Source organism: Taudactylus pleione, unplaced genomic scaffold, assembly GCF_031769625.1.
Source record: "Taudactylus pleione unplaced genomic scaffold, aTauple2 ptg000212l, whole genome shotgun sequence".
NCBI classification, from domain to species: domain Eukaryota; kingdom Metazoa; phylum Chordata; class Amphibia; order Anura; family Myobatrachidae; genus Taudactylus; species Taudactylus pleione.
The window spans coordinates 3,235,093-3,784,317 of NW_028284614.1; the positions used below are offsets into that span (position 1 = coordinate 3,235,093).

The window sequence follows — 549,225 nt, forward strand, 5'->3', positions numbered from 1 at the left end:
AAAAGTGACATAATGAGTAGAGTAGGGGAAATAAGTGACACGGGTAGAGTACGGGAAATAAGTGACATGGGTAGAGTAGGAGAAAAAAGTGACATGGGTAGAGTAGGAGAAAAAAGTGACACAATGAGTAGAGTAGGAGAAAAAAGTGACACAATGAGTAGTGGAAATAAGTGACAAGGGTAGAGTAGGGGAAATAAGTGACATGGGTAGAGTATGGGAAATAAGTGACACGGGTAGAGTATGGGAAATAAGTGACTTGGGTAGAGTAGGAGAAAAAAGTAACACAATGAGTAGAGTAGGGGAAATAAGTGACACAGGTAGAGTAGGGGAAATAAGTGACACGGGTAGAGTAGGGAAATAAGTGACACAGGTAGAGTAGGGGAAATAAGAGAGATGGGAAGAGTAGGGGAAATAAGTGACACAGGTAGAGTAGGGGAAATAAGTGACAAGGGTAGAGTAAGGGAAATAAGTGACACGGGTTGAGTAGGGGAAATAAGTGATACAGGTAGAGTAGGGGAAATAAGTGACACGGGTAGAGTACGGGAAATATGTGACATGGGTAGAGTAGGAGAAAAAAGTGACATGGGTAGAGTAGGAGAAAAAAGTGACACAATGAGTAGAGTAGGAGAAAAAAGTGACACAATGAGTAGTGGAAATAAGTGACAAGGGTAGAGTAGGGGAAATAAGTGACATGGGTAGAGTATGGGAAATAAGTGACACGGGTAGAGTATGGGAAATAAGTGACTTGGGTAGAGTAGGAGAAAAAAGTAACACAATGAGTAGAGTAGGGGAAATAAGTGACACAGGTAGAGTAGGGGAAATAAGTGACACGGGTAGAGTAGGGAAATAAGTGACACAGGTAGAGTAGGGGAAATAAGAGAGATGGGAAGAGTAGGGGAAATAAGTGACACAGGTAGAGTAGGGGAAATAAGTGACAAGGGTAGAGTAAGGGAAATAAGTGACACGGGTAGAGTAGGGGAAATAAGTGATACAGGTAGAGTAGGGGAAATAAGTGACACGGGTAGAGTAGGGGAAATAATTGACACAGGTAGAGTAGAAGAAAAAAGTGACACAATGAGTAGAGTAGGGGAAATAAGTGACACAGGAAGAGTAGTAGAATAAAGTGACACAATGAGTAAAGTAGGAGAAAAAAGTGACACAATGAGTAGAGTAGGGGAAATAAGTGACACAGGTAGAGTAGGGGAAATAAGTGACACGGGTAGAGTAGGGAAATAAGTGACACAGGTAGAGTAGGGGAAATAAGAGAGATGGGAAGAGTAGGGGAAATAAGTGACACAGGTAGAGTAGGGGAAATAAGTGACAAGGGTAGAGTAAGGGAAATAAGTGACACGGGTAGAGTAGGGGAAATAAGTGATACAGGTAGAGTAGGGGAAATAAGTGACACGGGTAGAGTAGGGGAAATAATTGACACAGGTAGAGTAGAAGAAAAAAGTGACACAATGAGTAGAGTAGGGGAAATAAGTGACACAGGAAGAGTAGTAGAATAAAGTGACACAATGAGTAAAGTAGGAGAAAAAAGTGACACAATGAGTAGAGTAGGGAAATAAGTGGTTAATGCAAGAAGCGCTTTTTTTGGGGGGGGGATTTGTATGTACTAATTACTATTGATACCTGCTGGTCCACAGAAAAGTGAATAAATAAATAAATAATCAAACTGCAAACCAAACGAACAAATAAAAAGGAGGTATGTAAATACTTAAATAAAATAAAAAAGAAGAAAAGAGGATGAGTTACTTTGAATAGAAATGAAGATAAAATAAAATCAAACAACAAAAACGAAATGTGGCTAGTGCAAAATTAACTGAAAATGATAAAGTACCAGTGATATTTAAGCATTAATGTTTACACTCCTTTTGTGGGAATGATAGGTGCCCGCTGCTTTGGTGCAGTGCAAACGGGTAACTGTCCCTATCTTACCCTAAAAGCGGCGTTGTCCTTTGTTGCTGGTGAACATGTGCCGCTTGATGCTGTACTCGCTCCCACTCTGCTGTCAGCGTACTGTACCCTGTCTGTTAGCGGGGGTTGAGTAGAGTAGGGGAAATAAGTGATAATGGTAGAGTAGGGGAAATAAGTGACAAGGGTAGAGTAGGGGAAATAAGTGACACGGGTAGAGTATGGGAAATAAGTGACAAGGGTAGAGTACAGGAAATAAGTGACATGAGTAGAGTAGGAGAAAAAAGTGACACAGGTAGAGTAGGAGAAAAAATTGACACAATGAGTAGAGTAGGGGAAATAAGTGACAAGGGTAAAGTAGGAGAAAAAAGTGACACAATGAGTAGAGTAGGGGAAAAAAGTGACACAGGTAGAGTAGGGGAAATAAGTGACACGGGTAGAGTAGGAGAAATAAGTGACACGGGTAGAGTAGGGGAAATAACTGACACAGGTAGAGTAGTAGAAAAAAGTGACACAATGAGTAGAGTAGGAGAAAAAAGTGACACAATGACTAGAGTAGGCAAAATAAGTGACACGGGTAGAGTATGGGAAATAAGTGACATGGGTAGAGTAGGAGAAAAAAGTGACACAATGAGTAGAGTAGGGGAAATAAGTGACACGGGTAGAGTATGGGAAATAAGTGACATGGGTAGAGTAGTTGAAAAAAGTGACACAATGAGTAGAGAAGGGGAAATCAATGACACAGGAAAGTAGGAGAAAAAAGTGACACAATGAGTAGAGTAGGGGAAATAAGTGACAATGGTAGAGTAGGGGAAATAAGTGACACAGGTAGAGTAGGATAAAAAATTGACACGGGTAGAGTAGGGGAAATAAGTGACACGGGTATAGTAGGGGAAATAAGTGACATGGGTAGAGTAGGAGAAAAAAGTGACACAATGAGTAGAGTAGGGGAAATAAGTGACACGGGTAGAGTACAGGAAATAAGTGACATGAGTAGAGTAGGAGAAAAAAATTTACACAATGAGTAGAGTAGGGGAAATAAGTGATACGGGTAGAGTAGGGGAAATAAGTTACACAGGTAGAGTAGGGGAAATAAGTGACACAGGTAGAGTAGGGGAAATAAGTGACACAGGTAGAGTAGGGGAAATAAGTGACACAGGTAGAGTAGGGGAAATAAGTGACACAGGTAGAGTAGGGGAAATAAGTGACACGGGTAGAGTAGGGGAAATAAGTGACACAGGTAGAGAAGGGGAAATAAGTGACACGGGTAGAGTAGGGGAAATAAGTGACACAGGTAGAGTAGGGGAAATAAGTGACACAGGTAGAGTAGGGGAAATAAGTGACACAATGAGTAGAGTAGGGGAAATAAGTGACACGGGTAGAGTAGGGGAAATAAGTGACACGGGTAGAGTAGGGGAAATAAGTGACACGGGTAGAGTATGGGAAATAAGTGACACAGGTAGAGTAGGAGAAAAAGGTGACACAATGAGGAGAGTAGGGGAAAAAAGTGACACAGGTAGAGTAGGGGAAATAAGTGAAACGGGTAGAGTAGGAGAAATAAGTGACAAGGGTAGAGTAGGGGAAATAAGTGACAAGGGTAGAGTAGGGGAAATAGGTGACACAGGTAGAGTAGAAGAAAAAAGTGACACAATGAGTAGAGTAGGGGAAATAAGTGACATAGGTAGAGTAGGAGAAAAAAGTGACATAATGAGTAGAGTAGGGGAAATAAGTGACACGGGTAGAGTACGGGAAATAAGTGACATGGGTAGAGTAGGAGAAAAAAGTGACATGGGTAGAGTAGGAGAAAAAAGTGACACAATGAGTAGAGTAGGAGAAAAAAGTGACACAATGAGTAGTGGAAATAAGTGACAAGGGTAGAGTAGGGGAAATAAGTGACATGGGTAGAGTATGGGAAATAAGTGACACGGGTAGAGTATGGGAAATAAGTGACTTGGGTAGAGTAGGAGAAAAAAGTAACACAATGAGTAGAGTAGGGGAAATAAGTGACACAGGTAGAGTAGGGGAAATAAGTGACACGGGTAGAGTAGGGAAATAAGTGACACAGGTAGAGTAGGGGAAATAAGAGAGATGGGAAGAGTAGGGGAAATAAGTGACACAGGTAGAGTAGGGGAAATAAGTGACAAGGGTAGAGTAAGGGAAATAAGTGACACGGGTTGAGTAGGGGAAATAAGTGATACAGGTAGAGTAGGGGAAATAAGTGACACGGGTAGAGTACGGGAAATAAGTGACATGGGTAGAGTAGGAGAAAAAAGTGACATGGGTAGAGTAGGAGAAAAAAGTGACACAATGAGTAGAGTAGGAGAAAAAAGTGACACAATGAGTAGTGGAAATAAGTGACAAGGGTAGAGTAGGGGAAATAAGTGACATGGGTAGAGTATGGGAAATAAGTGACACGGGTAGAGTATGGGAAATAAGTGACTTGGGTAGAGTAGGAGAAAAAAGTAACACAATGAGTAGAGTAGGGGAAATAAGTGACACAGGTAGAGTAGGGGAAATAAGTGACACGGGTAGAGTAGGGAAATAAGTGACACAGGTAGAGTAGGGGAAATAAGAGAGATGGGAAGAGTAGGGGAAATAAGTGACACAGGTAGAGTAGGGGAAATAAGTGACAAGGGTAGAGTAAGGGAAATAAGTGACACGGGTAGAGTAGGGGAAATAAGTGATACAGGTAGAGTAGGGGAAATAAGTGACACGGGTAGAGTAGGGGAAATAATTGACACAGGTAGAGTAGAAGAAAAAAGTGACACAATGAGTAGAGTAGGGGAAATAAGTGACACAGGAAGAGTAGTAGAATAAAGTGACACAATGAGTAAAGTAGGAGAAAAAAGTGACACAATGAGTAGAGTAGGGGAAATAAGTGGTTAATGCAAGAAGCGCTTTTTTTGGGGGGGGGATTTGTATGTACTAATTACTATTGATACCTGCTGGTCCACAGAAAAGTGAATAAATAAATAAATAATCAAACTGCAAACCAAACGAACAAATAAAAAGGAGGTATGTAAATACTTAAATAAAATAAAAAAGAAGAAAAGAGGATGAGTTACTTTGAATAGAAATGAAGATAAAATAAAATCAAACAACAAAAACGAAATGTGGCTAGTGCAAAATTAACTGAAAATGATAAAGTACCAGTGATATTTAAGCATTAATGTTTACACTCCTTTTGTGGGAATGATAGGTGCCCGCTGCTTTGGTGCAGTGCAAACGGGTAACTGTCCCTATCTTACCCTAAAAGCGGCGTTGTCCTTTGTTGCTGGTGAACATGTGCCGCTTGATGCTGTACTCGCTCCCACTCTGCTGTCAGCGTACTGTACCCTGTCTGTTAGCGGGGGTTGAGTAGAGTAGGGGAAATAAGTGATAATGGTAGAGTAGGGGAAATAAGTGACAAGGGTAGAGTAGGGGAAATAAGTGACACGGGTAGAGTATGGGAAATAAGTGACAAGGGTAGAGTACAGGAAATAAGTGACATGAGTAGAGTAGGAGAAAAAAGTGACACAGGTAGAGTAGGAGAAAAAATTGACACAATGAGTAGAGTAGGGGAAATAAGTGACAAGGGTAAAGTAGGAGAAAAAAGTGACACAATGAGTAGAGTAGGGGAAAAAAGTGACACAGGTAGAGTAGGGGAAATAAGTGACACGGGTAGAGTAGGAGAAATAAGTGACACGGGTAGAGTAGGGGAAATAACTGACACAGGTAGAGTAGTAGAAAAAAGTGACACAATGAGTAGAGTAGGAGAAAAAAGTGACACAATGAGTAGAGTAGGCAAAATAAGTGACACGGGTAGAGTATGGGAAATAAGTGACATGGGTAGAGTAGGAGAAAAAAGTGACACAATGAGTAGAGTAGGGGAAATAAGTGACACGGGTAGAGTATGGGAAATAAGTGACATGGGTAGAGTAGTAGAAAAATGTGACACAATGAGTAGAGTAGGGGAAATAAATGACACAGGAAAAGTAGGAGAAAAAAGTGACACAATGAGTAGAGTAGGGGAAATAAGTGACAATGGTAGAGTAGGGGAAATAAGTGACACAGGTAGAGTAGGATAAAAAATTGACACGGGTAGAGTAGGGGAAATAAGTGACACGGGTATAGTAGGGGAAATAAGTGACATGGGTAGAGTAGGAGAAAAAAGTGACACAATGAGTAGAGTAGGGGAAATAAGTCACACGGGTATAGTAGGGGAAATAAGTGACATGGGTAGAGTAGGAGAAAAAAGTGACACAATGAGTAGAGTAGGGGAAATAAGTGACACGGGTAGAGTAGGGGAAATAAGTGACATGGGAAGACTAGGGGAAATAAGTGACACTGGTAGAGTAGGGGAAATAAGTGACACGGGTAGAGTAGGGGAAATAAGTGACACAGGTAGAGTAGGAGAAAAAAGTGACACAATGAGTAGAGTAGGGGAAATAAGTGACACAGGTAGAGTAGGGGAAATAATTGACAAGGGTAGAGTAGGGGAAATAAGTGACATGGGAAGACTAGGGGAAATAAGTGACACGGGTAGAGTAGGGGAAATAAGTGACACGGGTAGAGTAGGGGAAATAAGTGACACAGGTAGAATAGGGGAAATAATTGACAAGGGTAGAGTAGGGGAAATAAGTGACACAGGTTGAGTAGTAGAAAAAAGTGACACAATGAGTAGAGTAGGAGAAAAAAGTGACATATTGAGTAGAGTAGGGAAAATAAGTGACACGGGTAGAGTAGGAGAAAAAAGTGACACAATAAGTAGAGTAGGGGAAATAAGTGACACGGGTAGAGTAGGGGAAATAAGTGACACGGGTAGAGTAGGGGAAATAAGTGACACGGGTAGAGTAGGATAAAAAATTGACACGGGTAGAGTAGGGGAAATAAGTGACATGGGTAGAGTAGGGGAAATAAGTGACATGGGTAGAGTGGGGGATATAAGTGACATGGATAGAGTGGGGGATGTAAGTGGCACGGTTAGAACGTGTTAAGGACCACTTATTAAACATTTTTAATTTTGCTTTTTACCATGCCAGTCACCAACAAAAAAATAAAATGGAAAGATGCCCCAATTTCCATCCCTTATTATAACTCACTACTGGGTAGTCTGGCTGCCAATGCTAGCGGGGAGGAATAGTAAGCAGCAAACTGACAACTCAAGGCTGTGCATCAAGCATACAGTATCTGGTCTACAGTGCATGCTCACAGCCCTCCCAGAAGTCATGCGTTTAGTGATACATCTACCATTCTTTAAAAGATCAACTCTAAAACCATGTGCTACCCTCTCAACATGTAATTCTGCCATGAGGCTGTATTCTTTATTTAAATTAGCAGTTGGTGTTGGTTGACATGTGAATCGAAGTTCCTAAGACACTGATATCCTGTGATCATTAGGGTCAATATTTTTGTATCAGGGGTAGAGAATACAACTTCTGGATTCTGGCGTAATTCCAGTGAACCCTGACTGGGCCTGTCTGGGGTTGGGAGAGATGGGTACAATGTCTAACAAAATCTATTTAAATACATGGCAGAGGGCCCCCTTGACTTATGGGCCCCTGAACTCTACACACCCTACACCCAAAGGTGGGCAGGCCATTATAGGGGGAGGCAGCAACCTCCACCCTTGTGTGACTGCTCTAGAGCGGACAGGGCTGCGTATGGCACAAGCAGAGTCATGATGTGACCAGGGAAATGGCGGCAACCGAGAATTCAGACCGATAGTGGAAGGTGCAAGTTCCCAATAGCACAGAGTAGTGACGCCAGACCCCATCACACTGGTGCAGGAAGACAGCGTCGTCACAAACACCTCTAAATGAAATCTGATTTAATTTTTCTTTTAGGGTGAAGGGTTAATATGGCTGTTATAGGTTAGATCTCATTTCTTCACATAACAACATGTTGTTACATCAGCGCCATTGTATTACAACAATACAGTAAAAGAATGTTCGTGTCAGCATTCAAAAGCCATAAGCATTAGTGTCAACCATTCAAATCTATATGTATAATACTGTAAGTCCAGCAAAAGGGTGTTTTGCAACTTTTCCATATAGCAGCTTATATTAGCGATTTAGAGTTGATCCCGGACCAGCTACTTCCCAACTCAAACACTAGGCCTGATTCATCTAGGATCGCTATTGCTAAAGCGTACGCAGACAGGCGATTGTTGCGTACGGCGTAGGCATCACAGGATGCAAAGGCAACACTGCAATCACACTGCGATTACGGAGACCACGCAGAGCCATCGCAGAGTGATTGACAGGCAGTAAGCGTTTGGGAATGGTGACGGGGGGGTAGTCGGTGAAATTTCGGGCGGGTCTGGCAATTTGAATGTCGTTGTATGGGCGTGCATAAATTAGCCATTGCGATTGCATAGGCAGCTTGTGTACTTACTGCGTGCAACCAAGTTAGTAAGGTCAGGGCTGCTGTAATTCTGTGTGAGGGGCCGATGGTACTCCATGTTACTGATGTTTATGAAGGTATTCAAGGTATTACAGATGTTAGATAGCGGTAGTGGGAGGCAGTGGGCGTCTCTATGCTGGCAGTGCGATTGCAATCATTAGCATATACTTTCACAGCAGACCTGCGTGCGATTACGGAGCTGCGGTCGCAATAGCGATCCTTGATGAATCAGGCCCTCTGTCTTGTGGGTAGGAATAAAATATGAGTAAGGGTGTGAATAACCCGCTGTGCTGGCTGTTGCATGCTCACGGTGCATTGCACCTGGGAAACATACTCTGGAATCATACATCTACCAGCGTTTAGTAAAGTGCCTCTGGATGATCTCATGCTATCAGTGTCTATGGGAACTTCAACCCACATGTCAGCCCACACCAACTGCTAATTGTAATAAATTATAAGGCATGACAGCAGAAGCATATGCTTTACAGGGAAACATACAGCATTAAATATGATTTTCCAAAGAATCATATGTGTGCCACTAAATGTGTACAACCAGGTGGGATAGGAGGCGTGAGTGCGCTGACCAATAGGAAGCTCAGATGGGCAGCAGGTGGACGGATGGAGTCAGATACTCTTCCCCCCCCCCATAGTGACCACTACCAGGCCCCATGACAAACACAAATACTTGGGTACTTTGTATCTATACCCAGGCAAGCACAAACAATTATTCAAAGTAATTCACCTTGAAAATATAGAACTACAGTATATGGAATTCAAATCAGACTGTCTGACATTCTGTATGTAGGAATGCATATGGCTGGGCGGTCTCCGTACGGCACCTTGCGTTAGAAGAAACATATATTCTATATATTACCAGGATAACATGTATTTCTGCAAACGCGGGCGTAAATTGCATTCCCCGCAGTATGCAGAGCGACGAGTATCTAATGATGTCATTGTATATTTCTATAGTATGTAAAACACGTATTTTCCACAACTTATGCTAAAAGCTTTAAAACACTTTAAGGGGTATATTTACTAAAGTGAGAGTTTTTAGAAGTGTAGATGTTGCCCATAGCAACCAATCAGATTCTAGATATTATCTTCTAAAAGGTGCTAGTTAAATGTTTAGTAGAATCTGATTGGTTGCTATGGGCAACAACTCTACTTCTAAAAACAGTCACTTTAATAAATACACCCCTAAGTGTATCCAGCGCTAGCAGCATATCAGATCTATTTATTACATTGGAGATTTTCCATGGTCTCCCAACTGTACAACTAGTAATAAGCCTCTTTTGCCTCATTTATGTAGCGGCTCCATAAGAAGCAGTTAACATCATACAGAAATTCGGGTTTCTTTTTACCACACAGGGACCTCTAAGGAGAGAACACCCCTCACCCCAAGATTTAGGTGAGCAATACATTTTTGAATTAGGGCTGTGCGTGGTATATTTATTACTAATCAATTATTGCTTAAAAATGGTGTGTGTGCCTGCACTACAGGTCCTGTCAGTTCCATAGGTGTGCTGTACTCCAAACAATTAAGGTGGCCAGGGCATGCTGAGATCAGTAGTGCAACAGGTAAAAAAAATTGCTACTATATCACTTACATTTTTGAAAATGATCCCAGTGCGATCAGAGATGCCAAAAAAGAAATGTGGGGAGGGGGGGAATTTATTGACTTTTCAATCTTCCTAGCCAATACAGCCCCATAGTGAGTACCCTAGGGCCGGATGGCCCCTCACTATGAATTATTTTTAAATGTTGGTTCATCAGCAGCAACATGTGTCTTATAGCAGAGGGGCAGCAGATGCAACATATAAGCCCCTAAGTGGTGTGTCTGCATCTCTTTCCACCCCTACATACAACGTAAGGTGCATTAAACACACTTATTATATCCTTTTCAAAAAAAGTCAATTTTGAGGGAGTGTTTAAAAGCTAGATGACTCTGTGAATGGCTGGAGGAAGAGAGTTCCAGGAGACAAGTGCAGCACAAGAGAAATTCTGACGGTGTGTGTGAGTAGAGTACATAGAAGTGATGTACGGTGGTGCGAGATTGTTGAGGGATGCGAATGGTAAGACTTGAGAACACTTCAGGGGCAGAAGAAAATGTGCAGCAGTTGAGCTGCAAAATTCAGAAAATACAGTGAGGAGTGCATGAAAGAGTCAAAGATCACCCCAAAACCGTGGTCTAACAGAACTGGGGAGACTGCAATATTGACAATAGTGATTGTTATATCAGGCAAAGGTACAGATGCAAAGAGAAAATGACTAGTTCAGTTTTTCCCCTGTTCAGTTTTAAGCGGCATCGGGGCATGAAAGAAGAGATACAGAATGGCATGATCCAGTAGAGGTGAGAGATGGGGAGCAGAGATAGATTTGAGTATTATCAGCATAGATAAAACTGAAAACCCCAAGTGCTGAATGAGCGCTCCAGCCCATAAAGATAGACAACAGGTGACCAAGAACAGCTGGAATGAGAGATACTAAACGTCAGAGATCTAAGTGGAGGGTGCCAGAGCTTACATTTAAAATAAATTTCCCAAATGAACAGCAATAAAGATGCAGGAAGCTCATCGACAGCCATTCGCACTTGCTGCATTTAGAATAGAGATAGATGAGATGATTTGGGTGTGAAGAAGGTGCAAACTGGCCATAACCTGCCTGCTGATTAATTTATTGCGCACCTTTGCAGAATGATTAGGGACAAACTATTCTCTTATGATAAATGTGATTCAATGTTCAAATGCATAGCAAATGTCAAAGAAAAACGTGCAATGGTTAGCTTGCTGGCTCGCAGCAGTGATGTCTTGGGCAGCAGCGGCTCCTGCTCTCTTACCTGAGGTGGTCTGCTGCTGCTGCTTGTCTGGCCGTGGCCGGGTCCCGGAGCCTGCACAATGAATCTGGCAGGTGCCAGGACCAGAGCATGCGCGGCAGTGGCGCCACGCATTCGCACATAACACCGGCTTCTGGGGACTGCATTGCTTGCAACCCCGTGAAGCCCTGTAGGGCTGCACAAAAGTCAGAGCAGCAGATTTCTATGAAAGCCGCTCTCTGTAATCGCCAGGGGCGCCGAGAGGGGGGGGTGCTAATTACCCGGGCCCGGGCTTGCTGGAGGGGCCCTCGCGGCTGCTAAGAAGCAGCCACAGCAGTCTCCTATGCCTGTGGGGGGGGGTGATCAAGCTGATCGTGCCCCCACTGGTTATGCACCGGGCTGAGGGGGCTCACTGCAAAGCTTTTTTTTTCTTTAGCCTAAAGGAGCGTGGCCACGCCTCCCTCGATTAGGCCACATCCCTTTTTTACCAGGCCCCGGCGCGGCTCTTGGCGGGCCTGGTAATCGCAGCCCGGACGGGGGCTGCCTCTCCTGTGCGTGACTGGCAGGTGAGGCTTTCAATGGGGAGCCACAACCAGTCACAGTGTAGCTAGTGCAGTCACGGACTGCACTGGCTCACTGGAGTGGAGGATTTTACTGGAGTGGCTGCAGCCTTGCACCCCCTAGATAAAATCCCCCACTAATCTTGGGTTTGACTCCCATGAAGGCCCTAACTGTGCTGAGTTTGTATGTTCTCCCCATGTTGCTTTTGGGTGCTCCAGGTTTACTTCCACAATGCAAAAAAAAATATATACTAGTAGAGAAATGTCTTATGATAAAAAAAATGAACCCTGTATACGTGGGTGTGTGCTAGCATGTCTGTGTACGTACATGTGGTAGGGAATGTAGATTGTAAGCTCCACTGGTGAAGGGACTGATGTAAATGACTAAATATTCTTTTTAAAGTGATGCATAATATGTGTGCGCTATATAAGTAGCTGTTAATAAATATATATAAAACGTATTGCAAAATCAAGCGCATAGTGCAGAGGACTTAACATGATTTGCGTGGCGGCAGCACTACAGATGTGTCTGATAACATTAATGATTTGCGTGGTGGCAGCACTACAGATGTGTCTGATAACATTAATGATTTGCGTGGTGGCAGCACTACAGATGTGTCTGATAACATTAATGATTTGCATGGTGGCAGCACTACAGATGTGTGTGATAACATTAATGATTTGCATGGTGGCAGCACTACAGATGTGTCTGATAACATTAATGATTTGCATGGTGGCAGCACTACAGATGTGTGTGATAACATTAATGATTTGCATGGTGGCAGCACTACAGATGTGTGTGATAACATTAATGATTTGCGTGGTGGCAGCACTACAGATGTGTCTGATAACCTTAATGATTTGCGTGGTGGCAGCACTACAGATGTGTGTGATAACATTAATGATTTGCATGGTGGCAGCACTACAGATGTGTGTGATAACATTAATGATTTGCATGGTGGCAGCACTACAGATGTGTCTGATAACATTAATGATTTGCATGGTGGCAGCACTACAGATGTGTCTGATAACATTAATGATTTGCGTGGTGGCAGCACTACAGATGTGTCTGATAACATTAATGATTTGCATGGTGGCAGCACTACAGATGTGTGTGATAACATTAATGATTTGCATGGTTGTGGCACTACAGATGTGTCTGACAACAATGATTTGCATGGTGGCAGCACTACAGATGTGTCTGATAACCTTAATGATTTGCGTGGCGGCAGCACTACAGATGTGTGTGATAACATTAATGATTTGCATGGTGGCAGCACTACAGATGTGTCTGATAACATTAATGATTTGCATGGTGGCAGCACTACAGATGTGTCTGATAACATTAATGATTTGCATGGTGGCAGCACTACAGATGTGTCTGATAATATTAATGATTTGCATGGTGGCAGCACTACAGATGTGTCTGATAATATTAATGATTTGCATGGTGGCAGCACTACAGATGTGTCTGATAACATTAATGATTTGCATGGTGGTGGCACTACAGATGTGTCTGATAACATTAATGATTTGCATGGTGGCAGCACTACAGATGTGTCTGACAACAATGATTTGCATGGTGGCAGCACTACAGATGTGTGTGATAACATTAATGATTTGCATGGTGGCAGCACTACAGATGTGTCTGATAATATTAATGATTTGCATGGTGGCAGCACTACAGATGTGTCTGATAACATTAATGATTTGCATGGTGGCAGCACTACAAATGTGTCTGATAACCTTAATGATTTGCGTGGTGGCAGCACTACAGATGTGTGTGATAACATTAATGATTTGCATGGTGGCAGCACTACAGATGTGTCTGATAACATTAATGATTTGCATGGTGGCAGCACTACAGGTGTGTCTGATAACATTAATGATTTGCATGGTGGCAGCACTACAGATGTGTCTGATAACATTAATGATTTGCATGGTGGCAGCACTACAGATGTGTCTGATAACATTAATGATTTGCATGGTGGCAGCACTACAGATGTGTCTGATAACATTAATGATTTGCATGGTGGCAGCACTACAGATGTGTCTGATAACATTAATGATTTGCGTGGTGGCAGCACTACAGATGTGTCTGATAACATTAATGATTTGCATGGTGGTGGCACTACAGATGTGTCTGAAAACATGAATGATTTGCATGGTGGCAGAACTACAGATGTGTCTGATAACATTAATGATTTGCATGGTGGCAGCACTACAGATGTGTCTGATAACATTAATGATTTGCGTGGTGGCAGCACTACAGATGTGTCTGATAACATTAATGATTTGCATGGCGGCAGCACTACAGATGTGTCTGATAACATTAATGATTTGCATGGTGGTGGCACTACAGATGTGTCTGAAAAGATGAATGATTTGCATGGTGGCAGCACTACAGATGTGCCTCATAACATTAATTATTTGCATGGTGGCAGCACTACAGATGTGTCTGATAACATTAATGATTTGCGTGGTGGCAGCACTACATATATGTCTGATAACATTAATGATTTGCATGGTTGTGGCACTACAGATGTGTCTGATAACATTAATGATTTGCATGGTGGTGGCAGCATTACAGATGTGTCTGATAACATTAATGATTTGCATGGTTGTGGCACTACAGATGTGTCTGATAACATTAATGATTTGCATGGTGGCAGCACTACAGATGTGTCTGAATTTTATTGACTTGTTTACGCATTTCTATGATCTGATTAAGAAGAAATTCTGAGATCTTTCATTGAGAGACAACAACTTAGGGCAGTGCCACAGCGTGTGGGTGAAGGTACCTTGCAGGGAACATTGATGCCAGCAGGCTTCCGAGGTCAAGAAATTCTGTTGAAATGTTACTGTGGGGGAGACGCATCAAACGTTCTAATGAGGACAAGTGGACGTGTTGCCCATAGCAACCAATCAGATCTCTATCTTCTGCTACCAATTTAATTCAAATGCAAAGTTCTCGGCAGGTGTTGAACTTATAAGAAAGTTTATACATTGTGGAAGTGAGCCCTCTAGTGGATGGCCGAAGAAAACATAAGGACTCCAGGGTGGATTGAGAAGACCCAAGAACATTCAGGAATGTTGAGCAATAGGAGTGCAAAATCTGGAGATATTTATGGAAACCTTATGGGCTAGAGCCGCCAGCCTGCCTTCTAAATCTACAATGTCTGGGAAGAGCCAAGGAGGGCAACCTCATTGAGGAATATAAATTTGTGCTGAACCCAAACATCAAAGATGCTGGATTCAAGACAGAATGAAATTGCAGATTATTCCACATAAAACACAATGTGCCTAAATTTGAGAGTAATTGGTGCGAGGAAAAGTCGACCCCAAAAGTTGCAGGATAACCAGATGGTGGGGAGAGTCTTCAGCAAGGCAGGAAGTCTGATTGAGATGCAGGCAGTCAACAGGTCCACAGCATCCTGAAGACCCAAGTCCTGTAGACGGATTGATAGGGAAACTGGGAGAGGAACCCCAGGGTCGGGGAGATGAGGATGGTAAGGGTAGTGCAGAGAGAAAAACCTGTTTAGATGGAAAGAAGAATCTGACAAAGTGGCTTTAGAGTCAGCAGGGTTATGGTGACTGGGTTATAGTAGAGAAACCACAGCGTCAGGGGTCAAGAGCAACGGCGACAGGAGCATAAGGTAAGAGAAGATGGACATCCTCAAACTGGTGTAGGTGAGGAAGGCAATAGAATGTGGAATGGTAGGTAGAACTCGGAATTTTGTAGACTAATGCTGATGAACTGGGGAAGCAGGTCGAAAAACAGCACAAACCAGACTGGTGTGAGCTAATCCAGTGTTTCTAAGATCAACCAGTGTTTCTAAGATCTTGTAGCTCTTGAAGGTCAATTGTAGCAAGGTGGAGGACAAGTTGGCTGAAGATCTGTGGAGGGGATCCAAGTCATCTTGGATTGTCAAACATAGACACTGGAGAATATTCTAATATGTTGATGCAGCACAACAAGCCGGGCAGTTTTCAGTAGAATCATGGCAGAAGGTGATAGACTGTAGGAGGGCCAAGGCACCCTGACAGTGGAGTGGCTTTAGGAGGAACAAGAGGTTAAGCTGGGAACACCCACTGTGTTGAGGCCCAGCTGAAGCCAGAAATATGCCGAGCCAGGGAAAAGAGGCAAAGTTTCTTGAAAGTACACCTTCAATCTGCCCAACCAAGCATTTGGCAATGGAGTGTGGTGTGTCTCTGATCAGCCAGAGGGAAATAAATCTGAAACCCCCAGGTGGATAATAAAGATAGCCTTGTCAAACAAGGGTTGCCTACAAGAGATCTCCGGATGGTATTCAAAGTTGGGGGTACTATGGGTTCCTGATGGAAGAGACGGCCAATGTAGAAGCACCATGCCAGGGGGAAAGAGCTATCCTGGATCTCAAATCGTCATTTTAATGTGGTCCCCACTGTATCAGAATCATGGTGAAACAGAAACCCCTACCTTTCATGCACCTGTGAAAGTCAATTAAGTTTATTTGAGCAGCCACTATTTTGTATCACTATTCTGAGAGGTATGGATGGGACTTGGTGTGTGTGCTGGTTCATGTAGTGCTATTTAGTGCATTCTGGGGTACCTCCAGGTGAGTTGGCTCTCAACTTATATATATTAATGTACAGTATATGCTATTATCATGTGGCATAACAGTATGCAATTATATGACCCATAGTGGGTGCTATTATCATGTAGCGTTCGGGACACTGGTGCAGAGATCCCTTGATGCTTCCCGGTGCTCAAACATATCTTTGCAAATATATGCAACAAAGATCTCTGGATGTCTATTATCATATAGTATTGAAATCTTATTGCTGGTCGGTTGCAGTGTGCTGGAGAATAGTTTTTTCTAGCCTAGATTAATTTGAGCAACCACTATTTTACATTATTGAAACAGAAATCAGGTAATACAGTAGATAGGTTGTGGAAAGAGGTATTTGTGCATCACCAGTATGCATCCCCCCTCCCTTGCCCATCCAAGCCACACATCCCTCAAATAAACATTTTAATGGACCAGTTACACTAAGTTTCCCATGAATTGTTCTTGATCTGTAAACAGGTGCAAAGCTGGAACCCACAACTAACTACATTGTCACACACCTGCCAATCGTCCCTGACAGCGGACATATAATATTGTAAGCATATTATAATATGCTTGTCTGAGCTCCTCATTAGGCAGACAATTTGTTTTGCAAAAAAAACATTCATTCCATTGATTTATGCATACATTGGCTATTATAAGAGCATCTGATGAAAACAGTGTTCCAATTCCATCACAGAGCTTTAAATCTAATGTTCTCCTAAATTCCTGCTAAGATGATGTCTGCTTTGCCCGAGCCTGTGCTGTGGATAAAACTGTCACATTCCTGATGTTTTTGTCATTTTTCAAGGACAATGTTTTATGTCTTTGTCTTGCTTTAACTGCGACGTTGGCGGCTGAGGAAAGAGAAAAAGTATTAACGGTGGAAATGGTGCTGTTAGATAAAAAGCACTTATTGCTATACCTCTTGTATCCCCCTCCTGTTCATCTCTCCCTCTCTCCTTCTCACACCTCTTTTGCACTTTTCCCTTCTTCCCCCTCCCTATCCCCTTACACATTTCTTTTAACCTCTGTGGTGCTGATAGGGCTGGTAAAGTCCTGCACCCCAGCAGCCTCTCCCAGTGACATCTTTATCCCTACCCTCCCCCCTAGAGACACATAATGTGTAATTACTCCCTAGTTCTATATCAATTTTCTCTGTTTCTTTATTTTGTTTAACATTCTTAGTAAAGCGTCTCACCCTACAACATGCTAGCAGCGCAAAGTAATAATGTTCCTGCCATTGTATTTTGTAAGTACATCCTTCTCTTTCTCTACCTTCTTTGTTTAATAAAAGAGAGGGATTACAAAACTGCATTATTAATGTCAGGATGGAAATTAGCCAAACCTACATTACTACTATTCAAGAAATTGATATGTACAGTTCTATATATCCACCTTTTTATATCCGCTACTTCTTGTTCTTCTCTAATCAAGTATCTATTTCTTTGTCCATCACTGTCCTGTCCAGGGGTGTTTTAAAAGAGGGGAGGGTCCGTGTGCAGACTCAGTGCGGGCCACCCCCCCACCCCCCCTCTGGCAGCGCAGAAGATTCTGTCTTCCTCCGGTGACATCTATTGTATTTGAGAATTTAAGAAGGACTGTGACAATTTCAATCCTCTTATCACTAGTGGGCAAGGGGTGAGTGGGGGGAGGGATTGAAATGGAGGGACACATGCTTTATTTAATTCAATAAAGAATTTTTACATTTTAAAAGTAGAATTTGGTTTCTTTTCCACACTTTTAACAAATTTTTTTTTTCTATTTATATATTTTTTAAACATTTTTAAGGAAAGTGCGCCGAGGGAACCTGTGCCTGAGTCAGCAAGGATCGCAGTTGCAAAGACGCACGCAATCGGTCAATTAATTTGCATTGTGCATGCATCGCAGTGCGTGTGCGCGAATAAGCAATTGCGATGGGAAATGCGTTTGCAGAGGTTACGTAGACCCCAAGTACAGTGGTTGACAGGAAGTGCCGTTGGGTGGTGACGGTGGGGGGTGGTCAGGCGAACGCAGGCGTGCCAGTGCGTTGGGACGGCATTGCAGGGAGCGTGCATAAATTATCCACTGCAATACCATACGCAGCATAAGGACTCATAGCGTGCGCTGAAGTTAGCAATTCCTGAGTGAGGTCTGACATGCCTTAACTGTGCATATGGGTCCGATGTTACTCGATGTTACCGATTGTTTCGCTACATTGCCCAAGTGTACGGATGTGAGAAGGGGAAGTGGGCAACTGTGATCGCAATGCGATTGCAAACATTTGCATTTCACCGCTAATATTAGGAACTGCGGTGCGTGCGTTCTAGCAGAATAGCGGTCCTTGCTGAATCAGGCCCCCAGTCCGCCGGAGCGATGAGAGTATTCTTACCGCTGCCGGCCAGTAACATCGCTTAGCTGTCCCGGTAATCTTATTTGAATAAATTGCAGCGATTTATGACTTTCTACCTTTGCGATAAGCGGTGATAGAAAACCTGTTGGATTGCCGTATAATGATAAAGTTTTTCCGAGTATTTACCTCTCTTACTTCAGAGTGCTCAGATAAGGGGGAATCATTGTCCTGTCTGTCACTCTCTTTTCTTCCCCTCCTCTTTTCATGCCCTTCATGCCCTTATTGTTTTCCCTGTTTGCGTCATTTACATGGTTCATTAAAAGTTAGCTGGTCCTTAGCACCACACACACACCAAAGTCCCTGTAACTGAATGTGCATTATTTGCTCAATTGCCCAATTTCAGTGTTTCCCAAATCCAGTTTCTCAGGGACCTCTTACAGTGCATGAAATGATGAGCAATACCTGTGTATCTTTAAAACTGTATCAGCCAGTAATGAATACACCTAAGGCACCTACTAGGACACGGGTGGGGAACCTTTTATATGCCGAGGGCCATTTTGATATATATATATAACATTATTTGCGGGCCTGGTTTAGGCCATGCCCCCTCCGCATGATGTCACATGGGGGCAGGGCCACAATCTCTGATGATTACAGCAATGCCTGGAGCATCCTCAGGATGTTCCGGGGAGCTGTAAGGGCAGCAGTGTGATCGTCTGAAGCATCCTAAGGACGCTCCAGGTGGCACTGCTGCATAGATTCGGGCAGGAGATCTGGAAAACATGCACTGTTAGGGAGTTGGGAAACACTGCACTATTTCATGTGAGACCAGTGCCATAGATACATTTAGTTTAGGGGAGACACCGGAAACAGGTGTCGCTGCCAATACTTGCACAGACCAGGAGAACCTGAATCTACCCTATTTTTCTGTTCTGCTCCTCAATATCTCTATACCCTGTCATTTCCCTTCCCCTTTTAGAGGGGCATCCATACTGCTTTTTATTGGCCCATTAGGAAATAGTAATTTACAGCGTTAATGTGCCCAAAAAGGATACAACCCCAGATCCATATAGGAAAGGAACAGGATCTATCGGAGGTCTGTTAATACACAAAAATGCGTTGCACAATCAGCTGTTTGGCTGCAGAACTTTTCACATCTATGGCCAAGGGGCCCATTTATCAAAGGGAGAAGAGCCCCGAATTCAGCGAAATATAGGGAGCGTTCCCAATTCATCATTCTGCGATGGCCATCTTAGGATCTAGTTACTATATATATTTAAGAAGGACGACAGCGGCGGCTTTCCTCCTGTGCCATCTCAGGGTAAAATACTTTTTTTCTATTATTATTTTGCTTCTCTTATTTATTTTTGAACAAACTTTATACATGTACTGGTGCATACACACGGTCAGATTTAGCTGGACGATATAAACGATATAGTTTATCATTAGATCGTTTGTATCCTCCTTTTTTTAGCCCCTTCCAACCCCTAAATGACGGACGATGTACGGGCACATATGGTCGATAACGACCATCGCCCCGTGCATGCAGTCCAACCTGGTCAATATCGACCAGGTTACTATAGGGACCTGCAATCGTTATAGTCGTTTAGGAGTTGGTGCTGTGCTGGATGTTCGATAACGATCATCCAGCACATGCAGATTGATCAGATATCTTTATCATTGTCTGATCTGACGGTGTGTATGCACCATAATACTCTGCTCAAGGTGAATCTGTGTGACCTGTGAATGCCGGGTCACGTATGAGAAGAAGAGACCCCGACTGGTAAGTCTATGCTTATTGCCTCCACCCGTAGTAACAGTCTTTATTGCCATGATGAGCGATGATCTGGCTATTTGATAAATAAACCCCCCAAACTGTTCATGTGGATTGGACAGATGTTCCCCCAACTTTAGCCATCCTACTGTATGAATGTTCCCTTGCCTATATACCCCCACACACTGTGCCCCCTTTCTCAACCTTTTGCCACCACCTTATACCCACATCTATGTACCAGCCCTTTATCATCAATACCTTTCTTCTTTACATACTGTACGTAACGCTATTTCTCTCCATGCTCTATGCTACGCCATCCACCATCGCTGGTTACACTTCATTGTGCAATAACTAATCATGTGCAGCTGAAATGTAAGGGGCTGTTAGTTTGCTAATTACCTCTGCGGCAGATATGCAGATGCCTAATTATCCATACAATTACAGCATATACATATATCAGCACAATCATTGCTGTGAGTATTATTAACCCTCAGAATGCATGTAGAATGCTTTAGTCGATATCATATGCGCAGGGCCGGATTAAAGACTGTGGGGACCCCTGGGCAACACACTTGTGGGGGCCCCTATCAAATTACACACACACACACATATATATATATATATACGAACATATAGGGGGGCACTCTCAGTTCAAAGAGTAAAGTGCCGGGGTGCCTTCCTTAAAATCAAACAGCAATCCAGTGCTCCATTTCTATATGGACACTGGATTGCTATATACATATATATATATTATATATGTATATTATATATACACACATACAATCACCACAAGTCCGGTTCTCCCGGGTAAAGAACAACTTGGCCCGATGCCTGCATGAAAAACTTAACGATACTCATCCAACATGATACGGCACTTGAGGTACTTGAAACCGACAGTGTACACACATATATAAAATGTACACACAGTGCCGTAAGTGGTAGACTGACAAACAGCAATTAGCTAAGCTTGCTGCTGTTTGTTAAATACTGACTTTAACATAACCCCTTTAGCAAGTAGTTAATGTGGCCCATCAACATGAAGAAAAAACACAGACACACACAGGGCAAGAAACAAACATAGGCACCCACAGCAGATATTACTCATCACCATTAGTTGCTTTTGATAACCAGTCTGCTGTCGGTGGCAGAAGTAGAGAGGGATTAAGATCCGATGGAGGGAACTTACAGGGATGGATATGAGGAGGGCAGCAGGGAGAAGAGTTCAGTCCAGCAGCCACCCCGCGGGAGCCAGAAGCATCAGCTGCCGTAAATAAAGAGGCGGGACTGAGAGGCTCCAGCAGCAGGGCTCACCAGGCACAGCAGAAACAATGCACGCTGCGGCCAGTATGAGGGGCTGTACATCCACCTGTAGTACTGGTCTTGGGGTAATAGAAATTCTTCCGGCTGTGTCTGTCCCGCTCGGTGCTCAAGCCCCCCCCCCCCCCTTAATTTGCAGCTCTGCAGGTAAAGTAGAAGCACAGGAACAGGAGTAATCGGCCTGTTACTGTCAAGACCGGACCAGAGGCAGCGAAATACTGTACTACGGGATCCGGCTATTGTGGGGGCCCTTTATGTGTGGTGGCCCCAGGACGACCGCCCCTGTCGCCCTCCCGTTAATCCGGCCCTGCATATGCGGCTGTTGGCTATTATGGCAGATAGGACTTGATTTTGAGATGGATGTGAGCGAGATTGCGGGAGCGTCGGCCGGATTTCAGCACACTGCGCATGTGCTGTAGAAAGAAATCGGTGACTGACACATGCACCGAAACTGGGCGGTAACTGGGCGGTGACCATGCGTTTGCAAGGGTCTGTGGGAGTGTGGTGGGTGTGTAAGCCGACTTCAGTAGCATGTGGGGGGCGATGAGACGGATGATTTGTACCCAGCTTTGCGTGGGCTTCCACATGCAGATGCACGGATGTTCCACATATGCGGACGGATTCCCACATTGCCATAATCTAGTAAACAGGTGGCCGCGGTCGTATAAAGAAGAGCCACTGCAGATTGATCTGAGTGAGAATAAGCCCCTTAATGTTAGAGGAGGTGTGTAAATTGTCAGGGACCGCTACTACAGGTCCGAATCATTTGCATACACTTGAAAGGCCCGAGGCCTGCAAATAGGGACAGGATGTACATTCTCAGTCAGATTGTGATACATGATACATCCTGACATATATACTGTTTATGAAATGTGCATTACAGGCCACCAAGGAGCTCTGTAAATGCATTTATCTGTAGGCCAAGTGCTTTTATTTAGGTCAGAAAATACAGTAGACTCTAGCAGAAAAGACCAAGGACAATATCCAGGACGCCAGAAAGGGGATGCAGTCATGAAGCCGACGGTCTAAATGCTAACCGCCGGCTTCCCGACTGTCTAATCCCGGCAGGGGTCTAATGACAGGCGTCGTAATCCTGCCGCCTGTCATTTTACCTTTGCCAGGAGCGTATACCGCGTCCAGCGGTATTCCATACCGATCCTCCAGAAAGACCCAACGTTACCTAACATTTGTTCTTCTTTGCTGGAAGTCAGAGAATGCAGAAACTTTATTTCACTTAATGAATGTGTTGTATGGAAATATGAGACCCCGCCAGAGCTGGACCCAGAGTGGGCCACGCAGGCTCTACACATGTAGTATTATGAGATATAGTGCAGTTAAACTTCCATGTGCTCCAGTAGCTTTGCTAGGTAATGGGTGTTAGCTATATTTACTTTGCTAGGTATTATCAACGTTGCCCACTTCGGCATTCATCATAACGACACTGATGAAATGTTGACATAATTAGAATATCGACAAAAAGTCCCTAGGGGTCTAGTGGTGACTTACTTGGTCCAGCAGCTCAGACGATGTCTTGCTGGTCAGATGGGGATGTCCTGATGACTTCTGGCAGATCCTAGGGTGCTTACAGCAGTAATTATAACTAACCTGACCCCTAACACTCCCCATAACACTGAACCCCAACGCGCCCTTCCCAAAACCTAACCTTCCCTCTAATATCTAACCCTCCCTTTCCTTCCATAGCCTAATCCTAACCCTCCTCTAGTGCCTAACCCTAGCCTCATGCTTTCCAACACTCTGGCTGCCCCTTCCGGGAGGTAGCAGCCGGATTGGCATAGCAGAGGGGCGTGGTCGGCATAGAGGAGCACGGCCATGCAGCTTACCCAGCATTTGTGGACAGAGCAGGGGCATGGCCATGCGATCACGTAATTTTGTCCCCGTCCCTGCTACACAATGCCGCATTGTGAAGCAGAGGGTGGGGCAAAAAATTGGCAACTCCCTCTGCAGGGGTGTCTCTTGTAAATGCGGGGGGAGGGGCGGGGGCAGAGGGGTTGCCAGCCAGGAGGCTTTCCTGCCTTTCCTGGGGGCAGGCAGTAGCACTCTAGTCGGGAGGGTAGGCAAGTATGCCTAACCTCCCCCCCATAGCCTAATCCTAACCCTCCCCTAGTGCCTAAACCTAACCCTCCCCTCCTGTGTTCTAATCCTAACCCTTACTTAGTGCCTAACCCTAACCCTCCCCTCCTGTATTCTAATCCTAACCCTTCCCAAGTGCCTAACCCTAACCCTCCCCTCCTGTATTCTAATGCTAACCCTCCCCTAGTGCCTAACCCTAACCCTCCCCTCCTGTATTCTAATGCTAACCTTCCCTAGTGCCTAACCCTAACCCTCTCCTCCTGTATTCTAATGCTAACCTTCCCTAGTGCCTAACCCTCCCCTTCTGTATTCTAATGCTAACCCTCCCCTAGTGCCTAACCCTAACCCTCCCCTTCTGTATTCTAATGCTAACCCTCCCCTAGTGCCTAACCCTAACCCTCCCTTCCTGTATTCTAATGCTAACCCTCCCCTAGTGCCTAACCCTAACCCTCCCCTCCTGTATTCTAATGCTAACCCTCCCCTAGTGCCTAACCCTAACCTCCTGTATTCTAATGCTAACCTTCCCTAGTGCCTAACCCTCCCCTTCTGTATTCTAATGCTAACCCTCCCCTAGTGCCTAACCCTAACCCTCCCCTCCTGTATTTTAATGCTAACCCTCCCCTAGTGCCTAACCCTAACTCTCCCCTTCTGTATTCTAATGCTAACCTTCCCTAGTGTCTAACCCTAACCCTGCCCTCCTGTATTCTAATGCTAACCCTCCCCTAGTGCCTAACCCTAACCCTCCCCTCCTGTATTCTAATGCTAACCTTCCCTAGTGCCTAACCCTAACTCTCCCCTTCTGTATTCTAATGCTAACCTTCCCTAGTGCCTAACCCTAACCCTGCCCTCCTGTATTCTAATGCTAACCTTCCCTAGTGCCTAACTCTAACTCTCCCCTTCTGTATTCTAATGCTAACCTTCCCTAGTGCCTAACCCTAACCCTCCCCTCCTGTATTCTAATGCTAACCCTCCCCTAGTGCCTAACCCTAACCCTCCCCTCCTGTATTCTAATGCTAACCTTCCCTAGTGCCTAACCCTAACTCTCCCCTTCTGTATTCTAATGCTAACCCTCCCCTAGAGCCTAACCCTACCCTCCCCTCCTGTATTTTAATGCTAACCTTCCCTAGTGCCTAACCCTAACCCTCCCCTCCTGTATTGTAATGCTAACCCTCCCCTAGTGCCTAACCCTAACCCTCCCCTTCTGTATTCTAATGCTAACCTTCCCTAGTGCCTAACCCTCCCCTTCTGTATTCTAATGCTAACCCTCCCCTAGTGCCTAAGCCTAACCCTCCCCTCCTGTATTTTAATGCTAACCCTCCCCTAGTGCCTAACCCTAACTCTCCCCTTCTGTATTCTAATGCTAACCTTCCCTAGTGCCTAACCCTAACCCTCCCCTCCTGTATTCTAATGCTAACCCTCCCCTAGTGCCTAACCCTAACCCTCCCCTCCTGTATTCTAATGCTAACCTTCCCTAGTGCCTAACCCTCCCCTTCTGTATTCTAATGCTAACCCTCCCCTAGTGCCTAACCCTAACCCTCCCCTCCTGTATTTTAATGCTAACCCTCCCCTAGTGCCTAACCCTAACTCTCCCCTTCTGTATTCTAATGCTAACCCTCCCCTAGTGCCTAACCCTACCCTCCCCTCCTGTATTTTAATGCTAACCTTCCCTAGTGCCTAACCCTAACCCTCCCCTCCTGTATTCTAATGCTAACCTTCCCTAGTGCCTAACCCTAACCCTCCCCTCCTGTATTCTAATGCTAACCTTCCCTAGTGCCTAACCCTCCCCTTCTGTATTCTAATGCTAACTCTCCCCTAGTGCCTAACCCTAACCCTCCCTTTCTGTATTCTAAGCTAACCCTCCCCTAGTGCCTAACCCTAACCCTCCCCTCCTGTATTCTAATGCTAACCCTCCCCTAGTGCCTAACCTTAACCCTCCCCACCTGTATTCTAATGCTAACCCTCCCCTAGTGCCTAACCCTAACCCTCCCCTTCTGTATTCTAATGCTAACCTTCCCTAGTGCCTAACCCTCCCCTTCTGTATTCTAATGCTAACCCTCCCCTAGTGCCTAACCCTAACCCTCCCCTCCTGTATTTTAATGCTAACCCTCCTCTAGTGCCTAACCCTAACTCTCCCCTTCTGTATTCTAATGCTAACCTTCCCTAGTGCCTAACCCTAACCCTCCCCTCCTGTATTCTAATGCTAACCCTCCCCTAGTGCCTAACCCTATCCCTCCCCTCCTGTATTCTAATGCTAACCTTCCCTAGTGCCTAACCCTAACTCTTCCCTTCTGTATTCTAATGCTAACCCTCCCCTAGTGCCTAACCCTACCCTCCCCTCCTGTATTTTAATGCTAACCTTCCCTAGTGCCTAACCCTAACCCTGCCCTCCTGTATTCTAATGCTAACCCTCCCCTAGTGCCTAACCCTAACCCTCCCCTTCTGTATTCTAATGCTAACCTTCCCTAGTGCCTAACCCTAACCCTGCCCTCCTGTATTCTAATGCTAACCCTTCCCTAGTGCCTAACCCTAACCCTGCCCTCCTGTATTCTAATCCTAACACTTCCCCTCCTGTATTCTAACCCTTCCCTAGTGCCTAACCCTAAACCTTCACTCCCTTAGCCTAATCCTAACCGTCCCCTAGTGTCTATACCTCCCCTCCCATAGCCTAACCCTAATTCTCCCCTGGGTGCCTCCTGTAGCCTAATCCTAACCATCCCCTAGTGCCTAACCCTTCCCTCTCTTAGCCTAATCTTAACCATCCCCCTAGTGCCTAAACCTAGTCTTCCCTCGCGTATCTTAACCATAACCCTGCCCCTAGTACCTAACCTCCCCTCCTGCAGCCTAACACTAACCGTTCACTGCTGGTCCATGCAGAATGTTACCATTTCACATGTTGACATTGTGAACATGTTCAATGTTGACATTTCAACAATGTTGACATCATAACGGTTGACAATGTGGTGTCGACATTGTAAATATTGACATTATGTCTACATCCCATATTAAAAACATGAAGGAGAAAAGCAAAGATTTACAGCTAAACATAGAAAAACAATTGAAAATGCACTTCCTGGTGATCAGCTAAATGTAAGTATTCAATATCTGCCGCACGTAATGACTGTATTGTGCAATAGGAGGCAGAGGCCGGGCTGCAGGTAATGACTGTATTGTGCAATAGGAGGCAGAGGCCGGGCTGCAGGTAATGACTGTATTGTGCAATAGGAGGCAGAGGCTGGGCTGCAGATAATGACTGTATTGTGCAATAGGAGGCAGAGGCCGGGCTGCAGGTAATGACTGTATTGTGCAATAGGAGGCAGAGGCCGGGCTGCAGGTAATGATTGTATTGTGCAATTGAAGGCAGAGACCGGGCTGCAAGTAATGACAGTATTGTACAATAGGAGGCAGAGGCCGGGCTGCAGGTAATGACTGTATTGTTCAATAGGAGGCAGAGGCTGGGCTGCAGGTAATGACAGTATTGTGCGATAGGAGGCAGAGGCCGGGCTGCAGGTAATGATTGTATTGTGCAATTGAAGGCAGAGACCGGGCTGCAAGTAATGACTGTATTGTACAATAGGAGGCAGAGGCCGGGCTGCAGGTAATGACTGTATTGTGAAATAGGAGGCAGAGACTGGGCTGCAGGTAATGACTGTATTGTACAATAGGAGGCAGAGGCCGGGCTGCAGGTAATGATTGTATTGTGCAATAGGAGGCAGAGGCCGGGCTGCAGGTAATGACTGTATTGTGCAATAGGAGGCAGAGGCCGGGCTGCAGGTAATGATTGTATTGTGCAATAGGAGGCAGAGGCCGGGCTGCATGTAATAACAGTATTGTGCAATTGAAGGCAGAGACCGGGCTGCAAGTAATGACAGTATTATACAATAGGAGGCACAGGCCGGGCTGCAGGTAATGACTGTATTGTACAATAGGAGGCAGAGGCCGGGCTGCATGTAATAACAGTATTGTACAATAGGAGGCAGAGGCCGGGCTGCAGGTAATGACTGTATTGTACAATAGGAGGCAGAGGCCGGGCTGCATGTAATAACAGTATTTTACAATAGGAGGCAGAGGCCGGGCTGCAGGTAATGATTGTATTGTACAATAGGAGGCAGAGGCCGGGCTGCAGGTAATGATTGTATTGTGCAATAGGAGGCAGAGGCTGGGCTGCAGGTAATAACAGTATTGTGAAATAGGAGGCAGAGACCGGGCTGCAGGTAATGACTATATTGTACAATAGGAGGCAGAGGCCGGGCTGCAGGTAATGATTGTATTGTGCAATAGGAGGCAGAGGCCGGGCTGCAGGTAATGACTGTATTGTACAATAGGAGGCAGAGGCTGGGCTGCAGGTAATGACTGTACTGTACAATAGGAGGAATAAGCTGGGCTGCAGGTAATGACTGTACTGTACAATAGGAGGAATAGGCTGGGCTGCAGGTAATGACTGTACTGTACAATAGGAGGAATAGGCTAGGCTGCAGGTAATGACAGTATTGTACAATAGGAGGCAGAGGCCGGGCTGCAGGTAATGACTGTACTGTACAATAGGAGGCAGAGGCCGGGCTGCTGGTAATGACTGTATTGTACAATAGGAGGCAGAGGCCGGGCTGCAGGTAATGACTGTATTGTGCAATTGAAGGCAGAGACCGGGCTGCAAGTAATGACTGTATTGTACAATAGGAGGCAGAGGCCGGGCTGCAGGTAATGACTGTACTGTACAATAGGAGGAATAGGCTGGGCTGCAGGTAATGACTGTATTGTACAATATGAGGCAGAGGCCGGGCTGCAGATAATTACTGTATTGTGAAATATGAGGCAGAGACCGGGCTGCAGGTAATTTCTGTATTGTACAATATGAGGCAGAGACCGGGCTGCAGGTAATGACTGTATTGTGCAATAGAAGGCAGAGGCCGGGCTGCAGGTAATGACTGTATTGTGCAATAGAAGACAGAGGCCGGGCTGCAGGTAATGACTGTATTGTACAATAGGAGGCAGAGGCCGGGCTGCTGGTAATGACTGTATTGTACAATAGGAGGCAGAGGCCGGGCTGCTGGTAATGACTGTATTGTACAATAGGAGGCAGACTTCCTTGCTTATAAATTAATCACCATCTGTTTAAATCCAGCATTGCAAAAAAAATAAAAACACATCTCCGGTTCTAGGTTTTTTCTACATGAAAAATAAGAGCTGTTAGCATACAATGTCCCCATAATATTAAATACCATGAATTAATAATGTTCATGAAATAGATATGAAGTAACTAAAATAAAATCTGACAGTACTGGAATGATTACTAGCGATATGGATATTTATCACTCTGTAACTGTCACAATCTTGCACTAGTCATTATTTTGTTCTACAAATAAGTTTAATACTTATATGGGGATGAATTAACCTAGTAGCTGCCCAATGCGAGGGTGTACTCCTACAAGTTTAAATTTGTTATGTCTGTGTTATGAAAAAGGGTGACAAAGGGGAAATAGCATGGGTGATGATTTGGCAGCCTAATCTGGGTGTGTTTGGCAAGGGTGAGAGAGAACTGAGGGGGCGATGGTGTAATGTGGACAGGTGAGTGGCGGTTTCATGGTAGCCGGGACCGTCGAGACTGCAGGTGTTCGGGGGCTGGGGCGTGACTACTGGAGGGGTGTGGCTACACCCTCATGTTGTGTGCATAACAATGGTGCACTGGTGGGCGTGGTTTTAGCATTGTGCGGGGGTGTGGTTACTCCTCCCCTTCACTTCTAGGAACCTACAGAGGCCCGGGTAATTTGTACCCCCCCAACCACCCCCTCTTGGCGCCCATGTTGGAATTTAGAAAGCCAAGAAACATATCAGGCTCCAGTATTTTGCTGCGATGTGACCATGACATGTGGGTGTGTGACAAATGCATGTAGTGTGGATAGGGCTTCCATGCATCCTGATTTCCACAGGACAGTCACATTTCTTCCCACCCACAATATTAGGTTTTTGATGCTAATTTTCCCATAATTAAGACTCTGGATGCAATACTGTATGTCCCTATCACTGTATATCAAATGCCAAAGGAAGTACAGGACGGCTTTTATAATATGAGCAAATAGTAGATTGCATGGGTGTTCCATAATCTGTTTTAATTTTAAAACTCAAAAGAATAAGGAATTACCTAGGATCATAGATGGGTGCACAATTATTTTAGTATATATTGTGCCTCATGTTATACAGTGTGTAACTTATGTGCATGCTTCACACCTTCAGATAATTATGCCACATGGGAATTAATGACCTACTGAATTCATGCGATATTGATGACCTACTTATTAAAAACATGACTCCAACCACACGTGGGGTAACGAAAAGGTTTTCTTTACTTTGTTACAAGTTCTTTTTCAGCAATTCTACAACTGAATTCAATTCATAGAGTGCGTAATTCAGATTAATGTTCGTACCGGAGGGAATCGATGATGTGTCTTGTGACATAAATCACATTTATTGATATAGTGGCTGAAATAAATGTTTTTATTGTAAAGAATTTATCACCATCTATGCCGTGAACATGTTTGGTGTTACTATATGGAATACAGAATGTGTCTGAGTTTTGTTGTAATTTACAGCATCTTCGCTAATTAAGTACGTATTCACTGACACAGGAACAGACCCGTCAACGTGAATATTTTTTTATTTGTTATTTATTAAAAATGCATACAAAGTGCTATGTATGGGGAAAATGTAATTAATGAAAAAAAGCATAATATTATTATTATTGTTATTATTAAATATAATAATTAATAGTAATGTATAGTATAGTAATAATAATTTATAGTAATGTATAGTATAGTAATAATAATTTATAATTATTATTATTGTTATTAGTAGTAGAAATAATAATAGTAATAATAATATGTTTTGCTATTATTGTTGTTATTATTATTAGTAGTAGTAGTAGTAGTAGTAGTAGTAGTAGTAGTAGTAGTAGTAGTAGTAGTAGTAGTAGTAGTTGTAGTAATAGTGGTAATAATAATAATAATAATATTTTTTGCAATTATTATTGTTATTATTATTAGTAGCAGTTATAATAATAATAATAATAACAATAATGATAATAACAAAAAAATTATTATTATCCACTTAACTGATGTTGTCATATGACAGTGTTCTCCCCATGCTGTTTTATGCGAGTGCATCGCCCGGCAGAAACAGCCTACCGCCCGGCACTTTAAGGTCAAAGCAAAACTACAGGGAGCAATGCATAAAGGGGAAAACTACAGGGGGCAATGCATAAAGGGGAAAACTACAGGGGGCAATGCATAAAGGGGAAAACTACAGGGGGCACTGTATAAAGGGGAAAACTACAAGGGGCACTGTATAAAGGGCAAAACTACAGGGGGAACTGTATAAAGGGGAAAACTACAGGGGGCATTGTATAAAGGGGAAAACTACAGGGGGCATTGTATAAAGGGGAAAACTACAGGGGGCATTGTATAAAGGGGAAAACTACAGGGGGCACTGTATAAAGGGGAAAACTACAGGGGGCATTGTATAAAGGGGAAAACTACAGGGGGCAATGCATAAAGGGAAAAACTACAGGGGGCTTTGCATAAAGGGGAAAACTACAGGGGGCACTATATAAAGGGCACAAACACAGGGGGCACTGTATAAAGGGCACAAATACAGGGGGCACTGCATATGGGGATAACTACAGGGGGCACTGCATAATGGACACTTTTGAATGAGAGCCAGTGGGGGAGCAGCCTGAAATCTGTCGGGCTGGAATGGTAAGGTAGATACCCCTTTTTCCGGCGCTCGCATAATTGCGAAGGCCCCCACCTGGCTATTTCTTGATGCTGCCAGGCTGGAAACATTTTTTGGGGAGAACACTGTATGAGATGCGAATGCAACCAGCTGTGCTCAATCTGACAAGGCGCGAACGCACTGCACCGTGTTATTGAAGAGGAAATCAGGTGGTGCTCACGGGCCCCCCGAAAAGGCAGGCAAGCCTCCCGGCCCCCGGCGACCCACCTACTGTATATAAACCCTGGTGGAGGGGTGGGGGCGGTGGTGACACGATTTGTGCAGAATCGTGTCATCGTGGCCCCACTCCCTGCTCTACAGTGCCATTAATCTCTGGATTGTGAATAGGGGGCGGGGCCACGATGACGCAATTGCACTGTCACGCCCATGCCCTGCCCCAATGACACGTAATTTTCCCAGTTACGCCCCCCTTATTGCCTCGACACACCCCCTGTGTAGAAGCCCGACAGCTCCCAGAAGGAGGGAGCTAGATGTCGGCAACCCTGATACATTTGCTGAATGGATCACCTCTGAATCCCAGAACTCTCCTCCGAACCCGGAAATTTCTGACCGGTTTTGTCAGAAAAATCGTCAGTTAGGTGGATTATTCTGTATTTGCAAAGCACCTTTCTTCCAGTAGGTCTCAAAGCGTTGAGGCAGCCATCTTGGGTGTACTCAGTTACTACTCAGGGTTCTTCATATCATTGGTGCCTACTGTTAAAATTCCCTAAAATGCACACATACATACTTGGGCCCATTTATGCCAGAGGTAATAACCTAGCAATATGACTTTAGACTTTGTGGGAGGAAACAAAAGCAAACACGGAGACGACATACAAACTCCTCACAGATAATGCCTGGGTGGGAGTTGAACCCAGGTAACTAGTCATGTGAGGCCCAGACACAGAATTACAGCAGCTGTAATCAATGCTGCACATGCGCCGCTTTTGTGAACGTAACGGAGCATACGCAGCACTGATTACAGCTGCGGTAAGGTAGAGTAGAGAGGGGAAAGTAACTATTTTCTGAAAAGCCGTCATCGCAAAAATGACAGCTTTCGGAATAGATACTGATGGAGAGGAGGAATGATGAGCTCGCAGCGAGTTCAAACCATAATTATCACATGTGATAATTATGTTTTGATGAATAGGCCCCAGAAGCTGATTGGTTGCTTTGCGTGACTCAGTAACGTACAGTATGATACAAGGTGTACCACTACCACCCTCAGAGTATATATATATATCTCAACTTGTGAGAGAGACACTTGCAATTCAGGAAGGATTTGCAGTAGGCACAATAGCCTGGCTTGAGATGTGGATCATCTAATGCTGATTATATACTTTAATATTACACCTGATATCAGACAACTGGCATTATATTGCAGCAGGGGGATGGAAGCTACTATTGCCAAGCACCTCTCAGTCAGTTCTAGCTAACTTTACTTAGGCCGATCTGGTTGCTGGAAGGACTGCTGTTTTGACCAAACACGTACATATACATGTGTGGCATAGGGGTGCGTTATCAAACCTAGTAAAGTTCACAACGGGATGTGTTTCCCAAAGCAACCAATTAATTTGTGGCTATCATTTATCTAGTACACTCTATAAAATGACAGTAAGCATGTGATTGGTTAGTACTAGGGGCACCTTCTCCTTTGGCAATCTTTTTACTCCAATAGTTATTACTTGTTGCCAATTCCTTCTAACATGTCCCATTTGGCCTACTGCTATGGAAAGCCGTGTCTTCAACAGCCGCGGGCACGCAAGTGTGGTTGTGCGGCGCCGGCACTCCCCTTTAAAGAAAGGCTGAGTTTGTCACTGTCTTAGGGAAGACTTGGTCACCTACCTTGGAGAAGAAGCCAGTTCATGTCACTTAGAAGCCCATTTACCAGCAAGTTTTATCATACGCAACAAGTTTTAAAACTATTTGCATATGATAGATGGTGCGTCAGCCAATCAGCTCCCAACTGTTATTTTTCAAACAGGTGACAGTTGGGAGCTGATTGGCTGGAGCACCATTATCACATGCAACAAGTTTTAAAACTCATTGCGTGTGATAAAACTCATTGATAAATGGGACCCTTAAAAAGAGGAGGTTCCGCTTCAAACCAGGTTGGGTCAGGGACAGGGCTCCAACTCCATTATTTAGAAGTTATTTAGCTGCTACCGAAATGACACATTGCTTGGGCACTTCTTCTACCATTATAATTAATAAAGCTGTGACCTCATTTGCGCCAATCTCGGTCTCCATGTTTTTATTTCATGAGGTTAATGTTTGATTGAAGGTTCAGGAAGGGGGAACGGTTACAGACCAGATGGATCCGTAAACCAGTAGGTCCCTTTTAGAAAACATGAATATTGACTTGCAAAAAGTCACTCAAGGACATACAATATTTATTATTGATTTTTGTTACAATTCCAATTACGCTAAATCATAAGCAATCTCAAGGATAGTATTTTTTTTTATTATTACGTTTTTTATGTACTTGTTGTAGTTGACAATAGACATTCACTAGATCTGTGAGTCCCCTGGAAGTAGATCTGACACGTGGGCGCTATCATCTTAATCAGGTCACTGTTCCTGTTTCTCATTCTTCAAAAATCTTAAAAGGACAAAATGACAGATGACAGATGACCTATTCCATTGGTTCTACGGGGATTTGGGCGGTTTATTAACTGACAAGCACCTTAAAAGAACATTTGTTTTTTCCCAGCTTTGTGTCACATAATCTAACAACACTGTTTCTTTTTTTACCTGCCAAGCAGATTCCTAAATCTAATGTGACAAAGTAATCTCAGTCTTAAAGTATGTTGAAGCAATCTTCTGTCCTTTGTCTGAGAATATCTCTGAGAAAGGACCTGCCACATATTGCCACCCTCGGCTTGGTTCCCCAGTTGTCAACAGCCTAAGGGGTAAATTTACTAAAGTGAGAGTTTTTTTAAGTGAGTTTTAGAAGAGATGTTGCCCATAGCAACCAATAAGATTCTAGCTCTTATCTTCTAGAAGGGACTAGTTAAATGTTTAGTAGAATCTGATTGGTTGCTATGGGCTACTACTTCTAAAACTCACTTCTAAAAACTCTCACTTTAGTAAATTTATCCCTTAGACTACATAATAAACAATCCCTAGTCACCTTGCCAAATATGCTCCTGTAAATAGAATGGTATTTGATACATACTTCCAGATAAGGTGGCAACAAGACATTTCTATACTCTTCCAGCATTGCAGCACTGAGGAAGAATGGGCGTTGATTAAATTTCGTGGACCTGTATTGTCTAATAATTTGAAATATGTGGATCATTGTTTTTTCTGACTAGAATTTAAACCATGGCACATTTAGTGACCTTTGTACAATGTAGCAATATTTGTAGCGTCCAATATATAACGCGAAGAGCATTTTAGTGACCTTTACACAATACAGAGAGCATTCTAGTGACCTCTCTGCAATCCAGAAAGCATTCTAAATACCTCTATACAATGTAGAAAACATTTTGGTGATCACTATTATATAATGCATTGTAACAATTAATGAATGACAACACAGAGTGTGACTACTGTACAATATAAACACCATCCTCTCCCGCTCTGCTTCATGGTCTGGACATCAAGTGTAACAGTGAGTACAGCTGTACAATCCTATTATTCAATAAACCAAACAACCTGGTTAAGTTTCACTGGGCTAGTGCCTTGGATTGATTACAGTATACAGCACTTTTTTATTTTATAGACTGTACTTAAATACTATTTTATTTGCTATGTTGGATTGTACATTGGTCTCTTATCTGTGCAGGTTGTCCTTATTTCTTGCTGTTAAATGACCTATTATGGCATGTGATCTTGTAGCCACCATGTGAGGGTCAGTCTATGTACGTATGTACATATATATATATATAAATATATATACATATACATGCCTCCTTACAACCAGCGGACTCTGGAATGCACAGCTGCCTGGAGATAGTAATGTCCAATCAATTGAGCCACGGCTTAGTGTGGCTCAGAGCAGCCCCCTTAAGTGCTGGAAATATTTATGTTTTACGTCTTTCTGTGCACGATGAACCTACAAGCACTTGATCTATTTGATTTGTTTTTTTCTCCATCTAGCACCCTCCATATTGTGTGCAAGTGCAACTGAAGGATTGATTTGATTGTTACAGCGGCCTTAATAGTGCTAAAATCTAATTAAAGCCGTGTTTAACACTGCAATATAATCATAACAATTGGGCTGCAGATCCAATGGGATTAATATGTACCATCTGGACCTGCAAATGCATCTCATCCGTACATAGCAAGGACACAATATGAGCAGTTTTATTGCAATCCAATTATCTATGCTGGTTTAGTTGGGTATTATCACCTGATAGATCCCTGTTACAATGCTGCCTGCAAGCCTGTAATCACTGCCAGCAGTTTGCCAGGTATTAAAGGGAGTTTTAATGTTATTCATTTTCCCATTTAAAATAAAATAATACTCTTTCAGCACACAGAGAACAGACACACTGTGAATGTGGGGGTGTGGAGTTCTATTATGTTAGTTGTGTATTGCACAATGTTAGCATTAAATGGGTTCCGTGTGCTGACATTGCAGCTGCCATTATGGGAATCAAGGGGCATTGGCAGTTAAGCCACATAAATGAGATGTTACATGTCCACTATGGAGATATCAGTGCTGGATGTATAGTAATCTGAGCTGCATGCATTGTAACATTTTTGTGATTCAGCATTGAATGTTAAATGAGTCCGGGGGATTTATCTGTCTCTGGTCCTGGGGTCTGTGGCTTAGTGTATGGTGGTATGACCACACTTCCCTTGTGAATACTAGAGATGAGAGGTTCGGTTCTCCAGAAATTCAAATTCATGAATCCGGACAGATCAGAGTCGTAGTACTGATCTCCTGAAGGATTCTGGACAGATCTGTGTCGTAGTACTGATCTCTTGAGGGAATCCAGACAGATCCGTGTCGTAGTACTGATCTCCTGAGGGAATCCGGACAGATCCGAGTCGTAGTATTGATCTCCTGAGGGAATCCAGACAGATCCGTGTCATAGTACTGATCTCCTGAGGGAATACAGGCCGGGACAGATCCGAGTCGTAGTACTGATCTCCTGCGGGAATCCGGACAGATTCGAGTCATAGTACTGATCTCCTGAGGGAATCCAGACAGATCCGAGTCATAGTACTGATCTCCTGAGGGAACCCGGACAGATCCAAGTCGTAGTACTGATCTCCTGAGGGAATCCGGACAGATCCATGATGTAGTACTGATCTCCTGAGGGAATACAGGCCGGGACAGATCCGAGTCGTAGTACTGATCTCCTGAGGGAATCCGGACAGATCCGAGTCATAGTACTGATCTCCTGAGGGAACCCGGACAGATCCAAGTCGTAGTACTGATCTCCTGAGGGAATCCGGACAGATCCATGATGTAGTACTGATCTCCTGAGGGAATACAGGCCGGGACAGATCCGAGTCGTAGTACTGATCTCCTGAGGGAATCCGGACAGATTCGAGTCATAGTACTGATCTCCTGAGGGAATCCAGACAGATCCAAGTCATAGTACTGATCTCCTGAGGGAACCCGGACAGATCCAAGTCGTAGTACTGATCTCCTGAGGGAATCCGGACAGATCCGTGACCTAGTACTGATCTTCCCGTGGTTCAGAATTCGGATTTCAGCTTTTAGATTGCAAAAATTACATGATTTTATCTGTTTTTACATTTTTTTAATCTATTTAAAAAACAAAAAAAACAAAACAAAAACACGAAAGTGAACCCAGATCCAAAATCAAAACACGGGGGTCAGAGCACATCTCTAATGAATGCACAGGCCCTTTGCTGCACCCACTGAAGGGGGCATGGCCACACCATCTTGGTGGGTATGGATGCACCTCTTCAGCAGCCCGGCCCCCAAACAGTCCTGGGCCTCGGTACTTAGTACCGCCACCACTCCCCTTCCTCTCGGCGCTCCTATGATTATTCTGGATATTTTACCTGCAAAAATAGTAGCTGATAACTCCGATATCTGCAGCAGTCCCTCCATTGCTGATCGGGAAAAAATAAACAGTCCCCGTAGGTTTCAATGGGGGCTGGTAAATTGTCAAATTTACAAAGCTATGAAACATTCTTTCACTTTGCCCAGAGGCTGTAGCTGGGATGTAGTTAATAGACCGGCGGACTACATACGCCGGTCTATATCCCGACATCTAAAGCCTGACGGGGGACTTAAGATAGACGCCTATTTTAATTCCGACGCTGGAATACAGAAGGACGCCGGACCGATCGAGGTAAGTCCGGGCATCTTAGCACTTAGCAGCAGGGGTGGGGGGTGTTAAGTTTAGAGACTCCCGGGGGGACTTAGGGTTAGGCACCTCCCTGGGGAGGGTTAGGGTTAGGCTAGCAGGAGAGGGGGTGGTGTTAGGCTCCACTGAGGGGGAGTTTAGGGTTAGGTACCCCTCCGGGAGGGTTAGGTTCAGGGTGCGGGAAGGGAGGGTTAGGTTTTGGCAACCCTGGGTGGGAGTTGGGGTTAGGCACCACTAAAGGAGGGATGGGGGGGGGAGTGGAGGGTTAGGGTACTTACCAGCCCTATTCGGTATCTTGTCCTGCCGGTAATTCATATCCATTCCGCTGTAGCTAATGTTACAGGTTCCCAATCAGCATCTGAAAGGTCCAGTAACAATTATAGAAAGTTGCAGAGATAACACATACTGTAGATAGATGTCAGCTTTCAAGACTTCTGGTTTATTATCTTTAGCTGACAAAATACCAACATTTATATTGCTAAATTCCTGTAACAGTGAATGGGAGCAAGTAATGCGTGTGGATGAGAGACGCAGATCTTATGCTGAGCGGAGAGGTCGGGTAGGGAGATATTTTGAGATAAGTAAATAGATGTATGTTGGTGTGGTTTGGTTACTAGTCCGATGTGTAAGTAAAAGTATTTTGTATTGAATTTGGTAGAAAACCGGTAACCAGTGAAGGGACTGACAGAGCGGGGCAGCAGATGATGAACGTTAGGCAAGGAAGATCAGCCCCCCAGCTGCATTCAGAATGGATTGTAGAGCGAATAGCCTGTTTTGGGTAAGACCAGTAAGGAGACAGTTGCATTAATCAATGTGGGAAGTAATGAGTGCATGAATGAGAGTTTTTGCAGTGTCTTCTGTAAGATTTGGGTGTATTCTGGATATGTTTTTTAGATATATGCAACATGATTTGGAGACATATTGTGTGGAACAAAGGACAGTTCAGAGTCAAGGATGACACCTTGGCAGCGAGCTTGTGGGGCTTGGAAGATTATCAAGTTATTAACAGTGATAGAGATATCAGGTTGGTAATTACTATTGGCCAGTGAAAACATTATTAATTCTGTTTTTGAAATCTTAAATTTGAAGTGACGAGATGATATCCAAGATGAAATGGCAGAAAGACATTCAGTACACGAACCAGTACAGATGGTGACAAATCTGGGGAGGATAGGTAGATTAGGTAGGATAGGTAGATTTGAGTATCATCTGCGTACAGATGATACTGGAATCCAAAATCATTGGTAAGTTTGCCAAGCAATGTGGTATAGATAGAGAATAGAAGAGGACCTTAGACTAAGCCTTGTGGTGCTTCAACTGTTAGAGGTAGCGTAGAGGATGTTGAGTCAGGGAAACGAACAGTGAAATAGCAATTAGATAGGTAGGATGAGAACCAAGAAAGGGCTGTGGAGCTCATTCAGACCCGCTCGCTAGATGCGTATGCCCACACCCTGCGTATGCAAATCCAGCGCACACGCCCAGCAAGGCAGGCGATCGCATGGCAAGGCATTAGCACGCCCACTATGTCTTGGCGTGCGATCACTTAGTGTATGCAGACGCCCACCAGCCATTCATAAGACGCCCACTTGCGCACATCATCTCCAGGAAGTGCATGAAAACATTGGTACATCGAGTACCATCGGATGCAATCGCAGCGCTTGAGGTTGCCTATAGCCTGCTGCAAGCACTGTGATCACTTTAGTGTGAAATCCCACCAAGTGACGTGTACTATGACGCTGCCTGTTAATTATGCTCGCCTCTGAAACGGCGTTGGAGCACTCAGGCACGCCTGCGTTCGCACCTCCACACCCGTGTTTCTAGTGGCCTGCCCCTGTCACCACCCACAAATGGTTTCTTCTGTCACTCGCTCTGCTGGGCTGTCTATGCGCAGCGAGCAAACGCATCCCGATCTTTCGCACTGGTTTGCGCACGCGCACTGCGATGCATATTGCAAATATCGGCCAGCAACGAGCGATCGCATCATAGCGAGTGGGTCTGAATCAGCTCTTCTGTCCTGAAGACCTAGGGATTGTAGTGTTTGTATGAGAAGAGAGCGGTCAACAGTGTCAAATGCAGCAGAGAGAGCTAGAAGAATGAAAAGTAAGTAATGGCCTTTAGACTTAGCAGTGACCAGATCATTCACGTCAGTGCTGTCTCTGTGGAGTGTTGGGAACGAAAGCCTAACTGAAGGGGGTCCAACAAGTTGTGTGAGTTTAGAAAGTGTGTCAGGTGAGTGTAGGCAATTTTCTGAAGTAGCTTGGAGGGGCATGGGTGATGGGACCTTTTAATTTTTTTTTTGGGGGGGGGGGTTGGAACAGGAGTAATCACTGCATGCTTGAACAAAATAATAAAATATAACACCTACTAGCCCAGTCTGACAAAGCAGAAACTATTCTAGTGACTGATACACAATACAGAGAGCATCAAATGATCGATATACACTACAGGAAGCAATATACAGTATTAGATCAGGATATTAACTTGAACCTGCCTGCCCTACCATCTGGTAAACCTACATTGTTGCTCTCCTCCCCTTCTGTTATAGACAATCTACAATCACCTTACAAATGTGATCACTGACCCTGGTCACAGACCTTGACAAATCATAAAATGTACGAATATGATTAATAAATGTAGTTAGACATGTGTTCATATTAGAGATTTATACAAATGAGCCACCCCATGGGAAGTACAGGACCACTTATATGTCTGTCTTTATTTGTCTTTGATATTATGGAGGACCAGTTTAGTGTTTGATGCAGTGCGTAGGCCACTACCATCACTACCCGGGTGGCTGGATGTAGCCCAGCAGAGGAGGGAGTAGTGTTCATTCTAGCACCCTGCACCTATCACAGCCCATGCAGTTCCTCTTTCATGTCTGGGGTGTCATTCTCTGCTCTGGTGCTTCTAGCAGACTCTGGTCTGTATCGCAGTTTGTTAAATCAGCTGAAGCATAGAGCAACACCCCAGGCAGGAAAAGGGAACTTCAGGGGTTGGGACAGGTGCAGGGTGCTAGAATGAACACTAAGGGAGCACCGCCTCAACGCTGAATAAATATGCAACACCAACAGGGGTTACCGTCTGCTGGCAGTTACCTATTAATATTTGGTCTGGGATGTACTAACAGCGAAAATGCGGTAAAACTCCCTAAAATACTTTTTTGGGGGGTTTTACTACATCCAAAATGTGATGCATTCCGCTGCTTCGTCCCGAAGGTGGCGTTACCCAATAGAAGCCTATGGGCTTCTTATCGGGACGCTCCAGGCAGGGAGGGATCTGATCGGATCCCTCCCATCACCCCTCGCAGCTCGCTGCCTTCTGCGCATGCACAGAAGGACGCCAGAGTGACTTCTGGGTGTTAAACCTGGAAGTCACTCTGTCCGGGGCAATCTCAAAAGACAGCTCTAATCGGGAGAGCTGCCTTGGACCATACTGTGGTAATGAACCGTGGTCTGTACCCAAAGTCTGGGGGGATGTACCGTATCGCAGATGCGATGCTTAGTACATTCAGCCCATAAGGTGAAGAAAAATCAATATTCACAACTGTTTTCTCCAGTAAAATACTTTGAAACAGCAGTCTGTGTTTTATACCTAAAATAACCTGATGAGTCACTGTTAATGGACCACTGCTGTGCAGTTATAAAAGAGTACGCTTGTAAGCATGTTTAAAACTACAGTTCTCAGGTATATTTCTCTTAGCAATGTCCCTGTGCATGTACCATACTTGCTTATTTTCCCAGAAGAGTCAGGACGGAGACCACCAAAGTTGGGGGAGAGTCTCCTGGCTCCCGGTAAAGTGGACAAATCCCCCGTTATGAATCGGCTCATTGCAGCCCCCATGATGCAAAGCTTGAAATCCAGGGGGCGGGGTCAAGATAATACGATTCGCAGCGCTCCATCCCTGTCCTGCCCGCAATTTGTAGCCTTGGCCTACAGCCAACCAGACCATCAGAACATTGTACATGCATAACACAAAACAAGAAAACTCCCAAAACCAAATCCCTCTAAATGGTGCTATAAATAAGTACAGGTATAAAAAGCTTCAGCTCTAGGTACTGGCAGTGCCCATAGCAATATATCCAATTGCACTCTAACATTTACACTGCTGTTCCCAGTATGTGCGGCATATTAATTATGAGTATCAGACTAGATGGGCCAAGTGGTTCTTATCTGCTGTCAAATTCTATGGGGTCTATTTACTAAGCAGTGTTAGGAGATAGAGTGAAAAGTGATAAGATGCCAGCCAATCAGCTCCCAACTGTCATTTTTCAAACACAGCCTGTGAGATGGCAGTTGGGAGCTGATTGGCTGGCACCTTATCACTTTTCACTCTGTCTCCTAACACTGCTTAGTAAATAGACCCCATATGTTTCCAACTAACAAACAGTGGATGCTGGTGTAATGCGTGAAAAGCACCAGTCAGGTGGAAATGGCTAGTGGAAGTATCCAAGGGCACATAGGAAGATTGCAGAGAGAAGGGCAATCATACATTGTAGTCATTTGCCCATGGTTAACAGTACATTTTTTATCTAACTCTTTAGTGATGCTATGGATAATGCTGGTCATAAACTCCATTCGACACACAAATTATATTAAGGATTTCTTGTCTGGAATGGACTAATCTGAGTCTCCGGGTTCCCCACTGCTTGGCAGGGTGGGTGAAAAAGCGTGTGCTTGAAATAGCAAAATCAAATGGAGCAGTTGGACCAACTATTTCTGTCTACTGCACAGAGCAGACACCATCAATGGTTCCAACCATGGAACATTGAATAAGAATTGCAAGACATGTAACTATGGTGGCAAAATGCATCAAAATGATTCCGCCCTTCCGGTGGCCTAGTCTGGGTGTATGACCCGACCCCATTGTGAACACTGGTGTCCTTTTAACATATTGGGCCCCCCATCGAAATGAGGGGTGGCCACATGTCACTTAGACATGGCCTCGAGCACCCAACTCCCCCCCCCCTTCCCCCGTCCACATTATTAAGTGATTGAACATGTGTCTGTAAATCCAGAGTTTTTTAAAGGTTAACAACTAATTAGTTTAAATTAAATGGAAATTTTAGACTGTGCCAGAGATACTGAGAGCAAGCTGGGATGAATAATACATTTCCCAAAAATGATCTGTAATAAAATGCACGAGGTTGGGATAGCAAACATATGAGTACATGTAAAACAGATCCAAAACCTGGCGGTTCCAGCATCTGGTGCTGTCACTGCAGCAAGTGTTATGGAATCCAGGCATATAAATGAGGACATTAGAATACCACACTCTGCATAGACAGACCCGTAGGGATAGGTATTGATGTGGGGCACAATGGACGCAAAAAGTTTTCCAGCATTCTCACTATAGTTACGGACTATTGTCATTTGTTCTGTTTTCCGCATGGTTTGTTTGTATGGAGCCGGCAGTATATTCTCTGTGAGGTTTTGTTAATATGGACGTATTTGCTTTGTGTGAAAGCCGCTGCACTGTGCTTAGTTCCCCGTGGATATACATAATGTCTGAATTGAGGGTCTTTCAGTAAGCATAAGACTCCTTATGAACAGTCTATTTTAGTCGTAGTCCGTATATTCTGCCCATTATTACTGATTTGTTGTACGTACCTGTGAACAAATCATTCCAAATTAAGCGCTGTGTGCAACTTTGTGGGCCTGCAGGGCAAAAGCCATTTTGTCATTACTTGCGCACAATTTAGGCAAATGTATCTATCTGCATGAACGCACATTGTAAGTACAGGGATTTGCCTAAAATGGAGGGTGGGGATGAGAGGAGGAGCTACATGAATTGGGGCAGTCAGATTACTAATGAGATTATTTTAATGTATATTTACTTGGTGTTTCCTGACTATCAGGGGGAAGGGGAATGCTAGGAATGGCCATCGGCCATCGATGGTTCATAGTCAGCGATGGTTTATGACCGATGTTGAATGCTTTTGCCATCGATGGGGGAGAACCAGATGGTTTCCATCCATCGATGTGTAAGCATAACCAAATATATATATTTTTTTAACCAAGTGCTGAGACATGGAGCATAGCTTCGTCTCCCGGCACCCGCAAAGCCCCGCCCCATGTTCTGATTGGCCCATGGGCTAGTCAGTCAAAAGACAGGGAAGACCATCGGTTGGTGAAACCATCGATGGTCATCCATTGAATAGTTTGTAACAATTGATGATTACTCGCTATTTTGTCATCGATGGTAACCATCGATGGTTACACCACCGAAAGCCATCCCTACCGAATGCCGTAATTTGTGGCGCTATTCCCCCGCACCTTCAACTTTTACAACAACTCAGGGATCTCTCAGCAGGGAGGATTTAAAAGTAGGCACGTGTGACCTGGACCCACAATCCCATGCAGTGGTGTTGGGGCAGGAACTGATTACTCAGGCAGGGCGTGTCTGAGCGGCCATGGAGGCGGAGGAAAGCCACCTGAACACGCAATCTGAGAAATAAATATTTTTTTCCAAGCATTTGTGGCCATACTGCCGTGCTCAGACACCCCCCCCAAGTGACAGGAGCCTCCAGTTACTCGGTGACCGTAATCCCCAAGAAAAGTCATGCAGGGTAATTACTGGAGCAGTTCCAAAAACTGGAAAATGGGGGCATAACCGTTACTTGTTATGTACAAAGCAGACAAGAATGTGCATTTTTTCAAATAGAAATTCACTGTAGCTACTAATTGGCCTTTATTGTTTCAGCGCACTAGCCACCTGCAAGGATAGGAGGCAGCCATTTTGTGGAATAAACTCATATTCATTAGAATGCAGGTTATCAATGCATTGGGAACCAATGATTTCACTTAGGCACTTCATACACACATATTCCTGAGGCACTGATTCCTAGTAGATAGGGTTATATCATGGTAGGTTGGTGGATCATGTGATACCCTTCAAGGTTTCCAATCGACACCCAATCCCAGCACACTGCCACATTAAACTGAAAGTGCATACCTCCCAACATGACCCTCTCCAGGAGGGACACAATGCTCTGGTCCTGGACTTCCCTGGTAAGAGGCGGGGCTGCAGCATAGTTCAAAATTCAAATAGGGGAGTCAGACCAACTGTCATTTCACACGCTGCCAAACATCACTGGCTGGGACTCACTGGCAGTTGGTGTGACTCCCCTATTTGAATTTTGGACTGTACTGCAGCCCCACCTCTGGAGCTTCCACCAATCATAAACTACCAGGGAAGTCCAGGACCAGAGCATTGTGTCCCTCCTGGAGAGGGTCATGTTGGGAGGTATGAAAGTGGGTAAGGGGCAATGAGCAGGCACATGGGTGAGGGGATGAGTATGGTATCCTCTCCTCAAGCATACAACAATCTCCCATTACAGCCCTCACAAGTCCGGTACCCATGCCCTACACTATTATAAGATAACCTGTTTCCATGGCAACAGAATGCCCAGTGTCATGACTTGTTTGTAAGTTGTGAAGTGTTTCCATTCACTTTAGGTGATGTGCTCTGTATTAGGCAACGCTTGGAGAATCAGAAGTGAAAAGTAATTTTCACTGTCATCGCCATATCGCGTCGGACAAGTACAGTAGGTGGACTATGAAATCGCTTTCAGCTCTGTACCAAAATCTAAAGACGTCAGGAATTGACATCGGAAGCCCAGCATCAAATGGCTGCCGTGCTTCTAACATCAAATTAAGTGTTGCAATAGCTACTACCCATCAAAATCATTAGATAGTATAACCATCAATGGATACCAGTGGCGGATTTTTACGTAGGTGCTGCAGCCCAAGGTAAATTCCACCACTGCCGCCAGTTATGCCCGCAGTCCGACACTGTCTGTCTGTCTGCCATTCAAAGAACTTTCTGCAAGTAGAACTCTTTTATGTCAGTCCCATGGGAGGTGTTTTTTCCACCTGGGACAGCCTGTCCGTACTGCCGTTAGCAGTAAGTGTTTCCAAATAGAAGCACTTGTTTTTATATCGCCATCGACACCTAGCTTCTACAGGCTGCAGTCCATGCAGTCCCTAGAAGCTGGGTTTTGTGCGCATTCTCCTTTATTTTCCCTGTTAGATTTTTTTTTAGCACATGCGCAATGCAACAGAGTCCGGAAACTCCATTCGGACTGAGGATGAGGCGATCTTCTACCGGACCCTACCTGAGCTGCAGTCCCCGTCTGTCCTGCCTTTAATAATGGCAGGATAGACGTTCAAGATGACCAGTGATCCAGCCAGCCAAGCACTTCTACCACAGATGACAACAAGGCAGTGCAACCAACCCAAACCTGTTTCCGTGACACGACGGTATCACCGTACACCTCGGGAAGCTGGCGATGAATTTCAGCTGCTGATGTGCCCTTTAGATACAAAAATCTGATCACACTACGTACCTCAATGTTTGTCCATGTTTCCGCCAGCTATCTTACAACTGATTTTGGGACAGTATGAGGTATATTTACTAAATTGAGAGCTTTTAGAAGTGGAGAATGTGCACCGACCCTCGTGTTTTGGTTTTGGATCTGGATCCCCCCTGGTTTTGGATCTGAATCTGGTTTTGGATTTTTTTCCTTGGTGATTTGTTTTTCGGTTTTGGATCTGGATTTATTCTTAAAATATCATAAAGACAGATAAAATCACATCATTTGGGCCTGTTTTTGTTCCTACAGTATTATTAACCTCAATAACATTTATTTCCAGTCATTTCCAATCAATTTTGACCACCTCACAATATTATTTTTTTCATCTAATTAAGGTCAAAAGGTTGCATCCAGCTAGCTGGCTGACTAAGCTAAGCAACACAGTTGGCGGCACTAACATGTGGCAGTTCAGCTTCCAATTTCCAACACGGATACAGTGTGGGTTGGATACACCAATAGTGCACTTACTGTGACAGCAGTGTCGGCAGAGCGGGGTTGCTGATGGTGTCCTCAGTACATGGAATGGCAGTGCTGCGGTGCTGGCAATGTCCTCAGTGCAGGGTATCAGCGGTGTCAGCAGAGCGGGGTTGTTGATGGTGTCCTCAGTACATGGAATGGCAGTGCTGTGGTGCTAGCAGTGTCCTCAGTGCAGGGTGTCAGCGGTGTCAGCAGAGCGGGGTTGCTGATGGTGTCCTCAGTACATGGAATGGCAGTGCTGCGGTGCTGGCAGTGTCCTCAGTGAAGGGTAACGGCGATGTCGGCAATGCCAGTGGTATCTTCAATGCAGGTTTACTGGCTGTGTCGGCAGTGCAGGGGTTGCTGACGGTGTTCTCAGTACATGGAATGGCAGTGCTGCGGTGCTGGCAGTGTCCACAGTGAAGGGTACTGGTGATGTCGGCAATGCCAGTGGTATCTTCAGTGCAGGTTTGCTGGCTGTGTCGGCAGTGCGGGGGTTGCTGACGGTGTTCTCAGTACATGAAATGGCAGTGCTGCGGTGCTGGCAGTGTCCTCAGTGAAGGGTACCGGCAATGTCGGCAATGCCAGTGGTATCTTCAATGCAGGTTTACTGGCTGTGTCGGCAGTGCGGGGGTTGCTGACGGTGTTCTCAGTACATGGAATGGCAGTGCTGCGGTGCTGGCAGTGTCCACAGTGAAGGGTACTGGTGATGTTGGCAATGCCAGTGGTATCTTCAGTGCAGGTTTGCTGGCTGTGTCGGCAGTGCGGGGGTTGCTGACGGTGTTCTCAGTACATGGAATGGCAGTGCTGCGGTGCTGGCAGTGTCCTCAGTGAAGGGTACCAGCGGTGTCGGCAGTGCAGGGGTGCCAGTGGTGTCTTCATTGCAGGTTTGCTGGCTGTGTCGGCAGTGCAGGGGTTGCTGATGGTTTCCTCAGTACATGGAATGTCAGTGCTGCGGTGCTGGCAGTGCCCTCAATGAAGGGTACTGGCGGTGTCAGCAGAGCAGGGGTGAAGGAAGGAGGGAGCTGAATGTCGGCGAGTATGCTGTGAGGGGAAGAAGTGGTCTACCTGCTCTGGCCTGGCGGGAAATTAGAATGAAATAGAGAACATTACACGTGAGAGGTGACTTGTTAGCATGGTCATTAAGAAGCATTAAACCCCTCGTTAGTAGCAGCATAGGTATGATTTGTTAACTATTTTCTTGTGTTCCACATATTCCAACAGCAGGACTGCATTCAAAATCTAAATCACAGTGGTCCTAATAATCTTCCTAGAAGACAGTTGTATAAGAACCAGTGTGTGTGTTTGAAATAGTTAGTCAACTAAACAACTATTCTATCCAACTGAACAATGTCTGATGTCCGCCTACTTCTGTATGTAAATGACGGAATAAAATGAAATAATTGAAGGTAAACAAAAGTCAGCTTGCTTGGGCTAAGGCTAGTGCTGGTTACTCCCAAATTTCGACATTTCTCAATCAGACTATTTTAATTACTTCTGAGATTTTTTTTTATATGATTTGAGTTTTTTTCGTTTTAATTATTTAATCGTTTTTATTTTTTGTTGGGGAGGGGCAACATTGAGGCAGGACCTACGGACGAGGTAAGTTATTAACATATAATGGCCTAAAGTAATTTATATGTTTGTGTGTGTGGGCATGATGTACTATGTATCACATTCACTTATCGGGTACATACTGGTGTAACTCCAAAATGGTAACTAAAAATGTGCTCTACTGATAAGAGCTGTCCTTTTCAATACAAGGACTTCCGGGTTTATAACCATTGCTTACCAAGTCCAAGCTCTGGAATATATCTCATTCCTGAGCTTGCTACATATAGGGAATGCCGCCAGAAAATTTTTGCCGCATTTTGCCCTTAGTACATCCCATCCTGCGTCTTTATTTAGTTATGAGATATAAAAAAGGACAAGGGTGGATATCCACTTTAAGGCATGGCAAGTATGTGACGTGGCCAAGGGCAGATCTAAACTTTTTTTGTATAAAGAGAATGGCTTACCAATTAACCTTGTAACAAAAATGCACCTGCTTGAAAACAATATTCAGAAATATATGTACCAAGGAAACACTATTTACCATTTTAATTTCCCCCTTTATTTCCTCCTCATTTCTCTCTTTCAGCCTCTCTCCCAGTTTTGCTTACATATCTCATTATTTCCCATTTTGTATCTCTCCCACCCCCCTTCCAGGCTACAGATCATGGAACACTCCTGTATACCTGTCACTCAAAAATCCCTTTAATTGTCAGGAAAGTAGATTCTGCTTTCTCAGAAGTGAGAGAAATTCCGGAGCAAATGGATGGTAAACCAGGTTGGAGAAAGGAATTATATTTTTTCGGCTCTCTGTGTTCCAAGTTATTCATCTTCCTTTCTGGGCATGTACTGTAGTAGACAGAAAGTGCATTCTGAATGAAGCAGACCGTGTTCTGCTGCCTACTAACACAGGCACTGTTGTAACCTCCATTTCAGCCGCAATGGGGTGTTACACCATCCAGCAGTCTATTGTTCAAAAAAAAAAAAAAAAAAAAGTTCCTCGTATTATAGGTGGAATATTACAATTAATTCAATTAATGTAAGAAGGTTGATAATCTAGAACTAATAACTAATAATAAATCCATAATACAAAGAGACCGGACATGACTGTCCATGCTTAAAATATGCCAGACGCCTACACACGCAGCATTAGAAGCTATTTTGTTGGGTGACTCAATATGGATGAGAAAGCAAGCTACTAGTTCATTTGGGAGTTAGTGTTAGAGATATGACGGAGACATGAGGCACGTCATGCCTCACATCTCAGTGATATCAGCCCTCACATGACTACCTCTATGCACAGGTTCTCAAACTCGGTCCTCAGGACCCCAAACAGTGCATGTTTTCCAGGTCTCCTCACAGAACACAAGTGAAATAATTATCTCCAGCAGTGGAACTTTTAAAATGTGTCAGTGAGTAATGAATACACCTGTGCACTTGGTGGGTGACCTGGAAAACGTGACCTGTATGGTGTCCTGAGGACCGAGTTTGAGAACCTCTGCTCTAATGTATCATGGTGGATATATTTAAAAAATAAATAAATAAAAGATAGATAACAGTTGCACTTTTCTCAAACTGTTTATGACTTTTAAACAACTGGGAATAAATGTCAGTGATGGTATTAGTAATAGTAATAATACATTAACATTTTACTCATTGATTTACAATTTAAATTAGAAATCCCCCTACACACACACACCAAATGCATAGTTACAAAGAACTGACATGTATTTTATGGGAATTCAGGACTAAACTGGACAACTGTTCAGTCCAAATAATACTTTTACTATTAACAGTTAAATAGCTTTATTTCTTTTTTTAATTATGCTGGTGCTGATAAGGATGTTATGTACATTGTCACTTACGAACGCTACCATTGCATTAAATTCCTGAACCATCATGGGGTAGAGTATTCTGTTCTTTTGAACAATTAACTTAGCAGGGAAACAAAAAAATAATAATGTTCCTGGGAAGCAAATTTGAAACCTGTCTATTGTAACTTAAGGTATCAATCTCGGTTGCCGTGGTGACAACATCCTGTCTTCCTGGGGACCAACTCTGCAGCTGTTGTTACCATAGCGACCCATCAGCCAGAATGGAACAGGGTCACTGTCCGTGCACACCGTCAGGATACATCTGAGATGGTATTGTCAGGCCACTCTCATTTTGCTTGTTGGCTCTGCACTTATTTCATGTTCTCCAATATACTGGATTTTTTTTTTTATTTCATTTTTTTTTTAAACTCAGGAACAGTGTGGGGGGCAGATGTTTGGGAAGCAGTTGCCCTGGCAACAGAGTTAAGGCGTTTCAGAGTGTGGTTGCCGTGGAGATGTAGATGCTGACGACGGCTGGTAAGGTTGGGAGGACAGATTGGCTTCATGCTTATCTGCAGGCTTGTCAGTCAGAGATTCCTGCCTCCCTCACCTTCAAGGTAGCAGCAGGGACCCACCAGGACCAGAGAGAGCTACAGCGCAGAGCACAGTGCCAAATATAACAGGACAGAGGGCAGGAGAAGGGACGCAGGCGAAAAGCCAGAATACAGGCAGAGGTGAAGACTGGAGAGGTGACCGTGTGGGGGGGGAATATATATATATTAAAAAAAAAGACACTATCGAGGAAGATTTGAGGGATATAGTAATAATACATTGCAAAGTGTACAGCTTACGGATAGGAGGAGAGCTTGTCAAAGTGAGAAAGGGGCAGGAGAGAGAACTGAGGAGGCGAATAAGAGGGTGAGAGGCTTGATCAGTGAGAAGAATAGAGGGGGGGAGTAGAGAGTATTTGAACATTAAAGAAGCAGAAACCATTCTCTCATACAGCATCTAGGGAGGCGATACGATAACCGCCGTGGTACGACGTGAAAAGAACCGACTCCTCCTGCCGACTTGCCTGCGAAGTCTCCACGCCACCACTATTGAACAGCTCCAGGGTGTTCGCAGCGTGGTCTCAGCATGGCAACCATCACCTGCACGCGCTTCAGCGAGGAGTACCAGCTGTTCGAGGAACTGGGGAAGTAAGTTGCACATTTTATTGCTCCTTCCCAAGGTCACGCCGACAGTTGGCCGTTGCGCTGTCGCCGAGGCGGTGGTTTCATGGCATGCGAAAAAGTTAAAAGTTGTCCGGCATCAGGGTGACGTTTTGCAGCGCAGCACTGCACCGTAGGTTATATTACATTCTGCTTTGTTTAGTGACCAGGCAAAGTTTGGTTTTTGTTAGTGAAGTGTGCATCTTATACTGGCAATGGGTGATTGGCGAGCTGGGTAACGATGTACCGGTATATATGGAGCACACATTCTATAGCAGAGGCTGCAAGCTGGGGCTCTCCAGCTGTTGTGTGTAGCTACAAGTCCTTAGCTGGAATGACATGCTTGCACATGTAGTTCTCAGGGTTACCCTACGATTAGTGCATTCCTTGGTAATAGTATTATTGGTAGGATTGGGTGCTGAAATATTGGAGAGAGAGAGAGAGAGAAAGAGAGAGAGAGAGAGAGAGAGAGAGAGAGAGGATGAATGATCTCAGATTGTTGTGGAGATGAATATACTGTAACCCCTTCATGTGCAGGCTTTATACTTTATCAGTGTCTAGTAACAAATTAATGTCAGTGGATGCTGTATAGTCACAGCCACTGGGATCAGTTTCTACACAGGTTAGTGACATATGGCTGTCTCGGGCTACTGGCAATGGGCTCACTTTACAAAAATCAAGGACGTTTTATACGGAGCACAGAGTCTGGAAATCAGTGCTATTTAGTGTACAGAAGAGTGATAACGTTTCCTGGTACTGGGTTTTCCAAACTCGGTCCTCAAGGCACCCTAAGAGTCCAGGTTTTAAGGCTATCCATGCTTGTGCACAGATGCTATAATCAAACTGACAAAGGTACTAATTAAGTCACCTGTTGTTAAGCATGGGCATCCTTAAAACCTGGACTGCAAGGATGCCTTGAGGACCGAGTTTTGGAATCTCTGTCCTGCTATATGCCATAAACCACAATGTGACAATGTATCTAAGATTACTGACGAAAGCTGGGTACACGCTAAACGATGTGTGATCCAGCCGACCGTGCAATGTGTCGATACATCGTGCGATGTGTCGTTACATGCATGTAACAGCATCGGGTCGTTTATTGTTCAGCCGATGGAACGAACAGCCATCGCGACAGATTGAGCGCACATACTATACGATATATCATTCCGATCCGTGCCGGAATGATACAAAACCAGCTTTATCCCAGATGGAATTCTGCTTACCCTGATCCATCTTCCATTATACAGTAGTTACATATCTACAGTACTGTAGGAATGCAGACTAGCAAATGGCATCAGCGATAACGATCTGGCTTAGCCTGAGATATATCTATGGATTAACTTTGGCTATTTGTATAAGTCAATAATACTACATTGGATTTACAAATGTGCTACTTCTGTAACGCGATGCAGCATTTGTGCAGTTTCAAGTTTGCATTTGGTGTATATATGTAAATCACCATCACCCCAGTGATCACAATGTAATAATGTACTGGAGGAAGCAACAGAGGTCTGATATAGCTTTAGAAAATAGGTTTATAAATTATGTTCATGGTCAGCTGGTAACTTGTGAGTCTCTTCAGTTATATATGTGTCTGTGTGTGCAAGTATATCTATATATATATATAGATATATATAGATATATATAGATATATATATATATAAATAATTGTATTATTATAGCTATATATAATTTTATATATATCACACACACATAGTGGAATGTCTCTTCATGACACTGAGACTTGCTAATCAAGATTTTAGACCCCCCCGCGCTGTGTTATTAAAGTGATAAGAACCCTGTTGTTGTTAACACCTTCACTGCCGAGGCAGTCAGCATCATGCAGGCATCTTTTACTGGCTCAGGCTTTGCAATTTAGACATCTCCATGGCGAGTGGATTGTCGTTGATTTGAGTATTTTTAACTGGAGAGGCTAAAACCCCCCTGAGAGAGAGGTTGAAGTAGTTAAAGGCAGAAAAGCCGAATCTAATACACCCCAAGCTAGCGAGAATGGATTCTGCTGACAGCTCCTTCCCACCCACTGCAGTGTAATGACATCCAGCACAGATAGAGCTTAATGGGGTAACCCGCGCTGCACTCCCAAGCGTCCCCCTAGAGATTTCCGGAGAGCTGAACGGTATTTTACAGAGAAATCCGAAGGACCTTTTCCCTGTCTGACAGATTGACTGCCGTTCCTGAAACAATGTTTTTGAAGCATTTTCTTTTAAATTGGATGAAATAGCTGCTGGGAAGCGTAGCCCAGGAGGGAAGGAGGAAAACTGTAACAGCGTGGGTCCATTGACCAAACTATACTGCAAGCACTGCGTTATTTATTCAGCACCCGTGCTGTGTCCAACAAGCTCTTACAAAAAAAAAAAAACCCAAAACAAAAATATCTCTTTGCAGTGCCAGAATGTAGATAAGGATTTGCAATCGGCGCAGCACTGAGTTTCTGTTGAATAAAAAAAAAAACAATGCGGAAAATATTTGCTTTCCAAAAAGGAAGTCTGGGATTTAAATTGGTTACCAAAAACATATTGCGGTGCAACAGTTTTCCCCAGTTCCTGCACCATTCATGCTCTGCATCTAGCGTACATTTCCTCTACGGGCGCTGCAGGGTTTTTGTTGGTGTTATGTATGCTAGGGATGTAGTTATAATACCGACAGTCAGGATGCCGGCGCTTAGAATGCCGACACCGGAAACCCAACACCTGTCGGAATCCCGGCACCGGCATCCCGTAACTAAGTAGTGGGGTTAGGTACTAGGGGGAGGTAAGGGTGAGGCACTAGGGGGGTGGGTGGGAGTTACTTTTAGGCTGCGGAGGGGGAAGGTTAGGTTTAGGCAACGGGAAGGGAGGGTTAGGGAGAGGGGGAGGGTTAGCATACCTACCGACAGGTGTCAGCAATGGGTTATGACCACCGGGATACTAATTGGTGGCATCCCGTACCTAATCCGTATTCCATTGTGGTTTCATCGTCATGGACACTTGCTACACAAACTGCAGAGTGGAAATTCCCAACGTGCACAATTACAATTCTGTACCATAGAGGATCAGATTCCACTTGATTGCAAAAGGCTGAGGGGCATATTTTTCAAAGGGCTAAAAGCCTTACAGTTGGCAGACAGGTGTCTCTACTGACAGTGGGCTTGCTCTGTAGGTCTAAGGTTACCGCCTCCGATAGTTCTCTACTGCAGTTCATGCGGAAGTCTATTGAACAAGCACTGCGGCGGTAACCTCCACAGTATGCGGCTGATTCTGTGCCTTGGCCGTAGTCAAGCCGGTCATTTTATGCTAATGCTAGTAGCAGCCCTTCTCCGTTGTACAGCCTTGCGTCAGAATGCGGAAGGGCTGGCACGCACCCATCGGTTGCGCCATCAGGACTTGCACCACCCCCATGCTAGGTGCAGAATCTCCACCTGAGTATGACCAGAGTATGGCCTCCAATGTATGCGATAAGCATCTGAGTCCGACACCACTCCTGCCACATGCCTGCCACTCTCCCATTACACGACCCATAAGATGGAATAACTCAGTGTGTCTGCCTAGCTACCTCCCAGCCACCACCCAAGAACTCCCAATTCATCCCAGAGTCCGTGTGGCTCCATTGGTCCTGCGACTCAGTGCGTATACACTGTGGGACGCACGCATCGTTAGACTTTTTAGGGAATTAGACACAAACGGAGTACAAAAAAAATGATGTGAACATTGATGTGTCCACCGCAGTGCCATGATAAAATCTGTGTGTTGTTTCTGTTCCTGCATCAGAGCTGGAAAAGACCCCTCGGGGCTCTAGGCGAGATTCTGGTATGGAGCACCCTCCCTTAACGGTTACATTGATCGCGCCAAGCCCCGGCCCCCCTCCCCGGATTTGCCCCTGACTGAGGAGCACACAGTGCCCCAGCAAAAAGTATTTTTCCTTTTACAGAGGTGTGGCCACGCCCCCTTACTTTAGATCATGCTCCCCCCCAAAAAAATGACCGGCATGGCTCAGTAGGTCCCTGTGGGCAGGCCATATTACAGTGCACGATGCAGTCCATGACCACAGTCTTCCAGCTGAGTTGGGTACGGGTCCCAGCGGTCTGGATGGGATTCTGGTGCCAGGATTCTGACTGCTGTCGGGATTCCGGCGCCGGTATTCTGAGTGCCGGCATCCTGACTGTCGGGATGTCAACTACAGTACATACCTTCCACACTCCCCTCTCTGCAGCAGTCAGCGTAACACAATCAGCCATATACCAAACACAGTGGGCTTAGGGCCTGATTCAGCAAGGTTCGCAAGTGCTAAGACGCACAGAATCGGCCGATTGTTGCGTACTGCACATGCGTATGCATTGCAGTGCGCGAACTAGCCGCTGCGTTTGGGAATGAGATTGCAGTGTGTACGCAGACCCATGGCAGAGTATTTGACAGGAAGTGCCGTTTGTGGGTGGTGGCGGGGGGTGGCCGGGCGAACGCAGGCGTGCCAGTGCGTTTCAACGGCGTTGCAGGGGCGTGCATAAATTATCCACTGCAATACCATACTCAGCCTGAGGCCTCAAAGCATGTGCTGAAGTTAGCAATTCCTGAGTGACGTCTGACCTATCTTAACTATCCGTCAAAGTCCAATGTTACTCGATGTTACTGATTGTTCGCTATTTTGTATATGTAAGTATACGGACGTGAGTAAGGGGAAGTGGGCGACCTTATGTTGGACTGCGATTGCATTGCGAATGCAAACATTTGCATATCCTTGCAGATATTAGCAACTGCATTGCGTGCGTATAAGCAGAATAGCGATCCGTAGTGAATCGGGCACTCAATCCTATTAGGTGCGAGTTTGCAAACGCAAGTTCGTTTCATGAAACTTGCAGACATGCACGAATGCATGCAACAAGGAAATGTGAGCACCAAAGAGAAATACCAATTTGCTGAACTTGCGTCAAGGGTGTGGGAGAAGTCCATGAAAAAGCGGGGAAACCATCCTAGACCCAAAAAATTGACAACTGAAATAGTAGGACCAGCTTTGCAATTCCATCCTTGCAAATATCAAAATGCAGCAGGAGGTGTCTGACAACCCCTGCTGCATCTGTGATCCCAGCACTGCGACCAACATCACAGACTAAGATAATGGTGGACGGCGCCGGCCACCTGAGTAAGCCTCAGCTTACGCAGGCTGGCCAGCTTACGGGGCTGGAAACGGTGTCCGGGGACGCAGATCCTGGCCTTGCCACTCATGGTAAAGGGTGCGACACGCTTCCATTTCCGAGAATACCTGTTGTCCCAGCCCCTGCACCACCCAGTAAATGTCTATGCCTGTCAATCAGGCAGAGGCATAGCAGGGGCTGCGTGCAATCACGCAGGACCTGTTCTGCACAGGCGCAAAACAGCCTTCGCACACAATGATTCCTGACTGTTAATGACAACCGAGATAGCAGGACCATATGGAAGACTGTTAGTGACAACTGAGATAGCAGGATCATATAGAAGGCTGTTAATGACAACTGAGATATCAGGACTATATAGAAGGCTGTTAGTGACAACTGAGATAGCAGGACCATATAGAAGGCTGTTAGTGGCAACTGAGATAGCAGGACCATATAAAAGGCTGTTAATGACAATTGAGATAGCAGGACTATATAGAAGGCTGTTAATGACAACTGAGATTACAGGACCATACAGAAGGCTGTTAATGACAACTGAGATAGCAGGACCATATGGAAGACTGTTAGTGACAACTGAGATAGCAGGATCATATAGAAGGCTGTTAATGACAACTGAGATATCAGGACTATATAGAAGGCTGTTAGTGACAACTGAGATAGCAGGACCATATAGAAGGCTGTTAGTGGCAACTGAGATAGCAGGACCATATAAAAGGCTGTTAATGACAATTGAGATAGCAGGACTATATAGAAGGCTGTTAATGACAACTGAGATTACAGGACCATACAGAAGGCTGTTAATGACAACTGAGATAGCAGGACCATATAGAAGGCTGTTAGAGACAACTGAGATAGCAGGACCATATAGAAGGCTATTAGTGACAACTGAGAAAGCAGTACTATATACAAGGCTCCACATACCTGTTCCACATCATTTACACCCCCACATACCTGTCCCACATCATTTGCACCTCCACATATACCTGTCCCACATCATTTACACATCCACATATACCTGTCCCACATCATTTACACCTCCACATACCTGTCTCACATCATTTACACCTCCACACACCTGTCCAGCATCATTTACACCTTCAGATACCTGTCCCCCATCATTTACACCTCCACATACCTGCCCCACATCATTTACACCCCCACATTCCTGTCCCCACATCATTTACACCTCCACATACCTGTCCCACATCATTTACACCTCCAAAGACCTGTCCCACATCATTTACACCTCCACATTCCTGTCCGTACATCATTTACACCTCCACATACCTGACCCACATCATTTACACCTTCACATACCTTTCCCACATCATATACACCTCCACATATCTGTCCCCACATCATTTACACCTCCACATACATGTCCCCACATCATTTACATCTCCACATACATGTCCCCACATCATTTACACCTCCAAATACCTGTCCCCACATTATTTACACCTCCACATATCTATCCCCCATCATTTACACCTCCACATACCTGCCCCACATCATTTACACCCCCACATACCTATCCCCCATCATTTACACCTCCACATACTGTCCCACATCATTTACACCGCCACGTACCTGTACTCCATCATTTACACCTCTACATACCTGTCCCACATCATTTACACCTCCACATACCTGTCCCGCATAATTTACACCTTCAGGTACCTGTCCCCAATCAATTACACCTCCACATACCTGACCCTCATCATTTACACCCCCACATACCTGTCCCACATCATTTACACCCCCACATACCTGTCCCACACCATTTGCACCTCCAGATATACCTGTCCCACATAATTTACACCTCCACATATACCTGTCCCACATCATTTACACCTCCACATACCTGTCCCACATCATTTACACCTCCACATACCTGCCCCACATCATTTACACCCCCACATTCCTGTCCCCACATCATTTACACCTCCACATACCTGTCCCACATCATTTACACCTCCAAAGACCTGTCCCACATCATTTACACCTCCACATTCCTGTCCGTACATCATTTACACCTCCACATACCTGACCCACATTATTTACACCCCCACATACCTGTCCCACATCATTTACACCTTCTCATACCTGACCCCCATCATTTACACCTCCACATACCTGTCCCACATCATTTACACCTTCACATACCTTTCCCACATCATATACACCTTCACATACCTATTCCCACATCATTTACATCTCCACATACATGTCCAAATATCATTTACAACTCCACATACCTGTTCCCACATTATTTACACCTCCACATATCTGTCCCACATAATTTACACCTTCACATACCTGTCCCACATCATTTACACCTCCACATACCTGTCCCGCATCATTTACACCTTCAAATATCTGTCCCCCATCATTTACACCTCCACATACCTGCCCCACATAATTTACACCCCCACATACCTGTCCCACATCATTTACACCTCCACATACTGTCCCACATCATTTACACCTCCATGTACCTGTACTCCATCATTTACACCTCCACATACCTGTCCCACATCATTCACACCTCCACATACCTGTCCCGCATAATTTACACCTTCAGGTACCTGTCCCCAATCAATTACACCTCCACATACCTGACCCACATCATTTACACCCCCACATACCTATCCCGCATCATTTACACCTCCACATACTGTCTGAAATCATTTACACCTCCACATTCCTGTCCCCACATTATTTACACCTCCAAATCCCTGTCCCACATCATTTACACCTCCAAAGACCTGTCCCACATCATTTACATCTCCACAGACCTGTCCCACATCATTTACACCTCCACATTCCTGTCCCCACATCATTTACACCTCCACATAACTGTCCCACATCATTTACACCTCCACGTACCTGTCCCACATCATTTACACCTTCACATACCTGTCCGATATCATTTACACCTTCACATATCTGTCCCACATCATTTACACCTCCACATACCTGTCCCCACATCATTTATACCTCCACATACCTGTGCCCACATCATTTACACCTTCACATATCTGTCCCACATCATTTACACCTCCATATTCCTGTCCCCACATCATTTACACCTTCACATACCTGTCCCACATCATTTACACCTTCACATACCTGTCCCACATCATTAACACATTCTCATACCTGTCCCACATCATTTACACCTCCACATACCTATCCCACATCATTTACACCTCCACACACTTTGTCCAGCATCATTTACACCTTCAGATACCTGTCCCCCATCATTTACACCTCCACATACCTGCCCCACATCATTTACACCTCCACATTCCTGTCCCTCATAATTTACACCTCCACATACCTGTCCCACATCATTTACACCTCCACATTCCTGTCCCTACCCTCCACATACCTGTCCCACATCATTTACACCTCCACACACCTGTCCAGCATCATTTACACCTTCAGATACCTGTCCCCACATCATTTACACCTCCACATACCTGTCCCACATCATTTACACCTCCACATACCTGTCCCACATAATTTACACCTCCACATACCTGTTCCCACATTATTTACACCTCCACATATCTGTCCCCCATCATTTACACCTCCACATACCTGCCCCACATCATTTACACCCCCACATACCTATCCCCCATCATTTACACCTCCACATACTGTCCCACATCATTTACACCGCCACGTACCTGTACTCCATCATTTACACATCTACATACCTGTCCCACATCATTTACACCTCCACATACCTGTCCCGCATAATTTACACCTTCAGGTACCTGTCCCCAATCAATTACACCTCCACATACCTGACCCTCATCATTTACACCCCCACATACCTGTCCCACATCATTTACACCCCCACATACCTGTCCCACACCATTTGCACCTCCACATATACCTGTCCCACATAATTTACACCTCCACATATACCTGTCCCACATCATTTACACCTCCACATACCTGTCCCACATCATTTACACCTCCACATACCTGCCCCACATCATTTACACCCCCACATTCCTGTCCCCACATCATTTACACCTCCACATACCTGTCCCACATCATTTACACCTCCAAAGACCTGTCCCACATCATTTACACCTCCACATTCCTGTCCGTACATCATTTACACCTCCACATACCTGACCCACATCATTTACACCTCCACATACCTGTCCCACATCATTTACACCTCCATGTACCTGTACTCCATCATTTACACCTCCACATACCTGTCCCACATCATTCACACCTCCACATACCTGTCCCGCATAATTTACACCTTCAGGTACCTGTCCCCAATCAATTACACCTCCACATACCTGACCCACATCATTTACACCCCCACATACCTATCCCGCATCATTTACACCTCCACATACTGTCTGAAATCATTTACACCTCCACATTCCTGTCCCCACATTATTTACACCTCCAAATCCCTGTCCCACATCATTTACACCTCCAAAGACCTGTCCCACATCATTTACATCTCCACAGACCTGTCCCACATCATTTACACCTCCACATTCCTGTCTCCACATCATTTACACCTCCACATAACTGTCCCACATCATTTACACCTCCACGTACCTGTCCCACATCATTTACACCTTCACATACCTGTCCGATATCATTTACACCTTCACATATCTGTCCCACATCATTTACACCTCCACATACCTGTCCCCACATCATTTATAGCTCCACATACCTGTGCCCACATCATTTACACCTTCACATATCTGTCCCACATCATTTACACCTCCATATTCCTGTCCCCACATCATTTACACCTTCACATACCTGTCCCACATCATTTACACCTTCACATACCTGTCCCACATCATTAACACATTCTCATACCTGTCCCACATCATTTACACCTCCACATACCTATCCCACATCATTTACACCTCCACACACCTTGTCCAGCATCATTTACACCTTCAGATACCTGTCCCCCTTCATTTACACCTCCACATACCTGCCCCACATCATTTACACCTCCACATTCCTGTCCCCCATAATTTACACCTCCACATACCTGTCCCACATCATTTACACCTCCACATTCCTGTCCCTACCCTCCACATACCTGTCCCACATCATTTACACCTCCACACACCTGTCCAGCATCATTTACACCTTCAGATACCTGTCCCACATCATTTACACCTCCACATACCTGTCCCACATAATTTACACCTCCACATACCTGCCCCCATCATTTACACCTCCACATGCCTGTTCAACATCATATACACCTCCTCATACCTGTCCCACATCATTTACACCTCCACATACCTGTCCCACATCATTTACACCCCCACATTCCTGTCCCCACATCATTTACACCTCCACATACCTGTCCCACATCATTTACATCTCCAAAGACCTGTTCCACATCATTTACACCTCCACATTCCTGTCCCTACCCTCCACATACCTAAACTCCATCATTTATACCTCCACATACCTGTTCCCACATCATTTACACCTCCACATACCTGTCCCGCATCATTTACACCTCCACATACCTGTCCCACATCATTTATATGTCCACATACATGTCCCACATCATTTAACCCATTATTGAGGTCTTCTGAGAAATTCACCAGAAAACTGAAATGTTTTATAGGCCAAATTATGCTACTTAAACCCTCTCCAAATGCATGATTATTCATTGGGAGGTGTGTACTGACATAGGGCCTGATTCAGAGCCGGACGCTCTGACCAGAGCGCTCGCTCTGAATCAGGGCCCTCCTCCATTAAAATGGAGCGTCCTCCTGGATGCTCGTATAGCTGTGGGTCACCACCCACAGCATATACGAGCGTCCAAAAAGATGGTCGCGATGGTCTTGACCATCGCGACCATCGGACTTGCGACGGAGACCCTGCGGTAGGGTCTCCCTGTCACAAGCCCTGGAGTGATTTTGGCTCTATCAGAGCCAAAATCACTCCCACTGACATCACTAGTGATGTCAGTGGGGCCGGCTTCAGACGGTAGCGTTCACATGTGAACGCCTCCGTCTGGCAGGCACGCCCCCAGCACGCCCACCAAAGGGGGCGTGCTGTCAGTCACCATCGACAGCACGCCCCTTTTGGTGCGAGACCCGAAGCGACAGCTTGGCTGTCGCAGTCCGGGTCTCGCGCATTCGCACGACGGAGCTCCCTATGTCGTGCGCATGCGCAGTGGGGAACATCGACCCACTTGCGAGCGTACTGCCTATTGCGTGTGGGTCTGAATGACCCCCATTGTTCCTTGAAATAAAGATTTGCCCTACCTTTTCACCTGTTCAGGTGGGTGCAGACAAAAAAAGAACGCAAATTTCCCCTGAAAAATCAATGCGAGTTTGGATTTGGATTGCAAATGTATTTATCAGTGGGAGTTCACTGTGAGAATGGCTCGCAGGACCCTACTCACACTTAATCGGATTGAGCCCAGTGTATGCACCGAGTTATTCCTTGTACTATATACACACACTACTGTAAATATTCTATAAGTATAAAACAAGAAAAAATTCAAGGATTAAACAAATATACATATCAACCACTGTAAACTTTGCGCCATGGGGCCGTATGTACAGACATGAACACACACATATAGTGACTACAACGTCAGACTCCAGCCAAATACAGACATAGGGACTCCCAATCCCTCTAATCCAGCAATTCATGCAGCAACTAATAATGCATTAAGTTTAGCACAATGGACCTCATTCAGAGGCGCTCGCAAAAATCAGGGCGGCCGTTTTTTTTTTTAACCGGGCCTCCTGGCCGCTCGCTAAGCTGTGGGTGACCACCCTCAGCTTTTGCGAGCGGCCAGGTGATGGTCGCGATTATCGGGCTTGCGACGAGACCCTTGTGGTAGGGTCTCGTCTTCCACAAGCCCCAGTGAGCTTCCTGCTCAAATAGAGCAGGAAGCTCACTACTGACATCACGAGTGATGTCAGTAGGGCCGCCCACAAATGGCAGGCATTCCTTCAGGAACGCCACCGTTTCACCAGCCACCCACTCCCCGCCTACAAAACGGGGCGAGCTGTCGATCAACATCGACAGCCGCCCGTTTGTAGTGAGCCCCGTGGAGAGTGAATTTCTCACTCGCTACAGGGCTTGTGCATGCGCGCGGCATGCGCAGTGCCCCACCATTGACCCGCCTGCGAGCGGGTCTGAATGACAATATGTGCACTTCAGGGCTAATTAGATAGCCCCAGGGGATCATTAGTGCCCGAACAATGGGCCTGTTTCAAACCTGCTCGCAAGCGGGTCGATGGTGGGGTACTGCGCATGCGCGGCGTGCGCATGCGCAAGCCCAGGAGCGAGAAATTCTCTCGCTCCGGGACTTACTACAAAAGGGGCGGCTTTCGAAGTTGATCGACAGCTCGCCCCGTTTTGTAGGCGGGGGGGGTAAACAAACGGAGGCGTTCCCGAAGGAACACCTGCCGTTTGTGGGAGGCACTACTTACATCACCAGTGATGTCAGTGGAGAGCTTCCTGCTCTGTTAGAGCAGGAAGCTCTCTGGGGCTTGCGACGGACGAGACCCTACCACAAGGGTCGCGACCATCACGACCATCACCTAGCCGCTCGCAAAAGCTGTGGGTGGTCACTCACAGCTTAGCTAGCTGCCAGGAGGCCGTACCAAAAAAAAAAAAAACGCCCTGATTCAGAGCGAACACCCTTAAAGAGCGTCCAGCTCTGAATCAGGCCCAAAGTTCTACACATTTAAGTTGCTTTTGTTTAGTCCAATTGGAAGTACCAATATTATGTTTTGTGAGTTGGCAAATATGGGCACAAATAAACAAATATGCCTACAGCTATATATGTGTATCCAACACAGTAAATACCTTCTCTTCATTAAAGTGACCCCATTCTTTTCCAGCAATCAGCAAATGTAACACAGACCCAGCAGGCACTGCCTGGCTCTGATGAATCCCAATGAGACTGCTGCTGATCTCCTCCACGGATCATAGAAGCATGTGATGGCCAATCAGAGTTCAGCACATGTCTTGTGCCAAGTCTCATGGGACTTAAGCTGGCCACACACTAAACCAACTTACATCCAACCAGCCAACTAGTTGATTGTTTGGAATGAAAATCTGGTAAGGGATGAAAGCAAATTACAATCAGCAATTTGCTCCCAAATGCCAGAAAATGGACAAAAACTGTTGTTTGAACAAATTATTTAGATCAAACATTTAACAAACTTGTCTGACGACCATTTTCATCTGTTATCTGGCATTTAGGAGCAAATTGCTGATCATCAGAACTCCCATACCTTACCAGATTTTCATTCCAACCAATCAACTAGTTGGCTGGTTGGATGACAGTTGGTCTAGTGTGTGGCCAGCTTTACTCAGCTCCCAGCGATGCACTGCACTAAGCCGCCTCCCAGTCACCGCCCAGGAACTCCCACTATATTCAACACATTTCTGAGACCACGCATCTCCCATACGCCTCCAACACACTCTGGACCTCATTCAGAGTCGGTTGCAAGATGCGATCGTTTGCTTGCAAAAAGGGGCCAGGTATGCAAATCAAGCGATCGCTCTTTGCACTGTAAGGACGCCCTCTATGTCTTAGTGAGCGACGGCAGTTAGCGTACGCTGGACTATAAAACCTCCCACCTGTCACTCGCAGCACACGTCATCTCCGGGAAGAGTCTGATTAATCGTGAACATCGAGGGCCATCGGAGCTGCTCGCAGCGCTTAAGGTTGACCTAACCTACCCTAAGCACTGCGAGCAGTTCAGACTAAAAGACAACCAAGTCACGTGTGCTATGACGCTACTTTGCTAATTATGCACGCCCTTTAAACGCCGTTTTGGCGGCCAGACACGCCTGCGTTCGCACAACCACTCCTCCGTTTACAAGAACCTTCCCCTGTTACCACCCACAAACGGCACTATCTGTCACTCAAAGCCACGACCTGAAAGTGGCTTGCGAGCTACCAAAATCAGATACGCATGCGCAGATGTGCGATTATCACTCCCTGCGAGCCAGCGTGCCCTAACGAGAGACTCTGCATGAGGTCCTCTGTGCGCACGCTGTCTGGATGCATGCGCAGTGCAACATATACGCACTTGCACGATAAAAAAAAAATCGCTCCACGGTATTCGATATCGGCAGTGCGCACAACTTATCCACCTCGCAGGATACTTAACACAGGAGCAATTCATCATTGTTCCAGTGCGTAGCAGCGTTACTTACCTCTCCCCACAGCCAGCTTCTGCACATGTGTGTCCTGAGGTACAGGGGAGTCAGGGAGGAGGTGGCGGAGGGATCTGCTCGGATTCCTCTTCGCATCCCCGGAACTCCTTCCCATAGGAAAGAGTGGGCTACGAGAACAGGAACCAAATGAAGATGGCGTTTGTTCTCGCAGGCAAACTCTGAAAACTTTAAGTTTTTGGAGTTTGTTGAATATAAGGTGGTCCTATCGAACCCGTGATGATCAATGTCCCATTACCTTAAATATGCGGAAACTAGCGTTTCCACATGTGCAACGGGCCATACGCTATTCCGATGTTCACACACTTCAACGATTATCGGTCTGCACACGCGTCACAGCCACAATACGCACACGTGGCGATTTAATTGATATTACGGTTGCAGTGAGGATTCATTCGCAAGTGACTCACAGGAAGCAAACGTTTTGTGGGAGCTGACGGGGAGTGACGGTTAAAACGGAGGCGTGTTCCGGCAGTTTTCGGGGCATGTTTCCCGACTCCCGACGGCTGTTGCATTTTCTCCGCAGAATGGGGGAGGAATGTGAATAGCAGCCTCCTGGGAGGGGAGGGACAATGCTCTTCCCAGCTGACTCTCCATGCCAGGCAGCAGGGAAAAAGTGCCTAACGCCATCTGGAAATTGCATACGAAAAATTAGGTAAAAATTGAGAAATTGGCGATTTCTTCTTGTTAAGTCTCTCGGTAACTTTTGAAAAAAGGGACATTTCCTTGCTTGATAAAAGTACCCTTAGTTCTGTTCATGCAATGCGGGCAGGGGTGTATCTATAATGAGTGCAGGGTATGCCGCGTTTACTCTAGTGCCCCGAGTCTGCTACGCTGAGTGCGCTGCCAGCCGCCTGACAGAGAGGAGGGGTCCCCCAGACGGAGACTGTACACGGGCCCTTTTCTCTCTTAATATGCCCCTGAATGTGGAGACAGTTGTTGGTACAATAGCTTATGTTCAACAATGCATCAGTCTGAGGCAGTGGTATGGCTAAAACATGCCCTGTGTCCGGCCCCATCCCGCGAACAATGTGACATTATGACATCACTTCAAGGGGGTGGGACCGCTGCCAGCACCAAGAAGAGGAGTGTTAGGAGCTTTACAGGCTGCAGGGTGAGTGCACAGCATCCTAAGGACACTTCGGGCTGTTCTACAGGCTGCTGTTCCAGGAACACTGCAAGCCAAATGCAGGTGCCATAGGGCAGTGATGGTGCCACTGGACCCTTCATCTTGGGCGGCAGTACCACTCGCACACCCCACTGACAGCCTTGCATCAGCCCATTGGGGTTTTATTCCATCTGTATTTGTGCTTTTTTTGTCAGACATCCATAATACAGTAATTACTTTCAAACAAAACAGCTCTATATATCCTACATCAGGATCAGGCAGCCAGTCAGGCTTAGGGGTCTATTTACTAAGCAGTGTTAGGAGACAGAGTGAAAAGTGATAATGTGCCAGCCAATCAGCTCCTAACTGTCATTTTTCAAACACAGCCTGTTGATGGCAGTTGGGAGCTGATTGGCTGGTACCTTATCACTTTCTTATCACTTTTCACTCTGTCTCCTAACACTGCTTAGTAAATAGCCCTCTTAGTTACCAAACTAAACTCAAAAGGCTATAGATGCTGTGGAGGAACCAACAAGTAAACAAGTAATAAAACAAAGACATTGAGCTACATACAATTATATTTCATCTCGCTGCTTTGTAACGGAGCTCCTGTTAGGTGTACTGTATAATTCTCTGTTGTGTGCTTTTCTTAGCAGCTTATAAACCCTTCCTCCACGTTACTCCTGACCAGCGGCAGCGTTATTATCAGTCTGTGCTGCTTAATGGGAAATTCTTGGATCAAACGTGAAATTGTCCTTCGTGTTGTCCTCTTTGATATTTTGCTTGATTCAGATCCACAAATGGAATCGCAGCTGCGAAATCTCACAGATCGCCATTGTAAAAGTTTGCTAACGACTCCCCTCCATACTTACAGCACCTATGGTTGGAAGATTAGCCATTTATTACACAGGGACACAAGCAGATAACCTACAGTACCTCCATGGGTGTTTCTAGAAAGGAGGGGGCCACTGTGCAATCTCTGTCATGGTCCCCCTCCAACGCTGCACTGATAGACTCTGGGCGCTGGAGTGTGCCCAGAGTCTATATCGCATGCACAGGTCACCGGGAAAATGTCCGCGGTGGCCATTTTCTCTGTATTGGGTATGCGCAAAATGACGGGAAAATGGCTGCGGTGGCCATTTTCCAGACGTTTTTACAGCGCTGACACCGGCGCCGACGTGGGACTCCAGAGAGGTAAGTATAATATGGGTGCAAGGTGTGCTGTGCGGCCCCCCCCTGGACCCAGGGGCCTGTGGGCACCGCACACCCTGCACCCATTATAAATACGCCCCTGAGTACCTCCCAATGTACTGATTTTGGTTTGTCAGTCTCATTTAACAGACTTTGGGCCTGATTCAGAGCCGGACGCTCTGACCAGAGCGCTCGCTCTGAATCAGGGCCCTCCTCCATTAAAATGGAGCGTCCTCCTGGACGCTCGTATAGCTGTGGGTCACCACCCACAGCATATACGAGCGTCCAACAAGATGGACTTGCGAAGGAAACCCTGCGGTAGGGTTTCCCAGCCACAAGCCCTGGAGTGATTTTGGCTCTATCAGAGCCAAAATCACTCCCACTGATTTTACCGGCTTCAGATGGTAGGCGTTCCCATGGGAACGCCTCCGTCTGGCAGGCACGCCCCCGGCACGCCCACCAAAGGGGGTGTGCTGTCAATCAACATCGACAGCACGCCCCCTTTGGTGCGAGACCCGGAGCGATGGAAAGCCCGTCGCTCGCCGGGTCTCGCGCATGCGCACGACGGAGCTCCCTCCGTCGTGCACATGCGCAGTGGGGAACATCGACCCACTTGCGAGCGTACTGCCGCTCGCGAGTGGGTCTGAATGACCCCCTTTGCCAGGACTGGAGTTTCACTCAAAAGTGGGAGTTTCTGGGTGGATAGGGGTGGGGATTGGGTGGAATGGGGGCGGGTTTGAGGGGGAAGTGAGGCGGAGCTTATTTTTGTCCTGATTTCACATGTCTAAAGGCCCCCACACACGATTTGCAAGCGATCCAATCTCGTTTGCGATTTCCCTTGAATTCCTGAACTCTCCCGGTCAAACGATATTGTGGCCACACACGGAACGATTGTACAAACAACCAAACGATGTAGATGGTTCATTAACGACTGAAGATCGTTTGAAGCAAACAACCTCACGATGCATCTGCTGGAACATTTAAAAACAGTGGAGGTGAGTGGCCAGGATCAGTGATGACAAGTCGTCCATCGTATCGTTCATCGTGCATACACACGGAATGATGTGTGTCAAATCGTGAACGATAGGTTGACATTTTTCTACAGGTTCAATTGATCAGTGACGACGATGTACAACGGCGGGGACGTGCATCGGCATCGTGATCATCCCCACACACGGAACTTTTTACACGATTGGTCGTTCCAATCGATCGAAAACGGGCAAATCGTGTAAAAAATCGCACCGTGTATGGGGGCCTTTAATGTTGGGAGATATGAAACTACACCTCCAATAATGCAGTAGGAGGAAAATATTGTGGCTGATGTACAATATATCCACATGAAAGCTCCGCCACTGATTGGCTCTGAAATGATCAGGGGACCAAGGACCTCATTCAGAGTCTCTCGCTAGCGCTGTGCGCTCGCAAGTGGCCCGATGATTTGGGTTTGCACACGGTTCCTTCTGCACGTGTGCGAGCTACTCTGTGCGATCGCAGGCCGCTCGCTCGCCCAGCAATGACAGTCCAGTGAAATGAGTGACAGGAGAGGCCATTTGTGGGTGGTAATAATGAGGGAGTGGAGATGTGAACGCAGGCTTGTCTGAGTGTTTCAACGCCGTTTTAGAGGCGTGCATAATTAACAGGCAGTGTCATAGTACACGTCACATGCCTATTTTTTACACTGAAGTCCTCGCAGTGCTTGCGGTAGGGTAAGGCAACCACAAGGGCTGTGATCGCTTCCGATTGTCCTCGATGTACCAATGTTTTAATACACTTCCTGGAGATGACGTGTGCTGGTGGGCGGCTCTGCCTGTGCGATTGGGCATACACTGGCTGCTCGCTAAGACAAGGTGGGCGAGCTTATGGTCAGCAAGCAATCGCTTCCCGCGGCGTCACTTTGACAAATTTGCATACGCTGGGGGCGAGCGTTCGCATCTAGTGAGAGACTCTGAATGAGGTCCCAAGTCTAGTCCATGGTGTTCAGAAATGACTATCTAACAGGTCAGGCTGTGGCAGTTATCAGCTGACACACAGGTGGGAACCTGACGCAGCACAGCCCTGTCTTTGCCTGTACCATATGCCTGTACTACCAAGAGAAATTACTGTACAGTCTAAAATGCAGCACAAATTATTAGACATGTTTAATCACTTTAATAAGTTTTGACCATTATAAAATGTTGACAAACGTTACAATTTGAAAATTTTGACAGTGACAGTAACTACAACTTTTGCCACAATTTGAATAAAAAGTTGCTTGTTGTGAAGAGTTGTTGCACTGTTTTTTTTTTTTTCTTTTGTATTTTTTTGTTTTGCTTTATTGCATAATCCTACATTTGCCCCCTGGCAGTTTTATTGCTGACAGATTTATTGAAGTTCTTTCTCAGTGTCTCCTTCTACCTTTATCTCCCCTTTCCTTATATATTGCAAAGGGACTCTCTCTGGCAATGCTTTTTCTGCTAGAGAAACCGAATGATTAACATAAGAAAATAGGTGGTTTAAACCTCTGGGATGGGGGCTGGCATGTATGCAGATCACTTGGCTTAGGTAGCCTATAGCAGTGCAGGGGCGTGTTTTATAGTGATGTTTATTTAAGGGACTGGCAGTGTGGGCCAAAGCCTCTTTGTTTCCAGGTTTCCCACCCTCTCTCCCCTTTGGTTTGTTTCTGTTTTTTAGGTTGGCTTTATTGCGGTGGGAAAGAACGGCAGGTCACCAGTCCGGGTGCAGTTGTTTTGTTGAGGTGTGCTCCCTGCGTTGACTGGTAGTTGGCTGTGCCAACCAACGGGTGGCAGTTTAATCACCCAAATGGGTGGGTAGTCAAGGTAGAGGGTGAGTGGATACCTTTTGTTGCTTTTAGGGGTTTTTATAGTTATGTTCGTGCACTTTGGGCGGTATATGCCTGCTATGCCTGGTGATGGCTGTGTGTGGGCATTGCAGATTGGCTGTGATTTCTGACCATCCTTCTTTGCCACCATAAATACTTTAATAAATAATAATTAAATAAAGAATTATTGTTTTAATACATAGCCATCAATTTCTCTGTCAAGTCTACGTCTCAGTATCTTTATTTACTTTTAGTTTAAGGGTAAGTGGTTTGCACGCATGACGCACCTCATCCGATAGAAGGTTTATTATTAGAATCAAATATTGTAAATTTCTGTCCTGTAATATTGAGTAGAAATTGCGGTGTTTCCGTAGCTGAGCAATCCTAGCTCCGGATCGACAATTCTTATGTGTTTTTCGATGAACACAGTGATTTGATGAGAACGGAGTGGGTTAAACCTCAAGTCTGGGGGCCGGCTTGTGTAACACCATGTGATTGAATTGGTCCTATTGGGATAGGTGTATGTGTGTTTTACTTAGGTGTACTGTATGTGAGGCTTTGTGGGCTGAGACAAAGCCTCTTTTGTTCCTGTCTTCCCACCCTCTCTCCCTATGTGGTATGGGGGGATTTTTTGCAGTTAGCAGTTTTTTTGTGGCGGGAAAGAACTGCAGGTCGCCACTTAGGGTGCAAATTTGGTTCAGTTTTTAATATTATAGTCTATGGGTGCGCTCACCTTCGTTGACTTGTTAGCTCGCTGGATCACCCTACCAGAGGCAGCGTCTTCACCCTACCGGATGGGTAGTCATGTTAGAGGGTTGAGTGGATACCTATTGTTGACATTTGTTTATTTCTTGGTTGCTGTGCACCTTGGGCGGTGTCCGCTGGCTATGTAGGTCTGTGCCGTCCTTTCTATGCCACCATACTGTCTATCAGTTAAGGTTAATTTAATATTCGTTATATAATTTTAATAAATAGCTAACAAATTATTCTGCCAAATCTCATGTCTCCAAGTCTTTATTTCATATGGTTTATTTAAGAGTGTGTTTTATTATATGGTGTATGCACGGGGCACCCCGCAAACTATAGGAGGTTTATGCCACCTCGTATGATTGCAGGAACTCAGAGGTTGTGAGATTGAGCCCTCATTTTATTGTGACGTTGCACGGATCTTGTGATAAATATTGATGACCACGATCTGTAATCAACTCATGACGTATACCATGTCTTCCAATATAATTATTATAGGTTTTTGATGGTTGTGATTCTTTTTTGCTGTTTATATCAGCGATAAAACTTCCCTTATTAACGCATTTTATGAAAATAAGTACTGACCTGGAGCAATAAAGTTTACTGTAACTCAACACCTTGCTGTGCCTTTCTCTTTAAATATTTGCATTTGTAAGCTGTCTAGATGACCTAATATGCACAGTGGAATGTGGAACTGAGAGCCCAGTTTTTTGCTTTTAGATCCGAAAGCAAAAAAAGTAAACGGTAAAAAGTTGGTCAAAAGTATAAAATATAATAATAATTAGGGGTGTGCACCGGCCACTTTTCGTGTTTTGTGTTTTGGTTTTGGATCTGGATCTTTCTTCGTGTTTTGGATCTGGATTGGTTTTGCCAAAACCACCCTTCCGTGTTTTGGGTTCTGGGTTTTGTGTTTTGGATCTGTATTTTTAAAAAAAAAAGCATAAAAACAGCTAAAATCACAGAATTTGTTGGTTTCTCTGCTCCTATGCTATTATTAACCTCAATAACCTTAATTTCCACTCATTTCCAGTCTATTCTGAACACCTCACACCTCACAATAGTGTTTTCATGTCCAAAAGGTTGCACCGAGGTAGCTGGATGACTATGCTAAGCGACACGAGTGGGCGGCACAAACACGTGACCCATCTAGGAGTGACACTGCAGTGGCAGACAGGATGGCAGTTAGAAAAACTAGGCCCCAAACTGTACATAATGCAAAGAAAAAAAAGAAGTGCAAGATGGAATTGTCCTTGGGCCCTCCCACCCACCCTTATGTTGTATAAACAGGACATGCACACTTTAACAAATCAATCATTTCAGCGCCAGGGTCTGCCACACAACTGTGGCTGAAATGATTGGTTCGTTTGGGCCCCCACAAAACAAGCTGGCAATTAATGTGTCCCTGCACAAACTGGCTCTACGGAGGCAAGATGTCATCCTCATCCTCCTCATCCACCGATTCCTCACCCTCTTCAGTGTGTACATCCTCATCCTCACAGAGTATTAATTCGTCCCTGCTGGAACCACAGGTCCCTCTGTACGTTCTGGAGGCTGGTCTCCCTGGAAGAGTTGATAATTCATTTTATGAACATCATCTTCTCCACATTTTGTGGAAGCAACCTCCTACGCCTTTCGCTGACAAGGTTCCCGGCTGCACTAAACACTCTTTCGGAGTACACACTGGAGGGGGGGCAACTCAGGTAAAATAGAGCCAGTTTGTACAGGGACCTCCAAATTGCTTCTTTTTCCTGCCAGTACAGGTACGGACTGTCTGACATGCCTACTTGGATGCTGTCACCGATGTAATCCTTTAACAGACAGACGCACGCTTGTCGCTGCTGCTTTGAGGATTCAAGTGCGGCTACAGCCCACACAATTCACAAAGACAGAAAAAAAAAAAGAATATTTTTATTGTTTGTGGAGCACACTTTGAGGGTTACACCACCCTTTAACAGACAGACGCACGCTTGTCGCTGCTGCTTTGAGGATGCAAGTGCGGCTACAGCCCACACAATTCACAAAGACAGAAAAAAGAAGAAGAATATTTTAATTGTTTGTGTAGAACACTTTGAGGTGTCACCACCCTTTAACAGACAGACGCACGCTTGTCGCTGCTGCTTTAAGGATGCAGGTGCGGCTACAGCCCACACATTTCACAAAGACCAAAAAAAAAAGAACAATATTTTAATTGTTTGTGTAGAACACTTTGAGGTGTCACCACCCTTTAACAGACAGACGCACGCTTGTCGCTGCTGCTTTAAGGATGCAGGTGCGGCTACAGCCCACACAATTCACATAGCCAGAAAAAAAAAGAACAATATTTTAATTGTTTCTGTAGCACACTTTGAGGGTGTCACCACCCTTTAACAGACAGACGCACGCTTGTCGCTGCTGCTTTGAGGATGCAAGTGTGGCTACATCGCACACAAGTCACAAACACATTAAAAAAATAGTTTTTTATTTTTTGGAACACTTTGAGAGTTACACCACCCTTTAACAGACAGACGCACGCTTGTCGCTGCTGCTTTAAGGATGCAGGTGCGGCTACAGCCCACACATTTCACAAAGACCGAAAAAAAAAGAACAATATTTTAATTGTTTGTGTAGAACACTTTGAGGGTGTCACCACCCTTTAACAGACAGACGCACGCTTGTCGCTGCTGCTTTAAGGATGCAGGTGCAGCTACAGCCCACACAATTCACATAGACAGAAAAAAGAAGAAGAATATTTTTATTGTTTGTGTAGCACACTTTGAGGGTGTCACCACCCTTTAACAGACAGACGCACGCTTGTCGCTGCTGCTTTAAGGATGCAGGTGCGGCTACATCGCACACAAGTCACAAACACATTAAAAAAATAGTTTTTTATTTTTTGGAGCACTTTGAGAGTTACACCACCCTTTAACAGACAGACGCACACTTGTCGCTGCTGCTTTAAGGATGCAGGTGCGGCTACAGCCCACACATTTCACAAAGACCAAAAAAAAAAGAACAATATTTTAATTGTTTGTGTAGCACACTTTGAGGGTGTCACCACCCTTTAACAGACAGACGCACGCTTGTCGCTGCTGCTTTGAGGATGCAAGTGTGGCTACATCGCACACAAGTCACAAACACATTAAAAAAATAGTTTTTTATTTTTTGGAACACTTTGAGAGTTACACCACCCTTTAACAGACAGACGCACGCTTGTCGCTGCTGCGTTAAGGATGCAGGTGCGGCTACAGCCCACACATTTCACAAAGACCGAAAAAAAAAGAACAATATTTTAATTGTTTGTGTAGAACACTTTGAGGGTGTCACCACCCTTTAACAGACAGACGCACGCTTGTCGCTGCTGCTTTAAGGATGCAGGTGCGGCTACAGCCCACACATTTCACAAAGACCAAAAAAAAAAGAACAATATTTTAATTGTTTGTGTAGCACACTTTGAGGGTGTCACCACCCTTTAACAGACAGACGCACGCTTGTCGCTGCTGCTTTAAGGATGCAGGTGTGGCTACAGCCCACACAATTCACAAAGACAGAAAAAAGAACAATATTTTAATTGTTTGTGTAGCACACTTTGAGGGTGTCACCACCCTTTAACAGACAGACGCACGCTTGTCGCTGCTGCTTTAAGGATGCAGGTGTGGCTACAGCCCACACAATTCACAAAGACAGAAAAAAGAACAATATTTTAATTGTTTGTGTAGCACACTTTGAGGGTGTCACCACCCTTTAACAGACAGACGCACGCTTGTCGCTGCTGCTTTAAGGATGCAGGTGCGGCTACAGCCCACACAATTCACAAAGAGAAAAAAAAAGAACAATATTTTAATTGTTTGTGTAGCACACTTTGAGGGTGTCACCACCCTTTAACAGACAGACGCACGCTTGTCGCTGCTGCTTTGAGGATGCAGGTGGAATCTAGACGGGATTTGGAACCGAGGACACACTACCTCCATCAATTGTCTAAATCCCACTGCACTAATGTCGGATACCGGACGCATGTCTAACACCAACATAGCAGTCAAGGCCTCAGTTATACGTTTTGCTTCAGGATGACTGCTGTCGTACTTCATCCTCATCGCTAGGGACTGTTGGAGGGTCAATTGTTTAGTAAAAGTAGTGATGTTCCTACTTCCTCTCTGGGATGATGAACAACTCCCAGCAGCAGCAACAGCACTAGGAGGAAGAGGTTCTTGATCTTTCCCTATTTTATTTTTATCGGAGAAAGTTTGGTCCTCCATTTATGTTATATTGATATATATACGTGCGGCTAAAGCGCACACAAACACAGAAAATATTATTTTATTTTTGCTGGAGAGTAGTGCACTTTGTGGGTTACACCACCCTTTAAGAAATGAGCCAGCCGGCTCTTTACTTATGGGACACAGGCGCACGCTTGGCGCTGCTCCTTTGTTGATGCACGTGCAGCCACAGTGCACACAATTCACAAACACAGAAAATAATTTTTTTTTTTGTTTGGACTGGAGTGTACTTTCGGGGGTTACAGCACCCTTAACGGTCAAGCCAGCCCGCCCTTTACTTATGACACAGGTGCACGCTTGGCACTACTTTGTTGATGCACGTGCGGCTACTGCGCACACAATTCACAAACACAGAAAATAATTTTTTTTTAGGTTTGGACTGGAGTGTACTTTCGGGGGTTACAGCACCCTTAACGGTCAAGCCAGCCGGCCCTTTACTTATGACACAGGCGCACGCTTGGCACTACTTTGTTGATGCACGTGCGGCTACTGCGCACACAATTCACAAACACAGAAAATAATTTTTTTTTGGTTTGGACTGGAGTGTACTTTCGGGGGTTACAGCACCCTTTAACGGTCAAGCCAGCCGGCCCTTTACTTATGACACAGGCGCACGCTTGGCACTACTTTGTTGATGCACGTGCGGCTACTGCGCACACAATTCACAAACACAGAAAATAATTTTTTTTTTGGTTTGGACTGGAGTGTACTTTCGGGGGTTACAGCACCCTTAACGGTCAAGCCAGCCGGCCCTTTACTTATGACACAGGCGCACGTTTGGCACTACTTTGTTGATGCACGTGCGGCTACTGCGCACACAATTCACAAACACAGAAAATAATTTTTTTTTTGGTTTGGACTGGAGTGTACTTTGGGGGTTACAGCACCCTTTAACGGTCAAGCCAGCCGGCCCTTTACTTATGACACAGGCGCACGCTTGGCACTACTTTGTTGATGCACGTGCGGCTACTGCGCACACAATTCACAAACACAGAAAATAATTTTTTTTTTGGTTTGGACTGGAGTGTACTTTCGGGGGTTACAGCACCCTTAACGGTCAAGCCAGCCGGCCCTTTACTTATGACACAGGCGCACGCTTGGCACTACTTTGTTGATGCACGTGCGGCTACTGCGCACACAATTCACAAACACAGAAAATAATTTTTTTTTTGGTTTGGACTGGAGTGTACTTTCGGGGGTTACAGCACCCTTAACGGTCAAGCCAGCCGGCCCTTTACTTATGACACAGGCACACGCTTGGCACTACTTTGTTGATGCACGTGCGGCTACTGCGCACACAATTCACAAACACAGAAAATATTTTTTTTTTTGGTTTGGACTGGAGTGTACTTTCGGGGGTTACAGCACCCTTAACGGTCAAGCCAGCCGGCCCTTTACTTATGACACAGGCGCACGCTTGGCACTACTTTGTTGATGCACGTGCGGCTACTGCGCACACAATTCACAAACACAGAAAATAATTTTTTTTTTGGTTTGGACTGGAGTGTACTTTCGGGGGTTACAGCACCCTTAACGGTCAAGCCAGCCGGCCCTTTACTTATGACACAGGCGCACGCTTGGCACTACTTTGTTGATGCACGTGCGGCTACTGCGCACACAATTCACAAACACAGAAAATAATTTTTTTTTGGTTTGGACTGGAGTGTACTTTCGGGGGTTACAGCACCCTTTAACGGTCAAGCCAGCCGGCCCTTTACTTATGACACAGGCGCACGCTTGGCACTACTTTGTTGATGCACGTGCGGCTACTGCGCACACAATTCACAAACACAGAAAATATATTATTTTTTTAGCACTTGGGGGGAGCACCCCTGATGGACAGAGCACCCCCTGGACAACACTACAGCACTCCTTTAGGACTGGGACACTGCACAGGACTTTGGAGTGGACACAGCCCCTATGGAGAACTGACTGCACAACACAGTCCAGCCAGCCCCTATGGACTTTGAAGTAGTGGACACAGCCCCTATTAACAACAGCAGCACAGCACAACACAGCCAGCCCCTATGGACTTTGAAGTAGTGGACAACAGCAGCACTACACTACACTACACTACACAGCCCTAACTCCCACCCTCCCTCTTCACTGTCCACAGCCGAGTGAGAAAATGGCGCCGACGCGGGTACCTTATATAGGATCCAAAACCCGCGAGACTCGGAAGGCGGGATGATGACGTTTTGCCTCGATTTCAGATCCGAGTCAGGCGGGAAAAGTCGAGCCTGACTCGGATCGGACTCGGATCGGGGGGGCTCGGGGGGGTTCGGATTTCAGAAATCCGAACCCGCTCACCCCTAATAATAATAATAATAATATCAAAAAACAATTGAACATTTAAAAAAAATAACTGTCATAGCTAATATTAACAATTGTATTTCTTTTTATAAACCTGGTGACAGTATCGGACTGGGGCATGAAGAGCCCACCAGGGAATGTAGTGGTAAGGGCCCAAGCTTAAGGGGTGTGGCCAGCCACCAGAGTGGGTGTGACCAGCCAAAACAGATGGACTTGGCCAACTGTTACAGAGGACATGCAAAGAACAGGGCCCCTTTATAAAAGAGGGGACAGAGGTGTGTCAGCACCACACATTTTGATTGGCAGGAGGGATAATCCTTGTGTAGTTTCCTTAGAATCAAGCATCCAAGTTCATCCATAATCCTGCTCCGCCCCTAGAGGCGGGGGTGGGGCTCTCAGGCAATGGGGTCCACCGGGGATTTACCCTGTACCCCTGTGCCCCAGTCCGACCCTGCCTGACGAATGCAATGACTAGCCCTATGGGGCTCTTTGCCTACTGACAAATAGATCGATCCCTAAGTGCTGTTCAGCAGTGCTAATTTGGGGCATATTGGTGCTCCAGAGAATCAGCTCCTAACTGTCATCTGTTTGAAAAATGACATTGCGTATGATAAATCTCCTTGCTAAATGAGGCCCTTAGTATCCAAATTGCAGCAATGGAATCCTAAAACAACAGAACAATTCAACATTGCCCCAATATGGAACAGCTGACCCGAAAATCAGCTTTCCCCGCTGGAACAGCACCCTGTGCCTAGTAACACTGCTGCAGTGCTCCTGGCATCCACCCTGCAGTGTGTGTAGCCACCCAGAGCCAGGGGCACAGAGAAGGTGAGAAAAGGGTACTAATTACCCGGACTTGGGCTTGCTGGAGGAGCCCGGCTGGGCCCGGGTCCGACGCCGCCCACCCCTCCCTCTTCTCTTACAGCAGCCCAGCACTCACTGCTGTGTGCTGAGCAGCAGCAGTCTCCTCTGCCTGTAGGGGGGGCACTCACACTGGTCGCGCCCCCCTGGCTTTGCTCCAGGCTGAGGGGCTCATAGTGCCAACCCCCCGTGCAAGCGTCTTTACAAAAACATTTTTTTTTCTCTAAGGGGACATGGCTGCGCCTCTCATAATTAGGCCACACGCCTCTCCTCCAGGCCCAGCCAGGCTCTCTACGCCTCTGCCCAGAGCATCCATGTAGCTCTACAATTTCTCCTGCTGGCAGCCCCCTTCACATGATGTCCACAAATCGGCGGTGGGGGAGGCACAGGGCGGCTGTGAGTCATGCTCCAACACTGGGTAACACCTTGCCAGCAAGTTTGAGGAGTGGAATGTAGATTGTAAGCGTGCAAACAGTGCCCTCGTAGCTCTTTGTCTGCTACTACTGTACTTTCCCATTTCATTACTATTTTTGTTCTCAATTGTTACCGTGCAGAAGTAAAGGGGTCTGGCGGGCAGGCCATGGTTAACAGTTCAATTTTTAGGAGATTAAATTCATTTATGTACACTACCTTCTTTGAAAGTATGTCCTGTGAGGATGTGAATCCAAATGCGGCACTTTGCATGCAAATCTGTCCGACAAGTGGCTAATTTGCTGCTCTCTTTATCATGCGCTAGTTGCCAGTATCTTGACTGAGCATGAAGAGATGTTCCCCAATTCTGGTAATGCTGGCTCTCATTATAACCTTGTTTAGGTTTCATCTCTCTATGCAGATACTTAGCATATCATCTGAATTATGTTTCTCTGCTGAACTCACCCCTTCCCATGGATCTGTGACCTTCATTATCGCACACACTTTTTCCATACGTGCATATTCCTCTTGAATTCTTTCTTTCAGGCTGTAAGGGCTCCTTTCGGTGGGAGGCCAACTGGTCTCCCCGAGGTTGCAATTAAATTAAGCATATTCCATCCAAAACCTCCAGATTACTCTCCAAAGTGCTTCTGAATTGTCTCTATTATCAGGTGGGATTCAGCCCCCTCAGTGATTAATATTGATATAAGCTTGTGTTCCTTGAAAGTTGTAGAAGCTAGAACGGCTGTGGCGTTTGTTTCTGCGGCATTTGGATGTGTGAGCGTTTCAGTATGCAACTGCCTATCTCCTTCCAGCCACTCGCAGCTCTATTCTGTTGATAGGTGTACAGGTGTATGCAATCGGCTTGTGTGCTGGTATTAAACTTTACACTAATTGGTATTGCTAATAAATACGACCCATGCAGACCAGTACGCAATTGTTAGAGATGTGCGGTCCGGTTCTCCAGAAATCCGAATTCACGTGAATTTTGTGATTCCGAACAGATCGGTGCCACGGTTCTGATCTACTGAGGGGATTTGGACAGATCCAAGTCACGGTTCTGAGCCTCCCTCAGTTCGGATTTTGGATTTTAAATCCCAATTTTGGGTTTTGAATTTAAAAATATTACATGATTTAGCTGTTTTTAAAAACTTTTTAGCAATTTTTTGATGAGCGGGTTCGGAGTTTTAAAAAACTTTTTAGCAATTTTTTGATGAGCGGGTTCGGATCTCAGAGTTCCGGATCTCCCTGCCTGCCTCGGATCCCTCACCCGAGGCAAAACCTCGCAACCCTGCTGTTGGGTCGCGAGGTTTTGGTGAGGTTTTGGCAAAACCTCACCAAAACCGGAGGTGAGGTTTTGGCAAAACCAGTCCAGATCCAAAACCAGGGTAGATCCAGATCCAAAACCAGGGGGGATCCAGAACCAAAACCAAAACACGAGGGTCGGTGCACATCTCTAAAAAAAAAAACATATTCAAAACCAAAACACTTGAGGATGGTTTTGCAAATCCAAAACCGCAACCAAAACCAGAGATGAATCCAGATCCAAAACCAAAACAAGGAGGTCAGTGCACATATTTAGTATATATGTCTGTTAGGAGGTATATGTTTTGCACCTAGTAAAGTACAGGTGAAAGTACATGCTGATGGTGATGACTTGTAGGACTTTAATAGGGGGTATATTTACTAAAGTGTGGGTTTTTAGAAGCGGAGATGTTGCCCATAGCAACCATTTAGATGCTACTTAACTTTTATCTAGCACCTTCTAGAAGATAATAGCTAGAATCTGATTGGTAAACATGAACTTTAGTAAATATATAAGCGCGTAGGCTCAGGGCCGTAACCAGGGGCTGGCAGGCAACTTTTAGCCTGGGGGGCAAATGCATGCAGGTAGCCCTGGCAGAGGAGTAGCGTGTAGCCAGGGTGCCCGAAGCACATGCGTGCTTAGGCGCCCTCCCCCCTCAAGTGTTCCAGGGAGGAGGCGGCTCCATATGGAATTAATGTAAAGTAAAAATATAGATATGGGGCAGCCCCCTGTAGTGGTGCCCATATGCAGTGCCCCCTGTGCAGCAGGAGAGGACCCCCTTATGCAGGCCACCAGTAGTGCCCCTAGTAGTGATCCTCCTATGCAGTGCCCCTTATACAGTGCCCCCAGTAGTGGTCCCCCCTGTGCAGTGCCCCTTGTGCCCCCAGTAGTAAGCCCCTTATATAGTGCCCCCAGTAGTGGTACCCCCTATGCAGTGACCCCAGTAGTAGTCCCCCCCTTGTAGCTTGTAGTGCCCCCAGTAGTAGTCCCCCCTTGTAGTGCCCCCAGTAGTAATCCCCCCAGTAGTAGTCCCCCTTATTGTGCCCCCAGTAGTAGTCCCCCCCCTTGCAGTGCCCCCAGAAGTGCTCTCCCCCTTGTAGTGCCCCCGGTAGTAGCCCCCCCCCTTGCAGTGTCCCCAGTAGTGCTCTCCCCTTTGTAGTGCCCCCAGTAGTAGTCCCCCCCTTGTAATCCCCCCTTGTTATGCCCCCAGTAGTAGTCCTCCCCCTTGTAATGCCCCCAGTAGTAGTCCCCCCTTGTAATGCCCCCAGTAGTAATCCCCCTTGTAGTGCCCCCAGTAGTAGTCCCCCCCTTGCAGTGCCCCCAGTAGTAGCCCCCCCTTGTAGTGCCCCCAGTAGTAGTCCCCCCCTTGTAATGCCCCCAGTAGTAGTCCTCCCCCTTGTAATGCCCCCAGTAGTAATCCCCCTTGTAATGCCCCCAGTAGTAATCCCCCTTGTAGTGCCCCCAGTAGTAGCCCCCCCCCCCCAATAGAGAGACACGTAATGAAAAAAAAAAACTTGCCTGAAACCCCGCTCCTGGTTCCGCCGCTGCTATCAGCTCCTCCGTCAGTCCTACCGGGCCGCTTTGATTATGGGAGAGGCGTCATGACGTCATGTCGTCTCTCCCATTACCCACTGCGGGAGCCAGAAGATGGCTCCCGCAGTGGAAGCAGGAGCAGCCAATGAGAGTCTGACAGACTCTCATCAGCTGCTGAAACAAACACACAGCTACCGGCTCCGGCGGCTGTGTGTTTGTCACTGTGTAGCGCTGACCGAACTCCGTCCGGTCAGCGCTACATGCGCGGAGCAGCTGTGTATCAGTGACACAGACGGCCAGCGGCCTACATGGCGCTGCAGCCTGGGGGGGCACATGGCCCTGCACCCTGGCCCAGCCCACCACTGGCCGTAACCAGGGGTCTGCGAGCAGGGTGCAAGGCTACGGGGATGGCACCATCGCTGCCCCTTGGCACCTGTAATTGTACTTGCAGGGTTTTGGGATGATCATGGTATCATGAGCTTTGAATGCATGTGAAAAGTGCATAAGAGTACAGTATGTCTGATTATCCAATAATGCATGTCTGCATGTCAACTCTTACACCAAATATCAAGGGGTCTATTTACTAAGCAGTGTTAGGAGACAGAGTGAAAAGTGATAAGGTGCCAGCCAATCAGCTCCTAGCTGCCATCTCACAGGCTGTGTTTGAAAAATGACAGTTGGGAGCTGATTGGCTGGCACCTTATCACTTTTCACTCTGTCTCCTAACACTGCTTAGTAAATAGACCCCTAAATCTAGGAGCCAGCAGGACCTACAGTACAGTATTACAGAGTGATGGAAAATGCGCCTCGATTGACATCACTATAAATTTCTCTCAAACTGTAAGTACCAGTTTCTGACCATATCGCCCACTTTGCTCTCAATTAGACACCATCAGGGACGCTGAGATTTCAAATTCTCCAGAGAACAATGGAAAGAATATGAAGCAGTAACCACTGGCAATGCAGCAATGCACATTTTCCGTCCAGCTACCATAGGCTGATTGTGCTCGCACTTCCATAGGCTGTGAACATACTAAGCCTTCTGAGACTTAGGACCTGATTCAGTCCCGCTCGCTTGGATGCGTTTGCTCGTAGCTGGCCGATTGTGGCTTTCCGCGCATGCGTACGCATAGCAGTGCCCGTGCGTAAACCAATGCAAGAGATCGGGAAGTGTTCGCTCGCTGCGCATAGACAGCCCAGCAGAGTGAGTGACAGGACAAGACGTTTGCGGGTGGTAACGGGCTGGCTGCTAGAAACGGGGGAGTGGAGATGCGAACGCAGGCGTTGCTGAGCGTCTCAACGCCATTTCAGAGGAGTGCATAATTAACAGGCAGCGTCATAGTACACGTCACCTGGTTGTATTTCACACTGAACTGATCACAGTGCTTGCGGCAGAGTATAGTCAACCTCAAGCGTTGCGTTCACTTCTGATGGTACCCGATGTACCGATGGTTGCATACACTTCCCAGAGATGAGGTGCGCATCTTAAGACAAGCTGGTGGGCTTATGCATACACTGAGCGATCGCATGCCAGGACATAGTGGGCGTGCGATCGCCTGCCTTGCCGTCACTTAGCCGAATTTACATACGCTGGGTGCGAGTGTACGCATCTAGTGAGCAGGTCTGAAAGAGCTCCTTAATGAGCAAAATTCAATGAAACCCATTCCTGGCGGCTTCTGCATCTAATTGAATCTGGCCGTTAATATACAAAATATTCGGAAAATATCACTATATACTGTATCCTACTGTACTTTTTCCTGGTATTGCCAATATTATAATTGGCCACTCCCGGAAAATGAGGAGTTAGATAGATATAGTACATACGAATTGAAACTCCTGAATTCTGGTCGCATTGTGCACAGATGAAGGAGCTGGTCCCTTCAGCCAACTTGAATAGATTTCCTGTTTCCAATGTAACCTTAGATTCCCAGGTATTGTTAGTGACACATGCAGTTTTTTATATTTACCATTGATTAATGAGCAACCTATTTCTTTCAGTGCAGCCTACTTCTAAGTGTCTATTATAGGTACAACATATATAAATGTGTTATAGAAAAGATCCCAAAGGGCTACCAACATAATTTGCATAAATTAGTTATTCGGAAGCATAAGTGTAACGCTTATACAATAAATCAGCTTGTTTTGCACAAACCTCTTAGTGTATATGATTCAATATAGAGCACTTGTGTATGTGTATATATATATATATATAAATATATATGTCGTATAGATTTTGTCTAATCTCTGCAATTGACATGCGAAACTAGTATTTTGGGAGCCCTCTCATAGTTTGCAATTATTGGTCAGCTCTATGAGTTTCAATTAAATACCCCCCCACACCCCTTCCTTTACGCGTTTCTCCGCAGGTAAACTAATACAATTGTACACATTGGGGTTAATTCAAAGATGTATGGGTCTTGCTCTGGCGCAGGTCAGCACAATTGGAGATGTGCGCTAACAATCAAGTTAGCGCACATCTCCAAGTGTGCCGGCACAAGACCCATACTGCGCATGTGCCGTTTGGGTCCTGCGTGTTTGCACGCAGAGTTGGCATCAGACTGTCAGCGATTGACGCAGTTTGTGGGGTGGCGTGGATCTCCATCAGCTGACAGAGATTTCCTGGCCTCTTTTGAGCAACTGCGTTCGCCGGCTAGAGTGACACCATGGTCACTTCGTGCCAGCAGAAGATATCATGCTGCGTACATGGACGCAGCTTGGAACAGTAATGCAGCAGGAGTCGCGACGCCTCCTGTGCATTCCCATAACAGTGGTAATGCGCAGCCGCTACCATGGTAGTGCCTTGAAGCACCCCCATTGTTCTTCTCTGTATTTAGCAGTTGGCTTAGGGCTAGTGTTTCCTAATATATGACAATTACAAACATCATCAATTGAGTCAATAACATGCCCGCTATGGTGCATATCGCCGGAATTTGGAGCAATAATAATCTTAATTCGCCAAGATGTATCATAATGGTGAGAGGCTGAGACAGAGGCTGCGATATGAGCCCATCCCGGCAATCTCTGAAAACTCATGATCACATTGCGATACCATTACTTCCTGCTTTGTCCCCTCAGCTGCTCTGCTGCGCCTGCACCAACGGATGTCGGCACCTGCACACCCTTGAGCCACCGGAGAGGGATCCTTCAGATCACTCTCCTGAAAATATCTGCGAAAGGTAGCCCATAGGCTATTATAGGCTATCAAGAAAAACAATATCTAGCGCTCCCAAATGTAGCAGCTTCCTATTAATGTAGTCAGTAAAACTGGCTACATAAAGCAATAAAGTATGAAAATAGAAGCGCTTGTAAATGATCTTCAGAAGGAGAATTTATGCTCCAGCTACTGCACAGCCACCAAGTTGGAAGCAGCACTCCTCCTAGTTTACCTACACAGGATCACTCAGCCGGAGAGCACTCGTACAGCAGCGGGATTAGCGCCGGGACACAGCTGAAGCGGGACCCACCGAACGGCTCACTGACTAAAGGTCTGAAGTTAGAGCCAGAAGAGGATCCAGGGCTGAGAATCACGAAGTGCGGCAACATAGGGAAAGGTAGGGTTAGCGTTTGCTAGCTATTCCAGCGTGCTGCTTTATCGGGGATGCCATCCTGTTAACACCATAATTTTTCACAAGAGAGCTTTTTAAACATCAGTGTCTGTCTATACATGTTGATTGTTGGTGTATGTTATTTAACATTGGTCCTCAGTTATTATTTAATCATTCATTCATTAATCATTTAATACTTTATAACAGATCATTTACAAGCGCTTCTATTTTCATACTTTATTATAGGCTATCGCCATCCAAGGATGCCTTAGCGGCTGGGGCCAAGCTATGGCCAAACTCTGAGAAACGTATATCCTCTTTAGAAGGTTTGATACATCTCCCTAGTCCTTAAGCAATGCAACATTCCTTTCACACTGTCTGTGCCCCGCGATGTCCACTGTATGCATTTGATATACAATGGGCCTGATTCAGAGCCGGACACAATTAGCGCTCGCTCATCCAGAAAATAGGGGTGGCTATTCAAATGAACCGTTCGCTCTTTGCGGTCTGTTCACGCCTCTAGGTCTGAATGAGCGAACAAAACTTGCGGTCGTTTTTTGGATAAATACGCCCCCTGGCCGCTCGCATCCTACGTCATGTCCGCTATTTATTAGATTAATCGAGTACATCGACCAGGGTATGAACTGCTCGCTATTCTTGTGGTTGGTTTTTGCTACCACAATCTTGCGAGCAGTTCTGGCTATAAAATAACCCAGTGACGTGGTCAATGACGCTGCTGGATTAATTATGCACACACATAAAACGCCCGTTTTGACCTTTCAGCACGCCTGCGTTCGGATCTCCACTCCCCGTTTTCAAGCACCTTCCCCTGTTACCACCCACATACGCCTCATTCTGTCACTCAAATTATCAGGCATTCGCTGTTTTGCGAGCACATGAATTTCGACCGCACTGACTGGTTCGCGCATGCGTATAACGATCCGTACGCATGCGCAGTTGGGCAAACATCGCTCGGAGCGAACGAGCGGCCGCTTACGAGCGGCTCTGAATCAGGCCCAATGTCCTCATGCCGTGCCATTGTAACGGGAGCTTGCCAATCAGTCTCTGCACTGGGCTGTTATTGGCATCTCCCATAGTGCTTTGTGCGAACTGTCTGTGCAATACGGTGTGATCTCAAGCTGGTAGCCCAACTCCAAACACAAATCTGGCTGTCAGACATGTAATATGCTCTCCCGTCAACCAGCTCCCTCTTCACCTGACAGCTGTACTACTGCAAGATATCAAAGAAGCCGGCCCGAGAGAAAGCATGGTGCATGGAGAGCGTAGTCTGTCAAATGTTCTCCCCTGGGAAAGCTGGGTCACAGAGGAAACTTTTTTCTTTTTTTTTTTAGTTAATGTGTAGTGAAAAAAGCAATTTGCAATACGCTGCAAGGCTGTGTACAACCTGGTGTGGGTTCCTATTAATCACAGGGGCCTTTGATTCGGCATTATCTGTCTTAATACATCTTCTTGGCTGTGGGTGACTTACCATGACTAGGAATTATAACATCTGAAGGACAAGGTTGGGACGAGTCAATTGTTTTATAACCAGTTTCCTTCATTTCAGCAGCCAGTATATCACCGCCGACATCCCTCCTTACCTATGAAGGTGTTTTATAAGGGGCATGTTGTTGTTTTCCTCTGGGGTCCATTGGTTACTAGTTAATATTGCCAGGGCCGGATTAAGGCCCACATGGGCCTGGGGCTGAAAATGTTCAAGGGCCTATACTGAGGTGGGGAGGAGCTGGTATCGGTGCTGTGCGGGTGTGGTCAGAGTCACAGAGTCACCTTGGTGTGTACACCCCCTACACTATGAACACAATGTCTCCCTAACTACATAGAAATAGAAAAATTGCATTTTTTTTTGGGGGGGGGGATAGAAAAACTATTTAAATGCTTAAAATTTAGTTCCAGTTAGGCACCTGGTAATCATGCTGTCATGTTGATGGGCCTATTTTTATGTGGAGGCCTGGAGCTGTAGCTCCATCCGCCCCATTGTTAATCTGGCCCTGAATATTACAGGTTGAGTCTCTCTCCCTTATCCAAAATGCTTGGGACCTGAGATATTTTGGAGATCGGAATATTCTGTATTTTGGAATATGTGTATACCATAATGAGATATCTTGAGAATGGGACCCAAATCTAAACACAGAATGAATTTATGTTTCATATACACCTTAGACACACAGCTTGCAGCTAATTTTATATGATGTTTTTAATCATTTTGTGCATCAAACAAAGTTTGTGTACATACAGTACACGAAATTCATTTACGTTTCATATACACCTTAGACACACAGCCTGAAGATGATGTTATACAATATTTTTTATAATTTTGTGCATTGAACGAAGTTTCTTTACATTCAACCATCAAAAAGCAAAAGTGTCACTATCTCAGTCACACTCCAAGAATTCCGTATTTCAGAATATTTGGATATGGGAGACTCAACCTGTAATATGAACTAATTATTTCCTGATTCAGTTAGGATGGCATGCGGTGAGGATCCCGACAAGCGGGATGCCGCCTGCCGGAACCCTGACATCAGAATCCTGAACGCTGAGACAACACCGGTGCCGAAATCCCGACATGACTCGGGATGCCGATTGTCGGGATCCTGACAGATGGCATCTCAATTGTAAGGACACCGCGGAAAGGTGAATATCAGCCGAGGGGGGACAGGTTTAGGCGCCCTGGGGGGAGTTAGCGTTAGGCTCCGGGCATGAGGGGTTAGGTTCAGGCACCACCGGAGGGGTGTTAGGGTTAGGCACTAAGGGGGGAGGGTTAGGGTTAGGCACTAAGGGGGGAGGGTTTGGGTTAGGCACTAAGGGGGGAGGGTTAGGTTTAGGCACTTACCGTTAGGGTTAGGGTGCGGAGTAGGGAGGGTTAGTGTTAGGGTGCAGGAAAGGAGGGTTAGGGGGTAAATAGGACAGGGAAACATTACTTACCGTTCCCCTGTTGGGATTTGAACCATCGGTATTTCATACCGATTCCAATTAGGATGTGTTCATTATTTTATTTTACACATCCGCTTGGTAATAAGCTACTGCATTTTTCTAACATTGTACTTCATTTTTCTGGACATTTATGGGTGAAGAAAATTGTCATCATCTCTGCGACACTTTAGGTTAACTTTGCGGGATGTAGTCACCATGTCAACAATCACATTGTCGATATAACAGTGACGGACTCTGGGGCAATCGCTTTCCCCCCTGTAACACTTCTCCCCTGCTCACTACCGCTGGCCGCTATATAGCAGTGCAGCGGCACATCGGGCAGGGAGAGATCAGAGACTGCTGCTGCTGTTCAGCGACAGCATCCTCCCTCACCTCTCCCCTGAGGAGGGAGGCTGCTGCTACTGCCCTAAATACTAGTTATGATAAGTCATCATGGAACAAGTCTGCAGAATGTCGACAAGTTCACACAGCGTCAACATCTGAAATGTCTACATGTGATATCTCAACAAAATGTAACAAACCTTGCAGGGTCCTCAAACATTATTGCAACAATGAAATGACTTATAAAGGGAAGGGGATGTATGAGAGAGTACTATGTATTTTGACTCACATACAGGGTGTCAAAAGGAGATGGGCATATACAAATAACCCAGTTCCAGGGTTCCTATGGTGGCACGTCCATCTCCAGATACTTGGTGGCTGCATGGACTAGTAACTTCCTATTGCTGCACATTGGTGTTGCTTAAGCTGCAGGTAGCCTGGGGGCTGGAAGACCACCATAGTGGTCCGAAGTTCATCCTGGCAGCCCTGCTCTCATAAAATGCGTCAGCTGAAGTTTCAGGTCACAAGTAGATAGGTTGATACCTAACTTAACATAAGGAGGCAGAAAAGATCAATGAAACTTGTAAATCATCTTATAAAAAAAATGTATGGACTTTTTTTTAAAACTCTCTGTAGTAATATTTATTGCAGTATCAAGGAGCAATGTGGGGCTATTTTACTCAAACGACATATTCAATACTATTAATACAAAAAAAGAACACATTAGAGCAAATAGCAATAGTTCATATAGGGGCCTATTTATTATGTTAATTATCAGCCATAATTAACATTCTAACTCGCTGAGTAATTCATCATTGCTCCGGCACGGAGACAGATGATCCGAAAATCAACTGTCCCACGAGCGGCTTCACTGCTCCTTTCAGAGCAGTGTAACTAGTGCGCATGCATGACCTACAGGTCCAACGTATGGCAGAAGGAGCTGGACAGAGGTGGAGGGATCCAAAAGGATCCCTCTTTGCAACCCGGGACTCTTTCCCATAGAGGAGCGGGTTGCGAGACGAGAGTGGGAGCCATCTCCATCTGAAGATGGCAAATGCTGCCGCAGCCAAGCTCCGCGAATATTGTATTTTCGGAACTTGCTGGATTCTGGCCCTGATTCAGAGCCGGACGCTCTGACCAGAGCGCTCGCTCTGAATCAGGGCCCACCTCCATTAATATGGAGCGTCCTCCTGGACGCTCGTATAGCTGTGGGTCACCACCCACAGCCTATACGAGCGTGCAGGATGATGGTTGCGATGGTCTTGACCATCGCGACCATCGCCAGTGCGAGCAGAAGCCTGCGGTTGAGTTTCTCAACCGCAAGGCCAGGAGTGATTTTGGCTCTATCAGAGCCAAAATCACTCCCACTGACATCACTAGTGATGTCAGTGGGGCCGGCTTCTGATGGTAGGTGTTCCCTTGGGAACGCCTCCATCTGGCAGGCACGCCCCCAACACGCCCACCAAAGGGGGCGTGCTGTCAATCAACATCGACAGCACGCCCCCTTTGATCAGACACAACGAGCGAAGGAAAGTCCTTCGCTCGTCGTGTCTCGCGCATGCGCACGACGGAGCTCCCCCCGTCGTGCACATGCGCAGTGCACACCATCGACCCACTTGCGAGTGGACAGCCGCTCGCGAGTGGGTCTGAATCAGGCCCTATACTAGTGTATGGGGACAGCGGGCCATTCTGGTAAGCAGGAGATATCTGTGATATCTCCTGCTTTACCCTTTTGATGAATGGCCCAAACACTTAATTTCTACAATTGCAAGTGAAAATTTTCAATATTCACCTGTTTTTGCAGGAATTAAGTGATGATGAATAGACCCCATAGAGTCTGATGAGTTGGCTGAAACAGTTCTTTCTCTTTAGTACACTTCCCATTTAGGTGCTTGGGTGGCAGCTTATCCTTCAATCTACTGATTAGGTAGGCTTCCAAATAGCGTGCGGAGATAAAATAAATTCTCCATAGTGCAATATGTTTTTATAAAAATATTTATTGCAATAAGATAGCAAACATGAAAAGCAATAAAACGTACAGTAACTAGTAGGGTTATTGTCTGATTTATGTTAACTCTTGCCCCATGTTAATCATCTCAGTAAACCTATGTATATATTCATATTATCTGAGTTAAAGGCTTTAAAAGATAGTGGAACAAATGAGTACTTTGCATGTAGAACAAAGGTTATTTGGTCACATAGTGAAAAGCGCAAACAAGTTGATATTGAGCTCAACAATATATGCTGAATTAGGTAGTTCTCATATTAATAACACCAGCCGGCGGTCTTGACATTTCAGGAACCTAAACAAGCAAATTAATATGTATTATTCATAATTGAGGCAATACTGTCCCCTACTGCTAATAAAAGTAGAGTATTGATGTATTTATTCTGGGGAGATACCTACCTAAGGTCAAGGGGATAAAAGAATTCATGCAACACATGTTGACCTCACTTGGGACCATGCTGATTGATGATGCCCTATCTTATTCGATCTGATCTTGCCGGGTATACTGTATTCAAACATTGCTCCCAAGAGATTGCTTCTGAAATCTGAAACTGAATAGGAAATGAGTTTATATCTGCATCTTCTGAATGAAAAACAAGGTGCTTATCTATAAGTCTCAGTGAAGTCTTTGTAGTATAGTGTTCTTTATACAGGAACCACCTGACAGCCATGGTAGCAATGTAAATAGTCCAAGCTCACAAATATGGCTGTAAGTGAGAAGGTAGGTAGATAAGTTAGTTCCTATGCATTTCATCCATCTGGGAACCTCTTCAGGAGAGTGGTGAGGGGCTCCACAATAACCTGAAAACACATTGTACATTTTAATGCTTTCGTGTTTGCTGTGTTATTGCAATAAACATATTTTTATAGAAATATATTGCACTATGGAGGATCTTTTATCTCCGTATGCCATTCTGAAGTCTATACATGTTCATGTGAAGATGGAGGTTGTATACAAAGCATAGCACAAATACAGGGCCTGATTCAGAGATATACGTTCCTCCTAGGGATTGTCAGGGGTCTGGGCATGTGCAGAACTGGTCCTGCGATCTCACTCGCAGACCCCCCCCCTCAAGCCGCAGTGTGTGGTCACCATTCCCAGAAATGTGGGCCAGGAGGGATGAGGCCAGGGTCTGCATCGATGGATGGAGATTCCTGGCCTTTTACGTGACCAGCTCCCACAGCCAGACCAAAGGAGCAGCCATGGCTACCATCGGTCACGAAGGTTCCGATGGCGATCCAAGCCTGCAGCGTCGGTCTCAGTGCTGGGATCGCAAATGCAGGAGGCTTCTGACACCTGGATTTGCATAGCCACTTGCAGCTGATGCAAATCTGTCCATCTCTGAATCAGACCCACTCTACTGTAAGCCATAGAGTTTTGCTATCTGGTACGCAGATTTTTAACACAGCACAAAGCTTTGTAATTATAATCTTGGCACTTTGGGCCTTATTCAGCAAGGAAAGCAGTTGCTAATACGCACGCAACGGCCAATTGTTGCATACGGCACATGCATATGCATCGCAGTGCGTGTACTAGCAATTGTGATCGGGACTGCGATCACAGAGGCTTCGCAGACCCCTTGCAGATTGACAGCAAGCACCGTTTGTGGGTGGTGAAGGGGGGAGGTCAGGAAAACACAGGCGTGCCAGTGCATTTGCACGCCATTGCAGGGGCGTGCATAAGTTATCCACTGCGATGCCATACGCAGTCTGAGGTCTCATAGCATGCGTGGTTGTTAGCAAATTTCTGAGTAAGGTCAGGGCTTGTGCAAGTGTGCATGAGGCTGCGATGGTACTCGATTGTCCGATGGTTTCACTATTCTGCTAAGTATTACGGATGTGTGCAATGTAATGTGGGCGTCCTTATGTAGTGCTGAGTTTGCATTGCGATCGCAAGGGATTAGCATACTATCACAGTTGAACTGCGTGCATACGCGATATTGCGTACCGTAATGAATCAGGCCCTTTATCCCACCCATTAACCCATTGATATGCGATATCGCACTATTGTGATTTTTTTCTAGTATCGTACGCCAGATTGAGCAGTGTGTATGGCGCACGTGATGTATCGTTACATAACATCGCACTGTCGCTGGGTCATATGGTATGGTGTGTGCCCAGCTTTAGTGTCTCTCCTCTGTGTTTTCTTGCCTATGGAACATGCATCACATATGATAAGTAGTGTTCAGAGTTTGGCAATTCTGGCCTTCTGTGTAGTTGTGGCACCCACCTGCAACACTACACGTAGGTTTCATTATTTCCAGGCACTAACTCTCCAAGTTCCTCTTTCTATACTGAAACAATATCAGACCACTTGGGAACAAACCCACGTAATAAATGACAGCGGCTACTGATGTCAAAAAATTTTTCCACGCTTTGTTAGGGAGGAAATGTCTTTTTATATTTATGTATGAATCTATGAATCAAGATCATTCTCTTGAATCTACTAATGATCTGTCAGGTTTATTGTCCACGCTGACATGACCATGAGAGTGTAAAGTGAAAGAGCACAATGACAAGAGAGCTCGGATGATGATGTTTGCTAACTGATATCTGTTCTCTCAATGATACATACATATGTAAATATGAACGTGTAATAGTATAACCCAGCTGTATTTGACACCCCCTTTCTGACCATCCTATAACTTGCATTTGCAAAATAAATACCTGGAGGTCCCACTGGCAGACACTACTTGGAAAGAGGCACATGAAAGACTGTCAGTGAGAACTTTACATACCTATCTAACAACCAGTCACATATATAAGGTTTACAACAGTTGCAGTATGCAAGCTTTAAAGACCACCATACAATGTTGCAGAGCCCTGGCCTCAAACCACTAGATACAATGAAGCAATACACCAGTTACTGGATATGTGAGGTTTATAACAGGAATTACTATGTTGCTATACACACCTTAGATTCATTTATAGGGAGTGAATATTAAATATCACATTTCACACTTGTGTGGAGTTAACATTGTCTAGAATATGACAACTCCCTCGATTGGCATGCTATAGGGCAGCTGCTGCTCTTTCTGTGACAGGCATTATACAAAGAGTGAGCGTACCCCCCTAGTCTGCTTCGGGATGTGAATGAGTATAACGGTTATCAATTGTTGCACCCACAATTGGATGGACCTTGTTATTGCTACATTGTATCTAGTGGTTTGAGACTATAAGAGGCCAGGACTCTGCGGCATTGTACGGCGGTCTTTAAAGCTTGCATGCTGTAACTGTGGTAAGCCTCGAGGTTAATCTATTGTAATATTCTCTACAACAGTGTATAAAGTAGGGGTGAGCGGGTTCGGATTTCTGAAATCCGAACCCCCCCGAGCCCCCCCGATCCGAGGCAGATCCGAGTCAGGCTCGACTTTTCCCTCCTGACTCGGATCTGAAATCGAGGCAAAACATCATCATCCCGCCTTCCGAGTCTCGCGGGTTTTGGATCCTATATAAGGTACCCGCGTCGGCGCCATTTTCTCACTCGGCTGTGGACAGTGAAGAGGGAGGGTGGGAGTTAGGGCTGTGTAGTGTAGTGTAGTGTAGTGCTGCTGTTGTCCACTACTTCAAAGTCCATAGGGGCTGGCTGTGTTGTGCTGTGCTGCTGTTGTTAATAGGGGCTGTGTCCACTACTTCAAAGTCCATAGGGGCTGGCTGGACTGTGTTGTGCAGTCAGTTCTCCATAGGGGCTGTGTCCACTCCAAAGTCCTGTGCAGTGTCCCAGTCCTAAAGGGGTGCTGTAGTGTTGTCCAGGGGGTGCTCTGTCCATCAGGGGTGCTCCTCCCAAGTGCTAAAAAAATAAAATATTTTCTGTGTTTGTGAATTGTGTGCGCAGTAGCCGCACATGCATCAACAAAGTAGTGCCATGCGTGCGCCTGTGTCATAAGTAAAGGGCCGGCTGGCTTGACCGTTAAAGGGTGCTGTAACCCCCGAAAGTACACTCCAGTCCAAACCAAAAAAAAATTATTTTCTGTGTTTGTGAATTGTGTGCGCAGTAGCCGCACGTGCATCAACAAAGTAGTGCCAAGCGTGCGCCTGTGTCATAAGTAAAGGGCCGGCTGGCTTGACCGTTAAGGGTGCTGTAACCCCCGAAAGTACACTCCAGTCCAAACCAAAAAAAAAATTATTTTCTGTGTTTGTGAATTGTGTGCGCAGTAGCCGCACGTGCATCAACAAAGTAGTGCCAAGCGTGCGCCTGTGTCATAAGTAAAGGGCCGGCTGGCTTGACCGTTAAAGGGTGCTGTAACCCCCAAAGTACACTCCAGTCCAAACCAAAAAAATAATTATTTTCTGTGTTTAGCCGCACGTATATATAAAATCGATATAACATAAATGGAGGACCAAACTTTCTCCGATAAAAATAAAATAGAGAAAGATCAAGAACCACTTCCTCCTAGTGCTGAAGCTGCTGCCACTAGTCATGACATAGACGATAACATGCCATCAACGTCGTCTGCCAAGGCCGACGTCATAGTAGAGGGCACATACAATCCCAAATGGCAAAGTTCAGGAAAATGACCTTGAAAAAGACATTTAAATCAGCTGAAGAGAAATGTAAACTTGCCAATATGCCATTTACGACACGGAGTGGCAAGGAACGGCTAAGGTCGATCCCTAGTATGTTCATGACTAGTGGTTCAGCTTCACATGACGATGGAAGCCCTCCTCCCACTAAAAAAATCAAAAGAGTTAAGCTGGCAAAAGCACAGCGAAGAACTGTGCGTTATAAGAAGATATCACAAATCCCCAAGGAGAGTCCAAGTGTGGTGGTGGTTGCGATGCCTGACCTTCCCAGCACTGGACGGGAAGAGGTGGCTCTTTCCACCATTTGCACGCCCCCTGCAAGTGCTGAAAGGAGCACCCACAGTCCACTTGCTGATATGCAAATTGAAGATGTCACTGTTGAAGTACAACAGGATGAGGATACTGGTGTAGCTGGTGCTGAGGAGGAAGTTGGCGAGGAGGATTCTGATGGTGATGTGGTTTGTTTAAATCAGGCTCCGGGGGAGACAGTTGTTGTCCGTGGGATGAAAAAGCCCATCACGGTCATGCCTGGGCAGAAGACCAAACATTCCACCTCTTTGGTCTGGCAATATTTCTATCCAAATCCGGACAACAACTGTCTTGCCATATGTACCATATGTAAAGGTGAAATAAGTAGGGGTAGGGACGTCAACCACCTAGGAACATCCTCCCTTATACGGCACCTGCAGCGCGTTCATAAAAAGTTACTGTCAAGTTCAGAAACTTTGGCTAAGACCGTAAGCAGTCCAGGGACACCTAAATCCCGTTGTCCTGTTGTATCCAAGCGCCTGCAAACCACACCGTCAACTCCCTCCTCGTCAATTTCCTCCTTAGTCAGGATCGGAAGTAGTCCTGCAGGCCATGTCACTGGCATGACTGACTCTCCTATCCGGGATTCCTCCGGAGGATCCTGCATTGCTACGCCTACTGCTGCCGCTGCTGCTGTTGCTGCTGCTGGGAGTCGTTCATCATCCCAGAGAGGAAGTAGGAACACCACTACTTTTACTAAACAATTGACCCTCCAACAGTCCTTAGCGAGGAGGATGAAGTACGACAGCAGTCATCCTGAAGCAAAACGTATAACTGAGGCCTTGACTGCTATGTTGGTGTTAGACGTGCGTCCGGTAACCGCCATTAGTGCAGTGGGATTTAGACAATTGATGGAGGTAGTGTGTCCCCGGTTCCAAATCCCGTCTAGATTCCACTTCACTAGGCAGGCGATACCGAGACTGTACAGAAACGTCAGAAAAAGTGTCCTCAGTGTCCTGAAAAATGCCGTTGTACACAATGTCCACTTAACCACGGACATGTGGACAAGTGGAACAGGGCAGACTAAGGACTATATGACTGTGACAGCCCACTGGGTAGATGTATCACCTTAAGCAACAGCAGCAGCGTCACCAGTAGCAGCATCTCAGAAACGCCAGCTCGTTACAAGGCAGGCTACGCTGTGTATCACCAGTTTCAGTAAGAGGCACACCGCCGACAACCTCTTAGAGAAACTGAGGGAAATCATCGCCCAGTGGCTTACCCCACTTAGACTCTCCTGGGGATTTGTGATATCTGACAACGCCACCAATATTGTGCGGGCATTACATCTGGGCAAATTCCAGCACGTCCCATGTTTTGCTCACACAATAAACTTGGTGGTGCAGAATTTTCTGAAAAGCGACAGGGGCGTGCAGGAGACGCTTTGGGTGGCCCGAAAAATTTCTGGACACTTTCGCCATTCAGCGACTGCGTGCCGAAGACTGGAGCGCCAGCAAACACTCTTGAACCTGCCCTGCCATCACCTGAAACAAGAGGTTGTGACGCGGTGGAACTCAACCCTCTATATGCTTCAGAGGATGGAGGAGCAGCAAAAGGCCATACAAGCCTATACATCCACCTATGACATAGGCAAAGGAGGGGGTATGCACCTGACTCAAGCGCAGTGGAGAATGATTTCCGTGTTGTGCAAGGTTCTCCAGCCCTTCGAACTTGCCACACGTGAAGTCAGTTCAGACACTGCCAGCTTGAGTCAGGTCATTCCCCTCATCAGGCTTTTGCAGAAGCAGCTGGAGAAAGTGAAGGAGGAGCTAAGATGGAGCGATTCCGCTCGGCATGTGGGACTTGTGGATGAAGCCCTTCATTCGCTTTGCCAGGATTCCAGGGTGGTCAATCTGTTGAAATCAGACCACTACATTTTGGCCACCGTGCTCGATCCTAGGTTTAAAGCCTATGTGGTGTCTCTCTTTCCGGCCGACACAAGCCTGCAGAGGTGCAAAGACCTGCTGGTGAACACACTGTCAGCTGAAGCGGAACGTGACACGTCAACGGCTCCTTCTTCATTTTCTCCTGCAACTGGGGCTGCCAGGAAAAAACTTAGGTATCCTAAGCAACCCGCTGGCGGTGATGCAGGGCAGGCAGGACCAAGTTTGGACATCTGGTCCGGACTGAAGGACCTGGCAACAATTTCTGACATGTCTACTGTCACTGCATATGATACTGTCACCATTGACAGAATGGTGGAGGATTACATCGGTGACAGCATCCAAGTAGGCATGTCAGACAGTCCATACCTGTACTGGCAGGAAAAAGAGGCAATTTGGAGGCCCCTGTACAAACTGGCTCTATTTTACCTGAGTTGCCCCCCCTCCAGTGTGTACTCCGAAAGAGTGTTTAGTGCAGCCGGGAACCTTGTCAGCGAAAGGCGTAGGAGGTTGCTTCCACAGAATGTGGAGAAGATGATGTTCATCAAAATGAATTATCAGCTCTTCCAGGGAGACCAGCCTCCAGAAGGTACAGAGGGACCTGTGGTGGTGGATTCAAGTGGGGACGAGTTAATACTTTGCGAGGATGAGGATGTACACACTGAAGAGGGTGAGGAATCGGTGGATGAGGAGGATGAGGATGACATCTTGCCTCCGTAGAGCCAGTTTGTGCAGGGACACATTAATTGCCAGCTTGTTTTGTGGGGGCCCAAACGAACCAATCATTTCAGCCACAGTTGTGTGGCAGACCCTGGCGCTGAAATGATTGGTTTGTTAAAGTGTGCATGTCCTGTTTATACAACATAAGGGTGGGTGGGAGGGCCCAAGGACAATTCCATCTTGCACCTCTTTTTTTTCTTTGCATTATGTACAGTTTGGGGCCTAGTTTTTCTAACTGCCATCCTGTCTGCCACTGCAGTGTCACTCCTAGATGGGTCACGTGTTTGTGCCGCCCACTCGTGTCGCTTAGCATAGTCATCCAGCTACCTCGGTGCAACCTTTTGGACATAAAAACACTATTGTGAGGTGTGAGGTGTTCAGAATAGACTGGAAATGAGTGGAAATTAAGGTTATTGAGGTTAATAATAGCATAGGAGCAGAAAAACCTACAAATTCTGTGATTTTAGCTGTTTTTATGCTTTTTTTCAAAAAAATACAGATCCAAAACACAAAACCCAGAACCCAAAACACGGAAGGGTGGTTTTGGCAAAACCAATCCAGATCCAAAACACGAAGAAAGATCCAGATCCAAAACCAAAACACAAAACACGAAAAGTGGCCGGTGCACACCCCTAGTATAAAGTACTCGAAGTGCATGATAACTGGACTATAGAAGCGGCGCTAACATAGATATTACCATTTACTTTACTGTGATTGCTGCAACATTATATAGATAAATGATACTATTAATATAATACAAGTAATATTTTCGCCTGCAATTGATCTCTATGTTGTCTGTTTAGAATGATTATGTCGGTTTTATATTTTAACTAATAAAAATAAAAGTGAAGTTTTAAATGGATATATAAAGAGTGCCCCCCCAAAAAGGGAGTTCTTTTTCTCTTTCTGTCTTGTCAATATTTATATACTCTCAGGGGTGCACCCTCACATGCGTGATTATGGTATAATGACATCTAACAAAACAATACTCATCATCTCTAAAAGTGGGTGATGCACTAATTCTGTATGATTAATATACCCAGATTTGTACACTGTGGCTGCAATGAAGTGCCCTGGCCCCCAATATAATAAGGAGCTCTAGCTTCTTTTGTAATGTGATTCACTGGTTTCTATTATAATGTGGTGCTCTTGCTTCCATTGTAATGTGGTGCTCTTGCTTCCATTGTAATGTGGTGCTCTTGCTTCCATTGTAATGTGGTACTCTGGCTTCCATGGTAATGTGGTGCTCTGTGTGGTGCACTGTCTTCCATGGTAATGTGGTGCACTGACTTCCATGATAATGTGGTGCACTGGCTTCCATGGTAATGTGGTGCACTGACTTCCATGGTAATGTGGTGCACTGGCTTCCATTGTAATGTGGTTCACTGGCTTTCATGGTCATGTGGTGCACTGGCTTCCATTTTAATGTGGTGCACTGGCTTCCATGGTAATGTGGTGCACTGACTTCCATGGCAATGTGGTGCACTGGCTCCCATGGTAATGTGGTGCACTAGCTCCCATGGTAATGTGGTGCACTGACTTCCATGGTAATGTGGTGTGCTGGCTTCCAATGTAATGTGGTGCACTGACTTCAATTATAATGTGGTCCTCTGGCTTCAATGGTAATGTAGTGCACTGGCTTCCATTATAATGTGGTGCTCTTGCTTACATTGAAGTGTGGTGAACTGGCTTCCATTGTAAAGTGGTGCTCTGGCTTCCATGGTAATGTGGTGCACTGACTTCCATGGTAATGTGGTACTCTGGCTTCCATGGTAATGTGGTGCACTGACTTCCATGGTAATGTGGTGCTCTGGCTTCCATGGTAATTATTACTAATTACTAATGTGGTGCTCTGGCTTCCATGGTAATGTGGTGCACTGGCTTCAGTTATAATGAGGTGTTCTGGCTTTCATTTTAATGTGGTACACTGGCTTCAGTTATAATATGGTGCTTTGGCTTCCATCGTAATGTGGTTCTCTGGCCTCCATGGCAATGTTGTGCACTGACTTCCATGGTAATGTAGTGCACTGGCTTCCATGCTAATGTGGTGCACTGGCTTCAGTTATAATGTGGTGCACTGGCTTCAGTTATACTGTGGTTCGCTATTTATATTGTAATGTGGGGCACTGGCTTCTATTGTAATGTGGGGCACATACTTCTGCTACAATGTGGGGCACTATTTGTTACTATAGTGGGTAAGCATCTTAATTAGCGTACCTACAACTCTGACCTATGAGCATAGCCTAGCCTACCTACACCTCTGACCTATGAGCATAGCCTAGCGTACCCACACCTCTAACCTATGAGCATAGCCTAGCGTCCCTACAACTCTGACCTATGAGCATAGTCTAGCATACCTACAACTCTGACCTATGAGCATAGCCTAGAGTACCTACAACTCTGACCTATGAGCATAGCCTAGCGTACCTACAACTCTGACCTATGAGCATAGTCTAGCGTACCTACACCTCTCACCTATGAGCATAGCCTAGCGTCCCTACAACTCTGACCTATGAGCATAGTCTAGCCTACCTACACCTCTGACCTATGAGCATAGCCTAGCGCACCTACAACTCTGACCTATGAGCATAGCCTAGCGTACCCACACCTCTGACCTATGAGCATAGCCTAGCGTCCCTACAACTCTGACCTATGAGCATAGTCTAGCATACCTACAACTCTGACTTATGAACATAGCCTAGAGTACCTACAACTCTGACCTATGAGCATAGCCTAGCGTACCCACACCTCTAACCTATGAGCATAGCCTAGCGTCCCTACAACTCTGACCTATGAGCATAGTCTAGCCTACCTACACCTCTGACCTATGAGCATAGCCTAGCGTACCTACAACTCTGACCTATGAGCATAGCCTAGCGTACCTACACCTCTCAACTATGAGCATAGCTTAGCGTACCACCAACTCTGACCTATGAGCATAGCCTAGCGTACCTACAACTCTGACCTATGAGCATAGCCTAGCATACCTACACCTCTAACCTATGAGCACAGTCTATAGTCCCTACAACTCTGACCTATGAGCATAGCCTAGCGTACCTACAACTCTGACCTCTGAGCATAGCCTAGCGTACCTACAACTCTGACCTATGAGCATAGTCTAGCATACCTACACCTCTGACCTATGAGTATAGCCTAGCGTACCTACACCTCTCACATATTAGCATAGCCTAGCATACCTACACCTCTGACCTATGAGCATAGACTAGCGTACCTACAACTCTGACCTATGAGCATAGCCTAGCATACCTACACCTCTAACCTATGAGCATAGCCTAGCGTCCCTACAACTCTGACCTATGAGCATAGTCTAGCGTACCTACACCTCTGGCCTATGAGCATAGCCTAGCCTACCTACACCTCTGACCTATGAGTATAGTCTAGCGTACCTACAACTCTGACCTATGAGCATAGTCTAGCGTACCTACACCTCTCACCTATGAGCATAGTCTAGCGTACCCACAACTCTGACCTATGAGCATAGCCTAGCGTACCCACACCTCTCACCTATGAGCATAGCCTAGCGTACCTACACCTCTGACCTATGAGCATAGCCTAGCGTACCTACAACTCTGACCTATGAGCATAGCCTAGCGTCCCTACAACTCTGACCTATGAGCATAGTCTAGCGTACCTACAACTCTGACCTATGAGCATAGCCTAGCCTACCTACACCTCTGACCTATGAGCATAGTCTAGCGTACCTACAACTCTGACCTATGAGCATAGTCTAGCGTACCTACAACTCTGACCTATGAGCATAGCCTAGCGTACCCACACCTCTCACCTATGAGCATAGCCTAGCGTACCTACAACTCTGACCTATGAGCATAGACTAGCGTACCTACACCTCTGGCCTATGAGCATAGCCTAGCGTACCTACAACTCTGACCTATGAGTATAGCCTAGCCTACCTACACCTCTGACCTATGAGCATAGCCTAGTGTGCCCACACCTCTGACCTATGAGTATAGCCTAGCGTACCTACACCTCTGACCTATGAGCATAGTCTAGCGTACCTACAACTCTGACCTATGAGTATAGCCTAGCGTACCCACACCTCTCACCTATGAGTATAGCCTAGCGTACCTACACCTCTGACTTACAGTATAGCAGAAGAGCACAACGTGCACCTTAGCCATGGGGCTTTGAGCTTGATATTGATCATGGGTCCTATCTATATTTATTTTGTACGTACTTCCTGTATTTTTGTGGTTCCTACCATACTTACCCTGATTCTGAGTCGGTAGGATCACTGTGCACAGATGCAAATGATGAGTTTTTGCATTCAGCACACGAGCAGATAGCAATTTACACATATTTGTATACATCCATCCCAGGGCCTTATTAATGCTTGTGGGGGCTCCGGGTCAACTAAGTTGTAGACAGGGTCGTAACTAGGGTAGTACGACCTATACCATGACACGGGGCACCGCAGGACAAGGGGGACCAAAAAGTCTAGTTACGGTTCTGGTTATAGGGGCCCACTCCAATAAAATTGACATCTGGCCACCGCTTTGCCCCTTACCTTGCTTCACGGTGCCCCCACTATACTGTATGCCACACAGTGCCCCCTGTTTGCTACACAGTGTTGCCCCTCCGTACCCCTGAGTACTCACCTCTAGTGGCATGTCCGGCTCCACTTGAATGCTTCCGGCACTGCATTCCGCTTGCACAATGCATACAGCGCAGAGCAGCTCCTGCGTCAGCTCGTCAACATCACAAACATGGAACACATGATATTCCACAGGACGCTGATGAGGGGACTCAGGATCCGCTATGCGCAGTACGCACTGGGCATGCAGCACGCAGAGCTGCGGCAGCCCCCATCCAGGAACAGGTGCCACTGCGCACCTGTTCTCGGCAATTGCGGGGCCAGACTGACTGAACTTGTGTCAGGCCAACCTGCATGTGCCTGCCATAGAGCGACTAGCCCTGCCCTGATCTGTGTTAGATGGAACTTGGCTGGGTCTGTTGTTCTGTGAATTCGGACACTTCAGGGTTCCAACTGGGTGGTGACAATGAGATTGCATGGAACTGTCCTGAGAGTGTTCTGGGTATGTTTGCTTCTGAAGATTCTGAGTCATGGAAGGGCAGCCTGCTTGTGACATATGTCTTGCACCTACTGTAGTGTGGGGCTGGTGCAAGTGCTGATATTATTGGTGGCGCTGCTTCCCTCACATTAGACCCACCGTTTCTTTCATTAGCATGAGGTAGAAGATCAGACTTTCGTGGCTGAGCGCAACCTGCCTGTACCTCAGAATCAGGCCCCTGGTCTGCATATTGAGTAGCTACTAATTTACAAACTCAGAAGATGTTTTTTTACCTAGAAATAAAGTCTCAGCAGTAGAGACAACTGGGCCATTTTGAATATGTTCCTCAAACTAGTCTGATAAAGCCACAGTATGCAAAGTTTGAAGAATGGCAGAGAATTCTCACTCTTTCGCAAATTGGATATATTTTTGCTGCCTATTTAAGCATGTTGGAGGTTACTGAAAGAGGCATGACCCTGTACGAGTCTGGTAGACAATCATTGAGTCTTCTTAAAGTCCATTGTGATATTAGGGTTAGGTACTAGGGGAGGAGGTTAGGGTTAAGCACCCCTAAAGGAGGGTTATGGGGGAGAATAGGGTTAGTTATACTTACCTTTTTAGCTGTCGGGATCTTCACCCCTGCCAGGCTTCCGCTGTCGGGATTTGAACCGCCGGCGGTATTACATACTGTTTCCCTTCCAACCTCTGCTTCCTATGTGTAACGCGATAGTTCAATGTTGAACACGTTTGACCAATTTGTGTTGGGCATCAAAGAGCTTGAACTAGATGAACTGTTTAAGACCGGGTAGACATCAGAACAAAGTGTATCTTAGCAGACGGGACGAGAAGACGGTGGGCCGCACACACTGAACGATATAGCGCAGGATCGCCCTATATCGTTCATGACCGCAATCAGCTGTATGCTGTCAGCCACGGGTCGTCCGATCTGCTGTGCAGCACAGCAGATGGAACAACCCAGATGTCGGCGGGCGGGAGCAGGTGGTACTGCGTACACATCCTGACGATGTGTACAATATGTCGCTCCAATTCGCGGGATCGGACAACATATCGCCTGATCACTGTAAGAAGCTGCATCTAGTCAAGAGCGAGCCACAGACAAGTTGGAGGCTGGTGGAACAGCCTGGTGTAATCAAACACCGCACCCATAGAGTCTTATACTTACCTGTCCGTAGTGCTCCGGTTCGGTGCTGCAGAGCAGCAAAAATCACTGGGATAATGGCGGCGGCCGTTTTCCCGTCGACTCGCGCATTTGCAGTACTGCTGTCCCCGGGAAAACTATGGAGGGTGAAATTTTCCTTGCGATCCGCGCATGTGCAGCAGATTCTGCCACTAAGCCAGAATTTACTGCACCGCTGCACCGCCAGAGAGAGGAGGGGGCCATACTAAGGGGTCTAGTTACTAAGCAGTGTTAGGAGACAGAGTGAAAAGTGATAAGGCGACAGCCAATCAGCTCCCAACTGCCATCTCACAGGCTGTGTTTGAAAAATGACAGCTGGGAGCTGATTGGCTGGCACCTTATCACTTTTCACTCTGTCTCCTAACACTGCTTAGTAAATAGACCACTCAGTCTGTACACAGGCCCCCTCCTCTCTTAATGCCCCTGCTGAAGGTACAGCTGGATAAAGATAAGTGATTGAAATAGTCTCTGTGAAGTGCTGGCTAACTTGTGTGCATTATCTAAGTAACTGTTAATAATAAATAAAGTACAACACATAAACCTCATAAGGACCAACAGCTGTATCCAGTGATCAGATGGGCCAGACCGAAATAAAAATGACCACAAGTTAGCCACTGTTAAGCTGGGCACACACTTTACGATGTATTGTATAATATATCATTCCGAAGCGGATCACGGCGGTCGTTCATCGCATCTGCTGTTCTGCACAGCAGATGGGACGATACAATGTAGTCTTCATTCTAGCACCCTGCACCGGTCACAAACCTTGCAGTTCCTCTTTCCTGCCTGGGGTGTCGCCCTCTGTTCTGGTGCTTCTAGCACACTCAGCTGATGCAGCAAACTGCTGAGATACAGACCAAAGAGCATAGAGTAACACCCCAGGCAGGAAAGAGGAAACTGCATGGGTTGTGATAGGTGCAGGGTGCTAGAATGAAGACTACAATGAACATCACGGTGCTGTTACACTTAGGACCTCATTCAGAGCCGCTTGCAAAAAGCGAGCGCTCGCTCTGAATGAGGGCGTCCGCTTTTATTTTAAAAGCCGGCCTCCTGGCTGCTCGCTAAACTGTGGGTGACCACCCACAGCTTTAGCGAGTGACCAGGTGATGGTCGAGACCATCGCGACCATTGGGGCTTGCGCCGAGACCCTTACGGTAGGGTCTCCTCTACCGCAAGCCCCAGGTAGCTTTCTGCTCTAACAGAGCAGGAAGCTCCCTACTGACATCACTGGTGAAGTCAGTAGGGCCGCCTACAAACGGCAGGCGTTCCTTCAGGAACGCCTCTGTTTGTCCGGCCACCCCCCCACCCCGCCTACAAAACGGGGCGAGCTGTCGATCAACGTCGACAGCCACCCCTTTTGTAGTCAGCCCCGGAGCGAGTGACAAATTCGCACTGCGAGCGCTGCGCAGGCCCTCACCATCTACCCGCGTGCGAGCACATAGCGCTTGCGAGCGCGTCTGAATGAGGGCCTTAGTGTGTAACAATACATTGCACCGTCGTACACTGGATTGTGCAGCGTGTATGGTTACATCGCTCGTGGCATCGCTGGGTCGCACCGACGTTCAGGTGTGTGCCCAACTTAAATTTGAGGCCTTAATCTTTGTCATTTGTGTTAATAACAAACATTGATTAACTTGAAAAATGCATAAGATGATGCTTAGTAATATGTCCAAATAGACAGACTGCATAGCCCCTCTGAGCTTGACCAGGAGCTGGATTGCAGCAACGTGTCTCATTGGCCCCTACCTACTGTACTTCCCCCCTTGGGTCAGACAGCTCATTATAACTTTATTCAGAATGCACTGGACTGCAAATGCCTTAAATTGCTCCCCGAGCGCACCATCTTGATCATTCCAATGTTTTAATGAGGCGCCCATCACATTGCGCTACATAAATGGCAAAATCTTTCAGGAGGTACAACACAAATTATAATTCTTTGCCGGGGTGCACAAAGCCAAAAATTATGTAAATGTGTTCAAGACCTTTTTTTTTTTTTTTTTTTAAATCTCTTTCATGGTTGCCAAGGCAACACCAGAAATGTTTAATTATAAAACACTTATATTTCCAAGAACATGATTACACAGAGTTGTACAGTACATGCTGTTTATTCTTTTTCTTGTAATTTTTTTTCCATTAAACATGCACTTTATCTCTTCCCTGTGTCTTTTTATGTACTGAAATCCTTGTGTTCCACATCTAGGAGGCATGCTGTGTTACATAAGGCCAGGAAATCTGCAACTTCCGATGGCGCCCTGGCCGGGGTACTCCCAGAAACTGGGAATACAGGCCGGCGCCACCCTCTACCTCCTACCCCTAAACTGCCGCACTTGGTTAATCAGGCTGCAGCTTAGAGACACTGTAGGTGGGATGTACTAAGCATCGCATCCGCGATGCCATACATTTCACCGCTTATCGTTAATTTGCGCCTCTAATCGCAAAGGACAGCTCTCCCGATAAGAACTGTCCTTTGCGAAAAAGAAGGACTTTATGGTTTATGACCCAGAAGTCCCTCTGGCGACCTTCTACACTTGCGCAGAATGATGGATGTGCCGCTGGTGGTGCTGGGAGGGATCCCTCTCAATTAGGAATGAGGAAAGAAGCCCATAGGCCTCTATTGGGTATCGCCATCTAAAGATGACGTTACCCATCGGGCCTAGGCTTGGTACATATGAGATCAAACCCCTGAAAACTGCATTTTTGGGGGTTTGACCACATTTTTGCCCTTAGTACATCCCACCCTATGAGCGAACTTTCTGATGGAGACCTGCACATGCTCAGTACACACCATGCGCAGTCCTCCCACCATCGCAGATGTATGCAACCCATCGGGTTTGCGTTCATCTCTGAATGAGGCCCAGTATATCCAAGACAGAGCACAGCACTATTTCTGTAGTCAGTGTACACATAAGTATATATGTGGCCAAAGATGGAGATGCAGCTTCACAGCGTTAGTAGTAAATGTAGCATTCCCCTTTTTGTTCCCAATAAAATGTAATTAAGGGGGTGATTCAGCAAGGATCTCAATTGCAAAGCTGCACGCAGGTTATAGATATAATGTATGCACGCAGGCTATATATATATGATGCATGCACGCAGGCTATATATATATGATGTATGCACGCAGGTTATAGATATAATGTATGCACGCAGGCTATATATATATGATGCATGCACGCAGGCTATATATATATGATGTATGCACGCAGGTTATAGATATAATGTATGCACGCAGGCTATATATATATATGATGTATGCACACAGGCTATAGGTATATGATGTATGCACGCAGGCTATATATATATGATGTATGCACACAGGCTATATATATATGATGTGTACACGCAGGCTATATATATATGATGTATGCACACAGACTATATATATATGATGTATGCACGCAGGCTATATATATATATGATGTATGCACGCAGGCTATATATATATATATGATGTATGCACGCAGGCTATATATATATATGATGTATGCACGCAGGCTATATATATATATATATATGATGTATGCACGCAGGCTATATATATATATATGATGTATGCACGCAGGCTATATATATATATGATGAAGGCACGCAGGAAGCTTTGCAATTCTGTCCATGCTATTATGCAAATGCAGCAGGAGATGTATGACACCCCCCTGCTGCATTTGCGATCCCAGAACTACGACGGAGGTTGCAGGCTGGGATCGCCATTGCGATGGTGGACGGCGCCGAGTCACCAGTCAGCTCAGTAAGCCTCAGCTGGCCGTCTTGCGAGGCCAGGACACAGCATCGGTCGATGCAGTCCCTGGCCTTGCCACTCCCGGAAAACAGGGCGGAGATGCCTCTATTTCCGGGAACACTGGCAAACCCTGCACCGCCCCTTAAATGCCTCTGCCTGTCAATTAGGCAGAAGCATCGAAGGGGCTGCGTGCGACTACGCAGGACCCATTCTGCACACTCACAGAATAGGTCCTGCACATGCGCAGATTCCCGATAATCAAGAATCTGCAATCAGCACTGCTGAATCAGGCCCTTAGTGTCGTATCCACAAGGGAATAAAATGGAAATCGTGTTTTCCATATACAGTACTGTAAAATTGAATTACATACAAGCACCCACACATCCGTCACTTATAAATCAAATGGGAATTGTTTTACATGCAGCAGCTAATTTAAAATGAGAAAAAAGTAACTGGAAATGTGAGATGTGACTTACATAATACTGCAGTGACGCCAGACAGTTAATGAATTACTTTCAGCTGGATGGGCCAAAATGCAGACAGCCAATCATAAGCAGCTTAATAGTGTTGCTGCTGACATCTTCATCTTCATTGGATATTTCTGCACAAGGTTTGAGTCCAAATCAGGAGTATAGCCATTATGGGCCCCATAGCAACATTTGGAAGGGGCCCCAGCCCCAATGCTTCTAGGTGATATCTCTCTCCACAGTGGTTATTCGTTTTATGCCCCATAGTAGTGTTCTAGTTAATGTTATGCCCCCTAGTAGTGCCCTAGTAAATGTTATACCCCATAGTAGTGCCCTAGTAAATGTTCTGCCCCATAGTAGTGCCCTAGTTAATGTTAAACCCCATAGTAGTGCTCTAATTAAAGTTATACCCCATAGTAGTGCTCTGGTTAATGTTATACCCCATAGCAGTGCTCTAGTTAATGTTATCCCCATAGTAGTGCTCTGGTTAATGTTATACCCCATAGTAATGCTCTAGTTAATGTTATACCTGATAGTAATGCCCTAGTTAATGTTATACTCCATAGTAATGCCCTAGTTAATGTTATACCCCATAGTAGTGCTCTAGTTAATGTTATACTCCATAGTAGTGCGCTAGTTAATGTTATATTCCATAATAGTGTTCTAGTTAATGTTATACCACATAGTAGTGCTCTAATAAATATTTTACCCCATATTGCTCTAGTTAATGTTATATTCCATAACAGTAATCTAGTTAATGTTATATCCCATATTAGTGCTCTAGTTAGTATTATACCCCATAGTAGTGCTCTAGTTAATGTTATGCCCCATAGTAGTGCTCTAGTTAATGTTATACCCTATAATAGTGCTCTAGTTAATGTTATACCCCCTAATAGTGCTCTAGTTAATGTTATACCCCATAGCAGTGCTCTAGTTAATGTTATATTCCATAATAGTGATCTAGTTAATGTTATACCACATAGTAGTGCTCTAGTTAATATTATACCCCATAGTAGTGCTCTAGTTAATATTATAACCCATATTAGTGCTCTAGTTAATGTTATGCCCCATAGTAGTGCTCTAGTTAATGTTGTGCCCCATAGTACTGCTCTAGCTAATGTTATGCCCTATGGTAGTGCTCTAATTAATGTTATGCTCCATAGTAGCACTCTAGTTAATGTTATACCCCATAGCAGTGCTCTAGTTAATGTTATGCCCCATTGTAGTGCTCTAGTTAATGTTATGCTCCATAGTAGCACTCTAGTTAATGTTATATTCCATGGTAGTGCACTAGTTAATGCTATACCCCATAGTAGTACTCTAGTTAATGTTATAGTCCATAATAGTGCTCTAGTTAATGTTATACCACATAGTAGTGCTCTAGTTAATGTTATACCCCATAGTAGTGCTCTAGTTAATGTTATATTCCATAATAGTGCTCTAGTTAATGTTATACCACATATTAGTGCTCTAGTTAATATTATGCCCCATAGTAGTGCTCTAGTTAATGTTATGCCCCATGGTAGTGCTCTAGTTAATGTTATACACCATAGTAGTGCTCTAGTTAATATTATACCCCATAGTAGTGCACGAGTTAATGTTATACCCCATAGTAGTGCTCTAGTTAATGTTATGCCCCATAGTAGTGCTCTAGTTAATGTTATGCCCCATGGTAGTGCTCTAGTTAATGTTATACTCCATAGTAGCACTCTAGTTACTGTTATACTCCATGGTAGTGCACTAGTTAATGTTATGCCCCATAGTAGTGCTCTAGTTAATATTATACCCCATGGTAGTGCTATAGTTAATGTTATGCCCCATAGTAGTGCTCTAGTTAATGTTATGCCCCATAGTAGTGCTCTAGTTAATGTTATACTCCATAGTAGTGCACAAGTTAATGTTATACCCCATAGTAGTGCTCTAGTTAATGTTATGCCCCATAGCAGTGCTCTAGTTAATGTTATGCCCCATGGTAGTGCTCTAGTTAATGTTATACTCCATAGTAGTGCTCTAGTTAATGTTATATTCCATAATAGTGATCTAGTTAATGTTATACCCCATAGCAGTGCTCTAGTTAATATTATACCCCATAGTAGTGCTCTAGTTAATGTTATACTCCATAGTAGTGCTCTAGTTAATGTTATATTCCATAATAGTGATCTAGTTAATGTTATACCCCATAGCAGTGCTCTAGTTAATATTATACCCCATAGTAGTGCTCTAGTTAATGTTATATTCCATAATAGTGATCTAGTTAAAGTTATACCACATAGTAGTGCTCTAGTTAATATTATATCCCATAGTAGGGCACTAGTTAATGTTATCCCCATAGTAGTGCTCTGGTTAATGTTATACCCCATAGTAATGCTCTACTTAATGTTATACCTGATAGTAATGCCCTAGTTAATGTTATACTCCATAGTAATGCCCTAGTTAATGTTATACCCCATAGTAGTGCTCTAGTTAATGTTATACTCCATAGTAGTGCGCTAGTTAATGTTATATTCCATAATAGTGTTCTAGTTAATGTTATACCACATAGTAGTGCTCTAATAAATATTTTACCCCATATTGCTCTAGTTAATGTTATATTCCATAACAGTAATCTAGTTAATGTTATATCCCATATTAGTGCTCTAGTTAGTATTATACCCCATAGTAGTGCTCTAGTTAATGTTATGCCCCATAGTAGTGCTCTAGTTAATGTTATACCCTATAATAGTGCTCTAGTTAATGTTATACCCCCTAATAGTGCTCTAGTTAATGTTATACCCCATAGCAGTGCTCTAGTTAATGTTATATTCCATAATAGTGATCTAGTTAATGTTATACCACATAGTAGTGCTCTAGTTAATATTATACCCCATAGTAGTGCTCTAGTTAATATTATAACCCATATTAGTGCTCTAGTTAATGTTATGCCCCATAGTAGTGCTCTAGTTAATGTTGTGCCCCATAGTACTGCTCTAGCTAATGTTATGCCCTATGGTAGTGCTCTAATTAATGTTATACTCCATAGTAGCACTCTAGTTAATGTTATACCCCATAGCAGTGCTCTAGTTAATGTTATGCCCCATTGTAGTGCTCTAGTTAATGTTATGCTCCATAGTAGCACTCTAGTTAATGTTATATTCCATGGTAGTGCACTAGTTAATGCTATACCCCATAGTAGTACTCTAGTTAATGTTATAGTCCATAATAGTGCTCTAGTTAATGTTATACCCCATAGTAGTGCTCTAGTTAATGTTATATTCCATAATAGTGCTCTAGTTAATGTTATACCACATATTAGTGCTCTAGTTAATATTATGCCCCATAGTAGTGCTCTAGTTAATGTTATGCCCCATGGTAGTGCTCTAGTTAATGTTATACACCATGGTAGTGCTCTAGTTAATATTATACCCCATAGTAGTGCACGAGTTAATGTTATACCCCATAGTAGTGCTCTAGTTAATGTTATGCCCCATAGTAGTGCTCTAGTTAATGTTATGCCCCATGGTAGTGCTCTAGTTAATGTTATACTCCATAGTAGCACTCTAGTTACTGTTATACTCCATGGTAGTGCACTAGTTAATGTTATGCCCCATAGTAGTGCTCTAGTTAATATTATACCCCATGGTAGTGCTATAGTTAATGTTATGCCCCATAGTAGTGCTCTAGTTAATGTTATGCCCCATAGTAGTGCTCTAGTTAATGTTATACCCCATAGTAGTGCACAAGTTAATGTTATACCCCATAGTAGTGCTCTAGTTAATGTTATGCCCCATAGCAGTGCTCTAGTTAATGTTATGCCCCATGGTAGTGCTCTAGTTAATGTTATACTCCATAGTAGTGCTCTAGTTAATGTTATATTCCATAATAGTGATCTAGTTAATGTTATACCCCATAGCAGTGCTCTAGTTAATATTATACCCCATAGTAGTGCTCTAGTTAATGTTATACTCCATAGTAGTGCTCTAGTTAATGTTATATTCCATAATAGTGATCTAGTTAATGTTATACCCCATAGCAGTGCTCTAGTTAATATTATACCCCATAGTAGTGCTCTAGTTAATGTTATATTCCATAATAGTGATCTAGTTAAAGTTATACCACATAGTAGTGCTCTAGTTAATATTATATCCCATAGTAGGGCACTAGTTAATGTTATATTCCATAATAGTGATCTAGTTAATGTTATACCACATAGTAGTGCTCTAGTTAATATTATATCCCATAGTAGGGCACTAGTTAATGTTGTGCCCCATAGTAGTGCTCTAGTTAATGTTATACCCCCTAATAGTGCTCTAGTTAATGTTATACACCATAGTAGTGCTCTAGTTAATGTTGCACCCCATAGTAGTGCTCTAGTTAATGTTTTGCCCCATAGTAATAAAACTATTTAATTTTTCACCTTGTTCGTGATGGTGACTCCATCCCTATTGGCAGCCTTTGAACCTTACATGACAGTATCACTTCTTCAGAGCCTTCAGGTTGAGAAAATTGCAGTTTACAGTGAGTGTAAAGACAGGGGAGGAGGGTGCGGGGACCAGTCAGCCCCTATCTGAGGGTACTACTCCCTATTAGAGGAAATTCTACTTTAAATGGATATCTTTGTAATTTGAGCACCATGTCCCTTTCTGGAACAGTCCTAATCTCAGAGCTCATCCCCCCTCCCAGCTCCCTTCACAAGGACTGTAAGCAAAGAGAAGCCTACTCTCTGACAGTGACAGGCTCACTCATTAGCTCAGCTGTGTCTGCAAGGGTGAAACAAGAGTGTGGGAGATGGACCATATCAGTGTGGAGCTTTACTGAGAGGCAGAGACAGAGGCTGCCACAGTATAAGTTTTGTTTAGAGGTCGGGCAACAAGCCGGACTCAAACGCTTAGCAGCTAGTAACTTGGTACACAACTATGGAGTCTATTTACTAAGCCTTGGATGGAGATAAAGTGAACAGAGATAAGGTACCAGCCAATCAGCTCCTAACTGTCATTTTTCAAACACAACCTGTAACATGGCAGTTAGGAGCTGATTGGCTGATACTTAATCTATGTTCACGGCTTAGTAAATAGACCCCTATATGACCTGGGTCCTAAGTATCTGGACCCCATAACAATGGAACCCCCTGTACCCACTAGAGCAGTGATTTTTAACCTTTTTCAACTCGCGGCACACTGAGCATGATTTCTAAGGTACACCATCAACCCCTCACAGGAAAAAAACACACTTTAGCCCCCACAGGAAAACACTCACAAATTGGCCCCCACAGGAAAAAGAACAATTGGCCCCCAGAGAAAAACAAACACACGCATTGCCCCCCACAGAAAAAAAATAAAACACAATGGCACCCACAGAACAAAATATAAAACAAAATGGTCACAGAAAGAAAACAATCACATTGGCTGGCCTCCACAGAAAAAAATAAAATAAATAACGTTGCTACACACAAAAATCAATAATAATCACATTGGCCCCCACAGAAAAAAATAACTAGCTGAGAAGGCTCACTGTCATCCCTGTCCTGTCCCTCATCGGTTGGGCTTGCTCAGTCGCACTCAGTGACTGAGCACACAGGGCAGAGCTGGGAGCAGTGTGCAGGCAGGCGTGCAAAGCGGCGTGCGTAAACTATGTCATGCTGCCGTGTCTCCATAGGTTACGGCCCGGGCGTCCCTGAGCCTCCCTGGCCAGCAGTACAAGTAAAGTCAGCTCTGATTGCACTGACACGGCACAGTGGATGAAAAACACTACACTTAGAGCTATGCCCATGGTTCAGCGGAGGACGAGCTATCAGCTCAGTTTTCTCCCCAGGCTGTTTTCTGCGGCGCACACCTGGCAGAAACAGCCTACCGCCCGGCACTTCCCCCCGCCGCATTCCCGGTTACCCACCGCGCTCTGCCTCCTGCTGTGGAACGCTGGCCTCTGAAGCTACAGGAGGCTAAAGAAGCCTCTGATTGCTTCAAAGGCAAGCGTTCCCAGGGATGCACTGCGTGGGTGATGTCATGGCATCACCCGTGACGTGAGGAGCCTACCCTGCACGCCTGCTGGATCTAGTTAGATCCAGGCAGAGCGAGGCAGCAGCAGCGGGAGTGGGAGCGCTGAGCAGCATATTAAGGTAAGTTCTGGTCTGGGCTGGGACCCATCTGAGGGCACTGCATATGGGGTCAGTCTGGGGGGCACTGCATATGGGGTAAGTCTGGGGGGCACTGCATAAGGGGCCAGTCTGGGGGGCACTGCATAAGGAGCCAGTCTGGGGGCACTGCATAAGGGGCCAGTCTGGGGGCACTGCATAAGGGGCCAGTCTGGGGACACTGTATAGGGGCAAAACAAAAATACAGGGGGCACTGCATAAAAGGGAAATCTACAGGGAGCAATGTATAAAGGGGAAAACTACACGGGGCAGTGCTTAAAGGGGAAAACTACACGGGGCAGTGCTTAAAGGGGAAAACTACATGGGGCAATGCTTAAAGGCGAAAACTATAGGGGGTACTGTATAAAGGGCACAAATACAGGGGGCACTGCATATGGGGATAACTACAGGGGGCACTGCATAATGGGCACTTTTGATTGAGAGCCAGTGGGGGAGCAGCCTGAGACCTGTAGGGCTGGAATGGTAAGGGAGGGCAGTGTTCTCCCCAGGATGTTTTATGCGGGTGCACCACGTGGCACTTTGGGAGCCTGCAAGTGGGGACAGTATCTGGGAGCTATATAAAAAGAACCAGATTCTACAGACTTTGCAGCTTTTCATAATCAGACAACTGGGCCTCTAATAAGAGGAGAATTAATATATAAAATGTTATTTCAAGTTTCAATCATTATAAGGTCAGGGTTTAAAATATTTTAGTATTGCAAAGGCCCCCACCTGGCTACTTCTTGATACCACCCGGCTGGAGACATTTTCTGGGGAGAACACTGCAGCTGATCAGTTGTATGAGGGAATGCTGCTTCTAAGCCGATACGTATTGGCCCTTTGTCACTACACATGAAATGCTGCTATGTGCTGCTTTGCTGGACTAGTTGTACTAACATATGCTGCTATGTGGAACTGATTTCCCTATTTTTTTGCACTCTATGGATCTGTTTACACTGATATAAATTGGTTTTGTTATATTTGGATGTGCCTCCACTTTTTTGGACTATATATATATATATACAGTATATACAGTGGTTGAAGTGGGAATTTTGAAGTTGGGGTGTGGAAAATTTAGAAGTGGTGGCAGTGGCACCAGTAGAAAAAATGTGTCAGTGGCAATATGAGCGCGCACTGAAGGCATGCAGGGAAAATGGGCATGGCCACTCCTCATAAGGGGGCGTGGCTATGCATCATAAGGGGCGTGTCAGCATGACACACCACCTGTTTCTTGTCTCACTCTGGGAGCATTCCTCTCCATTCCATAACAAATACATCTTACCTATATGGCGGTTTCTCTGCAACGTGGATATGAAATGCAGAAATGCACATACACAGAAAGGGTCCTGAGCATTCGCAGTCCCCCGCCATTTAACTTGTATGCAAAATATCAGGTTTGTGTACAAGTCTGAATTAGGCCCTATGTGGAAGAGCTGGGCGCACTTACCTATGTAGTCACTGACCTCATCCATCACACCACTGGGAAATGGTCTCCTGCCCAGAACCTCCAGTCGTGCTTTGGAAGAGTCAGGTCATTCATAGGTCTGATGCGGGAAGCTGGATCTGAACTTGAACTTGATTGGGCTTGGCTATCTATGTGGAACTTAACATGATGTCATTTGCGGCAAATGTGGAGTGCGCTACTGCACAGTCTCCAACAACATGGTTCCTAAAGGGATACTACATTTCCCTTTTCCAAGATGGCCACCAATACTATGACTGTATATACGCTGCGTCATCTTCACTGTATATGAGCGATACAGTGGAGGATGGCTGTCCTCCCCTTAGCTTCTGAGACATGAGACAAGTACCCGCATATGATCGCTCTTCCAGTGCCTGCTGTTACCGCAATACCAGAGACAGCCACCGGCTGGTGAGCTGCCTAACCCTGCTCCTCTATAAACTGCTTTATGCTCTGGACACCCAGTGTAAGAGGGAGTACAGCTGTACAAACCTCCTGTTCAATAAACCACACAACCTGGTTAAGTTTCACTTTACTAGTGCCCTGGATTAATTACATATACGCTGCTGTGTACACAACTCTGCTAGAGCAAACCAAGTTGTGCAAATTCCAACCAGCACGTTTCTGTTGCTTCATTGGCTAGTGGAAATATTACCTGCCTAAAGCTGGCACCATACTGTTCCTATTTGAACAATATGAACAACTTTGCAACAACAAAATGTTGGACATATGCAATAACCAATGATGTAAATGGTGGCTAGTGTTCAAATCATCCAACCAGAGAATATGACTGCATACATTAAATGATTTGTATTTAAAAGTGCCAATCACATAAAAATTATTATTGTTAATATTTTTATCTTTAATTTATAAGTCATCCCCAATGGGTTTTGTAACTTTGTGCAAGGGGATAAAATTGACAACAAGAAACATAAGTACAGACTAATGCAAACAGTATGTACAGAATATGTTGGAAATTATGTGTGTGCAGGTGTTGATATTGCAGAGTTATGTAGGCACACACCAGCGGATGACTCAAACTGTGAACAGCCCATTTACATAACCAGTGGTGTTGGTTTATTGATAGACATAGCAGGTACAGCCGTACTCACTGTTACATGCACAATGCTCATGGAGCGGAGCTTGAGTGGAGCAAGGTTTCATACAGTGAGTTATGTAGAGAGGATAAAGGAGAGAGGGCCCTACTCCTATGACCATAAAATCTCTACATATATATTTTTTTCAGTGATTTTTTTAAGTGACATGTGATGTGGTTTTACCTCTTTTGAATGTGTATGTAGAGCAGGGATGGGGAACCTCCTGACTGGGGGCCGTATAAGGCCCTCTGAATCCTTAGGATTGGCCCTCGGAGCTCTTTCCTGCTAGCCTTATGTGGCTAGCAGGGTGTCTAGAATGGCACACTGGAGCGTCCTTAGGATGCTTCAAACGGTCACATCCTCTGGATACTCCGAACATTGCTGTAATCACCGGTGATTGTGGCCCCGCCCTCTTGTGACATCACGTGGAGGGGCATGGCCTGCACCGGGCCCACGTATAATGTTATATATATCAAAATGGCCCTCGGCAGAAAAAGGTTCCCCACCCCTGATGTAGAGGAATAACTACTTTAATACGGCTACAATTAGAAATAAACTAGAAGATTTACCCATTTTCACCAGAGTACACCGTACATATTTACTGTTTCCATTTCCCTCATCATTCCAGTAACACATTAACCCTTCATCTCTATAGTAATGCATCACTGCTATAGAAAGACATTACCTTCACTCATCTGTGTACTAACACATTCCCCTTCCTCACCTCTGTAGTAACACATGACCCTTGCTCATCCCTGTAGTGACACATTCCCCTCCCTTACCTCTGTAGTAACACATTCCCCTCCCTTGTTCATGTTGTAACACATTCCCTTCCCTCACCCCGTAGTAACACATTTGAAATTCCCCTCCCTCACCTGTGTAGTAACACATTCCCCTCTCATACTAATCCCTCACCTGTGTAGTTACACATTCCCTTCCCTCACCTCTATAGTAACACATTCCCCTCTCACGGCTGTTGTAACACATTCCCCTCTCCCACCTGTGTAGTAACACATTCCCTTCCCTCACTACTCAATTGGGGGAGCCACACCAACTGCCAGTGATGTTTGGCAGCACTTGGGATGACAGTTGGTGTTTGAATATGAACTGTGTTACAGCCACGATGAGACAGTCAGGCAGGACATGGTACAGGGGGAGGAAACATTTTAGCCCTTTTCACCCCCCCCCTCCTTAAGAGCCGAATTTGGAAAAATCCCTTCTTAGTGGTACCTACGTCATGAAAGGAATATACTCCCAGATTTTCATGTCTCAGGTCCAGGGGTTTGGGCTTGGCATTGATGAGTCAGTCAGTCCCTGAGTCAGGACATTTGAGTTTATATACTCGTATATAGATTTTCATTCTTGCTTTGCACATGTATATGCCATACATGCAGACATGGGATTAGAGCCGGGGTCATGACTGTGCGATCGCATAATTGAAGCCCCGACCTTGCTACACAATGCCGAGATTGGCGGGACCGCAATGACGTGATACAGCGCAAATAATGTAATCGGCTTGTAGTGCATAAGTGGGCGACTGTTAGGGGAAATGGGTGTTGCCGGCCGGGAGACTTGCCCCCTCTTCCGGGTGTCCGGGAGCACCACTCAATTTTCAGGAGCCTCTAGGAGAGTTGTCAAGTATGGGAGCTTGTGCCATGTGAATAAAATGATGCACTCAAGACTCTCCCTGCTGCACATAAAATGACAGATCTCCAGTTAATTGTAATACCACCATTCATGTTCCTGACTGTTTTATTCAATCTTTCTTGCATTCTATTTAACATAGCAGCCCAAAATGTTGCATACAACCATAGAATCAATCTAAATGCACCATATTAAACTTTCAAAGTTTACGGCAGGTAAAAGGTTAAAGCCTCTATTAAATACTGTGGGTGCGATTCAGACCCAGACGCAAAGCAGCGCACTTTCGCTGCCATCAGGGTCAGGGTATGCAAATTTCACGATCGCACGGCAAGGCTTAAGGACGCCCTCTATGTCTTAGAGAGTGACGACAGAGTGAACGCACGCCGGTCTAAAGACGCCCACTTTTCTTTCTTAGCACACGTCATCTCCAGGAAGTGTATTATTAATCGGTAACATCGAGAGCCATCGGAGCTGCTCGCAGCCCTTGAGGTTGACCCTACCCCACCGCAAGCACTGCGATCAGTGCAGGCTGAAATACAACCAAGTGACATGTACAATGACGCCTCCATGCTGATTATGGACGCCCATAAAACGCCGTTTTGACGCCCAGACACGCCTGCGTTCGCAGCATCACTCCCCCGTTCACGGCACCTTCCCCTGGAACCACCCACAAATGTCACTCAAAGTAGCGTCCAGTCTGTGTACTACGAGCGCACGATTCCCGAACGCAGACGCGCGACAATCGCGCATAGCGTGCGTTCGCGGCTTAGCGTCCAGGTCTGAATCAGGCCCTGTATGTGACAAGTTCACACTGAATGAATTACAATACTGCCAGTCAATGGAGTCATGATATTTGCTAAATGACATTAAAAAAAAAAAAAAAATTCCCAAGGAGTTAAAAATACAAAGCCATCATGCTGATTTAAAATTATTTTTTTTAGCTCTACAAATATTAAACTTATTGTTCATCAAAGTGCACAGTTTCTGCTTGACGGACATTCTATATCATATTCCCAGAGGTCGCGCTCTATATTTAGCTCTTTTCTTGAATAATATTCTTTAGGGGTATACTGCTCTACATTTCATACAATGCATCATGTTTGCAGGGTAATACACACTGGCAGTTTTCCTGGCGGTAACATCGGGCTCTGCTTTGTGTGCTCTGCTCACTTCTTCATCTGTTACATATTTATGTTATTTATTGAAGCCGCGATGGGACTAGAGTGGCAGTACTGGATTCCTTGGTGCAGGCATGTGTTTGCCACTGAATTGCTTTGGTTTTTTATGTGATTCCAAATGTTACACATCAGTAAAACACAGTAGTGTATCTAAGGCTAAGGCTGCACCTGGCAAAGTTAAGGTCTCTTGACTATCTAAGACGTCTACTCAAGTGCTTTGCGACACCATGCATTACGGACACTGCATTTCTGAACTACAACACCATGGAAGCTCCTTGATGGCGCTCAGGGGGCCTTAATTCAGTAAGGATCCCAATAGCAATTACGCACGCAGTCTCACTGCGAAGATACTGTATGCTAATGATTGCAATCGCAATGCCATACGCAGCCTAACATAAGGACGCCCACTTTACCTTATACATATCCATAATACTTAGCAGGACTGCAAAACCATCGGTAACATGGAGTACCATCGGAACCTCACGCACACTTGCACAAGCTCTGACCTTACTCAGGAATTGCTAACCTCATCGCACGCAGTGAAAGGCCAAGCTGCGTACGACATCGCAGTGGCTAATTTATGCACGCCCCTGTAACGGCGCTCATACACTCTGACATGCCTGCGTTTCGCCGACCACCTCCCTCAAACAGCACTTCCTGTCAATCTCTCTGCGATGGGTCTGCGTAGTCACTGCGATAGCAGTTCCGATCGCAGTGGAGTCTTCGCGCACTGCGATGCATATACGCATGCGCAGAGCGCAACATTCGGCTGATTGCGTGCGTAATCGCAATAGCTTTCCCCTGCGTCAGGTGGCCACTAGCCCCCTCTGGGTTAAAATTTGTGGGTGGGTGAGTCGGGCAGTGCCCTTCACCCCCCACACACACACACTTGACCGTGACCCTCGACGAGTGCCATTCTGGCAACCAGTAGTAATGACCCTGCTAAAACATAATCAGATAAAGTATTATAAAATTAGTTTTCTTTGCTAGAATACTACAAACAGTACAGACAGACAGTGTGCAAAACTATGTCTATATATTGTCCAGCCGCATCACATTTTGCAAGTTACCGTGGGATAGCAATAGTAATATGATCTCCCAGCAGGAGGTTCCAGCATCAGCTCACATTTGTGGGAGATCCTTCAATGCAGGTCCCAGAGACTACTGCAGAAAGGGGAGGGGTATTTTGAATAACGTCCCACCCACTTTACTGCAGAAGTGGATTGAACCCCAAAAAAAGGTTCTCTGCTCTCTCCGGATCCCGGGGGGTCTCCTGGAAATTCCTGGAGTGTATACAAGTATGTGATCTGCTGCTAGCATGGGCGACGGAACAGAGGAGCAAGAGGGCAGTCGGCCCCCTCCAAAACATTTTTGAGATGCCAGGGGCTGCATCCACGGTCGCAGTTTCCTGGCCCTAGCAGGCCGGCCATCCTGCATAAGCTGACGCTTACTTAGCTGGCCGGCGCCATCCACCATCGTGATGATGGTCGCGATGGTTGTTCCAGCCTGCAACCTCGGTCGCAGTGCTGGGATCACAAATGCAGCAGGGGGTGTCATAAACATTACACCTCATCATTCGGGCAGTGCAGGCTATTGCTATAACGCACAGCCCCTGCCTTCTGCTCCCTGGTGGTCCCACCCTCCCCTCCCCTGTGCTGCCCACCCGCCTCCACCCACAACAGGTAAGTTGGAGGGAGAGGGAGAGGTTGTATGGTAAGGGGGGTGCACGAATATTAAATTATATCTTGCTCCTCCCATATGAAATCGTTCTGATGCCCCTGGCTGCACGGTGTTTGCAGTGGTTGATACTGTACATGCGGGCACTGGCGGTTATTCTTTGAGAGGACAGGCTGGTGTGGTTTTTAGAGTGACTGACTGGCACTGCTGGTATACTATCACAGCACTCTGTGAAATGTGGGACCACTGGTCTGTGATTACTAAGTCTATATTCAAGTAGTGGCTTATATAAGGCACTGGTATAATGTCACTTTTTTGGCACCGCTGTCATTCAGATATGCAATGTGTGTGTTCATTAGTAGGCTGTTTACATTTGTACATTTTGCTGTAGTGCTTCTTTGTGCTATGTAACAGAACGCTGCGCTGCTCTGTCAGAGTGACACATTGTAGTGGATGGAACATTCAGTCACCTCGTCACATTGAAAGCGCATCGGCAATGACAATACTCCCCTCTCACAGCTGAAGAGCACTGAAGCACCACCCGTAGCCAATTAAACTACATTTTCCCTTCGCTGCCATGTGTCAGAGTTGAGCGAATCTTTAAAATTTGAAAATTGTGACCGATAGGCGAATTCGATCACAAGATTTCTAATTTCATTTGTCAATCTATCACATAAATCAGTGTCTCCTAATTTAGTTCCTGCCTTTTCTGCCCTCAGCCATCTCTCACTAGTATGACTAGTGTGACTGGGAGCTAGGGAGGCTGTTATGCAGCATTATTGTTAAGCTTTTGCTGCTGTCTTGCGTACTAATTTTGCTTTTAAAGCATAAATTAAATTCCATTTTAAAAAATTAGGCGTTTATCTTTCACATAATGCACAGTGGCAGGCTATGCGTATAATGTTGTTATATACCATTTTTCTTGTTTTGTTTCCTTAAGCTGTTATTAAAGCTTGATCATTCTGCACATGGTCATGTGACAACCATGGAAACCACAGTCGCATGGCACATGATGTAGTGAGCAGAGAGGCTTTGTAAATGCCCCTGTGAGCTCTGTCTGTTCTTTGTAATGTCAAATCTTCCCATCCTTCTCACCCCTCTGCCTTCAAATGACATGTTGTGAGCCTGAGGCAGCCATATTTGCTGTAAACCCCAAAAAGCATTCTTAAACTGAGATAACGATTTGTAGATGGACATCTAAAAATAAGTATGCTTAATTAAAACTTGTCACTTAAAGAATAAAATAAAAGATGCCTTATTTGTGGGATTGCTGCTTTAAACCTCACGTATTATGGCCCTGATTCAGACCCACTCGCAAGTGGGCGTACGCACGTTCGCCGCACGTAAAAAAATATTTAAATTCAAGTACTCGCTCGTTTTTTCCTACGCAGCTAAAAATCCGCCCCAAACTCAGGCGACCCCTCCTCTGACTAACGAGCGTGCCAAATAGCGAGCGTACATCCCCGAAATGGCTTGAAGGGAACGCACGCACAAGTACAAACCGGAAGTGGGACTGTCAGATTCCGATTACCTGCTCGTTTTTTCGGCCTACCTCCCTCAATCGTATCATGCCAATCAATATATCAATTAGCTTAATTTTTTTTTTTTTTCAACACAATGCAATAAACTTTAATCTTGTCCGTGTTTGTATTTGCTCGCAGAATACGTACGGCTGAAACCTTCGCTTTTATTGTTCCAAAGACATGTTAGCCCCAATTAAACAATTGTTCTATTTGTTTGTCTCCCCACAATTTTTCTGTGGTTAATTTCTTTATTTAAATTAGCTTACGCATGTCACTGCATCAAGCCTATCATAACTCTCAAGAGATTTCTGGCCCTGTCGAACACATGACTCATACACTAACCAATAGAATTGGTCCTGTTAATTTCACAAATACATTAGCCAATCAAATTTTTTTTGGGTGCTTTATTAAAAATATTTTGTCAAAAAAACACCATTGCCATCATGAGATCCGCCGCATTCACCAGGCGCGAACTGCTGGTGCTGACGGAGGTGATGGACAGGAGGATCACCAGTCAGCCTCCACCCATCTCCAATAGGCGCAAGCGTTCCGCATATGCGGAGGTACGTCGACGCCTGCGCTCCTTCGGCTCACGCCGACATATTGGCCAGCTGGAGCGCAGGTGGTCGGACCTGCACCGGCGGACGCCCCGCTTGCTGGCATGCTTTCGCATGCAGATTGCGGAAAGTAAGTGTTCTGGACTGTGGTTTTCAAGTTTTTCTTGTGGGCCCTAACTGCGTGTGCATGTTTTCATGTCTGTCCTATTGAGTCATTGTAGTCATATCTGCATGTGCATGTTTTCATGTCTGTCCTATTGAGTCATTGTAGTCATATCTGCATGTGCATGTTTTCATGTCTGTCCTATTGAGTCATTGTAGTCATATCTGCATGTGAATGTTTTCATGTCTGTCCTATTGAGTCATTGTAGTCATATCTGCATGTGCATGTTTTCATGTCTGTCCTATTGAGTCATTGTAGTCATATCTGCATGTGCATGTTTTCATGTCTGTCCTATTGAGTCATTGTAGTCATATCTGCATGTGCATGTTTTTATGTCTGTCCTATTGAGTCATTGTAGTCATATCTGCATGTGCATGTTTTCATGTCTGTCCTATTGAGTCATTGTAGTCATATCTGCATGTGCATGTTTTCATGTCTGTCCTATTGAGTCATTGTAGTCATATCTGCATGTGCATGTTTTCATGTCTGTCCTATTGAGTCATTGTAGTCATATCTGCATGTGCATGTTTTTATGTCTGTCCTATTGAGTCATTGTAGTCATATCTGCATGTGCATGTTTTTATGTCTGTCCTATTGAGTCATTGTAGTCATATCTGCATGTGCATGTTTTCATGTCTGTCCTATTGAGTCATTGTAGTCATATCTGCATGTGCATGTTTTCATGTCTGTCCTATTGAGTCATTGTAGTCATATCTGCATGTGCATGTTTTCATGTCTGTCCTATTGAGTCATTGTAGTCATATCTGCATGTGCATGTTTTTATGTCTGTCCTATTTTTTTTTTTTGGTTTCCTGTTGAAACTAACAACAATTTTTTGGTCATTTTTTAGGGGCACAGCAAACACTACGGCGGCATCGCCACACAAGACGCCGGTCCCGGCCCCTCTCTCCAACCCCCAATTCCTCTATTCCCCCCTCCTCCCCAGACCCTGTGGCCGATATTTCTGTACTACTTCCCCTCCAGCCCAATTCCCCCTCTCCTCCATCCGTCCCTCCTCCAAATACCCCCTCCCAGGATCAAGAAAACACCCTGCCCCTCGGGTTGGGGAATTTAGCCACCTCCGAGGTGGTCCAGGGAGTGGCTTCTGGCTCTCTCGTTTTGGAGAACGGTATGTTTTTAAAGTTTATTTTGGACACCACAAACTGTTTGTATGTAATCATGTGTCGTCCCCATTTTTTTAAACTTTTTTTCGCCTTAGGGTATTTTTGGGGGTTGTCTGTACATGTTCCTGCTGATGTCACCATACACATATCACACCTGTGTGCCTTTTTTTAGGGCCCTTGTATTTTTGGCATACGACATTTTGGGGTTCTGGGTTTTATCCGTGTAATTTTTTTTTGGCCCACAAGCTTGTAAGTTTGTGTTTGCTTGTTTTTTGTTTTTTTACAATGTTGCTTCATTATCGATTTATTAATCCCCAAACTTTTGTCACCCACAGAGGAACAGAGGCGTCGGGAAGAGATTCTGAATTGTGTGGGCCGTATGCGGGAGCAGGTCACCGGGCTAATGCAGGGCCTTGAGCATCTGTTGGTCCTCCTTAGGAATTAGTTTTTTTTTTATTTTTTTTACAAATTGTTTCTTAATAAATCTGTTTAAAATCAAGCTCTGTCTCATGCGTTTGGAGTAAATCCAAGATTCTTTACACTGACATAAGTAGACTCTTAAAGCAAGGTTTGCCCCAGAAACTCACTACAGATTGTGTGTTGTATTTCGAATGCAAACAGGCACAAGAAACACCTCCCAGTACCAATGTCATTTTCCTTTTTTGTGGTGGTCAACATGATAGTTTACACCATTTTTCAGGTTCCTATTTGGTGGCCAAACTGCTCAGGACAATCTTACGAAGGCAACTGATTGTACACGATTCCTTGTTGTGTTGGTTAGTACCCCGAAAACATATTACATTTTAGCTCCACTTGCTTCATTACTGGGTTACCCCTTAGGTAAAATTAACGTTTTGGGAGTTTGTTTACACTTGCTTCTAACGTGCCCAAAAAGGAAACAAATTACACTCTCCAAATATTTATTCACAACAGAAATCAAAATCCAAAGTGGTCACTCACAAACAAAACACACAGTGATAATCAGAAAAACTCCACATACCAAAAAAACTAAACAAACACACAACAAATCAAGAACTGGTTGACGAAGGTCCATGTCCACATGATTTCAAAAATATGGCGTTGCAATATTGGTGTCAGAATATATTCCCGAAGTTTCCACAGAAAGGTTTTGGAAGGGTAGCAGGAATTAGTCATCGTGGGAGTGCCAAAGATTATGCAAACAAACAGAAGATGGTGCAAGAATTAATATAAAAAAAGATGAACGTTAAAAAAATGGAACACATTGGGTATACACACTGTTGTTTGATCAATAATTACCTAAAATATCGGGCCACCACATCATCGCGTATGGCCCCCCCACATACTGACCTCCGACCAACCTCGGGGGGGCCATCCTCAGGTAAGGCATCCTCTGGCTGCATTGGAACACCACTCCTTATGGCGATGTTGTGAAATATCCCACACAGGACCACAATTTTCGAAACCATATCCGGCAAATACATGAGCTCGCCACCAGAGCGGTGGAGGAATCTGAATCGGCCTTTTAAAAGGCCGATACAGCGCTCCACCACTTGCCTGGTGGCTGTAAGTGCGGTATTAAACTCACTTTGTGGACCTGGTGTGGGAGCCAAGTAAGGAGTGAGCAGCCAGGGCATGCAAGGGTATCCACTGTCTCCTGTGAAAAAGAATAGACAACATCAGGATCACTGTGTATCAAGCTTAACATTGTTATGTACTAAAGGTCTCCACTTACCCAGAAGCCATGCATCACCAGCTTGTAGGTTGTTTAATTTGTGCCATATCCCTGATTGCCGGATGACGAAGGAGTCATGTGCACTTCCTGGTAATTTTGCATTCAGGGACAGGATCTGGAGGGAGGCATCACATACCACCATTACATTCAGGGAGTGATAGTGTTTCCTGTTTCGAAATATGGCCTCCAGCCGTGCTGGAGGCTGAAGTGGTATGTGAGTACCATCCACAACCCCTATGATGTGTGGGAAGCCAGCTATTTGGTAAAAATTGGCCTTGGCCACACTAAGGGCACCCATATCCAAAGGCATTTGAATAAAATGATGGAGGTGCTTGAAAAGTGCCTCCATCACTGCCCTCAGGATCCGGGAAAAGGAGGATTGTGAGATGCCCGCCACTATTCCCACCGTTGTTTGAAACGATCCTGAGGCACAGAAATGTAACACCGCCATAAATTGCGTAAGTGGTGGTATTGCTGTAGGACTGTCAATTTGCCGCTCAAGATCACTCTCTATTAATGAGAGAGTGTCTATGATGATTTTGGGAGGAAGACGGTAGCGTCTTAAAACCTCATCATCGGGCATTCCAAAAAGGGTGACACATGTTCGAAATATCTGGGGCCTTGCACGCCTACGATGCCTACGCCTGGGACGAGATTGAGGTTGGTCGGCTTCCGGGAGCATGGCCAGAACAATCCGCCCTAGATCAACCTGAAATGGCAAGATTGGAATGTAAGGCTTTGGACCCACCCCAAAAGAAAATTCAAAACAACTTAGCTTGATGATACCATCCATTGCTGCTTACATGCCGGGGTATTGTCATGATACGTCCAAACTGAAATTAATCACAAAAATTATTTTACAAATTTCACTCTGTGCATTTTTGTTTCTAAATTTTGTGCTAGACCAAACTTAAAATATGCGAAACACACATTTGGCAAAAGTGCAAAACGACATTGCACACAGTACATCAAAATGGGTTGAAATGTTTGCACAAAAAGCGAAAGGGCAACCTCAAAAATATAAAAATGATTAATAAGCATTTTAAAAAGCGCTAATTAGTTCGCAAATACAAGTCACAATAGTAAGTAGTAAAAATGCGCTAATTAGTTCGCAAATACAAGTCACAATAGTAAGTAGTAAAAATGCGCTAATTAGTTCGCAAATACAAGTCACAATAGTAAGTAGTAAAAATGCGCTAATTAGTTCGCAAATACAAGTCACAATAGTAAGTAGTAAAAATGCGCTAATTAGTTCGCAAATACAAGTCACAATAGTAAGTAGTAAAAATGCGCTAATTAGTTCGCAAATACAAGTCACAATAGTAAGTAGTAAAAATGCGCTAATTAGTTCGCAAATACAAGATAAAAAATGGACTTACCAAGAGCAAATATATAAGAGTCCAAATCAAAAGGTCTTTGGGTCCGAAATTAATCAAAAGCTAAAATAGATGAAAATAGGGATCCAAAATTTAAAAAAACAAAGAAACACAATGAAACAACAATTGATCAAAAGTTAGACTTCACAAAACTTACCAAATCAAGAAACGAGGTCCAAAAAATAAAAAGCAAAAAAGAGAACGGAAAATAAAATTGCAAATCTACCAAACAAAATAATCTCCAACCGCCAACTCCTTTATACGCAAACAATACACTCCAGCCAAGGTAACCTCCAACAATCCAAAAACGCCACCTCGACTCGAGACACACCAAGCCATAAATAGTGTTTCGTTTCCCGCACAAATTAAGGAGGGATCATAGGAACGCACAATCAATGATGCGGCCGCAAAATAAGGACGCATGCATAAATACGTCACGAAAACACATTAAAATTCTGGTGTATTTCTTGTTTGGACCTCAGACATGGCGACAGACCAGGGAAACAATGCCCAAGAGTCAGGCGGTAAGTCTTTCATGCATTTTGTATCAATGATTAATTTGAAACATAAGATTGGGCAAGTTGTGATTTTGTGAAATCTGAATATTTACACAAATAGGTGAGGAGGATGACATGGAAGAGGCTGCTGGGCCCAGTATTCCGGCCAAAGCTGCCAAAAAAAAAAGGCAGCCACATTTCACAAGAAAGGAGATGGAGGTTTTGATACAGAAGTGTGTGGACATCCTGCCACAGGCAGACAGGAATATGAGTCTAAGCCAGAAGGGGAGAATGTGGGAAGAGGTAGCCGTTGCTGTCAATAGGGTGGGTGATTATGTCCGTCTAGCCCGGGATGTCAAACGGCGGTAAGTAAACACTTGCCCCCCCTAAAAACAAACACCATTTTAAACAAAAGGATAATGGCTTCCATTTTTTCCCACAGATGGGGCGACTTCAAATATCGCCTAAAGCAAAAACTCGCGGACAGGGCTAGGCATGCAAGGGGGACAGGTGGGGGTCCCACCCCTGTGTCATTGGAGTTGACGGATTTAGAAGAGCTGGCACAGGGGTGTGTGCAGCCTGTGGAGGTGTTTGGCGTGTCCAATATGGATACGGACATGCCAGACTTTGCGGCTCCTCATGTTGTCCCAGGTAAATCTTTTGATGTCATCAACTCTGAAATGTTATTGTGCCAATATGTAGATTCTAATGTGAGGCTTTTCTCTTTTTTCCTAACAGAGACACAGGCGGATGAGTCTGCTCCAGAGGGGAGCCTTGGCCGCCGAATTTCTGCTGGCTCGGCAGGGGAGGAGCCAGTACATCCCGCTGAGGACCCTGCAGAAGCCAGTCCAGGGCAATCCCCCTCGCAGGCAGTGTCCCTCCTCACAGAACTCAATTTCAAATCGGGTTTCCATACGGAGATTCTGCAGAGGATGGACGCCAGTCTGGTACGGGTGGCTGAGGCCCTGGAGCAAAATGCTGCGGCCAACGTGACCATTGGTCAGGCCCTGGCGGAAAATACCAGGGCCAACATCCGCATCGCCAATGCCCTGGAGCAGCTCGTTCGCCAGCACATGGTGGAGCCGACCTCCCTTCCTGCCGGAACATCAGGATCCTCCACCTCTGGCACAACATCAGCCAATCCTCCAAATGTGCCTAGCCCTGTGCCTAGTCCAGAGGCCACAACATCTGCCTCTGGACAGGCCAGCCCGATGACATCCCAGACCCGGTCTGGCGCCCTCCCTCCCCCATCGGTGACAGCAATGGTGACTTTTCCCACAATCCTTCTGTGCTTGGCTCATATTCCTTTCTGGGCCAAACTTCCCTCTCCTTTCTTGTGAAATGTTTTTAAATTTTGGATGTATGTTTATGTCAACAGTTATGTTGGGCCAATTTGTTTGATTTTGGGACATATCTTTGGCAAAAAAAGATGTCCCCAATATTTTAATTTTTTATTTTTTTGTTTGAGCAATAAATTGAAACAAAAAATCTGACATTGGATTGTGAAATTATTGTACAAATGGGTTACATTTAATCCTGGACCAAAAGGCAAAAACTGGCAAAAAACAAGAAAAAAAAAAAAAAAAGAAATGGGCTCTTTAAGGAACGTTTAAAAAATCATATAACGAGGCAAATTCAAGAGGTAAAAATAAAATGGTGCGAAAATTAAAACATGATGACATTATTGTTACAATAGGCCCTAACCACCAAATTGAGGGCAAAATAAACCCCCACAAATGTACGCAAATTGATTGTGTCATCCCAGACATTAGCAGCTATGAGTTCCACCTGCGTACGGTTTTGTGCTATCCCAAAAAACTGATTTCAAAACACATACCAAGCCGGTTTTCAATCCAACACTAATTGCTTTTCAGCCCTCCCGCGATTAATCGCAACAACATCGTGGAGTCCCGGAACGGAGGAGAAGGCCATCGCCAATGTGGTCGAGTAATCCAGACCCTAAGCTGTGCGAGCATTTTGAAGGGAAAGAGGATCATCCAGTGACGTATGAGTCGGTCCGAACACATTTTACGCTCGCATTTGCTAATGTATGTACGCCCCAAAAACGCCTCGCCACGCCTGCGTTTTTCCATCTCCACCCCCGTCAACACCCAAAAACGCCCTGTTCTGTCAATCACATTTGACATGTCACTTCCTGTACGGTATTTGACGAACGAGACCCAAAAAACTCGCAATCTGCCGTACGCACATGCGCAGTGTTACACCGACGCATGCGCGGTTATTCAACATCGGAACGCAACAAGCGTACTGCTGTTTGCGAGTGGCTCTGAATGAGGGCCTATATGTATTAATAATCTGTTGTTTTTCAGCCTGATTTGATTGTTGTGAATTTAATTATTATTTTAAAGAACTTTAACTAAACCTCATGCAATGTTTAATTCAGTAAAAAAAGATGCTCCTATTTTTTAATGAAAGCATATTAAAATATTTGAAACCTATGTGTATACGTTAGGCTTCTTTAATTTTGCACAACATTATGGCACAGCTAATGCAAATACGCACTTCCACCCATGTGCATGCTGGGGATTGCAGTTCTTTAAATGCCAGTATCCAGTAAAACTCATGGGGGTTTATTTACCAGCGTCGGGTTCTAAAACCTGCGCTTCTGTTAGTGCCCAAATTTGAAAAGAGCAATGCTTTGCCTAGTTTGTTTTGCTAGTAAGATAATTTCCCTTTTAAATTTCGGCCATAAACACGACCAGAAGCCCCGGGTGTTAGAACCTAACTTAGTAAATAAACCCTATGTGCTGTCATTGCATGCTGACACTTGTAATGCCTCAATAGGTTATTACCAGGACAGCGAAACATCTCACGGAACCTGGTGCTAGAGAGGAGGCATAACCAAGCATTGGTATGGCCACCCCTACCTGTACAATTATTCTTTGTTTCTCCACCTCCATGGCTGGCCCAGGCCTCTGCTGGGTCCCTCAGGCAAACCTAGGCCGAGGTAATTAGCACTCACCCGCCACTGCACTCTCCTCTGGGTGCCTCAAGTTATCTCATATGCCCAGTTGGACGCCATGGTGGTGGAGCTGGGGGTCATACTATCCTCGTGTTCCTTCTATCAACTCATTAATTTCATTCTCTACATTTGAAGTTCCTGCTATTCGCCTCTCCCAACCTGTTCACCTTTGTGTAGCTGTCATCTCTCGTCCCCCTGGCCTCAGCTCCAAATTATTTGACAACTTTGCTTCCTGGCTATCATATTTCCTTTCCTCAGACCTTCCCTCTCTCATCTTAGGTGACTATTAGGTGAATATCCCTATTGATGCCCCCACTGACTCCTCTGCCTCTAAACTCCTTACCCTCACTTCATCACTTGGTCTCTCTCAATGGACCTTATCACCCTGTCAAGTGAGAAGACACTTAAGGGGTCTAGTTACTAAGCAGTGTTAGGAGCCAGAGTGAAAAGTGATAAGGTGCCAGCCAATCAGCTCCCAACTGTCATTTTTCAAACACAGCCTGTGAGATGACAGTTAGGAGCTGATTGGCTGTCGCCTTATCACTTTTCACTCTGGCTCCTAACACTGCTTAGTAAATAGACCCCTTAGGGGCCTATTCATCAGTACTAAAAAATCAATGGAGGTAATTAGGTTTAGAACTCGCATGGAGTTCTACCTAATTACAGGAGGAATTTATCATTCCTCCTCTCCATCAGTATCTAGTCCGAAAAGCTGTCATTTTTGCGATGACAGCTCTTCAGAAAATAGATACTTTTCCCTGCCTGCTCTAACTTACCTCAGCTGTAATCAGTGCTGCACATGCGCCGTTACGTACTGATTCTGTGTCCGTCCGCCACCCCCAACCGCCCCCCCCTCCTCCCTCCGCTCCCCTCTCACCTACCTGGCCGCCTGTCACAGGCTGCAGCCGTGGGCCCCGGACCTTCTGCCTGAAGATTTATTTATTCTTCAAACTTTACTGTGTTCTCCCGGGGGAGAACACACAGTCTGTGTCAGAGCAGCAGCCGGAGCCGGAGGAGGGACCAGGGAGTGACGGAGGGAGCCGGAGGACCTGCCCAGCTGAAAGCAGGTAAGCGTAACCCGCTATACACCACCTGAGACTGGCGTATAGTAACACCATCAAATTCCAAAAACTCATCATTTTCGGAATTCGATGAATAAGTCTAATTTCTACAGCCCCATACTATGTATGGGAAGTGTGGAAATGAACGCAGGCGGACTTAACCAGGAGATATCAGTGTTATCTCCTGTGTTAAGTGGGTTAATAAATAAATAAATACTAAAATAACGGTAATTAAGGAAAATCTCCTTAAAACCGTTATTTTAGTGTTGATGAATAGGCCCCACACTCCCTAATATCACTAATTCCTCTTTCTCTCTCTCTAACCATCATCTTCTTTATTTTAACTAATCTCTCACTCCTTCTCCATTTCTGACTCCCAATACTACCACCCCTACAGTAATTGTAATCTTGAGGCTGTTGACACTGGGGGGTAAATTTACTAAAGTGAGAGTTTTTAGAAGTGAGTTGTAAAAGTGATGTTGCCCATAGCAACTAATCAGATTCTAGCTATTATTTTCTAGAAGGTGCTAGTTAAATGTTAAGTAGAATCTGATTGGTTGCTATTGGCAACATCACTTTTAAAACTCACTTCTAAAAACTCTCTCTTTAGTAAATTTACCCCCTGTATCCTTATTCTCCCTACTCGACTAACTTCTCTCCCCCATTGTGGCAATCTCTCCTGCCCTGACCAAGCTGTTTCCCTATACAGTGTCTCCCATACTTCGGCTCTGGACTCTGGGCCTGATTCAGAGCCGCTCGCTCTGACAGAGCGCTCGCTCTGAATCAGGGCCAGGCTTTTTTTTTTTTTGGATCAGCCTCTTGGCCGCTCGCATAGCTGTGGGTGACCACCCACAGCTATTGCGAGCGGCCATGATGATGGTCGCGATGGTCAAGACCATCGCGACCATCGGGCTTGCGATGAGACCCTTGTGGTAGGGTCTCGTGGCCGCAAGCCCCAGAGAGATTTCGGCTCTAACAGAGCCGGAATCTCTCCACTGACATCACTTGTGATGTCAGTGGGGCCGCCCCCAAGCGGCAGGCGTTCTCATGGGAACGCCGCCGTTTGGGCAGCCACCCCCCGGCCTACTCAGCAAAGGGGGCAAGCTGTTACTCAACATCGACAGCTCGCCCCCTTTGGTACGAGACCCGGAGCAACAGATTGCCCGTCGCTAGCTGGGTTACTATGTCGGTCACTAATCACCTTCGCAGATCCATGCCTTAACCTTGAATGCGAGTCTGTTTTGAGCTGCGTATGCGTGTATGGACAGAGGGCCTGATTCCCTGTTGTACGCTGATGCTGTTTCAGCTGCGAATTTGTACCCAGCTGCAATGCGAAAATATGCAAATGACGCAGTCGCCGTGGAGGTGCTTTGAGACCCCCACGCGTTTTACTGATAATCGCTCAACATCGTAAACAAGGGAAAAGCGTAAAACTCAGCTGCAACCCCACCTGCTGCTGAAGGGGTATAACTGGTTAGTAATGGGGTTTACGCAGGTGGGCTAAATTTAGTGACAGCGCATCGAGGGCATGTCATCGGAATTGCACACTGTGTTAAGTTGTGCATACGTATAAATACGCCTGTGTACAGATAGGGGCTGATGCTGTTGCATTGATGTATACTGTGAATCTACTGTACGTATTTATTATTTCCTTGAACGCAATGCGAGTGCCGAATCGCATTCAGCTCTGCATCGGATCCAGTGGCGTATCTATAATCGGTGCAGTGTGTGCGGGTCCAGGGGGCCCCCGCACTGCAGACCCTGCACCCATATTATTTTAAACTTACCTGTCCGTGGTCCCGCGGTGGCTGTCAGCGCTGCTTAGAATACCGGAAAAATGGCCGTCGCGGTCTTTTTTCTGGTGTTCTGCGCATGCGCAGTAGACTCCAGGCACACTCTAGTGCCCGGAGTCAGTAATGCTCCGGTGGCTGGCCGCGTCAGTCGGCTGCCGGCCACCGGGGGGAGAGGAGGGGGACCCGCACGGGGAGTGCACATGGGCCCCCTCCTCTATTAAGACGCCCCTGATCGGATCACTATTGAGAAAAATGTCATTTCCTTGTCAAAGTTACAGTTCCCGTAGGTGATCATGATTGCTATTTCATCCTGCTAATGGCAAAAACAAAATAAATGACCGTTCTGTCTCTTTTATTCCTAGGGGAGCCTTCTCCATCGTCCGCAGATGCGTGAAAGTTTTATCTGGTCAGGAGTATGCAGCAAAAATCATTAACACCAAGAAGCTTTCAGCCCGAGGTGAGTGCAGGGCGAAAACCTTTCATTTCTGCCCAACTGTCACCGACAGATAAGGTCACAAATTCCATGCCGAATAAATCAAGATCCTATCGGTGTAAAACAAATTAAAAAAAAGCTGAGAGTAAGACGAGAGATGACATGTGTCACAGCGATAGAGAGGATAAAGAGAGAGTGATAGAGAGACAAGAAGGATGCGAGGACAGAAGAGAGACAGTAGGGTAATATAGTATAGTTATTATTATTTATTTATAAAGTGGCAGGTACACTCCAGCACGGTGGTGCACTTGGGGAAATTGCAAACTGTGAATAATTAACACAAAAACAATCTCGTTTGTCGGAGACCGGTTCTGAGCGGTGATTAGCTTACATATAATTTGTATAAATGATGCAACAAATCACTGAAGTGCAGTTTTTCAATTCGATGTATTTATTTGCAGTAAATTGCCGGCGCACAAAATGGTTGCGTTAATTCCTGTTGCATGGGCTGGTTTTGCAATTCCTTGTCTAGAGGGGTTAACACAAGCAAGTGGCCCTGGTTTTTCTGTATGCTCATGCTGCAATGGGTGTAACAAAAACTTTCCAAATGTGGATGTGGTTTATATAGGCAATTAGTATTACATATATGACAAATTTGGCACATCAAAGAGTTACAATCAAACACCACGTTTCAGCTTCACCTAATAAAGCTGAGACTATTCTAATTACCTCTATACAATACAGATATCATTCTAGCTGCCTCTATACAATACACAGAGCATTCTGATGAACAATATGCAAAACAGGGACTATTTTAATGACCAGTATACAAAATAGAGAGCACTCTAGTGACCTCGGTACACCACAAAGAGCATGCCAGCTACATTTGCACAAAGCAGAGAGCATTCAAACTTCACATCACCCTCGCCTGGTCCACGCTGCATATTGAATTGCAAATTCCTGTGATACTTGCCCCGTCAACCATCCTTTATGTATAAGGTACAAATTAGTAGGCATTGCGCAATAATTATTTAAAGCCAAGTTGGATCCTGATCCTAGAATGCTGGGTTCTATTTTTAAACAGGGATAGGCTCATGAAAAACAGCCTTGGTTCAAATCCACAGCTTAGCAATGTGTGTACATCCCCTAGACCCCATAACCAGACCTGTCATTAATTTAATAGTGTCCATGTTTGATACATAGGCCTTCCTCCCTGCGTCCTGCCCTGGCATTAAATTAGTAGCATTCACATTGAATTAATAGAGCTACTCTCCTCTAACCTAAATTAACACACCAAACAATGACAATTATCAGGTGCTAATGAATTATTCCCATGTGGAGTGATATTAATTAATCAAGATTATCTCCTGAGCCTGCTATCCCGGCTAAGGGTGGCTTGCTGCTCTCTTATAGATCTAGAACAGAAGCAAAACAGAAAATATGGATTTTGCACAACAGTATTTAAGGCTACTATAACAAATATATTAAAAAATAATCTATATATGTACGGCACAGATTTCGTGTCAGTTTAGTGCATTTTATAGTTGACCTGCTGATTTTTATTGGCTCAATCAGAGTTTTAAGACATGCTTCAATATCACTGACCCCCGGACTCCTTAAAGGATAAGTGCACTTGTACAGTGTCCTGGATGTAGAAAATTATTATCAACTTATGCTGGGTACACACTGGCAGATATATTGGCCGATAAATTGATGGGTTAATACATCATATGCCTGGCGGGCAGTGTGTACCAGTGATAAGTCTGTGAACGACGTAGTTCCCAGACTTATCATGTTGGTTGTAATGCACATCGTGCTGTGTGTACAGGTGATCAGCCGCCCGCCCGTACACAGCAGCCGTGGGAAGCTGGTCGCAGCACGACCACCGGCCATTGGAGCCCGTGGACAGAAGGAAGAAGATGGTTGTTCAGTGGGTATGCAGTCGGGATGCCGACGGTCTAAATGCTGACCATCGGCATCCCGACTGTCTGATCCCGGCAAGGGTCTAATGACAGGCGTCGAAATCCCAACGCCTGTCATTTTACCTACGCCGGGAGCCTGAGGGGGGGAGGGTTAGGTTAGGGGCTCCTGGGGGGGCTTAAGGTCAGGCAGCCACCCGGGAGGGTTAGGGTTAGGCTAGGGGAAGGGGTGGTTAGGGTTAGGCACCCCTGGGGGAGGTTAGGTTTAGGCACCCCACAGGGAGACTTAGGTTTAGGCTGCGGGGAAGGGGGGGGTTAGGTTCAAGCACTTAGAGGGGGGTTAGGGTTAGGCACTTGGGGGGGGAGGTTAGGGTTAGGCACCCCTAAAGGAGGATTAGGGTTAGGTTAGGGAATTAGGTTAGCGGTACTTACCTAAATTAGCAGTCGGGATCTTCACCCCTGTCGGGCTTCCGCTGTCGGGATTTGAACCGCCGGTCATACTGATTCCGTTCAGTGTGTATAGCTGCATACACACGGAACGATCTGTACCACCAACAACTTGAAAGATATCTTTCAGTGAAGTCATCCTGCCACATATCTGACCAGGCAAAGTTGATGATATCATGAAAGTTGGCCTGCATGTACAGATGATCATAGATATCGTTATCATTCATGCGGGAACACGCATTGTTGATTGTTCACTGCATAAAAATGAACGATATATCGCTGAATTATATCGTTATCGTTCATATTGTTCATAGATATCGTACCGTGTGTACGTACCTTAAGAACAACCATCATCTGCAGATATATCTGCTAGGTGTGTGCTTAAAGGTCATTAACCTGACATAATAATGGCTTTAGTGGCATGTGGATCCTGTGTGTATTTTAGCACTGGAAACACGCTCATTAAACATAGCATCAGCGAAAACTCCTCCATTGCTCCCAACCCCTCAAAAGTGTCGAAATGTGGCTTGGCAGTGCTAGGGTCCCATCACTCAATTTGTACAAATATAAAATGCCGTAATGAAGTGTCTGGACAGTATAATTAGTAAATGTGAAAGTTGCATTTGCAGTGTAAACTACAATTTAATACAGACACAAATACAAGAAAAAAGTACAAAACTAAACTCAGTTAGATACAAACGTTGTCAAAACACCCCCAAAAAATAAATAAATTGGGAATCATCTTAACGGCTGCTGTCCCAATGCTAGTATCAGTTAAGTAATGCGATTAGGGGGCAGCAAATTCATATAATATTCGTGTGGTACAAAAGAATGACAATAAAAAGGTCAACAGTCAATTGACACCAAGGCCCGTATTCAATTTGAGGCGAAAAGCCGGAATCCGCGGAAAATTTTTGCCAAAGACGTCATTTCGCCAGGCTGAAAAGTATCGCCTGGGCGGAAAGTCAATGCAGTGTAATAGGCGGAAAAGTTTCGCCTATGAATAGCAGGCAGAAAAAAGTGCAGATTTGGGGTTTTGGGGTGCAACGTTGTGGGAACCCCAGTGCAGCCTTCAGACAGTCCCCCAAAGATAAACTGTGTCAAAAAAAATACTTAAGAACACACCAAAAAATCACTTTGAATTTGGGGGCGAAAAAAAAAATATGTTGGGGGACAAAGATAAAAACTAGCGAACTTGACTCTGGGTGGGTCCCCAAGTATGCCCCAGGTGTTTTTTTCATTGCAGTGGCTTGTGGCAGGTGGATTTTTCACGATTTTTGCACCACTTATACAAAAACGCTATTTAGCAGCTATTGACCCCATTTAAAAACACCAAATACCTTCAGCAAGCCAAATTGGGGGTAACAATAGCTAACCCCCATGTTAGAGCATCTATTTGGGTGTGTCAGGCTGATTTCCCCAAATCTGACTGTACTTTCCACCTGTTCAAGTTTTGCCGGGTCCCGTTTTCACGCGGGCCCATGCGCGATACTTTTCCGCCTACAAAACACGCGATGTAGGCGAAAAAAGTCCAGGAGGCAGAAAAGTCAAATTGAATACGGCTCCTAGGGGTACATTTACTAAAGTGAGAGTTTTTAGAAGTGAGTTTTAAAAGTGATGTTGCCCATAGCAACCAAGCAGATTCTAGCTATTATCTTCTAGAAGGTGCTAGATAAATGTTAAGTAGAATCTGATTGGTTGCTATGGGAAACATCACTTTTAAAACTCACTTCTAAAAACTCTCACTTTAGTAAATTTACCCCCTAGTCTCTACAATCCCATTAACAGAAGATTCCAGTATATTATTAGATAAAGGGTTAGTAACTTAGTGGAAACCTCCGAGGTCCCGCGTTGGGTCTCTCAGCATTGCTGAAAATGCCGGAAAATGGCCACCGCTGCCATTTTTCCGGCGATTTGCGCAAGCGCAGTGAGGAAGTCATCTGGAAAATGGCGGTCGCGCCATTTCCCCGGCGATCAGCGCATGCGCAGTAGACTCTGGGCACACTCTAGTGCCCAGAGTCTACTGATTCTGCGGTGGCCGGCCTCTCTAAAGACGCCCCTGATTGTTAGCCAGTTGGGATGCTGGTTTCCAGATACTGAGCACTGGTATCCCGTACCCAACCTCAGCCCAAGGAAAGCCCACTGAAACCCCCAGCTCTTACGTCCAAATTCATCTGCTTTTATAGAATGGTAACCATCAGGAGGCATGCGCAATTAGACTCGGAGGCATGCGTAGACTGAAAACATCAGCTGCTTGCGTGCCACATTGACAATGGGTCCAGCTCTGAGTCAGGCCCACTGTGTGGTGTGCAATACACAAACCCATTGCGCACTTTGTTACTCACACAGAACCTTGACTGAATGTCCAGACTATGTAGCTCAAGGAGAAAAACTGGCAGCTGTAAGCACTGACTCATCGCATTATTGATTTCCTGTTACTCACAGCTGCTGCTTCATCCATCATTGCATAATCATCCTTAGCTTTCACAAGTCTCAATTCTATTCCAAACATAGGGCCTGATTCAGAGCCGAACGCTCTGAGCAGAACGCTCGCTCTGAATCAGGGCCGTCCTATTTAAATGTGGAGCGGCCTTATGGACGCTCGCATAGCTGTGGGTTACCACCCACAGCTTATGCGAGCGTCCATGGTGATGGTCGCGATAGTCAAGACCATCGCGACCATCGGGCTTGCGACGAGACCCTGCGGTAGGGTCTCGCTGCCGCAAGCCCAGGAGTGATTTTGGCTCTATCAGAGCCAAAGTCACTCCCACTGACATCATTACTGATGTCAGTGGGGCCGGACTCAGACGGTAGGCGTTCCCATGGGAACGCCTCCGTCTGGCCGCCACGCCCCCGGCACGCCCACCAAAGGGGGCGTGCTGTCAGTCACCATCAACAGCACGCCCCGTTTGGTGCGAGACCCCGAGCGACGTATTTCTCATCGCTCGCCGGGTCTCGCGCATGCGCACGACGGAGCTCCCTCCGTCGTGCGCATGCACATTCTCACAACATCAACCCGCTTGCGAGCGAACTTTGCTCGCGAGCGGGTCTGAATGACCCCCATAATGTGGGTTTTCAATAATCTCTAAGGGGCATATATTTACCAATATTCTGCAATCGACACCCATAATTTTAATTTCTTATCACCGCATATTGCTGGATTTTACCAATAACCACAGGCATGGACATAGGACCTGATTCGGACCCGCTCGCGAACACGCGATCGCTCGCTGTGAGCGATTTTTGCCTATCTGCTCATGCGTATAATTCGCAGTGCGCATGCGCAAGCCATTCATTGCGATCTGATTTTGGTAGCTCGTAAGCCACTATCAGGTCACTGCTTTGAGTGACAGATAGCGCCGTTTGTGGGTGGTAACAGGGGAAGGTGCTTGTGAACGGGGGAGTGGTGCTGCGAACGCAGGCGTGTCTGCCCGCCAAAACGCAGTTTAAAGGGCGTGCGTAATAGCAAAGTAGCATCATTGATCAAGTCATCTGCATGTATTTCAGCCCGTACTGATCGCAGTGCTTGCGGCGGGGAAAGGCAACCCCAAGGGCTGCGAGCAGCTCCGATGGCTCTCGATGGTCCCGATTAATCATACATTTCCCGGAGATGACTTTTGTTGCGAGTGGCAAGGGGGCGTCTTCAGACACTTGCGAGCACACTTTGCCATAGCTTGCAAACACACAGTGGGCGTCCTTACGCAACGTAGTGCGAGCGCTTAATTTACATATACGGACGCTTTTTGCCAGCGAGCGATCGCATCTTGCGAGCGGGTCTGAATGAGCTCCATAGGCTCTGATAGGTCGCTACAATGTGTAAAAAGTGGCTGCTGATGTGATTGCTTTTCTTCCAGGTTTAGACCCCGGCTGCGCTGCTCTGCATGCCAGCTCATTAAACCATGCATATGCATGAGGAGATTACTGGGGTTCCCTCTCCTGGAAAACTTTGCGGAATGTAGCCCTTACACTCCAATGGTTGCAATTGGCTATTGGTGCCAATTGGTGGGTTTCACAATTTAGCAGCCCCCAGAGACAAGGACACTACTTTTGTAAACACAAATAGAGGGGAAACGGAGGGACCATAGCAGATATCAGTGATCTCTGTTGCGGACCCCCTTCTAACATCCTAGAGATGTTGAAATTTTGCGGATGCCCTTCGACAGATTTACGGGGGAAGTCCAGTGAGGTTGTTAGGATCTGCAGTTAAGCAGATCATATTGTTTGCAGTTTCCAGCCTTAGTTGCTACTGAGGCACTGCACTAATTACTGCCTGTCTGTGTGCAGTATCAGGTGCACACTAATTGATTCTCATGTCTGTGCACAGCCTAGGTGCACACTAGTCTGTCATTAAGGGAGGTTTGCTCTGGTTGGACCCTGTTTCTGTTAAATTCCAGCCAGTCCTTCACTCCATGCCAGTGATAGAGTTACTCGTGCTTCCGGTTGTTCCAGTCTCCTGTTTGTTCAGTCGAGTACCTGTGCCCAGCTTGAGTATAATTCACTGCCGTTTGTTCCATCCAGGCGGCACGGTCCGCATTCCATCTGCTGTGTGCTGCTTGAGTCATCTAAGCAGCACAGTGTGTATCTCTGCCCTCAGCAGCATGTGTCATCCCAGCGGTTCAGAGTACACTTCCGTCCCGGGAGCATGCCAGCGTCCGGCGACATTGGTAGCATCTCAGCATCCCAAGTGCACAATCCAGCGCACTGACGCCAGTGTCAACCCGGCGACATTGGTAGCATCTCAGCGTCCCAAGTGCACAATCCGGCGCACCGATGCCAGTGTCAACTCGGCGACATCGGTGGTATCTCAGTGTCTTGTTCACATTTTCATAAAGAGACTCACCAGCCCTCAAGGCTGCTTCAACGACCCAAAGGCTGCATCTCACCTTTGGCCCACAGGCCTCAACTAGTAAAAGCAAACCAGCCCTTAAGGCTGCTTCAACTGCCCACAGGCTGCGTCTCACCTTCGGCCCACAGGCCCTTACTAGTAAAGCAAACCAGCCCTCAATGTTGGTACTAAAGCCCACAGGCTGCATCTCACCTTCGGCCCACAGGCTGCTACTAGTAAAAGCAACCCAGCCCTCAAGGCTGCTTCAACAGCCCAAAGGCTGCGTCTCTCCAACGGCCCAAAGGTCACAACTAGTAAAGGCAAATCAGCCCTCAAGGCTGCTTCCACAGCCCAGTGGCTGCATCACTCCCTCAGCCCTCTGGCCACGATTAGTCAATGCATATCAGCCCTCAAGGCTGACACTAGACTTGATCTTGCGTGATTAACCATGAGTTCCTAACAGAGGTGTAGTGCTGCCATTCGCAGCATCTCAGACATACCTCCATGATGTAATACCATGATTTGCCACATTATACCATGGGGCGGGGCCACGGTGACAATTTAAGTCATCATGGCCCCACCTACTTCAGGTTCCGGGAGGTTGTCGACTCTCTAGGGAACCCAGGATAACTCTCCCATATACTGGAGTCTTCCAGTATGGGGAGAGTAGGCAAGTATGCCATATGTATTTAAGAAAACGGGCACAACAACTTGTGATTACTTACCCTTCTCATTTTGCTGCGAGGACATTTGGTCTTGTGCAGTGTGCATGGCACAATATAAAGGGAAACAATATATAACACACGGCAACGTGAGGGTGGCAGGCAGCAGGGAAACCTGGGAACTCACAAGACACAGCCAATAACTCTCCCACTATCGCAGCCTCAGGGTGAAATGTAATAGGGTGAGAGTTTCGAAAATGTCAGAGCTTAGCAGTAATCTCTCACATTGGTCGGGTTTTATCTTCAAAATGGGAAAACATCTGGATGAGAGTTTAAATCGTGAGAGTTTTTTGAGTTTAAAGGGGCCTATTCATCAACACTAAAATAAAGTTTTTAAGGACATTTTCCTTAATTACCGTTATTTTAGTATTCATGAAGACACTTAACACAGGAGATATCACTGATATCTCCTGGGTAAGTCCGCCCGCGTTAATTTCCACACTCCCCATACATTAATACATTAGTATGGGGATGTAGAAATTACGCTATTCATCAAATTCCGAAAATTATGTATTTTGGAAGTTGATGGTGTTGCCACTCTCAGGTGCCGTATAGCGGGTTATCTGCTGGGCAGGTCCTCGACTCCCTCCGTCGCTCCCTGGTCCCTCCTCCGGCTCCAGCTGCTGCTCCGATTGTGTTCTCCTGGCAAAACACAGTAAAGTTTAAAAAATATATATATATGTATGTATTTTTTTTTAAACTTTACTGTTTTCTCACTGGTGGGAGCCGCAGGGTTACTAATGTTTATCCTGCGGCTCCCACCATTTTCAATGGCGGGAGCCATTCATTGGCTGAGAGGCGGGGCCTGACCTCTCTCAGCCAATGAACGCACAGACACGGAGCTTCAAAGGATGAAGCCGCGTCTGTGCGCTTCATACGTGAAGGAGTAATCAGTCTGGTTAGACTGATTACTCCTTAATGCGAGGGTCCAGTTTTATCGTTTTATTATTTTAACCCATGGATGCCTACTGGAGAAGGTGATAAATGGAGGTAAGATAGGTGAGTATTGTGTGAGTGTGTGTATGTATGTATGTATTAAAGTTATACTTTGTAATGTGTGTGTGTTTCTTGGGACATTTCTTTACAGGTGAACTACAAGTCCCAGTGGGCCCTTAATGCCCCTCATGCAGGTACTTGTGGTTCTCCAACTACCAGCATGCAGGGGAGGCTTGCTGGGACCTGCAGTTCTACTGGAAAGACAATGTTTATTTATATCTCTTTTTACACCACACTGTCACAATCAACCCATCACCCACCACCCAGGGGAGGCGGGGATAGCCCCGGCTATCAGCCCAGGCTAGGGGTGCCCTGGAGAGGGAGACCCCATTTTTTGAAGGGGTTTCCAACTCCCCAGGGATCCCTGGCCTGTGCTGACTAACGGTCAGGGCTGATGCTGCGGCTGGGGGGCCCGGTGATAGGGCTCCACTGGCTGTGGCATCAGTCCCCTGTTAGAAAGGGTCCAGGGCTGGTTCTGGATCTTACAGGGAGACCCTACGCAAATTTTTCCCTGTAAATCCAGAACCAGCTCTGCTTCCCATAGCCCTGTGCTGCTTGTACTAAGGGCCTAATTCAGAGCTGAACGCTCTGACCAGAGCACTCGCTCTGAATCAGGGCCCTCCTACCATTTTTTGGAGCGTCCTCATGGACGCTCGCACAGCTATGGGTTGCCACCCACAGCTATAGCGAGCGTCCATGATGATGGTCGCGATGGTCTTGACCATCGCGACCATCGAGCTTGTGACGGAGACCCTGCGGTAGGGTCTCGCTTCCGCAAGCCCTGGAGTGATTTTGGCTCTGTCAGTGGGGCCGGCTTGAGACGCCCCCGGCACGCCCACCAAAGGGGGCGTGCTGTCAATCAACATCGACAGCACGCCCCCTTTGGTGCGAGACCCGGAGCGATGGTGAGCCCGTCGCTTGCCAGGTCTCGCGCATGCGCACGACGGAGCTCCCTCCGTCGTGCGCATGCGCAGTGGGGAACATCGACCCGCTTGCGAGCGTCCTGCTGCTCGTGAGCGGGTCTGAATGATCCCCTAAGTACAGGGAGACCCTACGTTATTTTTTCCCTGTACTTAGTCAACCAGAACAGCGTTGGCAAAGTCCGGGGCTGGTTGTGTTTTGGGGGGTGACCTCACGTTTTATTTTTTTTTTAAATTTAACTATTTAGACACTTTTTCAAGGCAGATACATGCAGGCATCTCACTGATGTCTGCATCTATCTGTGTGAAAACTAACTGCTCATGCTGAAAGTGAACGCATTAAGCAGTTCGTTGTGTTGGGGATTTGAACAGTGATTTGAAGGGTGATTTGCCGTTCGATTCGGACATGAACTTGCCAAATCGAACAGTAAATCACTCTTCAATACCGACTCAAATCGAATTTATTTTGCAAATCGCAAAACATATCGACTAGTAGTAAATGCAGTGAAAAAAACGTTTTTCATTGCATGCGATTTGAGTCGATTTGAGAAGTGCTAAATCACTCCTCAAATCGACCTGCAAATCGACCAATAGTAAATTTACCCCTAAGACTTTTTTGCAGCGTTTCAGTTGGAGGCATCAGGGAAAGCTGGCTATGTAATGCTAATGATACATTGCACAACACCATCATTTTACAAAAGATTTTGTAGAGATGAACCATATCCAGGGGATATGTGCACACGTGATCCCGCCACTCAGCTCACGAACGCACAATGGAGCTAGCTGCTGCTTTCAGTTACACGTAGTAAAAAAGTATAATAATAATATTAATAATAACTAGCTGGGATATCCGGCATTGCCCGGGTAGAAGACTGGACACTGAAGTACATCTGCAGCCTTCATTTTCTGTAGATTGTCCTAGTCTATAACCGGGATAATTATGCTAATTAAGAGTAAATGACAGTGCAGGCAGCATATTCTCATACCGTCTGGAATGATGAGTATCAGGAGCAGACGGACTTACAGAACAGAAATCAGTATAGCTTCCAAAGTCACTTGAGTTTAAGAAATCACTGCAGAACAAAGGGGGTGATTCAGCTGCAGACTGATATGCTATCGCAGCTGCTAACATGCTAGCAGCTGCGTTAGCTGTAATATGGTAATGCAGTAGGAGGTGTCATGCCGCCTGCATGCATTACTGAACCGAGCTGCGCCCAAGCATGCAGCATTCAGTTGGCTGAGTGACCATGGGGTCACCCATAGCCGGCTACTGCAGATGTGAGAAAGAGGCCAGGAAATCTCCGTCAGCCGATGCCTTGATGCAGACAAAGTCACCAGGAAGGAGCCAGGGGAGGCATACTGTAGCTATCAGAATTGTAAAAAAAAACAACCATTGGAAGACCATCGAATAAATTCCATTCAGTGGTGGAAAACATTGGACCGCCACCATCAAATGGTAAAAACACTACCATCAGAACAAAAACATCAATAGTTAATAACCATTGGTTCCAATATCCATCCCTACGCTGAACCTGCAGGCGGATTCTGGTCACCTCTGCTTCACCGTGAAGTGCTCCCTCTCCAGCATGATGTTTCCGCTCAGCCACATGTCCTCGGTGAACAGGAGGCACCTCCTATGGATTCAGCACTGTTCTCGGACATGGGCACCACGGCGAGGAAGCTCAACAGGAAGCCCAGAAAATACAGGGTACATTGGAGCTTATACAGACCCGCTCGCTAAGATGCATGCTCTCGTTGCTGCCGATGGTATGCAGTGTGTATGCATTGTGCGCATACCTTAAAGTTCACAATGCATTAGCTCGCTGCACATAGATAGCCCAGCAGAGTGAGTGACAGGGGAAGCCGTCTGTAGGTGGTAACATTAAAAACGAGGGAGTGGAGGTGCAAACGCGGGCGAGCATCTCAACAGCGTTTTAGAGGTGTGCATAATTATAAGACAGCATCATAGTACACGTCACCTGACTTGTTTTTACACTGAAGTGCTCGCAGTGCTTGCGGCAGGGAACGGTCAACCTCAAGCTCTGCAATAGCATCCGATGTTACCCGATGTACCGATGATTGCATACACTTCCTGGACATGATGTGCACAAGTGGGCGTCTTAAAACAGGCTGGTGGGCGTCTGCCTATACTATGTGATCGCTGCTCTCTAAGAAATACCGGGCGTGCTAATGCATTGCGGTGCGGCAGCACAGCCTATGCAATTTGCATACACATCATGCAAGCGATCGCATCTAGCGAGCGGCTTTGAATCAGCTCCAGTGTGCAAAGAGGACATTACTGATCGCCATGTTTGACAGCTGGGGTGGAGTGCGCATGGGGGTTGTAGAAATATGCACAGGTGCCCCAGCCCTGGGACATACTGCTGATAATGCTTACGGTAGCTGCAATACATATCTCTCATCCATGATCCTTCTGTCCTTCCCAGCACATCCCTTTGGCCGGGCCTCAGCCAGCTGGGAGTTGTGGTAACACTGGGAAGATGCAGGGGGTAGGAGTGAGAAGCAAGGGTTTTTGGTGAGATGCAGGGGTTGTGGTGAGATGCAGGGTTGTGGAGAGATGCAGGGGTTGTTGTGAGATGCAGGGGTTGTGGTGAGATGCAGGAGTTGTGATGAGATGCAGGGGTTGTGGTGAGATGCAGGAGTTGTGGAGAGATGCAGGAGTTGTGGTGAGATGCAGGAGTTGTGGTGAGATACAGGGGTTGTGGTGAGATGCAGGAGTTGTGGTGAGATCCAGGGTTGTGGAGAGATGCAGGGGTTGTGGTGAGATGCAGGGTTGTGGTGAGATGCAGGGGTTGTGGAGAGATGCAGGAGTTGTGGTGAGATGCAGGGGTTGTGGAGAGATGCAGGGTTGTGATGAGATGCAGGGGTTGTGGTGAGATGCAGGGTTGTGGTGAGATGCAGGGGTTGTGGAGAGATGCAGGAGTTGTGGTGAGATGCAGGGGTTGTGGAGAGATGCAGGGGTTGTGGTGAGATGCAGGGGTTGTGGTGAGATGCAGGAGTTGTGGTGAGATGCAGGGATTGTGGTGAGATGCAGGGGTTGTGGTGAGATGCAGGAGTTGTGGAGAGATGCAGGAGTTGTGGTGAGATGCAGGAGTTGTGGTGAGATGCAGGGGTTGTGGTGAGATGCAGGAGTTGTGGTGAGATGCAGGGTTGTGGAGAGATGCAGGGGTTGTGGTGAGATGCAGGGGTTGTGGTGAGATGCAGGGGTTGTGGAGAGATGCAGGGGTTGTGGTGAGATGCAGGGTTGTGGAGAGATGCAGGAGTTGTGGTGAGATGCAGGAGTTGTGGTGAGATGCAGGGGTTGTGGTGAGATGCAGGAGTTGTGGTGAGATGCAGGGTTGTGGAGAGATGCAGGGGTTGTGGTGAGATGCAGGGCTTGTGGTGAGATGCAGGGGTTGTGGAGAGATGCAGGGGTTGTGGTGAGATGCAGGGTTGTGGTGAGATGCAGGGGTTGTGGTGAGATGCAGGGGTTGTGGTGAGATGCAGGGGTTGTGGAGAGATGCAGGGGTTGTGGTGAGATGCAGGGGTTGTGGTGAGATGCAGGAGTTGTGGTGAGATGCAGGGGTTTGTGGTGAGATGCAGGGATTGTGGTGAGATGCAGGAGTTGTGGTGAGATGCAGGGGTTTGTGGTGAAATGCAGGGGTTGTGGAGAGATGCAGGGGTTGTGGTGAGATGCAGGGGTTGTGGTGAGATGCAGGGTTTGTGGTAAGATGCAGGGGTTGTGGTGAAATGCAGGGGTTTTGGAGAGATGCAGGGGTTTTGGAGAGATGCAGGGGTTGTGGTGAGATGCAGGGGTTGTGGTGAGATGCAGGGGTTGTGGTGAGATGCAGGGGTTTGTTTTGAGATGCAGGAGTTGTGGTGAGATGCAGGGGTTGTGGTGAGATGCAGGAGTTGTGATGAGATGCAGGGGTTGTGGTGAAATGCAGGGGTTTTGGAGAGATGCAAGGGTTGTTGTGAGATGCAGGGGTTGTGGTGAGATGCAGGGGTTGTGGTGAAATGCAGGGGTTTTGGAGAGATGCAGGGGTTGTTGTGAGATGCAGGGGTTGTGGTGAGATGCAGGAGTTGTGGTGAGATGCAGGGGTTGTTGTGAGATGCAGGGGTTTGTTTTGAGATGCAGGGTTTGTGGTGAGATGCAGGAGTTGTGATGAGATGCAGGGGTTGTGGTGAGATGCAGGAGTTGTGGTGAGATGCAGGGGTTGTGGTGAGATGCAGGGGTTGTGATGAGATGCAGGAGTTGTGGTGAGATGCAGGAGTTGTGATGAGATGCAGGGGTTGTGGTGAGATGCAGGGGTTGTGGTGAGATGCAGGGGTTGTGGTGAGATGCAGGAGTTGTGATGAGATGCAGGGGTTGTGGTGAGATGCAGGGGTTGTGGTGAGATGCAGGAGTTGTGATGAGATGCAGGGGTTGTGATGAGATGCAGGAGCTGTGGAGAGATGCAGGGGTTGTGATGAGATGCAGGAGTTGTGGAGAGATGCAGGAGTTGTGGTGAGTTGCAGGGGTTGTGATGAGATGCAGGAGTTGTGGTGAGATGCAGGGGTTGTGGTGAGATGCAGGGGTTGTGGTGAGATGCAGGGGTTGTGGTGAGTTGCAGGAGTTGTGGTGAGATGCAGGGGTTGTGGTGAGATGCAGGGGTTGTGGTGACATAGCGTAGCTTGTTATGAGATGCAGACGTCTTTTGCAAGATGAAATTGCTCCCGTGCGATGCTGGGGCGGGTCGCTAGTATATATATATATAACATAAAATATGCAGATAAGCCAAGAATAGTCTTCTGGAAAATTGCTAGTTGGATGACAGGCGTTTGAGTTGCTGCCTTTATACATCTTCAATCTTATACACCTATAATAGGGCTCATTAGTTGGGGATAGGATTTTCTGTTCAGCAAGTAGTAATTAATAGGGTTAAGGTGTTTTTGCTCATAAAACATGTAAAAGTACTATTTATATTATATATGTTGCATATACTGCAGACAGCATTAAATGACAATTGCAGTATAGTATTGGGCAGTAGCGGTAACATCAGTTGGTATAACACTCAGGTAAGAGACAAGATTAGGTGCAGCAGGCATTCAGCGGACTCATTAATTCACACGTTTAATGGGAGAAGTGAGCTGGTGGGGAACGGCAGCTTGAGTTAAGTAAGATCTAATGTGTCAGTGTAGGTGTAATACAATCTACTTACAGTATCCCTGTCACACAGAACATCAGAATAACAGCACATTTTGACAGATTGTGGGGGAGATGTATCAAACCATTGAGAGAAATAGTCATTAACTGTCCTAACTGTCATTGTACAGGCTGTGCTAGAAAATTGACAACAATTAATCAGCTTTTAGCTGTCATTTTTTAGCACAACCAGAATAATGACAGTTAGGAGCTGAATGGTTGCTTTTGGCAACTCCTCCTCTTTATATTTCTCCAAGCTTCACCAGCTTTCCTCCTGTCAGTCAGTGCTGGACTGGGGCATGTAGGGCACACTCGGGGCCGGTGCTATCATTAGGCAGCTGCTGGTCCAGCATTGCAGGCAGGTAGCAGTATCTGTCCTCTTCCCCTCTTTGAAAGTAAACAAAAAAATGACATAGAGGCCCTCCCTAAAAAGTATAACCAGCCCTGGGCTGCTCAGCCAGTCCTGGTTTTTAAAAACACAGGGGGGGAAAACGAGCAGGGTTGCCCCATATTTTAGGAACCAGCACTGGGCTGCTGAGCCTGTCCTGGTTTTAAAAATTGGGGGAAAAAATTGCATAGGGATCCCCTTATTTGTGAAACCTGCACTGGGCTCAAATCTGGCCGGGGTGTAATGCTACAGCCAGGGGATCCTTTCACCGGGTCTCCCCGGCCAAAGCATTATCACCCCAAGCCGGTCAGCCCAAGCCAGGGATCTCAGGGGAGGTGAGGACCCCCCCAATAAATTGGTCCCCCCACTCCCGGGCAAGCCCAGGCTTAAGCTGAAGCCCGGGGCTCTTCCTCACACCCCTGGAGCGGAGGGTGCCGGGGTAATAGTGTTGAAATAATAATGTAAACTATTGTTTTTTACAGTGGAACTATAGGTGCCAGCGTGCCACTGCTGTAAAAAAATAGTTAAAAAACCACAAGACACACAGACAGTAGGTAAGTATGTGTGAGTGTGGTAGGTGTGTGCAATAAAATAGTACAATCTGCGGTGTGTGTCTTGTTGTTTTTTAACTATTTTTTTTACAGCGGGAGTACAGGTGCCGGCCGCCTGCTGGCACTTGTAGTTCCACAAGTGCCAAAGGACAGGCACGCTGGCACCTGTAGTTCCACTGTAAAAAACATTAGTTTACATTATTTCTTTCAACACTATTACCCCTGCACCCACCGCTACAGGGGTACGGGGCAGAGCCCCGGGGTTCAGCTTAAGCCTGGAGTGCTCGGGAGAGGGAGACCCCGTTATTGGGCAGGGGGTCCCTACATCCCCTTGCTTGAGCTGAACGGCCTGGGGTGATAATGCTTTGGCCAGGGTGACCCGGTGGAAGGGTTCCCTGGCAGTGGCATTACACCCTTGTTGGATTTGAGCCCAGTGCTGATTTTAAAAATAGAGGAACCCCTGCGAAATTCCCCCCCCTATTTTTAAAACCAGGACAGGCTCAGCAGCCCAGTGCTGATTTCTAAAATACGGGGGAACCCTACTCGTTTTTTTTACCTGTATTTATAGGAACCAGGACTGGCTGAGCAGCCCGGGGCTGTTTATGTTTTTTATTTTGGGGGTGGGCTACATTATTTTTTTTTATATTAACCCTTTAGGTAGTGTTTAGAGGCAGAAACATACACAAATCACACTGATCTGTGTATGTGTCTGCCAAACTCGCAGCTCAGGAGGTGGTCTATTTGAAACTTTTATTTTAGTCCAAGTTTGCTACAGTTACACCTGTGATTGGAATCACAATTTTTGCTAAATTCCAGAGTTATATCTTTTTCACTGAAAGTACTTTTGAGTATGGTCGATGGTGTATTCAATCGACTTTGCATTCTCACCCTAGTTTTTCAAGATAAATATACTCCCGAGGTTGTCTTTAGTAAATTTGCGAGTTGAAAAAATGCCTAAACTCACCCGAGATTACAATCTCGACCAAACACGAATCTTAGTAAATTTACCCCTGTGTATGCTCAGAAAATGATCATGCGCAAAAGCGACTGTGCACAGTGCACTTTGTACCCTTACCGCCAAAGAGGTGGAACTGGGAGTGTGGATGAGGGGAGGGGAGAAGAGATGTGGGGCCGCTAGGCTGAAGCTACGCTTAGGGTGCCAAGAAACCTTGCACCGGTCCTGTGCCCATTGGGGAAATGCAGTAATAGGGGCCCATACTTAGGGTTATGGCCAGCCTCCACAGGAGCTATACATTAGAGAGTGCATGGTCTGAGCCCCTTTAAAAGAAAACTATATATAGTAAATCCTGCTGGTATATGCATGATAATGTACCAGAGTAATTACAGCAATGCATTGTAGAAAATACACCATAGTCCTGTGCAGCATAAAGTAACATGTATAATGTATAGATCAAGGCACAGTCCGGAACCTGATTCATAGAGGAGAGGTGGGCCTTTAGGCAGTGGGGCCCACCAGGGGTTTCCTCTGTACCACTGTGGACCAGTCCGATCCTGGATTGCCATTTCTTTTTTATAGCAAATCTGCAGCCGGGTCAGGCTTGCCTACCCTCCCGATTTGGTCAGGAGCCTCCCGAATATCGGGTGCCGCTCCCGACCCCCCCGGCAAGGCAGGCAAGCCTCCCGGCTGCCACCTGCCCCCCCCCCGGACTACTAATAGAAACCCCCGCGCGTCATCGTGGCCCCGCCCCCTGCTTCACAATGTTTTTCATTTTGGCATTGTGAAGAGGGGGCGGGGCCATGATTATGCGATCATGTGGCCATGCCCCTGGCCGTGCGGGAGGCGTGGCCGTGCCGCCAATACGGAGTCATTGCCGGTCCACGCCGCCCGCTGTATGCAGACATTCAGCTCCCTCCCGGAAGGAGAGAGCAGAATGTCGGCAAGTATGAGCCGGGTTCCAATGCAATGCGCATGTGCGTACTGGCAAATCCAGGTCAGGGGTTCACGACTGGCCGGCAAAATGGTAACTTTTTGTAACTTCCCAGAGCTTGTTCCTGTTAGCTAATGGACGGCACTATTGAGCCTACAGTATAGGCTTTTTTTCTTGTCTGCGCATCTTAATCTCTGACTCATAAACCCGGAATTCAATGCATTGACCTAAGAGCTCTATATCAGAAGAGCTGTCCCGGCAATAAGGTATTCCTGTATGCCAGCAATGTAAAATGCCAGTATTCTGCCAACAGAGTGATGATAGCAGTATTTTTGCAATAAATGATACACCTCCCCCATTATGAGGTGGGGACTTCAGGGGTGTTTGACAGTCAGTCATTTGCCTCTCACATGCAACCTTATTTAAATGAGGCAGGACTAGGCAATGGGAAGCCGGAGTTGCAAAGGTTTTGTTAAATAAATTATAGTTGCTAAACTATAGTTACTTTTCCTTAGTTTTTATTTGCTGGCTGTACCGTATGTAACATCATGTGACTATATAAAGAGAGATTTATTAAGCCTTCTAAGAAGGACAAGTGGAGATCCTAGCTATCATTTATTTAGTACATTCTATACAATGATAGCTGATTGGTTGCTATGACCACTATCTCTAATTGTCTAAATTAGAAGGTTTGATAAATCTCCCCCTATGACTGCGTTAATGGCAAATTATATAATAAAATGTTGAAATATATCCTTTTTACTGGACATAAAAGCAATTACCCAGAAAAATAAGCCCTAATGCATTAGGCTTGGAACCATGGCCAACTGTAGGTGCTCTTTCATCATGTTCTTCTTTCAGCTTAGTGTTCGGTAATTTGTACAAAGAGGTCTACAGTGCTGGTAGTCTCCCTCATTGCCTGCTACGTCAGCACCAATCACTGTACATTACTGACCTTGGGTGACCGCAATCATTAGGCATTTTGCCCACTCAGCTCTTGCTTCAGTTATCATACATTGGTCATCCATATCAAATCAATAGGGTTCCCCTCTTGCATCAAAAAGGCTCAGAGGAGCCATCACTGCAAGGCCAGAAAACATATTTATGTACTTTATTTCTGTTAGTTTAAAATGGTGTATTTTGTGGTATATTATTGGTTGTTTTGGGTGTTACTGGGTGGTAGACCTTCTCATATTGCTCACATCACTGACATATTGTTGAGCCGTAAATTCCTTTTTCTTACACTAGTTATTGTATTGTTGTTACAGCATATTTTATTGTCATAGCCTTAGTGTGAAAGTTATGCCGTAGCCCACATTTCTGGCGGGAAGGGAAGAGTTTGGAACCGAATCTGATTCAGAGGTGAACGCAAATTGTTTTTGTATGTGCCGCATTGTATGAATGGAAATAGGTGTGTATTCACCATATACATAGTTAAACTTATAGTTCAGTCGCTTGTCGTCTATCCGTATGCTTGGATTGTGCCCATGTGCCAACCCTGTACTTGGTGCAAATAATATACCAGGAAACAGGTGTATTTACTCTTACTTCCAAGTCTGTACGGCTGGCAACTGACCCTCACTGAACTTTGCCTATGTGCTAATGCCTCCCTGCAGCCCAGTTCCACCAGTTCAGTCGAAAGTGTAAATGCCATTGAGATGCACAGTGCAAAAACATACAAGATACGCTTTGCAAACAGCGTTACATTCAGCTTAGCATTAGCGCTGTGAATAAGTATAAATATCATACCCTTGGCTTACGAAAGAGGTTAATAATACTTTTTCCTGCTAAATGATGTTTATCTTGCTAGTATTTTGTTATGTGTGTCAAATTTCATTTTAAATAAAGCTGTAGCCACTGTTTAGACCATTTTGGTTTGCCTCTTGCTTTCTATTTCATGGGTCATGAAAAATGCAGTGAGCACAGTGTTCTTCTTAATGTCATCTTATGTACAATTACGCTCAGTCATTAATTCATGCTTTATTCTATGCATGCTGATTAGCTTTAGAACGTTAGGCCCAATCTATTATGATCTTACCTTTATTAACTTTGGGCCTGACTCATTACCAATCGCAACTGTGAATACGCACGCAGACGGCCGATTGTTGTGTACTGCGCATGCATATGCATCGCAGTGCACGTGCGCAAAGGCTTCACTTCAATCACACTGCGAGCACAGTGACTACGCAGACCCATTGCAGAGTGATTGACAGGAAGTGACTGTTTAGGGGTGGCGGTCGGCAAAACGCAGGCGTGCCAGTGCGTTTGAACGCCGTTGCATGGGCGTACATATATTAGCCACCAGTTAGGAGCTGATTGGTTGGTACTTTATCACTATCCACTTCTCTCTCCAAGGCTTAGTAAATCTCCCCCAAGCAATGACGGATCTACATTTTTGGGGCCCTGAAATGTGAACTGTTATGAGGTCCTCTTTGAACCAGCAACAATAGGGCAACATCCAACAAGGTCCAAAGGGCCTCGCTGCCCTTTGAGTGCGACACTGTAGATAGATAGATAGATAGATAGATAGATAGATAGAAACGGTGGAGATGAAGAAACCCCCCAGATATTGGGAGACTGTAGATAGATGCAGAAACCCCCCAGAGAGTGAGAGACTGTAAATAGATAGATACATAGATAGATAGATAGATAGATAGATAGATAGATAGATAGATAGATGTAAAAAAAACCCAGAGATTGAGACACTGTAGATAGATAGATAGATAGATAGATAGATAGATAGATAGATAGATAGATGTAGAAACCCCACAGAGATTGAGACACTGTAGATAGATAGATAGATAGATAGATAGATAGATAGATAGATAGATGTAGACACCCCCCAGAGAGTGAGACACTGTAGATAGATAGATGTAGAAACCCCCAGAGAGAGTGAGCGACTGTAGATAGATAGATGTTGATACCCCCCCAGAGAGAGAGACACTGTATATAAAAAAAATATATGTAGAAACCCTCAGAGAGTGAGAGACTGTAGATAGATAGATAGATAGATAGATAGATAGATAGATAGATAAAGAGACTGTAGATAGATCACATAAAAAAAAAAAACTTACTCACTTCCTCTGTAGGATCCCAGCTATTGATCCTCCTGAGTGGGATCTCTGGAATCCCCCTGAGTCAGGTCTCTCTCCCACACTGCGTGTTCCCGCCTCTGAGCTGCATGTCATCCCTCAGTCTGCTCAGCTTTCAGTTTGTGGTCAGCACTGCAGGGCCGACTTCTGGCAGATGGGACAGCACATATGAATATGTAAGCATCTAGTGGCACCTGGCAGTACTGCACTCAGCTGTGACACTGACAGCAGTTCTCTATTCTGCGCCCCTCCGACTCATAAGAGCCATCCTCTGGTCGGAGCTGTGGCTAGAGTGTCTGCTGGCCAGTACTGATCTGGGGGGGGGGGGGGGGTTCTGGGTATCAGAAACCCCCTGTACGTGACTACTGTAGAGCGTATTCTAAGGTCAATATTAGGTACTTCAACCCATTGGCTTATGATTCTATCACTGAAATAACCTTATTTTAATAACATACGCTTAAAAAACTCCATTGATTTTGTTGAAAAATGCACTCTTTAAAAAACAAAAAAGCTTCAGGGTCCCTCCGGGTTTAGGGGCCCTTAAGTTTAGGCTTCACTAGTTTCACAGTAGATCCGCCTCTGCCCCCAAGGTGTAGCAGACTGACCTGCTCCACGTAAGGATCATTCAATCAATAAAGGAAGGGGAGAAGATTCAGTAAACCAAAGTCAAGCACTGTGATTCTGCTGCGTAAATGGTGACCAGGACACATCAGTTCAAGGTTTCCCTGGTACCCATCTGGGCCTGCTGACTCATGTCCTCAAACGTCTACGAAGCAGGAGGGGGCAGGGACGGGAGAGGAGCGGCTGTTGTGATGCCAGGGACAATTTATTTACTAGTATGTCACCTCAGTGTCTGCACACTGTTTCACTCCTCCTCCGAACTCTCAGCCCAGGGCCGGATTAAGGGCCACTTGTGCCTGGGGCTGAAAATGTTCAAAGGCCTATACTGAGGAGGCTGAGGAGCTGTGACCAGTGCAGTGTGGGTGTGGCCAGTGCCATGTGGGTGTGTACAATGAGGGTGTGGCCAGTGCCATGTGGGTGTCTACAGTGTGGGTGTGGCCAGTGCCATGTGGGTGGAGCAATTACAGCCAACCCGCATTCACTATGCATCTCCCACGATATGCTCATTTGCATGCTGATTTTACTACAAAAGCCTCGTAACATTCATATTGCAATCGCAATGTCATATGTACAAGATAGTCGTAGACTGACAAAAAAAATTAAAGTGATCCAAAATCTTCTCCGGGAGTTACATTTGTCCATTTTGAAAACCTCGCCTCGCTGTTTGTTGATGCTGATTATTCAATATCGGAAGGATTCTACAGATAATATATAGTTTGCAAACTGTTTATTTCAGCTGCAGATTCATTGAGAAAACATTTTGGAAAATGGAGCTATCATTAGTTAAATTAATTTAAAGAGCCGCCTCATTCGCAGCGTTGTTCTGCTGATCGCTCTTGGCAATGCAGATACCCAGTAATTGGGCTTTGGGCATTTGATTGTTCCTGATTGTTCAGTAGTCATCCCCACTGTGTGATTGCCGCCTGTTCTTTAATGTAATTTCCTATTGTATCGCTGCATTGGTTAAAGTCACTGAAGGGCTAAACTACGGGAATAAAGAAACATTACTTTGAAAATGACTTCTTCTCAAAACAATAAACACAAAACTCTTGCGGAATATGAAGTACAAGATCTAAAGGGAATATTTTGCCATCACCTTTGGTAATTTAGTAACTACGGATACTGTTGTATTAGTTTATTATTATTTATAATGGCCATTTACTAATACATGTACTGCATTTAGGTGGTAAGTGTTCATTGAACTACATCAACCAATGAGAAGTGAGCTTTCATTATCTAACATGCACCATACACATAAAACTTAATTGCTCATTGGTTGTCATTTTAAAAGCCAATTTTACACCTAAAGTAAATGCACTTTTAGTATGTTCCCTTATCAAACTCATAAATGCAAATATAGAGACAGTCCATATCCAAATCTTGTTATATGTATTTAAGAAACATTTACAGAATATATAGCAAAGCACTGCAAAAAATGTAATTCATGCACAGTCTCCAGCATTGAATATTAAACTTCCCTTCTTATTGGTCTCCCAGTTACCAGACTTTTGGCCTATAATGATTTTGAATTCACTGCATATGTCCTTCTACAGTTGCCAGTCCTTTCTCAGATTGCCTATATTTCCATAGGGAAGCCAGTTTAATGATTATCAGCTTGCCGTACTGTACTTGCCAGTTTTTACATTTACCCCTGCAGAGTGCCTGGAGGGGAGAACCAGTTTATCAATGTGGGGGCGGGGCTGTGTGAATTTAATCATTTAGCTCCGCCCCTAATAGCATAATGGTGCAAATCACTGGTCTGCGAAGTGGGCAAGGATGATGTGATTCTATGAGAATTGTGTCACTGTATGCCCCCCCTCTCCCCCATAGGAAGGTGGCAGGATGAAAGAGAGTGACCTACTCCTTTGGGAGTTAGCGGGATTCCCCCAAAAAATGTATGAGTCCCCGGGTGTTCCGAGAAAGTTGGCATGTATGTTGTGTGCCGACTCTATTCCATACCCTTTAAAAACCAATCACAGGTTGAAGGCAATTGGCTATCATTAATTTGTTGAATCTAATGACATGTTAATGTGATTTAATTTAACTGTTATCACTAAAAAATGCCCGTTGTCAAGTGTGGGAACTAGGCTCTTCCATAGGGTATGGGTAGGTATTCTGCCTACTTCAAAAATGTTTTGATGCAGCTATTAATAATATATAAACATATACTTACATTGCACCAGTATATTCTGTTGCTATTGAGTTGTTAGTATCTTTTCCGCGGTCTCCTCATGAACGTACTTGTATGTACATGAAATCTATTGGCACCGACATTCGTCACTGGAAAACGTTACAATAACTACAGGCAAGACAAGAGAAACATTTGGGTGTAAATTATTAAATCCGCAGAATGCTGGAAGCAGCTGTCTCCATCCAGCTGAGCCCAACTGAATAATGTGCTTTAACTTCCTACGGTTCCAGCTTCCTATAGGCTGAGCATTTACTTAATGCATTATAAACAAGTCCGGGTTGTGCAGGTTTGCACTGAGCAGCAGATTTCAAATGCAAGGTTGGATTCTCAATGTTTTAAACTGTATACAATTTCCACATGGTCATAGAATCTAAGAATTAGATTGGTAAATAAACCTTTTCATTGCATATTTCCTTAAATTGTCTTTTATTTTACTTGTCCAAATTGTCTACGTATACACCCATCCCAGCATTGCCATTGGACAGATCAGGACAATACAGTCACGCTGCTGCTTTGTGATGGCATGTAGATGAATTGTTCCTATGGAGTAGATATAATGATGTAGCACGTGCCCACCATGCACGTGGAAGGGCAGAGGTACTACCCCACTATAATCTCATGTCTCTCAGGGGCCTATTCATCGTTACTTTCCACACTCCCCATACATTAGTATGGGGATATGGAAAATATGGTATTCATCAAATTCCGAAAATTATGTATTTTCGGATTATGATGGAGTTAGTATTCGCCACTGTGAGGTGGCGAATAACAGGTGAGACTTACCTACTTCCAGCTGGTGAGGTCCCCCGGCGTCTCCCTCTGGCGCTCTGGTCCGTCCTCTGGCTCCGGTGGCTGCTCGGACACTGTGTTCTCCCAGCAGAACACCATAAAGTTTAGAAAGAAAATTTTTTTTTTTCTTCTAAACTGTACAGTGTTCTGCCGGGAGAACACGTGTCTGAACAGCAGACGGAGCTGGAGGCGGCTGCAGCGGGCAGGTAAGTGCGGGACAGGGGGGAGGGGGGGCAGGTGAGCGGAGGGGGGAGAGGGGGTTGGGGGACACACAAAAATACTGCTGCTGTAGGCAGTGCTGGTTTTACGAATGTAACAGCACATGCACAGCACGGATTACAGCTGCGGTAAGTTAGTGTAGGCAGGGAAAACTATCTATTTCCCAAAAAGCTGTCATCGCTTTTCGAAATAGATAGTTATGGAGAGGAGGAATGATGAATTCCTCCGGTAATTAGGTAGAACTCCATGCGAGTTATAAACCTAATTACCTCCAGAGAGTTTTAAGTTATGATGAATAGGCCCCTCAATTCTCAAACTCCAGTGCACCTGATTCAGAGGTGGACACAAAAGTGCCCGCAGATGCGTCTATTGGCGGTCGCCCGCCTGCAACTTTATGCAGATACAAATCCTTCCCTTTGTACAGCCGTATGTCTGAATGTGCTACTGTCGGTGTCCGTACACGCCGTGATACCGATTGGTATGTCCTTAGGTGCCAGCACCGGTCGAACCATTAAAATGTGCACCAGCACTAGGTGGGTGCAGTTACTCCGCCCAAGTATGGCCTTTGTTCTATCTGAGTGGTTTAGCGTTTGTGTAGGCAACCACTGTCACTGATACGCCCGCGACACTCCACAATGCCCATTAGATGAACCATCTCCGTGCCTGCGCTAAGCCACCTCCCTGTCACCGCCCAGGAACGCCCACTACATCTTCAACACACTGCGCCTGAAATCACAATGGCGACTCTGCCCGGACACAATGGGGAACGCATGCGCGATGCGACGCAGCAGCAACAATTGCTTCATTATGTCCGACATCGATATTAAATCGATATTAAATAGAATAATCACACTTAATAAGGAGAGAGATTTGGCAATGGTGAATAGGTAGGATCACAGCATGGACAAATCTATACTTGGTGCAGGGTGTGCGATGAGCACGGACCCCTGGCACCAAGGGGGGCCTATGCCGCACATTCATTCACAATACGTACCTCACCGCCTGTGCCACAGAGCCATGTGTCTGAAAATCTGTGCATGCGCACTACAGAAATCACTAGGATTATGGGGTTCGCGCCATTTTCCCAGAGATTGGCGCATGAGCAGTAGATTCTTATACAGTGACAGAGTCTACTGAGGAATCCGCCCGTGACAGAGGGGGGAGGAGGCGTACGAAAACTGCACACGGTCTCTCCCCTCTCTTGATCTGCCCCCGGTTCACAGGTTGGGTGTGGGTTTAAAGAAGGATGATACTCTTAGATAAACCTACAGGTGCACATCCTGGATATAAACTTTGGGTATAAATTCACTCTCAGAGTTGTGTAAGATAAAATTACAGCCTAGATTGTTGGAAGTATTTGAACAATTATGATGAAAAAGATAATTACAATGAAGTGTAGTTATAAGTCTCTCGATATTGGTGACAATAAAGAATGCAACTCTAAATTAGAAGGAGGCAATTGTCATGGGAGTTATCTGGAGGACCAGGGGCAAATTTACTAAGAATTGACTCTGGTCGAGTTATTTTATTTTTCAACTCGATTAGCATCGCCGAAACTCGGGTGATTTTAGGCTCCTGAAACTCACAAAGTTACTAAGAAGTGAGTTTAGCTGAGAGTGAGTTGGCCGTTGGTGAAGTAGATCGAGATATCTCCACCGAGTAGCAAGTTTTGAAGGAGATTACTCACCCGAGATTGCAGTGTCTTCTCTTTGCAAAACTCTCCCGAGCAAGCAGCCTGCACATATCAGAGAGATATGTGAAGGCTGCTTGTTTTGTACCTGTAAAATAAGGGTTAAATGTCAAAGAAAAAATTATGTAGGGTCCGCCCCCAAAAGCATAACCAGCCTTGGACTGCACATCCAGTCCTGGTTCCTAAAATTATGGGAAACAAAATGAGTAGGGTTCTCTCGTAATTTAGGAACCAGCACCTGGCTGCAGGGCCTTTCCTGGTTTTAAATATAGGGGGAAAAATATGCGTAGGGGTCCCCCTATATTTAAAACCAGCACCGGACCCAAACCGACCGGGGTGTAATGTCACAGCCAGGAGACCCTATTACCAGGTCTCCAGGGCCAAAGCATTAACACCTCAAGCCAGTCAGCCCAAGTCGGAGATCTCAGGGGAGGTGGGGACCCCCCCAAGAAGGGGTCCCCCCCTCTCCCGAAACCCCAGGTTTGGTCTGAAGCCCGGGGCTCTTCCCTGCACCCCTGGGCTGTGGGTACGGGGGTAATAATGTGTTAAATAGTTGAAAGCTATTGTAATTTCAAGTGGAACTACAGGTGCCAGTATGCCTACCCTTTGGCACTTGTGGAACTACAAGTGTCAGCAGGCAGCCAACACCCGTACCTCCACTGTAAAATAGTTTAAAAAATGCAGTTCACACACACCGTATACAGTAAAACTTTATTACACACCTACTTACCTTACTCACACATACCTGCTGCCAGCTGGTCTGTCCCCTTGTCCCCGTAGAATCCATTTGGAGTACCTGGAATAAAGATCCTATACTCACCTCCAGCCTCGCGCTGGTCTCTGCAGCATCCAGGGGTCTTGGCAAAATAATAAAACGGAACCCGATCAATATACTTACTGTAACGGTGTATGTGTGTGACCACATAGACTGCTACCTGGCTCCTGACTGATCAGTGTGAACTGTCAGGAGCCGGAGCCAATCAGCAGCCGCTCTACTGCTTGGGCTGACTGGCTTGGGGTGTGAATGCTTTGGCCATGGAGCCCCTGTGATCGGGTCTCCAGGCTGTGGCATTACACCCCAGACGGTTTGGGTCCAGTGCTGGTTTTAAATATAGGGGGACCCCAAAGCAATTTTTTCCTCTATATTTAAAACCAGCACTGGCCCTGCAGCCAGGTGCTGGTTTCTAAACTACAGTGGAACCCTACTCATTTTGTTCCCCGTAATTTTAGGAACCAGGACTGGCTGAGCAGTCCGGGGCTGGTTAGACTATAAAAACTATTTACATACTTAAAATTTAAATACTGGTAATCATGCTGTCCTGCTGATGGGCCTATTTTTATGTGGAGGTCTGGAGCTGTAGCTCCATCTGCCCCATTGTTAATCTGGCCCTGGTGAGAGGCAACAACAACATTGATGCTAGCTTGGATCAGACGAGTGGTATTGACATTGGGAACTGTTGTTCAGTTATTACTGTTATGTTTGTACAGGCTCTCCTGCACTTTTTAATAAATATGCACCTTTTACTAAATACCTTGCCTTTTCATATAGCTTCCAATTGTGCTTATATATATATATATATATATATACATAGAGAGATAGAGAGAGAGATAGAGAGAGAGAGAGAGAGAGAGAGAGAGAGAGAGAGAGAGAGCTGTCTATTTCAAAATTATAAGTTTCACTGGCTTTGAAGCATGTACGGTTGTATCCGACTTTGTATGCAGGTCTCCTGAAGTGTTTTTCTATGCAGTCTCATGATCAAAGGAAAATCAAGTAACCCAAGATGTGATTGACAGTGTCTGGTGCCGGTTATTATAGCCCTATGACAGCGATAGACAGCCAGATACATTTCAAAACCCTCATGGATGGCCCTTTAAATTTCATAACGACATCACATGACCCTCAATCTAAGTAATACATTTAAACATATTTAATCAAACAAAGAAACAAGGATCTGTGATAACATATCAGCATGTAGTTTTAACAAATGTTACAACTATTACAAAGACATCTGACAATAAAGCAGGTAGGAACTGGGGGCCACAAGAGAAGATTGCGAGGGCCACAAGCAAACATTGTTCCAGGACATAGCTGGGGATCTGGGCAGTTTTGATGGCTTCCAGATACTGCGGGCCTGATTAAGATATGTACGCAATGCCGTTATTTACGAAGGTGGGCAATTATCGGCCAACTGTGCCGTGTCTTAGCCGCAATGCGCGATTGAATTACCAAATGTAACTACGGTTATAGTGAAGATTTAGTCGCAAGTGACTGACAGACAGAGGCCATTTTGTGGGAAGTAACAGAGAGCGGCGGCAAAATGCTGGCGCAGCATGACCGTTTTCGGGCAATGTACCAAGCTGCATCTGCGATCCCATACTCAGAAAGCATATTGCTAGCATCTCAGTTCTCGCCGCCATTCTGCGCGACTATAGGAATACTCAGATGGTCTATTATTGAAGAATCTGCGATCACCGCTGCGTATTTTTATGCACTTGCCTGGAAATACATTTCCAGGCGATTGCATTAGTGCCCACATCTGAATAAGGTCTAACCCACCAACTGTAGAATAGTTAAAAAAAAGTAAAAAAAAAATAGTTAATAAAAAGTTTCTTCATTTTTTTTTTTTTTAAAGAAACTTTGAAAAATACCATTTGTTTCTTGTTTTTCTTTTAGTTTGAAGTTTAGGGTTGTTGGGAGCAATTGAACAAATTGCTGTTTTAGAGATCTAACAGATGTAGCTGCTGCTATCATCATTTGTTTCTGCCCAATTTCTGCTTTTGTAAACTGGGAAAGCCACCAATTTCGTAGAACAAGTCTCCTATATCTAAACAACGTTAATAATAAAACGTGACACACTTTCTGCAGGCAGCTCTTATTTCATCACTTGTAGCTCCCTGGCGTTCGCTGCCTCAGCGTGATCTGTAACTGAGAGTGAGGGGAATAAATAAAGGTTGTGGATAGCACAGGCTGATGAGCTTTAAAGTTATCCCTGATGTACTGTAACTGAATTAACCATATCCAGGCTCATTTAGAGTTGGGGGCATTTGCGTGAAAAGCGCAGGCATTAAAAAAATAGCACTACTGCACAATTATATATTTAAAGGGCAAGAGGGTACGCAGAATTGGGCCAAGTACAGTAAGGGCCTGTGGTGTGGGGGTCATTCAGACCCGCTCGCGAGCGGCAGGATGCTCGCAAGCGGGTCGATGTTCCCCACTGCGCATGCGCACGACAGAGGGAGCTCCGTCGTGCGCATGCGCGAGACCCGGCGAGCAATGGGCTTACCATCGCTCCGGGTCTCGCACCAAAGGGGGCGTGCTGTCGATGTTGATTGACAGCACGCCCCCTTTGGTGGGCGTGCCTGCCAGACGGAGGCGTTCCCATGGGAACGCCTACCGTCTCAAGCCGGCCCCACTGACATCACTAGTGATGTCAGTGGGAGTGATTTTGGCTCTGATAGAGCCAAAATCACTCCAGGGCTTGCGGCAGCGAGACCCTACAGCAGGGTCTCCGTCGCAAGCCCGATGGTCGCGATGGTCAAGACCATCGCGACCATCATCATGGACGCTCGCTATAGCTGTGGGTGGTAACCCACAGCTATGCGAGCGTCCATGAGGACGCTCCAAAAAAAGGAGCGTTCAGCTCTGAATCAGGCCCTGTGTGTGCAGTGGCAAAAACATGCAGACCTGGAATAAAAGGTATATATGCCTGTGTAAGCCGTATTATTTGTGGGAGGTCAGAGGCAGGATAAATGGAAAATGATGGAGATGATGGTAGACAGCACAATTAATTTCTTGTGATTGGCTGTCTGTGAAAGGCTCTGCTGACACTGATTGGTGCTTTCGTCGTCGCCCATGCATGTATCATGTTTTTGAGACTGTTTTTTTTTTAACAAATTTGCTTGCATAGTCGACATGGGGACTTGTTTCTGTTGTTTTAGAGATGTCTTCCTAGTTTAATTGATACCTAATAATAGTGAATGTTTTTGTTGCACATAAGATAACGGGATAACAACTTGGGCGCAAGACGAAAATAAGTGTCTTTGATGTGTGACCAGAGTAAATCAGATGTACATTAGAAGCCGCTGTTCTGTCTTGAGCTCCGCATATGGGCAGAAAGGACCTCTATGCCCCTATAACTAGGGGGGCTATTTACTAAGCAGTGTTAGAAGACAGTGTGAAAAGTGATAAGAAAGTGATAAGGTGCCAGCCAATCAGCTCCCAACTGTCATCTCACAACCTGTCCAGTATCAGCTACCAGCATTTTGGACCAGCACATGCAATCTCCACCATCAACACCCTCATCATCAACCTCCTCCTTAATAATTGAAGGTAGTCCTTCCAAAAAATGTTTTGTGGGGGCCCAAACAAACCAAGGAGTTCAGCCACGAAAGTGTCAGTCCTAGGGGTCAATGTACTAAGCAGTGTTAGGAGACAGAGTGAAAAGTGATAAAAAAGTGATAAGGTGCCAGCCAATCAGCTCCCAACTGTGATCTCACAGGCTATGTTTGAAAAATGACAGTTGGGAGCTGATTGGCTGGCACCTTATCACTTTCTTATCACTTTTCACTCTGTCTCCTAACACTGCTTAGTAAATAGACCCCTAGGTTTTAAAAGTTAGCAAGTATGCTACACTTGTCCTTCTCTCACATAGGGGTCTATGTACTAATCCTTGGAAGAGATAAAGGACTGGATGTATTAAGCTTGTAAATGCATCGAAAACTTCAAAAAATGCAATTTTTGGTTGCATTTCCATATGTACCAAGCTCCGGAATGTATCTAAAAATGGCATAAAGGATTCTTCAGAATTCTTTCCTCATCATGTTTTCCTTTGGTTTGTCCTATACCTACAGTAAAGCTGGGTACACGCTGAGACGATGTCGGCACAATATGTAGTTTCCGGCCAAATCGGAACGACATATGGGCCGCACCGCTTAGTGTGTACGGCCAATATGCGTGCTCCCGCTGTCGCATACGTTATCGTTCGGTCGGCCGTGCTGCCTGATATCGCATGCTGTGCGTTGCAGGTATTGAAGGACAGAGTGAGGGACCGTTCCATCGTTTATTACCTCGTTCTAATGTGTACCCGAGGTACGATATGTCGGCCCGTCGGTACACACCGCTCAGTGTGTACCCGGCATTAGGGAGACATTGAAGAGGACAGGGGGAAGAGTTGACCACAGTGCAACCAATCAGCTATTACCTAACGTTTGACAGAATGTACTTGATAAATGATAGATAAAAGATGATCGGTTGCTATGGGCAACATATTCCTTTTAGAAGATTTGATACCTCTCCCTATTAGACAGCTGACATTACATTCATGGATGGGAGAATAAGCACATTTCCTGACCTCACAATTATAGATGTGCCAAAATGTTTCCCTGTGTTGAAAAGCTGAGTGTGTTCCAACTTGTGTTATTATTATTAGCAACTATTCTAAATAATCCCCAAACTATGAGCTGAAGTTACTTTGGACTTCATTCTACTATAGAGTATTATTGTCTTGATAAACGCAATGTCCTGAAATAATGTTCTATTCATTATTATTTTTCCCCAGATCACCAGAAGTTGGAGCGAGAAGCGCGGATTTGTCGACTCCTGAAGCATCCGAATATAGGTCCGTCTTAAGTACCTTATACAGACAATTTGTGGTCTGGTTCAAATATGTAAAATAATGACTCTTTATACAGTCTTTAACCAGCAACTGTTTGCCCAGCATATCGAGGGCAGGCTTAGGCAACCTTTCCAGCCTTAAAGATTGTTATAATTGAGTTTGGGGGATATTTACTAAACAGTGACTTTTCAAAGCCTGCCATTTTAAAGCCAGTGGTCAAATCCGCCCATAATTTTGTAGGCATGAGTGGGAGGTGATCACCAGAGAAGAGGCGAGGTGCGGGTAAAGGTGCGTACACACTGGGCAATTAAAGTGGACGACTGAATGATAACAATATCGTTATCGTTTAGTCGTCCACTTTATCGTCCATTTTTAACATCAAAAAGATGAAGGATAACGACGACGCGCGTTCCCGTGGGTCGTTCGTCATTATCGTTCATCAAGAAAACATGCAGGCCAACCTGACGATGTCGTCAGGTTGCTGCATGTTGGGGAATGGGGGAGAGAGGCCGGCGCTGAACGATATCGTTAATGATATCGTTCCGCGGGTGTGCTCAATGTCATGAACGACATTGAGCACACCCTGCCGGGGACACACTAGACGATATCACTCAGGGAGCATATCGTCTAGTGCAGTGTTGGCTAACCTTGACACTCCAGCTGTTATGGAACTACATAACCCAGCATGCACTGCTACAGTTTTGCTATTAGGGCATGTTAAAACTGTGGCAGGGCATGCTGGGATATATAGTTCCACAACAGCTGGAGTGTCAAGGTTAGCCAACACTGGTCTAGTGTGTACGCTCCTTAAGAGGTTGATCTACAGCTGGGTTGGAGCAAAAATCCCTGGGAAAACGCAGCTGGCGCCATTTTTACGGAGACCACTTTGAGATGATACTGGAGATGTATGGGGGGGGGAGTGTTTATATTTTTATTGCAGAACAATTGTTGCAAAAAGTACAAATGTAACAGTGAAAAGCCTATTAAATAGTTACACTCAGCACAAAGCCAACCCACAGAGTATCTGTTACCAGCTTGTGAAATCCGTACTGGAGTCCTGTCTTCAGATCTTAAAGACCTGCCAGCAATAGAGATAATTCATGCAAACATGGACATAGGCGTATATAACACAGGCCCAATATTATATGTGTGTTTCTGCTACTCCGGTGATATTGCTCTGAACACACAATGTACAGAAATGTAGTGACAGGAATTTATTAATGTTTTATATCATTTATGAGCAGCCTGTCAGGTTCAATCTGTCTCCCTAGATCCACGGACCTCTCTCTCTCTCTTTTTATATGGGACAGCAGAACTGCCTATTGCAGGGGAGGTTTCCATAGCAACAGATTGGAGAGACACATGGAGACACTACAGCAACAGTGATCCTACTACTATCAGCACGAGATAAAAAGAGCATTCGCAGCCAGGATGCGCAAAATGGAGGCTCTTAATAGGTGACAGGTGCCAACTGCAGTTTAGCACTTTGGCACTTAGCTTTATGGTGATATAGTGCAGCCATGTACAGTTGTGGACATGTAACAACAATAAGGAAACGTGGACATCGAGATCACCAAGATGCATGCATGTGTACATACTGTATGTACTAACACAGGGCCTGATTCAGAGCCGCTCGTAAGCGGCAGTACGCTCGTTCCGAGCGATGTTCACACTTCTGCGCATGCGAATGGTTTATAATACGCATGCGCGAACCAGTCAGTGCGGCCGAAAAACGTTTGTTCGCTATATAGCGAATGCCTGCTACTTTGAGTGACAGGATGAGGCGTATGTGGGTGGTAACAGGGGAAGGTGCTTGAAAACGGGGAGTGGAATTAAGAACGCAGGCGTGCTTAAAGGTCAAAACGGGCGTTTTATGGGTGTGCATAATTAATACAGCAGCGTCATTGACCACGTCACCTGGTTTTGTTTATAGTCAAAACTGCTCGCAATATAGTGGTAGGAAAAACCAACCACAAGAATAGCGAGCAGTTCATACGCTGATCGATGTACTCGATTAATCTAATAAATAGCGGACATGACGTATGATGCGAGTGGCCAGGGGGCCGTATTTTTCAAATAAACGTCCGCAAGTTTTGTTTGCTCGTTCAGACATGGAGGCGTGAACAGACCGCAAAGAGCAAACGGTTCATTTGAATAGCCACCCCCTTTTTCTGAACGAGCGAGCGCTAATTGCGTCCGGCTCTGAATCAGGCCCACAGTTGCCAACTCTGCCTGATTTGCAGGGTCTTCTTGTCCCCATTTTTGAACACTGACCAACTGAATGCTGCAGTTCTCACTAGCTGCTCCTATTCCGGGAGCTTGCCAGTGAGATGAGCCTTGCAGTGCAAGCGATACGGCTGCAAGTATGTTTGTTGTAGGTAAGAGCCAGCCAAGCACGCCAGCTAGAATGCTCTGAGCTACATGCATACAAAGCAGGCCTGTCTCAGCAGGCTGTACAGCCTCAGGCGTGGTTGGGAGGATAATTACATTTATTTCCGGGATTACACCAGATCTCATTTAATGGCTGGGATTTTTTTTTTTTCACTATTTGTCTAGTTTGGAAACCGATGTTTTTAAAACATTAACATTTTCAATTTGTATCAACCTCAACAAATTATTGAATTCACTTGGATACCCTAACGAATATGAATATGTGTGCTTAAGATATGTAAGAAGCAGGCAGTGTAAATGTATTGTTTTTGTGTTACCCTTACCAATAAAACGTTATTGTGGTATACATATGTATACATACCGTACACTAACGACACATACCGCTATAGTGTGGTGACGCTAACGAATCACTAAAGAAGGACAGAGCAATTGGTTGCTTGGAAGGCGGGAAGGCGAGGGGGGGGCGTGTTAGGGCTTGTTAGATAAATACTGTAACGGTGCGTACACACTAGACGATATGCTCCCTGAGCGATATCGTCTAGTGTGTCCCCGGCAGGGTGTGCTCAATGTCGTTCATGACATTGCGCACACCCGCTGAACGATATCATTAACGATATCCTTCAGCGCCGGGCTCTCTCCCCCATTCCCCAACATGCAGCAACCTGTCGACATCATCAGGTTGGCTTGCATGTTATCCCGATGAACGATGATGACGAATGACCTGCAGGAACGCGCGTCGTCGTTATCGTTCATCGCTTTTGTGTAAAAAACGGACGATAAAGTGGACGACTGAACGATATCGTTATGGTTCAGTCGTCCAATTTAATCGCCCAGTGTGTACCCACCATAACATTTCTGGTGACTTCTAAATTGTTGAGAATTGCAGCAAGTTTGCAGCGACTTTGGCCTCCAATTTGTGGTATATAACAGCCAACCTGCCAAATTGAAACGGCTGTCAGGGCACCTGTAAAAAAAATTATTACAATAATGACAGTACATGCCCACCATAGAAACAAATACTATAATAAGCTGCAGTCCACCACACTCCCCCAGACCCCTCATTCACTACTGTGTTACTCATAGGGGCTCATAGGCATCCAAGGTACTTGGCAAATAAAAGACCATACTGGGCGGCACAGCTGCCTCTTACGAGGCCTCGATGGTAATGACAGGTCACTCACTGGCACTGCCAATAGAATAAAGGGGGCACTGAGATTGGTCAGAGCTCTCCTTCCCTTTTATGGAAGTGCCCACAAGTCACCTGCCATTACCATCAGCACCTCATAATAGCTTGTTGGGGAGGGGGAGGGGGATTGGAGGAGATGCCAAGTTTGCTCAACTTCCTCTACACGATTTTACTTGTATAACTTGTGGTGAGAAGAGATATTTTATCACTGAAGTAAAGAATCATCAATATCAGTGATTGCTAATAAATAAGCCCCTTTCTCTTGTAGTGAAAGGTGCTGGAAGTTTAGCTATAAAGCAGCTATCTACATCGCAGTCTATTGCCCACAGCTACTAGCGGACAGGACTAGGGGCCTGATTCTGAGGCGCAAGCTATGTGCGTGCGCTCGCTCTGAATCAGGGCATCCCTATTTTTTTTTTTTGACCGGCCTCCAGGGCGATCGCACAGCTGTGGGTGACCACCCACAGCGTGTGCGTGCAGCCTGGCGATGGTCGCGATTATCGTGACCATCGGGCTTGCAAGGAGACCCTGTGGTAGGGTCTCAGATCTCGCAAGTCCGAGTGGACTTCCTGCTCTAATAGAGCAGGAAGTCCACTACTGACTAGTGATGTCAGTAGGGCCGTCCACAAACGGCAGGCGTTCCTTCGGGAACGCCTCCGTTTGTGCAGCCATCCCCCCCTCCCCGCCTCCAAAACGGGGCGATCATCATCGACAGCCGCCCCGTCTTGTAACGAGCCCCGGAGCGAGTGATTTCTCACTCGCTCCAGAGCGCGCGCGCGCATGCAAAGGCCCACCAGTGACCCGCTTGCGAGCGCTATGCGCTCGCGAGCGGGTCTGAATCAGGCCCTAGGATACTAGGGATGCAAATCTACGTGTCTTTCTCCTGAGGCACCGCCTGTCATCCTCTGCCACCTCCTTCCTATGCATGAGGGGCCTATTGGCAATGGGTGAGGGCTGTGGCTCACTGTGCCCCTCTTCTGGAAGCTTCAAATCTGTTCTGCTGACCTGATGCCCATTCTGCAGGCTCCTGGAACAGGTACCAGCGTGGAAATGGCAGCGAGCCATGGCACTGCCCTAGTTGCGGCTCTCTGTAGACCCCCCTCGAGTGTGTGGACCCCTGGGCGACCACCCCAGCTGCCCCGCTGATATTCCAGCACTGCATGATATGAACTCTGACTATAGTAGCTGGCAGTAGGTGTCCACCACTTTATCCTATGTACATAATCGATGGTGCCCAAGTGCGCATGCGCGAGACCCGGCGAGCGACGGGGAAGCCGTCGCTCCAGGTCTTGCACTAAAGGGGGCGTGCTGTCGATGGTGGGCGTGCCGGGGGCGTGGCTGCCCAGACGGAGGCGTTCCCATGGGAACGCTTACCGTCTGGGTCCGGCCCCACTGACATCACTAGTGACTAGTGACTAGTGACTAGTGTCAGTGGGAGTGATTTTGGCTCTGATAGAGCCAAAATCACTCCAGGGCTTGCGGCAACGAGACCCTACCGCAAGGGTCTCGTCGCAAGCCCGATGGTCACGATGGTCTTGACCATCGCGACCATCATCATGGACGCTCGCATAAGCTGTGGGTGGTAACCCACAGCTATGCGAGCGTCCAAGAGGCCGCACTATTAAAAAAAAAAAACGCCCTGATTCAGAGCGGGCGCTCGTTCAGAGCGTCCGGCTCTGAATCAGGCCCAGAGCACAAGTAACATTTAGCAACACAATTCTCCATACACAGTACAGCTGGGAAGGTGAAGGCTGTCATAGAAGTGCTAGAGGTTGTGAGACAGTGGGGAGGACCCTGCTCCTAGGAGCTTACAATCTATGCATTTGTTTTACAGCACCTCTCCTGGGATGTCAGCCAGTTCCCAATTCTGGGCATACTTGCCGACTTTCTGGATGAACCCTACGGAAGGGTGTAGCCAGGTTGGTGCAGCACTGGGCACGGCGGCTGCAATGGTGGGCTGTGCAGGGGCGTGGTGACACAATTGCGTCATCATGGCCCCGCCCCCGCTATACAATACAGAGATTTTACATGAGACACTTGCCCTCTCTTGCGGGCAGCTGGGAGTGCCACCCAAATTTTGGGAGCCTCCCAGCCATTCTGAGAGAGTAGGCAAGTATGATTCTGGGCTTAATTCAAAGGTGCTCGCAGTAACGATGTCAGATGCAATATTTTTAAACTGCGCATGCGTCCAAGTTGCACTTCGCAAGCATCCCGATGGTTACCGCCGGGAGACACAAACAAATTTAGAATGCTAGAGGCCAGGTGGTAATAAAGGTTGATTTTAATCTAAATCGATGTTGTGTTTCAGGGGTGAAATCGCACATTTACTAACATTTAAAAATCAATATAAAAAATAGGGCCTCATCTGTCAATGAGTTTTATCGTTCATAACAAAGTGATAAAACTGGCTGCGTATGATAAATGGTGCTCCAGCCAATCAGCTCCCAACAGTTATGTTTCAAACAGATGACAGTTGGTAGCTGATTGGCTGGAGGCCCTATTATATTTATTTTTAAGTGTTAGTAAATGTGCTATTTCGACCCTGAAACACAACAGTGATTTAAACTGATAAAATTGATAAAAATCTATTAAAATTGACCTTTAGTAAATTTAACCCCAGGATTTCAGTGGGCGTTCCTGGGAGGTAACAGGAAGACAGACACATGCATGTCACGTGCGTGTAGCGGTCAGTGACTGCGTCTAAAGAGGCCACACACTGATGGCGAAATTGCACCTGCCATAAAGCTGGTGTATTCTTTGATGTAGCGACCGATGGTGCACCGATGTTGGGTATTAGTGCATGTCTAAATAAAATAGCACCACCGCCAGTGGATGTCTCAATAGGTTGAGAATCAGTTATGGTTAGGGAGGCCAATCCTGGGCCGTTTTTTCAATCCCAGGGTTCGGGATTGAAAAAAATTTAATTCCAGGATTCCCTGAATACCTGGGATTGGTTTGGTTTTTTAAAAAAATGCCCCCCGGCCCAGCCCCCACAGTGATTTACTGGGTTACAAATTTTTATACTGTAGTGCAGCTATGGGTTGACTTTTGGGGCGTGGGTCCCCTGGATTTCTTTGGTTGGGCTGCTTCAAGGCATCGCATTTTTTCCTTTCTTGCACTTTTAGCACCTCTATTATTTGTTTAATATATATGTATTATTTTCACATCTTTATTTTTCACCTTACTATATGCAGCAGTAGCTGCTCTTATCTATCTAACACCTCTTTACACTTCACCTTTCCTCATTAGAGTGATGCCCTGGGGTGGCTCAGCTGGGCCTGTTTGGGGGTGTCCTGCGCTCAGGATTTCAACCCCAGTATGTTAGGGACCTACCCTCAGAGGTTACCTGGGCGCGGTGGGTAGGCCCATAACCATGGCCATGATTATGCCAAAACCTCTATTTATTTATTGCAAAATTCTATTGCAAAATGTATTATATTATATATTATAATTAGTAATGTTGGAGTTGTGCACTTGTAATTCTCATTTTTCAGTTTTTTCAATCCCAGGATTCGGGATTGAAAAAAATTAAATTCCGGGATTCCCTGGATACCCGGGATTGGCTTGGTTTTTTAAAAGAAATGCCCCCGGCCCAGCCCCTACAGTGATTTACCGGGCTCCGGGGCTTTGTAGTAGCGGCGGGGTATGGTAGTAGTGGCGGTGTGTAGAGGGCTGGGTGGGCGGGCGCTCCAGCCGCCGCAGGGCTGCGCAGTGTGACCTCTGTCCTCACATCACTCTGCACAGTGCCCACATCCGGGGGAAGGGGGAGCCGGGCAGTGGCTGAGCTCACCGCTGCCCGGCATTTAAAAAAAAATTTATGGCCAATCCTGAATCATACTTGCCCACCCTCCCGATTTGGTCGGGAGCCTCCCGAAAATCGGGTGCCGTTCCCAGCCTCCTGGGAAGGCAGGCAAGCCTCCTGCAAGCTGCCAACCCCTCCTGCCGCGATGGGGCCTGTGACGTGATTCACGGCGAATCGCGTCATTTTGGCCCTTCCCCCTGCTTCACAATGCCAGGATTATCGACATTGTGTAGCGGGGGTGGGGCCAACTTGAGGTGACTGAGTGACCATGCCCCCTCTCCGCCCACAACAGCCAGCCACGCCCCTCATTTTGCCGATCTGGCTTTCCCCTCCCGGAAGGGGCAGCCAGAATGTCGGCATGTCTGTCCTGAATCCCTTTATTGGAAGCTTCCAATCCAGGGTTTCAATCACGGCTATTTGTAGGCCGAAATCCCGGGGTGGCCTTCCTATTTATGGCATTAGCATGAATCCAAGGATATTTATTTACTGAATTAATTTATTGTGATCATGGGTGCTGGGAGGTGCCCTAGTTGTGGCATACTATATCAAATGCTTTGCTAATTTCCTAATGAGCTTTATCCACTGCTCCACCCTGATCTATCACTGTACTAGCTGAGTAGATAAAATCCACTAGATTTCTGCAACATGATCTCCAAGCAGTAAAGCCCTACTGCCATGGATCTTGGCTTTTAAATAGTCATCTACAGGTGTGCCCTTATTCACCTAGCCTCAAATCGTGCCACAAAAAATGTGACTAAGCCACGTCATACATCCCATTGCTCAGTGTATTTACTTAATTCACGTCTTTTTCACACTGCTTATGTGATAAACGCACAGTGGGCCTGATTCAGACCCGCTCGCGAGCGCTGAGCGCTCGCAAGCGGGTCGATGGTGGCCCAGTGCGCAGGCGCACGACGGAGCCGGCTCCGTCGTGCGCATGCGCAAGACCCGGATAGCGACAGGCAAACCGTCGCTCCGGGTCTCGTGCCAAAGGGGGCGTGCTGTCGAAGCTCAGTGACAGCACGCCCCCTTTGGTGGGCGTGCCGGGGGCGTGGCTGCCCAGACGGAGGCGTTCCCATGGGAACGCCTACCGTCTGGGGTCGGCCCCACTGACATCACAAGTGATATCAGTGGGAGTGCTTTCGGCTCTGTTTGAGCCGAAAGCACTCCAGGGCTTGTGGCAACGAGACCCTACCACAAGGGTCCCGTCGTAAGCCCGATGGTCGCGATGGTCTTGACCATCGCGACCATCTTCCTGGCCGCTTGCTATAGCTGTGGGTGGGCACCCACAGCTATACGAGCGGCCAGGAGGCCACTCTAAAAATCAAAAAGGACGGCCCTGATTCAGAGCGAGCGCTCTGTCAGAGCGTCCGGCTCTGAATCAGGGACAAAGTACACAGACCCTGTACGCCACTGGTGGATTTGCGTGCTATAGCAGTGCGACAAGGACGCTAATCTGAGAATAAAACAAGAGACCGTGGGCTGATAATATGTTTGAGCTGCGCCAACCATACCAGTTTTGCGAAAAAAGTGCCCCCAGGTACAATACAGTTCAGTTTGCATGCGGCTGCGATGCGAAAAAGACGTTGGAGTCTACAACTTGCTATTCACATCGAAGTCGCATCATGCACCTTGCACCATATAGTGCAAAAATGCTGGGTGAATCAGGACACATCTGTAAATTGTTGGGTTTAAAGCGATTCCATTAATTATACTGCTGTTGATGTGAGACTCGTATGTCTCTAGTTATCATATTCTTCTTTAGTGGTCTTTGTTTGTATAGTGAAAGTACATTTCCTAATCTCCAGTAAGGCTTCAGCAGTGATTGTTTAACATGTTTGATTAATAGCGCTGCAATCACTACTTCTTCATTCTATTAGTACTCCTGGATGTGTACCCTCAGAACCCATTGGCTTATCTACTTTTTGGCTTACATCTGTCATGTATTAAATATATTTATCTGTAAAGATTAGTAGGGTCCATGTGCAGTGTCCTTCCCCCCAGCCATACCTTCTGCCGACAACGCCATTAAACTCCCCATCGCCTGATGAGTGCTCCCTCCTAACACTGCAGGGTAAACCATCAACCGTAGTCATAATGAAATAATGACACAGAGACTTGTATAAAGGGAAAGGAAGGTCAGCTCTATTTATTTTTGAACTAATTAAACTATTGAATTCATAACTGAACTAACTAATAGAAGAATAAAGAAAGAAAGACAAAAAGACATTTCTATGCCAAGCAGCAACTCTGACATAGCACTGACCCACCCCCTGCCAATCCTATAGGCGTACCAAACCTAACCCCACCCCCTGCCAATCCTATAGGCTAACCAAACCTAACCCCACCCCCTGCCAATCCTATAGGCTAACCAAACCTAACCCCACCCCACAACACTATCTCACTAATCAACTAGCCCTTTCTTGTCCAGAGTCCGACACCCACAGGCTCGGGTGTTTAATTAACTCCTTGCATATGAAATGCACTCCGTCCTACTTCTCCAGCAATATTTTCAAGATGTTGCCGGCTCGGAAAACAGCAAAGGCAGCCAATTTGCCATCACCTGCCAGTTACCATCTTTTTACAACTGTCACCCAAAACATGGTGCCACCGGCAGAATACTTGGGTGAATGGCGCACAGTGGGGTCTTGTGGTGGGTGCAGGTGAACCGGAACGTGATTTAGGCTTACAGGTCTATTTATTAACTCTTGACGATAATACAGATTTTTTGATGTATAAAAATATACGCCAAAAATAAATAATCTGACTTCTTTTCCAAATAAATGCTTTACCTAAATATAAGGGGCCGCATTTGCTAACGATAAGAGGATTGCGGCAGTACTTGTACCATTGTGATCTAGCCTTAAATTGGTATCCCCATGCTATGCTTCGGGGAAACTTAGGGCCTGATTCAGAGCCGCTCGTAAGCAGCCGCTCGTTCGTTCCGAGCGATGTTTGCCCAACAGGGGAAGGTGCTTGAAAACGGGGAGTGGAGATCAAAACGCAGGTGTGCTTAAAGGTCAAAACGGGCGTTTTATGGGTGTGCATAATTAATACAGCAGCATCATTGACCACGTCACTGGGTTATTTTATGGTCAGAACTGCTCGCATGATTGCGGTAGGAAAAACCAACCACAAGAATAGCGAGCAGTTCATACGCTGGTCGATGTGCTCGATTAATCTAATAAATAGCGGACATGACGTAGGATGCAAGCGGCCAGGGGGCGTAGTTTCCAAAAAAACGACCGCAAGTTTTGTTCGCTCATTCAGACATAGAGGCGTGAACAGACCGCAAAGAGCGAACGGTTCATTTCAATAGCCACCCCTTTTTTCAGAACGAACGACCGCAAATAGCGTCCGGCTCTGAATCAGGCCCTTAATCAGAAGAAACCATTAAATAGTCTCACTGGCAGGGGCCTCTCGTCCTGCCAGCAGTAACCCTTTAGTAGGTACAGAGACTCATGTCTTCACAGGTGAAAGGGATTATCTCCCTTTAATGAACAGACCTGTAAGTGTCATGTTAACATCCCCTAATCTAGATATGTTAACATTAACCTGAAAATTCCCCCGAAAAATAATTAACGTGCAGAAATTCTGACACATCACCCTGGAATTCATGCAGGCACCATGTGTCCACATATCATATTCAAATTCCATGTATGTGTGCCGTCTACAGTTGAATTCATCTGGCTGCTAAACTCTCCTGCTTTCCAGATACATGCACCTTGATTATAGCGTGGGCATGTTGTTCGCTGCAGATGTTATCACACCTGCCCCCCCCTGCTGCCAGCCCCTCCTGGAAACTAGGTCAGAGTGGAGTGATACAGTATCTCAAGCTTGAGAAGGATAAAGGTTGCGATGCACTATCAGGTCTGGGGAGAAGCAGTCAGACGGCAGCATTGCGCTTTTGACAGCTCCATGGCAGGGCCGATTAGCAAAGAAACTCATCAATCAAGACAACGTGATGTAAAAGTCACTAGAAGAATAACTCGAGGCAAAGACCGTTTTACATTCAGAACAATGTAATAGAGAGGATCGTAATCGTGAATGGACCGCTACATTGACAAAGAAAATAGAATATAATGCAGTAAGTTAAAGTAATGTGTTATTACGGTATCTGGATCGACAATGAATAGGGCGGCACCAGATGCTCGACATGCAAGTAGGTTGACAGGTACAAAAGGTCAACTGACAAAAGGTCGACAGGTTGAAATGGTTGGCACAGAAATGGTCGACACAAAAATAAATGACGTGTTTTTTTTCAACATGTTTAAGAATAGGGTTAGGGCTAGGCACTTGGGGGAGGGTTAGGGCTAGGCACTTGGGGGAGGGTTAGGGCTAGGCACTTGGGGGAGGGTTAGGGCTAGGCACTTGGGGGAGGGTTAGGGTTATGCACTTGGGGAGGGTTAGGGCTAGGCACTTGGGGAGGGTTAGGGTTAGGCACTTGGGGAGGGTTAGGGTTAGGCACTTGGGGAGGGTTAGGGCTAGGCACTTGGGGAGGGTTAGGGCTAGGCACTTAGGGAGGGTTAGGGCTAGGCACTTGGGGGGAGGGTTAGGGCTAGGCACTTGGGGGAGGGTTAGGCACTTGGGGAGGGTTAGGGCTAGGCACTTGGGGGAGGGTTAGGGCTAGGCACTTGGGGGAGGGTTAGGGCTAGGCACTTGGGGGAGGGTTAGGGTTATGCACTTGGGGAGGGTTAGGGCTAGGCACTTGGGGAGGGTTAGGGTTAGGCACTTGGGGAGGGTTAGGGTTAGGCACTTGGGGAGGGTTAGGGCTAGGCACTTGGGGAGGGTTAGGGCTAGGCACTTAGGGAGGGTTAGGGCTAGGCACTTGGGGGGAGGGTTAGGGCTAGGCACTTGGGGGAGGGTTAGGCACTTGGGGAGGGTTAGGGCTAGGCACTTGGGGGAGGGTTAGGGTTAGGCACTTGGGGAGGGTTAGGGTTAGGCACTTGGGGGAGGGTTAGGGTTAGGCACTTGGGGAGGGTTAGGGTTAGGCACTTGGGGAGGGTTAGGGCTAGGCGCTTGGGGGAGGGTTAGGGTTAGGCACTTGGGGAGGGTTAGGGTTAGGCACTTGGGGAGGGTTAGGGCTAGGCACTTGGGGAGGGTTAGGGCTAGGCACTTAGGGAGGGTTAGGGCTAATCACTTGGGGGGAGGGTTAGGGCTAGGCACTTGGGGGAGGGTTAGGCACTTGGGGAGGGTTAGGGCTAGGCACTTGGGGGAGGGTTAGGGCTAGGCACTTGGGGGAGGGTTAGGGTTAGGCACTTGGGGAGGGTTAGGGCTAGGCACTTGGGGGAGGGTTAGGGTTAGGCACTTGGAGAGGGTTAGGGTTAGGCACTTGGGGGAGGGTTAGGGCTAGGCACTTGGGGAGGGTTAGGGTTAGGCACTTGGGGGGAGGGTTAGAGTTAGGCACTTGGGGGAGGGTTAGGGCTAGGCACTTGGGGAGGGTTAGGGTTAGGCACTTGGGGGGAGGGTTAGAGTTAGGCACTTGGGGGAGGGTTAGGGCTAGGCACGTGACTTGTGAGAGGGTTATACTGCCGGAGGTGATGGTTAAAGTTAGGCACTAAGGGAAGGGTTAGACACAAGAGGGGGCAATTAGAATTAGGGTTAAATGTGTCAATTTTTTTTGCGTCGACCATTTGAAATGGTTGACCTTTTAACCCTCTTGACCTTTTGTACCTGTCGACCATTTGGTGTCGACCTATTGGCTGTTGACCTTTTTATAGTCGATCTTTCTTACCACACCCATTAGTACAACGGCAGTAGGTAATGCAGAAGATCAAGATTATAGTGGTCTGGATTTGGAAGACCCCCTTATCGTTCACTTGCTCCCATTTACTATAAAGCTGGCATGTGCTCCCAGAACTAACCTCAACAACTGGTATTATCTGTGTCCAGCCAAGTTATTATAGTATCATTCCAGCAGTCCTAATTATTTGGGACTGTTCTGTTTTACTACTACCGGCAAAAAAGATTATCTTTTGGATTTGGGAATTGCGGTTGGGTAGGACATGAATGAGCGGTTTGTGTTACCTATAGGGATGGTTCATGAATGTTCCTCAGTGCTTTTAGTTTATAGCTTTATTCTTTACTTTTCAGCCTTGTATTTATAGCATCAGCCATAGCTGTTTTTGCTCACTGGCCAATAACAGTGACACCTCACAGTGGGGCCTATTCATCATCGGAGGCCGTATGGCCCCCAATGATTAAGTAATGATCTCGCTGCGAGGGATTCTTAAGTATCCAACTCGCAGCGGGGTAAACTTTGCACCGGAGCAATTCATCATTGCTCCGGTGCGGGGACAGCTGCTCCGAAAAGCAGCTGTCCTCTCGATTAGTATCTATTACTTACCCCGTCGGCGCAGCTACGCATACGTGATTCAAAGCCACGCATGTGCAAAGCCACTGGGGAGGTAGCGAGGAGACGGCGGAGGTATCTGGAAATGGCGCTTGATCTCGCAAGCAAATTCCGAAAACTTTCAGTTTTCGGAGTTTGCTGATATCAGGTTGTCCATTTGGGACCCCCTGATGATAAATGTAACTAAAATATGCGGAAACTAGCATTTCCGCATGGTTAAAGGGCAATTTATCGTTTGATGAATAGGCCCCTGTGACTAGCTGTTTGGTCCTTTTAATTAAATTGAGCAGCGGAGCAGAGAGCTCTGAAATTGGCTGACGTATAGCTTTCTTGATTGATTGATTGAGGGTGAGGGGGATCAATGAAAAATAATGGTGATAATGATAAACGGGAGTTAATGGAGAATGATAAAGATGATTGATCAGTCAATGTTTACCTTTAAAATAAATAAATGCTAAAAATGCCACAACCCACACACTTAAGCTGGCCACACACTATAAGATATACCGTCCACTATATCCTTCCCGAAGTGGATCGCAATGATAAATTGTACTCATTGTATGGTGTGTATGCCCAATCTGTCGTTTCATGGCATTCGTTCATCACGTCGTCACCTGTGCTGCACGTCAGATAGGGCGATAATCGATGAGCTGCACATCGTGTAGTGATTTTACACACAATCACATGACCACGGAATATATTGGCCCAATCTTGCCCGTAAAGACATCACCTGAGCTGCCACTGATCTATACGGTGATTACACAGTGTGTACAGATGAATTGGATACAATCGTCTGACATGATATATCGCGCCGTGGTTCGGAAGATTGCACAGTGTGTGTATGCACTATATCGTGTGTTCTGGGATTAGTGAAATTTGGACGACCTTTGCATCATTTGTCACATTTTATAGTGTTTACCCAGCTTTAAGCTAGTTACACACCTATACAATCGTCTGACAGGTCTTCCTGTTCCTGACCCATTCGTGAGATATCTTACCAGTTTATATGCACCTACGATCATGATTTATTGGAAGAAATTAAGGGTCTCATTTAGACCCGGTCGCAAGCACCGATGTGCTCGCAACCGGGTCGCAAGCGTGCACAAGCCCCGGAGCGAGAGAGAAACTCTCTCACTACGGAGCTCTCTACAAAAGGGGCGGCTGTCGATGTTGATCGACAGCTTGCCCTGTTTTGTAGGCGGGCCGGGAGGGTGGTTTCCAAAACGAACGCCTACCGTTTTGTGGGCAGCTGCACTGACATCATCAGTGATGTCAGTGGGGAGCTTCCTGCTTGATCAGAGCAGGAAGCTCCCCGGGGCTTGCGGTTGCCGAGACCCAACCTTAGGATCTCGTCGCAAGCCCCGATGGTCGCGATGGTCTTGACCATCGCGACCATCACCTTGGTTGGTCGCTAAGCTTACCTAACGACCAGGAGACAGCACTTCAAAAATGAAGCGGCCGCCCTCATTCAGAAAGAGCGCTCGCTTCTTGCAAGCGCCTCTGAATGAGGGCCTAAATCTCATCTGAAGGTCTGGTTTTAAGGGTGTCCTAATATTCATTGGTTGCGATGTAACAAGGTCGGACAAACCTGGAAGTGTGTAGGCACTGCTGACCGCCCTGTGTAATACCTCTGCTGCTGCTCCTGCAGCCACAAACCTTTTCAGCAGATGGGTTCAAAGAGATGAGGATCACAGATCACATGATAGATTGTAATGGCGTGTACGCATGGATCTGCATGTTATCTGGACTTTCAATCGTAAGTGTAATTGAAAAGCTGTATACAGACTAGGATGACGGGTCAGCCGTTTGGCAACCCCCAATCGGCCAACCCGTCGACCAACACACTTACCAATAGTCTTCCTTATGTGCTGGGGTTGATGTCACAATTGGGAGGGCATTTAAATTTGCCCATCCAGTTGAGCTGTCACTCATCGTCGTGTCCCCATAACATGTGTACAGGTGATCGTGGGTTGCCCGATCACATCAGCAGATGACCGATATGTCTTTCAGACATATAGGCCATCTGCTGTGTTGCAGGGCCGATCTGATATGTCTTTGAACGGCGACGTTCACAGACATATCGGGTGTAGATAGGGTGATGCACCATAAGTATACTGGTCATTCAATGAAAGGCCGATATATATATCAGTGTGTAGTACACTGTGTACCCTGCTTAAGAAGAATTACATCTCAAGTATGATTGTACAAGTGTACCTAGCTTAACACACAAACACACACAAACATCAATGCACAAATACAAATACTTATATACTCACACAAACACTCATACACTCACATACTCACACAAACACTCAGACACTCACATACTCACACAAACACTCGGTTACGTTCACACACAAACTAGGGGTGAGCGGGTTCGGATTTCTGAAATCAGAACCCCCCGAGCCCCCCCGATCGGAGGCAGATCCGAGTCAGGCTCGACTTTTCCCGCCTGACTCAGATCTGAAATCGAGGCAAAACGTCATAATCCCGCCTTCCGGGTCTCGCGGGTTTTGGATCCTATATAAGGTACCCGCGTCGGCGCCATTTTCTCACTCGGCTGTGGACAGTGAAGAGGGAGGGTGGGAGTTAGGGCTGGCTGGGCTGTGTAGTGTAGTGTAGTGCAGAGTAGTGTTGTGCTGTGCTGCGCTGTGCTGCTGTTGTCCATAGGGGCTGTGTCCACTACTTCAAAGTCCATAGGGGCTGTCTGTGTTGTGCTGTGCTGCTGTTGTTAATAGGGACTGTGTCCACTACTTCAAAGTCCATAGGGGCTGGCTGGACTGTGTTGTGCAGTCAGTTCTCCATAGGGGCTGTGTCCACTCCAAAGCCCTGTGCAGTGTCCCAGTCCTAAAGGGGTGCTGTAGTGTTGTCCAGGGGATGCTCTGTCCATCAGGGGTGCTCCCCCCAAGTGCTAAAAAAATAAAAAATATTTTCTGTGTTTGTGAATTGTGTGCGCAGTAGCCGCACGTGCATCAACAAAGTAGTGCCAAGCGTGCGCCTGTGTCATAAGTAAAGGGCCGGCTGGCTTGACCGTTAAAGGGTGCTGTAACCCCCAAAGTACACTCCAGTCCAAACCAAAAAAATATATATTTTCTGTGTTTGTGAATTGTGTGCGCAGTAGCCGCACGTGCATCAACAAAGTAGTGCCAAGCGTGCGCCTGTGTCATAAGTAAAGGCCCGGCTGGCTTGACCGTTAAAGGGTGCTGTAACCCCCAAAGTACACTCCAGTCCAAACCAAAAAATAAATAATTTTCTATGTTTGTGAATTGTGTGCGCAGTAGCCGCACGTGCATCAACAAAATAGTGCCAAGCGTGCGCCTGTGTCATAAGTAAAGGGCCGGCTGGCTTGACCGTTAAAGGGTGCTGTAACCCCCAAAGTACACTCCAGTCCAAACCAAAAAAAAAATTATTTTCTGTGTTTGTGAATTGTGTGCGCAGTAGCCGCACGTGCATCAACAAAGTAGTGCCAAGCGTGCGCCTGTGTCATAAGTAAAGGGCCGGCTGGCTTGACCGTTAAAGGGTGCTGTAACCCCCAAAGTACACTCCAGTCCAAACCAAAAAAATATATATTTTCTGTGTTTGTGAATTGTGTGCGCAGTAGCCGCACGTGCATCAACAAAGTAGTGCCAAGCGTGCGCCTGTGTCATAAGTAAAGGGCCGGCTGGCTTGACCGTTAAAGGGTGCTGTAACCCCCAAAGTACACTCCAAACCAAAAAAATATATATTTTCTGTGTTTGTGAATTGAGTGCGCAGTAGCCGCACGTGCATCAACAAAGTAGTGCCAAGCGTGCGCCTGTGTCATAAGTAAAGGGCCGGCTGGCTTGACCATTAAAGGGTGCTGTAACCCCCAAAGTACACTCCAAACCAAAAAAATATATATTTTCTGTGTTTGTGAATTGTGTGCGCAGTGCCGCACGTGCATCAACAAAGTAGTGCCAAGCGTGCGCCTGTGTCATAAGTAAAGGGCCGGCTGGCTTGACCGTTAAAGGGTGCTGTAACCCCCAAAGTACACTCCAAACCAAATAAAAAAATATTTTCTGTGTTTGTGAATTGTGTGCACTGTGGCTGCACGTGCATCAACAAAGGAGCAGCGCCAAGCTTGCGCCTGTATCCCATAAGTAAAGAGCCGGCTGGCTCATTTCTTAAAGGGTGGTGTAACCCACAAAGTGCACTACTCTCCAACAAAAATAAAAAATATATTTTCTGTGTTTGTGTGCGCTTTAGCCGCACGTATATATATCAATATAACATAAATGGAGGACCAAACTTTCTCCGATAAAAATAAAATAGGGAAAGATCAAGAACCACTTCCTCCTAGTGCTGTTGCTGCTGCTGGGAGTTGTTCATCATCCCAGAGAGGAAGTAGGAACACCACTACTTTTACTAAACAATTGACCTTCCAACAGTCCCTAGCGATGAGGATGAAGTACGACAGCAGTCATTCTGAAGCAAAATGTATAACTGAGGCCTTGACTGCTATGTTGGTGTTAGACGTGCGTCCAGTATCCGCCATTAGTGCAGTGGGATTTAGACAATTGATGGAGGTAGTGTGTCCCCTGTTCCAAATCCTGTCTAGATTCCACCTGCATCCTCAAAGCAGCAGTGACAAGCGTGCATCTGTCTGTTAAAGGGTGGTGTAACCCTCAAAGTGCTCCAAAAAATAAAAAACTATTTTTTTATGTATTTGTGACCTGTGTGCGATGTAGCCGCACGTGCATCAACACAGTAGCAGCGCCAAGCGTGCGCCTGTGTCATAAGTCAAGGGCCGGTTTGGACATCTGGTCCGGACTGAAGGACGTGCCAACAATTTCTGACAAGTCTACTGTCACTGCATATGATACTGTCCTCAAAGCAACAGCGACAAGCGTGCGTCTGTCTGTTAAAGGGTGGTGTAACCCTCAAAGTGCGCACCACAAACAATAAAAATATTCTTCTTTTTTTTCTGTCTTTGTGAAATGTGTGGGCTGTAGCCGCACCTGCATCCTCAAAGCAGCAGCGACAAGCGTGCGTCTGTCTGTTAAAGGGTGGTGACACCCTCAAAGTGTGCTCCACAAACAATAAAAATATTCTTCTTTTTTTTTCTGTCTTTGTGAAATGTGTGGGCTGTAGCCACACCTGCATCCTTAAAGCAGCAGCGACAAGCGTGCGTCTGTCTGTTAAAGGGTGGTGTAACCCTCAAAGTGCACTCCACAAACAATAAAAAAATTCTTCTTTTTTTTCTGTCTTTGTGAATTGTGTGGGCTGTAGCCGCACTTGCATCCTCAAAGCAGCAGTGACAAGCGCGCGTCTGTCTGTTAAAGGGTGGTGTAACCCTCAAAGTGCGCTCCACAAACAATAAAAAAATTCTTCTTTTTTTTTCTCTTTGTGAAATGTGTGGGCTGTAGCCGCACTTGCATCCTCAAAGCAGCAGCGACAAGCGTGCGTCTGTCTGTTAAAGGGTGGTGTAACCCTCAAAGTGCGCTCCACAAACAATAAAAATATTCCTCTTTTTTTTTCTGTCTTTGTGAATTGTGTGGGCTGTAGCCGCACTTGCATCCTCAAAGCAGCAGTGACAAGCGTGCGTCTGTCTGTTAAAGGGTGGTGTAACCCTCAAAGTGCGCTCCACAAACAATGAAAATATTCCTCTTTTTTTTTCTGTCTTTGTGAATTGTGTGGGCTGTAGCCGCACTTGCATCCTCAAAGCAGCAGCGACAAGCGTGCGTCTGTCTGTTAAAGGGTGGTGTAACCCTCAAAGTGCGCTCCACAAACAATAAAAAAATTCTTCTTTTTTTTTCTGTCTTTGTGAAATGTGTGGGCTGTAGCCGCACCTGCATCCTTAAAGCAGCAGGAACAAGTGTGCGTCTGTCTGTTAAAGGATTACATCAGTGACAGCATCCAAGTAGGCATGTCAGACAGTCCGTACCTGTACTGGCAGGATAAAAGAAGCAATTTGGAGGTCCCTGTACAAACTGGCTCTATTTTACCTGAGTTGTCCCCCCTCCAGTGTGTACTCCGAAAGAGTGTTTAGTGCAGCCGGGAACCTTGTCAGCGAAAGGCGTAGGAGGTTGCTTCCACAAAATGTGGAGAAGATGATGTTCATAAAATGAATTATCAACTCTTCCAGGGAGACCAGCCTCCAGAACGTACAGAGGGACCTGTGGTCGTGGATTCCAGCGGGGACGAATTAATACTCTGTGAGGATGAGGATGTACACAACACTGAAGAGGGTGAGGAATCGGTGGATGAGGAGGATGAGGACGACATCTTGCCTCCGTAGAGCCAGTTTGTGCAGGGACAGATTAATTGCCAGCTTGTTTTATGGGGGCCCAAACGAACCAATCATTTCAGCCACAGTCGTGTGGCAGACCCTGGCGCTGAAATGTTTGGTTTGTTAAAGTGTGCATGTCCTGTTTATACAACATCAGGGTGGGTGGGAGGGCCCAAGGACAATTCCATCTTGCACCTCTTTTTTTTCTTTGAATTATGTACTGTTTGGGGCCTAGTTTTTCAAACTGCCATCCTGTCTGCCACTGTAGTGCCACTCCTAGATGGACCACGTGTTTGTGCCGCCCACTCGTATCTCTTAGGATAGTCATCCAGCTACCTCGGTGCAACCTTTTGGATATAAAAACACTATTGTGAGGTGTTCAGAATAGACTGGAAATGAGTGGAAATTAAGGTTATTGAGGTTAATAATAGCATAGGAGCAGAAAAACCCACAAATTCTGTGATTTTAGCTGTTTTTATGCTTTTTTAAAAAAAAATACAGATCCAAAACACAAAACCCAGAACCCAAAACACGGAAGGGTGGTTTTGGCAAAACCAATCCAGATCCAAAACATGAAGAAAGATCCAGATCCAAAACCAAAACACAGAACACGAAAAGTGGCCGATGCACACCCCTAACACAAACATTTATATACTATACTCACACACAAACATATATGCTCGCACATAAACACTCATATACGCTCACAGACAAACACTCACATACGCTCATGCTTAAAAACTCATATATACTCACACACAAACACTCATATACTCACACAAACACTTGGTTATGTTCACTCACAAACATTTATATACTCACACACAAACATATATGCTCACACATAAACACTTACATACTCACACAAACACTCATTCACGTTCACACACAAACATTCATATAATCACACAAACACTCATACACTCATACACAAACACTCATATACGCTCACACACAAACATTTGCATACTCACACACAAACACTAACATACTCGTACTACCACATAATAAATCACACACAATGACAAAATACACACACACATCACACACACACACGTTAATTTGAGAGAAGCCAATTAACCTACCTGTTCTGTGCTGCCTTAAGTAACTTCTGTATGTCAAAAATTATTTCATACTACAAAGGAACTAGTGTAAAGCCAAAAAAATAGGTTTTTTGTAAGGGGGAATTTCACTAGGGATTCTCACTCTGTGCTAAGCGGCCTAGGGTTGGTTGGCACTATGCCAGGGGGAACCCATATAGCGAGTCCCCCCTGTTATAGTGCCAATAGCCCTGGCTGGTAAAGCCTAGTGCTGGTTAATGCAGTGGTGTTTTTGCGGCAGGATTGCAACTGGATCAGGTTAGAGATGTGCGCCGACCCCGTGTTTTGGTTTTGGTCTTGGATCTGGATCTCCTCTGGTTTTGGATCTGAATCTGTTTTTTTTCCTTGGTGTTTTGTTTTTAGGTTTTGGTTTTGGATCTGTATTTTTTCCAAAGGCTGCAGCGAGCTGGCTGGCTAAAGTAAGCAACAGAACAGCGGCACAAACGCACGGCAGTTTAAAAAAATATAGGACATCTATGAAACATTGCCACACAACTGGATAGCAGTTTAATAAACTATAATAATGTCAGTCGGCAATGCCCCAAATTGTGCCAAATGTAAAGGAAGGAGGTGCAAGATGGAATTGTCCCTCCCTCCCTCTCTTATGTGTGATATTAAAAAGGACATGCACAGTTTAACAAGCCAAGCACTTTAGCCACTAGGGGGTCTATTTACTAAGCAGTGTTAGGAGACAGAGTGAAAAGTGATAAGTCAGTGATAAGGTGCCAGCCAATCAGCTCCCAACTGTCATCTCATAGGATGTGTTTGAAAAATGACAGTTGGGAGCTGGTTGGCTGGCACCTTATCACTGACATCACTTTTCATTCTGTCTCCTAACACTGCTTAGTACATAGACCCCTAGGCATACTTGCCTACCCTCCCGCTTTCTGCGGGAGCCTCCCGCTTTTAGGTGGGAGCTCCCGCTACCCCGCAATATAAAGGGAATCCCCCGCTTTCCCCACTGCCCCGTCAGAAATCCGGACTGCGCATGCGCGACTCAGTCCGGATGTAACAGGCGCGGGGTTTGAGATTGCATGATGCGTGTGTGGACGTCAGGCTTGCTGTAAGCCAACCACCGCGGGGTTGGGAGTGAGTGGCGGTGGCCGGCCGCCTAACCCAGCCAGATCCCAGTGTGGCTGTATAATGTGCGCGGGTGGTCGGCAGTGTTGTGCTGCGGCAGCACTGCCTTTACGGCCACAGTGCTCTTACCTCCTCTCCACAATGCGGCGGGACCCACTTCCTCCTCCGCGGCAGTCAGTGCCACAAGAACTGAGCTGCAGCAGCAGAGTCATCATGTGTACCAGGTAAGTGACTGCACACTGACCTGGGGAGGGGACACAGCTTCCAGTAAACACTGATATGTGGTATTATGGAGGGGAGAGAGGACTATATAGTGATATATCAGGGGACACAGCTCGCAGTACACACTATGTGGTATTATTATACAGGGGGAGGGGACTGTACAGTGATATATGAGGGGACACAGCTCACAGTACACACTGATTATGTGGTGGTATTATTATAGGAGAGGTGACTGTACAGTGATATATGAGGAGATACAGCTCACAGTACACACTGATTATGTGGTGGTATTATTATATAGGGGAGAGGGGACTGTAAAGTGATCTATGATGGGGAATAGCATAGCTCCCAGCACACATTATGTGGTATTATTATATAGGAGAGGTGACTGTACAGTGATCTATGAGGGGGAATAGCACAGCTCCCAGCACACATTATGTGGTATTATTATATAGGGGGACGGGACTGTACAGTGATCTATGATGGGGAATAGCACAGCTCCCAGCACACATTATGTGGTATTATTATATAGGAGAGGTGACTGTACAGTGATCTATGAGGGGGAATAGCACAGCTCCCAGCACACATTATGTGGTATTACTATATAGGAGAGGTAACTGTACAGTGATATATGAGGGGGAATAGCACAGCTCCCAGCACACATTATGTGGTATTATTATATAGGGGAGAGGGGACTGTACAGTGATATATGAGGGGGAATAGCACAGCTCGCAGTACACACTATGTGGTATTATTATACAGGGGGAGGGGACTGTACAGTGATATATGAGGGGACACAGCTCACAGTACACACTGATTATGTGGTGGTATTATATAGGGGAGAGGGGACTGTACAGTGATATATGATGGGGAATATGTACAGCTCCCAGCACACATTATGTGGTATTATATTATATAGGGGGAGGGGACTGTACAGTGATATATGAAGGGGAATAGTACAGCTCCCAGCACACATTATGTGGTATTATTATATAGGGGGAGGGAACTGTACAGTGATATATGAGGGGGAATAGTACAGCTCCCAGCACACACTGTTGTGGTATTATATAGAGGAGAGGACTGTTTAATGATATATGATACATCCTGCACTGCTGCAACAGCATTGAGACATCAGCCCACACACAGCAACTGGCAGCCGTTACTCTTGCCCACAATCCCCAGCACATGCATTTTGCAGTATACAACCCTGATCTCCCGTTATTGCTGGCATCTCACCCCTAAGTAGAAATAGATATGGTAGTGTATAGATCCCTTTCAGTAGATGTACCTAGAAGTGATGTAGAGTGGGGGCGGAAGTGCGGTTCCATGCCCATAAAGGACACCAAAAGTAGAAATTTGTTAGCTCGCCACGCTTCACTCGTCACAGGTTTATATTTCCCCTCCATGTGCACATGGGTAGTAACTAATGACGTTGGACAGTGAGCGATGACGTTGGGGTACATCTGCTGAAGGGGATCTATTCACTACCAAATGGATATGCCCATAGGTAAAGCTAGACACACCCTTTGGGCGGAGCATGGCACACCTCCCTCGAAGGCACATATTACAACCGACTGTAATCTCCCTGAAACTAATTTTCAAAAGTAGGCAAGTATGCCCCTAGGACTGACACTTTCGTGGCTAAACTCCTTGGTTTGTTTGGGCCCCCACAAAACATTTTTTGGAAGGACTACCTTCAATTATTAAGGAGGAGGTTGATGATGAGGGTGTTGGTGGTGGAGAGTGCATGTTATGGTCCAAACTGCTGGTAGCTGATACTGGCTGCTTGTTATTAATTTACAAACTATAATTTTGTTAAACAAATTGCATGAACTCGCTGCAAATGACGTAACAGGGAGGAGGTGCCTAGATGGATAACGTCCCTTCCCCTGCTAACTTTGGCTTTACAAATGGAACAGATGCCTATACAACTGTTGTCAGAATTTAGATTAAAATAATTCCACACCCAAGACATTGTTTTTCTGGCTTTCTTTTTATCATTAGCAAGAACTGCTGCCACTGGTGGCTGATTTACACAAACCACATCCTTATCATCAACATCCACATTAGCATCAGATAGGACACAAATGTCCCCCTCATCCTCCTTTTGCACTTCCTCCACACTATCAGCCTCATTTTTTATTATTTCACCATCTAATACTAGCACAGCCGTCATGGCATCAGTGATCCGCTGTGATACTTTGTGACAGCTGTTATACTTACTTCCTCTATCAAAGGACTGTTTAATAGTCAATTGTTTTTTAAATTACTTCCGATCACGAATGAGGATGTTGCTGATGATGCAGGTGTTGGTGTTGGAGATCGAAGGCGCTTGGATCCCACAGAGAGGGAGCAGATAGGGTGACACTGGACTTGTTACGTTTTGAGTTTTGGAACTTGGCGACATACACTTTGATATTTGATGAATGCGCTCCAAGTGACGTAACAAGGAGGAGGTTCCTAGGTGGTTTAGGTCTCCCCCTCTACTCACTCTTGCTTTGCAATGGTTACATGTAGCTTGACAACTGTTGTCCGGATTGGGATGGAAATAATTCCACACGTGAGAAGTGGATTTTTTTGTCTTTTGCCCCGGCATGACAATAATGGGCTTTGGCTTTTTCAATGCATGGACAACAGCTGTTGCCTTACTTACACAAAGGACATCCTCGGCATCAACATCCTCATCACCAACATCTTCATCATCAACATCCTCATCATCCTTAGCGCCTTCAACTACCAAATATCTTCCTCCTCCATGTGCAATTCCACAGAAGCATCCTCAATGACTACGTCTGCAAGATGTTGACTGCCCTTCCCCACATTTACAGAGGGCACACAAATGTTGGAACTTGGAGGATCCTCCAGTACACTAGTATTTAGGTCTGGCTCACACATGGCAACTGCCGACACACTTGCACTCTCCTCTGGGATTTGTGATTTCAATTTCTCAGTGGACACAGTTGTTTTTTCCGAAGGGCTGTCAGAATCAGAACCAGCAGTCTTCATAAAGAAAGGCCAAGGCCTTATCGTTTGCTTATCCTTTCCTTGCCACTTCGTGTAGTGAATGGCATATTGCCAAGTTTTGGTTTATCTAAAGGCAAATTTCCTTTAAATTTTTTTTTTCTAAACTTCAAAAGTAGCTTTACCATATTGTTGGCGTGACTTAAGCCCTGGGGCATGGGCCTTCATAGAGGACGAGGAAGTTGATGGCCTTGCACTGCTGGCGGCAGCTACAACATGTGGTTATTGGCCTTGCTCTCCTGTCATGTGACAGCCCTCCATATTTTCTGCGGTCCTGAAGCAGTGTCACCAATAGTGTAGCCAAGGTGCGGTTACAAAATTCGTGAGCACACAGAAAAAAAATTGACAAAAAAATACACTATGGTTTTTTTTGCCAGTCCACAACTTGGGCCCAGAGCACAGATTGATGATGACTGGAGTTAGGCAGCACTAGGTTGCGTTGCCGACTTGCTAGATCTTGTGCGGCTAAGCCTAACACGCACAGATACACAGGCACTTATTTGAAGAAAAAGACAATATGTTTTTATTTTTTTTCCAGTTCCAGAACTTGGGCCCAGAGCACAGATTGATGATGACTGGAGTTGGGCAGCACTAGGTTGCGTTGCCGACTTGCTAGATCTTGTGCGGCTAAGCCTAACACGCACACAGACAAATATATATTACACAAAAAATATATATATATTTTTTAGGGGGGTCCAGAACTTGGGCCCAGAAGGATGCAGCAGACAGCACAGCAGACAGCACCAGCCCAGATGGATCAGCAACAGCCCAGATGGACACAACAGACAGCACAGTGACAGCAATAGCACCAGCCCTGATGGATCAGCAACAGCTCAAATGGACACAGCAGACAGCACAACAACGCCAGCCTAGAATGGATCAGCACCAGCCCAGACACAGAGCAGCACATCACCTCTCCCTAGCCCTACACTACCCACCCTCCCTGTTCAGTCTCCACAGCCGGAGTGAAATGGCGCCCGCCGCATCCCTTATAGAAACTAGTGGGTATCGACGTGGGGTTCAGTTTCAGACCTTTAGTAATTTCAGTGGTTGTGATTATAGCCGATATACGCATTGCAGCTACGTCTTTGTGTGGAACAGCGATGCGAACATATGCTAATGCTGCAGTAGGCGTCTGAAAGCAAAATAAGCCCCCTACTGGCATTGCAGAGCCGAGTACCGCGTCCAAAGATGGCAGCATCGGATCACCATCAGGAAGCAATCGGCCACCTGTGTAAGCCTTAGTTTACTCAGAATGGCCCCCGGAACTCCTCCACTGTGGCTAGAAAATCTGCGTCAGAAGACACACTCCCTGGCCTTGGCACACCTTCCAAATGGGGCGACATGCCCTCGCCTTGAAAAAAGCCCACTGGCGCCGCCTCCTCACCACCCTCGAACGGCTGCAGCATGTCAAGCACGCTTAGGTGGCACTGCGAGCGATCTGGCAGTACAAGATCTGCACATGGGCAGTATAGATCCTGCGCAGATCAGTACCCATCGGGTTTGCGTACAGTACTGTACATCTCTGAATCAGGCCCTTAGAACCTGCAGTTTATCCGCAGCAGGTTCCACTGTTATTGAACCCCAGCAACGTCTCTGCACAGATAAAGGAAAAAGACAAGTGAAAAGGTGGAAGAACAAAAAATTAAATTTGACAATATTATAAAGTATTTACAGTGATACTGGTAAAATAAAAAAAAACCTACAGTATATTTGCATTATAATACTTTTTAATCTGTTAAAAGCCATCCCATCTCCATGAAGCTTATAGTTAATTTTGATGGCACAGAAAAATTGATCTATCCACAAATGCAAATAGATTTAGCAGAGAAATAATAATAATAAGAAAAAAAAACACAAAGGTTCAACCCAGATTATATTGGAGCTTTCTGCTGTAAAAAGCAGAAAATATTTAGACCTACAGTAGAAATGGTCATTTACCATTCGCTTCGGTGACACCTGGCACATATTTTTGCTTTGGTGTCTCCAATATACGAATATCTAAATAATACATGGATTTGATGACCCAGATGTTAGCATATACATGGGTGCAGAATTTTACATCTTCCGATTAGACGAGCTGGAACATTAGAGAACTCAAAACTAATGGTCTGATCCTGCAATCACGCACGCAGGGCCTGATTCAGACCCGGTCCAAGCGCTGAGCGCTCGCAACCGGGTCGATGGTGGCCCACAGCGCATGCGCACGACTGAGCCAGCTCCGTCGTGTGCATGCGCGAGACCCGGCTAGCAACTGGCAATCCGTCGCTCCGGGTCTCGCACTATAGGGGGCGAGCTGTCGATGTTGAGTGAGTTCACCCCCTTTGGTGGGCGGGCTGGGGGGTGGCTGCCCAAACGGAGGCGTTCCCATGTGAACGCCTGCTGTTTGGGGGCGGCCCCACTGACATCACAAGTGATGTCAGTGGAGAGATTCCAGCTCTGTTAGAGCCGATATCTCTCTGGGGCTTGCGGCCACGAGACCCTTCCACAAGGGTCTCGTCGCAAGCCCAATGGTCGCGATGGTCAAGACCATGGTCAACCTGTCCGCTCGCTATAGCCAGGAGGCCGCACAAAAAAAAAAACGCCCTGATTCAGAGCGAGCGCTCTTTCAGAGCGTCCGGCTCTGAATCAGGGCCACAGTTCTGCTGTGAAAGTATGCTAATAACTACAATCACAAAGCACTCGCACGGACAACATGCAGACGCCCACTTCCCCTCTCGCACATCCTTAATACCTTGTAATCCATCCAAAACATCGGTAACATTGAGTACATCGGAGCCTCTCGCACAATTACGGCAGGTCAGACCTCACTTATAAATTACCAACTTTCCTTTATGCAGAGAGCACTCAAGTGGCATATGCCGTCGCAGGGACTAATTTATGAACACCCCTGTAATGGCGTTCAAACACACTGGCACACCTGCATTTCTCCGACCACACCCCTGTCACCACCCTCAAACGCTGTCTGTCACTCACTGTGCGATGTTTTACCCTGCTCTGCATCTACGCAGTTAATCAGTCGCGCACTGCGGCTTTGACACATGCGCAGTGCGTAACAATCGGCCGCGATCGCATCTGTGATCCTTGATGAATCAGGCCCTAATTGCGGACAGGTGATAGACTTTGATTTAGAGTGCAAAATAAGAGGCAACACGGAGTGCAGAAGGCCTAGTTATCAAAAAATTATCTTATTTATAAGCGCCTTCACAACATTTTTCTCCCAACAAAAAGTTTTACATTACTTTTTACTCATAAACATTTATAGTTTCTCCCAATTTCCTTTTGTCAAATGTCCTCCAACCCACCCTCTTCTCCCCCACTGGTTTCTACATGCTGCGGTATAGGTAAATACTTTAGACCTCCCTTCACTCAACAAGCCCCAACATTAATTCAATAGCAAGCACATAAATAGACTTCCTTTCACCATCTATATTCAGGATGTAGTTTATAGACCGGCGGGCTAAATCTATATCCCGACAGTAGAAGCCCAGCAAGGGATTTAAGATAGGCGTCAGAATAAGGACACATATCTTAATCCCGATTGCGGAATGCCAAAGGACGCCGGACCGATCGAGGTAAGTCCAGCAGTCCTCAGCACTTAGCCGCGAGGGGGTGTTAGGTTTAGGCATCCCCAGGGGGACTTACGGTTAGGCACTCCCTGGGAAGGATTAGGCTAGGGGAAGGGAGGGGGTTAGGGTTAGGCGCCACTGGGGGGAGGTGTTAGGGCGACGAGGCTTCCTACCCCTAGACCAAGGTATGAGAAACTCTGCTCTTGTATTTTTCCAGCCGGCTGTGGAGATAAGTAAACTCAACACACACTGTGACAAATTCAACTCAGCTCTGAGGTACATCCTCTTTGAGCTGCCTTTTTATAAGTTCAAGAAAAATGCTGTGTTACAAGCATTTGCCTAAAATGGTTAACAGCAAACTATACATATAATGGTTAATAGCACATAAGATGTGTCAGAGGGTCTTCACTCTGCCTTGTCTTCACGGAGTCCAAAGTCAGTGTCCTATTTCGGGTGCTGTCAACTGTTCCTCTGTATCAGCTGCTGGTTCGATCTCATGATTTTTGTGTAAAGGAAAATAGTTTTTTCTCCAAAGTACTGATGAACCTTATGCTTTAATAAGCACTCTACAACTTATTATAGACCCTCACAATCCCCTCTTTTTATTAAAACATAATATCCCTTCCTTATTGGAGTCATGGCATTTCTATTGTAACTATGGCCCTCATTCAGAGCCGGACGCTCTTAGCAGAGCGCTCGCTCTGAATGACGGCAGTCCTCCATAAAAATGGAGCGTCCTCCCGGACGCTCGTATAGCTGTGGGTCACCACCCACAGCTCATACGAGCGTGCAGGATGATGGTCGCGATGGTCTTGACCATCGCGACCAGAAGCCTGTGGTCGGGGTTTTCGACCACAAGCCCTGGAGTGATTTTGGCTCTATCAGAGCCAAAATCACTCCCACTGACATCACTAGTGATGTCAGTGGGACCGGCCTCAGATGGTAGGCGTTCCCTTGGGAACGCCTCCGTCTGGGAGGCATGCCCCCGGCACGCCTACCAAAGGGGGCGTGCTGTCAATCAACATCGACAGCACGCCCCCTTTGAACAGACACAACGAGCGAAGGAAAGTCCTTCGCTCGTCGCGTCTGGCGCATGCGCACGACGGAGCTCCCTCCGTCGTGCGCATGCTCAGTGCACACCATCGACCCACTTGCGAGCGGACAGCCGCTTGCGAGTGGGTCTGAATCAGGCCCTATATTACTTCCATAGTCGCCCTAATGATAGTATGCAAGTAGATGCAAGCATCATTCATTACTAGAATACCAAGAATCCCGACGCATCTTTCCCTAAAAAGAGGGGTTTCTTCCAACATCAGTACTACAGAAAACACATTTCTTCTCAGGTGTGATCAATGTAATTCTTTCACACGTTAAACACTTAAGATGCTTACACACACAACGATTTATTGAACAATTATCGTTAACGATATCATTTATCGTTCAATCATTGAAAAAATCGTTCACTTTCTAAGTTAAAACGATGAACGATTATCGTTCATGCACGTTCACGTTTGTAGTTCAGTCAGACTGACCAACTCAACGAATTTCATTAAGGGAATATGCAAATATCATTTGTAGTTCAAAAAAATTGTTCATTACACTTTAAAAAATCTGACTGATAATCGTTCAGAAAAAATCGTTGGCAACAAAATCGTGTGTGTATGCAGCTTTACACTTTTTCCACTCGGAGGCACTCTTCTTATGTGTGACAAAGAGTGTTCCTACTGGTGCAGATGCCTTATTTACCTTTTTCTAAAAACTATAAGATAGATAGTAGCAATTCCACAGAATGAGCAAAATTAATACAATAATTATAACTATTACTGGGTGAATGAGACCACTAAACATCCTTTTGACTGAAGGTGAGTTACCTGTGAACACATCCCACCAATGGTGCTCTAAATTGTCTTTTAATTGTGTGGCTACTTCCACCAATTTCTCTGCTTCTACAACTGTCTGCATTTGTGCATGATGGGCAGAATAGTTTACTTTCTGCAAGTGGTGAGCAAGTTTTTCTGTATTATTAATGGCATAAATGATACTTTGGAGATTAACTATAAGGTTATGGGGAGGTATCTCAGTCACCTGAAATTCAAACTGTACATCTTCTTGTCTCTTCACATAGAACACATAAGTAGTGTTCTTCCACCTGAGGTGTGTAATGTTAAATAAGCATCCGGAAAAAGGATTTGGTAAATTATAGAGAGAAGCTGTATTATTATCATATGTGACTAGGCATACAGCCTGAGGCTCTACCTCTATAAACATATCCACCTCTTTATTATGCAATTTCCAGTTGCATACACTGGTTGGGTGTTCTAACTTACAAGGCTCATATAGCTGTGTTTGCTGAGGACATACTAATCCATCATCGTTATCAGTACACAGTGATAAGTCATGTGTCCTATTACGGTTGGCTGTATTTTCCCTTCGCGCTAGGGACCTGGAAGTGACATGAGTGAGGGCGGAAGTGCAGTTCCTGCCCATGACAGCCAGCTAAAGAGGTACTTTGTCCCCACTTACACAAGTTTGTTGTCCCCTCCCGGGCTCGCTCCGCTCGCCACGCTTCGGGCACGGTTGCTCGCTACGCTCGCCACATGGTTATATTCCCCCTCTTTGCCCACTTGGATGGCAGGGAATGATGCTGGACACTGGCTGATGACGTCAGGGTCCTCTCGGTGAAGGGGATTTAGACATTACCATCCTATTACTGGTGTCTATGTGTGTACCTCTCATCTGGGGAGTCCACAACTGAGTGCCTCCAGTAGTTGTCCACAAGGGGACTGGTAAGATGAAATACTTACACATCACCTGTTTCTGTGTGTCAGTACACAACATCTTCTTACTTTGAATTTGTATCCATAACAAGGAAGATATATTAAACATCCTTCTGTATACTTGTTCGTTTCCTGTCATTATCTGTGTTTGTGCTTTGCCCTTTTGCATTTGTTGATGCATGGTTCTGAGAGAACATTCAGTCCAATTGAACAGTTTAGAAACATTTGTTGACAGGTAAAGTGTGTTAAACAAAGTGCTATTTAACACCTGTAAATATTAATTATCCCAAGATATACTGGCCAGTAATGGGGTAAATACTGTAGGCATCCATGTAGCTTGCATTGTAACTAATCTCATATATTCTCCTGCATTACTCATTTTGCTGGCTAAAGTTTCTATAGCTACACTATTAAGTAACCCTATACCTGTACCTGATGCTCCTAGCAATGTATCATACCATTCTCTCTTCTGCCTGGTATAGCATTAATTTAGTGGTTTGTCTTTGGGTACCCACATTTACACAAGTGGAGGGAACTTTAACTAGTGAGTCATTCCTTATAGTGGGCTTGTTATTTAGGACGTACATCCTCGTCATCATTACTGAATTATTTGGTAATAGCGTGGCATTAGTGCAAACTAGCACTACGCTTCTTTCTATAGTTGTTGGGCTTCCTATGGGTATACCAGGGTCCGTACTATTGACACACTGAATACCCTGTGCCCACATTTTCATAAATCCTTTATAGCCCATAAACTTATCAGTACAGTACTTAATTTTTATTCCACTTATGATAGTAATATTATCATGTTCCTTCAGTGCCCAGTAGAGATGCCTTATATTACATTATCCCAAACTTTTTAATGTTTATTGAACCTCCTGACCAGGTTACATTCAATTTGTGTAACTGGTAAGTTTGGTTACCATAGACTACCCTAGAGTACTCTATTTGTCTTTCTGTTGTCCCCTGATGTGTGTGCCATACCCCTAGACTAAGTATAGCCAACATTATTACACAAAAAGGATTCATGATGGTGGTTCAATCTTGACCGTCAACTTCTTGCAATGTGAGGCGTGTATCCATGTGCTCTATCCTCCAATTTTCACTGAAGTTGGTGTAGTCAACAGAATCTGATATGGACCATCAAATCTTGGTTCCAGAGACTTTCTGATGTGTCTCTTAGTGTATACCCAATCGCCCGGTTCCAGCCCAATGAATATTAACACAGGTGGCTCCCTCTTTTTCCCAGCCTTTCTTTTCGCCTTCTGTGGCTTGTTTTTGAAACTGGTTTAATGCCTGTATGTCCATGGGGTCTTTCTTTGTGTCTATTTACATACCATAGAGGGCTGGGATAGGTAACAGGGCAGCTTGCTTAGCCGCAGCATCTGCTTTGGCATTCCCCTTGGCCTGAACTGTTTTCTCCTTGGTGTGTGTTTGCACCTTTAAAATGGCTACTCTACTTGGAAGCTGTAAGGCTGCAAACAATGATCTAATGAGCTCAGCATGCTTAATGGGTTTACCAGCCGAGCCCATAAAATCCCTACTCTTCCAAATGCGCTCGAAATCATGGGCCACACCCCAGGCATACCTGGAGTCAGTGTAAATGTTTGCTGTCTGATTTTCAGCCATTACACATGCCTCAGCAAGTGCCCTCAACTCTGCTTCCTGTAATGAGCAGGAAGGTGGGAGTGGTTGCTGAATCAATGCCTCATCTAAGGTGGTGACTGCATACCCTGTTCTTGGGGCCCTTCATGATAATATCTAGAGCCATCTACAAACAATTCCCAGTCTGGATTAGATAAGGGAACATCTGTTACATTCACTAATTGCTTCATGTACATTTTCATAAGTTCAAGACAATTATGTTCAGAAAAATTTTGATTTGTTTTTCTATCTGACTGTATTTGCAGTACATTATCCCCCACATCATCCTCACTGTTGTGTTCCTTATTGCCGTTACCTATTATGTTGTCAACAGGTGTATGCCTCCCTCACTATTCCTCTCTTTTGAATCCTGCGTTGGAAGCAATGCAGCAGGATTCAACACTGTGCATCTCTTAATGGTCACATTGGTAGGGGTTAGCAGGGCTACATCATACTTGGTTAACCTGGCTGCAGAAAGATGCTTAGTTCTGGCCTGGTTAAGTATTACTGTTACTGAGTGGGGAACCTGTATTATCAATGAGTGGTCCAGCACTAAATCTGCTGCCTTGTCTTTAAGCATAGCTGCAGCTGCTACTGCTCTTATACAAGAGGGTGCTTCTTTGATTATACTATCAAACTGCACTGAATATTATACCACCATGTTCCTGAACTAATACCCCTTGAGCATGTCCTTGTGTTTCATGACAGAATAGCATAAAAGGTCCGTCATATCTGGGTAATCCTAGTGCTGGTGCTTGGGTAACTGCAGTTTTTATCTGCATAAAAGCTTCCTTCTGTTCTGATGTTAATGTTACTGTTTTGTCTTTTGTATCTGTCAACGCATCATAGAAGGGCTGCATTATGAGAGATGCATTGGCAATCAATTCCCTGCAATACCCTATTATACGTAGAAATGCTCTGAGTTGCCTGATGGTAGTGGGCTCTGGGACTTTCTGTATAGCTGATATCCTATCTTGTGTCAAATGTCTTGTACCTTGAGAAATACAATGTCCTAAAAAGATGACTTGTGCTTGAGCTGTTTGCAATTTTTCTTTTGACTCTGCAATTTTGTTCACACAGAAAAATAAGTAATGATTTGGTTTCACTTTGACACTGTCCCTCTGTATCTGCACCTAGGAGCAAATCATCCACATACTGCAACAACTGGGTGGTCTCAAACTGTGGTCTCTACCCTTGCAGTACGATGGACATAACCTCTGTAAATGCAGATGGAGAGGTTGCCCCTCATTGGGGTAATCTAGTCCAGAAATACTGTTTGCCCATACTTGTAAAAGCTAAATAGAGCTGACACTCTGATGTACTGTAAGAGGTACAGAAAAAAATGCATTAGCTAAGTCAATTACTGTGAAATGAGTTGCTGTTGCTGGTATTAGTTTAGCAAGGTGTGTGGATTAGGCACTATAGGTATGTCCACCACCAACCATTTGTTTACCTCTCTTAGATCATGCACCATCCGGTATTCCTGTTTACCATCTGCCCCCACCTTCTTTTTCACTGGAAATAAAGGGGTGCTCCATGGGGTCCTGCATTCTCTTATAACCTCTGTTTTCTGATATGCAGCAATCTGCTGCTTTATGGCCTTTTCCTGATCTCTGGTCAGTGGGTATTGTTCAATATTGACACTACACCTGGTTTTAGTGTAACCAGTTGTACATCCAGTAATCCCACATCTGTTTTACCCTTAGACCATAATTTTTCAGGGACTCCTGAAAGCCAGTCAGGGAACATCACTTCTATCTGTGTCTGATGTTGCAGCAAATATATTGCTACTGCTAGCTGACATTGAAGATCCTTCCCTGTTTTTCCTTTCAGTATTACATTACCATCTCTGTACTCAATGGTAGCTTGTTATACATTAAGAATATCTGCTCCTAATATATTAACTGGACAGGATGTGGAGGTCAGGAATTCTGCAGGGACTTTAATTTATTCTGACCCCACTGCAACTTTTATGGGCTTACTAACATGTAAGGATACGGTATGTCCTGTTAGTCCTGTTCTAGGAATTGTCTGATTTGTTGCATATTTACATCTTATGCCCTTAAAATGGTACGGCTTGCACCAGTGTCTATTATACAGTCAATGTGTTCCCCCCCAGATAGTGTCAATTGTATTATTCCCTTGGGACCTGAGGTATTAATAGTGGATTGTGGGGGACCTGACACTGGACGGCCTATTCACTATGGGCCATGCACTGTTTGAACCCCTACTCCAAACTGCTCCCTTTTCTCTGCCCATTCCTTATATTTCTGACAATCCCTTTTCATGTGACCTGCTTTATGACCATGCTTTATGGTGATACTTTCCTATAATCTCTGGTCTGTCTAGGCTTTGGTTCATTATAGGGACCATCCTGCATCAAATGAACTGTCACTCTCGGAACCTGACCTTTCTCTCTTACTTTCCTTTTCCTTTCTTCATTTTGATCTTCTACAGCTCTTAACACATCCAATACAGCTGGAAGTTTCATAGTTCCTGCTTCTGGTCTGTTTTGATATAGTTCCACTCTCAAATTTTCAAGTAAGCCTCCCAAGAAAGCAGTTATAAGTAACCACTCATGGGTAGGATTATTATTTTGGAATCCCCTATCTAAGTGTGACTGGTGTGTTTGATCATAATAATCCTTCACTGACTGTCCAACTTTCTGCCTGCCTTTAGGCACAGCAGGCATATGCTGCTGTTGCTGCTCACACCACCTCTTTAACCTAGTAACAAATAGAGATGTGCACCGACCCCCGTGTTTTGGTTTTGGATATACCCTGGTTTTGGATCTGGATTGGTTTTGCCAAAACCTCACCTCCGTGTTTTGTTTTCGTGTTTTGGTTTTGGATCTGGATTTTTTTTTTTTTTTAAATCATAAAAACAGCTAAAATCACATAAAATGGGCCTGTGTTCCTACAGTATAATTAACCTCAATAACATTTATTTCCAGTAATTTCTAATCAATTCTGACCACCTCACAATATTATTTGCTTCATCTAGTTAAGGCGAAAAGGTTGCATCCAGCTAGCTGGCTGACTAAGCCAAGTGACACAGTGGGCGGCACTAACATGTGGCAGTTCATTTTAAAATTTCCAACACGGATACAGTGGGTTATACAGTGTGAGTTGGATACACCAATAGTGCACTTACTGTGACAGCAGTGTTGGCAGAGCGGGGTTGCTGATGGTGTCCTCCTCAGTACATGGAATGGCAGTGCTGCGGTGCTGGCAGTGTCCTCAGTGAAGGGTACCGGTGATGTCGGCAGTGCGGGGGTGCCAGCGGTGTCTTTAGTGCAGGCTTGCTGGCTGTGTCGGCAGTGTGAGGGTGCCAGCGGTGTCTTCAGTGCATGTTTGCTGGCTGTGTCGGCAGTGCGGGGTGCCAGCGGTGTCTTAGTGCAGGTTTGCTGGCTGTGTTGGCAGTGCGGGGGTGCCAGCAGTGTCCTCATTGCAGGTTTGCTGACTGTGTCAGCAGTGCAGGGGTGTTCTCAGTGCAGGGTGCCGGCGGTGACGACAGAGCAGGGGTGCCAGCGGTGTCCTCAGTGCAGGTTTGCTGACTGTATCGGCAGTGCAGGGGTGCTGGTGGTGTCCTCAGTGTGGGAGTGTCGGCTGTGTCGGCAGTGTGGGGGTCGCTGACAGTGTCCTCAGTACGTTGGGCAGCAGTGCAGGAGTGTCAGCAGTGGTGGTGTCGGCAGCAGGGGATGCTGCCAGTGGGGGGTGCCAGCGCCAGGGGATGATGGGCGCCATCTTCTTTTCTTCTTTTGTGCTGTTTTCAATGGGCTTAATGCTGATTGGCTGAGAGCCGTGACAGACGGCTCTCTCAGCCAATCAGCGTTAAGCCCACTGAAAACAAAACCTCACGATTCGACAGAGGGCTTGCAAGGTTTTGCCTCGGGTCAAGGATCTGGGACAGGCAGGGAGATCTGAGCTTCACTCGGATCGCCCCGGATCCCCCAAATTCGGGTGGGTTCAGATCTCTTAGATCCGAACTCGCTCATCTCTAGTAACAAAGAGTGTTTCTGACTCATGAGTTTTTCTGTTATCTACACCTGGGATTGCCACTACTCCTGCTTCACCTATTGGCAGAGCTAGTATTTCTGTCAGGCTGCCTGTTCCCACTGTCATCCTACATATTTCCTCCAAATCTGCCAAAGTAGCTCCCAAAATAGCTACTAATCTCTCCACATATCTGTGGACAGCCATTGGATTCTTTCTGGTGTCTGAGGCTTTATTTACAATATCATTCATCTCTGCCATCCAAGGTCTATACTGATTTTGGGTTCTTACTCTTATCATAACTGCTACATTCTGGGGATCTGGTTCCTGTGTAGATACAGGATAAGCCTCTACAGATGTGTTTTGGTATGGGGGTGGGCCTGTCCCTTTCTGAAAGCATATCTGTTCACCCCCACAGTGTTCACAGCTACAAGGTTCATCATTATTGCCTGTGGCTTGCTTCTTACACACCCGTGTCCTGTGTCTGTTTTTATTAACCATCCAAGGCATTATGGCAATATGGCTGAAATTTCCTCCTGCATAAGGCAGTGGAGGAGCTGGTGGTATAACTGGTGATAAGTGTGGAGGTGATGGATAATGAGGTGATCTAGTTAAGCCTTTTTGATCACAGGGTTCCCCTGGCCAGGGCACTTGATTCCCACAAAATGGGCAATTAGTGTTAGCATTTGGTACACATTTACCACATACTGGGCATTTCCTGCCATCCCTTACTGGTGTGGTAAATGGAGCCAAGCTTGGGTACTTTGGGATTAAATCAGGGACTGTTAGTGATGCCTGTTGATTTACAAAAGGGGTCGCTGGGACAGGCCTCACAGTATTTGGACCACATTCTTCCTTAAACTCAGTTTCTTGTGTTGCCTCCTGTACTTTATGTATTTCTTTGGCTACCTTTAACCAAGCCTGTACTTGCTTGCCTATTTTCATACACTCTATCCAAGCCTTGTTTTCTTTTGCAAAGGTTTCCCATTTTACAGGATCTACGGAACCCACACTGGGCATCCCTGCTTTCTGTAGTATCCTTTGAATATCTTTAAGTGCACTTCTCCCCTCCCTGGATTCGACTAGATCCACAAGAGCACCCTGAGCCCCCATTGTGGGTTACCAGCTCCTAGTCTTTCCTGAATCCTCTGTGGAATGTTTATTTTATTCAAAAGAACACTCACTTATTCCTTAATTCTGCATTCCTACTGGGTAACCATACAACAATACCTGTCTTATCAGCTTTAAATGCCTATCAGCTGGCAACCCCCTAATAACTGGACAGGCTACTACTGAACTATAGCTGCACAAATTACTGGGTAGCTAATTTAGAAGTCCTGCCCAGTCCTCCTCTATCCTGGTAGCCAAATATGTTGACACCCTATGAGGCAAATATATACCACAGGGATCCTCTTATTTTCTACAGCTATTAGATCAGGACTTATAAATGATCTGGTTTTCTGTAATATCACTACACAAGTAAAGCCCTCACACTTTAGTTATATGTGGTTCATATATCAGACTCTGGAGACCTGTTATCCCTGTCCTTAATATCCAGAGGCAATACAGTATTCCCAATGTCACTATAACACTCCCACAGATTATGACGCACTGTTCTAACCCTTCTGGCATGCTACACAGATGAATAACATGTACAACCCTTTGACCCCAGGTGCCCCTAGGGGTACCATAGGAAAATACGAAGGACCCTTTCCCGACTCAATGGGCACTTTTCTCTGCACCCCTGAACACTTTTGCCATGTTTAGGTGCTAGGTGTCACTTTTTACAGGTACTATGAGAGCAAGGAGATCAGTGAATGTCTCAACCCAGGGGTCACACTTCTCAAAACACAGGACAAGCCTCTAGTTGCAAATTAGAAGTGCAGTCTTTGGTTGATTATATAAAGATCTGGTTCCTTTATATACATCTCATAGTTAGCTTGCATACAATCATATTCCTTTCACTCATCTTCAAGACAAGCCAACTTATACTTTATAAGAGCAGGTTTGTCATACAATATATTATTCATAGATCCCCGATTAGCCCGTTCATACTGAACCCCACAATACTAATTAGGAAGTGCAGAAGAGAGTATTGAAAGAGCAAATGCACATTTTTTTTTCAATACTCACCGATCGGAATTTGCTTCAGCGGTTCCCAATTTTCTGGTGGTCATTGGTCAGTTCTGGACAGGGAGTTGGGGATCCCAGACGAGCCCCCAGGAAATAGTAGGGTGACTAGGCTTCCTACCCCTAGACCAAGGTATTAAAAACTCTGCTCTTGTATTATTTCAGCTGGCTGTGGCGATAAGTAAACTCAGCACACACTGTGACGAATTCAACTCAGCTCTGAGGTACATCTTCTTTGAGCTACCTTTTTATAAGTTCAAAAAAACTGCTGTTACAAGCATTTGCCAAAATGGTTAACAGCAGATAAGATGTGTCAGAGGGTCTTCACTCAGGGCCTGATTCAGATCTGCTCGCGAACGCCCGCAAGCGGGTCAATGGTGCCCTAGTGCGCATGAGCATGATGGAGGGAGCCATGCTGTCGCTATGGGTCTCGCACCAAAGGGGGCGTGCTGTCGATGGTGACTGACAGCACGCCCCCTTTGGTGGGCGTGCCAGGGGTGTTGCTGCCCAGACAGAGGCGTATCCATGGGAATGCCTACCGTCTGGGGCCGGCCCCACTGACATCACTAGTGATGTCAGTGGGAGTGCTTTTGGCTCTGATAGAGCCAAAAGCACTCCTGGGCTTGCGGCAGCGGGACCCTACCGCAGGGTCTCATTACAAGCCCGATGGTTGCAATGATCTTGACCATCGCGACCATCTTTTTGGCCACTCGCATAAGTTGTGGGTGGTCAGCCACAGCTATGCGAGCGGCTTGGAGGCTGCTCCAATTTTAGGTAGGAGGGCCCTGATTCAGAGCGAGCGCTCTGGTCAGAGCATCCGGCTCTGAATCAGGCCCTCTGTCTTGTCTTCACGGAGTCCAAACTTAGTCGGGAGTTGTCAACTGTATCAGTTGCTGGTTCGATCTCATGATTTTTGTGTAAAGGAAAATAGTTTTTTCTCCAAAGTACTGATGAACCTTATGCTTTAATAAACACTCTGCAAATTATTATAGACCCTCACAGAGATTAGGGTAAGGCACCCCTAGGAGGTTTAGGGTGCGGGGGGGTGTTAGGTTTAGGCACCCCCGGGGGGACTTAGGGTTAGGCACCACCCCGGGAGTTTTAGGGTTAGGCATCCCTAAGGGAGGGTTAGGGGGGGAGAAGTATAGGGTTAGGGTATTTACATGCTCCGTCGGGCTTCCGGCATCGGTATTTCATCCCGGCTGCTATTGAGCCACCAGGATTTCATACCCAACCCCTATAATCCCCCTCTTTGCATTATTAGGCCCTGTAATATATTAATAGCCCCTCAAAATACATTAATAGCCCACTACAGATACCACTACATAACATAAATAATAGGCTCCATCAGTAGTCACATTACATTAATACTCCTACTACATTACATAAATTCTTCTCAACATTACATTAGTACCAACTATCATAGTACAATAATAGCCCATACATTACATTAATAGCCCCATGAGAGAACCTCAATTACATTCGTAGCCCCCATATTAGATTACTTCTGTTACTATATATTAGAATATAACCTGAATAATCTCCCCACAATTATTACATTACCGTCCCCAAACAGCCCACACAATACGCCAATACTCCACACACACACATTACGTTAAGATACCCCACTAACACCCGTTACATTAATACTCTCCCCCACACACATTCCATTTATTCCTTACTCCTAAACTGCTGATCTGCAGGGTTTGGATGCTGCTGAATGTAGACTCTGGGCACACGTGGGGAACTGGCAGCAACTCCATATGTATTCAAGGGTAGAGAGATTCTTAGGTTAGGTTATTAACCAGCAGCAAATTCATTATTGCAGCTGGTCCCTGTGGATTGGCTTGCCATTAGGAATGCCCCCAAAGCCAGGACCCTTATCAATAAACCACAGACCATTTCTCCAGTTCACCCACCCCCATCAACAGCACTACTGAGGGTTCAAGTCCATTAAGTCAATGGCTTGTGCAGGATTACCTGACTCATGGGCCTATGAGCATTGACCCCTTGCTGACATGGTGGATATTCCACTGAATCACAATGTCTTCTCACTTTGATGAATTAAGAACTAAATGAGGCTTAACTGAGCTGTATTTTAAGGGGGGAGGGGAAACAGAGACTCTAAAAATGTTCGGTTCTAAGTCGTAGGCTGGATTTTGCCCTGAAGTTTTTTTTTACTCTATTTTACATTTTATATCACTACAGACTAGAAATGAGCGGTTCTGTTTTGCTGAAAACCAAAGACACCCGAACTTTGGGGTTCCACTTCCTAGTCGAATCGTGTCTTGGCTCGGATCACTTTTGGGGTTCCGAGTAGAACCAAGTCCCAGCTCATGTCCTCACCCTGGGCCTGATTCATTAAGGATCGCTACTGTTAAAGCGTATGCAGACGGCTGATTGTTGCGTACTTCGAATGCGTATGCATCGCAGTCCGCGTGCGCAAAAGCACCGCTGCGATCGCACTACAATCAAGCAGACCACGGAGAGCCATTGCAGAGTGATTGACAGGCAGTGAGCGTTTGGGGGTGCTGACTGGGATGTCATCAGAGAAACACAGGCATGTCTGTCTGTTTGAACGACATTGAGTGGGCGTGCATCAATTATCTGTAGCGATGGCATACACAGCTTGAGTGCGTGCAACGAAGTTAGTAATTTCTAAGTTAGGTCAGGGCTGCTGTAATTCTGCGTAAGGAGCCGATGGTACTCGATGTTCCCGATGTATGTGGAGGTTTGCAAGGTACTATGGATCTGAGATAGTGATAGTGGCAGTGCCACGGCATTGTGATAGTATTAATTTGCATATTTTGGCAGCAGACCTGAGTGCGATTCCGGAGCTGCGATCACAATAGTGCTCCGTAATGAATCAGGCCCTCTGATGGGAAAAATAAATCTCAGGTTTTGGGTGGCATGTAAACAGGTCAGAGCCTTCTAGTTTATAGAAATTAAAATGTGTCTGTTATCCCTGTTACGTATCACGCTGACATTTAGGAGCAGACGCACAAAATAAGATGCTCTTTCACCTCCACATATTTTGCACTTCATAAATGACCTAGGGCTCTATTTACTACAATCCGCATTTGTAATGCAGATTGTAGTGTGATATTACCGACTGAATTCACTTGCAGGGACAGAACTTGCGAGAAAGCTCTGTCCCTGCGAATCCCCTCCGGAGCCTTATCACAGTATTTTTGCAAAAAATACAGTGACAAGTGCCCCGCTCATGAGCCGACAAGCCACCGCTGCTATCCCCCCCCGGTCGCCAAGCCCCCCCTCCCCCCCGCGACCCCCCTCCCTTAATTGCACTTACCTGCAGTTATCGGGCCTCCGGTGATGTCCTCTGTCGCTCCAGTCAGCTAACATCCCATACTGCACTGGGACCCTGTCAGGTGACGACCGGGCCCCAGTGCAGCATGGGAGACCAGCTGACCGGAGGCAGGACATCACCGGAGCCCTAAACTCTGGTCCCTGGACTCAGGTAAGTTTTTTTACTTTTTTTTTTACTTTTTTTTTTACAGTGAATCAGCGTGTGGTTTGTTTAGACCACATAGCTGATTACTGGGGCTGGCTCCGGGCTCTGCTCTGCCCATTATAGCGAAGCATGAGTCCGGTAACCGAGGGAGACCCTGGATAACGCCACCTCCAGGTGGCATTATTATCACAGGGCTTTCCCCGGTATTTTTTTCACAATTTATTTTTAGTAACTTTGGTCATTACAATGATGGGAAATGCGATCTGCTTACTAAAAATAAGTGAAAATTAGGGGCTGGAGTTGCCCTTTAGCAACTGTAGGTGATACTAAAATAATGCGAAAAGGGTGTGAAAACACCCCTTTTCACATTTTAGTAAAAATAATGTTAATAAATAGAGCCCTTAGAGACTGTTTAAAAAGCTGAGACTACTCTGATCACATACAAAGTGGTCAGACCAAATGAAATCACTGTCTGCATCAATACGTCTCCACTGGGATTTTGGACCTCATTCAGAGCCGGACGCTATTTGCGGTCATTCGTTCAGAAAAAAGGGGTGGCTATTCAAATGAACCGTTCGCTCTTTGCGGTCTGTTCACGCCTCTATGTCTGAACGAGCGAACAAAACGTGTGGTCGTTTTTTGGATAACTACGCCTCCTGGCCGCTTGTATCCTACGTCATGTCAGCTATTTATTAGATTAATCGAGTACATCGACCAGCGTATGAACTGCTCGCTATTCTTGTGGTTGGTTTTTCCTACCACAATCTTGCGAGCAGTTCTGACTATAAAATCACCCAGTGACGTGGTCAATGACGCTGCTGTATTAATTATGCACACCCATTAAACGCCCGTTTTGACCTTTAAGCACGCCTGTGTTCGGATCTCCACTCCCCATTTTCAAGCACCTTCCCCTGTTACCACCCACATATGCCTCCTCCTGTCACTCAAAATAGCAGGCATTCGCTATTTAGCGAACAAACGATTTTCGGCCGCACTGACTGGTTTGCGCATGCGTATTACGATCCGTACGCATGCGCAGTTGGGCAAACATCGCTCGGAACGAACGAGTGGCCGCTTACGAGCGGCTCTGAATCAGGCCCTTTATTTCTAGAGAAAAAAGTACTATGAAATGAATTATTAATTAATATTATGTTCACACATCATAGTTAGCTGAAGAGCATTAGTGTTGTTTTCATTGGTTTTTAGTTGACCTCTGATTATATCAAATATGTTATATAATCAGTGTCTTCCGTCTGAGAGTGTCCTAGTATATGCTCTATGCTTGGTGACAGTCATCGTGGTCTGTGCAGTGCTTCCATTCTGCAGCAGATAGATGGCAGATTTGGTTCTGCTGCAGAATAAGGGGAAGAAATCAGATGGGTATCAATGTCGGCTATTAACGACATTCAAAACTGATGCTTAAATGCTGTTTTTTTTTTACTGCAAGCGACGTCAATATCCGTCATTGTCCGTCGGTTTTGGAAACCAACCAAAACTGGTGCTTAGTAAATTTACCCTTTGTATACAGATATAAACACCTTTAAATCTACCTTTCAATATCAGCAGTTACTCCCGAAAATCGGTAGGCGCTCCTGGTCGCCCAGAAAGGTTTCCCTATGGCTGGGGACACCCGGCAGTGGCCGCCAACTTACCCACTTGCATTGAATAGCGTCATGGTGGCTCTGCCTCCGATTCACAATGATGTGAATCTTGGCATTGCATAGCGGGGGTGGGGCTACGATGATGCTATCGCATCATCACGCCCCAAGCCCCGCCGAGCCTCACCCCTGCCCCAGCCCGCCGCCTCCACTGAACCCTGCTTTCTGCGGTACCGACCTGGCTGTCACCTCCCGGAGGAGGCAGCCAAAAGGTCGGCAAGTATGTAGTAAGCTAAGGGCAGCACTCTGGTCAAAATAATACAGGCAGGTAAAGGCCCCCATACACGGCACGATATAGGTGCTATATTGTGCCGTGTATGGGCACGATATCGTACCTGATATCGTGCTGCGCGCTCCCGCAAGGTCGTATATCGCATCCCCAGATCTTCCTGCAAAACCATCTGGGATGCGATGAAGGAGGGTGACGCCGGCATATCGTGCAGTCTGCGGGGACCGCACGATTGCCGGCGGTGACATCACGATCCGTCTGCCGACGGATCGGCAGTTGCTTACACGGTGCATTGCACCTTAACTAAAACACTCCAAAGTTTCAATGTCATCATGAATAAGATACAAAGAAACTGCTGTCAGTTTCTAGCCCAGGGATCACCATGCGCAAATCGATCAACTCATATACATATTAATTAGAGCAGATATTCCCTACCGTAACGGTAATGTCCACAGTCGGACATCGCAGAGAATCGAATCCCTCTAAAGGTCTGTATTCAGGTGGAACAAGTTTTTTTTTTCTATTTTTAAGTGAACTATTGACTTGTGTCTTGTTCCCTGATGTTGCATCTAGAAGCGTGAAAAAGACGACTGTACAGTATTTAAAATAAATAAATAAAAAAAAGAACAAAACGCACATAGTGAATGAAGAGGCATTTTAGGAGGGTATGAGGTGCTTATCTGATACATCAAAGTAGTTCAACTATTCTGACCCCAAAATAGAACATTCATCTTGACGTAGCCTAATAATACCGCCGAGTAAACTACAGCAGAGTAAATGGAAAATAGCGACAACAAAAAAATTGTAGCTTAAAAAGAAATAATCTTTGAAGCAATGCCACCATACAATATAAAACATAATTTCCTTTACCAATCAGACTTCTGTACTAAGGGCAAGCTTGTTGGGGAGAAGTACAGCTAAGGTCATCTCTCCGAGATAGGGTCTTAAGGAAATGCCAGTGCTTTTAAATGGCATCCGAATTATCTGAACGATTTGTTGACAGGTAACATTTTGAGATGTTTACCACTGTCTGTTGGTACTAATAACACGTAAATAGGTGCATTTAAATCTAAAAGGAGGAAATCACTGGTATTACTGGTCAATTTACATTTTCCTGAGAAGCAACTTGTGGAACACAAATATAATTGTCCTTCCCAACCTACAGTTATGCATAAATGTGTTTATTTCTCAGCTGCCCTGAGATGGCAAACTTGTGCATGTTCTCTTTAATGAGCCTATCTATGAACTGTTATGGGCCTGTTACAAATGCAGAAACGTTTTCCTAATCGTTATAAGGGGCCAAATGGGGCTGCCTAGTATTCAGCAAACTCAGAAAACTGGAAGTTATTGGAGTTTGCTTGTGGGAACCAATGGCATGTTCAGATGGGAAGGAGGTCCCGAGTTGCAAAGGGGGATCCACTTGTGTGCCCTGTGGCCATGAGCATGTATGAACTCAGGTAACGCATGTGAGGTTGGCTGGATCAGCAGTGGTGAGTAACACTGTTACTTCTGTAGCTGTGCTAGAGATTGCAGAGACAGCTGCTTGTTGGAGCAGCTGTCCCTGTATCGGAATAATACTGAACTGCTCTGGTAGTTGTTGGCAATGGGCTGGCAGTTGGCCCATATCTAAGCCTTGATTTTTTGATAATGGACTGTCAGTTTGTCCCGTTATAAGGCTTGAGTTGTTGGTGATAAGCTGGCAGTTGGCCATCTAAGCATTGAGCTATGGGTGATGAGCTGGCAATTGGCCCCATCTAAGCCTTGAGTTATTGGCCCCCAACTAAAGCCGCATACACACTAGACTATCAATTGAACAATATTGATGATAACGATATCTTTAATCGCGTTCACGATCATCCATTGTGTACGCACAATATCGTTAACGATGTGCGCTCCTGAGAATCGTTAACAATGTCTTTCATCGCCTGAACATGCAGGCCAACCTGACGATATCATCAGGTTTTGCATGTTCAGGGAGGGTAAGGTCACTGAACTATATTGCTAAAGATATCGTTCAGTTTGTATGTTCTATGTGATTAACGACATTGAGCTCGGCAGTTCAGGGAAAACTCTTAACGAAATTGCTCATGGAGCATATCGTTAAGTGTGTATGCGGCTTAAGTCTTGAGTTGTTGGTAATGGACTGTCATTTGGCCCCTATATACAGTAAGCCTTGCATTGTTGGAAATAAACTGGCAGTTGGCCATCTAAGCCTTGAGTTATGGGTGATGGGCTGGCAGTTGGCCCACATCTAAGCTTTGAGTTGTTGACAATAGGCTAGCAGTTGGCCCCCATCTAAGGCTTGAGTTGTTGGTAATAGACTGTCAGTTGGCCCTCTTATAAGCCTTGAGTTGTTGGCAATAGACTGGCAGTTGGCTATCTAAGCCTTGAGTTATGGGTAATGGGCTGGCAGTTGGACCCCATCTAAGCCTTGAGTTGTTGACAATAGGCTGGCAGTTGGCCCCCATCTAAGCCCTGAGTTGTTGACAATAGGCTGGCAGTTGGCCCCCATCTAAGCCTTGAGTTGTTGACAATAGGCTGGCAGTTGGCCATCTATAAATCCTGCAAGTAAGCACAACTAACCTTGGCACATACGATATTAAGATGCCTTAATCTGGTCTTGGTTAACACCCCTTAACCATTAGAAACTCAATAATCAGAAAGTGACCAGATGTGGGGCGCTAACCCTCAATAGTAATAGTAATCTCCTAATAATCACCTGTAATAAATAATCTCCTAAAGTCTGTCCTGTCTCCAACATGCACATGCAGTGGGAGCCAAGGTACATGCCACCCCTCTGATGGCTCTCACTGCTAGAGCAACAGGGCAGACCCTAGCATAACTGGAGTGAGGGGGAGCAGGACAAAGTGAGGCAGGACAGAACAGTGGACATAGATAAATGTACAAAGCAGCTGCTTCATAAATAGACATTTATCCATTTACATATTATGAGCACAATCTAATTCTAGACAAGTATCTAATATCCTCCATGGGCCACTAAACTCAGCATTCAAATATTCTGATATGAAGATGAACCATGAAAGTAACATACATAAGGCACCTTCTACGCCGCAGCTCTGTTCGCCACTTATCTGGTATGGTTACGACCAGATAAGAGTGAGTGTTCATTAATGCGGTCGCATCCCAAGCGACCGTGCCGTCCTCCTACATGCCCCATCGTTTTAAATGGAGATTAGTTCCGCACAGTTCTGGCCAATGCCATCACGGTCAATTTTGCGCCACAAATGCTGGGCTACTGGCATACTGCTGTGCATGCTCAGAGTGCACATATAAACTGGGGATCCGTCCCTCTAAGACCCGCTCTGCTGTGCTGTGCAATGGGTTATGGGGCAGGGAAAATGGGATCTATGGCCACTGGAGGGATCAATGATCACGGGGTATGGAGGTGGTGGGGAATCAATGGTCACTGGGGGAGGGGGCAATTCCCCAGAGATATTTATTTTTACTGGGGGGAGGATCTCTATCGACTTGGAGAGTTCATTGCCACTGTTAAGGGGGAAGGGAGCTTCAAAAATGGACTATGTATACTTGGGGGTGGGGGCAATGCCACAGGGGGATACGTTACTACTGAGGGATCTATTGCCACCTAACGTAGTTTATGTTACAATGGGGACATATGGACACAGGGGGGGTTGCTAGTCACCCCCTAGGCATATTTTTATTTTAAGTAAAAAAAAAAAATGTGCAATTTTTTATGGTTTGTTTTTGAAAAAAAAATCATCAGTTACAGTAAGTGGCTAAAACGTAAAATATTACCTTATGGCTGGGTACACACTAGGACGACGGGTCGGTCATCAGACCAATATACTGTCCTAGCGGCCGACTGGTGAGCTGCGGTATACACACTTACCAATCGACCGCTCGATGTATCTGGGCTGATATCACAACTGGGCGGGCAGTGCCCACAGCGTTCACAGACACATCAGGTCTCTACACACCCACCGATGCAGTCGTAATATTCAACTCGTCGATAGAACGAGCGGTATATCTCCAAGTGTGTACCCAGCATCAGCTTTTATTCAAAGACAAATTGAACGGGCAAAGTGTGTTTATTAATATTTACCATATACGATGTAAAGTATTAACTTGTCAGACCACTGAATTCTATCATGCGTGAAGTGACCAGCGCACTCGGCCCAGGTCGCAATATTGAGACATTAACGTCACTACCTGCCTTCAATTGCGGCTAGTGATTATTATTTGAATGTCAGATTACAATAATAAGGTGTTTTAATTTACAAGCTGTGTACCGTGTGTAAATTGTTTTCGCGTTCCGCCAGTATAATTGAAATAGATTAAAAATGTTCAGGTTTCAGTGATTTGCGAGAGATATTTCACGCATTTTGCTTTTTAATCAACAGTCATAAAGATTTTTAGGGCTCTGTAAACTGCAGCGTAAAGCTGCATAATTGTAATATTAACACTAATTATAATTTAAAGTGTCTCTATTGCATGCGTATTGGAGGTGACCATTTTGTTGGCTGAACTAATATGAGAATTTAGCAAGGATATCTCAGAATCGTTACATGTCTTTGGGGTAAATTTACTGTGCGGCGCTTTTCAAAGCCAATGTGTCTTCGCCCCTGCCATTTGGGTTTTAGAAACGATTCCCCACTAAAAGCACCATTTACACTGTGCGCTAGAGATGGGATATACCTAGGTACAGAATCCCTATGCACACTAAGGAGGTTTCTCTGGGAATAGGCTACTAAAAATTAGTTTGACAAAAATGTTAGTAAGGAACAAGACAGGATTAATAAATCTCAGTATCCCTGTCTTTGTAAATATGTGTCATTACTCTAGACTAGAGATGTGCAGATCCGGTTCTCAGAGAACCGACAATAGCCGAATTTAGGGGTTCCAAGTCGAACCGAGGAGCTCATTCAGACCCTCCCGCTATATGTGAACGCTCGCTCAATGCGTATGCAAATCTAGCGAATGCCTAGCAAGGCAGGCAATCTCACGGCAAGGCACTAGCATGCCCACTATGTCTTGCGTGTGATCTCTATGTGTATGCAGACGCCCACTAGCCAATCATAAGATGCCCACTTGCACACGTCATCTCCTGTAAGTGCTTGAAACCATTGGTACATCAAGCACCATCGGATGCGATCGCATCGCTTAAGGTTGACCATACCCTGTTGCAAGCACTGCGATCAGTTCAGTGCGTATTTCAACCAGGTGAAGTGTACAATGACACTGCCTGTTAATTATGCATGCCTCTGTAACGGCGTTGGGACACTCAGGCAAGCCTGCGTTCGCACCTCCACTCCCCCGTTTCTAGTGGCCTGCCCCTGTCACCACCGACCAACGGCTTGACCTGTCACTCATTCAGCTGGGCAGTCTATGCTGGGCGAGCGTACACTTCCCGATCTCTCACTGTGGATAGCGCACGCGCAATGCGATGCATATGCATGCGCAGATCACAACTATCGGTCAGCTACGAGCATTCGCATCATAGCTCCCGAGTTCAAAATCACTTTGGGGTACCAAGTCGAACCAATTCCTACATTTAAAAAACAGAACTGATCGCATGGATCGCATGCCAGCAGGTCAAAATGACGACATTTTAGCTGTATTTTTCCTATTTTTTTTTTTTTAAACACAGATCCAAAATCAAAACACGTGAGGCTGGTTTTGTAAAACCAAAACCAAAACTTGAAGATGAATCTGGGTCCAAAACCAAAACACGGCATACTTGCCGACAATCAGCTCCAGCCTTCCGGGAGGGAGCTGATTGTCGGCTAATAGCAGGGGGCGGGGCCGGCCTTTGGGGGCGGAGCCGGGGGTGGGGGCGGCCATTTGGTGGCACACTGGGGGCGGGGACGGGGGCGGGGACGCACGATCGCGTCATCGTGACTCCGCCCCCTCTTCACAATGCTCTTATTTTCAGCATTGCGAAGCAGGGGGCGGGGCCACGATGACGCGATTCTGCACGAATCGCGTCACCGGGCCCCCCGCTGCGGGGGTTTCCGTTTGTATCGGGGGGAGGTTGGGAGGGTCAAAAGCTTCCGGGAGGCTTGCCTGCCTTTCCGGGGGGCCGGGAGCGGCACCCGAAAATCGGGAGGCTCCCGGCCAAATCGGGAGGGTAGGCAAGCCTGAAACACGGGGGTCAGAGCACATCTCTACTCGACACAAGGTTCAGGCTCCTTTTCCATGGAAGAAAATCTAGAACTTTTTTGCAAACAGATAATTGCAAGATACATACATAGGCCCTCATTCAGACCCACTCGCGAGCGGCTGTCCGCTCGCAAGTGGGTCGATGGTCCGCACTGCGCATGCGCACGATGGAGGGAGCTCCGTCGTGCGCATGCGCGAGACCCAACGAGCGAAGGACTTTCCTTCGCTCGGAGTGTCTCATCAAAGGGGGCGTGCTGTCGATGTTGACTGACAGCACGCCCCCTTTGGTGGGCGTGCCGGGGGCGTGCCTGCCAGACGGAGGCGTTCCCAAGGGAACGCCTACCGTCTGAAGCCGGCCCCACTGACATCACTAGTGATGTCAGTGGGAGTGATTTTGGCTCTGATAGAGCCAAAATCACTCCTGGCCTTGCGGTTGAAAAACTCAACCGCAGGCTTTTGCTCGCAGTTTCGATGGTCGCGATGGTGACCCACAGCTATACGAGCGTCCAGGAGGACGCTCCATATTAATGGAGGTGGGCCCTGATTCAGAGCGAGCGCTCTGGTCAGAGCGTCCGGCTCTGAATCAGGGCCATATTGTTCTTTAACGTACCTGCCATCACCATCCTCATCTCAGAAATGATTCACCCAAACTATCAGGTCTCAATTCACCAATACTGGTTATTCTAGCCAAGTCTAGATCAGAGACCCTACATCCAAGACATCTCCTTTACTGTACGGAACCCAGATTAAATGGCAAGTCCTGTATCAATTTGCATTGTACCTGCTTTTTGCAATTCAGGAATTCGGGCAATTCTGGAAACCTGGAATTTTTTCCAAATCTGAAATTTTACCTAATTATCCAGTTTAAAAAAAAAAATTTTAATTGCTTTTTGTCGGAAAAGCTAAATAATTACCTTTTTTTACTGTTTACGCCCACTGCAGATATCCATTAATGATTCAGAATGAAGACCCAGAGGGGGTGGGGCCGCCAGCCCGGTAAAATAGCAGGGCCCATAGCTTCCTCAGGATGATCCAGGGGGCTGTACAGTCTGTGGTGTCCATGTCTGGACAGGGGCGTTTCTAGAGAGGAAGGGGCCCGTGTGCAGTCTCCGACACGGGCCCCCTCCTCTCCGCCCAGCGGCCGGCAGCGCACTGAGCTGTGCGCAGCCAGCGCCGGAGTTATAGACTCTGGGCACTAGTGTGTGCCCAGAGTCTATAATGTATGCACAGGTCACCGGGAAAATGGCCGCCGCGGCCATTTTCCAGTCTTTTTACAGCGTCGGACCCCGCGCCAACGTGGGACTCCGGACAGGTAAGTAATATTATGGGTGCAGGGTGTGCGGTGCGGGCCCCCCTGGACCCAGGGTCCCATGTTCTCCGCACACCCTGCACCCATTATAGATACGCTCCTGTGTCTGGAGCATCCAGAGAAAGCTCCAGGAGGCACAATTCTGGCTGCAGGGTGCTTTGCCAGGAACCCTGATAGCCAGATGCAGGGACTGTGGGGCAGCGACAGTGCCACCCACAGGGCACCGAGATCTGTGCGGTGGAACCACTTGCACACCCCTAGTTACGGCCCAGTCGGCAAGTACCTCCTGTGTTGCATGTATTCGCTGACGATAATGTCCTTCCGCCTACTACAGAAACAACCAAACCACATCAAAGACACATCCAAAAGGACGGGTATGAAATCACAACCCCTATATAATATATATATATATATAAATAACCTTTATTGACCACCACCCACAAGAGTCCTATTGGTCCAATTACATTGGTTCTATCCTATTAACGCAATCGCATTCCAACTTTCCAACACTCCAAAAACCAAGATAACCTCAACAACCACCCAACCATCAATACCCTAGTCCAGTGTTTCCCAAACTCTTCCCAATGGGTGCACAGGTGTAATCATTACTGGCTGACACATTTTTAAAAGAATCCACAGGTGGAACTGATTATTTCACTGGTGACTCTGTGAGGAGACCTGGAAAACATGCACTGTTAGTGCTCCCTGAGGAATGAGTTTAGATAACACTGCCCAAGCCAATTCTACAAAGGCACCACAGCGGGGCGTTTATATTCCTTAGACCTAAAGGCCTTATGGAGCATACACACGGTCAGATTTGTCAGATGAATGATTGAACGATTTGAACGATTTTTGACTGCATTAAAATGAATGGAATCGTCCAAGTCTGACTGCAAACACATCAGATGTCAGATATCGTTATCTGACCATCGGGAACGCGCATCATTCATCGTCCATCGTTCAGGCACGTCAGATATGTCAGATTTTCCTTCAGATATGAACGACTGAATGATTTTTAAATCGTTATCGTTCAGATTTGAAGGAAAAATCTGACCGTGTGTATGCACCATTACTTTTTTTTTTTTATCACAGGAACTTTGAATGTGCTGCAGATTAGCAGATTTGTTACCAGCTATCATCCTTTCATGCTGCAAAGAGCAGTCTTTAGTTTCAGAGGCCCCATTGTTTTCATTCACAGCACATAAAACGTTCTTGCTGATAATCGCTCCTTAATAGAGCGCCTGGCATTTGCTGTGGCTGTAACGAATTAGGCAACCCTCCCGTCGAGATGAACTTCAGGTGCCAAGACGATGGCTGGGATTTGTGCACTTGGAATGAGGTCCTCACATCCATCAGCCACAGGTGTTTTTTGTTGCGGTTCAGTCGCTAACACTGGCTCTCCTTGCTCTGAGACGTTAATTAATGGAGTGGTTCACAGCACTCCTACATCAGATGTACTATGTTACAGGTGGCATCAAAGGTCGGTGCGCTGCTCCGGCTGCACTAGGACACAATGGTAGCGTTTCGCCGGCCTGAGGGGTTTGTGTTTGCTATGAGCTGCCTGCGGTTGCTTGCCAGCTGAGGATGAACGGAAGCATTCAGATTGGGTTTCTAGTAACCTTTCTAGAAGAGCTAGCACACCATCAGGAAAAGCAGGAAGAGGAGAGAACAATTTACTATTAAAAACAAAGGCCCTCATTCAGAGCCGTACGCTCTGAGCAGAGCGCACGCTCTGAATGAGGGCCGGGCTCCATTTTCATGGAGCGTCCTCCTGGACGCTCGTATAGCTGTGGGTCACCACCCACAGGCTATACGAGCGTGCATTGTGATGGCCGCGATGGTCGAGACCATCGCGACCATCGAATTTGCGAGCCGGAGCCTGCGGTTGAGGTTTTCAACCGCAAGCTCCGGAGTGATTTTGGCTCTATCAGAGCCAAAATCACTCCCACTGACATCACTAGTGATGTCAGTGGGCCGGCTTCTGACGGGAGGCGTTCCCGTGGGAACGCCCCCGTCAGGGAGGCACGCCCCCGGCACGCCCACCAAAGGGGGCGTGCTGTCAATCAACATTGACAGCACGCCCCCTTTGATCGGACACAACGAGCGAAGGACTTTCCTTCGCTCGTCGCGTCTGGCGCATGCGCACGACGGAGCTCCCTCCGTCGTGCGCATGCTCAGTCCATAACATCGACCCACTTGCGAGCGGACAGCCGCTTGCGAGTGGGTCTGAATCAGGCCCTAAGCTTGCTGTCTGTAATCCTTTCTTATTAACTCCAGCAACTTCTCCACTGCTCCACTTTTCCACACTGTAGAAGATATGATCATTGCCATAACTAGGGGGGTGGGGGTGGTGATACTGCCAAGGGCGCAGGGTCCTAGGGCTGGCACTATTGGTCTCCCACGGCACCTGCATTTGGGTCACTCACAATAGGGCAGCGGTTTTCAACCGCTGTGCCGCAGCACACTAGTGTGGCGCGGCCAGTTCCGAGGAGTGGTGGTCAGAGCCGCTGGTCACATTACAGATCTGCGGACCGGGCAGCGCCACCGCTGAGCTCCTCTGGGAGGCTCGGGCGCGCCCGGGCCGCTCCCTGCCTAGACACGGCGGCGTGACATCAAAGGTCACGCACGCCGCGTTGCCAGCCAGACTGCTCTCCCGCCTGCTTATACAGTACACAGCTAGGAAACACAAAGCCCTAAATCCACCAACATTTAGGTGTCAGGCAAATGCTTCTCTGAGCCGGTGGGAGATAATGTACAGATGCTTCTATACTCATGTACAGTATATCCCTCTGTTGTGCTTTACTTTGCCATAGATCCATGTTGTCATGCATGACATTGTTATCCCACCTGGCTTCTCCCCCACACACACCTTTTTCCTGATAGATAAGGGTTACTGTTATTGTCTTACATGTTATGTGGGAAAATCCACCTCCACACTAGTGAAACAATCACCTCGGGACTCATTTCTACAGTACAGTCTCACTCAGAACAGTTTTACTTACAGTGAAAGGCATTTAAAAAAGAAACCCCTCAATTCCCCGGGAGCCGGTGCCTACTCCTACAATGCCTCAAAGGCTCCAAAACGCAAATGTTAGCCATTGTAAAGGCTGTGAATCGACACGGAGAGGGGTAGGGGCGAGAGGTTTATAGAGACACCGTGATACAATGTTCCAAATTTCTATGCGTAACTATCAAGAGCTGATGTTTGGTAATTGCTGGAGCTGTTTGTGGGGGGGATCGCTGGCTCCCCTAGCTGTGTAAGTGTAGTTTGTATGATGGAAGAATTAGGCCACAATTAACGCATCGAAAGCTAATTGCCAGGCTTGGAAGGTTCAATTGGTTGTCAGCGTACAGAAATAGACCAGTATTCCCTCGTTGTTCTTTTGTCTCAGAACATGGCTATTAGCTTGTCACTGTGTGGAGTCCCCCTCCCACATTGTCCTCCCCTCACAGTGTGGGGTTTTCCACAGCCGAGGGGGTTAAAGAAGAAACAATCAGGTTTTAGTAGAGCTGCAATTACGTAATCAGGAGTTCAGCTAAATGAGCACCTCTCCTGAACCGTTCTTCTCTTTAAAATGAGATATATCCCCTAAATTATAAAATGCCAGTAGCTGCGGTTACCGGTTGCAGCATTTGTCAGCCTTGGACGTGGGCCATTGCTATCAGTGCGGGTTTTCTAGGAAGAACAAGTGTATTGTAACAAATAAAGTTTGACATAAGCTCTTATACAAAGCACCCACATTGGTCCTAATTCAGAGTTGTGCGCTGTACAAACAGCAGCTACGTCTTGGGAAACAGTGGCTGTATGCAATTATGCTAACACAGGAGGCTACTTGTGTAACTAGATGCCTCCTGCAAGCTTCTGAGATCCGCTGCAGCGTCCAAGCATCGGATCATCTGCGAAAACACTGACCATCTGAGTCACCCTCAGGTTAGGGAGGATGGGCGGAGTTTTCACTCTGGGTATGTAATTATGAGACCGGCGGACGCATGGCCGCCGGTCTCAATACCGACAGTGTAATCCCGGCAAGGGATCTAAAATAGGCGTCGAAATACTGACACTTATGTTAATCCCGACACCAGAACTCCGACAGGACGCCGGACGATCGTCCAATGCCAGGGGTATGTATCCACGTAGCCGGGGATGGGGGGGTTAGGTTTAGGGACCCCCTGGGGGGATTTAGGGTTAGGCACCCCACCGAGGAGGGTTAGGGTTAGGCTAGGGGAAGGGGGGGTTATGTTTAGGCACTAAGGGGGGAGGTTAGGTTTAGGCACAGTAAACTTACCTCCGCTGTCGGGATCTCCTCAATCGGGCTGCCAGCATCAGGATTTGTACCGCCGGGCTCACGTCTGGCGGTCAAACATACTGATGCCTTTACTCTGCTGGGGCCAGGAAATCTCTGTTGGAAGACGCAGACCCTGGTCTCACCACGCCTTGAAAACAGGGCCGACACCTCCCCCGTTTTCAAGGAACTTAACTATCACCGCCCCATCCCCACCAACCTATCCTGCAGCTTAGGAGGGACTGCAAGGAGGGAGCATAGCAGTCAGTGACCGCCACACTCCGAGTACAGATCCTGCGCATGCATCGGTCATTAAACATCGGAGTTGTGCGCAAACCATTGGGTTTACATGAAACTCTGAATCAGGTCGAATATGGATGTACTAAGGGGTTTCGTCCAACTCACTTCTTTATACAATGCTCTCCGCACATTGGCCCTGTTTCGGAGCCGGACGCTCTGACCAGAGCGCTCGCTCTGAATCAGGGCCCACCTCCATTAATATGGAGCGTCCTCCTGGACGCTCGTATAGCTGTGGGTCACCACCCACAGCATATACGAGCGTGCAACAAGATGGTTACGATGACCATTGCGACCATCGAAACTGCGAGCAAAAGCCTGCGGTTGGGTTTTTCAACCGCAAGGCTAGGAGTGATTTTGGCTCTATCAGAGCTAAAATCACTCCCACTGACATCACTAGTGATGTCAGTGGGGCCGGCTTCAGACGGTAGACGTTCCCTTGGGAACGCCTCCGTCTGGCAGGCACACCCCCGGCACGCCCACCAAAGGGGGCGTGCTGTCAGTCACCATCGACAGCACGCCCCCTTTGATGAGACACTCCAAGCGAAGGAAAGTCCTTCGCTCGTCGGGTCTAGCGCATGCGCATGACGGAGCTCCCTCCGTCATGCGCATGCGCAGTGGGGACCATCGACCCACTTGCGAGCGGACAGCCGCTCGCGAGTGGGTCTGAATGAGGGCCATAGGACCTAACCCTGGGATGGACTGAAATGTACCGTATATGTTCCTGCATTTTGTGCACAATAAAATGAGCATATATCCGCGTCTCTGTGTGGTTTGCTACTGGTCATCGTTATCTGTCTATACTCGGCGCAAACGATACACCTGGAAACAGACACTTCTACTCTTTTGTACAACTCTTCCTTGGGAATGACCCATCACACAGGGGCAGTTTAAGAGAGAAGGGGGCCTGTGTGCCACCCCCTCCTGCCGGTGCAGTTACAGAGTAGACTCTGACACCGTGCTGGACGTCTCCAGGAACATGGTGCCTGCGACGCGTTTCTGGTGAATTCTCTACTGCGCATGCGCAAATCTTCAGCAAAATGGCGGCTGCGTTGTTACCCCAGTGATCTCTGCAGCATCGGTGCCAGAATCCGGAGTGGTAATTATAATGTATGGGAGCATTGCGTGCGGTGTGCACCGCACACCCTGCGCCCATTATAGACAAGCAAAGGCCACTAAGGCCGGTTTGGCCGCCTCTGCCGTTTTCACTTGTAAGTGGAGATGTAATTGAAATACGCATGGTTCTATGCAAGCACTCGCTCTGAATGAGGGCGGCGGCATCTCTAAAAAGAGCCGGCCTCCTGGCCGCTCGCTAAGCTGTGGGTGACCACCCACAGATTTAGCGAGCGGCCAGGTTGATGGTCGCGATGGTCAAGACCATCACGACCATCGGGGCTTACAACGAGACTCTTGTGGTAGGGTCCCGTCTGCCGCAAGCCCCAGAGAGCTTCCGGCTGTAATAGAGCCGGAAGCTCTCCCACTGACATCACTGGTAATGTCAGTGGGGCCGCCCACAAACGGCAGGTGTTCGTTTGGGATCGCCTCCATTTGTGAAGCCACCCCCCCCGCCACGCCTACAAAACGGGCCGAGCTGTCGATCAACATCGACAGCCGCCCCTTTTGTAGTGAGCCCCGGAGCGAGAGAATTTCTCTCTCGCTCTGGGGCTTGCGCAGGTGCAGTGCGGTCGCTGCCCGCGCGCAGAGCCCAACATCGACCCACTTGCGATCGCTCAAGCGTTTGCGAGCGGGTCTGAATGAGACCCACTGTGCCCAGTACAATAAGCACAATAGACCCGCTTCACCAACAAACATACATTCAACTCGGCATCAACCCTTAGTTATTATGTTGGGAAGCTTCTTAGGTCCATTGCCTGACTGTGGTAGGGAGAAGATCAGTGAACTTGTATTGTGTGGATGGGTTAGATTGCTGTGTTCAGTCGGCAGGGGTTGGGAATGTCCAGGGAATAATTGTATTGTCTATAGCCCCTGTCCAACCAGACCAGCCTCTGCTCTACCTACATGCTTGGCAGGAGCAAGGAGAGCACAGCGGATACCGCAGAGTTCTCACTTTAAGGCACGTATTCAATTTGAGGCAAAAATCCGAGATCTGTGAAAAAGTATTGCCGATTGCGACTTTTCGCTAGGCGGGAACTTATCTCCGTATTCAATTGCAAACACTTCTTGTACGCGAAAACGCAATGCAATGTAATAGGCGAAAAAGATTTGCCTCTGAATAGGTGGAGAAAAAAAGTGCCAAATCGCTATTTTGGGGTGCAAAGGTGGGGATACCACTCAGCACCCATGGGATAGCGCCCCAAAGGATAACTGCATCAAAAAAAAATTAAAAAATAACGTGAGGAGCACCCCAAAAAAGCACTTTCAAAAAGTGCACAGTGGGGTACAAACATAAAAAGTAGCAAAATAGACATTTGGGGGGTCTGCAGGTATGGGGGAGGTGTTTTTTTTCATTGCAGGTGTTTGCTGAAGGTGCGTTTTTTATGTTTCTTATAACTTCACTTTAGCAACTTTTTAATATGCTAGCACCCATTTTCAAATACTCCAAATTTGACAGCAATACTTATATTCTCCTAAAAAACCTGCTTTATGTCATTCTTCACCACTTGTGCAAAGACGCTAATTAGTGTCAATTGGGGGTTCAGGCTGATTTCCCCGATTCTGACACCACTTTTGCGCCTGTTCTGACTTCGCGTGTCTCCGTTTTCGCATCTTTTCGAATTGAATAGGGTGAATCGCCGGTGCGCGCACGATAAGTATCCCTGGCTAAAATACGCGATGTAGATGAAAAGTTCGGCAGGCGAAAAAGTATCGAATACGGACCTTAGGCAGAATTGTTCAACCAACGTTATTGGAAGCGGAAAATCAGTGTTCAAAGTAAAAGTAGAGTATTATCTAGATGTTAAAAGGACTAAAGTTAAGTAGTTGTGTCTCTGAGCAAATTGAAACGCTACATACCCTAAGGGCTGTCTGTGAAGGCTGATTGTGCCAGAGCCCTGTGTACAGAAAGAGGGGAGAGCACCCTCCAAATCGGTCATGAGATCAGCTGCGTCTCCTGGGTGAGGTAGCCCCGGAATTCACTGCCATATCGGTATGAAGTGTATTTGAATTTAAAATGGAGAGCGATTACTTAGACTGTGCTAGGTCTGATCTAGCAGCAGAAGCGAGCAGTGAAACTGTACATTACACACCGGCACACAGCAATATACTCAGGCTGATTACCCACTGGATGAGCCTTAAATGCCTGACATGCCATGGTAAATGAGGGCTTGCATGTGCAGTTTTTTTGGTCCATGGCAACACAGCATTGTCCAGAATGGTACGCTTATGGTAAACAGCGACACACACCAAAGGATCCTGATTGAAAAAAAGGAAACGTTAGTAAAATCATGTCTGATAAGGGGCACGATATTGGTAACCTATAGCAACCCGTTGATAATTAATATTAACATTTATTTAAAAGCATTGATCAGTCTAGTACAAAGGGCCTGAATCAGACCTGCTCACAAGTGCTATGCACTCGCAAGCGGGTCGATGGCTGGGCAGTGCGCAAGCCCCTGAGCGAGCGAGAATTCTCTCGCTCCGGCGCATACATCCAAAAGGGGCGGCTGTCGATGTTGATCGACAGCTCGCCCCATTTGGTAGTCAGGCCGGGGGGCCTGGCTGGCCAAACGGAGGAGTTCCCGAAGGATATCAGTGATGTCAGTGGTGAGCTTCCGGCTGTATTAGAGCCGGAAGCACACTGGGGCTTGTGACGGACGAGACCCTACCACAAGGGTCTCGTCGCAAGCCTGATGGTCGCGACTATCGCGACCATCATCTGGCCGCACGCTAAAGCTGTGGGTGGTCACCCACAGCTTAGCGAGTGGCTAGGAGGCCGAAGAAAAAAAAACATGCGGCCGCCCTGATTCAGAGAGAGCGCTCGCTTTTTGTGAGCGCCTCTGAATCAAGACCTAAATCCTGCGAAAATGCAGGTGAGGGCTGTCACCAGCTATAGCTCTCACCAGGGCCATTCTGCAATGCTCTTCAGTGGGCAGTGAAGCCTATGTATCATGAACAGCTGTGGTACAATGTCCTGCTGGTGCGAATACCAAAGCAGGACGTTAGCCGCTGTTGCCCACAGGAAAAAAATAATTATTATTAAAATAACACATGCTCCGCTATAGGATGCAAATTATAATCCCATAAATATTTATTTTCTTCCCTAATTAAATGGAGGCTGTGATGATTTAATTGCCCACATTTACGTTACCCCATTCTTTTCCAGTGAGACTACACGACAGTATCTCGGAGGAAGGACACCACTACTTGGTGTTTGATCTGTAAGTATGTGAGCTTTGCCTAATCTGCATGCAACAAACTGTGACTGAAATCGCAATGAATAAATAATGCTATAATCAGGGCTGTAATTTATGTCGGAATTTATGCATGATTTTCAGAGAATTATGTTGCTTAGTTGTACCCAGTTTATTATAATGATTATTCAAATTGTTTTTCCATACACATTCTTTGCTGAGCCCTTGTAATGGCCCATTTAACACTGCGTGTACGCATTCGGATGCTGCATGTTGCTATCTTAGAGTTTGTAGTGCACTCAGCTATAATCAAGGCCGAATTAAGGGCCACATGGGCCTGGAGCTGAGATTGATCAAGGGCCTATGGATGGAAGTTGTGACCAGTGCTCTGCGGTTGTGACCAGCGCTGTGTGGGTGTGGTCAGTGTGGGTGTGGCCAGTGTGGGTGTGGCCAGTGTCATGTGGGCGTGTACACTCGCTACACTATCAGCCACACTGTCTCCCTAAATGCAAAAAAAAAAAGTAGAAAAATTGCATCATTTTGTGAGGAAAATGGAAATACAAATTTAATACTTAAGATTTATGGCCGACAGTGTGGCCAGCTAGGGTGGCTGGTTATCATACTGCATGGGTCTATTTTTATATGGAGGCCCGGAGCTATAGTCCCTCCCACCCCATTGATAATCTGGCCCTGGCTAGAGTAACTAACGCACATGACCTAACAAAACAATCTCTTGGTTTAACATTTTGGAATTCAATGTGTAACACCCACAAGCAATGCAAAACTTAGGGGTCTATTTACTAAGCAGTGTTAGGAGACAGAGTGAAAAGTGATAAGGTACCAGCCAATCAGCTCCCAACTGTCATCTCACAGTCTGTGTTTGAAAAATGACAGTTGGGAGCTGATTGGCTGGCACCTTATCACTTTTCACTCTGTCTCCTAACACTGCTTAGTAAATAGACCCCTTAATTACACAGTCATACTCATTTCTAAAGGGGCACATCCACTAGACGATCTACTCCCTGTCCAATCTCTAAACGATATTTCCCTTGATTTTTTCCATTGAAATTTTATCTTTCAGTCTGAACGATTTGCAAACTATTTTTAATAGATCAAGTGAAATTGAGCTGCATGTTCAGTCGACTGATGAGACGATCAAACGACCAGCGGGAGCGCGCATCATTGATCGTTAACGACCAAACACTGCACGATTCATAAACGATTTTTAAATGATTGAACAATAACGACGTCGTTATCGTTCAATCGCCTGCTAAAATCGTGTAGTGGATGCCCCCCTTTAGAAATGTTCTAGAAAGCTGTTACAGCAATTTTTTTTGTATACCACAACTTCATCCTCAGGGGAAAGAGCATTTAATGAGTTAGAAAATATTTAGCCCTTCAAAATTTGGGGCCCTGAAAGGCGCCTTGGGTGCCTAGGCCTAACAGAGCGAGAATGGCGGCCAGACTATAGAGGTATAATTGTTTTCATTCTATGGGCCTGATTCAGTACGGATCGCAACTACGAAATCGCAGGCCACGCAGCTGTAAATATATGCTAATGCCATACTTGCCTACCCTCCCGATTCAGCCGAGCGCCTCCCGAAAATCGGGTGCTGCTGCCGGCCTCCCAGAAAGGCAGGCAAGACTCCTGGCAGCTGACGACACCCCCCACACACACACACAGTCAGCAGGGGGCCGGTGACGTGATTCTCGCAGAATCGCGTAATTTTTGCCTCATATACTGTTTCACAATGCCGGAAATCTCGGCATTGTGTAGCGGGGGCGGGGCGGGGCCAAACTGACACGATCAGATGGACACGCCCCGCTCTACCCACAAATGCCGGTCACGCCCCCTTGATTTGCCGATCCGGCTGCCCCCTCCCGGGAGGAGGGCGTTCAGCATTCAAATGGACAGGCACACCTGCGTTTCTTCAACCACTCCCCTGTCGCCACCCCCAAATGCTCACGGCCTGTCACTCACTCTGCGATGGATTCCTGTGTGCATAATCGCACTGCGATCACAGCGCACGCACAGTGCGGTTTATACGCATGCGCAATGGCTAACAATCGCTCGATCTGCATACGCATTGCATTTGTGATCACTGCTGAACCATGCCCTATTTTCCATCCTTCCTTTTCCCTACATATTTATGCCCATTGCAAAGAAATATTACAAATCCTATAAGAGGTATAGTACACCTCTGCTTTACTGAGTGCCAGGCGAATGTACAGAGCTCTAAATTACTTGCCTAAGGGGTTTATTTACAAAGCCTTATCTGCGTTCTGGCATCAAAAAGGTGCCACAAAGCACCTCAAAATATAAACCCTGTTCCTTTTGGGGTCGCTCTCTACACACCGGCTTTCCATACTGGTCCCAAGCGATGATGGATCAGCACAAAGCAACACTGTAGGCACAAATACAGTCGTTTCAGGAAAGCTTGTACAACCAATCAAATAAAGTGTCACAGATGTGAAAAACCCCTTTAATACTAAACATCAGATTTTCGCCAACTCTGAAGCACTAATGACCCCAGCGAGTATACACAATTTCGGGAATTACGTTTATTTTTAAGGCATGAATGACCCAAGGCTATGGTGCAGCTGGATAAAGTTTGTCATTGAGGGAGAGACTAAGGGACTCTTTATTGAGTTTGACAAATGTTGTCTGAAGTGTTTAGTAAGATGCGCCTGTGCCCATCACCAGATGACGGTACTGTGTCTCCGCAGGGTCACCGGAGGAGAGCTGTTTGAGGATATTGTTGCCAGGGAATATTACAGTGAAGCAGATGCCAGGTCAGTGTGTACTGCTAATACCAAAGATTGTTGCCGCATTTGTAGTGTTATTATTTGCCTGCAGTCACTGACATGGAAAATATATGCACACCTGGAGCTGATAGTGGGGGACACTCGTACAACTAGTGCACAGGAGAGAAAGAGTCTGGAAACCATAAAGACCAGATAATATGGTCAAATAATTATATTATTTGATTGAAGACATCAGATGTAGCTTAAAATAACATAGTCTAAAGCTGGCCACACACTAGACCAACTTTCATCCAACCAGCCAACTAGTTGATTGGTTGGAATGAAAATCTGGTAACGTATGGGAGTAAATGATGATCAGCAATTTGCTCCTAAATGCCAGAAAACAGATGAAAATGGTCGTCAGACAAGTTTGTTAAATGTTTGATCTAAACAATTTGTTCAAACAACAGTTTTTGTAAATTTTACGGCTTTTGGGAGCAAATTGCTGATTGTCATTTGCTTTCATTCCTTACCAGGTTTTCATTCCAACCAATCAACTAGTTGGCTGGTTGGATGTAAGTTGGTCTAGTGTGTGGCCAGCGTTACTCTAAACAACACGTCTTTGTAAATACCGTATGGGACAAGAGAGCAATATTGACAAGTATGACATCAAAGGAAACACACAATACGAATAATGACGGGATTATATGAGAGTTTCATGGGTAAAATCTCCTACTGCAGATAATCTGGGAACTGGTCACTGGCCCTGATTCAGAGCCAGACGCTCTTTGTGAGCCCTCGCTCTGAATCAGGGCGGCCTTTTCTTTTTTTGCCCGACCTCCAGGGCGGGCGGCCAGGTGATGGTCGCGACCATCGGGCTTGCGACGAGACCCTTGTGGTAGGGTCTCATTCCTGCAAGCCCCAGTGAGCTTCCTGCTCTAATAGAGCAGGAAGCTCACTACTGACATGTCAGTAGGGCCGCCCACAAACGGCAGGCGTGCCTTCAGGAACGCCTCTGTTTGTCCAGCCACCCCACCTCCCGGCCTACAAAACGGGGCGAGCTGTCAATCAACATCAACAGCCGCCCCGTTTGTAGCGAGCCCCAGAGCGAGTGAATTTATCACTCACTACGGGGCTTGCGGCGCGTGCGCAGTGCCCCACCATCGACCTGCTTGCGACGCTGTGCGCTCACAAGCGGGTCTGAATCAGGCCCACTGGTTGCAATTGCTATTATTAGTAGCTCTTTAACCAGTGGCATATCCATAATAACCCCACAGATTCGCCACGGTGCACATGTGGCTTGAATGGGATCCTGTATGGTGTAATCCATTGTGTTCAATGGAATGTGTCATGCAGTAGAACGCCATAGTATCAGGGGATGATCCGAGTAGAAAAGTCAATGAAGTAGGTAGAGGGTTTCTCCACTCGAATCGCTGTGAATTGCGCCATTATGATGCCGCTCCCTCACACCGTTCCGCCTAAAATCACAGATGTAAAATGTGTCAAGATAAACCTGCTGTCCATTGAAATTGTTAGTGGCCGTTTCCAACATTTATACAGCAGTAATTACAGTTTAGTTTGGTCGTTCGACCTTTCTCTGGTCCAACACTGCTAGCCCTTATATAGGGGAAATTAACATTTTTTGCCGGCTTTTGTAGAAATTAAGTTTTTGGGCCATCCATCAAAAAGGTAATGCAGGAGATATCACAGATACTGTATCTCCTGCTTACCTGTCTCTCCCAAAATGGCCACTATCGCCATACACTAGTATGGGGACAGAAATTTATCAAGCTCAGAAAATACAGTATTTTCAGAGCTTGACTGCTGGAGCATTCGCCATCTTCAGATGGCGTTTGCTCCCGCTTGCAGCGCATCCCCTGCTCCTTCGGTATGGGAAGGAGCCCCAGGTTTGCGAAGAGGGATCCTTACAGATCCCTCCGCCCCTGTAAGGCTCCTTCCGCAGGATGCCGGGGCTTTTGTGTTCCTGCATGAACTCTAGGTCACACAGGCGCAGTAGTTGAAGAATTGCTCTGACGCTTGCCACGAGTTGAAATGTTAATTAGCAGGGTCCGCTCGGACCCCGATAATTAACATAATGATTAGCTCCCATAGTAGTAAGTGTAAGCTGGACTTCTGTATTTTTTTGTTCTCTCCAAGTATTTATTTGAACATTTTTATCACATAATAGTAATAAAGTCCAATCACGTGGTCACCACAATGTAATGATTGCGCAGTAAAACAGAAATTATGTCTATAGTGAATGATACCTGGGGCCAAATGTAATAGGGAGAGAGTTTAGAAAATGTGAGAGAAAACTGTCACATATTTAAACTCAGCCAATGGAATAAAGTCACAGAACAGGCACACTCATGCTTTTCAGACTCAAACAACTCTCAAGATTTAAACTCTCATCCAGGTGTTTCCTGTTTTGAAAATACAACTCGATCTATGAGAGAGTTTTACTACTAAACTCTCACTTTTTCTAAACTCTCACCCTATGGCATTTGGCCCCTAGTGAGAGTTTACTAAAGTGAGAGTTTTAAAAGTGATGTTGCCCATAGCAACCAATCAGATTCTACTTAACATGTAACTAGCACCTTCTAGAAGATAATAGCTACAATCTGATTGGTTGCTATGGGCAACATCTCTTCTAAAACTCACTTCCAAAATCTCTCACTTTAGTAAATTTACCACCTATTATCTATATTTCTGTCTTGTACTCTTTATTTTGCTTTTCTTCTAGTCACTGCATTCAGCAGATATTAGAGGCAGTACTGCATTGTCACCAGATGGGGGTTGTGCACCGGGATCTGAAGGTAAGATAACAACTACCAAGACCGCCCATGTACTGTCTGTCATTTCAGAACAAGTATATGTACTGTAGCATGTATTTACCTTCAATTGACAGTAGAACATAGGGGCTTAATGTATGCCATCAGCAAATTGACATTCACAATGTTGACACCAAAATGTCAATAGTTATGTCGGCATGGTTGAAATGGCGATATAATAAATGTTGACATCTGTAAACTGTCGACATGGACAGAATGACGACATAAAATGTCGATATTAGCATTAGGGTTAAATTTAGGGTTTAGAGATAGAAGTTTGAAATTAGGGTTAGTGTTAGGGATAGACTTACCACAGAAGCACTTTGTTGACATCCTGACCATGTCGACTTGCTGAATGTTCACTGTTGACATAACGTCCGAAGCCAGGCTTAATAGATCTTTTACATAGTTTATAAAGATAAGACCATGTTATTGCTTGTTTCATCAAAAGTGTACAGATGTGTCCTCATACACCTTTACTTTTTTGCTTAATTTTTTTTTCCTGCAAAAGTATTCATATAAAGTAGCAGATTAAAGTAGTAAATTTTAAGAAAAATCACAAGGTGTAACTAATTTGCAGATTCAAAGGCATGGCAAATTTGGCCATATGGCTAGATTATAGGAAAGGTGTATGTGGACACATCTGTATGTCACACACCCGGCTCTATGAGATCGCAATCACTAGCCAATGTCAATGATTTGTTAGGATCAGCGCTCACTTGATCCTGCGTTATGAGGTTGTGACACAGAGTTAATGAAAATAACAGCCACCTTGCTTGTCTGTCTAAAAATATTTACACTCCCCAGTATCAGTAACAGTAACAGTAACGCACAGACTTATGATTAATTCCCAAAGTCTTTGCCATCACTGTTGTTTTAGGAGCTACTTACTCCAAATAAAAATACTTATGTTTTCCTTATGCAACTAAAATTAGACCTTCCATCAGTCCAGTTATCATTACCCAAATAATAATATGTAGTGCAGAGATGCAGCATGGATTAGCCGAATCCACAAGCAAAATGGATCCGTTAAGAATCACAGTGACCAGTCTTATTAAATGATGTTTAATATGACAAAATACAATGTTTAAAGTATATACAAAAACAACTAATAACAATGACATACAAAGATAGTCTTAAGCAAATAATTTTCTTAAAAACAAAAAACAATTTAAAGAAAAGTGTCACTTACATGGTCCTGTTAACAGGGTGATGCAAATAAATGGAGCAATTTCCAATGTCAGATTGGCTCCCAGGAATTGTACAAAGTTTGTATGTGGAATATGGTATTTATTTCTATATGGGTGTCAGGTAACCCCTCCATTAACCCCCCACACACACACACACACCCTTCCTTCTTGCTTGTCGGCACTAGCTATTTTCATGTTCCCATGCAAACTAGCCAGGATTCTGCTTGCAAGCACAACCATTTCTGGGGTGTGGGCATGAGTATGCTGTCAAGGTCGGTGTGACACTCTCCAGCCAACAAGGTGAGAAGGGCAATAATCCAACAGACAGATTTTGCCATTATTTTCTGGCAGTCCAAATGTACTATACACAAGTCTGCCAGCCTCACACAGGATTTTCTTAGACAAATAATTACCTCAGTAGCTGGACATGCACATAAAGGTTCACTTGCAAGTAGCCACGCTGGTAATGAAAAAAAAAGTATTAGACAGTACAAGCACAGGGTTCCATGTTGCCTAATATCTTGTGTTCTGTAACATAATCACAACAGTGTGCATGTTAATAGCAATAGTGCCACCTACATGAAAAAGTGTCATCCAGAGGCTTTTCAATGGCAAAAGCCTTAATGAGAAGTGATGTCACTTTACTGAGGAACTAAGGACTATACAGGGCCGTAGCTAGGGTAGTGCGGCTGGTGCCATCGCACAGGGCACCACAGGGCAGGGGGTGCTGTTTGGGCCTGTCAAATTTCTGTTTATTATCATTCTTGCTTGTAGCTTCCTCTTATTTCATCCCCAGCATCTCCTGGCCTCTCCTTTCTGTTCCCTGGCCCTTCCCCATGAAGCCATGGCCCTTTTTTGGGTGCATTATGTCACCTTCAAAAATGTGGGGGATGCCAATGCTCTTTCTGGCACAAGGCACCAAAAAGTCTAGTTACGGCTCTGGGACTATATATACTACTGTAGCAGTTATTCAAAGCTGCTGATTTTCTGCAGTTTTGTCCAAGGGATTTAAAAAGATAATAAAATAAAATTAAATGGAATGTTTCTTCATTCAATTTTATTGCCTATTTATATCATGTGGGCAAGACCATCGAAAACTGATGGCTTTCAAATCAAGCCTCTTAGTAAATATAGCCCTAAAACATCACACCCACATCTACACCAGTCAGGCATGTTATAAAATCCAACTTTTTGCTAGTACAGGGTCTTTATTTGAATGAAGCAAGAAGAAAGAAACAATTCTGGCGCTAAAACAATAATCAATATAATAAACACTGCTGCAGATATCAAACTCCGTGTGGGTTTGAAGAGAAGATCAAAAAGAACAAAAAAAGGAAAAAAATCTGCGCTGTCTATAATTTGTACTGGTGTTAATATTGTATGTAAACTAAAACACAGATGATACTAAAAACATAAAATACCATATATTTAATACATATTAAGAAAAAACACACAACAATGACAATAATTTCATGAATCAAAAAAACCATTAGTAGGAAAATAATTGCCAGTGACCAAGGTAAAGCATCTTTGCAATCTTTCCCAGTTAAATTGAAGTAATAGCTGCTGGCATCCGTATAAAAGTCTCTATTTGTGTCTATTATCAATGTTTCCACTTGGAAACTATCAGTTCACTTGTAACATATAAGAGATCACTGTTGTAATTGTTTCCAGCGGACACAGCTGATATAAATCAGTATATCCTGCAGCAATTGGGGTAGATCACATTTGCATTGTAAAACATTTATAATATTCCGACTTTTATATTGGCTCTGCTGGGCTATTAATATTGGATAAAAGTCAAGCAAGTCCAAGGTAACCCCAACGTTTTTTAGGGGAATTTTCTTGTTGTATTAGAGGCACATGTATAACCGCTTGACTATTATTATATTGAAAGATATTAATTCCAAGCGTCAGTACTACATAGTTAGAGCACTGCTCTGAGTACTCACGGACCAGTAGATCAAGCGGTGTGGGGGCCCCCTATTTACAGTGCCGTCCTCAGTGCCCAGTGGCCAGGGAATCCAGGGTGAAAACTGCTGGAGCCGTGGATAACAAAGCTGCGGCGTATCTCCGTATGTCGATCCCGCAATAGGTGCAAGCCAGCTGAATCCTGCTGGTACACTAACCGGCTCCCGGATAGAGATTCACAGGTGTCGGAATATTGTTAGCTGGCAGTGGTATGTTGTAGTAGGCGGGACCTACTCACGATCCGACATACCACTGCCAGCTAACAATATTCCGACACCTGTGAATCTCTATCCGGGAGCCGGTTAGTGTACCAGCAGGATTCAGTTGGCTTGCACGTATTGCAGGATCGACATACGGAGATACGCCGCAGCTTTGTTATCCACGGCTCCAGCAGTTTTCACCCTGGATTCCCTGGCCACTGGGCACTGAGGACGGCACTGTAAATAGGGGGCCCCCACACCGCTTGATCTACTGGTCCGTGAGTACTCAGAGCAGTGCTCTAACTATGTAGTACTGACGCTTGGAATGAATATCTTTCAATATAATAATAGTCAAGCGGTTATACATGTGCCTCTAATACAACAAGAAAATTCCCCTAAAAAAACGTTGGGGTTACCTTGGACTTGCTTGACTTTTATCCAATATTAATAGCCCAGCAGAGCCAATATAAAAGTCGGAATATTATAAATGTTTTACAATGCAAATGTGATCTACCCCAATTGCTGCAGGATATACTGATTTATATCAGCTGTGTCCGCTGGAAACAATTACAACAGTGATCTCTTATATGTTACAAGTGAACGGATAGTTTCCAAGTGGAAATATTGATAATAGACACAAATAGAGACTTTTATACGGATGCCAGCAGCTATTACTTCAATTTAACTGGGAAAGATTGCAAAGATGCTTTACCTTGGTCACTGGCAATTATTTTCCTACTAATGGTTTTTTTGATTCATGAAATTATTGTCATTGTTGTGTGTTTTTTCTTAATATGTATTAAATATATGGTATTTTATGTTTTTAGTATCATCTGTGTTTTAGTTTACATACAATATTAACACCAGTACAAATTATAGACAGCGCAGATTTTTTCCTTTTTTTGTTCTTTATTTGAGTGGCAGTCTGAGGGCTGCTTAACTGCCTCCTACAGTTCAATTAATGTATATATTACATCATGGTGTATTGACACCAATGGGCTAGCTGAGTAGTCAGTGACTGGACAATAATACAGTATACTCATTTTCCCAGGATCTACTACTTCCAAAAACTAAATAGATATTGGATGAAGTCATAGTTATAGCACAGTGCAAAAAAAACAGTAAGAAGCTATTCCTGTGGATATTTCACAGTTCAATTCTTTTTGGAGCTCTACCATCGAGGCCCCAAGAGTTATGCGATGTTGCACTACTTTCATTAACACTTGATAGAGGTGTTGTCTGCATAGCAGTATAAGAAAATAGCACCTTTCTGTTCTTCAGTCACACACCAAACTGCTTTCACGCTCTACTATTTGGCAGGGACTGGATTATGTGTACTAATTACTGTACTCCTTTCCTGCTAGGCGTTACGGTTTATTGTTGCACAGTGTTGAGCTTAATTAGTCTTTGGCGATAGTGTTCAACAAAGCAATAATGTATGGCCAATGCGGTACGATAAAATTATTTATTGTTAACATAAAAAAAGTTTCAGATTTATAGGGATAATAATATTATACTGTAGATGGAAACTTCTTAATTGTAGATTCCAGCAATTTATAACACTAGCTGGTTGGCAGAACAAATTACCTTTAAAGTAATGAATAAAACATGGTGGGTGGTACACGTGTCACGATACAGAACCACTACCACAATTGGTGCAGTTAATTATGTTGTCATTAATTTGCGCCTCCGGTGGTTGATTGAGAAGTTCCAGATCATAACTATGAATATACTGGAATTGTGCAGAGACATACTGGTCTATTTATCAAGCAATGAAAAGTGTAGCGAAGTGGACCAGTGGAGAAGTTGCCCATAGCAACCAATCAGATACTACCTGTTATTTTATAAACTGTACTTGATAAATGCTACTTCAAAGCTGATTGGTTGCTATGGGCAACTTCTCCACACTTTTCACTGCTTAATAAATAGATCCCATGGGCATGGTCACCACCAAATCTAAGAAACACAGTGGAGATCACTTATAAGGTCTACCGATATGCACCCCAAATACTTTAGTTTTTGCACTAGCGCACATGGATCGTCCAGCCACCGCACGTCAAGGTGCATGCCTACCCTGGGATCACAGAAGGTGTCAACACCAGCTGGATGTGTGGGGAAGCTTCACTGGTGTGTGGCATGAGTCACGGGGCGTGGCTTTGTGGCACAGTCCTGTCTCTCTGCATGCCAGCCGAGTAGAGCACCGTCAGGCGAAGCTGCCCAGCCAGGCTTTCGGGTTAGACCAGCCCATCAGGTCATTGGACCTTCTGGCATTTGACAGAGGTGCCAGATGGCCAGGCTGGCCCTGTTTGGCAGGTCTGACCCCTAAATTTAAAGTGGCAATGATATTAAATGCAAAGCACGCTGTAACTTGCTTTCAATATCATTACTGTTTTAAAGCCATGTCTTAGTAAATGTACCCCATAGTGTGCTAAAGTGTATATGTAACAAAGTTCTTTTGTAGTAGAGTGGAAAGGTTTATACGCCCTCACCCACAGCAAGGAAAGTGCGCCCAAAATGTGTCTTAGCTCCACCCCCTTTGCCTTATTTAAATCATCTCTGCAAAATGAAATGTTGTTTTGCTCTTCATAAATGACCTTCAATGTTCATAAGTCATTGCAGAGTAATGTCAGGCGAACATTCTGCTATTTTCTATTGCGATAAATGAAGCGCTAGATTCCATTTTTGCATTGGCCTTTATAGATGATCTTTTATATTATTCATATTGATAAAAATAAATATACGTGGAAATGTTGCTGTCAGTGCAAAATTTTTTTTTACGTAGAGCAGTGGCCCCCGACTACAGATAGGACACAGTAGCAGTAAAGCGTATTTCATCCTTGAAAAACCCTCTAGATATTATCCCCCAAAAAGTGATGCTATAATCAAACTTAGGGATGGTCATCAATGGCACCTGACAGCCATGGTCTGTGCATGTGCATCTGGCAGTGGTTTGAAACCATTAACCATTAATGGTTATGCCATCGATGGCCATTCCTAATCTCATTTATATACCACACTAGTGCAAAAGCAAATACAGACACCCACCCCAGGTCTAACTTAATCAGAGGCCAATAAACATGCAGAGACTTCTTTGATCTACTGGAGAATAAACCCTGGTGAGCTTGGGGAGAGCATACAAGGTCTATGCAGATAGCAAGTGGTCAAAATCATCCCTAAATCCCCGGCACTACAACATGTCGCTGCTAAAGCTATGCAATTGGGTATGTCTGTCTTTTCTAGTACATCTGCATCCCTCGCAAGGGGCCTATTTCTGAGTTGGTCGCTATTCTAATATTCACACAGATGGCCAATGTTTATCCGTGCAAGCATCTGAGCCGCACCGCGCATAAGCCCCCGATTTGGTACGTACGTCGCAGTACAGGTTTGGACACACGGTAGCAGAAACGTGAGAGGCGTTCCAGGACGATGACTGGGAAGTAACATGGGGGCGGCTAAAAAGAGGCACGGATATTTTTTGTCTTATGAGAGTGGCGCAGGCAACCCTGAAAGCAGCTGCGTACAGAGGCGCGCAGCCGCTCGCATAGGAGGCCATTCTCACACTGAAAAACACAGCGCCTGACACAGGGCAAGTGAAGTTTCAATGGGGATACTGATGGTGCGCTAAAGAAGCCCCGGACAATAATGCAGCATCTATAGATGCTGCGAGTGGGTGTTTCACTCCTTGCGTATTCGGGCGCACGTATGTACAGGGCCGCAACTGGGGGGGGCTAATGGGGCATGTGCCCTGGGCACCAGACTAGAGGGGGTGACAAGGAGAGACTGCCAAGGTAGAGGGGCGCCAGGAAGCTGCACGTGTGGGTTCTGAGCAGCAAGCCGGGACCTGCAGCCTGGCCTTGAGATAGACAGTGCTAATGTGACACCGGTTGTGAGCCAAGCAGAGCTTGTGGACTGGCAGCCAATCAGCAGCCGGTCGGCGAGCTCCAGTCATCCATTAGAATGACAGTGGCTCTGATTGATCCCCACCATGTGGCATCCCTGTCCCATTCCACGCCACTCGAGCCCACCCACAACATTGGCTCCTTTACTTGCCCTCTGTCCTTCATCATTAAATAGGCGACACTTCCTGTAAGTAATATAAATGGGAGATCCCTCAGGCATACTTACCTTCAAAAGTGCATTCATCTTTATCTTGCATCTCGCAATCAGCCCGTTTTCTGCTACCTATGGGATCTCTGGGCCTGATTCAGACCCGGTCGCAAGCGCTGAGCGCTCGCAACCGGGTCGATGGTGGCCCAGAGCGCATGCGCACGACGGAGCCGGCTCCGTCGTGCGCATGCGTGAGACCCAGATAGCGACGGGCAATCCATCGCTCCGGGGTCTCGCACCAAAGGGGGCGTGCTGTCGATGTTGAGTGACAGCACGCCCCTTTGGTGGGCGGGCCGGGGGGGGTGGCTGCCCAGACGGAGGCGTTCCCATGAGAACGCCTACCATTTGGGGGCGGCCCCACTGCATTACTCTGGGGCTTGCAGCCACGAGACCCTACCACAAGGGTCTTGTCGCAAGCCCGATGGTCGCGATGGTCTTGACCATCACGACCATCATCCTGGCCACTCCCACAGCAATGCGAGCAGCCAGGAGGCCACTCCATGAAAAAAAAAAAAAGACGCCCTGATTCAGAGCGAGCGCTCTGTCAGAGCGTCCGACTCTGAATCAGGGCCTCTGTCTCCTTGGCTCATTCTTGCATGTGCTTTCCTCAGTGACCCTTGGCTTCAGTTACATCTAAGCATCTTATAGTAAGATCTTTGCCCAAGTTCTAGAATGCATGTGCAGTGAATGTACGCTGTTGGCACACCAGTAGAGGCATTAAGCTATGAGGGTTACAGATCATCAGATTGATATGAACATTGCAGAATTGTTTTGCTTGTTAGAAAATCACTTCTCCTTGTTCTCACACAGCCAGAAAACCTCTTATTGGCCTCTAAGCTGAAAGGTGCCGCTGTGAAGCTGGCAGATTTTGGATTGGCGATCGAAGTGGAAGGGGAGCAGCAGGCATGGTTTGGTAAGTGCATGCTTCGCTGTTACAGTGTATAAACTCCCCATCACCTGATCAGTGTTCCCTCCTAACAGTGCAGGGTAAATCATCAACCATAATCATAATGAAATAATGACACAGAGACTTGTATAAGGGGAAAGGAAGGTCAGCTTTATTTATTTTTAAACTATTTAAACTATTTAATTTATAACTGAACTAATAGAAGAATAAAGACAGACAGACAAAGTATGGTGGCGCAGAAAGAACGGCCCCACAATGCAAGATCACCAACTGCATACTCACACCGATCTTCTAAATGGGAGGCGAGCAACCAGCCCATTACCACGCCCAAGGTATCCACCTCCCACCCCAATGACACGACGTGAGGCCCACCTGGTTAGGTGGTTGCCGCTGACCCCAGTAGGGTAGAATCAGCTTAAGCCATGTATTGGAAGGGAGAGCACCTCAAGCTCCAAAGACAGATGGTGACTGCTACCGTTCTTTCCCGCCACAAGAAAAGCCGACACCAAACAACTCAATGAATAAGGGAGGGAGGGAGGGCGGGAAACAGCCGACCAGAGGAATTTCTATGAAATGGCCGCAAGCAGCAACTCTGAAATAGCACAGAAAAAAACCCACCCCCAGCCAATCCTATAGGCTAACCAAACCTAACCCCACCCCCTGCCCAATCCTATAGGCTAACCAAACCTAACCCCACCCCACAACACTACCTCACTAAACAACTAGCCCCTACTTGTCCAGAGGCCGACACCCACAGGCTCGGGTGTTTAACTCCTTGCATATGAAATGCACTCCGTCCTACTTCATCAGGCAGAGAGCAGGTGGAGCAAGGTCGGGACGCAACCAAATCACCACCAAGGCCGGGTATTGCAGTGTCTGGTTCCAGGATGTTCTGCAGATTCAGGAAAATTGACTACTACCAGTTTATATGTTATTTTAAAACTCTCAAGCTATGTAAATTTCAATCAATCATTCCCATGTAAAACAGCCTTGCTGTTTAATACTCCACATTCAATAAATAATAATGAAGATGATTGCATGTTTTAAACAGAAGCCATATTTTGTAATTATCTTTTGCATAACATCATGCGGAGACATCACAGCTGGATGTGTCTCACCTCGTTCATTTGCAGCCACTGGCATCAGCTGTGTAATGCTTATGGGCAAGAAGAGTAAAGGCCCCCATACATCAGAGATTGATTGCAGCAATCGTGCAATTTGCAATCGATTGTGTATAAAAATCTTTCCCCTTTTCAATCGATTGCAGATTGCAGAATTGCCACAATCGATTGAAAAAGGGAAAGATTTTTATACACAATCGATTGCAAATTGTTCAATTGCTGCAATCAATTGCTGATGTATGGGTGCCGTAACAAGAATGATACAGGAAATACTCATTTCAGCATCATGTAGCAAACATAATATATTTTTTATTCTGAAAATGTTACCCAGTAGCAAAGTTGGCAACTGTACTCTGAAAAGAAACAGATCCGAATGAGACTCAAGTATCAGGTTACTTAACCTATGTGCAAAGTTCCAGGTGTCGCCTAGTTCAGTCACAGGTGAAGATGGGGCCGACTGATTCACCCCTTAGATCCGCAGATATGTGTAAACACGCATGAGCGGTGGTAAAAATCGCACATGTGCCTGCTCTGCTTAGGGCTCAGAACCAGATCCAGAATCATTACTTGGAAATGGACATTCTAACAGCTTTTGCCATCATCAGTAAAAACTGACATCAGCTGCCCTTGGGATGACCATCGGTCAGGTGCCCATCGATGGTTCCCATCGGTAATTACCATCGATGGCACACAAACCATCTATTGGTGAACCATCGATGGTTTGCACCCCCTCGATTGTCACCTCTGCAGCTGGTATGTCGGCTGCGGGCCAATCAAAAATGGGGGCGGAGCTTAGTGGCTGCCAGGGGGTTGGGGCTAAGCTCCGACTTGTCTGTAAAAACAAACCATTGGCTCCAACCTAACCAATGGTTCTCTGTCATTGATGGCAAACTAGTTAACTTCGGCCATCAACCATCAATGTTTTGGAAACATCGATGACCATCCCTAAACTGCCCACATACAGTTGGATTAGGCCTTGTCCGGCAGGTCAATCCTAACGAATTGAAAAATCATTGTACTATGGGCCTGATTCACAGTTGGGAATAGAGTAAGAATTAGCAAATAACTGTGTACTGTACCTGGATAAACCATGTTGCAATGTAAGGGGTGCAAATACATTTATTATTTTTGCATGTGAGATAAATACTGGCTGCCTTTGGTATGTAGCCCACAAATGCTGGACAGCTTTATTGTTACACTGCAATTTAAATGTCAGTTTGGACATGACCCTCCCAAATCTATACTCTCTGCACATGTTACATCTGCCCCACCTGCAGTGCAGCATGGTTTCACCAAGATGTACAACTACTTGCTCTATCTTAAGGTGCATATACACGCAACGATTTTGTAACCAACGATTATCTGTCAGATTTTCCCTTGAAAAGTAAACGATTTTTTGAAGTGTAATGAACGATTTTTACAACGATGAACGAAAAATGTTCCTTCCATTAATGAAAATCATTGTTGGTCAGTCTGAAATGAACTACAAACAGGAGCGCACTTGAACGATTTTCATTCATCATTATCACTCAGAAACTGAATGATTTTTTGAACGATTGTACGATAACGACGTTGTTATAGTTAAATTGTTAAAAAAATCGTTACGTGTGTACGCACCTTAACTCTACTCCCAAATCTTAATCAGGCCCTATGTCTGGGACAGTGGCGTAACTATAAATTTTGCTCCCCCCTGCCAAAAACTTTTCTGACCCCCCCCCCATGCAGGGCCCCAGGTAGTGGTCCCCAAATGCAGTGCCCCTTACATAATGCCCTCAGTAGTAGACCCACTTATATAGTTCCCCCAGTCCTAACCCCCCAGCAGTGCCCCCAGTAGTAGTCCCTCCCAGCAGAGCCTCCAGTAGTAGTCCTCCCCCAGCAATGCCCCCAGTAGTAGTCCCCCACCAGTAATCCTCACCTATACAGTGCCCCCAGCAGTATTCCCCACCTATGCAGTGCCCTCAGTTGTGGTCCCACCAGTGCAATGCCCCCAGTAGTGGTCCCACCAATGCAGTGCCCCCAGTAGTAGCCCCCCCCCAGCAATGCCTTCAGTAGTAGTCCCCCCCCAGAAATGCCTCCAGTAGTAGTCCCCCCACAGTAACACCCCCAGTAATAGCCCCCCCAGTAGTAGTCCCACCCCAGCAGTCCCACCCAGAAGTGCCCCCAGTAGTAGTCCCCGCAGCAGTGCCCCTAGTAGTAATCCCCCTCTATGCAGTGTCCCCCAGTAGTGGTACCACCAGTGTGCAGTGCTCCTAGTAGTATTCCCAGCAGTGCCCTTAGTAGTAGTCCCCCCCAACAGTGCCCTTAGTAGTAGTTCCCCCCCAGCAGTGCCCTTAGTAGTAGTCCCCCCCCTGCAGTGCCCTTAGTGGTAGTCCCCCCCAGCAGTACCCTTAGTAGTAGTCCTCCCCCCCAGCACTGCCCTTAGTAGTAGTAGTAGTAGTCCCCCCTAGTTCCCTTAGTGGTAGTAGTCCGTCCTCCCCCCCAGCAGTGCCCTTAGTGGTAGTAGTCCCCCCCCCAGTGCCCTTAGCAGTAGTACGTCCTCCCCCCCCCCAGTGCCCATAGTAGTAGTCCATCCTCCCCCCCAGCAGTACCCTTAGTGGTAGTCCCCCCAGCAGTGCCCTCCGCCCGGCCAGAAACACACACGCACACAAAGACAATAAAACTCCGCTTACCTTGATCCCCGTTCCGGCATGCTCCTCCGTGCAGCGTCCTCCCGGGCCGGCCCGCTCTGCATGATGGGAGAGACGTCATGACGTCTGTCCCATCACGCACTGCCGGCTCCCGCAGTGGGCGCAGCGGCCGATGAGAGTCTGACAGACTCTCATCGGCTGCTAAAACAAACACACCGCTGCCGGCGCCGGCGGCTGTGTGTTTGTTGCTAGTAATGTAGTGCGGACGGCACTTATGTGCCGTCCACACTACCGCCCTGCCTGGCTGACTAACAGATGCTAGAGGTCCAGTAGGACCTCTAGCATATGTCTCCTCCTAGGCGGCGGCCATTTTGGGAGGGCTGTTTTCTGCAGATTTCATGCGGACGGCCAGTCCGCATGGAATCTGCAGGCAGCCACCTCGCCCCACAAGCCTCCGCACCTCCAAGCCACCGCGGGGGCTGCGGGGGCTGTAGTTACGCCACTGGTCTGGGACCATACTGCAGGTCAAAATCCTATTAATTTGATTGGGCTAAGGTGAAAAACCAGTTAACCTCACCCAAGCCTGTATGTGTAAATCTGGGTATACACCATACAATGTATCGCACGATATATCGATATAACGCGGATCGGAATGATTTATAGTACTCATTGTATAATGTGTATGCCTGATCTGTCGATCACCACATTGTCCCATTGCTGTTCTGCACAATAGATGGGACGATGCAATAAACGACGCGGTGCGTTACTTGCAGCATGTAACCATACATTGCAGCATTGTACACCGGATCGTGCAGTGCGTACGGCACACGCAATGTATTGTTACATCACATGGCACCGTCGCTGGGTTGCACCATCGTATGCTGTGTACCCAGTTTAATCCAGTGCTGCTGGGGTGGCTTTGTCATAGGGCTTGTCTATGTGACACTTCAACCACCACATTAGTAGAAAATGTCCATAACAAGATCACAAAATAACACTGAGCAGCATGAACCATCTATAGTATCATCATGGAGTAGTGTTGGGGTAACCTACTGAGTGCATGCAGGGAACCAACCAGCTATTTATCTTCTGCAGCTGAATATAACTGACACTATATTCTGTCTAATCTCAGGATTTGCTGGAACTCCAGGATACCTCTCCCCAGAAGTGTTACGGAAAGATCCTTATGGAAAGGCTGTGGATCTGTGGGCGTGTGGTAATGTCTGAAATTATGTTACTGCTATAGAAATAATTATCTATCTATCTATGTAATATCTATCTATCTATCTATCTATCTATCTATCTATCTATCTATCTATCTCAAATCTATCTATCTATCTCATATCTATCTATCTATATATGTAATATCTATCTATCTATCTATCTATCTATCTATCTATCTCATATCTATCTATCTATCTATCTCATATCTATCTATCTATCTATCTATCTATCTATCTATCTCAAATCTATCTATCTATCTCATATCTATCTATCTATATATGTAATATCTATCTATCTATCTATCTATCTCATATCTATCTATCTATCTATCTATCTATCTCATATCTATCTATCTATATATCTATCTATCTATCTCATATCTATCTATCTATCTCATATCTATCTATCTATCTATCTATCTATCTCATATCTATCTATCTATCTATCTATCTCATATCTATCTATCTTTCTATCTATCTCATATCTATCTATTTGCAAACAAAAAAGAAGAATGTTCCTATGCGCTCCAAATGGGATTTTCTATTATAGAATGTCCATAAAACAATAGAGTCCATAAAGATGTTTTTATATATAAGACACTGTAATGTCACTGTTCAAAGAAATCCGCTGATAGATATGGGTGGCAAAGTATCAACCTATAAAAATATCTGTATCCAAAAAGAATTATGAATTATAAGTCACCGTAGGTCTTTTTACTCCAGTTATTTTCCTGTATATTCCTTAGAAGTGGCTTCTCTTTAGCGTAGTTGCATGTAAGATAAGAAGGAGAATTGCCACTATAGCATAATCATTTAAATTTTATTGGAATATATAAAATAGACAAATGGAAGCATACCTTTAGTGACCTTTTGAGAAAGGTACACATATAACACATATAGGGGTATTACTGTGCTCCCCCTATAGAGCGTTGCCTTCCTGGTCAGAGTGCGCTCCCAGAATATAATCACCAACGCGTTTCAACCATAGTATATAGGTCTTTATCAAGGTGTACATAAAACTGGTTTATATAGCATAAAGAAGCCCGCCCTATATGTAAATTGATATAACTTACTTCACCATAGCAGCATACGGAGCTGTCTATCTTTCTGCAGGTGCTGACCGGCGGTAATCCCCGCTGTATAGAACGTTCCACGTGACCTTCACAAGAACGCAGAAGCGCCCTAGTTCCGGCGCTAGTGCATCACGTGATGCGTTCCACACATCCTCTCTTCCGCATCACGTGGTGTGGTTGTGCGTTCCACACATTGGAACGCTAGAGCGTCACGTGATGCGTTCCACACATCAACTATTCTGCATCACGTGGTGCGGCTGTGCGTTCCACCCATTGGAACATGATGCCCAATCATATTAATTGAGCATCCCGACATTATATCTCTGCATCACGTGGTATACCACATATACAACAGCAGTTTACAATTGATATACCGCTAGTAAATAGAATTCACAAGAAAATAGCCTGGGTTACATCAATATGCCCATAGGCATCGTATGTTAGTATCTAAGGTATGTTATGGTCAATATGCAATGGGAACACTGTCATTTGAACCGACAACTGCCTAATACTACATATCTCTTTCATAAAGAAGTGTTTCACTTAAAAATATGGCTTAACAATTGGCTTCATACACATACAAATAAAATCATTTGAAATAACCCCGGACCATAAAACACTTAAAAAATAAATAACGCTAAAATCAATCATAAAGGACTTGATAACTAAAATCATCATAACATTAAAATCTATCATAAAGGACATGATAACTTAAAATTCTAAAAAACCTTATAAATGAGTAGATAAAATGTTAAAGGAAATTAAAAGGAAACTGTGCATATATATAATTCATAGGAACCACTTGAGCTCAAAATCTATGTTTAACCCGTGGTTCTAATGTTTTTACATCATAAATATATTTCTTTTCTGCTTTCGCTCAAAATGTTTCAAGACCCTTAGTACGCCAGTTACCTTCTACCGTTTTAATACCTGTAATCAATCTTATATCACTGACTGAGTTGTTATGTTTTTCATGGAAGTGATTCGAGAGGGCATGGTTAGTCACCCCTCTCCTTATATTACGTAAGTGTTCACCCCATCTTTCCTTGAGTTTCCTTGAAGTTTTGCCTATGTATTGTAAGCCACAACTACATTCGATCATGTAGATACAATTTTTACTGTTACAGGTCACAAATTCTTGTATGCTAAATTTTTTAAGATTAGATTTAGAGTTAAACATATCCAGCTTAGTATCTTGTTTGGTGTGTGTGATACAGGCTGTACAAGAGCCACATCTATGGAAGCCTTTCGTCTTAATCCTTCCAGTTCTTTTTTCTGGTATAGCACTTTTTACCAACTTATTCCTAATATTAGGGGCCCACCTGTATGTGAAAATAGGTTTCTTGGGTATAATATCTTTTAATATAGGATCTTGCAGGAGAAGAAACCAATTCTTCTTAATTATGATTTTATATTGGTCATGGAACGTGGTTATAAAGGTTAAAGGTCTTTTATCATAATTTTTTTCTTTATAAGTCAAAAGTTCATTTTGTGGTATTTCTCCCATCTCCTTTATGACCTTCTCTATATTTTCGCTATAATATCCCTTATTTACAAATTTTTTTCGTAAGGTATTTGTTTCCTCTAGGTAATTATTATTGTCTGTGCAATTTCTCCGTATTCGTTGGACCTGACTTTTCGGGATGTTCCTTAGCCATTTTGGATGATGGTGACTTTTTATGTTTATATAAGAATTGCTGTCCGTGGGTTTATTATAAGTTTTTGTCGCTATTCCCTCATCTGTACAATAAATAACTAAATCCAGAAAGTTCACCTCTTTCTTATTGATGTTGAAGGTGAGATGGATGTTATGTTCATTATTATTTAGGGTTTCACAGAATTTCTTAAGGTCACCTACATCCCCTTTCCAAATAAAAAATGTGTTGTCTTTATATCTGATCCATACAATAATATTATCTATAGATAAATTGTTTTCCCAAATATTCAAATCCTCCCATAATGCCATGAATAGGTTCGTGTACAATGGTGCTACGCAACTTCCCATCGCGGTTCCCCTCTTCTGTAAATAATACTGTCCATCGAACCAGAAAAAGTTGTTATTAAGAATAAAATTAAGTGAATCCTTAATAAAATCAATTTTATCTTCATTAAAATCATTGGGAATTTTTCTCATGGCATGTTCTACAGCTTTAATGTCTAATTCATGATCGATAATAGTATACAGTGCTGTGACATCCGCCGTAATTAAAAAGCACTGTTGGGGTATGGGAGTTTGTTTAAGAATTCTAATGGTATCTATAGTGTCCTTTAGGTATGATTTCATCTTTAAAACTTCCGGTTGTAATTTAAAATCAATGAAATGTAATAAATTTGAGGTTATGGAATCGGTGCCTGCGATGATTGGCCTTCCGGAGGGGTTTATAGGATCCTTATGTACTTTTGGCAGTATATATATTATTGGCAAAACAGGATGTTCTTTAATTAAATATTCTTTTCATGTTTATTAATGATACCTTTTTCTTCATATTGAGAAACCAAATTGATAAAGTTTTTTTCAATGCGTTCCGTCGGGTTTCCCCTTAGTAAAGTATATGTCTCTCTATCGCTTAAGTGCTTGGATATTTCATCATTATACTTGTTGGTGTCCATAATGACTATGCCCCCCCCTTTGTCTGCCGGTTTTATAGTTATATTTCTATTTTTCTCTAATTCTTGTAGTGCTTTAGATTCCATATGTGATAAATTATACTTTGTATTTGGATTGGTTTCTAATTTTTCTACTTCTGTACATACTATTTTGTTGAAGCTTTCGAGGAAACATCCCCTATTAAATGTTGGGTTGAATTTGGATTTTGGTTTGAATTGGTTAATAATATTCACGTTGTTGGAATTTTCCTTATCTTTGTTTTGATTAATAAAGTATTTTTTCAAGGATAAATTTCTAGTGAATTTTTGGATGTCAATATAGGTATTAAATTTATTCATCTTATTTACCAGGGTGAATTTTAAGCCCTTTTGCAACAAAGTAATTTCATCTTTTTTCAGGACATGGGAACTAAGATTAAACATTTTTGTGAATTTATCGTCAAAGTTTTATCTTTTTGGTATTCCTTAGATTTCTTTCTTTTGTTCCCACCTCTTTTTCCCCTGTGGGTACGTTTTTTCCTTAGTTTATTCTTCAATATTGTTTCCGTCTCCCTCTGTCTCTCTCCAGAAAAACCCCCTCTTCTAATGTTCTAAATCTATTGTGGGTGGATACTTCGTATGGTGTGCACTGTTTAAAAGGCATCCTGTTTTCCTGCCTTCCTTTATTCCACCCTGTATCTATCTATCTATCTATCTATCTATCTATCTATCTATCTATGTAATATCTATCTATCTATCTATCTATCTATCTATCTCATATCTATCTATCTATGTAATATCTATCTATCTCATATATATCTATCTATCTATCTATCTATATATCTATCTCATATCTATCTATGTAATATCTATCTATCTACCTTACACTTATAATTCTACAACAGCTGAGGAGACATAGGGGCAATTCAATTTGCTGGGACGAGCCGCGGAGCATCGGTTAGCGATGTTGCTTTTCATGATGTGAGAGCAGCTCATGGTGGCCATCCCATCTTGGGGACTATAGTTATGCGGTTATGATTTGTTACTTTTCACTATATATATCGCATCAGTTTGGTTAGGGTAGTCACCAGCCCCCTGTCGGGACTCTTTACGATCGGGATGCTAGCATCTGCGTTTTGACCACCGACATCCCATCCATCGGTATATCATACCGATTCCGGTCAGAGCAGAGGTAGAGGCAGAGTGAGCCGGCCGGAGGGAGGGGGATAATTGACAGTCTGGAGTGGCCGTGCATATGCCAGGTCCCACTGCTGGTATGTAAGCAAAGTGCAGTGGACTGCCTTGTCACGGTTTTGGTATTCTGTAGATCCAGCTCAGGATCCTTGACGTATTACGGATGTGCATAGGAAACGTGGAGACTTAATGATACTTTGGCTCATGGGCAGAAACAGGAGTATAGGCACATTAGTGATGGTGTACACTCTGGCTTAGTGGAGTAGTTGGAGCAGGTCTGTATGCAGCATGGAAGCTGCGGTGCTGACAGAAACAGATATATACAGGTAACAGCAACAGTATGCAGTGTGGAAGCTGCAACGTTGGCAGAATTGGCTGAAGCTGGTAACCAGCGAGTTATCCTCGAATTAGCAATGGAAGTCATAGGAGACACGATATCAGAACACAAGGACACAAGGAACGAATCCTGGAGTAGACCTATCCTGGTAAGGAAACACATTGTTCAGGCAATGTGCTGACTCCAGGTGCAGGTTAAAATAGGCGTACCATTCCATTCCCATTGGAGCAGAGTATCAGGTGACCACTGCTGAGCTGCTCAGGTGCATTAGGTAATTGCAATAGAATGTCTCTGCATAGGCCTGGAGACAGCAATGTAGGAGTGTCTGAGCTTGTCAGAAATGCTAAGACCCGGATTAGTGGCATGCCCGATACATACATATACAGGTATATACATAACAGGTGGACTAGACTATATGCATACACATATATTTGTCCACACAGAGCGGGGGCGCCGCTTGAGAGGTCATGAACTTCTCCACGGTAACCCACTTCATGGATAGAATGAAGCAGTGAAAAGCCCTGTTTCATTTCAAGATGGCTATTCTCTACTTTATGAATAGACCCCCCCCCCCCCCATTGAATTGCCCCTGTAGTCTGTCAGCCTGCCATGTGTATAATATGCTGGCGTACGCCTGTCTGTGTTGTAGTCACTTCTGGTTACCAATCATTATGTTGTTTATTGTCCCTGCCAGGAGTTATCCTCTATATATTGCTTGTGGGCTACCCACCTTTCTGGGATGAGGATCAGCACAGGCTGTATCAGCAGATCAAGGCTGGTGCTTATGATGTAAGTAGTACACTGCTGACCAAAGCCTAATGGCCCTTAATGCTTAGGGTTACATTTAACATGATCAGCTGCCCAATATTTTGGCAAAAATGCCAAGAGGAGGAGACCTTTGCCATTTTAATATGCTTCATTTTCATTTACCACAGTCTCTTCTTTGTTTTTAGTAGTTATCTTTAGTTATAGCCTTTAGCAATCCTGTAAAGAGGCAGTATTGCCCGCTGTGTAACTGCACCAATCCATTAATGAGATGCTACGAGGGAGGTTCAATTCTAAGTGATGAGCAAATCGGTGGGACAAAGGTACGTTGCGTCCAGTAACATCACTAATATTCCCTTGCACTCTGTAGAGGTGCGCAGGAGAGAAGCGGAATATTAGGATCACCTATTGTGCCAGGATGTGCCCAGCAGCACATTGCAGCGGCAATTCATGGATAATTGAACCTCCCTCTGCATGTCCAGTAATTCCTCCAAACAGTAGAACCTTACCATTTAGTAAGCCTTTGGGGAAATCTATTTAGCGCCAGCCCGGCAACTGTATCTTTGACATTCGAAGATATTGTCTCATATAAGGGTCAATTCAGAGGTGGACGCAATGGCGATGTTTGCGGAGCTGAGCAATTGTTTTTAATTTTGCACTGCGCACGCGCCAAGTTTGATTACCGGTGACAGTTGCAGAGTCCAGATACAGAGTGAGTGACAGTCAGTAAGTATTTGTGGTAATGGTGGGGTGGCTAGACAAATGATGGCGTCGCAACCATTTCGGTGGATGTGTCGCAGCCTGCAGCTGCGTCTGTGTATGCAGTATAGTTGGGTACACACGGGACGATTAAAATGCTCGATATGAATGATAACGATATCGATCATATCGTTATCGTTCATATCGTGCATTTCTTGGCCCCTTCCAACCCATCAACGACCTGCAATGCGCAGGCACGCATGGACGATAACGATATCATCCATCGCCCGTGCATGCAGGCCAACCTGGTCGATATCGACCAGGTTACTATAGGGACCCGCGACTGTTGATCGTGAGTCGTTGGTGGGTTGGTGGCATGCTGGATGATTTATATCGATCATCCAGCACACCTGGGAGATCGTTGAACGATATTGTTATCGTTGACGATCGTCCCGTGTTATGCATCATTATAATGGCCCTGGCAGTTGACTTCCGATGGAGTGACTGATGTTTTATCTTTGTACGCAAATGGTGGATCAGAGGTGGGCGCTCCTATACAAATCCTAGCACCTGCGGCATTGGCGCATTTCCGCAGAACCGTCGCAGTCACAACAGGATTTCTGTGCACCTCTGAATCATGGCCCCTTGCAGCCTTATTGCCTGTGTGTCTCTCAGGCCTTGTTCCCCAAAGATGTTCATCCACCATTAAATGCATTGTGTTGTAAACTAATAATAATTAACCGATGGTCTATTTTCTCCCTTGTTCACAAGTTTCCTTCACCCGAGTGGGACACTGTAACACCAGAAGCAAAAGACCTCATTAATAAGATGTTGACCATAAACCCTGCAAAAAGAATCACTGCCGCCGAGGCACTGAAACACCCATGGATATCGGTAAGTGGTTCCTCTCGGTCTTTGTCATCGTCCTGCCTTCCCGATGTTTCTTTCCTCCATCTGAACAAATGAACTTTGCTTCTTCCTGTTTTCAGCACCGATCTACAGTGGCTTCCTGTATGCACAGACAAGAGACGGTGGACTGCCTGAAGAAGTTCAATGCCAGGAGGAAGCTAAAGGTAAGGTTGCAATTGGTACCTGGCTTAGAGTCATGCAGGTGCTGTAATTCATTATGGCTGTAATTTTATAAGAATGTGTAGAGAATGCAATTCAAAGAGGATGTTTGTTTTACATGTTGTTAGGAAATGTCTGAGTCTGAGGAGGGTTGAATCAGAGCAAAGTTAAAAAAAAGCAGTCATTTTGCACCTGGAACAAACCATGCTACAATGCAAGCAATGCATGCAGGGTAAATACTGGCTGCTTTTGCATGTAGCCCACAAACAGCTTAATTTTAACCCTGCAATTTAAATTTCAGTTTGGACACAGCCCTCCCAAATCTAAATCTCTCTGCACATTTTATATCTGATCCCCTCCCACCCTCCTGCAGTACCACATGGTTTTGCCAAGGTGCAAAGTCAGAGCTGTAACTAGGGGTGTGTGAGAGATACCATCACAGAGAGGGCCTGATTCAGACCCGCTCACCCACAGCTTAGTGAGCGGCCAGGAGGCCGAACAAAGAAAACCATGCGGCCGCCCTAATTCAGAGCGAACGCTCGCTTTTTGCGAGCGCCTCTGAATTAGCCCAGAGTGCAGGGCCCTTGAGGTGTCACTGTTGATGCCCCACGGCACCAGCTAGTGGCTTGCATGGTAGCCTTAAATAGTAGCGCTGCTGCAGAGGCGCCCAGAGCATTCAATAAACGCTCTGGGCAGGCAGCCTATGGAGCTTCCCGGAGCGTCCTTAGGACAATGTGGGCAGTGCTTCACTTCCTAGAGCTGGTGGCCCACCCACTAGGCGTGACATCATGACATCATGGGCTTAGGGGGCGGGGCCAGCACAGGGAGCTGTACTCCCAACTATGAATCAGGCCTATTACTCATACAGCGATCAGAAATAATAATGTCTACGAGTACTTTCTTTTAAAATGCTCCTATAGAAATGAAGTACATTGTATTGTACAAGGAATGGTTTCTGCTAATGCATGATTGTGGTCATACTTGCCTATCCTCCCGATTTGGTCGGGAGCCTCCCAAAAATCGGGTGCCGCTCCCGGCCTCCCGGAAAGGTAGGGAAGCCTCCCGGTCCCCGGCGATCTATCTGCCCCCCCCGCGAATACAGTATAATCCCCGGCAGCGGGGGGGGGGGCGGTGACGCGATTCGCGCTGAATCGCGACATCGTGGCCCCGCCCCCTGCTTCACAATGCCATTTATCTCGGCATTGTGAAGAGGGGGCGGGGCCGCGATGACACGATCGCGCTGTCACGCCCATGCCCCGCCCCCATTGTCGAGTCATTTTCTGGGCCACGCCCCCTTTTGATGTGGCACGCCCCCCTGCTGAGGATGCCCAACAGCTCCCTCCCGGAAGGAGGGAGCTAGAAGTCGGCAAGTGTGATTGCGGTGGACATTAGTGTCCTATGTACAGTATGAAGTTGATGCAGAGTGTTTTGCTGCATGTATCTCTCTGTAGATTACAAGGCGGGAGATGTATCAAGCCTTGGAGAGAGATAAAGTGGAGACGTTTCCCAAAGCAACCAAACAGCTTCTGTCATTTATCTAGCTGTCTATGAAATGCAAGTTCTCTCTCCACAAGGCTTGGTACATCTCCCCCAATAAGGTCATTCTTACCATAGGTTACTTACCTTACAGTACGCTACCTTTCTTACTTCCTCAAGATGCTTAATGTAGCATTAAGACAGAAGTGAGCAGCATCACCCCCAGCCATCCTTGTGTGCAGTAGCTGTCAGAAACGTATCTGCTTACTTTTACCCTATACATTTGGAAAATAGTTCCATGGAACAAGGACTCAGGACTGTCACACTTGTACGTTACCAAGCCCAGGGACGGAAACTGAAGCTTCGTTGCTGGAGTTCAAACAGTGATAAATAACCTTTGATTGGGTGTCTCAGGCCGCCGATAGGTAAAGTATTCGGGCTGAAAGGACAATGGACCCCTCACCTTCCAGCACTGGGTTGGAACATACCCCTCCTGCAATAACTAACCGGAAGGAGTAGTCTGTACCACACACCCTTACTACAACAGGCGTGTTAAGCTGGGTACACACTAGACGATATATTGGAGGATATGTCAGTTTGGGAGGAATCGTAACGACAAATCGTCCACATAGTAGTCCAATGTGTATGCACCATTGCGCGTTCCCGTACGTTGTTCAGTGCAGGACAAACTGAAGATCTGGTGCAGTCTTTGTGACTAGCTACAGGTGGAAATCACAATCCTAACAAGCTAGGTGCAGTGACTACTCTGCATAAGACAAAACGGCAGCACAATGTATATCTATATATATATATATATATATATATATGTATCTCTCTCTATGTATAAATATATATATAGATAGACAGATATATATATATATATATATATATATATATACACATATTTTTCTTTTCATTTGTATGTACGAGGCAAAGGCATGTAGCCAGAATCTACATCGCTCAATTCCGTGCTGAGCCGCCGATAGAGAGGAGAGGGCCCAAATGGAGGCTGCACACAGGCCCCCTCCTCTCTTAAAACGCCCCTGGTAAGAGGGCTGATTGAAAAAAAATTTTTTCAGAATCAGATGATTCCACAGGATCTGAATATTTTTTTAACTCGATTAGCTTCGCCGAAAGTCTGGTGATTTGAGGCTCCTGAAACTCTCAAATGTACTAAGAACTGAGTTTAGCTGAGAGTGAGATGTCCGATGGTGAAGCAGATCGAGATTTCTCCCCCGAGTAGCAAGTTTGGAAGGAGATTACTCACCCGAGATTGCAGTGTCTTCTCTCTGCAAAACTCTCCCGAGCAAGCAGCCTGCACATATCATATTCACGAGTTTCCATACACTGGACTGGTGTTTGGATTTCGGATCATAATGACGAATTCACGATTCATCACACATCACAATTGATGTTTGGAAATCGGGTATCCTCTCAGACATTCGAATGGTGTTCTTGCACGATTCAACCCTTCGTCGCATCTGCTCTTCTTTGAGATTTCTGGGTACCCACCTGGCGCACACGTTATGCTTGTCAGTTCCTTTGTCACAGTATGACTTGCCAAGTGATGCCGAAAGTTTGCGTAAAGTTAACCTTCTGTTATTTTGTAACATGTCAGCAGCTTTGGCAATGTTGACATCTGTAACCATGGTGGATGGTTTCCCAGAACGTCCTACGTCAGTCACTTGCGTATTACCCTCTTTGAAGTGCTTCCACCACCAAAATACTGCAGCGCAGCTAATTGTTTCTCCGCCGTATGCTTGCCATAACATTTCATGTGTTTAATTTCCTCTTTTTCCAAGTTTAACACAAAATTCAGTCACCCATCTCTGACGTAATCTCACATACACGTCTTCCTCATCCGCCCTGACGCAACGTACGAAGATCTTCCACTTGCTGTGACCAAACAAAGAAGATTTTGATCGGCTTTTCACTGAAATTGTCCCTGAGATCCTCCGAGTAACATAGGCTACACACACACCCAGGGGCGTAGCGAGGGCAGTTCGGGTGGAGCATGAGCTCCAGGCGCCCGCGGGGATAGAAGGAGCCGCAGAGAATGGTTGCAGTGCTCGACCACGGCTCCTTCCCTACACGTTGCCCCTGCAGCTGTCACTCAAGTGACGGTGGCAAATTCTAATGCCGGCACTGCCATTTACAGAGCATCATGGAGGCAGAGCTTTGACGGGGGAGCCATCTGTCACAGTGAGGAGGCGGAGCTTGGACAGAGGGAGCAGCCAAATATCACAGTGAGGCGAGGAGGGACGGAGGGAGCAGCGCCTGTCACAGTGAGCTGAGGAGGACTGGGAGGCCGAGGTGGAAGAGAGATAGCATCTGCTCTGGACAATGATGATTAAAGCAGTATATTACCTGCCCACCCATAGGAGTGGACAGTGATGCATATAGGGCTTGGTGCATCCCAAATATAGATATAAGTGGACTTAATCTATTTGGAAAATGTATATGGGTGGGTAGAAGAGGGTAAATACAGTGCAATACATCATACAAAATGAGAGGGGGGGATACTACATAAAACAAAATGGAGGCAAGGGGAAAATGCTACATAATACAAAATGGGGAGGCAGAGAGAATATTACAGAATGGTCCTTTCTCCAACTTGGATCTAGCAACAACCATCCTTAGAACTTTTCTTTATTTTGCAATGTCCTAGGTTTGGGTAAGTAAAAGGTAATTTATCATTATAATCAGTACTGGTTGAGTCTCCCATATCCAAAATGTTCGGGACCAGGGGTGTTTTGGATATTGGAATATTCCGTATTTTGGAATATTTGCATATGGGAATGGGACCCAAATATACACACAGAATGCATTTGTGTGTTATATACACCTTATTTACACAGCCTGCAGGTAATTTTATACAGTATTTTCAATTATTATGTGGCTCAAGCAAAGTTTGTGTACAGAAATGAAATTCATTTATGTTTCATATACACCCTATACACAAAGCTTGAAGGTCATTTTATACAATATTGTTAATAATTTGTGCCTTAGACAAAGTTTGTATACATTGAACCATCAAAAATCAAAGGTTTCATTATCTCAATCATGCCATACTAATTCCGTATTTCGGAATATTTGTATATGGGAGACTCAACCTGTACTGTATATGGATTTGTCTCACTCATAAAATTAATAAATTATAATCTGATTAAACAATAATATGTTTGTGTATTACATAGCAGAAGAGGGTAGACTAGTTTATTCTTACACCTCAAATTAGCCTAACATGCTAGCCATGCCTTCTTTGGTGAAATTCAGTTCAAAGGAGGTGGGGGGTGGTGTTGTTACATTGGCATGCTCCGGACGCCTTGACTACACGCTACACCTCTGCACACACCCCAATCCCTTCTCCTCATCAGGAAGCCATTACAGCTATAACTTCCAGCAGCTGCTCCTTGTGTAATCAGGGGAGGGTGGGGGCGGAGCTTGTGACTGACAGGCAGAGGGAAGGGGCGTGGTCACCACGCTGCCTGCTATAAGCAGCCAGACTGACTGATCTCACTGACTGTATGCAGTCGAGAAGCCAGTGGACCTAATCCCGACAGCCAGCTTCCCGACTGCTTAATCCTGGCCAGGGTTAAATGACAGGCGTCTAAATCTAGATGCCTGTCATTTTGCCGACGCCGATCGAATGGTAGTCGCGCGGGTTAGGTTTAGGGTTCGTGGGGGGGGGGATTTAGGGTTAGGCACCCCCCCCGGGAGATTAGGTTTAGGCTAGGGGAAGGGGAGCTTAGGGTTAGGCAACCCCGGGGGGATTTAGGGTTAGGCACCCCCCGGGGGACTTAAGTTTAGGCGGCAGGGAAGGGGGGGTTAGGTTTAGGCACTTAGAGGGCGGATTAGGGTTAGGCACTGGGGGGAAGTTTAGGCACCACTAAGGGAGGGTTACGGGAGGGAATTAGGTTAGTCAATACTTACCTTAGGGACGATCAGGATTTTCACCCATGTCGGGCAGCCACTGTCGGGATTCCACCACCGGACACATACCGATTCCCTCTCTGACAGCCAGGTGAGAGAGTCCCCATCCACATAATACTTTAATCGCCATTCAGTATCATTGAATAAAATGAATAAACACTCGGCAGCTATGAGTAGGCACTGCTAGTATATATACAGTATATGAAAATTGAAAAATCCCTTACTGTGACATCTCCAATAATCCCATACGAGTTTTGCCAGATATCTTTGCTTTATATGGCGTGTTCTAATTATGACACAGTAGACACTGTATGACAGCATTGTACATTTGTGGATTTGGCAGAAGAATAGAGAATATCGCTTGATGCATCCGTATTTACTCTGGAGCAATTTCAATTACATGGGTCATCAGCAGACAGACTACTAGCAGCACCATTCAGTCATACAGTAGGAGCCGCTAATCTGTCCCAGTTACTGTAACCAAACAGATGTGTCCGGTTTGTATGTTGTTACATTCTGTATCGTTATGTTTCTTCTTATTTCCTCCATGGCTGTTGTTTGCAAAAAAGGCATGAAAAAGGGATATATAACTGTTGCAACCAATAATTAAATATCATGGATCTCGTATTAGCTGCGGAATAGGTGTGCTCTCTATACGGAGTAGGTATGAAATATCGATGGACGGGATGCCGGCTGTCAGTACACTGACAGCGGCATCCAGATGGTTCAAATCCCGACAGGGTAACGGTAAGTAATGTTCCTCTGTCCTATTTACCCCCTAAAACCCTGACCCTCACTTCCTGCACCCTTATACTAACCCACCCTACCCCGCACCCTAACCCTCCCGGTAAGTGCCTAAACCTAACCCTCCCCCCTTAGTGCCTAACCCTAACCCCCTCCCCCATGGTGCTTGAACCTAACCCAACTGTGCCCTGAGCCTAACCCTAACCTCCCCCCTCCCACAGCCTAACTCTATGGGGTCTATTTACTAAGCTTTGAAAGGAGATAAAGTGAATGGTAATAAGGTACCAGCCAGTCAGCTCCTAACTTCCATGTCACAGGCTGTGTTTGAAAAATGGCAGTTAGGAGCTGATTGGCTGGTACCTTATCACTGTTCACTTTATCTCCTAACAAGGCTTAGTAAATCAACCCCTAAGTCTGCCTAAACCTAACTCTTCCTCCCCACCCCCGCAGCTGATAGTTACCTTTCCCCAGTGTCCTTATGATCGGGATGCCTCCCGAGCCATGTTGGGGTCTCAGCGCCTGTCTTGTCTCGGCGATCGGAATTTAGATGACGGAGTCCTGGCAGACGGCGTCCTGGTTGTCTGAATGTTAACCTCATCCCCTATATACATAATTGTTAGTAAATACATTGATATTAGTGTTTATACAGAATTGTGGAAGCAGAGTCTCCACTCCCACTCACACAGAGCTGCACAGTCTGGGACACAGGGAGACAGTCGGCAAAAACTCAAGAGAGCGTACATTATGGATTTATATCAGGTCGTCAGAGTCTCGCCTACTCTCCCGCAATGGTCGGGAGGCTCCCGAAAATCAGATGGCGCTCCCAGTCCATTGCAAGAGAGGACAAGTCTCCCGGTCTGGTAACCACCCCCACCCCCCGGCACCACCCCACTTACCTGGCTGTCCGAAGGGGTCTGATGACGCGATTTCTGCTGAATCGTTTCATTGTAGCCCCGCCCCCTGCTTTACAATGGTGAGATTCTCGGCATAGTATAGCATTTATACATTACTGGTTTGAAAACTGTGTTGACTTTTTTCTTCTGTAATATCCCACTGTACAACTCTATCTAGAGGCCGGCTGTCATGTGTACGCGGGTGTAGTATGCCTTGCACAGTTCTATGCATTCTTCACAGCAGGGACCAAGCTGGCGACAGGCATCATAGATTACTGAAAGCACAACAAACATTCATGGGAGTTTTGGAATGGGCCACCTCCAACGCCAGTGTAGTTTGTGCACCGTGTACCACAGTCATATGTACATCAGTCCTACACCATGGTTTGCACAACTGTTTATTTCTGACTTTGTATTCAGCTGCCTGCCCCTCTTGTAAAAGTTCTTTGTATTTGTCTCTATTATAGGGGGCTATTTTGACCACAATGCTGGCTACCCGGAATTTCTCTGGTAAGTGATCAAGTCAAGTGCCAACACTCAAAAATCAAGTGGCGGCACTTAGAAATCAGGTGGTGGTAGTCACAAATCAGGTGCCAATACTCACAAATCAGGTGCTGGTACTAAGAAATCAGGTACCGGTACTCAGAAATCAGGTGCCGATACTCAAAAATCAGGTGCAGGTACTCAGAAATCAGGTGCATCTGGTGCCGGTACTCAGAATTCAGGTGCCGGTACTCAGAAATCAGGTGCCGATACTCAAAAATCAGGTGCAGGTGCTCAGGGGAAGCGATTGGGGAGCCGTCTGCCTATATACCGGCAGCCGGCTTCCTGACTGTCTTATCCCGGCAAGGGTGAAATGCCGGGCGTCTAGATGTAGACGCCCGCATTTCCCCGCCACCCGGGAGACCAGCGCCTGGCATCACGATCGTAGTGAAGCTGGGCGCCGCGAGTGGACAGCCGCGGGGGGGGGGGAGGGTTAGGTTTATGGCTCCCGGGGGGGACTTAGGGTTAGGCACCCCCCCGGGAGGGTTAGGGTTAGGCTAGGGGGAGGGATGGTTAGGGTTAGACACCCCCGGGGGGGACTTAGGGTTAGGCACCCCCCGGGGGACTTAGGTGTAGGTAGCGGGGAAGGGGGTGGTTAGGGTTAGGCACTTAGAGGGGGCGGTATTTCATACCCATTCCGTGCTCGGAAATTAGGTGCATCAGGTGCCGGTACTCAGAAATCAGGTGCCGATACTCAAAAATCAGGTGCAGGTACTCAGAAATCAGGTGCATCAGGTGCCGATACTCAGAAATCAGGTGCAGGTACTCAGAAATCAGGTGCATCAGGTGCCGATACTCAGAAATCAGATGCTGGTACTCAGAAATCAGGTGCAGGTACTCAGAAATCAGGTACCGGTACTGAGAAATCAGGTGCAGGAACTCAGAAATCAGATGCAACAGGTGTCGATACTCAGAAATCAGGTGCTGGTACTCAGAAATCAGGTGCTGGTACTCAGAAATCAGGTGCCGATACTCAGAAATCAGGTGCAGGTACACCTGATAAAGTTGATACAAGATTTACACTAGTTTCCACATTCTGGACAAGTTTTCAGACACTTTTTTTTTTTAGCAATTTCTGAAAACGTTTTCTTGATTTCTTCCTTTTTCCAGAATTAGTTGTAAGAATTAAAAACTATACCAAAAAACCCCCTGCAAAGTGCCGACTCTGCGTACCGTTATTTACTGTCAGTCAAAAAAACACTGCTCTTATTGGTTGCAGAGGTTTTGAGAGAGCAAGATAGGAAAAGTATACATCTTAAATGATTGCTCTTATAATACACCTGGGACTGTCCAGAGTCATAGGGGTCTATTTACTAAGCCTTGGGAGATAAAGTGAACGGTGATAATGTACCAGCCAATCAGCTCCTAACTATCCTGTCACAGGCTGTGTTTGAAAAATGACAGGAGCTGATTGGCTGGTACTTTATCTCCATCCAAGGCTTAGTAAATAGACCCCCATAGAGAGCAGGGCTGGGGTGGTCCCTGTAGGGGGCGTGGCTGGATCATGGAGGCGTGTCCGCACCGCCACAAAAAAATATAAAAAGACCAAAAGACAGTATGCAATGCCGCGTGCAGCACAGGGAGTGCAGATTCTGGGGGGATCACTCCACCTGCACATCATACAGGGAGAGGAGCCTCCATGTCCCCCGGTAGCCCTGCACACAGCAGCATGTGCTAGGCCGGGGAGAGAGGCAGCTGTCACTGACAGGTAAGAAGGGGGGGTTGGTCTGTAAATAGCCAGGAAAAGAAAGTTGGTAAATATCATTGTCCTATTAGATAACAATATATCGCTTTATAATTAGTCCCATTCTTAATGTAGAAGGACGTTTGGCTATAATGTATTACTTCCTCTTTCAAAATCCTCTGCTGCTTCTTCTATTCCCCCTGCTTGGAATGCGTGTTGGAAGTGACCCATTAAAACTTGGGACACACTTGAGGACTGTAGGAGGGAGTGAGAGATACAGACAGACAACTGTTTATCAGCCACTTGTGCAGCTGTCTTCATGGGATACTCGCTTCAAATGACCACAGCATTAAAGGGCTATTATTAGAGGGGAGGAGGCTGGGCGCACAGGGACAGAGACTAGAAAGATAGAAACAAAACAGCGAATGGGTGGATGAAGATGTGTCTCAGCGTCATAGAAGTTCCAGAGGCACCTGGGGAGAAGGGACCTACCTTAGAATGAATGTGATCGGCAGTGTATTGGAAACATAGTTCGGATAATTGGCGAGGGTTAAGGAGGAAAGTACTAGATAAAATACAATGATGAGTGGAGGTAGTTGACAGAAATTATAGTGCATTGGGAAGTGTGATTAAGCTGGGTAGTGATAGGTGGAGAGGACCCTGCCTGAGACATATATTTAGATGATAGAAGCGGATCTCGGAGCTATTTCAGGGCAGTGCAGTTATAGAACTCTCTGATTTGGATCTCAACTTCAACTTGATGTCAATAGTTGTGAGAGTCCTGCTAGCTGAAGATAAAGGACGGGCTCAGTATGCTTCTTCTCATCTTCTGCATCCTGGTGGTTCCCGGCCTGGCTCTTCTGACCGCCTACTTTATTTTCCTAGGAGGCAAGAGTGGCAGCAACAAGAAGAATGACGGGGTTAAGGTAAGCAGATATTCTCTATTATGCCAGAAACTCATGACGGATATGACCGGAGGTGTCACTTGTGAAACTTCTAACTATGGGCCTCACTTATCAACGAGTCTTGTCTTACATAACGTCTGATGAAACTCGTTGCGTATGATAAATGGTGCCCCAGCCTTTCAGCTCCCAGCTGTCATGTTGGATGGAGCGCCATTATCCTAGAGTTCTATAACTCGTTGTGTATAATAAAACTCATTGATAAATAAGGCCCGATGACTTTTGTCACAAGTTTTAGTGATGTACATGGTATTTAACAATCCACAAGTGTTAATGATGAGTTTTGGTATCACCGCTTGTAACTGTCATCACTCCAGTGTACAGTTAGGAAACGTGCCACCATGGGAAATAATGCACTCCTTGCCTTATGTATTACATATTATACTGTAATAGATACATATACATACATACATGAGGACACATACATATGTGTGTACATTATATATATATATATATATATATATATACAGTACTGTGCAAAAGTTTTAGGCAGGTGTAAATGCTGCAAAGTAAGAATGCTTTCAAAAACAGAAATGATAATAGTTTATTTTTATCAATTAACAAATTGCAAAGTGAATGAACAGAAGAGAAATCTACATCAAATCAATATTTGGTGTGACCACCCTTTGCCTTCAAAACAGCATCAATTCTACTAGGTACACTTGCACACAGATTTTGAAGGAACTCGGCAGGGAGGTTGATCCAAACATCTTGGAGAACTAACCACAAATCTTCTGTGGATGCAGGCTTGCTCAAATCCTTCTGTCTCTTCATGTAATCCCAGACAGACTGTTGAGATCATGGCTCTGTGGGGGCCATATCATCACTCCCTGGTACACCCGTCTACTGTTCGGAAAAGTTTGTCCAGAAGTGGTCTTCATGGAAGAATTGCGGCCAAAAGCCATACCTTTGATGTGGAAACAAGGCCAAGCGACTCAGCTATACATGAAAACATAGGAATTGGGGTGCAGAAAAATGGCAGCAGGTGCTCTGGACTGATGAGTCAAAATTTTAAATATTTGGCTGTAACAGAAGGCAGTTTGTTTGCCGAAGGGCAGGAGAGTGGTACAATAATGAGTGTCTGTAGGCAACAGTGAAGCATGGTGGAGGTTCCTTGCAAGTTTCGGGCTGCATTTCAGCAAATGGAGTTGGGGATTTGGTCAGGATTAATGGTGTCCTCAATGCTGAGAAATACAGGTAGATACTTATCCATCATGCAATACCATCAAGGAAGCGTCTGATTGGCTCCAAATTTATTCTGCAGCAGGACAACGACCCCAAACATACAGCCAATGTCATTAAGAGCTATCTTCAGCGTAAAGAAGAACAAGGAGTCCTGGAAGTGATAATATTGCCCCCACAGAGCCCTGATCTCAACATCATCCAGTCTGTCTGGGATTACATGAAGAGACAGAAAGATATGAGCAAGCCTACATCCACAGGAGATTTGTGGTTAGTTCTCCAAGATGTTTGGAACAACTTCCCTGCTGAGTTCCTTCAAAACCTGTGTGCGAGTGTACCTAGAAGAATTGATGCTGTTTTGAAGGCAAAGGGTGGTCACACCAAATATTGATTTGATATAGATTTCTCTCCTGTTCAATCCTGTTAATTGATAAGAATAAACTATTAACACTTCTATTTTTGAAAGAATTCTCATTTTGCAGCATTTTTTCCACACCTGCCTAAAACTGTTGCACAGTATTGTGTGTGTGTGTGTATGTGTGTGTATATATATATATATATATATATATATATATATATATATATATGTTTTGCAAACTTTTTGTCTGATATAGGGTTAATGAGAATGCAATTTGCCTATGTAAATACAGTAAGCCCTGAGGGCACACAGGAGTGAGTATCCCATACTGTAATTAAATGGAGCAGAACCACAACATATACAGCTAGGACGAGGCAGATTTTCTTGGTGCTGGAGTGTACAAGTTACTATATTTCTATCTAATATCTGATCATGTGATTATAATTGTAATATGTTCCTATGTAGACACTGTTGTAACATGTGCAGCAATCAGTTCTACAATGTTTGCCCTACTAAACCTGGTAAAACCACAAAGCATTACTGATTATTAGGATAGTTTCATTTGTGTTTTTAATAATGTCCTTATTCTGCTCTCTTATAATTTGCGTGGCTGTCTCTTATTAGGTCAATAACCAGTAATAGTAGATCAGTCAAAGACAAATTAAACAGACATCTCAGGGCTTGATTCAGCAAGGATCGCTATTCTTCTTATGCGCACGCAACTGCATTGCGAATATCAGCGGTGATATGTAAATGTGTGCATTCACATTGCGTATGCAGCCAGACGTAAGCACACCCACTTCCCCTTACTCACATCCGTATACTTGGGCAACATAGCGAAACAATCGGTAACATCGAGTAACATCGGACCCATACGCACAGTAAAGGAAGCCCAGGCATCACTCAGGAATTGCTAACTTCTGCGCACGCTATGAGACCTCAGGAGGCGTCAGGTAACGCAGTGGCTAATTTATGCACGTCCATGCAACGGCGTTGAAATGCACTGGCACGCCTGCGTTCGCCCGACACCCCCCGCCCCCACCGTCACCACCCACAAACGGCACTTCCTCTCAATCACTCTGCTTTTGGTCTGCATAGCCTCTGCAGACGCAGTTCCCATTGCAATTACTAGTTCGCACACGTGCACTGTGATGCATACGTATGTGCAGTGTGAATTAATCGACCGATTGCCTGCGTATACGCAACTGCGTTCCTTGCTGAATCAAGCCCTCAGTTCCTTGTGTGTCATGGGTCTAAGATCGTTTCTATTCGAATATCGATTTGCACAAAAAAAATCTGCCGCTGTTTTTCCACCACTTAGTTTTGCTATTAGGTGAATTTAAGCAGAAATATCTCTTTTGCGCTATTTCTTAAGTGATGTCATTTTTCTGTTTAATTATTTCATTGTGCTAGAGGAGCTTCAGCCACTAGGGGGCACAAGACAGTAATGAGCAGTATCCCCTCCCCCCCATTGGTAAAACTTTCTGTACATCCATCAAACGAGACTGCTGTGACAATACTGGATACAATTATGCAGCATCTTGTGGATGAACATGACTAGGCTCCTAAACACGCACACAATGCTCACAGTCACAGAGGCTTTAGAATATGTAACGTTTTGGAGGTGTATCATTTGGACCTGGTATAGCGCACACTGATTATGTATGCAGGTGCATTGTGAAATGCATACAACTTTACGTATGGGTAAATATGCACATTTTTTCCGTGAACTGAGCTTTGTAGCAATTTGCGCCCAATTTACTTTCAACTGTGCATCAACCCCTATAAAGAAACGATCAGTAGATATATGAGATGGATAGCTTGGATTCAATCAGTGCCTCCATGTTATTGCACTATAATGAATTTCCCTAATATGGATCATAATTAGAATTTTTCAGCATATTCTGCATGTTTTCTTGCAATAGCTAAAACGTACCCATAGAATAGACCATTGAGTAATACTGGACCCTGCATACATCATCAGTTTGTCAATATTCAATATGTCGACAATCATACTATATGTATACAGGAAAGTGCCGACATCATTATGCCTACACCAGTGTTGGCTAACCTTGACACTCCAGCTGTTATGGAACTACATAACCCAGCATGCACTGCTACAGTTTTGCTATTAGGGCATGCTAAAACTGTGGCAGGGCATGCTGGGATATATAGTTCCACAACAGCTGGAGTGTCAAGGTTAGCCAAAACTGGCCTACACGGTTGTAATGTTTGTTTAAGCCAGTGGTTCTCAACCGTCATACCCCCAGCAGGTCATGTTTTCCGGATTTCTGTCTGTGGAAGCAAAAGAGATAAACTCATCTGTACATGATTAAAGAAATCCACAAAACATTGCCTGTTGGTGGTACTTGGTGACTGGAGTTGAGGACTCCTGCTATAAGCGTTTTGTTGGCATGTGGCATGTGTTGGCAGTATCACTTTAAACGCTTGACGATCACAAAGCTTTGCGGTTAAAATGCTAACATTGCAACCGTGTCGGCATACTGACGTCAGCATTGTACTGTCCACATATAATTTATTGAAATATTGACTGCCGTCAAAACGTGTGGATCCCGTAATATTAATACTTTTTTTTGCATACCATAGGAATGATAAAATCCTAGCAAGACCTAGTAAATGAGCTACAAAATGTCATTAAAACTAAAGATGTTATACACTGAGAGCTCTTATTGCAGAGTGTGCTCCAAACAATTGCACTTTGATCAACCTTCTAATCACCTTAGAACAGGACTTTTTTCCCAATTCCAGTACAACGGGGGGAGCTGTTTGCCACTGATGGGTGCTCCTTTAATGCTTTGCGGTACGTGCGGCATTGCAAGGGTGCTTTTAGGGAAGGTGAAAGGGGCCTGATGATAGTTGTCCAAATGTAATGTGGCCACACTCCTTCCTCGTGTGCATGCTGTCCTGAAATGTTGGGAGGTATGATCCGTGTCGATACTCCATACAACCAGCTGCATAACTTGGCATTTGTAGGCTCCATAGCAAAAATATTTAATAGATCTAGTATGCCCACCATTTAGTGGGCTGCAGCTACACTACTGTAGTTACATCTATGCAAATGATCACCTATTGAGGCAGTTCCGCATCAGAGACGACACTCATCCTCTAAGTCAGCGCTGCTTGTTCACAGCGGACAGCATGGAAACCTTACAGAGTCTCCTCCAATTCCCTACTTTACAGGAAGTCCCTCCACCATTCACTAGCTAGTCCTCTTCCTCCTCAATTTACCACAGATAAGAATCAGGATTAGCCATGAGAGCACGATTGTGATTGGCTGATGTAAGGGAGGCACCATGTCACCAGAACATGAATGACCGGACCTGACATGGACATACATGAAGATGTCCTCCTATGAAGAGTGTGAAAGTGAATAAGTAGATATTCATGAAACGGGGATGAGGAACACAATAAGTGATAAACACACAAGAAGACATGGGATCGGAAATGCACAAAAAATGCAATCAACTGGCCCAAACTTTATAATATATATATTATTGTTAGCTTTACATGAATTGAGCAGTTGACTGGAGCTATTGTTCCCTGTTATCAGCCATTCTTTGGAAAAAAAAATAGACTGAATGTAGGGTACTTCAAAGAGATTACTCACTGATGGACATATTTTTCCCCTTGATCTGAAATATATTCAGTTCTAATCATTTCCTGTAACTTTTATAGATGCTATTTGTTTGTTATTGTGTGTAGATGTTCTTTTATATAAGTAAAGTTGCATTTTATAGCTAGATGTCCTCTAACTGTTAGCTTCTGAAGACATCTAACTGCCACCATTGGGCCTGATTCAGAGGTGGATGCTATTGTACCGAGGCTGCGTCTTTTTGTGCAGCTATGACTGCATCTTTATGTTAGTCCCACATCCAAACTGGCTGAGTAACTAATCCGCCGCTGTGCGTATTTAGACGCAACATCGGACGCATCGATTGCACCATCATCGATTTCACCTACCCTGTGACAGGGGCAGTTTCTCCTTCTGGACATGGCCACTGGGGTCAGTGCAACAGTGTCTATGGAAGCAGAGGCTTACCGTGCCCCCTCCCCCTGTTACCTTCCAGAAATGCCCACAAAATTTGCACGGATCTGCATGCAATTTCAGTCGGAGTCTTTGTGCGGTAACCATCGGGACGCAGGCACAGTGCAACTCTGGTGCATGCACAGACTGAAAACATCGGCTCTTGCGTTCAATGTTTCGCCGCGGCGCTCACCTCTTAATCAGGCTCATTATGGTCTAGAGGAAATGTCTCTGTGTTGTTCCAATTATTGACTGTTTGATGTTTCTGCATTTTGAAAATTGTTGTAACACGTGCAATAGACGCATAAGTGGCGGCAATCGTCTTCCTGAGCGACACTGATGTTATAATTGCAGAATGTAATAATTCCATTGTAATTACAATTATGCACCTTTCAATGTTGGTTATACTGTGGGAAGCAGCCGTAATTAGGTCTCGGTGTTTAGTGCTACAGCTCAGTACTGAGAGCCATCTGCTGCACTTTCTCTCCCAATATTTCAACAATTGTTGTGTATTGCTTAAAGATGTCCAGATATATCTCTGTTTTTAAAGGAATGTTATATTTTACCTGCAATCATTACTTTTTGCTGTGCACAGTTATATATTGCAGATCGCTGCTGCTAATTATTATGAACATGGTCACATACAACTGCAGGGGAAAATTATTCTGTTCTCACGTAACCTCAGCTAATGTTGAGCAGCATATATCACTGCAACATGGTTAAAGGGGTTTGGAGAACCTCCACTTTAGTAACTGGCTGCACTCCTGCCTACATTTCTGGGGGTGCGGGGGGCTACCTGAAAAATCGTGAGCCTCCCGCAACTTTCGGGAGTGTAGGCAAGTATGACCTACGTGCGAACACCCATCGCCGCAAAAGTTACACCAGTCAGATGCCAGCGGAGATGCGACAGACCTGCAAATGACTCAACCGTAGGTGCATGCGCTCGGCTACAGAGCATGCACAATGTTAAAATGCAGCAGAACACGACTGGGCAGGAGAAATCATAATCCTGCCATTGGCCGTACATTGACGGCAGTATACAAATAAATAACAGGGTGCAGCCATGTTTATTTAACGTTGAGGGTCCAGGTTTGAGACTCCTGCTGAACTGTTCTTGAGGGGCCAGTTACTAAAATGGACAACCTCTTTAAAACTGTAATCCACTTAAGAGATGCATATATTTTCACCTTAAAGTGTACACCCGTTTTACAGTGGAGGCGGCCATTTTGTGAACTGAACCCATATCCATGAGAATGCAGTCTGTCAGGGACACATTAAGACAAGAGGTACTTTTTTTTTGTAGCAAATCGGTTCAGTCCACAAAATGGCTGCCTCCACTCTGTGCGGCAGACAGGCACACTGTAAAGAAGATTTTAGCTGTGTGGAATTAGTTTTCAGGGTGTTGCGACTCCAGGTGGCCCTGCACCAGCATCATCTACTGTATAAGGTTTATTGTTCGTTGTGGTGCCCATTGCACTGAAATGCGAGAGTCTTTATTATTTAACTATGAAGCGGAACCTGCTAATATCACCATTCTACAGACAGCCGACCACAAATTACCACACAAAACTGTTTTCTGTTCTCAGCTGCGCTCCCGCTGCCCACTGTCCCCTGCCCACTGTGTGACCTAGTAATTATATTGCTTGTCAGGTGTTAGCAATGCAATAAAGCGCTGCGGATTATGTGTGTGCTATATAAATAACAGGTAATAAATAAATAAATAATCACAATATTCTGATTGGCCCAATTGAAATAAGCATTATAATTACTATATAATTCAGAGAGGTATTCTGGAAGCCCCCACTTTCTCCTTGGCTACAAACTTGTGAAAATTCTTCCATAAATTGGCGCCAGCCACTGACCTTTCTATGTTCACTGTGTGACATGTTACTGTACTGCACTGCAACCTGCTCCATCTGCTGCTTCACTGCACCACATATTGCCACAAACTGTGCTATCGCTTCCAGGTCATGGGGCACGTTTGGCTGGGATATGTATCGCCATATTGGATACGTCAATCTCATAGCACCTTCTTGCTGCTTTTCTGCACTGCACATTGCTGTATGTCCTGACTCACAGTGCCGAATAATGTACATAAAAATACAATGCATGTTGCCGTAAAGGGAAAGTACACTGAAAACTGGAGGCGGACGTTATTAATCTGAAAAGTCACCAAACTTTACATTCTATTAAATCAAGTTTAATTTGGAATCAGTTTATAGATAGATACTTTTCTTGCAAGTCTAAAAATCATTTACCAAATTGCGGTTTTGATTTAATTTAAAGCAGCAGAGATCAGCTACCATCCCTTGGTTTCTCCTCAACATTTCTTGGAAACTTCACTGCCTGACTCACCCACATCCTTTCCTTTGACCCCTCCCCCCCTCATCCTGGGTGAATTGGTCATCCCTATTGATAATCCCACAGATTCCGTTTTTTTCCAAACTTCTCATCCTCCAATTTTTCCCTGAAACTTACTCAATGGTCTTCTTCCATTTCTCTCTCCAGTGGCCATATTTGCTACTTCATCTTTTCAGACCATTGCCTCTGAGTTCTATAACTTCCCCTTCCTCTCTTTGAACATCACCTCATCTCCCCTTACCTCTTCAGCCCTTGTTCCTCCACCTCCTCTCCCAAGACAACATTCACTTAATGCAACCATGGTGCCCTTGACCCTGACCGTTTTTTTTTTCCTGCATCACCTGACTCTCTCCTGTCCCCTATCTCCTATCCTGTCCTGCCAAGGCTTCTTCCCACTATAACTCTAACCTTACTGCCACCCTCGACTTTGTTTCTCCAGCTGTTACTCTCAGTCTCCGAATGTCCCCACCACTGGCTGACTGTAGACTTATCGGCTACCTCCTGCTCCCATAGTTCAAAACAGCATTGGTGAGAATCTTGGTTGTTCCCTGACTTTCTTCACTTTACAATTTCTTGCTCTCCTCTTGTCCTATGTCATATCTCTCATCTCCTCCACCCTAAACTTTGCTACTTTCTTTTCCTCCAAAATCACAGCTTTCCATCAGGGTATAGCCTCTGAAAATCTTCTTCCTGTTCTCGCTTTGCTCTGTCTTTGTAACTGCTCCTTTTCTGTTTCCAATTCAACTTCCCCCTCTTTTCCTCTTCCCGTTGGTGTTCCCCAAAACTCTGTCCTTGGTCCTCTTCTCTTCTCTCTATACACCTCTTCCCTGGGTGAACTTATCAATTATTTCACTCTACAATACAACCTTTTTTCTGTTGATACTTAAATATACTTCTCTTCGCCTAAACTCTCAACCTCCACCCTCTCCCTCATCTCCAACTTTCCACCTCTTTCTTACTCTTGACAACTATTTTTTCTCTCCCGTTACACAGGTCCACTGTCTGGGGGTTATCACTGACTCTTTACTCTCCTTCACCCCCACATTCATGCTATCTCTCACTCCTGCCTTCCATCTTCCCAGTATCTCCAGAATTCAACCATTCCTCACCTGTCTGCGGGTAGACAGAAAGAACCATTGACAATGACCATGAATTTGAGCACACTGGTTAAACTGGGAGGCGAACTGGGAAGAATGAGACAGGAGGGCAGAGAGTTGAGAGCTAAGAGAGTGAGGAGAGCTAATAAGCTTTGAGGAACATGTGCATTTTAATTTGATGTGGTACATGCTTATAGACAGTCTGAGAGGGCGGGGGAGTGAGTTCCAGAGCAGGAATGTGATACATTCCGGAGCTTGGACCCAGTAAGTGCGTTACTTGACCTGCAAATCACTGGAGGCCCAAAAAGACACGGTGCTGAGCACTTTTGCACAATGTGTAATTTCTAGCTGTGATTTATTTGCCTTTGCCTGTTGACTGGGCACAAAGAATTGTTAAATTGTGGCCAAAGACTGGAATTTTTGGTGGGAATATGGGGCTGACCCTTGTGTGCTTTTGTCTCCCTTTGGAATCTCCTTTTTTTTAGTGAGGAACTGAAAAAATCCCCAGTGTCTTGGGAGAGTATTGGTATCCCAGGGGCACAGGGTCGGTCCTAGCCTGTGGTTTCTTGCCTCTATTGGAGTATTATTGCCATGGGGCTCAGGAAAGGTGGAGGACCACCACCTTCCGGGAGGGTCTGAAAACCCACTCTCTAACTTGAATGAATTCAAATTAAAATAATAATAATTAATAATAAAGTTCAACTGGACTTTAAAAAGTCAACAGAACAGTTTCTTTTTCCTCAAGTCCAGATTAAAATTTTATGCCAGGGATTTTTTTCCAGTGTCATCTTTTTACCCCACCCCCTTACAGTTATAGCCCCCAATGGTTCCAACCCCTACTGCTGTACATCCCATCTGTATAAGATTAAAACGTGGAAATACAGTAATTCTACCCTATTTAAGACCATGGTTGCATGGTGTATAAAATGTAAAGAAATATATGCTGCAGGGTAATGGGATCTCCACAAGCCTGGAACTCTAAAACAGACAAAGGAGGGTATCCAATTAGCCGCGAACAGAGAAAAACGGGGATTTTTCGACGATTATCCCCCTTTTTTGCAGATATTTTTTTTCTCCCTTTCCTATTATTTAGTCCAAAATAATAGGATATTTTGGGCGAAAACATATAGGATCCGTGATAAATTCACTGACCTATGTGTTTTCTCCTGTTTTCGCCTTCACAAAAAAACTGCACTTTTCGTGAACTTTTTTTTGGGACACATCAGGTCCCGAAAAAAACCTGTGATAAATTCCAGCATCAGGTGGCACTTTTGGTTAATTGGATAGCCCCAGGGGATCCATTACCGCCCGAATAATATTCAGGGCTAATTGGATACAACCGATACAATTTTACATTTAAATTATATAACAGAATGTTCTAACATATTATTACGTAACAAAGGCAGAGTTTATCTTCAGTTATAATACTTAATAAAAGAGACACTTTCTGCTTTTTCATGTCTATTAATAAGAAACACTCAGTAGTCTCATTATCAAGATTCTTTTGTTTAGAATTGATCATTATATATACTCACCTATTCTTGAATGTCTGGGAGACTTACTCATTTTGGGAAACTCTCTCAAACTACAGAGAGAATAGGTAATCCTTCCACATCTCGCTTCCCCATATAATCAGACAGTCTGGGGCTCAATAACGCGTTTTGCAGTGCATCATGTTATTGCCCTATGGGGCCTGTGTAATATGTTGGCAAATATACAATTACTGCATATGACCCAAGTGTCCTGATTTCAGTAGCACAGTCCAGATGCATGTTTTTCCCGAGTTTTAGAAAATTGGAAGGCACGTCTCTGCTGGTGTCTATGTTGGACATTTCAAATATAGTGAGTGACGTCATTGGCTTTGTAAAAGCCTATTGTTGTCAAAGCTGCATTTACAATCCAAATTGGATGGAAAACAATTATGCTCCAATATTCAGGGCCCAGACATACGTAGTGTAAATAAAGTATAAAATATGCACCTACTTTAGTGCAAATGCCATAAGTTACAATATTATGCACTAATTTTTTTGCGCTCGATTTTAATCAACAACCACATATCTTGCATGTGAAAATGGAAAAAGTCTTTGGCGTAAAAAAAATGTTTCTTCTGATCGAGCACCAGGGCAGACCACAAAGGTCCTTTCTGGATGCCGGGGTGTGATCATATTGAATGCATGCTAGGTTCATCAGTTCGCCCTGACGTGTACAAATGAGGTTTCATTTAAAATGAGAATCGTGGTTTAGAAGGCGTATATAGGAAGCAGTCTTCGGAGAAGGTGCAATCTAGGCCTAACAGGCCTACTTTATACTACTGGGTGGCACATTTCTGACGCATTTCGCCTAGTATAATAAAAACAGTGAAATGCAAATAAGTGAGAAGTCCCAGCACCCTCACAATTAAATAAAGACACAAATTAGGCTAAATATATTATAAAATTGGGATAAAACCACTAAACAGCTCAAGAACTACAGTGCTGTAACTATATGTGTTCCCTTTAATGCACAAACATACCACATCATGGGTTCATTCTGCTTCTCCGACAAGTTACAGTATATATGAAATGTCAGCTGGCCTCAGCAGAACCTAAGCAGATAAGGGTGTGTGTACACTGCGGTGTTTATACACCTGATATGTATTATGTTCATGTAGTGTCACTTTATGCCCCTCTGGATACAGGGGGAGACTTCTCAAACCATCTAAGAGGACAAGTGAAGGTGTTGCCCATAACAACCAATCAGGTGATGGCTATCATTTGTCTAGTACATTCTATAAAATGATAGCCAGGAGCTGATTGGTTGCTTTGGGTAACACATCCATTTGTCCTCTTCAGAAAGTTTGACAAATCTTCCCAATAGAGAGGGATTGTCGATCCCTATTAAGTAATGAGCAGGCTGTGTACATGGACTTGCTGTCACACCACCCTATTGAACTGTGTGCAAACAAGGAGCATCTTGTGTACAAGTTCTCTGTTACTCAGTAGGGATCAATGATCCCTCTCTGTCTACGTCCAGCCTCCGGCTACTGCTACAGGCACAAATCACTGCACATACCCAAATTATTGTTACATCTGGAGATAACTGTATATAATACTGCCTCAAATCTCATGTGCATCCCGCATCCACTTGCAGACTCTAAACTTTTGTCATTCACTGGGCTACATGGATGTTTCTGTCTTGTTACCCCCTGTGTCCCATGTATATACCTTTACCCCCTGGTGCCATTTACATGTGCTGCTGCTGCTTGTGGTCACTGTGCTGTCCGTCGTGCTTCTCCCTGTGGTCACCGTGCTGCTGGCTGTGTGTCTCACTTTCCATCCTATTTGTTCTCCTTGTTTTTCCAGAAAAGAAAGTCCAGTTCCAGTGTCCAGTTGATGGTGAGTCTATGTTTTGTCTTATTCACTGCTGGTTCCTCTGGGTCCCAGAAAAGGAGCGATCTGCCCGCTTCACTGTTCCCTCTAAGCGCGGCGATCTAGATGTGACGAGTTAGAATAATAATAATTAAATAAAAATATCCATTCTGCAGGGTTGCACTGAACAGCAGATTCCCAATGCAGCCCATCGCCGTGGTATTCTCATCCAATTCACGTTTTAACCCTTTCGTTCCCGTTACGCTCGGCTTAGAGGGGATTTTGTTCTGCTCATGCTGGCACAGGGCACCTCACGCAGACAATCTGTCAGGTCCACGTTGTGACACACTATATGGCTCCATCCCAAACATCAATTAACAGATAAGTCGCCCATCGGATGAGAATGCTGCACCCTGGCAAATGTCCTATACCTTAAACATATGCTACCAACCTGCACCGTAAACACTTAACATTAAACCGTATATCATACATAAATCTATTATTATAAAATTGGACCCTGATTGAAATAAGGTCATCACGATTACATGAAGACCTAATAGGGGCTGCACTTTAGGTGTGTGTGTATGTGCAGCGCAGTATTGGGACCAAAGAGGCCCAGGAATAAGGGGTAAATATATAATGGGAAGGGTGAGGACGGTGAGGGGGCATGAATGGGAGGGGGTGGGGCAGCTGAGGTGACCCGGTAGATTACGGTTAGGGATGGACAATGGACAATGGAAGGTTGGCATGGAATGGTAGCCAGGGGCGCCGAGAGGGGGGGAAGCGGGTACTATTTACCCGGGCCCTGGCTTCCTGAGCCTCCCTCACAGCAGCCCAGCACACGACATGTGGTGAGCTGCAGTGGAAGACTGCTCATGGCTGCTGAGAAGCAGCCACAGCAGTCTCCTATGCCTGTGGGGGGAGCGATCACACTGATCGTGCCCCCCCTGGCTTTGCATTGGGCTGAGGGGCTAACAGCGCCCCCCCTCCCCAGCGCACGGTGCCGCTTCGCGGTGCTGCAAATGTGTTTTGTTTTTCTCGAAGGGGGCGTGGCCACATCTCCCGCGATCAGGCCACGCCCCCATCGTTACCTGGGCCCGCCAGGGCTCTCTACGCCCCTGATGTTTGCCAGGCTTCCGACATCAAATCCAGTGATGCAACCCCGTTCACGTCACTGTGGGGGCATGCCCAGCACTCTCCGAGATTAGTAAGACAACAAGGAGCTTTGTGTTTGGTGAATACATCTTTTTCCCTATTTATTAAAAAAATACATGAAAAATTTAGATCTCAGATTAAGATAACAACAAAAGCATTAACCCGTCAGCCGTACTGCTCCCACTCGTTAGATCTCCCCGCCAGGGTTCGTGACCCTAGACACACCTCTGTCGTATTCCACGCCGTGGCCTTTATCTTCCTCGGGCCTTCCTTTCAGTGTGGCTGTGTCCTAGTTTAAAGATGTGCTATCTAGGTTTGCAATGATTAAGGTACAAGCAAACCCAAAAGCATTCGAATTGTTAAGCAAAAAAAGTAACACAAATGGCTACATATATAGTAATAATAATAATAACACATAGCCAATTAGGAACACTCATACAAGCAAAGCAAAGCTGAATTATTATAACGTAATAAGAAGACACTGACCTGTGCCAGCATGAGCAGTTTCCTTATTTCTCCCCTGACTTGATTTACAGAGCATGTCCTGTGCTAAGCAACAACAGGTGATGGGCAAACTTAAAGGGATTCTGGGCCTTATTCAAGTTGGATCGCACGTCTGCGTTCACACGCAGCCGGTGGATGTTTGTGCTCTGCGCATGCATTGAGGTGCGCGTGCCCGAACCGACCGCAGCCATCGGGAAGCGATCGCAGCGAGCACGCACTCCCATCTCATAATGATTGATAGGAACTTACCGTTTAGGGGTTTAGCGGGGGGTGGTCGAATGAACGCAGATGTGACTGTGCGTCTGAATGCCGTTACAGGGGCATGCATTATTAAGCCCCTGCGATTGTACATGCTGGCAGAGGTCTAGATGGTGACAGGAAGTTTAGCAGTTTGTGAGGTAGGGTCAGGTCAACCACAACTGTGCGAATGGTTCCGATGTAAGTGAATGTTACCGATGTTTTCGCTGACTTGCGGATACATGTCATGGGGAGTGGGCAGCTTTATACAGTGATGGGGGTCTTGGTATAGTGCTGCGGTTGCTGTGCGATTGCATTCATTAGCATATTTTCGCAGCTAGCGGCTGAGGGCCTGATTCAGAGCTGCTCGTAAGCGGCCGCTTGTTCGCTCCGAGCGATGTTCGCACAGTTGCGCATGCATATGGGTTGTAATGCGCATGCGCCAACCAGTCAGTGCGGTCGGAAATCGTATGCTCGCAAAATAGCGAATGCCTGCTAATTTGAGTGACAGAATGAGGCGTTTGTGGGTGGTAACGGGAAGGTGCTTGAAAACGGGGAGTGGAGATCCGAACGCAGGCGTGCCAAATGGTCAAAACGGGTGTTTTAAGGGTGTGCATAATTAACAAAGCAGTGTCATCGACCACGTCACTTGGTTGTCTTTTAGCCTGAACTGCTCACATGATTGCGGTAGGAAAATGCTACCACAAGAATAGCGAGCAGTTCATACGCCTTTCGATGTACTCGATTAATCTAATAAATAGCAGAGATGACGTATGATGTGAGCGGCCAAGGGGCGTCTTTACAAAATAGCGAGCGCATGTTTGGTTCGCTCGCTCAGACATAGAGGTGTCAACAGACCGCAAAGAGCGAGCGCTCAATTTAAATAGTCAGCCCCTTTATCTGAACGAGCGTCCGCAAATAGCGTCCGGCTCTGAATCAGGCCCTGAGTGCGAACACAGCCGTGTGATCCGTGCTGAGTCAGGCCCTCTGTGACTCGTTGTCCTGTGCCTTCTTGCCCAGCAGAGGGCGATGTCATTCTCATCTTGGGGCTCATAGAGGAATGAGCAGATGTGTGTGTAGCTTTGGCTCTGTGCACAGTCAGTGTTGGTGCAGCTGGTATTGGAATATGATATAATAATTGTGAGAGCAATGAATACTCCTCACTAAATGCATACACTGTAGCTCCATGAGGTGCTGTCTCTACAAACAACAGAAGTGCATTATATATACATCACTAAATCCATTTTTTTCCCCCTGATGAGTGGTGACATCTAGTGTTCAATATACAAAGTGCAGGGAAATATCGACGACTTCTCAACAGGATAAGAACTTCTGGATAGGGTGCTCATCTGGTGCCCAACATACCTGTCACGTGGTCTCTGCTGGAATAACACTCTCATTCCTCTTTTTGTTTTTTATTCAGGAATCGTCAGAAAGTACAAACACAACAATTGAAGATGAAGACACCAAAGGTAGGTAGTAGGGTAATGGCCGCCAGGTGAAAATAGAATCGTCTCTTTTTCTTGACTATTGCTTATTGCAGGGTCTCTACAGAGAACAAGTGGTGAAGTTCCCATAGCAGCCAATCAGTTCTAGGTATCATTTATCTAATGTGTTCTATAAAATGATAGCTAGGATCTGATTGGTTGCTATGGGCAATATCTCAGTTTGTCCTATTTGGAAGCTTCGATACATCTCCGCCATCTAGAATTGGGTTGCAGAGTGCGATATAACATATGTTCTTCTTTGCCTGGAACCCACTTGTCTCACTTGGCCAATGAAGTTGTCACAGCTCAATAAGCATAACTTATAAATTAGTATTATTTATTTATTACCAGTTACTTATTTATCACCAGCTCCTGGAGTCATTCAATTCAGCGCACTGTTTACTTGGAGCCGTATTCAATTTGAGCGGACCCGCAATACTTTTCCGCCTCCCAGACTTTTCTCCTACATCGCGTGTTTTGTAGGCGGAAAAGTATCGTGAACGCGCCCGCTTTACTCCGTCTTCAGTTTGAAAGTACGTGAAAATGGGACCCGGCGAAAGTTAAACAAGCAGAAAGTCCTGTCAGATTTGGGGAAACCAGCCTGACACCCCCCAAAAGATGCTCTGACATGGGGGTTAGCTATGGTTACCCCCGATTTGGCTTGCTGAAGGTATTTGGTGTTTTTAAACGGGCTCAATAGCTGCTAAATAGCGTTTTTGTATAAGTGGTGAAGAATAGTATTCAGGAGGTTTTTTTGCAGGAAATAACTTATTCCAGCAAATTTGGGGTACTTGAAAATGGGGGTCAGCATATTTTAATGTTGCTAAAGTTAAGTTTCAAAAATCGTGAAAAATCCACCTGCCGCAAGCCCCTGCAATGAAAAAAACACCTGGGGCATACTTGGGGACCCCCCCCAGAGTCAAATTCGCTAGTTTTTTACTTTGTCCCCCAACATTTTTTTTTGCCCCCAAATTCAAAGTGATTATTTTGGGGTGTTCGTAAGTCTTTTTTTTTTATTTTTGACACAGTTTACTTTTGGGGGACTGACTGAAGGCTGCACGGGGGTTCCCGCAACATTGCACCCCAAAACCCCAATTCTGCACTTTTTTCCGCCTCCTAGTCATAGGCAAAACTTTTCCGCCTATTACATTGCATTGACTTTCCGCCTAGGCGGAAAGTCTTTGAAATTGAATACGGAGGAAGATCAAAACAGACAAAAATGATGTCATTGGCAAAAAGTTTCCCCCAAAAACACGCAAAAACTGACTTTTCGGCATAAAAATTGAATGATCGGGAAGCAGTTCAGTCGGAAAATGCTGGTTCTCGCGACTTAACCTGGGTGTTCAGTCGCAAAAACCTGCATGCTCTAACTAAAGTGGCCTCAACGCAGCTGTTAGCAGGAAAACAGCCGCACGGCTGGCACATTAGTTGGATTTCTCCTCGCACCCTCAGGAAGGTGCGAGAAGAAATCCTGTAGTCGGACCAAACAGCGCGCCGAATTAAATCGCCCCCTATATTCCCTACTACATGTACACACACATACATACTAGGGTTCTTTTTTTTTTCTCAGGAGCCAATTAATCTACTGTAACTGTATGTTTTTGGATGGTGGGAGGAACCCAGAGCAGCTGGAGACAACCCACGCAATCATGGGGAGAACATACAAACTCCTCACAATTAGCGCCACGGTGGGAATTGAACTCAAGACCTCAGTGCTGTGAGGCCGTAATGCTAACAATTACGCCAATCAGTCCCTCTGCTGCTTGAATAACAGGCATCTTTACCTGGATTCAAATGTTTTAGAAGAACGCCACTCAAACTTTTTTTTATATTTTTTACGTTACCCACCCTTCCGCATATTAGCAAAACTACTACAGTGTCATGTACTTCCCGCATCCATTTACAGCTTTTAATATTTTGTCACTCACAAGGAACCCTGCCTGTTAGATACACCCCCAGCCAGAGTGTTTCTATTCTGCAAAGTCTTCAATCTCCGTGACCAGAGGCGTATTAACGCCCGAGAGGGCCCATATATAGCAACCCCGCGACCCACCTCTGGGAGAGTAGGAAAAGTGTGTGATACAAAGAACCTACAGAGGCTTTAGTAATTATACAAATGGTTTTACGTTGATCCTGGAGGAAGGTCGTGTAGAGATTAGTTTGGTGGACCAAGTTAAGGTGTTAGTAACCTGAAAGTGCAGGGATACCTTTGGATGAACCCGTGTGATGATTGTGAGATATATCCATCTTAATTCATTTTATTTATGTTTTAAGCGAATCCTGTAATTGTATAGTATTCCCTTTTTGCTCCATTCACTGTATTAACAATCAGTCTTCTCATGGTTACAGTGAGAAAGCAGGAAATTATTAAAGTGACAGAGCAACTAATAGAGGCCATTAGCAACGGGGACTTTGAGTGCTACACGTAAGTATCAGTATCCTAATACTGGTGAATATGTCATACTCATCCCTCATTTCTCTTATGTTATCAATGTCTCACAAGCCTGATATTCCCACAAAATCTGTCAATCACTAGCACCTTCCGGACCAAACGCCAGGGACCGTATTCCGAGTCTCACGCTGCTGTGGCCGCATTAGCGTCTGTTGCTGTAGGCTTATCTGTGACTTTATGCTAACGATACTATCAGCCCTTCCTCCGGTGTACAGCGTATGTCTGACTGTGCAAGGACTGAGGGGGTCATTCAGACCCGGTCGTTAGCGCCGATGTGCTCGGACCGGGTCGATGGCCCCCCACAGAGCATGCGCACGACGGCGCCTGCGCCGTCGTGTGCATGCGTGAGACCCGCTACGACCGACAGCGCCGAACGAGTGGCAGCCCGAACGGGGGCGTTCCCATAGGAACGCCTACCGTTTGGGGGCGGCCCCACTGACATCACTAGTGATGTCAGTGGAGAGCTTCCGGCTCAGACAGAGCCGAAAGCTCTCCGGGGCTTACGACAAGGGAGACCCTACCCTAGGGTCTCATCGTAAGTCCCGATGGTCGCGATGGTCTTGACCATCGCGACCATCACCTTAGGCGGTCGTAAGGCTGTGGGTGTTAACCCACAGCCTTACCACCGCAAAGGAGGACGTCTTGAAAATTTAAGAGGTCCTCCCCTCATTCAGACCGACCGCACGCTCTGTGCGACCGGCTCTGAATGAGGTCCTGAGACCCCTACTTTGAATCTTTAGACGGTAACATTCTGCTTGGAGCGTCTATAGATGCAACTAAAACTTGCACCAGCTCCGTGCAGATTCTACGCCAGAGAATGGCCTCCTGTGTCATCGATTAAGCATCTGAGTACTCAACCCCTTCAGCGACAAGGCCGCGACACTCCCATATGGCGCCCAAAAGGCGGACCATCTCCGTGCCCACTTTCCAGTCACATTTCCCAATACATTTCCAATACGGTTTAGCGACTGTGCATCTCTATCCGTTCTGCGGCTCTGGACGTGCACGCAGTGTAATGCATGCGCCGTACGGGTTTTTAGGGATTTAGGCATATGCGCAGTAGTGCGAGAGTCTGGCTAGGAACAGTAAGCACCAGCATTGTTTCTGCTTGTCCTTAGGACAGAATGGCTCCTATAGCTTTGTCTCCACAGGGAAAGGTAAAGGAAGGATTGGGGTGAGCTAGGACTGGAGCAGTAATAAAGGTTTTCTTTAGTAAATTCTTAATGAGCTTTTTGGAAAGTGTGAGCCTTCTGCATCACTGCAGTAATTTTGGAAACATATTGGAAAATATATGGATAAAGCAGGGGTAATAGTTGGCAAAGCCAATGTATCATTGATCTGCTTTAATATCATGGAGAATAACAGATATTTTTATTATTATTATAATTTATTTATATAGAGCCACAAGTGTTCCGCGGCGCCTTACAAAGTACATAAACAAATTATTGACAAGCGACTTACAGAACAATACAATACAGGACCAGGACATGGATAATATATATTGCTACATTAACGACCATAACACCCAGATAAGCAACCAAGTGTTAGGTGCCCTAGTGGTGAGTAAGACGTAGATGAAACTAAAGTAGGGAGAAGCACAAGAGGGTAGAGGGCCCTGCTCGCAAGAGCTTACATTCAAGGTATTTGTTTTATTCAGTGAACTGCAAAGGCCGATGGACTTGATGTACAGTAATATTCATAATGGCTGTAGTAGATGTGGAAACTGTTTTCCACCGTACTCCTGGTCTGACACCGATCTAATTATGCCCACCCCCCATTCCCCAATGTATTTATTTTTAACTTGGTAAAAGTTTAGTCCGTAATTGTTCTGATAATTGTATTATTAATGGAAGCGGGTATCAATTCCTCCCTGCGATTGCATTAAGGGTACAAGAATTAATGCAGGGGCATACAGATCCATCTTCCTTCCCCACTTAGAATAGGGGGGGGGGTATTTTCGGAATAGGTATAATGACTGATTTTCTTCCAGATATTCATTGGAGACATTTAGTTCAGTTCCGATAAATAATATATGTGTCCAAAAGAAATCTGAGCCCCAGGCAGTCATTGGCCTCATTCTTCAGCCTGGGGTTTTACTCAAAATGTTTGCAAAATCATGGCTGGAAGGCCTGACAGGGAAAGGATAATGGCAGTGGAGAGAAGCCGGCAGCTTGTGAATACTGTACATTGTTGAACCAGCCACTGTATGGTATCCCCAGAATGACAGGAACGTACGCAAAGTGCACCATGTTGAATATGAAGAAATCATGATGATTGGTTGCAGAAATTACACAAAATGGCCGCGTCTCCATGGTAACTGTCACATGAATGATGGGAAATAGGAGAAAGCTTCTGATCAATATTAAGAATTTGATGCCGTTCAGCAAAAGTATTATCCAGAAAGTTTCATTTAACCCCTAAATCAAGTTTGGTGTGCAGGGATTGGAAACATAGCAATCTGGAAAGGTGGCTGAAAGTTGCCGGCTGGAGATGGACAAAAGGGAGGTTTTGATATGAAGGGGGCTGTCATAATGTACTTGAGATATGTACCAACTAATACACCAGAGTCTAATACACCAGTTTTTTTAGACAGGGACCCCCTCGAGGGTTACGACTGCCCCCATACCCTTCCCGGACCCTTAACTATCTTTTGATATGCCATCGTTGGGGGATGCCGTCAGGAAGCCGACGGTTGAAATGTCAACCGCCGCCCGCCCGACTGTCAAATCCCGGCAAGATACTAATGACAGGTGTCAAAATCCCGACTAACTGCTGACCGCCGGCTTCCCGACTGTCAAATCCCGGCAAGGTACTAATGACAGGCGTCAAAATCCCAACACCTGTCATTAGACCTACGCCGGGAACCACGACGCCCGGAATACCGAACCAAGGTAAGCCGGGCGCGGACAGCCGCCGGGTGGGGAGGGTTATGTTAGGGGCTCCCGAGGGGAACTTAGGGTTTGGCACCCCCCCCCTGGGAGGGTTAGGTTTAGGCTAGGGGAAGGGGGGGTTAGGGTTAGGCACTAGGGGGGGATGTTATGGTTAGGCACCCCTGAAGGAGAGTTAGGGTAGGGGGTAGGGTTAGGGGTACTTACCTAAATTAGCGATCGGGATCTTCAACCCTGCCGGGGTTCCGCTGTCGGGATTAGAACCATGCGGCCGGCGGTATTACATACTGTTTCCATGGTTGGGATATAAGTCCCAACATTCTGGCTCAGCTTACCCCATTTGGACAGAAGCCAGCAGGAGCACACAAATCGGGACGGTCTCACCTAAATTTGGACAGTTGAGATGTATGATAAATACTGTGATGGTAATATGTGGGAAAGAAGAAAGAAAGTTGTTAAATAGAAAAAAAAAGATTAGACCTATTTCCAGCAAAGATTTAAAATAAAAACATAATTATTGAGTTATCAATTGCTGGGTGGCTTCAGGCAATTTCTCCTCTTGTCCACTTCAGAAAGTTTCATACATCTCCCCCGTTGTCTTTCATAGCTTTATATAGTAAAGGCTGCTTGGCTCTATCCCATTTAAACCCCCTCTCCTACTCTTGTTGCTATTTAACTACTGTTTTATTTCTTCAGCTCTTGTGTGATTGTACTCATTGGGGACTATTTGTCATATATTAATTGCGAGTATCACCCGAAAAAAACACACTTTGTTAGGGGGTACCCACAAATAATAAGTATCCCCTGAATGTATGTACAGGGGGGGCTGTGGCAGATTTTTGAAATATCCGTTGCAGTCTCCCATTTTGAATCACAAAAGAAGCCCCAGCTTCCCGGCAAAGTGTACCAACTCTGGTATTTGATGCATTGCAAAGCTTGGCCATGGTATCCAACGCCCTCTGAAGATGGCATTTATCCTATGGGCTACTTTCCACAACACTTACTGGGAGAGGGATCCGTATGATACCTCCCCTAATACATTTTTTGTGTAAATTGTCTTTATTGGTTTTGAAAACACAGGAAGACAGATAAAACATAGAAAGAAACAAAAATATAAACTGGGTAACATACAGTACAGAAACGTTGGCATTAACAGTAGCCAACTGCACACGGAAGGTGGTAGAAGCAGATCGGCTGCCTACCTAATGGTTAACGTAAAGAACTGTATTATTTTATTTACTTATTAAAATTCTCCAAGATCTTTTACCTGAGACTTGTTACATGCAACATATGGGTTACTCCATCTCCCTTCCACCGTTATATCATTTTTGAAAAGTCTTTTGGTTCTCGGTTCTTTGTCGCTTGTTACATCGCATCTCAGCCTCTGTCAAGGCGTCATGTTTATGTATCTCCTTATGTCTGCCTTCCAGTAAGATGTGTGACCCTGGAATGACCGCGTTCGAGCCGGAAGCCCTGGGAAACCTGGTGGAGGGCCTGGATTTCCATCGCTTCTACTTTGAGAATTGTGAGTCATTTGTTATTTTCTTTACACGTTTGCTCCGCATAGACAGCGCAGAGAAGATACAGTTTGTATGTAATTCTACTTGGCTTGGCCTATGTTTTAGGAACTGAAAGAGCGTGAAAAATATATTCGCCATTAATGATATCATTAAAACACTGGCAGCTTCTCAGTGTAAGCCTTAAAACGGCTGTCCGCCTTCCGATAACTTTTAATTTATGTTGTTCAAGCGAGCGGCATTTATGTGGCTTATACTGTATGTAGTAGCAATAATTGGCTCAACAAAAAATGTTTTGCATGATCCTGTTTATAGGACCAGTATTCTTGTTAGTGTTCAGTGTTCTTGTTTCAAATTGTAAAGCGCAACGGAATTTGCTGCGCTATATAAGAAACTGTTAATAAATAATAAATAATTGTTAGGGACCCTACTTTAAGGGGCCCATTTATCAATTTATCATACGTAAGGAGTGGTAAAACTTGTTGCGTATGATAATGGTGCTCCAGCCAATCAGCTCCCAACTGTCACCTGTTTGAAAAATGACAGTTGGGAGCTGATTGGCTGGAGCACTATTTATCATAAGTAATGACTTTTCACTCATTAAGTATGATAAAAGTCATTGATAGATGAGGCACTATGCATGCCAGAAGAAGCGTGTAATGTATATTTGTATGTTAGAATGGTCATATTGCAGAGTTTAGATTGTTCTATTACAGCGCTCTTGACGGCTCTCTAAATGGATTGTGGTTATCATACAGTATATTAGACAGGTGAAAGGTGAGCTCTGTAACAGACTTTTATGAAGTCTTCATTTTCTTCTTTATGGCTCAGATACCGGTCGATTGGTCCACAATAAAAAGGTCAACATCCATATGGTCGACCCCAGAAGGTCGACCATTTAACCCTGTCAACCTAAATACATGTCTACAGAATGGTGGTCAACCGAAAGACCGTGACGACCTTTTCACTGTCGACATTCAGAGCCAGTCGACCTTGTAGTGTCGACCTTCTGAATGTCAACATTTTTACTATCAACCGTTTATATCACACCCGTGAGCTCAGGCTGGCCTGGGCGACTGCAAGTGTTTTTGCTCCTCTTGCTCCTCTTCTTAGGGATCAGACGTTATGACGATGTGACGCCTCGTTCCCCTGTCATACCACCAACGCCGTCTGCAGGTCCGGCATAGACTTTTACTGTAACAGCAGGGGAGCTGGGGACAGGACAGATGGATGCACCGCTCATGAATTACCCATCACAGCTCCTGGCACTTCATTCATTTTGGTCTGGTGTGGCAGAGCATCACAAGCTGGGCTGCAGTGGGCATACCGCCTACAGGGCACCAACTCCCGGGCGACATGTCACGCTACCCTCCAGGCGGCTATGTTTGCAACTTTTCGATGGCTATTTGAGCCCCAATGCACAACCACATGCCCACACCATGCTCTCGCTGTACTTTGATCACATCTATTTTGCATGCCCACTGCCCACATCTACATGCCCATTCCAGCACTGGTCATGGCCTCCTAGCTGTACCTGATTCAGAGATGTCTGTTAACCAGATGATTAGCGCACATCTCCGATGGTAAGTGATCCATGCTTGCGTAAGACCTGTTCTGCGCATGGGCAGAATGGGTCCTGCGATGCACAGAGTTTTTCCCAAGCCTCTGTCTGATTGACAGGCAGAAGGGTTTGAGGGCTTTGCGGGAAACAGCATGTTGCCCCCCGTTTTTTGGGAGTGCTGAGCCCAGGGTCTGCGTCCATGGACGCAGACTTCCTGGCCTCGCAAGCCGCCAGGACCCGGCCAGGCTGCGGTAAGCTTCCGTTACCACAGCTTGGCCAAAGGGTCACCCATTGAGACCGATGGTCGCGATTGTTCCCGATCGTGATCCCAGGCTGCAAGCTCGGTCGCAGCAAGGAGGTGTCCGTTTCCTACATACACCTCCTGCTGCATTTGCGTTTGAGGTGGATGGAATTGCACATACGCTTGTGTGCGCCTCTACAATTCCGTCCATCTCTGAATCAGGCCCACAGTCACAAAGTTGGCGTACACCAGCAAAAACCACGTGCACCAGCGACAAGATGAGCATTTGCAATAAACAAAAATGCAAGTTCTGACCGAATAAAGTCGTAACTTGATTCTACATCTAACTCTGAATAAGGCCCAAAGCATTCAGTAAATTTGATAGATACAGAGACAGATTTATAACAAACCACCGCGCCGAGAGCCGGCAAAGGATTATCAGGGGCTCATTCTCTACATAGTGAAACTTTATTTTTTACATTAGTAAATACAATGAATGTAGGGAATTAACAGAAAAAGGGAGTGATGTGAGCAGAGCCGTAACTAGACTTATTGGTGCCCTGTGCCAGATAGAGCATTGGCGCCCCCCTTCATTTTTTAAATAGGGACATAAGATGCATTGCACCTGAAAAAGGACCATGGCCTCATGGGGAAGGGCCAGGGAAGAGATAGGGGCAGCCAGGAGATGCTGGGGATAAAATAAGAGGAAGCTACAAGTGAGAATGATAAACAGGAAAATTGACAGGCCCAAACAGCGCCCCCTGCTGCCCTGTGGTGCCCTGTGCCATGGCACAGGTCTCACCACCCTAGTTACGGCCCAGGATGTGAGTGTATCTGGGAGAAGCTGCAGAATGTTGTGTGTAAGTAAGGCGTGGCTATAAGGCGTGGCTTTAACGTGTGGATAGTGTAGGGCAGAACCTTGAACTCTAGTGATGCGGTTACAGGTGAGTAACGCTGAATGCTTTGATGGTTTGTGTTTACGCCTCCACTGATCTGTGATCCGTTTCTGTTGTGGTGACGTATGACGCACATGGTAGTTGTAAGTTTTAGTGCTGTAACTTTGGGCCATAAAAGTGATAATTTATGGTACTAATTAATTTTATCTGAATATGTTCCTGTTGGTTTGTCAGTGTTCCCTGTAAGTCTCTTTACAGTGACTACTTCCAACTATTGAATGTCCTATATAGGGCTGTTAGCAATTCTCTGTGAGCCCTGGTACAGCCATACCAAATAAATAATGTAGATGTAATATATATGATGTATTTTTTTAATGTTGCAGACTGAAAAAGCTTGAGTGTTTAGATTTAGTGGTTGTTATAGTGCCAAATACACAGTATATACATTGTTATCTATATAATAACCGACGGCGGTCTGTCCCGACTCCGTCATGTGCAGTAAGGGTGATCGCATACGTCGCAGCCCCTCCAATGGCTTCCATCTCAGCAATGGAGAGGGGACAGGCCAGAACACTGGTAAGTATAGCGAGGTGCGGCCACGGTAGGATGGGAGGGGGCTAGGGCGAGTTGATGTTCTGGCATACTGTATGCTAGGTACACTAGATGTGGCATATTCGGAATGTCAGCAGGATAATGCAACATAATCTGAATGTCAACATGTCCAAGTTGTTGACATTTAACGTGTCCACATTCACGATGTCAACACTGACAAAATGTTGACCGTTAGTATGTCAACAGTAGGATTTTCAGTAACCCTAACCCCAATTGCAACCTTACCCTAAATCAGGTGTCGACCTTCTGGAAATGTTGACATTGTGACAGCATAGATATTTTTATGTCTACACTGCCTATGTTGTTCTACTGGGCTGGAGTTGCCTTACACTGTCTCTCCATCTCCTACATTAGATAAGGATTATTATCTAGCAATCATATCGCAGGCGCCTCACTGTCATCGTCACCTGTCTTCTCTCAACAAACGTTCCACCACCTCCACCATTCCCTAGGGACAAGCTGCAACCACTCTGTTCTGGCCCCCAAACAGAGGAACAGAACCAAAGTCACTAGATTTCTCCGCACTAAGTAGACATAATGGGTGACGGAGAGCTATTAGCAACAATAGCGTAAATTACTATCAAAATTCAGCATCTCCAGATGTAAATGACAGATAGATAGAGCTCTGCAGTCAGGCATATAGGTGTATATCACTCTCTCTGTATCAGTCCCAAGATGAACAAACATAGGATAACAACATGCAGCAATTTACCCACACACGCCATGACAAAAAAAGTATCAGCATTTTGGGGAACAAACTGCCAGTGGGGTACGTATGATTGTTATATCATTTGGATATCACAAAATATCAAGCTTACCAATACAGATTTGTTAAATTGTGATCTACAAACCAGATCCAATGCCCTTTCATGCAACAAAATATAATACAATACCTGAAAGAGGTTGTTGTTTTTTTGTACCAGGCACTCATCTTAGACACCATGGCCCTCATTTACTAACGAGTTTTATCACCAAAACGAGTGATAAATGTCACTGTGTATGATAAATGGTGCTCCAGCCAATCAGCTCCTAACTGTCATTTTTCTAACAGTTGACAGTTGGGAGCTGATTGGCTGGAGCATCATTTATCATACACAGTGACATTTATCACTCATTTTGGTGATAAAACTCGTTAGTACAGTAAATGAGGCCCCATATGTGATATATGAATGCTATAGACACACTATTTTTTCATTTAAAAAAATTAAAACCAAAATAAAATGGCCCCAGAAATTAGACAATAATCACTAATAACCAGTCATTGTATTGTACCGTAACATCACTTCATAGTTAGGCTACTTAAAGAACACCAGCTGTTGTCCATACAGTATCTGCTGGGCACTTAGTGGTGCTTGTGTTTATGCATCAAGATTGGCGCGCACGGGTTGGGTATGAAATCCTGGCTGTCGGGATGCCGCTGGTCAGAATACCGACAGTGGCACCCCGACAGCCAGAATCCCGACACCCATAGGGAAGACAGGTAAGTATTTTTCTAACCCCCTACCCTAACCCTCCTCCCTCCACGGTGCCTAACCCTAACCTCCCCCCTAGTGCCTAAACCTAACCTCCCCGCACCCTAATCCTAACACTCCCTCCCCGGTGCCTAAACCTAACCTCCCTCTCCCCGCACCCTAATAGTAACACTCCCTCCCCGGTGCCTAAACCTAACCTCCCCCTCCCCGCACCCTAATCCTAACACTCCCTACCCAGTGCCTAACCCTAACCTCTAACCCTAACCTCCCCCTAACACCCCAATACTTACCTTTGGGATGCTGGCAGCCGGGATCCCTACCTGTCAGGATTTCGGCACTGGTATTCAGACCCTCGGCATCCCGCACGCCGGGATTCCGTCTACATCCCGGCATGGCTATGAACAGTGAGGGCCTGTCTTGCAGAGAACAGTGTGTCACATCCAGCCTTGTACTCTGAAGTAGATAGTGAGAGAGTGAGACAATAGGGCAAGTAGCCCTATTTAGCGCTCCACAGACTTTGCGACTAAGCCGCACCATACAACCCACCAAACGCACATATTTTAAACAAAATATGTATCTTAGTCACGTCACTAGTGTCACAAAAGTACAATGCATGGGAACCTTCCACACTGGCGCTGGCATTACGTGCAGCTGCTGTGCGCGACACAGACGCTAATAAAAAAGGCAAAAGATGGCGGTCCGATACAAGTGAGCCGCGCCATGCTTAATCTGCAACTTTATACCAATTCCTTTGTGCCAAAAATTCTAATCCTGAGCCTAAAACACCATAAACGACTTTGCATGCGGCTACGATGCGCATAAGATGCTAAATTCAGAGAAAAAGTACGAACGTCTGGGAATCGCTACCAGTTGCAGAGCAAATGAGCTGCAGCAGACATCTTGTTTCAGATGGCGCAGAGGATAGTTGTATGAGGATACATCTGGAAAATCGCACATATTTAGTGGAATTAATGACCTATCTCTCCAGACGATAATTATGATATATTCTTAGAACCAATCTGGAACTGTTTTTAGACAAAAATAAAAACAAAACAATAATTCCGCTGTAAATCAGATTAGCCATCCAGCACACCTTTCAGTGATTTCATCTGGGAATGGGTTTTTGGTAAGGCGGAAAGTTTCTAAAGTAATAGAATGATTTTGACAATTATCAGTATTTGGGGATCATCTACTGTTGGGAATTGTCTAAATATTAGGTTGAGAATATCGTTTGTCCTACTATTTGTCATTTCTGGATATTAACAAACTCTTCTTGGTGTCAATTCATATTTGTACTAGTTTATGAATATATGTACTAAAGAGAGATGAAGTGGAGAGAGATAAAGTACCAACCAATCAGCTCCTGTCATTTTTCAAATGCAACCTGTAACATGACAGTTAGGGCCTTAACTTGAGCAACGAGTTTTATCATTTACAGCGAGTGATAAAACTCGATGTGTAGGATAATGGTGCTCCAGCCAATCAGCTCCCAACTGTCATCTGTTTGAAAAATAACAGTTGGGAGCTGATTGGCTGAAGCACCATTTATCCTACGCATCAAGTTTCATCGCTTGTGAATGATAAAACTCGTTGATCAATGAGGCCCTCAGTCTGGTTGGTACTTTATCTCTGTCCACATTATCCAAGGTTTGATACATCTCCCCCAAATATTAAGTGTCCATCGGAATTTCTTCCAGTATGGTCCCGCAGCAATAAGCCATTGCACACAACCATCCTGAACCCTCACATCCATCTGATGGGGGATGAATCTGCCTGCATTGCTTATATCCGCATAACCCAGTACCTGGATACCAGTGGTGTTCCACGCACCGCCCAGTCAGAGGAGACCTGTATTTGGCACCGCCGTGATGGCAAATGGCAGAATGTTCACTTCCACCGATCGGGGGCTCCTTCCGTTCTCCCTCAGTAAGAACCTCCCTATATTATTATTATTGTTATTATTTTTATTTTTTTTTCACAGCTCAATTCTGCATGGAAGTTCAGCACTTGTTTACGTAGCTTTGAAACTAGGGTTATTCACACACTGTATTTTACAGAAAGGCTCCTGCACCCTGTGACGCTGTATTGTGCTATGGGCAAATTGATTATAACATTCCGTTGAACTTCATTGATTTGCAAATCATTCCAAACTTACCTACAGATATGCCCCCCCAGGACCTGACACAGCTCAAAAATCTGAGCCTACAGTAGTTTCAGCTGCTGTGACATCACTATCTGAAATCAATCAGTCCACCTGCATTCCAGCAACGGATCTCTCTCACACTGTCAATCACCCTGATTATTTTGTATAAAGGAAGCACCCCACCTAACGTGAGGATCAGCTGCTTGAGACTAACGTACTTAGTTAAATTTAACATTAAAGGTATTTCATGCATATTATTTTGCTCAGTAATAACACAGCAGATATAGATGAGTGTCACATAGTGGCATTGCATGCTCTAAGTAATACAGCGACACATGGCATATGTATAAAAGAAACACTTGCACTGTAACACTTGTTATGACATCAACGTTGACGTATCACCCTTCTGATGCTCAAAATAATATTAGCTTTGAGGAGGCATTACATTAAAAACTGCCCTGGAAAGTCGTAATTTTTTCAAGGGTATTTTGGACATGCATTAAGTTGCCTATATTGTTATGGAGAAATGGTTTTTGGGGACTTGTTAGTTTAACGCCCAACGTTCTGCCTTGTTGATGACAGACAGGAACATTTACAGCCAACCGCTCACCCTTTAGTATAGTGTAAAACCATTTGCAGAATGTTCCGACCCTGTTAGATCATCAAGGTCAAGGCTTATCACAGTAGCCTACACTTGTATTGGTCTGTGCTGCTCTACCACTAGCCACTGGGGCTCTATTTAAAAAAATAGGCTCGGAGAACGCGGTGTATAAATACAGCAGGTACTGATGCACATTCCACACAAAGCAATCTATAAGACATTCACTATATCATTCACTATCATAATTGTTTTGGTTCTGCAGGGCAGCAGTGCGGTTTAGAAAGGCTGCGTAAGATACAGCGGAGCTGGAAGCATTCGCAGAAATGGACGCACCTGGCGAGCACATGCCCCACTAACCAAGTAGATCCATGCGAACTGCATCTCCAGAGTGTAACGTGAAATGGACAATTCTGGGCCGCGACAATGCATCACACTCAGAGCAGATGTTAATAATGGGAGATCCTGGCAGGGTCTTGGGTGCCTGTGCTCGTTCGAAGCGCAGAGACCCAGGTGGGACCCGTGTTTTTCGGATAGATCTTTTTTGCACCCAACATGGGGTGGGCGGAAGTCCCGATACTAACGATGACGGCCACGGACGGAAAAGCGGTGGGCAGCGCAACATATGCATCTTTAGATGCATGGAAATTCGCATAGACGTACTTATGATACTCATTTTTAGCATGTAGGCTACCGGCTGTCAGACTCATAATCAGCCCCAGTAGTGATATAATACTGTTGTTTATTTAGCTCAAATATGCAACCAACCTTGTGTACCGTATGTAATCAATCTTTCTTGTCTCTTTCAGCTGAGACTCCAACTTTGGTCGTGGACTCTAATTATCAACGGCAGAAAAAGAAGCCTCCTTCCGCCTTTTGTAACACTCCCATTCCCCTCCCCCATCCGCACCCCTCTCACCCGCTGGTTCATCCAAGCCTCTCTTTCTTTCTTTTACTTCTGAGGGACCAGGTGACAATGACTAGCGTGTGAGTGTACATACGTGTGTATGTGTGTGTGAGCGAAGCCTGTTTGCGTTGACATGTTCTCTGCACAATCCTGGTCACCCACAAATAAGAGGTCAGGGAGAGAGAGGCTGGAGGGGTTACATTCTCTCCTGAAATTCGCAGTGACATCTGCGGTGATGCACAAGCAAATCCATCCTCTCTTACCAACCTGCCCTTTTTTTTAATTTTCATTGTATTTGAATCAAATATTGGGAGACTTCAAAATAGTATGTGAAGTACACTTTCAGGGCTGACCGCTGCTAAACAGTTTTGTGGGCCTGATTGCCGTAACCCATAAACAATCACAATCAACTCCAAAGCAAGTCGGCAAAAAGTGTCACGTACCAACAGAAACCAAAAGCACAAGTTCTAACGGAGGCACTACTGAGATCTTATACCACCAAGTTCTGTAGGTGTTGTGAGAGAGATCATTGGTCATCTGTCACTTCTCCATTTTATTAGGACTTGTTAGTGTTTTTTTTTTTTTTGTTTTTTTACTCTTTTTATTTTTTAAGTCACAGCTGTCAAAGGTTGCCTTAAATACCAGAGCATCCTATCACGATATACCTGAGTTAGCAGTCCAGGGAAAAATAACAATAACTACAATAATCATAAAAATACGTATTTATTGCTGTACTCCGGCCTATACCTTGCGGTGTTATGGGTGTGGTGCCTCCGAGTGCGGCTTCTTTTCAGAGAATGTATATTTTATTTAAGAGCTAAAAAGGGTTGATAGTATTTAAGTTGCAAAGCAATGTTGTGCAATGAACGGACAAACAATAAAAAAAATAGTTCAGCGCAGACTGATAATGCAAGCTATAGTAATAATAAATATATAAATATTCATACATATATATATATATTATATATATTTTGTGGGATTACATCAGTGTGTTAAGGAAAATCTGTATTTCTATTTGAGATCTATTATATGCATGCTTTTTATAGAAGTAACACATTCTTGTAATAACTTATTTGCAATATGTTGCCACAAAACAAGTTCTTTTAATTTTAGGGTTTTTTTGGAATGGTTATAAGCAACTACAAGCAGTGTATTCCTCTTTTTGAAGTCCACCTGTGGGTGGATGGGAATACCACTTACCTTAAATTTTTGGAAGTTTATTTAACGCTTGTTCGATATTCTGCTGTCGATTGAAAGCAAAATGAAGTTGTTATTATTATTTATTTCATTTGATTATTTATTTGTGCATATTCATATGCTTAGACTTATTGTAGAGTGTAGTTTCATTTCTAGTGCAGCGCAGGTTCTGAATTTAACTCAGTGACTGTTTAATTTAATTTTAATCATAGGAAAGCTTTTAGTTAAAAGAAAAGAAAAAAAAGAAAAAAGAGGCTTCCTCGTGTATGGGGCATTCGGATTTACTGTTGCATGGTGACTTTTAAAACAGACAATGATGAAGTCTACAGATGAGACGGTGAAGGCATGTTTACAATGTAGATACAATAGTGATCTGTCCTGTTAGGCTGCTTATCAAATATCTATATGATAAATGTAGTGGGTACGTGTTCTCTTAAACTTCTTTAAAAAAAACAAAAAACAAAACCTGAGAATGACTGATTGTTCCTGGGTTGTGATGTGTGTTTATTTTTCTAGTAAAGATGTGGAGTGTTAATATGGCTTGTTTGGAGGTACCCTCTAAACGGCATTGGGTTGCGCCAAGTTTTGCTCTTGCAACCTACAAATTGGAGCGAAGAAGTCTCTGTTTTGCCGCCAGCATGAAGTTGTGTTTGAACAGTAATTTTTTTCGGAGTTTTTGCTGTGCACATGGAATCCTCGAGGATTGTTTAATCTCTCAGCAAAAGGTCTTCATCAATCGTCTGAGGACTGGATCTGAAAAGACAATGGAGACATCAGTTCAAAGACTTTTGGTTAGCGCTTGATGTTGCCAAACTTGTGTAATCAGTAACGGTCCATGTTGGAGTCCTTGTCTTGGAGACAATCATCCATGACTTTTGCTTGATTGACCATCATGCCTCATTACTGAATGGTAATTTATTTTTGCTGTAAATAAATACATTTTGATGGGCCACGAGAACATGGCCTAAGAGCATCCTTACAGAAAACACCTCTTCATTCCCATTTAATGGAAACCATAAGAGGTCAGTTCATTTTTAGCCTGTTCATCAGTACAGCCAAACAAGTTTATGGGCTAGGCTTTCTACATTTAGTAGACTCAGATAAATTGTTGCATGGCATATGTGTTGCTCCTATCTGGGCTGTGCCAAATGTCTCCAAAAAGGGCCTTTTTGCATTCAATATTGGGGTGAATTAAGGGAGCGGGGTTGTTTGCAGAATGTCTTGTCTATAGTCTTCCGAAAATTGTACCTGTAAAAATTATAATGTGTAATACCTCTGCTCCAGCACCTGCCCCTCTCACCTGCTACAGAGTCACGCATTTCGGGATGTCTAAAGGAGTAACAGAAGTTTTGGGTTACCCTAATACTAAGATATATTAACTTTGTAAGGTGTTTTGTAATCAATATTGGGTCGTCTAACATATAAAGACAGAACACAATCATCAAAGAAAACCTAGATACAGAAGGGAGGGGTCATTTATGAAAAGTGATGCAAAAGAAAAATAGTTTTATTGCATTTAGCAGTCAAATCTAATTGTTTTTTTTTCCTGCAGTTTAGAGTTAAAAAAGTGACTTATTGGTTGATTAGCATAACTCCTCCTACTTTCCTCTGCATTTCCTTTGCATGTGTCTAAAGCTGTTCTGTCTTCGCCCTGCTTGCCCTACCAGTGGCTGTCACAAATGGCAGCATACAGTGCACGCAAAACTACTTTTTCATTGACGAGTCATTTATTATTGAGAAAAAAAACCACCTACATCCTGACACAAGAGCACCGACATGCTGATACATCCGGATCTGTCTCATGTTACTTCCCTTAAGCGAAATGCGTCAGATTCCAAAAAATTATCTAGTTCTGGCTCCGCTTGGGTGCTGTGCTGTTCTGCTATCACTAATTAATGAATGTATTGTCTAGAGTGACCAAATATTGTTGCCTTATCTGCACCTTGGACAGTTTTCCAGTCAGACAGTACCAGTTAATTTTTTGGCCTTTCCCGACCAAAACTGGGATTTTTGAAGAAGACAATGGGAAATTTTTTGATTTAAAAGAAGTAATTCTACCAACGGTTCCATCTATTTTACTACCATTGTCTCTAAACCCTAAATTTTGCCTTAATGTGAAGCAGCCATTTTGTGGTCTGGACCAATGTGAGTGAGGATGCTGTCTATTAATTCATTATGTACTAGTGCCATCAGTGAGGGACTTGTTCATTATTAATGTCAATTTATAGGAGCTAGTCTACATTAATTTCCTTGGTGACACCACTAGTTCTTCGTGAATTGGTAGTCTATATTCTCAGTATATTATCCCCCGGCATGCAGGTGGGAGAGCAGTCTTGCTGTCTTGCGGCGCGGGCATGGTGATCTGGCTGGCTGGCAACGTGGCGCACTTGACCTGTGATGTCATGCCGCCGCGTCTAGGCAGGTAACGGCCCAGGCATGCCTGAGCCTCCCAGACTGCCGCTCCTGACCCCACCGCAGCACACCTCACAACTGGTTGAAAACCATTGCATCAGACCAAAAAAAGGACAATTTGGTAGGGGGGAAGGGATAGAGGGATTTGGGTTCTAAGGGTCAGTTCCTCAAAATAGTAGGAATCAGGGCCAGTAAGAGACCTGCTTGCCTGTTACTAGGTGGTGTTTGCAGAAGCGGTGGTGCACACCGAGGGAACCAGGCCATGCAATGTTAGTGGTTATGCCACCCTTGCTGTCCCAGGTAGATTGTACCTGCCTCCCCTTTTGGCTGACCCTGGTAGTAATGTGGATGTGCCTGTAATGCAGACTTGGACAGATGAAGGTAGTAATGTTGTTACAGTACACACATTTTTATTATTGCCAAACAGTGCCCCTCTTCCACTGAGGCTTAAAAGTGGTCAGGTTTCTCCTGGGGATGGGTTTCGCTGAACGTATACCCCCCAGTACACTACAATCCTGTCTGTGTATGGCGGTGATGCGAAAAAGACACCCGAGTGTGAAATTCCGAAACTAGCTATATATGGCATGGCATCAAAGTGGCACCATGAGACTTGCGCCATATGGAGCCGAAACGATAGGTGAATAAGGACACATCTGTTTTTAGAAATGACCCCCTTGTTTTTTATCTCCTACACATGTGTGAACCTTTTTTCTGGCCTCTAGTGAAAGACTTGTGTATGTGGTGTAGTCTTTCAGCCCCACAAGCAACTCACTGAAAAAAAAACCACTGGTGGTGTAATATATAATAAGGATCCTTTGTTACACTGATGGGACTCTCAAAGTTCGCAAAGAAAAAAAAAAACATCAGCGTGTTAAGTGCCCATTTTTTTCAGACCCAATTCCGAAATGTCCTTTGAAAGACGCTGACCCTGTAACAGGTGAGAGGAAAAAGCACAACAGTCAAATTGTTCTAGGCACAAAAATGTTTTAAAAGTAACTGCGAAACAGCTGAAGAAAAAAAAAAAAATTCCTTGTTTTATAATTAACTACAAACCGCACACCGGTGTAACGTGTTGCAGAAATATTTGTTCAGGTTAACGACTTTGATTAATTTTTTGGATTTTTTTTTTCTTAGCCTGTGGCTGTTACACTGGTAAGATGGTGGTGAATAACCTGTCACATCTTTTTCTGGTTGTATATTTCTTGATGTCTGATTTCAATAAATGGCACAATCTGAAATAAAGGAATGTCTATCTTATTTGTGACTAAATAGTTCTTACAATTCATACATTGCACAGCATGGGTGGAGCCACAATGATCCGAATTGTGTTCTCATGCTTCCCGCACCTCAGTATGGCACCCTGCCAGATCAGGTCACGTTTTTGGTCTGTTTTCCACCAGGTCATAAAGAGCAATAGCCCTTGCCTGCACGAGCCCTAAATGTGGTTGGGTTATACTTTTTGAGTTTTGGTGTTAGTTTTGTATCTGGATTCATCTTAGTGTCTTGATTTTGCAAAACCATCCTCAAGTATTTTGTTTTTGGTTTTGGATCTGGGTTTTTTTTTCCTTCTTTAAATTGATAAAAAGTTTTCAAAAACAGCTAAAATCATGTAATTTTTGCATTCCGAAAGTTTTGTTGACAACAGAGTTTATATCTCTGCTCAAGGCAAAGTCGTCTAGGATAAATTTTTGCTTAAAATGATTGGCAGATAGGGGCCTTTATTATGCATAATGTCCTAGCAGTACCAGGCGCGGGCATTCAAGCTGAAATCATTAAATCAGGATTGTGTTATGCGTAGTAGATATTAAGTTGTGCGGTGAGGGGTGGAGAGTAGGTGAGCTGCCAGCCGCTCCCTAGTTTGTGTGCTGATACAGAGATTATCTTCCCTGCCAGCCCCGTCACTCTAATCCACCTCGGTTAGAAGGCAAATTGAGACAATTGGAGTGAAGACTACACGTGAGAGCTTGCAATCTAATGGGGAATAAGCGAACTGACACAAGAGGACCGATTTTGAGGTTTATTCAATGGGCCATTCGCATGTCATATACATTAATATAAAATTGTCAAATACTTGGGTAGGTATCCAGTCAGAAGGTCGACAGTGACCATGATGGATTTCATAATGTCGACACCACCATGTAGACATTTGAATGCTGACATTGTTCAGAATTTCAACATCATGAATATCAACAAGTTTGCAATGTCGACACCTGAGCTGTCGCCATGTGAAATGTTGACAGTCTGAGGATGCCAGCTATTAGGGTTAGGCACCGTGGGTAGCGTTTGGGTTAGCTTGAAGGGGGAGGTTAGGGTTAGGCTTCGGGGGGGAGGTTAGGGTTTGGCTGCCGGGGGGAGGTTAGGGTTAGCTTTTGGGGAAGGTCATTATCTTTAAATGAATCCATGAGGAGTGTGAAATAAATCGGCTGTCATTGGGGTCACTTGATTATTGCTGCATCACGCATTAAAGCTCTCCAAGCAGAAGACAGTTTCATTGTATTGTGAGGCGTATATTCACTGGACAGAAAACCAGGCCACTTGTTAGTTAAGCTGGGTACACACTTAGCCGTTCGGCTGACCTACTTAACGATTGGTAAGTGCATACACACTTACCAATCGTTCTGCCGATGGGTGTCTGCGCCGTCAGCACTGACATCACAACATCAACTGAATTTGCCCGCCCAGTTCAGTTGTCAAACACCGCCGCGTCCCTGCAGCAAGTGTGCGGGCGGTCGGTGGGTCGCCTGTACACACAGCCAGACATGCCCATACATATGCAAGATCTATCGGCATCGGCGGTGCTGCAGGGCAGATGCAATATGTCTGTGAATGAGGTCATTCACAGACATATCGTCTGTACACACCCACTGATGCACTACAGATACAGATGTGCCCAACTAGTTTGTTTCTCCATAAGCCATGTAGCGTGCCATGCATCTTGCGCCACACACTACGGCTTGAGTTGCGCCACACAGAATGTTTCATAACGGAATGTAGCGTAGCACTGGAAAAAAGTCATAAAGTGTAATACAACTTCTTGTCCACAAGGTGTCACTTTTCCTAAACTACACAGCACATGCGTAAGATTTCCAATGCATTTCTGTTTCACCGCCCGATGATTGACTGACAGAAGCTGTGATTCTTTACACATTAGTATAGCGATTTCCTCATGGAATCAGAGCTTTAGAAGAATGTCAAATAAAGTTTTAAATCATTACATTAAGTGTCTAAGGCCCTGATTCAGAGCCACTCGTTAACAGCAGTACGCTCGTTGCGTTCCGATGTTCAATAACCGCGCATGCGTCGGAGTAACACTGCGCATGTGCGTACTGCAGATTGCGAGTTTTTTGGGACTCGTTCCTAAAATAGCGTACAGGAAGTGACATGTCAAATGTGATTGACAGAACAGGGCGTTTTAGGGTGTTGACGAGGGTGGAGATGGAAAAACGCAGGCGTGGCGAGGCGTTTTTGGGGCGTACATACATTAGCAGATGCGAGCGTAAAATGTGTACGGACCGACTCCTACGTCACTGGATGATCCTCTTTCCCTTCCAAATGCTCGCACAGCTTAGGGTCTGGATGACTCGACCACATTGGCGATGGCCTTCTCCTCCGTCCCTGGACTCCACGATGTTGTTGCGATTAATCGCGGGCGGACAGAAAAGCAATTAGTGTTGGATTGAGAACCGGCTTGGTATGTGTTTTGAAATCAGTTTTTTGGGATAGCACAAAACGTACGCAGGTGGAACTCAGAGCTGCTAATGTCAGGATGACACAGTCAATTTGCGTACATTTGGGGGGGTTTATTTGGGCAGCAATTTGGTGGTTAGGGCCTATTGTAACAATAATTTCATCATGTTTTCAGTTTCGCACCATTTTATTTGTGCCTCTTGAATTTGCCGAATTATATGAATTTTTAAACGTTCCTTAAAGAGCCCTTTTTTTTTTTTTGGGGCCGAGTTTTTGCCTTTTGGCCCAGGATTAAATGTAACCCATTTGTACAATAATTTCACAATCCAATGTCATTGTTTAATTTCCAATTTATTGCTCAAACAAAAAAAGTTATTTTTAAAATTTTGGGGACATCTTTTTTGCCCAAAGATATGTTCCCAAATCAAACAAATTGGCCCAACATAACTGTTGACATAAACATACATCAAAAAAATAAAAACATTTCACAAGAAAGGAGAGGGAAGTTTTGACCCGAAAGGAATATGAGCCAAGCACAGAAGGATTGTGGGAAAAGTCACCATTGCTGTCACCGTTTTTTCACCCGTTTGGATGGGGGAGGGAGGGCGCCAGACCGGGTCCGGGATGTCATCGGGCTGGCCTGTCCAGAGGCAGATGTTGTGGCCTCTGGACTAGGCACAGGGCTAGGCACATTTGGAGGATTGGCTGATGTTGTGCCAGAGGTGGAGGATCCTGATGTTCCGGCAGGAAGGGAGGTCGGCTCCACCATGTGCTGGCGAACGAGCTGCTCCAGGGCATTGGCGATGCGGAAGTTGGCCCTGGTATTTTCCGCCAGGGCCTGACCAATGGTCTCGTTGGCCGCAGCATTTTGCTCCAGGGCCTCAGCCACCCGTAGCAGACTGGCGTCCATCCTCTGCAGAATCTCCGTATGGGAAACCGATTTGAAATTGAGTTCTGTGAGGAGGGCCACTGCCTGCGAGGGGGATTGTCCTGGACTGGCTTCTGCAGGGTCCTCAGCCGGATGTACTGGTTCCTCCCCTGCAGAGCCAGCAGAAATTCGGCGGCCAAGGCTCCCCTCTGGAGCAGACTCATCCGCCTGTGTCTCTGTTAGGAAAAAAGAGAAAAGCCTCACATTACAATCTACATATTGGCACAATAACATTTCAGAGTTGATGACATCCAAAGATTTACCTGGGACAACATGAGGAGCCGCAAAGTCTGGCATGTCCGTATCCATGTTGGACACGCCAAACACCTCCACAGGCTGCACACACCCCTGTGCCAGCTCTTCTAAATCCATCAACTCCAATGACACAGGGGTGGGACCCCCACCTGTCCCCCTTTCATGCCTAGCCCTGTCCGCGAGTTTTTGTTTTAAGCGATATTTGAAGTCGCCCCATCTGTGGGAAAAAATGGAAGCCATTATCCTTTGGTTTAAAATGGGGTTTGTTTTTAGGGGGGGGCAAGGGTTTACTTACCGCCGTTTGACATCCCGGGCTAGACGGACATAATCACCCACCCTATTGACAGCAACGGCTACCTCTTCCCACATTCTCCACTTCTGGCTTACACTCATATTCCTGTCTGCCTGTGGCAGGATGTCCACACACTTCTGGATCAAAACCTCCATCTCCTTTCTTGTGAAATGTGGCTGCCTTTTTTTTTTGGCCGCTTTGGCCGGAATACTGGGCCCAGCAGCCTCTTCCATGTCATCCTCCTCACCTATTTGTGTAAATTTACAGAATTCACAAAATCACAACTTGCCTAATCTTATGTTTCAAATTAATCGTTGATAGAAAATGCATGAAAGACTTACCGCCTGACTCTTGGGCATTTTTTCCCTGGTCTGTCGCCATGTCTGAGGTCCAAACAAGAAATACAACAGAATTTGAATGTGTTTTCGTGACGTATTTATACATGCGTCCTTATTTTGCGGCCGCATCATTGATTGTGCGGCCCTATGATCCCTCCTTAATTTGTGCGGGAAACGAAACACTATTTATGGCTTGGTGTGTCTCAAGTCGAGGTGGCGTTTTTGGATTGTTGGAGGTTATCTTGGCTGGAGTTTATTGATTGCGTAGAAAGGAGTTGGCGGTTGTAGATTCGTTTGTTGGTTTGATTTGCGTATTTTTTTTCCGTTATCTTTGTTGGTTTATATTTTTGGGACCTCGTTTCTTGATTTGGTAAGTTTTGTGAAGTCTAACTTTTGTTCAATTGTTGTTTCATTGTGTTTCTTATTTTTTTTAAATTTTGGATCCATAATTTCTTCTATTTTAGATTTTGTTTATTTTCGACCCAAAAGACCTTTTGTTTTTGACTCTTATATATTTGCTCTTGGTAAGTCCATTTTTTATCTTGTATTAGCGAACTAATTAGCGCATTTTTAGTAGTTACTCTTGTGACTTGTATTAGCAAACTAATTAGCGCATTTTTAGTAGTTACTCTTGTGACTTGTATTAGCGAACTAATTAGCGCATTTTTAGTAGTTACTCTTGTGACTTGTATTAGCGAACTAATTAGCGCATTTTTAGTAGTTACTCTTGTGACTTGTATTAGCGAACTAATTAGCGCATTTTTAACAGCTTAATAATCATTCTAACTTTTTGGTGGTTTCTCTTTCGCTTTTTGGGCCAACATTTCAACCCATTTTGATGTACTGTGTTAAATGTCGCTTTGCTGTTTTGCTAAATGGGTGTTTGGCATATTTTAACTTTGGTCTAGCACAAAATTTATAAACAAAAATGCACAGAGTGAAATGTGTCAAGTAATTTTGGTGTTTATTTTCAGTTTGGACGTATCATGACAATACCCCGGCATGTAAGCAGCAATGGATGGTATCATCAAGCTAAGTTGTTTTAATATAGTTTTGGGGTGGGTCAAAAGCCTTACTTTAAAATCTTTGAATTTCAGGTTGATCTGGGGCGGATTGTTCTGGCCATGCTCCCGGAAGCCGACCAACCTCAATCTCGTCCCAGGCGTAGGCATCGTAGGCATGCAAGGCCCCAGATATTTCGAACACGTGTCACCCTTTTTGGAATGCCCGATGATGAGGTTTTAAGACGCTACCGTCTACCTCCCAAAATCATCATAGACACTCTCTCATTAATAGAAAGTGATCTTGAGCGGCAAATTGACAGTCCAACAGCAATACCACCACTTACGCAATTTATGGCGGTGTTACATTTCTGTGCCTCAGGATCGTTTCAAACAACGGTGGGAATAGTGGCGGGCATCTCCCAATCCTCCTTTTCCCGGATCCTGAGGGCAGTGATGGAGGCACTTTTCAAGCACCTCCATCATTTTATTCAAATGCCTTTGGATATGGGTGCCCTTAGTGTGGCCAAGGCCAATTTTTACCAAATAGCTGCCTTCCCACACATCATTGGGGTTGTGGATGGTACTCACATACCACTTCAGCCTCCAGCCCGGCTGGAGGCCATATTTACAAACAGGAAACACTATCACTCCCTGAATGTAATGGTGGTATGTGATGCCTCCCTCCAGATCCTGTCCCTGAATGCTAAATTACCCGGAAGTGCACATGACTCCTTCGTCATCCGGCAATCAGGGATATGGCACAAGTTAACCAACCTACAAGCTGGTGATGCATGGCTTCTGGGTAAGTGGAGACCTTTAGTACATAACAATGTTAAGCTTGATACACAGTGTTCCTGATGTTGTCAATTCTTTTCCATAGGAGACAGTGGATATCCTTGCATGTCCTGGCTGCTCACTCCTTATTTGGCTCCCACACCAGGGCCACAAAGTGAGTATAATTCTGCACTTACAGCCACCAGGCAAGTGGTGGAGCGCTGTATCGGCCTTTTAAAAGGCCGATTCAGATGCCTCCACCGCTCTGGTGGCGAGCTCATGTATTTGCCGGATATGGTGTCGAAAATTGTGGTCCTGTGTGGGATATTTCACAACATCGCCATAAGGAGTGGTGTCCCAATGCAGCCAGAGGATGCCTTACCTGAGGATGGCCCCCCCGAGGTTGGCCGGAGGTCAGTATGTGGGGGGGCCATACGCGATGATGTGGTGGGCAGATTTTTTAGGTAAGTTTGAACAAAACAGTGTTTTAACCTAATGTGTATGTGTTTGTTTGCGAACATCTAATTTTGTTTTCTTTTTTTCAACATCTTCGGTTTGTTCACATAATCTTTGGCCCTACAACGCTCACTACTTCATGCTACCCTTACCAAACCTGGATCTGGTCATTTTGGGAATATATTCTGGAACCCATATCGCAACGCCATGTTTGTGGAATCATTTTGGCATGGTCCTTCCTCAACCAGTTCTTGATTTTTTTTTTTTTTATTGGGTATGTGTTGTATTTGAGATTCTCACTGTGTGTTTTTTTTGTGAGTGACCACTTTGATTTCTCAGTTATGTTGTGAATAAATGTTTGGAGAGTTAAATGTTCTTCCTTTTTTTGGACGTTACCAGCAAGTTTAACCAGGTTAACACACCTTACATTTGACTAAGGGGTAATCCAGTACTGACGCCAGTTGAGCAAAAATGAAATATGTTTTCAGGTTCCCAACCCACACCAAAAGGAAGCCTGTCCAATCATTTGGCTTTGTAAGATTCGCCTAAGCAGCTTGCCCACCAACTAGGAACCTGTAAAATGTAGAAATATCTAATTGCCACTACACACAAAAAGGGAAATGACATTGTTACTGTTATGTGTTTCTTGAGGGTGTTTTACATACAAATACAAAACCCACTCTAATTTTTAAAAAATGCAAAACCTTGCAGGAACAGTCTACTTATGTCAGGGTTAACTATCTTTGGTTTTGAAAAAACGAATGAGGCTGAACGTATATTAGAAATAAACAATTTATTTTGAAAAATATAAAAAAAAAAAAAACTACTGGCGAAGGATGCCAGACAGCCGGTCAAGGGCCACAAGCACCCCAATTACATTTTGGCGCATGTGTGCCACACAATGTTCGACCTCTTGCCGACGCCTCTGTTCCTCTGTGGGTGAGAAAAGTGTGTGGATTAATCAAACAATAGGGAATCCACATTAAAAAAACAAAAACACAACGAAATCACTCCAAAACCAAAATTTTAAAAAAAAGGGGTGCTGCAAAAATTACAAGGCCTATGTAGAAATACCCACAGGTGTGATATGTGTATGTTGAAATCAGCAGGAATAGGTAAAGGCAAACTGCTAAATCACCAAAAAAGAACCCAAAAATCACGAATAAAGGAACGACACATGATTACATACAAACAGTTTGTGGTTAAAAAATACGCAAAATAAAAACATACCGGTAGCCAAAACGGCAGATCCCGAAGTCCCTCCATCTTCATCCTCGGAGGAGCCTTCATTCCCCAAAGAACGGGGCGGGGTTATCACGGACTCCGGGGAGGGGGTAATTGGAAGAGGGGTGGTTGGAGGAGAGGGGGACGGAGGGGAAGGAGGCCCGACAGTTCCGGGAGAGGCTCTTGGAAGGCTTGGGAGGGGGGAATAGGGGAATTATTTGGGGTGGAGTGTTGGCTGGGGGTGGGTGAGAGTGGGCGGGACCGCCGTCTGGCCGGACGGTGATGGCGTAGTCTTGCCTGTCCCCCTAAAAGATGTCAAACAAATTGTGGTTAGTTTCTGGCCAAATCCTGCCCAAATAACATTTTAAAATCACCCACCACCAACAAAAAACATGCAAATATGAGTAGAATGAATATATCAGAAATAGAGGGAAAACATGGTCATGCAGATATGAGGAGAATGAATAAATAGGACAGACATAAAAACATGCACACGCAGATATGATGAGAATGAAAAAATAGGACAGACATGAAAACATGCACACGCAGTTTGCCCCACAAAGACAAACATGAAAACCACAATACATAACACTTATTTCCAATATCTGCATGTGAAAGCATGCCAGCAAGCGGGGCGTTCGCCGTTGCAGGTCAGACCACCTGGCCGATGTTGTGGCGTGAGCCGAAGGAGCGCAGGCGGGCCCGTGCCTCCGCATACGCGGAACGCTTCTGCCGGTTGGTGATGGGTGGAGGCTGGCCGGTGATACGCCGATCCAGCACCTCCGTTAGCACCAGCAGCTCGCGCCTGGTGAATGCGGAGGCTCTCATGATGGCAATGGTGTTTTTCTTAAAATTCATTTTTGATAAAGTGTGGCAAAAATTTCTGATTGGCTAATGTAGCTTGGAAATTAACAGGAGCAATTTGATTGGTTAGTCATGTGTTCGACAGGGCCAGAAATCTCTGGAGAGTTATGATAGGCTTGATGCAGTGACATGCGTAAGCAAATTTAAATAAAGAAATGAACCCCGGAAAATATGCGGGGATCCACAGCAATAGAACAATTGTCTCATTGTGGCTAACATGTTTTTTGAGCAATAAAAGCGAATGTTTAAGCCGTACGTATTCTGCGGGTAAACACAAACACGGACAAGAGTAAAGTTTCTTGCATTGTGTTGAAAAAAAACAAACATTAAGCTAATTGATACATTGATTGGCATGATACGATTGATGGAGGTAGGCAGAATAAAGGAGCAGGTAATCGACATCTGACATGGCTTCTTCCGGTTTATACTTGTGCGTGCGTTCCCTTCAAGCCATTTCAGGGATGTACGCTCGCTATTTCGCACGCTCGTTAGTTAGAGGAGGGGTCGTCTGAGTTTGGGGAGGATTTTTAGATGCGATCGAAAATACGAGCGAGCCCTTGAATTTAAATATTTTTGTACGTACGCCTAACGTACGTGCGCCCGCTTGCGAGTGGCTCTGAATGAGGGCCCAAGTCCTATACATTTTTATAAAAATATTTCACATGCACACACAGCTCACTTGCGTCACTGTCGGCGCTGTCCCAAACTTAGGCACTATAGTGATTTCATGACTTTAGAAACCAGTAGAGGGCTCTGTTTGAAAGTGGGGTCTCTGTATTACAAACTGACAGTGCGTTTTAAGATGCACACTTGTGGCACGTCGGTGCTGTGGAGGCTGCCAGCTCCGGTGGGGTTGCACCTGGGATCTTTGGTGCATGCCCACTGGAGCCACTCCATACGCCATGTAGACCCTGCTATGCTACGTCATATGGGGGCTCATAGTACTGTGCATGCCCAGTGGGTCAGGAGTCACACACACTGCATCCCAGACTTAGGGGTCTATTTATTAAGCTGTGTTAGAAGATGAAGTGAACGGTGATAAGGTACCATCCAATCAGCTCCTAACTGCCATGTCACAGGCTGTGTTTGAAATATGGCAGTTAGGAGCTGATTGGCTGGTACCTTATCACCGTTCACTTTATTTCCTAACACTGCTTAGTAAATAGACCCCTTAGACACTATAGTGATTTCATGACTTTAGAAACTAGTAGTGGGCGGTGTTTGAAAGTGGGGTCTCTGTATTACAAACGTTTGAAGCTGCATACTTGCAACACTGGGCCTGATTCAGAGCCAGACGCTCTGACCAGAGCGCTCGCTCTGAATCAGGACCCTCCTACCTAAAAACGGAGCGGCCTCTTGGACGCTCGCATAGCTGTGGGTTACCACCCACAGCTTATGCGAGCGTCCATGATAATGGTCGCGATGGTCAAGACCATCGCAACCATTGGGCTTACGACAAGACCCTGCGGTAGGGTCTCGTGGCCGCAAGCCTTGGAGTGATTTTAGCTCTATCAGAGCCAAAAGCACTCCCACTGACATCACTAGTGATGTCAGTGGGGCCGGACCCAGACGGTAGGCGTTCCCATGGGAACGCCTCCGTCTGGCAGCCACGCCCCCGGCACACCCACCAAAGGGGGCGTACTGTCAGTCACCATCGACAGCACGCCCCCTTTGGTGCGAGACCCATAGCTATGCGGGTCTCACGCATGCGCACGACGGAGCTCCCTCCGTCGTGCGCATGCGCATTAGGGCACCATCGACCCGCTTGCGAGCGTCCTACGCTCGCGAGGGGTCTGAATTAGGCCCACTGTCAGCACTGTCCCAGACTTAGACACTATAGTGATTTCAGGACTTTAGAAACTAGTAGTGGGCTGATTAAAAGTGGGGTCTCTGTATTACAAACTGACTGTGCATTTTAAATTCTCGTACATCCAATGGACTATTTATATCTAGCAGCACTGATCTATACAATTACATAAGTTTTCTGGACTATAGATAGACAGTTAAAAGGTTGAAAGTGTCACCAGATGTGACAGGGACAAAAGGTTGACAATGACAAAAGCATGATATGGAAGGTTGACATATACAAATGGTCGACAGGGTAAAATGGTCGACACCCTTTTTTTTAAGGGTTGGGCACTTACCCCGACGGTTAAGGTTAGGCACTAGGAGGAACTGTTAGGATTAGGCACCAAGGGGAGAGTTTTGGTGAAGATCAGGGTTAAAAACAAAAACAAATAACATGTCAACCATTTTTGTGTCGACCAATTTTTATATTGACCATTTGTACCTGTCTACCTTCTTCCATGTCAACCTCTAGTGTGTCGACCTTTGTCCCTGTCAACCTATTGCCTGTCTAACATCTGGTATCTATCTAGACCAGTGTTGGCTAACTTTGACACTCCACCTGTTATGGAACTACATAACCCAGCATGCACTGCTACAGTTTTGCTATTAGGGCATGCTAAAACTGTGGCAGGGCATGCTGGGATATATAGTTCCACAACAGCTGGAGTGTCAAGGTTAGCCAACACTGATCTAGACATTGTCAACCTTTTAATGGCCCAGACTAAACACCATGCCCCATTTAGGGATAATCATGGTAGCGGAGAGCTCAACACAGGTTTTCTGGAGCGTATCGTCTGTGAATGCGTTCCCTAGAGGCCCTGCAGAGTCATACGCATCTCTGCTACATCCCAAATTGTGACTGTGTAGGCGTACTGGGTGTCCTCACCTAGGCTGAGGGGTGCGTGTAGATGGAATTGCAGCCCACGCAGGGTTAGTCAGATGCAGAAATATAGTTAGAATAAGTGTAAAGAAGCTGCGCTAGTTTATTGCACATAAAAGGATGTACTGTAGTTACTGCTATGGGAATAAGAAGTGGGAGTGCACTAACCAAACCCCAATAATCATATACAAAAAAGACAGTAATTCCTAGTGCATACCTTACAGTTTAAGTATATATCCAAATCATTAGATTCATAAAATTAATGTCTATTAATGTTAATAACGATTAGGTAGGTTCATAAAGATATAAAATTTGTACACTTCACTAAAAATATAAATAAAAAAATATGTAAATACGTGTATCAATTCGTTAAAAACTGTATCTGAAGTGCAAACACCTAATACCGGTATACAAAACACATGAAATTACCACATGACAACATATATCACGTTAACATAAAAAACGCCACATTGGTACAACATACTGTATAACATAAAATCCAGAAATGTATGGATAACTTCTGTGTGTACTGGAATAATCCCACTTGTAATAATGTCTTTCAGGGGATAAAGTCCTTATGTATAAATATCAAAATATCTGGTGGTGATGCGGGATCGATACGTTCCACTTGCTTCAACATTTCACCTGATCACAGGCTTCGTCAGGAATGTAGAGTTGATCAAACCTTCCCTCCTGTACCGTCCAAATAAAGCGGTCAGCGGCTATGAGTCCTTGCAGAGTAAATTTCCACCCTTATGGTGCTGGTGTGGGGTTTTATCCACCCTGACTTGTATTAGGGAGAGTTATGCTCGCCTAGCTCTTTATGGGGGTGGTGCATAGTCCTGCACTGATGGCTATATAAAATGGCATTGAACGAAACACAGTTATGTGACAAAAGACTACATATAAGACTGATCTCAGGAAAACATGAATATGTAAATTTCTGTAAAAAAAAAAAAAGGGGGGGTTTATTAAGAGAATAGGGGGTTTATTAAGAGAATGTAGGAACATTACATACATGAATGATGGTAATAATGAAAGAATCAAGTAGTAGAAATGGTACTAATAATACTTGGGGATAGTGAGAGTTAGGAGTGTACAAAAAGTATGAGGAACCTATCACTCATATTCGTGTATTTGGCTTGTGTATTGAGATTAAAATGACCATATAATGTTCCATATATAAGTATTTGTGTATCTAAAAATAGGGATATCCGATGGCATAATAGAAGAAGGATGTGGTTTAGTAAGTCGGTTGACTTTTCTAAGGTTGAATAAAACTGCAGCACACTCTGTACATTTGCATTGAGCAGCTATATCAGCAGCATCTGCACTTACAAAGAGCCCTTACATCCATATATAGGGCCTAGCTGAGAGGTGGATCCTAATGCCAGTGCCACTGCAGCTTTGTACAAAGCACGAGTGCAAGGGACAGCCAGGTCAGCTCAGCAGGGGGCGTGTCCTTTGCCGGTGGGCATAATGGACACGCCCCCTGCCAGCCCCTTCTAGATAATAAAAACTATTCAAATGAATCGTTATTTTTAATCTAATACTTTTTATGCGATGTTTACTTACCATCGCATCGAAAGTTTTGATGGTGGAAGCCCTACCATAATTTGATGGTGGGCTTCCGATGTCCATCCCTAGTACAAATTAAGTTCCGCCAGAGGCAGGCCCCCCATTTATGTCCAAATGATACACAAGCTAGGAAAACGGAACACAGTACACGCCCATGGCCTTCCCATGACACACCCACGAGGCGAATCAGTACCTTGCGCTGGTAGTGGCCGCCCAGAAACTCACATTGCTGGAAAGACTGTTCAGTCAAAAGGACCAATCCGTCCACACTTTCAACCTCTGTCTTTTTGCTTGACTGCGGAGATTTTCAGTCTAATTAGATATTTGAGGATAAACTTAATATGACAATAAGACCTTCATTGGCTTATTGCTGACTAAATACCTTAAACATCCTTACTTAACTTAGCACTTAACTTATCTAATAAATAAAGAGACGGACACCATAACAGCTTGGCTAGAGGGTCACAGCTTTTATTTATCAATGAATTAATTTACCTAACTGAGGTGGCCAGGAGACGCTGCATACTCAGTTCCATCTTTCAAGTTGGAGACATACACGGGGAATGACTGAAACGCTCCCCCTAAAGACGCACTTACATTGCGAAGGACTTGGCTCCCTCCTGGGCATCGTCCGAGTACTTCCATACAAAAGCGCCCGGGTCCCGTCGTACGAGAAGGACAAACTCGCCATAATACAACGAGGTCCAGCGCTCTCTTGTGCCACAATAAAACCACTGAGATGCAGCGTTCTCCCGCCAAAGCCAGCCTCAAAAGGAGACTGGCCCGCCACCTGGAGAAAAACTAAACTAATCCAAAAAAGCAAGCAACTCCTTTATAAACAAACCTAAACCCAAATTGTTAAAATGAACCCCGTCTGGATGAAAAAATCTGGCCAAAAATCCGCACCCCAAAAGCTATGCCTAACTACCAAGCCACCAAAAGACAAAACATGCGTATTCACATAAGCATGTTTATTCACCTGTTAACCTTACGCCTCACCTTGTCCAAATCCCTATGATCTCATGCACCACACCACACCAGCCACGGCACAATTAAAGTCCCTATGATCTCATGCACCACGCCACACCAGCCACGGCACAATTTCAGACCAGACAATGCGTACATTCGGCCACAACAAGCGCACCGCATCAACCAACTCAACCGAAAAAATAACTCCAAACCTTTCAACTTTACAAAGATCATTCCCGCCAACATGCAGGACCAAGCAATCAGGCACCCCCCATTTAACTGCCGACTCCACCAACAAAGCCTTAACCGACGCACACAGCAGGCCACGCACACCAATCCAGCGAACATGCCTGCCAGCAAACAACAAGCTGGCACGTCTACCAAACCATGCCGCTCTGCCCAGAAAATATAGGTATTAGCCGACCAGCCAAACCCGCTCTTCAAAGTCTTCCACTGTAAGGAAAGAACACCCTAACCGTGAGCCACCGCACCAAAACCAAGCCGCACACAACAAAACTCAAAACACAGCAACTAAACTAGCAGGGATGCAAATGGGGAAAAGAGGTAACCCGAGTGAAGAAGAAAAACTAAAAAAACCTTCCCCGTGAACCAAGTTGGGCCAGATGATGGTCCCCAGTAGGAAAAATGTAAAAATCGCTTCACACTCCCACTTATCGAATGCTAACCATTCGATAACTGGCGGGTAAACAATGTTTTCGGGTTGGCGCATGAAGCGCTCCTAAAGCTTGTCGCAGCGAACATAGGATTTATAAGCAGAGGACCTCCACCCCCCAGACGCTCCTGACGCAGCTACACTAGTCGCGGCTCCAATCCGAAAGGAATGGGTCCCATAACTAGCGCCATCTAAATCTAAAGAAATTAAACTACGCCATAGAAAAGCAGCAAATTGAAACTTGGTAAGAGGGGACAAATTTGCATGCACCAGCTTGGCACCACCTGACGGATGGCAAGCCATATACAATGCAGCAAGACACACCGGGCAAACAGAGGAGTCACCCTGTTTATACAAGGTAAACCACCTGCCCCGAACTGATCTGTCTTGGAGAACCGAAGTTTGCACAAAATGGATGATTCCTGGAACACGATGTCCCCCATCATGAACCCTGTGGAGACCAAGGACCTGCTGGAAGCTACAATCTCGCTGACCCAAAAAGCCCCATAAAATGTGACTGCAAAAGCCAAGCGAAACAGCAAAGCCTTGAAAGAGTCTGAAGCCACCCTGTCCATTACGCCCAGCAAGTTTACTAGGAGATGAAGGTTTATAGGCCTACGAGAATCAGCCCTGGCGGGAAACTCCTTGGCCCAATCTTTTAGGGCTTTACAAAGGAGGAAGGACTTGGCGGGTTCTGGTAAACCCCTCAACTTGCTGAAAAAGAAAATACCCACCCGGGTCGAGGCCATAGAAGCCTTAGAACGACCACGCTGATAATGCCCCCAAATGAACATTGAAATCATCTTCGCAGAAGACTTACCCATCTGAGGGCTCTGTGAACAGAAAACCTGCCAGTACTGCCACGCCACAGAATATGCCCTCCGAGTTGCTGGAGCCAGCGTCCGTTGCGCCAGGCCCTCTATTACGGCCTGATGATCTGCCATACAAAAGAAGGGCAAGGTAACCCCACAGCATAAGCCGCCGGTGCCAGCAAACGGAAACGGGAAAATTGAAACCAGGACAAAGAATCATCAATCGCATTATGCGCCCCAGGGATGTGGCACTCGCGAAAGCAAATGTTGGCCTCTAAGCAAGGCAAAACCAAATGTCTAAGGAGATGCAAAGCAGGAGGGGAGGAAGAGCGCTGATTGTTAATGGCATGAACTACCCCTAGATTGTCGCACCAGAAAACTACATGCTGACTAGCCAAACGGTCTCTCCATAGCTCGACTGCCACGACAATAGGGAAAAGTTCCAAAAACAGTAAATTGCCAGTAAGGCCTTCAGAATGCCAAGCTTGCGGCCAGGGTGCTGCGTACCACTTCCCATCAAAAAAGGCCCCAAAACCAGATGAGCCAGCCGCATCGGTGAAAAGCTGCAAAGAATCATTCGCCACAGGAGCAGAAGGCCAAATGCGTTCTCCGTTAAAATTGAACTACTTAAAAACTGGACCACTTACGAAGATCCTCCTTAATCTCGGAAGACAAACGAACATGGTGATGAGGCTGGCTCACCCCGGCCGTGGTCCTCTCTAACTTTCTACAAAAACCCGTCCCATGGGGATAATGCGACAAGCAAAACTAAAAGAATCCAGCAGCAATTTAACACTGATAAAAGAAAGAAAGCAGCGCTTCAATAAAAATGTTTAAACCATTTAATATAACTAAATTATGTTAATTACACACATAAAGGAAAAAAAATTGTTATAAAAAGTATAAGTTAAAGCTGGATAATAAAATCAATTGAATATATTGAAAAACACAGATTTCAGTCTCCGACTTGCATGTCAAAAAATTCAAGCTCCTGAAGTTAGAAACACCCCTTTGTGGCACAGTTCTAGGAAGTATACTAGATGAAGTTCAATAGTGGAGTAGGGTGACAATTGCAAATAAAAGGTGTTACCAGTTATGATGTTCCACAATGGGAAAAGGAAGTTTGTATGTCTAATGACTGGCAAAGACCCATTAACTGGAATCTTCTTTAAATCCGTAAGGAAGGCTGGTAACCTACAGGGACGTGTGGGTCTCCTGCACCAATAGTCCTGCTGTCCTCTGCCGCTGTCCTCCCCAATAGGGAGGAAGGCAATAGCAATGCCAAACTCTGGTATGATTCACCTGGCAGGTGGGATCCCAGGCAGATATACAGCTGTCCAAGCCAGGGCCAGTGACTGTTGCCACATAAAGTTCAATCCCCTGCCACCGATGATGACTTCACAAAGCTTCAAACAATAGAAGTGCCAATAAAGGGGGTACACCAACGCGTTTCCCTGCCGGATTGGCAGCTTTTTCAAGGTGACTGCATATACCTCAACAGAGCTCCTAAATAGTGTTAGTTCATCCACAATAAAATATATCCAGCTGCGTTCAATTGATTAATTACAAATTAACAATTAATACAAAACCCATGTTTCAATATAATCTGAAATTCAGAAAACCAGCAATCGTTAAAAATATATACTATATATTAATAGTCATGAGGAGACAAACCTACAACCTTGACAATAGATATTGAAGAATAATAAAATAGATAAATTACTCAGTAAGGCATGTGTGTCTAATTAGGGAAATCAGTGAATCTCATGTTCCATTTGCTCACATACAGGGCCTGATTCAGACCCGCTCACGAGCGCTGAGCGCTCGCAAACGGTTCGATGTTGCCCAAATGCGCATGCGCATGACGGAGGCGGCTCCGTCGTGCGCATGCGTGAGACCTGAATAACGACGGCCAAGCCGTCGTTATGGGTCTCGTACCAAAGGGGGCGTGCTGTCGATGGTGATTGACAGCACGCCCCCTTTGGTGGGCGTGCCGGGGGCGTGGCTGCCCAGACGGAGGCGTTCCCATGGGAATGCCTACCGTCTGGGGCTGGTCCCACTGACATCACTAGTGATGTAAGTGGGAGTGCTTTTGGCTCTGATAGAGCCAAAAGCACTGCAGGGCTTGCGGCAGGGAGACCCTACCGCAAGGGTCTCGTCGCAAGCCCGATGGTTGCGATGGTCTTGACCATCGCGATCATCATTTTGGCCGCTCGCTATAGCTGTGGGTGGTCACCCACAGCTATGCGAGCGGCCAGGGGGCCGCTCAAAACAGTAAGAGGGACGGCCCTGATTCAGAGCGAGCGCTCTGTCAGAGCATCCGGCTCTGAAACAGGGCCATAGTCTGTTTGCTCCCCGGTGTTTGCCAAATATCTCAGTAAATTACTTACAAGACATACTGGACCTTTAATCTGGTCCGGAGGTATTAATACGCTAACTCCATATGGCAAAAAACCTTTTTGTTGAACTTCCGTTTGCTCCAGGTCTATCTCCATGGCAACCGTCACGGACCAATGAAAAAGTCACGTGGTCCGGACATAAGTCACATGGGACAGCCCTGGAACGTGGCGTCTGAATGGCGCCGCATGTCACGTGACGTTTATCACTTCATTCTCATTAAGTAACCAAGGAAACGCATACGGGATGGATCTAGATCCACATTAATCCCATAGCCACCTCCAACTACATGAAAGAGGTAGGCAGTAATGCCTATGTCCATTACCAAAGCGCACATTATACTCTCTGGAAAACCAATATGCCCAAAGGACAGTTATTACGCTTTAGGCGGAACTGTTCCAATAGGGAGAATTTCATTGAACAAGCGAATGGGATGCCAGAAGCGTTCCGGGTGAGAGGCTATCCTAAATATATTTTAGATAAGGCCTATAAAGAGGTCCTAGATATTGATAGAGATCTTCTTTTGAAACCAAAACTAAAGCACAGTTCAGCATCTAATAGAGGTCAGCTAGCCTTTATTTCCAAATTTAACAACCAATCCATCGAAATAAAAAGAATTATTAGGTCTAATTACCACATTTTGAAATGTGACCCTATATTGAGAAACATTATTCCAATGAACCCTAATTTTATTTTTGGAAAAAATCGATCACTAAAAACCAAGAGCTAAAAATTGGCAGTTTCATCAATTGTAACACCGATTGGGTGATCTATCGATTAAAATGTGGATGTAACCTCAACTATGTGAGACGTACTACTCGTCCCTTGAAAGTGAGGTTTATGGAACATCGACGTAATATTTTAAACAGATTACCCAATCATAGTGTACCCAAACTGTCACACGCCGGCCTGGAGACCCCAGAATCAGACCCCGTCACTTACCTGTGCGGGCGCTGACCCGCGCTGTCTTCCGGCTCCCGCGCTGTACGCTGTTGTCCTCTGGAGGGTCCCGCTGCTGTGCTGCTCCCACGCCGGCTCCTGCTCACCTCTGGTCCCCGCTGACTACCTCCAGGAAGCGCTGTCCTCCGGTCCATGGGCGCGGCCATCTTGGATTGCCCATGTGACCCCACTTCCACCAATGAGGAGCCTTCTCCTTCTCTCTCAGCCTGTCAGCTCCCAGTGTCCACTATAAAAGGATCCCCAATGCTCACACAAGTTGCCAGTGCAACTAGTTTCTTAGTTTAGCTAAGTAGCCTTCCCACTGCGCTCCAGCCGCTCCACGTAGCCGCTCAGCTACCAACGTCTACCCACGGCTATCCAGCCGCTCCACGTAGCCGCTCAGCTACCAACGTCTACCCACGGCTATCCAGCCGCTCCACGTAGCCGCTCAGCTACCAACGTCTACCCACGGCTATCCAGCCGCTCCACGTAGCCGCTCAGCTACCAACGTCTACCCACGGCTATCCAGCCGCTCCACGTAGCCGCTCAGCTACCAACGTCTACCCACGGCTATCCAGCCGCTCCACGTAGCCGCTCAGCTACCAACGTCTACCCACGGCTATCCAGCTGTTCCACGTAGCCTCTCAGCTACCAACGTCTACACACGGCTATCCAGCCGCTCCACGTAGCCACTCAGCTACCAACGTCTACCCACGGCTATCCAGCCGCTCCACGTAGCCACTCAGCTGCCAACGTCTACCCACGGCTATCCAGCCGCTCCACGTAGCCTCTCAGCTACCAACGTCTACCCACGGCTATCCAGCCGCTCCACGTAGCCACTCAGCTACCAACGTCTACCCACGGCTATCCAGCCGCTCCACGTAGCCACTCAGCTACCAACGTCTACCCACGGCTATCCAGCCGCTCCACGTAGCCACTCAGCTACCAACGTCTACCCACGGCTAACCAGCCGCGCCACATAGCCACTCAGCTACCAACGTCTACCCTAGGCTATCCAGCCGCTCCACGTAGCTTCCTAGCTATCTCGTTACTGCCGCATTCCTCAAACTCCTGTCAGTTCGCTGCACCCTCTCATGCGGAGAAACTTCATTAAGCCAAGCCTCCTCCAGCGAGCATCTGCGCCAAATAATACAGATCCAAGGCCCAGTCCGGGAACACAGCTCCTAAATTCCACGCTTGTGACAGTTTGCACTGGCCAGATGGACTCGGCAAGTGGTCAAGGATCTGGGATAGAAGCCTCGCAGGATGTACTATCCCGTCTGGAAAGACAGGAGACCTCTCAGGCTCAGCTGATCCAATTTATCCAAGATATGTCGTCACGCCTGGACAACATCCAGTCCTTACTGGCTCATCCCGCTCCCGCTGGCTCCCAAGCCGCCTCTCCTCCTGTGGTGTCACCTGCTCCTCCGGTTCTACCTCCTGCTCGTCTTCAGCTCTCCCCTCCGAGCAAGTTCGATGGCAACCCCAAATTATGCAGGGGTTTTTTAAATCAATGCGAAATCCAATTCGAGCTACAATCCGCCAACTTTCCGACGGCCAGAACCAGGGTGGCATATATCATCTCTCTACTCTCTGGCCAAGCACTCAATTGGGTCTCGCCCCTTTGGGAGAAGTCGGATCCCCTGCTCTCCAACTACCCCGAATTTGTTGCTACATTTCGCAAAATCTTTGATGAACCCGGAAGAACCACCTCCGCATCAGCTGATATTCTACGCCTCCGTCAGGGCAGCAGGACCGTCGGCCAATACGTAGTCCAGTTCCAGACTCTGGCTTCAGAACTCAATTGGAACGAGGATGCCCTCATCGCTGCCTTCTGGAGTGGCCTTTCTGAAAGGCTCAAAGACGACCTGGCTTCCCGTGACCTTCCAACCAGTTTGGATGGGTTAATCTCCTTCTGCAACAAGGTGGATCTCCGTCACAGGGAGCGTGCCTTGGAAAGAGGCAGATTTGATCGTGGAAGGCCACATCCAGTTTCCCGCTTACCCTCTCCTCCTCTGGGCGAAGAACCCATGCAGGTCAACCGCTCTCATTTATCGGCTGAGGAGCGTCAGAAAAGGCGGAGGCAGAACCTCTGTATGTACTGCGGATCTCTTCAACATTTAGTTAAAACTTGTCCCATTCGTCCGGGAAACGCCTCCTCCTAACTTATGAAAGAGAGGTTAAGTTAGGAGTTGCCACTGAATCACAAAGGAAGTCTGATTCCACCATCCAGGCTCATTTAAAGTGTCCTCGAGGTTCCAAAGCTGTATTAGCTCTCCTGGATTCCGGAGCGGCAGAGAACTTTGTCACTACTGAATTTGTCCAGAAGCATCAAATCCCCATGGAAGCGTTGCCTCGAGTCATCACTTTAACCGCCATCGATGGTAGTCGCATTTCTAGTGGAACCATCACCCATCGTACAACACCACTTAAACTTACCATTGGGGTGCTCCATTCCGAACAACTATCCTTCCTAGTGATTCCCAAAGCCTCTCATTCTTTAGTCCTCGGATTACCCTGGCTACAGAGACATTCACCTCAAATCAATTGGACCACCATGCAAATAATCTCCTGGGGTTCCAATTGCTTCAAAGGTTGCCTTCAGCGGGTAATACCTATCAGATCTTCCGTTGTACGGGATTCTACAGACCTGCCCAAAGCCTACGATGGGTTTCAGGACGTCTTTTGCAAACAGAGCGCAGACCTGTTGCCTCCCCATCGTGATTGGGACTGTCCCATAGATCTGATTCCCGGGAAGAATCCTCCTAGGGGCCGAACCTATCCTCTATCTCTCCCTGAGACTCAGGCCATGTCGGAGTACATTACGGAAAACTTAAATAAAGGCTTCATTCGACCTTCCACGTCTCCAGCAGGGGCTGGATTTTTCTTCGTAAAAAAAAAAGATGGTGGCTTGCGCCCGTGTATTGACTACCGGGGTCTTAATGAAATAACTATTAAGAATCGCTACCCTCTTCCTCTCATTACAGAGTTATTTGATAGAGTCAAGAGAGCCACAGTTTTTTCCAAACTCGACCTAAGAGGAGCCTATAATTTAATTCGTATCCGTCCAGGCGATGAATGGAAAACGGCCTTCAACACCAGGGATGGGCACTACGAGTATCTCGTTATGCCCTTCGGCCTCTGTAATGCTCCGGCCGTCTTCCAGTTTTTCGTCAATGAAATCTTCCGGGACCTCTTGTACAAGTGTGTGGTCGTTTACTTAGACGACATTTTGATTTTTTCTCAAGACCTCCAAACTCATCGAGACCAGGTCAAACAAGTCCTTCTGAGGTTGCGGTCCAATCAACTGTTTTGCAAATTAGAGAAGTGTCTGTTTGAGGTCTCAAGTGTACCATTCCTGGGATACATTATCTCCGAAACAGGCCTTCAAATGGATTCGTCAAAACTACAAGCCATTCTTGATTGGTCTCTTCCTTCTTCCTTAAAATCCATACAAAGATTCCTAGGATTTGCCAATTACTATCGCAAGTTTGTAAAAGGTTTCTCGACTCTGGTAGCTCCGATTACAGCCCTCACCCGCAAGGGAGCAGATCCAACTATATGGCCCGTCGAAGCTACCTCTGCATTTCAACTTCTTAAGCAAGCCTTCATCTCCGCTCCCATCTTAAAGCAACCAGACTCCACCCGGCCCTTTATCCTGGAGGTGGACGCATCCTCTGAAGGTGTCGGTGCAGTGCTTTCCCAGCGATTTAAAGATGAAAAACTTCATCCCTGTGGTTTCTTTTCCCGGAAGTTTTTGCCTGCAGAGAAGAACTACACCATTGGAGATCAAGAGTTACTCGCCATGAAACTAGCCCTCGAAGAATGGCGATATCTTCTAGAAGGAGCTCATTACCCCATTACCATTTTTACTGACCATAAGAACCTCCTTTATCTTAAATCTGCAAATTGCTTGAACCCTCGTCAAGCCCGGTGGGCAATGTTTTTCTCCAGATTTAATTTCAAAGTCTCCTACCGCCCCGGTTCACAAAACCTCAAAGCCGACGCACTCTCCCGTTCCATGACGAGCAACCCTGATCTACCCATGGAGCAGCCCCAACCAATCTTGAATTCCGCTTCCTTCGCCTCTACTCAACTATCTTCTATACCCCCGGTTGGGAAGACTTTCGTCGCTCCGGAACTCCGCAAGAGGTTACTGCATTGGGCTCATGCTTCCCGGTTCTCTGGTCACCTGGGTATGGATAAAACCCTAGAATTTATCCAGCGGTCCTATTGGTGGTCTTCGATGAAAAAGGACGTCAGGTCTTATGTGTCTTCATGCATCAAATGTGCCCAACACAAGATACCTCGGCGGGTTCCACACGGTCAACTCCAACCTCTTGCAATTCCATCTAAGCCATGGACTCACCTATCTATGGATTTCATCTCTGATCTTCCTCCATCTCGGGGCCACAACACAATTTGGGTTATCGTGGATCGTTTTTCTAAAATGGCTCATTTCGTACCACTTACTGGGCTTCCGTCTGCACCTCTACTCGCCCAGAGCTTTATAAAAGAGATCTTCAAGCTCCACGGCCTTCCTCAAGAGATCATCTCCGACAGGGGAGTACAGTTCGTAGCGAAGTTCTGGAGGTCACTCTGCTCAGCCCTTCAGGTAAAACTCAAATTTTCTACCGCTTATCATCCCCAGACCAACGGTCAGACCGAAAGGGTCAATCAAGACCTGGAACAGTTCCTGCGCACTTTTGTCTCCTCCTCCCAAGATGACTGGATTGAACTTCTTCCTTGGGCCGAATTTGCCCACAATAATCATTATCACACATCCACCAGCTCAACTCCATTTTTTACAGTTTTTGGTCAACATCCTCGAGTGCCAGATTTCCCTCTTCTTCCCACATTAGATGTGCCTGCGGCCAAAATGTCCCTTCAACGATTCTCCAACATCTGGGAAAAGGTTCGTTCCTCTCTGACTAAAACGTCAGCCCGGTACAAGAGATTTGCTGACCGCCAAAGACGAGCGATTCCAAATTTCCGACCTGGGGATATGGTCTGGCTCTCTACCCGAAACCTAAGACTCCGAGTACCCTCGATGAAATTTGCTCCGCGAATCATTGGTCTATTCCCAATCATCAAAGTCCTGAATCCTGTGGCTTACAAGTTAAAGCTTCCTCCATTTCTTCGCATTCCAAGTTCCTTCCATATTTCTCTTTTAAAACCACTAGTCTTAAACCGATTTCAGAAGGTCCTGCCTAAAGCTTCTAGTGTTCAAACACAGCAGGGAGAGGAATTCGAAGTTGACAGAATCTTAGATTCCCGTTGTCGATACAACCGTCTTCAATACCTTATCGACTGGAAGAATTATGGTCCGGAGGAACGAATCTGGATAAATGCCTCCGATGTCCATGCACCCCGTCTGGTCAAAGCGTTCCATGTGAAATTTCCTCATAAACCAAGGAAGTGTCCGGTGGCCACTCTTGAAGAAGGGGGTACTGTCACACGCCGGCCTGGAGAACCCAGAATCAGACCCCGTCGCTTACCTGTGTGGGCGCTGACCCGCGCTGTCTTCCGGCTCCCGCGCTGTACGCTGTTGTCCTCTGGAGGGTCCCGCTGCTGTGCTGCTCCCACGCCGGCTCCTGCTCACCTCTGGTCCCCGCTGACTACCTCCAGGAAGCGCTGTCCTCCGGTCCATGGGCGCGGCCATCTTGGATTGCCCATGTGACCCCACTTCCACCAATGAGGAGCCTTCTCCTTCTCTCTCAGCCTGTCAGCTCCCAGTGTCCACTATAAAAGGATCCCCAATGCTCACACAAGTTGCCAGTGCAACTAGTTTCTTAGTTTAGCTAAGTAGCCTTCCCACTGCGCTCCAGCCGCTCCACGTAGCCACTCAGCTACCAACGTCTACCCACGGCTATCCAGCCGCTCCACGTAGCCGCTCAGCTACCAACGTCTACCCACGGCTATCCAGCCGCTCCACGTAGCCGCTCAGCTACCAACGTCTACCCACGGCTATCCAGCCGCTCCACGTAGCCGCTCAGCTACCAACGTCTACCCACGGCTATCCAGCCGCTCCACGTAGCCGCTCAGCTACCAACGTCTACCCACGGCTATCCAGCCGCTCCACGTAGCCGCTCAGCTACCAACATCTACCCACGGCTATCCAGCCGCTCCACGTAGCCTCTCAGCTACCAACGTCTACCCACGGCTATCCAGCCGCTCCACGTAGCCGCTCAGCTACCAACGTCTACCCACGGCTATCCAGCCGCTCCACGTAGCCGCTCAGCTACCAACGTCTACCCACGGCTATCCAGCCGCTCCACGTAGCCGCTCAGCTACCAACGTCTACCCACGGCTATCCAGCCGCTCCACGTAGCCGCTCAGCTACCAACATCTACCCACGGCTATCCAGCCGCTCCACGTAGCCTCTCAGCTACCAACGTCTACACACGGCTATCCAGCCGCTCCACGTAGCCACTCAGCTACCAACGTCTACCCACGGCTATCCAGCCGCTCCACGTAGCCACTCAGCTGCCAACGTCTACCCACGGCTATCCAGCCGCTCCATGTAGCCTCTCAGCTACCAACGTCTACCCACGGCTATCCAGCCGCTCCACGTAGCCACTCAGCTACCAACGTCTACCCACGGCTATCCAGCCGCTCCACGTAGCCACTCAGCTACCAACGTCTACCCACGGCTATCCAGCCGCTCCACGTAGCCACTCAGCTACCAACGTCTAACCAGCCGCGCCACATAGCCACTCAGCTACCAACGTCTACCCTAGGCTATCCAGCCGCTCCACGTAGCTTCCTAGCTATCTCGTTACTGCCGCATTCCTCAAACTCCTGTCAGTTCGCTGCACCCTCTCATGCGGAGAAACTTCATTAAGCCAAGCCTCCTCCAGAGAGCATCTGCGCCAAATAATACAGATCCAAGGCCCAGTCCGGGAACACAGCTCCTAAATTCCACGCTTGTGACACAAACACTTTATGGAATGCCATAGAAGTAACCCAAGTTCTTTGCGGGTCACAGGTTTAGAGTTTATCCCACCCACAGTGCAGGGGGGGGTAATAGATTCCAACGGCTGTGCCAACAAAAAGTTTTTTGGACCTTCCACCTTGACTCTTTGTGTCGAGTGGGTTAAATGAGGCTTTGGAACTTAATTCCATCAGATAATTCGTAAATATTTCCTTTACTTGTCATGAATTTTCTGTTACGATACTTACCTTCATCAGTCCTCCATATGATCAATGGGACCCACATATAAATATATGTGGGTCTATTGGCAATATATTGATTGCTCCTGATTTGTGTCTGTACCGTACGTATGTTCAATTGTCAGTCACTGCCCTAGCATTCTTTTCTTTAGTTGCAAAGGGTGTCTATTTAGTTCGTTAAGTAATGTGTTGTTTATTGTGTGTTTTTTCTATATCATACCTCCCAACATGACCCTTTCCAGGAGGGACACAATGCTCAGGTCCTGGACTTCCCTGGTAATTTATGATTGGTGGAGGCTTCAGGGGTGGGGCTGCAGCACAGTCCAAAATTAAAATAGGGAAGACACACCAACTGCCAGTGAGTCCCAGCCAGTGATGTTTGGCTTTGTGTGAAATGACAGTTGGTGTGACTCCCCTATTTGAATTTTGAACTGCGCTGCAGCCCTGCCTCTTACCAGGGAAGTCCAGGACCAGAGCATTGTGTCCCTCCTGGAGAGGGTCATGTTGGGAGGTATGGTAAGAGGCGGGGCTGCAGCACAGTTCAAAAGTCAAATAGGGGAGTCACATCAACTGCCAGTGAGTCCCAGCCAGTGATGTTTGGCAGCGTGTGAAATGACAGTTGGTGAGGCTCCCGTATTACCAGGGAAGTCCAGGACCAGAGCATTGTGTCCCTCCTGGAGAGGGTCATGTTGGGAGGTATGCTATATGTTATTGTATGCCATTACAAAGTATGTGGCTATGGGATTAATGTGGATCTAGATCCATCCCGCATGCGTCTCCTTGGTTACCTAAAGAGAATGAAGTGATAAACGTCACGTGACGCCATTCAGACGCCGCGTTCCAGGGCTGTCCCATGTGACTCACGTCCGGACCACGTGACTTTTTCATTGATCCGTGACGGTTGCCATGGAGATAGACCTGGAGCAAACGGAAGTTCAACAAAAAGGTTTTTTGCCATATGGAGCTAGCGTATTAATACCTCCGGACCAGATTAAAGGTCCAGTATGTCTTGTAAGTAATTTACTGAGATATTTTATTATCGATTTTATTTGGTAAACACCGGGGAACAAACAGGCTATATGTGAGCAGATGGAACGTGAGACTCACTGATTTCCCTAATTAGCCACACATGCCTTACTGAGTAATTTATCTGTTTTATTATTCTTCAATATCTATTGTCAAGGTTCACACACAAACAAAAGTAGGCGCTGGACTATATCCACCTCAGTGGACCAGGGGATAGATGAGGAGTGTACTGAGGAACAGGGGATTAATTAATATAAAGCAGCCGTCATAAAAGTGGAGGAATCTGGACCCTCCCAACAATTGCCAGAAAATCAAAAATACAGACTGACAGGCGCTAAAAATATTAATATTTAATAATGATGTAAGAAGACCACAATAATATGATTAAAATAAACACACAAAAAAAAGGAACTTAAATTAAAATAAAAAATAAATAAGAGATCCTAAAACATTGTAAATAAATAATATAGAGAAATTAGATAAATGATGCTGAGACAGTAATGTAAATCAATATAAAATTGAAATGAGCAATTCTCAATCTAAATACATAAAATCTGTGCTAGGCAGAAAAGATGGACCTGCAAGATGTTTAGTGGAATAAGTAGCAATAAAGACAATTTACAATGGTTTGTATATGCACAATCACAAATAACATTAAAAGTGATGATGTTGATACGTAGCTCTTAGGTGATCCGTGTATACATAAATATATACCATTGACTCTCACACATCTGAGACTATAGGAGAGTGTTACTTAGTACACCATGGTAAAGGTATTCCAGCCTGTATGGCACAATATGGATTTTAAAGGGGGACTGTCGATGTCCAGTATTATTCTGAATAGAATTACAGTATATAATATATATTAAGCCCTTAGAACTGGGCTTGTTGATTGTTCATCTTGGAGCGTATGGCTGTTTGTAGCGTTTAGAGCCACTCCTGATACGTGTAGACCGCACAGCCGCAGATAACTCTGTTTAATGTATCAGAGAATTAATTTAAAAAAATAAAAAAAATTTGCACATTTAAGCATCTTGCAGGTCCATCTTTTCTGCCTAGCTCAGATTTTATGTATTTAGATTGAGAATTGCTCATTTCAATTTTATATTGATTTACATTACTGTCTCAGCATCATTTATCTAAATTCTCTATATTATTTATTTACAATGTTTTAGGATCTCTTATTTATATTTTATTTTTATTTTAATTTACGTTCCGTGTTTTTTGTGTGTATTTTAATCATATTATTGTGGTCTTCTTACATCATTATTAAATATTAATATTTTTAGCGCCTGTCAGTCTGTATTTTCTATTGTCAAGGTTGTAGGTTTGCCTCCTCATGACTATTAACATATAGTATATATTTTTAACAATTGCTGGTTTTCTGAAATTCAGATTATATTGAAACATGGGTTTTGTATTAATTGTTAATTTTTAATTAATCAATTGAACGCAGCTGGATATATTTTATTGTGGATGAACTAACACTATTTAGGAGCTCTGTTGAGGTATATGCAGTCACCTTGAAAAAGCTGCCAATCCGGCAGGGAAACGCGTTGGTGTACCCCCTTTATTGGCACTTCTATTGTTTGAAGCTTTGTGAAGTCATCATCGGTGGCAGGGATTGAACTTTATGTGGCAACAGTCACTGGCCCTGGCTTGGACAGCTATATATCTGCATGGGATCCCACCTGCCAGGTGAATCATACCAGAGTTTGGCATTTGCTATTGCCTTCCTCCCTATTGGGGAGGACAGCGGCAGAGGACAGCAGGACTATTGGTGCAGGAGACCCACACGTCCCTGTAGGTTACCAGCCTTCCTTACGGATTTAAAGCAGATTCCAGTTAATGGGTCTTTGCCAGTCATTAGACCTACAAACTTCCTTTTCCCATTGTGGAACATCATAACTGGTAACACCTTTTATTTGCAATTGTCACCCTACTCCACTATTGAACTTCATCTAGTATACTTCCTAGAACTGTGCCACAAAGGGGTGTTTCTAACTTCAGGAGCTTGAATTTTTTGACATGCATGTCTGAGATTGAAATCTGTGTTTTTCATTATATTCAATTGATTTTATTATCCAGCTTTAACTTATACTTTTTATAACAATTTTTTTTCCTTTATGTGTGTAATTAACCTAATTTAGTTATCTTAAATGGTTTAAACATTTTTATTGAAGCGCTGCTTTCCTTCTTTTTTCATTTAATTATCATTAAGGAGACTTACTATCTCCTGACAGTGCTTTATTATTTATTTTGTCTTTAGCAATTTAACACTGGGCCCGATTCAGAGCCGGACGCTCTTTCAGAGCGCTCGCTCTGAATCAGGGCCCTCCCTCTCTTTTTTTAGAGCGGCCTCCTGGCCGCTCGCATAGCTGTGGGTAACCACCCACAGCTATAGCCAGCGGCCATGATGATGGTCGCGATGGTCAAGATCATCGCGACCATCAGGCTTGCGACGAGACCCTTGTGGTAGGGTCTCGTTGCCGCAAGCCCTGGAGTGCTTTTGGCTCTATCAGAGCCGAGAGCACTCCCACTGACATCACTTGTGATGTCAGTGGGGCCGGCCCCAGACGGTAGGCGTTTCCATGGGAACGCCTTTGTCTGGGCAGCAACGCCCCCAGCACGCCCACCAAAGGGGGCGTGCTGTCACTCAACATCGACAGCACGCCCCCTTTGGTGCGAGACCCACAGCGACAGCTTGCCCGTCGCTATGCGGGTCTCGCACATGCGCACAACGGAGTCGGCTCACTCGTGCACATGCGCACTTGGCCAACATCGACGCGCTTGTGAGCGCTCAGCGCTCGCGAGCGGGTCTGAATCAGGCCCACTATCTGCTCCCAAACAAACAGCAATTTGATCAAGCAACTTACGGACCTTGCCGTGCGGCAAACGACAACAACTCGCCACCGTGTCTATCTCAATGCCCACATAAGACAGGCAAGAGGAGAGGCCCTCAGTTTTGTCATGTGCAACGGAATCCCCTAAAACCCGAAACAAAGTTGTGGCAGAAAAGAGGAGATCCGTACAAAACTCGCTCCCTCCTGCACCCATAAAAAGAAAATCGTCAAGATAATGCGCAACACCAACATGGCCAGTGCTTGCAACTAGTATGCACCAGTGTAAAAATTAACTGAATTTCTCAAAATAGGCACAGGAGACCGCACAGCCCATGGGCAGACATTTATCCACAAAGAAATCGCCCCTCAAGCCTAAAACCCATATACTGCATTGCTTCAGGGTGTAAAAGTAACAATCGAAATGCGGACTCAATATCCAATTTCGGCAGCAAAGCGCCTGGACCAAAATTACGAACCAAACCCAATGCGCCATCATAGGACTGATAGACAACCCTGCAAGCTGACTCAGCATCATTGACCGAATTCCCATGGGGGTAGGATAAATGCTGAATCAGACGGTACTTCTCAGGCACCTTCTTGGGGACCACCCCCAAAGGAGAGACGCAAAAATTCAGCAAGGGAGGAAACTCCCGTGCAGATCGCAAATTGCGGGGCGCTCCAATGTGAGCGGGCCGGAAATGGGCAAACCAAAACCAAATTGAAAACCATCCAACAGAAAGGCAGCAGCTTCCCTGTCAGGATAACGCGGCAGCCACTTAGTAAGTTCTGACAAACAAATGGGCGATCTAGCCTTAACTAGCCGCCTTGGAGCCATCGCCCCTATCAGGCACTGCGGATCTGGAGCCACGACGGCAGTCCCTGGCCGGGTGCTACCTGTTACAAATGCGACAGGAGTGGCGAAAACGACAGGAGGCACCACGAGTACACCTCGAATCATTGAAAGCAAAACACTTCCCTTTCGCCAAACCCGACGCACCAGACCTCGGTAAAGAAACCTTGCAGGGGGGGCATCGCATCCAAACCTCAACATCTTTAACACCAAAAGGGATAATGCGACTACCCTCATGCTTCCGCCTACACTGACAAACGTAATCCTTCCAAGACGTGCCCCGCGACCGAGCGAACATATCATGCACCAGGTAAATATACCTGATCACATTCTGATGTTCCTAAATAGCAAGTCACAAAATTTAGCATCCCTTTGAGCCAGGAATTGTAACCACAGAACACGTCTTCCCCGAGTGCTCCCGGCTTCTTAGCCTGAGCTAAACCCTTCTTCATATCGTCCATGAGGGTGAAAAAATCTACAAACTTTCCGCAAACCCCAGAGGACAGCTGTGTTAGCGCAATGCACAGAATCAGCTCCCGGTGGCGGCTCAATGTGGCCGGAAGCCTCACCTGCCAATCTTCTGCCCTCAACTTTTTAAGTTAAATACTGCGCAACCAATTTAGCAATCTTGCGCGGGCGCCCCTGGGGGACCAGACAAATGAGAGGATGAAGCAGAAAACGAAGACAAAGATGAAGAAATGTCAACAGAAGGGGCAATAACAATGGGGGCAGGAACGGGGGGGCACCGGAGAAGCAAAAGAAGGGGGGCAAGAGTGCCAGGGAGAGGGGCCCAAAAAAGAGGCAGTCTATAAGGGTAGCCGTAAGGCAAGGAAGGGGGAACAAAGGAAGGATACGCAGAAGGAGGGGCAGAGGAAACCGAAGGAAAGATAGGGGAAGCATTACCAGTGCTCCAAGAAGGCTGGGGCCAGGTGGAAAAGGAGGCGGGAGAGAACAAGTGGGGGCTGTAAAAGGTGCTGGCAGGCAAGGAACCTGCCAGCAAAGGGACAGGCTGCAGGGGATATGCACCATAAACATGTGTGGGGGCAAGTGACAGAGGCAGCATGGAGGCACGAGATGCCTGTGCAGCTGCAAACTAACTTGGGGCTGGAAGCAGGGGCTGGATCTCACTACTGAAATGAGACCCAAAATGGCCACCAAAGGTAAAATGGTCACCGAGCCCGCCGCACAAGCAGGGCCGGGGGACCATGCAGATGGAGGGTGGAAGGCACCCCCAAGTGCGGGGGACCTCGCGGGGGAAACGGTTCCTGAAGGGGTGTGGCTTGCGGGTGCAAGTCAGGAGAACCTTGATGGCAGGGCAGAAAGGGCACAGTAAGTAAAGGGGTGGGCGGTCCATGGGGGAAAGTGGGCACACAGGGGATCTGGCAGGCGCAGCCCTTAGTGGCTGTGCAAATTCAGCCAAGCGACGGGGAGGGGGGTGGCGGACCTCTTAGGACGGGGCATGGTGAGACAGGGAATGAAATGAAGCAGAGAAAGGGAGGCAGCAATGAAACGCAGGGGTGCGATACTTAGTCTATCCTCCAGACTCGACAAAGAGGATGGTCACAAGCACAACCCCTCTTTTATACTCCAATCACATCCACACCCACAATTCAAACCATTGGTCAGCTAACAGCCACCTGACCACTAAAACCCAACTAATCTGCCTAGTAACAAAGCTGTCAAGACAGCCAACCAGCAAAAAACCCAGGATTCTTATTTATTCCCAAGCCTATGCGACTTTCGTCTTCTATAATCAGGGTGTATCAGTCAGCGTTATTCTGCTCCCCCATATAACCCAACACAAAAGTGTCACCTGATTTTTTGCCAGGAGATACAATGAATCGCTAAAAGATAATGCCACCCCCGATCTCATTTAGCCGAGCTCCCCCGATCTGACCAGTCCCGTGGTGCCGTAACTGAGGAATACATTTTTTTTTCCCACACACACAATGGGGGAGATTTATCAAATCTTGGAGAGAGATAAAGTGGAAAAGTTGCTCATAGCAACCAAGCAGCTTCTAACTGTTATGTTCTAGCACAGCCTGAAAACTGACAGCAGCTGATCGGTTGGTACTTTATCTCCAAGATTTGATAAATCTCCCCCAATTTCACCTAAAAGTATTTTTTTTTTTTAAAGTTCTGGGTAAAGTTATCTGTTAAAGAAAGGTTATTATTCCATCAATCATATATACAAAGAAACCATTAGGGTTACATTGCATGAGATTGAAAAAATAAATAAAACAATATTTTGTAATAGTTTATAGTCTTTCATAGTGAGTATAATACAAAGCATACTTGCCCTTCTTATATATCTCACACTCGCCATGCGCTTGTAAACCTTACAATCTTAATACACAGCTCTATGAGCTAGCATAAAAACATTTGAGTGGATAGGGGATCTATATGACATTGGGTCATAAACATAAATGAAAATTACTATACTGCTTTGTGCTACTGTTTGAATGGTTCACTTGACTAGGAAAACAATGCCTTATAAATCAACAGCCATTCAATTACTTTAAAGCCCCACTAAAGATCTTAATGAGGTCTGATCACCATACAGCTTCCAAGCACTTGTTTATGGCAGTACACTAGTTGAGCCACTGGGTGGCAACCTACATCCTTATTAGTGAGCAAAGTACTTTATGCCAGAGAATGACCCGATTTAACTCTTCATTTGCAGTCCCTAGTATGTGTGTGTGCATGCCTGAGTTTCCCTAGGACGCTTTCACAATCGTGTCTGAAAGTGAAGGAGTTAACATGAGCACATCGCCAAAGTACATGTTCCTCGCCACGTAGACCATCTCCGCCCCACAGCCTTTGTTCCTGTGTTATCTCATAGTGATCTGCTTATCATGTCTTTTGAGGCTTCTTCCTCTTGCAGTGGGAAAAACATTCAATCCAGTGCATTCATCAGCAAAACCACCGCCGCACTTTACAAAACAGCCGCTCTGGTTAGTTTCGCTATACGTCACCGTAGAACAGGCGTTTAGGTGCTCAGGCTGCTATCTCCCTAACCCACACCCCCAGCTTATACTGTATAACTGAAGCCCCCCAGACTGGTTTATCTGTCTTATGTTTCGGACTGGATTACTTATTTGGTTAGAAGCTGTGACAAAGCTGTCCGGTTCTCTCAGATGTACTGTGTAGGTCTCACTAATGGAAGCTACAGTAAGGGGTGCCGAGAGGGGGGGGTACTAATTACCCGGGCCTGGGCTTGCTGGAGGGGCCCGGCGGGGGCCCGGTATCATTTCCCCCCCACCTCTTACTTCACAGCAGCCCAGCACACGCTGCTGTGTGCTAGGCTACACTGTGAGACTGCTCGCAGCTGCTAAGAAACAGCCACAGCAGTCTCCTATGACTGTGGGGGGGAGCGATCAAGCTGATTGCGCCCCCCACTGGCTATGCGCTCAGAGCTCCCCCCTCCCCATTGAGAAGCGGCGTTGCAAAACCTTACTTTTTTAAATTAATGAAGGGGGCGTGACTACACCTCCCATGATTAGCCCACACCCCCCTTTTACCCGGGCCTACTGCGGCTCTTGGCGGGCCTGGCTACAGTACAGTTATCATTAAAAGAATACCTGTACTGTATGTGCTGTAATAATGACACAAGGGAAGGGCAAAGGTATGGATGTCAGATAAGAAATGCGAAACATCCACTGCGCAAAGCACCACAGCCTCAATTTGCGCAAGTGATTCGATTTCCACCAAGGCGAGTGCCATCACGGAGCAAGGGCCTGACTCAGTGATGGACGCAAATGCGATGGCGGCTGCGATTTCGTACGCGACGCAGCTGGCGAAATATGGGCGTGTGAGGGCCATTTCCTGGGCGTGTACTAGCCAGTACCTGTAATCGCGTACGCAGAGAACAAAGCTCCAGCGTTTCAGTTACTGCGCCCATTCTGACTGACCATAGACTCACTGGCGGAGCCGATATTTTCAGGATCTGCGTCCAATGCTGCGTTTGTGTATGCAGTTGTGGGCAACTGCGAGGGCTCCGGTGGGTGTTTTAATACAAATTCCACAAGCTGATGCATTAGCATATTTTAGAAATTGCTAAGCGGCAAATTGCTAAGTGGCAAAATGCGCAAATGCATTCTCATTAGCGTACAACTCTGAATCAAGCCCACTGTTACTAATACCTCTTTTCCACCAAAAACCCGGTCTGACCTGGGTTTTTGGACATGGTCAGGGCTGACGCAGCCCACTCAGCAGATCCTGCACTGCAGGGAGGTGCCAGGCTGGAGAGGCGCTCTCCCTGCAGAGCTGCTGGGTCCCTTATTGCAGCTGCAGGTTGCCGCTGCGCTTGTCACACTGTATGACAGCCAGGCAGTGGGCTGAGCGGCTCCTCCACCGGCGGGCGGCACCGCCGCTCTTCTTTTACTATGGCTGGGACCCCCCCTGCTCTCCTCTGCCCTGCTGGGCCCGCTGTGCTGTGTGCTGTCAAACTGAATGACAGCCAAGCAGCAGGCTGAGCCTCTTCACCAGCGGTACCGCCCCCGGGCCCCGGCCACATCCCTCTGATGAACCAATTTTTTTTTCTTGTACCGGAGCTGCAGTGCCTGCCGTGGCCTGCAGTTAAGCTCCTCCCCTCCTGACATTTGGCCACGCCCCTTTTCAAAAAGCTGCGAATCGGGCCAGTGACCTGGTCCTCCCCCTGAGTCCCCTCCTTTCTCTTCCCCTCCCCACCTGACCTGGCTCTCTTCCCCACCTGGCTCTCTTCCCCACCCCACCTGACCTGGCTCTCTTTCCCACCCCACCTGACCTGGCTCTCTTTCCCACCCCACCTGACCTGGCTCTCTTCCCCACCCCACCTGACCTGGCTCTCTTCCCCGCCCCACCTGAATTGGCTCTACTCCCCACCTGACCTGGCTATCTGAATAAGGAAAGGTATAGTTCCCCTTCAGATACTGTACCTGGAAGTGACGTGAACTGAGGGCGGAAGTGCAGTTTCCTACCCACACAGTCCGGCAAAAAAGAAGTTGGCCCCTCGCTACGCTCGCCACATGATTATATCCCCCCTCTATGCCCACTTGGATATAAGGGAATGATGCTGGACACTGGCTGATGACGTCAGGGTCAATCTACGGAAGGGGATCTAGCTGCTTACATCTGAATAAAGGCAGTCTCCAGTGCTGATGGCGTCCAGCCGAACAGGAGAAATGATAAGGAGTGGAGAAAACAGAAGAAGCAAATAGTTGCAGAAAAAAAGGTGAGCGTTTTATTTTAAATGTTTATAATATATCTATTTAATAAGGAAAATATGTATATGTGTATTCATATAATAAATACTATATTTAATATTTTAAATTAAATATACACAGTGTATATTTAATTCAAAATATTAAATATAGTATTTATTAGTGATGCGCTCACATTCCCGACTGTGGGGATTCCGGCGGTCAGAATGCCGCCCGTCGCTGGGATCCTGACACTTATCAGAATACCGAAGGGAAGTACTGGGGTTAGGCGGAAAGTTAGGTGTAGGCACTAAGGGGTGGGTTAGATTTAGGCTGCAAGGGGAGGGCGGGGGGTTGATAGATTAGGGCACTAGGGGGGTTAGGTGTAGGCTGCAGGGAGGGAGGGTTAGGGGCATGGTCGGCGCAACGTAATCAGAGAAACAGCGGTCTGGAAAGGTGTTGCCGCTGCCTACTCAATTTCCCGGGTGCCCGCTGAGATTTTGTTACCAGCAGACGCCCAGCAGTTCCTTCCCTGAAGCAGCAGCTGGAGGCTGGCGCTCACTCCTGAACTCCGCCTTCCGGCTCCCGCAGTTGGAGAAGGGAGAGACGTTGTGACATCTCTCACATTTTTACCAGTGCGAGGACGGAGTAGTTAGTGGCGGACACAGGAGCGGGGCTTCAGGTAAGTATAGTATTGAGTGTTGTGTGTGACTTTGTGTAAGGGGCACTACTACTGTGGGCACTGCGTAAGGGGCACTACTACTGGGGGTACTGCGTAAGGGGCACTAATACTGGGGGCACTGAGTAAGCGACACATATACTGGGGGTACTAAGTAAGGGGCACTGAGTAAGGGGCACTAATACTGGGGGCACTGAGTAAGCGACACATATATTGGGGGCACTGAGTAAGCGACACGTACTGGGGTACTAAGTAAGAGGCACTGAGTAAGGGGCACTAATACTGGGGGCACTGCATAAGGGGTACCACTACAGGGGGCACAGCATAGGTGGCACTATTACTATAGGGAGCATTGCAAAAGGGACACCATTGCTACAGGGTGCATTGCAAAAAAGGCACTATTTATACAGGGGGGCATTGCAAAAGGGGCACCACTACTACTGTGGGCATTACAAAAGGGGCACCACTACTACTGTGGGCATTACAAAAGGGGAACCACTACTACTGTGGGCATTGCAAAAGGGGCACCACTACTACTGTGGGCATTGCAACAGGGGCACTAATAATGTGGGCATTACATAAGGGACACTACTTTGGTCATTGTGTATAAGGGGCACTACTGTATCGTAATGGGAATAATGGACACTACTATGTGGTGTAATGTGAATCAGGGGCTCTATATACGGTGTAATGTGAATAAGATTGTGCTACTGTGTGGTTTAATTTGAATTGGGGATACTATTGTGTGACCACGCCCCCTTTTTGTGAGACAACGCCACTTTGTGCACCGTGCACCTAAGGTGCGCACTGTCCCTTTGTAGACTGGACGGAAGGGCGCAAATTTAATAGTTTGCAGGCGGGCGCCAAACACCCTAGCACCAGCCATGGACATGGTTCCAACCCAGGTCAGACCCCATTTACACTGCACCTTCGATCTGGGTTATTCTCAGGTCAGCCCCGTTCACACGGAACCTGAATCTGCCCTGTTAAACCTGTGAGGTCATAAAAAGTGGGAGGTGACTGCTCCACAACACCAATCAGCTCATTTTAGGCATGACACTGCACCATTTCCCGGGTCTATCCTGGGTCCAGCCCTAGTAGCTACCTGGGTTGGATTGCTGGGTCACTTGACCCTGATTATTTTTCAGGGACCCTATTAAACTGAGCTGCGACCCGAGTAGACCCAGCAATAACGCAGGTTTTTGCTCTGGTATAAAAGGGGTATAAGAGAAATGATTTCCATTTTCTTTCACATGCCCTGGAGTAATGAATAGGCTTTAGTTCTCTCTATGGGGGCATTTCCATTAGTGGCGATGCCTACGATTTAGTGCGTTCCTTTGCCGCACTTACTAGCCCCTGAATTGCATATTTTGAAAGGAACCCTTATGGGGCAGGGAAATAAAATACGCAATTTTGGGGTGAATACAGAGCAAAACCGATATAAGGTGCCGTCACTGGCATTTAAATGCTGTCACAAAGGCACATCGCTGGCATAATCCGTGCGCCGTGACCTCTAATCCATTCTCTATAGAACCACAAACATAAATATGAGTATTTTATGGCTGATATGTCCACCTAGTTGGACAATGTAAAAGAAATGCCAAGTTTTAGTAGCAGTTACTTAAGTTGAGCACAAACAAAAAAATTGCAGCTTCTCAATCAATCTGGCAGTACTTTTCAGGTGCATGAAAGGGAGGGGTCATACCAAGTAGAAAAGGGAGGGGGGTTTGACCCCCTATTGTTCCTCAGCACACTGAATTATACTTGCAACAATATATGAAGACTGCATGGTAGTAGAACTTCAGAGATATTAGTTGCATGCATTTGCAAATGCATGGGATGCTGCTAGGCCACGTCACGGCTTCTCTGTCACTAGTAGTCCCTAACACTAAGGGGTTCACGACCGGGGTGCACAGCACCCCAAAAAACGTCCAGCCCAGGACCCCCCCAGGGCATCACACGAAAAGAGTGACAGTGCAGTGTAAAGCATAGATGTGTGCGAGTAGTTAATGTGTTAATAAGTGTTGCCAAAATATATATGTCCCTTTATCATGAGGCCTTATAATTGGTATATATTACATTTGGGGTGAGCGTTTGGGCGTAGGGTGCTACTCTGGCTGGGCCTCCTCATGGCATCAACACTTAATACACATAGGGCCTGATTCAGAGCCGAACGCTCTGACCAGAGCGCTCGCTCTGAATCAGGGCCCTCCTCCATGAAAAAAGAGCGTCCTCCTGGACGCTCGCATAGCTGTGGGTGACCACCCACAGCTTATGCGACCGTCCATGATGATGGTCGCGATGGTCAAGACCATCACGACCATCGGGCTTGCGACGGAGACCCTGCGGTAGGGTCTTGCTGCCGCAAGCCCTGGAGTGATTTTGGCTCTATCAGAGCCAAAATCACTCCCACTGACATCACTAGTGATGTCAATGGGGCCGGCTTCAGACGGTAGGCGTGAGCAGCATGGATGGTGTAGTGGTTAGCATTCCTGCCTCACAGCACTGAGGTCATGGCTCATCTATGTAGAGTTTTTATATTCTCCACGTGTTTATGTGGGCTTCCTTGAGGTGCTTTAATTTTCACACCACACTCTAAAAACATGCTGGTATTTTTACACGGCTCCTTTCATTGCTAGGAAGTACAGTACAGTAATAGGTAATTCTTTGTATGCTGTGCTCCAAAGTTTGCGACTTGGTGGGATTGCCCTGCTGCAAATCCTGGAGGTCATGGTCCTAGAGGACAACTGCAGGAGGTGGTGGCAGCATTGCGACCCAGCTTACCTCAGTGCAGAAGAGTACATGAAGCAGAGGGATGTCCTTGGATACTTGAAATTCGGGAGTGCCATGGACAATCTGGGAGATTAGGAAAGTATGCTGTGCGTGGCAATAACATTGGCCCTCATTCAGAGCCGCTCGTTAACAGCAGTACGCTCGTTGCGTTCCGATGTTGACTAACCGCGCATGCGTCGGTGTAACACTGCGCATGTGCGTACTGCAGTTTGCGAGTTTTTTTGGACTCGTTCCTAAAATAGCGTACAGGAAGTGACATGTCAAATGTGATTGACAGAACAGGGCGTTTTAGAGTGTTGACGAGGGTGGAGATGGAAAAACGCAGGCGTGGCGAGGCGTTTTTGGGGCGTACATACATTAGCAGATGCGAGTGTAAAATGTGTACGGACCGACTCCTACGTCACTGGATGATCCTCTTTCCCTTCCAAATGCTCGCACAGTTTAGGGTCTGGATTACTCGACCACATTGGCGATGGCCTTCTCCTCCGTCCCGGGACTCCACGATGTTGTTGCGATTAATCGCGGGAGGGCAGAAAAGCAATTAGTGTTGGATTGAGAACCGGCTTGGTATGTGTTTTGAAATCAGTTTTTTGGGATAGCACAAAACCGTACGCAGGTGGAACTCAGAGCTGCTAATGTCAGGATGACACAATCAATTTGCGTACATTTGTGGGGGTTTATTTGGGCAGCAATTTGGTGGTTAGGGCCTATTGTAACAATAATGTCATCATGTTTTCAGTTTCGCACCATTTTATTTGTGCCTCTTGAATTTGCCTAATTATATGAATTTTTAAACATTCCTTAAAGAGCCCTTTTTTTTTTTTTTTGGGCGAGTTTTTGCCTTTTGGCCCAGGATTAAATGTAACCCATTTGTACAATAATTTCACAATCCAATGTCATTTTTTAATTTCCAATTTATTGCTCAAACAAAAAAACTTAATTTTAAAATTTTGGGGACATCTTTTTTGCCCAAAGATATGTTCCAAACTCAAACAAATTGGCCCAACATAACTGTAGACATAAACATACAACAAAAAAATAAAAACATTTCACAAGAAAGGAGAGGGAAGTTTGGCCCAGAAAGGAATATGAGCCAAGCACAGAAGGATTGTGGGAAAAGTCACCATTGCTGTCACCGTTTTTTCACCCGTTTGGATGGGGGAGGGAGGGCGCCAGACCGGGTCCGGGATGTCATCGGGCTGGCCTGTCCAGAGGCAGATGTTGTGGCCTCTGGACTAGACACAGGGCTAGGCACATTTGGAGGATTGGCTGATGTTGTGCCAGAGGTGGAGGATCCTGATGTTCCGGCAGGAAGGGAGGTCGGCTCCACCATGTGCTGGCGAACGAGCTGCTCCAGGGCATTGGCGATGCGGATGTTGGCCCTGGTATTTTCCGCCAGGGCCTGACCAATGGTCACGTTGGCCGCAGCATTTTGCTCCAGGGCCTCAGCCACCCGTAGCAGACTGGCGTCCATCCTCTGCAGAATCTCCGTATGGGAATCCGATTTGAAATTGAGTTCTGTGAGGAGGGCCACTGCCTGCGAGGGGGATTGCCCTGGACTGGCTTCTGCAGGGTCCTCAGCCGGATGTACTGGTTCCTCCCCTGCAGAGCCAGCAGAAATTCGGCGGCCAAGGCTCCCCTCTGGAGCAGACTCATCCGCCTGTGTCTCTGTTAGGAAAAAAGAGAAAAGCCTCACATTACAATCTACATATTGGCACAATAACATTTCAGAGTTGATGACATCCAAAGATTTACCAGGGACAACATGAGGAGCCGCAAAGTCTGGCATGTCCGTATCCATGTTGGACACGCCAAACACCTCCACAGGCTGCACACACCCCTGTGCCAGCTCTTCTAAATCCGTCAACTCCAATGACACAGGGGTGGGACCCCCACCTGTCCCCCTTGCATGCCTAGCCCTGTCCGCGAGTTTTTGTTTTAGGCGATATTTGAAGTCGGCCCATCTGTGGGTAAAAATGGAAGCCATTATCCTTTGGTTTAAAATGGGGTTTGTTTTTAGGGGGGGCAAGGGTTTACTTACCGCCGTTTGACATCCCGGGCTAGACGGACATAATAACCCACCCTATTCACAGCAACGGCTACCTCTTCCCACATTCTCCACTTCTGGCTTACACTCATATTCCTGTCTGCCTGTGGCAGGATGTCCACACACTTCTGGATCAAAACCTCCATCTCCATTCTTGTGAAATGTGGCTGCCTTTTTTTTTTGGCTGCTTTGGCCGGAATACTGGGCCCAGCAGCCTCTTCCATGTCATCCTCCTCACCTATTTGTGTAAATTTACAGAATTCACAAAATCACAACTTGCCTAATCTTATGTTTCAAATTAATTGATCCAAAATGCATGAAAGACTTACCGCCTGACTCTTGGGCATTTTTTCCCTGGTCTGTCGCCATGTCTGAGGTCCAAACAAGAAATACACCAGAATTTGAATGTGTTTTCGTGACGTATTTATACATGCGTCCTTATTTTGCGGCCGCATCATTGATTGTGCGGCCCTATGATCCCTCCTTAATTTGTGCGGGAAACGAAACACTACTTATGGCTTGGTGTGTCTCAAGTCGAGGTGGCGTTTTTGGATTGTTGGAGGTTATCTTGGCTGGAGTTTATTGATTGCGTAGAAAGGAGTTGGCGGTTGGAGATTCGTTTGTTGGTTAGATTTGCGTTTTTATTTTCCGTTATCTTTGTTGGTTTATATTTTTGGGACCTCGTTTCTTGATTTGGTAAGTTTTGTGAAGTCTAACTTTTGTTCAATTGTTGTTTCATTGTGTTTCTTATTTTTTGTAATTTTTGGAACCATAATTTCTTCTATTTTAGATTTTGATTATTTTCGACCCAAAAGACCTTTTGATTTTGACTCTTATATATTTGCTCTTGGTAAGTCCATTTTTTATCTTGTATTTGCTAACTAATTAGTGCATTTTTAGTAGTTACTCTTGTGACTTGTATTAGCGAACTAATTAGCGCATTTTTAGTAGTTACTCTTGTGACTTGTAATAGCGAACTAATTAGTGCATTTTTAGTAGTTACTCTTGTGACTTGTATTAGCGAACTAATTAGCGCATTTTTAGTAGTTACTCTTGTGACTTGTATTAGCGAACTAATTAGCGCATTTTTAGTAGTTACTCTTGTGACTTGTATTAGCGAACTAATTAGTGCATTTTTAGTAGTTACTCTTGTGACTTGTATTAGCGAACTAATTAGCGCATTTTTAGTAGTTACTCTTGTGACTTGTATTAGCGAACTAATTAGCGCATTTTTAGTAGTTACTCTTGTGACTTGTATTAGCGAACTAATTAGCGCATTTTTAGTAGTTACTCTTGTGACTTGTATTAGCGAACTAATTTGCGCATTTTTAGTAGTTACTCTTGTGACTTGTATTAGCGAACTAATTTGCGCATTTTTAACTGCTTAATAATCATTCTAACTTTTGGGTGGTTTCTCTTTCGCTTTTTGTGCCAACATTTCGACCCATTTTGATGTACTGTGTTAAATGTCGCTTTGCTGTTTTGCTAAATGGGTGTTTGGCATATTTTAACTTTGGTCTAGCACAAAATTTATAAACAAAAATGCACAGAGTGAAATGTGTCAAATAATTTTGGTGTTTATTTTCAGTTTGGACGTATCATGACAATACCCCGGCATGTAAGCAGCAATGGATGGTATCATCAAGCTAAGTTGTTTTAATATAGTTTTGGGGTGGGTCAAAAGCCTTACTTTGAAATCTTTGAATTTCAGGTTGATCTGGGGCGGATTGTTCTGGCCATGCTCCCGGAAGCCAACCAACCTCAATCTCGTCCCAGGCGTAGGCATGCAAGGCCCCAGATATTTCGAACACGTGTCACCCTTTTTGGAATGCCCGATGATGAGGTTTTAAGACGCTACCGTCTACCTCCCAAAATCATCATAGACACTCTCTCATTAATAGAAAGTGATCTTGAGCGGCAAATTGACAGTCCAACAGCAATACCACCACTTACGCAATTTATGGCGGTGTTACATTTCTGTGCCTCAGGATCGTTTCAAACGGTGGGAATAGTGGCGGGCATCTCCCAATCCTCCTTTTCCCGGATCCTGAGGGCAGTGATGGAGGCACTTTTCAAGCACCTCCATCATTTTATTCAAATGCCTTTGGATATGGGTGCCCTTAGTGTGGCCAAGGCCAATTTTTACCAAATAGCTGGCTTCCCACACATCATAGGGGTTGTGGATGGTACTCACATACCACTTCAGCCTCCAGCACGGCTGGAGGCCAAATTTCGAAACAGGAAACACTATCACTCCCTGAATGTAATGGTGGTATGTGATGCATCCCTCCAGATCCTGTCCCTGAATGCTAAATTACCCGGAAGTGCACATGACTCCTTCGTCATCCGGCAATCAGGGATATGGCACAAATTAAACAACCTACAAGCTGGTGATGCGTGGCTTCTGGGTAAGTGGAGACCTTTAGTACATAACAATGTTAAGCTTGATACACAGTGTTCCTGATGTTGTCAATTCTTTTCCATAGGAGACAGTGGATATCCTTGCATGTCCTGGCTGCTCACTCCTTATTTGGCTCCCACACCAGGCCCACAAAGTGCGTTTAATTCCGCACTTACAGCCACCAGGCAAGTGGTGGAGCGCTGTATCGGCCTTTTAAAAGGCCGATTCCGATACCTCCACCGCTCTGGTGGCGAGCTCATGTATTTGCCGGATATGGTGTCAAAAATTGTGGTCCTGTGTGGGATATTTCACAACATCGCCATAAGGAGTGGTGTCCCAATGCAGCCAGAGGATGCCTTACCTGAGGATGGCCCCCCCGAGGTTGGTCGGAGGTCAGTATGTGGGGGGGCCATACGCGATGATGTGGTGGCCAGATTTTTTAGGTAAGTTTTAACAAAACAGTGTTTATACCTAATGTGTTTGTGTTTGTTTGCGAACATCTAATTTTGTTTTCTTTTTTTCACCATCTTCGGTTTGTTCACATAATCTTTGGCACTACAACGCTCACTACTTCATGCTACCCTTACCAAACCTGGATCTGGTCATTTTGGGAATATATTCTGGAACCCATATCGCAACGCCATGTTTGTGGAATCATTTTGGCATGGTCCTTCCTCAACCAGTTCTTGATTTGTTGATTTTTTTTTTTTTTTTATTGGTATGTGTTGTATTTGAGATTATCACTGTGTGTTTTTTTTGTGAGTGACCACTTTGATTTCTCAGTTATGTTGTGAATAAATGTTTGGAGAGTTAAATGTTCTTCCTTTTTTTGGACGTTACCAGCAAGTTTAACCAGGTTAACACACCTTACATTTGACTAAGGGGTAATCCAGTACTGACGCCAGTTGAGCAAAAATGAAATATGTTTTCAGGTTCCCAACCCACACCAAAAGGAAGCCTGTCCAATCATTTGGCTTTGTAAGATTCGCCTAAGCAGCTTGCCCACCAACTAGGAACCTGTAAAATGTAGAAATATCTAATTGACACTACACACAAAAAGGGAAATGACATTGTTACTGTTATGTGTTTCTTGAGGGTGTTTTACATACAAATACAAAACCCAATCTAATTTTAAAAAAATGCAAAACCTTGCAGGAACAGTCTACTTATGTCAGGGTTAACTATCTTTGGTTTTGAAAAAACGAATGAGGCTGAACGTATATTAGAAATAAACAATTTATTTTGAAAAAGATAAAAAAAAAAAACTACTGCCGAAGGATGCCAGACAGCCGGTCAAGGGCCACAAGCACCCCAATTACATTTTGGCGCATGTGTGCCACACATTCTTCGACCTCTTGCCGATGCCTCTGTGGGTGAGAAAAGTGTGTGGATTAATAAAACAATAGGGAATCCACATTAAAAAAACTAAAACACAACGAAATCACTCCAAAACCAAAAATTAAAAAAAAGGGTGCTGCAAAAATTACAAGGCCTATGTCGAAATACCCACAGGTGTGATATGTGTATGTTGAAATCAGCAGGAAGAGGTAAAGGCAAACTGCTAAATCACCAAAAAACAACCCAAAAATCACGAATAAAGGAACGACACATGATTACATACAAACAGTTTGTGGTTACAAAAAACGTGAAAGAAAAACATACCGGTAGCCAAAACGGCAGATCCGGAAGTCCCTCCATCTTCATCCTCGGAGGAGCCTTCATTCCCCAAAGAACGGGGCGGGGTTATCACGGACTCCGGGGAGGGGGTAATTGGAAGAGGGGTGGTTGGAGGAGAGGGGGAAGGGGGACGGAGGGGAAGGAGGCCTGACAGTTCCGGGAGAGGGTCTTGGAAGGCTTGGGAGGAGGGGGGAATAGGGGAATTATTTGGGGTGGAGTGTTGGCTGGGGGTTGGTGAGAGTGGGCGGGAACGCCGTCTGGCCGGACGGTGACGGCGTAGTCTTGGCTGTCCCCCTAAAAGATGTCAAACAAATTGTGGTTAGTTTCTGGCCAAATAACATTTTAAAATCACCCACCACCAACAAAAAACATGCAAATATGAGTAGAATGAATATATCAGAAATAGAGGGAAAACATGGCCATGCAGATATGAGGAGAATGAATAAATAGGACAGACATGAAAACATGCACACGCAGATATGAGGAGAATGAAAAAATAGGACAGACATGAAAACATGCACACGCAGTTTGCCCCACAAAGACAAACATGAAAACCACACTACATAACACTTACTTTCCACTATCTGCATGCGAAAGCATGCCAGCAAGCGGGGCGTTCGCCGTTGCAGGTCAGACCACCTGCGCTCCAGCTGGCCGATGTTGCGGCGTGAGCCGAAGGAGCGCAGGCGGGCCCGTGCCTCCGCATACGCGGAACGCTTCTGCCGGTTGGTGATGGGTGGAGGCTGGCCGGTGATACGCCGATCCAGCACCTCCGTTAGCACCAGCAGCTCGCGCCTGGTGAATGCGGAGGCTCTCATGATGGCAATGGTGTTTTTCTTAAAATTCATTTTTGATAAAGTGTGCAAAAAATTTCTGATTGGCTAATGTATCTTGGAAATTAACAGGAGCAATTTTATTGGTTAGTGTATGAGTCATGTGTTCGACAGGGCCAGAAATCTCTGGAGAGTTATGATAGGCTTGATGCAGTGACATGCGTAAGCAAATTTAAATAAAGAAATGAACCCCGGGAAATATGCGGGGATCCACAGCAATAGAACAATTGTTTCATTGTGGCTAACATGTTTTTTGAGCAATAAAAGCGAATGTTTAAGCCGTACGTATTCTGCGGGTAAACACAAACACGGACAAGAGTAAAGTTTCTTGCATTGTGTTGAAAAAAAAAAACTATTAAGCTAATTGATACATTGATTGGCATGATACGATTGATGGAGGTAGGCAGAATAAAGGAGCAGGTAATCGACATCTGACATGGCCACTTCCGGTTTATACTTGTGCGTGCGTTCCCTTCAAGCCATTTCGGGGATGTACGCTCGCTATTTCGCACGCTCGTTAGTTAGAGGAGGGGTCGTCTGAGTTTGGGGAGGATTTTTAGATGCGAACGAAAATACGAGCGAGCCCTTGAATTTAAATATTTTTGTACGTACGCCTAACGTACGTGCGCCCGCTTGCGAGTGGGTCTGAATCAGGCCCATTATCTATTGCCTTGCTGCATTTTTTTCACGTAGTATTTTACAATACATAAGGGGAGATTTATCAAACCTTGGAGATAGATAAAGTACCAACCAATCAGCTCCTAACTGTAATTGTACAGGCTGTGTTGGCTAATGTTAGAAGCTGATTGGATGGTACTTTATCGCTCTCCGAGAATTGATACATCTCCCCTATTGTTGTCTTTTATATAATTAAAATATATATATATATATATCTAAATATATATATATATACACACACCTGACTTATACAAGCTTTGGACTATGGGTCTCATTCAGACCCGATTGCAAGCGCTGATGTGCTTGCAACCGGGTCGATGGTCCCCACAGAGCATGCGCACAACGGGGCCGGCTCCGTCGTGTGCATGCGCGAGATCCGGCTAGCGACGGGTGCTCCATCGCTAGGGGTCTCGTAGCAGACGGGGCGAGCTGTCGATGTTGAGTGACAGCTCGCCCCATTTGCTGGGCGGGCCGGGGCGTGCCCGGCCAAACGGAGGCGTTCCAGTTGGAACGCTTGCCGTTTGGGGGTGGCCCCACTGACATCTTTGATGATGTCAGTGGGGAACTTCCTGCTCAAACAGAGCAGGAAGTTCCCTGGGGATTACGAGTGCCCAGATCCAACCTTAGGGTCTGGTCGTAAGCTCCGATGGTCGCGATGGATCGCAAGCTAAGCTGTGGGTGGTAACCCACAGCTTAGCTTGCGACCTGGAGGCAGCACTTCAAAACAAGAAGTGCCCGCCCTCATTCAGAGTGAGCGATCGCTTCTTGCGATCAACTCTGAATGAGGGCCAATGTCTTTACAAACACATTTCAGAGTTAGAATTTTGATCAGAGGTAATCAAAATATAAAAATCCCCTCATCCCCGGTTGATCAACACAAAGAGGTATATTTACTAAAGGTTGCTTTTTGTGTCGATTTTAATCAACATAAAGTATAAAGCACAGCCAAAAATGCTAATTTGCTAAGAATCGATTTTGATTTTAATTTGGCAGGTGTAATGAAACATAAAAAAGAAGAATGCAGAGATCACTATGATCTGTGCAGGCTTCTTAGGGTGAAAAGCAGCTAAATAGTTTGAAAAAAAAAAAAAAAACAGGCATGGGGACCCCTATACCCATAACCAGCCCAGGACCTTATAGTCTGGTTGGCAATGGAAAATCGGGGGGAAAACCCAGCATGAGGTTCCCCCTATTTTCCATTTGTTAGTACCAGGCCGAACCAGCCGGGGTGGTAATGTTACAGAACAAGGACCATACTGACATTCTGGCAGGGGGTGTGGGGGCGGCTTAAGTGAGCGGTGCTTTATAATGCCGATATTACGGTCATTGTAAAGCTGGAGGCGGGGCTACAATGATACGATTCAGAGCCAATCACGCCATCGCCCCCCAGGACTTCTACTTTTGCGGGAGGTGGTCGTCGGCACTTGCCTACTCTGCGGGGGGCACCCGATTTTCGGGAGGCTCCCGGCGGTGACAGGAGACTAGGCAAGTATGGCAAGGACACACCTAACCCCTAACCCTAATCCCAGTACTTACCATTTGAAATAGGTAATCCACCCACTGAATCGCGTCATCATGGCCTTTTCTCCCGCTTCACAATGCCGGTAATCGCGGTTTACATCATCACACCCCTAGCGCTGCCCACTTGGCCAAGACAGAGGGGGCAGCCCATAGGTCTTCAACTGTGCGTTATAGAGACAGACCCCTCCTAACATGGCAGCTGCTGCAGAAGAGCCAGGCAGTGTCGGACTGGGGCATGAAGGGCCCACCGGGGGAATGCAGTGGCAGGGGCCATGCTTAAGGAGTGTGGTCATTAGGGATGTGCGCCGGACCATTTTTGCCGGATTTGGATTTGGTTCTAATTCGTCGTCCTGCTTTGGATTTGGATTTGCCAAACTGCGGTGACTGGCTTTGGATTTGGATTTTTTTACAAAAATTTACAAAAAAAGCTAAAATCACATAAATTGGTCTTTTTTTTCTTCCTAGAGTATTATTAACCTCAATAACATTAATTTCCAGTCAATTTAGACCATATCACAGCTTATAATATTGTTTTCAACATTATTGGCCAAAGGTTGCAGTGAGCTGACTGGTTACTAAGCGACAAAGCAGCGGCACAACGACACAGACACCACAGTATAAAGCACATCTATGACACATTGCCACACAGCAGTGGCAGAAATGAAAAGTAGTGCACCCACCCACTGGGGTACGGCCAGCAGAGTCACAGTACTTGTTTACAAAGTGGGCTACGGCCCTAGGAGTCACAGTGCACAATCTTATTCGCATTACACCGCACATAGGGCCTGATTCACATTACACCATAAAGTAGTGTCTCTTATTTATGTTACGACACACAGTAGTGCCCCTTTTACACAATGCCCACAGTAGTGACCCTTTTACACAATGCCCACAGTAGCGGTGTCCCTTACACAATGTCCCCCAGCAGTGGTGCCCCCTATGCAGTCCCCTTAGTAGTAGGGTCCACTATGCAGTGCCCCCAGTAGAATGCCCCCCAGTAATATGCCCCCCATTAGCAGGCCCCCCCAGTAGTATGCCCCCCATTAGCATGCCACCCAGTAGTATGCCCCCATTAGCAGGCCCCCCCAGTAGTATGCCCCCCATTAGCATGCCACCCAGTAGTATGCCCCCCAGTAGTATGGCCCCCCAGTAGTAGGCTGCCCCAGTAGCAGGCCCCCCCAGTAGTATGCCCCCCCCCAGTAGCAGGCCCCTCAGTAGTATGGCCCCCCCAGTAGCAGGCCCCTCTGTAGTATGGCCCCCCCAGTAGTATAGCCCCCCCCAGTAGCAGACCCCCCCCAGTAGTGCAGACCCCCCCAGTAATGCCCCCGGCCCTCGCACAAATAAAAAAATAAAAACTTACCTGTATCCCCGCTCCCGCGCCGTCCGCTCTGTCACACGCTGAGGAGGGAGCCGGAAGACGGAGCTCATGTGTGAGCTCCAGCCGGCTCCCTCCATGCAGCAGCCAATGAGAGTCTGTGTGACTCTCATTGGCTGCTGTAACAAACACACAGCTGCCGCTGGCGGCTGTGTGTTTGTGTCTGTGTAGGGCAGAGCGCTATCACTGCGCTCTGCCCTACACGCGAGGAGACCTGATGTCGGATTCTCTAGTGAGAATCCGACATCAGGCGGCCGCCGTTCGGCCCCGAACGGGGATCCGAGTCAGGCGGTGAACACCCGAACAGGGTTCAGGTGGACTCGGATCCCCAATGTTCGGAGCGGTTCGGATTCCACAGAAGGGGGTGTGGCCAGCCACCAGATGCTTGGCTATCCATTAGACAAATCTTGGTGTAGTATCTGTAGAAGGGAACCTAGCCCCCATGTTGAACAGTGGCCTTGCTCCTCCAGGTATCTGACCATCTAATACAGTAACAATATGTAATTTGAGGTCTGGAACCTGACACCTAAATGAGGGGGTGGGCCCACAGGCAGTGGGGCCCACTGGGGATTTCCCCTGTACCCCTGTGGGCCTGTCCAACCCTGGAGCCAGGGACAGAATATTGGGCATATTTAGTTAAGTACAAAAACTTTAGTTATTTTATGAATGTTTTTCACTCGGTTATACAGAGCTTTGATTTATATTAATGTCAAGTAGTAGTTTTACTTCTTATTAAGGGAAGGTGCTGTGATAGGCCCAATACAATAGCCATGTCTTTATTTAGAAAATAACAGCTGGTAACATTTATTACTATGACCTTTATCGGCCATGCTTCCATTTGAAGATGCAAAACAATACAGCACGTTCAATTATTCATAAATGTCATTGTGTTCTCTGTAAACTAAATTAGATCAATATGTCTTCCTGTCAATTTGAAATACTGTACTATCTTGGCATTGAAACATAGGGTGCAGCTCCTTTCACGGTGGTAAATAGCGAGTTTTAGCATACAGCACGGTAGCAGAAGCTAATGTATGCATTTTTGCACATCGCTCGTACGGTTCTTGCCCAGATTTCTAGCTTTGCATGGTTTGGGCCTTTCGGCGCAGGAACTAGGCAGTGCCGCTGCGGTCGCACATAAGGAGATCTGTGGGTGCGTCATAGGAGTGTCTTAGGGGTGTAGCTAGATTTCTGCGCACATTGAGAGAAGGGCAGCCTGTTTCTGATGGATTTCTGGCACCTAGCATAGGGCTGGTGCATCTTGCGATATGAATGACAGCAGTTGCGGCTGTCAGTGGAAAAACAGTGGGCGGTGCTGCTTCTCGCTTTAAGTTGTGCGGATCCTCACATTAGACCGCCTGACACCCGCATTAGCCATAAAGTTGTAAATCTGGATTCCACATCACCATGCAAAACCTGAGTGAAGTGCGGACAGGCCAATGACGCGTTTCGCCGGAAGTGCATCATCATGGCACTGCCCCCAGCATCACAATGTTGTTAATCACAGCATTGCATAGCGGGGGGCAGGGCCACAATGATAAAATCATGCTCCTGCACCCCCTTATGCCATGGAAGCAGCTAGATCCCCTTCCGTAGATTGACCATGACGTCATCAGCCAGCGTCCAACGTCATTCCCTACCATCCAAGTGGGCATAGAGGGGGAATACAATCATGTGCCGAGTGTAGCGAGCCACCGTGCCCGAAGCGTGGCGAGCGCGAAGTAAGCCCTCGAGGGGCTAACTTTCTTTTTTGCTGAACTGTGTGGGCATAAAACTGCACTTCCGCCCTCAGTGCACCTCACTTCCAGGTACAGTATCTGAAGGGAAAATAGTTTTTACCCTTATGCCACCTCTCATGCTACCTACTTCTCACCATGTTCCCCATCGCTGACCTGGAGAGGGGCAGCCAGAAAATCGCCAACTGTGCACCAGACCTTACAATCTAATTTGTCCACAACGTTCATACACATCAGAGCTGATTTATAGAAAAGAAAATTCAGTTAAATGACTATGACGTTTTTGGACTGGGTGAGAAAACAGGAGCACTCCGAGAAAACAATGGGTGGGAACGTACAGTCTCCACACAGAAGTGCTATTAAAAGCAAATGAGTCAAAGTTCAGCCCTGAGGAGGAACTACACAATGCTGATGAGGACAGGTAAGAAATATGGTGATGAGAACATGCGGTAATTTATAGTTGCATGGGCTTGTAAATAAAACAGCGAGCGACATTTATGGGAATTTAAAGTGAATTAATTTGTAGCAACCAATTTAATTCTGTCACCTTATAGTGCACTAGAAATGCAGGTAACTGTTTAATTGGACATTTGTAGCAAGATTTCTTCTTATTTTGAGGGTACGGGCCTGAGTTGGGCACAGGTCCAAATGTGTACGGTTCCCGCAGATACTGCTAAACTGTGCGTGCGCCGCAGAAAGCAGTCACAGACTGCACGCAACCCGTGCCATACATGCGCGAACAGAATGAGGCTGTGCGGATGTGTGGATGGACAGATCCGTTGGCGTAGATGTTGGCGGAATGCTCTTTCCCTGAAATTGGCAATTCTGGGCGGCTACCACACAAGAACACAGAATTTATTTGCCTGGTGGAGGTGTCATGGGAGTGTCCTGGGCAAGTAGCCCGACTTCCGTGCTCATTTCTGTCGCAGGTGGAGCGCCTGCTTCAGACACATCTTTTGCTCTCAGCATGCGGTGGGCGTAAGCCCCGATACTAATGATGGCGGCTGCGGTAGGGGTGGAGCTCCTGGGTATAACCATTGACAATGGGTGTTGTGCAATAAAAGAGGCCTATGATTGGATTAGAACAGCGGTTTTCAACCACCGTGCCGCGGCACACTAGTGTGCCGTGGCCGGTTGTGAAGTGTGCCACAGCGCTCAGAGCCAACGGGCACATTTTACAGTACTGCAGCAGTCCGAGCTGCTGAGCTCCTCTGGGAGACTCAGGTGCGTCCGGGCAGTGACCTGCAAAAGACACGGTGGCGTAACATCACAGGCCACGCACGCCGCGTTGGTCACTGCCTTCCCGCATGCAGCGCGCTGCGCCAATCAGCCAGTCCGCACTCTCTCTCTCTCTTACCTTCTGCCCCGCCGCCTGCCTGGAAGCCCGCCCGCACGGCGCACGCTCGCTCGCCTGCTGCAGTGTGTGAGTGACAAGGTGGGGAGCTATGTGTTTTTTAGTTTGTGTCTGTGGGGGCCAGTCATGTTTTCCTTTCTTAGTGGGGACCAGCCATGTTTTATGTGTTAGTGGGGAGCAATGTGTTTTTTTTGTTTCTTTGAGGTCCAGCCATGTTTTATGTGTTAGTAGGGACCAGCCATGTGTTATTTTTTAGTGGGGAGCAATGTGTTTTGTTTTTGTTTCTGTGGGAGTTTTTTTGTTTCTGAGAGGGCCAGCCAATGTTATTTTGTTCTGTAAGGGTCAGTGTATGTGTTTTATTCCTGTGGGGGCCAAATTATGTGTGTTTTATTTTTCTGGGGCCAATGTATGTGTGTTTATTCCTGCGGAGGCCAATGTATGTGTGGTTTATTCCTGCGGAGGCTAATGTATGTGTGTTTATTCCTGCGGAGGCCAATGTACGTGTGGTTTATTCCTGCGGAGGCCAATGTATGTGTGGTTTATTCCTACGGAGGCCAATGTATGTGTGGTTTATTCTTGCGGAGGCCAATGTATGTGTGGTTTATTCCTGCAGAGGCCAATGTATGTGTGGTTTATTCCTGCGGAGGCCAATGTGTATGTATTTTCACCTGTCTCGCACGCCGCATTGCCGGATGGTGTGCCTTGACAATTTTCAAATCTTGCGCTGTGTGCCTCGTTGAAAAAGGTTGAAAATCACTGGATTAGAAGAACAAAGATCCCGGGAAACCAACTGTCAGCCATGAGAAGGAGGCTATAGTAGAAGCTGGCCAGCTGTTCTAGTTCAACTGGCTGATACAATAGACAGAGTTAATTAGCAGTCACATACTGTAGATGGCTGGAGATGAACCATGTAGATAGTACATCTCAACAGTTTTCATTGCCAAGCACACACTTTTACTTATAGAATTCCATGTATGTCATTACAGGAACTTATACTTTCCATATTAATCCTTTCAGTACCTTGGACAGGGCACTGCATTGTCACACTGACTTGGCATGTTGGGCTAGCTAGCGTAGCATATTGCATTTTATGTGAAAGGACAGTAGAAGAGGATCAGGGGCTCTGCAAGGAGCGACACAAGGGAATGGGAAACCATCATATAAACAGGTCCAGCTTTGTGGCTCTGTGAATTCCATTCATCTTCTTGGGCTGATCTTTGTTGTACAGAATACATCATCACGCTCCTTCCAGGTTAGCCTTCTCTGACCAAAAGTGTGCTTCACTAGGTGCAGTTCAGTGTATTCACAGCACGGCAGGCAAAGCCTTTTACCATAGGGATCCTTGAGTTCTATGGAGAATGTGTGGCCCATAGCAGGTGACACAACGTAGACCATCCATCGCTTCAGTGAATTTCTGGGATGTCTTTACTGTAGAGATCATTGCTGTAATGCCCGGTGATCTGCCTCCCTCCATTATGCCGTGCACACAGCTAACCGCACCCCAAGCCAAACACTATTATTACAAACTATTAGACTATAAAAGGAATTTTTATGCAGTTACTAACACCCATATGGGCACATTTACTTGAGTGTTTATTTCATTAATTACTGTACAAGTGTTGTGATTAAGAGCAATAATTAATTGCATAGTAGGCCATCATTTGAGATTCCTACAAGGACCCCGTTTTGTCCAAAAGAAAAAAAAGTACCCTGCTTACAAGCCAATTATAACAAAAACATAATCTGCAATTATCTTTGGTGCTAAATCCTTAGTTCCTGATTTCACAGTTTGGAGGCAGGCAACTGTATGTCACCTAAAAGGGAGAGATGTGTCAAGTCTTCTTAAGGGGAGATGTATCAAGGCTTGGAAAGAGTAATAAAGTGGGGAAATTGCCCAAAGCAACCAGCTTCTAACTCATTTATCTAGCACAGTCTATGAAATGACAGTTAGAAGCTGATTGGTTGCCGTGGGAAACCTCCACTTTATCTCTGTCCAAGGTTTGATACAGCTCCCTCTTGGTAAACCTAACATAATGAGGCTTATAGCATTCCAAAGCCCTTCAAGGCAGTATCACAAGTGTCCCGTGTGGACGCATGATCCATTTAACGACGTGGAGGACAGTCACGCGCCGTAAACCAGTCCATAGATGCAAGTTGCAACATTAAACTCACACTAGGGATAGATTTAGGATTTGAGCTCTTGACGGTCATTACAAGGGGACAGTTGTCCTAGTTACAAACGGTGGAGCCAGCCATTTGGTGGGCTAAAATGTCAGTGTGAATGCAGCTGCAATGCGCTTCCTGTCTCAGTGATGTTGCTAGGCCCTGGTGCATTGATAGGCTCAATTCTCACCAGTACTGCCCAGCACTGGGCACAGGACCAGTTCAGCAATGGGACTGATGGGACTACAGCTAAAAGGCCTCCACATAAAATCAGGCCCATCGTCAAGAGAGCATGATGATGATGATGACTAGTAGCCCAGCTGTCCACACTTTCGGTAATACATCCTAAGTATTAAAATTGTTTATCAAGTTACCTCACAAAACGATGTCATTTTGCTACTTTTACATATTTAGAGAGACATTGGGGATGATAGTGTAGGGGTGTACACGCCCACATGGCAATGGCCACACCCACACATCACTGGTCACACCGCCTTTTGCTTCTCACAATATAGGCCCTTCATCATTGTCGTCTTCAGTCCAATGTGGCCAATAATTCAGCCCTGACTGTGTATGCCTACTGTGGGCAAACCTAGGGACAGCGTGCGGCCTGTGAGCCATGTGACAGCGCTAATGTGTACTTGTAAGCGATGAGAACATATAAAAAGCCCACGTACATGGGAAGGCCAAGCAAAACAGGCAGATCCCTCCCGGATTTGGCCATACCACATGTGCTTACGTGTGTCACATATGCACATTTCTCCACAAGAATTTGTGGCACCATTAGCGTCTTTAGATAGCAACCACGTGCGTGTTGTAGCCGTTGTCCGCATGGACAATAGGCCTCGATGAGATGGTAAGTCTTTTTTAATTACAGGCCACTTAGGCCTACAGAATAATTGCAGCCTACATGGCAACTGTCATGGTAGCCGAAACAAAATGGCCACTGGCAGCTGCTCTACTTAGGAAGTTCTTCAGCAGCTGCCTTGTGTTTTATTGCACCTATGTAAGAGCACCGAGCAGGATAAACATGGTGTACTGCAAACTGTTAATACTGTAGTAAAATCTCACCAGCCTACACAGCAGTCACTAACCATCCCCAGGCCAGCCAGATCTTGAGCAAACACATTGATACACTGTAAGTGGACAAATCTTAAAAGGTGATTTATATAGAACTCATAAAACAGAATTCATTAATGGCTCCGAGCAAGTATCTAGATATCCCAATTGCACGGCTGGGATAGTGAAGGGCTTAATGAGATAAGAAACAGCACCATCACCTATTAAATTATTAAACTAAATACCCTACTTCCTTCTCATGTGTTCATTTCAGGGCATGAACCAATGGCACGGCGGCCGGATGAGACGCTGCCCAATGGGAGGCCTCAGAAGTGACTGAACGATGTAACAAGATCTAGCAGTGTACACGGTGTCAAGGTCAGTGCCCGGGCTCCATTCCACCCATAAATCTTTATTGCCCTTACACCATCATAAACTGAACTTTCCATAAACTATATTTTTATGACAGGACGCTAATCATTAATCTTCTGGCTCCCATCCCTGCCATGGGTTCCCAGAGCCACCCAGCTCTCTCTGGAATTCCCATCGCCTGCACGAAAAGAAGGAACTCGTGCACCTTCCTCCTTTCCTAATCTGCTGACAAACGCATTGTTTTCTAATTAAACATTGTGGGAGATATGTGACTTCACAAGCCTCCTGGCGCCCATCCGGCGTATGTTAACCCAGCCGCAGGCTCCTGCTGTAATCGCACGCAGCGAGGTTTTATCTTTATTTTTATTTAAGGAAGTAACGTAGCCTTCTTTGAATAAATTTTTTTTTACGTGTCAACGACTTCTTGAATGAACAATGAATATATCCGAGTGCAAATGAAAAGCAACATTTGTCCATTATGTCCTTAGTCATTTTTCTAGGCACAGAATAAACTTGTAAAAATGTTTTATTATTACCTGCAATTCAGATTATTTCCTGTTGTAACCAATGAAATGAAGGATGTCTGTCTCTAGATATCATTGCTGTCATTGCTATCTGACATAGTTTACTGTAGGCATCACAGCCAGCCTGTACTGGCTAATGCTCTTACTTACCTGCCACTCACAGCACTATAAGTTACCCCCATGTGACATTTATATGTCATGTGATCGAGCAGGCAGAGGTTGCTGCAAACTTGGTCTGTGCTTGTAAATCACAGACCGAATCATTAAAAGTGAAAATCAGTTTTTATTAATAAACCTATACATAAACGCTGAGAGATGTAGAGGGGTACAAAGCACCGGGACAACCAGTTAGGTGTAGCATTGCCCCAAAGATTCTGTGGCCACGTTTCACAACAGCATGGCTTCTCCTAGGAGCTCCGATATGCACAATAGGGCGCAGTCATGTCGCAGACCATTTGCCACACCCCTAAATGCATCAGTGCCGGGACCTTTTCATGATCTGTGCTGTATATCAATTGTGTATATACAGTCCATCATCTGCGTGCGCGCTCGCGAAGGGGGCGTGGTTTAGTTTCAAGGGGAGCATGCAGCAAGTCACGGGGGCCTAGACTCGCGACATGCCCCCCTTCTCTTACCAGCCCACTGCCACCACCCCTTCCCTCCCTCGCAGCTAAGAATAACGCAGGGGTAGTGATCATGGGGTTGGGTGCCAACCTATTAAATCCTTAGTGGGAGGAGTAGGGACAGAGCTTATTTAAGGCCAGGCTTACAAGCCTGAGGCCTCTACCCTGTATCGTTTGGTCAGGTACTGTGCGCACAAACACACTCTTTATTCTATTCCACATTCACCTTGCTGAAGTCTTTCTTCCTATTTTTCCTCTTATTCTCTCTCTTCTCTTTATTTCATCTGTCTGAACTTCTCTCCCTGGGTCCCTGCGCCTGTGTTAGCCTCCCTGTGCGGCTTCCCTGTGTCACGAGTGTGTGACTCAGCTGCTCCATGGACCGCCCGCGCCGCTCCACTCATCCCCCTGCCCGTTTCTCTCCCGCTCCAGCGGCTGCTGGATCAGAACCCCCTGTGGTGAGCCCTGCGTCTGCTCCCGCTGGATGGCGGGCATCGTGGGGTTCACATAGCCGCGCCCGGAGTGCGCGCGTTGCCCGGCGCCAGACCCGGTGCTCTACTAGTAGGAGCATTGCCTCCTCACCTGTGGTCTCCGGCCGACGTTCCCCGGGTGCTAGCGGAGGTAGCGCGGATGACGCTGCCTCCTCTGCGAGCGGCCGCCATGTTAGGACTCGGCGGGGGGCGGGGCTTATGGTTTCTAATGCTGCAGCCCCACATGTAATGCCTGGGACTGCATCTATGAATGCTGGGCCTCCTATGTATGCCACTGTCCCTGGCCCTCTGCCTACTGTTGCTGGCATGGTGGCTCCCAACCCTCTGCTATCAGCTGGCCAATATGCCTTTGACCCCAATGCTATAATGGGGCTTTTTGTTAATATGGCCACCACCTTGGCCCCAATGTTTGCGGCCATGCTGCCTGCTAATGCGCAAGCAGCGCCAAGCACCCCGGTTGCTCCCCCGGCTGTTGCATCCACGTCACAAGATGCGCTGACGCGGATGAATTACACTTAAGATGTCCGCATGCCTGACGGCGTTTCAGGGGCGGGTCCTCCTGTTGGGCCTCTGGCAGTTGGGTCCCACAACCTTCTCTGGCCCCGGATGGCCTTTCTACATCTCTTACAGGTTCCATGGACCCCTCCTGGGATGCTGGCGACGAGGCGGCTTCTGGTTCTCATCAATCCGGTAGCCGTGCTGATCCCACAGCGGGGACGGTTGGTGAGTGTTCATCTAGTTCTTATTCTACTTTTAGCGACGTAAGTTATCCTACCTCTGACGACTCCAGTGACAATAGCCCTTCCCAGAAAGCTCGCAAGGCGCGTAAGTGTGCAGCTAAGTTTGCTAGGATTGAGGCCGACAGGCGCTTGCATAAGCCGCGGCATAAGCACCACGCCCCGCGTGATGACAAGGCGCCCGCGGACAGTGCTGACGCCTGGGTTGTACGTTGCGCAAACACCACGGTTCTGCGGGGCCTCTGCCCGTGCGTTAAAGACAGGATAAGGAAGGGACGTTATCTGGACGTCTTCTCCCTTACAGATAACATGCTCAAGGAGCTGCGAGCCGCTAAGCGCAAAGGCGGTATTGGTTTGGAAGCTTTCCAAACTTATTCTAATTGGCAAGCTGGGATATTCGTCTTCTCGGCCTGCTATTTGGAAACCCACCCTGCAGAACACCCCAATATCATTCGGTACTTTCCCCTTATTCATAATATGCAAAGGTCCGGCCGAGGGGCTGCTTGGCGCGTTTACGACGAAGAATTTAGTCGTAAGCAGGACCGGCTGCACATTATTGATTTTGGGTGCAAGGATGTCGAGGTCTGGCTCGACGTCACACAGGGACCCAAATCTTCCCCAACTGCAGTTGGCCAACGAAGAAAATTCGTCCCTAGCCGGCCGGGCCCATCCAACCATAGTAAGGGTTAGTGCTTCGCATTTAACTCAACGCAGTGTTCGTTTGGACAGCGGTGTCGTTTTCGCCACCTCTGTAGCAAATGCGGCGATGCCCACCCAGCTTCTGGCTGCTCGAAACCTATTGCTTCCCCGGCTCCCAGAAAGCCTGCCGGCCCCGGGCCTGCTAGTTAAAGCTTTCTCCCCTGTTAACCTTGATGTCATGGCAAAATGGCTCGCTTGGTACCCTGACACAGTTGCTGCGCAGTTTTTGAGTGAAGGTTTTAAGTTTGGTTTTCGTTTGCCGATAGCTTCAGTTGTACCTGCGGGCAGTGGCTAACTAGGGTATTTGGAGCCAAGGGCAAATTTGAAAATGGAGCCCCCCCCCAACACACCGATATGTGCGCGCACCGTAGGCGCGCGCGGGAAAAAATGGACGTGGTCACTTAAAAATGGGGCGTGTAAACATGACACACCCCTTTATTTTCACGCTGAACATTCCTATCCATATGCACCTTAACCCCAGTAGTATCCCTTATACAGTACCCCCAGTATGCAGTTGTGGTCCCTCTTATGCAGGCCCATAGTAGTGCCCCTTATACAGTATCCCCAGTAGTGGTCCCCCTTATACAGCCCCCAATTAGTTCCCCTTACTCAGTACCCCCAGTAGTGGCCCCCCAAATGCAGTGCCCCACGTAGTGTTCCCCCTTATGCAGTGCCCCCAGTAGCAGTCCCCACAATGCAGTGCGCCCAGTAGCAGTATCCCCTTATGCAGTGCCCTTTATATAGTGCCCCCAGCAGTAGTTCCCCCCCATGCAGTTTTCCCAGTAGTGGTCCCCTTATGCAGGCACCCTGTAGTGATCCCCCCTATCCAGTGCCCCCTGTAGTGGCCCTTCCTATTATTGCCCCCAGTAGTGGTCCCCCGAGTGCAGTGCCTCTGGTAGGCCCCTTTTATAATGCCCCCAGTGGTAGTTCCCCCCCAAGTAGTAGTCCCCAGTAGAGTAGGTCCTCCCAATGGCGCCCCCAATAGTAGCCACCCCTCCCCCAGTAGAGGTCCCCCCAGTAGTAGCCACCCCTCCCCCAGTAGAGGTCCCCCCAGTAGTAGCCACCCCCCTCCCCCGTTGTGCAGATAGGTTAAAAAATATATATATATCTATAAAAATATACTTACCTGAATCTCTACTCCTGCTCCTGGTCCTGCTCTCGACGCCGCTCCCACTCGGGCGGGCGCGCTCAGAATTATGAAGTCCGGCTCTTGCAGTGGGTCCTGCAGAAGTCAATGAGAGTCTATCTGACTCTCATTGGCTGCTGTTTAACACACGCATCGACGCCAGCGCTGGCAGCGATGCGTGTGTTATGCACAGCCTGAGCCCTCCTCCTGGCGCTATTGGGCAAGCGCTCAGGGGGAGGGAACGGGCTCAGGCGTGCAGCACAGGACCGGCGCTGGAAGCCTAATGTGTAAATGTGTAACGCTGACCACACTCATTGCGGTCGGCGCTACACTGGCTAACTAGGGTGGGCGGGCCGGCACCGTGGCCGGCGGCGCCCCCTACGCGCCGCCGGTCCAACGGCGCCCAGGGCATGCACCCCGCCCGACCCCCCCTAGTTACGCCACTGCCTGCGGGTTCTCCACGGAACCTTCGATCTGCAATAGAGCTGCCGCACATCGTTAGGGACAAAGTCCTTAAGGAGGTGCGGCTTGGTCGCATCATTGGTCCTTTTCTCGTGCCACCTATAGCTGACTTGGTGTTGTCCCCCGTTGGGGTGGTCCCTAAGAAGACGCCCGGTGCTTTTAGGGCTCATTCAGCATCTATCTTGCCCATCCGGCCGATCAGTTAATGATGCCATTCCGCAGGAGCTTTGCTCGGTCTCTTATCAGTCTTTTGATGAGGCGCTTGAGCTAGTCAGGGCTCACGGACCCGGCACATTGATGGGTAAGGTGGATGTTGAATCGGCTTTTCGCTTGTTGCCCCTGCACCTGGACTCGTTCAGGTTCATGGGTTTTCGTTTGGACGACGGATACTACATAGACAAGTGCTTACCTATAGGGTGTTCCGTGTCCTGTGCCTATTTCGAAAGGTTCAGAAACTTTCTGCATTGGTGCGTCGAGGCTGGTACCGGTGGGCAGGACGTGGCCCATTACCTCGACGACTTACTGTGCGTCGGTGCTGCTGATTCCCCCCATTGCCGTGTTTTGTTAGAGTCCATTCAGGCCCTTTTTTCCTTTTTTGGAGTTCCTATTGCCAGCGATAAAACCTTGGGCCCGGTCTCCCGGCTGTCCTATCTGGGCATCGAATTTGATACCTTGGATGGCTGCTGCAGGCTTCCAGCTGAGAAAATTCTCAAATTAAAACATGCCATTCAGGATTGCCTGGCTGCGGGTAAGGTGACATTGCGGCAAGCGCAGTCTCTCCTGGGTTTGCTCAAATTCGCGTGCCGGATGATCCCCATGGGTAGGGTATTTTCTAGGAAGCTACAGCGAGCCACCGCAGGTGTTCGCAGGGCACACCAGTTTATTCGGCTCTCTGCCGAAATAAAATGGGATCTAGCTATTTGGTCTCGTTTTAACCGACTTTAATGGTGTTCTCTTGTGGTTGCCTCCTCCAGTTCCCAGCTATCAGTTGCAGTTGTTCACTGACGCGGCCGGCTCGTCGGGTTTTGGGTGTTACCTCCGAGGGTCATGGTGCGCTGCCCCCTGGCCTGCGGAGTGGTTATCCAGGGGTTTAACTAAAGACCTAATCCTCCTGGAATTGTTTCCCATTATGGTGGCGCTGGAACTTTGGGCTCCTGAGTTGAGCGATAGGAGTATTGTTTTTAGATGCGACAACCTAGGCGTTGTTCACGCTGTTAATGGACAGCGTGCCTCTTCCTTCCGGCTTTGCGCTTGCTCCCGCAGCTAGTGCTGCGTTGTTTACAATGTAACATCTTGTTCAAGGCAATTCACATTTTGGGCTCAGACAATAACATTGCTGACGCGCTCTCCTGTTTTCAGTGGGATCGGTTTAGGTCGCTTGCTCCAGAGGCTTGTTTAGTTGGTGAGTCTTGCCTCCCCTATGTTTAGCAGGTCATCGAGCCGGCATGGAGGGCCTAGCTGAGCAATCCCTTGCCCCAACTACGTTGCGGGCCTATCAGAAGGCTTGGTCCGAATGGGAAAGCTACCTACATCATCGCGGAAGCCAAGGTGAGAGCACGCATTGCTCAATGCTTTCTTTTGTTTGGAGCATGTATGTCTCTGTTCGGTCCCGCGCGGTAGTTTCGCGCATGCTGGCTGGCATTTCTTTCTTTTCAAGACTGAAAGGGTGCCCAGACCTTACGAAGAGCTTTGCAGTTATCAAGGCCCTTAAGGGTTGGGCTCGTGCCTCACCTCGGCCAGTCCATAAGCGAAGACCGATTGATATTCCCCTATTGATTAAGTTGCTAGCTGCGGTTCCTCATGTGGTGATTTCTCCTTTTGAGGCTAATCTTTTTTATTTAGCATTTTCGATGGCATTTCATGGTGCCTTCCGTATTTCAGAACTAGTTGCCCCTTCTAGATTAGCGGTTTCGCCCATGTCCCATGCAAAATACGGCGTACTAAAACTGATCAAATGGGTTGCGGCCGTTGGGTCTCCCTAAGGGCCTGTGTGGGTGACCATGTTTGCTCGGTACATCTGGCAAAGCTTTACATGGCATTACGGCCTGTAGTTGGCGGCGCATGGTTGCTTCATGCTGACAGCTCGCCTCTTACTAAATATCAGTTCCAATTCATTTTTAGACGCTGTTCGCTTCACATTGGCCGCTCCCCTGGGGATTTCGGTACCCATTCATTTAGAATTGGTGCAGCTACTTCGGCCGCCGCGGCTGGCTTATCGGTTCCGCAGATCATGGCTCTGGGGCGTTGGAAATCGGCTTGCTATAAGCGTTACATTAGGCCGGTGGCCACTGGCTAAATTGCTGTTGCGTTTTCTCTTGATGTTATGTCTGCCTACGTCTCATGTGTTCGTTCAAGTTGTTCACTTGTTCGTTATGTTTGTCGTTTGTCTTGTCATGTCTCCCCTGTCCATCCTACTCAGGTAATACTTGCCACTTGTTGTTTTAAACAAGTGGGGGTCTTGAGGGATTTTATTTTACCTGGCTAGACGGACTAATTCGGCCAAACATACAGTCCCTCAGCAGGTTTTTGGTTTACCTCTTGTCGAGTTGTTTTGTTTTTCCTGTCTCCAACCAACCCCCTCCCCTTCCCTCCCTGGGTTTTCCCTATCGTTCTCTACTGTTGTCAAATGCTAATCTAGATTCAAAACTTAAACTTTGTTTGTTCAATGTTTTATTAGGCAGCCAAAATTAAAATGGTTATAAAATTAGTTCATGTAAATTTAATTTTTAAGTTTAAAATTTTTTATTTTTGATTAGTCTATTCAAACTAAACATTAATTGTTGCTTAGTTTAGAATCTAGTTATAATCAGTTTCTCATGGCTGCTAAAACAATTTGTGTTACATCCCTGTCTGTTTCTCTCCTGTTACTCTATTTTAAATTACTAGTTTTTCTTTTACATTCCTTCCCTGCCCATTATAGGTCTGATATTTGATGTTAGGGATGTTTGGATCGTGGGCCACTCATTCGTGTTTTGGGCTGCTTGGGCCTCCCATGCCAAGGACCAACTGTAACGGCCTGGGTCCGCGAGGATTCGCTGGTTAGGTTTTAGGGGTCTACGTTGGGAGTCTCTTAAGCCCAGATTGCTAGCCGCAGTACGGCAATTTGGTGTCCCCAAAGTGCTGGTAATACATCTCGTGGGAACGACATTGGTCCCAGGATTGCCCTTGATTTAAGGCTTGACATAGTTTCAGACCTCCTCCTCATTATGGGTGCTTGGCCTTTCTGTAAGGTGATTTGGTCCTACATCATCCCTAGGCTGCAGTGGCGTGATGCTCGTTCTCCTAAAGCTTTGGATGAGGCTCGTAAAAAGATCAATGCTGCTGTAGGAAAATTTATCCTATCTCAGGGAGGTTTTGTAATTCAACATCCTTTATTAAGGTACCGTGATAAACATCTTTATAGGCCTGATGGAGTGCATTTGACGGAGGCTGGTTTGGTCTTGTTTGTGGGAAGTTTGTTTGTTGGTATAGGTCAGGTGGTCTAGTGTGTATGGTGGCGGGCTGCAGTTCTCTGAGGTAGATCCTTGCTTTGGCGAGAAGTACGGCTTATCATCAGCCCGGATGTAGTGTGTCTGCATTGGGTGTGCTCACCTTCTATTAAGTGTTGAGAAGTACTGTACCACCTCTACGGGGGCAGTACAGCCATCTAAGGATGGTTTTGTGTTTGGTAGAAGGTCTATGATTAATACTCATGTGCAGGTTTTGACATCCACAGGGCGGATATACGCCCGCAATGCTGTGTTTTGTTGAGTTAGCATTGTTGGGTTGCTCTGTGTAAGTGCCGTCCTTCCAGCCACCATACAATATTAAAAATATTTAAATAAATAAATTAACTCTCTTAAATAGCTCACCTGTTTTAAATCCATTACTGTCTCCGTGTCTTTATTCTTAGATAAGTTTGAAGTGTTTACATTGTTATGGTTAATGATCACATACACTGGGCAAAACATCAGCCGTTACTAGGTTTATAGCATGTATTCGGCGGTGTGGGGTGGAGGGCGGGGCCAAACTGGCCCTGATATGATGAGGAGAGCTGTCGTTGCCCAAGGAGAGGAGGAAATAGTCCCGGCCGTCCCCAGTGTAAATAAAATAAGTATTTTTTTTGTGTGTGTGTGCATGCGTTAGCAACTTAGCTGCGCTATTATTGTTTGGTGACACTGCCGGCCAGACTGCAGTTTAACGTCCACGTATTGTGACAGTGTAAGTCGTAGCGCAGTGTGTTATTCTTACTCATAAAAAATATTGTGACACTGTAACTGGTAGCGCAGTCTAATATTCAACTTTTCACTTCTTTCCTCAATCGTGAATAAATGATTAGTCTACACGCCGACTACAAGACCAAAGTGCTAAATAACATGCGTTATATATAAAACATAATGACATCACTGTAAGTGGCAGCGCAGTGTGTTAATATTTTCTTATGCATAAAAAATTTTGTGACACTAAGGCCCGTATTCAATTTGGAGTGAAATGCCGGATTCAGCAAAAAGTGTCGCTGATGACGTAATTTCGCCAGGCAGAAAAGTATCACCGTATTCAATTTGAAAGACTTTCCGCCTAGGCGTAAAATCAATCAATGTAATAGGCGAAAAAGTTTCGCTTATGAATAACAGGCGGAAAAAAGTGCAGAATTGGGGTTTTGGGGTGCAACGTTGCGGGAACCCCCGTGCAGCTTTCAGACAGTCCCCCAAAGGTAAACTGCGTCAATTTTTTTAAAAAAAAACACTTTATAACACCCAAAAAAATCACTTTCATTTTGGGGGCGAAAAAAAAAAAGTTATGGGTCAAAGTTAAAAACTAGCGAACTAGACTCCAGGGGGGTCCCCAAGTATGCCCCAGGTGTGTTTTTCATTGCAGGTGCGTGCGGCAGGTGGATTTTTCACGATTTTTTAAACTTTAGCAACTTTTAAATTTTCAAGTACCCCAAATTTGCTGGGATGTTATTTTCTGTCAAAAAAATCTCCTGAATACTATTCTTCACCACTTATGCAAAAACGCAATTTAACAGCTATTGAGCCCGTTTAAAACACCAAATACCTTCAGCAACCCAAATCGAGGAGTACCATAGGGAACCCCCATGTCAGAGCATCTTTGGGGATGTCAGGCTGATTTCCCCAAATCTGACCATCCTTTCCTTTTGTTTCAGTTTCGCCGGGTCCTGTTTTCGCGTACTTTCAAATTGAATACGGGGATACGTGGGCATGCACGCGATACTTTTCCGCCTCCAAAAGTGGCGATGTAGGTGGAAAGTCCGGGAGGCAAAAAAGTATCGCAGGTGCGAATCAAATTGAAGTCGTAGCGCAGTGTGTTCTTCTTTTCTTATTCATAAAAAATCTTGTGACACTAAGTGGTATCGCAGTGTGTTATACTTTTCTTATTCATAAAAAAATCTTGTGACACTAAGTGGCAGCGCAGTGTTATTCTTTTCTTATTCATAAATAATCGTGTGACTCTGTAAGTGGTATCGCAGTGTGTTATTCTTATTCATAAATAATCTTGTGACACTAAGGGCCATATCCAATTAGCCGCGGTAAATTACCATGGCTAATTAGCTCGCTCGGGGCTATCCAATTAGCCCTGAAGTCGGCCTGACAACGGCACTTATCAGGGTTTGTTTTTCGGGACCTGATGTGTCCCGAAAAATAATCCACGATAAATGACGTTTTTTTGCCCAAAAAAGGGCGAGAACACATAGGTATCACGGCTCCTATGTGTTAACGGGCGAACTATCCTATTATTTCGCCTGAAATAATAGGATAGGGAGAAGAAAATATTGGTGAAAATCGGGGATAATTGGCGAAAGATCCCCGTTTTTCGACAATTGCGGGGATCAATTAGTGCCCAAACAGTGTTCGGGGCTAATTGGATATGGCCCTAAGTGGTAGCACAGTGTATTATTCTAATCTTATTGATAAAAATCTTGTGACACTGTAGGTCATTGATAATGCAGTGTAATATTTAAAATTGGTACAAAATGACGTGTGTGCTGTACCCCACTTGATTCGTGTTTGTTGATATGGAGTATGATCAGTTGAGAGGAGAGCAGGAACCACATACTAGTGCTGGAGCTGCTGCCAGTGCCACCAGTCATGACTATACTAATACATCTACATCATCTACTAAAGCCAATGCCCAAGGGCATACAGGGCTTAAGTCAGGGCATCTAAAATCAAGAACCAATCTTTTACAGTGGTAAATAAAAAAACATCAAAGGGAAAGTTAGCTGCAGAAAGACATGAAATTGGCAATATGCCTTTCACCACATGAAGTGGCAAGGAAAAGCTAAGACCTTGGCCTTTACTTATGACTGGTGGTTCAGCCTCTTATAATGATGTAAGCACGAGTGAACATGCTGACATAAGAATCGAGGATGCTTCTGGGGAAGTGCACCAGGATGAGCAGGATATTTGAGTAGCTGACGCTAATAATGATGTTGTTGATGAGGATATTGTTTGTGTACATCGGGCACCAGTGGAAGAAACAGGTGTTGTCCATGATAAGGAAAGCCCATTGTCATGCCTGGGCATAAGCCAAAAAATCTACTTCTTATGTGTGGAATTATTTCTACCCAAATCCAGACAACAATTGTCAAGTCATCTGTACCCTTTGTAAAGCCAGAGTTTGTAGAGGTAGGAACCTTAACCATCTAGGAATCTCCTCTCTGTTATGTCATCTGCAGCGCATCCATCCAAAAAGTTTGTGATGACTCATCTGCATCACCAGTGGGTCTTTTGGGAAAGTTTATTTTTTTTCTCGGCAGATGCACTTGCTGGAGAAACTGAAGGAGAAGCCATCACTGCATTACATGCCACTTGAGCTGACAATTTACTTACCAACAGCTCTTTTCATCTCTTCAGATATATGGGCCTGATTCAGACCTGCTAGCGAGCGCTGAGCGCTCGCAAGCAGGTCGATGGTGGCCCAGTGCGCATGAGCACGACGGAGCCGGCTCTGTCGTGCGCATGTGCGAGACCCGGATAGCGCCGGGCAAGCCGTCGCTCCGGGTCTCGTACCAAAGGGGGCGTACTGTCGATGTTGAGTGACAGCACGCTCCCTTTGGTGGGCGGGCTGGGGGCATGGCTGGCCAGACAGGCGTTCCCATGGGAACGCCTACCGTTTGGGGCCGAGCCAACTGACATCACAAGTGATGTCAGTGGGAGTGCTTTCGGCTCTGGTAGAGCCGAAAGCTCTCTAGGGCTTGCGGCCACGAGACCCTACCACAAGGGTCTCGTCGCAAGCCTGATGGTCGCGATGGTCTTGACCATTGCGACCATCTTCCTGGCCGCTCGCTATAGCTGCGGGTGGCCACCCACAGCTATGTGAGCGGCCAGGAGGCCGCTCTAAAAAAAACAGAAGGCCGGCCCTGATTCAGAGCGAGCGCTCTGTCAGAGCGTCCGGGTCTGAATCAGGCCCTATGTCCGTTGGGAAGAAGAACACAACATATGACTTAAACCTTATATCTTAAATCTTGCGTTTGCTCATTCAGCTTGTCCACATATCTGTGGTTAAGTGGACAATGAGTACAACAGCATTTTGGAGGCCACTATTTTAAGTTTTTTTTAATGTCCTTGTACAGGTTGGGAATTGTTTTTTTAGTGAAGTGGAATCTTGATGGGATTTGGTAGCGGGCACACAGGACCTCAATTAACTGTCTAAAACCCACTGAATTATTGGCAGATATTGGACGCACATCTAATATCAGATGTTATGGCGTCAGTGATCCGCTATGCAACTGGATGACTGCTGTCATACTTGCTCCCCCTTGCAAAGGATTGTTTAACAATCAATTGTTTTTTAAAGTACTACTAGTAGTCTTCCTTGTCCCCTTCTGGGATGAAAATCCACTCTCAGCAGCAGATATAGTGGTCAAGGATTCTTCTGTTGGAAGTTGAACTTCCATGTCTTTGTGCCGCCCACTGCTGCCGCTTAGCTTAGTCAGCCATCTAGCTTGGTGCAAATTTTGGGCCTAAACAAGATGAAAACAATATTGTGAGCTGTGGGGTGATCAAAATTGACTGGAAACGAGTGGAAATTAATATTATTGAGGTTAATAATACTGTAGGAACAACAAAAAAAATGATGTGATTTTTAGCTGTTTTTATAAATTTTAAAAAAAAAATACAGATCCAAAACACACAAGGGATGGTTTTGGCAAAACCAAATCCAGATCCAAAACACAAGGAGATACAGATTCTCTACCAAAACACGAGGGTCGGTGCACATCCCTACCCTCTAGTAATGAGCTTGGTGCTGGTTATTGAAAATACATAATTTTTTCCCCATACTTACACAACCTGGACCGGCTCACACAGCCCGGTGCTTGTTGTGTTTTTGGAGGGGAGGGGGGGACACTTGTTTTTATTTTCTTTATTTTCACACTTTAATACACATAATAAAATTGCCGACATGAAGCAGGTCTATTATTTTGGGGATGTTATGTTCCATTTTGTGTTCAGTGTTATAGGTGATTTTATGTTCGAATTTGAAATGGACATCCAAAACCAAACAAGAAATCACTAGTTAAAATCGAACAGCATCAAATTCGATTTTGAAATAGAACTCAAAAATCGAAATTTAGTAAATGTGGGATTTTGACAGTGATATAAATTCGACTTGATTCGATTTCAGGTGAGTTAAATCAAACATAAGATCAAATACAACATCAAACTTTTGTAAATCTACCCCCTTTGACATTACCATACGTTTAAAATAAGAGCTCAAATATGCTCCTTCACTCATTAAAAATCAGACCTCAGATCTGAATGCCCAACCGTTCTCATTGACCACGATAATTAACATTTCATCTCGCCGCGAACGCTGTTCATCACTGCTCCGGCGCGGAGACAGCTGATCCAAAAATCATCTGTCTCCCCGTATTGTATTTTCAGAGCTTGATTAATTCTGTCCATATCGTGAGAGGAAGGTAAGCAGGAGATATCTGTGATACTAGTGTATGGGGACAGCGGGCCATTCCGGGAGAGGAAGGTAAGCAGGAGATATCTGTGATACTAGTGTATGGGGACAGCGGGCCATTCCAAGAGAGGAAGGTAAGTAGGAGATATCTGTGATACTAGTGTATGGGGACAGCGGGCCATTCCGGGAGAGGAAGGTAAGCAGGAGATATCTGTGATACTAGTATATGGGGACAGCGGGCCATTCCGCCAGAGGAAGGTAAGCAGGAGATATCTGTGATACTAGTGTATGGGGACAGCGGGCCATTCCAAGAGAGGAAGGTAAGCAGGAGATATCTGTGATACTAGTGTATGGGGACAGCGGGCCATTCCGGGAGAGGAAGGTAAGTAGGAGATATCTGTGATATCTCCTGCTTTACCTTCTTGATGAATGGCCCGATAACTTAGTTTCTACAATTGCAGGTGAAAATTTTCACTTTCATCTGCTTTTGTAGAAATGATGTGATGATGAATAGGCCCCTAAGGGCTCCATTAATAAATGTAAAAAAATACATTGTCTCCTGCTTTTTTTGCAGGAGAAATGGGTTCTACTATCTAGAAGAAGCTGAAACACCCGAGAAACAGTCAGATCTCTGTTTCACTTCGAACATACAGTAGTTGAAGTGCCGGCTCCATAGTTTAAAATGAGGTCCAGGCACTTACGCAATTTAAAAAGCACAGAAGATGGCGTTATGTCTGCTCACACTGGAGAAACGCAGGAAGAGACAGTTCTCCCACAATGCTTTTTGGGAAGCTTTTCACAGGACGTCATGAAAGCGCACAAATGTGGCTTTCCCTAAAATTAGTATCACAGATTTGACCCCCTCATTACTGCATATTTGACCCCCCAGATTCCTGACCCCTCCTTCCATCATTAAAAATTATACAACAGATGTGGATTTCACCAACCTAATTAACAAGTAGACCTCAGATTTGTGGGGCCTACCAAATCTAATTAGTCACCCCACCTGTAACCTCTCATCAGCTATCAGTGCCCTCACAGCTTCTTGCATCCAGTTCCTGTCATCCATCAATCACTGTGTAGATACTTTGATTGGTGAATACTATAGCCAGAACCATCCGCTGACCAGCATTCTATCTGCCATTTGATGGGTATGAAAGAAACCTGTTATACAGTACCCAGTAATAATGCAGGCATATGTTGCATGGATGGTTGGCACAGGATCGTAGAGAGCAGCTCCAGCCCGGAGTAAGTGAAGGGGGCATGGCCTAACCTGACATAACCATGTCCCCTACCAAAATTATATGAATAAAATAATATGCTTTGTAATATGCACCAGTGAGAGGCAATGATGCAACCCACTTTAAACACGGATTAAATAAAAGTATTCTTATTTGTCGGTTAAGACATAGCTAGAACCCTGCCGAGTCAGGTCGATATGTAACTCTTAATGTCAGTATGTTGGTATCATAACAAAATGACATGACTCACTGTCTAATCCTAGGTGTTTATGCGGATTATGAGGGTCATTCAGACCCACTCGCAAGTGGCAGTACGCTCGCAAGTTGGTCGATGTTCCCCACTGCGCATGCGCACGACAGGGAGCTCCGTCGTGCACATGCGCGAGACCCGGACTGCGACAGTCAAGCTGTCGCTCCGGGTCTCGCACCAAAGGGGGCGTGCTGTCGATGGTGACTGACAGCACGCCCCCTTTGGTGGGCGTGGCGGCCAGACGGAGGCGTTCCCTTGGGAACGCCTACCGTCTGAAGCCGGCCCCACTGACATCACTAGTGATGTCAGTGGGAGTGATTTTGGCTCTGATAGAGCCAAAATCACTCCAGGGCTTGTGGTTGGGAAACCCTAGCACAGGGTTTCCGTCGCAAGTCCGATGGTGCAATGGTCAAGACCATCGCGACCATCTTTTTGAACGCTCGTATATGCTGTGGGTGGTGACCCACAGCTATACGAGCGTCCAGGAGAACGCTCCATTTTAGTGGAGGAGGGCCCTGATTCAGAGCGAGCGCTCTGGTCAGAGCGTCCGGCTCTGAATCAGGGCCTATGTGTATAATGCATACAGCAGTTTCAAAATCTCCCTGATAAAAGTTTTTTTTTTGAAGATTGAAATGTGAAGCAATACACATATGCCATATATTTCCCTTTGCATTGTATAGCATTGCACACAGCCTGTAACAAATCGTGGTTTATGGTCAACGTACCAGTCGTCTGAAATACATGTCTCCAAATGGAATTCACGATTCACCAATAAAAAGTAAAAATAGCCTAGACTGCAAAGCAGACAGACAGAATTCTTTGCACAATTCAGCATATTGCCTACTAATTAAACCTATCTTAAGTTTAGAGGTATAATTTAGCATAATGTGGAGTAATAAAGGTGTTATGTATCTGATCCTAAAAAGTAAAAAAAATTTGCAATAAAATGTGCTAAAAACATCCACAAATAACATCTGGCGTACCAATGGCTGGGTATCAGGATGCTTAGACAGTGCCAATGGCTGAGGCTTGGTATGCTTAGACAGTGCCAATGGCTGGAACTCGAGATGCTTAGAGAGTGCCAATAGCTGGGACTCAGGATGCTTAGACAGTGCCAATGGCTGGAACTTGGGTTGCTTAGACAGTGCCAATGGCTGGAACTTGGGTTGCTTAGACAGTGCCAATGGCTGGAACTTGAGATGCTTAAAAAGTGCCAATGGCTGATACTTGGGATGCTTAGTGCCAATGGCTGAGACTCAGGATGCTTAGACAGTGCCAATGGCTGAGGCTCGGTATGCTTAGACAGTGCCAATGGCTGGAACTTGAGATGCTTAGACAGTGCCAATAGCTGGGACTCGGGATGCTTAGACAGTGCCAATGGCTGGAATGCGGGATGCTTAGACAGTGCCAATGGCTGATACTCAGTATGCTTAGACAGTGCCAATGGCTGGAACTCAAGATGCTTTGACAGTGCCAATAGCTGGGACTCGGGATGCTTAGACCGTGCCAATGGCTGGAATGCGGGATGCTTAGACAGTGCCAATGGCTGGGACTTGGGTTGCTTAGACAGTGCCAATGGCTTTTACTCGAAATGCTTAGAAAGTGCCAATCGCTGATACTTGGGATGCTTAGACAGTGCCAATGGCTGAGACTCAGGATGCTTAGACAGTGCCAATGGCTGAGGCTCGGTATGCTTAGACAGTGCCAATGGCTGGAACTTGAGATGCTTAGACAGTGCCAATAGCTGGGACTCGGGATGCTTAGACAGTGCCAATGGCTGGAATGCGGGATGCTTAGACAGTGCCAATGGCTGAGACTCAGTATGCTTAGACAGTGCCAATGGCTGGAACTCAAGATGCTTAGACAGTGCCAATAGCTGGGACTCGGGATGCTTAGACAGTGCCAATGGCTGGAATGCGGGATGCTTAGACAGTGCCAATGGCTGGGACTTGGGTTGCTTAGACAGTGCCAATGGCTTTAACTCGAAATGCTTAGAAAGTGCCAATGGCTGATACTTGGGATGCTTAGACAGTGCCAATGGCTGAGGCTCGGTATGCTTAGACAGTGCCAATGGCTGGAACTTGAGATGCTTAGACAGTGCCAATAGCTGGGACTCGGGATGCTTAGACAGTGCCAATGGCTGGAATGCGGGATGCTTAGACAGTGCCAATGGCTGAGACTCAGTATGCTTAGACAGTGACAATGGCTGGAACTCAAGATGCTTAGACAGTGCCAATAGCTGGGACTCGGGATGCTTAGACAGTGCCAATGGCTGGAATGCGGGATGCTTAGACAGTGCCAATGGTTGGGACTTGGGTTGCTTAGACAGTGCCAATGGCTTTAACTCGAAATGCTTAGAAAGTGCCAATGGCTGATACTTGGGATGCTTAGACAGTGCCAATGGCTGAGACTCAGGATGCTTAGACAGTGCCAATGGCTGAGGCTCGTTATGCTTAGACAGTGCCAATGGCTGGAACTCGAGATGCTTAGACAGTTCCAATACCTGGGACTCGGGATGCTTAGACTGTGCCAATGTCTGCAATGCGGGATGCTTAGACAGTGCCAAAGGCTGGGACATGGGTTGCTTAGACTGCCAATGGCTGGAACTTGAGATGCTTAGAAAGTGCAAATGACTGATACTTGGGATGCTTAGACAGTGCCAATGGCTGGAACTCGAGATGCTTAGAGAGTGCCAATAGCTGGGACTCAGGATGCTTAGACAGTGCCAATCGCTGGAATGCGGGATGCTTAGACAATGCCAATGGCTGGGACTTGGGTTGCTTAGACAGTGCCAATGGCTTTAACTCGAGATGCTTAGAAAGTGCCAATGGCTGATACTTGGGATGCTTAGACAGTGCCAATGGCTGAGGCTCGGTATGCTTAGACAGTGCCAATGGCTGGAACTTGAGATGCTTAGACAGTGCCAATAGCTGGGACTCGGGATGCTTAGACAGTGCCAACGGCTGGCATGCGGGATGCTTAGACAGTGCCAATGGCTGAGACTTAGTATTCTTTGACAGTGCCCATGGCTGGAACTCAAGATGTTTAGACAGTGCCAATAGCTGGGACTCGGGATGCTTAGACAGTGCCAATGGCTGGAATGCGGGATAAGACAGTGCCAATGGCTTTAACTCGAGATGCTTAGAAAGTGCCAATGGCTGATACTTGGGATGCTTAGACAGTGCCAATAGCTGAGACTCAGGATGCTTAGACAGTGCCAATGGCTGAGGCTCAGTATGCTTAGACAGTGCCAATGGCTGGAACTTGAGATGCTTAGACAGTGCCAATAGCTGGGACTCGGGATGCTTAGACAGTGCCAGTGGCTGGGACTCGGGATGCTTAGACAGTGCCAATGGCTAGAACACTGGATTCTTTGACAGTGCCAATTGCTGTAATGTGGGATGCTTAGACTGTTCCAATTGCTGTAATGTGGGAAGCTTAGACTGTGCCAATGTCTTGGACTTGGGTTGCTTAGAAAGTGCCACTGGCTGGAACTCGAGTTGCTTACACAGTGCCAATGGCTGAGACTCGGGATGCTTAGACAGCACCAATGGCTATAACGTTAGATGCCTACTAATTAAACCTATCTTAAGTTTAGAGGTATAATTTAGCATAATGTGGAGTAATAAAGGTGTTATGTATCTGATCCTAAAAAGTAAAAAAAATTTCCAATAAAATGTGCTAAAAACATACACAAATAACATCTGGCGTACCAATGGCTGGGTCTCAGGATGCTCAGACAGTGCCAATACCTGAGACTTGGAATGCTTAGACAGTGCCAATGGCTGAGGCTTGGTATGCTTAGACAGTGCCAATGGCTGGAACTCGAGATGCTTAGAGAGTGCCAATAGCTGGGACTCAGGATGCTTAGACAGTGCCAATGGCTGGAATGCGGGATGCTTAGACAGTGCCAATGGCTGGGACTTGGGTTGCTTAGACAGTGCCAATGGCTTTAACTCGAAATGCTTAGAAAGAGCCAATGGCTGATACTTGGGATGCTTAGACAGTGCCAATGGCTGAGACTCAGGATGCTTAGACAGTGCCAATGGCTGAGGCTCGGTATGCTTAGACAGTGCCAATGGCTGGAACTTGAGATGCTTAGACAGTGCCAATAGCTGGGACTTGGGATGCTTAGACAGTGCCAATGGCTGGAATGCGGGATGCTTAGACAGTGCCAATGGCTGAGACTCAGTATGCTTAGACAGTGCCAATGGCTGGAACTCAAGATGCTTTGACAGTGCCAATAGCTGGGACTCGGGATGCTTAGACCGTGCCAATGGCTGGAATGCGGGATGCTTAGACAGTGCCAATGGCTGGGACTTGGGTTGCTTAGACAGTGCCAATGGCTTTAACTCGAAATGCTTAGAAAGTGCCAATCGCTGATACTTGGGATGCTTAGACAGTGCCAATGGCTGAGACTCAGGATGCTTAGACAGTGCCAATGGCTGAGGCTCGGTATGCTTAGACAGTGCCAATGGCTGGAACTTGAGATGCTTAGACAGTGCCAATAGCTGGGACTCGGGATGCTTAGACAGTGCCAATGGCTGGAATGCGGGATGCTTAGACAGTGCCAATGGCTGAGACTCAGTATGCTTAGACAGTGCCAATGGCTTGAACTCAAGATGCTTAGACAGTGCCAATAGCTGGGACTCGGGATGCTTAGACAGTGCCAATGGCTGGAATGCGGGATGCTTAGACAGTGCCAATGGCTGGGACTTGGGTTGCTTAGACAGTGCCAATGGCTTTAACTCAAAATGCTTAGAAAGTGCCAATGGCTGATACTTGGGATGCTTAGACAGTGCCAATGGCTGAGGCTCGGTATGCTTAGACAGTGCCAATGGCTGGAACTTGAGATGCTTAGACAGTGCCAATAGCTGGGACTCGGGATGCTTAGACAGTGCCAATGGCTGGAATGCGGGATGCTTAGACAGTGCCAATGGCTGAGACTCAGTATGCTTAGACAGTGACAATGGCTGGAACTCAAGATGCTTTGACAGTGCCAATAGCTGGGACTCGGGATGCTTAGACAGTGCCAATGGCTGGAATGCGGGATGCTTAGACAGTGCCAATGGCTGGGACTTGGGTTGCTTAGACAGTGCCAATGGCTTTAACTCGAAATGCTTAGAAAGTGCCAATGGCTGATACTTGGGATGCTTAGACAGTGCCAATGGCTGAGACTCAGGATGCTTAGACAGTGCCAATGGCTGAGGCTCGTTATGCTTAGACAGTGCCAATGGCTGGAACTCGAGATGCTTAGACAGTTCCAATACCTGGGACTCGGGATGCTTAGACTGTGCCAATGTCTGCAATGCGGGATGCTTAGACAGTGCCAAAGGCTGGGACATGGGTTGCTTAGACAGTGCCAATGGCTGGAACTTGAGATGCTTAGAAAGTGCCAATGACTGATACTTGGGATGCTTAGACAGTGCCATTGGCTGGAACTCGAGATGCTTAGAGAGTGCCAATAGCTGGGACTCAGGATGCTTAGACAGTGCCAATCGCTGGAATGCGGGATGCTTAGACAGTGCCAATGGCTGGGACTTGGGTTGCTTAGACAGTGCCAATGGCTTTAACTCGAGATGCTTAGAAAGTGCCAATGGCTGATACTTGGGATGCTTAGACAGTGCCAATGGCTGAGGCTCGGTATGCTTAGACAGTGCCAATGGCTGGAACTTGAGATGCTTAGACAGTGCCAATAGCTGGGACTCGGGATGCTTAGACAGTGCCAACGGCTGGCATGCGGGATGCTTAGACAGTGCCAATGGCTGAGACTTAGTATTCTTTGACAGTGCCCATGGCTGGAACTCAAGATGTTTAGACAGTGCCAATAGCTGGGACTCGGGATGCTTAGACAGTGCCAATGGCTGGAATGCGGGATAAGACAGTGCCAATGGCTTTAACTCGAGATGCTTAGAAAGTGCCAATGGCTGATACTTGGGATGCTTAGACAGTGCCAATAGCTGAGACTCAGGATGCTTAGACAGTGCCAATGGCTGAGGCTCAGTATGCTTAGACAGTGCCAATGGCTGGAACTTGAGATGCTTAGACAGTGCCAATAGCTGGGACTCGGGATGCTTAGACAGTGCCAGTGGCTGGGACTCGGGATGCTTAGACAGTGCCAATGGCTAGAACACTGGATTCTTTGACAGTGCCAATTGCTGTAATGTGGGATGCTTAGACTGTTCCAATTGCTGTAATGTGGGAAGCTTAGACTGTGCCAATGTCTTGGACTTGGGTTGCTTAGAAAGTGCCACTGGCTGGAACTCGAGTTGCTTACACAGTGCCAATGGCTGAGACTTGGGATGCTTAGACAGCACCAATGGCTATAACGTTAGATGCCTACTAATTAAACCTATCTTAAGTTTAGAGGTATAATTTAGCATAATGTGGAGTAATAAAGGTGTTATGTATCTGATCCTAAAAAGTAAAAAAAATTTCCCATAAAATGTGCTAAAAACATACACAAATAACATCTGGCGTACCAATGGCTGGGTCTCAGGATGCTCAGACAGTGCCAATACCTGAGACTCAGGATGCTTAGACAGTGCCAATGGCTGAGGCTCGGTATGCTTAGACAGTGCCAATGGCTGGAACTTGAGATGCTTAGACAGTGCCAATAGCTGGGATTCAGGATGCTTAGACAGTGCCAATGGCTGGATTGCGGGATGCTTAGACAGTGCCAATGGCTGGGACAAGGGTTGCTTAGACAGTGCCAATGGCTGGAACTTGAGATGCTTAGAAAGTGCCAATGACTGATACTTGGGATGCTTAGACAGTGCCAATGGCTGAGTCTCAGCCAATGGCTGAGACTCAGGATGCTTAGACTGTGCCAATGGCTGGAATGTGGGATGCTTAGACAGTGCCAATGGCTGGAACTCAAGATGCTTAGACAGTGCCAATAGCTGGGACTCGGGATGCTTAGACAGTGCCAATGGCTGGAATGCGGGATGCTTAGACAGTGCCAATGGCTGGGACTTGGGTTGCTTAGACAGTGCCAATGGCTTTAACTCGAAATGCTTAGAAAGTGCCAATGACTGATACTTGGGATGCTTAGACAGTGCCAATGGCTGAGACTCAGGATGCTTAGACAGTGCCAATGACTGGAACTCAAGATGCTTAGACAGTGCCAATAGCTGGGACTCGGGATGCTTAGACAGTGCCAATGGCTGGAATGCGGGATGCTTAGACAGTGCCAATGGCTGAGGCTCAGTATGCTTAGACAGTGACAATGACTGGAACTCAAGATGCTTAGACAGTGCCAATAGCTGGGACTCGGGATGCTTAGACAGTGCCAATGGCTGGAATGCGGGATGCTTAGACAGTGCCAATGGCTGGGACTTGGGTTGCTTAGACAGTGCCAATGGCTTTAACTCGAAATGCTTAGAAAGTGCCAATGGCTGATACTTGGGATGCTTAGACAGTGCCAATGGCTGAGACTCAGGATGCTTAGACTGTGCCAATGGCTGAGGCTCGGTATGCTTAGACAGTGCCAATGGCTGGAACTCGAGATGCTTAGACAGTTCCAATAGCTGGGACTCGGGATGCTTAGACAGTGCCAATGTCTGGAATGCGGGATGCTTAGACAGTGCCAATGGCTGGGACATGGGTTGCTTAGACAGTGCCAATGGCTGGAACTTGAGATGCTTAGAAAGTGCCAATGACTGATACTTGGGATGCTTAGACAGTGCCAATGGCTGAGTCTCAGCCAATGGCTGAGACTCCGGATGCTTAAACTGTGCCAATGGCTGGAATGCGGGATGCTTAGACAGTGCCAATGGCTGGAACTCGAGATGCTTAGAGAGTGCCAATAGCTGGGACTCAGGATGCTTAGACAGTGCCAATGGCTGGAATGCGGGATGCTTAGACAGTGCCAATGGCTGGGACTTGGGTTGCTTAGACAGTGCCAATGGCTTTAACTCGAGATGCTTAGAAAGTGCCAATGGCTGATACCTGGGATGCTTAGACAGTGCCAATGGCTGAGGCTCGGTATGCTTAGACAGTGCCAATGGCTGGAACTTGAGATGCTTAGACAGTGCCAATAGCTGGGACTCGGGATGCTTAGACAGTGCCAATGGCTGGCATGCGGGATGCTTAGACAGTGCCAATGGCTGAGACTCAGTATGCTTTGACAGTGCCAATGGCTGGAACTCAAGATGTTTGGACAGTGCCAATAGCTGGGACTCGGGATGCTTAGACAGTGCCAATGGCTGGAATGCGGGATTAGACAGTGCCAATGGCTTTAACTCGAGATGCTTAGACAGTGCAAATGGCTGATACTTGGGATGCTTAGACAGTGCCAATGGCTGAGGCTCGGTATGCTTAGACAGTGCCAATGGATGGAACGTGAGATGCTTAGACAGTGCCAATAGCTGGGACTCGGGATGCTTAGACAGTGCCAATGGCTGGAATGCGGGATGCTTACACAGTGCCAATGGCTATAACGTGAGATGCCTACTAATTAAACCTATCTTAAGTTTAGAGGTATAATTTAGCATAATGTGGAGTAATAAAGGTGTTATGTATCTGATCCTAAAAAGTAAAAAAAATTTGCAATAAAATGTGCTAAAAACATCCACAAATAACATCTGGCGTACCAATGGCTGGGTATCAGGATGCTTAGACAGTGCCAATGGCTGAGGCTTGGTATGCTTAGACAGTGCCAATGGCTGGAACTCGAGATGCTTAGAGAGTGCCAATAGCTGGGACTCAGGATGCTTAGACAGTGCCAATGGCTGGAATGCGGGATGCTTAGACAGTGCCAATGGCTGGGACTTGGGTTGCTTAGACAGTGCCAATGGCTTTAACTCGAGATGCTTAGAAAGTGCCAATGGCTGATACCTGGGATGCTTAGACAGTGCCAATGGCTGAGGCTCGGTATGCTTAGACAGTGCCAATGGCTGGAACTCGAGATGTTTAGACAGTGCCAATAGCTGGGACTCGGGATGCTTAGACAGTGCCAATGGCTGGAAAGCGGGATGCTTAGACAGTGCCAATGGCTGGGACTTGGGTTGCTTAGACAGTGCCAATGGCTGGAACTTGAGATGCTTAAAAAGTGCCAATGGCTGATACTTGGGATGCTTAGACAGTGCCAATGGCTGAGACTCAGGATGCTTAGACAGTGCCAATGGCTGAGGCTCGGTATGCTTAGACAGTGCCAATGGCTGGAACTTGAGATGCTTAGACAGTGCCAATAGCTGGGACTCGGGATGCTTAGACAGTGCCAATGGCTGGAATGCGGGATGCTTAGACAGTGCCAATGGCTGAGACTCAGTATGCTTAGACAGTGCCAATGGCTGAAACTCAAGATGCTTTGACAGTGCCAATAGCTGGGACTCGGGATGCTTAGACCGTGCCAATGGCTGGAATGCGGGATGCTTAGACAGTGCCAATGGCTGGGACTTGGGTTGCTTAGACAGTGCCAATGGCTTTAACTCGAAATGCTTAGAAAGTGCCAATCGCTGATACTTGGGATGCTTAGACAGTGCCAATGGCTGAGACTCAGGATGCTTAGACAGTGCCAATGGCTGAGGCTCGGTATGCTTAGTCAGTGCCAATGGCTGGAACTTGAGATGCTTAGACAGTGCCAATAGCTGGGACTCGGGATGCTTAGACAGTGCCAATGGCTGGAATGCGGGATGCTTAGACAGTGCCAATGGCTGAGACTCAGTATGCTTAGACAGTGCCAATGGCTGGAACTCAAGATGCTTAGACAGTGCCAATAGCTGGGACTCGGGATGCTTAGACAGTGCCAATGGCTGGAATGCGGGATGCTTAGACAGTGCCAATGGCTGGGACTTGGGTTGCTTAGACAGTGCCAATGGCTTTAACTCGAAATGCTTAGAAAGTGCCAATGGCTGATACTTGGGATGCTTAGACAGTGCCAATGGCTGAGGCTCGGTATGCTTAGACAGTGCCAATGGCTGGAACTTGAGATGCTTAGACAGTGCCAATAGCTGGGACTCGGGATGCTTAGACAGTGCCAATGGCTGGAATGCGGGATGCTTAGACAGTGCCAATGGCTGAGACTCAGTATGCTTAGACAGTGACAATGGCTGGAACTCAAGATGCTTAGACAGTGCCAATAGCTGGGACTCGGGATGCTTAGACAGTGCCAATGGCTAGAATGCGGGATGCTTAGACAGTGCCAATGGCTGGGACTTGGGTTGCTTAGACAGTGCCAATGGCTTTAACTCGAAATGCTTAGAAAGTGCCAATGGCTGATACTTGGGATGCTTAGACAGTGCCAATGGCTGAGACTCAGGATGCTTAGACAGTGCCAATGGCTGAGGCTCGTTATGCTTAGACAGTGCCAATGGCTGGAACTCGAGATGCTTAGACAGTTCCAATACCTGGGACTCGGGATGCTTAGACTGTGCCAATGTCTGCAATGTGGGATGCTTAGACAGTGCCAAAGGCTGGGACATGGGTTGCTTAGACAGTGCCAATGGCTGGAACTTGAGATGCTTAGAAAGTGCCAATGACTGATACTTGGGATGCTTAGACAGTGCCAATGGCTGGAACTCGAGATGCTTAGAGAGTGCCAATAGCTGGGACTCAGGATGCTTAGACAGTGCCAATCGCTGGAATGCGGGATGCTTAGACAGTGCCAATGGCTGGGACTTGGGTTGCTTAGACAGTGCCAATGGCTTTAACTCGAAATGCTTAGAAAGTGCCAATGGCTGATACTTGGGATGCTTAGACAGTGCCAATGGCTGAGACTCAGGATGCTTAGACAGTGCCAATGGCTGAGGCTCGTTATGCTTAGACAGTGCCAATGGCTGGAACTCGAGATGCTTAGACAGTTCCAATACCTGGGACTCGGGATGCTTAGACTGTGCCAATGTCTGCAATGCGGGATGCTTAGACAGTGCCAAAGGCTGGGACATGGGTTGCTTAGACAGTGCCAATGGCTGGAACTTGAGATGCTTAGAAAGTGCCAATGACTGATACTTGGGATGCTTAGACAGTGCCAATGGCTGGAACTCGAGATGCTTAGAGAGTGCCAATAGCTGGGACTCAGGATGCTTAGACAGTGCCAATCGCTGGAATGCGGGATGCTTAGACAGTGCCAATGGCTGGGACTTGGGTTGCTTAGACAGTGCCAATGGCTTTAACTCGAGATGCTTAGAAAGTGCCAATGGCTGATACTTGGGATGCTTAGACAGTGCCAATGGCTGAGGCTCGGTATGCTTAGACAGTGCCAATGGCTGGAACTTGAGATGCTTAGACAGTGCCAATAGCTGGGACTCGGGATGCTTAGACAGTGCCAACGGCTGGCATGCGGGATGCTTAGACAGTGCCAATGGCTGAGACTTAGTATTCTTTGACAGTGCCCATGGCTGGAACTCAAGATGTTTAGACAGTGCCAATAGCTGGGACTCGGGATGCTTAGACAGTGCCAATGGCTGGAATGCGGGATAAGACAGTGCCAATGGCTTTAACTCGAGATGCTTAGAAAGTGCCAATGGCTGATACTTGGGATGCTTAGACAGTGCCAATAGCTGAGACTCAGGATGCTTAGACAGTGCCAATGGCTGAGGCTCAGTATGCTTAGACAGTGCCAATGGCTGGAACTTGAGATGCTTAGACAGTGCCAATAGCTGGGACTCGGGATGCTTAGACAGTGCCAGTGGCTGGGACTCGGGATGCTTAGACAGTGCCAATGGCTAGAACACTGGATTCTTTGACAGTGCCAATTGCTGTAATGTGGGATGCTTAGACTGTTCCAATTGCTGTAATGTGGGAAGCTTAGACTGTGCCAATGTCTTGGACTTGGGTTGCTTAGAAAGTGCCACTGGCTGGAACTCGAGTTGCTTACACAGTGCCAATGGCTGAGACTCGGGATGCTTAGACAGCACCAATGGCTATAACGTTAGATGTCTACTAATTAAACCTATCTTAAGTTTAGAGGTATAATTTAGCATAATGTGGAGTAATAAAGGTGTTATGTATCTGATCCTAAAAAGTAAAAAAAATTTCCAATAAAATGTGCTAAAAACATACACAAATAACATCTGGCGTACCAATGGCTGGGTCTCAGGATGCTCAGACAGTGCCAATACCTGAGACTTGGAATGCTTAGACAGTGCCAATGGCTGAGGCTTGGTATGCTTAGACAGTGCCAATGGCTGGAACTCGAGATGCTTAGAGAGTGCCAATAGCTGGGACTCAGGATGCTTAGACAGTGCCAATGGCTGGAATGCGGGATGCTTAGACAGTGCCAATGGCTGGGACTTGGGTTGCTTAGACAGTGCCAATGGCTTTAACTCGAAATGCTTAGAAAGAGCCAATGGCTGATACTTGGGATGCTTAGACAGTGCCAATGGCTGAGACTCAGGATGCTTAGACAGTGCCAATGGCTGAAGCTCGGTATGCTTAGACAGTGCCAATGGCTGGAACTTGAGATGCTTAGACAGTGCCAATAGCTGGGACTCGGGATGCTTAGACAGTGCCAAAGGCTGGAACTTGAGATGCTTAGAAAGTGCCAATGACTGATACTTGGGATGCTTAGACAGTGCCAATGGCTGAGTCTCAGCCAATGGCTGAGACTCAGGATGCTTAGACTGTGCCAATGGCTGGAATGCGGGATGCTTAGACAGTGCCAATGGCTGGAACTCGAGATGCTTAGAGAGTGCCAATAGCTGGGACTCAGGATGCTTAGACAGTGCCAATGGCTTTAACTCGAGATGCTTAGAAAGTGCCAATGGCTGATACTTGGGATGCTTAGACAGTGCCAATGGCTGAGGCTCGGTATGCTTAGACAGTGCCAATGGCTGGAACTTGAGATGCTTAGACAGTGCCAATAGCTGGGACTCGGGATGCTTAGACAGTGCCAACGGCTGGCATGCGGGATGCTTAGACAGTGCCAATGGCTGAGACTTAGTATTCTTTGACAGTGCCCATGGCTGGAACTCAAGATGTTTAGACAGTGCCAATAGCTGGGACTCGGGATGCTTAGACAGTGCCAATGGCTGGAATGCGGGATAAGACAGTGCCAATGGCTTTAACTCGAGATGCTTAGAAAGTGCCAATGGCTGATACTTGGGATGCTTAGACAGTGCCAATAGCTGAGACTCAGGATGCTTAGACAGTGCCAATGGCTGAGGCTCAGTATGCTTAGACAGTGCCAATGGCTGGAACTTGAGATGCTTAGACAGTGCCAATAGCTGGGACTCGGGATGCTTAGACAGTGCCAGTGGCTGGGACTCGGGATGCTTAGAGAGTGCCAATGGCTAGAACACTGGATTCTTTGACAGTGCCAATTGCTGTAATGTGGGATGCTTAGACTGTTCCAATTGCTGTAATGTGGGAAGCTTAGACTGTGCCAATGTCTTGGACTTGGGTTGCTTAGAAAGTGCCACTGGCTGGAACTCGAGTTGCTTACACAGTGCCAATGGCTGAGACTCGGGATGCTTAGACAGCACCAATGGCTATAACGTTAGATGTCTACTAATTAAACCTATCTTAAGTTTAGAGGTATAATTTAGCATAATGTGGAGTAATAAAGGTGTTATGTATCTGATCCTAAAAAGTAAAAAAAAATTCCAATAAAATGTGCTAAAAACATACACAAATAACATCTGGCGTACCAATGGCTGGGTCTCAGGATGCTCAGACAGTGCCAATACCTGAGACTTGGAATGCTTAGACAGTGCCAATGGCTGAGGCTTGGTATGCTTAGACAGTGCCAATGGCTGGAACTCGAGATGCTTAGAGAGTGCCAATAGCTGGGACTCAGGATGCTTAGACAGTGCCAATGGCTGGAATGCGGGATGCTTAGACAGTGCCAATGGCTGGGACTTGGGTTGCTTAGACAGTGCCAATGGCTTTAACTCGAAATGCTTAGAAAGAGCCAATGGCTGATACTTGGGATGCTTAGACAGTGCCAATGGCTGAGACTCAGGATGCTTAGACAGTGCCAATGGCTGAGGCTCGGTATGCTTAGACAGTGCCAATGGCTGGAACTTGAGATGCTTAGACAGTGCCAATAGCTGGGACTCGGGATGCTTAGACAGTGCCAAAGGCTGGAACTTGAGATGCTTAGAAAGTGCCAATGACTGATACTTGGGATGCTTAGACAGTGCCAATGGCTGAGTCTCAGCCAATGGCTGAGACTCAGGATGCTTAGACTGTGCCAATGGCTGGAATGCGGGATACTTAGACAGTGCCAATGGCTGGAACTCAAGATGCTTAGACAGTGCCAATAGCTGGGACTCGGGATGCTTAGACAGTGCCAATGGCTGGAATGCGGGATGCTTAGACAGTGCCAATGGCTGGGACTTGGGTTGCTTAGACAGTGCCAATGGCTTTAACTCGAAATGCTTAGAAAGTGCCAATGACTGATACTTGGGATGCTTAGACAGTGCCAATGGCTGAGACTCAGGATGCTTAGACAGTGCCAATGGCTGAGGCTCGGTATGCTTAGACAGTGCCAATGGCTGGAACTTGAGATGCTTAGACAGTGCCAATAGCTGGGACTCGGGATGCTTAGACAGTGCCAATGGCTGGAATGCGGGATGCTTAGACAGTGCCAATGGCTGAGGCTCAGTATGCTTAGACAGTGACAATGACTGGAACTCAAGATGCTTAGACAGTGCCAATAGCTGGGACTCGGGATGCTTAGACAGTGCCAATGGCTGGAATGCGGGATGCTTAGACAGTGCCAATGGCTGGGACTTGGGTTGCTTAGACAGTGCCAATGGCTTTAACTCGAAATGCTTAGAAAGTGCCAATGGCTGATACTTGGGATGCTTAGACAGTGCCAATGGCTGAGACTCAGGATGCTTAGACTGTGCCAATGGCTGAGGCTCGGTATGCTTAGACAGTGCCAATGGCTGGAACTCGAGATGCTTAGACAGTTCCAATAGCTGGGACTCGGGATGCTTAGACAGTGCCAATGTCTGGAATGCGGGATGCTTAGACAGTGCCAATGGCTGGGACATGGGTTGCTTAGACAGTGCCAATGGCTGGAACTTGAGATGCTTAGAAAGTGCCAATGACTGATACTTGGGATGCTTAGACAGTGCCAATGGCTGAGTCTCAGCCAATGGCTGAGACTCAGGATGCTTAGACTGTGCCAATGGCTGGAATGCGGGATGCTTAGACAGTGCCAATGGCTGGAACTCGAGATGCTTAGAGAGTGCCAATAGCTGGGACAAAGGATGCTTAGACAGTGCCAATCGCTGGAATGCGGGATGCTTAGACAGTGCCAATGGCTGGGACTTGGGTTGCTTAGACAGTGCCAATGGCTTTAACTCGAGATGCTTAGAAAGTGCCAATGGCTGATACTTGGGATGCTTAGACAGTGCCAATGGCTGAGGCTCGGTATGCTCAGACAGTGCCAATGGCTGGAACTTGAGATGCTTAGACAGTGCCAATAGCTGGGACTCGGGATGCTTAGACAGTGCCAATGGCTGGCATGCGGGATGCTTAGACAGTGCCAATGGCTGAGACTCAGTATGCTTTGACAGTGCCAATGGCTGGAACTCAAGATGTTTGGACAGTGCCAATAGCTGGGACTCGGGATGCTTAGACAGTGCCAATGGCTGGAATGCGGGATTAGACAGTGCCAATGGCTTTAACTCGAGATGCTTAGAAAGTGCCAATGGCTGATACTTGGGATGCTTAGACAGTGCCAATGGCTGAGGCTCGGTATGCTTAGACAGTGCCAATGGCTGGAACGTGAGATGCTTAGACAGTGCCAATAGCTGGGACTCGGGATGCTTAGACAGTGCCAATGGCTGGAATGCGGGATGCTTAGACAGTGCCAATGGCTGAGACTCAGTATGCTTAGACAGTGCCAATGGCTGGAACTCAAGATGCTTAGACAGTGCCAATAGCTGGGACTCGGGATGCTTAGACAGTGCCAATGGCTGGAATGCGGGATGCTTAGACAGTGCCAATGGCTGGGACTTGGGTTGCTTAGACAGTGCCAATGGCTTTAACTCGAAATGCTTAGAAAGTGCCAATGGCTGATACTTGGGATGCTTAGACAGTGCCAATGGCTGAGACTCAGGACGCTTAGACAGTGCCAATGGCTGAGGCTCGGTATGCTTAGACAGTGCCAATGGCTGGAACTTGAGATGCTTAGACAGTGCCAATAGCTGTGACTCGGGATGCTTAGACAGTGCCAATGGCTGGAATGCGGGATGCTTAGACAGTGCCAATGGCTGAGACTCAGTATGCTTAGACAGTGACAATGGCTGGAACTCAAGATGCTTAGACAGTGCCAATAGCTGGGACTCGGGATGCTTAGACAGTGCCAATGGCTGGAATGCGGGATGCTTAGACAGTGCCAATGGCTGGGACTTGGGTTGCTTAGACAGTGCCAATGGCTTTAACTCGAAATGCTTAGAAAGTGCCAATGGCTGGTACTTGGGATACTTAGACAGTGCCAATGGCTGAGACTCAGGATGCTTAGACAGTGCCAATGGCTGAGGCTCGGTATGCTTAGACAGTGCCAATGGCTGGAACTCGAGATGCTTAGACAGTTCCAATAGCTGGGACTCGGGATGCTTAGACAGTGCCAATGTCTGGAATGCGGGATGCTTAGACAGTGCCAATGGCTGGGACATGGGTTGCTTAGACAGTGCCAATGGCTGGAACTTGAGATGCTTAGAAAGTGCCAATGACTGATACTTGGGATGCTTAGACAGTGCCAATGGCTGAGACTCAGGATGCTTAGACTGTGCCAATGGCTGGAATGCGGGATGCTTAGACAGTGCCAATGGCTGGAACTCGAGATGCTTAGAGAGTGCCAATAGCTGGGACTCAGGATGCTTAGACAGTGCCAATCGCTGGAATGCGGGATGCTTAGACAGTTCCAATGGCTGGGACTTGGGTTGCTTAGACAGTGCCAATGGCTTTAACTCGAGATGCTTAGAAAGTGCCAATGGCTGATACTTGGGATGCTTAGACAGTGCCAATGGCTGAGGCTCGGTATGCTTAGACAGTGCCAATGGCTGGAACTTGAGATGCTTAGACAGTGCCAATGGCTGGCATGCGGGATGCTTAGACAGTGCCAATGGCTGAGACTCAGTATGCTTTGACAGTGCCAATGGCTGGAACTCAAGATGTTTAGACAGTGCCAATAGCTGGGACTCGGGATGCTTAGACAGTGCCAATGGCTGGAATGCGTGATTAGACAGTGCCAATGGCTGGAATGCGGGATGATTAGACAGTGACAATGGCTGGGACTTGGGTTGCTCATACAGTGCCAATGGCTGGAACTCGAGATGCTTAAAAAGTGCCACTAGCTGATACTTGGGATGCTTAGTGCCAATGGCTGGGTCTCAGGCTGCTTAGACAGTGCCAATGACTGAGACTTGGGATGCTTAGACAGTGCCAATGGCTGATACTCTGTATGCTTAGACATTGCCAATGGCTGGAACTCAAGATGCTTAGACAGTGCCAGTAGCTGAGACTCTGGATTCTTAGTGCCAATTGCTGTAATGTGGGATGCTTAGACAGCGCCAATGACTTGGACTTGGGTTGCTTAGAAAGTGCCACTGGCTGGAACTCGAGTTGCTTACACAGTGCCAATGGCTGAGACTCGGGATGCTTAGACAGCACCAATGGCTGGAACGTGAGATGCTTAGAAAGAGACAGTGGCTAGGACTCGTGATGCTTAGACAGTGCCAATGGCTGGAACGTGAGATGCTTAGACAGTGCCAGTGGCTGGGATTCGGGATGCTTGGACAGTGCCAATGGCTGGAACTTGGGATGCTTAGACAGTTCCAATGGCTGGGTCTCAGGATGCTTAGACAGTGCCAATAGCTTAGACTCGGGATGCTTAGACAGTGCCAATGACTGAGGCTCGGTATGCTTAGACAGTGCCAATGGCTGGAACTCGATATGCTTAGAGAGTGCCAATAGCTGGGACTCAGGATGCTTAGACAGTGCCAATGGCTGGAATGCGGGATGCTTAGACAGTGCCAATGGCTGGGACTTGGGTTGCTTAGACAGTGCCAATGGCTTTAACTCGAGATGCTTAGAAAGTGCCAATGGCTGATACTTGGGATGCTTAGACAGTGCCAATGGCTGAGACTCAGGATGCTTAGACAGTGCCAATGGCTGAGGCTCGGTATGCTTAGACAGTGCCAGTGGCTGGAACTCGAGATGCTTAGACAGTGCCAATAGCTGGGACTCGGGATGCTTAGACAGTGCCAATGGCTGGAATGCGGGATGCTAAGACAGTGCCAATGGCTGGGACTTGGGTTGCTTAGACAGTGCCAATGGCTGGAACTTGAGATGCTTAGAAAGTGCCAATGGCTGATACTTGGGATGCTTAGACTGTACCAATGACTGAGTCTCAACCAATGGCTGAGACTTAGGATGCTTAGACAGTGCCAATGGCTGGAATGCGGGATGCTTAGACAGTGCCAATGGCTGAGACTAAGTATGCTTAGACAGTGCCAATGGCTGGAACTCAAGATGCTTAGACAGTGCCAATAGCTGGGACTCGGGATGCTTAGACAGTGCCAATGGCTGGAATGCGGGATGATTAGACAGTGCCAATGGCTGGGACTTGGGTTGCTTATACAGTGCCAATGGCTGGAACTTGAGATGCTTAAAAAGTGCCACTGGCTGATACTTGGGATGCTTAGTGCCAATGGCTGGGTCTCAGGCTGCTTAGACAGTGCCAATGACTGAGACTCGGGATGCTTAGACAGTGCCAATGGCTGAGTCTCTGTATGCTTAGACATTGCCAATGGCTGGAACTCAAGATGCTTAGACAGTGCCAGTAGCTGGGACTCGGGATTCTTAGACAGTGCCAATTGCTGTAATGTGGGATGCTTAGACAGCGCCAATGGCTTGGACTTGGGTTGCTTAGAAAGTGACACTGGCTGGAACTCGAGTTGCTTACACAATGCCAATGGCTGAGACTCGGGATGCTTAGACAGCACCAATGGCTGGAACGTGAGATGCTTAGAAAGTGACAGTGGCTAGGACTCGTGATGCTTTGACAGTGCCAATGGCTGGAACGTGAGATGCTTAGACAGTGCCAGTGGCTGCGATTCGGGATGCTTAGACAGTGCCAATGGCTGGAACTTGGGATGCTTAGATAGTGCCAATGACTGGGTCTCAGGATGCTTAGACAGTGCCAATGGCTGGGACTCGGGATGCTTAGACAGTGCCAATGGCTGGAACTCGGGATTCTTTGACAGTGCCAATTGCTGTAATATGGGATGCTTAGACAGTGCCAATGGCTTGGACTTGGGTTGCTTAGAAAGTGCCACTGGCTGGAAGTGGAACTCGAGTTGCTTACACAGTGCCAATGGCTGAGACTCGGGATGCTTAGACAGCACCAATGGCTATAACGTGAGATGCCTACTAATTAAACCTATCTTAAGTTTAGAGGTATAATTTAGCATAATGTGGAGTAATAAAGGTGTTATGTATCTGATCCTAAAAAGTAAAAAAAATTTTCAATAAAATGTGCTAAAAACATACACAAATAATATCTGGCGTACCAATGGCTGGGTCTCAGGATGCTCAGACAGTGCCAATACCTGAGACTTGGAATGCTTAGACAGTGCCAATGGCTGAGGCTCGGTATGCTTAGACAGTGCCAATGGCTAGAACTCGAGATGCTTAGAGAGTGCCAATAGCTGGGACTCGGGATTCTTAGACAGTGCCAATGGCTGGAATGTGGGATGCTTAGACAGTGCCAATGGCTGGGACTTGGGTTGCTTAGACAGTGCCAATGGCTGGAACTTGAGATGCTTAGAAAGTGCCAATGGCTGATACTTGGGATGCTTAGACAGTGCCAATGGCTGAGACTCAGAATGCTTAGACCGAGCCAATGGCTGAGGCTTGGTATGCTTAGACAGTGCCAAGGGCTGGAACTCGAGTTGCTTACACAGTGCCAATGGCTGAGACTCGGGATACTTAGACAGCACCAATGGCTATAACATGATATGATTAGACAGTGACAGTGGCTGGGACTCGTGATGCTTATACAGTTCCAATGGCTGGAACGTGAGATGCTTAGACAGTGCCATTGGCTGGGATTCGGGATGCTTATACAATGCCAATGGCTGGAATGTGAGATTCTTAGACAGTGCCAGTGGCTGGGATTCGGGATGCTTAGACAGCGTCAATGGCTGGAACATGAGTTGCTTAGACAGTGCCAATGGCTGGGATTCGGGATGCTTAGAGAGCGCCAATGGCTGAAACTCGGGATGCTTAGATAGTGCCAATGGCTAGGACTCAGGATGCTTAGACAATATAACATTTTGGAATATCTGCATATATTATACTGCATTTCCTTTGGAAGAGCTTTATCCCACATTACAATCACATGTTTCCACTAAATATATAGTTCAAACTCTAATGGTTGGTACTACAGCCTGGACGGGACTCTAGAGACACAGTATTGCAGGTATGTCTCTGACAGGTGATAAAGTGAATTATAGAATGAAGGCCCTTATATGTTTCTTTTTCATGAAAGCCGTCGGTACGAGTATTGCCTCAGTCCTTTTTCTATTATCTCCATCTCTGAATATCAATGACAGAAGACAGCCAATGAAATATTTGCTTTACGCTTTGAAAAATAATAAAGTTGTTTCAATGGTCGATATGTTTTTCAATATTAATTTATACATGTGAATATGTTTTCAATATAGATTTTTTTTTTTAAGTGGATAGACTACCAATTCCATTTTTTAAGAGGATGTGCAGAATATGTCTCAAAAATGTATTTTAAAATGAAAAAAATAAATGGAGGCAATTATACAATTGAGGGCCATATTCAATTAGCCGCGATAAGTCCGAATCCACGGAAAAGTATCGCGGTTGATGTCATCTCACTAGGCGGAAACTTATCACCCTATTCTATTGCAAAGACTTTTTGCGTACGTGGAAAGTCAATGCAATGTAATAGGCGGACAAGTTTTGCCTATGAATAGCAGGCGGATACCCTTCGTATCTCAGCAGTAGCCTCCAAATGTAACCCTATTAATATTATGGAAATGATATTGGGTTACAATGCTAAATGTAGTATATGTGCCTCCACCCAAACTATTATAGGTTGTCTGGGGAACCTTGCTCACTGATTGTGTGTACTACACTGAGCAATATGTAATTAATAGTGTACGTGGTCAGTTATTCAATATGCAGATATTTTATAGCAATACTTTTATTTTACAGTTACCATCGGAATCATTTCTTCTTTTTTTCGGCAGGTCGATGTCCTTGTGTTTCCCCGAATATCCTCTCAGGTAAATATTACTCAACAATGACTGTTACCAGTTCTTATTCTTTTTATAAGGTAAAATAGCAAATAACTTACATTTATACTTAGTATATATCAGTCATACGATTCAGATAGGAATTACAATGTACATACAACTATTTGATATTTGCAGTCTTTTTGCCAATTCTGAATACAGTTAGTAACTTGAAGGTGTTGACTCTCCTATATGTCCTTAGTCCTTTATGACTGTAGATGCAGAATTGTATATAGTCTCTTTAGTGTTGCTGCTAGCTATTTATTTGAGTTTATACTGGATAGAAGTCCTTGGGTTACTTATGCAGGAGCTCAAAATAGCTAATAAATCATCTTCACTTCAATAACACTCTCCTGTAGGATTAGTATAAAACCACAGCATGAGGCTATGTGCTGTTATTAAATTCCAATAAACATAAGCTGCTGGGGAATTACGCTGATGATTATGATTCCCTACTACAGTCTAGAGTAATATTCCCTTTCTGTGCTGTAATATTTTCCAGGAGTCTCAATAGTCAACTGGCGCCCTCAAAATACAAATCAGCCTGCTTAGGGATACTGCAGGTGTCTTCCTAGCCTGCTATTATAATCCACTAGAGATGTGCCAGCAACTGGCTGCTGCTTATAAATGTGTTCCTCTTGGATATGATTATACTTCTGGGCTACTTTGCTCCTTACTGGGCTTAACTATAAGCCGTACAATATGTGTGAGTGCCTGAAATAAAGTACTCACTGTCCCTTGGTGCTGCTGATCTTATCAGTGCTCCTACTACAGTCTCCAGTCACCTCTCAAGCTCCGTGCTGCTGCTGGTTATTTTCTCACTGCTCAAAAGGCCCTCCTCTGGCCGCTATTGGCTGCCGGCCGATCTCCAGTAACTGGCCCCCGATGCTCACATATGACAACTTCCGCTGTCAGGACTCCAGCTGAGCCGCTGGCAACAGTGGGAGGTCCTCCCGACCTCCCCCGTCCTCCGGAACACACACACCAGCGTGATTCCACTCCAAGCCACAGACAGCCCCAGCTGTCACATGGACGCCCCACGCTGGCACCGCTATCGCAGACCTATGCGCCACGCTCTAAGCAGGTCAGTCGCAATGCGGTCTCTGGAGGGGGGATCAGCAGACTGCTGCTTAGCGCCAGTGCAGCCCTTAAATACCTACTCTAAGCGCCGCGCGACCTCCCTCCTTTCCCGCTTGCAGCACGCGCTCTCTCCTGCTGAGAGCTCGCGCTGGTTCTGGCACCTTCCAATCCTTGTGTCTCCTATCTATGCTGCAGCCGCGCTCCCTCTCTGACTGAGAGCTCGTGCTGGGTTTCACTACAGCCAATGTATGGCAATAAATAAAAATCATACACTGCATCTGCTGTGGCTTAAACAAACCCCTCACAATCTTTACATAAAAGTACAGTAACATAAATATATACATTCTCAACCCCTATATATATATATATATATATATATATATATATATATATATATATGTATTACAGGGATCAAATACACCAAGGTGCCAGACAGCACTCTCAATGTATTTAAAGTACCGCAAATCCTAAATTGTGCCTATGCTAATTTTCTAGCCTACTGTCAGTATGGCTACAATACTTACCATACCAACATATCTTATATATTGTATAATAACTCCCTGCACTACAGATCAACTCTACGAGGAAGTGGTAACTTCCATTCTGCCGATTTAGCGTAAAGTGCCTTCATGCTTGTCGTACTAATCACCATCATTTTCTCATTAGTGCGGTCAGATGTGGCCTTCCTAGTGCAAGCTAATTAGGAAGAGCAGTGTATTACCAAGGCATGGAGAGATAACAGGTGCAGTATTATCTGATCAGACAGCGGGTCTGCCTGACATTCCATTCCACTGAGCCTCACTGTGTGCACAGCCCTGTGCAATCTACCGATCTGATAATAGCCTCACGAGTCCATCGCAGGCGGCTTCTGCACCAGCTGTACAGTGAGCCTGAAACACCTGCTGCTCTCATTAATCCAGTCTCTGCCATTGCAAGTACAGCTTATCGGAAAGTTGGAAACTGAGCTTTGTAATTGTGTTTTATTTGTATTTAGTTTTTTTCAGTTACACCAGGGCTGTTGTTACAGTAACATTTAGAAAGTTCCCACCAGGAAAGAGGAATGAGCCTGATTCGTAGCTGGACCCAGAGGAGTAGCTAGGTGCCATGGTGCCCTGACCAAGGGTATGTTTCGGCCCCCCCATCCCCTGTACTGAATTGGGGGCGTGGCCAACATGTGGGGGGATGTTACATTTGAAAATAAAAAATATTTTAAAATCCTAAATTGGTCACAGAGGGCCAGATTCAGCAAGTATCGCAATTGCAAAGCTGCACGAAGGCTATAGATACGATGTATGCACAAAGGCAGCTTTGTAACTGCGATCCTTGCAATAATGCAAATGCAGCAGGAGGTGTATGACGCACCCTGTTGCATTTGCGATCCCAGCACTGCGACCAAGGTCGCAGGCTGGGATCACCATCGCGACCATCGGTGGTCAATGGTTGCGACAGTAATGGCGCCGGACGGCCAGCCAGCTGAGTAAGCCTCGGCTTACTCTGCCTGGTTAGCATGCAAGCCCGAAGACCGTGTACGTCCATGCAGTCCCTGGGCTGGCCACTCCCAAAAAACGGAGCGGACACACCCTGTTCCCGGGAACGGCAGCCGACCCCGCCCCTGCACAATCTCTTAAATGCCTCTGCCTGTCTATCAGGCAAAGGCATTCAAGGCTCTGCATGGTGCTTTTACTCCTACTTTACACACACACACGCACGCACACACACACACACGCGCACACGCACACACACACGCACGCACACACACACACGCGCACACGAGAAGAAGCAGCGTTCACTTTAGTTCACACATTTATTTTCATATAGTACATGCATTTATTTTTATATAGTACATGCACTTTTTTATATAGTACATGCATTTATTTTTATATAGTACATGCATTTTTATGAATGTCAGTGGCAGTGCCTGCCCTCCCCCCCCTCACTGATTGTAGCAGGCCCACTGATATATAATCAACAAGACACTGGCTGATGGGTGCAGTAATAAATATAAGGGATCGTGACCTGCTACACTCAGAGAAGGGGGGGGAGGGGGGCACTGCCACTGACTTTCCTCCCCCTAACTGACCGCCCCTATAAATTATACAGTTAGTACATACAGTATCAGCCTGCCTAAGACTATAAACAAAGTGTAGCCAAGCCAGTGAGCGATACATGTGCTGCTGTAATCCTTTTATCGCCATCTCAGTACATTGATAGTGAAGAACAGTAAAGTAAAACATTTTTTTTCCAACAAACTAAAACTTTATTTCTATTATAGTTTCTTTTTTTTTTTACAATTTTATAACTTGAAGCCCAAGTCAATGCTTTCAGTACCGTTGCGCATAAGCAGCAAAAGACCCCCCACCGTCTGGCTGGCGAAGCAGTAAGAGCAGAGGATTAGCGTCATACTTGCCAACTCTCCCTCATTGTGCAGGAGACTCCCTGAAATAGTAGCAATCTCCCTGTCTCCCTGAAGAGTCTAGCAATCTCCCTCATTTCATCCTTACCCCCATTATGAAGCTGTTATGTTAAAAAACAGAGATATTATACATTCAAATGGGATCATTAGTGTAATTTCCTTGCATTGGTTATTAGAAGGCACAATGATCCCTATGAATTTCTGAAAAGTATTAGTGTGTTTTCATCAACAAACAGATCTTTTGGGCTGGTTTACATTTGGATGTAAGTCAGGTTTAGGACACGCCTCTCAGATTTATCAGTACACGCCCACTGTAACATGCGCTCATAGGTGCTGCTTTCACAATGCTTTTTCAAAAATAGGTAAGTATGATTAGCGTGGAACCATGGCGCCCGGAGAAAGTGCATGTCATACCGCCCCCTCCCTGTACTGAACTGTAATTACAGTGGGGTATGGCCAGCCTGCGGGGGAATACTGAAGTGAAGAGAAAAAGAGCAAACAGTGTCAGTATCACGCTGGGCATTGAGGTCCCATTGGGGGGATAGAATGCTTCGGTGAGGCACTATCTGACAGTAAGGGGTAGCTGCTTTGGCACTGCTTTATTTATGTATAGCACCTAGGATCTGACTTTTATCTCATTTTAATCATTATTAGTCAATAGAGGAGATTGTATAATATATTCTGATCATTTAACTTAAATTGACAGAACACATGTCCTAGAGTGATTTTGCACAGGGTGCACAGCTATTACTGCAATTACTGCCCCAAGCAGCTGTCACTGTAGTGGGAACACCTATGGGAAGCTCCCTTCTAAGCTATGCTCCTACTTCTCATATACAGTCAAGTCCATAAATATTGGGACATTGACAGAATTTTTCAGATTTTGGCCTCTATTCACCACCACAATGGTTTTGAAATGAAACAAACAAGATGTGCTTTAACTGCAGACTTTCAGATTTAATTTGAGGGTAATTACATCCAAATCGGGTGAACGGTGTAGGAATTACAACAGCTTCAATATGTGCCTCCCACTTTTTAAGGGGCCAAAAGTAATGGGACTATCAACTCAAAAGCTATTTCATGGACAGGTATGGGCTATTCCCTCGTTATTTCATTATCAATTAAGCAGGTAAAAGGTCTGGAGTTGATTCTAGGTGTGACATTTGCATTTGGAATCAGTTGCTGTCAACTCTCAATATGAGATCCAAAGAGCTGTCACTATTAGTGAAGCAAGCCATCATTAGGCTGAAAAATCAAAACAAACCCATCAGAGAAATAGCAAAAACATTAGGTGTGGCCAAATCAACTGTTTGAAACATTCTTAAAAAGAAAGAACGCACCGGAGAGCTCAGCAACACCAAAAGACCCGGAAGACCACGGAAAACAACTGTGGTGGAAGACAAAAGAATTATTTCCCTGGTGAAGAAAAACCCCTTCACAACAGTTGGCCAAATCAAGAACACTCTCCAGGAGGTAGATGTATATGTGTCAAAGTCAACAATCAAGAGAAGACTTCACAAGAGTGAATATAGAGGGTTCACCACAAGATGCAAACCATTGGTGAGCCACAAAAACAGGAATACCAGATTAGAGTTTGCCAAACAACATCTAAAAAAGCCATTACAGTTCTGGAACAACATCCTATTGACCGATGAGACAAAGATCAACTTGTACCAGAGTGATGGGAAGAGAAGAGAAGGAAAGGAACTGCTCATGATCCAAAACATACCACCTCATCAGTGAAGCATGGTGGTGGTAGTGTCATGGCGTGGGCATGTATGGCTGCCAATGGAACTGGTTCCCTTGTATTTATTGATGATGTGACTGCTGACAAAAGCAGCAGAATGAATTCTGAAGTGTTTCGGGCAATATTATATGCTCATATTCAGCCAAATGCTTCAGAACTCATTGGACCGCGCTTCAAAGTGCAGATGGACAATGACCCGAAGCATACTGCAAAAGCAACCAAAGAGTTTTTTAAGGCTAAAAAGTGGAATGTTATGCAATGGCCAAGTCAATCCCCTGACCTGAATCCGATTGAGCATGCATTTCACTTGATGAAGACAAAACTGAAGGGAAAATGCCCCAAGAACAAGCAGGAACTGAAGACATTTGCAGTAGAGGCCTGGCAGAGCATCACCAGGGATGAAACCCAGCGTCTGGTGATGTCTATGTGTTCCAGACTTCAGGCTGTAATTGCCTGCAAAGGATTTGCAACAAAGTATTAAAAAGTGAAAGTTAGATTTAGGAGTGTTTAGGTTGTCCCATTGCTTTTGGCCCCTTAAAAAAGTGGGAGGCACATATAGAAACCGTTGTAATTCCTACACCGTTCACCTGATTTGGATGTAATTACACTCAAATTAAATCTGAAAGTCTGCAGTTAAATCACATCTTGTTTGTTTCATTTCAAAGCCATTGTGGTGGTGAATAGAGGACAAAATATGAAAATTCTGTCAATGTCCCAATATTTAGGGACCTGACTGTATACATTGCACCTATATTAATGTGAGTATTACTAACCATGGGCCTGATTCAGACCCACTCGTGAGTGGCTGTCCGCTCGCAAGTGGGTCGATGTTATGGACTGAGCATGCGCACGACGGAGGGAGCTCCGTCGTGCGCATGCGCCAGACGCGACGAGCGAAGGAAAGTCCTTCGCTCGTTGTGTCCGATCAAAGGGGGCGTGCTGTCAATGTTGATTGACAGCACGCCCCCTTTGGTGGGCGTGCCGGGGGCGTGCCTCCCTGACGGGGGCGTTCCCACGGGAACGCCTCCCGTCAGAAGCCGGCCCACTGACATCACTAGTGATGTCAGTGGGAGTGATTTTGGCTCTGATAGAGCCAAAATCACTCCGGAGCTTGCGGTTGAAAACCTCAACCGCAGGCTCCGGCTCGCAATTTCGATGGTCGCGATGGTCTCGACCATCGCGGCCATCACAATGCACGCTCGTATAGCCTGTGGGTGGTGACCCACAGCTATACGAGCGTCCAGGAGGACGCTCCATGAAAATGGAGCCTGGCCCTCATTCAGAGCGTGCGCTCTGCTCAGAGCGTACGGCTCTGAATGAGGGCCCATGTTCTGTCTACCACCATTATTATTATTTCAGGTCTACTAATATTTTTTAAAAGACCTTTCAAATAACACTTTATGGTCATGCCTGGGAACACTTTATATAGCAAAGCAGCAACTTTGTTTAATCTCATACCTTATAATTGAAGTTTAAGACTTTACCTCAGATGTGTCATACTGAGTAGCACCCATGAATTCCAGAACCCTGGATGGCGCCCTCTGTCCATTTTGGTGCCCGGAGCTCATGCTCCACCCGAACAGTGCGGAACTCCCGGAGACAATGGAGTAATTTGCTGCCGGGCGTCAGCCCTGAAGGGGGCACCTGGCTCCATTGTCCCCGGGAGCTGCATGGAGAAGGAGCGCCGCTGATCGGTCGCACCCCCTGCACCCTCCATCTGCCGGGCACCCGCTGAGTGTGTTACCAGCGGGCGCCCGGCTTCTATTCAAACCCCCGGCGGCAGCCGGAGGACGGAGCTCCCTCCGTCTTCCGGGTCCCGCAGTGCACTATGGGAGTGACGTAATGACGTCACTCCCATAGTGCCGAGAAGCGGACGCCGGGGATAGATGGCAGCAGCACTGGAGCGGGGATAAAGGTAAGTGTTTGTTTTTTGTTTTTTGTGTGTGCGCGCGCGGTGGGGGCCATCACTACTGGGGGCAACTACAGGGGCTCACTACTGGGGGCAACTACAGGGGTCTCACTACTGGGGGCAACTACAGGGGTCTCACTACTGGGGGCAACTACAGGGGTCTCACTACTGGGGACAACTACTGGGGGCAACTACAGGGGCTCACTACTGGGGGCAACTACAGGATGCTTACTACTGGGGGAAACTACAGGGGCCTCACTACTGGGGGCAACTACAGGGGTCTCACTACTGGGGACAACTACTGGGGGCAACTACAGGGGCTCACTACTGGGGGCAACTACAGGATGCTTACTACTGGGGGAAACTACAGGGTGCTCACTACTGGGGGCAACTCCAGGGGCTCACTACTGGAGGCAACTACAGTGTGCTCACTACTGGGGGCAACTACAGGGGCCTCACTACTGGGGGTAACTACAGGGGCCTCACTACTGGGGGCAACTACAGGGTGCTCACTACTGGGGGCTCACTACTGGGGGCAACTACAGGGGTCTCACTACTGGGGGCAACTACTGGGGGCTCACTACTGGGGGCAACTACAGGGGCCTCACTACTGGGGGCAACTACAGGGGTCTCACTACTGGGGGCAACTACAGGGGTCTCACCACTGGGGGCAACTACTGGGGTCTCACTACTGGGGGCAACTACTGGGGGCTCACTACTGGGGGCAACTACATGGGGCTCACTACTGGGGGCAACTACAGGGGCTCACTACTGGGGGCAACTACAGGGGCCTCACTACTGGGGGCTACTACAGGGGGCTCACTACTGGGGGCAACTACAGGGGGCTCACTACTGGGGGCAACTACCGGGGGCTCACTACTGGAGGTACTGCATAGGGGGACCATTACTGGCGGGCACTGCATAGGGGGACCACTACTGGGGGCATTATATAAAAGGAACTGCATAAGGGGGGCGGCGGCAGCTGGGGCTGGCATAGGTGCTGGGGGGTGGTACATTTTAGTTTGGGTGGGGGCACCAACATTTATCTTGCCTCCGGGCACCTGGGATGAAGTTACGCCACTGCACCCGAACCAACCTCGCTACTCCCCTGAGTAAGAGTCCTCTATCAGCCTGTATTGCCGGGGAGCTGAGCATCCCTCAAGTTGCTCCGAGTAAGGCCCATATACAATTAGAGGCGAAAAGTCGGAAAGGTTTCACCTGTCCGACTTTCCGCCTCCTTCGCCTGTTTCAGAGGTGAAAACTTTTTGTGCGCGTCCCCATTTTTCGCCCTAATCAATTCCAAACCAAGCGAAAATGGAAAGCGGCGAATGCGGAACAGGCGGAAAGTACTGTCAGAGGTGGGGAAATCAGTCTGTACCCCCAAAAAAGATGCACTAACATAGGGAATCAATGTACATGTGTACTAATAGCCCTAATAAAAGTGTTTGGGGTACTTACGTAGTTTAAATTTCTTCTTATTAGCATCTATGCAAAAGTGGTGAAGAATGGCATAAAGCTGTTTTTTTTGTTGAAAATAAGTAGTTCTGTCAAATTTGGGGTACATGAAAATGGGTGCTAGCATATTTAATGTTTCTAAAGTGAACCTTAAAAAAAACACACCTGTTGCATGCACCTGCAATCCCAAAAACACCCGGCCCATCCTTGCAGACCCCCAAAAAGTCTATTTTGCTCGTTTTTATGCTTGTCCCCCCACTTTTTACTATTTCGCCCCAAAAATGAAAGTACTTTTTTGGGGTGTTCTTAGTTCCCCCCCAGATTTGTCCTTTGGGGGACTGTCCCAAGGGTTCTGGGTCGTTTCCCCACCTTTGCACCCCAAATAAATGTTTTGCACTTTTTTCACCTGCTATTCATAGACTAATCTTTTTCACCTATTACATTGCATTGAGTTTCCGCTTAGGCAAATTCCGGCTAGAATTGTACTTGGAGATAAGTTACGAAAAGGCGAAGAGCAGCAATAGGCGCAAACGTTTTCGCCGATAATGACTTTTCGCTACTAATTGAATACGGCCCTTATTCTTCTTGTTAAATTACAACAACACATGAACGCGCCCGGACACTCGCATAGTTGGGCGAATGCTAACATTAGAATAATTATCAGAATTTTGTAAATCTGGCTGCCGCTGGCTTCTGCTCTTGCAGCCACTTTGCATCCGACTCATATTCCAACAGAAGGGGGTATATTTACTAAAGTGCGGGTTTATGGAAGTGGAGATGTTGCCCAGAGCAACCGATCAGATTCTAGCTATTATCTTCTAGAAGGTGCTAGGTAAATGATAAGTAGAATCTGATTGGTTGCTATGGGCAACATCTCCACTTCTACAAACCCGCACTTTAGTAAATATACCCCAAGGAGTGAAGGTTCAAAGCACCTGCACATGCGTGCCAATGATTACTGCCGCGGGACGCAGATCGAAATTGCATAGAGATCCATGCAATCTGGATGGGCGCTTCTGGGTGGAAACTGAGTTGGGGTGTGTGGCTAACAGACGGGGGCGTGTTGCGGCCATGTTGGCGTCAGCGACTGCGTCTAACCATTGTTCTGACTTTTCAATAAACTCTCTCTTGTCAGATCACAGATGAACCATAACCGTGAATTTTAACACTATGGGGTCTAGTTACTAAGCAGTGTTAGGAGACAGAGTGAAAAGTGATAAGGTGCCAGCCAATCAGCTCCCAACTGTCATTTTTCAAACACAGCCTCTGTGAGATAACACTCTGTCTCCTAACACTGCTTAGTAAATAGACCCCTTTATTACTTAACTACAATAAAGACATGAGGCCAACTGGTGCCATTCAAAAATGAATGGTCAGCGTTATTTATTACAACAGAAGTATGGTGGCAGAAGAAAGAACGGCAGCATATTGCTACCACTTGACTTAGGCAAATGATGTCACAAATTGCGAGGAAAAGGCAAATGTGAAACTACAACTTGCAAGGGCCAATTATGCCTTTCTGAGCAAGCGGGGAGGTATCCAACAACCAGGGCAGGATTACCCAATAGAAAACCTAGGTGCTTGCCTAGGGCCCGGTGCCCCAAGAAATCCACCCGATGAAAGCGATGCCAGAGGAGCACTGCGCAAGTACCGCGTGACGTCATGACGTCACGCGGTACCGCCTACACTCCCAGAGAGTGCCACGCTGCGCTGCCTGCACTCTGCAGTGCACAGTGAGTGACTGTGTGCCTGCTCCGACATCACTGGGACCCAGCTGCTTCGGCTACCTCCTGCCGCAGCCCACCCCAGCATGGCCTGGGGCCACTCTTCCAGGCCCACCACCCAGCAGCAGCATCAATATGCGGTAGCACCCAGCAAGGTTGCAGAGCAGAGGGACAGGCAAGGAGGATCTCAGACCAGCAACTACAAAGCACAGCAGCCAGGCAGGTAGGGTATTCTCCAGTCTGCAATAAGCTGCAAGAAACTATAAAACCTGTGCATATATCACAGTAGGTGTCACTAGAGCAAGATACACATAATATCATATACACACTATAAATATATATATATATATATGTGTGTGTGTATATGATATGAATATGTGTATCTTGCCCTAGTGACACCTACTGTGATATATGCACAGGTTTTACAATGTCACTCGATGATTTTATATACAGTATATATATATATCTTATAGAGTAGTACAGAAGATGTGCCCCAAAAGAAAACAAATAACGAACTGTTCACTTCAATTAAATATATTAAAAAAGTCCAATATATAATAAGCTCGTAATCCAGTTTGCAGTATTATAAATTCTTGGAAGGGATGGATCCTACGGCCGACTTGTCCACTTTATGGATACTAAAAACTTTAGTGTGGCTTTTCTCCCATACGATTGGATTTTCTTAATATGAAGAAAAACTCCTTATCTTCTTAAGGAGATAAATATCTAAAAATAAACCCTTGCACCAAGAATACACCCAAAGTTATAATACTGCAAATTGGATTACGAGTTTATTATATATTGGACTTTTTTTTATATATTTAATTGAAGTGAACAGTTCGTTATTTGTTTTCATTTGGGGCACAACTTCTGTACTACTCTATAAAATATTGTATTCTAGCCCCTACTAACAGGGGGGTTGTTTTTAGAAGTTTTGCAGCCATTTATTATATACTAGCAAAAGCTGAGCGCAGGTTAAGGGCATTTCTTTGTGTGTTATATATATATATATATATATATATATATATATACACACAACCAGTGTCGAACTAGAGAGTGGTGGGCCCAGGAGAAAGACTATATTTTGGACCTCCCCTCCACCCAGTCAGTGTATCCTGATGAAGGGGATGTAACCATGAAACATTAAAAATATCAACGTTTCGGTGTTACATCCCATCACTTTCCTCCACTCCCAGCCCCTGTCGCCTTCATCTTCCTCTGCCCCCAGCCTCCTTCACCTTCCTCCAACACCAGGAACCATCACTTTCCTCTGCTTCCAACCCATCACGTTCTGTCCCATCACCTTCCTCTGCCCCTTCACCTTCCTATACATCCAGGTGCTGTCACCACTTCAATCCCACCACTTCAAACCCCCCGCCCATTTTTTCTCCACACCACCTGGGCCTGTCTGCTCCTACAGCCACTCCCCCCAGTCATGTATAGTATAGTATATGTAATAAATCACAATGCAGGATGATTCACAGAAATCTTCAGCAAAGTGCTAATTAGCACTCCTGAACGTAGTCCCTATTATTATCAATGGGGACTACGATCTGACCCCTTCAGATGGTGTAAACTACTGTAAGCCTATGGAGGCTCCAAGGGCAGGAGATCTTTAGATCTCTCCCACCCAGCTGGCATTGGAAGCTGACACTGCGCGCATGCCCAGTGCCACTTCTGTGAAAGACTTCTGAAATTTGCCGGGGATATAACTCGCAGGGACAGCGGTTACCGCAACCACTGTCCCTGCATGTTCCCCTTTGTACTTAGTGGGTATATTTTCATTAAAAGCTTTAAAAAGTTGAATATAAGGAGGAAAAACAAACAAAAAAATATGCATGAATCAGGAACTCACATCTAGTGCTATGGATTGTACGAGGGAATGCAATGAAGGGGAGTGCACTCCCATACTGCAGCATACTGGCTGCCAAGTTGCCGTTCTTTCCCGCCACGCATGGTTCTAAAAAAGAACAGAGCCCACCATCATACCTAACTACATAGGCAACAACGCTAACACCGAAAAAATATCTTCAAGCCACAAAAAAAAAACCTCAGTGAGGTGAACCCCATCCCTACGGAGAAGGTGGGCATCTTATACACGGATTGAGGGGTGATGCACCACCAACCCACCCATTTCCAACACATGTCTAGCCGCCCACCCATTCACTTTCTTTCTAGAGTGATCACTGACTGCCCCAATCAACATACAACACCAAGACAAGCGAGCAATGATAGAGAACCAAACCACCACACACTCCAGCCAGAGCCTCACTACTCTTGAAGGTCACGCACAATGGTGTAATGCAAATCCAAGGATGTCTTTTGGCATAAATCATTACCCCCAAGATGCACCACTAAGACAAGGGGCTCACCAAATTGCTCTACCACTCTGCAGAGCCTAGGTAAGAACATCTCCCATAACATCCCCCTGAACCCAAACCACCTGACCCTGTTCCACCGAAAAAAAACATATGTATCAGAGGGAAAATGGGATTGAGCAGCCCAAAACACAAAGGAAACTCCAAACAACCATACGAACCTATCATCCAGGAAACCACCTGCAATATACAGAAAGAATAGGTGAGTAAAGTGTGACACTTCTTAACTGCTATAAGGAAGGGGAAGGAAAGAAGGGAAATGGAACACTTGACCCGAGGTAAAAACCTTACAAAAAACCTACAGGATCTTTTGTAATCTTGAATATACTGTATATTCTGTAGATTTATTATCCAGTATGTTTATTAGTTGTCTACAGCAGGGCAAAAAAACCAGGGCAAAATCCCTTGAAACCCCCACCGACACATTGACGAGTGGCCGTAGCTCCCTAGTCAAAACACAAATACAAGCAATGTTACACAATTAATGAATTCTCCATTCGAATGTATCTTCTGTAGGCATCGGACTTCCATCTTTCCAGAGTCTTCTTGACTTCCTGCACCGACAGACCAGAGGAGGCAGAAAATGTTGCGGCACCAATTCTAAAAGAATGGGTGCCTTAATCGGCTGGCGATAGCCTGAGGTGTTGGATGCAGTGTTGAAAAACCGACCTAAACTGAAATTTTGTCAGAGGTGAGCCATCTGCGTGCATCAACCATGCACCAGGCAGAGAAGGACGGCAGTCCATGTATGATGTGGCCAAGCATACTGGACAGAGCCTGGCATCCCTATAGGGCTTTAGGAACACCCAAAGTCCCCTGCCCAGCTGGTCGGTCTTAGATCTCTGAATAAAACACAACAGGGTATCCCGTTGGAGAACATGAGCATGTGCTAACGAGGGAGGGAATGGCAGAGCGCGATGCTGCAACTAAATCGTTGATGCGAAAAGCCCCATGGTAGGCCATCGTATAAGCGATACTGAACAAGGCAACTTCGAAGGAAGATGGACACACAAACTCTAAACTCGTGATCAACCGTAAAATCAATGCAGGGCCAATGGGACAATCATCCGTCACAGGAACAGTACGCAACCAACCCTTAGTGATATCTCGACGACCAGCCAACTGAAAAAAGATAGAGGTGCAGGCAATCCTCTGGTCCACATAAACCCAAGACTTCCCAGCAGTGAACATGTTCCAAATGAAGGCTAACAACTTGGAGTACTGGGATTTACCTGAGGAACTCTGTTACTGCAAAAAACACTCCCACAAGTGCTACGAAGCCTCATAATTCATCAAAGTACGAGGGGCCACAGACCGACATGCGATGCCCTCCATATCGGCTTGATAATCTGCTAACAATGAGATAGACAAACATCACCGACAATAGCAGCTGGCGGTGCCATATCGTGAAACCTACCCCAATCCTACCTATAGAGCGCATCCGCAACTGAGTTTTCAATGCAGGGAATGTGACGAGCCGGAAAAAAAAAATTAAGTTGCAAACAACGAAGCACCAACCAAGCAAGAAGGTGCAAAACCGATGGTGAAGATGAACGGTGATTGTAATCGCCTGCATTACGCCTAGGTTGTAGCACCAAAAGACAATTGAACAGTCTTGTAACCTTGCCCCTCAGAGCTCCAAGGCCACAACAATAGGAAACAACTCCAATAGGAGCAAGTTTTTTGTAAGGCCCATTTGCACCCAATCCGACGGCCACGTGGAAAAACACCAAGAGTCACCAAGAGAGCTCCGAAGCCCAACGAACCGGCGGCATCGGTGTAGAGTTGCAAGCAGTTGTTTGGGGGTCCAAAGGCCAAAATCGCATTAGATTAAAATATAAGAGAAGGTATGCCGACAGCCGCAGAAAATGGTGTGATAAGTTAACGCAAGCCAACCAAAGCTGCAGCTTGCGACAAAACACCCTCCCCATTGGGATCACCCAATATGCAGAGTTAAAATGCCCCAATAAGGATTGCCCTTGACGCAAGGTAACCTCACCCCCTGCCAAGGCCAACAAAATTGCGTCCTGAAGCTGCTTTATCTTATCTAGAGGCAACCGTCAACAGCACGCCAACGTATCGATCTCGATACCCTAGTACACCAGCCTAGTGGAGGGGCCTTCAGTTTTCTCATGTGCAATTGGGACACTGAATTCCGTGAAGAGGGATGTTAAAGAAAATAGGAGACGGAAACAACGATCAGAACCTGCTGGGCCAATGCACAGGAGCTCATCTAAATAGTGAGCTAGCTCCACTTGCCCAGAGCCTGTGCAGACACACCAATGGAGAGATGAACTAAAATGCTTGAAGAATGTGCACGATAACGAACAGCCCATTGGGAGACACTTATCCAGGAAATTCCCGTCCGCCAACTGAAACCCCATATATCTGAAGGAATCAAAGTGAAAGGGCATGAGATGAAAGGAGGACTCAGTATCCACCTTGGCTAACAGGGAACCCGCACCGGAGGCCTGCATTGCGGAATCGAAAGATTGATAGCGCACGCGACAGAGATCTTCCGCAATGGCATCATTCACTGAAACACCCGCGGGATAAGATAAGTGTTGGATCAATCGGTAAATACCTGGCGTCTTTTTGGGCACAACACCCACGGATGAAAATACAAGGCCAGGAATAGGAGGCTCATCGAAAGGCCCAACCATGCTCCCCAGACTCACCTCCTTCATAACCTTGTCCTTCACCACCTGGGGTAGATTCCTAGATGATCATAGGCAAATAGAACCAGATATTGGGAGCGGAAACCCCTCAGCAAAACTGCCATGCAGGAACTCGGCATCATCCTGTAAACGATACCAGTCCAGCCACTTGGACATGACAACCAGGACCCCATCCCCAACCCACTTCTGAGCGGGTGCGGCTGGGACTGGACCCTTTGGGGAAGACCTTGCTGGGATGCACTCCATTACATTGGATACAGAGGTGACAAAACAACACAGTACACCAAGCAAGCAATTCCCATTATTAAATGCGCAACATCGCCCCTTAGCAGGGGACTTGCCGAGCAACCTCTGCGAGGTGGGAGAAGAAGATCGAACCTGATGCCCCGCCCCCAGGTCGGAAGGAATTTGCGTTACCTCTGTCCACACCCCCACGTCTTTACAACTGAAATACATAACCAAAACACGGTCCTGCTTCCTACGGAACTCTTCATCATACTGACGCCATGCCCTTCAATTACATGAATAGACCTTGTATTAAATGGAGGTACCGAAGAGATTTGGTCGGTCTGGGCTTAAGGTAGCAGGCTGCGAATACAGAGAAGCCAGATAACCAATTTATATATGATTTATAGGCCTACACCCCAATGCCCCCTTTTGCCTTTGCAGTCGCAAACGCCTTCTTCGACATAGCGGCCCTTACGAATGCGCTCTCGCATCCTAGTGTGCAATCCTCGTGTAACAGCCGTATTAGCGCAGTGCACTAAATCAGCTGGACCAGCTCCACCTTCCACGTGCTGCTCCCGGAAGACCTGCCGAGAACGACATGAGCGACTATGGCGAGCCCCTTCTCGCACGCCTGCACTAAGCCCGCCTTGAACTGTCGCCAGAAGTGGTGAAGGAACTGGTACTAGACTCCCAACCAGAAGAATCAAGGCACTCACCAGAGGCGACAGCAGCGGCACTTGGGACCCAAGCAACATCAGCTATGACTGGACCCGCAACCAAAGGTTCTTCTTCCGCACTGCCATCTGAAAAAGAAGCAGAAGCATCTCACCAAGATTGAAGCAAAGAGGCAGGATCATACAATCAACTGACCTAAAACCCCTATAAACGCGCCCGAAAGCTAATGCCCATATGCAATAGACCATTTTCTGGTGTTTGAGCAGTGCTGGGGACCCGATGCGGGACCTTGGAGAGGTTTTACATAGTTTGGTGCAGGGAGTGCAGTGCGGGCCCCTCTGGGGGCGAAATGCGTCACTGCCCCCCGCCGCTGCGGGAGTTTCTATATTTACTCTGCGGGGGACCGGGAGGGTCGGCGGCCGCCGGGAGGATTGCCTGTCTTTCTGGGGGGACCAGGAGCGGTACCCAAAATTCGAGAGGCTCCCAGACAAATCGGGAGGGTAGGCAAGCCTGACTATAATTTAAACCTGCGCCTGTAGTCCGTTGCTTGCGTACAAAGATGCACCATCGGTTGCAAATCGGTCGCACCACCAAACCTGTGATCTACACTACGTCTGCTCAGAATGTCCATCGGAACTAAGGTTACTAGATTTGTATACGCTGGGAGTGAGTGAAAGCATCTAGCGAGAGGGTCTGAATGAGCTCCTAAGTCCTGTGAAGTGTGAAACTGTGTACGCAGTCGCTGCCAGCAATACGCCCACAAAACACTCTGACACGCCCACGTTCGGCTAACCACCATCCCTGTTACTTCCCATAAACGCACACTGACTGTCAGTCACTCGGCGTCCTAATTCTCACTACGCCGTCGCCGATAAATCATTGCGATGCTTGCTCAGTACAAAAAATATCAGCCAACTGCGTCATCCTCTGCATAGTATCCACCTGTGAGTCAAGCCCATAATGTCCTCTGTCCTGAGGTAAAATCATACAGTCACGCTGTGGGGACAGAAAATGCTAACGTTCTATAAGACTAGAAGGAAATCATGGCCAAGATTTTGCTCTTCCCTTTTTTATTGACGGTTTCTGGCTTTGGCTTCTTACGCTCGTAAACCTGCAGGTCCACAGTCCAACGCTGATATTTACGAGACTTTTCCATCCTGTTAAATTCCACGCATCTGACACGGCAGCTGATGTTGTCTCGCAGGACGTAGGTGTTTTTACTGTTTGCATTGGCAGACACAGCATTTTTATATGTGTACACAGCAATAGGTGCTGGATCCAGGGCATGTGTTTCTATAAATAAGACAGCGCTTACAGGGGAAAGGTGCAGTGGTTACACAGGTTAAATGCGGGAGTTCTGATTTTTAACTTTTTATATAAAATGCTCTTAAAGTGAAAGTCACGAAGGCCCTTAGGGGTCTATTTACTAAGCAGTGTTAGGAGACAGAGTGAAAAGTGATAAGGTGCCAGCCAATCAGCTCCCAACTATCATCTCACAGGCTGTGTATGAAAAATGACAGTTGGGAGCTGATTGGCTGGCACCTTATCACTTTTCACTCTGTCTCCTAACACTGCTTAGTAAATAGACCCATTTATTTTAAAACTCCATTTATCAGCATGCTTTCCTAGTTCTGGGAGACTCCCGAATTTGTGGGAGACCAACCTGCCACATCCCACACACTTCTCCAGGGAAGCGCTTGAGAGAGTAATGATCACACTTACCGTCATTCTGGCAGCCCCCTCGGTGTAGTAGGTAGTGTGGGGGAAGCTTAGGTGGGTTGTGCAGGCATGTGGCGGCGCGATCATGTCATCGCGGGCCTGACCCAGCTTTATAATGCCAATATTACCGGCATTCTAAAGCAGGGGGCGGGGCTACAATGCCACAATTCAGCGCAAATTACGCTATTGCCGCTGAACTGTGCGTTTTGTGTCCGGGCGCGGGGGGCGGCGCCCAATCCAAGAGACTTGCCTACTCTTGAGGGGAGCCGGAGTGGCGCCCGATTTTTGGGAGGCTCCCAGCAGTGTAAGCAAGTATGGTAATGATGCGAATCCCTGTGCATCACGTTTTTGTGGCTCCCACTCCACCCCCACCTCTCTCACCTGGATCTCCCCAAAGCCCCGGGGTACAGGGGAGAAAAGAAAGTCAGTACAATGTATGTGGCACGTGCTCGTTTACTGCAAAATTCCTAATAAGTGATTTTTCTGAATTTCAGATTTCAATCAGTTCTGCAATATCCGTATCAACAGTCTGACAGAAGCCACGATAGTATAGTTATATTATATATTGGACTAGCAGTTGAGCATGGCACTGCCTGTTTTTTATTATTATTTTATATTCTGACTCTCTCATATCACCCGTCCTGAGAGCTTACAGTTTCCCTCTTGTATTAATTACTGCTGTAATCCATCTATCCTGATTCCTGACATTCACACAAACTCTCTTTCCTTCTCTCTTTCTCTGTCTCTCTATCTTTCTGGATGTGTATCCAGAATTTACTAAAGTGAGAATTTTTAGAAGTGTTGTTGCCCATAGCAACCAATCAGATTCCACTTAACATTTAACTAGCACCTTCTAGAAGATAATAGCTAGAATCTGACTGGTTGCTATGGGCAACATCACTTTTAAAACTCACTTTAGTAAATTTACCCCTTGGAGAGAGATAAAGTGGAGACGTTGCCCAGAGCAACCAATCAGCTTTTAACTGTCATTTCAAAGACTGTGCTAGATAAATGACAGTTAGAAGCTGTTTGATTTATTTGGGCAACCACTTAAAATTTTCTCTCTCCGAGGCTTGATACGGAGGCTGCAGTGTGCACCGCCGTGCCTGCCGTGTAAAGTGGGCAGTTCTTGCCGCAGATGACCCTGCTTCACCCCTAGAGGAGGGGGTGGGGCCCTCAGGCAGTAGGGCCCACCAGGGATTTCCCCTGAACCCTTGTGGGCCAGTCTGACCCTGGGCCACGATGTCACGGTCCCCTTTGCCACACCACGTCCCCTGATGTGTGGTCCTGGCTGTCCCCTTCACGGAGGGGGCAGTCAGTAAGCCGGCAGCAATGGGGAGGGGTCGCACCGTAACTGTCATTGCATTCCAATGTGATGACATAATATTTATTAGCTTGTCTTAAGCTGGCCACACACTAGACCAGTGTTGGCTAACCTTGACACTCCAGCTGTTATGGAACTACATAACCCAGCATGCACTGCTACAGTTTTGCTATTAGGGTATGCTAAAACTGTGGCAGGGCATGCTGGGATATATAGTTCCACAACAGCTGGAGTGTCAAGGTTAGCCAACACTGCACTAGACCACAGGTTCTCAAACTCGGTCCTCAGGACCCCAAACAGTGCATGTTTTGCAGGTCTCCTCACATAATTACTAGTGAAATAGTTAGCTGCACCTGTAGATCTTTTAAAATGTGTCAGTGAGTAATGAATACACCTGTGCACCTGCTGGGTGACCTGCAAAAAGTGAACTGTGTTGGGTCCTGAGGACCAAGTTTGAGAACCGACGAGCGGGGACGCGCATCGGCATCGTGATCAAGTGTAGAAACTCACGATTTTTTACATGATCTGTCGTCACGATTCGTCGAAATCGGCCAAATTGGATGAAAAGTCGGTATGTGTGTGGGCACCTTAAGGGATGTCCATCGGCCATCGTTAGTTAACAACCATTGATTGTTTGCCACTGATGGTTGATGGTTTTGCCATCGATGGTGGAAGCCGATGGTTCTCAACCATTGATGGCAGAGAAGCAGCAATGTTTTTTTTCCTCGGCGCAGAGAGCACAGAGCTTAGCCTCACCCCCTTGCGCCCCCCACTGGTCTATGGAGCATGTGCAGTGAGAAGACATGAAAGAGGCGTCCGCAAAACCAACTTTTATTCAACACTGCATCAGCCTTTCTAATGTCAAACTACATTCCTGCAGCCTAATGCTAACCTCCCTCCCGTAGCCTAATCTTACCCACATGCGCAACCGAAATTCACCACTCCGTTAACACAGCACGCTGTGCGTGACGCGGACAACTGTAATGCTCATCTCAAGCAATTTCTAGAGCAATGGCTTAATAAGGGCTTGTCCACTTATAGGTCTTCAACACAACAGCAACACTGTAGGAGCAAGAGAAACACCTATAACAACGTACACCCTAAAGGGTCACCTGCATTATCGCAGGAGAATAGCCTGTCCTTACAGAAACAGAGGAGCGCACGCAGCACTTATTAATAATTACGTTCATTATCATGAAAGGTATAAAGTTCTATAGCTTTGTTACAGACAATGTGCCATAAAGTTACAGTATACAATGGTGCCCAGCTAGTATCTTGTCACCGCCTTACTGTGCTTTGTCTACGCTCCACAATCCTCTCCTGCCTTGGAAGATAAAAATAACATTTTCAAAGGAATTTTTTCCCTTGATAAATTGTCCCAGGCAGCTGTATGATGTTAACAAGATTCTAGACAGACACTGTGTTCCATGGATCAGATGTGAGGTATTCCTATAATAATGTGCCACTGGATCAGTATGTTCTATAAATGGCTGAGGGGTCTATTTACTAAGGGGATGCAGTCAGGAAACCGACTGTCTAAATGCTGACCGCCGGCTTCCCGACTGTGAAATAACGGCAAGGTACTAATGACAGGCATCGACAAAACCGACGCCTGTCATTAGACCTACGCGGGGAGCCTGACGCCCGGCATACCAAACGAAGGTAAGCAGGTGCCGGACGCGGACAGCCGCGCAGGGGGGGGGGGGTTAGTTTTTAGGGATCCCGGGGGACTTAGGGATAGGCACTCCCCTGGGAGGGTTAAGTTTGGCTAGGGGAAGGCAGGGGGGTTTGGGTTAGACACCCCCCCCCCCCCCGGGAGACTTAGGTTTAGGCTGCGGGGATGGGGAGGGTTAGGTTTAGGCACTAGGGGGGGAGGTTAGGGTTAGGCACTCCCCGGGAGACTTAGGTTTAGGCTGCGGGGATGGGGGGCTAGGTTTAGGCACTAAGGGAGGAGGTTAGGGTTAGCAGAGGGAAAATAGGGTTAGTTATACTTACCTTATAAGAGATTGGGATCTTCACCCCTGCTGGGCTTCCGCTGTCGGGATTTGAACCATGTGGCCGGCGGTATTACATACTACAACCTTACTAAACCTTGGATGGAGGTAAAGTGAACGGTGATAAACTACCAGCCAATCAGCTCCTAACTGCCATGTTACAGGCTGTGTTTGAAAAATGACAGTTGGGAGCTGGCTGGCTGGTACTTAATCTACGTTCACTTTATCTCCATCCAAGGCTTAGTAAATAGACACCTATAAGTAGAAAAATGAATGGTTTTAAAGCGGAACTAAACCTAAAAAAAAATGTAATTTACAAAAACATTTATACAAAAAAAACAAAAACAAATAGCTGTGAAATGCACAACTACCAACAAAATAGTGCAAGAGTATGGAATGCAAGCACTAACAATACACCCATTGCACTTACAGATAGTATTGCTTTTAGTTGTTTAAAATACCATGGTTATACCGATAGAGGGCAGCCTGTAAATACTCACAACAGGTGTATTCCCCGCTGTAAGCATACTGCACAGGGTTAGTGCATAGCAGCCATTTGAAATGTGTATGGTGACCACTTGTGTACAGACAGCCCATCTCTGTAATGATGATGTTGTTCATTGCATTAGGGCACCTAACACATGACTTCCAACTCCCTGCTGCTTATTGTGACTGTCTAACTGCTATTGCAGCAATGTATATAAATTGTGTCCTTGTCCTGCACTCAGGGCTGCCAAGAGAAATCCTGGGCCCCGGTACAGCCACTTCCAGGGCCCCCCTTGGAGGGGGTGTGGCCACAGCATGTTAGGGGCGTGGCCTGAACGATAACGTTCAGTCAACCAAAATATTGGCCCTGATTCAGAGCCGGATGCTCTGACAAGAGCGCTCGCTCTGAATCAGGGCCCACCTCCATAAATATGGAGCGTCCTCCTGGACGCTCGTATAGCTGTGGGTCACCACCCACAGCATATACGAGCGTGCAGGATGATGGTTGCGATGGTCTTGACCATCGCGTCCATCGCCACTGCGAGCAGAAGCCTGCGGTTGAGTTTCTCAACCGCAAGGCCAGGAGTGATTTTGGCTCTATCAGAGCTAAAATCACTCCCACTGACATCACTAGTGATGTCTAGGAGGCACGCCCCCGGCACGCCCACCAAAGGGGGCGTGCTGTCAATCAACATTGACAGCACGCCCCCTTTGATCAGACACTACGAGCGAAGGAAAGTCCTTCGCTCGTCGCGTCTCGCGCAGGGCCGTCTCTACCATTGGGCCTTTTGGGCAGTTGCCCAAGGGCCCGAAGCATGAAGGGGCCCGCCAAACCCACTGCAGCCGCGGCCAGTTTTTTTATTTTTTAAGCGCCACTGTGTGTCCCCCCCCCCCACGCTTGACTAGTACTCACCAATGACCTGTCGCCGCCGTTGTCCGCCTGCGCCAGTCAGACAGAGTCTCTCTGGGAGACGACTGCTGACTGGCTGCCTTGATGCGCGAGCCACAGTAGCTCCGCCCAGGCCAGCTGGCTCCTAGTGTGCCGCTTCCGCCCGCCGCCTGCCGCACAGTGTCTGGAGACTGGAGCCGCTGCCAGACTGGTCACGCGAGGGTCCATCGTCGTCCGTCCCGGTCTCTCTCAGCTCCTCAGGAGTCAGGACAGGAGGCTCCTCTCCTCTGCTAGGTGAGTCACCACCACGTCCCGACCGGGTGACTCGGCCAGGGCTATCTTAGGTAAGAGCCCCCTGGCCCTGTTTTCCATGACAGGGTCTGACTGGGCAATGGGCATTATTGCATCCTTCATTAAGTTTGGGATTTGGAAATAATAGACCAATCCCTCACCGTAATTATATGTAAAACATGCACAACTGAAAAAATGGTTCACTGTCCAGGAATATTACTATTACAGAATAGCATTGTAGTCTGCAATTTTCTAGATGTCCTGTTTCTTATGGTACTTGTTTTAAGAACATTTGTGTTGATTAATATTAAATAATTATTGGTTTGCCAATTATTTAAAATATTTTTTTATATTTAAACTGATTTTGTTGAAAGTAAACTAAATCTAAAGATTTTATTTTATTGACCATTTACTGTAAAAAATTTTCCCGTAAATGGGTGGGTAGGGGCCCCAGTGCATTGCTGTGCCCAGGGCCCAAGCTGCTGTTAAGACAGCCCTGGTCTCGCGCATGCGCACGACGGAGCTCCCTCCGTCGTGCGCATGCGCAGTGCAGACCATCGACCCTCTTGCGAGCGGACAGCCGCTCGCGAGTGGGTCTGAATCAGGCCCATTATTTTTTAACACAAAACGATGAATGATAACAACCAATGCGCGTTCACGCTGGTCGTTGCTCCGTATCGTTCATCGCTCGAACCTCCATTCCAACCTGACGATATTGTCAAGTTGGACATGTTCGGGGATGAGAGAAGGAGCCCGGCACTGAACAATATCATTCATTATATCGTTCAGTGTCATTAACGGACACTGAGTACTCCCCTGCCGAGTACACGCGGGATGATGTCATTCATGGAGCAAATCGTCCCATGTGTACGGACCTTAATTCGGAGTGCCGCCATCCCACTTTATCTATTTTAACAGCAGGAGGGTACCCGATTAGCTGCAGCTTTATTGAAACCAGCATGTGCCGGACCTTGTATATCTATGTTAGTATAATTAATAGCTATATATATATATATATATTAGGGGTGAGCGGGTTCGGATTTCTGAAATCCGAACCCCCCTGAGCCCCCCCGATCCGAGGCAGATCCGAGTCAGGCTCGACTTTTCCCGCCTGACTCGGATCTGAAATCGAGGCAAAACGTCATCATCCCGCCTTCCGAGTCTCGCGGGTTTTGGAACCTATATAAGGTACCCGCGTCGGCGCCATTTTCTCACTCGGCTGTGGACAGTGAAGAGGGAGGGTGGGAGTTAGGGCTGGCTGGGCTGTGTAGTGTAGTGTAGTGTAGTGCAGAGTAGTGTTGTGCTGTGCTGTGCTGCGCTGTGCTGCTGTTGTCCACTACTTCAAAGTCCATAGGGGCTGGCTGTGTTGTGCTGTGCTGCTGTTGTTAATAGGGGCTGTGTCCACTACTTCAAAGTCCATAGGGGCTGGCTGGACTGTGTTGTGCAGTCAGTTCTCCATAGGGGCTGTGTCCACTCCAAAGTCCTGTGCAGTGTCCCAGTCCTAAAGGGGTGCTGCAGTGTTGTCCAGGGGGTGCTCTGTCCATCAGGGGTGCTCCCCCCAAGTGCTAAAAAAATAATATTTTTTCTGTGTTTGTGAATTGTGTGCGCAGTAGCCGCACGTGCATCAACAAAGTAGTGCCAAGCGTGCGCCTGTGTCATAAGTAAAGGGCCGGCTGGCTTGACCGTTAAAGGGTGCTGTAACCCCCAAAGTACACTCCAGTCCAAACCAAAAAAAAAATTATTTTCTGTGTTTGTGAATTGTGTGCGCAGTAGCCGCACGTGCATCAACAAAGTAGTGCCAAGCGTGCGCCTGTGTCATAAGTAAAGGGCCGGCTGGCTTGACCGTTAAAGGGTGCTGTAATCCCCAAAGTACACTCCAGTCCAAACCAAAAAAAAAATTATTTTCTGTGTTTGTGAATTGTGTGCGCAGTAGCCGCACGTGCATCAACAAAGTAGTGCCAAGCGTGCGCCTGTGTCATAAGTAAAGGGCCGGCTGGCTTGACCGTTAAAGGGTACTGTAACCCCCAAAGTACACTCCAGTCCAAACCAAAAAAAAAATTATTTTCTGTGTTTGTGAATTGTGTGCGCAGTAGCCGCATGTGCATCAACAAAGTAGTGCCAAGCGTGCGCCTGTGTCATAAGTAAAGGGCCGGCTGGCTTGACCGTTAAAGGGTGCTGTACCCCCAAAGTACACTCCAGTCCAAACCAAAAAAATATATATTTTCTGTGTTTGTGAATTGTGTGCGCAGTAGCCGCACGTGCATCAACAAAGTAGTGCCAAGCGTGCGCCTGTGTCATAAGTAAAGGGCCGGCTGGCTTGACCGTTAAAGGGTGCTGTAACCCCCAAAGTACACTCCAGTTCAAACCAAAAAAATTATATTTTTTGTGTGTTTGTGAATTGTGTGCGCAGTAGCCGCACGTGCATCAACAAAGTAGTGCCAAGCGTGCGCCTGTGTCATAAGTAAAGGGTCCGGCTGGCTTGACCGTTAAAGGGTGCTGTAACCCCCAAAGTACACTCCAGTTCAAACCAAAAAAATAATATTTTTTGTGTGTTTGTGAATTGTGTGCGCAGTAGCCGCACGTGCATCAACAAAGTAGTGCCAAGCGTGCGCATGTGTCATAAGTAAAAGGCCGGCTGGCTTGACCGTTAAAGGGTACTGTAACCCCCAAAGTACACTCCAGTCCAAACCAAAAAAAAAATATTTTCTGTGTTTGTGAATTGTGTGCGCAGTAGCCGCACGTGCATCAACAAAGGAGCAGCGCCAAGCGTGCGCCTGTGTCCCATAAGTAAAGAGCCGGCTGGCTCATTTCTTAAAGGCTGGTGTAACCCACAAAGTGCACTACTCTCCAGCAAAAATAAAGAAATATTTTCTGTGTTTAGCCGCAAGTATATATCAAATCGATATAACATAAATGGAGGACCAAACTTTCTCCGATAAAAATAAAATAGAGAAAGATCAAGAACCACTTCCTCCTAGTGCTGAAGCTGCTGCCACTAGTCATGACATAGACGATAACATGCCATCAACGTCGTCTGCCAAGGCCGATGCCCAATGTCATAATAGAGGGCACATACAATCCCAAATGACAAAATTCAGGAAAATGACCTTGAAAAAAACATTTAACTCAGCTGAAGAGAAACGTAAACTTGCCAATATGCCATTTACGACACGGAGTGGCAAGGAACGGCTAAGGTCGATCCCTAGTATGTTCATGACTAGTGGTTCAGCTTCACATGACGATGGAAGCCCTCCTCCCACTAAAAAAATCAAAAGAGTTAAGCTGGCAAAAGCACAGCGAAGAACTGTGCTTTCTAAGAAGATATCACAAATCCCCAAGGAGAGTCCAAGTGTGGTGGTGGTTGCGATGCCTGACCTTCCCAGCACTGGACGGGAAGAGGTGGCTCTTTCCACCATTTGCACGCCCCCTGCAAGTGCTGAAAGGAGCACCCACAGTCCACTTGCTGATATGCAAATTGAAGATGTCACTGTTGAAGTACAACAGGATGAGGATACTGGTGTAGCTGGCGCTGAGGAGGAAGTTGGCGAGGAGGATTCTGATGGTGATGTGGTTTGTTTAAATCAGGCTCCGGGGGAGACAGTTGTTGTCCGTGGGATGAAAAAGCCCATCACGGTCATGCCTGGGCAGAAGACCAAACATTCCACCTCTTTGGTCTGGCAATATTTCTATCCAAATCCGGACAACAACTGTCTTGCCATATGTACCTTATGTAAAGGTGGAATAAGTAGGGGTAGGGACGTTAACCACCTAGGAACATCCTCCCTTATACGGCACCTGCAGCGCGTTCATAATAAGTTACTGTCAAGTTCAGTAACTTTGGCTAAGACCGTAAGCAGTCCAGGGACACCTAAATCCCGTTGTCCTGTTGTATCCAAGCGCCTGCAAACCACACCGTCAACTCCCTCCTCGTCAATTTCCTCCTTAGTCAGGATCGGAAGTAGTCCTGCAGGCCATGTCACTGGCATGACTGACTCTCCTATCCCGGATTCCTCCGGAGGATCCTGCATTGCTACGCCTCCTGCTGTTGCTGCTGCTGGGAGTCATTCATCATCCCAGAGAGGAAGTAGGAACACCACTACTTTTACTAAACAATTGACCCTCCAACAGTCCTTAGCGAGGAGGATGAAGTACGACAGCAGTCATCCTGAAGCAAAACGGATAACTGAGGCCTTGACTGCTATGTTGGTGTTAGACGTGCGTCCGGTATCCGCCATTAGTGCAGTGGGATTTAGACAATTGCTGGAGGTAGTGTGTCCCCGGTTCCAAATCCCGTCTAGATTCCACTTCACTAGGCAGGCGATACCGAGACTGTACAGAAACGTCAGAAAAAGTGTCCTCAGTGTCCTGAAAAATGCCGTTGTACCCAATGTCCACTTAACCACGGACATGTGGACAAGTGGAACAGGGCAGACTAAGGACTATATGACTGTGACAGCCCACTGGGTAGATGTATCACCTTACGCAGCAACAGCTGCAGCGTCACCAGTTGCAGCATCTCAGAAACACCAGCTCGTTCCAAGGCAGGCTACGCTGTGTATCACCGGTTTCAGTAAGAGGCACACCGCTGACAACCTCTTAGAGAAACTGAGGGAAATCATCGCCCAGTGGCTTACCCCAGTTAGACTCTCCTGGGGATTTGTGATATCTGACAACACCACCAATATTGTGCGCGGCATTACATCTGGGCAAATTCCAGCACGTCCCATGTTTTGCTCACACAATAAACTTGGTGGTGCAGAATTTTCTGAAAAGCGACAGGGGCATGCAGGAGACGCTTTGGGTGGCCCGAAAAATTTCAGGCCACTTTCGCCATTCAGCGACTGCGTGCCGAAGACTGGAGCGCCAGCGAACACTCTTGAACCTGCCCCGCCATCACCTGAAGCAAGAGGTTGTGACGCGGTGGAACTCAACCCTCTATATGCTTCAGAGGATGGAGGAGCAGCAAAAGGCCATTCAAGCCTATACATCCACCTATGACATAGGCAAAGGAGGGGGTATGTACCTGACTCAAGCGCAGTGGAGAATGATTTCCGTGTTGTGCAAGGTTCTCCAGCCCTTCGAACTTGCCACACGTGAAGTCAGTTCAGACACTGCCAGCTTGAGTCAGGTCATTCCCCTCATCAGGCTTTTGCAGAAGCAGCTGGAGAAAGTGAAGGAGGAGCTAAGACGGAGCGATTCCGCTCGGCATGTGGGACTTGTGGATGAAGCCCTTCATTCGCTTAGCCAGGATTCCAGGGTGGTCAATCTGTTGAAATCAGACCACTACATTTTGGCCACCGTGCTCGATCCTAGGTTTAAAGCCTATGTGGTGTCTCTCTTTCTGGCCGACACAAGCCTGCAGAGGTGCAAAGACCTGCTGGTGAACACACTGTCAGCTGAAGCGGAACATGACACGTCAACAGCTCCTTCTTCATTTTCTCCCGCAACTGGGGCTGCCAGGAAAAAACTTAGGTATCCTAAGCAACCCGCTGGCGGTGATGCAGGGCAGGCAGGACCAAGTTTGGACATCTGGTCTGGACTGAAGGACCTGGCAACAATTTCTGACATGTCTACTGTCACTGCATATGATACTGTCACCATTGACAGAATGGTGGAGGATTACATCGGTGACAGCATCCAAGTAGGCATGTCAGACAGTCCATACCTGTACTGGCAGGAAAAAGAGGCAATTTGGAGGCCCCTGTACAAACTGGCTCTATTTTACCTGAGTTGCCCCCCCTCCAGTGTGTACTCCGAAAGAGTGTTTAGTGCAGCCGGGAACCTTGTCAGCGAAAGGCGTAGGAGGTTGCTCCCACAGAATGTGGAGAAGATGATGTTCATCAAAATGAATTATCAGCTCTTCCAGGGAGACCAGCCTCCAGAACGTACAGAGGGACCTGTGGTGGTGTATTCAAGTGGGGACGAGTTAATACTTTGTGAGGATGAGTATGTACACACTGAAGAGGGTGAGGAATCGGTGGATGAGGAGGATGAGGATGACATCTTGCCTCCGTAGAGCCAGTTTGTGCAGGGACAGATTAATTGCCAGCTTGTTTTGTGGGGGCCCAAACGAACCAATCATTTCAGCCACAGTTGTGTGGCAGACCCTGGCGCTGAAATGATTGGTTTGTTAAAGTGTGCATGTCCTGTTTATACAACATAAGGGTGGGTGGGAGGGCCCAAGGACAATTCCATCTTGCACCTCTTTTTTTTCTTTGCATTACGTACAGTTTGGGGCCTAGTTTTTCAAACTGCCATCCTGTCTGCCACTGCAGTATCACGCCTAGATGGGTCACGTGTTTGTGCCGTCCACTCGTGTCGCTTAGCATAGTCATCCAGCTACCTCGGTGCAACCTTTTGGACATAAAAACACTATTGTGAGGTGTGAGGTGTTCAGAATAGACTGGAAATGAGTGGAAATTAAGGTTATTGAGGTTAATAATAGCATAGGAGCAGAAAAACCTACAAATTCTGTGATTTTAGCTGTTTTTATGCTTTTTTTCAAAAAAATACAGATCCAAAACACAAAACCCAGAACCCAAAACACGGAAGGGTGGTTTTGGCAAAACCAATCCAGATCCAAAACACGAAGACAGATCCAGATCCAAAAACAAGACACGAAAAGTGGCCGGTGCACTAATATATATATATTACACATATATATATATATATATATATATACAAATATATATACACACACACACACATATATACATATATGCACACGCACATGTATATAATATATATATATATATATATATATACACTATATCTAATATATACAGTGATGGATGCATTTTTAGAAATTATATAGAATTTATAGTCTGATTTCAGTAGCCAGTATCAGTTGCAGCATGGCATCATAGTGTCATCATCAACTCATCAGTCTAATCGTCATTGACATCCAACTCACAGACACATTTACACCAGCAGAATCAGTGGCGCGCGGCGCTGGCTATTCCCTTCTCTCACCACAGCCTGTTCTCTTTGCTGCGCCACACACAAAGGCACCCAGACTGCCGTTCATCCGACTCACTCCCTCCCAATCTCCACCCTCCGCCCAGCTGGAGAGCATGCTGTGAGACTGACTGAGAGCCTTGCGAGATGATGATGTCATCATCTCGCGAGAGCATTCGCTCCGCACCGGTGCGGCTGTTGCTGGCTGCAACTTCAAGTGACTGAGCAACACAGTCACGTCACGCACCTCCTGAGTCCTGACTGTGAGTGTGACAGTGCGACTCCGAATGGCAACCCCCCCACCCCCGATCTACCGCCCGACGCCCGCAGACTACAAATAATATTTAAGTTCATTAAAAATGTAGGTTGGGAAAAAAAAAAAAGGAAAACCGTTTGCTGCGGGAGGCCTGGGCCCCCTGCCATGTCCGGGCCCGGGTAATCTGTACCCGCTCCCCTCCCCCTCTCGGCGCCCCGCCTGCACTGTAATGTACTGTAAGTTACTTGTTTCTTGTTCACTTGTCAGTTCTATGTACTATGTACGGCGCTGCGGAACACTTGTGGCGCCATATAAATAAAGGATAATAATACTAATTGAAGAGTTTCTTTGCAACCGCTCCCAGCACACAAACTGTGAGTTACAAGGGGACATGTATTAAGCCTTGGAAGTAGATTTACTAATGCTTCTAAAACAGACAAATAGGCTCTGGAGAAGAGCACAACATCTGAAGTAAATAACAATAAAAATGTCCATAATGATGGACCCGCACCAGGAATCGGGGGTTAGAGAGCGTTGTATTGCAAACAGGGGGTTCCGGAAATAACCCTGTGAGACTCACTAAATCGTAATTCCTATGGGTCCAGTCTATCTTTTAGAGTCCTAAAATTGCCATTGGGTTTTTTTTTTAATGAAATGTTTGTTGGGAGCTGTAGAGCCTCTGTAGACGCTGCCCAACTGTATGCGGATGGTGAGGTCGATAATACTGCTGGGTTAAAATAAAGAAAAATACTCTCTTTGCTGGGGCACCCACCATACCCTGTATTAATGAGCTAAAACTTAGCATTTATTAGTATATGTTCAAAAAACCACCAATGTACATGCTATAGTAACAATCAAATAACCTTGTACTCTGATGGGAGCACCTCCAGTGTACAAAGTTTTTTTTTACTCAAATAAGGTTTCATTATTATTAACACTTTGGATAGACCTACTCAACTCTGCTGTATACTTTCCAGTGCTCTGGGTATCCCCACCCTTTTATCCCTTCCCCTGGGAGGGTTGCCTGACAATAAAACCTCTCTCTGACCATAGCCAGACATTAATCAATGCCAGATTACAACCTAGAATATAGTATAGGTATCTAGTTATTATTATCAGACATTTTATATCAATACAAATCAGTCTGAGTTTATGTTTCTCTTCAACCAGGAGTTAAGAATTACACCACTAGTATCATTGTTATATCTAGGCTTTGTAGCCACAAAAGCTGGATTTTATTATTATTATTATTATTATTATTATCCACTTTGAATCCATGGCTGCCAGTGACTTTTGAGGCATTCCACATTATCCTTAAGGGTAATCCTTAAAAATTTCCTCTAAACAGGGCCGGCTCCAGGGGGAGCCGCGCCACGTGCAGAATGGGACGTAGGTGCCCGTTACCTGGCAACAGGGGGAGTGGTCTAATTACCATAGGCCACGCCCCTATTTCGCATTATTTGTGGGCATGCCCATATGACGCTCCTCCAGTTATTGTCAGACTGGGAGCAAGCCCAGCACTACGTCAGTAGCTGGGCTGCCCCCAGCCCTCTTTCTGCACTGAATGGATGCCATGCACATCCATTCCTCTCCAGCTGTGGCGCTGGAGGTGCCCAACCTCCCCACCGCCCGCTGGACACTTACAAAAACGGGACTGTGCCGCTGAAATCGGGAATGGTTGGGAGGGGTGGACCCTCTATGAGTTGGCGCCCCTGTTCGACCACACTGGTCGAATGTGCCTCGAGCCGGCCCTGCCTCTAAACAACTTTTGATTTGTTCGGGGATGATCAGGACCTACAGTCTTGTTTTTCATCATATTAGGAGATGGATCTTGCCTTTAGGAAAGGTATACCACAACTATTTATAACCTGAGTACAGCCTTTCCAGGTGGCAAGGCTTTTGATGAGTGCTGAGGATTTTCACTGCTACCCCTCATTTATAAAACCTGCTATAAATAAGTAACAAATAGTTAAAAAAGAAAAGAAGGCAAAATACATTATTAGTAGGAAGAAAAACATTTATTTAATGGCTATACAATCCAGTTCAATTCATTTAAAAAAAATGAAATAAAAATTGCTAAACAATTGTAACAGTTTTTGAGGTGCCTGAACAGCCAGTGGAGGCAGCAATTTTGTTTGCTTTACTAATATTGATAAATAAATGCATTCTTATCGATGCCACTGTTTCCTTATGAATTGATAGGCTGCACTCACAAAATCTAGGTGACATGTGCACTTACATTTTTGTTACACTTATCATTATTTTTCTTTGCAGCTTTGATATGGTGTTACTTTATCATGAATTAAAATAACAAAGAAAATGTTTTGCAAGTTCAGTTCCACAAAACCTGCTTGCTATATAATTTATAATTGTGTCGACTATATAGTTATAAAATATAATTTATACCACAAATAGCCATCTTTATTGTACTATTACTGATTACTCTTGCATCTTTTACCTCACTTTTTTCAGTACATAAAAAAAATTCTTATTCATTTTGGCCCATTAAAGCACCCATCCCTCATACTATTTTTCACTGAATTCATTGTGTAATTAAAAGGTAGCGAAAAAAAAAAATCTTGGCTTATGTTATGCCGTGTGTTTATTTTAAACTGCTATAAATTAAAATTATTTATTTAGAATGTATTTCTAAATTTTACATATTTTATATATTAAAAAATAGCAATAACAGTTAAAGATAAAAATAAGTTAATTTGAAATGCTTGTCCTGGGATTACCTTGGCATGATCTGAGTTTTTCAGTTGTACTGAAGTGTTTATTTCTTGTCGGGTTATACAAATTTATTTATTTAATTATTATTATTATTATTATTATATTATTTTCTGTTTACATTGGATGATGCATTTCATTAATATTTAATATCCGCTGGTCAATCCTTCATTTCCTATTGCTAATAACCTTTGCCATATATATATAATAAATATAATTGCTGAAATTATGTTATTATGTTGGAACACAATGGCAGTTAGTATGACCTCTGATCCCTCCCACCAGTATCAGAGAAAGTGTAGGGTGGGAGAAGGGGGGAGGGAGGTTGGGAGAAGGGGGGTAACATAAGGGGAAAAAATTTGGAGGGGGAGAGAGTGGGAGGCGAGAAAGGTAGGAGGGTTGGGGGTGTAGACAGATAATAAATACATAAATAAAAGCCAGGCAAGTTAGTACACCATGATATTAAGCATTCCCTGTTTCAATTAAGAAACAAAAAAAAAACTTGTATTGATTTTTTTTGTAAAGTTAAACAAAAAAAAGATTTCTGTCTACCCCAAAACTTACACAATAATTACACATCACTGGTTCTGCATAATTCGGACACACTTTGGAAGGTTGACAAAATGTGTTAAAGTTGCACAAAATTAGGGATCGTAGCCCCATAAAAAAGGTATAATCGGCCCAATTTTTGCCGACCCACCACTGTCCTTTAGTAGGATGAAAGCTTTATACATTAAAAGTCATGTGTTTACAAAGTGCACATATTTAGGGGGATTTTCGATCTTCTGCAATGTTCAGCTGTGACATTTGGCTGCACACATTGCAGTAGGATACCACCAACATCGATGGCGATGAGAGTGGTTGCAAAGTGCCGGCATTCCAATTGTTCTTATGGCTTTCCGACAGCATTTTGCAGACATCATAATTGCATAGCCGTTAGGTCTTCTGACTACAGTGAGACTAACAAATCTCTGCGGTTCCATTAATTCAGTGCAAAAACATGTGACTAATCATGGAAAATCCATTTTTTTTTCCAATTTGCCTATTTTTTTCCGAGAAGCCTGTAGACCACTATAATTGGTGAAAACAATGCATTGCACAAAAAAAACATGCAGGGGAGAAAAAAATCTTGAAGTAGTTAATGTAAAAATGACGAATAAAACTATTTGTGAGGTTGCAGACATACATGCGTGAAAGCAATAAACTGGTCATTGCTTTGAGCGTTATAAGATATATCTTTAGAGAAACAAGTCAGGTGTATAAGCTTAGTTACATACAGAGGAGAAGGGCACCTATCTGATTGTATAGGTAACAAAATTCCAACACATATTAAAGAGAGGAGATGCTATATATATGAGGAGAACACCAGGGGCCTGAGTCGCAGCTATGCTGCAAAGTGCACGGATCTCGCCGGACCACACTTTTGGGCCTGATTCAAAGGTGCATGTTAACTGCACACAGAGCCAATATTCACACAGACAGACGATGTTGGAAGTATGTGCCCCAGTGGTGGGCGTCTCAGTTGGAAGTCCATTGGCTGCAGCATTTGAACAGAGATGCAGTTTTGGCCGGTGGCGTACCCGGGGGGGGGGGGGAATCAGTATGTAATGCCGCCCGCCGCATGGCCTTCGGTTCTAATCCCGACAGCAGAAGCCCGACAGGGGTGAAGATCCCGATCGCTAATTGAGGTAAGTGCCGCTAACCTAACCCCCTGCCCTAACCATAACCCTCCTTTAGGGGTGCCTAACCCTAACCTCCCCCGCTAGTGCCTATCCCTAACCCCCCCCTAAGTACCTAAACCTAACCCCCCCTTCTCCTAGCCTAATCCTAACTCCCCCCAGGAGCCCTAAAATCTATACCCGACTGTCCGCCCCCGTCGCCCACCTTACCTTCATTCGGGATGCCGGACGTAGGTCTAATGACAGGTGTCTGGATTTTGACGCCTGTCATTAGTACCTTGCCGGGATTTGACAGTCGGGAAGTCGACAGTCGGCATTTCGACTGTCGGCTTCCTAACTGCATCTCGGGGGGGGGGAGGGCGATTGGAGCGATCGCTCCCTCCCTAGCACAGTCCGCATCATGCACTGAGCGGAGCAGCCTGTGCTATGATCGGAGCCTGTGTAATGCGCTCTCCGTCTGGGGGGTGTGTCAGTGACAGGCTGTCATTGGGGAACCGAGGAGGGAGAGAGTACTGCCGGCTCCCCGCACCCTGAACAGAGACTGTCATTTCTGCACAGTGACGCTGCCTGTACGCAACTGCCACTATGCAGGGGGACGTTACAGCCTCCGTCCTACACCGCTGCTACTGCCCCCGCACAGAGGGGAGGGGGGGGATGGCTCCTGGAAGCAGGAAGATGGCTGGGGAAGGGGTGAGCAGGGAGATGGCTGCTTCTGCATTAGCATAAGGAAGTAAGTAGGCCACCGCGGCCAAACGGAAAAGTTGCTGCGGATGCGTCAGCCTCAGATTCAAGCCCCAAAAGTGCACATTTGTTTTCGATGGCTACTGTGTCCTTTTGATTCACTTTTATGGATTCAGCAAGGATTGGCAATTAGCCACATTTGCCTACTTCCCCAGAATGTTTGGTAGTTTTCCCATACTCCTGGGAGAGCCGGGTACTCTCCCCAATCCAGAAGTGTAACGGTCATGATTTATAACTACATTCAATTGAATAAAAGGATACATCACAAATGTACGCTATGGGGAGCAGGGCAAAGATGATGCGAAATGCGTCGTAATGGTTACTGCACTTGCCTCCTGGACCTCCCCTGTGGGATCTCCTCAATAGATGGTCCTAAAAGTCAGCAAGTATGCATGGAGGACCAAAGGACATTAAAAACAGTTGTGATGTGTCTTTAATTGAATAGAATGTAGTAAACTTCATGACAATCACGGGAAATACCAACATCATTTACTCTAAAATGAGTACAATAGGCTTTAATATACCAATAATGTACCTATAAATTATTATTATTTTTTTAACATTTCTTAAAAAAAATCCGTAGTGTAACAATTTATTAAGCCCTTAATTTAAAACATTCAAATTAATTTAACGTTCTTAAGGGACTGGCGCTTTAACAACCACATAATGAACATAACTATACACATGAGGATAGTTCCATGTATAAACAGTGACCTTGTTCTGCTAGTTGGTAAAATCAGGCTCTGCCAATGTATTTGCACCATTTCTAGATTAAAATACATATATTGCAACCATTCGAGGTTTACAAACAGATTAAAACTACTCACAATCTCATAGTATGCAACTGTCCGGAAATACATAAGGTGGCAGTGAGTTCTCCCAGCGCAGAAACAAGTAGACAGGGTCTCAGACAGTGTGACTTTACCATACCATAACAACTACAATGACAGTTCTGCACGTAGTCCCACACAAAGAACTATTGGACGGCCGCAGTTCCCGACTGATAACCTCTGTCTGACGGGGCTAGGTTGGACACAGGGCCGAGGATTGCCGGGTTCCGTGTCAGGGAAGCATGAATAGGCCCTGAGGCACAGAGGTGTCTGTCCCGCTCAGTTCTCCCTGCCTTCCACCGTAACATCACATCATAGATTCTTCTTCTATTTCTTTGTCCACCTCGATGGCTGTGTTTTCGTAGCTTGTGATTCCTCCATATTTTCGCATGTGGACCATCAGGGGTCTGGGGGATTGGCTGCCTGCCAGCGTGTTAACATACATGCCTGTCCTGTTTTCTTCCATTGACGGACCCCAGTCTAGAGCGGGCCTGCTAGCCTGCCGTATTCTCTGTGAGAAGAACAGACAGACTTAGTGAGTAATGATAGGAATAAAAATGTTAAAGATAATAATGTTAAAGAGCGTTTGTAAAGTTCTATGCGCCATTGTTTCTAAGGTATACAATTGGGAAACCGACTGTCATATCCTGGCGAGGGTGAAATGCCGGGCGTCTATATCTAGACGCCTGTCATTTCCCCAACGCCGGGAGACAGGCGCCCGGCATCCCGATCGAAGGGATGCCGGGCACCTGCGAGCAGACAGCCGCGGGGGGGAGAGTTAGGTTTAGGGCACCCAGGGGGAACTTAGGGTTAGGGTTAGGCTAGGGGAAGGGAGGGTTAGGGTTAGGCACCCCCGGGGGGGACTTAGGGTTAGGCACCCCCCCAGGGGATTTAGGCTCAGGCAGTGGGGAAGCGGGGGGGTTAGGCACTTAGAGGGAGGATTAGGGTTAGGCACCCCTAAGGAGGGTTAGGGGGTTGTTAGTTTATACTTACCTTAGCAACTAGCAATTTCCAGCGCTGTCGGGCTTCCGCTGCCGGGAACTCTGCTTTTGTCGGCCAGGCGCTGCCGGGAATCGACAAAAGCATTCCGTTTCTAAAAAGCCAATCATCATTGGCATGTCTAATAAACCTTCAATAACATTCTGCGGATTTACCCATTGCCTATAAAATTGCAGCATTATCTGCTGCCTGAACGTTCTTAAGGTAGGTACACACCAGGCAGATCTCTCTGCCGACTGCGGCCGATCAATTAAGCTATAACACACTTACCGATCGGGCCGCTCGACGTGTCGGCGCCGACATCACAACTGCCCGCCCAGCTGAGATGTCAATCACCGGCGGTCCCTGCAGCAAGTGTACGCAGGGCTGTCTTAACAGCAGTGCAGGCCCGTGGGCAAAGCATGGCACTGGGGCCCCTATTAAACAAACCTCTGCACGGTATGAGATGCGACCGGTGGAGGCTGTGCCGGGGATTTGGTGTTGGCTAACGGCAGAATAAGAGAAGTCATTTACAGGAAAAAAACACTAGTCACAGTCTGAACATGTACAGTACAACAAATTTCCTATGCAGTGCCCCCAGAGTAGTGCCCCTTACACAGTGCCCCCAGTAGTGGTCCCCCCTATGCAGTGCTCCCAGTAGTGGTCCCCCCTATGCAGTGCTCCCAGTAGTAGTCCCCCCTATGCAGTGCTCCCAGTAGTAATCCCCCTATGCAGTGCCCCCAGTAGTAGTGCCCCTATGCAGTGCCCTCAGTAGTAGCCCCCGCTATGCAATGCCCCCAGTAGTAATCCCCCTATGCAGTGCCCCCAGTAGTAGTCCCCCGTATGCAGTGCCCCCAGTAGTAATTCCCTTATGCAGTGCCCCCAGTAGTAGTCCCTCTATGCATTGCCCCCAGTAGTAGTCCCCCCTATGCAGTGCCCCCAGTAGTAGCCCCCCCTATGCAGTGGCCCCAGTAGTAATCCCCCTATGCATTGCCCCCAGTAGTATTGCCCCTATGCAGTGCCCCCAGAAGTAATCCCCCCTATGCATTGCTGCCAGTAGTAGTCATCCCATACTGTGCACCCAGTAACAGCCACCCTCCCCATGCAGTGCCCCCCAGTAGCAGCCCCTCCTATACAGTGCCCCTAGTAGCTCCCCCCTATATAGTGCTCCTAGTAGCGCCCCCCTATTCTCTGCCAGTCCCCGTGCCCCCTTACCTGATCCCCGCTCCTGCCGACAACCGCCGCTGTCCACTCCTCCGGACCTGCTCTTGCTCTGCATTATGGGATGGGAGAGACGTCATGACGTCTCTCCCATCACCCGCTGTGGGGGGAGCCGGAAGGCGGAGCTCATGAGTGAGCTCCAGCCGGCTCCCTCCAGGGATGATGTAGCAGCCAACGAGGGTCTGTCTGACTCTCATCGGCTGCTATAACCAACACACAGCCGCCGCTACTCACTCCGGTCTGCCCTACACTTGGTGCGCAGGGGACACTAGCGGGGGTGCAGCGGCGGCTATGGGCCCCCGCACCACAGCGGGCCCCGGTGCAATGTACCGGCTGCACCACCGCTAGTTTCCCCCTGAACCGGTATCTGCCTCTGCCTCCTCCCCATGCAGGACTATCAGCGGTGGCAGCTACAGTATACGATGGGGGGTAGGGGTGCTATCGGCCACGGGCCCTTGGAATCCTGGGCCCTTGGGCAACTGCCCATTTAGCCAATAGGTAGAGATGGACCTGAGTGTACGGGCAGCTGACCACCAGTACACACATCAAGATGCGCCAATATATCTGTAGACATATCGTCCATCGGCTGTGCCCCACTGCCGGACGACAGACTTGGAAGGTGTGGGCAGCTGGCAGCTAGGCATGTAATACACGTGAATTATCTGTGATACATGATACATTACTGTCATTACCAGCAATCAGCTTTGGTTTGTAATTTTATAATGTGGTGCATTTTTCAGATCACTGAGATTATCCCTAATTCTGTTGCAATTGACAAATGGAGGAGCCCCACTGATCAAGCCCCCCCCCCCCCCGTTCCTCTGGATCTTTCCCACCAGGTTAATTAATGATGAAAAAAATACAATAAATGATAACAGATTTGCAGGGTATTTACTATTATACTGTAATCCTTACACATGTACAAGTCATTATGTTGGAGTGATTTTCTGCTCTTTGATCTACAGCTAATGCCGTGATTCAGAACCCAATGACTGGATGAGAGCCACAGAGAATGGAGAAAGTGTCACATTTCTGAGCTATTCCGCCCCCTCTCCCCGAAGCAGGAACGGAGGAGCAATTCACACTACAAGTCACATTGCCATTATGATTCATAAAATGACAGTGGTGGAAGGAAGCTCATTTCATGTGTGGTTGCCTTAGCAACGGAGAGCATGGAAAAGCATGTACAGATGCAATGTGATCCATCCATAAGAGATAATGGAAATAGTCCCTTTATACAAAGTGAGCATTAGAGGTGAACCCTGCCTTAGTAATAGGTAAAAGTCTGAACAATGCATAGCACATCTAGCCTTAAAGGAACCGTACAATAATGGACCTAAAGACAATAATATTATTTTTTATTAAAATAATGTGGATTTTGTGAAAGCTATGTCTTGCTGTGCGATCGCGGCGTGTATTTAGAGTGATGCCCACCAGCCTGACACAAGACGCCCACTTTCCCTCAGTAAAATACGTCATCTCCAGGAAGTGTATTAAACAATCAGTAACATTGAGTAACATCGGATCCATACGCAGCACTCGTGGCTGACCATACCCTACCGCAAGGCACTGCGAGTGCTGCTGTGTTTAATTCAGCCATGTGACGTGTATGCTGACGCTGCGTCTTAATTATGCACGCCCATGAAACGGCGCTCAGACACACAGACACACCTGCGTTTGCACCAAAGCACCCCCATTACCATCGACCAACCCCCTGTCACCACACACAAACCACTCGTTCTGTCACTCATGCTTGCGGAGCGTCTATGTACAGGGTGCGAACCCTTCCCAATTGCATGGACTAGTTCGCGCACTGCGTCTTGTATGCATGCGCAGATTGCAAACATCGACAGGCTACGTGAGAACGCAGCCTAGCGAACGGGTCTGAATCAGGCCCTAAGGACGTTCCTGCACATAAAGGGCAGTCATCAAAATGTGTATGATTGCCCGTGTGTAACTCATTGTGACTGACCATTTGTGTACACCTGGTTTGTTACTAATCACCTAACCTATACCGGGAAGCTTCAGGGGTCTCCTGTTTTTGGGGAGAGTCTCCGGACACCCGCTAAAGTGGGCAAATCAAGTCTGGATGATGTGTTTTGCTATGAATCACTGCATCGCAGCCCCGCCCACAGCGTCGCAAAGTTGGGACTCCCAGCAAAAAGTCACAGGTGGCAGCGCTGCGATACCGCGAGTCACAATGCTCCGCAGCATCCTGTCCACCTGCCTCCTCTCATTGGCTCTATCTGGGGCTGGGACTTCCATCGACATGCCCTCACTGAACTTTGCCTACGTGAGAATACCCCTTTACAGCGCATTTGCGCATCTCCGGTTGTAAGTTAAGTACAGAGGCGATTGAAATGCTTGCTATCCTCCATTGCCCTTACATTCGGGTGCTCAGTTGCAGAGCCAGCGCAGTGAGGAAAAATCTCTAGATGCGCTCCGCAAACCGACGCATGTTCAACTCAGCAGTCCTAAATCTAATGTTGGCAATACAATAACAGGTCGTAATGGCGGGATCTGTTATACTCTTGGCCAGATGTGCGTGGATGGACACACTGGAGAAACGTGCTTTACATCCCCCCCAGGCTGTATGGTCGGTTGACATGGAAGCCCAAATGCACTTCACCCTCCTCGTTCTCACTTTCTACCCCTCAGTTCACTTCTCACCCTCCCCGTGCAGCAGGAAAGGACAATACCTGTAGATCTTTTTTGTGATTTATTAATATTACGGACTTAATTTTTTAGTGACGTAATGTGTCTCATCAGCCAAATGATTGGCATCAGATCTTGTGCTGGGCCAGGGTGGGATGTGGGAAGAACGGTTTCTATGACACCCTTGTCACATCACAAATAGGCAATGAGTGGAGAACCATGGGGGTATATTTTTTAAAGTGCGGGTTTATAGCAGTGGAGGTGTTGCCCATAGCAACCAATCTGATTGTAGCTATTATCTTCTAGAAGGTGCTAGATAAATGTTACGTAGAATCTGATTGGTTGCTATGGGCAATATCTCCAATTCTATAAACCTGGACTTTAGTAAATATACCCCATGGTCTTTCGAAAAATGGTTTCAGCCAAAAAAGTGGTGGCACAAGTTAAAGGCCGTCAAAGCTTCTCGCCTCATTCTTAAAGCATGAGCTTCACACTTTCCCGAGAGAGAGAGGGAGAGGAAATATGGAGTTTACTAAAAGAAGTGATTTCCGCACTAATTAAATAAGACTTGTGGTCAGCTGTATGTAAAATAGATACATGTGGCCTTCTGCTGTATCTGATCATTACCTGACTACTGTATCTTTGCATCTGGGGGTCTTCCTAACTCAAGAATTTCTCAATGAGTTTTATCATACACAACGAGTTGCGTATGGTAATTATGCTCCAGCCAATCAGCTCCCAACTGTCATATGTTTGAAAAATGACAGTTGGGAGCGGATTGGCTGGAGCACCATGTATCATGCACAGCGAGTTTTATCACTCTTTGTGAATGATATAACTCGTTGATAAATGAGGCCCTCTGTCTTCTCTTTCTGCACTCACATTCAGGGGTCTATTTACTAAGCAGAGTTAGGAGACAGAGTTATAAGTGATAAGGTGCCAGCCAATCAGCTCCTAACTGCCATCTCACAGGCTGTGTTTGAAAAATGACAGTTGGGAGCTGATTGGCTGGCACCTTATCACTTTTCAATCTGTCTCCTAACACTGTTTAGTAACTAGACCCCTCAGTCCCTCTCTCAATCCTGCCACTTCCACCTTCTGTACATGATATTTCCAGGACCAAGCCCTTTCTCATCCTCCCCCAAAACACCATTTTTAAGGGGGATATCTGGAAATATTTAGTATCCCTGAGATGTTTTATGAAGGACCACAGCAAATATCGCCGATATCTGCCGCGGTCCCTACATTTCTGTCAGCAGCCGCAACCCCCATAGGTATCTATGTGAAGCAATCTGGAGCTTGGCCCCCGCAGGTTACTTTACGCGCAAAAAAATATCCGCACAGGAGCTAATTGTTTCCAACAATCTATTCCCCTAAATTATCACATAACCTTTGAATGTAATTTAATATTGTGGGGAGGTGCACCAGAGAATAAACATAACATGATTTCAACCAAACAAAGAAAAAAAAAAAAAAGAAAAAAATATTCTCATACCGGGCACACACAGATTATATTGAATTAATGTATATTTGCAATACAGTGCAAGTCTGGATTCTTAAATTAAAACATAACTTTTATTAAGGCGAAATATGTAAAAATAAATATATAAGGAAATAAAGTGATTAAAAATATTGACAAAAAACCTGTTGTTTGTTTCTCTATTAATTCATACACTGTCTGCATACTTTGCTGGGAATACTAAATGTCATCAGCCTATTATCCATGCATATGCCAATATGGAAAACAACTGGTGAATTGAATCCTACTTACATATCCTATAATATTATTCTAATTTAATGCTGGAAATTAATTAGTGGAGTTCATCAGTTGTATGGATCAGTAACCCATGGATCGCCAATATTCTGTTGAACTACTAAATAGTTCTTGGCTCTATTTATGTACAAATCATTAACACTCCTTCATTTCCATATCTCAGCCATATGCTTTAATTTTTCATCATGTATAGCTTTGTTAATACAGTATATAAAATAATCATTGCTGTGTATATTCCGTATCGGACTGGAAGTTCCTATATACTGAGAACATATGAATGGAGTGAGTAGGAGATGGTCCGGACTTGATTTGTAACACAATATATATCTTGCTTATTAACCAGATAGTTCCCCTAAATGATTTGTTTTATTCACACAAATGATTTTACTGGTGATATACATTGAGGATTCAACATTCATCATTGCGTGTATCTTTCTCAGCAGTATTGTCTGGGGGTAACTGCCATATTGTAAGAGTAAAAAATAACAAACAATACGAGTTTCTTGTCTAAGATACACTGTTTCCAAGTTTCTATGTGTTCTATCATCTCCAGCACTGCATATTGCGAGCTGATTACCACGTCAGGTTACGCCAGCGTGGTGCTGCTGCAACCTATGGACTACACTCTATAGAAATGACCCGGTAAAGGGTTGCCCCGTCGGCAATGGTCACTGTGCACGTGTGGTCTGTATATCACGCATGCACAGGAGTCCAGCACAGGAATGAGGGGACGGTCTCTTCACTCCGAGCAGGTCAGTAAAAGCTGCTGAGACGCAGAGTCACAGCCGCAGATGCCACGTTCAGATGCATACACTACACCTGCCATAGGGCTGTGGTAAATGCCAATAGTGCACGCGATTGTGCGCAGATGGTGCCGTGTTGAGAATCACCGGCGGTGGTACAGTGTGCAGAGACGATGATAGTGGCATGTCAGGGCTCGCACATTCCTGCGCATGCTAGCACACCGGAGGAAGTCTGAAACTAGTATTTGCATATTATCGTGCTGCGACTACGCAAACTTACGCACCAGCGGCTGCAACCGCACACACCTCTCAATCAGGACCTGAGACACTGCACTGATAAGTGATGCCACATTAGAGCGTGAACTCTCTACTTAATCCATGGATAATGGATACGCATCACTGCAATACAGTGCACTCCACCAGTATGATACTTCTAAACAGCTGCACTGTAGATCGTTCTGTGCATTACTGACCTCCCACAGAGTTCCTTCCTCCTTCAGCACAGCAACCAGCATTCCGATGGGGATCATCATACAGGAGAGCAGGCCCATGAGGATCCCTAATGCCTCTGACCAGAGGGGGAATTTGTAGCTTCCGTACTGTGATGGCTGATACTTTAGTATGCTGTAAGTCAGCAGGCCCTGCGGGGACACGGCAGAGACTGATTAGAGGAAGTCACATGGTTTTAACGAACTTATTTGTAACTGTGATTAGTTGTATTTCCACAGCAAACCCTATCATTAAGCTGTAAATGTACATGATATATACTGTACATACCTCCCAACATGACCCATTCCAGTAGGGACAAAATGCTCTGCTCCTGGACTTCCCTTTTAATTTATGGTTGCCGTCACCTGTGTTAAACTAGTTAATTGATAAGAAAAGTGGTTCAACACAGGTGACGGCAATCATACATTAAGGAGGAAGCCCAGGAGCAGAGCATTTTGTCCCTCCTGGAATGGGTCATGTTGGGAGGTATGATACCTGGCCTAGCATCAGTCCGGTAATCCTGCCTATAGTCCAGGTCAGGTGCGGGTCTTTTGGGGGCGGAGCCTGGTTATTGAGGGAGTGGCTAAATCGGGCAGGATTAGGGCTCGACTTCAAGCGTCACAATTTCCAAAGAAGGTGTGGAAGAAATGTGTATGGGTATCATTTTGTACACTTTTCCACAGCCCTCATAGGAGGTAGAAGCATTATGCATCAAAACAACCTTTGGAGGATTTATAGTGGGATTAGCCTAGAACAGTGATTCCCAACTCTGTCCTCAAGGCACACTAACAGTCCTGGTTTTAGTGATATCCATGATTGTGCACAGATGGTTAAATCAAAATAAATGAGGCACTAATAAAGCCACTTGTCCTCAAGTATGGCTATCCCTAAAACCTGGACTGTTAGTGTGCCTTGAGGACCGTGGTTGGAAACCCCTGGCCTAGAAGAAAGAACTTGATGATGCAGGAAGCTGCTGACTTTGTGTTAGGATATTATGTCCACTCCAAGGAGTAGAGGCAGCCATTTTGTGTGCTGAACCAATAATTAGGAGAATTCAGCCCATCAATGTACTGTTGTACTGATTGCTAATCACATGCTATGATCATGAATATTTTTGCAGCAGAAGCAGATTACCATGAGGAGGAAAGTATCTCTCTCTCTGTTTTCTAACTCCAGTCCTTAGGGAGCCCAAACAGTGCGTGCTTTACAGATCTCCTAGTTGGTGCCCAGGTGTATTCGTTGCCTGCACATTAAAAAAGACCCATTTCATTTGTGTAACTGAGGAGATCTGTAAAACGTGCACCGTCAGGACTCCCGAAGGACTGGAGCTGGGAATCACTGCTTTATCATATCTAGGGCCGGATTAAGGGAGGGGCGACAGGGGCGGTCGTCCCTGGGCCCCCACACACAGAGGGCCCCCACACTACTGCATGCAGCAGCACAGTCAGTGCTGCTGCATCAGCTTGGGGCAGGGTGGTAGTGTGGACGGCACATAAGTGCCGTACGCACTACATAGCACAAACACACAGCCGCCGGCGCCGGCAGGTGTGTGTTTGTTTTAGCAGCCGATGAGAGTCACACAGACTCATCGGCTGCTGCGCAGCGGCCCACTGCCGGAGCCTCCGTCTTCCAGCTCCCGCAGTGGCTGATGGGAGAGACGATGACGTCTCTCCCATCATGTAGAGCGGGCCGGCTTGGGAGGACGCCGGACGGAAGAGCAGATGCCGGAGCGGGGCTTAAGGTAAGTGGAGAATTTTTTCAGCGTGTGTGTCTGGGGGTGGGGACAACTACTCCTAAGGGCACTGCTGCATTTGGACTACTACTAGGGGCACTGCTGTGGGGGGGTGGGGTGGGGGTGCAAATACTACTAGGGGCACTGCTGTGGGGGGGGGAAGTACTACTAGGGGCACTGCTGTGGGGGGGAAATACTAGTAGGGGCACTGCTGTGGGGGGGGGAGTACTGCTAGGGGCACTGCTGTGGGGGGGAAAGGACGACTACTACTAGGGGCACTGCTGTGGGGGAGGGTAAGGACTACTACTAGGGACTTATGGGGGTACTACTTGGAGCACTGCTGGGGGGGGTGGGGGGGGGGGAATACTACTAGGGGCACTGCTGTGGGGTGGGAGGTACTACTAGGGGCACTGCTGTGGGGGGGGGAAATACTACTAGGGGCACTGCTGTGGGGGGGGGGGAGTACTGCTAGGGGCACTGCTGTGGGGGGGGGAAGTACTGCTAGGGGCACTGCTGTGGGGGGGGAAGTACTGCTAGGGGCACTGCTGTGGGGGGGAAAGGACGACTACTACTAGGGGCACTGCTGTGGGGGAGGGTAAGGACTACTACTAGGGACTTATGGGGGTACTACTTGGGGCACTGCAGGGGGGGGGAGGACTACTACTAGGGACCTCTGGGGGTACTACTAGGGGCACTGCTGGGGGGGATTGGACTATTACTAGGTACACTGCTGTGGGTACTACTAGGGGCACTGCTGGGGATACTACTGGGGGCAATGCACACTGCTGCGACCACTACTGGGGGACACAGCACAGAGGGTGATTACTACTAGGGGTACTCCTGGGGGGACTGCTACTGGGGGCATGGCTGGGCTGGGCTCAGCTCTGTGTGGCTTAAAGGGGGCCCCCACAACTTAGTTGCCCTGGGGCCCCCACAAGCCTTAATCCGGCCCTGATCATATCAGACTGACCACTTGGCAGACTTACATTGTAGACATATACTGTGTGCAAGGCCTGTGATGCCACAGCAGTTCACATGAATGTCATTTTGCATACTTAAATTTTACCAGATCCTATAGGGACTATAGGGGTCTACTTATTAAACCAGAGTTTCCCAAACTCCGCCATTAAAGTCCAGGTTTTAAGGATATCCATGATTGAGTCCAGATAGTTAAATCAAGTTGACTGAGATACTGATTAAGTCACCTGTGCTCACACATGGATTTCCTTAAAACCTGGACTGCAATAGCGGAGTTTGGGAAACTCTGTATTAAGCTAAAACCATGCAGACACTGATGCATCCTTGTGGTTTAAGAAAACTTCTATTATCGGGGAAATTTAATCAAAACTGCACACAGAAGGGGCAGATCTTAACAACATGCTTTTGGCTGTTTCCTCCAGGAGGTGGCAGTCAGGTTGGCACTGCTGGGGGGTGGGCTTGGTGGAGGTAGACAGGGCTGTGGGCGTGATGATGCAATCACATAATCGTAGCCCCGCCCCCACTATGTAATGCATTTTGAAGCGGGGCGGAGCCACGATGATGTTATTCAATGTGAAATGCATAATTGGCCGCCTTTACACACTGAGGAAGTGTGTTGCCCCTGCCAGGTGTCCCCAGCCTCTGGGAGACTTGTCCACCTTTTTGAGCGACTGCGAGTGCCAGCCTATTTGCGGGAACCTCACGGCCGTATGTATTAGGTATTGTCTACTATCCCGGGAAACTCCACAAAATGTGTTAGTCTCCCGGACATGCTTATATAAGCCATCTCATTATCTACCAAAAACACTTTTTAACCCAGTTTATTAATCAGCACAGTGATTGCTTCAGTGGGGTTTCCCTGAAACTACATATATTAGTATCTGCACATTTCCCCCACAGAAAACACACTGGTATACACAAAACACTAATATCAGGACAGTCCTGGGGCAGTCACCGGAAATTACCATGCTGGTCATGTCACAGGAAATCAGAGCATAGGGCCTGATAAAGCAAGGATCGCTATTGCGCACACAGGGTCTCATTCAGACCCGCTCGCGAGCGCAGTATGCTCGCAAGCGGGTCGATGGTACCCAAATGCACATGCACACGACGGAGGGAGCTCTGTCGTGCGCATGCGCGAGACCCGGATAGCGACAACCAAGCTGTCGCTCCGGGTCTCGCACCAAAGGGGGCGTGCTGTCGATGGTGAGTGACAGCACGCCCCCTTTGGTGGGCATGTCGGGGGCGTGGCTGCAAGACGGAGGCGTTCCCATGGGAACGCCTACCGTCTGGGTCCGGCCCCACTGACATCACTAGTGATGTCAGTGGGAGTGATTTTGGCTCTGATAGAGCCAAAATCAATCCAGGGCTTGCGGCAGCGAGACCCTACCGCAGGGTCTCGTCGCAAGCCCGATGGTCGCGATGGTCTTGAACATCGCGACCATCATCATGGACGCTCGCATAAGCTGTGGGTGGTAACCAGGAGGACGCTCCGAAAAAAAAAAAAAGCGCCCTGACTCAGAGCGGGCGCTCGTTCAGAGCGTCCGGCTCTGAATCAGGCCCACAGTCTCACTGCGAAGATATGCTAATGATTATAATACGTAATACTTAGCAAGACTGCAAAACCATTGGTAACATCGAGTACCATCGCAGTCTCACGCACACACACGCACAAGAAATTGCTAACCTCATTGCGCGCAGTAAAAGCACAAACTGCGTGTGGCATCGAGGTGGATAATTTATCCACGCCCCTGTAACGGCGTTCAAACACACTGGCACGCCTGCGTTTCACCGACAACCCCCTCCTGTCAACACCCCCAAATGGTACTTCTTGTCAATCACTCCGCGATGGGTCTACGTAGTCACTGCAGAGGAGTCTTCGCGCACTGCGATGCATAAGTTGCGCAGTACGCAACAAAGCGTGCGGAATCGCAGTTGCAATCGCTACTGAATCGAGCCCATAGAGCAGATGTCCAACACATTATTTAAGAGGCTCTGTTTTGCTGCAAATTATAATGTGTAAATGATGCAATTAATCAATTGTCCACAGCAGAATGTATTTATAGAGAGAGACTGCAATGTGTTTGTATAAAGGAGGGGTATATACAGCCCTAGGGATGCTGCAAGCTGTCACTGACAGTCACCGGGGCACCGCTCAACATTTCTACTGCATGATCTCCACCGCAGTCAGTAGTTCCTGTGAGGTGATAATCCTCTCTCTGCCTTACAGCAGGACTTGTCATCAGCCAGTAGGAAGCCTTCGCCTATTGTGCAGACACTGGCTCATACTGTGCCCATTATAGGCAGAGTTGAGCTGAGGGCCGAATTCAGAGATGTACACAATGCCGACATTTACGCAAATCGAGCGATTGTTTTCCATTGCGCAGCGATAGTTTTGTGATTACACCCACACAGAAGGATCCATTCGCAGAGCGAGTGACAGGTAGCCAGCGTTTTGGGTGGGTAACGGGGGTCTGTTAGGTAAACGCAGGTGTGTCTGACCATTTTAACGCCGTTTCATGGACGTGCTTAAATTAGCCAGGTCACCGGGAAAATGGGGCGGCCATTTTTCAGGTGTTTTGTCCAGCGCTACAGCCCAACATGGGACTATGGAGGGGTAAGTATTAAAACATATGGGTGCAGGGTGTGCTGTGTGGGCCCCCCCCCCGGACGCTGGGCCTGCACTCATTCTAAATACGCCTCTGTTTGGAAGGCATTAGTATGCTTTAGCAACTGTGATCTGTGAGAGATTCCCATTGTGATTGCATTAGCGTAAATTAGACCCTGAGGGCCTGATTCAGAGCCGGACGCTATTTGCGCTCGCTCGTTCAGAAAAAGGGGCCGGCTATTTAAATTGAGCGCTCGCTCTTTGTGGTCTGTTGACGCCTCTATGTCTGAGCGAGCGAACGAAACATGCGCTTGCTATTTTGTAAAGATGCCCCTGGCCGTTCGCATCCTACGTCATCTCCGCTATTTATTTGATTAATCGAATACATCGAAAGGCGTCTGAACTGCTCGCAGTGCTTGTGGTAGGATTTTCCTACTGCAATCATGCGAACAGTTCAGGCTAAGAAACAACCAAGTGACGTGGTCGATGACGCTGCTTTGTTAAATATGCACACCCTTAAAACACCCGTTTTGACCGTTTGGCACGCCTGCGTTCGGATCACCACTCCCCGTTTTCAAGCACCTTCCCCTGTTACCACCCACAAACGCCTCATCCTGTCACTCAAATTAGCAGGCACTCGCTATTTTGCGAGCGCTCGATTTCCGACCGCAATGACTGGTTGGCGCACGCGCATTACGACCCATACGCATGCGCAGATGTGCGAACATCGCTCAGAGCGAACGAGCGGCCGCTTACGAGCGGCTCTGAATCAGGCCCTGAGTGCGGTGAGTGCGTAGCAGGTGGGCATATGGAGGCGGGTCCACAAAGCAGATCGGCTTAACCAGGGTTTTTGTTTATTAACCAGGTAGAGATACTGTATACACAGGGTTAAACAGATAAGGTGCATACACACGTAACGATTTTGTAACTAATGATTTTCTGTCAAATTTTCCCTTGAAAAAGTGAACGATTTTTTGAAGTGTAATGAACGATTTTTACAACGATGAACGAAAAATGTTCCTTCCTTTAATGAAAATCGTTATGTTGCACAGTCTGTAATGGCCGATGAACTACAAACGGGAACGCGCTTGAACGATTATCGTTCATCGTTAAAACTTAGAAACTGAACGATTTTTTGAATGATAACAACGTCGTTAACGACAAATCGTTCAAAAAATTGTGTGTATGCACCTTTACAGGTTAACTGCTAGATGCAGCCTGGAGAGATTGGGTATGCTGGGCGTTGTAGTGCTCCAGGTGGTAATGACACATACACCCTGCAGCTAGGTAGCAGTATGCTCCTCTATGTAAGCCTGGAGTTCCCAACCACGGTCCTCAAGGCACATGAACAGTCCAGGTTTTAAGGATAGTCATACTTGAGCAAAGGTGTCTTATTTAGAACCTTAGTTAATTTGATATCATTATCTGTGCTCAAGCATGGACATCACTAAAACCTGGACTGTTAGTGTGCCTTGAGGACCGAGGTTGGGAAACACTGATGCATACCTACCAACAGTCCTGCATTCAGCGGGTCAGTCCTGTTTTTCTGGGACTGTCCTGCTGTCCCACCCGTGGGCCACAGTGTCCCACGGTGGGGGGGGGGGAGTTGGGGACAACACATACGGTTGTGCAGAAGGTGAACAGATACTGTGCGCATGCGCACGGCATCTGTTCACCAATGTAGGGAGAGCCTTGGGGCTGCCCAGCATCTCGGAGAGTGCTGGGCACGCCCCCTATAGTGACATAAACGGGGGTTGCCGAGAGGTTCCACCCTGTTTTCAAGAGGCCACGCCCCTTCCTGTGAAGCCACGCGACCCTTTGGCGCGCCAAGTATCCCTCTTCATGGACCATAAAAGTTGGGAGGTATGCTGATGTAAGCGGTGATGGCAACGTGTAACAGGGAGCCTGTGGAGGCCTTGCATGGCTCTTTAACACTAGGGAGTCTCAGTTGACCTGAACCATACTTGCCGACATCCAAGCTGCCCCCTCCAGGAGGGAGCTGCCAGGTCAGCTTAGCAGGGGGACGGGGCCAGCAAAGAGGGGCACGCAGCCTGCACATTACAAGGCATTTAGGGGGGCGGATATGGGGGCGTGGCTACGTAATTGTGTCATTTTGGCCCCGCCCCCGCTACACAATGCCAAGATTTCCAGCATTGTGAAGCAGGGGGCAGGGTCATGACATGATTTAGCGCGAATCACGTCATCAGCCCCCCTGTTGCGGGAATTTGTGGCTGCATTGCTGGGGGAACTTTAGAGGCTTGCCTACTTTTCCAGGGGAGCTGGGAGCGACACCTGATTTTCATTCCAGTGTAGACATTCTGACCAAATCCCATCAGCCATACAGGCTTTTATCCAATAGACACAACACACTAACTTTTACAGTACACTACTTTATGCTGAGTTTTAAGTTTAGCATAATGCTGTTAACAATAGTTTGGATCATACTTGCCTATTCTCCCGGAATCTGCGGGAGGCTCCCGATTTTTCCAGTAGCCCCCACACCCCCAGGAGATTAGGCACTTCTCCCGCATCCCACCCACTAACTAGTGAAATGGGCAAAATGGGGAGAATCAGTTGGGAGGGGGCGAGGCTTCATGAAGCAATTCTATTGGCCTTGCCCTCTTAGGGCAAAATGCAGTGAATCGCACACATTTGAATAGGGGGTGGGGCCTAATGACACATCTAGTCTGGTCCCGCCCCCAGCACTGCCCACCTGCATCTAGTCTCCAGACTTTTCCCATTTTAGGTAAGTATGCTTTAGATAATGTTGGCCATGTTCAGGCTACTCACCATTAATGTGACTGGGGATAGAAACGCCCAGCACGCCTTAAAATATATTCCTGGCTTGAATCCCAGCATCATCTGTATATCTCTGCAGAAATTCTTGATTCCTAGACATAGATATGGAGAAAAGAGAGATATAGATTTGGGAGGGGCGTGTCCAAGCTGAGATGTAAATCGCAGTGTAACAATAAAGCTGTCCAGCATTTGTGGGCTACATGCCAAAGCAGCTGGTTATTCACCCTGTATGTAAGAAAAAAATATTTATTTGCACCCCCTTGCACTGCAACATGGTTTGTCCTGGTGTAAAGTTAATTGCTCTTTTTTTTTTCTTTACTGCCAACTTCAGGCCCACTGAAAACAGCTGAGACAATGGACAAGGCAGCCATTTTAATTTACACTGAAAAGTAAATGACTACAAATCTCATTGCAATATACACAATGTAAAGCAGGAAACGTGTGTTTGACTCACCAGGGATCCATCTGTATGAAATTCTAAATATCCTTAGACCTGTAGTCTACAAACTGCTTAACCATCCATAGGTAGGACTGTATTTACCATCTAGGTCATACTTACCTATTTTGGTTTCTCCTTTACGGGAGAAGCCTGTAGAGGAGACGCAGCTGGCCACTTTGGGGGCGGGGCTTGACTCTTCATGCCATTAGGCCCCACCCCATCTTGGCAAAATGCTGCGAATCGCATGTCTGTGAGGAAGGGACGGGGCTAAATTATGTGATTCGTGTCATTTTAGACTTGGACAGACCCGCTATTCCCGGTATTATCTCTCCATCCTACCCACTTCACTAGGTAAGTAGACAGGATGGGGGATATCCACCCACTTGTCTGAGGGTGCGGGGGACTACCCGAAAAATCGAAGGGTCTCCCGCACCTGTCAGGAGAGCAGGTATGATCTAGGTGTAGCCGATTGGTGGTTCAAGAGTTCAAAGAAATTAGGGTATATTATTGTTTTATATTTGACAGAAGCTTCTTTTCTCTGAGCTAAGGCAGAAGATTCCAGTCTCTGAGGAGAGCTTTAGCCGAACCTAGGGCAAAGGGCCTTGTCCATTAACGAGCCTTATGCCCACAGGGTTAGGGAATTAGGGGGGCACGCACTAGCTTCACCAAAAGAGGACCTGAAGAGCGGCGCTCTATATGAAGCCTTATGGATCAGGGGGTCAGGAAGTTCCTTGTCTTGTTTTGCCCTTTCCCAGTGAAATAAAGAATACACCTTGGCAGGGGTTTATCTGTAATGGCTTTAGGTTGTGCAATTCACACAGGACTCTGGGTCCATGGCGACCCACAACGCCCACCCCGCACCCATTGACTATACTTACCTCTCTGCCGATGCTGCACAAATCCTGGGAAAATGATGCCAGAGCGCCTTTTTTCACGGGGAAAAATTGTCATTGTCATCATTTTCCCCTGAGGTATCTGCATGTTCAGCAGTCTCCCTGGGAGTGGGGCTTGGGGTGGTAGCTCTAGCCGGTTTGTTGGCGCTCTCTCACTGTATTTGTTGTGAAAAATACAGTGAAAATTGCGCTGTGATGATTCGCGGGACAGAGCTTTCTCGCAAGCTCTGTCCCCGCTTCAGAATGTTTCTCGTGCTAATTCCTATATTCACAATGCACATTTACGTGAAATTATGACGCTACGATTTTGAAATGTGGAGTTTAGAAAATAAAGGGCCTTTGGGCGGGATGCATGACTCATCGCAATTTGCATGCGATGTATCCCGCCACTATTCGCATGCATGTCGGCGTTAATTATGCCAGTATGTATGAACAAAACCGCAAAGGACAGCTCTCTGGGTAAGAGCGGTCCTTTGTGAGTGATGGACTTCCGTGTCTGAGGGGTCTATTTACTAAGCAGTGTTAGGAGACAGAGTGAAAAGTGATAAGGTGCCAGCCAATCAGCTCCCACCTGCCATCTCACAGGCTGTACTTGAAGAATAACAGTTGGGAGCTTATTGGCTGGCATCTTATCACTTTTCACTCTGTCACCTAACACTGCTTAGTAAATAGACCCCTATGACCTAGGGGTCTATTTACTAAGCAGAATGACCAGGGGTGCTGAGAGGGGGGGGGAGCAGGTACAAATTACCCGGGCCCAGGCTTGCTGGAGGGGCCCGGTGGGGGCCCTGGTCTGGCACCGCCCCCCCTCCCTCCTACATCACAGCAGCCCAGCACACGCTGCTGTGTGCTGGGCTGCAGTGGGAGACTGCTCGCAGCAGTTGGAGCAGTCTCCTATGCCTATGGGGGGAGCGATCATGCTGATCGTGACCCCCATTGGCTGTGCGCCAGGCTGAGGGGCTCACAGTGCCCCCCTCCCAGTGAAGCGGCGCTGCTAAAATGTTTTTTTTATTCTGTGTTTTTTTCCTAAGGGGACGTGGCCATGCCTCCCCTGATTAGGCCACGCCCCCTGTCACCCGGGCCCGCCGTGGCTCTTGGCTGCCCTGAGAATGAAACAAACGCTGCGGGGGGTGCTCTGAGGCCTCTCGCAACACTCTGCGAAGAAAAGCCCATGGACTTCTATACGGTAATGCCATCTCAAGATGGCGTTAGCCATCGCATCCAAGGCCTGGAATGCACCGTATTCCAGGGCTTGGTGCATGTGAGAAATGCGGTTTGACCGCATTTTTAACATTGCTGCATTCTACCCTCTGTGTGTAGCATACATGAACACATAGGGCAGATGGACTAAGGTTGCGGTGAACATCCCGCCAGTCACCGCAACCTTACTAATAAGAAGAATAGGAGGAGGAGGCGGAGGACCCAGGAGGAGCACAGGCCGGCGACCAGGACACTCAGGTGACTGGGGGCCAGTGCTGGGCGGCGGTGAAGCGCTGGATGCGGGATGCGGTAAGAAGCCCATAGGCTTCTGGTGTTACCCTCCGCACCGATAATAGGGTGGCCGGGGCTTAGTACATATGGAAATTAGGGATGTGCACCGGACCATTTTTGCCGGATTTGGATTTGGTTCTAATTCATCGTCCGGCTTTGGATTTGGATTTGCCAAACTGCGGTGACTGGCTTTGGATTTGGATTTGGATTTTTTTACAAAAATTGACAAAAAAAGCTAAAATCACATAAATTGGTCTTTTTTTTCTTCCTGGAGTATTATTAACCTCAATAACATTAATTTCCAGTCAATTTAGACCACATCACAGCTTATAATATTGTTTTCAACATTATTGGCCAAAGGTTGCAGTAGGCTGACTGGTTACTAAGCGACAAAGCAGCCGCACAACGACACAGACACCACAGTATAAAGCACATCTATGACACATTGCCACACAGCAGTGGCAGAAATTAAAAGTAGTGCACCCACCCAGTGGGGTACGGCCAGCAGAATCACAGTACTTGTTTACATAGTGGGCTACGGCCCAAGGAGTCACAGTGCACAATCTTATTCACATTACACCGCACATAGGGCCTGATTCACATTACACCATAAAGTAGTGTCTCTTATTTATGTTACGACACACAGTAGTGCCCCTTTTACACAATGCCCACAGTAGTGCCCCTTTTACACAATGCCCACAGTAGTGACCCTTTTACACAATGCCCACAGTAGCGGAGTCCCTTACACAATGCCCCCAGCAGTGGTGCCCCGTATGCAGTCCCCTTAGTAGTAGGGTCCCCTATGCAGTGCCCCCAGTAGAATGCCCCCCAGTAGTATGCCCCCCATTAGCAGGCCCCCCCAGTAGTATGCCCCCCATTAGCATGCCACCTAGTAGTATGCCCCCCAATAGCAGGCCCCCCCAGTAGTATGCCCCCCATTAGCAGCCCCCCCCAGTAGTATGGCCCCCCCAGTAGTATGCCCCCCCCAGTAGTAGGCTGCCCCAGTAGCAGCCCCCCCAGTAGTAGCCCCCCCCTGTAGTATGCCCCCCCTGTAGTATGGCCCCCCCAGTAGTAGGCTGCCCCAGTAGCAGGCCCCCCCCCAGAAGTATGCCCCCCCAGTAGTATGCCCCCCCCCAGTAGCAGGCCCCTCAGTAGTATGGCCCCCCCCAGTAGCGACCCCCCCCCAGTAGTATAGCCCCCCAGTAGCAGGCCCCTCAATAGTATGGCCCCCCCAGTAGCAGGCCCCCCCAGTAGCAGACCCCCCCAGTAGTATAGCCCCCCCAGTAGCAGGCCCCCCCAGTAGTATGGCCCCCCACACCCCCAGTAGCAGACCACCCCCCCAAGTAGCGCCCCCGGCCCTTGCACAAGTAAAAAATAAATAAATAAAAACTTACCTGTATCCCCGCTCCCGCGCCGTCTGCTCTGCTGTCACACGCTGAGGAGGGAGCTGGGAGACGGAGCTCATGTGTGAGCTCCAGCCGGCTCCCTCCGTGCAGCAGCCAATGAGAGTCTGTGTGACTCTCATTGGCTGCTGTAACAAACACACAGCTGCCGCTGGCGGCTGTGTGTTTGGGTCTGTGTAGGGCAGAGCGCTATCACAGCGCTCTGCCCTACACAATAGGAGCCCTGATGTCGGATTCTCTAGTGAAAATCAGACATCAGGCGGCCGCCATTCGACCCCGAATGGGGATCCGAGTCAGGCGGTGAACACTCAAACAGGGTTCGGGTGGACTCGGATCCCCAATGTTCGGAGCGGTTCGGATTCCACAGAATCCGAACCGCTCATCTCTAATGGAAATGTGCTAAAAAACCCGAAAACGGGGTTTTTACCGCATTTTTCCTTTAGTACATCCCATCCATAAAGAGAAAACATTAAAGGGAAAGAGCATCAAGAAAAGCAACAGCGTTCGGGAAAGACAGGCTCACGGTAACCAGCGGCAGAGATCAGCACATGCCTGAGCTGCTGTACAGGTTTTCAGAACAGCCAGGTAATTACACATTAATCCTTACCGTACACTCTTGAAACGACAAGGCAGAATGTGATGACTATCACCAAAAGGCCAAATCCTGCACTGTAGTCATCCAGCAGCACCAGCCAATACATCCCACCCTGGAACATAGAAATGAAGCACTCAGGACTGAATGTCAAAGGATAAAGCCAAATTATTTTTGTGGATTATTTGGGAATAAAAATCGTTAAACTCTATAGGTACCAATCCCAAAGATGCGATCTCCGAAAAAAAAATCTTTATTATTTACATGTATTAATATTATTAATTTAAGTATTTTTTATTTCTTGATATAAACATCTATTTTTTTTTCCTTTTATTTCTTAACAATTCTGCACCTGAAAGTGCGAGGTCGCCGGCTGTCAGCTCTCTGCGGCTTTCAGCGGAGCCAGAAAGAGTAAAGCTGGGTACCTAAGAAGAAGAAGCCGTCATGTGACGGGGAAACGCGTTAGTGACCTGATAACCCAAGCTGCGGCTCTCCAGTGAGAACGAGATCCCGCTGTGTGAGGTGAGAGCACATACAGACAACATCTATCCCCCTGTAACCATATGGAGAAAGGGATTCCACAACTTTGGAACAGCAAGATAACAGCAGCATTTCGTACCAGCGGTGCCCCTACAGACGTCAGGGAGAGGAGAGCTGGGTAAATATACAGAGACTGTACCACTAAGGGGGAGATAAGCTCTGAAAAGAGATAAAGTGGAGAGTGATAAACCACCAGCCAATCAGCTCCCAACTGTCATGTTACAGGCTGTGTTTGAAAAATGACAGTTGGGAGCTGATTGGCTGGTGGTTTATCACTCTCCACTTTATCACTTTTCTGAGCTTAGTACATCTGGCCCTAAATCTTTACCCTCTTTGAAATAGCTACCTTGAATCACCTTTGGTTGGCTGCAGAGAGTGTTGATTGGCAAACTTCAGGTATTACTGGAGTGGACATTAAACACCTGAAACTTGCTTTGGAAATGTCATTGTCCCCTGCTAACAGGAGCATAATTATTGACGGGACTGGAGCGGAATATTCCTCTATTTGGATATAATTACAGTCTTAAAGGAGATCAATATACTTATTTATACAAGTGGACCTTTGACTGTTCATACACGGTATTATTGATCCATTATGAAGGATAAGCGAGAATGGCCATTTAGATGCTGATTTATAAATGTTTTATATGTTAATACTGTGTCATTTTAATAAAATATTTTACTGTATCATATGTCTATGTGAGCGCACCCTGAGGTGAATAATTTCAGAAACCACCTCTTATTAATTTCTTCTATAACTGCAATTTATTTAGAAAAGTTTTGCTACTGTACGGCAGCTGACTGGCTGGCAGCGGTAAAAGCAGACCTACCGCTTTGGCGCACAGTCCCAGTCACCTCTGTGCATGCGTGTTTTCCGGGTTTGCCGGCTCACACTGCAAGCCTGGACTTGGGCTTTCAGTTACAATTTCACTAAAAATTAGAAAACAAATCAAAATAAAAATTGGTAAAAATACTATTGCTATATATTTTTTAAAGATTTTATTAAAAATAAAACATGTTTTCCCCAGTAAGGGTACCCTGTCATCGTCATTCTGAGATGGCAACAATAGTGATAGGAGAGCAGGCTGTATACCAATGCAATTATTGCTAAATAGTCTTCCCCATGCTTTGCTTCCCCATACTTTATTGGCAGCAATGGGTTACTTAAATAGGTAGAAGCCCCATCTCTAGCGATAACACATGTTGGATTTAGGGCCATATTCAATTGCCGGCGAAAAGTTCCGGAGTTTTGCATGCCGGACTTTTCGACGCCATCGCCAGTTTTGCCTCCGGAAAAGTATTGCGCTCGTCACCGCGATTCGCCCTATTCAATTGCAAAGAAAGCAAAAATGCATCCTGGCGAAACTGAGATCGCCGAAAAGTCAGATTTGGGGAATTCAGCCTGACACCCCCCAAATGATGCATTGACATGGGGGATCACTATGGATACGCCCGAATAGCCCTGCTGGAGGTATTTGGGGGTGTTAAAATGCTCTCAATTGGTGCTACTTAGCGTCTTTGCACAGGTGGTGAAGAATAGCATTTAGCTTTTTTGGGGGGCCAAAATAAGTAGACCCAGCAAATTTGGGGTACATGAAAATGGGTGAAAGCATGCACCTGCAAACCAAAAAAGAAGCATGGGCATACTTGGGGGACCCCCTGGAGTCTATTTCGCAAATTTTTAAGTTTGTCCCCCAACTTTGTTTTTTTTTTCGCCCCGGCATTTGAATAAAGAGCTAAGGGGGAGATGTACTAAGCCTTGGAGAGGGATAAAGTGGAGAAAGATAAGAGGTCTATTCATAAAGCAGTGAAAAGCCCTGTTTAGCTGAAAAACAGGGCTTATCACTGCTTTCGGCGATTCATAGAGGGGGTTACCGTAGAGAAGGTTCTCCCTTCTCCATTTTATGTGTGTATCGCATCACTATACTTTTGTATGGTGAGTGCGATTCACAGAAGAACGGAAAGCTAGGCTGTCCGTTCCTCTGCTGCGTACACAGACTCGCCATCTCAGGATGGTGTAATCTGTACAGCGAACCGACCAGAGCAGAGAAGTTGCATACTTCCCTGCTCTCTTCCTGGCTCCTGGCGCTGGCTCCGCCCCCTTTTGCCCAGCATCCTTTGCAGCAGCTCTGGCTTGTCCCGCTGCTCTCAGATGTGGGCGCATGCGCAGTGAGAATACAGACAAATTGGGCACCTAATATGTCTGTATTCTCACTGCGTCCAGGGATCGCGGAGGGGACGGATACCGCACGAAGACGCTGGACAGGTAATTCTACATGAATGGCTACTAAATATCACTATGTATCGCATCGATGTGATGCAATATATAGTGATATTTTTCGTTAGCCACTTTATGTTCTACTTGAATAGTCCCCATAAAGTGCCAACAAATCAGCTCCTAAATGTCACTTTACAGGCTGTGAGGGAGATGTACTAAGCCTTGGACAGAGATGAAGTGGAGAGAGCTAAAGTAGTACCAACCAATCAGCTCACAACTGTCATTTTTCAAGCACAGCCTGTAAAGTGACAGTTGATTGGTTGGTACTTTTTCTCACTCCAAGCTTTGATAAATCTCCCCCTTATACACAGACCCCCTAGCGTTATAACAGTACAGAAGGAAAGACAAGCAGATAGGGTGCGTGATACAGGGTTGAGCACAGTTCGTCCACAGACGCTCCTGCCTTATTTGCACAGACAAAAATGTGTCTATTCGTGCACATTGAGGACCGTAAGCATCTTTGTGGCTCAACCGCCACCCAAAATCATGTGCTGCGTTTCATGGCTGTACTTATCAGTGCAAGCTTGCACCAGGCTATACAAGGTTCAAAGGAATCGGTTTAAATTACCGCCAGACGCAAGTCCGCATTGCCTACATGAGACCGCCCCCGATATAGCCCGGGTTCCCCTACTCAGCAGCAAGTGGAGATGCAGCTGAAATGCGTACAACTGCTCCGCCCTCAGTGGTGCAAACTTGTTTGCGGAGCATGCGCAGAGCGAAAAACACGCAAGATTCGCTCTGCAGACAGACTTTGCATTCAGTTCTGCATTGGCCCCAGGGTGAGAAACAAGGGGAGAGGAAAGAGTGGATTTTAACTAAAATGTATAAGTAATTATAATGTAGAATAACCCAGCACTGATAAGAAAGCCCAGGCTATAGGCGTGACTCACATCGGTGGTAAGGATCAGTCCCAGCAGGAATAAAGCGATGCAGATTATAGCAGAGAAGAAAGCTTTCTTCGGTCTGAGGTAGTAAGGGAACTCGTCTGTGATGGCCGTCACTATGGTCTCCATAAATGCAAACTGCAAATGAGAGAAATAATATCATTGGCAAATGTACATAGAACACGGGTAGAACGTGCATCTAATTCTACTTGTTTGTCTACACACGGGGGAGAAACGTGCAGCAAATAATCTGTGGAAAGACACAAGTAGGAGAGATTTATCAAACCTTCTAAGCAGGAGAAAATGGAGGTGCTGCCATAGCAACCAATCGGCTTCTAGCTATCATTTATCTAGTACATTCAATAAAATGATAACTTGAATCTGATTGGTTGCTATGGGTTTGATCAATCTCCCCCCTTAGATACAATAAAGGTCGGTCACTGGTTGGCTGGACTTCATGAGAAATGTGTTTTGTCAAAGGATCTCCATCTACGGAGTATAGATATATTATTTATGGATTACGATGTAATTATTGTCCTACTAGAGGTGCCCATAAAACAGTTCCCGAAATGCAGAACTTACTTGGCTGTCTAATCCGAGCGTCAGAAGCATAAAGAAGAAGAGGAATGACCAGAATGGAGACAGAGGCAGCATTGTCATAGCCTGGGGGTACACAACAAACGCCAATCCCGGACCTGTGTGCAGTAAAGTACATATTACACGTGATTTGCAGCGGCAGCCATTATGTTTATTGATAACAATGTCCTAGTAAGAATTGACATATGAATGAGGAAATGTAATATGAAGTAATGATTTATTGAAGCAAGAAAATGCATATTATATTTGAATTATTTAAATCAATAGAAAATAAAGATAAATCAAACTGCTTAAAATGGCCATGCTTGAAGTCACAATGCTCTATTAATGCCCAACTATTCGGGAGAGCTGGATCAGTTAATGGGTTGTGTGACTGTGGTTGCCATGTGTTGTGTGACTGTGGTTGCCATGGTAGTCATGTTAAATTGCATAGTAATTAAAAAAAAAAAAAAACTATGTTAGAAAACACAATTCTGTTTTCATGGAATCGCTGGTTTATGTGGCACTTCTTAACTGTAAACCTGCAGAAATAGAAGTACAAATGTTTGCAGATCATTGTCTTATCTAATTATCTAATGGGGAATATATAGAAAAATAAGTGGATATCCTTTATACACTGACTTAAATTTGGTAACTTTACCGTACAGTATAAGCGTGTGACTGTGAATGCTACATGCATTTTACTGTCCCTCCTAAATTCTGTGTAATGCATGTTAATACGTTATCTATTTTAGTTAAAGTCATCGTTTACAACAGAAATCTGCACAAATTAGCACATTCTTGGCTCCATCGCGAGCTCCATGTACTGTAATTAGTAATTTGGTTAATTAATCAGGGGGGCTCTTGCCAAAGCGAAGCTACAATATTGGGATATTGGGGTGTTTACGCCTGCCAAATGTGCAACCCAGGAACTTGCAGAATAAATGGTAGAATGTATTCTCAATCCGCCTTAGTAAATGTAGTCCAACAGTTGTTTATAGGGATTACATGGTAGGCAACAGCCTACAGGTCAGTCCCAAGGCACCGAGCGTGGATGGGATATAGAGGTGAGCAGGAACGGAGAGGTTACTTTAATGCTGCATGTTGTCACAGAGCTCTAATGATGATGACTGCAGAAATGCTGAAAGGCAAGCGGTTTCTTCTAGGCGCCGGGGACGGGATGTATCAAGATTCAACCGCAAACTGGCATTTATCCCGGCAGGTATACTTACACCTTGGGACAGCTCTTCTGATTTAGGCAGGGCCGGATTAACCATGGGGCGGATGGAGCTAGAGCTCCAGGCCCAACATTGAGATAGGCCCACAGACAGCCACTGCTGTAGACAGGATTTTTTTTTTTCCTGCTGGCTGCTGCAGCATGAGAGCAGCAGCCCGAGGCACCGCCCACTCAAACATTGGAGGCCGGCAACCTCCCTCCCCGGCATCCCATCATTAAAAGACTGGGCATAGATATATGTCCGGCGCAGTGGTTAGCTTCTCTGGCCCGGCCCCTCCCTGCGCCACTAATGCATTGTGACTCAATGGACAGCCTTTCTTACCATGCAACACGTGACGTCATATAGAAGCCGCCCTATCACCGTCAGCGAGTCCGGACTCTGCGCCCAGAATAGCTGCCTCCCATGCATGCTCTGCTCCGTGAAGGCAGCTCAGTCAGGACGGAGACTTATCCTGCTGCTGTGTGAATTATCGGTGAGTCATTAGGTGCTGGCTGCTGCTAACGGGATGTCGTGCTCTGGTGGCTGCAGTGCTGCTATCAACATTTAGCAGTGTCTTCAGCATGACCATAAGTGCCTATGTCAAAAGTACTGCAAAAGCAGAAATTACCCATTGAATATATTTATTTAATGGGGCACAGGACATTTTGTAGACAATAGCCATCTGGTGCTCTGTATGGAAAGGATAGTCTCAGTGAAAGATTTTGTCTTCATCACATCTGTTACAGGTTAAAATGGGATTTCTAGCACCTTACCCCCTTCCTCATCTATCAAATAAATATTGTGTAAAAGATAAGCAATTTATTATTTTGTCCAAAGCCCTTTTATGCATTTGTCATGTGTACGTGTCTAAGACTGTACTATGGACCTGATTTAGAAACAGACACAATGCTGATGTTTGATTGAGCAGTTATCGGTAATCTGCGCCTGCATCTTGAGTTGCGCTGCGCACGCATCAAGTTTCATATTTGCTGGCAGCGAGCATATATTCACAAAGGTATTGACACACAGGGACTGTTTAGGTGGTGGCTCAAACACCGGTGTGTTGGGAATATTTTAAGGGTTTTTCTTCCTGCGACTGTGATCCGACATTTGCGGTAAAACGACTCTGGCATCCATTCTGTGTAACTGTAGGGTTACTCAGAACGTCTATTTATTGACTGATCTGCGACCAATACTGTGTCTTTGCACACAGTCAGTTGGATTTGTGAAGCCGCTGGTGGGCGTCTCAACAATTGCATATTTTCACACAGCCGCTGCATATATATTCGCAGCTGCGGTGGAATTAGCGAGCGTACATCTCTGAATCAGGCCCCTATGTGTGTAATATGTCAAAAAAGAAGGAAACCTGTCTTTGGAATTTGGTTTATTCCCAGCTGTAGTTTCCATTTACCATATAAATAACAATAATATATAGATTCATTAATCAATTCGGAAAACCTGCACTTGCTCCTACTGTAGTAGGTTCTCGCCGAAACTGTCCAAATGCAGCAAAACAATGTGAAATTAAGAGTGTACATCAGAAACAGCTGTCAGGCTGATGATTTTACTGGCTTGACACTTTGGGCCTGATTCATCACTGATCACAATTGTAACAGCGTACGCAAATTGGTCGATGATGCGTACTGCTCATGCAGATACAAAGCCACTGCAGATAGAGGGACGGGATGTGAGCATTTTGAGGTGGTAACAGGGGAGTGATTGCAGAAACGCAGGTGTGCCTGTCCGTTTGAGCACCATATCATGGGCGTGTATAAATTAACCACTGTGACGACATACGCAGCTTGTGTACTCACTGCGTGCGACGAGGTTAGCAATTTCTGAGTAAGGTCAGACCTGTTGTTGTGTGTGAGGGGCCGATGTTACTCGATGTTCCTGATGTATACGCAGGATTGCAAAGTAAAGCGGTAGTGGGCGTCCATGCTGGCTTTGAGCGCCTCTATGCTGGCTGTGTGACGGCTTTATAATTGCAGTCAGCATAATTTTGCAGCAGACTTGCGTGCTTAATTGCAGCTGCGATTGCAATAGCGATCTGTAGTGAATCAGGCCCTTTGTCCATAATGAATATAAGTATGCCATTATTTTAACTTTTTAATTTAAAAAATGTCATGGCTTGGAATTTTTCTGCTTGAAAACCATTTAGCAATAAGCACGTTTTTTGATATTTACTACTTGGTGCTGTGTCAGTCTGGCATTTGTGTCAATGTTTATCTGGATCTTTATGTTATTGACTAAGCACCCTCTATGAATTGAAGCTATTGTTTGTGCGAATCTCCTCTGGTTACTATGTACAAATTTGTGTATATATGTTTATGTGTTAGCTATGCCCTCCATGATGCTAGCCACTCTCCCTGTGCACACAACACCCCCACAGCACTGATCGTGCACCCCACATTAATACTCACACACCCGCGGCGCGCGTGTCACACCCCCTGTGGTGGCACACAATAGGCCCTTCAGAAATTTCAGCTCCAGGCCCATGTGGACCTTAATCTGGCACTGCAAAATCGGGACATGTATCAAGCCTTGGAGAGAGATAAAGTGGAGAGAGATATAGTACCAACCAATTGGAATCAGAATGTAATACCAGCGGTTCAAATCCCATCACGAGAAGTCCGACAGCAGGAGATCCCAGCGCCGGCTGGTAAGTACCCTAACCCTCCCCTCTCCCCCCCCCTAACCCTCCCTTAGGGGTACCGAACCCTAAGTCCCCCCCAGGGGTGCCTAAACCTAACCCCCCCTTCCCACACCCTAAACCTCACCCTGTCCTGGGGGTGCCTAACCCTAACCTACCCTGGGGGTGCTTAACCCTTCCCCCTAGGGGTGCCTAGCTCTAACCCTAACCTACCGTGGGGGTGCTTAACCCTTCCCCCTAGGGGTGCCTAACTCTAACCTTCCCCCCCAAAGACGAACCCTAACCCCGCTACACTCCCTAAACCTAACCCTCCCCCCGCAGCTAACGCTAAAGGCACCCCCGACTTACCTTGTTTGGGCTGTCGTTCTTTGGCGTTCCGGCGTCAGGATTCAGATAGAAGTCAGTATTTTGACGCCTATCTGAAGCTTCTCGTGATGGGATATAGACCGGCGGCATTTAGTCCGCCGGTGTACAAACTGCATCCCCAACCAATCAGCTCCTAACTGCCATTTTTAAATACAGGCTGTAAAGTGATAGGAGCTGATTGGTTGGTACTTTATCTCTCACCACTTTATCTCAATCCAAGCTTTGATACATCTCCCCCTTAGAGCGGCCCTGGGGATGAAAATACATCTGGCAATGAATATATTTTATGACACCATGGTATCCAAATGCGCATCTGCTGCCTTCAGTGATTTTGTTTTGCAAAAAGAAGTCTAAAGCCTAAAGGCAAAGCCATCTATATACGGCACAATCTCCGGAAAGTTGTTCTGCATGCGGTAACATTGCAGCCCCTTAGAATCATATGGGGATTGATGTGTCGGGGGTCCGCCACTGATATCTCCCTTATTGTCTGGACACCTCTTTAATACATATGGGGATCCATGTGTATTGTGGTGTACCTCTGAACACAGCTTTGGAGCCTATTCATCATCAGGGGCCGTATAGCCCCTGATGATTAAGTAATCATCTCGTTGTGAGGGATACTTACGTTTCCAACTTGCAGCAGTAGATACTTTACACCGGAGCAATTCATCATTGCTCCAGTACGGGGACAGCTGCTCCGAAAAAGCAGTAGAGGTAGCTGCGTTACTTACCTCTCCCCGGTCGGTCACGCATGCGCAAAGCCGCCGGGAGGTCAATGAGAAGGTGGCAGAGGGATCCGCTCAGATCCCACTTCGCATCCCCGGAACTCCTTTTCATAGGAAGGAGCAGGAATCTGAGAACAAGCGCCCTCTGAAGAGGGCGCTTGTTCTCGCAAGCAAACTCTGAAAACTTTCCGTTTTCTGAGATTGCTGAATTTAAGGAGGTCCATTTGGGACCCCTGATAATGATTGGCCTGGTAACCTAGCGTTTCCGCATCGTTACCGGGCCATTTATCGTTTGATGAATAGGCCCCAGTGTTTGAAGGTTTTTGTTTTTTTAATACATTTTAAGGCAAGCAGATATATGATTTCACCATGAACCAGACGCTCCACTTCTCTGTGCAGTGATTGGCTAAAGCATCTGGCCATCCTGCTCACAGGCTCCGTCTTCTACACTCCTGCTACCATGATTGTACCTTCTCAGCAGCTGAACAGCCCTTGGACCTTAGGTTGGACGGATGTGACATGCCGGACTCTGGACATATTTTTAGATTACTGCATAATCCCAGATGGGTGGTAAGTAAAATGCTTGTGCCTTACAGTGGCCACACAATCCTTCCCCACCACCAGCTACAGTAATTCAGTTGTTCCCCACACTAGTAAGATTATAAACTCATAAGGGCATGGCCGTCTTTACCTTCTAATTGAAGTCATTGTATGCAATGTATGTATGCCATTATCTCCACGATACACAGCGCTGTGTAAGACGTCAGTGTATTACATACGTAGGCTATTTATAGCAGTATATGCATATATATGTTATCCGGGATATTACCTGCAGTGCTAATCTAATACAGACTGCTATTACAGTTATATTACAGTTATTTGTTTTACACCAGCATAAGCGGCAGGAGATAGCAGCATGGAGAGCTCCGTATTACTGGCACACTGGGAGATAAGAGGGAGTATATACAGTATATCCATATACATAACAAGTAAAGCAATAACACTGATCACTTTGTTATGGTGTGACTACAGGATCTGATAAACCCTGAAATATTAATCCAATAATATTGTGCTGCCTGGATGAACGTCTTGTACCATAAAGCGTGTAATTACATTGCCTGTGGAAGTCTTATTACTGTTTTTCATCTGAAGACTGTGCTGAAAATGTTACCTCAGTGCATACTTGCCAACTCTCCCTCATTGTCAGGGAGACTCCCTGAAATAGCAGCAATCTCCCTGTCTCCCTGAAGAGTCCAGCAATCTCCCTCATTCCACCTTACCCCCATTATGAAGTTGTTATATTTAAAAAAAAAATAAAAAAAATTAGGGATGAGCGGGTTCGGTTCCCTGAGAACCGAACCCACCCGAACTTCGGGGATCCGGGGCGATCCGAGCCCAAGCTCGGATCTCCCTGTCTGCCCCGGATCCCTCTCCCGAGGCAAAACCTCGAGATCTGCTGTCGGATCTCGAGGTTTTGCCTCGAGCGGCCATTTAAAAAAAAATGCCTTTGCCTTTAATGGGCAAAGTGCTGATTGGCTGACAGAGCCGTCTGTCACGGCTCTCAGCCAATCAGCATTATGGTGCTCATTTGCATGTAGCACGGACTCGTGAGATCCGTGCTACATGCATCTGTGTGATTGACAGTGACACAGAGCACAGATGGGTCAGTGAGACCCGTCTGTGCTGCTGTGTATTTCAATGACACATGCACGCACGGACCAGGAGATCCGTGCTACTTGCATCTGTGTCATTGACACAGAGCACTAACGGGTCCGTGAGACCCGTCTGTGCTGCTGTGGTAAATAAAAAAAAAAAAACCTGTGTAAAAAGAGAAAAAAATGGCGTGCCCCCCCCCCAAAAAAAGAGCAACCAGCCCCGGGCATTAGTGACCCAGTGCTGGGTGTGCTTAAATACAGGGGACAAACGACATAGGGGTCCCCTGTACTTAAACACAACCAGCACCGGGCTAGTCAGAACCAGCGCTGGGTGCCAAAATACGGGGGACAAACGACGTAGGGGTCCCCCGTATTCTGCGCAACCAGCTCTGGGCTCTGATCCGGTCCTGGTTCTGGAAATACAGGGGAAAAAAATGAGTAGGGTTCCCCTGTATGTTCCAGAACCAGCACTGGACTTTTTCTAGCGGGGGGCTGATGCCACAGCCAGGGGAGCCCTTTCACCGGGCCCCCCAGCCGCAGCATCAGCCCTGACCGCTAGTCAGCCCAGGCCGGGGATCCCTGGAGAGCTGGGGACCCCCCCAATAAAGGGGTCACCCTCTCCAGGGCACCCCAGGCCCAGGCTGATAGCCCGGGGCTATCCCCGCCACCCCTGGTGGCGGTGGGTGGCGGGTTGATTGTGTGGTGTGGTGTAAATAAAGAATATCAAACATTGTCTTTACAAGTAGAACTGCAAGTCCCAGCAAGCCTGCCCCGCATGCTGGTACTTGGAGAACCACAAGTACCAGCATGCAGGGCATTAAGGGCCCACTAGTACCTGTAGTTCACCTGTAAAAAAATGTTTAAAAAAAACACAGGACACACACACCGTGACAGTATAAGTTTATTAAACATACATACTCACCTATGTAACCCTGTAGCATCGGTCCACTTGTCCGGTAAAGTATCCATAGGGGACCTGTGAAAAAAAACATACTCACCATCTCCTATGCGAGGTTCTGTCCTCTTCGTTCCAAAGTAGGCATCCCCGGACTTGGCAAAAAAAAAAAACGAAAACGCGATCCACGAACTTAGTACCGTTCTATAGAACGGTACTTCCCGAATGAGAGCTTAGCGGCGGGGTATCACCATGGAAACCCCGCTGCTAAGCGTTCATTGGCTGAGAGAGGCCATCTCCCGTCTCTCAGCCAATGAACGGCTCCCTCCATTGTAGTCAATGCTGGGAGCCGCAAGGTTATTAAAGTTTACCCTGCGGTTCCCACCATTGACTACAATGGAGGGAGCCGTTCATTGGCTGAGAGACGGGAGATGACCTCTCTCAGCCAATGAACGCTTAGCAGCGGGGTTTCCATGGTGATACCCCGCCGCTAAGCTCTCATTCGGGAAGTACCGTTCTATAGAACGGTACTAAGTTCGTGGATCGCGTTTTCGTTTTTTTTTTTTTGCCAAGTCCGGGGATGCCTACTTTGGAACGAAGAGGACAGAACCTCGCATAGGAGATGGTGAGTATGTTTTTTTTCACAGGTCCCCTATGGATACTTTACCGGACAAGTGGACCGATGCTACAGGTTACATAGGTGAGTATGTGTACATGTGTGTGTGTGTATGTATGTTTAATAAACTTATACTGTCACGGTGTGTGTGTCCTGTGTTTTTTTAAACATTTTTTTTACAGGTGAACTACAGGTACTAGTGGGCCCTTAATGCCCTGCATGCTGGTACTTGTGGTTCTCCAAGTACCAGCATGCGGGGCAGGCTAGCTGGGACTTGCAGTTCTACTTGTAAAGACAATGTTTGATATTCTTTATTTACACCACACCACACAATCAACCCGCCACCCACCGCCACCAGGGGTGGCGGGGATAGCCCCGGGCTATCAGCCTGGGCCTGGGGTGCCCTGGAGAGGGTGACCCCTTTATTGGGGGGGTCCCCAGCTCTCCAGGGATCCCCGGCCTGGGCTGACTAGCGGTCAGGGTTGATGCTGCGGCTGGGGGGCCCGGTGAAAGGGCTCCCCTGGCTGTGGCATCAGCCCCCCGCTAGAAAAAGTCCAGTGCTGGTTCTGGAACATACAGGGGAACCCTACTCATTTTTTGTCCCCTATATTTCCAGAACCAGGACCGGATCAGAGCCCAGAGCTGGTTGCGCAGAATACAGGGGACCCCTACGTCGTTTGTCCCCCGTATTTTGGCAACCAGCGCTGGTTCTGACTAGCCCGGTGCTGGTTGTGCTTAAGTACAGGGGACCCCTACGTCGTTTGTCCCCTGTATTTAAGCACACCCAGCACTGGGTTACTAATGCCCGGGGCTGGTTGCTCTTTTTTGGGGGGGTGCACGCCATTTTTTTCTTTTTTTACACAGGTTTTTTTTTTTTTTTTTACCACAGCAGCACAGACGGGTCTCACGGACCTGTCATTGCTCTGTGCCAATCACACAGATGCATGTAGCACGGATCTCCCGGGTTCGTGCTACATGCAAATGGGCACCATAACGCTGATTGGCTTCCTGTCTGCCACTGCAGTGCCACTCCTAGATGGGCCACGTGTTTGTGCCGCCCCCTTGTGTCGCTTAGCATAGTCATCCAGCTTCCTCGGTACAACCTTTTGGCCTAAAAACAATATTGTGAGGTGTGAGGTGTTCAGAATAGAGTGGAAATGAGTGGAAATTAATGTTATTGGGGTTATTAATAGCGTAGGAACAAAAAAAGGCCCATTTATGTGATTTTAGCGTTTTTTTTTTATTTTTTAAGAAAAAATCCAGATCCAAAACACAAAACCCAGAACCCAAAACACGGAAGGGTGGTTTTGGCAAAACCAATCCAGATCCAAAACACGAAGAAAGATCCAGATCCAAAACCAAAACACAAAACACGAAAAGTGTCCGGTGCACACCCCTAAAAAAAATAGATATATACATTCAAATGGGATGATTTGTATAATTTCCTTGCATTGGTTATAAGGCACAATGGCCCTGATTCAGACCCACTTGCAAGCGGCTGTCCGCTCGCAAGTGGGTCGATGGTCTGCACTGAGCATGCGCACGACGGAGGGAGCTCCGTCGTGCGCATGCGCCAGACGCGACGAGCGAAGGAAAGTCCTTCGCTCGTTGTGTCTGATCAAAGGGGGCGTGCTGTCGATGTTGATTGACAGCACGCCCCCTTTGGTGGGCGTGCCGGGGGCGTGCCTCCCTGACGGGGGCGTTCCCAAGGGAACGCCTCCCGTCAGAAGCCGGCCCACTGACATCACTAGTGATGTCAGTGGGAGTGATTTTGGCTCTGATAGAGCCAAAATCACTCCGGGCCTTGCGGTTGAAAACCTCAACCGCAGGCTCCTGCTCGCAGTTTCGATGGTCGCGATGGTCACGACCATCGCGGCCATCAAACTGCATGCTCGTATAGGCTGTGGGTGGTGACCCACAGCTATACGAGCGTCCAGGAGGACGCTCCATTTTTATGGAGGGCGGCCCTCATTCAGAGCGTGCGCTCTGCTCAGAGCGTACGGCTCTGAATGAGGGCCAATGATCCCTATGGCTACATGTATTTTCTAAAAAGTATCAGTGTGTTTTGATCAACAAGTAAATCTTACTAACTGCTTTGGGGCTCATTTACATTTGGATGTAAGTCAGGTTTATGACACGCCTCTCAGATGTAGCAGTAGACGCCCACTTTACTGCGGCGCTCATTGGTGCTGCTTTCACAATCTCCCTGAAACGCTTTTTCAAAAGTAGGCAAGTATGACTCAGTGCTTACTAGGGGATATTAAGGATTATGAGTGTCTGAATGGGCGATTGGCACATAAAAAGCATGCAAATAGGGGCCCTTCTTTGCCTCATACCTGACAACGTCCCGGGGAGGGTAGGTACAGGTGGGATAGACAAGATGTGGTCCCACAAATGGCATCATTGCAGCCTCACACCCCACACTGTACAATGCCTCAATTTTTGGTATTGTGGAGTGGGAGGCAGAGTCACGAAAACATTATTCATTGTGAATTGCATCAACCAGCCCACCGACCAGTGAAGCATGCTTGCCTACCCTCTCGAAACGGTCGGGAGGCTCACGAAAATCGGGTGGGCAAGTCACCCGATTGTGCAGTCATGCCCCCCCGTTCCGCCCTCAAATGTTAATCATGCCCCCTCGTCACACCCCCCGCTGTGCCGTCCTCGCTACCTCCTCCCGGAAGAGGCAGCCAGATTGTCGGCACCTATGCAGTGAAGTGAGTGGGGTACTGGAGGCTTGTCTGCTCTCTATGGCATACCTCCCAACTGTCCCGCATTAGGCGGGACAGTCCAGTTTTTCTGGGACTGTCCCGCTGTCCCACCCGCGGGCCGCAGTGTCCCGCGGTGGGGGGGAAGTTGGGGGAAGCAGCGGGTATGCAGAGCGAAAATAGATGCTGTGCGCATGCGCACTGCATCTATTCACAGTACGGGGGGTAGCCCAGCAGCACGCTCCATTAGTGATGTAAACGGGGTTGTGTCATCACACCACGCACCCTTTACGATTAGGCCATGCCCCTTTTCGGACGCTCGCACCTTCGGTGCCCGGAGGTCCCGAATGTGGGACACGGAATGTTGGGAAGTATGCTATGGTGTCTGGACAGCTCGCAGAAATTCGGGAGTCTCAAAGAGTAGGAAAGTATCAAGTTATCTTTTACTGTGCAAATTACCAGTAATAGTGGCCCTGCTTTAGGGACTAAAAAATGGTCATAATGTCAACACAATAATTCTGCCAGGTATTATGGTAACATTGTTGAAATGTCTACAGGCAACTGTCACAACCCGGGTCTGTTTACCTGTCACCGGGTCACTTACCGATTCTGCCAGCATTCCAGACACACAGCATTCCAGACACACAGGTTTCAGTATTTCTCGGCCTGCTAGGCCCCAAGCAAGATCTAAGCCTGCTACAGAATACTGCATTTGATAAGTCCCGATCACCTGACTGTAGCGTCCAATCGAGTGATAGCCTGAGCTTCTCCGTACCACCTGTCTCTCCTCAGCCTATCCCAGGTAACCCGTGGGTATATATCCAAGCTGCTGACTCTACCTAATAGCCAGTACAATGTCTAATCTCAGTTCCTACTGAGTGAGCTATACTGAGCTCCTGTTGCTTACTTGTATCCTGTTTGTGCAGTTTTGCTTCCTTCTGTTACATAGACTCCTGCAAGCGATCTACACCTGGTGCAGCTATTCCACTGACTGCACAGAGAATCAGCCTGTTTTAGCTATCCAAACCTGCAACTCGCCTGTGTATACCATTCTCATTGCGTGGTGAGTGTTCCTGGTTCATGCACGATTATTGCTGTCTGTCCCTGGTATCATCATCCACTATCCATTCCGGTGTCCGGTCTGAATCCGGTTCTTTCTATGCCTGAGGCAGCTATCCCACTAGTTGCACAGAGAATACCTACCTGTTCCTGTTATCAGAACCTTCAACTCGCCTGTGTGTATCATTCTCACTACTTGGTGAGTCTTCCTGGTTCCTGCTCCATTAGATGCCGTTCCTGGTGTCATCACCTACTACCCATTCCGGTGTTTTGTTTGTATCCGGTCCTGCTACCATCTGAGTGCTCCTGGATCGTGGATGACAGCGACAACCCAGTTTCATCCTGGTGAATACGTTGCCAAGATCTACCACTCCAGCATTCCGGTTACAGTAAGAAGAGTGTTTTTATTATTCTCTACAGTACTAATTCAGTATCAGCCAGGTCAACCTACTGCCACGCTCTCCTCTGATTGCACATAACAACTTGTCTTCAACACCGACATCCCTGGTGGTCTAGTGGGTACGATCCGGTATCCCTCCACCGAGACCCGCGTTCGATTCCCGGTCAGGAAAGTGTTCTTCACTACATGCCAGGAGGTCTCCTTAGGCCTGCCAGCTTTCTGTACACGCCTCCAGACACCAACACAGACGAATATCAGACACCGGGTTCACTAACAAATACTACTCTGACAGCAACTGGTCAACATTCTCAGAATCTTGGCAGGTGACATGTCGGCTTTATCATAATATCAATTTTGGGTTAGGCTGCGGGGGGGGTTAGGGTTAGACACTAGAGGGAGGGTTAGGGGTAGGGATTAGGGTTAGTGATAGCGGACTGCGGAGAAATACTTACCGGACCACTGGAGGATTGGAGCTCTGACCTGGAAATGACGGGACCCAGAAGATGTCATAGGAGCTGTTGCAGCTGTCATGAGGAGGTAAGTCACAGCTGGGCCACCAGGACAGGCTGTCAACATTCTAATATGTTGACATTTCAGCACTGTCTACATGATGAATGTCGACATTATGACTGCTGACATTTCTTACCCAACGCCTAAACAATATGTGTAGCTACTCCGGCCATTCTGCACCCCTAAGACCAGATTTGCATACTTGGTGCCTATAGGCTCACATCACATCAAAACTTTCAAAGAGAAGTGGAGCTGTTACCTATAGCAACCAATCAGCTCCTACCTATCATTTTATAGAATGTGCTACATAAATGACAGCTAGAAGCTGATTGGTTGTTATTGACATCTCCACTTGTAGAAGGTTTGATAATGCTCCCCCCATGGGATAAATGTAATTAGCCTGCGCCTTGCAGGCATCGATGAGATGATCCCGGCGAGTCTGCCCGATGTTTAAAGTATCAATCATTTAAAAGGTTAAACCAGGTTGGTATTGCCTTTTAAATGATTGTCACTTTAAAACACCGCGCAGACTCACTGGAGTCTCGTAGATAGCCTGCAAGGTGCAGGCTATTACATTAAAAGGCCCAGTACACGGTGCAATATGCACCTTGCGAAGTGGCGGCCGACATATCGGGTGGTCCCCACACACGGCGCGATCAGGTGGCCGACTGTCCGATATGCCGGCACCTCCTTCCCCCACCCGCATAGAGCTGCATGGGATCGATCGTCAATCCCCCAGATAAATTGAGCAAGCAGAAAGATCTGGAGGAGCGACGGACGGGGCTATAACCATTGTGGTCATATGACCCATTGTTTTTAATTCTCTGGCTTTTCACTTTTTCTACTCCCATCCCCAGCCTTAACCCTTCCCCATCCCGATTTCTACCTTTTGTTAATTCAATTCTTTTTACTTGATTACTCTTGCCCCACCCCCTGTTTTTATTAAAAAAGTAAAAAAAAAGAGAAAAAAACTCTATAGAGAGAGAGAGAGAGAGAGAGAGATAATATATATATATATTAGGGATGTGCGCCGGACCATTTTTGCCGGATTTGGATTTGGTTCTAATTTGTCGTCCGGCTTTGGATTTGGATTTGCCAAACTGCGGTGACTGGCTTTGGATTTGGATTTGGATTTGGATTTTTTTTTACAAAAATTGACAAAAAAAGCTAAAATCACATAAATTGGTCTTTTTTTTCTTCCTAGAGTATTATTAACCTCAATAACATTAATTTCCAGTCAATTTAGACCATATCACAGCTTATAATATTGTTTTCAACATTATTGGCCAAAGGTTGCAGTGAGCTGACTGGTTACTAAGCGACAAAGCAGCGGCACAATGACACAGACACCACAGTATAAAGCACATCTATGACACATTGCCACACAGCAGTGGCAGAAATGAAAAGTAGTGCACCCACCCAGTGGGTACGGCCAGCAGAGTCACAGTACTTGTTTACATAGTGGGCTACGGCCCAAAGAGTCACAGTGCATAATCTTATTCACATTACACCGCACATAGGGCCTGATTCACATTACACCATAAAGTAGTGTCTCTTATTTATGTTACGACACACAGTAGTGCCCCTTTTACACAATGCCCACAGTAGTGCCCCTTTTACACAATGCCCACAGTAGCGGTGTCCCTTACACAATGCCCCCAGCAGTGGTGCCCCCTATGCAGTTCCCTTAGTAGTAGGGTCCCCTATACAGTGCCCCCAGTAGTATGCCCCGCAGTAGTATGCCCCCCATTAGCATGCCACCCAGTAGTATGCCCCCCATTAGCAGGCCCCCCCAGTAGTATGCCCCCCATTTGCATGCCACCCAGTAGTATGCCCCCCATTTGCATGCCACCCAGTAGTATGCCCCCCATTAGCAGGCCCCCCCAGTAGTATGGCCTCCCCAGTAGTATGGCCCCCCCAGTAGTAGGCTGCCCCAGTAGCAGGCCCCCCTCAGTAGTAGGCTGCCCCAGTAGTAGCCCCCCTGTAGTATGGCCCCCCCAGTAGTAGTAAGCCCCCCCAGTAGTATGCCCCCACAGTAGTATGGCCCCCCCAGTAGCAGGCCCCTCAGTAGTATGGCCCCCCCAGTAGCGGACCCCCCCCAGTAGTATAGCCCCCCCCCAGTAGCAGGCCCCTCAGTAGTATGGACGCCCAGTAGCAGACCCCCCCAGTAGCAGACCCCCCCAGTAGCAGACCCCCCCCAGTAGCGCCCCCGGCCCTTGCACAACTTTCACAAGTTAAAAAAAAAAAAAACTTACCTGATTCCTGATTCCCCGCTCCCGCGCCGTCCGCTCTGCTGAGCCTGTCACACACTGCGGAGGGAGCCGGAAGACGGAGCTCATGTGTGAGCTCCAGCCGGCTCCCTCCGTGCAGCAGCCAATGAGAGTCTGTGTGACTCTCATTGGCTGCTGTAACAAACACACAGCTGCCGCTGGCGGCTGTGTGTTTGTATCTGTGTAGGGCAGAGCGCTATCACAACGCTCTGCCCTACACAATAGGAGCCCTGATGTCGGATTCTCTAGTGAGAATCCGACATCAGGCGGCCGCCGTTCGGCCCCGAACGGGGATCCGAGTCAGGCGGTGAACACCCGAACAGGGTTCGGGTGGACTCGGATCCCCAATGTTCGGAGCGGTTCGGATTCCACAGAATCCGAACCGCTCATCTCTATTATATATTATATATATATATATATATTTTTTTTTTTTTTGCTGGCTTTAGTCTAGCGCTCAGTCCACAGCTGCAAGGCTGTAGTGCTTTTTACAGTAGTAAATACACCATAGTCCTCGGAATGCAGTAGAATGTAACGGGATATAGTTAAAAAGAAACAAAAACTAAGATAGGGATGCCGGCTGATGAAATCCCGGCACCGGAATCCCGAACTGAGGACAGAAGACCGGCGCTGGAATCCCGACATGAGTAGAAATGCAGACGCTGGGATCCCGACAGCTGGCATCCCAATCGTAAGTACAGCAGGAGCCATTGGCTGATAGCCGTGTGTGGGGGGAGGTTAGGTTTAGGCATCGGGGTGGGTTAAGGTTAGGCTGTGGGAGGGGGGAGGTTATGGTTAGGCTGCGGGAAGGGGGGGTTAGGGTTAGGCTGCGGGAAGGGGGGTTAGGGTTAGGCACCTCTGAGGTGGGGGGAGTTAGGGTTAGACACTAAGTGGGGAGGGTTAGGTGTAGGCACTACCCGCGAGGGATAGGGTTGGCAAAAGGAGGGTTAGGGGGTGAAGGAGGGTGGGATAGCATAATTGCTTACATGATAGTGATCATGTCTATATACCACTTTAAGGGACATATTTATTAGTTGATGCAGCAAGCCCCCGATAATAAGGATTCCTTATTCACCATTACTGAGTCGCCAAGGGGGCTGCGATTGCTTTAGAAAATGAAGGGGCCACAGCAGATATGGAAATTTCTGCTGTGCCCCCTCCGTGGTACATTGGGGTGATACTTATTATTTACAAATGCCCTCTGAAAATCAGTGTTTTTGGGGGATACCCCGCAATTATTTGATAAATAGGCCCCTAATGCTCTCTTCATGTGATAAAAGACCATCGTACATATCGGCCAGTGGAGCTCATTCAGAGCCGCTCGCAGGCAACTCAATGTTTGCGCACAGCGCATGCACCGAGGCCGCATGCGCGAGCCCCGCTGAGTGACTGAAGTTCAGTCATTACGGAGCTCGCAACAAGATGAGGCGGTTGTCAATGGTGAGTGACTGCTTGCCCCGTTTTGTGGGCGGGTAGAGGGGGGTGGCTGGACAAACACAGGCGTTCTCTTAGGAACGCCTGGCATTTGTTGGGAGGCCCTACTGACATCACTACTGATGTCAGTAGTGGACTTCCTGCTCTATTAGAGCAGGAAGTCCACTCGGCCTTGTGGAAGCGGTATACATTCGGGAAACCGGCTGCCTTAATACCGACAGCCGGTTTCCCGACTGTCAGATCCCGGTGAGGGTGAAACTCCCGGCGTCTATATCTAGACGGCTGTCATTTCCCCGACGCCGGGAGACAGGCGCCTGGCATCCCGATCGAAGGGATGCCGGGCGCCGCGAGCGGACAGCCGCGGGGGGTGAAGGGTTAGGTTTAGGGCACCTGGGGGGGACTTAGGGTTAGGCTAGGCGGAGGGAGGGTTAGGGTTAGGCACCCCCCCGGGGGACTTAGGGTTAGGCACCCCCCCGGGGGACTTAGGTTTAGGCAGCGGGGAAGGGGGGGTTAGGGTTAGGCACTTGGGGGGGAGGTTAGGGTTAGGCACCCCTAAGGAGGGTTAGGGGGTTAGGTTATTTATACTTACCTTAGCGACGATTGGGATTTCCAGGGCTGTCGGGTATTTCATACCGATTCCACAGTAGCTAGACCCTACCCCAGGGTTTTGTCACAAGGCCAATGGTCGTGATTATTGCGATGGTCTCCTGGCCTCTCGCTCTAGCTGTGGGTGTCACAAAAAAACGCCAACACATACCCAGCGAGCTGCCAGCGGCAGTGAGTGGGTCTGACTCAGGGCCAGTGTCCAAAACTCAATGAGAACTACATTTGTCTAGTAAAGGCCAATTACATGCCATTGTTACAAGAAAAAGTTTCAATGATCTAATTGGGATGACTTAATCATTTTTTTACAACAACATTGTTAGTTTGCAATATACTTATATTTTACATTTTAACCCAGATTTGCCAAGTTGGGTTAACAGATCTAATGTTTTCTTGCGTGAAAATAAGGAGGGCAGATCTTGGTATAGTTGCTATGAAAACAGATCACGTGCCCATGATAGGGTAACTGACTCTGTAATAGAGAAACAATGTACAATCTGACTGTCTAGAACCTGACATTGGAGGAGGGGATTTCCCCTGTACCGCTGTGGGCCAGTCTGACCCTGTTCGTCTATGCTGCCACTGGATACAGTATGTACAAAGTGATTATCTGCTGTATTTCACAGGAATTTCACTGACTATAAAAAATAATAATAATAATAATTGTTGCTAGAACAGCGATCGGATAGGGAGCCATGTGGAACCCTAAGCAATTAAAACTGAGGCAGTGGAATGAGCTGAACATATCGGAAGAAGCTGCCAAAAATTCTGGCACCAATCCCACAGAATCAGGATGAAGAAGAAAGACACCATCTGGCTGACAGAATGATTACGACAACGGGCATCCCGAGTGGGATGTAGACACTTAAAGCATTTTATATATATCAATAAAATAAGATCAATTCCATAAGGCGACCAGTATAAAAATTTTACATTTTGGTTTTTGATTTGCGCAAGTTTATCAAATTTGACCATCCAACACATTTCAGGGTTACAGGCACTTTTGCCTTTTGGCAACTAGACAACCGGCTGCTGCTCTGACGATCTGCGCAAATAATAGCACCATCTATCAGTCAGGGGCTGCACCATGGGACGTTAGAGCAACGCGAATGGATGCCGAATTCCTGCTCCTAGCATGGGTTAGGTGTAAGTGGTGATGATAATGGCTGCTCTCGTGGGCGGAGGAGTGAGATGGTGCGATTGCAGAGATGCGTTAGCGGCAGGGGTCCGGAATTGCCCTTAGTACAGTTTAATTTGTGCAAAAGAGAATAACAAGGCTTCATGAATGTCCATTGTTAGGTTATTGTAATTGCAGCAATATTATAGGAACATTTTTATAAAAACATCACCAGCCAGAAGCTGTAACCAATAGAGCCTTTCATATAATTATTTGCCTGATGTAAACCATTTTTTCCACACTTAAAGGGCTTATTCAGTTGGGGGCGAGGTTTAGGGAGGTAAAAAACCCTGCGTCCCCTGCGCCCAATTTTTGGATTACCACGGGTATGCGCGCCCCCAATAGATACCTGAAGTATCCAATAAAGCAGCTTCAAGATTTCTTGATAGGAGTCTAGTGGGTCTATTTACTAAGCAGTGTTAGGAGACAGAGTGAAAAGTGATAAGGTGCCAGCCAATCAGCTCCCAACTGCTATCTCACAGGCTGTGTTTGAAAAATTACAGTTGGGAGCTGATTGGCTGGCACCTTATCACTTTCTTATCACTTTTCACTCTGTCTCCTAACACTGCTTAGTAAATAGACCCCTAGGACTGCTGGGCAAGCCACTTGTAGAGACACTGTGGGAGACACTTTAGGATTGATGAGCTGTGGAAGGAAACTGGAGCATCTAGCTCAGGCTTGTCTACCCTCCCGATATGGCCAGGAACCTCCCGAATTTCGGGTGCTGCTCCCGGCCCCCCGGAAAGACTCCTGGCTGCCCCCGCCCATCCCGCACTAATGATAGAAACACCCGCATCGTGGCACCGCCCCCTGCTTCAAAATGCCATTCATTTGGGCATTGTGAAGAGGGGGCAGGGCCACGATGAGGCGATCGCGCGCCACACAATCCCCCCCCCTTCCCCCCCCCACCAGCTGCATACAGGCATTGAGCTCCCTCCCGGAAGGAGCGAGTTGAATGTCGAGAAGTATGATCTAGCTGGAACCGCCATAATTACAGGATGCGAACACAGAGACAACCCACAGCTAATGTCCTAGATAAAAATATGACCCCTGTGCTATGAGTCTACAAATCTAACAACCATTGGCGGCTCCAGAGGTGGGACTGTGGCCCAGTCCAAAATTCAAATAGGGGAACCACACCAACTGCCAGTGTGAGTCCCGGCCGGCGATGTTTGGCAGCGTTTGGGGTGGCAGTTGGTGTGGTTGTCTTAACTGAAATTTGAACTGCGCTGCAGCCTCACCTCTGGAGCTACCACTGCACCACCATGCTGCCCAAACTACAACCAATGTCCACAAAAAAAAACAAACAGATTTTGCTTTGCATGACAAGGTGTTTATATCGACAGGGGTTGAAAGTTTACTTACACTAAGTTATGCAGTTTGTGTGGACAGCACAGAACTGCTAAGTGGCAAAAATTGATCACAAATGTACAATAACTCTGCCTTAGAAATGGTGGGAAATAGTAATGCAAACCATATATTGCTCAATGTGAGGTTTCAACAAGGCAACAACACTAGTCGGACCTCTGGGTGAATAGGTTAGTAAACTAATTGTAAAATAACTTCCATAAAAGGAGCAATTATGAAGCTTTACATGGCAGACGTTTTTAAGTTAATAAATTCTGATAGCACAGAATATTAATCTATTTACAGGCTTCTATAAATACTGAAATTCTTAATAGATTCAACAGTTCCCCCAAAACATTACAGCGGTTCTGACTTCATACAGGTTCTGAGGTCACAGCGGTTCTGACATCAGTGTTCTGATATCTACTAGGTTCTGACACAGCAGTTCTGACGTCACTCTGATTATGTCATCACAGCGGTTCTGATGTCACAGCAGTTCTGACATCACAGGTTCTGACACCACAGTGTTTCTGACACCACAGGGTTCTGACATCATAGAATTCTGACATCACCCTATGTGGAGAAATTTTCCTTAGAGGTTGAAACTTGAAAACGTGAAGCTGCAAAGTGCTGCGATTCATTTCAGACTTGCAGGACTTTTCTTAAGGGCAATGTATTAAAGTGCACCTTTACGGTTCTGAATTAAGTAACGGCCTTTAAAAAAAAAAAAAAAAAGTTTTAATTGCAACCAAATCTTTGCAGTGTCTTCCTAGAACAACACGGCGCTTCTCTGTCACAGCTTGAGGATCGTCTCTGAGATGACAATTATAAAAATGAGCTAAGTAGCATTAATTCCATAATGATTCTACCTGCAGACAGCTTCAGCTGCAGAGCCTAAAACAGCAAAACGTATCCTCATACCAGTCTGTTTTACACATTTAGGGGCTGTGCAGAGTCGAACACAAATCCGCTTGTGGATACATCCTGCGTGGTTTTGCGCTGCGCATGTTGTGGAACTAAACATATGCAAATACTGGCAATACGGAGTCATCCACATCTCAGGCCCATCTCCACTTGCGACTAAAACTATATGGGTGCATATGGGATCTAATGGGACAATCTCACATAGGCTAATTGCGGGGTGTTCGCAAAAATGCCGGTTATGCAGAGTTGGGCATATGCGTAAAATACGGCTGGTTGCAGATGGACTTTTTGCACCATGGATAGAGCTGTTGCAAGTGCGCAGTGATGGCGATGATGATGGCGGCTATGAAACCAAGCGTACAGACAGGAGCGGTCTGGCCAATTTGCGTTCAACTCTGCATTGGCCATTTAAAATGCATGACATTTTATGGGGCCTATTTATGAAAGGGTTCTATGGCAAATGCAGAAACTGGAAGTGCACATAGAGGAGCTGATCTGGAGTGGCGCACAAAATGGCTGTATTTGTGGGCGGCCGCGGAAGCCTGTTGTATTACCTTATGCTAATGCAAGATTGCGTACAGCTGATGCAAGAATTGGTGCCTCAGGAAATAATTGCTTTTGCGTCCGTGAGGCCCAGTGTCTCTAGGGAGACTCATCCAGGCACAAAATGGCTTCCAGTAAGATTATAGGATGATAAACCAAAGGCCGCTACCTACCACTGAGTTGCTGCAAAATTCAAGTTCTTTTGCACATTGAGAGGAGTTGTATCAAGCCTTCTAAGAGGACAAGTGGAGAAATTACTCATGGCAACCAATCAGATTCTACCTACCATTTTACAGAATGTACTAGATAAATGATAGAAAGAAGCTGATTGGCTACTAAGGACAACTTCTCAATTGTCATCTTTAGAAGGTTTGATACATCTCCCTTTGGAGCACAGCAACTTTTTAGCTCATTTCAACGAATCTATCAAACAAGGGCCTGATTCAGAGCTGGACGCTCTGAATCAGGGCATTTTTTTTTGGTGCGGGCTCCTGGCCGCTCGCATAGCTGTGGGTGACCACCCACAGCTATTGCGAGCAGCCAGGTGATGGTCGCGATGGTCTCGACCATCGGGGCTTGCGACGAGACCCTTGTGGTAGGGTCTCGATCCCGCAAGCTCCAGTGAGCTTCTGGCTCTTAATAGAGCTGGAAGCTCACCACTCGTGATGTCAGTGGGGCCGCCCCCAAACGGCAGGCGATCCGTCGGGAACGTCTCCTTTTGGCCAGCCACCCCCCCCTGCCCATCTCCAAAACGGGGCAAGCTGTCGATCAACATCGACAGCCGCCCCCTTTTGGTGCAAGACCCGGAGCGACGGAGCTTCCGTCGCTAGCCGGGTCTCGCGCATGTGCACATTGGAGCCGGCTCCGGCGTGCGCATGCGCAGTGGCCAAATATCGATCCGTTTGCGAGCGCATAGCGCTTGCGAGTGGGTCTAAATCAGGCCCTAGGTGCACTTATAAACCTACTTCACAAGTGCAAGGAATGTGCTCACTAAGGGGTCTATTTACTAAGTGTCACAATCGTGGGATTTAGAAGCTGTGTTCCCGGACTGGGCCTTGGACCTGTATTACTTGGCGCAGACGCTCGCTGGAGGAGACTTGGCTTGATAAAGTTTCTCCGCATGAGAGGGTGCAGCGAACTGATAGGAGTTTGAGTAATGCAGAAGTAGCGTGGTAGCTTGGAAGCCACTTGGAACGGCTGGATAGCCCTGAGTGGACGTTGGTAGCTGGGTGGCTACGTGGAGTGGCTGGATAGCCGTGGGTAGACGTTGGTAAATGAGTGGCTACGTGGAGCGCCTGGATAGCCGTGGGTAGACGTTGGTAGCTGGGTTGCTACGTGGAGCGGCTGGATAGCCGTGGGTAGACGTTGGTAGCTGAGTGGCTACGTGGAGTGGCTGGATAGCCGTGGGTAGACGTTGGTAAATGAGTGGCTACGTGGAGCGGCTGGATAGCCGTGGGTAGACGTTGGTAGCTGGGAAGCTACGTGGAGCGCAGTGGGAAGGCTCACTTAGGTAAACTAAGAAACTAGTTACACTGGCAACTTGTGTCAGCATTGGGGATCCTTTTATAGTGGACGCTGGGAGCTGACAGGCTGGTGCTAGTGGAGTGACATGGGCAATCCAAGATGGCCACGCCCATGGACTGGAGGACACCGCTTCTTGGCTGTAGTCGGCGGGGACCAGAGATCAGCAGGAGCCGGCATGGGAGCAGCCCAGCAGCGGGACCCTCCAGAGGACAACAGCGGAGACCGCCCTGAGAGAGGAGGAAGCAGCGTACAGCGCGGGAGCCGGAAGACAGCGCGGGTCAGCGCCCGCAAAGGTAAGCGACGGGGTCTGATTCTGGAGTCTCCAGAGCGGCGTGTGACACTAAGCCTTGGACGGAGATAAAGTGAATGGAGATAAAGTACCAGCCAATCAGCTCCTAACTGCCATGTCGCAGGGCTGAGTTTGAAAAATAATCGGAGCTGGTAATTTATCTCCATCCAAGGCTTAGTAAATAGACCCCTCAGCCCAACAGCTCCCATCAGCACCACAAACACAGCCATCTTGCGCCATATACCCGTGCCTTATGGCATAAATCTAGGGATTCTTGTGTGCATTAAGGTGGACAGGAGGACCAATGCTCATTTTACACTGCGCATCAGATATTTTGTGCTTTGTAAGTGACCTACAATGCGTTTGCATGTACAGATGTACTATCAACCCCATCCTAACCCCTAACCATAACAATTGCCCATATAACAAGTCTCATTGGTCCCAGGAAAATAACTACATTCTGCATTAGCCATGGTAAACTAGAAAATGATTCAAACAAATGCCAAGAGAGGAACTTAAGCCATAGTACAGTTTTTGCAATGCATTTTAGTGCAAAATAATACACATTTCACCAGAATAGCGCATAAAAATAGTTTAAAGCTGATTCCTAACCTGCTTTAGCCACTTGATCCACCGGAACCCCTAGTTCCTGGGACATGTATCCCAACACGGAAAAGATTGCAAATCCTGCTAGTATGCTGGTAAATGCATTCCCGAGAGTGACAATAAAAGTGTCCCTGGAATATAGAGAATAAAGTACATTTGTCTATAAACCAATACTGACATTAGCAATAATATTGTGAACGTATTTGTGTTTTCCTGGAGGCAAAATGATTAATGCAGTAAATTCGGCTCATTAGCAGCACAGCGGAATATATTATTGCAGCCCGTTGAGATTTGTTACTTTTTTTTTTTTTTTAAACATATTGTTCTGTGAGAAGCTTCTATTTGGTTCTCGTGGGGCAGAATGGCTCCGTCTCTTCATCAAAGGGATCAGTTGGTTATTTTTTTTTGGCTCATTATTTTTGCAAAACTGCTCTTCCCAAGTTGGACAAAAGAATGGGAAGAGAGCGGGTTTCACTTACCTGTAAATGTTTTGATGAAAAGTATTGTAGGAGGCGAAGGTGAGAAGCCCGCCGAACCCAACTCCGAGGGAATAGAAAATCTGCAGAGCTGCCTCTATCCATACCTAGATTTAGATGAGAAACACCGGTAAGGATGCACCGTCGTGCTTGCCTAGCACCCATAGCTTTTATACAGTAAACAATGTTTTGTCGATGTTTATAACTTGAATGGTGTGAGTATTTGATTAAATAGCTGTGAGGTATCACTGGTATCTCTGGTCCTCACAGGTACCATGGGGCAGATTTATCAGCCAATCAGAGTATAGCAATCAGGTATCTAGCACATGCTAGAAAATGATAGCTATAAGCTGATTGGTTGCTATGGGTGACACTACCACTTGTCCTATTTAGAAGGTTTAATAATTCCCCTCCCCACAACATCTTCATCTCTACAGTGAATATTTTAGAACACATACCTCAGCCGTTCCAAAGAGTGACACGTATTGACAATATACAGTAATGTTATCTTTTGGCTTGGAAATGTAACAAGTGATGTGGTCGGCAACGGGTCGGGTGTCGACTCAAACACAGGCGTGTCACGACAGTTCCCGGGGCCTGTTTCAGACTGAGGGGTCTATTTACTAAGCTGTGTTAGGAGATAAAGTGAGCGGTGATAAGGTACCAGCCAATCAGCTCCTAACTGTCATTTTTCAAACACAGCCTGTGACATGGCAGTTAGGAGCTGATAGGCTGGTACCAGTTCAACGTTTACTTTATCTCCTAACACAGCTTAGTATATACAACCCTGAGACTGCGATTCCGTCCGGCTCCAGTGTCTCAGTCCTGCCGGCCATTCTGCGCCACCAGAGATAGAGTTACTCAGCAGTTTGCTAATCGACTGATCTGTGACTAAGTTGCGTCTTTGTACATCGCCACTTTGATTTGCGAAGCTGCCGGTGGGTGTCTGAATACAAATCCTGGCGTCTGCATATATTCGCACGGCCGCTTCGTACATGTCTGAATCAGGCCCTTTGTACTGCATGTGTGCCTGGAGAAACTGCATCCCATTAAGGAGGGCCCAGTTAAGCGCAAGTCATTAACAGTGCCCTGTGCTGACCCCTCCTCCTTTCCCCAGCATCACACAGACATGCCAATGTAATGTTTCCAGCATGTAGGATTAGTACTGCAATGTTGTGTGTCTATGGCTGTAAGACAGGAGACCACGCCCACATAAGGTCCGTGCCCTACTCCAAGTTGGATCCACTAATGTGTGGTCCCAATTTCATAAGGGACTTCTACAGAGAAAAGGGCAGACGTTCCAAGGGAGACATAAAAGGGGGAAGCAAGAGAGGTGAGGCTTAGATTGTAAATTATTCCACCCAGTGGGTTTATCCTTTAACACAATCCCTAATGCTGCTCTGCTGCATTCTGTTCAATTATATATAACCAGACAATATATGTCTAGCTTTGCAGAGTTCTGTGGCACCTTAGAAATCAATAATACCCGTGGACCTTTACACCTACTTAAGTTCTTTTTCCATTCAACCAGAGGTTTAGGGAAAGAAGCTCCTGTGCATTATAAAACCCTGTGTGTTATATTATTAATCTTGTTGATGCTCTGTTGGACACAAGTCTGAATGGCAGACGGATCTTGTCTCTTTTCACATTGCCAATGCTACGAAATCCGGGGATATGCAAACCACAGGCATCTGCACTTGAGGCTGAATGGCTGTAAATGGGTGACAAAGTTTTGTGAGGACGTGTGAAAGGTGTGTAGATGGAATTATGGCCATGCTGAGTTGTGTAGACAGAATTACTGCCTTGCTGAGTTGCGTATATGGAATTATGGCCATGCTGAGTTGTGTAGACAGAATTACGGCCATGCTGAGTTGTACAGACGGAATTACGGCCATGCTGAGTTGTACAGATGGAATTACGGCCATGCTGAGTTGTGCAGACGGGAGATTACCGCCATGCTGAGTTGTGTAGACAGAATTACTGCCATGCTGAGTTGTGTAGACGGAATTATGGCCACGCTGAGTTGTGTAGACGGAATTAGAATAACCGTCATGCTGAGTTGTGTAGACGGAATTGCCACCATGCTGAGTGGTGCAGACGGAATTACCGCCATGCTGAGTTGTGCAGATGGAATTACCACCATGCTGAGTTGTGTAGATGGAATTACTGCCATGCTGAGTTGTGTAGACGGAATTACTGCCATGCTGAGTTGTGTAGACGGAATTACGGCCATGCTGAGTTGTGCAGATGGAATTACGACCATGCTGAGTTGTGTAGACTGAATTACGGCCATGCTGAGTTGTGTAGACGGAATTACCGCCATGCTGAGTTGTGTAGACTGAATTACGGCCATGCTGAGTTGTGTAGACTGAATTACGGCCATGCTGAGTTGTGTAGACTGAATTATGGCCATGCTGAGTTGTGCAGATGGGATTACCGCCATGCTGAGGTGTGCAGACGGAATCATGGCCATGCTGAGTTGTGTAGACGGAATTACGGCCATGCTGAGTTGTGTAGACGGAATTACGGCCATGCTGAGTTGTGCAGACGGGAGATTACCGCCATGCTGAGTTGTGTAGACGGAATTACGGCCATGCTGAGTTATGTAGACGGAATTACCGCCATGCTGAGTTGTGTAGACAGTATTACTGCCATGCTGAGGTCTGCGTACGAGTAACTACATTGTGTTTTCAGATATATCTTCTGTACAAAGGATGCAGCTGGTGCAACTGCTCCCAAGGAATGAAGACAGCAGTGAAATTAATCATTGCATTGGGGTGATCCAGCCAGGGTCAGCTTCAGGGGTAGCCGCGCCCTATGCAGCCTGAGTAGCAGTCGCCCTGTAGTTGGCATGGCCTAATTACCATAGGCCATGCCCCCTAAATGACGTTATTTGGGGCGTGCCCGCATGGCACGCCTCCCGTGTAACGTCAGGTTGGGCTTCCCCAGCCCTCTCCCTGCACTGAATGAATGCTGCTTGCATGCGCTCAGCATCCATTCAGCTACTCCGGGGTCTGGCACTGCCGCACAGCTGTGGCGGTGGGGGTGCCCAACCTCCCGACAAGACCACCAGTGGGACACAGTGCTGTCCCGCTGAAATCGGGATGTTGGGAGGGGTGCGCCCTCTATTGGGTGGGGCCCCTGTTCGACCGCACTGGTCGAACATGCCTCACGCCAGCCCTGTATCAGGCTGCAGCGATGCCTTCAACATACTGTTGACTTGCTTCCATCTCTGCATCGCACACAAAGTGTCCCTACCAGCAACCTGCGCAAGTACTGAGGATAAATATTTATTTATTAACAGTTTCTTCTATAGCGCAGCATATTCCGTTGCGCTTTACAATTGTAAACATTAATAGAACAAAACTGGGTAATAACAGACAGATATATAGGTAGGAAGGCCCTGCTTGCAAGCTGACAATCTTTAGGGAAATAGGCATTGATACACAAGGATAGGTGCTATATATTGCATTTTGGTCTAGCCAGAATGCACAGTTTCTTGGTGGGCTGCATGATCCAGTCACACCGGAATGTCGGCCAAATGTCATGAGGATGTGAGAGAAAGACAATGTATGAGGCTATGTGTGGACTGTGAAAGGGTAATTAGATATGGAAGCTATGAAGGTTATGTGGGCGGTTCTGGAATCTGATAAGCTTGCCTGAAGAGGTGAGTTTTCAGGGAACGCTTGAAGGATTGGAGACTAGAGGAAAGTCTTTTTGTGCATGGTAAGGCATTCCATAGAGTGGGTGCAGCCCAAAGAAAGTCCTGTAACCGTGAGTGGGAGCAAGTAATGCGTGGGGATGAGAGATGCAGATCTTGTGCTGAGCGGAGAGGTCGGTTAGGGAGATATTTTGAGACGAGTGAAGAGATGTATGTTGGTGTGGTTTTGTTAATAGCCTTATGTGTAAGTAAAAGTATTTTGTATTGAATACGGTAGAAAACCGGCAACCAATGGAGGGACTGACAGAGCGGGGCAGCAGACGATGAACATTTGGCAAGGAAGATAAGCCTTGCAGCTTCTTTCATAATTGATTGTAATGGCGATAGCCTGTTTTTGGGAAGATCAGTAAGGAGGCTATTGCAATAGTCAATTTGGGAAATAATAAGTGCATGGATTAGAGTTTTGCAGTGTCTTGTGTGAGATATGGTCGAATTTTGGATATGTTTTTTAGATGTATGTAACATGATTTTGAGACAGATTGAATGTGGGGAACAAAGGACAGTTCAGAGTCAAGGATGACACCAAGGCAGCGAGCTTGTGGGGCAGGGTGGATTGTCGAGTTATCAATAGTGATAGAGAGATCAGGTTGGTAAGTGTTATTGGCCGGTGGAAATATAATTAATTCTGTTTTAGAAATATTAAGTTTCAGGTGGTGAGATGACATCCAAGATGAAATTGCAGAAAGACATTCAGTGGCACGAACCAGTACAGATGGTGATAAATCTGGGGAAGATAGGTAGATTTGAGTACCATCTGCATACAGATGGTACTGAAATCCAAAAGAGCGGATTAGTTTTCCAAGAGAGAAGGTATAGATTGAGAATAACAGAGGACCTAAGACAGAGCCTTGCGGTACTCCGACTGATAGAGGTAGCGAAGAGGAGGCAGAATCAGAAAAACTAACAGTAAAAGAGCGATCAGATAGGTAGGAAGAGAACCAAGAAAGAGCTGTGTCCTTAAGACCTAGGGATTGTAGTGTTTGTATGAGAAGAGTGGTCAACAGTGTCAAAAGCAGCAGAGAGATCTAGAAGAATTAGGAGTGAGTAATGGACTTTAGCCTTGGCAGTGACCAGATCGTTTACTACCAGATCATCAGTGCTGTCTCTGTGGAGTGGTGGGAACGAAAGCCAGACTGAAGTGGGTACAATAAGTTGTGTGAGTTAAGAAAGTATGTGAGGTGGGCGTAGAAAAGTCTCTCAAGTAGCTTGGAGGGGCATGGGAGCTGGGAGATAGGATGGTAATTTGAGAGAGTGTTGGGGTCAGAATTTTGTTTTTTCAGAATAGGAGTAATCACTGCATACTTGAACAGTGATGGAAAGTTGCCAGTAGAGAGAGAGATTACAGATTTTAGTTAGGGTTGGGATGAGCACAGGAGACAGAGCTTTACTGATTTGTGAGGGTATAGGATCTAGAGGAGAGGTAATAGAGTAGGAGGATGAGAAGAGTGTAGATACTTAGGGCCTGATTCAGAGCAGCTCGCTATTTGCGGTCAATCGTTTTATAAAAAGGGGTGGCTATTCAAATGAACCGTTCGCACTTTGCGGTCTGTTCCCGCCTCTAAGTCTGAACGAGCTAGCAAAACTTGCGGTTGTAATTTTGAAAAAAACGCCCCCTTGCCACTCGCACCATACGTCATGTCCGCTAATTATTAGATTAATCGAGTACATCGTACAGCGTATGAACTGCTCGCTATTCTTGTGGTTGGTTTTTTCAACCGCTATTTTGCGAGCAGTTCTGAGTTTAAAAAAACCAAGTAACGTGGTCAATGACGCTGCTGGATTAATTATGCACTCCCTTAAAACGCCCGTTTTGACCTTTAAGCACGCCTGCGTTCTGTTCTCCACTCCCCGTTTTCAAGCACCTTCCCCTGTTACCACCACATACGCCTCCTTCTGTCACTCAAAGTAGCAGGCATTCGCTATATAGCGAACAAACGATTTTCGTCCGCACTGACTGGTTCGCGCATGCGTATTACAATCCGTACACATGCGCAGATGTGCGAACATCGGTCAGAACGAACGAGCGGCCGCTTACGAGCGGATCTGAATCAGGCCCTTTAATCTTTATTTGTGAGATCAAATGAGGAGAATGTGCCAGAGGGTTCAGGTAGGGAATTGAGCAGGTCACTAGCTGAGGAAGAGCCTACTATTTCATTTCTGATCTCATCAATCTTGTCCATAAAATAGGAAGCAAGATCTTGCGCACAGATAGTAGCAGGTAGTTTGGGTGAGGGAGGGGTAAGAAGCAATTTAAATGTATTAAAAAGTCGCTTGGGGTTAGAGGCTTGAGCAGAGATTAGTGATTGGAAATATGTTTGTTTGGCAGTGTCCAGAGCAGTACGATAAGCGTTGTAGATAGTCTGATATGTGAGGAAGTCACTTGGAGTATGAGACTTTCGCCATTGACGTTCAACTTTACGTGAGAGTTTTTGTAGATGCCTTGTTAAGTTAGAATGCCACGGTTAACGTCTAAGTGTACATGGTGTGTGATGGGTAGCTGGAGCTATTCATTGAGAGCTTTTTCTAGAATCTGGTTTAGGTGTGATGCAGCAGTCTCAGGAGAAGTGAATGTAGAAATTGTTGAGAGTTGTTGTTGTAGAGAGGTAGATAGTTGTTGAAAGTTAATAGCATTAATATCTCTGCGGGTTTTATGTTTATGTTTGGTTAATTTCAATGACGTTGATGTAATGGAGGAGAGTGCGAAGGTGATAAGGTTGTGATCTGAAAGAGGGAAAAGAGCATTAGTGAAATCAGAAACTGAGCATAGTCTGGTGAATACAAGATCAAGGCAGTGGCCCTCCTGATGAGTAGCGGAGTCAGTCCATTGGGAGAGGCCAAGAGAGGAGGTTAGAGAGAGTAGTTTGGAGGCATGAGGTGATTGTGGACTGTCAATGGGGATATTGAAATCACCTATAATGATGGTAGAGATGTCTGAGGATAGGAAGTGAGGGAGCCAGGCAGAAAAATGTTCCAGAAACTGTTGAGGTGGCCCAGGTGGACGATAGATAACAGCAACTCGCAGAGAGAAAGGGGTGAAAGCCCTGATACAATGTACTTCAAATTATGTAAATGTGAGTGAAGGTACCTGTGGGAGAACTGTGTATGTAAAAGATTGGGAGAGTAATATTCCTACCCCACCTCCTTTACTATTACCAGGCCTGGAGGTGTGTAAGAAGTATAGGTTACCATGTGAAAGTGCAGCAGGAGAGACAGTGTCTGATTGTGTGAGCCATGTTTCTGTTATTGCCAGAAGGTTGAGGTTAGTTGAAATAAAGAGGTCATGGATGGATGTTAACTTATTGCAGACAGAGCATGAATTCCATAAGGCACATTTTAGTGACTTGGAGGGTGAAGGGAGGCACGCAATGTTTAATGAGGTTAGCTGGATTTATAGCTCGTTGTGGGTGTGGCGTGTGTGTTGACCCTGGATTTGGTTATACGTCACCAGCTAATAGAATCAGCAGGAGAGAGATATATATATATTTCTGGGATTTGTATGATAGATTTTTATGGCGACAGGTTGTGGATGTTATTGTCAATGTGAATATAAGAAATGAAATTACATTTTGAATGATGCATATATTTTTCAGGGCTGGATTTAGGTTTGTTGGGATCAAAGTGCAACTAACTTGTGAGGGCTTCTACCACCAAAATTGTCAATATGATATGCTGGCTGTGTTATTAAGTTCCCCCAGTTGATATTATGCCACACAGAAAATCCAGTTCACACATGCCACAGTGCCCCCACGCTGATGGCGTAACGATCTGTGGGGGGCCCCTTATGTGTGGGAGACCCTGGGCAACCGTCCTTTACCGTCTTGTTGTTAATTGGCACTGTATTTTTGTTATATTTGATTTAAAGGGACCTCAGCTGTTGTGTATCATCATATGAAATGTGCAATAACATTCTACATAAAAACTGTTATTCTGCAAAATGTTACAATATATAAAATGTACTAAATACTGTGCCAAAAGGCAAACCATGGCTGAATTTTATTTGTATCACTTACATATTTTAAAAAGAAAGAAAAATACATAATCAGTTGGGAATCTTGTTAAACCCCTTAGTACTTTATGTGGCTGAACTGCAAACACATTCTAAATTCTAAATTCAGTGCTCCCCTAATTAGCAAATAAATAATGTACCTTTGATGTCAACAAGTGATCAAACTGTGGTGTGAGATAGAACTTGATTCCGATCCACGCTCCATCTAGTGTTACTCCACGAATTAACAGCATGATCAGAATAAGGTAAGGGAATGTAGCTGTGAAATAAACGACCTAAATACAGAGAGAGAGAAGGTGTAAGATGCTCTTATCCTCTCACAGAAATCCTGCAGCTACATGCAGAGTGTAATAACAGTGCATACAGTGCTGCAGGGCAGTACCGAGGACAGTCTGACAGGTGCTGCCACCCAGGGCACAAGGCCGAGGGAGTCAGTGGCAAACTCAGGATTTCTAGAGGGGGTTTCCAAATACCTGAGTTTACAGTGAGTGTGGCCAGTCCATGAAGAGGGCATAATTAGCACTTAACAGTGGCGTAACTAGGGCAGGGCGAGCAGGGTGCGTGCCCTGGGCACCGTGGGACCGGTGGCGCGGGGGGGCGCCGCCGGCCACGGTCCCGGCCCGCCCTAGTTAGCCAGTGTAGCGCTGACCGCAGTGAGTGCGGTCAGCGCTATACATTTACACAAGACCGGCGCTAGGCTTCCAGCGCCGGTCCTGTGCTGCACAGCTGAGCCCCTTCCCTCCCCCTGAGCGCTTGCCCAATAGCGCCAGGAGGACAGTGGCAGGCGGGCTCAAGCTGTGCTAACACACACATCGCCGCCAGCATGGCAGCGATGTGTGTGTTATTCAGCAGCCAATGAGAGTCAGACAGACTCTCATTGGCTGCTGCTGCTGCACACACATCTCCGCCAGTGCTGGTGGCGATGTGTGTGTTAAACAGCAGCCAATGAGAGTCAGATAGACTCTCATTGGCTGCTGCAGCGCCCACTGCAAGAGCCGGGCTTCCATCCGGCTCCTGCAGTGGGTAATGGGAGAGACGTCATGATGTCATGACGTCTCTCCCATAATGCAGAGTGCGCCAGCCCAGGAGGGCTGAAGTGCGGACGTTGCGGCGCCGGGAGCCGTAGCAGGAGCGTGGATGCAGGTAAGTTTTTTTTATCCATTTTTTATTTTTTTGCTATGTATTGGGAGGGGGGGTACCTCTACTGGGGGCAGTAATTGGGGGCACCCTCTACTGGGGGCAGTAATTGAGGGCACCACTGGGGGAACTTCTACTGGGGGCAGTAATTGGGGGGCACTAATTGGGGGAACCTCTACTGGGGGCACTAATTGGGGGGACTACTACTGGGGGCAGTAATTGGCGGGACTGCTACTGGGGGCAGTAATTGGGGGGACTGCTACTGGGGGCACTAATTGGGGGGACTACAACTGGGGCACTCCATCAGGGACCACTACTGAGGAGACTACTACTGGGGGCACTATATAAAGGGCACTGCATAGGGGGAGACTACTACTGGGGGCACTGCATGGGGGGACTGCTACTGGAGGGACTATATAATGGGAACTGCATAAGGGGGGGTTTACTACTGGGGGCACTATATAATGGGCACTGCATAAGGGGGGGTTTACTACTGGGGGCACTATATAAGGGGATTACTACTGGAGGCACAAGGGACACTGCACCGGGGGCACTAAATAGGGAGGACCACTACAAGGGGCACTGGATAGTGAGGACCGCTAATGGGGGGCTGCATAAGGGGGGGTCTACTACTGGGGGCACTATATAAGGGGATTACTACTGGAGGCACAAGGGACACTGCACTGGGGGCACTAAATAGGGAGGACCACTACAGGGGCACTGGATAGTGGGGACCGCTACTGGGGGGCTGCATAAGGGGGATTACTACTGGGGGGCACTGTATAAGGGGCACAACTGGGGGCCTGCATAAGGGGGACCACTACTGGGGGGCACTGTATAAGGGGAACTAATGAGGAGTTGCACAAGGGGCACCACTACTGGGGGTACTGTACAAGGGTCACTACTGGGGGGCTACATAAGAGGGACCACTACTGGGGGCACTGCATAGGGCGGACTGTATAAGGAGCACCACAGGGGTTAAGGTGCATATGGAAAGGAATGTTAAGAGTGACGAGAAAGGGTTTATGTGTCCTGTTGACACGCCCCATTGTCAAGTGACCATGCCCATTTTTTTGACGCGCGCATATTGGGGGGGGGGCGCCATTTTTATTACAGATGTGGGCACCATTCCAGAGCAATGGAGCAAGTCCGGGGAGTCTGGGGGAGCAGCAGAAGAACCTAGCACTGCCCTGGACATATAGGTACATAATGGTCTCCTTAGGCACTGGATAGTGTATTATTATACAGTATTAATAATTATCCCTATTGATGGTCTATAGCAGTGCACCCCTAACAGTGCATGTTTTCGAGATCTCCTAGTTGATACACAGGTGTATTAATTACTGTCTGACACATGTTAAAAGATCCCCAGGTGGTGCTAATTATTTAATTTCTGATGCTGAGAAGAACATGCAGCATTAGTATCATTCGATTATATTACTATTTCTATTGTGGTCATGGTGTGGGCTGGGAAGGGGGTTTTCCAGGCAACCAGAACCCCCCCTCCCACGCATTTGCCTATGGGAGTGGCATGGTTACTGCCCCAATGGCACCCGTGCCCAGCTTGTTGGATGCCTAGATACAAAGTTCTATCTCCCAGCCTTCTCTTCTTTGCAGCGCATGTGATGTGGTGGAGGGTGGCAGGGGGGTTGCCCATGGCCTGCAAATACCCTAGTATGGCACTGCAGTACTGTACTGTTATTTTATGTGCTCTATCATGATTATGTGATCACACCTGAAAATAAAACATACATATAGTAAATGCTATCAACAAATCTTAATTTCCTTCAGTGAGTGCTAGAAATCCAATACTGTATCTGATTTTTTTTGTATCTAATTTGTATTGATATAAATTCCTTTACTTAAATAGGGATGGGCAATCATTGGTTCCGAATCGATCTTTTGGATCAATACGGGATCGCCGTGTCTGCATTTAATCCTGTAAATAATATTGATCTTTCTTGTGATCAGTATTATTTTTGTGCATGCCCAGTTAGCATAGCTGGCAAAATCGGGCGCACTAACACTGCTGTGATATCTTTGTTTTTTGTTTTTTTTAAATCGAGTCTATCAATACATCGTGCCTTGAGAAACAATCCAAAATCACAATCTATTGAGAGATGAACATCGATCTTTCGGAAACATCGGAGATCAATGCCCATCCCTATGCTGGAGTCCTGATGTAACACCTAGTTGTGCTTTTATAAAGCAGAAGGATCCAGGCCACTCTATGGCTAAGTACATGCTTGGCAACTTTTTGTAGAATCGCATCATATTGAGCCCACCAGCTCCTTACAGACCCACGATAACCGGTATCATCTCCCCATCCTGCCTACTTCACTAAGAAGTGGGCGGGATGTGGAAGTACCACCCACTCTTCCGGAGGTCCAAAGGGACTATCCCCACTCCCCAGCGTGTAGCACCAATTATTTATTTTTTCACAAATTATCCTAAGAGGGGCGTGGTCATGCCTCCCATGATTAGGTCACACCCCTCACCCCCCCAGATCTGACTGGTTTTAAACAATAATCGGCTAGGGTGCTGTGTACACACTGCCATAATTGGACCCAGCAGCCGATGTTCAGCTGTTCCGTCCAATTATTGCGCAGTGTGTTCTTAGCTTAACCGCTACATTTACACTAATGATTTCATCATAAATCCCTTTGAGGGACGTTAAATGGTGAACAGGACAGACCATTAGCTCTAAGGCAAGTTGCACTTAACAGTCCAAATATGCCCCAACTATTTAGGATACAGAAAGACATACGCATGAAAATGTAAAAGGTTCAGGGTTTAAAAATGAAATGACATACAGTACCCGGGTGCACTTGGTCGCCCGTAAGATAATAACTTTTAATAAATAAATACATTTTGGCTTAGACTGTGCATACATGCTGACATTCGCCAGACAGTATCAGACGTCCATGATCTTGCGCTCCAAAAGAGTTGGCAAATATGATCACCAATGTCAGAGACTTTTGTCCAGTCTGCAGTAATTAAAGAGGTGCACGCACCAGGCTCCCTGTCACTGCGGAGGAGACGATCTTTTGGTGTTACCCCCTTGAAGGGTGACACCCAGGTGTGGTCCCCCCTTGTGACACCTCTGTGCGAACCCTTGTGCTTTGGATTTGCCAAAACCACCTTTCAAAGGGTTTGGTTTTTGGTTTTGCCAAAACTACCCTCAAGTGTTTTGGTTCGGTTTTGGTTTTTGGATTTGCCAAAACTACCCTCAAGTGTTTTGGTTCTTGTCGGTTTTGGATTTCTTTAAAAATAATCAAAACAGCTAAATTTGTGTAATGTGGAGCTATTTTTGTTCCTACAGTATTATTAATATCAATAACATTTATTTCTAGTCAATTTTGTCCAATGTTATTGTGACGGGCAACATAAAAATAAATATAACATGATTCCTACCTTGCCTGATGACTTCACTCCCTTTAGGATGCACAGATAGACAATAACCCAGGCCAGCAGAAGACACAGACACAGGTTCCATCGAATTTGTCCCGGATCCCCAATTCCAGAACTCCCTTGTATGTGAAGAACGTAGCGGCTTCAGTGGAAGCATTGACCGTAGAAATCACAATATAAAATGGATAGGCATATATTATTGATAATTTTTGGTTACACTATTACTACACCACCCAAAATTTGCTAAATCTTGCTCTGTTTCCTTGTAAGATCTCTACGGTCAGTAAGCACAATGCAGACTGTTCTATAACCCCCACACTCACCTCCAGTACTCCTCGCTGGGGCTGACTGTGCTGCTGATGTTGATGGGCACTGCCGAGTTGCTTGCCCGAATCACATGGTGGTCCAGGCAGAGCTCGGTGTTCCACCAGTTGCCGCAGTGTTCCCAGGGCAAGCTGCTGGTCAGAGAGGCGAAGAGGTAGAATAACACGTAGGCTATTATCATGTTGTAGTAGATTGCTACCAGGGCAACAATTAGCAGCATTCCCATTCCGACACCTGGGGAGCGCACAGGAGGACACAGGAAAGACAAGAAATGCAATATTGGAACAGCGTGGTGTTACTGCCAATTACAGATGTGTCCTCATACACTATTGCCGCAGTCGCGCCAAATGGCCCTTCTCTGCTTTCTTAGTCTAAGTCTTAGTCGCACGAATGAAATTCAAGCGACAAAACAGCTTAACGAGAGTACACCGGTTAATTTGATATGTGACACTTGTACATCTGTGTGCAAATGAGTCTGAATCTGTATACGAAGTGCTATCATGCAGCTGGCGTGACTTTTTTTTGTGCCAAGTTCTGTTGCGCTCTATCTGCAACTACATATTTACAGCTAATCCTGTGTGGCTAAAATTACACCCTGGCTTCTCTAGTTCAGATGTGTCTGTTGTGCGAATAACGAGCAAATTTAAATAAAAGGTCGCTACGCTACACTCACTCGTACCGGGCGCTTCGCGACACATGGCATATTGAGGCTTCATGTATGAGGACACATCTGTATGTGCTTTAAATAATAATAAACACACAAAACGAACATTATATGTTTGTCTTGATGTGAAAAAAGGCCTCAAGTCCCTTAGCCTTCCAAAAAAACCAGAACTAGTGAATACTTGAAATTTGCAGATATCACCCCAAAACGGCTGCACACAACTGGGAGCATATAAGGGTGATTTGTGTCCTGTATCAGTTCGCAACAATACAAAATGGATTGCGAGGCGAGGGCAGTGATAGGGCGGTGTGGTGGGTACAGATAACCTGGGCATATCTAGGGGGCATGGGTCAGCTTGGGAAGCAGAGCACTGTTGCAGAGCATGGGGCGGCCACGCCCAGCTTTAGCACACGAGACGATCTGTTCCTAGGACACTATTACCACTTTCAAGGAGCAGTGTGACTTCTACAATAACATGCTCTGTCGCAGTGGTCCTCAATCTCAACCCTCCAGTTTTCCCAATTAAAATGCTTAATCAAAGACAGGCCCAATAACAGGGGGACAATTGTACCGGGCCTCGATATTCTGAGGGACCCCAGCGCCTCAGGAATCTAGGGAGTCCATTTCGTGAGTCCCACTGCATGTGTTGCTGAAATATTCAGCTGGTCGCAGGCAGGAAAAGAGAGAGCCCAGCGGCTGGTCGCAATCATTTTTTTGCTGGTGCAGCACGTGTGACATCATAACGTTGTGCCACTGAATCAGAAAGGAGTCAAGCCACTCATGAAGAGGAGCAGCAGGCAGCAAGAGGTGAGCGTGAGCTGGGCTGGGGTTGGAGGGACTGGCGATGAAGTGACACAGGTGAGGATGGAGCTGAAGACACGGGTTGGGGAGACACAGGAGATGGGTTGGAGAGATACAGATTGATGGGACTGAGAGATGGTGGGGTGATAATTAAAGACACATGGGGAAATAAGGTTGCATAACACAGGTGGAATAAGGTTGAGAGACACAGGGGGTGAGACTGAGATACACAGGGGGATATGAGGTTGAGACACAGGAAGGGTGGGGCTGAAAAACACAGGTGAAGAGGAGGTTGAGAAAGACAGGGGGGGTGAGGCTAAGAGGCATGTGGGAGATTAGCTGATGGCTGCAGATGGAGAGACACAGGGGAGATTAAGCTGGATAGACATAAGGGGATGTGGCTGGAGAGACACGGCAAGGGTGATGCTGGAGAGACACGGCAGGGGCGATGCTGGAGAGACACGGCAGGGGTAGTGCTGGAGCAGCATGGGCAAGGATGAAACTGGAGCAGCACAAGCAGGGATAAGGCTGGAGAGATGGGGGAATGAGGATGAGGCTGAAGAGACACAGGGGCATAACACAGAGACACAGGCGGGGATGAGGCTGGAGAGACACAGGGGCATAACACAGGGACACAGGCGGGGATGAGGCTGAAGAGACACAGGGGCATAACACAGAGACACAGGCGGGGATGAGGCTGGAGAGACACAGAGGGGTGAGCCAATGGCTGACCGGCTTGTACCTACCATGGGGGAGTGAGGTGCCCTAAAAATATGAGTGCGCCGAGCTCTAAGATTTCTTTTGCCGGCCCTGATCAGAGAGAGAAATTTTTAACCAAAGAACATTACTAAACTCCATATAACACACTCACCTTTGAATAGTGGACTTATTTTAAACACAGCCAGAGGTCCCAAGCTGGAGAATTGGCCTAAGGACAGTTCCATGAAGAAGAGGGGAATTCCACAGATGGCTAGCATGATGAAGTATGGGATGAGAAAAGCCCCTGAAATATAAACATTTCCCCAGAGTGAAACTGATCAAACTTCCCATGAAAATAAATAAACATACGTCTCTAACATTTACACATGACAGGCACATTGTGGCTCCCTAATGAGGGCCCTGGGTTTTCAGCACTAAGGCACTGGGCAGCTCTGTGATAGGTTTGGTAGATTCACCAATAAAAAGACAGGTCAGTGGGAACCGGGTGTGTGCAAATCTCATTCCATTGTGTTTTTGACAGTTCAAAAACATTAGGAGCATCTGAGATGTATAAATGGGCAGGAATGACATTAGAACCTTCCTCTACTGCTGCAACTTAGGCTTTATGGAGAGGGATTTTAAAGTTCATTCAATAGGAAAAAGAAATATAAAATGGTCAGAGCTTCTCTCAGAACCAATGAACTGGGTCTCCCTGGCATACTTCTGATTGATTAAGCAGTGAAAAACATTGGAAAAGCAGACAGTATTTACCCTGCAGGCAATATATATATACTGTGTATGTGTATATATATATATATATATATATATATATATATATAATTAAATACATACTTCACACTTTATAAATTGTCATCACGGACCTTAAAACTCAGTTACATAAATGTTTTCACTCCACAAGTTGTTATGAAACCAGATTGTTATCGGGAGATGCACCAATTGGTATGCAAACAATGGTTTCTTAGATCTTGAGGGATGTGACGGCCGCGCCTATTGATTTTGACTTTGATTTATTATGTTTCTCACTCTTTTTCTGTTTTGAGAAATGTTGGTCATTTTATATTTGTATGTATGCATGTTAAAATACATATATATTACATGTAATTTATTTTTCGATTATACAATTTTAATTGCGACACTGTTGAAGAAAGTATATAATTTTTGTATTATTTTCCAAAGTTCTGAAATAAAAAGAAATTTAAGAAAAAAAAAAAAATGGTCATCACTAAATGACTGAAGTCAGTTAACCATATATAAAACATTAATTAATAAAAAAAAACAAATATAAACATGTAAAAGATATATAGGGCCAGATTCTGAGTCAGGCGCAGCTCCGTATATGGCTGCAAACTGCGAATATTAGCATACTGCGCATATGCAGGAGCAATTTTATGCATTTTTATATATCTCCAGCTGGTTTTACCCTTAAAAATTAAGGGAAGACTCACAGCAGCTGCAGCTCGCAGCCTATTACATAAGCCCCCAAATCACCTTATGATGCATCATTCAGAGTAGTGGTGGATTTCCTATTAAGCATGAGCATATGCCTAGGGGCACCACTTGCTGGGGTGGGCACAGAGCCCCTGTAAGCTACCGGCTGATATGGCCTCTCCAGTGGCCAGGTAATTCCTTCTTTTATTCTCGTCATTACAACTTTTGACAGATTTTGGGGGTGGTGAAGTTGGGACTGTCTTGACTGGACCGCCCCAAACATAAGGGGGGGCAGACCAGGAGTGATGTTGTATGTGTGTATGTGGGTAAGAGAGGATGGAAATGTTTTCAACTATGTTGTGCCTAGTGGCCGCCTGACCCATAAATCTGCCCCTGATTCAGAGACAATTGTCCCTTATTCTGGTGAAAAAGCCATCTCTCTATTTACTGAGCTCATATAATGTTTCAGTATATTGTAATCCAGAACATTATTAAATTGTTGCAGTAATATTGCAGAGCTTAATGAATCTCCACCAAATAAGCCAAACTATGCATGATGAAAGCTCAATAGCTATCCATTAATCAGAAGCACGCATAGAAGATGGTAACGTTCCGTTGTACTTGTGATAACCCGCCTCCTAATGGTGTCTCCTTTTCACAGTCTTGCCAGGCTTCGCTGTCCCCAGTATGTAATCAGGTGGTACTGTGAACTATTCCAGAAATGCAAAAGGCAAGATCTACTACATATTGGCTACATATAGTTGCCATTAGAGTCCAAAGAAAGCTGTGTAGTATACATGCTCTGACATGCAAATGAACCCTACGCGTTTCTCCACAGTTACTTTTGAGGTTTCTTCAGAGGTAACCTCTGGAGAAATGGAGGGGGGAAAAAATTATTTTGCCATTGCTAACTGAGCAGTGAAAGAGATAGCTATGAGCAGAGTTCCTGTGACCTAGACAGTGAAAGAGAGATGAGCCAGTATGAAGGCAGACCAGCAACTGCGGGAGGCAGAGACCGGTCATCTGTTTCAGAGTCACAGGTGAATTACAGTAAAATTGAGTTGAAATCCAAGGTCATGGGAAAACCTAAATGTGAAGTTCAAGGGGCTGATACAAAGTTGTTTGCTAAATAGTCATACATTGCTGAAAAAAATAGCACGTCAAGATATTGTATGTCCACCCATATGCAGAGTCACAGACATTCGAGATATGTATGTCTCCACATATGCGTCAGACTTGCCTCCTCCCCCGAATCTCAGGTGGCAATCCTGGAAGAGTATTCAAGTTTCCCGGAGCTGCCTGTGTATCTCCAGCGCGACCAATATCCTTGAAGTGAAGTGGGCAGTCCGCACGGCTGATGACGCATTTCGTACGTCATCATAACCCTGCCTCCTCTTTACAATGCTGGTAATCTTAGCATTGCATATCAGGCAGGGGTCCACAAGGACATGATTGTGCCATCACACCCAGCCACTCATGCTATGACCTGGGGCGCCTGTTCCCTCCTTCACCCCAGGACTCTGACTTGACCTTGCCACCTCCAGCTATCTGGTTTTTTTTGCTGTTTGCTGGCATCTATTGTGGGCTAAAAACCTTCTCTTCTGGACTCCCAGACTGCACACACAATGCTCCCGAGACTCTCCCCAATACAATCCTAATCTTTCTGGCTAATGGACTGCACATGCACCCGCTTCCGAGACTTCCCCTGATGCATCATGGGGGATGTAGTCTTTGTTCTGTGTCCAAATTGCTGCAGCTGAATTGGGGCACTGGAAAGCTCTGATGCAGGGGAACTTGCCCTACTGTACTTCCCCAAACTACTTGCCCCCTAGGCACATGCCCCACATGCCTAGTGGGAAATACAACACTGACACCGTGGTGCCCTGCACTTTGCCTACCTGGCTGTCCCCTTCCATAGGGGGCAGCCAGAAAGTGGGCAAGCATGATATGCATACAGCGTGGGGGACAAAGTTGGAGTGAGAATGACAGCTACACAACAAGTGGGCATTAGCTCTTGAGCAAAGTAAACATGTTATCACCCAACAGGTCTAATGATATCACAATATACCATTGTAATGAGATGAACAAGAAAATGTATTCTCGGAGGTTTTCAGAGATGTAAAGGCAAGACTCCGCATTTATGTTGTGATTGCAATAGCAAAAAAAAATCGATATCCATTTAGCTAATAATAAAGATGCCTTGGTTCCAATTCTCTTCCTGTGCCTGTGAACCACTTCACAACCAACGTCTGCATCAAGTGCTTTCAGACCTGCCTATGTGGGGATCTGTGTGGCTTCTTTAACTGGTGTGTGAGAGGGGGCTACAGCCAGCATACAAGGCATGAGTCAGGTGAGACATCACCCCAACACACACAAAAAAAGAAGTGGTTACAAAATGGCACAATGTTGGGACTCCTGAGCTGATAATGGAGAAAAGTTCATGTGACTATGTAATAGCCTGCATGATGCAGACATTGGCCTGGATCCAGCAAGTTATCCTGTATTTTTAAAGGGGCAATCATTTAAAATGCAAATCCAGGTTCGGTGGAGCTGTGGTGAGCCCGGTGGCTGTGGGAGCCGGTGCCAGAGATGCTAATGTGGGAGCCAAGTTTTAGAGCATATAACTGTTGTAGCTTGTCACAAGGGAATGGTAGTCAAATACTTGGTTATATCACTTCCCAAGGGATTGGGAAGACAGCAGGAACTTTTGTGATTTTGATCAAAATTGAGCCACTATGAGAAATTCCAACCACCACCAAGGTTATCCCTGCCAAGATGTAGCCTGCACAGGATGAAGAGCAGGAACCTTTGCAAGTGGTCCCTGCTTATGTTACTGCAGAGGAAACGATGACATATGCTTCCCATTTAAAGCAATGGCACATTAATTTCTCCGCAAGTATTTAATTAATTCATTATTATACCTATTCACATAGTACATAGTTAATTACCTCCGCCGTTGGTGTACGCTCTATATGGGAATCTCCAGACGTTGCCCAGGCCCACACAGTATCCAATGCAGGACAGGAGAAAATCTAACTTTCCTGACCAGTTCCCTCTGTCTTCTGGGTATTCCATGTCCAGTTCTGCATCGTCTCTGTCACTGGGACTCATCAGCAGATCCGGAGTGATGGGCTAGGGATAACAATAGTAGTAATAAGGTCATTAACTCTCTTTAATGTATGCCAGATTACGAGGAATAATGCTTTAGGTCCAAATAAGTATTTTTTTGTTACTTCATATTTGGACAATATGATTGGTCTCATTGAAACTATGTATGACACATTAATAAAGCATGATAATAACAAAGAGGGTGCATTCCACAACAGGTTGAGGGGGAGATGTATCAAAGCTTGGAGGGAGATAAAGTGGAGAGAGAGAAAATACCAACCAATCAGCTCCTGGCTGTCATTTTTCAAACAGCCTGTAAAGTGATAGTTAGAAGCTGATTGATCGGTACTTTATCTCTGCCAAGTTTGATACATATCTCCTTATGATTTTTGGGGTTTCATCCCAAAGCTAATTAAGGGAGTGGTCACGTTATTTTCTGTACCAATAAGGGGCCTGTTGTGTTCCTTCCCATGGGAGATGTATCAAAGCTTGGAGAGATAAAGTGAATGGAGATAAAGTACTAACCAATCAGCTTCTGTCATTGTACAGGCTGTGTTTGAAAAATGACAGCTTATTGGTTGGCACTTTATCTCTCTCCAAGCTTTGCTAAATCTCTCCCCATGCCTGATTGGAGGCTTTTGTGGCAAACATAAGTGTCACGTATGAATGAGCCTATAGAGGAACTAGCACTATTGCAGAGGGACGCAGTGACTATAGGGCCCGGTGATGATTCTGGTTCATCAGCTCCCGCTCTGGTCTTTGGAGCATGCCAGTTGGCTGGAACATGCCCAGTGAAGCTCACTTTGGGCACTAGAGTGGGGGCCCCACTGTTGCACCAGCATTGCAGGACCCCACAAAATGTATGCCCCTGACTTAGGGGGCAGATTTATCAAACCTTCTAAACAGAACAAGTGGAGTTAGCAACCAATCAGCTGTCCTTAATAAATGATAGCTGGAATCTGACTGGTTGTTATAGGTAACGCCTCCACTTGTCCTTTTTAGAAAGTTTTTGATAACTCTCCCCCAAGTCCCTTAGGTTTTAGGGGCACAATTATGAAAGCTATTTTGTGGGAAATCCTCTGAAAACATCTGTGGATCCCCATAAAATCTAAGTAACCCTTAGATGTAACAAGAAGATACTGCAGTAAATATCTTCGATAACCACGGTTCCTTCATTTCCGACCACAAAAGCAGCCACCATTGCGGTTGCTATGTAAGTCGGATTTACCAAGCACCAGTACGCGACGCTTGGCCTTGGCAGCTTATTCCATGTAAAGATGGTGTTAGACCATGGTAGCCTATGGGCTACTTCTTCACCAATGGTCGGGCATGCGCAGTATGCATGCCAATACCAAACCAGGAGGCAAAGTCATCGCAGTAGAGATCACTTTGCTTATATGCATTCTAAGTATTATAGGCATTGACCGGGATGGAGCTATGTCCGAAACTGTTAAAGGACACTGTTAAAATACATTATCAGGACCTGATTCAGAAATGTACGCTATCCCGATGGTTAGCATACATCTCCGATGGTTTAGGGTCTGCGCATACTCGCTCACAGTTGCCCCAAAGCTGTTTGGGGGCAGGCGGTGGCGTGGCTGGCCATCGTTTCCGGAAACGGGGGAGTGTTGCCACCATTTTCCTGGAGGGATGAGGTGACAGTCTGCATCGGTGGACGCATATTTGCTGGCCACGCAGCTGCCATGACCCGGCCAGGCTGCGGTGAGCTTCAGCTGCTGCAGCCTGGCCAAAGGCGCAACCATTGATTTGCGATCGCTTCACTTCCACCTGCACACACCGATCGGGTTACCGCGAATACTTGGTTATCCTGCAGCTCATGCGCAATGCCGAAAAGGTCGTGATGCTCATCAGGATCTCCTGCAGCCCACCAGCAAGGGATTGAGGGACAGGGCTGCACTACTGAAGGTAACAAGCTAATGCCATCGCTTGGTGCATCATGCGAGATGCCAGCCCCATAGATAACTATGCGGATGGCCGATGCGAGGGCTGGCAGCCAGACTTACCGCCTGTTTTCTGTATTGGAACATACCACATTCTGCCCTTAAACATCAGTTTCCGCATATTTTTAAGGGCAGAATTGATTAATAAATATAAATAGTCCCCAGAGATGTATGTCAGTTATGGTATCTGGACTATAGATAGACAGTTAAAAGGTCGACAATGTCTAGTGAGACACCAGATGTTAGAAAGGGACAAAAGGTCGACACACTAAATGTCAACATGGAAGAAGGTCAACAGGAACAAATGGTCAACAAGGTCAAATGTTGACATGAAAATGGTCAACACACAAATGGTCGCCACGTGATTTTTTTTTACTAGGGTTAATTTTAGGGTTATGTTTAGGTTTAGGCACTTAGCTGAGGGTTAGGTTTAGGCACTTACCTCAAGAGTTAACGGTTAGACATTTACCCTACAGTTAGTGTTAGGCACCAGGAGGGAGGGTTAGGCACTTACCGGAGCGTTAAGGCACTAGAAGGGATGGTTAGGGTCAGGCACTGACCCCGATGGTTAGAGTAATGGGGGGCATCCACTAGACGATTTTATCCCTGTCCAACCTCTTAACGATTTTCCCTTGAAGTTTCCCTTGAAATATGATCTTCCACTCTGAACAATTTGCAAAAGATTTGCAAACGATTTGCAAAAGATCTAACAATAAACTATGTTGTTTTAATCTGTGATTGAGAGCTTTCAGCTATAGTGGGCAGATAGTGGTTCATCGTTTGATCGTTCAGCGTGAACGATGTGTAAACGATGTGTAAACGATGTTTAAACGATTTGTAAGCAATCAAGTGAAATTGACCTGCATGTTCAGTCGATGGAGGAGACGATCAAACGACCAGCGGGAGCGCGCATCGTACATCATTAGAAACAATTACTGCACGATTTGCAAACGATGTTCAAACGATGTTTGAACGATTATCAAACGATTATCAAACGATTTTATCATTATCGTTCAATCGTTCAACTTTATCGTCTAGTGGATACCCCAAGGGAGGGTTCGAATGAAGATCAGGGTTAGAAAAACATAACATGTGTCAACCATTAACGTGACAACCTTTTGACCCTGACGACCATTTGTACCTGTCAACCTTCTTCCATGTCGACCTTTAGTGTGTCAACCTTTTGTTCCTGTCGACATTTTGTCCCTGTGGCCCTATTGCATGTCTAACATCTGGTGTCTATCTAGACATTGTCTACCTTTTAACTGTCTAACTTTTATACCACACCTGTCATTTCTTTAAGGATAATTAATAATAAAAAACCATTGTACAAACTGCGTTTAAGCGATTTAGAATGTTTTTTATTTGTTTTCAAAAGTAAAAAAAAATCACAACAAAAACATTTGCTGACATCCATTATTCCACAGCCGCAGTTTTACATAATCTGAACGTGATACGATCAAACGTACAATTACAAGATGAGGTTTAAAGGCCACTGGAAATGATAGCTTACAAACAGCGCTCTAACTAGAGCAGAAATAGTCTTGTGTCTAATTATATAGAGTTATTTATTTATTTACTCTTTTTCAGTTCGCAGATAAGGAGCTATAAAATTAGGTTTAATGATCGACTTCACCACTGCAAGCACTACAGAGCGGGGGTGCACGGCCCGCCAGTTAACCCACTAACAATAGCTGAACTGAATGTAGAGAGTCATATATTGCATGCTGAAGGCACAATGTAGACTATAACATTATATACAATGGAGACCTGTCTGGTTAGTAGTATCTTTACACGCTTGAGACCCAAAGCACAATTTACGACGCTCTCCTTGTGTCAGGATCCAATTTTATTGGTGTATAAATTATAAATGATTCCAAATTATTGCAATAGAAAAGAATTGGCAAAAGCAGCAGACTAATATAACATTGTGAATATGTACTATATTGGCAAGATTTACACCCATTAAATATTGCTTAACAAGTTAGTACAAGTAGGGCTGCAATCCTTCTGCTGGGTGTGGTATGATTCGTCGACAGTCATCAGGTTGACATGATAACACCGACATGGTTGAACGGTCGATATGCCACATGTCGGCATGGTCAACATGACGACTGTGGTTGTGGCGACATTCACCATGTCTACACGGATATGTTGACATGATGAACTGTCGACAAACCTTCTATAGTGACCCACTGGTCGCTTACTTTCTCCTGGCGTCAGCTCCAGTGTCTTCTTCCGTGTGCACAATAGATGATGTGTGTACCCAGCGATAGCAGATGCGACTGGACGATATATCGGGCGGTCTGAACACACTGCACGATTGGGTATATGACCGCCATATATGTCTTTCCCCCGCTGCAGGCCAATCTACAGATGCAACGCAGGATGCACGGAGGCTTGCAATACACACTGGATGTTTGTTGTTCCGATCCATCAGAAATTGGCAAATTGTCCAATATATTGCTTAATGTGTACCCAGCGTAACCCTCCCAGTGTCGCTTCACTCTAGCCGTCGGCATTCTCAGCATGTCGACATTTTGCACGGGGACAGTTCCGATGTCGATATTGTCTACATAGCGACATTCTAATGATGTTGACAGTTTGAACAATGTCGACATTCTACTGTCGACATTGAGGTTACCGTCGACTTTCTGACTGGATACCCTTCTGCTACTGCTCTCAGATATACTACGAATAAAATGCTTTATTATTTAAATAAAGCATTTTTTTCACATGTGAATTCTTGTCAAGTTTTTATCTTAAGGCCCGAATTCAATTACAGGCGAAAAGTCGGAGAAGTTTTGCCTCTCCGATTTTCCGCCTCCTTCGTCTGTTTCAGAGGCGGAAACGTTATGTGCGCGTCCCTGCTTTTCTCCCTATTCAATTCCTAAACAGGCGAAAACGGAAACCGGCAAATGCGGAACAGGCGGAAAGTACAGTCCAGGGTTGCCTACCTTTAACATTCTCTTCCCGGGAGAAGCCCGGGTAAGAGATGCAGCAGGGGGCCGACGGGGGCGGGGCTTGACGATTCACGTCATTAAGCCTCGCCCCCTCGTGGTAAAATTGCCGCGATTGGGCACAATTTACATAGGGGGCGGGGCCAAATGCTGTGATTCATGCAGAATCACAGCTTAAGCCCCGCCCCCTTCACGGAGACCCTCGATTGCCGCGGGTATTCTCCTAATTCTGCCCACTTCACTAGGAAGTGGGCAAAATGCGGGAGAAATGCCTACCCTTCCGGGGGTGCGGGGGGTTATCCGAAAAATCGGGAGCCTCCCGCGAAAACCGGGAGGGTAGGCATGTATGGTACAGTCAGAAGTGGGGAAAGCAGTCTGTACCCAAACAAAGATGCACTAACATAGGGAATCAATGTACATGTGTACTAATAGCCCTAATAAAAGTGTTTGGGTACTTACGTAGTTTAAATTGCTTCTTATTAGCGTCTTTGCAAAAGTGGTGAAGAATGGCATTAAGTAGTATTTTTTGGTGAAAATAAGTAGTCCAGTCAAATTTGGGGTACATGAAAATGGGTGCTAGCATATTTTAATGTTTCTAAAGTGAACTTTTAAGAAACGTCAAAAACGCACCTGCAATCCCAAAAACACCTGACCCATTGTTGCAGACCCCCAAGAAGTCTATTTTTGTAGGTTTTATGCTTGTCCCCCCAGTTTTTACTTTTCGCCCCCAAAACAAAAGTACTTTTTTGGGGCGTTCTGAGTTTTTTTTTTGCTGATTTGTTTTTTGGGGGCCTGTCCCAAGGCTTCTGAGTCGTTCCCCACGTTTGTACCCCAAAATAACGATTTTGCACTTTTTTTCACCTGCTATTCATAGCAGATGCTTTTCTGCCTATTACATTGCATTGAGTTTCCGCTTAGGCAAAATCGTCCTGTAATTGAATATGGAGATACTTTGAAAACAGGCGGAAAGTCCGAATCCGCGGAGACTTACTGCATCTCCAAACAGCACTTTTCACCTCTAATTGAATCCGGTCCTATATTTGATAAAACACTTTTTATTTACTTATTTATTTTTTATTATTTATAGAAATAGAATTGGAATTCCAGGTTTGGGCACACATTTCCGTTGTGAGTGGGCAAAGCAGCTAGCCAGATCCCCATGCCCCAGATCCCCATGCACCAGATCCCCATGCTACAGATCCCAAAGCGCCAGATCACCATGCCCCAGATCGGGATGCGGTTAATATCCCGTCGATCGGGATGCCGACTGCCGTGTGTCACATGGAGAGTCATCTTCGTTAGTGCATACTTGCACCAGATTATAATAGGCGCAAAAGATATACCTGAAAACAGGTCTATATATACTTCTGCTCAATACTGCATAGGCGGCAGTTCCATCGACACGTGCTACCTGAGCTTTGCCGACGTTACGGCCCAGTTATGCCTCTCCGGTCATAAGTGTAGATGTGACTGAAATGCGTACAACGCTGCATCACCTGTACTTGGGCACACCTGGTTCTGCAGCATGCGCCGTGCAAAAGCACGTAAGATACACACCAAAAGGTATATGTTCCACCGCTGGCGGACATATTCTCATATGTGTTACTCTCACAGGATATCCTCAGGAGAAATCCTCAGACAGACAGAAAAGCATTTATTTCATTTTCCACGGCTTTAAATGGGATAATCATGAAAATATCCAATGTTTAAGACACCCTCACACTGTTTCCAGCATGTTACACAGTTTAAGTATGCGAGACGTCCCCTTGTGGGGGCTCTCAGGGGTTTCCCAGTACAACCTAAGCTCTTTACCTATCTGGACAGCTGAGGATCATTTGCAAATGTTGATTCACTTGGATCAGTGAAGGTCAGCCCTTGGCTGGCAGATAACAGAAGCCTGGGAGCCATATGTAATAGGGTGAGAGTTTATAAAATGTGAGAGTTTAGCAGCACATTCTTACATTGGTCAAGTTTTATCTTCAAATTGGGAAAAGATCTGGATGAGAGTTTAAATCATGAAAGTTTTTTGTGTCTAAAAACATGCGAGTTTACTGCTAAAAGCTTACATTTTCTAAACTCTCACCCGATTACATTTGGCCCTAAATCTGGAAGCCAAAGGAAGGGCTAACTGTGCCAATCAGTACAGATATCAGTGTATCAGTGAAAGAGGTAGATTTAGTGTTCAGCAGTCAGGGACAGTATAGGTGACAAAAATATCAGTGACAGGACCCCTAAAACTTTCCCTGGCAAATGAACCAGCAGCCATATTGTAAAGTAATCTGTACCAGCATCAGCTATTGCAGAAGTAAATGTCCAGTTTAATTTCAGTTATTGCATGAAGCTAAAAAGAAACAGATTTTTTCTTCCTACAAATAGAGCCTATCATCACATTTTCCAAGCCGCATGTAGGAATGCAGAATTATTAGGCACCGTCTAGGCCCAGACGGAAAAAGTGGGTGGAATTTTTAAGTGAGACTGAGCAAAACCAACATTTAGCCATGAAAATATAAAGAATTTGTACATATAAGAATAAAGTTAAATGTGTTTTTTCTATTAGATTTATTCATGTGAAGTGCAAGCCTCACTAATCACTGTGGAGGCCGGCATTTTGTACACTATCCATTTTGCAGCCTATCCATTCACTAGGAGGATCCAGTGACATCACTGACAAAACAGCTTTCTATTCACTAGGAACCAGTGACATCACTGACAAAACAGCCTACCCATTCACTAGGAACCAGTGACATCACTAAGAATGCAGCCTACCCATTCACTAGGAACCAGTGACATCACTGAGAATGCAGCCTATCCATTCACTAGGAACGAGTGACATCACTGAGAATACAGCCTATCCATTTACTAAGAACCAGTGACATCACTGAGAATGCAGTCTATCCATTCACTAGGAACTAGTGACATCACTGAGAAAACAGCCTATCCATTCACTAGGAGCCAGTGACATCACTAAGAATGCAGCCTATCCATTTAGTAGGAACCAGTGACATCACTGAGAATGCAGCCTATCCATTTACTAAGAACCAGTGACATCACTGAGAATGCAGTCTATCCATTCACTAGGAACTAGTGACATCACTGACAAAACAGCCTATCCATTCACTAGGAACCAGTGACATCACTGAGAATGCAGCCTATCCATTCACAAGGAACCAGTGACATCACTGAGAATGCAGCCTATCCATTTACTAAGAACCAGTGACATCACTGAGAATGCAGCCTATCCATTCACTAGGAGCCAGTGACATCACTAAGAATGCAGCCTATCCATTTAGTAGGAACCAGTGACATCACTGAGAATGCAGTCTAACCATTCACTAGGAACCAGTGAAATCACTGACAAAACAGCCTATCCATTCACTAGGAACTAGTGACATCGCTGAGAATGCAGCCTACCCATTCACTAGGAACCAGTGACATCACTGAGAATGCAGTCTATCCATTCACTAGGAACTAGTGACATCCCTGAGAATGCAGACCATCCATTCACTGGTTGCTCATCGATAAATGCAGCCATTTTGCTTTGTAACTTAATGGGGTCAATCCAATTAGGTTGCTAAAGCAAGTTTGTTTTATGAAACTCGCAAACATTGCACGAATGTGCACTCCTGAGAAATGCAAGGTCCAATTAGAAATTCCAATTTGTACTACTCACATTGAGGGTGTGTAATTTTTGCCATAACATGCGACTTAGGAGAAAGGCATGAAAAGTGGGGAAACCATCCTGGTAAAATCATACAGAAGGGAAGGCTGTTAGTGGGTACAAGGAAAGTATTGGAGGTTTTTAAATGGTGTACAATGGGTAATTTGTGCATTTAAAAAAAAAAATTATAAAAAAACCCAAACATTTATCGTATAATCACAAGCGACTTAAACAAAAAGTGCAAAAAAAAGATGATTTTGTGGTAATTGGAGGCCACTTTACTTTTTTTTCAATTTAAAAAAAAAAAAATATGCTAAGCAATTATTTTCCAATTAAAAAAAAAAACATTTTAATTAAATTTGGGGTGCTTAATCAAATAAAATAGTTGAGTTTCGGGTAATTTGAGCCCAATTTTTTTTTAACAGCCAAACATGTAATCATGGGCCAATTACACTAATTGAAAACTTCCAAATGCCTAATTAGCCATTGTGTGTGTGTGGGGGTAGGGGTCCAAGGGGCTCAGGCCTTGATTCAGAGCCGGATGCTCTGAAAGAGCGCTCGCTCTGAATCAGGGCGTTTTTTTTTTTTTTTAGTGCGGCCTCCTGGCCTCTCGCATAGCTGTGGGTGACCAGGTTGATGGTCGCGATGGTCTTGACCATCGCGACCATTGGGCTTGCGACGAGACCCTTGTGGTAGGGTCTCGCAGTCGCAAGCCCCAGAGAGATTTCGGCTCTAACAGAGCCGGAATCTCTCCACTGACATAACTCAACATCGACAGCTCGCCACATTTGTTGCGAGACCCGGAGCGACGGAGTGCCCGTCGCTATCCGGGTCTCGCGCATGCGCACGATGGAGCCGGCTCCGTTGTGCGCATGCGCTCTGGGCCACCATCGATCCGGTCGCGAGCGCTTAGCGCTTGTGACCGGGTCTGAATCAGGCCCTCTGTTTCCTAACATTTTTACCTTAAAATAAAGAATTTCCCTACCTTTTCTCACCATCATCTACCTCCTGGTGCAGGTCAGTCCTCTTTTCCAGTAGAGATCCCAGCCATAAAAAACAAAAAAACGAGATTTCCCAATCCATTCTGGACAGAAGAGCTATGTGTGTTTCCACATACATCTCTTTCCCAGCAAGTGACAGAACCCATGAGGTTTCCCTGCACTTGCTGGGCCACGAGCCAATCAGAGGCTGCTACTGGAGTAAGTGGCCGCTGATTGGCTGTGAGCGGCTTGGCTGTCAATCAGGCCGCTGATTGAGCAGTCTGTTAGACAATTGGACAGTCTGTTGGCCCGTGGTTGGTTATGCTTTTGGGGGGGAGCCCCACGCCATTTTTTTCTGATTTTTACACTTTTCAAAATAAAATATACACACAAGCAGCCTGCATGTATCTCACTGATACAGTATGTGCAGGCTACATGTTTGGGAGTGTTGGGCTATGGGGAACATGGGAAGGAAACAAGTTCACATGCACCATCGAAAACGCGATTCTTGGGAAATTTTGAGTGTTTCAGCTGTCAAAAGTCACCCGTGTTCCTGAGATGCTGTGCATGTTTAAACTCGGACAATCGCGCACAAGACGCGATTCTTAGTAAATTTACCCCTTAGCGGGCGAGCACTTACACTGTATACAGCTAACAGGTGCTTATCATAGAGTATGACTTATGTCCATTTGCGACAAATAAAATTCAATTTGTGTGAAAGTTTCTTAACTCTGCTTGCGCACAACATACACCCATTTTTGAGTTGAGTGTACTTGCGCACTTGCTCTTGGATAGGCGGGCCTGGGGCGATCATGTGTAACTCAATGCAGCAGGGGTGTGGAGACGCCAGTAAACCAGGCTTCATAGAGGTGCCTTTGACTTACACATATTGTACGATCAGCGCTCTAGGAGGAGAACTGTACCTTGCACTTCCCATAGACCTGGTGCAAGTTTCTGAGTTGATAATGATGATGGTTGCCTTATTGCCTCGGCCATTTCTTAAGATACGCGCAATGCAAAAAGCTGCCACTAAAGCAGAAGCGTATATGGATGTAATATTGCTTGTTCTAAAGAACTGCAATTTTACATTTTACTCTACACAGGAGCTAAGTGCAGGACTGATAATCTGCATCTGGTTATGTGGTGGTGGGCAAAAATAAACTCAAAGGGGGTGATTCAGCAGAGGACGCAGGAGGTATCGCAGTTGCTAACATGTTAGCCTCTGCGATAGCTGTAATATGGTAACACAGCAAGACTCAGGAGGCATCACGCCTCCCGCATGCATTACTTATCCGAGCAGCGTCCAAGGAAGCGGCATCCGATAATCTGAGATCACATTGTCTGGCTGACTGACCCATCCGGTCACGCAAAAGCCGGCCGCCGCAGATACAACAAAGAGGCCAGGAACTCTCCGTCAGCCAACGGAGATCCTGGCCTCTTCCCTCCCCCTCCAACGGGACGACGCGCCTCCATTTTTTAAAACGGAGGCCATGCTGCGCCCTCCCCGCCCACAAACGGCAGCACACTGACAGTCTGCAGTCGCTCTGCATGCGATCACGCAGGACCTGTACTGCACATGTGCAGTACAGGTCCGGCGCCTACGCAGATTCCCAACCATCGGGAATCTTACGGGCACTGCCTAATCGGGGCCAAAGTTGTGTACAAATTTTTGTTGTACCATACCTCCCAACATGACCCTCTCCAGGAGGGACACAATGCTCTGGTCCTGGACTTCCCTGGTAAGAGGTGGGGCTGCAGCACAGTTCAAAATTCAAATAGGGGAGTCACACCAACTGTCATTTCACACGCTGCCTAACATCACTGGCTGGGACTCACTGGCAGTGGTGTGACTCCCCTATTTGAATTTTGGACTGTACTGCAGCCCCGCCCCTGGAGCCTCCACCAATCATAAATTACCAGGGAAGTCCAGGACCAGAGCATTGTGTCCCTCCTGGAGAGGGTCATGTTGGGAGGTATGTTGTACACGTTCCTTCCCTTTACTATTGCTACACAGTACACACTGGTTGCTATGGCAACCCAGAGCAATAATACCATTTATTTCTGTTCCTTTCAGGTCAAGAGAAATAATACACAAATGAATTGCTCAGGGTGATGAGGAGTAACGATAGGGAGATGACTCGGTAATTACTTTAATATCAGGAATTCCTTGTGTCCTAAATAAAATCCTGGCTTTTGATGACTGTCTTCAGTGATGATCCTGACTGTGACTATAACCAGGACATTACACAGTAATGCTGTCATGGAGAATAACCTGTATTGCTGGGCACCCCCAAACATTAAATTAGACATTATTCAGATCCACCGTATATATTTACAGAGGAAAATGCAAATAAACAAAATAATCTATTTGTATAAACATTCAGGGGAGTATCCAGTGAGTTCAGTAGGGAGAAAATAAAAAATATATTAAAGAATAAACTGGGAGTGTAATGAAGTCCCGCAGAGGTTAATTTGTGGAAATGGTACATTCATCCGAGGAACCATATTTACCAAGACATGACGGAGGCATTTCCCAGCTGAAGCAGGAGCTCTGTGATCATCCAACCAAAACATCTGTAGGATTCAATTAAATATTTTTTTGCTGGCAAAGATGTTGCAGCCCCTTCTTCCTCTCTTACCTTCAGGTACATCACAGCACAGCTGACAATCAGAAATAACCCATATACTGTTTGCCTGCTCGAAATCAGCTGTGTATTTGGAGGTATCTCAGATAGATATAAAATAGATAGATAGATAGATACTGTAGAAATGAGATAGATAGATAGATAGATAGATAGATAGATAGATACTGTAGATATGAGTTAGATAGATAGATAGATAGATAGATAGATAGATAGATAGATAGATAGATAGATAGATAGATAGATAGATAGATAGATAGATAGATACTGTAGATATCAGTTAGATAGATAGATATGAGATAGATAGTCAGATAGATAGATAGATAGATAGATATCAAGCAGCACAGATGGTGTAATGGTTAGCATTTCTGCCACACAGCAGTGAGGTTGTGGGATCGGTTTCCACTACGGCCCTAACTGTGTGGAGTTTGGATATTCTCCCTGTGCTTGCGTGGGTTTCCTCCAGGTACTCCGGTTTCCTCCCACATTCCAAAAATATACTGGTAGGTTAATTGCTTCCCAACAAAAATTAACCCTAGTGTGCATGTATGTGAGCATGTGGTAGGGAATATAGATTGTAAGCTCCACTGGGGCAGGGACTAATGTGAATGGACAAATATTCTCTGTAAAGTGCTGCAGAATATGTGTGCGCTATATAAATAACTGGTAGTAATAATAATAATAATAATAGATAGGTAGATAGATAGAACTGAGTTATGGTGCGTATACACGGTCAGATATAACAGGACGATATGAACGATAATGATATCGATCATATCGTTATCGTTCATATCGTCCTGTTTTTGGGCCCTTTCAACCCCCAAACGATGGTCGATGTACGGGTACGGATGGTCGATATCGACCAGGTTAGCCTGGTTACTATAGGGACCCGCGATCGGCGTCGCGGGTCGTTATAGTCGTTTGGGGGTTGGTGCATGTGCTGGATGTTTGATATCGAACATCCAGCACATGCAGGACGATCAGACAACGATATCTGATCAATAGATAGGTAGATAGATAGATAGTTATGAGTTGGATAGATAGATAGATAAATAGATATGAGTTGGATAGATATATAGATAGATAGATAGTTATGAGTTGGATAGATAGATAGATAGATAGATAATTAAATAGATAGATATGAGATAGATAGATAGATAGACATGAGTTGGATAGATAGATAGATAGATAGATAGATAGATAGATAATGAAATAGATAGATATGAGATAGATAGATAGGTAGATAATGAAATAGATAGATATGAGATAGATAGATAGATAGATAGATAGATAGATAGATAGATAGATAGATAGATAATGAAATAGATAGATATGAGATAGATAGATAGACAGACAGACAGATAGATAGCTAGATAGATAGATAGATAATGAATTAGATAGATCATCTGTATTATATAATTGTCATAGAGCAATATCCATTCTAGCAATGTATTTGAAGATCACCACTGTATAGAAATATGACAATGCCAGGTGCTAGACCTTGAAGGGGTTAACCAGAAGCCAGACTAAGAGACCCCATTTCCAATGCACATGCAAGAAGCCACTTGTACCCCCACTGTAGCAATTAGGCACCAGCTATATACTTACAGCCCTTACTCGCACCACATCACAGAACAATGTGTCTCTCCAGCAATGTGCTCTACAAAGATCAAGTTCCCTAATTCTACAAATCACATTACATGGTCTGCTGTCCCCGCTCAGTGACTCCATTCACCATGTACACACTGCTCTTCCCTTCTGCACTACTGTCCTTCCCTATGTACAGTCTACAGTATGAAATCTTACAGGTGTCTCTCGTTAATGCAAGCTGTAGCACATTCATAGTATTGGCATGTTAGGAGACAATGTGTCCCTGTGCTTTTCCCAATGCAGGATAAAATGAGTTAGCATGAGGACACAGAGAATGCTGATGGCTCTAAGCACAAGAAGCCTGTTGCCTGCCTACCTGCTGCAGATGATGCTCTTGGTACCTCTTCATCCTGTTGCTCGGGGCTTTCCCCGTCTCCGCTTCGCTCCGTCAGGTTCTGTGCCCACAGCTGGGAGATGCGAGGCCAGCCTGCTGGGGAGATGTGCCTGCTCGTCTGCTCTCCCTCTATTCCTCTATCTCTCACACTCAGGTGATTGGCACAGAATAGGGATGAGCCTGTTCTGCTGTTAACCCTTCTAGTTAGAGAGGAGCAAGGCAGAGAGATGGGAAGGGAAGAGGCAGAGGCCTTTGTGGAGAGTTTGGACGTGGGGGATCTGGATAGACACATGAACACTGATATAGCAAGATGTCCTAGACACCAGGATACATTGCAAGCGAGTGTAGATTGCTACAGAATCACCCCAGCAGCTGGGGAATCCTATTGCCCAAAAAGCAATGCCTCACTAATGCTATATGCAATGCAAAATATTTACTTTATTTATTAACGGTTGTTTATATAGCGCACACATATTACGCAGCGCTTCATAGAGAATAGTAATTCACATCAGTCCCTGCCCCAGTGGAACTTACAATCTATATTCTCTATCACATGTACACCATACTTGCCTACCCTCTTAGGGAAGGCCGGGAGGCTCCCGAAAATTGTGTGGCACTCTCGCCCGCCCAGAATACTGGGCAAATCTGGAGCCAGCCACCACCCGTCTGCACCCCCCCCCTACAGCCGCTCACACTACACCCGCTCCTGCCCACTTAACGAGCACAGGATTGCCATGGGTAGGGCCACGATGATGTGATAGCACTGCCACGCCACCGCCCACTTATGCCACTGCCACGCCACCTGTTGAGCCAACCTAGCTGCCTCCTCACAGAGAGGGCAGCCAGAAACTCGGCAAGTATGATGTACACACACACTAGGATTATTTGTTGTCAGAAGCCAATTTACCCCTGCCAGTATGGTTTTGGATTGAGGATGAAAACCAAAGTATCTGGAGAGAACCCACGCAAACACGGGGAGAACATACAAATTCCACACAGCTAGGGCCTTTGGGGGAATTAAACCCAGGACCTCAGTACTATGGGGCAGTCAGCTAATAATTGCGCCATGATGCTACTGTACTTTTTACTAATTATCCGAGATCAGTAACATGGTATAAATGAGCGTTCAGTTTATTCAACGGAAAAGAGAATTAAAGTGAGACAAAAATCATATTCCCCAAACGATAATAAAATAAAGTTATTGTTACTGACTTATCTGCTGATTGCCTCTGGAAATATAAGCATATAATACATTTAGTTTCTGACTAGTGAATTAGATTCAGTTGAAAAAATGAAATTGGCTTTGATGTTCTCAGCTCTATCCTCTAAATTCACTGTTCTCTCCATTTGTCAGACCCCCTCTGTTCTTCCGTAGTTTGCTGTGTGCATCGATGGTGTAGACTGGAAAATAGGTGATTCCCAGTGTGATGTTATATCAGAGTTTTGAGATTGTGGTAATTAAAAAAGACAATGGCTCCCATTTATCAATGATGCATAACCCCTTCAGTGCTTGCTAAAGGGGTTATGCCAGGTTTCTGGATTATCATACAGCGTTAATCTAAGATTACCGCTCTTTGTCAATTTCACTCTTTCAATCTTTTTGGCGACCGTGCTGGATCCTAGGTTTAAGTCATACGTCGTGTCTTTCTACCCAGCGGACACAGATCTGAAGAGTTGCAAAGTGCTGTTGGTAAGGAAATTGTCAGCTCAAGTGGCACATGATGCGGCGATGGCTCCTCCTTCAGTTTCTCAAGCAAGTGTGGCTGCCAGGCAAAAACTAAACTTTCACAAAAAAAGACCCACTGCTTATGCAGATGAGTCAACACAACCAGGTTTTGACATCTGCTCAGGGCTAAAAGAATTGCCTACAATTAATGAGACCTCTACTGTGACTCCATCTGATATGATCACCATTCAAAGAATGGTTGAGGACTTTTTAATGATAGCGTCCAAATAGGCATGTCAGACAGTCCGTTTCACTACTGGCAGGAAAAAAAGGCATTTTGGAGGCCCTCGCACAAACTGGCTTTGCTTTACTTGAGCTGCCCACCCTCCAGTGTGTAGTCAGAAAGGAATCGGTATGTAATGCCGGCAGCTGAACACCTGCCGGATGAAATACCGACGCTGAAAGACCGAAGGATGGAGATCCCGACTGGGGCAGGTAAGTACCCTAACCCTCCCCTCTCCCTCCCCTTCCCTAAGTGGTGCCTAACCCTAAACTTCTGGGGTGGTGCCTAACCCTTAGTCTCCCCGGTGGTGCCTAACCCCCCCTTCCCGCACCCTAACCCTCCCGAGTGGAGGGTGCCTAACCCTACCCTCCCCCCAGTGGTGCCTAACCCTAACTCCCCTTCCCCTAACCTAACCCTCCCCGGGGGGTGCCTAACCCAAATCTCCCCCTGGGGTCCCTAAACCTAACCCTACCCTCCTCTCCGCGGTTGTGAGCTCAGAAACCCGGCTTACCTTTGTTCGGGATGAAGGCCGTCAGTATTTCGGCGTGGAGCTAAAGATAGGCCTCTGGATTTCGACGCCTTTCTTTAGTCCCAGGACAGGATTCCGACGGCCGGTGTCTCAGCCACCAGTAACCTGACTATATCCCCTGAGAAAGAGTTTTCAGCACAGTCGGGAACCTTGTCAGCGATTGGCGTAGGAGGTTACTTCCTCAAAATGTGGAAAGATGATGTTCATCAATATTAACTACAAATTTCTCAAGGAAGACCCTTACCAGCATATACGTCCCAAAATTACAGAGGCACCTGGGGCTGTCATGGTGGATTCCAGCGGTGACAAATTAATATTGTGTAAAGATGATGTACACACTGCTGAGGTGAGGAATCGGATAATATGGCGACAACATCTTGCCTCTGTAAAGTCAGTTTGTGCATGGAGAGTTCATTGCCAGCAATGTCAGCTGCCCATTGGTAGCTTGTTTTGTGGGGGGCCCAAACAAACCAATCGCTTCAGCAACCATTGGCAGTCCCTGTCGCTGAAGTGATTGGTTTGTTAAACTGTACATGTCCTGCTTACTATACACAACATAAGGGTGGGTGGAAGGTCCCAAGGACAATTCCATCTTGCACCTCTTTTCTTTGCATTATGTGCTGTTTGGGGCAATGCTGCCTGGCATTATTAATTTCATAGTTTATTAAACTGTCATCCTGTCTGCCAGTGCAGTGCCACTCTGTGCCATGGTGGAAGCAGAACTGCCACATGTTAGCCCCACCAACTGCTGTCACATAGCTTAGTCAGCCAGCTAGCTCGATGCAACCTTTTGGTCTAAAACTGGATGAAATCAATATTGTGAGGTGGTCAAAATTGACTGGAAATGACTGGAAATAAATGTTATTGGGGTTAATAATACTGTAGGAACAAAAACAGGCCCAAATGATATGATTTCAGCTGTTTTTATGTTTGTTTGTTTTTAAATACAGATCCAAAACCAAAACTCACAAGGGTGGTTTTGTAAAACCAAATCCAGATCCGAAACCTTGAAGGAGATACAGATCCAAAACCAAAAGACGGGGGGTGGCGCACAACCTTGACGTAGGCTTCGAGCAATTCCGAGTCGAAGGGATCTCAGCTGGTTTTCTCAGTCTGTGAAATGTGTTTCTGAGTGTCTACAGGGAGGTGGATCAAATCTTTGAGGGAGATAAAGTGGAAAAGTTGAACATAGCAAAGAACAGCTTCTGTTATTTCATAGCCTGCGCTAAATAAGTGACCGAAGCTGATTGGTTGCTTTGCGCAACTTCTCCAATTTATCTCTCTCTAAGGGGGAGATGTATCAAACTTTTGAGATGTATACAAAGGAGAAGTTGACCATAGCAACCAAACAGCTTCTAACTGACATTTCATAGGCTCTGCTAGGCAACTTCTCTATTTTATCTCTTTCCAAGGCTTGATAAATCTCCCCCCTATTCTATGGTGTGCACATGAGGAAAGGACTCCTGTTTCAGACAAAACTCTTGCACCCACCATGGGGCGGGTGTGAGTGCCAATACTGAAATAGCCTCATTGAGATATCAGGAGCTATTTACTCAGCGGCCTACCCAAGTTGAATGCTCACTGCCTGGACTACACAAAGATGGCTACACAAAGATGGCTGCCAAAGGTCAATGACAGAACCTCTAGCCCCTTCTGGGAGTTTCCAGAAACTGATTGACAGGGAGAGGGGTGGAGCCAATTAGGAGGCAGGTCTGGTGGGAAGATGCGAGACAGAGGGGCCTATTCATCATCGAAGGCGTATGGCCTCCGATGATGAAGTATTGAACTCGCTGCGAGGAAAACGTGACACCGGAGCAATTCATCATAGCTATGGTGAGGGTACAACTGGTCAGAAAATCAGTTGTCCCCGTGGTTAGTATCGTAGCTACTTCTGTAGATGTGTTACTTACCTGCTCCCCATAATCCCGGGTGCGCATGCGCAAAGCCGCCGGGGAGGTAGTGAGGAGGCGGCGGAGGGATCCGCTCGGATCCATCTTCATATCCCTGGAACTCCTTCCCATATGAAGGAGCGGGGACGTCTGAAGATGGCGCTTGTTCTTGGCAGCAAACTGAAAACTTTCAGTTTTCAGAGTTTGCTGAATACCAAGGGGGTCCTATCGGACCCCTGATGATGAATGGCCTGATAAACTTAAATATGCGCTTCCGCATGGTTACCGGACCATTATCGTTTGATTAATTTTACCGGACCATTATCGTTTGATTAATTGGCCCCAGAGCCTTTAAAAGGAGCTGTGTTGGCACCAGAGGAGGTTCCTGTATAAAGTACAGATAAGTGATCCACCTGTATTGATATTTCTGCATTGATCTAAATTAAGAGAACAGTAAATTGGGATAAAGACCCTGTACAGTAGTTTGCTCACCGTGGACAGTAGTATCTATATATATTCAGGGCCGGTGCTAGGCTCCTAGGCACCCTAGGCAAAACTTCTGCATGCCCCCCCCTTTACTCATTTAGCTCCTCAGGTGACAATGACTTTGCACAGGTGGAGTGGCGGATAAGTTATGTGTTAAAAAAAAATATTTATATATAAATAAAACACAAGAATTATCCGCCACTCCACCTGTGCAAAGTCATTTTCACCTGAGGGGCTAAATGAGTACGAAGAGGGGGGCGCAGGCAGAAGTATGTATATATATACACATATATATATATATATATATATATATATACAGTATATATATATATATATATATATATATATATATTATATATATACACACACACAGTATCAGGGGCATAACTAGAACTTTTTGGGCCCCATAGCAACATTTTTAAGGCCCCCCCTAACTGCCCACAGTGGTAGTTCTCCTAAAACACTAAATGCCCACTTGTAATGGTGCCCCTTATGCAATGCCCACTGTAATGGTGCCCCTTACGCAGTGTCCCCAGCAGTAATAATGCCCCCTGTAGTAATGCCCCTAAAAGTAATGCCCCCTGTAGTAGTGCCCCCTGCAGTGCCCCCAGTAGTAAAGGCCCCTGTAGTGCCCCCAGTTGTAATGCCCTTGTAGTGCCTCCAGTAGTAATGCTCCCTGCAGTGCCCCAGTAGTAAAGCCCCTTGAAGTGCCCCAGTATTAAGGGCCCCTGTAGTAAGGGCCCCTGTAGTGCCCCCAGTTGTAGTGCTCCCAATAGTGCCCCCAGTAGTAAGGACCCTGTAGTGCCCCCAGAAGTAAAGCCACTGTAGTGCCCCCAGTAGTAAGGCCCCTGTAGTGTCCCCGGTAGTAAGGCCCCTGTAGTGCCCCCGGTAGTAAGGCCCCTGTAGTGCCCCCAGTAGTAAGGCCCCTATAGTGCCCCCAGTAGTAAGGCCCCTATAGTGCCCACTGTAGTAAGACCCCTGTAGTGCCTCCAGTAGTAAGGCCCTTGTAGTGCCCCCACATGATGCTCCCAGTAGTAAGGCCCCTGTAGTGCCCCCAGTAGTGCCCCCAGTAATAAGGCCCTTGTAGTGCCCCCAGTAGTGCGGCCCGTGTAATGACCCCCCCCCGTGCACACACATACACACACGCACACATAAGAAAAAAAAGCAACACTCAGGAGTGAGCTCCGTCCTCCGGCTGCCGCTGGGGGGGGGGTTTGGTAAGGAGCCAGGTGCCGCCGGGGGGGTAGAGAAGGAGTCAGGTGCCCGCTGGTAACACAAACTCAGCGGGCACCCGGCAAATGGGGGGTTGATCGGAGGGCCGGGCGCCCTCTAGTTGCCGGCACCCCTAGGAAGCTGCCTGAGCTTGCCTAGTGGAAGCGCCAGCCATATATATATTACAGGAAGAGAGAGATAGAGCTCTATCTGCATCATTCAAACAGAGCCTTTGTAGCAGCCATAACTCTTCACAGACATTTTGGTCTGGATTCAGAGGTGGACACTATTGCAGCTGAGACGGCGTCTTTTTACGCAGCATGACTGTGTCTTCATGCGAATGCAGCAGCTGATGGGCTTGCTACTGAGACGCCTACTGGCTGCGGTTTTAATTCACTGCTGTGCGTATTATGCACCATTGTTCACACATCGGTCGCACCAGGAGACATTGGGCCTCATTCAGACCCACTCGCAAGCGGCTGTCCGCTCGCAAGTGGGTCGATGGTGTGCACTGTGCATGCGCACGACGGAGGGAGCTCCGTCGTGCGCATGCGCCAGACGCGACGAACGAAGGACTTTCCTTCGCTCGTTGTGTCTGATCAAAGGGGGCGTGCTGTCGATGTTGATTGACAGCACGCCCCCTTTGGTGGGCGTGCCGGGGGCGTGCCTGCCAGACGGAGGCGTTCCCAAGGGAACGCCTACCGTCAGAAGCCGGCCCCACTGACATCGCTAGTGATGTCAGTGGGAGTGATTTTGGCTCTGATAGAGCCAAAATCACTCCAGGGCTTGTGGTCGAAAAACCCGACCACAGGCTTCTGGTCGCACTGGCGATGGTCGCGATGGTCAAGACCATCGCGACCATCATCCTGCACGCTCGTATGTGCTGTGGGTGGTGACCCACAGCTATACGAGCGTTCAGGAGGACGCTCCATTTTTATGGAGGACGGCCCTCATTCAGAGCGAGCGCTCTGCTCAGAGCGTCCGGCTCTGAATGAGGGCCATTGTGTTGAAGTTATGTGTGTACAGACTTGAGGATATAGCAAAGTTTCTGTACATACCAGTGGATGTCTTACTACTACAAAACAGCCTAGTTACTTAACCAGTGGAGTGGATTATTGATGTTACACAGTGAGTGGCATGCCATGCAGCTCTCCAGCCAGGGGTGTATGCAGCTGTAGTATGGGGGTGTAGAAATTAGGCTATTCATCAAATTCCGAAATTGATGTATTTGATGGTATTATTATATGTCACTCTCAGGTGGCGTATAGCAGGTTACATTTACCTGCTTTCAGCCAGGCAGGTCCTCCTCCGGCTCGCTCCGTCGGTGTTCTCCTGGCAGAACACAGTAAGGTAAAAAAAAAAAAAAAAGTTTAAAAAAATAATAACAATAATTTTAAAAAATGTTCAGCAAGACGGGCAGGAGGTCGGGGTCCGCGGCCGCAGCCTGTCAGGGTCCTGGCGGCCAGGTAGGTGGGTAGGGGAGTTGGGTGGGGGGGTGGACGGACACAGAGTTACCACAGCTGCCATCAGTGCTGCTCATGTGCCGCTTTTGTGAACGTAACTGATTACAGCTGCGATAAGGTAGAGTAGAGAGGGGAAAAGTATCTATTTCCTGAATAGCTGTCATCGCAAAAATGACAGCTTTTCGGAATAGATAGTTATGGAGAGGAGGAATGATGAATTCCCCTGGTAATTAGGTAGACTTCATGCGAGTTCTAAACCTAATTACCTCCATCAGTGGCGTTCCTCCCCACAGTGTCACCTGGTGCGGGGAAGGACGATTTGTTGCGCGGCGAAGCCGTGCGGCGCCAAAGAGGGGTGTGGCCTATTGGGAAGGACGTGGCCTCACAGGAAGGGAGCCGAGTGCTGCACTTAATTATACAGTGCAGCACCCGGCTTATGTCACTGATGGGGAGTCTGCACCTTGGTGTCACTCCTCGGCGGGTGACACCCGGGTGCAGCCCGCACCCCCTTTGTGAGGCTACTGACCTCAAGCGATATTTTAGTGATGATGAATAGGCCCCTATGTCTTAGCCAGTATCGATATTCTTCACGCCTCAATTATCACTGCTATTCTTTATATCATATCCATTGTGTCAATAGTCTCTTATGATTTCATGTTCTTGTGATAGTTGCTGCTATCTGTTTGTGTTATATTAAGCTGAAGTGTTGCCCACCCTCTACACTTCTAGTTAATAAATAAATGTACCGATTTTTTGTTTTTATTTGTAATTCACAATTGTCACCTGCTTCAGATATAGCGCGGGATGTACTAAAGGAAAAATGTGGTAAAAACCCCGTTTTCTGGGTTTTTACCGCATTTCCATATGTACTAATCCCCACCCACCCTTTTTTTGGCATGGAGGGTAATGCCTGGCATTACCCTATAGAAGCCTATGGCTTCTTACTGGACCCAGCACCCGCCGCTTCGCCGCTGCCTCACCGCCCCGCCGTCACCCAGCGCTGGCCCCCACTCACCTGCTGTCCATGGTCGCCGGCCCCCGCTCCTCCTGGGTCCTCCGTCTCCTCCTCCTCCTAATCTTCTTCCGGGTACAGGGAGGAGGAGGAGGAGCCCAGGGCTTCCTGCACATGTGACTAGCAGAAAGCTCCCGGGGCTCGGAGGGGATGGGGTCCCACGGAGACCCCGTCACCAGGAATCGGCTGCTTCGCAAAGGGCAGCTCTTATCGCAAGAGCTGTCCTTTGCAATACTAATCGCATATGTTAGTACATATGCGAATAGTAAGGTTGCGGTGACTGGCGGAATGGTCGCCGCAACCTTAGTACATCCCGGCCATTGCCTCAATATGCATCACATTTTATATGTTTCATCTTTGTTACTGGACATATCTATATTATGCTAAAAAAAATTCTCTTTCCTTTTTTCTCTTTTTGTATCTTTGCCAAATTTGATATGAATTATTTTTTTTGTTTGCAATTGTACAATGATGTCTTGTTTCAATAAAAAAAAAATGTGTTGGTTTTAGCGGATGACCCTATGTGTCTCGTGTCACTGATTATTAGGATTGCGCTGTGTTGGTTCAGAGGTCTCCTGAATCGATCTCTGGTGGACAAAAAACCCGTTCCCTATCTCGTGAGAAAGAGAGGTGAGAGAAATATCACCAGGGCCGGATTAAGGCTTGTGGGGGCCCCGGGGCAACTAAGTTGTGGGGGCCCCATCAATAAAAGGGGCCAGTAGGAGGGCGGAAAAAAAGCCTGGTGTGTGTGATGTGGTTGTGGAGCGCCTGGAGGTTGTCCCTTGCGGCCGGCTGCATGTTATGATGTCAACAGTGGCTGGCCATCTATGTCTTTCTGCCTGCCTCAACGGTGGGCAGCGCGGTTTTCACCGTTGGTCTGGATCACTCGTTCACAGGCCCACCGTGACCATCCCCAGAGACAACAGATAGAGAGATAAAGAGGATAGGGGGAGATGTATTAACGGAGAAAATGCGGTAAAACCCCCGAAAATGCAGTTTTCGGGGGTTTTACCGCATTCCCCGTATGAATTAAGCCATTCTGCTGCTTCGCGTCGCTAGGTAACGCCACCTTCAGGTGGCATTACCCAATAGAAGCCTATGGGCTTCTTAACGCGACGCTCGGGGCGGATCCCTCCCATGAGCCCCCGCGGCCCGCGGCCTTCTGCGCATGCGCAGAAGGACTTCTGGGTGTTCAACCCGGAAGTCCCTCTGCCCAGCAGCATCGCAAAGGACAGCTCTCATCGAGAGAGCTGTCCTTTGCGAAATCCTTGGTACATACCGCGGTAATGAACCACGGTATGTACGCGAAGTCAGGGGGGATGTACCGCATCGGCGATATCGCCGTTAATACATCTCCCCCATAGATTCCAAAAATTTTCGTGGTCTTGAATCAGTGGAATATATAGTTTATACTCATTTCTGGTTTTAAGCAAAAGAGCCTGCACCCAGAGCACTGAGCAATGCTGTGCTTGCAGCATATAAAGATAAGATAAGAAAGGGTGTAGGTGGGAGAGGTAAGGCAAATAATTAAGGTGAAGAACGATGGCAAATGCTTCTGGTTAGTACACATCACATTTGTCTTATGTTATGTTCATGTATTAACAAGGGATGTGGCAAACTTTTTATATTTATACATTGTAGAAAAACATACCGGGTTAATTGGCTGCTGACAAAAAATGAGCCCTAGGGGTAAATTTACTAAGATGGGAGTTCTATTAAGAAGTGATGTTGCCCATAGCAACCAATCAGATTCTACTTCTCATTTATCTAGCACCTTCTAGAAGATAATACCTGGAATCTGATTGGTTTGCTATGGGCAACATCACTTCTTAATATAACTCCCATCTTAGTAAATTTACCCCTAGTGTGTGGGGTCCATGTGAATTTACCATTAGGCACGTAAGACACAAGTCTAGGGCCTCCACTTGCGGGGGGCGGCACTCAGATTACTTTTTTTTTTTCGCAGTCCGTCCCAGTAACTACAAAATATATTTCCACTGTACCTTACAGTACGCCATCTTTAGTGGAGTGAGGACCGGTAGGATCTGCGCAGACTGTGCATGCCCTACCCATCTACTCTTCATTCAAGATGGCGTATGGTACACTTCAATGGAAATACTTTGTAGCTACTTGGCAATGGATGGAGCATTCAGCATACCCCCGGGCTTGGGGGCAGGGAAATGGGCATGCGAATTTGAGAGGTATCTGCCCAGTTACCAGTAGAATAAGGCACCCATCCACAATCCACTGAATCATACTTTGCTACTCTCCTGGAACGGTCTGGAGGCTCCTGAAAATTGTGTGGCGCTCCCACCCGCCCAGAAGAGTGGTCATGTCTCCCAAGGCGGCCACCATCCACCCACAAGCCACCCAATTACCCAGCGATAGTGGGCGGCCCATTATGCAATTTGCGCTGAATGGCGTCATCATGGCCCCGCCTCCCATTTCACAATGCCAGTAATCACAGCATTGTGTAACGGGGGCAGGGCTAACATTTGATGTGATCATTCCCTGGCTACCCCCTCCCAGAGGAGGCAGCCAGGTAGTCGCCAAGTATGCACTGAATGCTGATACTAAATTGTAGTCATAATAATAATAAATTATAATTAATAATAATTAATTAATTTAAAGGATCGATAAAGTGCTAAAAATTTGGCAATATTTTCATGAGCTATGGCACAATGAAGACAGCCATGAACATGTAACATCACTGAGGCATGAGGCAAGAACAAAGCTGGCCAGAATTGCCAGAAAACACAAAATAGTTGCCTCCATTGTGAGCACTAAGGGCCTGATTCAGAGACAGATGCAATGGCGATTACGGGCGTAGATTGAGCAATTGTTTGCCATTGTGCGTGTGTATAATCCGCACTGTGCGTGCACAAGATTCAAATTGCGATTACGGACGCACAGAGGATCCCATCGCAAAGTGAGTGACAGGTAGTCAGCGTTTTGGGGGGAGGTAACTGGGGGGTGGTCAGAAAAAACACAGGCGTGTCTGACGCTGTTACATGGGGATGTATAAATTCGCCCTTGCGATATCCCATGCAGCATGAAAGTCCTCTGCGTATCAGGAGAGCAGCCGAGTCTGCGGTAGGTCAGACCTGCCGCAAGGGCAAGATGGCTGCTCGATTTGCGTCAGCTAAAGGACCCAGACGTGACGTAGAGTGAGGGCGGAAGTGCAGCTCCATGCCCTGAAAGCGCTGTAATTTTGTACCACATGTAGTATCTGGCCACCAACAGAAGAAACTTGTACTCTCACTTGCCACGCTTGGACAAGGTTACCAGGGCCGTAGCTAGGGTAGTGCGGCCAGTGCCATTGCACAGGGCACCACAGGTCAGGGGGCGCTGTTTGGGCCTGTCAAATTTCTGTTTATTATCATTTTTGCTTGTAGCTTCCTCTTATTTCATCCCCAGCATCTCCTGGCCTCTCCTATCTCTTCCCTGGCCCTTCCCCATGAAGCCATGGCCCTTTTTGGGTGCATTATGTTCCTTTGAAAAATGAGGGGGGCGCCAATGCTCTGTCTGGCACAGGGCACCAGAAAGTCTAGTTATGGCTCTGATGGTTACTATTCCCAATAGATGTCCATGTGAATATTAAATTATGACGTCAGGGTCCTTTAGCTTAAAGGGAACTAGCCGCAACCCTGTCCTGATACATAGGACCTCATTCAGAGTCGGTCGAAGCGGCCGCACGGTCGTACGCAGCCGATGTTCACTAAACTGCGCATGCGTAAAGTTCGCAATGCGCGTGCGCAAACTACCGGCTATGATCAGAAATTTCTCTCTCCTTGAACACAGCCAGGTCGGTAGTTTGAGTGACAGATTGCGGCGTTTGTGGGTGGTAACAGGGGAAGGTGCTTGAAAACGGGGGTGTGGAGATCCGAACGCAGGCGTGCCTAATTATGCGAACAGCGTTTTATGGGAGTGCATAATTAACTAAGTAGCGTCATGGCACATGTGACATGGGAGGTTTTACACTGACCTGATCGTAGAGCTTAAGAGAGGGTATGGTCAACCTTTAGCTCTACGACCAGTTCCGATGGTTTACGATGCTCACGATTAATCCTTATATAGGTGACGTGTAATGCATACGAGATGGGGGCGTTTTTTTAGCGAACCGACCGCATCCTCCCCTTAGTCGGCCAGCTAACGATCCGACCTTAGGGACGCAACATGCGTGTGCATCATTTGCATATCCGGACCCTTTTCCTATACGACCGTGCGGCCGCTTCGACCGACTCTGAATGAGGTCCATATTCTCTTCCGAGAAACAGATCCAACCTTCCTGCTGTGTGTAATGTAGTCAGGGAGGACAGAAATAGCTGATCAGGATGTGGTATGATTTCAGTGTGAAAGCCCTCCAGTTCTTAATCCTTGGTGCCTGTTTAACTGAAAACATGTTTATCTTTTAATCATCTTTCTTTTTATTTGTATTTATCATGTATTGGTTCAAACATGTATTTATAGTTATTTATTTTTATAACCATCTATCTTCTATCTTCTTTTAATTAAAGTTTTCCTCATTTCTCACCCTCTGCCTAGCTACATCTTACCATTTCGATATTTGCATAAAAAATCTAATTAAAGAAGTTGTGAATTAGTCTCATTACACCTTCTCACCAAACAACAGCTACAGACAGATGGAGATCTGCTGCAGACTGCCACCTGCTGGCGCAACCAATGTGAGCACTTTGTACCACTTTGTGGGTACGCCTAGCAGAGGTGCAGGGCTACAGTAGGTTTCTGTACAGTCAACGTCAGCTTTCTATTTTGTAAGAAGAATGATTTAAAAAACACTGCAAGGTTCCCGTTAATGTTCCCTTTAATGTTCCCTTTAATGTTCCCTTTAATGTTCCCGTTAATGTTCCCTTTAATGTTCCCTTTAATGTTCCCTTTAATGTTCCCGTTAATGTTCCCTTTAATGTTCCCTTTAATGTTCCCGTTAATGTTCCCTTTAATGTTCCCTTTAATGTTCCCTTTAATGTTCCCGTTAATGTTCCCTTTAATGTTCCCTTTAATGTTCCCTTTAATGTTCCCGTTAATGTTCCCTTTAATGTTCCCTTTAATGTTCCCGTTAATGTTCCCTTTAATGTTCCCTTTAATGTTCCCTTTAAGGTTCCCGTTAATGTTCCCTTTAATGTTCCCGTTAATGTTCCCTTTAATGTTCCCTTTAATGTTCCCGTTAATGTTCCCTTTAATGTTCCCTTTAATGTTCCCTTTAAGGTTCCCGTTAATGTTCCCGTTAATGTTCCCTTTAATGTTCCCTTTAATGTTCCCTTTAAGGTTCCCGTTAATGTTCCCTTTAATGTTCCCGTTAATGTTCCCTTTAATGTTCCCGTTAATGTTCCCTTTAATGTTCCCGTTAATGTTCCCTTTAATGTTCCCTTTAATGTTCCCTTTAATGTTCCCTTTAATGTTCCCGTTAATGTTCCCTTTAATGTTCCCTTTAATGTTCCCTTTAATGTTCCCTTTAATGTTCCCTTTAATGTTCCCTTTAATGTTCCCTTTAATGTTCCCGTTAATGTTCCCTTTAATGTTCCCGTTAATGTTCCCTTTAATGTTCCCGTTAATGTTCCCGTTAATGTTAGCCTTTTCACTAGAGATCATTTAAACAACTTATTTTACAACCAAAGTAAATCTCAGGGTGACAGAGGGAAAAAAAAGCTTGGTTCATTTATTCCTCATATCTAGATATTTTTTTTCCCTTTCCTGGTACATGTGCATGCAATTAGAGCACCCTTTCTACATCAGTTATTTGGTGCATGCGTTTGTGGCTTTCTCTTACCAGTTACCTAAATATATACCTGCATATTAAACTAGCTAGAAGGTTTGGCGTCTGACATGAAGTAGTTATAAGGTGGGTTGTCACAGGCCTCAACAAAATGGCTTCATGTCTCTAAGGCAGGGGTGGACAATATACCCCTTAAGCTGGGCATCCACTATACAATTTTCTGTCAGATATCTGTTCAATCTGGCTGGTTGGAATGAAAACCTGGTAATGTATGGGAGCAAATGACACTCGATCATATGGTTTTAAACACTGAAAAAAAGGACAAAAAAAATTGTTCAAATTGGTTACATTTGTGCGTTTTAACCAATTTGTCTGAACAACCATTTTTGGCTATTTTCCGGAGTTTGTGAGCAAATGGACAATTGTCTTTGTCGAGACAGAAAATTGTCTAGTGGATGGCCAGCTTAAGACTCCAGCAGCTGACTTCTGTGTCACGTGACCTCCTCTGCACAATGCACTGAGGTCACGCAGCATAGCATACCACAGCATTTAGGGACCTGTTTAGGAAGCTGTTATAACCCATTATGGAGTTGAGTGGAAGGAAGGGATGGGGGGCTGAGGGGTAGGTAGGGATAGGAAGCTGAGGGGAAGGAAGGGATGGGGAGCTGAGGGGATGAAGGGATAGGGAGCTGAGGGGTAGGTAGGGATGGGGAGCTGAGGGGATGAAGGGATAGGGAGCTGAGGGGTAGGTAGGGATAGGGAGCTAAGGGGAAGGAAGGGATGGGGAGCTGAGGGGAAGAAGGGATAGGGAGCTGAGGGGAAGGAAGGGATAGGGAGCTGAGGTGTAGGTAGGGATAGGGAGCTGAGGGGAAGAAGGGATAGGGAGCTGAGGGGAAGGAAGGGATAGGGAGCTGAGGGGAAGGAAGGGATAGGGAGCTGAGGGGTAGGTAGGGGTAGGGAGCTGAGGGGAAGGAAAGGATGGGGAGCTGAGTGGATGAAGGGATGGGGAGCTGAGGGGTAGGTAGGGATGGGGAGCTGAGGGGATGAAGGGATAGGGAGCTGAGGGGTAGGTAGGGATAGGGAGCTAAGGGGAAGGAAGGGATGGGGAGCTGAGGGGATGAAGGGATAGGGAGCTGAGGGGTAGGTAGGGATGGGAAGCTGAGGGGATGAAGGGATAGGGAGCTGAGGGGTAGGTAGGGATAGGGAGCTGAGGGGTAGGTAGGGGTAGGGAGCTGAGGGGAAGGAAAGGATGGGGAGCTGAGTGGATGAAGGGATGGGGAGCTGTGGGGTAGGTAGGGATGAGGAGCTGAGGGGATGAAGGGATAGGGAGCTGAGGGGTAGGTAGGGATAGGGAGCTAAGGGGAAGGAAGGGATGGGGAGCTGAGGGGATGAAGGGATAGGGAGCTGAGGGGTAGGTAGGGATGGGGAGCTGAGGGGATGAAGGGATAGGGAGCTGAGGGGTAGGTAGGGATAGGGAGCTGAGGGGAAGGAAGGGATAGGGAGCTGAGGGGAAGAAGGGATAGGGAGCTGAGGGGAAGGAAGGAATAGGGAGCTGAGGGGAAGGAAGGGATAGGGAGCTGAGGGGTAGGTAGGGGTAGGGAGCTGAGGGGAAGGAAAGGATGGGGAGCTGAGTGGATGAAGGGATGGGGAGCTGAGGGGTAGGTAGGGATGGGGAGCTGAGGGGATGAAGGGATAGGGAGCTGAGGGGTAGGTAGGGATAGGGAGCTAAGGGGAAGGAAGGGATGGGGAGCTGAGGGGAAGGAAGGTACAAGGAGCTGAGGGGAAGAAAGGAATGGGGAGGTGACGGGGAATGAAGGGATTGAAAGCTGTGCTGAAGGGAAGGTGACAGCAAAGGAAGACATGGGGAGCTGTGGTGAAGAAAGAAATGGGGAGTTGAGGGGGAGGAAGGGGTTGAAAGTTGATGGAAAAGAAGTGGCTGGGAGGGTAAGGAAGAGATGGGGAGCTGAGGAGAAGTAAGTGGTTGAGAGCTGAGGGGTGGTAAGGGATTGGGATCTGAGGGGAAGGGAGTGTTTTGGAAGGAAGGAATGGGGAACTAAGGGGAAGGACGTGGTTGGGATAGGAAGAAAGGGAAGGAAGGGGTGGGTAGCTCAGGGAAAAGAAAGCATTTGTAATGTCCACACCGGTGGAATTGTGTTTGACCCAATCGCAAATCCAGTGGTTTAACCAGTAGTGTAGCATATTAGTAAGTGAAGGTACAGCCGTACTCACTGTTACACTGGTTGAAGTATGAAGCAGAGCAGGGCTGGGACAGCTCACCAGCCAGTGACTGGATGCAGGTACCGGTTCATGGTGCAGCAGTATCGCAGGTAAAATCAGCAGGTCTCTTGGATCAAAGGGGGAGATGTCCATCTCCCACTATTTCAGTCTACACCCACACTGTCATGATGGCACCGTGAATGCGCAGTAGTAACTCTGGCGCCCATCTTGGTAAGGGAATGAAGCTTAAACCCTGGAGGAGCCATATTGTAGAATGCACAGTAACGCTCTCCCATTTTAACAGATGATAACAACATAAAGAGGCCCATTTATCAACCTAAATAACAAAAAAGTTATACCATATATAAGATGGTGGAAATAAAAAATATGCAAAGCTGTTGTCCCCCTCCCCCTTCCATAACACATCAGACCATGCAAAACACTATTATGGAGCTGTTATTATTATGAATTGATCCTGTTATTACTATAGCTACGACACCAGACATGCATGAAACAAGATTTTTATTTTTTATTATTATGAAAAGAAATTTTCGGACTTATGTGACATCTCTGAGGCAAACAAAAAAAACAAACAAACAAGATGAAACAAATGATTAAAAAGAAAAACCTAATGCGTTGCCGGCTTATCCACTGGCGTCCTATTTGCAGCGGTTGACGTAGATCAACAAAGATTTACATAAGACCAATATCTATTCCTCTATCTCTTTCACCCGTCACTGACAATAAAAACATTTATGTCACAGCACTTTCCTAACTATCTTGATGTAGCACATTGGATTAGGAGAGTAATACACATGGGTTTACGAAGAGAATTCAGTCATTGCCTGTTAGGCTGAATCCAGGCGTGTCGCTAGAATGTAGTGGGGGGGGGGGGTAATAAACATGGGCGTCATTCAGGTTTATACATTCTCTCCTCCTGCTAAACGGTCAGATTTGCTACCTATATGGTACATTGCAGTTTCTCAGTAATCACAGGTCACCAAAGCTGGTGATAAAATTCCCCTTGATTGTGTTCTACAGTAATCTTGAAGTAGTGTCACATGGGTCCCTTCCAAGAAGGCTAAAGTCAGCGCCCTTCCCCCCAGACAAGACAGTCTGTTTATACTAGAAGGTAAAGAGAGGATTCGCATTTATTGCCCTTTCCCATCAGCACCTGCTGCTGCGGCCAGCACACACCTTGTGTGGATCATACCGATGGGGTGACCTTTGCCCCAGCTGTTTAAACAGCTAATAATCTGTTATTGTATCAGTGGCCACATTTCCTCCCAATTCCCAATTCCTTCATTAAAGGACCGTCGTCTCTCTCAGGCATCGGTCGCTGAGATCAAGCAAATGTATCGATCAGGAATAAGCGGCTGATGCTTCATAGGGCTTCGCCTACATCACCAAAACATGGGCAATAATATTCTTGTCGCTGGGGATAAGTTTAGGCAAAGGGTTCCTCATGCCTTTGTGTAGCAAGCTTATTTGAGTCCTGCAGTGGTACTTGTGCCACCGTGATACCTGTTTGGCTATCTGAGGACAGTTAAAACAGAGCAAAAAAAAAAAAAAAGGTTTCATTATTTAAATCATTTTTTTTTTTTTAAATATATATTTTGTTATTTTTTATTCGCGCACAAAAAGGGGTATATTTACAAAGGGTTGGTTGTAATCGGGGACGTATCTATAATGGGTGCAGGGTAGGCAGTGCACAGGGGCCCTAGTGTCCAGGGGGGACCCGGACCGCAAACCTGCACCCATATTATCTAAAACGTACCTCTCCGAGGTCCCCCGTTGGGTCTCTCAGTGCTGCTCAAAATGCCGGAAAATGAGAACCACTTCCCCAGGGGTCTGCGCATGTGCTGTAGACTCTGGCCACACTCTAGTGCCCAGAATCTACTGGTTCTGCGGTGGACAGCCAGCCAGCCGCATGAGTCAGTCGGTTGCTGGCCGCCGGGCTGAGAGGAGGGGGTGGTGACGGGTGATGGACACAGGTGCCCCTCCTCTCTAAAGACGCCCCTGGTTGTAATCAATTTTGATCGATTTAAAATCGATTAAAATTGAGCCAAATCGATGTTGTGTTTCTAGGGCTAAATCACACCATTACTAATACTTAAAAAAAATAAAAATAAAAATGTGTCTGTTAGTAAGAGGCCTATGTATTAGTATTGGCAAAAGTGACCTGTAAATGTAAAACTTTTAACACCTGTTATCGTGTCTCTGAATTTGATTTTTTTCGCCATATGGGCGAGATGTCCTAATTACATCCTGTTATGCTGATCTGGCTGCTCCTCCCTGGAAGGGGCAGCCAGAATGTCAGCAAGTATCCCCTACACTGACGCTCAAAAATATGAGCATTGCTCTGCATCATTTGGCTCCAGGTATCACATAGATTTTAAATACACACTATGGGGTATATTCACTAAAGTGAGAGTTTATAGAAGTGGAGATGTTGCCCATAGCAACCAATCAGATTATAGCTATTATCTTCTAGAAGGTGCTAGTGTATGTAAAGTTGAATCTGATTGGCTGCTATGGGCAAGATCTCCACCTCTAAAAACTCTCACTTTAGTAAAAATACCCCTATGCTTCTTCCATGGGTTTAAGTGCTGGCTCACTGGCATAAAGAGATAGAACCACACCCAAACATACTAGTTAATGACACCTGGGGGATAAACTGACAAAATTTGACTTATGCTGGGCATACACTATACAGTTATCTGTCAGATATCTGTCCAATCTGGCTGGTTGAAATGAAAATCTGATAATGTATGGGAACAAATGACAATTGACCATTTTCCTCACAAACACTGGAAAACGGACATAAATGGTTGTTCAGACAAATTGGTTAAAACACGCGAATGTAACCAATTTGAACAGTTGTTTTTTTGTCTGTTTTCCACTGTTTAAGACCATATTATCAACTGTCATTTGCTCCCATACATTACCAGGTTTTCATTCCAACCAGCCAGATTGAACAGATATGTAACAAATTGTATAGTGTATAACATATGGGAACTTGGGGTGCAAGAACAAGTGTGATCACAAACATTTTATACAAACAATTGGCTTTAATCCATGGCACCCAATCATCTGCCGGTGCCAGTGGTATTTAAATAAAAAAATCACACAAACTCAGCACTCACCATTATATTCCAATCTGTACTCTTAATTCCAGGGAATGTTAGTTCCAAAGTATTGCAATAATTTGTCAATCTGGCCAACCACGTATATAATATATATATATATATATATATATATATATATATACATTTCATTTATTTCCCCCAACACTGATTGTGAAGGAAAATTGAAACAAAAAAATAAATATATAAATTTCATAAATACCACAAAAAGTTTATTAAATGCAGATTTAATTACTACAAAATATATTTATCAATAGTACAATTTCTTAAATTATTAATTACATTAACAATACTGGATAAGGTTACAAGAAATACACTCCTGCTCTAGATTATGCCTTGAGAACAAGCCGATAATTGGGCAAAAAAAATCAGAGGTACAGTAAGACATATGAAAATTATTGCAATTCAATTCATTTTATGGCTTCAGAACTGTAGAACTGTTTTGCATTATTACAATGTAGACAAATAACGCATCCAAATATGTGATTAAAAATGCAATAACTCATATAATACATATGCGTAAAAAATCTAAATGCGATAAAAACATGAAAATGGCATTTTATCGCAAAAAACACATTGATACATATGCCTCTAAATGTATGATTTAGCCCCAGAAACACAACATTGATGTTGATTGATTTTCATTGATATTAACTTGATTAAAATCAACCTTTAGTAAATACACTCCAAAGACTGGCCTGGTGAAGTTCAAGTCATCTCTTACCATCCTGGGTAAGATTAAGCTGACAATCACAATAAGCGGGTGAGGAGGATTACTTTCAAAAGAGGCAAAAGAACCAACCACTATTTTTTTTAAGTAAAAAGGGGACAAACCTTCAATTTAAAACCCTTTCTCCTAAATGGATTATGACACAACCTAGTAGATAAAATTCCGCCAGGCATATATAATAATAATTCTGTCTTCCTTCTTTATGGATCTGCGCTGTGCGCATCTTGTGGTCTCTGTGTCCCCTATCTGGTCATCATCATCATCATCATCATCAGTGCATGCTTACTAGGTACACAAACATGCATATTTATGCTTACGCCCCAGTACTACATATTCTGCAGTTGCGTCCACGCGCCCCAACTGAACTACCTACATGAGAACGTTCCATAACAGCACAGTTACGCTATTTCAGTCGTATATGTGTATACATGACTGAAAGCTTACATATTTGCATTGCGAAAACACACAAAATACGCTCTGAAAATTGTTCTACCCTACGCCTCTATTTATAGAGGGTTGGCAAGCCTTTGTCAAGGAGGCTCATCTGCAATCTTAATCCCTCCGCAGACTATAATTGTTCAGAAAATATTAAGGAAGTCATTGACGACACTGGAGCCCTGGTCGGAAAGCCCTCTCTGGTTTCTGGCTTTGGGAATAGATAATCAGAGAAGATTCACTATTGCCCAATCAGAGACCAGGACAGCAAACCAATCAGAGCGCACTGCTACATTGGTGTCAACAACCCGATCTCTGCTTACATGAATCTCTATGTAATGCCGGCAGCTCATTAGCCACCGGATGAAATATCAACGCCGGAAGCTTGACCGGTCTATATCCCGACAGGGACTGGTAAGTACCCTAACCCTCCCCTGTTCCCCTCCTAACTCTAACCATCCCTTAGGGGTACCTAACACTAACCTCCGATATTTCGGCACCTATCTATAGTCCTGGGTCGGGTTTCCATTGTCGGGATTCTTCCGGCCGGCATTCCGGCCGCCGGTAATCTAACTACATCTCCTGCTTATATCATATTGTATGAGTGGTGTGAGCTCAGTTCTTTGTTGGAGGGCAAGAAAGGTAACTGCAGCAGAAATAAGGTGCTATACTAAACAGGAGTTGGTGAGACAAATTAAAGACTCAGAAGTTCTGGTGACAAGGGGGCTATTCGTTAAAAAAATGCTCACTCTTGCCACTTTGCTATCAGGGTGGTGACCAGTGGGGTCGACAACTAAAGACTGGCAAGAAGCAAAATAGGGCTGGTGCCAATCAAGTTGCTTATTTGCTTATATCTACACCACCCCAGGAGGAGAGCTCCATTTAAGAGCTACCCCTGTGGAGTCTTTTGTGTTGCCCACTAATGACGGCAGGATAATGTAAGGCCTTTGGGTGCCTTACTCAGTTCAGGGGCCCCACTGGCCACCAATGTACTTTGGCCCCTTGCTTTGGGAATTAGGCCCAGCTCCACCATATGGAGGTATATTAGGCATTAGCCATAGCTTCCTTGTACACCACATCTTTGGGAACTAGACCTGTAGCTATTTTGCCTGTGAGGGCCAGTGTGGCCCTACATGGGTGTTACGTAGGATAAGTAACTGACACCAATGAGTTTGGGCTTTGGCTAATTGAGGCCTATCGCTTCCACTGCCCCAACAATGTGTATGGCAACATGTACAATAGACATTAATCATACTCATAGGCAAACGCAGGGGGGGGTTCCGTGTGCCTGGAAACCCCCCTCCCCAGCACACCATGACTACAATAGAAATAGTAATATAATAAGAATGTTACTAGCGCTGTTCTTCTCAGTATCACAAATGAAATGATTTGTGCCACCTGTGGATCTTTTAAAATGTGTCAGCTAGTAATAAATACACCTGTGCACCAACTAGGACATGTGGAAAACATGCACTGTTAGGGGTGCACTGCTATAGACCATCAATAGGGTTAATTATTAATACTGTATAATAATACACTATCCAGTATATAAGGAGACCAATATGTACATATATGTCCAGTGCAGTGCTAGGTTCTTCTGCAGCTCCCCCAGACTCCCGGACTTGCTCCAATGCTGAGGAATGGTGCCCACATCTGAAGAAAAACATTCTTCTCAGACAGGATGGAACCTACTACCGCATCTAATGGCTTACTGTGATCGCTGGTCCTGTAAATGCTGGAATTATGACACACAATGGGCCTGATTCAGAGCCACTCGTAAGCGGCAGCTCGTTCACTCCGAGCAATGTTTGCCCAACTGCGCATGCGTACGGATCGTTATACGCATGCGCGAACCAGTCAGTGCGGCCGAAATTCATGTGCTCGCAAAATAGCGAATGCCTGCTGATTTGAGTGACAGGATGAGGCGTATGTGGGTGGTAACAGGGGAAGGTGCTTGAAAACGGGGAGTGGAGATCCGATCGCAGGCGTGCAAGGTCAAAACGGGCGTTTTATGTGTGTGCATATTTAAAACAGCAGCGTCATTGACCACGTCACTGGGATATTTTTTAGCCAGAACTGCTCGCAAAATTGTGGTAGCAAAAACCAACCACAAGAATAGCGAGCAGCTCATACCCTGTTCGATGTACTTGATTAATCTAATAAATAGCGGTCATGACATAGGATGCGAGCGGCCAGGGGGCGTAGTACCCCAAAAAGCGACCGCAAGTTTTGTTCGCTCGTTCAGACCTAGAGGCGTGAACAGACCGCAAACAGCGAACGGTTCATTTGAATAGCCACCCCTATTTTCTGGATGAGCGAGCGCAAATAGCGACCGGCTCTGAATCAGGCCCAATATTCTTTGTATGTAACATATTAAAGCTGGATAAGTACTAATTCTGCCCACTTCATGGACTGGCCACACTCGCTCTAAAACCAAGCATTTGGAAACCCCCCTCTAGAAATCCTGCATTTGCCACTGATACTGTACCAATAATGTGTTTTAGCCTGGGCCTGAGCACGTTAACAGGTTAGCCATAACTTATTTTGTGCACTGGGCAATAGGTACAGGAGGCCTATCGGAAACCATTTAGGTGCTGTTCTTGGCCTGTAGACGCCTTAGATCACGGACCACACCCAACGCTGGTTTTCCAGCCAAAAAGGGCATCCATAGAAATGCATAGGGTTTTAAAGAGAGAGCTGCATTTTAAACCAAGATTATTTAATCTGGTGTAGAAAACCTTGCTGCTATACCCCGTGGCAAGGTCTCCGCTATACAGGTCCTCATTATTGGCTGGCTTGTATTCCTTAAGTGTTTTTGATTATTGAATTACATGTAATACTGTCTGCAGCAATCTTCTGTAATTGTGATATCGTATTGTTGTGATCTATGGTCACTGTACATTATAAGGTGGGTAGGTAGCTCTGACAGGATAGTGCATCACACTTAACCTAGTAGTTTGTTGTTAATGTTTAGTATATATCGACCAGTTAGTTGTTGTACAGTTGTGTACTCATTGTTGTTTACCTAGGTTAGCGTGAGTGGAACATGCAAGAAGAGCGGTGCGTTCGGGCCGATGCTTACATTGTCTCCTATACTCGTGCAGACAACAAACTGTTCACTTTTCCAGACTCATGCTGGTTACACACTACACAATGTATACCCGGACGATATTGCGGCCGACAAATCATATCCGCGGTCGCCGACACACATCAAAAGAATAAAATGAAAGAGAGAACAATCCCTCGTTCCATTCTGAATTACCTTGCGCGGTGCTGCATGCTATATAGTCCGACTGGCCATGCAGCACGGCCAACCGGAAGATATTGCTAATGACCGCGGTTGTGCGCAGATGGTGCTTACCCAGTAAATGATCCGGCCGATATGTTGTTCTGATTCGACCAGAAACGACATATCGGGCCAACTCGCTCCAGCGTGTAGCCAGCTTAAGATACATGTTTTAGTAAGTAATATTACTTCCAGCTGGATGACATGCGCACCATACTTACAGACATTTTGCTGCCTCCTTCCAGGAGGGTGCTGAATGTCTGCTTCTAGGTTTCTACTGCGAGGGGCGGCATGGCGTGGCAAAAGAGGGTGTGGCGTAGAGATAATGTAGCATTGGGGGCGGGGTGTGGGCGTGGCCACTGGATTGTGTCATTGTGGGCAGTGGTGTAAATTCATCCCAGATGCCCAGAGGCAAGTTATAATTTGTTGCCCCCCGTCACAGCGGCTGACACTGTAAAGTAGCAATTCGCATGCAGACAGGCTATCGATATATACGAAGGTGGCAGCTGATGGTCTGACATAGAGCTCTCCACTAGTGTATGGTGGCTTCTTAGGTGCCGGAAAGAGGTGCCATGTATTGGGCATCCATGACGGTACACTCTGAGTACACAATTACAGCCCTAAGTGGGGTGAATATATTCTGGACAATGGAGGAGGTGCCCCCTTCAGAGCTGGAGCCCGGCGGCAGGCGCCTCCATTGTCTCCCATAGTTTTGCCCCTGATTGTGGGTCCGCCCCCTCTTCACAATGCTGTGATTAATGGATTTGTGAAGCAGGAGACAGGGCCACAATGACGTGATTCAGTGCAAATCGCAGCACCGCCCTCCCCCCCCCCGCGCTGCGGGGGTGAATATATGGGGATGCGGGGGGGATGCAGGGGGTGGCAGCGGCCGGAAAATTTGCCTACTTTTCCGGAGGGCCAAGAGCACCACACGATTTTCGGGAGACTCCCGGCCATCCCAGGAGAGTAGACATGTATGATGCACACTGGCGCTAAAGTCAAAAATGTCTGAAGTGATGGGGCATAAGACAACAACGGTAGACTTGGTCACTTGCGCCAGTGGTAGGGAGGTCCGCGGATCTAGGTTTTCCCTGCTGGTTGTGGAAAGTTATATATGCTTATACAGATTCCTTTCTCTTACAATGATAAACCTTGCCCCAGGACTGACCACGAGTGGTGCAGTTCTCTGAAGGTGATTGTGAACATGACAGGTAAGTTCCAGACCCTTTTACACGTGTATACTTTGTGAAGTAACACCCCACAATCAGAAATGTAGTAACATTCTAGTTCACACATACCTTTCTAGACTGAGGTGGGACTTTCTCTTTAGCTCTTCAAATAGACTTCCTAACTTTGTTTAGATACTTCAGCAGAGAGTTGAGGATGTTTCTTTCCCAACCACAATCAAACAAGTGTTATAGGAAAAGTTGGATTTATTTAACTGGAAAAGAGTCACTCAGGCAAGTCACGGCTGAAACACTTGTTCACAGAAGAGTTTTCTATAACATGTCAACTTCGGTTATAAACATTAATAATAATACATCTTCACAATATATATTTGTCTTTTTTCTTTTGTATCAACAATTAACCTCTGTACCTATTACAGATATTTACCATATACAATTATTACATATTTTAACCTGCTTTTATAAATCAGTGTAAACTTTCACTCATAACTACAGTATTGTATCTTATTTTATATCTGAAGTATATATTCTCCGATATTATAAAAGGTTCATTGAGTCCAACTCTGTTCTCCCTATTCCCTGTTTCAAAAAATAGGACAGGCCATCATTGGTGCACTTTTCTTAGGTTACTTAAAAGCCCGGGAATTTGTCATAACGCATCCGAGCGTTTGGCGGCAATAGTTTCATTAAAGTCTAAAATCTGTTTGAGATGTTTCCCCTTTAAATGTTGATGCATCTTTAAAACTCCGCTTAAAGGTCCATGGCCAGTTAAGGTTTTCTGGAATACTATGTACAAGGATGTACAGGGGCTATTGGGTCCTCAGGAGATTTAAACTGTCTTTGTTATTTTTCTCTGCATTTGTATCTTGGGTTACAGTACCTTTAGTATAGTTGCATTAAGAATAGTAATAACTATACAGATATTATCTTTATAAGTATATTAGTCTTTTTCCTTTCTCCTTTTCGCCCACTATATAGTAGCTTGGCAACTAGGCTTACAGGGCCTGATTCAGACCCGCTCGCGAGCGCTGAGCGCTCGCAAGCGGGTCGATGTTGGGCAAGTGTGCATGCGCACGAGGGAGCCGGCTCCGACGTGCGCACGCGCGAGACCCTCATAGCGACGGGCAAGCCGTCGCTATGGGTCTCGCTACAAAGGGGGTGTGCTGTCGATGTTGAGTGACAGCACGCCCCCTTTGGTGGGCGTGCCGGGGGCGTGGCTGCCCAGACAGAGGCGTTCCCATGGGAACGCCTACCGTCTGGGCCGGCCCCACTGACATCACAATTGATGTCAGTGGGAGTGCTTTTGGCTCTGATAGAGCCAAAAGCACTCCAGGGCTTGCGGCAGATGAGACCCTACCGCAAGGGTCTCGTCGCAAGCCCAATGGTCGCGATGGTCTTGACCATCGCGACCATCTTTTTGGCCGCTCGCTATAGCTGTGGGTGGTCACCCACAGCTATGAGAGCGGCCAGGGGGCGCTCTAAAAAAAGAGAGGGAGGGCACTGATTCAGAGCGAGCGCTCTGAAAGAGCGTCCGGCTCTGAATCAGGCCCACAGTCTATTACTGATCTCTCTCTGGGTAATTGCTACTAATGTGCAAGTTTAATATTGAAGCTTTTAAATAGATTCTCTCTCTGAGTTCATTATAGACAAATACTTCTTACTTGGGTATAGTGAGGCACATGGCTGTGTGTAAGGCTGTGATAAGTAAGGGAGACCTCTGTCTGCTGTCCTCTGCTCCACAATGAGTCCCTTTAGGCTGCACCTCAGTGACAACCTGAATATGATGCTTCATTCCCCTCAGGGTAGGAGCACACCTCTTCCCCGCGGTGATGACATGGGGGAGTCACTTTACGCCAAGTCTGCCTCAATCACTGCCCAAAATGACTGGCGTCCTAGAGGTGTGCGGGATAGACCCCTCACACCCTCCTCTCAGCTCTCCAGTATGGCCGTCCTCAGCGCCTCCTCATAGCTCTTCCTCCTAGACGGTTACCTCAGCTCTGCCCTGACCAGCGGCTACTGGCTTACAGCTGTCACTTGCGATGCACTGGTCATGTGACCTGCTCCTGACCCCTTTAGAAGCTGCAGTGGCTGCTGGGAATTGTAGAGGTAACACACAGGGGGAGTAAGAGTTCACTGTTAATGGACATTTACATAACATAAAATGCTTTTCAATAAATGATACATATATAATATATATATTTACATGGGCACCCCAGCACAGATAGGTACCCAGAATCTGGGGTACCACAGTGACAACCACAATCCATTCCATGGAATGGGTTGGGTATGAAATCCCGGCAGCTGTTCAGCCGCCAGGTGAAATGCAGAAACCGGAAGCCCGACATACCAGAATCCCGACGGGGCAAGTAAGTATACTAACCCTACCCTTCTTCTCTCCCTAACCCTCCCTCATGGCTGCCTAACCCTAAAACTCTCAGGGTGGTGCCTAACCCTAAGTCCCCCAGGGGGTGCCTAAAACTAAACCCCCCTTCCCGCACCCTAAACCTAACCATCCCGGGGGGGTGCGTAACCCTAACCTCCCCCCCGGTGGTGCCTAACCCTAAACCCCCTTTCCCTAGTCTAACCCTAACCCTCCCCAGGGGGTGCCTAACCCTAAGTCCCCCCCGGGGATGCCTAAACCTAACCCTCCTCTCCCGCGGCTAAAGCTAACCCTGTCCCCGCTTACCTCGGGATTCCGTTGTCGGGGCTACAGATAGGCATTGGAATTTAGATGCCTATCTTTAGTACTAAATCAGGATTTCGATGCTGGGATTCCGCCAGATGGCTTCCCATGCGTCGGTATGCTAATTACAGCCCGATGAAATGGCACGGACTATGTAACCTGGCTCCATGCTTGCTAAGTCTGAACAGCAGATGTGCGCCGACCTCCGTGTTTTGGTTTTGGATCCAGATTCATTCTTGTGTTTTGGTTTTGGATCTGTAGTTGTTTCTAAAATAAAAAACAAAAACAGCCAAAATGACGTCATTTCGACCTCTTAGCAATGCATGCAACCCAAAGCCTCAATTTGGTTTTTAAATCCGGGTTCCAAACTGTGGGAAGATCCGTGCCGGGACTTGGTTCAACTCAGTACCCCAATGTGATTCCGAACTCGGTTTGACTCGGAACCCCTAAATTCGGTTGTTGTCAGTTATCTGAGGACCGGTCCCACACATCTCTACTATTGACCTATTGTCTATGTGTAACTACTGTATGTACGCATGGACTTATTGAAAATACTAAACTGTTCTCCGGAAGGTATTAGGTATGCCTGTGGGCTCAGGAGATGTTTATTTTCTTCATAAATAAAAATAAAGTGATAATGGTTCAACAGAAATGAGTCTCAGGTTTATATATATATACACATATATTATATATATATATATATATATATACTGTGTATATATATATATAGAGAGAGAGAGAGAGAGAGAGAGAGAGAGATACGCATTGCAACTCCATATATAAATATTCCCTGTTCTTCCTGGTCTTAGTGCATTGACCCTTAGTCACTTACCGCTTACCTGTGTGTGCTCTCAGCTCTGCCAGCTGCTTCTACTGGTATCTCGGAATGTTTCAAGTTTATGACAGTGGGATATTCAGTCTGTTGCAAGTCATAAACACTGATTAGGCCAGGTTCTGTGACACTGGTCAGAATCCAAAGATTTTATATGGGCTTGGCCTTGTTCTTTAACCTCCCGCTGCTTTTTTATCTACCCGTTCAGCGCACCTGTCCTTTCACTGGTTAATAATCCATTTTAACCCTTCCTGCACATTGTTGTAGGATATTTAGGGAGCTTATTGAACAGGAAAGTCTCGCTCCCATTGGTGTCAAATGTATACATTGCTTATTGTCTTTAACACTAAAGACCAATGCACAAAAACATATCCGGAACCTGAATACATCGGTTCCCGGGAGCCCAGGCACACCCGTCATGTTACTGACGTGTGGGAGCACTGCAGCAATTGTTTTCCAAACTCTGGGGTTAATGTATCCAGCAGTGAAAAGAGTGGAGAAGTTGCTCATAGCAACCAATCAACATCTACCTATCATTTTATATAATGTATTTGATAGATGCTTCCACAAAGCTGATTGGTTGCTATGGGCAACGTTTCCACTGGTCCACTACTGCTTGATACATTAACCCCTCTGCCTGCTCCATCAAATCCAATAAACACATCCAAACATTTTAGTGCAGGTTAAACACTTTGAGCGGGATGTACTAAAGGGGAAAATGTGGTAACCCCCCCTGAAAACGCAGTTTTACTGCATTCCCCATATGTACTTCGTCCAAGCCTTTGGGCTTCTTTTCGTGGCGCCTCCCTCCCAGCTCCGCCCGCGGCTCGCGTCCTACTGCGCGAATGCGAAAGAGTTGTTGGAAATACTGAACTCTTGCAAAGTCTACCCATTCCTTAATAGCCGTAACTGCCCAGAGGACTGGGAGAGATGGCATCTAGACACTCCTGGGGTATATTGGGGTTGTGACTGTGCAGGTAGAATGCAGCTCATTGGTTGAGAATTCTTCCAGGGGTATTAATAGACTCAGGTAGAGGTTTTTAACCCATGCAAATTGTATTCCTAAACATGATACAGCTGCTCATTTACCATTTATTATACTATTAGTGGCCAGTTTATGGTTTAAGCTATATTACACTGGAGTAAATATTGTCATTTATTGCAGATCTGTGTAATATTGAGTTGGGTATGAAGTGCCGACAGTTGCGATCCCGGCGGTCAGAATCTCGATGCCGGGATCCCGATAGGATTAACATACCGACACTTGTTGGTCGGTATGCTAACCCACCCCCTCTCCCTACCCCTTCCTCTTTGGTGCCTAATCCTAATCTCACCCCCCCCCCAGTGTCTGAACCGAACCTCCCTGTCCTTGCACCCTAATCCTAACCCTCCCCCCTTAGTGCCTAACCCTCACCCTAGTGCCTAACGCTAACCCCTGAATGTAACCCTCCCCCCAACCTCGCTACTTAGCTTTGGCATCCCGGCGGCGGCATCCCGACTGCCGGAATGCCGAACGCATCCCGCAATATTAATGTTCTCACATTACGTTAAGTATTTTCTATAATAATAATAATAATAATTAATAATATGTTTAATAAATGTGCTATATTCAAAAGTTTTAATTACTGTGTTTTATTTGGTTCGATTTGAAACAGCATCAGCACCCCAGAGATAAGCTTTTATTTACTCATATTTTGGGTCTGACGCAGAGATAAGCCCAAGTGGGTTTTGCGCACCTTTCTTGAGAGTTTTCACACTGCGCATGCAATGAGTGCTGAGCCGTGTGCAACTCAGATGGATCTGGACTTGCAGCTGAATGGGTGTTCCTGTTTTAGATGGTGAGTATACACATAAGGGGAGATGTATCAAGCCTTGGAGAGAAAGTGAAGAAGACGAGGCAGCACAGTGGTAGATGCTCAACGATCAACCTCTGCGCGCTGATGCTTGACTTAGAGTGCTGGCTACAATGTGCACTCTCACGCAGCAGCGAGCAGAGGCTGAGCACCTCGGAGGCGGAGCTCCACCTCACACAGTCACCGGCGGCACCGCACCACAAAATCAGACCTAAAAACGGGACGAACTTCATCCAGTGTTCAATCAATATGGGACGATTCTATATTATACAGGATGGGTGGCAACACTACTGGAATGGCTCCCTGCAGCCTAGAAAGCCATCTGAGCTTCCTTAGGTGCTCCAAAAGCCTCCACACAGAGGATTGTTTGCTTTGAACACAAAGAAAAACAAGTATTTTGGGTAGAATGCCAAGTGTGGTACGATGCTTCTTGTCACACAGCACCCCAGATGTGGGCATTAATATTTTGCATGGAGCATGCTCTGCTCTCAGCTTCAGGTAATACAGTAGGTACATTATCAGGGGTGGTGGTTATAGTAAGAAGCAGGGATTGTCCAAAGCTGATATATAAAAATACTGAGACAGGGATTTTTCATGTTTCACGTCACTTGAATTCCATTCTGTGGATGAGACATATTCATTTATTTATAGAAGTAAATGGAATATAACTCAAGGCTGGTTTATGGGTGCCAGCATTATTACTTTGGCAACCAAGCTAGTGATAACATCCTTACACAGCTAATAAGGAGAGACCAGGGATGGAAGGGGGGTAAAGCAAAAAACTTTTGAAACATTCTTTGTTATAAAAGTGATTTCCTCATAGTCACTGGAGGTATTAGAAGAAGACCATTTACGCTGGGTACAGACTAGACGATGTGTGTATCCAGTGTCTGTACACACTGCAAGGTCTGGTGTACGTCCGGCCGATATACCGATAACCCGCCGCATCCAGAAGCATGGTTTCGGCCGTCAGATCTTCTGATCTACCGTGCATGCACGAATGACGCTTGGGAGCATACAATCACCCATGCACACTGAGCGATGCAACCGATGTATCGGTCAGATCCGCGTCGGCACGATATATCGGCCGATATATAACTTAGTGTGTACCCAGCATTGGACATATTGATTATATATAGATTTTCTAGATTTATAGATTTGTGGATGTTAATGGATGAAACATTCAATGTTTTTAATGTGATTGTATGGTACCTTTAAATAAAAACATTTCCTGTGCTAAAAAAAAAGTGTGTTTGTGTGTGTGCATGTTTTTTTTTAGTGTAAACACTATTTAACCCCTATTGTTTGCACCAACAAGTAGCGTGTGTGTACTAATTGATGTGTCATTGCTGTAATTTATGTAGCCTGATCGAAAGGTCAGAATAAGTGTGACAATGATAAACCTCTTCAAGTTGAATTCAAGTGATGTGTAATAAGAATATTTGTGATTCTAATTATTTCCTCCCATATTCCTCTTGTCAATTTTGTTAATTTGTGGTCCCATAATGCCACTACAGCTTGGGGGTATTGGGCCTGATTCAGAGTTGGGAATAGAGAGAGAGATAGCACTTAAATGTGCACCTGGACAAACCATGTTGCAATGCAAGGGGTGTAAATAGATTTTTTTTTTGCATGTAGGGTAAATACTGGCTGCTTTTACATGTAGCCCACAAATACTGCACAGCTTTATTATTACTCTACACTTTAGATGTCAGTTTGGACACCTCCCTCCCAAATCTAAATCTCTTTGCACATTTTAAATCTGCCCCACCTGCAGTGCAGCATGGTATCACCAAGATGATCAGTTAAGAGGGATATCTCTCTCTATTCCCAACTCTGAATCAGGCCCATAGTGTAAAAGAAACGGGCATGTTTAATGGTGGCATTCATCATGAAATAAGGCCGCTTCTCAAAAAAATAGGTGCCGGTACTCACCTACAGTTCAGACAAGATTTATTGTACTTTCCACACTCTGGATAAAAGTGCAGATACTTATTTTATTCATTTCTGAAATGAGTTCACTGATTTCTTCCTGGTTTCTTTAGCTAGTTATAAGAATTAAAAGTAGACCAAACAAAACTAGAGGTGCCGATACTGCGTACCACCAACACAGATTAATCCATATTGGAATAAGTTATTTCAGCTCTTTTAAGATATACAGTATACTCCTTTTTATCACTTAGCAATAAAGGCAACACTCCCCCTTCTGATTTATGTGTATATTTGGGTATTTTTTTAGCACTTGCTAACAGGAGACCCATTGAGAGGAGCAGCCATTAGCTTATATTATATTGGCGCAGAATAAGGGTATTTTTGAAGAATATATATATAGATATATATATATTTTTTAAAACATTATTTGCCCTAACTCTTTTACTCTCTTCTGTTTGGCTCTTCTGTTTCCATAAAATACTGAGTTTTGGAAGTTATGGTTTTAATGAAAAAGAAAAAGCCATCACCATAGCAATCATCCACAGACATTATACCTGATGCCTTTGAATGCCTAGATACCCACACCTACTTTCATATTCTTAATAATGTTGTGACTGTCTATTTAACAAACTCATTAATCAGTTATTAAAACACTTTAGAACTATAGATAATTTTAAAAATCAAATGAAACACATGAGGGCTTTATAAAAATTTATCAATTATCACCTGAAATTATTATTACATGAACAATGATATAGAACAGAAGTTTACATTCCTGTGGCTTAAAAACAAGCAAAACAAAAATAGGTGGAATTTTTTCAACTAAAGTTAGTCAAGACTTAAAGATTTACACCAAAAATAAATAGGGAACTTTTTAACAAAATATGTCCTTTTTTTGACAATAAATATTAGGGATTCATCAAGTCCATAACTCTTTGAATCAGCCAAAAAACATTTGGTTAAATACCAAGCCGAGCCTGAATTCTAATTTGTATATAAAACAAGTTGCTAGCCAGTCGTGATACTCAGTAGCATAGAAAAAGACCCTTAACTACAATGAAAAATTTGAGTCAGGATCCCAGAAGCCTGTTAAGTAGATATTGAAGATTTCTTAGTTTTGCAGCAGTGATCCTAAGTGAGAAATTCTTCTTTAACTGCCATATAGCTTGTCCTGGTGCTCTCACTGGTGCAGAAATAGAGGGCAAAACATGCAAGCAGCTTTTACCTGCATATAGCAGTGGGACCGCTATGGGATCCACAAGTACCCCTACTAATGCTGTTGCAAATGTTGCTATGCCAGCAATGATTGCTATATCTAGATGTGTTTTCCCTTCAATGAAAATGTATACTTATTTTCATGGCACACTGATATTAATTCAAAAGACACAGATGGCTATTTTGGCTGTATAAGTGGACAGAATTTAGCAAGCACAAAATAACAGTGTGTATCCTTAAAAAGAGACATCTATAGAACTATGGAAAGTGTTGTCAGGCTATTCACAAGATACTGTTCTGCTAAATTATAATGAATAAAATGTGTGCAAATTCTCCTCTCAGTAATAGAAGATAAGCAACATTGGGGGACATTTATAAAAGGGGTGTATAAGCAATTGCAAAAAAGTGCTGTAACTATAGCAATCAATCAGATATGTGTCTTAATTTTCCAAACTAGCAGTTGTAATTTATCCAGTTGCTATTAGTTTTGTAACCTAAAGTTTTCTCTTTATTTAGTTCCCTGTTCAACCTTTTTTACAGTGATTCCCACAGTAATTTCCCTCTTTTTGGTTCCACACAGAATCAATACGTAAGGTATTCAGTTGACTTGTTGACTGTGGCCCTGATTCAGAGCCAGACACTCTTTCAGAGTGCTCGCTTTGAATCAGGGCGGCATATTTTTTTGTGCCAGCCTCCTGGCTGCTCGCTAAGCTGTGGGTGACCACCCAAAGCTTTTGCGAGCGGCCAGGTGATGATCGCGATGGACGTGACCATCGCGACCATCGTGCTTGTGACAAGACCCTTGTGGTAGGGTCTCGTCCATTGCAAGCCCCAGTGGACTTCCTGCTCTAATACACTAGTGATGTCAGTAGGGCCGTCCACAAATGGAAGGCGTTCCTTCAGGAACACTTCCGTTTGTCCAGCCACCCCCCCTGCCCGCCTCCAAAAATGGGATGAGCTGCCAATCACAATCGACAGCCGCCCCGTTTTGGTGCGAGACCCGTAGCGACGGAGCGCCCGTCGCTGGCCGGGTCTCGCGTATGTGCACGCCGGAGGCGGCGCATGTGCAGGGGTAAACATCGACCCGCTTGCAAGCGCATAGCGCTTGCGAGCAGGTCTGAATCAGCCCCTGTGTCCAATGGACTATGCCTGTTCACTTTTGCAACTCATATACTTAGGGGGCTATGTATTAAAAATTGAAGATAAATAAAGTGGAGAGAGATAAAGTACCAACCAATCAGCTCCTAACTGTCAATTTACATTCTGTGTTTTAAAAATGATAGTTAGACGCTGATTGGTTGGTACTCTATCTCTCCCCACTTTATCCCTCTCCAAGGTTCAATACATCCAATTAGCAGCGCTAAAGTAGTGCTTCTAATTGATTGCGGCAGGGCTATCCAAACTTATCGAGGATTGTGTGTCGCCTGCCTCAGGCAGATAAAACCAAATCCATGATAAGATGCTGTTTTTCTCCCAATCGCGGAAGTGAAAATACATCGGTCCGCGACTTTTCGCGGATCCTATGTGTTTTCGTGAGAATAACAGAACATTTTCAGGTGTAAAAAACCATGGTTTAATTGTATACCATGAAAAAAAGACCTGAAAATCGGCTGAAAAAAACCCAGTTTTTTAGGTTAGAAAATTTTTCATAGCTAATTGCATACGGGCCTTAGTGTTATATTACTTGTTTCTTCTAAGCCTATGCCTTAGAATTGGAACAGATATTATAATACTGAAGCATAACAGATTTGTCACCACCAATAAGAAGAATAATTAGTCTATTTCTCAATTGCTATTAAATATTTTGTATGAGTTAAAATTTAACAAATGTTTGTGGACTATGGGGTTAATGTATCACGCAGTGACAATAGTGGACAAAAGGGACCATTAGAGAAAGTGCCCATAGGAACCAATCAACTTCTACCTATCATTTTATAGAATGTATTTGATAAATGCTACATTGAAGTTGATTGGTTGTTATAGGCAACTGTCCGCTGGTCTACTTCTCCTCTCTTTTCACTGATTGATACAATAACACCTATGTTAGGTATATGTCATACTGTAATATTTTATTTATTGCTTATGTAGTAGATTAACTAAGAATTTTGTAATAATCCACATAGTTTCCTAGTTTATAAAACACAAAGATTTTACTACATCACACATCCTGCGCAATGGCAGCCCCCATCCCTTCCAAAAAAAATAATACCCATGATCCTTCTATAGCTGTCACTGTAAGGGCGCATATCCACTACACGATTCGCTCCATGAGCGATATCGTGTAGTGTGTCCCCGGCAGTGGTGTGCTCAATGTCCGTAACGACATTGAGCACACACACTGAATGATATATCGTTCAATGCCGGCACCCTCCCTCATCACCAAACCTATATCGTCAGGTTGGACAGCAGGTTCAGGCGATGAGCAACGTCGTCAACGACCAGCGGAAGTGCACATCGCTGGTCATTGATGGCATATCCACTGGATGATATGATGAACGATAATGATATAATTCAATCGTTCATTATATCATCTGGTGGACACGCGGCATTAGTCATGTCTCTTGCTGCATTCATACAAGGAGTGTTATATATACAGTGCTACAATATCCACTAGTTATTGA

At 46.1% G+C, this 549,225-nt stretch overlaps 2 protein-coding genes across 4 annotated transcripts; one reads left to right on the forward strand and one right to left on the reverse strand.

Moving 5' to 3' along the window:
• Positions 1-50,495: 50,495 nt before the first annotated feature.
• Positions 50,496-299,729, forward strand: CAMK2A (calcium/calmodulin dependent protein kinase II alpha). Of its 3 annotated transcripts, XM_088478262.1 has the most exons (19): positions 50,501-50,763; positions 51,035-51,228; positions 135,196-135,290; positions 167,269-167,328; positions 228,513-228,567; positions 231,268-231,333; positions 234,029-234,101; positions 242,395-242,497; positions 247,372-247,455; positions 253,347-253,441; positions 254,888-255,010; positions 255,106-255,189; positions 262,698-262,740; positions 265,343-265,383; positions 281,129-281,177; positions 283,542-283,617; positions 287,963-288,057; positions 294,529-294,757; positions 296,382-299,729. In XM_088478262.1, exons 2-19 carry the CDS (start codon positions 51,167-51,169, stop codon positions 296,383-296,385), a joined length of 1,437 nt encoding a protein of 478 aa, XP_088334388.1. In that variant the 5' UTR covers positions 50,501-50,763; positions 51,035-51,166; the 3' UTR covers positions 296,386-299,729. The 3 variants fall into 3 exon arrangements, with proteins under 3 accessions (XP_088334390.1, XP_088334389.1, XP_088334388.1); XM_088478264.1 differs by lacking the exon at positions 296,382-299,729 and adding an exon at positions 277,804-277,836 and having other exon boundaries at positions 50,496-51,228; positions 294,529-294,761; XM_088478263.1 differs by lacking the exon at positions 296,382-299,729 and having other exon boundaries at positions 50,497-51,228; positions 294,529-294,761.
• A 130,261-nt stretch (positions 299,730-429,990) lies between these two features.
• SLC6A7 (solute carrier family 6 member 7) lies at positions 429,991-512,940 on the reverse strand. Its single transcript, XM_088478265.1, has 14 exons — positions 512,797-512,940; positions 498,470-498,653; positions 494,245-494,376; positions 491,908-492,142; positions 491,588-491,726; positions 487,177-487,311; positions 479,313-479,416; positions 478,840-478,964; positions 455,322-455,434; positions 454,746-454,877; positions 451,053-451,152; positions 446,211-446,311; positions 438,087-438,254; positions 429,991-430,753 (listed from the first exon to the last, which is right to left on the reverse strand). Exons 1-14 carry the CDS (start codon positions 512,827-512,829, stop codon positions 430,550-430,552), a joined length of 1,905 nt encoding a protein of 634 aa, XP_088334391.1. The 5' UTR covers positions 512,830-512,940; the 3' UTR covers positions 429,991-430,549.
• Between the last annotated feature and the right edge of the window lie 36,285 nt (positions 512,941-549,225).

Bases quoted from the DNA above. Each gene is read 5' to 3' on its own strand.
- CAMK2A (XM_088478264.1), top strand. From the start codon at position 51,167: ATGGCAACCATCACCTGCACGCGCTTCAGCGAGGAGTACCAGCTGTTC. The intron at 231,334-234,028 runs GTCAGTGTGTAC...CTTTTCTTCTAG, and splicing joins TACAGTGAAGCAGATGCCAG to TCACTGCATTCAGCAGATAT. The intron at 242,498-247,371 runs GTAAGTGCATGC...GTCTAATCTCAG, and splicing joins GGAGCAGCAGGCATGGTTTG to GATTTGCTGGAACTCCAGGA.
- SLC6A7 (XM_088478265.1), bottom strand. From the start codon at position 512,829: ATGAAGAGGTACCAAGAGCATCATCTGCAGCAG. The intron at 492,143-494,244 runs GTGAGTGTGTTA...TGCGCTCCCCAG, and splicing joins AATAAGTCCACTATTCAAAG to GTGTCGGAATGGGAATGCTG. The intron at 438,255-446,210 runs GTGAGTAGCCTG...GTGTCCCCGCAG, and splicing joins TATCCCCAGTCACATTAATG to GGCCTGCTGACTTACAGCAT.